The sequence below is a fragment of the Pleurodeles waltl genome, chromosome 6 (genome assembly GCF_031143425.1).
Source record: "Pleurodeles waltl isolate 20211129_DDA chromosome 6, aPleWal1.hap1.20221129, whole genome shotgun sequence".
NCBI lineage: Eukaryota > Metazoa > Chordata > Amphibia > Caudata > Salamandridae > Pleurodeles > Pleurodeles waltl.
The window spans coordinates 781712661-782289376 of NC_090445.1; the positions used below are offsets into that span (position 1 = coordinate 781712661).

At 46.0% G+C, this 576716-nt stretch overlaps 1 protein-coding gene across 1 annotated transcript; it reads right to left on the minus strand.

The window, feature by feature from the left end:
* Positions 1-136719: 136719 nt before the first annotated feature.
* Positions 136720-378283, minus strand: PDCD4 (programmed cell death 4). Its single transcript, XM_069239401.1, has 12 exons — positions 378035-378283; positions 357739-357824; positions 349329-349625; positions 336000-336094; positions 318388-318501; positions 287357-287578; positions 286871-286968; positions 277610-277727; positions 266643-266750; positions 216769-216879; positions 174102-174241; positions 136720-137384 (listed from the first exon to the last, which is right to left on the minus strand). Exons 2-12 carry the CDS (start codon positions 357773-357775, stop codon positions 137324-137326), a joined length of 1401 nt encoding a protein of 466 aa, XP_069095502.1. The 5' UTR covers positions 357776-357824; positions 378035-378283; the 3' UTR covers positions 136720-137323.
* Between the last annotated feature and the right edge of the window lie 198433 nt (positions 378284-576716).

A 576716-nucleotide genomic window follows, 5' to 3' on the forward strand; every position in this document is an offset into this window, starting at 1 on the left:
ACATGTGGATGGTCCCACCCTGTCACTAAAGACGTGTAATGAGACAGTCAACAGGGCAACCTTGCTGTGCTGAGTGAGATAATGTCTCAGGTGTCATGTTCCGGCAGGTGTCATTACAACATTTGTACACAGGTTGGCCTCTGCACTTCCCACTGCATCTGGGAACATCATAGCCTCTGTGCTGATTATTCTCGCAGCTATTCACCACACACGGCCCATCACTATGTTGTGCGCACTGTGATGCTGTGTGTGAACTGTTATGGTCCTGACATTTGTGTATTATTCAAGGACATTATCAGAGGTTGCTGGTTGTGCGGAAAGCCCTGTACCCAATCCCTGCCTACGGCCCTGGGACACTGTCACACTTTGTCATTCATGCATAAATGCAACCCAGACAAGGGATGGGCCATGAATTTTGCTTTTCCAAGAGGATGTAACTCAAAAGGTACAGTTAAAAGGCAGATGATTCTATACAAGGTATTTGGGTATGCATGGAAGAAGCCCATGCCCAATGTCCCCTGATGAATGGCAGGTTTTCTAACGCAAGTGTGGTACATATGTAGACACAGGGATACTTTAGTGTGACGCACAGACAGTTGCCAGTCAGGCTGACAGAATGCAAGGTGATTCAGGATCCAGTTACTTGACAAGTTACGTAATCAGTGGTCTGACTGAGACTGTTTTGAGGACAAAGTAGACAGTTGACATGTCAAACTGTGTACGTCCTGTGTTTTTGAAGGTGACAAATGAACCCAGTGGCTGTGTTACACGGCTTAATTAGTATCAATGGTTGACGGTGTATTTGACATAATGGCAACTCCTATGCTGTTCCAGGCATCATCAGGGGCAGTGCTTTTTTAAATGTGTGGTGTGCATGGAGGTGATCACAGGTGTGGGCTGCATCTGGTTCTCACCAGTCCTGTAGGTGACACTTGCATTCTAAGGGCCAACAGACATTTTCACAAGGGGAAGCAATCTACATGTGCAGACAGGGCTTTGAAACTAGAAGACAGTGTATAAATTGACCTGACGTCCTTGCAGTCAGATGTTCTATGACAATGGCATACCATAGGAAAGGGTGTAGCACACTGGTTTGCTAATGTTGGTCTGTGTGTGTAGAGGAGGTATTATCAGGGTACACATCTTAGTATTCCAGGGACCTCTTCCGACAGGTGGGTTGTGACCAGGTGCATGGGTGTGTAATGAGTTAGGAAATGGGCTGACATGTACATGGAATGTCATGTGCGCAATGCATGTCATATGTGTGGTACTTGTGCTGTCTATGTTCTGCTTCTATGGAACTCTAGTCACAGATAGTCCTTGCAAATATTGGATGCAGTTGGACTAACGGCTGTCAAGGGTCTGGTCAGGCATTCCTGTTACTGATGCCAAAGCACATTGACAGCCTCATGTATGAGGCTTGTTTTCCCCTTATTGAGTGATGGTGTCATAGTTGTGTGCCATATGCTGCGTTGGACCTTGCTTTCAACATGTATGTGTGAAATAGTTGTGGTCCTCTGCTATTGGCCTTCAAAGGAGATATGTACATGATATATGTCATTAAGAGTTTGTGTGTATGTGACCATTGTATGTTAGGCATCACATTAGTTCTGGGATGTTCCGTGTCCTACTCAGTATCTCAGCAATGCTCCATGAGGCAACACTCTTATTTTGATAAGTAGAGATGAAGGTGTGCAAAAAGGAATAGCCAGACCATGATATGGTGATTAGAATAGGTGTTTATTTAAATTAGTTAACTAAAGTGGTGAAGGTGATCATATTCAGAAGAAATTATTCACAATCTGTTGCCGCCTGCGTATACCAGCGGCCGTGTTCTGTAGTTCCCCCTCCTGTTGCAGGCCAGCATCCTCCTCTTCCTCCTCTTCAGGCATGTGTGGCTCTGGTTCCAGGAGGGGAATGTTTCTTTTGATACAAATGTTGTGCAATATTGCACATGTGAGGATGATCCTACAGACCATCTCGGGGGAATATAGGAGGCTACCACCAGTGATGTCGAGGCAGCGGAACCTTGACTTAAGGATGCCGAAGGTCCGCTCGACAATGCTGCGTGTCCTCCTATGGGCGTCGTTGTATGCACGCTCTGCAGCAGTACTTGGGTTGCCAAAAGGTGTCATAATCCATGGCTGGATGCCATACCCCTGATCATCTGCAAGAGAAAATGAATGGGATCATGTTGATGTAGTTGGCACTATTGAAAAGACCTTTCATGGCAGTAGTTGTCTTGTGTTGTCTGTGACTCTTTTGTGTACTAATGTGGCATCCTATGCTTGTATGGCTGTACCATCTGCATTGTGTTGTTTGCCTGCTGACCGTTTGTCAGCAGTATGTTTTGGGATTTACAGTACAGTGTGCCCTCCCTAGCATTGTGACTTGTGATACAGGTGTCCGTGTGTCTTCACTGGGGGTGAGATGATAGTTCCATGCACAGTTTAAATTGAAAGTGTTGTTAACACGTTCATATCAAAGTACCCTGGACATCCCATACCTTGAAACTTATGCAATGTATTAATGTAAAGGTCATTGGGACACTTACAATTTGCAAGGTGACATTTAGGCAACCACACTGATTAATGTCTTAACATTAGGCTGTAGAGTAATTTCCGATGTGTGACAGGTTTAATGGTGACTTCAGAAACATGGCTAGCGATGTCACGACCTCAGTATGTTCCTGTTGACATGTTGCTGTTGTGGTGTATGTGTTGTGTGTCCTAGAGGGTTGCTGTGCAGTGTGTATATAAGTAGGTTTTTATACTTACCAACACGTAGTCCATTGCCATACCGTCCATCCTGGAAGTGTTCATTGATGGTGCAGTGACGGAAGATGTATGAGTCATGTATGAGTCATGTACAGTCCCAGGATATTTAGCCACGATGTTGGTGATCAATCCCTGGTGATCGACTATGGCCTACACGTTGATGGAATGTGTGTGCTTCCTGTTGCGCTAGAGGTGTTCAGTTGCAGCAGGTGGCACAAGGCGTACATGTGTGCAGTCGATTGCACCAAGGACGTGTGGGAAGCCACTGATGAGGTAGAACCCCTGTTTTGTTTCCTGCTGCTTCTGCAGTGTGTTAGGGAAGCAGATGTGGCGGGGTGTCAGTCGAATGATGGCATCCAGTACTTTGGGCAAAAAGGCGGAGAATGATGGTTGTGATATTCCGCCAACAGGGGCACCAGTTGTTTAGAAAGAGCCGCTTGCCAGCATATGAAGTACAGCAAGCAGCTTTGTTTCTGTTAGGATGGTGCGGGTATCACCAAAGTGGGGGCCAACTGCTGTTCAATGTTGCACAGCAGCTGCTGAATGGCCTGCCAGTTCAACCGGTACCTCTGTATGATGTCGTGTTCCCTGAGGCCCTGCAGGGTGGTTCTTGGGCGGAATATCCTCTCCTGCCTTATGCGCTGCCTTTGGGGTCACTGCTGATGTTGTTGTAGCTGCTGTTGTTGCTGCTGGGCTCTGCGTCTGCGTGCACGCTGGATTAGAATCACCTCCATGTCTCCCTGTTGCTGCTCTGCTGCTCTGCTGTATCTTCTGTGTGTTCTGATTAAATACAGGTGTGTTTGCCCCATTTTAATGCCTGCCGTGACCCAGGCGTTAATTTTCAATGCAAATCGGGCTGTGCGTCATTTTCTGGCTCCGCCTCCCGGCCGTGCGTCATTTTTGCCCGAAAGCATAAATACGACGCCCTTTAATCAATTTTTTGGACGGGAATGGCTACCTTGCATATAATTAACGCAAGGCGGGTTGCCGCATCCAAATAATTACGCACGCGGCGGAATTTTGCCGTCCGCGGGCTCGGGCGTCAAAGTTTAAATATGGGGCAACGTTTGCACTGATTGTGCGTCAAAATTTTTGACGCACAATCAGCGCAGACGGAGTATAAATATGCACCCTTGCAGTGCCAACTGCTGTTCAATGTTGCACAGCAGCTGCTGAATGGCCTGCCAGTTCAACCGGTACCTCTGTATGATGTTGTGTTCCCTGAGGCCTTGCAGGGTGGTTCTTGGGCGGAATATCCTCTCCTGCCTTATGCGCTGCCTTTGGGGTCACTGCTGATGTTGTTGTAGCTGCTGTTGTTGCTGCTGGGCTCTGCGTCTGCGTGCACGCTGGATTAGAATCACCTCCATGTCTCCCTGTTGCTGCTCTGCTGCTCTGCTGTATGTTCTGTGTGTTCTGATTAAATACAGGTGTGTTTGCCCCATTTTAATGCCTGCCGTGACCCATGCGTTAATTTTCAATGCAAATCGGGCTGTGCGTCATTTACTGGCTCCGCCTCCCGGCCGTGCGTAATTTTTGCCCGAAAGCATAAATACGACGCCCTTTAATCCATTTTTTGGACGGGAATGCCTACCTTGCATATAATTAACGCAAGGCGGGTTGCCGCATCCAAATAATTACGCACACGGCGGAATTTTGCCGTCCGCGGGCTCGGGCGTCAAAGTTTAAATATGGGGCAACGTTTGCACTGATTGTGCGTCAAAAATTTTGACGCACAATCAGCGCAGACGGAGTATAAATATGCACCCTTGCAGTGGAAACATATCAAACTTAATGGGTTTTACAAAATACATTGTGAGATTGCAAAAACCTAGCAAGTTTGATTTATTTGCACTGTGATTCATTCTCTTTCATACTACCGAACGGCTCCATTCTAAAGGCAAGTTACGTTTAGAACGGAACCATACAGTAGTATGAAAAAGGAAGAATCACAGTGAAAATAAACAAACTTGTTAGGGTTTTGCAATGGTATGCCCCTCAAGTTGGATTTGTTTCCACTGCAAGTCTTTCTTTCATACTACAATACAGCTAACAAAGCTGCATGGTAGTATGAAAGAAAAAGACTGATTTTTTTGACTTGTTTCCACTCACTGCTTAATTTGTAAATAAAAACGTACCAGTGCTGAAAGCTCTCCTCTGAAACACGCGGCTGCTGCAATTAAATATGTATTCACAGAACATTGAGGCAGCAGTAATCATAAAGCCATCTTGGGCCTCTTCTATCCATTTACAACCTCTCCCTGCACCTTCAGTAGTTCACCCTTGCAGCTTTCTGCTTTCTCCCAATGTGGAGCTTTCCTGTCCTTCTCTTCCTTCGTCTTTCCCATGAGTGTCTTTTGCTCACGTTAAATACCTGATGCAGAAAACTAATTACCAGTCCTTAAAAATAAGTGGCAGCGCCCCCCACCGGAAACCTGGTGCTTAATTTGTAAATAAAAATGTGCAGGTGCTAAAATCTCGCTTTTCCTGAAATAACTCTACTAGACGAGCTGCTCAAAAAAATTCCAATAGGTGAGACAATTATGATAGGGGGTGACCTTAATTGTAACTATGAACCTATAATTGGATTCGAACATTTAGCAGAAGAGGAAGACCGAATGAGAACAATTCCTTACCTAACAATAGAAAAAACTGTCCCAGGCACAGTGGCCGCACTGCAAATCATGAGCCTTACATTAAACCATGGACTGAGGGCATGCAATGGCAGAGTGGGTGAAGTCGGCCTTAATCTGGTTACTTTCCAGAGAGGCAACTCAACTTCAAAAATAGATTACATTCTGCATAGTATAAGCACATGGGAAAGACTAGCGACCTTTAAAATTGATAAAAGAAGGGATAGCGATCACTTCCCGCTAATAATTGAATTCAAGGCACACTTCTTAGATTTGGACTCGCAATATATAGAACATGATAAAGTGAAGTTACAACCCACCCTCAGTAACAACAGAAGGGTTGTAAAATGGCCAGTAATACTTGGCAATCAGGTCACTTTGATAAACATTTACAACATATTTTCTGATCTCTTGGAGCCTTATGCAGAAAATAAACCTAGTGACATTCCTATTACGGCCATCCACCAGTCATTGAGCACTATGTTAAGACCTGTCCTGACTAAACAGTTACAGAATAAGCACATAAAGGAGAAGGCCCAAACCACCCCTAACAGTCCATGGTATACTATCAAATGTAGAGAGAGGAAAAGAGTACTGGTAGAGGCACTAAAGCAAAAAAATCAATTAGCCATACAGCAGGCAAGGGCCAGTTATAAGAAAACGCTGGCTATTGCCCAACGCAACTGGGAGGACCAAAAATGGCAAGACCTGCTGGTAGCAGCGAAAAGCAATGATGCAAGAACCTTTTGGAAAATAGTTACCCATGGTAGCAAAGAGGGGATATTTACTACAGACCATCACATAGACCCCGAAACATGGGTTAACTATTTTACATATATTTACTCTGACCCTCCCACCTTCGATCTCTATCCCTCAAGACACAAAACCCCAGTGGCTTGGGGTATTTTACCCGAGTTACAGTTTAGTCTGGAGGAGACGGTGATTGCCATTGAAGCAATCAAGCCAGGAAAAGCCCCCGGTTTGGATAAGATCCCGGGGGATCTATTCAAACATAGCATAGAAATCTGGGCACCTTATCTAAACCTTTTAAGTAATGCTATAGCAAGGGGAGGCCCAATGCCCGAGACATGGACAGGGGCAGAAATAATCCCAATCCACAAAAAAGGATCCAGGGAAGACCCAGGGAACTATAGACCAACTATAGACCAATTAGCCTCATAGACGTCACACAAAATTTTTATGCTAGACAGATCCTGAATAGAATCAATATCTGGATAGAAGAGAACAGCATAATGTCTATATACCAAGCAGGCTTTAGACAACGGACCAGTACAGTTGACCAGGCCTTTAGGCTATTGACAATAATGTGGAAATACACTAGACTAAAGAAAGGCCACCTGTATATCGCGCTTGTGGACCTGCACGCAGCCTTTGATCTGGTGCCGAGAGACTCCTTATGGGCAGCATTAGGAAAACAGGGCATGCCTGGGAACCTCCTGGGCCAGCTGGAGAGGCTACATGAAAATACATTTGCAAAGGTCCGGTGGGGGCCAAAAGGAGAGTTGACAGACCCAATACCTATCAAGAGGGGGGTGAGACAGGGCTGTGTGCTCGCCCCAACTCTTTTCTCTTTATACATCAATGATCTGGTTCATCATCTGAAACATAGTAACCACGACTCACCAAGATTGAATGATGATCCAGTCCCCGCCCTCCTTTTTGCAGATGACACCATCCTATTGTCTGAAACTCCAATGGGCCTTCAAACTCTACTAGATAAATTCAGTGAGTATTGCAGCTTGAAGGGGTTAGAAATAAATGCAAACAAGACTAAATACTTAACTGTTAACCCTCACAAAGCACTCAAGAGAAACATTTGTATTAGAGGGCAGGCACTGGAACGAGTTAAAAATTTCAACTACCTAGGGATACTGCTTGATGCCAAATTGTCATGGGCGCCGCACATCAACAAAGCTGCTATCTCCTTAACTCATAGCTCTATGGCAATCAGTAAAAATTACAAATGTTCAAGGTCGAGTACTGTGTCACCAGTATTCGAGATCTACAGGTGCAAAGCACAGGCCGCTGCTCTGTATGGCGCAGAACTCTGGGGATTCACAAAACTAACTCCATTGGCCACTCAGGAAAATAATTTCATGAGGGGGATATTGGACCTCCCTCCATCGACTCCGCTGATTCCCTTAGCCCATGACACTAATATGAAACAAATAGGCAAATTGGCAGCCCTGAGGCCCCTGCTCTACTGGTGTAGACTTTGGACAACCCCTGAACTGATCCAATACAGGCAAGCCTTAATTGAGATCATGGGCTTGGACAAGACTATTTCCCTCCCGTGGCTTTATTATATCAGGCAAAGCTTTTACAATTTAGGGCTGAAAATCTACTGGGATGAACCGCATATACTCACAACCCAATCAAAGATCCGACTAAAGCAAGTATTTTGGGACTTCATCTTTAATAGCCCTCTTCATAGCAAGGATTCAGGTAGACTAACCTTAAGTTTTCTGGATTTTAAACCACTACCGAGCGCTGAGGAATGGATTGATACCATTCAACCTAGACGAGCAAAAGCTTTATTTATGAAGTATCGATATGGGATTCTCCAGGTCAAGGCTTTTACCTTCAAATGGGGTCTCCTGAATGGGAGTAATCATGAGGCGACCTGCGAGCTATGTAATATGGAGACTCCAGAAACGACGGATCATGTCCTTTTAAATTGCATTGCCTACGATAAACTAAGGAAGAAATGGATCCGACCCATCTGCAGTAACGTTGGAATCAGGAACTACAATGAAGCTGCCAGATTTTTGAGATCCAGCTCGATACCATATGTTGTTTTTGGTCTAAGCCGGTTCTTAATAGCAATTTCATTCATCAGAGACAAGGCGGGCCTGAGGTTGTAGGCGCTCTAATTCAGGCAAAACTCCCAAAGTCAACCTATGGGTCCTGAAATCGATAACTGGGAGTCACCCTCTGCAATTCAATGGCCTTGGGACCTATAATCGGCCAAGGATATATCTAGCTCAGGGGACACTGTCTATGCCCGGGAGGACCGTAGCTACTGGGAGGTTGATTAAGTTACCTAGAATGGTCATTGTCACCTATGAAACTTGTTCCTGGATTCTGATATTTATTTATTTTTTATCCCAAAAAATCTCCTCCTAGTTAGGCAAACAAGTGCCTGATGGCACGGGAGGTAAATTTTATGGGTTTTACAAATGAAATACTGTAATCGATTTTTACCTACTGTTTTTAAGATCAATATCAGATAACTTGTTTCTAGTAGATAAGTGAATATTTGCTGCTGCTAGAACAATGTGCCTTTTTGCATCACTCGATCGTATATGACCTCTAAGCAATATAGGCACGTAAGAAAGAAAGGAATCGTTGGGCCCTAGGGATTGTTAATCACTTTCTAAAAATTAGTCAAATAACACCTCACGTGATGATGGTATCTATATTGCTAAGATTGTAGAGGCAACTTGAACCTATTGGAGGCAAATAGTCATTCAAAAGCATATATCCTACTTTCATAATGGTTACTTTTTGAGCTAGTCTATAGTTAATGATACTACTAGCAAGATAGCAATTTTAACTGTTTTTGTATTAAGGCTTATACTTTAGGGGTATTTTATAATATTTATATGGCGATCTGCATGATGATGTGTACTGTATATTTTATAGTGTTTTAGTGATTAATTGTTGATTTTTTAATAACATTTATACCCATAACTCGCCTATTTGTATTGTATGGCCCTGAGGGAGCTTTGGTCTCGATCAGTTTTTAGTGTTTCTTTATCTTTTTTCTTTTAAAAAAGTGTCTTTGTTTCTTCTAGAAATGTAAGAATTTTGTCAGTATGCTTTTATGGTATTGTTTTACCGAAATAAAGCTTTATACCCATAACTCGCCTATTTGTATTGTATGGCCCTGAGGGAGCTTTGGTCTCGATCAGTTTTTAGTGTTTCTTTATCTTTTTTCTTTTAAAAAAGTGTCTTTGTTTCTTCTAGAAATGTAAGAATTTTGTCAGTATGCTTTTATGGTATTGTTTTACCGAAATAAAGCTGTAAAGTAAAAAAAAAAAAAAAAAAAAAAAAAATCTCGCTTTTGAAACAAGCGGATGCTGCATTTAAATGTGTGAGCAATCTCAGACCTCTTTAAACCATTTACAGCCACTCCCTACTCATTCAGCTCACTCATGCAGCTTTTTACTTTTTCACTTTGTGACTCTTCAGTTTTTCTCTTACTCCACGTTTCCCATATGTGTCTTTTGCTCATACTAAATGTCTGATGCATAAAACTAAATGCTGGCCCCCCAAAATAAGTGCCAGTGCCCCACACTGGAAACTACCGGCTCAAATTAAGCACTGCGGAAACCAGTGGCTCAAATTAAGCACTGTTTGCACTGCAATGCTTTCTCTTTCACACTACTATAAGGCTCCATTGTAAAGACGTTACGTTTAGAATGGAGCAGTACAGTAGTATTAAAAAGGAAGAATCACAGTGCAAATACATCAAACGTGTTAGGCTTTTGTAATGTGCATTTGTGGCCCTGAGTAACCCATGTGGGAATGCCATGTGGGGAGTTATGGAAGCCACAGCTGTCAGCATCTGGAATGTTTGGACCAGATATTCTATTGACATGTGTGGGACTTCCAAGTGGGGTGCTGCAGGATCCAATTTCAAAAATGTTAATGTGTTTTTTTTTGTTAACCTTCCAGGAGAAAGCGCTATATATATAAACAAATGGTCTAATAGTAGGAAAGAATCTCTAAACTTGATTTACATACAATGAGACTATTAGTCAATCATCAGCAATGAAAATTTATTTCAGTATTTATTAATTCAGTTGTTTGCAAAAAAGGACAAAAATCATTGATAAAAAATCATCATGAATACATATAAACAAAACTATTCAAACACATGCTATTAAAACCTATATATCAAGTAGTTCCTCATTGCTCTCCTGATTTGAAGACGATGTGGTTATATACATAAATTATACAATAATCCACATTTGAAGACGATGTGGTTATATACATAAATTATACAATAATCCACATTTATGCGATGGTTGTACTCCATAACACATCTCAATTCTATAAACTTTCCATCCTTATTCCTGGAGAGCTGTGTTCCACAATCCTTAAAGGTAAAATAAATCTTTCTTACAACCTTTCAATATATCACAAAAGTCGACACGTTTCAGCCAGATCACATTTGGGCCTCATCAGGACTATTGGAGAGAACAATGTATTTTATTCCCAGCTCAACAAACTTCCGCAATCTGTACTTTTAAATTTTACTAGCCACTGGTTCTTGTTCTGCAAACGATTATGGGAGCTTTATTTAACTAACGTTTGCTGATGCCGAACTCGGACATATTCGTTCCGAGTCGACACAGCTGGCTTACTTGTTAGCCATTGTTTCTTGTTCCACACACTGTTACGGGAGCTTTTTTTTGCGGCCATTCACAGATGTTGCTATGGCACGCAGAAAGAGCGTGACAAAAATGTGGTGCACTAGCCTGCAGATTACTGGCAGTGAGTATTCCCACTATTTTCAGGAAGAAAAATGGAAGTGCTCCTGTGGCCTGCTTACATCCCCTTATCCGCCAACAAAAAGTGACATAACAGGGAGCCGCAGCCAATGGTCAATAGATCAAGGGTCACAGGTCGAAAAAGTTTGAGAACCACTGATGTAAACCTGCATAATCATTTACATTACTGCCCTGTACCCATCCATTCAGTGCCTTACTAGAAGAATCCTAAAAGTCTACCCAAGTTTGGTTTGAGAGTTTGGTACTGTCCCTGAATTTCTGGCAATACTTTTCAGGGGTCAGTCCATACTTGGCAGTTAAAATGGCTTTCATGAGCGTGTACGTGCTCTGGTCCTTAACTTCTAATGTGAGAAGGGTGTCCCTCCCAAGTACTGGCACGTGCTTCCACAAGCCCATCCCCCATTGCTCTTCAGGAACCCCATGAGCGCTTAGTATAACTTCATAAGCAGCAAACCACTTGTCAATGTGATTCTCCCACCACAAAACGTGGTATCACATCTTTGGGTCTATGCACCTTTTTGTCTCCAGCAGGTCCTGTATCTATGCTGCCACCATCACTGCTGGACTCAGGCTGCCTAGACTTGAGCTCCAGCTCTTTCAGACTCAGTTCATGAGCCAAGGCCCTTTTGGCCTCAACTTGTATGGCTTCTCTCTCAGCTTTCCTCTCCTCTGCCTCCATGTTTAATCTGGTCAACTGCGGTTGAAACTTTCTCTCCTCCCTCCGTTCCTCTGCGGTCAGGCCGTGACTTGAGACACTGCTGTCTGGTTTAGTAGGGGGCACAGATCCAGGAGTGTCATCCCCCACTGCTGTTGGCAAATTCCCTCGAGAGCCATCCTCTTGCTCTCCCAACTCAACATGCTCTTGTGAACGGGCTTCTGCCCAGGCCCTCAGTGCCTTTTGGCACTCCTCTGTCTTGGAGGCTCCCCGGGTAGATACTCCCATCCCCTTGCAGAACCCTTTCAGCTACCTGACAGTGTAAGCTTCCAGCTTGGCTAGGTCAAACTCTCCAGCTCCTCCTTGAGACCCAGCCAGAGATATGTTGTATAGGACTAAATTAAAATGTCAGGCAGGAAAATTGCAGCAAAAAGAGAAAAAAAACAAATTGACCTTTAACTGTAGGTAGGGAGTGTACACATAGCTATTGTATGTCACTGCACAAACACAAGTCATTTCCCACCACTGCCACCAATGTTAGAAATGGGGCCTCTAGTTGGCAGAGGTATACACTCTTGTCCAAGTAGGGACCACCATCCTAGTCAGGGGAAGTCACACTCAATCCAAATTATCCTGTGCCCACCCTCTGGTAGCTTGGCACTGAGCAGTCAGGCTTAACTTAGAAGGCAATATGTAAAGTATTTGTGCAATAAATCATACAGTAACACAGTGAAAACAAAAATACACCTCACAGGATTAGAAAAATAATTGATACTTATCTGAATAAAATAAGGTAAAAATGAGAAAGATTCAATAAGCACAAGTTGAAATATCACTTTTGCAAATTTAAAAAGAGTCTTAAATCTTAAAAATCAACAGTTGTTTCTTGATTATACAAAGTACCTGGTTTGAGTAAAAATAACACATACGCAGACCGCAGAGGAGGAGATGCGTGGAAAAATATGGTGTGCAGTGGATTTTCCAACACGGCACAGATGATGCGTTGTTTCTTTTCATGCTGCAAGGGGTTTGCATCATTTTTCAGCATGCAGGTTTGGGTCCTCACTGTGATGCGGGAACCTTTTTGATGCCCAGGTACGATGCGGGGAAATTCTGGGTGCGCTGGAAGAAGTCGATCCGGTAGGGCGATGCGTCGAATTTTCTGACGCACAGCAGTCGTTGCATCGATTTTCCACTTGGGAAATCGGCTGCATCATTCCGGTTCGTCAATCTGGTAGTGCAGTTCGTTGAATTTTCTGTCACAAGGCAGGCGATGCGTCTAATTTCCAATCGAGTAGTTGGGCTGTATCATTCCGGTTTGTCTGTGGGGCAATTTCTTGGTCACAAGGCAGGCTGTGCATCACTTCCGGCAGTCTGTGCATCAATTTTCGGTGCACATGGAGCTTCCTGAAGAGATGAAGTCTTTTTGGCCCTGAGACTTCAGAAAACAGGAGGCAAGCTCAATCCAAGCCCTTGGAGAGCACTTCTCAGCAAAGTCAGAGGTCACCAGGGCAGCTGGGCAGCAGTGCAACAGAAGGGCAGCAGTCCAGATTAGTTATTTGGGCATCCAGGCAGTTCCTCTTCACAGGTTGCAGGTTCAGGTCCAGAAGTGTCTGAGTTGGTGGTGACTCACCCATTGTTCAGTCTAGATATGAGTCTACTCAGACAAACAAAATGAAATGCAGCCTGATTTGTTGCCCAGAAGACTGGAATTTTGACCCAGGTTGGATAGCTGAGCTACATACATGTGGCCTATCACCCTCTATTTCCAAGGAAGAGTGAGAAAGGGGCTCTTTTGATATGGCAGCCTCCAACATTTTGCATGGGAAATTATGTGGTTTCAAACTATACGTGCCCTGGACCCCTTCTAAAAAGTATGTGACATGTACCATAGCAAAACACCCTGGTGAAAGAGATCTCAGAGAACATGTTTTGCATTTCCAAACACATTGAAGTGGGAAGTAAAAGGAAATGTTTACACAAGGTGTAGAGTTGGATTTTCAAGACCTGTCATTTGAAAGGGAAGGGTAAAAACTTCTTGTCTTCAGTCAGACATACGCTGAAATGGAAATCACCAAAGAACACATATAACCAAAAAAGAACAGAGGCTTCCAAATAGATTAATTACTATAATACAGTGATTTGGAAAGTGTGGAATACTACCATAGACATACAATTTGTTGCGGACAACTCAATTGCTGTGGCTTGATATGTCACATCATACATTACAAAATATGAAAAGACATAGCTGAAGGAGATTTTTCACCTGTAGCAAACAGGGAGTCCCTCCTTGAACCAGTTGAAGCCAGGCAAAGTCCTTCTTGTGGTGAAGCCCAAGTGTGCAGCTGGTGCAGTCCTTCTGAGTGCAGGGTCCAGGTGCAGGCCAGGGGTCCAGCAGGGCAGTCCTTCTTCTTCTTTAGTTCCTTTCTTGTTGATTTCTGGAGGGGATCTGAGGTGTGGGTGCAGGTCTGCCAGTTTTATCCTTGCTCCTGGGTGAAAAGCAGGGGGGCCCTGGTTCTCCAATCAGGGACAGGGTCGTCCCCCTGTGATGACCACTTCCTGGGAAGTGTGGCAAAAATCCATCCCAGAAGGCAACAGTCTCTAAAAATCCAACATGGATGAATCTGATTTTTGGAGGTTACATCTGGCTGAGCCCACCCACTGGTGTGGCTAAAAATCATAAACACACCCCTCTCCTGCCCTCTCCTAATCTAATCAAGGGGGCACCTAATTGTCTGGGGTTGCAGGATGTGGGGGTGTTGCTGGGTGCTGCAAATGTCCTACTCTGCCTTTGAAGACCAGTTTGGCAGCCCTCCCCCTTCCTGCCTCACCATCTGCTGAGGGGAGATTCTCTCCCCCAAGCACATTCCTTTGTGTGAAGCCAGGCCACTTCACACCTCATCAAGGCAGCCTCGCAGAAGCTTCTGCAGGCTGGCTAATCAGAGCACAGCAGCAAAAACAATGCAGAGCTGAAATTGGCAACTTTTTAGGTAAAGTCTAAACTTTTTACCTGAACAAGTTATATTAAATCCAACAACTGGAAGTTGTGGGATTTATTACAACAATTAATTTGATACCAAATTCTTGGTATGTAACATTTAAGGAGACTTTAAAATTTAAAATAAAGTCTGCCCATTCTAGCCTATGAAGGCCATTTACTTCAATGAGGGAAAAACGAATTTGGCTGTTTTTACCTCACCAGGGCTTATAAATCTATTTTTATAAAGTCCCTGCTTATAGTTACATGGCACCCAGCCCTAGGGGCACATAGGGCACACCTTAGGGGTGACTTATATGTACAAATAAGGTAGTTTAAGACTTTGGAAGTACCTTTAATTACAAAGTCGAATTTGCATATAACTTTAATTTAAAAGCAGCCAGCAAGGCAGGCTTGCTTTTAAAATGACACTGGGCACCTCAGCAGTGCACCTAGGTATGCACCACCTATGCTGTGGTCCCTAAACCTACATGCCCTACCATATACTAGGGACTTATAGGTAGGTTAACTTAGCCAATTATAATTAGCCTAATTTGCATATCCATTTTACACAGAGCACAGGCCCTGGGACTGGTTAGCAGTACCCAGGGCACCATCAAAGTCAGGAAAACACCAGCAAAAAGAGGAAAATGGGGGCAAAAAGTTATGGGGCCTCTGCAATCAGCCCTGTTTTCTCACAATAACAATATGGACATACACACACTAAAAGAGCAGTTTTGGCAGATTAAAAGGCAGATATCGGACTTCTATGATGAATATGTTGTAACATACACAAAAAATCGTGCACGTGGGCTCTTTTCATCAATGCAAATTTCACTGTTGCCAGAACCAGACATTCTGTTTATCTGTAAGGTAGAAGAAGTAACAGAGCAGCTGATGGAAACTACTGCAAGGCAATTTGAAAACCTGAAAAAAGAAAATGATCACCAGCTTTGGCTTAAAGAACAGTATGCTACTTTGTGTGCCTCTCCAAAGACTTCTATGGAGCAGATTGTCCCTTCTATTTATGACAGTCAAAAGACAGCTCCAGTTATATATAGATCAGCCTCTTCTTCAGACTCTCTCTCAGCCTGTAGTTCTCCAGTGAAAATTCCTGTACAGTTGACTGAATCTCTGACATCTCTGAGAGATTTGACACCTCTTGATTCAAAGGATGGATCAGAGTCTTCAGAAGGAAGTGTCTCAGCCCCTCTATCAGAACAAATAAAGCCAAAGGAAGAAGAGAGTTCTGATGCAGACTCCAATAGCTGCACCTTAAGAAACCAAGATATGACTTTACTGGAGATTAATGGCAAGTTGTGCACCAGTGTTGAAGAATCTGAATCTAGTGATGACAGTGGTTCCTGCCTTGCCGTGAACAAACCTGCAGATAGTGCTGTTCAAATGGCGCACACACCAGAATTTTCAGATTGTGGGGATACTCCTGCCCTTTCAAACAATATCATAGAATTTTCAGATAATGAAGAGAGAGTTCCTGTTTCAAGTGAACTAATGGATTTTTCTAACCGTGAAGAAATACCCGCAATTACTAAGAATGTAATGGACTTCTCAGAAAGTTTAAAAATCTCTTCTGTGTCAAAGCAAACCGTGGAGAATTCAGACAAGGAAGAAAGCCAGCAATCTGAAACTAAACAGCCTGTCATAAGAAATGAGAGCCTTCTCCTAGAACAGGACACAGTTGCAGCCTCAACCACTGATTCTGACTTGCTGTTCCCTGCCACTGCGTTTCCTGTTTCCAGCTCAACGGTTACTGAAGAACAGATCTCTGATCTACCGGTATCTGATTTTGATGTAAAACCAGCCACACCAATGCCACCTGCTGTGTCTCTGAAATTAAAGACTCCTGAAAACCAGCAATCTGAAACCGAAGCTCAAGTACTGAAAGATATCATATGTCCCACTAAAACTAAAGACTTGAATTTGAATCTTGTATTCGAAGATCTGATGATAAGTACTGCTCTTAGTGTTTTATTGCAAGAAACCATCATCAATTCAAAGGCTAGAGCTGAAAATGTAAGTAACAGTGTAAAGGTGATTTCTGAAGAGACTCCAGTTCTATTTCAATTCAAAGAACAACCTTTCAGTGTTAACAGAGCTGAAGATCAACTACCTGTAGTAGAAACGCCTTGCAAAGAAACCATTTCTGATACCACGAATACACCACAGAGCCCTTGCAATGAAGAAATCTCAGTCTTGTCAGAAGATCACCCTAAAGAATTAGTTTGTGGAACTTCTACATTTTCATATGTTAATCCAGTCTCTAAAGACATGAAAACTCCTGTTGCTCCTGAATTTGATACTTCAATGTCGTCCAAGATGAAAGACAATTCTGACTTTTTCATGTTTACCTTGAGAACACCAGTTACCCATGTCTCCCAAGTCTCTATGCTTTGCAAGCCTCAGACCACAATCAATGCAAATACTGCTGCAGAAACAGACATATCCTGCTTGTCGGAAGGAGTTACAGACCTTACAGTTACTAACACGCCAATTATGTCCTCCAAAGAAGACAGTACTGAACAGGAAATGAAAGTCCTAAAGAATACCGCCCATGATGCAATTCCAGATCTCCTTGCTCCTGAATCCACTTCACCAGAAACCAACTCTATGCACTACTCCCGTATCACTCGAACAATAAAGAGGAAAGACATCGGAGCCCATATGGGTATTAATACATGCTTTGCTCATTGGAAGTTTCACCTTTGGCAGGACTGTAAACTTATCAACCAAGGTTGGTGTTGGATTTTCTTGTTGTGGCTTTTCCTCTTCAACTTTTTTCAGCCAGAGGATCGCCTTCTCTTCTTGAGCAGACTGGTGGGAGGGGGTATACTGTTACGACTCGGTCGTCCCATTTCCAGGGGGCGCTGTAAGGGGACTGTCAGAAGCCTGGGAATCACCTTGAACACCTATCTAGAGTCCCTTGCTGACTCCTGTTTGTTTCTCCTTTCTCCATGGTACACTTGTGTAGGACTACATTTGCTTCTTGGGACTGCAAATCCCATAATGCACAGTTTGGTAGTCAGGAAAACCCGGATTCTGTTTCCCATTGTTTTCAATGGGAGAAATCCAGTTGCTCCTTTTCACTGGATCCTCTCCTCCAGGACTTGCAAGTGTCCGAAACCACACACACCTGAAACCTCTCCTGTGCAGCCCAGCTTGGAACTGCTTATAAGCAGCCATTTCCTCAAGCTCCCCGTCGTGCATCGGACTTCGATTCCTTTGTGTTACAGACCCTTTGTCGGATGGTGTTCCAGTTTTGTTCCTGTTCCTGTTCTGTTCCAGCCTGGTCCTGTTTCCTGTTTCTCTGCCCTGCTCCTGATTGTTCCAGCCAGAGTCTGCTCCCTACTTCTTAGCCTTGTACCTGTTTGTTTCTTCCAAAGCCTGCTCCTTGTTTCTCTGCCCTGCTCCTGCCTTGTTTCAGCCTGAACCTTCTCTCTGTTTCCCAGTCCTGTTTACTGCTCATTTCCTACTCCCTGTATTCCAGTCCTGTCCTTGCCTGTTCTAGCCAGAGCCTGTTCTCAGTTTCCCAGTCCTGTCTCTGTCTGTCCCAGCCAGAAGTTTGCGCCCTGTTTTCAAGTCCTAGACCCGCCTTTGCTTCAACCTGAGCCTGTTCCTAGTTCTTGCCTCTGCCTCTTTGTTTGTTCCCTTCTGTTTCTTCTTGGTTCTTTGTGTCTGGTAAGTGTTCTATCAGTCTTCACCAGTGTATACGTGTCCTCCTGTGTACTGGGGTTGGCTCCTGGTTTCCAGGAGGCAATTCCAGTCCCCATCCTTGTCCAGTGTTATACGTTGTATTTCGTGCCTAACAGTGACAGTGTGCTATTGCTGTTTTCTCAGGAATCGCCACTGTGTTTCCAGCTGGACCCACAAGAGCGTGTCCTGTGTATGTAAGTACTATCCTTGTTTGTGCTCTAGGGTCCAGAGACAGAATCACTTCTGCTGCCTCCTTTCTATGGGGCTGGCAGGGTGACTATCTGTAAGAGCAAACTGCACAGAGGCATTGAGATTCCCTGTCACTGTGGGAGGTTCTGCGCCTTACTCTGTGTACAACTCCAGCGTGTTTGTCCACTGATAATCTGTTTCCTGTTTGTTCACACAAGGGTTGCTCTGCTTTTACTTTCCTGTTTCCTGTGCCTGTCCATAGCTGTCCTTTCCGTGTATGCCTTTAGCTGCTCTTCTGCCCCAGTACACTATCTCTCTAGGATATTCGGTGACCTCAAGGGGTGTCCCAGCCAGAGTCCTGATCAGACCCGCCCGAAACCGTGACAGAACGTCTATGTTGTGTGTTGTGAATGCGTGTGTGTTACTAAGTATGTTGATGTGTGTTGCGGTGTGTGGGTATGTGTGTGTGCATGTGTGGGTGGATGTGGTTATGCGTGTGTGTATAATTGTGTATGTGTGCGCATGTGGGTGTGTAAATGTGTGGGGCAGGAGAGGGAAGGGGAGGGTGGGGAAGGAATTCCCTTGCACTGATAGTGCCTACCGCCATGATTTTTGTGGCGGTACGCTTGCCACGAAAACCATGGTGTGAGGCATGGTCATAATCCCGAGGGTGGGACTGTGACGGTCGCCTGGCTGAAGACCAAAGTCTCAAGCCCAGCGGCTGTTACCACCCTGGCGGTCGGAGTGGTACATTGGCGGTTTGGCTCGAGCCAAACCGCCAATGTCATAATTTGGGAAAAGGTACCGCCAGCCTGTTGGTGGTACCTTTCCCCAAATTACCACCGACCACCAGGGTCATAATGAGGGCCATAGTCTTTTGGTTACTGTGGTAAGTGTGGCTTAATTAAATTATTTACAAATTGTAGTGAGTGCAATTGACAGTATCACTTATTTGTAGGGACATACTGTGGAGTTATGTTTTTTTCTACAATCTATAAGATTATTTTTCTCCACTGTTCAATGATGATTATACAGTATTCTATTGGTATGTACTAGTGTAAAAGCTGAGAACAGGAAAGAGGGAAAATAAAATGTTTTACAAAATCTCATAAACTGCTACAGCATAAGTAATGTATACTGTTTTGTTTCAGAACACTTCTAAGCATAATACTTATATTTTTGTTTTTTTGTTTGGAGACATATGCCATCAAATCTGTGAAGATAGTAGTAGTGGCAGAGAAATATTTCTTTGGAGACAGTTTTTATCCGTAGGTAGTATTTCATATGTGTTGCCACCGGTTTGTTTTCTTGTCCCTGACCTATACAGTACCTGACAAACACACTCAGTCACCCTACCATGTAAGCACTCACACAACTGTACAGACACCACTTATACATTCACTCACACACTCAGTCAATCATTCATGCAGATATGCTCTCACTAACTGACATATATGGCACTCATACAGTCATTGTCATTCATACATCACTGGTACACTCACTTATCCATACACCACTCATGCACTCACTCACTCACTCACAGATAGACCCATTCATGCACTCTCTCTCTTACCTATACAAAAACTCATACAACCTCTCACTCACTCATACACCCACTCACTCACACATACAGCCACTTATACACCCTAAAATTCACCCCTGTAGCCACTCATGCATCCAGTCAGTCACCCACACAGCCACTCATGTACTCAGTTACCCATACACCCAACTATCCACCCATCGAACCACTCATGCACCTTCTCACTCACCCATCAACCCACTCATGCACTCACTCAATGATGCATGCAACAACTTATGCCACCTCTTACTCACACATACATCCACTCATGCACACACTTACTCACACAACCATTCATGCATCCTGTCACTTAACCATAGTCACTCATGCACCCTCTCATTTACCTATACAGCCACTGATGTACCCACTCACTCATATACTCAGTTATATTCTCACTCACTAATACAGCCACTCATGCGCCCACTTATTCACCCATATACCCCCTCATGCACTCATTCAGCCTTACAGCCATTCATGCAACCTATCACTCACCCATACAGCCACTTGTGCACTCACTCACCCATACAACCATTCATTTACCACCTTACTCATCCATACTAGCACTCACACATCCTCTCACTTACTGATACACCCACTGATCCATCCACTTACTCTCTCATTCAACCATTAATGCACCTTCTTTCTTACCCATACAGCTACTCACATCCATTCACTCATCTATACAGCTACTCCTGCACACTATCACTCACCCATAAAGCCAATGATGTATGCAGTCAGTCACCCATACAGCTGCTTATGCACTTACTTAATCATACATCCAGTCAGCTGCTTATGCACTTACTTAATCATACATCCAGTCGTCCACCGACTCACTCACCTATGCAACCACTCACACATTGTTTCACTCACCTAAACACCCACTCATCCACCCACTGTCTCATACAACCGCTCATGCACCCTCTCACTCACCCGTACACCACTCATGCACCTACTTACTGATCCATGCATACAACCACTTATGCACCCTCTCACTCACACATACACCCACTCATGCACCCACTTGCTCACACATACAACCGCTCATGCATCCTGTCACTCACTCATACAGTCATTGATACACCCACTCACTCACACAGAAAGCCACCTATGCATCCTCTCACTCACTAATACAGCTACTCATGCATCCAGTCACTTCCGCATACATCCACTCATGCACCCTCATAATCAGCCATACACCTACTCATGCACCCATTTACCCATACCTACAACCACTCATGCACCCTCTCACTCACCCATACAGCCACTCACACACCTAGTCACTCATCCATGCAAACACTCATACACCCTGTCACTTGCCCATACTTAAGCACTTAGTCATTCACCCATAAAAGCACTCATGCACCCAGCTACTCATCGATACAGCCTCCCATGCACCCTGTCACTCACCTATACATCTACTTATGCACCCTGCCACTTACTATGCAGCCACTCATGCACTCACTCACTCACCCATACAGTCTCTCATGTACTCACTCACCCATATAGGCACTCATGCTCCCAGTCACTCACCCCTACAGCCACTCATGCACCCTATCACTCACCCATACAGCCACTCATGCACCCAGTCACTTACCCATACAGCAACTCATGCACCCATTCACTCATGTATACAACCACTCAGGCACCCAGTTACCCATACAATCCCTCACACACCGTGTCACTCGCCCATATACTGGCTAATGCACCCATACAGTCACTCAGGCAACCATACACTCACCAGTACAGTCACTCATGCACCCACTTACACACCCATGCAATCACTTACCCTCTCACTCACCCATATACCCACTCATGCACCAACTCACTCACCCATACAACCACTCGAGTACCTTATCACTCACCCATACAATCACTCATGCACCTACCAACTCACTGATACAATCCCTATCACTTACCCATACAATCACTCATGCTCCCAAACAGTTACTCATGCACCTATTCACTCACTTATGGTACTACACACAGCCTATGACTCACCCATACAACCAGTCATGCCCCGCCATTTGCCTATACACCACTCATACACTCAATCATCCATATACCCACACATGAAACTACTCACTCATCCAAACAAGCATTCATACTCCCTCTCACTCACCCATACAGCACTGTTGCACTCACTCACTTATAGACCCACCCATGTATACAGCGACACGCCCACGCAAGCACTCATGCATTGCTTTTTTTAAAGTGAAAGATGTGGTTCTAAGAAGAACTATCATTTTTGGGGAGTTTTGTGTTTTTTTTTAACAATTGTGACTTTTGGTACATTCTTTGTTTGTTTTTTAAAGAAAAGAGCATCACTTGCAACAGCAAGTACAAAATATCGCAAAGTGTGCAGCAGGTCAAAAAGAAAAAGAAAAAATAAATAACATTTGTGTGCATTAATAGTCTGCACTGTGCTAGGCACAGCTTGTTCACCTACACTAAGAACCTTTTCACATTTTAAGCAAAGAATTCCAATTTTTTCAAATTCGGAATTGTGGTAGGAACTCCTGAAACCTGCCCTCCAGCAGATGATTTTCCTGGATGGCCTTTGCTTCCACTAGCAGTACTTTCCTCAGTTTGCAGCCTCTGCATCTCTGCTCTGGCAAGACAAATAGAGTGGACGTAACTCAAATGTATACTTGATGTATCACATGAATATTGTTTTTCACTCCCTCGCGATAAAACCTTCTTACAGGGTGTGCAGATAACTTTGCGTACGTTGACCTTTTTTTCACCCTAAGGAATTGAAAAAAACTTCCACACAATGTTCTTTCTTTTTTTTTAGGGGCTGGTTCTTCTGCCATAAGATTTTGTTCTTCCTGAAGTTCTCTTGAAGATGTCATATTCACAAAAAAGAAAAATCAAAGGAAACACCAAGCAAACATTTAAATGATGGGTTGGGAGAGAGAAGTGTGAAAAGTCACAGTCACTCCCAAAGTAAAGAAGAATGGGTGGGACCTTTCTGTATGTATGATAGAAAGGTGATTAACCAATTAAATCTTTTTTCTCTAGGTCACATGGGATGCACTCCACCGCCGCGGCTCTGTCACAACGGAAACGCGACGGAAATGTGACTCTGCAAAAACTATTGAAATGATAATTAAAACGTATTTCTTCTCTACATAAATTATTTTTCTTCTTGTGGTAGCAAACCTCTTTATTCAATATAAACATTGAAGGTGTGTATATATGTTTATAACTGTTTTTGATTATGGAAATATGCGCCAGCATGATGCGCGATGACGTTGCGACTCCCAAAAAACTAGTAAAAAGACAATTATAATATTTTTTGACTATTACTGTGGCAGTTAATGAACAATATCACTGACCCCTTTATCTTAAACTCAATTTTGTTCGCGAGGGTTCACATATGGTGGTTGACTCCTAAACTTCTAATAATAAAAAAATACACCATTACATTATTATAGATAGTTGAGAAACAAGTGTAATTTGTGCAAAGGTGGGTAGTTATAGGGGCAAGGCCCTACTGCCATCCGTTGCCACGCATGGCCGATTAACGTATACTAATAATAATTATTTACATTAAAAAAAACTTTCACTGGAATAAAACAAAGATTACACAGACATTATAGCTAGGAAATAGAATGAAAAAAACCTTAGGAATTCACTGAAAAAACAAAGGTTACAGGGATGTTATAGTTAAGCTCTCATTTCACACATACAAACACATGGAAATCCAGCAGTTATTGTTACCTCAGCTAACTATAACTTGCCCCCCCTAATGCACTGCTTATGACCTCACATATTACATCACTCATGACATGGTCAGTGACATCACTGATGACATCTCAAATGGCATCACTGATGACATCATCCAGTGAGTGTAAGTGGTTGTATTAATGTGTGAGTGGCTGTGTCAGTGAGTCTATGGGTGAGTGGGTGGTTGTCGGTCCCCGGGAAAATGTGGGGAGGATGACACCAATACACCAATAATTAATATTGCCCTGGGGAGGTGATGGTCCCCAGGGTGCGGGGGGGGGGGGGCAGGCAGCCCCCTACACTCCTATAAAGAATGCCCCCAGGACTTGGTCCACATGGGGGCTTCAAAAAAACTAAGGCCCATATTTATATGTTTTTGCACCGCATTTGCGTAGTTTTTGTATGCAAAAACAGAGCAAACTTACAAAATATAATAGTATTTTGTTAGTTTGCGACGTTTTTACATCAAGATTTGATGCAAGTGTTGCTAAAAAAAAAGGATAAATATAGGCCTAAGTGCGGAAGCCTTTATTTAAAAAAAAAATTTTTTGCCGGATCTGCCTCAAATCCAGCAAGAATAAAAAAAAAAAATGCTTTTTAGCCCTTGGGGTTCCGTTCCCGATGGGACCTCACCACCAGAGCTAAGGGGTCAGGGTATCTTTTTCTTCATAAACCTTACCCCTCCTTCCCCCTGATCTCCCTGTAGGCCCTCCCCAACACCTCATCACCATCCCCCACCTCCGTTTAGGCCCTCCCAACCCCCCAAATACACATGCACGCATATGTAGATATACATGCATGCATTCATACACACAGACACACATCCCCTCTTCACAAACGCACACACACACCCCCATGCACGCACTCACTCACTCAAAACACACACACCCTTCCCTCTTGGGCAGCACTTATATGATCCATGGCGCTGCTCTGGGAGGGAACGGGCTCCTAGGATGCTGCTCCGCCGGCATCGCTGAGTCTCCATACACCGCCACGCCTATGACTGCATCATTATAGGCGTGGCAGTGTCTGGCTGACGTGGCGGCGAGGGTGAAGCAGCATCCACCCCGCCACCGTCCGCCAGCCTGGCGGCCCTCCCCGCCATCAATGGCGGTGAGGCTTCAGGCGTCATTACATGGTGGGGTGCCTGGCACCGCCACTGGCGGTCTTCCGTCGACCATCAGCACGGTTGTCGGCGGTGCATCCTGCCATGTTCATAATGACCACCAAAGTCTCTAAGATACTGGAGTTAGGGGTGATTGAGCACTCCAACAGTCCTTGCCCAGTGGTTGTGGTCCCCAAGGCTGCTCGATCTGGTGTCATGTCTGAACTGAGGTTCTGTGTTGACTGCCGTGGGCTCAATGCCGTCAAAAGCCTGACGTGCACCCCATCCCCTGAGCTGATGAGCTCATTGACCAGTTGGGAGCTGTCAAGTTCCTCATCATGTTTGATCTAACATCTGTGTACCGGCAGATTGCCTTGACCAAGTGGGCAAAAGAGAGGTCTGCATTCCCAACGCCAGAGGGGCATTATCAGTTCCAATGTTATGCCCTTTAGGTTGAAGAGTGCCCCTGCCACCATTTAGAGGCTGGTCAACCAGGTCCCGCCTGGGTTGGAGAACTTCAGATCCGCCTACCTAGACGATATTGCTGTTTTCACCTCTAGCTGGGAGGACCACTTACACCACCTTACACTACCTCCAGGAAGTGTTGAGGGTCCTGCAGAATGTAGGCCTCACAATCAAGGCCAGTAAGTGACACATAGGGCAGGGGGTCTGTGGGGTACTTGGGACACCAGGTAGAAACCATCCAGGTGGCAGGGGCACCCCCAAGACCCAGACAGAGGTGATGTGTATTTTTAGTACACCCGACAACCTTGCCACCCTCAAGGAAGCCAACCGCAGACACCACCAACTGATCCGACTCGCCAAGCGCTCCCACTTCACAGAACGCCTCAATAACAATGCTCACGACTGCAAAGAACTCTTCTGCATCGTGAAGGAACTTTCCAACCCCAACGCCAACGTCAACGACGTCCCTCCTTCCCAGGAACTCTGCGACGAGCTCTCCACCTTCTTCTACCAGAAAATCGCAACCATCCACGGCAGCTTCAACACCTCACCTCCGCCGGACCCCACCCCCAGCAACTCCTCCCACGCCTCCCGCATCACCACCTGGACTCAAGTAGATGACGCCGAAACACGAAAAACCATGAACTCCGTTCACTCAGGATCCCCCGCTGACCCCTGCCCACATCATGTGTTCAACAAAGCCGACGCCACCATCTCCCCCAAACTCCGCAAGATCATCAACCTCTCCTTCGACATCGCTACTTTCCCGGACAGCTGGAAGCAAGCCGAAATCCAACCCCTCCTCAAGAAACCCAAGGCGGACCTCAACGATCTCAAAAACTTCCGTCCGATCTCCCTCCTCCCTTTCCCAGCGAAAGTCATCGAGAAGATCGTCAACGCACAACTCGACCACTTCCTAGAAGACAACGCCATCCTAGACCCCTCTCAATCAGGTTTCAGACGAAACCACAGCACTGAGACCGCACTCCTCGCCGCCACAGATGACATCAGACAACAAATGGACAACGGCGAAACCTCAGCCCTGATCCTCTTAGACCTATCAGCCGCTTTCGATACAGTCTGCCACCGCACCCTACTAAACCGTCTCCACCAGGCCGGCATCCAAGACAAAGCCCTCAACTGGATCTCATCCTTTCTCTCCGACAGAACTCAGAGAGTCCGACTCTAACCCTTCCGCTCCAAAGCCACCAACCTCATCTGCGGCGTCCCCCAAGGCTCCTCACTCAGCCCAACGTTGTTCAACGTCTACATGGCCCCCCTCGCACAACTGGCCCGCCAACACAACCTCAGCATCATCTCCTACGCCAACGACACCCAACTCGTCCTCTCCCTGACCAAAGATCCTCTCACCGCCAAAACCAACCTCCATGAGGGACTGAAATCCATCGCCGAGTGGATGAGCAACAGCCGCCTGAAACTCAACTCCGACAAGACGGAAGTCCTCATCCTCGGACGCACCCCCTCGGCCTGGAACGACTCTTGGTGGCCCACCGCCCTCAGCCCGCCACCCACCCCTGCCAGCCACGCACGAAACCTGGGCTTCATCCTCGACTCCGCTCTCACCATGTCCAAACAGGTCAACGCTGTCTCCTCTTCCTGTTTCAACACCCTCAGCATGCTCCGCAGGATTTTCAAGTGGATTCCAACAGGAACCAGAAAGACAGTGACCCAAGCCCTCGTCAGTAGCAGACTCGACTACGGCAACGCACTCTACACAGGCATCCCAACGAAAGACATCCAACGCATCCAGAACGCAGCCACCCGCCTGATCCTCGACGTGCCCCGCCGGTGCCACATCTCCCCCCACCTGAAGAACCTCCACTGGCTCCCTGTGGAAAAGAGGATCACCTTTAAACTCCTCACCCACACACACAAGGCACTCCACAACACTGGACCCACCTACCTGAACTCCAGACTCAACTTCTACGTTCCCTCACGTCAACTACGGTCTGCCAACCTCGCCCTCGCCATCGTCCCCCGAATCCAGCGCAAGACCTCTGGCGGCAGATCCTTCTCCTACCTCGCCGCCAAGACCTGGAACTCTCTCCCCACCTCTCTTTGCCAGACCCAGGACCTCCTCACCTTCAGGAGACTCCTCAAGACATGGCTCTTCGAACGTTAGCATCCCCCCCCCCTCAGCGCCTCGAAACCCTAACGGGTACATAGCGCGCTTTATAAATCTTTTGATTGATTGATTGATTAGTTCTCACCCATTACTACAGGAGATTCATCAAGGGGTATGGCACCATTGTTGCTGCCTTGACAATGCTAACTTCCAGGAAGCAGCCACGTCAGGTGATCTGGACAGATCTGTGCCAGACTGCTTCTGACGCCCTGAAGGAGGCCATACTCACCAGACCCGTGCTCAAGGCTCCTGACTTTTCCAAGGAATTAATGGTGCAGACAGATGCCTCAGAGGATGGTGTGGGAGCCGAGCTTTCACAGCTAAACGAAGAGGACCTAAATCAACCTGTAGCCTTTATTAGTAGGAGGTTACTTACCAGGGAACAGAGGTGGAGCGCAATAGAAAGGAAAGTGTTTGCTGTGGTCTGGGTGCTGAAGAAGCTAAGACCGTATTTGTTTGGGACTCAATTTCAGGTTCAGACAGACCACAGGACCCTCAGATCGTTAATGCAGAAGAGGGGTGAGCATTCTAAACTGTTGAAGTGGCCCATCTCCCTACAGAGAATGGAGTTTATGGTTGAACACCACCCTGGAACAGAATACGCCATTGCCGATGGTCTTTCCAGGTTCTTCCGCCTTAGTGATGAGAACCCCTAAGAGGTTGGGTAGTTCTTCCCAATTTCAGCTGGGGGGACATGTGTTAGACCTGTCAGCTTTTGCCGTGGTTTCCCCTATCTTTTTGCTTCTGACCTCCGTTTTTGATCCTGTGTTGAATTTCGTTTTTGCTGGCTTTAGGACTCTGGGCACTTTACCACTACTGACCAGTGCTAAAGTACAAGTGCTCCCTTTCTAAATTGGTGTATCCATGATTGGCATATTTGATTTACTAGTAAGTCCCTTGTAAAGTGGACTATGTGTGCCCAGGGCCTGTAAATCAAATGCTACTAGTGGAACCTGCAGCATTGATTGTGCCACCCACATGAGTAGCCCTCTAAACAGGTATCTGACCTGCCACTGCAGTGTCTGTGTGTGCAGTTTCAAACTGCCATTTCAACCTGGCAAGTGCACTCACTTGGCAGGCCTAAACCTACCCTTTTACTACACGTAAGTCACCCCTAAAGTAGACCTAAGGCAAACCCATGGGGAATGTATTTAAAATAAAAAGAAGGACATGTGCTGGTGTGTTTTACATGTCATAATAGTGAAATACTGCTAAATTTGTTTTTCAGTATTGCGAGGACTATGGTGGTCATTTTGAACATGGCGGTGTGGCCCTCCATGCCTGCGGTGGCGGGTAAAACCCTCCATGCCTGGCGGTGGTCAGAATCATTATCCAACAGGGCAGCGGTGCTGCCCCTCGGATAATGATCCCTAATTCTCCACCCTTTCTCTGGTGGGAAAACCCACCAGAGAAAGGCTGGCGGAGGGGGTGCCACTGCACTGCCCATGCACTTGGCATGGGCAGTGCAGGGGCCCCTGTGCAGTGCCCCATCACGCAGATCTGCACGACGGGTGCAGCAGCACCCGCTGCACAGAGGCATTGGTGGCGGCTCCATGTGCTCCATGTCCCGGCCAGGCATTCCTCTGGGCCGGAGGATGTTTCCGCCCGCCGGCTCAGAGTAATGTTCCTAATACGGCCGGCGGGGATCCGGGGACGCTGGCGGTCAGTGTTTTGACCGTCAGCATGAACATGGCGGTTTCGACCGCCGTGTTCATTATGAGGGCCTATGTCTCCCATGGGATAACATGGGAATTACCTTGAAAAATCTTTTAAGTGCAGTTTCCCATTGGTAGCAGATGGAGATATGGAGTTTGGGGGTCTCTGAACTCACAATTAATTTAACAAAACATTTTTTGGTAAGTTTGTTTTTAAAATGTGTGTTTGAAAATGCCACTTTTCAAAAGTGAACATTTCCTTGCTTAACCAATCTATGCCTCTTTCTGTCTGCTTAATACACATTTGGGTCAGGATGACTTTTTGTGCACTCACTCTAGAAAGTAACACAAAGGGAGCTGAGATGTGCCCTGCATATCGCAATGGCCCATCACTAGGTTGATTTGTCTTCCTGATCTACAGTGGTGGAAGGAGTTGACACTTGCACCTGAATAGCGCTGTGCCTGTCCTCACACAAAGCAGTTTCCAACCCCCTGGAGTGTGTTTGGGGTAAGGGAAGGGCAGGGTCTTATGCTCTACAAAGACTACTGTTTGAAGTTTGCCTACTTCAAAGACAGAAGTGGGTATAAGTACGGATCCTCTGACACCACATGGTTAGAATCATTCTGCAATGAGGAACTTCTTTCATGAAGAAGAGCTCGATGCTGTAGGAGGGACTGCCACTCTCCCTGTTGCTTTGTTGTGCTGGCCTGCTGCTTCTGTCCTGGGAGTGAAAGGACTGGACTTGGCTTTCTACACCCTGCTTCCAAAGGTTCTCCAAGGGCTTGAAAGGAGCTTGCCTCCTTTTAAGAAGTCTCAGGGACATCAAAGACTTCACCTGCCAGGGCCTGGGCTCACTTGCTGAGAGGCCTGACATACCAAGTGGTGCCAAATCAAGTTCCTGGGCTCTTGGTAGTGAGTTCCAGTGCAACAAGGAAGAAACTAGTGCATCGACTTCCAGAACGACTTCGGAACCAGTGCCGTTCTCTGACCCCGTTTGCTGCTTGCACCGGAGTTGTGGTCACCACTGAGTGCAATAACAGAGACCTGCCACAGTGTGAGTCCAGAGGGCTCTGTCACCAATGTCCATAGCACCCGACTCATTACCTGTGGCCCTGTGGTCTGACTGCAACATCGTGAAGTCGACACCTCGTGTTTTAGCATATTGGATTCATCTACCCCTCCTTGTCATAAGAAACCGACACCTCGCCGCCAACACCGCATCACCTCCTGTGCAACCGGAAGGAACCAATGCCTCACCTCCCCTGCCTAGCAATAAGGAACCAACGCTTCACCTCCCCGGTGGCAGTAAGGAACCAAAGCAGCACCTGCTCCAGCAACACCTCACCTTCTCGACTCTGTGCAACATATTTGTTTCCTCATTGTTTTCTAAGGTACTGTAACCGGGGTCTATATGACTCAGTGGTCGACTGTGCTCCCTTGTGGGTGGTGCTGGACTGTTGGAAGCAACTCCGTCAAGACGAGGATAGCCCCAGTTTGAGATATTGTGTTTCTAAGCGCTATACTACATTTAGGGGTTCATTCCGACCCCGGTGGGTGGCGGGCGCCGCCCGCAGGGCGGAAACCTCCAAAAGACCGCACCGCGGTCAAATGACCGCGGGGGTCATAACAACTTTACCGCTGGGCCAGCAGGCGATCTTCAAAAGATCGCCCGCCGGCCCAGCGGGAAAGCCCCTGCAAAGAGGAAGCCGGCTCCGAATGGAGCCGGCGGATTTGCAGGGGTGCGACGGGTGCAGTGGCACCGTCGCGATTTTCAGTGTCTGCAAAGCAGACACTGAAAATCTTTGTGGGGCCCTGTTACGGGGCCCCTGCACTGCCCATGCCAGTGGCATGGGCAGTGCAGGGGCCACCAGGGGCCCCACAACACCCGTTCCTGCCAGCCTGGTTCTGGCGGTGAAAACCGCCAGAAACAGGCTGGCGGGAAGGGGGTCGGAATCCCCATGGCACAGCCATGGAGGATTCCCTGGGCCAGGGGTAAACCGGCGGGAAACCGCGGTCAGAATTGCCCATGAAGCACTGCCAGCCTGTTGGCGGTGCTTCCGCGGCCCTCTGCCCTGGCGGTTTCAAACCGCCAGGGTCAGAATGAGGGCCTTAATCTTTAAAAATGTGTGTCTCTACTTGAGTTTGTTGGATTTTTCTTGTTTTGGTCTTGTTTTACTCAGATAAATATTGGCTATTTTTCTAAACTGTTGTGGAGTACTTATGTGGTGTTTTCACTGTTTCACTGTGTGTGTGTGTGTGTGTACACATACTTTACACATTGTCTCTGAGATAAGCCTAACTGCTTGAGCCAAGCTACCAAGGGAGTGAGCAGGGATTATCTTAGGTGTGTAACTCCCTTACCCAATCTAGAGTGTGGGTTCCTACTTGGACAGGGTGCAAACCACCTCCAGCTGGAGACCCCATTTCTAACATACCTCCTATCCCTAAGAGGTAAAAAAAATATTGAAATAACCAAACTCTTAAAAATGACACATAATGAGAAACCTTTTCTGTTATATGACAACCTAAACAATGATAGACGAATCCTAATATTTTTTACTGCAGATAACTTACTAAAACTAAGCCACTGTCAAATCTAGATGATGGATAAGACCTTCGAAATGTGCCCTCAACCATTCCCTCAGCTTTACAATGTACATGGTGAATATCACAACTCAAAAATCCCTTTTAAATATGCATTGATACTAAATAAACAAAGTAGCACTTACTATAAGCTCCTTAATTACATTAAACATAAAACAAATAACTACTACCCACAAAAAACTTAGACTTTGAACAAGCCATGATTCAAACCATTTTAACAGTTTACCCACATACAGTCATAGAAGGCTGTTACTACCATTTCAATCAAAGCATAGGGAGTCTAAAGCAGTCAATTTACCTTTGAAATAAAAATAAATGATATCACTAGCCTATGTGCCCATCACAGAGGTAGCTAACAATACAACTTGCTAACAGAAAGCCCTTTCCAATAACAAAACAAATGCAAACTAAGCCTCCAAATGTATGCCAACCCCAATTCCAAATACCATGGTTTAATGTCTACGACAGCACTTGGCACAGGAAGCCAAAAGAAACAACTCAGTGGAACAATGGCAAAGTGCCTTCCAATCCACACTAGGCAGAACCCAGCCTACACACTATAAATGCACAGAAGCCCTATAAAAAAGAGCATAGCTACCACCAACTACAAATTTAGCAATCCATATCCTAGACTGCACCTAAAATTAGTAAACAAACCATAAGAATGCACAACATGCTACAATTTAAAGTAAATCTCTTCATAAACAACAAAGGAGTTGATTACCTAGAAATAAATAGCCAAAACATATCATAAAATAAATACTAACCCACAAAACTCTCAAAAAAGTATGGCATAATCTTAACCCAAATTAAAGTTCATTTTTTATATACATAAAAAGCATAATATTTTAAATAAAAATCAATTTAAAAAAAGACTGATACAATAAAATAAAATATTATGTATATTATTTATATAAAGACATAAACCTCACTAATCAAAAACCTCAAACAGCAAACTCTCTCTAAATACTCTAAATAATTACACATCAGACATACAATACCATATAACATTTACTATTCCCACTCCAATCTAAAGCATTTTGGGGAAGGTACCTCTACCTTGACCTCTTCTGTAACTTTTTATCTTTATTTTCCCCGCTGGAAACTGAATTATGCTGAACAAAATGGCGGCGCAAATTTCCTCTCAGGTTGCGGGCAGCCAATCATGACATTGCTGTTGGCGCGTGAATTTGTGAATCTGAGGAGGATCCGCTGAGGATCTGCATCCCTAGATATACAAATTTGAATTTTCTTTAATATCTAAAAATCTACTGAATGGATTTACACTAAATAACAAAAATGTTTTTTTCTGGACCAAGAGCTACTTCTCTGCCAAATTTGGTGTAATTCCATCCAGCGGGTCACTCTCTATTCCTGTTCAAAAACCCCAATGCAAATTAACATGGAGAAAACACATTTTGGGACCCCTCCTATTCCTTGGCCCCTGCTTGACAGATCGCCTCAAAACGTTACCGACAGCAGCTGAGGTGAGCGTCAAATTTGTTTGGAAAATTTTATGAAGATTGGTCAACCGGCGCCAAAGATATAGGCAAGTAAAAAAACGCCTTTTCTAATAAAACTAGGTCCTAACTATAACTACATAGTGGCGACCGCCACTAGGTTATATATATATATATATATATATATATATATATATATATATATATATATAGTATGGTTACAAATATTACCTAGTTTCTATAGAAAAAAGTGCTGCTCAGGTGCACGTCCCTCCTTCTTCATGCCACTTCATGTCAGCTTGTAGACAAGGTAGTGCTTGGATGGCAAAAGTTAGTGTTACATTTTCCAGGTTGTTACCAGGGATAAATGTACAACAAGATGCGCCAATATTGACACACACCATCCATTGTGGTCATCAAGTCCAACACATAACAGTGTTGCATCACCATGAGGCAGATGGCTCATCCCTGATAGCATTTAGGCCTAGCTCAGTATCATTGATCATTTTCAGCATCTGCCACCTTGGTATTTGCAACCAGCAGGCTTTTGCTTTTGTCTTTAGGGTAAAGAAGAGTATGGACCCTCCCACATGTTCTTGATCATCAGTGAATAGTCTGAATTATTCTGGAATGTCCTTGTACTGAGCCCAGCCAAAGTAATCGCCAATTCTTTTTCCTCAAGCCTGATGCAACAGAGTTGTTTTCTTCTGTAGTGGATGTTGGAACAACTCGGACAGGTCTTCTCTCGGGATGACCAGGGTGAGGGTGTGTAGGGTCACAAGGGAGCAGAGGTCCCACCAGCCGTGGACAAGCTGAGCATAGGCGAATTCTCCACACTGCCAGTAGAAGTCCATCAGTGCGAATGTGCCCCACTGCATGTCTGGTATGTGCAGTATTACTTCACAATTCTCATTTGTGCTGAGCGGGATTGTCTCTTTGCCTCTGAAACACAAGGAATACAATTTAAGTTTCTGTACAATTAGGCATTGCCCCTTACCTTCCGACCATGTTTATCTATCTCAGAACCCCAAATTTCCTGACAGGGGGTATATACGCTGGTATTCAATCCCCCTTATGAGACTAATTTCCCCTGGAATCATTGAGTTGGATGACCCTTCACAGGAACTTCATGTCTGGGGTCCATTTATTATTAAAGGATACGGCGCCCGACACACTAATGGCCACCCTAGGATCACAGACAGAGGCAGGAGCAGATGTGTTTGTGCACTGATGTGGTGGTTTTGCTACCTCCAAGAACCTCTTTTCTGGAAAGTCTCGGGCCAAACATGTCCTCCCCTACGGTGCCTTGCCTGCACATCCTGCAAACTCGGTTTGAATGTCGTTAGCCTCAGTGTAAAGGGTGGTGGATTTAGTCTCATATCGAGTGGCATTTCATACCACCCTATGGTGTTCCACTTTACTAGATTGTAACTTAGCCCTAATCCAACATAGGTACAGATGGTTGATATATTTTGATTTCTCAGGGGCTATCTCCTGGATAAAATAAAGCGTATCTGTGTCTACTGAGTGTAGTATCAGTGAACGGACATAGCATGGTCTGGCTAATGTTTGGGTGTCCACGACAGTCATGTGCTGATACCATGTGTTGTGTAAGAGTGCGCTGTGTAGTGGGTGTGGAATACTAACATTAGGGTCAGTTTAATTGTAAGTGATGTGGAAAAGGCTCCGATGCAAGCGCTATAGAAATGTTGAGGTTGCCTCCACATGACTAGGCAGATTTCTGGCTAGGGATGGATGCGGCAATACCCACACCAAACTGAGGGTAAACAATGGTACAAAAATACATAACTTTTGGAATTTTGTAGGCTTCTGGATGGCTTCCTGTGTAAACATCTGCGATCTTCTGGCGAACGGGTGTGACTCTGTTCTGGCAAAAGTGGTCTGGTACCGGGAGTGTCTGTTGCTCATAGAAAAAGAGTTCTTAGAAGAATGTCTGTAGAAAAAAATCCAAAGCAGTCTGTGATCTTTGTCTTGCTCGGGTTCTGGAAGTTGCTGCTGAAGAGGTTACGAGTCGCTGTAAAGGTGGTTCGCTCGTGGTTCGGTCGCAGAACTGTCAGATAAGAGCTGTGGGTTGTAGCTTAGCTTTAGAGAACATTCATCATTATTTACCCTCAGAAGATTCCTGTGTCTTTCATTTTACGTATATTCTGTACACCTCTTTTGAAGGCGGTTGCACTTGGGGCAACTACTTTTAGGGAGCGGTGGGTGATTAAGTTATGGATTGCCTGAGTTTTATTTTGCAGGCCATTTGGTCCTTTCCTCCTGTCTTGACAAAGGAGAGTGTTTCTATGGGGTGATCTTTGTGGGATTCCTTTTTTCTAACTATTTTCCCTAACTTGAGTGTGTGTGTGTGTGTGTGTTTGTGTGTGTGTGCGCTTTACTGATGCGGATGGAACCTTTTGACCGACACGTGCCCAGAGCGATGTGAAGGAAGAGGGCGTGTCACCATTTGGGGGTTGCTGGTGATTGCAACTGAGGACACATGTATGCCCCTCTAGTCCCTGCATGTGGCGTAAAATGAGGTTCTCCTTACTGGAGTCAGCTGCCTGGGCTATGCCCTTTATCTGGAAACTTCGAAGGTGGCTACTTTTGCTGGTCGTTGGGCGCCACCCTAGTTCTTTGTGTAATGCTGTTTGGGGAGGCGCTCTGCAGCCCCGTGTGATTGTGATGTGACAATGACTGGTATCGGGCCTATTGCCTCCTCAGACGGTGTATGAGAGACATGTGATCTGATCGACAGGCTTGACGTGGCGGTGAGGGTGTCCGTGCACCTTGCATGGGGCTGCGATGGCTGTTTACAGAATCCCTTTTCCTCCTGGCACCCCCCTCTCCCTTGAGTACAGGATGTTTTGGGTTTGCTGCCCCGGACCAGGGACTTCTACCCCGCGACATGCTGCTCTCGCTATTTTGGAGGGACAGGATCCGATGAGCAGTCTTTGGACATTTGGAAGCCTTTTTGGGCAGAGGAGGAGGCAGAACATTTGCTTACAATGAGAGTCAGGTACGAGGCTGAACTCGTTAAGATTTGCCCAATACTGGTAATAAACTGGGATGGCTGATTGTTCTGTTGGATTTCCCTACTGACTTGGTGCCATGTTGTTGCCTCATAGTCTGTCGGATTTGTGTGTGGAATTTTGAATTTTTGGGGGACATAATTATCCCAAGTGCCTGGGAAACCTGGCTCCTGACACCAAATTATTGCCTCGTTTTGAAAGCAAAAGGGCATCACTATTAGCTGGGGGCGTGTTGTTAATGAATGGGGTCCTTTCAATATGGAGCCTGTTCTAGTGACTTGGGTGAGGGGGCCTGGGTGCCTGTTTTTATGTGCTGGTTGGGGACTGCCCAGCTGCCTCGTCAGACTACTTTCACCCTGGTTTGTGGCCAGCCAAGCCCGCTTTGGGGGCCAGCAGCGGAGTGGGGCCCAGGCCCCTGCAGGCACCCAAATGGTGGACTCTATCGTGGATCAACATAACGTACAGTAGCCCAGACTTTTTCCTGAACACAAGTAAAGGCATGGGTTTCCTCCTAATGTTGTCAGTAGTATTTATTTTTTAAATGAGTTTTGAAGTGGGTATGATGTGAATGTAAACTTATTGGGGGTTTCGGGCCAACTTCGTATTTGGATTTTGAGACTGTACAAAGGCATTGTCCTCCCAGACAGTCACCCCCCCTCTGTGGTTCCCTTTCTGTGGTTGCTGTTGCCATGTGTTTGGCCAGTCACCTGGTCCCTGCTGTAGTGGAGTGGTGGCTGCCTGATTTCCCTGCGGCTGAATGTAGGATACATTTCGGTTGACCGAGGCTTGGTTATGTGGATGGCAATTTTGCGGGGGTAGCCTGCGATTATCGCTCTTTGTCAGCTATGTGGCCCATTTTGTGGCAATAGAAGCACTCTGAGGAGTGGTTGCTGCCAGAGTCCCTGACCTCTGCTGTTAGGACTGGGTGGAAACCCTCTGGGGTTCTAAGGCGGAGCTCGCTTCAAGGCTGGTGCCATTTGCATGCTTGTGGCCAATGTGTCTCCGTCGGGCGGCCTTTTTAAATTTTATCTTGGACCAGCTTAGCAGTATCTCTTTGCGCTTGCTCCTGATTCTCCCTGTCCTTTTCCTGCTTCTTCCTGTAGTAGTGTAATATGTGGGCCTATATATCCCACCAAGTTTTGTTGTCTAATCCTACTACGTAATCCAGTCTATTCTGTATTTCGGTGGACAGCTTCTTTTTGAGGATTTTGTAAAAGAATGCAACCTGGGAGCCTGTGTCAGTCCATGGCTGTCCTGTTTCTTGTCCCCGTTGTTCCCTCATTCCCTCATTCTTTCTAGAGAGTCAGTCATGGTTTCCCCAGGCTTCATGCTCTCTGCTATCAATCCTCCTATGTCCGGGCAGTAAGGGAACATTTCCCTCAGGGCGTCACTTTTTTGGTGTCTGAATGAATTGAATGTGGCCTCTCATGCTTGTGTTAGTCAGCACTACTGCTGGGATGTGGGCTTGGGAAAATGCAGTATTAGTCTGCTCTCCAATGAGGCTGTTGAGCAGACTCTTGACAGCCTATTGCTAGTTTTATTCCTGCAGTGTTTTTCTCAAAACATGAAAATCCATTTACCTGTCCCATCAATCAATGGGGCCACTTTGGTCCTGAGCCCTTCTTTTTCCATCTGCACCCATGGCAACTAGATGGTCCCTGATGTGTCCTTCTGTAGCCACAGGCATATTTTGACCTGGAGCAGCTTTGCTGTTTTTTCCTCAATGTAGCACTCTCATATTCTCAGACATTCCTGCATGTAGGGTAAGTTCCATTTGGAATCTCCCCATCTGTGCCAGTTATAGTCTTCTGCGATGGCCATAAACTGGTTCTAAAGAGCCCTCCTCCGGCAGGGCATACTGACCCTCACTTTAATTCCAGTGAGCCAGCAGTTGGCAAAATGGTAACACAAAGGCCTTGCCTACTTTTCTAGACACTATCTCCCTAGGGGTCACTTTGTCCGACCAGCGCGTTCGGTGGGGAGAGCAGCGGACGTCTTCGTCAGTGCTCTCCTCGTGCATGAGTCAAGGTGCCATTCTGCTTCTCCTATGCCCTAATTGGGTTTGGACTAGGCTACTCTGACCTCGTATTTCTCGGTCAGCCCCTCTCCTATGCTAACAATCTGATGGGGTTCAGAGCCTCCCTTCTGGTTCCATTTCGGACTCCTCTTTGCATGGAGTCAAGACCTATCTCCATTCTCCTCTGGGGAAGGACGCACTGTTCTGTTTGTCCTTTGCTCTTCCTAGGCAAAAGCTTGCTCTCTTTCTCTCCTTAACCCATTCCTTTCTTCTAACTCCTACCTGGGCTGCCTCCTTCGCTCAGTGCTGTACGCGGTTCTCCTTGGTGGGAATGTGCCCTCAAGCTCACTTTCTGTCACCTCTTACATTGCCTCGTCATACCTTGGGGGAGTGTACCCTATGGCTCTCCCCCCTCAACGTCGGGCCCTGGAAGGTTGGGAACTTCCCTTCCCCCTCCCCTCCCCATTGGCAGTGTCACTGTCCAGGACCGCTATAAACCTCCCAGACACCTGAGAGCGATCTACTGGACGGGTTGGAGCATATGCTTGCTGCACTGTTGGGGTTTGAGAGTCTGAATGCGACCGATGGGGAGTCGAACTTGGGGGAACCCTAGCGCCAACCTGGGATGGGGTTGGAATCATTTGTGCCTGCCAGTCTGGTGACCCACCTAGCCCTGGATCTAGCGTCTCAGTGCCTGGGGGGGGGGGGGGTCTCTGGGCCCCATAACGCACAGATTGGTGTAACCTAGTGCAAGAACAGCTGGGATGACAGGCATCAGAGAGAGCACCTCCTTACCTACGTGTGGTGGGGGATGTGTAGAAACCTTGCTTGTGGGTTCTGGGTGGTTGCAGGCCGGGCCACCTTAAAGATAGCCCATAGTTCTAACAGTGCTTCTCTTTTAGCCTTCTTGTGCCCTACAAATTTGGTCTGAATGTGTGTCCTCGTGTGTTCCATTATGTTGGTGTCAAAGGTTCCCCCCTCTGGCAAGGGGGACTCATGTTCCTTAGTTTGTGTGTGCCATTCACTGCAGAATTTATCTAGCTTTTTAGCCTGCGTGGGGAATCTAATTTGCATGTGGCTTAACGGCAACTCCATGATACGCTGGTATAGTCCTAACTTCCTTGAGTTTTAAGTAATCCCGAATTCAACTCTGATTGCGGGGAAATACGTACACAGGATCATGCTGGCAATAACTATTTGCTAAGAGCTCAACATTAGACAGAGATGCACCCAACAAACTTTTCATAATACATAAAACAACACATATGAAGATTCACAACCTGAAAGTAAGTGCAGTGGTTAATTCAGAACATTATGAACCATATTTTAGCAGCGGAAAGCAGATAGTGAATAACGATTTGTGAGAGAAGGATATCAACTTCACATTAAACCACTTAATGAGACATAACATTTCATTATGAAATATAGTTGCAATAGTTTATAAGCACTACAACATCAACAGTGCATCAATTCAAACCCACAATGTAAACAGAGAAGAGAGAAAAAGTAACAGGAAAAAAGTTATGACTGGCCAAAAATGAAAACCTTATCCTGCTCCTAGCACATGCTGCCAGATGTCAAGGGGAGGCTCTGCGAGTTACACAGGACCCACTGAGCCAATATAGTCTGTCAATATTGGTTCAGGGACAAAGATAGCAACAATTGACGCAGAGAAGAAGGAACAACTCAACAACTACAGGCCCTTCTCTGTCAAATACAAGCTACACCTAATCTCCAAAGTCCAAATCTTTCCTTAACAACCTTATATCACACCCAGGGGTCATGCGTAGCAGCTGTGTCACGCACAGTGGTCCAAGCAAATAACACCTCTCACTTCTTTCAGTTTCCACTTGTGTTAAGAAACCAATGGCATTGAGAAAACTTTTTTAGACTTAAATATAAGATGAAGGTGTTGGTCCTATATCACAGTGACTATGCATACCGTCTGTGTCATGCCCAGTGGTCGAAACGGTGAGGCCCTGGCCCTATATAACACATGCGGGTCGAGCGTACCATCTGTGTCACGCCCAGCGGTCCAAGCAACTAAGCAACACATTCACCTTTCTTAGCGGTGTGCAGACTTTTGAAAAAAAGTTACGTCTGCGGGATCGCCTCCAAGATTACATAGTTTGGACACATGTAATGTGCAGTATTTCAGATTTCTGTCAGTGGCAGGGCACTCAGGCTAAATTTTTATGCCTCTTTCTAGCTTGCCATACCCCAAATGCTGATACTAAGGATCAGATGTAGGCCCAGATGTATAGTCTGTTTGTGCTGAATTAGCGTCATTTTATTTACACTAATTCAGCTCAAACTTAACTCCATATTTATATGTTGGCACTAGATAAGTCTAGCGCCAAAATATTGGAGTTAAAGTCATTTTTGGGATGCATGAACCTACCTTGCGTCAGTGTGATGCAAGGTAGGCATTCCCATCCAAAAAATGACTCTAAGGCCTTAGCGCCTTATTTATCCTTTCTTGCAAAAATTGTCCACGGGAGGGAGGTGGGCCTAAATAATAGTGCTAAGCCTGCTTAGAGCCATTATTTAACACCTGGGTCTGGCCAGGCGTTAGGGAACCTGTGGACCCATTTCCATGGTACCCTCCCCAAGCCCCAGGAACACCCCCACCCACACCAGAGGGACACCACTGGATGGAGGACCCCATCCCAGGTAAGTATAGGTAAGTGTTTTACTTTTTCTTTTAAGTTCCATTAGGGGCACTGAAATGGGCCCCCATACATGGCACTGGGTACAATGGCCATGTCCAGGGGACCCTTGTTACCTGTGCTGGCCATTTGGGTGGTGGGCATGACTCCTGTCTTTTATGAGACAAGAGTCATGTGCTATGGATGGTTTTGTGTCAAGAAATGACGCTAGGCTGGTTAGAGTCATCTTATTTTACTCTAACCAGCCTAACGTAATTTTTTGGTGCAAAACACACTTCTCCCATACCGCCACCCCCACCGGCAAATGTTATTTTCCATGATGTTAGCTCACCCTTTGGGCCGGATTGCACCATTCCATTATTTGCTGCCCAGCTGGCATCCTGGAATGGCACAAGCCAGCACTATACTTGTTTACACAAAACTGTGTTTGCTCAGTTTTGCGTCAAAAACTATAAATCTGGGCCATAGTTTCTTAACCCACTGACAGCGACTTCACGATGGATTTCTGCCCCACGGATTCAGCAGAACTTTCAATAACTTCTGGTGTCTGCTCACTTCTTTTGTTGCACAGATGTGAATTCATACGGTAGGGGTCCTCTTCCCTCTGCTGCAGTAGGGTTTGAATAAAAAAATCTCTCCTGGCTGGCATGCTGAAATGTTGCTCAAATGTGGATTTAACTTAAAGAAATGAAAGACAGGAGGCGTTCGGCAAAACAGGAACAGTTGTTTAATTAAACGCAGCTGCAAGGACAGCAGTACAGAGCTGGGGTCTGTTGACTGTCTCAAAGTCCATGGGTTCTGAGCACCATTATATACACTTCTTGAAGCGTCATAGAACAATTCTATGCATTCCTAAGTGAAAGGAATCCGGGCCTAGTCACAGAGCCATAAATCTGACTATCTGATAAAGTGTGCAGGTGGATTTCGACCATTTCTGCCTCTGCCCCAATTGGCCTGCGAAAAACCAGCAACAAGATCAGATATTATACTGATCAGCGCCTGCTGTCCCTTATTCTGTTTGAGCGAGGATAGCACAAGACTCCAACCTTACATTCTGATAATAAATTCATAATGACTTCCGACAGCATTACATGTATATATTGTGTGTGTGTCTGTGTGTGTGTGTGTATATATACACACATATAAATGTGTATATTATTCTATGCTTAACATGTTCATAGGTCATTGCATAGTTCCTAGCTAAGCTGTTATATTTAGATACTTATGAATATCTGTTTTTATTTTATCTATCACAATGAGCAAATTGTATCTCAATTATTTATCTTTAAGCATTTCACTATTTAAATATTGAGGAAAGATACAATAATGTTAGAAAAGTACACAATTAAATTAACTTCAAATATTGCAAATCTTGAAAGTCTGTGCTTATACAATACAACTTTAAATCATCTCAAAATATTATATCCATTATTTTATTCCTTACACATATAGGGCCCGATGTAGCAAAGTGTTTGCGCCTCGCAAACAGCGAAAAACGCCATTTGCGAGGTGCAAAAGCCTCTTTGCTATGCAGAAGTGCATTTTGCGAGTCGGATCCGACTTGCAAAATGCATTTCCGACTCGCAAATAGGAAGTGGTGTTCCCTTCCTATTTGCGACTCGCAATGCTGTTCAATTTCATTTGCGACCGCAAAAGCGGTCGCAAATGAAATCACAGTTACCATCTACTTCAAGTGGATGGTAACCCAGTCGCAAACGGGAAGGGGTCCCCATGGGACCCCTTCCCGTTTGTGAATGGAAACAAAAATAATTTTTCAGAGCAGGTAGTGGTCCTATGGATGACTGCCTGCTCTGAAAAATACCGAAACAAAAGGTTTTGGTTTTGTTCCTAAGTGCAGCTCGTTTTCCTTTAAGGAAAACGGGCTGCGGATAGAAAAAAAAAACTGCTTTATTAAAAAGCAGTCACGGACATGGTGGTCTGCTGACTCCAGCAGGCCACCATCCCCGTGAGTGCCCATACTCGCAATGGGGTCACAAAATGCGACCCACCTCGTTAGTATTATTGAGGTGGGTCTTTGCGACCCCATTGCGAGTTGCAGAAGGTGTCTGAGACACCTTTCTGCATACCAAATTGTGAGTTGCAATTTGCGAGTCGCACGGACTCGCAAATTGCAAGTCGCAATTTGTTTTTTTCCTACATCTGGCCTATATTCCCTTACCATGTATTTAAGTATCTATTTAATACTTTAGTCCTAGTGTACAAGAGAAAAAAAAATGTACACTCTCGTCAGCTTTACTTTATCCCCGATCACCCTATACCTCTGTCAATCTATTCTCCATCCTCACTCTCTGACTCATCCCTAACCCATTCTACTACTATAATCTTCAAAATAACCCTAACTAAGCTCTTCCCTCCTCTACCGTTCCTGGCACACTCCAAATCTCAATTTACTACTATGATCTCCCAAACAACCCAGCTAAATGCTCCCTCATTTATCTCACCTTTGACTCATCCAAAACCCTGTCTACTACTATGAACTCCCTAACCCTTTTATACAGACTCTTCCCTTCTCCATCTCTCCTTTACTAATCCCAAGCCTCATCCTACTACTATAAACTCACAAATAACACTTTGGGATTTTTCCCTCCTCTATCCCTCGATTACGCTATTCAATCTAACTAACAAACTCACATATCCTCTGCTCAAATTAACTCATACTAATACTGCACTCATATTTCCCTATACTAATCCACCACTAATCCGTTTGGTTTCCGGAATAGCGTGCTACTTACCAAAAATCACTTTGATGCCTTGTCAGTGGTATTAAGCACTATATAAATACAATTACAATACAATGTGGGCCGGTAGGTAACATGTCCAGATATCCGGCATGGGGAGTGCGTGATCACTGCTTGCTGTGTGTGTTGTGTTCTGATTGGCTGAATGTTCCTAACTTAATGTGGCATCTAACTTTAATAGTGTTTTGGGAACATGCACCCTCTGGCCAAATGTGTTTTATTGGGGGCCAATCTCCTAAGACCATTGTGGTGTCACTGACTATCTGAGGGATCGATCAGATTTTTTCCTGTGCACGTGTTTGTCTACGGGCTACGTGTCACCCCACCTGTGATCTGTCAATCAGTTGCTTCAGGTCTAGGTTTTTTGACACAGGGTTGATGAGGAGGTCACATCAGGTGGATTCGACAACCGGGATGCAAGTTTGTTGTTATGCGTACACATAACATGGAGTACCTTGACATCATTTTTATCAATATTAATGAACTAATGTGTGAAAAACATATATTATGATGGTGGCATGGAAAGTAAACAACTTACACAGTCCTCTTTTGTTTTCCAGGATTCATCATCCAATCAGATGGTTTCAAGTCTTACTTAAAGATTTGTTAATGGATATCATTTATGTAACCACCATTAAAAAAGGCACTCTTGCCGAAACGCGTCTGTTGGTCTACAATAAATTGGTTATTTTAAACCCGCTGAGTGCTTCAGTCCTTGTGATGTTTGCTTTGAAATTCAATATGTGTAGCCACTTACACGATGGAGGCACCTGTTCGAAGAAGAGTTCGACAGAAGCTTAGTGGCAATTGTGGTGAATGTTTTACAGGACTGCCAGAACCACGGCGATCATATCACGCCTGCCAAAAGTTGGGACATAACCAAATGGATGAGCGCTGGTCACCAGACCAGTGCTCGCAGGTATGTGGTAATACTGCTGAACGAGGGACTAAATTGTTGAATATTGTGAGTGATATCACTTCCCTGGAGTAATAGTAGGAGAACTGGAAAACACATGGCCAGGATTTAAACTAAGTGAATGGTGCATTGTTGGATGTGTACCCATTGCTTTGAAAAACATCTACCTAAGGCAAATAGAACCCACTAGCACAAACATTGGGATCAACTAATGTGTGAAAAACATATACCATGATGGTGGCATGGAGAGTAAACAACTTACACAGTCCTCTTTTGTTTTCCAGTATTCATCATCTAATCAGAGGGTTTCAAGTCTTACTTATTGTTTGTGTTAGAAATGGGGTCTCTAGCTAGCAGTGGTTTGCACCCTGTTTAAGTAGGGACCCTCACTCTAGTCAGGGTAAGGGAATCACACAGCTAAGATAACACCTGCTTACCCCCTGGGTAGCTTGGCTTAAGCAGTCAGGCTTATCTCAGAGGCAATGTGTAAAGTATTTGTACACACACACACACACACACACACCACACACACACACAGTAACACAGTGAAAAAAACACAAAAGTACTTCACACCAGCCTTGCACAATAGTAAATATTTAACTGAGTAAAACAAGACCAAAACTACAAAAATCCAACATACAGAAGCAAAGATACACATTTTCAAAGATTAAATATTATTACAGCATTTAGAAATGCAATATCTCCAATTGGGGCTATCACAACGTCTTGATGGAGTCATCCTTAGCAGCCTGACACTACTTGCGAGGGAGTGCGGGCCGGTCATGGATTCGCATGGACCCCAGGTACAGTACCTTGGAAAATGAGGAAACAGACATTGCACGGAGTCTGGGAGGTGAGGTATCACTGGAGCCATTGCGGCGTCAGTTTCTTACTGCTACCGGGGAGGTTAGGCATTGGTTCCTTGCTGCTAGACAGGGGAGGTCAGGCGTCAGTTCCTTAGGGTACAGCCCTATTCAGGTGCAAGTGTCGGCTCCTCCCACCAGTCTAGCTCAGGAAGACCCATCAGCCTGGTGATGGGCCATCCGGAAATGCAGGGCACACCTCAGCTCCCTCTGTGTGACTGTCTAGAGTGAATATACAAACAGCCCAACTGTCATCCTGATCCAGACGTGTATTCAGCACACAGGCAGAGGCACAGAAGGCTAAGCAAGAAAATACCTACATTCTAAAAGTGGCATTTTCAAACTTACAATTCAAAAACCAACTTCACCAAGATGTATTTTTAAATTGTGAGTTCAGAGACCTCAAACTCCACATCTTGATCTGCTCCCAATGGGAAATTACACTTAAAATATATTTCAGGGCAATCCTCATGTTAACCTTTGGTAGGGGTAGGCCTTGCAATAGTGAAAATCTAAATCAGCGATATTTCACTATTGGGACATGCAAAACACACCATTATGTGTCCTACCTTTTAAATAACCAGTACCCTGGCCAGGGGGCTACCTTGGGCCTATCCTAGAGATAATTTATAGGTAATAAAAGGGAAGGTTTGGGCCTGGCACGTGGGTGCACTTACCATGTCGACATAGCAACATCAAACTGCGCACACAGGCACGGCAATGGCAGGCCTGAGACATGCTTGCAGGGCTACTTATGTGGGTGGCACAGTGCTGCAGGCACATAGCATTTGATTTACAGGCACTGGGCACACCTGGTGCACTATTCTAGGGACTTACTAGTAAATCAAATATACCAATCATGGATAAACCAATCACCAATACGGTTTAGACAGAGAGCATATGTACTTCGCCACTGGTTAGCACTGGTAAAATGCCCAGAGTACTACAGCCAACCAAAAAGTCTGAAAAATATAGGAGGAAGAAGACAAAAGGTTTGGGGGTAACCCTGTAAGAAGAGAAAGGTTCAACAGTTCGTGTAACCGACATTGCCAAAACGCATCTGTTGGTCTCCAGTAAGTTGGCTATTTTAAACCTGCTGAGTGCGGTCCTTGTGATGTTTGTTTTGAATGTTAATATTTGTTGCCACTTACACAACAGAGGTACCCATTCCAAGAAGATTTTGGCAGCAGCTTAGTGTGTGTGTGTGTAAACAACCCTTTTCTGAAAAGCTATTCAGCATTTATTCCATAAAGTGCTGGTTCTCCTCTGACGCGTTTCGGCTATTACGTGGCCTTGTTCACAGTGAACGATGAGTATGAAAGCAAGGATTATGCAGGAAACGCCGAATACACGTAAACAACGCGCCTTGCGGTCAGCGGAAGAGGATATATTTATATACACATATATACATATATATAGGCCCGTATTTATACTTTTTGACGCTAAACTGCGCTAACGCAGTTTAGCGTCAAAAATTTTTGCGCCGGCTAACGCCATTCTGAAGCACCATGCGGGCGCCGTATTTATTGAATGGCGTTAGCCGGCGCAAGCAGACCGGCGCTGCCTGGTGTGCGTGGAAAAAAAACACGTACACCAGGCAGCGCCGGCGTTGGGAAAAATGGCGTTAGGGCGTCTTAAAATGGCGCAAGTCAGGTTGACGCTAAAAAATCGCCTCCACCCGATTTGCGCCATTTTTAACGACGCCCAGACGCCATTTACATGACTCCTGTCTTAGTAAAGACAGGAGTCATGCCCCCTTGCCCAATGGCCATGCCCAGGGGACTTATGTCCCCTGGGCATGGTCATTGGGCAAAGTGGCATGTAGGGGGGCACAAATAAGGCCCCCCTATGCCACCCAAAAACAAAAAACAAAAAATGTTATACTTACCTGAACTTACCTGAATGTCCCTGGGATGGGTCCCTCCATCCTTGGGTGTCCTCCTGGGGTGGGCAAGGGTGGCAGGGGGGGTCCCTGGGGGCAGGGGAGGGCACCTGTGGGCTCATTTTGAGCCCACAGGCCCCTTAACGCCTACCCTGACCCAGGCGTTAAAAAGTGGCGCAAATGCGGGGTTTTTTGACCCGACCACTCCCGGGCGTGATTTTTGCCCGGGAGTATAAATACCACGCATTTGCATCGCCGTCATTTTTTTAGACGGGAACGCCTTCCTTGCATCTCATTAACGCAAGGAAGGCGTTCACGCAAAAAAATGACGCTATTTGCCCATACTTTGGCGCTAGACGCGTCTAACGCCAAAGTATAAATATGGCGTTAGTTTTGCGCCGAATTTGCGTCGAAAAAAACGACGCACATTCGGCGCAAACGGAGTATAAATATGCCCCATAGTGTGTAAACGGAGTCAGCGTCAGTACAAATACTGATTACCACATGAAATTTGAACACCTACGATACGCAAGGCCTAAGCAGATGCTACAAACTATTTCACCACCGTGAGATAAACAGCACAATGCATTATATTGGAGACCATGTTACCGACATTGAGTAATCTAATTTCTATACAAGGTATGTAAATATCGAATCACCCAATCACATCCAAGTAGGCGGAGCGTACCAGCGAACAGACAGCTGGTACGACTCATGAATGCCCGTATAAAAGTGGACAGCTGTAAGGAAACAAGTCCAGTGCAGATGCAGAAATAAAAATAAACAGCACACTATACATCCTCTGTAAAGCGTAACTCTTACTGCACATTCTGGTATCCACATCGTGAAATCTCATGTCATTACTAAAAACGTAGAAATCAATATTTCCCAATCTCGCCCAACTGGTCAGAATGTATCAACGCAGTCACCAATGAATAACCATGGTGCATACATAACACTGTGTTTACAAAACAAAAATGCACACATACAAATCTTATTTGTCGGTAAAAATATCACAGTGCACCATATCAGTCTGCAGCAAAATAAACTGAGTAATCAAATGCCCCAAATTTCCAGCCCCTCAATAAATTAAGCACAAGAAGTTAACAAACTGGCCCAAGTGGGCGTAGATGGACTGTGCATAGCCAACTGTTAAGTGCAATACGACTTGTTCCCCAAAAATTTAGGGTCATTGTTCAACCAATCTAGCCCAGGTGGGCATAGGGGGCAAATACTGCAAAAATTAGAAAGTCCCATCAGTCCAGTCGCACAGCATGATTACATCTACCCCATGTCCTGCCATTCCCGTATCAAAATAGCATTTATGTATGGCATCCATGAATCACAAAACAAAAAAACTCAATCTTATTTGTATAGTGCCGAGACACCCCAACTGTGCAGATGAAGAAAAGGGAAGGGGATCCCGTCAAGCTACCTCCTGAACTTACGCTTGAGATGCCCTTCCTTTCATCCTGTATTAAAACACATAAGATAACATAGTTAAAAAACAATATCAAGTCGATGATCAAAATTCCGAGAAAAGAAAGAAAAACATACATGACACCATTGGTCCTCACAGAGCTGCATATCCAACTCATCATCAAGGTTCACACTGCCTGGATTCTTGAAATATAGTTCTAATATGTATTTAGATTCCCTTTTCCTGAGTTTAAGCGTCCAGTTGCCTACTCAAGTTTCATAGATGGCCTGCACCTGCAGACCTTTTTCTCACCACAGAAACAGTCTTCCATAAGGAGACCCCTGTAGTTCTTGTCTCTGTCCTTAAGAAATGTGATTATCCTTGAGCAAGCAGATAAGCCTTTCAGAGAACTTGAAGTGTGTTTTCGGGCAGCCTCATCAGGGAGAGTTCTGTACAGCTACTGTGTGACCCTCAGCCTGGATGGCAGTTCCTATGTCTTCCTGATAGTGCTTTGTTCCACTTCATATATTCTATCAGATCATTGTTCAATATCTTTAAATAAAACACCCATGTCTTTCACCTACTAATGTTCTGTGAAACATTATTTACTGTTTTAAAACAATAACTGTAAAATCAATATATCAAATATTGTAAAAACATTGTTGATTGATTAGACATAATAACTAGAAAGCCTTGCCAAAAAAAACAATATCTTTGAGCAAGCTAAATTGTTACATTGCAGTGAATCAAATAGCTCAACAACATTGCAGAATGGGCACTTGCCTTATAAAACATACTCTTGAATAAATTCACACGTACAATTTAAAAGGGGGACAACGAAAATCAAAAATCTCTGATGACTATATAAGTGCCAACGTCTGTTGCCTGCCACCCACCCCCTTGACCTTCAGTCCCAACGCACAGCAACTCTAAGGGCCATAACCTTAGCCACCCGCTCAGCTGGGACATGCACAGAAACAGCCTGAGAGACTCTTCACTCCTCGGCTGCTTGAGACAAGCGCAGGTGATCTTGACCCTATGGGCTCAGCAGAGTGGGGACTGTCATCTGGTTCTCACCCAGGCAGAGCAACACTTGCCTCGTTATCCATGGATTCGTCACCCATTTCGAGTGATGGGTGAACCATTGATTGCATGCATTCATCCCATTTCAAGTGCACTCAAAACAGTCCTTCAGTGCTCGGAAGCCATAACCGGCCCTGCTGATTAAATCTCCTCTACCCTTCGGTCTATACTTGCCATGGCCCACCTGAGCAATTCCTGTTGAATGAGATCCCTGCACCCCTGAAACCCAGTGAGTGACATGAATGGGGAAGTGCACCATGGTGATTGAAATTTGGGGGTTCAAGGCCTTTAGGGTGGTATATGAATAAAGGTGAAAGAGAAAAGGATGAGGGAGCAGCGAAAGGGTGGCAGCCCGTGGAGTGTAATCACCCCATTAATGCCAGGGACCTCAGGCAGGTTAGAACAGTGTAAAAAGTGGTTGGTAAAGGAATTGAAATGGTAAAATTGTAAAAGATTTGTTGAATGATTTACGGAAAGTAGAGATTAGGTGGATTAGGCAGGATGACGATATTGACGGGGTTTCTTACTTGGGAGCCATCGTGTTTATCTGTAGTAATGGTCATTTGGGATTTGATCTGGAAAGGCCGTGCCCTTTGTCAATTGCTGTGTGTTCACTGAAAAAACACAGTTAAATAACATTGTGTCTTTAATGAAAAGCCTTAAAATCCCTGAAATAGGCACATTTATAAGCCATAACTTACATACCCACCATGCTCTGCTCATAGCCTTAGTCATCTTCAATTATATCAACCTTGACATAACTAATAACATGACTGATGTGCACAATTTTTGTCTTTTACAATAGTGTTCTTGTGTATACCATAACTGAATCCAAGCCATAGCCTTGTGATATTCTTCCTTGATAAGGTAACTAACTGAGGCTTCATTTTTAATCGCTCTTTATGTCGCTGTTGTACTGTTTGCCTCTGAAAGAGCGTAGCTTATATATTCTATATTAACAAGAAATGCTTATGGACTAATGTGTAATAATGCTGCATAGAAAATGTATTAAAGTATTTTGCTAAAACGTGTGCTTGAAATGTGCCCACGGGGAGTGGCCGCCAATATATACGGGGACTAATGAAACTGACTAATAATGTTGAAATGTTATATTATGATATGATTTTGCACTAATAATAATAGGTTATATGTAAAAGTTTTGCTAATAAATCATTAGGCCTTAGTTAGCATAAGTCGAGGCCTAGCTGCCTGGCTTTCATATTAAATGTGTTTTTGTAACGTGCAATGTGCTGACTTGCTGAAGGACATGAACTCTTGTTTTTCCAAACTAGAAGATGAATGTAACTGTAGTAGATCCGTTCTCATGAAATTCGACTTGCTTGTAGAAACATTTTAGCGGAATGCAACAGTGTAGATTAACACCAGGTACAAGGTCGCCTGAACCAGTACAGACAATGGAGCCACTGACTGAAGATGCTCAAAGGAACACGAGAGTATGAAATCATACCGGACATTCCACCCGCTAAAGACGTCAATCATAAGGACCAATAAACTACGTGAGAACTGGTATGGGGTGACAAATTTGATGAGAGAATTGAAACTCTATTGGAGGGAGTTAGTGGGGTGCAACCCCTCATCCAGCCAAATTTTAGGGGATTGTACAACAGAAAACGGATAAAAACCCTTGTCACAAGGAAGTAAAGGAGAACAAGAGAGAAGAGGAGACTAGGAGAGAGTTAGGGAGATACTGATGCGATTTGCTATGACCCTGACACTTTGTCACTCTGCATAGAGATTTTGCTGTTTGGTTCTTAAAACCATTCTTGTCTTATTTTGCCCGTTTACACTTTACCTCCTTATGAGGGAAGTGTCCCCTTTTACCCGATTGCTGAATTCCTGATGGCGAATCAACTGATGTCCTGAGGACGAAGACCGAACCTGAGTGCTGACCCAATATGGAGGGTAACTGTATGACAATGAATTTCCTTTCTAGGTACCAACTGCTTCTTTTGACAGAGACCACAGCTAGATGTTCTCTAAATTGGTGTTACTAAATTGTTTTGCATGAAGCCCAACATGCCAATGCTGATTCGAGGTTAGATGAGGGGTTCACTAAACTGACGCAAATAGACAAATGACTGAATCTATGCTTTGTTGAATAACGTGATAATGATTCTTTGATAACCTATGTTGACGTTGTGTTATATTCTAATGTTTGTGATTCTTGCTTTGATGAAATCTTATCAGAGTTGCCATATTGTGACTATGCTAATGTGTTTCTTGGTTTTGAGACTAATAAACTTGCTAGTAGAATTGTAATCAATAGGGAATAAACTTCATATAATAGTACTAAACTGGTGTGGTTATTTATGACTGCAAGGTCATGGTGGTTTCTGAGTTTTATTAATGTCTTTGACTAATTTGGATTGTCTTATTACTGTAAACCTTGATGACGTTATTGACATATTGATTTACATGCTGATTAGTTGTCTCGTCCTAAGGTGTCTTCAATCAGGGTCAAAAGATTCGTTGGCCTAAAACGAGTCCCAAAGTGAGTAAATTAGTCATAAAGGGACAAGTTAGCAGTTCTGGTAGCAGAGCAATGGTTTAGGCCCTTTATGCATATTGCAGGTGATTTATGAAGTTTGTGTGGATTTAGCTCAGGTAATGTTGTTTTAGTAGGAGTGGGCGTACTTCACATTATGGAAGTAGGGAAGTTGGCGAACTTCATGTGAGTGTGGCGCTTTGTGCTAAAAAATTATCCACATGGTTTTTGGTGATGTACGGACCCGTCGTGGTCTAAGACTCCGGAGTATATTGACAAGTGTAGGAGACACTTGGGTTTATGTTGTAATTTGTGCAGTTTAATAGGTTAATCAGGCGTGGTTGACAAGTTGAGTTTGAGTCAAATTGTGTAAATGAAACCTTCAATGGAGATTTGGCAAGTTCTAAAGTGCACTAGAACAAACCATTGACAAGTCGAGAGTAGGATTTGCGGGTCGAATTCTGCTTGCGAGTGCGGGAGCTGAGAAGGAGAGAGTAGCGGCCGAGGCTTCAAGTGAAATCTCTGTAAAGTTCTGAAGCGATTGTGTTACCCTTCCCGTAGTAAACCGGCAAATTTGAGTTTTTGTTGTTAAAGGTGCTCGCAATATATCGCATTCGTTTTGTGTGAGGAGGACAAGCCGCAAGACTCTGTCAGCTGCAGTGTGTGTGAGTGTGACGTCAGTGGTGCCACGCTGGGATAGGTCAGTTGCTGAGAGGGGTCGCGCACGGATTGGCAGTCGTCCGTGAGAGGCAATTGGTTGAGAAAGGTGGGTGAAGAGTGGTCTGGGAATTAAAGTCACTTCCTGATCAGATTCTAAACAAAATAAAAGACACAAAAATGAAGTTTTTCAAGGCTCTAAAGAGTGCTTTGAAGAGAGACGTATATATTAGGGCGAGTGAGGGGGAGCCTACACCGCCTGAGGGTACCCCAGCTTATATCATAATGGAGGAAAAGGGAGTCGCGTCATGTCTTTGGATGAAACAGTGGCGCAAATTAACAGAGGAGAGATGTTTAGCGTTCCCGGAATATGTATCGTTTAATACAAGAATTTTAGAGAACTTGCGAATGATGTTAAGTGTACAAAAACCACCTCGAGACCAGCTCAGTATGAGGCATTAGCTATCTGAGATTTGATGGCCACACGACAGAGACAGCAGAAATTTGAAAGGAGAATGAAAAGAGGAGAAAAGACTTTAGCTGAGGCTAGATGGGATAATGAGACCAAGATGTGGAGACGGGGAATAGTTGACGGACTTAAATTGTTCCAGGCAATAACACAAGAAGATGAGACACAGGGAAAGAAAGCCACCTGTAAGACAGACAAAGGCTCTAATAAGTCAAAAGAGACTCAGAGGTCTTGGATAGATGAAGATGATTCAGACAAAGAAGAGTTTCTTAACCAGTTGTTACATGATCGCCCGCCACCATATGCTATAAATTATGACGCGCAGAGTACTAGTGTAAGTTCTGAAGAGCCAGCACAGAGTAAGGGTGTCTCAAGTACAATGCAGACAAGCGATACAGTTCTGATACAGAATGGTGTCAGTGTACCCACTGCGCCAGAGACACAGATACAGTTGCAGCCACCGCAGATTCAAAGGATTTATCCAGACGTCCCAGTACTAGAGACAAATACGAGTCTGATGGTGCCGCCTGATCCGATATATACGAGATCAAAGTTAGTGCAGATTGAGCCAACTACGCAATTGCTGCCCCAGCCGCAGCATCAGCTGGTTCCGAGTTACAATGCAGTCGCAGGACAGCAGTCAGTAGCTACAGCACCAATGATGAATCAAGCTATGGGAGTTAATGCTCCACAGGGTTCAGGACTTGGACAGTCACCAGCTGCTATTTCATTGCCAATTACGGTTGGTCCACCAGTACCGCTGTATGCGCAGGTTAAGCCTGGCGTATGTGATCAGGGAGTAATGACCCAAGAGGCAATAAGAGGAGGGTCCATAGGACACCTGCAGGGAGAACATAGAGTCGAAAGGACGAGATCCTTGTTAGACTTTATTCCAATTGGGGTTCCTTTGGAGACAATGAGGCAAGCAGGGTTGGGAACACTAACCCCACACCCATGGTGCAATCTGGAAACATTTTGTTGCAGGGCTTAACGAGTGGTTAGACAAGCTCAACACTCCGCAGACTACTGCAGTAACAGCAGAAAGGTCAGAGAGGGATGAATACCTTAAGTTTGTAAGACTGGGTGTGGAAGCCATGGAACTAGTGGAAGGGACAATGGGGGTGAACAGATTAGAGTCGTACACAGAAGCAGAATTGAGGTATCTGTGCCCCAAAATCACTAAAGAAGTGGGCAAGGTGCATCAGAGGTTGGCAAGCCTGGCAGATAAATATGGCATAGACATTGAAAATACTAAACATTTGAAAAGAAGCTACAGATTAGATTTTGAGTCTAAAGACTTCGAGCACATGAGATCTACCGGGATGAAAGTGCATCTTAAAGAAATACTGCGGAGTGCTCAAATTTGGGGAGCCTTAGAGAAATGGGAAGGCAGATGGGCGAAGAAGAGAGATAAAGAGAAAGGCGAAAGTCCAGAACCAAAACAGGCTAAAGCCGCACCGGACATGGGGACAATAAAAATGTTACCAATGAGAGAAACAGCCGGAGGGGTGCTAGTCCATGTACCGTGGTCTAGGGGTGACATCCTGTCATTCACAAATGACTATCCCAGGTTGAGGGAGAAGCCGATAGAATGGTACCAGCAGACGGACAGGTTTCTGAAGCTTGCGAAATGTCTCTGAGAGGACCTGAATACCCTGTTTGAAATTATAGTTCCACCTGACTTATGGCTTGAGTGCAAGAGGGGCGTAGATTGGCCGACAGAGGAGCCGGCAAGGGATAAGGTTACTGGAGCACCATCCGCAGAAGTGATGAGGTATTATCACAAAGTGATTGAGTTTTTGAAGCAAAAAGTGTCGCCGAAAGTGAGAGATTGGCAGAAAATCGATCGAACATCACAGGAAGCCAAAGAGCCAATTCATGCTTACTATGAGAGATTGTTGGACGCGTTCAAACATTACAGTGGCACTGAGGTCTTTGAGCCGAAAGACATGAATCATCTTGTGTTCAGGTTTGTTGAAGTTCTGAGACCAGAGATTAGCCAGATGATTAAGAATCATTTGGTCTGTTGGCAAGCAAAGCCGATTGATGAGGTGTTGCAGTATGCGAAATACTGTAGTGACGAGATTGAGTTGAAACAGAGAAAGTTGAAAGAGAAAGTGAGGGTGATGCAGATTCAGGCAGCACAAGCAGGAATGCAGGGGAATGGAATACAACAGGTGGTACAACAGCAACCGCAAGGGAATGGCATGTTTCAGGCACAACCGAGAGGTCGAGGATGAGGAGGTTTTGTGAACCGTGGTCCAGACTTGAATACTGTTGTGGTTCAAAATGATGTGCAGGGGATGAAAAAGATGTCACCATGTCACGCGTGCGGGGGCGTGGGGCATTGGAAGCGGGAATGCCCAGTGGTGTTGCAGGATGGTGTTGTTCAACAAAGCAATGATGTCGGTACATTCCAAAATGTGAGGGGTCCAAAAAGTAGAGGCCAAAATCAGAACTTCCAGAATAACATGGTTCAGATGCAGGGGTTACAGCCCGTGCAGCAAATGCAAATGCAGCGTGCTCAACCAGCTCAAATGCAGCACATACAACAGCAGGTTCCCATGGTACCTAGACAGCAAATGCAAATACCATTGGCTCCAATGGGACAGCAACAGGTGATGCTTCCTCAACAGGTCACAGGCCAAACGATGAATCAAAATAACACAGTACAACAGTTCCCATTGCGTGGTGAAGATGAAATAAACAATGAATGTTCGGTTGATTGTTCAGACAGTGAGGAGTGCAGGCTTGCAGCGTCCCTAGAAGTAGATCAGTAGATCAGAGGGGTCCCTATGTAGAGGCAAAGGTGATGGGTCATAAGGTTTAGTTCCTAGTCGATACAGGAGCTACACGCTCTACAGTCAGAAGTGCAGAGGTTCCGAAATTGCCACTTTCGGGGCGTACCATAAGAGTGGTAGGAGTAGCAAATCAGTTCCTGACAAATCCGATTACAGACCCGGTCCAAGTTGAAATTGGCAACTTCCAGGGATTACATAAATCTGTAGTCTGTGATTCGAGCCCTGTATCCCTACTGGGAAGAGACTTACTGTGTAAAACGAGGTGTTCGATTACCTGTTCCAATGAAGGGATTGAGGTGCAGACAGTGATGATGAAGGGGATAATGGTCAGTTTCCAGAGTTAGAGATGGATACCACAAATGAGGAATACCCTTTGATAACCTTATTCCCAATGCTTACAGTAACAGACTTACCACCCGAGTTGCAGGGAACAGTGACAGAGAAAGTGTGGGACTTGACAGGAAAAGAAGTGGGATTGATAAAGGGAGTAGAACCGGTTAAGGTACAGGTAAAGCCGAATGCAGTGTTTCCTCAGGTACCGTAGTACCACATGGCACAAGATGTCCTCATTCAGGTAGCACAGATAATTGCGGACTTTGTGAAGCAAGGGATTCTGAAGGAAGTGCTGAGTAGCCCGTGTAATTCACCAATAATGGGTTTGAAAAAGCCTTATGGGAAAGTTCGAATTGTGCAAGACTTGAGGAAAATAAACAAGATTGTGGTAAAATGCTTCCCCATAGTGCCAAATCCAGCAGTGATTATGTTTCAGATTCCATGTGATGCAGAGTGGTTCACAGTTGTGGACCTGTCTCAAACATTCTTTTCGGTGCCTCTTCATGAGGACAGCCAATTTCTCTTCAGTTTCAAATTCTTGGATAAGGTGTACAGTTGGTGCAGAATTCCTCACGGGTTTTCTGAGTCACCTTCCATCTTCAATCAGATATTGAAGAAGAATTTGGAGTCGTTAGAACTGCCTTTCAGTTCGACTCTAGTACAGTACATTGATGATTTGTTGATTGCGTCCAGAACAAAAGATGACTGCAGGTATGACACAATTGCCTTACTGAACCATTTGGGGAAGAATGGACATAAATGGGGTCATTTTGACCCCGGCGGGCGGCGGTCGCCGCCCGCCTGGAGGGAACCGCCATATGGCCGCTCCGCGGTCGAAAGACCGCGGAGGCCATTCTGGCTTTCCAGCTGGGCTGGCGGGCGACCGCCAGAAGGCCGCCCGCCAGCCCAGCGGGAAACCCCTCCCCACGAGGAAGCCTGCTCCGAATGGAGCCGGCGGAGTGGGCATGTGCGACGGGTGAAGTTTGCACCCGTCGCGTATTTCAGTGTCTGCTAGGCAGACACTGAAATACACAGTGGGGCCCTCTTACGGGGGCCCCTGCCGTGCCCATGCCATTGGCATGGGCACGGCAGGGGCCCCCAGGGGCCCCGCGGCACCCCCTACCGCCATCCTGTTCCTGGCGGGCGAACCGCCAGGAACAGGATGGCGGTAGGGGGTGTCAGAATCCCCCATGGCGGCGCAGCAAGCTGCGCCGCCATGGGGGTTTCCAAGGGCAGCGGTAAACCGGCGGGAGACCGCCGGTTTACCCTTTCTGGCCGCGGCAGAACCGCCGCGGTCAGAATGCCCTTTGGAGCACTGCCGGTCTGTCGGCGGTGCTCCCGTGGCCGGTGACCCTGGCGGTCACCGGCCGCCAGGGTCTGAATCAGGCCCAAAGTGTCCCCAAAGAAGCTGCAATACTGTCAGAGAGAGGTGAAGTACTTAGGTCACCTAATTGAAAAGGGATCGAGAAAAATATCTAAAGAAAGAGTGACAGCCATACTGCAGATGAATCCCCCGACAACCAAGAGAGATGTCAAAATGTTTTTGGGAATGGTGGGCTACTGTTGTCAGTGGATTCCCAACTTCTCGATTATCTCTAAACCATTGGTGAAACTGACAGTTAAGGAAGTCCAGGATGACCCGGGTACCATAACCATGTCCGAGAAAGAGATGGAGGCATTCATGGAATTGAGGGAAAGCATATGCAGGGCACCAGCTTTAGGTATGCCTGATTACACGAAGCCTTTCTACTGTTTTGTCATGAACGTGATGCTTGTTCTTTATCTGTTTCAATACAGGTCCATGGAGGTGCAAACCGCCCAGTAGCATATTTTTCAGCTACGTTGGACCCAGTCGCAGCAGCATTACCGGGTTGTTTGCGTGCAGTTGCAGCAGTTGGTCAAAGCCTTACCCAATGTGAGGGCATAGTGATGGGACATCCTTTAAAAGTAATGGTCCCCCATTCAGTTGAAATTCTGTTAACCCGAACCAAGACGCAGCACATGACAAATGCACGCCTTACAAATTATGAGACCATTATACTGGGGTATCCTAATGTTTCCCTTAAGAGATGTACTATATTGAACACTGCAACTTTACTTCCTACTGATAATGCAGACATTGACAATGCTGAGGAAGTAGAACATGATTGTCTTGAGGTAACAGAACTATGCACCAAACCGAGACCTGACATTAAAGATACCCAATTGGAAGAAGATGATTACATTATGTTTGTTGATGGTTCATGCTTGAGAGACTCAGTAGGAGTACTGAGAGCTGGATTTGCAGTGTGTACAATCACCGGTATTTTAGAAGCTTCCTGGCTCGAAAGAGTGTACTCTGCTCAAGTGGCTGAATTAATTGCCCTTACCAAGACATGCCCCACAGCTGAAAACCTGAAAGTCACTATCTATACTGACAGCAGATACGGATTTGGAATTGTACATCATTTTGGCCAATTATGGTCACAAAGGAGTTTCGTGACCTCTTCTGGTTCTCCAGTGAAAAATGGCGAAAAGATTAAGGACGCGATTCAGTTACCTCTTCAAATTGCCGTGGTGAAATGCAATGCTCATGTTAAGTCACAAGACTTTGTATCAATGGGAAATGGATATGCAGATCAAGTCGCAAGGTTTTGCAATTGAACTGTATATCGTTTTGAGATCAGTGGGAATTGTTACCTGAAACTGAAAATAAAACATGCTTAAACTTTGCATTAAGAGTGGTTGACACATTAGATGAGTTAAGATCACTGCAGGAACGTGCCAGCAAAGAGGAGAAACACTCCTGGCAGAGAATGCAATGTGTACAGAGATCTGATGACTTGTGGGTCTCAGTAGAAGGGAAAATGGTTTTGCCAAACAGTCTTCTGTCACAGTTTGCGAGGTTTTACCATGGGCAGGCACATGTTGGGAGAGATGCAATGATCAGGTTGTTTAAAATCGATTGGTTCTTTCCAAAATTCAGACAAGCTGCAGAGGTTATCTGTCACAGGTGCATTATCTGTCAGCAGATGAATGCAGGAAAAGGGACTGTGGTGAATATGAGCCATGTTGGGAGAGCTGGTGGTCCATTTAGCAGAATGCAGATGGATTTCATTGAAATGCCTGTGTGTGGAGGCTTGAAGTACGTGTTGGTGATTGTGTGCATTTTCAGTCATTGTATTGAACCTTACCCTACACGTAGGAATGACAGTTTCACAGTAGCAAAGCTCCTGCTTAGGAAGTTAATACCACGTTTCGGATTCCCGATCTCTTTAGAATCAGATAGGGGCATACACTTCGACAATGAGGTGATTAAGCTCTTGTGTGCTGCATTGAACATTGAGCAGAAGCTGCATTGTAGCTATCGCCCTGAAGCATCAGGACTAGTGGAACAGATGAATGGTACCTTGAAGTCGAGAATGGCAAAAATGTGCGCAGCTACCAATTTGAAGTGGCAAGATGCATTGCCCTTAGTACTGATGTCAATGAGAAACACACCTGACAAGAAAACCGGACTATCTCCACACGAAATTCTAATGGGTCAAGCTATGCGATTGCCCGCAGTGCCTGCAAATGCTCTTGTGAATATCACGGATGATATGGTTGTCGCGTGGGCTCTCATTATTCTAAATGAGACTACTGGATTTCTAGGCAGCAGGATCGATAACGGTGTGGGGGACTGAGTCTGACCCACGTGTAAAGAACTGTGTCACCCTAAATCCGGTTTTTGCTCCGGCTAACTAGCAGTGCCTCATTTCTCCCATGAGGAAGGAATGATTTGGGAGCCGAGCGCATGACATCTTTGGAACTTCTCAGGGAAGTCGTGGTCACTCAGATCCAAACCAACTCTCTTATTTCCAATATGATCTCATATACAAATGACAAAGACAGTATAAGTTTTATATAATATTTTAATAAAATGACTGTATTTTAGATATTAAGGCGTGAGCCGCAATAACCAGAACGATACAACACAGTAGGATTGAAATAGTCACCAGGAGAGTAAAACATAAGAACAAAGCTATCAGATTGTCTAACAGTTTCTACTCTCCCTCTGCTTGTTCTATTTAGAGCACAGCATGTTAAGCTTCTAGCTTGCCTGTCAGAATCACTGTGGAGACATCAGCCCTCATACCTGAGCAAAGACCTGTGATCTTGGTTCAGCATCTGCAACGAGGCAGTCAGCGTCTAGTTGTGGTTCCCTGGTCGGAATCTCCCTCTTGCGTGTATTGGGACAAGGAAGTGATTTTATAACTAACATGTCATCGTGATCACAAAATGTCCCTACGCAGGAATGTCAAGTCTAAACTCCTACCACGTCTATCGGCAATGTACCAGACTGTATCCTTGACTGAAGCACAGTAAATATGTTATGGAGAACTCCAGTGCTGAAGTAGGCAAAACAGTGTGATATGAATAAAAAAACAACACCGTAGAACTGGCTATTTGAAAAATAACAGTACGAAGCCTAATAAAAAGCATGTAGAGCAAAGTGCACAGAGGCTCTAAGCTGTCAGCAAATGAATAAAATATATTCAGGGCAAAGTGCACAAAGGCCTAAAGCCTGAAGCTAAAGCGCAATGAATACGTAAAAACTGGCCACACTACACCCTCCCCTTGTCGGTAGCAAGTAGTTCCAATAATATAAAAGGATGCCCCAAATATAAACAATATATAAAATCAATTATTTCGACAAGGTGAGAAGACAACAATGTCATAAATTTAGGAAACGTGATCATAAAACCAAATTCAATATTGTGTCAATTTCGTAAAAGAGAAAAAAAATCCAATCGTCAGACAGAAGCAACAGAACGCAGGAGTTCCTCCACTTCGATATATGTCAATATCGGAAGATCCACGCCACAAAGTACCACGGAGCAGGTGTGATCCAAAGCCCCAAAACCATTCAGGGCGGCACCCCGTGCAGGGCCTATGAAAGAGACAACCATCTTCCTCCAGGAAGGGAATCTCATAAACCGCCTCACGAAGCAAGCGCATCCGTAGTGCACAAGTCTGGGAATGAGCCCTAATCGGGAACATCAACAGATCAGTATCGACCATTGGAGGGCGCTGCAGTGAGAGACAGAGAGCCAGTGCATGTTCAAACGAGCACCAAAGGCATCGAAACATGGGTTGCACACAATCCAAAACCGGTCTGAATGACAGAGACCAGTCACACTCCAAATGTCCCAGGAGTGTTGCTCCAAAATGCTGCATCATGCGTTCACGACACAGCTGCGCTGACGGGAGCAGCAATACAGGATCTCGTCGTGACGGGACAGCCATTGCGAAAAAATAGCAACAACAGCAAGACTCCAGCCAATAAAGCCAAAGTAATCGGGAAACCCCCAAAAATGCTTCCGAAAATAGAATGTATAGCCGAAGGTATCAAACCGAATATGGAAGAGAAGGTGTGAGTAAAACCAACACCAACGGCTTTGAAAAAATGTACAATACCAGCAGTGCTGGATGCATTAAATATACGTCCCACAAGTTCACCGAAGTGACTTGGAAAGTTAGTATTCAAAAGGGACTGTATCTCCGCCGATGACCTTGCCACCTGAAGTGCGTAGGTCTCGCTAGCAGATGTAAGGGCCACATGCTTTTGAAACAATAAAGCTTTTAGCCGACTCAACTTGTCGAAATCAACCTTGGAAGTAGCAATATGAGGCCAGATGTCCGCTACCTCCCTAATTTGAGTGGGGGGAAACAACACATTCCCGCAGCACGTAAAGGCCTTGTTGACAACGACAATGTAAACTATTCCGGCACGCATGCCACAGCAGCGTTCGCTGTTAAGAACAATGTAACTGCCGTTAGAAAGCACCTGGAAAGTGTTTTTAATAACCGGGACTGGAACTCCCTTCAGATAACAAGCTAAGTTAGCAATCGAAGCGTTACACGCCCCGTGCAAGGACAGCTGTTTACAAACCATTGAATGGCTCACAGAAGCTTCGCATTTGCTTCCGCTAAGAAAAACCTCCCTCAAACCATTAACACATCTGTACTGAAAGGGAAGCTCCCACACCTCGTGTATGTAACTGTCTCCCAATAGTTCATATCTACCCACCGGAATGTGCTTCAAACAAGAAGTAAATTGCAGAGTGGAGATAGGCAAATTAATAACCCCATGAATCAACCACTCAGCTGACGGAATCTCAGCCACTGTGAAAGGCAGTTTCTCCAATTTCTCAATATTCAACATAACATATGTCGCTTCCTTTTTAGCCATCAGTTGTTGCTGACGAGTCAAATTAAAAGAGATAAAGATCTCTCTGGCACGAACGTGCTGCCATGGAACGCGACCCGCCTTCAAGGTCTGAAGAGTCCAACCCAGCTGCATGATGGACCGCGTCTGACTCTGCCCATGATATAAAGAAGACATGTCCGATTTAATAATGTCAATGGCAGAGGAAACAATGCTGTCAATCGTGTAAACACGGTCAGAAAGGGTATGCATGCCATTTTCAACAACAGACAAAGGGGGTTATTCCAACTTTGGAGGAGGTGGTAATCCGTCCCAAATGTGACGGATTTACCACCAGCCGTATTACGAGTTCCATAGGATATAATGGACTCGTAATACGGCTGGTGGTATATCCGTCACTTTACCGTCACTTTTGGGACGGATTACCACTTCCTCCAAAGTTGGAATAATCCCCAAAGTCTGCATCAGGTTTTCCTGATCAATCTGCCTCAACCGGGCTGCAGCCTCTTGTTGTGAAAGCTTCCAAATCTCATTATAAACTTCGTATAAGAACCTTTTCTTCCGTGGTACTTTGGGACCCGACAAAAAATCTTGTTAATCAGTATCATTAGACAGTAACGTGAGATGTGACTTAACTGCATCCAGCATGGATGACTTCAACCATTGCTGACAAAGCTTCCCCACACTGTATGTAGTTATAATATCAGCATGTTCTGGTGAAATGTAACGAGGGTCTGCCCTACTAGTCCTGAACCCCCCTGAAGAGGTAACAAAACGTTGATGACACACATTAGTGTCTACAGGCCATAATAACCACCCGCCTGGATGTAACGATGAAATGTTAAGCGTACCACTCTGGACCCAATGTGTAAATTCACTAAAAGTAGCATTCACATAGTGCTGCCAATTTTTTAATTTAGAAGGGACAGGTATACTAGGAAAATTCAACTCCCTAATTGTCGCTAAGCCCAAACAGCTAGTCTGTTGTACTGTGTCATTGAGGAAAATCATCTGCACAGGGATAATACATGCTCTAAATAATGTGTCCCTGCCTTGCATCTGCCAATTTTTCGAACCCCAAACACTTTTCAAGTCAACAGTTTTAAACCAGTATTCATACCCCTCGACCGAAAGTTTAGATACAAAAAAATTTGAATACAGTAATTTAGTATCGGTCAACAACATTTGCCTATTAGAATACGGGGCAACTTTAAAATAGTAAGACTTAGCATTTCGTTGATCATGCCCAGAAAAATATGCAAATTTATCATAATACGTTTTCGAACTCCCTTGTGGAGGAGTCGAGCAATGTTCCCATTGCACATAATTAAACATGGACTTAGGGCTACTAGCTTTATGAATAAAGTGGTGTCCATAATAGTTGTAGCAAAACATGTCACCATGATTATCTTTAAATTGGTAAGCATCTTCATCGTCATAGACAGTATAATATTGCAAATCTGTTAGCATAGAATCTACTTTCTTCACATCCCAATCATCAGAAACAATGCCAGGTATAACAATATCATTCATTGATAACTTGAGGACATACGGTATTTGAATCAATTCAGTGGGACCATATATATCAAACATTACTTTATCCCACACAATCCCATCCGGAATTGGTATTGCAGAAATGTTTACAGTGGACAAGTCTCTTCGAACCATATGAGACGAAAAATGTGGTTTTAACACAGTCTCCACGTGCTCAATGTCAGATCGATCAGGAAGAAAATGACCATGTATTATCAGAAAAAAAGTAACCACAAATCCCAACCATAATAAAAGAGTCATCACGGCCAAAAACAGCCACAAATAGTTCCAAGGAAAAACAAAATATGTGCGTTTAAGCCAACCCAGCATCCGTCGTGGACCGTGGACAGAAGACATCGAGGACGAGGAGCCGGACACATCATTATCAGCGTCGTTGAAGCAGCCAGAGGCAGTTCTAGCAAAAGGTGCAACTGTGAACAAAGAAGCAGATGGAGGCTCTCGCCTTGGCACGCTATAAACCACATGTTCAGAAAAATCAGTAGAACGTACAGCAAGTTGATCAAAAGATTCCATATTAATCGTCGTCGGTGGAACAATCGCAAGATCATAATCCACCCTCCCCAAGCTCGGAGAGGAAACAGTGTCGGTGAAAATCACCTGCAGCGGGACTTCTTCCCCAGTAGTGAGAGGGATTCCGGAACTACTGGGTGTCCCTCTTGGTCTGCTGTGCAGAATCGGCCACATGTTGTAACTTGACATTATCAATGGAAACAAAGCGATTTCCTTTGGCCCCTCGCAGCGGCGGTAAAATCACAGTTCTCGTGCCGCTTACCCCCAACACAGGGACAGGTGCTCGATAAGAAGGACCAAATTCTTTTTTAACTGTGACCTTTTCACGCACTAGATCCCCAATCCTGGGTATCCAACCAGTAGGTGTTACTGGCTCATCCTTAATTCCTGAGGAGGCAGCACTGGCAGAAGAGTTATCTTCACGGAATTGTTGTAAATCCTGCAAAACAGTGACACGATCATTTATGTCAAAGGGCGTATCTGCCGCCTCCACACCAGGACCATCTAGATCAGGAACATACATTCGTGTTCCAAACAGGCACTCATATGAAGTACGACCCCCCAGTGACCTTCTAGGCAAGTTATTAAGTGCTCTCTGTACTCCATATAGGTGGGCTAACCAACCACGACCCGTACCTATAACCCTGGCCGTTAAGGACTGCTTTAAATCACGATTTAAACGCTCCACGACAGAATTTCCCTCGGGATGAAATGGAGACGAGAATTGGAGTTGGACCCCCAATGAAGCCATGGTGTTCCTGAATGCCTTAGAGGCAAAAGCAGGGCCCTGGTCCGAATGAAAAGCCGCAACTGCAAAGGTATCGACAAAGATGCACAAATCTTTAATAACAGTTCGAGCGTCAGCCGAGCGTTGTGGCCATACCCACACAAATCTGGAGCACGAATCTACAGCAACCAATATATATTTGTATGCACTATCTGGTGTCAGCGGACCACAATGATCCAAGTACACACACTGTAATGGTTTATTTGAAATCAGAAGGGGCATCTGCTGCGGGCGTCTAGCCGACGACGTTTTAATTTGTTGACAAACGTCACAACAAAGGACATATTGCTTCGTCTCTTTATAGAGACCAGGCCACCAGTAACGAGCCTGTAAAAGTGAAATCGTGGCAGCCACCCCAGCATGTGCAGAAGCCACCCCCTCATGTGCTGCAGAAATGAATCGAGGTCTCTCAATTTTATTGGGAATTTCACGTACACCAATGCCTGGAATTGTAACAGTAGCATTCAGCGCACCATTCAAGCAGTAACTATATTTAGAAGGAAATCCTTTACGAAAGGGCGAGCCATCAGCCGTAGCCTTTATGGCAGCCGAAATTTCTGTGTCTGGTTTGGAACTCGAACGAGTCACTGCGGCCACAGTGGCGACAGCCACTGCCGATTTCGCGGCTTCATCAGCCAAAGTATTCCCAGCAACGTGTATTCCAACGCGCTGGTGTCCAAGTGTATGCACAACATGGACGTTAGGAAGCGTTTCCTTCAGATCCGCAACCTTACCCCACAACATTTTATGTTTAATGGTGTTGCCTTTAGAATCCCTGAACCCATTCATCTTCCAATAGTGTAGATATTCATTGAAAGACTGTACACAGTAGTAGGAGTCACAGACCAGCAAGGTCAAAATCGCCGGATCCGCGTGCTCCAACGCTAACAATAGAGCTTTGAGCTCAGCCAGCTGTGCCATGCAATCTCCCAAGGTTTTAGTATAAGTATGTCGGGGGCAGAACACTTCCCCCTCCATAGTGCCGCTCACCACCGCACATGCAGCAGAATACTGTTGTTTAGTCCCAACCGCTGGTTGCGCAGAGCCATCGGTATACATGACCACTTGATATTGGTCAATAGGCAACGTACCAGCAGGAACAGGGTATTCCATCTCATATTGAAGAAATTCTTGAGTCTGCAGTTTAGGGACAAATATGTAATCTACATCAGTGACCGTCAAAGACATAGCCCATTGTATCCATCGCGGGTGTAAAGCTTTCGAATTTGGAACACTCGCTTTTGTAACTGCCTCTAAGGCCGGAATCGGGGAAACAACAATGATGCGTTGACCCTGGGCAAGCGGTCTTTCTTTAATAACAGCCATCTGTACTGCAGTGAGTATTTTCTCAGTCTGTGCAAATCGTTGTTCTGCAGCAGAATACAAGTGAGACTTGTATGCAATAGGGACTGTCTCCCCCTCATTAAAGGTGACATACGTAAACCCAACAGCCCCAGGTATCACCCTGATGACTAAATGTGTCTTATTGTCCTGTGTTTGTAAGTGTTTAACTGCTAAGAGATCAGTCTGTAACTCTCGTAGTATGTGTGTATGCTCAATCGTCCAAAATCTACTCGAAAAATTCGGGCGAATCAACTTGTATAAGGGTTTTATACGCGTTGCATAATCAGGAATGTAAGTTCTGCCAAAATTCAGAAACCCCAACAATGACTGGAGCTTCCGAACCGTATTAGGAGGCTGCAATAAAGCACATTTCTCCCAAAAATGTGGCGCTAAGCTCTTGCCCTCACTCGACAACTCATATCCCAGGAAAATGACGCTGAGGAAGGCAATCTTTGATTTCTTAAAATTAAACTTATAGCCAATATCAGCAAACCCCACAACAATGCGCGATACACGCCTTAGATGTTGCAGAATCTCATCGTCTGTCAGATATATGTCATCAACATATGATAACGCTTCAGGGTCGAACTCATGCAGCATTTCAGTTACACGAGCCGAAAACAGTCCTGGGCTATTCTTATACCCCTGAGGCAAACGACAAAAAAAATTCTGAGAGCCAAACGCACTGAAACTGGTATAGTCCCGACTTTCGGGCGCTATATTCTGGCAGAAAAATCCATTTGAGATATCTAATGTTGTCTTGTACTTCTTACGTACAATATTATTCATAAGCGCTGCGCTACATGAATTCTGTATTGCATATGTGCGTGTATGACTATTCAAATGTCTGTAATCCACCACTATCCTATATGAATGGTCCGGTTTAGCAACCGGAAATAAGGGATTATTCATCGGCGAGACACAGGGCTCAATTACACCCTGGTACTCCAATTGTGTAAGAATTTTCCTACCTAATGCCCTTGCTTCAAATTTGATAGGATACTGCGGTTGTGGCTGAGGTTCGCCCTTTATCGGAATTACATGATAAGGTGATTGTCTATCCCACCCCACGTTATTTCTAAACAGGGCGGGAGCCTGTGCTAGAGCCCATGATTTACTATAGGACTCCGCTAGTTCTCTCGGAACAAGTGGTGAGAAGGAAGGTGTAATAACCTCCTCCCCAACCGGACAGTCGCGAACAAAGTCAGGTGGCCAATCCTGTTCGGCCAGCAGAACATCATATGATTTTACCACATGGTCCCAAAAAATGGCGTTTATAATACGGTCAATGTCCCCTTCCAATCGCAGAGTCACTTCATATACTCTATCAGGATCAGAGACTCGCATATCCGCCGTCTCGACTTGTATGAAGTCATCAGTTGCTTTCACCTCCAGATGCTCTAGAAGACTCCGGCGAACTATTGTGACCTCTTCCGCGCTGTCTAACAGTGCTAACGCCCATGTCTTGTTCGTCAAGAGAACTCTCTTCTTGAGCGGCATGTCTAACTGAGACTGCTGCCACTTTCTTCTTTTTAAATTGCTGTTTTTGTTGCAGCGGTTTCTCTTCTTGTTTAATAGAAACCTCCGCCGAGCGTTGTGAATCCTGTCTCGGTTTCAAGTACTCCGTCCTCCGCTCTGACCGCCCACCTCTCTCACTTCTCTTTTCCGAGGAGTCCTGAAAGGAACGAGATTGGCGTGTATCAGTATATTGATATCTATCAGGCGTCTTCAAAGTATCCCTATTCCTGAGATTATACTTATTCTGTGGGGTCTCCGGTTGCGGAGACTGCCCACCATCTGTTTTAGGTGTTTGCTGTTTCTTTTCCCAGCGCTTTTTCGAACCCTCCGGTTGTTGCTGTTTAGCATTATCTTTATTATTCTTACCCTGTAACTGGGGTTTCTGTGGTCTAGCACCTAGGCTACCTCGACCAATACTAGAATATGTTTCCGCTATTATCCTCGGAAGTTCCCGCTCCTGATTAAGCAGCGGAACATCCCGAAGACGCATTCGCACTGCTAGTGCTACTGCCTCTCCCTTGAGATTACTCAAAATAATAGAAGAAACTGTGGCAAAATTGCCCAGCAACTGCATGCCCAAATCTAAGGCAGGGGCAGCCCCATATTCATCTTGAATTTGTTTAAGCACGTCCGGTAAATTAGCTAATGTCGGTGTACCGTGTGCCGTAGTGTAGAGCGCGGCAAACACCGTGCCCCAGGTATTACAAAGGTCCACCGGAGGAACCATCCCATAGGGCAAACACATCGTCAAAATTCTATGTTTATCCTGAGGTCCCGTATGGGGAAATACTGCTTCCAGCGTATTAATTTTTCACGCCAGCCAAAATGGAGTCTCCTCTCGTTTAGCCGGTACTTTACCCATAACTGAGTGTACAGTGGCCGGATTAATACCCGGAACCACTGCCTGTGGGTGCGCTGGAGCAGCACGCGCTGCATTCGTATTTAGTGTCTGCATGACAAACTGAACTAATCGTCTATATGTAGCCGTTAAGTCTGTATATAAACGACAAACTTCAACCACTGCCAATTGAGCAACCGCAGGATGAGGTGTGTATGTAGCCAATAAAGGCCAGGTAGGACCATCATTACTCAGCAGACCTAACCTAACTTGTGCTACTGTGTGTGGGAGGGCGCCATCAAGCCAATTATGGTGTTCTTGATAAGATAGAGGTATTTCTAAATAAGCGTAAGCCCTGTATTGTCCAGGGACATTCGCAACAGTGTATTCGTGAAAAGTATTTGTACCCCCATCCACTGCCGGAAATCCGACCCAAGAATAAAAAAGTTCCGTTCTATAGGCTGCATGGGCGTCAACCACAAAAGTGACTGGACCCCCCTGGACCGTCAGTCCATGTGCCAACAGATGTCCTGTGAGCGGGTGACGCATATTGATTGCTATATTCACTACATTAGGATTCGCCATTTATAAAAAATAGCTTCAGGTCAGAGAAGGCACACCAATATTGGGGTTTTCCTTTCAAAGTTCAAGCTTGAACAACCAACCACTAAGCAATAGGAAGCACCTATCCCGTGGCGGCGGAAACCCTCAGCCCCACGGACGTCTCCGTATACGGAACCGAGGAGTCAAAATATATATGAGACCAAGAGAGTCAGTCGGACCTAAACATTAGAGCCAGACCAAATGTTGGCGGCGCCATGTCGCGTGGGCTCTCATTATTCTAAATGAGACTACTGGATTTCTAGGCAGCAGGATCGATAACGGTGTGGGGGACTGAGTCTGACCCACGTGTAAAGAACTCTGTCACCCTAAATCCGGTTTTTGCTCCGACTAACTAGCAGTGCCTCATTTCTCCCATGAGGAAGAATGATTTGGCAGCCGAGCGCATGACATCTTTGGAACTTCTCAGGGAAGTCGTGGTCACTCAGATCCAAACCAAATCTCTTATTTCCAATATTATCTCATATACAAATGACAAAGACAGTATAAGTTTTATATAATATTTTAATAAAACAACTGTATTTTAGATATTAAGGCGTGAGCCGCAATAACCAGAACGATACAACACAGTAGGATTGAAATAGTCACCAGAAGAGTAAAACATAAGAACAAAGCTATCATATTGTCTAACAGTTTCTACTCTCCCTCTGCTTGTTCTATTTAGAGCACAGCATGTTAAGCTTCTAGCTTGCCTGTCAGAATCACTGTGGAGACATCAGCCCTCATACCTGAGCAAAGACCTGTGATCTTGGTTCAGCATCTGCAACGAGGCAGTCAGCGTCTAGTTGTGGTTCCCTGGTCGGAATCTCCCTCTTGCGTGTATTGGGACAAGGAAGTGATTTTATAACTAACATGTCATCGTGATCACAAAATGTCCCTACGCAGGAATGCCAAGTCTAAACTCCTACCACGTCTATCGGCAATGTACCAGACTGTATCCTTGACTGAAGCACAGAGTAAATATGTTATGGAGAACTCCAGTGCTAAAGTAGGCAAAACAGTGTGATATGAATAAAAAAACAACACCGTAGAACTGGCTATTTGAAAAATAACAGTACAAAGCCTAATAAAAAGCATGTAGAGCAAAGTGCACAGAGGCTCTAAGCTGTCAGCAAATGAATAAAATATATTCAGGGTAAAGTGCACAAAGGCCTAAAGCCTGAAGCTAAAGCGCAATGAATACGTAAAAACTGACCACACTACATGGTGTTGGACTACTGCAAGGGTCTGGCTGATGTGGTCCGCTCTTTTTCTCACCAGGTGGAGGCTACCACATTGCCACCAATAAGTGATCCAGGTCACACCCTGAAAGCCGGTGACTGGGTGGTTGTCAAGAAACATGTGAGGAAATCGTGTTTGGAGCCGCGTTGGAAGGGGCCATATCAAGTAATACTGACAACAACTACTGCTGTGAAATGTGCAGGCCTTCCGAATTGGATGCATGCCAGTCACACAAAGAAGGTGACGTGTCCAACTGATGAGGAACTTGAAGTGTTCAAAACAACAGCTGCAGAGAGGAAAGTCTCAGGGCCGGAGAGTATTCAAAGGGGAACTGAGACTGAAGGAGAGCCCGCTGAGGACGGCTTAGTCACTCAAAGCGAGTTCCAGAGGAGTGACAGTGAGCCTATCTCAGCTGAGGTAACAGGGGAATCGACGCAAAGAGAGGTTCTCCCAGACGCAGACGGATACGGGTTTGAAGTTGAGCCCATAACAGACCCTGAAGGCGAGGGGGAAGAGGCAGAGGAAGGTCAAGGTGTTCTGACTCCTCCTGAGCCGCTTGTAGAGCCATCAAGAGAAAACACCGTAGCACAAGAGGAGGGCGCTGTTCAACGTTCTGAAAGGCCAAGCAGGAAGAAAACACATAAAGGAGATAACTGGCCGAAGCCACAAGCTGCAGGAGAGAAAGTGGTCCCTAGTGAAACAATAGAAGAAGAAGTTGACACAACCACAAAAGAGGATCTCAGTGAAGGAGAGTTGCAAAGGGAACATAAACTGAAAAGAAAGAGAGTTGCAAACAGAAGGTACGCCGGTCCGGAATGGGCATATGCAACATCAGCTGAATGGCAACAAGAATTCTTGGCGTTCTGTTTTGATCGAGAGGTACCAGGCCAATACTATGGCACCTGAATTCAACTCTAGAAAGAGACTGTGTTAAGTTGAAATTAAAATTGAAAGCTGAGAAGCTGAGAAAAGAGACTGATAAATTACCGGATGTGACACTGATAACCTGAATTGACACTGAAAAATCAATTATGACAAGCTGTTAACCTGATTTGACAAAGGGGTCCTGGAGTGAGTGAAACGCTGTAAATACTCGCAGAGAGAGAGAGACTTTGCACAAGAAAGAAAAAAAAAAAAAAAGAGCTTTTATATCGTCCTCAAGTTGATTGTTTGCTTTGTATTGTTCTGCTATCTGATTCTTTACAGATCATGAGTTGCACTAGAGGTAATAGTAATAAGGGTAGGATGTGTGGTTGGTTGAGTGCTATTCTGGCTGTTGTGTGTGCAATAATAATTATAGGTGTGATTGTGGGAATGCCATTGGTGGATAAGAAAGTGACTAACAATGCTTCAAATCCTGAAACTGCTACACTAACACCATGGGAGAAATTTGAGCAGGTTGCAAAATACTTGCATGAGGGAACTAATTCAAAGGGGGAACTATCTACTAATGTCTTCTATTGCTTGCTGAATGAGTATGTTGACACAATGGATGCGAAAAATTGCTATGTGTGCACGAAGATTCCTTCATCAGTACAAGAAGGGGTTATTTTCCATAGTCTGCCATTAATGTACAGGATAAGTTGTAGTTTGCTGTTAACTAGATTCTCTGATCAAGAACATGTTCAATACTTCTACTCTAACTTAGATGTAGTATTTTCTTTTGTGCCTGTGATTGAGTTTCTAAACAAATTAGCTAAAGAACATAGCATAAAATTAGTTAGGGGTTTCTTTGAGCCGACACTGACATTTGGGACAGCTTATGCGCACCGCAATAATCTAACCTGCTTACTAACACCTGTAGAAAAGAGCTTATTAGACCACACTGATGATAGACGAAAAGCATTAAAAGAAAGACTAGAAAAGGGATTAGAAAAACGCACGCTTGCAAATGATTATGCTTACACTGCAATAAAGACACAGGGCAAATTAGCTATAGATGCATTACACGTTAGAAGGCTTTGTATATATAGGCCGAAATCTGAGCATGATACCTTATTTGGGGGAACGAGTGAATGCAGGCATGTGTTTTTGTTTCAGAGTAAATGGACATTTATGTTAAATGGACAGGATCCAGCGATCCCTGGGATCTATTACATATGTGGGCTTAATGCTTATTACCGTCTTCCTAAAGGATGGTATGGGACATGTTATTTGGGAATAGCTTTCCCAAAGATTTATCAAATTGATGACCTAAAGCAAATTCCTAAATGTCTAAATTACAACATACTAGACAAAAGCGAGAGACAGTGGCTGCTGTCATTGGTGACATATTTGGAGGCATAATTCCTTCAGGGGGGGTTATCTTAAACTCCATACAAATTTGAAAGTTGTCTACTATTGTGGATAACATGCTGACAAACTTCACAGGGGTTATACTCCTGATGGATACTGAACTTGCTGCGGAAAGAGCTATGACTCTTCAAAACCGGCTTGCTTTAGACATTCTTTTAGCAAAGAGTGGCAGAGTCTGTAAAATGCTTAATGAGCGCCATTGCTGTTCGTTCATTCCTGACAATAGTAAAAAGATTAGAGGTATGCTTACTAACCTAACAAGAGATAGTGCAGATTTGAAAGAGCTAAAGGAACCAGGAGTTTGGGAAAGAGTTGGGAAAGGGATTACAAAAGTAGGGAACTGGTTTGGTAGTATTTGGAATGGAGTTCTTGCAAAAATATTAGGGGGTCTATTGATTGTCCTGATATGTTTATTGGGATTATGGTTATCATGCAAAGTTAATGAAAGAATTAAAATTAATTTGGCAAAATGAAACAAAAGAAATGAAGAAAAAGAAAAGGAGAAAATGTTCAAAGAAATTTGGGAAAAATCACACAGGGGATGATGTTGAAATGCGTATATTGAGAAAAATGAAAGGTTGAGAAGGGAAAGGTTTTGTGTGATGACAAGTGTCATCAGAGGAGGGCCTGAGAGAGCGTAGCATATATACTCTATATTAACATGAAATGCTTATGAACTAATGTGTAATAATGCCGCATAGAAAATGTATTAATGTATTTTGCTAAAACGTGCGCTTGAAATGTGCCCACGGGGAGTGGCCGCCAATATATACGGGGACTAATGAAACTGACTAATAATGTTGAAATGTTATATTATGATATGATTTTGCACTAATAATAATAGGTTATATGTAAAAGTTTTGCTAATAAATCATTAGGCCTTAGTTAGCATAAGTCGAGGCCTAGCTGCCTGGCTTTCATATTATATGTGTTTTTCTAACGTGCAGTGTGCTGACTTGCTGAAGGACATGAACTCTTGTTTTTCCAAACTAGAAGATGAATGTAACTGTAGTAGATCCGTTCTCATGAAATTCGACTTGCTTGTAGAAACGTTTTAGCTGAATGCAACAGTGTAGATTAATACCAGGTAAAAGGTCGCCTGAACCGGTACGGACAATGGAGCTACTGACTGAAGATGCGCAAAGGACCACGAGAGTATGAAATCATACTGGACATTCCACCCGCTAAAGACGTCAATCATAAGGACCAATAAACTACATGAGAACTGTTATGGGGTGACAAATTTGATGAGATAATTGAAACTCTATTGGAGGGAGATAGTGGGGTGCAATCCCTCATCCAACCAAATTTTAGGGGATTTTACAACAGAAAAGGGATAAAAACCCTTGTCACAAGGAAGTAAAGGAGAACAAGAGAGAATAGGAGACTAGGAGAGAGTTAGGGAGATACTGATGCGATTTGCTATGACCCAGACACTTTGTCACTCTGCATAGAGATTTTGCTGTTTGGTTCTTAAAACCATTCTTGTCTTATTATGCCCGTTTACACTTTACCTCCTTATGAGGGAAGTGCCCCCTTTTACCCGATTGCTGAATTCCTGATGGCAAATCAAATGATGTCCTGAGGACGAAGACCGAACCTGAGTGCTGACCCAATATGGAGGGTAACTGTATGACAATGAAATTGTAATTGTCTGTTTGCTTTTCCTTTCTAGGTACCAACTGCTTCTTTTGACAGAGACCATAGCTAGATGTTCTCTAAATTGGTGTTACTAAATTGTTTTGCATGAAGCCCAACATGCCAATGCTGATTCGAGGTTAGATGAGGGGTTCACTAAACTGATGCAAATAGACAAATGACTGAATCTATGCTTTGTTGAATAACGTGATAATGATTCTTTGATAACCTATGTTGACGTTGTGTTATATTCTAATGTTCGCGATTCTTGCTTTGATGAAATCTTATCAGAGTTGCCATATTGTGACTATGCTAATGTGTTTCTTGGTTTTGAGACTAATAAACTTGCTGGTAGAATTGTAATCAATAGGGAATAAACTTCATATAATAGTACTAAACTGGTGTGGTTATTTATGACTGCAAGGTCATGGTGGTTTCTGAGTTTTATTAATGTCTTTGACTAATTTGGATTGTCTTATTACTGTAAACCTTGATGACGTTATTGACATATTGATTGACATGCTGATTAGTTGTCTCGTCCTAAGGTGTCTTCAATCAGGGTCAAAAGATTCATTGGCCTAAAACGAGTCCCAAAGTGAGTAAATTAGTCATAAAGGGACGCGTTAGCACCTCCATCTCCCATGTCTGATTGTGATAAGATTTTGTCCGCTTTCTTTGAACACTGACCTCCACAAGACTCCACTGGACTCTGTGTTAGGATGCATTAACCTTGAAATCCAGTTTATGCAGGAACGTATGATTTCACTCTTTACCGAACCCACTGTCAATCATACATTGCCAACATGTAGGCTAGAAGTAGAAATGGTGAAAGACGAATGAGACAAAAGAGGGAAGTGGGAACACTGCACATCTTCACACTGCCTGTTTGCACAGCTGGGCTTGATTTGCCTGCAGGGGCGTTAATATCTAAAGATGGGAAGACTTTTAGTATTACTAATCTACAGACTATTGTCTTCAATCCCTGAACAATTTTGGCAATCTCTGTATTTCCAATTCTCTACAGTTAAATTAAACTATGTGTTTACCACAAGCTGAAGCGCTACTATGCAAACAGTACTTTGGGCTATTATGCGTGGTTTGCTAAAAAAAAACTATTTTCAGAGTTATGTGACCACTTTCAGTAGTTTGGATTACTTCTACCATAACTGGTTGTGTTATGCTCTTCATATATTTTCTATTTTAGATTTCCCCTTTTTGGATTATACATGTTCATCTACGTAGGTGCGTGCTTCAAATATAAATACAAATATTAATGTTGTGAATGTGTCTGATTATTTACAACATGATAATTCACCTTGCTTGAATATATTCATGTTTAATTTTGCCTGTTTTGAAATGCTTTTCTAGCTATTGTTTTTAAATAATGAACCAGGTTTCATTGAAATTGATATCTTAGTTTCTTTACTTCTAGGTGATTGATTTTAAACAGAAAGCAAACTTTCACAGCACAGGGTAGTTGAAAGGTTAGGAAGGTTTCATTATTGAGTGCTTATTTTGCAAATATTCAACAAAATTCAGACATAAATTGAAACAAAGCTTTATCAGAGAGAGAGGAACTTTGATCCTGGGATTTCTGACTGAGGCTATGACAAAGACACATTGGGGGTCATTCTGACCCTGGCGGTCGGTGACCGCCAGGGTCACCGACCACGGGAGCACCGCCAACAGGCTGGCGGTGCTCCGTCGAGCATTCTGACCGTAGCGGTTCAGCCGCGGTCAGAAACGGAAAGTCGGCGGTCTCCCGCCGACTTTCCGCTGCTCGGGAGAATCCTCCATGGCGGCGGAGCGCGCTCCGCCGCCATGGGGATTCTGACACCCCCTACCGCCATCCTGTTCCTGGCGGGTCTCCCGCCAGGAACAGGATGGCGGTAGGGGGTGCCGCGGGGCCCCTGGGGGCCCCACAAAGTATTTCAGTGTCTGCAAAGCAGACACTGAAATACCCGACGGGTGCAACTGCACCCGTCGCGCCTTCCCACTACGCCGGCTCCATTCGGAGCCGGCGTCCTCGTGGGAAGGTAGATTTGCCCTGTTCTGGCGGGCGGCCTTTTGGCGGCCGCCCGCCAGCCCAGGGCAAATCTCAAAATACCCTCAGCAGTCTTGCGACCGCGGAGCAGTATTTTGTCGGGGGAAGACTGGCGGCCGGCCTCCGCCGCCCGCCAGTCTCAGAATCACCCCCATAGAGTCCTACAACAAGCTTATCTGCCTGTTTGGGGTCTCCATAGGTCTGAGGCATAAAGAGAAGAACAGTAGCGGTTGTCTCTTTATTGAACTCTGCTTCTATTGTCCAGAAAGGTATGCTAGTGCTGACCATATTTGAGAATCAACTATGGCACTTTTGGTGCTAAGAATAGTTTAGTTAGACAAGGGAAAGGGAAGGGGGTTAGGGCTATTAATGTAGTAAAACCCTAAAATACTATCATATTGTTACCTTATTTTCTGTTGTTCTTTCTTTTGATGAACATCGTTGCCACTGTCTTGTTTTTATCATAATAGTTGTTACTTATATTGTGTGTACTAGGAGAGTGTAAGTAAATGCCTCTTTTTGTATTGTCACCCCAAAGCTTTTAGACTGATGCTGCTGGTTTTTTGATTCTGAGAGTACACTGAGGCCTGCTAATCAGACCTCAATGCCAATGCCCTGAACCTAGAAGTATAAGCCGAATGGGCTTTACCTAATTGGAAATGCCTAACTTACGTGTGAGTCCTGAGTAAATGGTACCCTTGTACCCAGGGCATGTAAGTTAGAGAGGTACCCCAGGGCTTGAAGCACCGATTGTGCCACCCTGGAGGTCCCTTAAGTAAAACGATGTCACCGAGTCCACCTCTGCATACTGGTAGAGCAATCCTGCATTGCTAGCCCGACTTTAAAACCAATGACAAAGCCTCTGCTTCCCCTGTACATGTGTGTAAGGCACCCCTCTGGCAGGGCTACCAAGCCCTAAAGGTGGGCTGCAACACATGGAAGAGACAGGACATGTAGTTTACATGGCCTGACAGTATAACATGAGAGATTCCTGTTTTTACTGTGAAAGGACTTGGTTGCCCAATTGGCGAGTACAGGATTACACGCTGATCCCCTCAGCTGTGCTAACTCCTGAATAGTGTGACCAAAGTGGGCACACCAAGGTATCAAACAAGGTGTTACATTAAGGCCTACTTGTATCTCAAGTCGAAATTAATGTGACTTGTAGCTTTAGCCAAGCTGCCGCTTTGTTGCCCTTAAGACTCTTGTGTCTTCCCTGGGATACATGGAGCCTGCTCCACGAGACAGCTTTCTGCCCTCCAGGAGAGACGTACATATGAATCTCAGGAAAGAGAACAATGAGAGATTTCAGGGCAGGGAGGTGGCCCCTTCCTCCTGCAGGAAGCCACTTAGGTGTTAGCTTCAAAAAGCAGGCTTTAAAGGTGAAGCCACCCTTGAGAAGCAGATGTGGGCCACCAGGGGGGAAGGCTGCCCCCATTGTTGAGGTAGATAGGCTGGCACTGAGAGAACAGAGGAGGAACCCAGTTGCCAAACTGTTTTCCCCAGGGGCGTGTAGCCCTTAGGTTGCCACACCCAGGGGGTGGGATAGGGAAGTCTAGACATTGAGAGAAGGGTCTCGCTATATTGAAAGTTAGCAGAATGGTGCATCTTGGGATAGCCAAGTGCCACAATCCACAGGAAGTGGTCGCTGGAGGGGACGAAACCTGATAGCCCATTGGCTACCAACCGCATCCTGCCCGAGTGCATTTTCCGAGCATGAGAGGGGCATCCTTGCACTGGTGGCAGGTGACATTTGAAAGTGGTGGGGCGTAAAAGTTGGGTATGACTTTTATGTAGCGAGTGAAGCGAGCAAGCCTAATGGACAAACATGGGATCCAGGGTTGGCCCTCCTCCCAAGAAAAATTTGGAAAAAGATGGACGAACGTACATTTGAAAGCATATTCATTTAGTGAGAAAGCAAGGTTTATAAAGCAGAGCGAACGTAAAGCCTTGAAATATTAAACACATTAAAAACTGCCCCATATCGTACTGAAATAATAAGTTCAACAGTTATTTTAATGTGCAAATTATACAGCGCAACAACTTCAGGCCCTTTAAAGTGTGTGCTCGCCCAATGTCTTGCACTGCATGCAGCATTAACTATGAAAGATGTTCTAACCAGGGATCGGGAAGCACCCACAGTTGCTGGCTGCAGTCAGTCATACAGAAATATGTGCAGACAGGTCTTTAAGTGGGATGAAAAAGTGGGGCATGTCTCTAAAAGGGACATGTAAAATAAATGTCTGTGATTCCCTCAGTGTGCCATGTGACCTGTGTTTTGGTTCCTGTCTGAGATGTTATTGCATCCAGAAACACAACAACTGACATACACCTAAAACGTGTCAGTCCTATTGGCTTTGTCAATGGTTATCTGTTTAAGTTAAATAAGTAACAACAATGATTTGTTATAAATGATTAACAATGGAAATGTTTCGATTCTGAAATTATATGACTATAAATTAAATATTATTGAGGCCTGTGGAAGGAGAATGGCCTTCAGTTATGTGTACCTTATGTTAGATATGTAAGCCCTTTTTCTCTGCACATCTCATCCATCTGCACATTTTCAACCTCCCCTCTTTCCTCTTCAGCACCCTCTTTTCACTCTCGCCTGAATGCACTTCCTCCCATCTCCCTAATTTTACCATCTCAAACATACACTGCACTCATACACATTTAAGCACTTTATTTCCTTTTGCTTTCACCTTCTAAATATTTTGTCCTCTTTGCACAACCTTCGAACACATTTACACTGAATTTCAATTGTAACTGGAATACATGACCATTGTTCTGTGTGCTCTGCAGAGGCAACAACCCATTGACAGGCACTGTGCTTTGCCGCTTCGGCCTCAGCACCAGCATGCTCAATCAAAGCCCTTCATAAACACCTGGCACAAGTCAAAGTATGCACTATTAAAGCGTAATATGATGCACGAAAAAAAAATACAGAAACACAGCAAGATAAAACAGCTAACTCTCTTGGGGAATGCAACATTAAGTAAACCTTGAAAAAAGAGAGGGACAAAATCACTGACACACATTACCTTAACGTTTTTAACATTCATTGTTCGCAAATCAGTCCATGTTTTTGGCACAAATGTTAATGGAATGCAGATTGGGCCAGTTTAACGCCATATCGCAGATAACTGCCTTTCCTGTAAGCACATATTTCTTGCTTTGAGCTTGACTCGAATTGGGATAATCTTCGCAAGGGAAATCAGTACCTTGCCGCCTTCACTCAGGGATGAGGACGCCAACGCTCGAAACCATGATGCTAAAAGCGTCACTGGCCTATAGTGGATACTACCATAGACCACAATGGAAATGAAGGGCTTTAGAAAGCTAAGCCCTGCGCCGTGAGCCACAGTGCAGAACAGTTAATTTACTGCCTGGCTTCCGTCTCTTATTTCAAAGCGAGGCAGGAAGCCTAGGAATGACAGTAAAGAGTTAAATACATCGATTTGTTTGGAGATATAACTGTATCTCCAAACAAAACGACCCATTTAATATTTTTTAATGTAGATGTGCAGGAATTTCAGAGGGGTGCAGCCCCTTAGCCCTAAAGGAGAAACTGCCCACTGTACCCCTGGCATCCAGACCTGAGATTTCGACCGACTTGGAGGAAGCACCGAAGGAGGATTGCTCTGCTGCATCTGGTGGCTAGGGAAGAGAGGGAGTGTGCTGTTGTATCCTTCTTAAGGAGGAATAATCTCCTGAGCCCAATCAAGACACTGGGGCCAGCTTACTGTCCTCCTGCTTGCAACACACGACACAACAACTGAAGAAGCCTGCTGGGGCAAGCTGATAGCCCAAAATATCACTGCTGTAGTTCAGCACAGAGGACCAATACTCGACACACAGAGTTGCACTTGAGTTCGCTGAATCCAGGAGTATAGTCAGAGAGTTGCTGGAACCCTCAGAAGGTGAGTTCTTGACTCAGGAAGGATTGACTGTGCCTGTGACAATGGGTGACTGGTAGTTCAGTGGCAACAGGACTTCAGCCAGACCAGAGAGGACTTTGTGGGATATCGACTCTGCAACCAGGACCCCCTCACCATCTTTATGGACCTAGGAATCCCTGCAGGAAGACACCAGTCGACTGCATCACATCCACAATATCCTTAGAGAATCCTCAGCATCCTTCATCCCTTGCATCAGGACTACTCTATAGGAATCCATTCCAACGTGGACAAAGTGCCTGGAACTGTTGAAGGGCTGCCTCATCCTTAAAGATAACTGTTCTGTAGGACCTTGCTGGTCCTCCTGACTATTTCTGTTGGAGTTGGTCACCCCAAGTACCTCTAATCGACTGCCTTGACATAACTACATTTTCCTTGAAAAAGTTTCTAAGTGTCCAGTTTGTTGACTTTACCAGGGCTTGTTCATAGTTGAGTGAAACTGCACTGATTTATTGTTTCTTGTAAAATCTATATCTCGGGAACCCTCAGGTGGGTCTTTTTTATTTTGGTGTCTAAAATGTCATAAATATAGAACCTATTTTTATAAATTTGTGTCTGATTTTTTGAGTGTTGTGTCAGTTTCTCCTGCAATTGTTTTGTTGCTGCTTAAAGCTTACCACTTGTTCCTCTGTGTAAGCCTTGCTGCTCAGTGTCACAGCTACCTAGGATTGAGTTGAAGGTTTGGATGATGGAAACAAAATGTCCTAAAGGGGTTGGTCAGTGTGAGATTGCACAACCACACCATATAATATACCACATTTCCTCACAAATAGGATATTATTAAATCTTGAAAATATATTCCTAGTTTGCTAGTGTTCATGAGTGTATCTATTCATGATATAAGGGTTTTTTTGTCCCACTGGCTGTTCCTGTAAGTCTCACAAGACTGATTACCTAAAACACACAAGAGGTTGCAGTCTATCAGGTTCTCTCTCTCATGTTGGTACACTGGCTTAGCCTTTAGTGACAAATGGTCTAGAAAACCCCTTCCTTGACTGTGTTCTGGAGAAGAATTGCAGAAAACATATCAGTTCTTAAATTACAACATGAGAAATGTTCATGATTATCATGTAGTTCACTTAAACAACCAGCAATTATTTAAGAACTGCCTTAATCCCTTATGCCTTCTAGAAAGAAATACATCTGTGCAAGATGAGGTTACTATCTCTCCTCTTATAGAACCAAATAAATACAATATTGAGTTCACAATCCTAAAGGGGATGACTCCTTGTGAATGTAAAGAAATGCAAATAGGAGTTTGCAATCCTAATTGGCAACTCCTTGAGAATACAACCAAGTGCAAACTAAGAGTTTATAATCCTTAATGAACGACCCCTTAAATAACGCTCAAGGGCAAGGTCTACATCCTTAAAGTGTATTGTGCTAGAATACTTATCTAACCCTCGATAAGTCTTTGCTTGGCTTCCTAAAATAACAGAGTAAGATGTTTCCAAACTTCTAATTGGAAACTCCAGGATGCAGCAACTATGTGTCAGGATTGCCTATGGACCACAAGAAATGTATACTCTGAGCATTCAAGATGACCACTACCATGTGCAAGTCTCGTGAGGGTCCTGTTGCTCCATGGAATGTGTAGACCTTTTTGTCTTCACTCATTCATTTAACATAGCATATGAGATGCAGAACCTTTTTCCAAGTGGTAGCTATACTTGGTTAATACCATCATCCTCTTCTGTGGGAATGGGTGTAAAATATCCAACAAGGTCAGAATAATGGATCTCCATGTGGAACAGGTACACAAATGTAAGTGCATCCAATGCATCATGACTCTCGGCCATTGAGGAACTAACCTCATCCTGACACTTCCCTTCCTCAGACATGCCTCCTTTTTACCTTAAATCACCCAGGTGCAAAAACACTTACAAGAGCCTTTCCCCAGGGTTTATGGGGCACCAGCCTCTGATAAAGTTATACGAAGAGGCCTAGCAAGGCTTCATAATGCTTGGCAGGGGCCTTTCCCCTCGAGCCAATATCATGAAGATGTCGTTTTTTTCCCCAGACACTTTTGACATGCAATTTCCTTCTAAATTTCTGTCTTCTGCTTGATACTCTTCCTAAAGCTGAAATCTCCAAGGTAAAACGATGCTAAGACATAGCATCAATGCCAGTGTTCCTTCCACTCAAATCACAGTCCATGCTACGCTTCACTTGGAATATCCTTACTTTTCCCTTTCTCTGGCCAGACCTGTTTTCTTTGCAGGCTCTAGATTTTGTGAGAATCTCTAATGCTTGCTCCATCATGCTTTGCCTTTTCCAGCTTTATTTTTAGGGTCTCTTCCATCTAACTACTTCTGATTTTTTTATACTCAGAGGAAAACCTGTGCAAATCTTTTCTGGATTAGCTTTCTCCCTCCATCTGAGTTCAGGAGTGTACAAAAGTAGTGTCCAGGAGCGGCTCCTCCATTAGGGTGGAGGAGCTTCACTCCCTCCCCCTCCCCCCCCCCCCCCCCAGCCAGCAGCAAAGATGTGACTGGTAGCATATTTATGACATAGTTACCCCCATGTTTTGCCTGGTATCAGTATGTTTTGACTGTAGTACACTGGCATCCTGCTAACCAGGACCCCACTGTCTGTGCTGTCTAATCTAAATTTGGTTGCTGGTAGACTTTTACACCCACAACTGGCATACTGGTGCACACATATAAGTCCCTAGTATATGGTACTTTGGTACCCAGGGCATTGGTGTACCAGGCGACTCCCATGGACTGCAGCATGTATTATGCCACCCATTGGAGCCCATGCAAACTGTGTCTGCAGGCCTGCCATTGCAGTCTGCATGAAATGCATACACCTTTCACTTTAGATATAAGGCATGCCTTATATTGTGGTCACTGCACATGGAATCTGTAAGTCACCCCGCTCTGGTAGGTCCTTCAGCCTAAAGGCAGGTTGCATATCCCTAAGTGTGAGGGTACCCCTGCACGAGCAGGGTACACCTACAAACCCTAGACTCCATTCCCTGGGCTTTGTAAGTGTGGGGAATCCATCTTAAGGTATGTAGTGGACACTGGTCAACTCGAGTGGTCTAACTATATAATGGCTTCCCCAAACCTAGGCATGTTTGGTATCAATCATGTTGGAATCATGCAACTACACCGATTCCAGTGCTAGTTGCATGATTCCCATGTACTCTGGCGGTTTCTAAGAGGATTCCCCAGTTCTGCCTGTGCAGCCTTACGGGGCCTGGCTGCCAGCCGATGCTGCTGCCGACCCCAGACACTGTTCTGCCCTCCTGCTGGTGAGCCTAACACAAGCTGGCGAAGGCATAACAAAGGTTTTCCTGCAAGGGAGAGGTGTGACCACCTCTCTCTTTGAGATATGTGTTAATGGGCTAGGGTGCGGTGGCCTCTGAGCTCCACCAGACTGTTTTGAAAGGGACATTTGGTGCTCTCCTTGCATAATCCAGTTTGCATCAGTTCAGGAACCCCCGGTTCCCGCTATGGTGCGAAATCACACAACAGACAAGGCAGTGACCACCCCCTGTCCAGCTCCTCACATAGGGAGGTGCCCAGAGCTCTGCCAGGTGGCCGGTTGGTTCTGCCATCTTGGAAACAAGGTAGGCAGAGGCCCCTGTGAACATCTAACTGGTTAGCCCAAGTAGATGATGTCCCTGACCCCCCCTGATAAGTGGGTTTCCGCAGAGAGTGACCATACCCCTTTTAGGGTTACTTAAGGGCTCCCCCAAGGGTGGGTCCTTAGATTCGTCAAGCAAGACTCTTCACCAGGAACTCTCTGCAAGACTCTTCTGCTCCTGGCCTCTGGAACAGCTTCTGGTCTGCTTTGGAGCTGAAACAAGACTGTATGAAGTTGGGAGGACTCCTACTGCAACATTGTTTCTCCAACTCCTGCAAGATTTGTGCAGCATCCGTGGCTGTGCATCCTCCAGGGTCACAAGGACTCTCTTTGCATCCAAGAAGCAGGAAGGAATCTCCCTTTGAGTGAAGGTGCCACTCTCCTGCGTCTGCAGGCAATTCAAGATGATGACCGACTGGAGGATCCTGCTGTCACACAGACATTGAAAGGCTCTATAACACAGGTGGTGGTTCTGTGGTCCTGTTCAGGTCCCCCTTGTCTCCTGATTTACTTGGGAGACAGTGGGCCCCTGCTGCGGCCACTGGAACGGAACCCCTGTACACCATGACTTGCCAAGGCGTGTTTGCTGTTCCTCCAAGGAAATCTTCAGGCTCCAAGAAGTCCCAGCCTCCAACACACTGCGTCTCCAAGATCAGCTTCCACTCTGCAGTTGTGGGACTCCTGTTCTGTTGTGCAGTTGAGGCCTCCTTTCAACTCCCTGTGCCTGCTGCCAGTGAGGCACTCATGGGGGCTCCATCAACTTTGGCTGGCTTTCCTTCCTGCAGAAGGCCTGCCCTGACTGTCTTCCAAGGGTCGAGTCACTAGGACCTTGCTGGCCCTCAAAAACCTACAACTTACCTTACAATTACTATTTGCATTTGCCAAGGCTTGTTGGTGGCCCTGCTGGTTACTGACCCTCCTGCACTCCTGCAACGGACGTGGGACAGCTCATAGGTGACTCCAGGGGTATCCTGCATCCCCCCTGGAGTCCGCAGCTGGACTGCTCCTTCACCATCCTGCAGGAACTTCACCTCCAAGAGGGTGGGCATTGCCTACTTGCACTACCTGGACATCTCTGTGTGGGCTGGACATTGTCCCCTTCTTTTTCAGGTTCCTTTCATCGGGAATCCACCTTCTGGTTCCACCGACCTGGTCCACAGGTCACAACAGCAGCTGGACAATTGAGGCTTCCATTGACTCCAACAAGGGTTTCCAACAAAGCTTCACCTCTAAACATCTTGGCTCCCTGGTGTAGGTACTCCGGTCTTCTGGGTATCCACGTGTGGGTGCACTCTCCAACCTTCTTTGTGCCAACTAATTTCCTTGGGGTCCACTGGGAAGGGTCCTGAATTCATAAAAATCCAACCCTGACGGTCTTGTGTTAACCTATGGGACACCCAGCTCAATAACAACTCTGCACTGTGGAGTTACGGTTACTTACCTCTGGTATTTTCTTACTCCCTCAGCCCCCGGGATCCTAACACACTTTCGTTGGTTGGGTACCTCCATTCTTATACCACTTTCTTAGTAATTAGTTTGGACCCCCCAAATAGGGCCCCATGTATTCTCATGCTATTTCTGATCTTTTCTAAGTGTATATTTTGTGTGTAGATATCTCCAAGAGAAGATATACCAATGTTAGTATAGTCTTTAGTGTTGTAGTAAAGAAGCCTTTATTTTTGCAACACCTGGTGTGGTTCTTTCTTGTGTACAGTTACTGACTGACTATTGTGGTATTGCAAGTGCTTTACACTCCTCCTAGGTAAGCTTCAGCTGCTCACCACAGCTACCCCTAGAGAGTGAGCTCTTGCTATCTGGATATCTAAACGCTATCACTAAGGGTTGTCTGGACTCAGTATAGGGTATCACACCATAGGTGTACACCATCAACTGAGCCAGCCTCCTACAAGGACCCTTCACTGAGCTGAGTATATCCAAGTTCATACCAGGTTTGGACACCTTCTCCATCTTTTCTTTCCTTGTAAGTGGCACCTTTCCCTATCCAGTGCTAACAGAAGGTGTTGGTGGACACTTGGCAGCATTACTTTGCTATCCTGTTCCAAGCTCATAAATCATGGGTCTAAGGTTTCCTTTGTGCTTCGAACCTTTCAATTTTCTCCCAAATGTCCTCTCCTCTTTCAGATTGCATCTTTTCATTTCTCAATATATATTTCTCTCTGCAGGATGTTCCATTCTAATTCCATGCCTGGTTAAATAAAGTGCTCCGATGCCCCTTTGCCATCAGCAGAGAAGTTTTAAGGCATGGGCAAAGTGGGCTCTAGCGCATGCCCCAGCTTTTCAGGGCCCCCCCGAAAGAACCAGCTCTATTCTTCAGAGAGTCTTACTGTGATTACTTTGAATCATTCTTAAGCAGATTGTTTTATATACCGTTTCCTTTAATGTATGTTTAATTTGGTTGCTGTGCAAGTGCACTACAAACATTTTGAAGGGAAATGATGTGTTTACGTTTCATACAACAGCCATAAAATAAGTTTCTTTTAGATCAAAAGAGAACCTTGTATATGAGAAAGGGGAGAGTGCAACAGAGATAATTTGCAGTAATATAAGTGATCTGCTGCTCTTTTAAAATATTGGAAACGCATGTCACTATCCCCGAACATCAGATGTAAAAACATGTAGAATTTGGACGTGTGTGCCTGTGTACTGGAAGTGCCCTGTCCAAAGAGGACATGTCCATGAAAGAGCTGATACTGAATAATAAATTCAAAGCTGTTCCCCACAAGGGCCCCAAAATATGTTTGACCCAGGGCCCCCAAAATCCCTAAGATGTCCTGGTCATCATATCCAACATCAGTTGTGGAGGCTCGCAGCCCACAGAAGCTCTTCCACTTATTGCTGGTGCTCTTTGCTCTCCATTTGTTTTAAAGGGCCTAGCAAAACGTAGACCCCCGGTATACGTGAAAGGAGTCGGATGGTTCGGATGCATCTGAACACTTTTGCCATTCCCTCAGGGGCCTCTGATTATGAGAAAATAACCTAGTAATTCGTCCAAAGTCTTGTCCTGACCATTACAAATTGGCCCATCAATGTGCCCCAACTGCAATTTCTTGGAGGTCTTTCCTTTTCACCCTGGTCCAAAATTGACCCTTTTCCTGAGTTTGCAGAGCCACGTGGTTGAATGAGCTCTTGATGGGCTTTAAACTGCTGCCTCTTCGTCTAGCATTAAAAGAGGGATTTTCATTGCTCTAGGGCAGCCAAATTCTAAGATTTTATTGAAGCAAAAAGGAAAATACAATATCCCTCTTACCCTCTCAGTGGGTTCTCGAGATACTCTTTCTTGAAGGTTTCCTTTCACTTGGTCACTAGCTATCTTTCTCTGGTCATCTGCACTTTCCTTTCTCCTCACGCTTGTCCATTCTTGCAGTTCTCAAACTTGACAGCTTCTGTTCTCTTTGCCCTTACTACAGCACTGCAGTACGTCAGCCTGTTTTCTATTGTGCGGCCTTGACTGCCAAGTGACTGGTCATACTGCTCTACAGTGACTGGCTCTAAAATGCTTACATTTTCTGTTTCACTCTATTTCACATAGCTATGCTTCGAGTTGTATGTATCTGGTCAACCTGCACATGTATTTACATCCAATGCCTACCGATGTTTCTTCACAAAAGCTGGTCTTCTCCTAGTATCCTGCTATCCTCTCTAAAATCATTGCCATTTGCCTCGCCATAGGTTTTGCCAATAAGAATGTATAGCTACCCAAATGGACCCTTTTAACAACATTAGGAATAGGTAATGAAAGACAGAGGGGGAAAAACACATAAGTCCTAACCTGTTTTATGCAGTTTACACGCAGCTCTCTGATGACCGTTGGGAGCAGTCATTGTTCTATATCAGGGTTGTGTGGTACGGGCTTCTGTAAAAAAAGATCTTTCACAAAGGCAGCACTCAGTTATCCACATAAAATACAGATCTGTGATCTGCACATAAACATCCTTTGCATAAGGCATATTAATCCTCTGCACTTCTTTTTTGCAAGTCAAAACTGCCACTAGACAAAACTCTGATCTCTCTCCCCCTAGCAGGAATATTAATGACAAGAGTTATCTTGACTTTTCTATGACTTCATGAAAGATGGGCAGGGAACTCTGCAGCAGGTGTTTTTAAATCGGAAGTTATTGTTAAACACAGAGCCCCCATCAGATCAGTGCCCCCTTCCCCAGGTCAGCGCCTGGATGATGGGCCCTTGAATCTCCCATATCTCACAGATATCCATTGACCTTGGGCTCAATGGGGCCCCCCTGAAGGTTTGGGGGCCTGCTGGAGGCTTGGGGCATCCTTGCAATGCAGTGTTGTAGGGGCCTCCGTTAAGACCCTGCCTCGAAGGCAGACAGAGAGCAAGAGTGACTGAGGACACGAAGGCACTCCATCACAGGAAAAGGTGGTCAAGCTAATACCAAATGTCCCGTTTTGCTTTAATTTCATTTTTAGATAGTTCCCCAACACCTCCCCTATTGTTCTGCGCATGCGCCCACATTTCAAAAAGCCCACAGAAGCTGCAAAGTTGGTAATATTTTCAAAATATTTTGATTTTTAAAAACATTTTGCTCCTTCATGGGCCTTTCTAAATTTAAGGCAACTCTGTTTACTATTCTTATTTCCTTTTTTTCTTAACACGTTTGTAGTTTTCATTAGTTTAACAAAACCTCACGTCTTAATGTAGCCTTTGAGCCCTCTGTTTTATTTTCGTTTGATACACCATCTACTAACCAAAGTTGGTCGGGAATATTTACTGATTTTCCAACTGATTTGCTATTTTTCTGATCTTTGTTGATGAAAAGAGCGTACTTGCTTTCGGAATAAATCTGCTCCTACTCAGTCAGATAATATAACCCTGCTGAACAGCAAAGCTAAAGTTTTTTGTCAAAAAAGGAAATGTTAGTTGTAATTCCAGTTCCACATGGTAGGAATCCTCACTGAAGTCCTAAACAGAGAATATTCCCACCAACATGCAAAGCCGCCCAAACACTTCTATAGTGTAGCAGAAATATATTCATTGGACGTAGATATTTCAATGTAAGTCATTTATATTCCAGTTCCATAAGGTTACGTACCAAGGCTCTTGCTAAGTTTTTCTCACAGGAATAGCAAATTTAGGTAACAGCAAAACAGTTGCATTGCAGCACCTAGCTGAACAATATTCATCTTCCTGGTTAGAAACGTATGCACCCCTGTATTTCCGTAGGGACAAGGAAGAAAAAGAATGCTGCTAAGCTGCGGTACACTACGTTAAAAGGAGGACACTGCTCCTCTAGGGGCTCCTCAGCTCCCTCTGCCGCTATGTACTGTATTGGCAGCTTGCTCCCAGCGTCAGTTCTATTTGAATGTATAAGTATAAGCTCAAAGTTATTAAAGGAACAACACTGGTATTCAAGGAGGCAGGCGTGTTGTTTGTGACTCCATTGAGGATTCCTATTATACAGAACTGGAATTACAAGTAAATAACATTCCCTTCCGCATGGTAGGATCTTCATTAATGGTCATAAATGTGCAATAGAGTAACAAGCATGTCCCTCATAGCGAATTCCATTACTTTTCCATAACTTGTCAAGATAAAATACAGACTGAACTATCTGAAACCTTAACCAGAGATTCTGCAAAGCTGGTGGAACCAACTATTGAACCGGATTTAGACCCCTTATCCAAACAATGTAGCTGCCTTAGAGATAACAGAATGAGGAATGCTCCTCAACCAAACAGCTGTACATGCTTTCTGTCATGGAATGTGCTTTTGATCTATTAGGCAAAGACATATTAGCCTGTTGGTAACAACATACTATGCAGGACACTATCCATCTTGCAGTGGTTTACTTAGTGGGCACCAATCTGATTCAAAGGGGACCATAATTTACAAAAAACGGGTAGATTTGCATATATTACCAAAGAAAATTGACAATGCGCAGGAGACGGAGGGAGGATCTGTGGCAATTTTCTTCTTCCCACATGAAGGGCAGTTTAGAAAAAGTGAAGGCATTGTGAGAAACTAGATCACCTTATAACTGTGGGAAACAGTTGGCTTTGTTGAAAGGACTTTAAAGATTGGTGAAATCCAACATAAGCAGTTTTGAGATAAAAAGTGGTTTCAAGAAAGTGGGGGAAAATGTTCCTGAAACGTTCTAGTATCCAGTTAGCACAAATTGGAAACAACGGAGGCATAGTTTGGTAAAGTTGTGACTGAAACCATAATATCTGGTTCAGAACCACTCAACTAGTTTTGTCCTGGGCCCAATAAAAGCTTTTGACTTGCCTTCCTCAGCATGTTATGCAAGATAATTCAGATTATCCTTTGCTTCTCATAAGATACGGAAACAACTACGCCTTTGGCAGAAACAGTGCAAATATCCCTCTTTCAGAGGACAGCTTGTGCTAAGGTAGCATCAGTACAAGCGGGTACAAGTTGAACAACAGCAGTACAAGCTTTAGTTCCTCATAGAATAGATATAGCCTGGCAATAGCAAAGCAAGCTTCCCTCTCTCAAAGAAGACAATAAGTGCATAGTTTTACACTCTCATCCCCCACAGAACATGAATAGTAAAGATATAAGTGACATGTAGGTTACAAGCAGTTCTCTGGAACAGGTGCTTAACTCACTGAGAGGATTGTATAAGTGGATGAGTGAGTGAGTGTGCGTGTTCTGACACCCTTCTCACGTAGGTGATATTCCACGTCAGTAGCCTGAAAAACCTGCTGCTGTCACTTTAAGGCCAGTTTTTATTGATTCCTTGTTTTTCCACGTATTGAAAAAAATGCAGTAATCTATTAGGTCATTGTTATTTGGAATAACCGTGCCACGGCCTAAGCAACTATGCTTCTGACCAGAACACAGGGGTCAAACACTTTGAAAAGGTTTTGACTGAGTGTGCATCAGGCTGTGTGCAATCCCAGCTATGGTGCTGCACCTGCCTCAAGATGTTGCCAGTACAGTAAATGCTGGGAGAGGGAAGCTGCTGAGCACTTAAATGAGAAGTGCCCTCTTTTTTTACTTAGTGCACTTTATCATAGCATGCATTTTTCTCTTTTGAAATATCTTGTTGCTTAAGTTTCTAACCTGGGAATCTAATTGTTTTCCAAACAATTTTTATTGAGAAGAAACTAGGCAACAGTTTATGGTATTAGACCCGAAATCATTCTCACATTTATTCTATAAACCAAAACACACCCAAGTGCTCTCCCAAGTCCCCACCACAGGTACAAGGCTGTGCCATGTCCAGGTAAGAGGCCTCTCAACCTCCCTATGCCATTAAATTAACTCTGTCTTAATTGCTTCTGCACAGATCATAGTTCAAATCTAAAACCCTTGGTCTTTGTGGCCTAGATGAGCATACCTCAGATCCTAATAAAAGTTTAATTAGAGACTGACAAATCTTTTTAAATTGTTTGCTGATAAAGTAGACGGGAGCTATCATTTTTCAGCTAAGTGCTGCGTTGTAACCGTTTTACTGTTACCTAAATTAGCTATTCTAGCGAGAGAAACTTAGCAAAAGCCTTCCTGCTTAACCTTATGAAGGGAATTTTAAGAGACTTATTTTGAAATGTCTACCTCAAATAAATATTTTTCTACTATACTATGGAACTAATTGTCCCGGCGTACCCGCACACTGTCGAGAATATTGTACTTGTTTGACTATAAGTGAGAAACATATGATGCAGAATGTTAGGTTTTATTTCTTTTGCTCCTTGTTTTCCACCCCATGCATAGTACTTTAATTTGCTTTGGATGTTGTGTGTTTTTTTTTTTTTTGGAGGAGGTGGGGTAGTGTTTCAGTTTTCAGCAGGCTCATATCTACTGTAACGTTTGTGTTGTCTTCCTGTGTTAATTATTGTATCTGATAGAGGCTTCTATTTGCAGATTCCTTACCTTAGAATTTTCCCCCAGGCGTCAGACTGGATCCGGAGATTTTTCTTCGAGCAATACCCTTGCACGTCAGTAGGTGGCGTTGGTCGACTCCGCAGGCGTCGCAAGCGTTGTGGTCACCGTGATATCATCAGGAGTAGTACATAAACGCCGCCCTTGCGCAGTGACATCAGTTCTTTTCTTTCTGTGCCACGCGCTGATCCGGAGAGAGCTACCCTAGGCAATTTTTTGGCCGAATTCGACTGTTTTGTCGAGCTTTTTTGGTACGATTTTGGTGCGTCGAGAATGTCCCCGAAGACAGGGTTCAAGCCTTGTGATGACTGCCATCGGAAGATGTCGGTGACGGATCCTCATTACGTTTGTCTGTGGTGCCTCGAGTACCACCACGACCCGAAGTCGTGCTCCAAGTGTCGGCCATGCACCCGAAAGCTTTGAGGGAGCGGTCCCTAAAGCTAATGGCTGCCCGGCACTCAACTCCGAGTAGGTCCCGGTCTTGCTCGAGAGGAAGGTCTCGAGATCAGTCGCGGAGTAATCACCACTCGTCTTCTTCGAAGTCCATGGGTCAAGGTAAGAAGAAGAAGAAGTCAAAGTCCCATCGCTCTCTGACTTCACCCCGTCGCTTGTCCTGACCTGACTCCCTCTCAGACACTTCCTTTCATCTGAGCTGTTCTGGACACAGTGCAGTTTCAGGCTTATCCTCCTGAAAAGCGAGTTCAAGACATTCAGGCTATGATTCCGATCTATCAGCCTTGGTCTTGGGTTTCGGTGAGACTGACTCTGAGGCTGCTGGGCCTCATGGCCTCCTGCATCCTGCTAGTAACTCATGCTAGGTGGCATATGCGGGCTCTGCAGTGAGACCTGAAGTTCCAGTGGGGCCCAGCATCACAGAAATCTCTCCGACATAGTCCAAATCTCAGAGGGGACTGCGAATACCTGCAGTGGTGGCTTTCGAATCCCGATTGGGTCAATGGTAGATCCCTCTCCCTTCCCCAACCAGATCTCTCTATAGTGACAGATGCGTCACTTCTGGGGTGGGGCGGCCACATGGGAGAGGTGGAGATCATAGGCCTCTGGTGGAGATCAGAGGCCTCTGGTCTCCGGCAGAGTCGGGACTCCACATAAAATGCTGGAGCTCCAGGCGATCAGGCTTGCGTTGAAAGCATTCCTTCCCTCTCTCAAAGGGGTGCAGGTGTTCATGGACAACACTACCGCCATGTGGTTCTCCAACAAACAAGGCGGGGTAGGGTCCTGGACCCTTTGTCAGGTTGGCACTACGTCTCTGGACATGGCTGGAACATCAGGGCATTACCCTGATGGTTTAGCATCTGGCGGGCTCTCTCAACGCCAGAGCAGACGAACTCAGCCACCGATCGATCAAGAATGGCGTCTCCATCCGGAGGTGGTTCAAGGTCTCTTTCTCAAGTGGGGAGAGCCTTGGTTAAATCTGTTCGCCTCCGCAGAGAACGCACAATGTCAGCTATTTTGCGCATTGGAGTTTCCAAGGCGGCACTCGCTCGGAGACGCTTTTCGTCTCGAGTGGAGCTCCGGCCTCCTTTACCCCTTCCCGCCTATCCTTCTTCTTCCCAGACTTCTCAAGAAAATCAAGTATGACCGGTCCCAAGTTATCTTGGTGGCTCTGGACTGGGCTCGAAGAGTGTGGTATCCAGAGCTATTGAGCATGTCCATCGATCCTCCACTCAGAGTGCCTCTTTGGGCGGATCTTCTGTCGCAGCAGCAGGGGAAAGTTCTCCACCCGAACCTGTCCAACCTCCGCCTTCATGCGTGGAGATTGAGCGGCAACAGTTGACGGCATTTGCCCTTCCACCCAAAGTCTGTAATGTTATCTTGGCAGCCAGGCGTCCATCGTCTAAAACTGTATACGCCTGTCGTTGGAATTAATTTGTGGCATGGTGTACCAACAAATCTGTTGTCCCCCTTTCTGTCCCTCTTTCAGAGGTTCTTTTGTTCATCCTTTCTTTAGCCCAGCAGGGCTCTGCATTGGGCACCCTTAAAGGGTATTTGTCTGCCATTTCCGCCTTTCTTAGGCTTCCTGATCAGCCCGCACTCTTTAAATCTCCTATTGTGAGTAGGTTCTTTAAAGGGCTCACCCACTTATTTCCTCCCACTTCCTTCATCATGCCTCAGCGGGATCTTAATCATGTACTTAATTAATGGATGTGTACCCCCTTTGAGCCAAAGCATAATTGTCCCTTGCGGCTCCTCACATTCAAAACTGTCCTTCTCATCGCTATCACCTCTGCTCGCAGGGTGAGTGAGCTTCAGGCCCTTTCTTCAAAGCCTCCATACTTGTCTGTACACCCTGACAAAGTGGTGTTACGCACTAGAGCTTCCTTCCTTAGGTGGTTACACCATTTCATGTAGGCCAGTCCATCACTTTGCCTACCTTCTACGCACCCCCACATCCTTCCCATGATGATGAGAGACTCCACCGTCTGGACCCTAAAAGAGCATTGGCATCCTACCTCAATTGTACTAAAGATTTCCGGGTGGACGATCAACTCTTTGTTGGCTATGTGGGTGCGAAGAAAGGGAAGGAGGTGCAAAAGTGTACCATCTCTCGAAGGGTGCTTCTTTGCATCAAAATGTGCTACGCTTTGGCTAAAAAGCAACCTCCTGAAGGCTTGCGGGCTCATTCTACCAGAGCAACTGCTGCATCCACTACGTTAGCACACGGAGTTCCTGTCCTGGATATCTGTCAGGCAGCTACGTGGGCATCCCTGCACACGTTTGCTAAGCATTACTGCCTGGATAGTCAGGTCCGTCGAGACGGCTACTTTGGTCTTTCGGTCCTGCAGGACTTTCTAATATGATCTTGGTTCGCAGTCCACCACGAGGATGGCATGGCTTGGGTATCTATTCTAAGGTAAGGAATCTGCAACTAGAAGTCTCTATCAGATGTACAAGTTACTTACCTTCGGGACGAAATATCTGGTAGAGACATATTCTAGTTGCAGTTTCCTTACCGCCCACCCATCCTCCCCGCTTGCGAACTGATGTCTAGGGACAGGGATTCCCTTTTTCAGGTCCTTAGCTCTGGCGCACCAATCTCAGTGTTCTTAGCGGCTCTGCGCTCTGGCGTGGAAAGTCGTTAAAAGAAACTGATGTCACTGCACGAGGGCGGCGTCTATGTACTACTCCCGACGTCATCACTGCGACCACAACACCTGCGATGCCTGCGGAGTCGACCGACGCCACCTTCCGAAGCGAAAGGGTATTGCTTGAAGTAAAATCTCCAGGTCCAGTCTGACGCCTGGGGGAAAATTCTAAGGTAAGGAATCTGCAACTAGAATATGTCTCTACCAGATATTTCGGCCCGTATTTATACTTTTTTTAGCACCACATTTGCGCCGCTTTTTGGCGCAAAACGGCGCAAACCTACAAAATACAATGGTATTTTCCAAGTTTGCGCAGTTTTTGCGTCTAAAAACGACGCAAATGCGGCGCAAAAAAAGTATAAATACGGGCCTTCGTCACCAAAGGTAAATAACTTGTACATTAATTGCACCACATTGTAAACCCAAATTCACATGAATGCACATATATCTACCTTCTTTAAGCTTGTCTGCAAAATTGTAGCAAGTGCTTCATTTTATTTGTCTACTGTTTTTCGCAATGCACCCAGTATTTCCGTTGCTTGTTTTATTTGTAATTTCTGATTTTTTCCTAATGCTCTTCTTTTAGTTTTAAGATATAACACATTTCTATGAAGGCGTAATTTTGTTTAATTCACCTTTACTTAGCCTTATCCTTACTGTACTGCCAATGTTGGTAGCACACACATTTATTCATGCGACAGTTTGCTGTGCAAAACGTGTGCATTAATATTCGCCATTTCCCAAACCCTTTTTTTTTGTTTTCATTATATAGCAATCCTTGTGCTGTGGTCGGCAATGAAGTTCTTGCTTCCATTTCACCTACACTACTAGTCTAGTGAGCCACCAGTTTTCCTTCTAGCTTTTCCTCGGTCTACACCCTTCCTCGCCCCCCAACACTTCTTTTCAGAATAATCATTCAAGATATTTCAATGCAGGTTTTCTTTTACAGGCACCCGGTCCCATTAGGAACTTTTCTTAAAATAAACGAGATCTCATCCTGCTTTCCTCTATCTTACCTATTATGTTTATGTTAGATAACTACATGCAGGCAGACAGGGTGTCTAGTCCCTACTGCACATGGCCCTTAGCTGCTCACTGACGAGACTTACAGGATAGACATTAGGGCTGGCCAACTGCTTACACGTGCATCTCCTGCTATGGTGGGGGAGGGTGGCGCTGGATGCCGGGTGTGGTCAAGGACCATCCCAGGCACCGTAGTAGTTGATGCAGGATCTACCTAGTCTGTGGTCAGTACACACAACTAATTACACAGTGCGTTCAACCCTCCTCCCACAGCGCCGGTGCAATGGACACTGCACCCAAAAGCCTGTGTGTCCAGCCTATGTGTCCAGTCCCCTCTTGATACACCATTTGCATATGCGCAGCAGGGGTTGGATTATGGATTGGACTACTCCCAATTCCTGTAGCTAACCTTCCATGTTTCTTACCAGTGGGATGCCACAGACCTACAGCCAGGCCTTGTGCCCAACCTTTTCTGTGCATAACCTGCATGTGCAGTGGGAGATGGACACAGGGTCTAGCCTTTAGGCAGGTCCTGCGCTCATGCCTCCTACCAGCTGAAGGGCCAGTTGCAGTGCCAGAATCTAACTGGCTGTGCAACCTTCATTGACCCATATTACCTGTTGGTAGCTCTCTTGTTTTTTTTCTTCCTGTAAGAAAATATGATCCCAACCTTAAGTGTTTTGAACTCATAAGTATGTTGCTATGAGCTTACCGTTTTCTGAAGTTTTTTTTCATAACACTGTCCTGTTCCTCTCACCATTGACCCTCACTCTGTCATCAAAAGTGTTTTTCAGATGTGGCATATATAGTTATTCGCTTTTTGGTCCGGATAGTCAAACTCACCAGTTTCATAAAACTCCTGAGCTGAAGAGGACGGCACCCATTTCAGAACACAAACTAGCAGCAGGGAGCTCGCAAGCTTTTAATGAGTTACAATTTACCTTTGTTAATTTCCTTTTTCATTAATATTTAAGGGCTTTTTCAATGACTCAGACAATTACTCTAACCCCTCAGTAGCACAAATATGGTAATCAAACCTATAATTTTCTCTCTTCTCCCTGCAACCCCAAGGTAGCATGTCAGAAAAAAACTCATTAATTGAAGTGAGAAATTCAATACAATTGAAAAGTGATTAACATAACTCGTGAATTTCAGTGTCGCAAAATCAATAAATAAACTGTACTAAAGTATTGCCCCTTCAAAGTTAGCCCAACACTTTTTTGTACTTGTAGTCAAACTACTGAACAGCCTTACAATAAACCCTATACAGTGTGTCTTTTGGTTAAAGATCCACTTTCATTTTAAATTCTGTTGATCAATATTTACAGTAGTAGAGAACAATATTTTCTATTTTGTAATCTGCATTCTTAATCCACTTTTAAATCCACCAACCCCTCATTCTGGGGATAGAATTAAACAAGAACACAACATTTCATTTGTCAAATCTTTCCTGCATGAACCGAGAGAAAAATATTTCGTGTAGATTCTTCAAACAGCACCAATCAAACAAATGTCCTTCCTTTGGAAAGTGCATAAGAGCCATAACTACAGAGTTGCTATTGCCAACTGGGAGGAGTTACATCTGGGATTCTCCCATCATCGGTGCATTTCCTCCTTCATCCCGACTTGTTTCAGCAAATTGTGTTTTGGTAGGTTTTTCAGTGGTGAACCTTGTTGTCAGTGAGGATTGCTTGCTCTCAAGGTTCTGTTCACTCTCTACATCCAGCAGGGCTTTCAGGAAAAACACATGGCCTTAGCACCTAATAAACTCTCTGCTCTGCTTCCATGGATTATCTTGAAGATACAGGGTGATGGGGTTACTCTTCTTCCAATTATTTCTTGACAACCATGACACTCATGGTTTCCACCAGTGCATCATTAGTCAGCAGGTCTGCCCTGGGTTCTCACAGTTCGCCCACCTCCCCTCCTTCTTTTGACTGTACTAGAGACTACCGTGACCCCAACCAATGACTTTGAGCATCTTTGTGCAACACTAGCCTAATTTCGTCAAGTGATATGTGTTGCATAGGCTTCACCCACAGGCTTGAATCTTTTTTTATCCTGAAGTACTTTTAAGATGGCTGCGTTTTGGGATTACCTCCTCTAAAGCGAGGTCTGTGAGCAGTCACCCATGCACACAGAGAAAGGTAGACATGTTTCCAAGTTAGAGATGTGCGCTTGTCGCCTCCTGAAGAGTTCAACATCATAGACTCATAAGCATCTCTGTGATCCCATCATGGATCTGCCTCAAGTGCTCTTCAGCAGGCTCTATTTGAATCTTTGACAACAGTAGCTATTGCCTTTCTTACATATAAATTTCCATTCTAGGTGGCCATTGCATCTTCCTGCCAGGTTACTACAGGGTATGTTTGTGAAAAATTATGCACAACTGGGCTAGCGCAGTTGTGCATCAAACATTTTAACGCCGCATAATGTCTTTTCTTAGCTCCATGTGTGTGCCATATTTATGGAACAGCGCACAACGGCATAAAGAAAAGGCTAGCGTAAAAAAAAAATGAGGCTAACCTTTGCGACAAATTGTTAAACAAAAATGACACTAATGCTGCACAAAATAGTGCTAGAATGATCTGCGGCCCGGTTTTTGATGCTAGTCGTGCTAGCACAATTTTTGCGTCAAAAAAAGCCAGCTAAAATGCCAAACACATACCACAAGGACACAAGATGGAGAATATGAGGAGGGGAGACCCCAGAGAGACCCCAATCAGCCCAGTACAAGTCTGGATGGACAGACAGACTCACAAGAGAAGGGGAAAAGGAAGAGGAAGTGTCACTTCAGTCAGGAGGAGAATACCATCTTGGTTAGAGAGGTGACAGAGCACCAACACCAGCTCTTTCTTACCTCTAAATTGCCAATAGGTAGGAAGGAGGGCATATGGCAGTCAATAGTCAATCAAGTCAACAGTATGGCAGAGGTGAAGAGGACTGTGACCAGTTGTAAGAAGCGCAGGCATGACTACAAGAGCAGAACTAAGTAGAAACTGGCCATCAACAGAAAGGCAGCATTGCAGTACGGAGGTGGGAATACGGCACCCCAGGAGCAGCTGGAGGAGATGGTGGCAGCGGTCATTCTGAAGGAGTTGATCATTGGAGTCCCAGGAAAAGACAGTGCAGTGTTTCAAGAACTAGTACAAATGCAAGGTAAGTGCAATAGGGGGCAATCTGGTGACTAACAAATGGTAGAAGGGGAAGGCACATAGGTCCCACTGTATGCATGCAAAAGGGTTGCATGCGGGCACAGTAATGGCTAAACACTTGTAATGGGCACACACCTCACACCCATATGCACAGACCATTTTTCAAACCCTCACACCACTCATCTCACTGTAACTGTACCCTCTGCCCATGTGTAATCCTCATGGGCCAACATGTAAAAGGCCTGTTGCGTTGGGTGGGCCAGCAAGAACTGGGAATGGCCACAAATGTGAGAATACACCTCATATGGGGCATGTCCGTGATTATCATCTCTGCAGCTGTACAAGTAGCTGCCATATCACCATGCTTCAAGGGTGCCTGTGTACTGGGGATAGTTGGTTTTCGGCACTAAGAGACACCTTCCTGCAGAATATCAGCTACAAGTGGTCATACCAACTCACTAGGGGCCGTATTTACAAGGCATTAGAGCAACACTATCATCATTGTGAATGATGCTATTGTGGGCTTAAGGTGCCTATTTCCCTTTTACAATATAAACAAAGTTGTGCCATGCATGTATACCTTCACTTTGTAAATCCTTGACCCACAGTTTGCCTGTGCCACATATGATGTATGCAAGGGGAAAGTACCTAGGAAGGGAGTGCAGAAAAATGGTGCAGTTAAATCAGAAATATTTCACTGTGCGATCTTTTCAAGTCATATGTAATGCCTGCCAAATGCAGATGTTCAAGTGAAGTACCCATTGTAATCAATGGTTCACCCTGTGCTTTGCAGCACTAGTGCCATAATGTATGGTGCTAATGCAGTAAGGCAACACAATTGTGCCATAACACATGTGGCTACAGTGGAAATGTGTGCCATAGTGCACCGTATTGGAAATATGGTGCTACCATGGTGTCATTAGTTGGGGTAAGGGCTGTGCAAGAAAAGTGTTGCATTGGAAGCAATCCACTACTGTTGTGTAAATTGTACCCTATGCATGATGCACATTGCAACACACATTGAACAACAAAATTTGCGGGAACTGCAAAGATCTCTGACACCCCTGGTCACTCCTACACCACCCCTGAGTTGTTGGACAAAACTGAAGCAAACACAGATGTGACAAATCTGGAAGCCTCCAGAAGCTGGGGGGGGGTTACACATGTGTTGCATGAGAATACCCCCAGCAATAAACATGGAATGGCAACTACATGTATTGTCAGGTGTGCGAGGGGCACATAATTACCAGGCCTTGATAAGGAATGCAAGGCACCTTTCCTTGGCATGGTAAACATGAGCTACTACATTGCACCGCTGAAGTGGGAGGAAACAAGGTGCAGCACTATGATGCCAGTGTCAGGAAAATGTTGCACATATGCACCCATGTATGATCAAATGACGCAGTGCAGTGAAACAGCCCAGCTGCATAATTTCAAATGTGTAGGGATGTGTAGCAGTCACTGACATGCAATGCAGTCCTGAACTACCTTTGGTGATGGCCCAGAAATATCACAGCCAACACCAACACTGTCAGGAATCCCTAAGGTGCCGCCTGCATTATCTGTCAGCATCCCCAGGGATTAGGGTTAAATCATATTGCTGTTCTTGGTTAAACCTTCATGTTTTTAAGTAAACATAATGTGCTGTGTTACACTATTGGTTTTATCAATGCTTGTTTTACCAATGCTTGTTTGCTAATGTGAGCAGGTGTAGACATATGCTTCTAATTGGGTGTGGTGTAGACGTGCTTCTAATTGGATGTGGTGACTCATCCACATGTGGAAACTCAACTGCTTTCCTGATTGGCTATAAATAGCAGAGTGAAGCATGCCTCCCTGCATGGCTTTATTTTGCTTCCTGATCTCAGCATCTGATTTGGCAATCCAGCCCCTGCTGCCATCCTCATATTCAGGACTTTTCAGGTAATTCTTTTCTTCGTTCCTGTACCAGCTTACATCAAACATTACTCCAGCACTCCGGAAAAGACTGCAGCTAAGTGACTAGTATTCTCCAGGGAGTTTGTTCTTTGAGCGCTGCGCTTTCCTAGAACAGCTGATGTGTTTCAGACCTTGCATTTTGGCAGAGTGCTTATCTTGAAGAGACAAATGCATTTCTGAACATTCTACACTATTATTATTGTAGTTACTTGCCTAAATGTGCTTCAGGAAATCTGTTTGAGCTCAAGTACTACAAAAAGTGACAGTGCAATTTTAAAAGAGCATTTAAGTGACTTTTCTTTCTCTAATAGTATAACTCTTGGATTTAATTTGTGTCATTCATGTCTGTGTTTCAGGATGGAGGGTTTTTCACACAGAGAGTGAAACCAAACCAAACTGTGCCACCCTAATTGTTTGAACCCAGAGCGGACATTTGTATTTCTTGGATTGTTTTTATTCCTTTTAGTTTAACCCTATGCATGCAGGAAAGTTATATGTGGTATAATTAATGCTCTTGTTTGTCTTTCTTGTGCATGATAAGTGCAACCACAGTTCTAATTATAGTGTGCAACAGTGAATCTCTGTGAAGCTAGCCCTAGTGTCGCAGTATGTATTGTTATGGTACTCAGTTTGGGTTTTTGGTAATGCGATGTTAGCAATTGTGCCAACGGTTATTATTATCCAAGAAAAGTGCTGGAGCATCCCGGTGTTCTTTTACCGTTCCTGTGCCCATATCAGAAAGAGAGATTCAGTTTAAAGGAAGTTGAGTGCACTAACTCTACTATCACTCTGTCAAAAATGACCCGCCCCTGCCCGAAGATACAGGGTGCCTGGATGGACCAGCAAGACGTGGCAGTGTTTTGTCTCTTTCTCTTTCACTCCCCCTTTCCGTTTGGGACACCTGCTGGGGTTTCTGTGTCCACCAGGAAGTGCCGAGAGTTGTTCCAGGAGGCTGAGGGGCATACCATCACCCCTGCGGACATCCTGCTTCTCAGGTGAGTGGCCCCGTCTCGACTAACACCAACAGAGCCGAACAATCAGCATGGTGTAGGGGTGTCCCTGTTCCAGGTCCAAATGCACACGTGCAGGAAGGGACACAACCTGCAACATCAACTGACAGGAATGCTGCCTGCCACTTACAATGTCTGTTCATGATTGTAACACATTGGAAGAAGCAAAAACTAGGCCAACAACAATGTCAGTCCTTTGTAGCACAACTACAATGTCACCCCAGAGGTGATTTCGCAAGCTGATCCATCCGTAAATGAACAAGTCTGAAAATGTATTAGGTCCCTATGTGACCACCATGTGTGTTGTAAGAGTGACAGAAAGGGGTCCACATGTATCATCATTCGCACCTTGAGTCATGTGTTCTTCATCCTGCACTAACCATTGTAAGGAACAACCACCTCTTGTGTATGTGTTCAAACAGGAAGTTCTCCCATCCTGCACAATAATAATCAGCCCTGAAATGCAAGCATCTTTGCACCCATGCTGCAAGGAGACCTATGTTGCAAGGATGAATGTTGGTGTGCAGGAAGGGACACCTTCCTGTTTGAACACATACACAAGAGGTGGTAGATCCTTACAATGGGTGGTGTAGGATGCACAACACATGACTCAAGGTGAGAAGGATGACGCATGTTGACAGCTCACCCCCTTACATCACTCCAAAAATACACATGGGGTTGCAGAGGAATGAGATACTTACGAAGATGCAATGCAACAGATTCTGTTTGCCTCCATTGGTGTTCCATTTAAAAATCCCAAACAATGCCTGTTTCATGCAAATGTCACACAGTCAACGTAATGAAGGGGGTAGATATGCAGAAGCCCATTATAATTTATGAAAGGAGGGTGTAACAGACTGGGAAATGGGGATTTGCAGGTTGTGCCAATGGAGCTCAACTAAAAATTACACTGAAGTGGCACAGTGTGCCACTAGGGGCACATAAATGAGGGTCTTGATATGTGGCTATGCACCATGTCACTAAGGTACCAGGATCTAGAAATTCATGACTTATGTCAACGTACAAGTTACTTACCTTCGGTAATTATATATCTGGTAGAGGCATATTGTAGTTGCAGATTCCTTACCTTTGAATTTCCCCAGGCGTCAGACTGGATCCAGAGATTTTTCTTCGAGCTGTACTCCTGCACGCCATTAAGTGGCGTCGGTCAACTCTGCAGACGTTGTGGTCGCCATGATGATGTCACGGTCATATGTAGGCGCCACCCTGGCATGCTGACGTACGTTTCTTTTCACGACTTTCCACGCCAGTAGCGCAGAGCAATGCACAACACCGAGAATGGTGCGCCAAAACTAGGGCCCTTGAAGGAAAGTACCTGTCCGTAGAAATCAGTTTGCAGTGAGGGGAGGATGGGCGGGTTGGTAAGGAAACTGCAACTAGAATATGTCTCTACCAGATATATTGTTACCAAAGGTAAGTAACTTGTACATCTGATAGAGACTTCTAGTTGCAGATTCCTTAGCTTTGAATAGATACCCAAGCAATACCATCCCCGGTGGTGGGCTGCGACCTAAGATCACACCAAAAAGTCCTGCAGGACCGAACGGCCAAAATATTGAACCCTGCGGACCTGAATGTCCAGGCAGTAGTGCTCGGTGAACGTATGTAAGGACGCCCACGTTGTGGCCTGGCAGATATCCAGGACTGGAAGTATGTGTGCTAATGGTGTGGTAGCAGCAGTTGCTTTGGTTAAACGAGCACGCAAACCCTCAGGGGGTTGTTTTTTCGCCAAAGCGTAGCACATCTTGATGCATAAGACTACCCATCGTGAGATGGTCCTTTTCTGCACCACCTTCCCTTTCTTCGCACCCACATATCCCACAAAGAGTTGATCGTCCACCCGGAAATCTTTGGTACGATCTAGATAGAACGCCAAGGCTCTTTTAGGATACAGATGGTGAAGTCTCTCCTCCTCATGAGAGGGAAGTGGGGGTGCAAGGTAGGCAAGGTGATAGATTGGCCTACGTGAAAAGGTGTTACCACTTTGGGAAGCGAGGAAGCCCTGGTACGAAGCACAAGTTTGTTAGGATGCACTGCTAGGAATGGTGGCTTCGAAGAAAGAGCTTGAAGCTAACTTACTCTCTGAGCAGAGGTGATGGCAATCAAGAAAGCTGTTTAAAGGGTTAAGTGCCGTAGAGGATAGTTCTGGAGCATCTCGAAAGGGGTGCACATGTGGCATGTGAGGACCAAGTTCAAGGGGCAGTCTGATCGGAGGATTGATGCCATGCTCAAGAGCTTGGGATACCAGACCCTTCATGCCCAGTCCAGAGCCACCAAGATTACTTGGGCCTGGTTTTGCCTGATCTTCTTCAGAACTCGGGGCAGAAGTGGTATTGGCGGGAAGGCGTACAGGAGGCCTGAGTTCCACTTGTGACGAAAAGAGTGGCCGAGCGAGTGCCACCTTAGAAACTCCAACGCGCAAAACAACTGACATTGCGCATTCTCTGTGGAGATGAACAGATCTAACCAAAGCTCTGCCCACTGCTGAAAGAGACCTTGTGCCACCTCCAAATGAAGACACCATTCGTGATCAACTACGCATCGATGGCTGAGTTCGTCTGCTCTGGCGTTCAGAGAGCCTGCCAGATGTTGAACCACCAGGGAAATGCCATGGCGTTCCAGCCATGTCCAGAAGCAAAGTGCCACTTGACAAAGGGTCCACGAACCCACTCCATCCTGAATGTTGCAATACCACATGCCGGTGGTGTTGTCGGTGAACACCTGCACTACTTACGCTTCGAAAGAGGGAAGAAAAGCTTTCAATGCAAGTCAGATCACCCGGAGCTCCAAAAGGTTGATGTGGAGCCCGGACTCTGGCCACCCCATCCCAGGAGTGATGCATCTGTCACTACTGTGAGATGTAGTTGGGGAAAGGAGAGGGATCTGCCATGACCCAATCTGGATTCGACAACCACCACTGCAGGTCCTTTGCAGTTCCCTCCGAGATCTGAACCATGTCGGAGAAATTCCCTGATGCTGCGCCCACTGGAACTTCAGGTCCCACTGCAGAGCCCGCATATGCCATTTGGCATGTTGGACCAGCAGGATGCAGGAGGCCATGAGGCCCAGCAGCCTCAGAGTCATTCTTACCAAAATCTAGGATAGAGGCTGAAACATCTGTATCATAGCCTGAATATCCTGGACTCGCTTTTCGGGAGGATAAGCCCAAAACTGCACTGTGTCCAGAACATCGCTGCTGAAAGGGAGCATCTGAGAGGGAGTCAGGTGTGACTTTAGCACGTTGATAGTGAACCCCAGCGAATGCAGGAGGTTCGCCGTAGTCTGGAGGTAGGAGACAACGTTCTGCGGCATGTTCACCTTCAACAGCCAGTCGAGGAAGGGGAAGACTGGGAACCCTAACGTGCGCAGATGAGCTGCAACACCCGAGGGACAGTAAGGCCAAAGGGGAGCACAGTGAACTGAAAGTGCTCGTGACCTACCACGAATCATAGGTAACGTTTGTGGGCCGGCAGGACGGGAATATAGAAATAGGCTTCCTTCAAGTTTAACGCAGCCAACCAGTCTCCAGGGTTCAGGGCAGAAAGGACCTGAGCCAGGGTTAACATCTTGAACTTCTCCTTCTTGAGGAAGAGATTGAGGGACCGGAGGTCTAAGATAGGACAAAGGCCTGTGTCCTTTTTGGGCACCAGAATGTAGCGGGAATAGCAACCACGACCTACTTCTGGTGCATGGACCCTCTCTATGGCTCCCTTGGCCAAGAGAGCATTGACTTCCTCGCAGGGAAGTGCCAAATGATCCTCTAACAGGTGATCGAATGATGGTGGCATGGCTGGAGGAGATGTCTCGAAGGGGAGGGAGTAGCCCCTTCAGAGGATCTGTAAAACCCACCTGTAAGTGGTAATGGATTCCCAGTGGGGCAGATGATGGCGAATTCTGCTGCCAACTGGTCCCTGATGTCCCAAAGGACTAGGAATGTTTTGAGGCAGAGGATGAGGTGGGGGGGGGAACTGGGCGGACCGCTGACCCCCTGATCCACGAGCTTGGTGTATCCCGCGTCCACGCAGGGGCTGTACAGCATGCAGGGGTTGGCGGAAATGGACGTGGTTGGGTGACCATTCCTTAGCCACGAAAGGAGCATGAGGGGGACTGAGGGGGACGAGAAGCAGTTGTGAAGCCAAGGGACCGTGCAGTAGCCCTGGAATCCTTAAATCGCTTGAAAGCGGAGTCCGCCTTGTCTCCGAAAAGTGCCATCAGAGGGCATGTCCATCAAAGACTGCTGGACATCCCCAGAAAAGCCAGACGTCCTCAATCAGGCGTGGCATTTCAGTGCCACCGTCGATGCAACCGATCTGCCCAGAGAGTCGGTCGTATCCAGTCCACAACGGATCATGAACTTGGCTGTGTCACTCCCATCTGTCATGGCTAGAGAATGTTCCGGGCCTCTTCCAGAACTTGGAGTATCACTTGCGCGACTGTATCCTAGAGAGTATGGGAATAGCGGCCCAAAAGGTATGCGGTGTTCAAGGACCGCAGCACCAGACTGGCAGAAGAAAACATATTTTTCCCTAAATTGTCCAGTCTTTTTGGTTCCCTGTCTGGGGAATTGGTAGGGAATGCACCAGAAGATAAGGATGCCTGGATGACAAGGCTCTCAGGTGTAGGGTGTTGGGTAAGGAAATTTGGGTCATTCGGCGCGGGCTGATGGTGGCGGGCAATCGTCCTATTCACAGGAGCCAGTAGGACTTCCGTAAGTGCTTCACTGAAGGGAAGAAGGGGTTCCGAGTTGGAGGCCCTAGGCTGAAGCACTTCGGTCAGGTTAGGCTTGACCTCCACAGAAGGAAGCCGCCCTTCTCACCAGCAAAGAATAAGACGCTCCTTCCTCCGTAGCCACAGTACGGGGCAAGAACATGCCAGTGTCAGGGAAGGTTTCCAACCCACTGGCATCACCCAAATCCTGTACTGAGTCCAGTTCGGGCTCAAGTTGGTCTTCTAAAGGGCCCAGCAACCTCTCTATACTATCCCTGTATCCGTACCCATTGTAATCGGGAAGGTCGCATTGGCATGACCGGCGTCAGGACGGATCTGGGAGCGGATCCTGAGGTGCATTCCAGAGTCAGGACCTAAGTCGCCGACTTTGATACCGAGGAGGCCCTCACCAATTCCCCTGGGCCCGAAGGCGCTGAGGGTCGGCCGGGCTGCCCAAATATGAGGCGCATGGCCTCATAGAACTCCCTAAATTGGGCAGGGGTAGCCCCGTCTCCCGGAAATTCAGGGAGGCGCAGAGCGGACCCAGACTGAGGCTCTGAAGACAGAGGCCTAGAGCGTTGACGCTCTTCCCACGTTGCATTATGCGAGCGACTGGGCGAAGTTGAAGAACGTTTCACCTTCTTCGACTTCTTCTTCTTACTGAATGCCCAGATGACTTGGACGAAGAAGAATAGTGGTGACTCTGCGACCGGTTTCCTGACCTTCCTCTCGAACGGGACCGGGAATGACACAGAGTCGAGTGTCGGGCCACCATGAGCTTCAGGGACCGCTCCCTCAAAGGTTTTGGGTTCATGGCCAGACACTCGGAGCACGACTTTGGGTCATGGTTGCGCTCCATACCAGAGGCACACGAGGTGCAGATCCGTCACCGACATCATGTGGTGACAGGAGTCACAAGGCTTAAATCCGGTCTTACTGGACATCCCTCGATGCATCAAAACTCATCAAAAACTAATTCAACAAAATGTAGCAGTTAGTCAAACAATAACTGGGGTAGCTCTTCTCCGGATCTGTGCATAGGCTGGCATGGAAAGAAAAGAACTGATGCCAGCATGCCGGGGTGGCACCTATCTATGACTGCGACATCATCACATCAACCACCACACCAACGACGCCCGTGGAGTTGACCACGCCACCTAACGGCATGCAGGGGTACTGCTCGAAGAAAAAATCTCTGGATCCAGACTGACGCCTGGGGAATTTCAAAGGTAAGGAATCTGCAACTAGAAGTCTCTATCAGATACATACTACAGTCCAAGTTTCATATTGCACTATCCCATTGCAGATGATGATGACTTACTTCCTGCTGAGCTGCCTGTCCTGGAATTCTCTGATGATTTGGATGACCAGATGACAACCATCAATGAGGACACTCCCAGGATGTCCTGTATGCCATCTGAAGTCCATCTCCAGTCTCAGGGAAGGCACACAGCATTGAGGGGTCTCTACATGACCCACCCAACACACACCACTGGCCATCTCACCAACAGCCAAGGGCTCCCAGGACTCCGATATTATCTTAAAAAAAACAGTGGTAGGAGTCCAGCAGGAGCTGGCACAGCAGATGTGGGTGGGGATGGAGACCATGGAGTCAGCCTAGAGGGAGTCCTGAGGTGCCTCAGTCCCAATATGGACAACTCCGCTGCCATCAGAGGCACCCACTCTCCGCTACGTGGATCAAGCAGTCCCTGGCTGACATAGCTAGTGTCCTGAGGCAGAGGGTTGAACAAATTCCCTCCCAAAGTAGCACCAGGATAATTGACAACAGGCTGGGGGCTATCCAAACTGTCCTGGAGTCCATGCAGCTGATCTTGGGCTCCCTCACTTAGAACCTTACTGCCTACCACTGTGATGTAGCTGCTGTGCTGCAAAACCAGCAGTTACTGCTTGCTGCAGTGATGCCTTACATCTTTCCACAGAAGACAGCTGCCAGGACCATGGAAACAACATCTCTATCCCCTGATGTGTGTGTGCCCCCCTCAACTTCAACACTACCACCACCCATAGCACAGGAGGCACCACACACATCAGAGGATGAAGATGTGGAAGGAACATCATTCACCTGAAAAACCACCCAGTAGCTAGTCTGTGGACATATCTCCATTAGTTAAGTGCTGAAGATCGTGCCAGTTTTGTAACAACTGGCAACATCCCTTCTTCACTCTCCCACTGTTGACATATCACACATGGACTGTCATTGTCGCCAATCTGGCCTATTGCCAATTTGGACACCTCCTCACTGATGCACTTATCTCCTACACATGTTTCATGACATGCCCTCCCTCCCAACTCTGACTGGACATCCAATGGTTCACCATCTATCATGGGGTTAATCTCCTGTACAATGTACATCATCAGAAACAAAACTTGCACATGTAAATACATTTACTAAAGTAACATTTGTGTTGATATTGTGTCTGATGCAGTAAGTGTTTTACCTGTATGCATTGTGTGAAGCCAATACACTGAGTACAAAAGGAAATGGCCTGCTTTATGTCACACACCAAGCTACACACAATGACAAAAACATGATCAAGCAGACTGATAGTAATGTGGACTGGCAAGTAAAATTGGAGGCTCCCAAGCATGTTGTGCAACATGTGGCATGCCAGTTGTGCTATGGCTTGCATGATGTACTTCATAAGTGTCTGGGAAAAGCTATGATGGTAGCACCAGTAGAACACTGATATGAAACGCAAATTAGATGTATAGAACTGTGAGGGGCAGCCATGTGTATCCCAGTAACGATTTCCAAATTTAGGGGGAGTGCAATGACAACACCCGCTAAACAATGAAAGTCTCAATACTCACCGACACAAAGGAATGATGTAAGAGAACCTGTTTTGGGAAGTGTATCCATGCACAACCAGAGTGTCACGTACAGTGGTAAAGAATGTCTTTAGTAGCTGGTACCATACCATAGCCAACCTGACAGGTACTTGGACATAGGGGATCCACATAGTCACACATGTAAAGTGCCACTGGATGCTGACCCAAAAGCGTTTGTCTCACCTGACCTGTGCAGACCTGATCCCACCCAGATATTAAAGCATGATGGAGACCATAGTGTGCTAAATAACAAGATCTAATAATATCAAAATGTTCCTACCTAAAAATTCCTAAACTACAGATTAATCTACACTAACCTGACCTATACTATCTCAACATAACTTATCCTTACATCTAACTTATCATATCTAAACATTCTAAACACGTAACGTCACACGATAAACATTAACCCCCTAGCCCCTTAAGAGACATCAGTAAACAAGGACAACAGTGACAAGAGTTAAACATTTTTTTTGTTTTGTTTTTATTAAAAACACATACCCAAAATGACCCACCAACCCTAAAAACGCCCTAGAACATTAAAAAGCCAAAAACCAACCTCTCTAAGATTTGAAACTATGTCCTAAAACTAACCTAACCTGCGCTAGCTAAACTAAGCCTAACAATCTAAACCCTCCAATATACAAAAACCTTTGAAACATGGTGAAGGGAAGGTGAGGACAGCAGGAGGGGTAAAACATGAGTGCCTTGAAAGTTTACTTTTGATGTAACAAAGTATGCAGTACATCTTCTGCCTTTCCTCCAACTTGTTGAGCCTCAGCTTGACACCTGCAATATCCTAGCGCATTTCCTGTTCAAAGGTCTTTGCCATTATTGGTGTAGTTAGGCATTTAGAGGTCAAGGGTGCGGAACTTGCTGAGCCAGCCCTGTCCTTTTTCTTTGAGCTTCCTGCTGTGTGGCTGCTGGTCTCAGGTTCTTTTGGTGTCCCTCTATGTGGAAATGTCTGCCAAGACCCCAATGCTTTCTCCCAGCATGGATGTGCCTGTAGGTTTCTTTTAATTTTTCAAAGGTTCGCTTCTGTGCTGCATTCATGAAGGCTGATGAAACATGAAGGGAGCATGTTACTGAAATGTGCATTAGGCAGAGGAAGAGCAAGCATGCAAAAGGTACACCATCTTCAGATGACACCATCTTCAGATGACACACGGCAAAGACAACTCACAATACCATCCTGAAGGCCAAGGTCATTACACATCTGCATCACAACCATCTTCTACACATTCTTTGTGTCCAAGATGTCAAAGCTAAGCTATGTTGCACACAACCAGTGCACAAGCTTGTAACATCTTCTAAGTACTAGGTAAACATTCACCATGTTCATCTGAGACACCACTTTTTTCACCATGGTCGGATACACTCATCATGTCCCTCTGCACATATCAGTTACGTACGATCCACATAAATTTACCACACTTATCAGAACAGGGCCTGCAACTTATATGTGGACTCAAAAACTATGATGCTTCTCCACAAGGCTCTTGCGCCACTGGTGCGTCACTGTTTACCATAATAAAAGTGATGCACGGACAGCGCAATTGTCCAGTGAGGAATCCCCTATGTGCGTGATCAGGCGAGGACAGATGTCTGGACAACAGCTACATTGAATCTACATGTGACGTGTTGTATGTGAGAATGTGGGGTTGATTACTCACTCATGTGATACAGAGGTAAATGGATCCAATCCAATATCCACTCAGCTCACTACATGATGGGCTGTCCCATGACATCAGGCATAGTCCTAATGCAACTTGATGTGTCACACTATGCTGCGCTGTGTCTGTATATGTGTTAATAAGTTCAGGTAAGCGTGCTGCACAACACAATTCAGCAACATCATCTCATGTGTGGGTGTATGCCTGCTCATTGTGTGGAGCTGTTTGCATTACATCATTGGACATTCTCAGGACCTTAACGTTTAGAAAATGTACTGAGTTAATGCGTGCCTTATAAAAATGTTGTATGCAGATCCCTCGTGTCATACACACATGGCAAGATCTATTAGGATAACATGGCGGGTCTATGTTGCCACAGCAAACATAGTGTATGAGTTATAAACAATATGTGTGTGCAAGTCAAATTCAGTGTTCACATGTGGTATGATGATCTTTGTCCAGGCTATCAGAAGGGAAGTGCTTACTTAGCAGCCACTTGCACTGCTGGTTTGTCCCTTTTCATAGGGGGAAAACAGTGAAGCACTGGTGGTGCAATGGGCGCAATGATGAGCCCCTTAGTGACCTATTCACATGGTCCCTATTTATTACTTGCCCTGAGTTACTGTGTGCTATGTGTGACACACAGAGCTGGCTAATGCACAACATACTGACACCCTACATACATGTTGTTAAACCAGCACTTCAGGCACATGTCTTGACTGTCAGCACTGTGTTTGTCCACATATCTACCTATTCCAATGATCACAAGGCCCTTGCACCACACAATACCACCCATACATTACTTTGCTAAACTCCACATCCTGTACATGACATCTGACATAATGTCAATAGCCAAGAGTGGATAATAGTGTCTAAATTGTCACACATGCAAATTTGACGTCATTGAACACATCATAGAACATCACACACAACACTTGCACTACACATTAAACATACAGGATGACTCTTACTGGTAGTATCAGGTTCGGCAAAGCTTTCTACCTTACTGATGGTGTATGTGGCGGGTCCACCTGCAAAACATGACATGAGAAGACATAGCACTGTTAAGGTTGAGCTTTGGACGCCATGGACAAAAATTATACATCACACGTTTTTCGGATGGACTTATGAGAGTCAGTTTAGGGAATAATCAAGTGAGCCCTACAACATGTCTATTTGACAGCCAGTGGTATACCAGGCAAACATGTACAGGTATGTACTTGAATCATACGTACCTTTCTCAGTTACAATGGTAAGGTTTTCTAGAGGACAGTTGTTAGACCTGACAATCTCAGGGTGGTCATCCCCCAACTTTTTGCCTGCCTCCTTCCACTTTTCTGACACTGTTTTTGCTGGTTTTACGACCATGCCTACTTTACCACTGCTAACCAGTGCTAAAGTGCATTCACGCTGGTTGACAGCTCCCTTGTGCATTTCTACCAGACAGCCACAAACACAGGACACTCAGTCACACCTGCATTCATCTGCATATTGAATGGGTCTTCCTGAGCTGGAAGGGAGGAGGGCCTGACACATTATAAAGGTCAGTGGCCTGTCCTCACACAATGGACTGCCAAACTGGGACCCTGGCAGACAGGATTGCACTGAAAGGGGAACTTTTGCACTTCAAAACCACTCTTTGAAGTCTCCCCCACTTCAAAAGCATTTTTGGGTATATAAACTGGGTCTCTGACCCCCACCGACTCAGACACCTGCATTCCGTCAAGAGGAACTGCCTGGCTGCCTAAAGGACTCATCTGGACTGCTTTGCTGTGAAGGACTGCTGCCCTCCTGTTGCCCTGCTGCCCTCTGACTTTGCTGAGAAGGAATCTGCCTTCCTAAAAGTGCTCTCCAAGGGCTTGGATTGAGCTTGCCTCCTGTTTTCTGAAGTCTCAGGGCCAAAAAGACTTAGGTGGTCATTACAACCCTGGCGGACGGTGTTAAAGCGGCGGTAAGACCGCCAACAGGCTGGCGGTAAAAAAATGGGAATCATGACCGTGGCGGAAACCGCCAACAAAGACAGCCACTTTAACACTCCGACCGCCACGGCGGTACAGACAAACAGCTTGGCGGTCACCGCCAACAGACAGACGGGAGACAATGTACTGCCCACAGTATCACAACCTACCAATCCGCCACCTTTTCCGGGGCGTAATTACCGCAGATAAAACAACGGCGGAAACAGCCATTTCAAAGGGAAAACGCTCACCTCTATAACCTCCACGAGGAGGGAGGGCACCATGGAGCCGGAACTCCATATTCTTCCTGCATTAGTCATCCTGCTCCTATACAACGATCATCAACGCCGGCGGCGAAGACAACGGTGAGTACTGCACCTACGACATAGGGGAGGGGGGAGGCAAAAGACAGGGACACACACATGCAACACTCCCACCCCCACCCCGACCCTCACCCACTACAACACACACACCAATGCATATCCAAACATTACAGTAACAACCCCCAACCTCCCCAGAAGAATGCAAAGACAAAAGGAAATGAGTGGAACCATTGTAATATATCAAAATACAGCAACCAAATATATACAGATATATATATACACATTCAACAAAATATACATCACGATTAGTAGTGCAGGTAATGCACCATTCATTGTCCGTGGACCACTGGGCCCAAAATGCATGGGCGAGGCCCACACCAGATACCTGATCAAAACGGAGAGAACACTGCCGGGGCATCAGATAGAAATACAACAGGCACCTCAGGGGGAAGGGAAGGGGGGCACCTCAGCCGGATGAGTGCACCACGCCAGATCCACGAGGGGGCTCCATGCCCATTGATGTATCCTGGGGAGTGCAAAGCCACAGTCTCTCAAGTCTCCACAGTTGGTGGTTTGCCCACTGTACCATCCTGGGGAGTGCAAAGCCACAGTCTCTCAAGTCTCTACTGTGGGTGGTTTGCCCACTGTACCATCCTGGGGAGTGCAAAGCCACAGTCTCTCAAGTCTCTACAGTGGGTGGGTTGCCCACTGTACCATCCTGGGGAGTGCAAAGCCACAGTCTCTCAAGTGGATAACAGTCTCCACAGATTCTGGAGGGGGGCTGGTGCCCAGAGTGCTTCATCCTGTGAAGGACAGATGGAGTGGATGCATGTCTCCACTGGTTCTGGAGGGGGACTGGTGCCCAGTGTGCTTCATCCTATGAAGGACAGATGGAGTGGATGCATGTCTCCACTGGTTCCGGAGGGGGACTGGTGCCCAGAGTGCATCACTCACCCCGTGACGGTCCCAGTTGCGTCATTGCCCCTGCCGCCAATGGGCTAGCGGTGCTTGCGTTGGCGGTCTTTGCCCTGTTCAGCGGTGCTTGCTCTGTTCAGCGGTGCTTGCCATGGCGGTCTTTGCCCTGTTCAGCAGTGCTTGAGTTTGCAGTTTCTGACCTGTTCAGCGGTGCTTGCCCTGTTCAGCGGTGCTTGCCATGGCAGTCTTTGCCCTGTTCAGCGGTGCTTGAGTTTGCAGTTTCTGACCTGTTCAGCGGTGCTTGCCATGGTGGTCTTTGCCCTGTTCAGCAGTGCTTGAGTTGGCAGTTTCTGACCTGTTCTGCGGTGCTTGCCCTGTTGAGCGGTGCTTTACCATGGCGGTCTTTGCCCTGTTGAGCGGTGCTTGAATTTGCAGTTTCAGACCTGTTCAGCGGTGCTTGCCCTGTTCAGCGGTGCTTGCCATGGTGGTCTTTGCCCTGTTCAGCGGTGCTCGAGTTTGCAGTTTCTGACCTGTTCAGCGGTGCTTGCCCTGTTCAGCGGAGCTTGCCATGGCGGTCCTTCATTGCCCAGCTGGGCTGGCGGTCCTTCATTGTGCAGCTGGGCTGTGGCTGCCGGTGGCCTCCTGGGCACAGACTCTGGCGGTGGCCTCCTGGGCTGGGACGATCGGGCTGCCCTCCTGGGCACAGACTCTGGCGGTGGCCTCCTGGCCTGGCCAGTGATGATCGGGCTGCCCTCCTGGGTACTGACTCTGGCGGTGGCCTCCTGGCCAGTGACGATCGGGCTGCCCTCCTGGGCACTGACTCTGGCGGTGGCCTCCTGGCCAGTGACGATTGGGCTGGTGGTGGCCTCCTGGGCAGCGGGGATGAATGCGGTCTTCTCCGCCGTGCTGCTCCTCCCAGACTTTGGAGATTTCTTCTGCCCCTTCCCCACCTTGGGAGGAGTCACAGCTGAGTCACACTCCCCCCGGGACCCTTGTGAGCGTCTTTGCTGGCTGGAGTTTTCACCCTCTCCCGCCGGGCACTGTCCAACTTCTGGTGCTTCTCGGGGGGGGGGGACTGCCTGTGCTGTGGCTCCTTGTCACACTGCCTGTCCTGGTGGCCGGTGCACTCCACATACCTGTAACAACAGGCACCACTGGTCCCGGAGATTTTTTGGCTGAGGTGCTAGTACGGGACCTATGATTTGGAGGGGGAGTGGGAAACAGGTCAAGCTTGGTCAGAAAAAGTTTCTTAGGAACACTGGGACGGGTAGCTGGAGGGGGTTTGGGAGTGGAGGAAGAGATAGTGGTTGTAGGAGGTGTACGTTTGGTGACTTTGGATGAAGGTGCATGCGCTGGAGGCTGTTGTGAGGTGGATGGCTGTTGGGTGGGTGTGTGTCTGCGTTTGTGTATCTTGGGAGGAGGCGTCACAGACACACTGGGAGAGGACACAGGGGACGTGTAAATGGTAGTGGGGGTGCTGAGTGCACGTGAGCGTGGTGTGGTGGTGGGTGTGTTGGTGAGGGATGTAGTGGCTGTAGTGGAAGTGCATGCAGGTGAGAGTGTAGATGACAATGGGAGGGAGGAGGGAGACGACGAGGAGGGGGACACAGTGGAGGCAGTGGATGTTGCTGTGTCTGTATGTGTGTGATGCTTGTGTGAGTGCCTGTGGGATGTGTGGTGCTTATGTTTGCCTGAGCTTCCCTTGTGTGTTGACGTGTGTGCATGCTGGTCTGATGGTGTGCTTGGGATAGGCTGGTGTACAGGGGATTGGGTCTGGGTGGAAGAAGTTGGAGGGGGAGGCTAGACACAGGGACAATGGCTGCCATCAGTGCTGAGGCCAGAGTTTGAGGGTTCGATGAAGGGCAGCCTGACCAGAATGAATGCCCTCCAGGAATGCAATTGTGTGTTGCAATTCCCTTTCTACACCCTGGATGGCATTCAAAATGGTAGACTGCCCAACAGTGAGTGACCTGAGGAGGTCAATGGCCTCCTCACTGAGGGCAGCAGAGGTGACAGGGGCAGGGGCTGAGGTGCCTGGGGCGAAGGTGATGCCCACCCTCCTGGGTCAGCTGGCACGGGACGAAAGGCTGAGGGGCTGCAGGGAGGGCGGTGCTGTTAGGGGGGGTGGCGGCTGTACCTGTAGAAGTGGGGGGCACAGATTTTGCCGCCACCACAAGGGAGCTCCCATCGGAGGACGAGTCTGTGTCGCTGGTTGCTGATCCTGTGACTGCCATGAAGCTCCCCTCGCCCTCCGTCCCACTGGTGTATTCCGAGTCCGTGGTGTGGCCCTCCATGGCCATGTGGGATGCAGCTCCCTCGTGCTCCGGTGCCACTGTACCTCCGCCTGATGATGCTGATGCACACAAGAACAGGGAGACCACAAAAAGGGGGGGATGACAGAAGAAAGACAGGTTGAATGCATGGCTTACCGCTACCGTTGGCGGACAATACAGACACAGAAGCCCCCTGCACTACGCCGCGCTGTTGGGCTCTACAGATGCCATTCCTGGGATATATCCTACATGGCTATAGTCGACATCTGCACACATAGATGACACAGGGGCATGTATACCTGCACTTGGCACTCTACAGAGGTGGGGTGCCACATGGCCTGCATTACGGAGGGGCCTAGCCTACGGAACTCACCCTGGCCTAGGGAAACCCACAGCCCTCCTCCCCCACCCAGACACCTTCAATGCGTGCAAAGTCCGCTGAGTGTTGTGTCTGCTGTGATGCCCTCAAGCACCCATCCAACTCAGGGCAGGCCACTGCCAGGATCCGGAACATCATGGGGGTCATGGTTCGACGGGCACCCCTCCCACGTTGGGAGGCCATCCCCAGCTGAGCCTCCGCCGTCTTCTTGCTCCAGCGGCGAATGTCCTCACATCTTTTCCGGCAGTGGGTGCTCCGTCTGTGGTGGACGCCCAGGGTCCGGACGTCCTTGGCGATGGCATGCCAAATATCCTTCTTCTGGTGGGCGCTGACCTACATGAAATGTACAGGGGAAGAAGAGAAGTCATTACCAACTGCACCGTCGAAGTGAGTGACCAACATCCCTTGCCTTGCCATGTGGCACATGCATTCACAGTCCTTCATGCAAGCAGAACTGTGCCCCCTTCCTTCTTACAACCAGCCCTCTCCACACAGGCATAGCCCATACAACGTGCTCCCTGTGTACTTACCTGTTGGTCTGGAAGACCGTAGAGTAGCGTGTACTGGGGGAGGACCCCGTCCACGAGTTTCTCCAACTCCTCTGCAGTGAAGGCAGGGGCCCTTTCCCCAGATGCACGAGCCATTGTCTCTTCCAGACCGAGGTCACAGCAGCACTTGCAGTGTAGGTCCTCTCCTGTTGAAGATCAGGTATCGAGTGATTCAACAGCTAGAAAATGGCGGTCACGTCCGCGGCGGTGCGTACCATCACCGCCGGCGTACATCGTCATTGGCTCCTGGGACCCGTAGGGTCCAATGTTAACCAATGCAGCATTACGCCGCGGTCTCCGACGGCCTACCGCGACGCGTACGGCGCCAGCGCAGTTACCTCACATCCAATTGTCCCACTTTAGAGGTCAGGCAGCCGCCATTTCAGGGGCCCACATGGCCTGATTCACAACTGTGTCACACAGACCTAGGCCTTTTCGCACAACACAAATACAGGCCAGATTCTGTGTATGAATGGTTTTCTATGTAGACTGTGGGTACATACCTCTGAGTTGTTTGACTCTGTGGTCGCTGTTGTCCTTCCTAGGCACCGTCCGCTGGGACTTGTGAGGAGATGGCGGAATCCTCCGGTGTACCGACCGCTGGTGGACCTGTTGACAATGGAGGAGCAACATTTGATCATCAACTACAGGTTTGACCGTGCCACAATCCAGGAACTGTGTACCCAGTTGGAGCCAGACCTGATGTCAGCAATCCGCCATCCCACAGGGATCCCCCCTCAAGTGCAGGTGCTATCAGTGCTCCATTTCCTTGCAAGTGGGTCATTTCAAACAACAGTGGCCATGGCATCAGGGATGTCCCAGCCTATGTTTTCCAACGTGTTGTCCAGAGTGTTGTCTGCCCTTCTGAAACACATGCGGAGCTACATAGTTTTCCCTCAGGTGGAGGATTTGGCTACAGTTAAAGATGACTTCTATGCCCTTGGACATATCCCCAGCATCGTAGGTGCCATTGATGGGACCCATGTAGCTCTGGTTCCCCCCTCCCCCCCACAGGAGTGAACAGGTGTACAGGAACCGGAAGAGTTATCATTCATGAATGTACAGATGGTATGTTTGGCAGACCAGTACATCTCCCGGGTAAATGCTATGTTCCCTGGCTCTGTGAATGACGCCTACATCCTGCGGAATAGCAGCATCCCTTATGTGATTGGTCAACTCCAGAGGCACCGTGTGTGGCTATTAGGGTACTCTGGTTACTCCAACCTGTCATAGCTACTGACCCCAATGAGGAATCCCAGGTCCAGGGCAGAGGAACGCTACAATGAGGCCCATGGGCGGACTAGGAGGGTGATCGAACGCACTTTCGGCCTCCTGAAGGCCAGGTTCAGGTGCCTCCATATGACAGGTGGTTCCCTATTCTACTCACCAAAGAAGGTGTGCCAGATCATCGTGGCCTGCTGTATGCTTCACAATCTGGCTTTGCGACAACAGGTGCCTTTTCTGCAGGAGGATGGTCCAGATGACGGTGTTGTGGCAGCTGTGGAGCCTGTGGACAGTGATGAGGAGGAAGCAGAGGAAGAAGACATTGACAACAGGGACTCAGTTATCCAGCAATATTTCCAGTGACACACAGGTGAGAACACATTCCTGCCTACTACAAGTACTTTCACACTTCTACCTCTATCCTGTCTGTCGATTTCAACCAGTATTTGGTAACTGAGTTGTACATTTCCATTACGGTTTCACAGGTGTGGTTACCAACTTGTGTCATCTGCTTACATTCCTCCTGGACTTGAGATGTGTGACATAGGTATGTTGACATTACATTTGAGAACGGATTTTGTCACTGTCATTGCTAATACACATTTTCAAAATCACAGACTGACTCCAGATTGTTTTGTGCTTCAAGGGTGTTTACTGAAGTGCTAAATATTGGAGGGGGGTGGTAAAATGGTGAGGGGTGATGGTGGAGGAATGTCCATGGCAGAGTCCAGTATATTAGTCTCACAGGTGCACTGCCCATATGGGCATAGGAAGTGGAGCTGGGTCAGTTCCAATATGGACAGGGTTACAAAGTGGGGCAGTGGGATGACAATCAGGGTGGTCTCATTTCTTGGCGGGGGTCTTGGCATCGTGCTCTGTCCTGTTCCTGGATCTCAGGGACCGCTTGCGGGGTGGTTCTCCGTCTGCAAGGGGTGGGGTGCTGGTGTGGTGGTCCTGTGGCGGTGCCTCCTGTACACTAGCGCCGGCAGAGGTGGTGGGCAGTTCTTCGTCCATGCTAGTGTCAGGGGCCCCTTGGAGTGCCACAGTGTCCCTCCTGGTGTTAAGTATCTCCTTCAGCACCCCTACGATGGTGCCCAGGGCGGTGCTGATGGTTCTGAGTTCCTCCCTGAACCCCAAATACTGTTCCTCCTGCAGGCGCTGGGTCTCCTGAAACTTGGCCAGAACCGTTGCCATTGTCTCCTGGGAGTGGTGGTATGCTCCCATGATGGAGGAGAGGGCCTCGTGGAGAGTGGGTTCCCTAGGCCTGTCCGCCCCCTGTCGCACAGCAGCCCTCCCAGTTCCCCTGTGTTCCTGGGCCTCCGTCCCCTGGACCGTGTGCCCACTGCCACTGCCCCCAGGTCCCTGTTGTTGTTGGGGTGGTGGGTTATCCTGGGTTCCCTGTAGTGGTGGACACACAGCTGATTGATTTGTCCTGGGTACGGGGGTATGGGCCCGCTGGGTGGGTGCTGTGCTGGTGTTACCAGAGGGTGGAAGGTCTGTGGTGGCCTGTGACTGGATGTGGGGAACCGACTGTCCCGAGGCCCACGATGGTCCGGGTTGGTCATCTGGATCCAGTTGGACAGAGCTGCTGTCATCACTGTGGGCCTCTTCTGTGGGTGGGGTAGAGATGTCTGGACCCTCCTGTCTGGTGACGATGGGTAGTGGTCCTGCAGGGGTGGAAAAGCATGATTATTGCATCTGTGTGTGTCATGGTGTGCAATGGGTGGGTGACCGTGTACCCCAGTGCTAGCATTCCTGGACATAGACAATTGTGCCTGGTAACCATGTACCCTTGCACCATGACACGTGTTGACTTTGTGGCACTTCAAAATCTTCTGGCTAAACACAGGAAACAAATACAGAAATATGCCATATTTTCTGACTGACAATGCATTGCTGCCCTTCTCATAGATGCTGGTTGGCCCAGTCTCATTACTCGTAATCCTGGCCTTTGTCATGACATGGTGAAGTAACTCCTGTTGCCTACATTCATGCAAATGCAAAATTTCACTATGCAACATATGAGCTGTACTTACTAACAGTTCCGCCGACCTCTATTCTCAGGTGATCCAGGAGGTCATGTTCATGGGAAATCAGGTCTGCCCACCGGTGCTTGAGCTGGTGGTCTGTCCGCTCAACATCAAAGATTCTGGTCAACGTGGTCAACACCTTGCCCCACCGCAGCTTTTCTGACTCCGTCCTCTACCCCTGTATCACACGCTCACCCATGGAAACCATGTACCCTGCCAACTTCCTTGATATTTTGCACCCAAATTCCAGTGCAAAACAAAACCCCCAAAAAACTATAACCCCTACTAAACCCAACTACCACGACAAACTTAAATACCCCAAAAACAAACACCTGACAATACACTGCAAATCACAGGACAAACTGACAATAAACACTGCAAAAAACTCTTTAGGGACACAACACAGACAGCACTAGAGACTCAAGAACCACTACTCCTCGCACCGGCACAACACAACCTCTTGCAAGCACAGACAAAAAGACTGTAAAGGGAAAGTGAAAGTAACTTCACTTTTCCAAGTGTTCAGCAAGGAAGTTCAATTGCATCCCTTCCTGGGCATATGCATCATTTTTTGATGTAATGTGGTGTTTTTTTATGCATGAAAGCCCTGCGTGGTTTTTGGAGGATGGCTGACAGGGCATAACATATGAAATTTTGACGCACAGGTGCAAAGTGTCATTTTTTTTAATACGCTTTTGCTGAAAATTACTGCATGTGTTCTATTTTTTTACACAGATGGTGAAATTGGTTTTTTTATGTATTTTGGTCTGTGGGATGCATGGGAGGAATGATATTGAGGGCAAGTGCACGTGTCTGATACAATTTTCCACATGCATGTATCCACATGTACACAATGTGTGTACTGTGAGTGTACATATGTGAGGAAACTTGCATTGTTGGTCTTACACAACACAGTTTGTACATTTCCACTGTTTATTTCACCACACAGCTTCTGATAGCTGGCCCATGTGTGCAAAATGTTCATGCACGTTACCCTTGACAACAGTATACCTGGGGATGCCGGTGACGTAGACAGGTATATGATCTGCTGACACAGACCTATGTAGGTGCATGTGTGTGACAATGTATGGTGTGTACTAAGGGCCTGACACCATGATGTAATGCAACATGTGTAAAATCCAGTTCCCCAGGCATGCAAATTTCTGGATATTTTGGAGTGACCTGTCATGCTTGGTATTCATGTCAAATATTACTGAGTGGAATGTGTTATTCATGTGTGATCAGTAATGCACTTTACTCATAACAATGTTTAACATATTTCCTCATGTAGATACAGGTGAACTGTATCTAAACGTTAAGAGTTGTTTATTCTGAAACAGCATGCCCTATATTGCCTATTTTCATCTTTCCATGTGCTAAGTTACAGGTCACACCAAGCCTGGTCCAACTAGGTGGGACCTGTGGGCAATACTGTAGTGTAAATTTTGTTAACACATACACTTTGAAAGCACAATTACTCACCATGTAGTTTTGCAAGGACTTCCCTTTTATAACACAAGCTGCATGGCAGGGCAGCTGTAATACAAGGATGGCAGACGACTCATCATTGCACTAGTGGCATTTTCAACGCCCGACAACCCCCTTGGCACAGTTCACTGTGCATAGATGGCAGGCCCGACCATATACAGAGTGGATGGAGCCCTCTCTGAGGTTTTTGTGTGATTGGGTCTCTCATCCTCAAGTGACATATTGGCACTGCCGTGCACATTCAAGTCAAGCAATCCAACAACACACCTGAAGTCCCCTGCCCCATTATGTACAGGGGACTTACAGGTTGTTGCTGTCAGCCCTGCCCTATTATGTACTAGGGACCTACAGGTTGTTGCTAAAAGCCTTGCCCTATTATGTACTAGGGACTTACAGGTTGTTGCTGTCAGCCTTCCCCTACCTTTACTAGGGACTTACAGGTTGGTTGTGTCAGACTTGTGTTATAATTTACTCAGAACTAGCATGGCTATGTTTTTATTGTGATATTTGATCCTCTTATTCATTGCTAGATCATTGGTAGGTAGTGGAACAGGGTCATGTCTGCAGACCCAGGATACAGATGATGTCATTTGCCACTTGGATGAGTCACACTTGTTTGTGCTGGCCAAGCCACAGGTGTAGTTGAGGGGAAACGTGACTGGGATATTTACTGTCCAACACAATGTGTGTGAGCATGTCTGGACTTACATGTCTCCAATGTGTATTTGGTACACCGAGTATTTGACAATGTGTGATCATTCACACACATTGAAGCCAGACTGTGTTAGGTAGACTTCTAGGTGTATGTTGCTGGCACATTTTTGCAGATTTTCCTTGTTACTCATCGGTCCTTATCCTCACTATCCCATCCTTCATGCAGGTCATGGTAGTTTATACTTGAGAACTTTACAAAAGGATATTGCTTCTTCTACAGGCTAAGCAATATGTGTCATACCATTTGCATTGTTTGCAATATGAGATGACAGACCCCCACACATCTCTCTACAACAGCCTCAGCACTTGTGTAATGTTTAAGTCACATCCACATATTGGCTGGCGGAGTGTTTCAGCTGTCCTTCTACATTTGTTTGTTTGACATGAGCACTCACACACAGCTTCATTCACCATTCATTGTTGCAAGCACTATAAGTGTGTTTGGATTGTGTTAATACTCCTGACAGCTATGAGTAGAACATACATGTCTCAACATGTATGTCTCCTTACTCACGTGCGGTTTGTCAAGCCTTTGTGGACTGATTTGACATTGCTTGACATGAATGCAAGATGGCAACTGTATAGAGTCAGACAGATGAAGACATTCAAGTATTTCTCTCTCTGTTAGTCATACATGTGAGTGCCATTGAGGGGGTATGTTGTAGGTTGCCAACCGTGATTGTGACATTCAGACATTGATTTGTTACATAGCAGGCACGGACATAATGTTGTTGTTAATGACTACTCTTTTCCTACTAAGGTCAAACATCTGAACAGCATATTTCTTTTGTGTGTGGCTGCAGTCAAATGTCAACCAGACACACTTGTGTGATATGTGTATTGCAATGAAAAATATTTCTACTACAGGCTATGCATTCATTTCAAAAACACATTCATTTATTTGTGCAACGTGTGTAGTTGTTTGTTGTTTCGGAGTGTATTCCTACTTGAGTTCTAACTGTTGTGGCCTAGTAGTGCTTTCCGAGATGTTGGTGAGTTGATAAGGTAGGTGAAAAGAAGTACTCCAAGACAAATCTGTGTTTAAGTGATTTATTAACAATTTTGGGCTCAATGACGATTAAAGTACAGTCTCTAAGTTAAGAAGTTGTGTACAATATTGTACCTTCTTTGTGCTCCAGCAGCAGTATTGTGTGCTTCCTCATCAACCACTCGTGCATCATTGTCCTCATCCTCCTCCCTGGGGACCTCGACCTTTTCCAAATGTGCAAAATTGCACGTACTAGTAGGATTTTGCACAAAAGGGGTGGGACATACCGCAGTCTTCCACGAGATAGATCTAGGCACCTGAACCTCGATTTCAGGATGCCAAATGCCCTCTCCACCACATTTCTGGTCCTTTTGTGGGCATCATTGTACACCTTCCCGGCATCCAGGTGAGGGTGACCATAGGGGGTCATGACCCATGGCTGGATACTGTAACCTTGGTCCACTGCATTGGAAAGGGAGAAAAAGAGTCATACCTTCATTTATGTATGTTTTCAAACTGACCTGGCAATGTATTTGTCAGTGGAGTGGAGGATCATGCTTGCATATCTGGCATTGAGTGTGTTGCTGTTTGCATGCATGTTTCTATTGGTGTGTGGTGATGCACTTTCCAGTCACAGGTGAGCCTTAGGAGCATGATGTTTGTGGGATTTGTCTGACTTGACAGTTCACCTATGCAAGATATGTGATGTTTAAAGTCATTGTTTCTTAGTCCCATGAATTTTGACCTACAAAAAAGCCATGTTGTGTACGTTTATACCTATTTTGTGTGTTGTGTACCATGAGATATGTGTTGTGCACTGTGTGTTGCATGTGCCCCCACTCCCTTGGTCATGGTACACCTCCCTTGCACACAGAGCTATTGTAGCAATTTCCTGGCTAGCATGCATGTCTGTGTGTATGTGGAAACCATGCAAAGTTTGGCAGAGTAGCTGGAGATGTATTGCCATGCATGTGTCAAGTTTACATGCCTATGGCACAGGACAGGGTACGAGCAGTTTTTCTGCACTGCAGCGCCGTTAAAGGCCAACAACGTGCCATGTCTCAATGATATGTTTGATTTCTGACCTCAACCAGTGCGCTGGCAGTAGTTCAGCTGCCAAAGTCCACTGAAGGCACCCTAGTAACATGGGATGAAGATGGCTGCTTTGCATATTAGATTGTTTCAGTGCAGTTTTCCTTTCTACACCTGATCAATCAATGATGGCAAGTTCCAGTTTCCATGTGTGCTGCAATATGTACCACACATGGAAAAATGAATACAGAATGGGGGTTTCAGGTATTTGACTTGATGGGACAATGGTGTGCATCTGTCTCTGTGCCATTTTAACACCTTGTCTGACCAGTCGTTAAAAAGTTTGACGCACCAGAGATAGTGTCATTTTTTGTATGCGATCCTAGGCATGCGTCATTTTTCAATGGCACATAAATATAGCCAAGAAATTACAGAACATGACGAAAGACCCATTTAACTGCGACTTCTGCTGTTTTAGAACTGCCCTGTTCATAAAAGTATCCAGAGGTGCCTTATCTTTTAGTATGTGTCTTGCTAACTAAAAGAACAAGGTACTTACCTTCGGTAATGCTTTTTCTGGTGGATACAGTATCTACCTGTGGATTACCCATCTTTTGAATTCCTCCAATGCAAAAGCATTTGATGGACATCTTTTCTTTCTAGCTCTTCACGTCGATAAAGACATCACAATGAGACAGCTCTGCACATGTGCAAACGCAACACAAGAAAAAATATATATATATATATATATATATATATACACATATTTTCAATCAAAGACTCTTGGGTCCTCTCCACGTAGCAGCTCAACGCTCTCTTTGGATCCAGATGGTGGAGCCTTTCCTTCCTCCTACTTAGAGAGATAGGGAGAAGGGTAAAAGGACCGAAGGGTGATGGACTGCCCTAAATGAAAAGGCATCATCACCTTCGGCAGGAAAGCTGCCCTGGTTCTCAAAACCACCTTGTTAGCATGGAAAGTGGTAAACAGGGGTTTTACACTCAGAGCTTGTAGCTTACTAACACGCCAAGCCAACGTGATCACTATGAGAAAAACAGTTTTAAACATTAAGAGCCTCAACGGGCAAATGTGCAATGGTTTAAACGGTGTATCCATCAAGTATGTTAAAAGTAAATTTAAATCCCCCTGACGCATTATAAACGGAGTGGGAGGAAACCTATTAGTCAAACCCTTAAGAAACCTTTGAACTATAAGAGACTTAAACAAAGAGGGTTGGTCAGGTGAGCAAATAAATGCAGACGGTGCATACAGATAGCCCTTCACTGTCGCAACTGTACAACCCTGTTGTGTCAAGGAGAGAGCAAATTCTAAAACATTGGACATCCTTCAAAGATCAACATGCCTCTCCTCACACCATTTAACAACCGGCCCATCTACCAGCATAGACAGTTTTGGTGGAGTGTTGTCTGGCCAATAATATAACATCCACCAGTTCAGGGGGAAGAGAAAAGGAATTCAGATTGCACCGTTCAATCTCCAGGCATGTAAGTGCAGGCTCAGGAGGTAGGGGTGTACAACATGCCCCTGCGACTGCAAGAGATCTGCTCTGTGAGGGAGATGGCCAATCTGGGGCTATTAATTATGACTTGGGCGTGGTCTTGGTGAATCTTTCTCAAAACCAGTGGAATTAAAAGTATGGGAGGAAACACGTAATGTAACCGATTGCCCCAGCTCAAATGAAACATGTCCCCCAATGCTCTTTGCATCAGATACTGGAGGCTGCACAACGACAGGCAGTACACGTTCTCGTGAGTGGCAAACAGGTCTATCTGAGAAGTCCCCCACAACTGAAGGACGTGAAGAACCACCTCCTGATGGAGATGCCACTCGTGATCAGCTGAAAAGTGCTGGCTGAGATTGTCCACACGTACGTTGGAACTGCCTGAGCCCAGGACCAGAGTCGTAGCGCCCCTCTGCAGAGAAGATACGACCCTACCCCTCCCTCATTGTTAATGTACCACATTGCGATAGTGTTGTCTGTCAAGACTTGAACCAACTGACTGCAAATGGAAGGGAGGAAGGCCTTGAGAGCCAGACGTATCGTCCGTAACTCCAACAGATTGGTCTTCAGTGGGACAGATGTTTTACATCAAATACTTTGATCTCCAGATACCCCAGATGCGCTACCGACCCTAGAGTGGAAGCATCTGCTATGACTGTGGTCACCAGAGGTGGAAGACAAGACGGCCTCCCCTGTGATTGGTTGCCGTCTACACTCTACCATTGAAGATCCACTGCATTGTGTCTGGAGACTGTTGTTGACTCCTTGAAAACTCCTTTGTGCTGAAACCACTGCTTGCGGATGCACCACTGGAGAGCCATCATGTGCCAACGTGCATGAGTGACCAACAGAATACAGGAAGTAAACAGACAGCAGGCGTAGGACCTTTAGGACCAGAACAACAGCTCCATTCTGAAACACTGGAATCATAGCCTGAATATCCTGAATCCTCTGAGGAAGGGTGGGTAGGCATGATTCAATGCTGTGTCCAGTTCTGCCCCTATGAACAGGAGGTGCTGAGAGGGCTCCGGGTGAGATTTGGGCACGTTCAACGAAAAGCCCAGGTTGAACAACAGCTGGGTTGTCCCCTGCAAGTGATGCAGTTCCAACTCTGGCGTCTTGGCTTTGAGAAGCCAATTGTCCAAGTAAGGGAATACCGATAATCCATGATGTTATTGACTCCCACTCTTGGAGAAAATTAATTTACCTTCCCCCTACAGGCAACATATGCTGATGAAAGGAGAGAGAACTATGGCTGCTTTCCTGGCAGGTTCCCAGCGTAGGATGAAGTGAAGGAGGAGAAAGGCTGCTGGATGGCACCACGTTGCCTAAGTCTCTCCCGACCCCTGTAGAACCTGTAGAGGGGGTTGGCAGATTGTTGACCCTGGAACTGCTGTCTCCCACAAAAGGAGGAGCTGCAGCAAAACCCCTCAACCTTTGGAAAGGTCTATAGGCCGAGGAGAGAGACTGGAGACCCAGAGACTTAGCCATGGCCTTGCTCTCCTTGAACCTCTCTAGTGCCGAGTCAGCCTTCTCTCCAAATTGTCTTGACAGATCAAAAGGGAGATCCATTAAGGCAGACTGAACATCAGAGGGAGAACTCCAATCCCCTTACCCATGCATGTCTTCTTTTAGCCACCGATGTACCCATGGCCCTGCCAACCGAGTCCGCAGTGTCCAGGCCCGATTGTATGACCGGCTTAGCCGCTGCCTGACTGTCTTGCAGCAACTTTTTAAAATGCTCTTGCACATCTTGTGGTAGTTTAGGAACCAACTCCTTAGCAGAGTCCATCTGCACATGCTACAAGTATTTGCCAAAGACACATGTAGCATTTAGCGATTTCAATGGCATGCCACATGATGAAAATACCTTTTTAGCAGACCGTTCCATGCACTTCGATTCCCTATCTGCAGTTGTAGGGAAGGAGCCAGGAGCCATTTTAGCAGAACAAGAAGCCCAGATCACCAAACTTACAGGTGTCTGATTTTGGCTGAGGAATTGCAGGTCACCTGGTGCAGCCCTATACCTCCTATCGATGACCTTCGATACAGCAGGAGTAGACACAGGGTTCAGCCACAAATCCAGAAGCGGCTCTGACAAGGTCTCATTAAAGAGTACCTAAGGTTCTGATGTAGCAGAGGAGGAGTGGAGAACCTCAGTCAGTATGTTGGATTTTTAGCTAAGATGTTGGCAATGGCAACTCTAAAAGGTCAGCAGCTTTCCTGATCACACTGTGATGTGAAGTAACCTCTGGAGGTGGATTACCTCTAGAAGATAGCAATTCCCCTTCAGCAGGAGGGTCTAGACCGCTTGCCACTTCAATCCCTTCAAACCATGAGCATGTAAAGGGATTTCTTCTTCCTCCAAATATTGCTGCTCCTTTAAGAGTCTCAATGCCTCACTTCTTAATCTAGACTTCAATCTTGGCGTCAATAAAGAATGAGCCAACTCCGAGGATGTATGTTGCGGCATCGGTTAAGCCGGAGTATGCGCAGGGACCTTTCCTCAGGTAGGTGCTGAATGACTCAATGCCAAACGAGTATTACCCGGCATCGGTATCGGCGTCACCGCCATCCCCGAAAATGATAGATCTGTAGGCAAAAAGGGCATAAAAGGAGCCTGTTTATATGGTGGCAGATGCCTAGTTTGAAGACTAACGGACCCGTGGGGCCCGCATGCGCACTAGCAGGGATCATGGCCCTGTTGAAAATGCTGAACATAGCATTAAAAAATGCAGAAGGATCTGCACCAGAAGCCGGAAAGGCCAGATATTCTGTTTGAGGCTGGACCCCACTTGACTCCCGCTCCTCAATCTCCTGTTCTGGTGGAGTAACAGGAGACAACTTTACCGTAGGATTTGCAGGTGGCGCAGCGATCTCGACCAAAGACGGTGCCGGTAACATCTCTGTCCACTTCGATTGCATAGATGAAAGGGAAGGGCTCACTTCCCAGGTCGAACGACATTGTGACTTGGATGTGGGTGACAAAGACCTCAGGCTGACATCTCAAGACGAGCGACACAGAGAACTGTGGCAACACCGCTTCTTATAGGATGAAGACTCCTCCTGAGACCTAGATCTTCAACAGCTTGCTTTACCTTTTTGGCCTTCGCCAGGACCAGCTTCGCTTCTCTTTCTTTAAGTGCCTTCAGGTTCATCCTCTAGCATGAAGAGCATCCACCGACGCTGTGGTCAGAATTCACGCAACAAAGACAGCTCTTGTGCAGGTCAGTCACAGACATATGACCTCCACATTCCCTACAAGGCTTAGAGATCAACTTCTTCAGCGAAGACATAGTCGCACGAAGAATATTTGCATGTAGAATCTCCCTCAACACAGTGTAACACCTGGAGAGGTAGAAAACTCATTAGCGTCAAAGGTGTGGAGAAAAGGGAACTGATGTCAGCACGCCGGTGAGAACTTCTTATGGCTCCGATGACATGAGACAGAGTCGCTTGTGGAGCCATTCCATTGTGACATCCTCGTCCACATCGAGAGCTAGAAAGAAAAGATTTTCGTTGAATGCTGGTGCATTGGGAGAATTCAAAAGGTGAGGAATCCACAGGTAGATGTATCCATCAGAAATGTTTTTCAGGGAGCCCCAAATATCCTTTGGTCCATGAAGCTATGGGTAATAGTTCATTATACGTGTCTGCATGAGTATGACGTGACCAGATTCGTCATCCATTCTGCCATCGTATGGGCCTTACCTACCCCCCAAAGCATGCCTACTCTGCGTTTCCACAACAATAATGCGAGAACCACAAATTTCTGTTCACTCTTTGGGACCTTTTCACCTTTCTCAACAGGGCCATCAACAAGTCTGCTACCAGTGTTAACCCTGTAAAGTCATTTAGAGCTTGAAAAAGCATCCCCACAGTATTCCCGTATCGGTGGGCAGCCCACGCTAGATCAAACAAGTCTGCCCTAGAAGCATGGCACATTTAACCTTTTGCATTTCATGCCCAATTTTGCCAGTGAGAACAGTGCATAGTCCATTCTGTTTAAGAATTTATAGTAAGCTAAATCTGTTCCTACTATTCTCAGGTACATCCTTAGTGTGTTCACAGCAGTAAGCCCACTGTTCGTCTGATAAATATGTTCCTGTGTCACACGACCATGGAGTCCTTGTCTAGCTAGCATGCCCCCCCCAACACTGCACTCTACTATGATAAACTTCCAAGACACTAAGCATCCCCTTTGATGGTGAGCACAATCCTATATGTCAAAGGCATCTGTCAGGCTCCAAAGGATCTCTCATAGGCGGTTTGTTGACCACTTGCCTCTCAGAATGTCAAAAGCACAACTCACCATTGAAGATCATACAATGGCAGGAAGATTCTTTGGAACCTCTTGAAGTTTCAAGAGAAGGAGGGATCAGCAAAACATAACGCTGGGACTACAATCCCTTCACAGCCATGGCACTGACTCCCCTCCCCCGTCAAACTAATACAGAGACCAGTCACACTAAGAGTGACTATCCTCAGGCTAGCAAAGGCTGAAACATTGTTCTCTCGGGTGCTCATCAGAAAAGAGGAACAAATGAAAAACTTTACTTATCTTGTAAGCCTCTGATTGTAGCATGTAATGCTGTATATTCACATGCTCCGCATACTCCTGCCATCTCGTGGGGTGACAATTCTAGCCTTATTGGGATTTTGACAGGTCTCTGCTGCGTTTACCATTCCTTTCAACACAGGAAGAACTGGACTGTGTGGTGTGTTTTAGATAGTTTCCACAAGGATATCATCTTCCTCAAGAACATCCATGCTCACTTTAAGATAGGTGGCCACCCATTGGATGACCTTGTATTAGGAGGTTGAGTCATCTGGAGGGGATGGCTTCACTGGATACACGTTGTGGCCTGACAGTTTAATCTTAGCAAGGAACTTCTGTTAAGCGAGGCTCATATTGTGCATCATGCATATAAGGGGGTGATGGAGGAGGTTGAGGTGTAGTTGATGGTGGATAAGGTGGAGGTGCATGAGGAGGAAGGGTATGAGGATGGGCTGGGGACCAGTATCCCTCTCTCCTTGCATTTTCTCTGCTTTGAGGGTGGTAGAACATCCAAAGCAATCTACTCTTCAAATTTTAGTTTTTTTCGAGGCAGAGTATATGTCGAATTTGTTGGAGCCTTGATTTCCCTTTTCTGTGTTTGGGGATGAATAAACAAGCATTTCTGCCAGGTACCAAGTTCATCTTGCAAACGCTGAAGAATAGGTTGGTCAGAATTGTGGTAAATGAGGCTCTTTTTGGTGGTAACTGGGCTCTCCGAGTTGAAAGTTATTTTGCGTTGGATGTTGACTGGGCTCCCGGAGTCAAGACTTGTTTTTATGTAGAACTTGGTATTGAAGATGGTTTTGGTGCTGGGACTGAATTCAGCGCCGTTAGTCTTTAGTGTCGGAGTGGACACTGAAATGTCATTTGGCCTCGAAGGCTTGTGATGGAGTTTCGGACTGGAAGGCCAGAGCTGTTCCATGCCTGAAGGTGGGTCACTCTCAGCTCAGAAGATTTTGGCTCAGTGCCGACCGTGGCTCAAGGCAGTACTGGTCCAGCTGAGTGTCTCTGAGGCTCCGGGCTAGCGGCCTGGCCTTTACAATGGGAGTGGGCGCCCTTCGCTTGAGGTCACTGAGCTGGTTCGAGGTGACCCTTGGATGACACAGTACTTGCAATCAATGGCTTCAATGTTGTGTTGATGACTCTGAGCTCTTCCTGCTGTTCTTCCTCAGACTCCGAGGAGAACTCAGTCTTCACATTAGTAGACAACAAAGTCATTTCTGGTTTCGATGGCACAGTTTAGTCCTCCTGCTGTGCCTCGATGTCCTGCTCCTCAAAAATATCAGGGGGCTCTGGTTCCCAGGGCTGCATCCGATGGGCCTCCTGTGCTCTCGTTGGTGCTGAAGGGTCTTTTTGGGCCGAAAAGTAAGGCAGGTCGAACACACCATTGTGTCGTTCCTGGAGAAACAGAGGTTGCAGACTTGATGGTGATCAGTCTGAAGGTATTTAGAGTGGCACCAAGACAATATTGAAAAGGCGTCCTATCCATCTCTTCAGGCACATTTTCCTCAAGAAAAATTGAGAGAAGGGGCCAAAAGCCCCAAAGAGGGCTCAAGGCTCTAATTGTCAGGTACCAAGTGTTTTAGACGTCTGGTACCGTGATTTGCATGGAAACTGGATCAATTGTAGTCAAAGTGTTTTCCTATTTCACCTGGGTCAAAACAGTTAATGTCCATTCTGAGACAAGACAGGAGTCATCATACATCATGACTAACAAGACTTCTTTGAAGAAAAACAAGTTGCAAACATCGAAGCTCAACACTAGGCGGCAAGAGTACCCAGAGCATATGTATCTACAGCAATACATGCTACAAACGCGTTTCTGCTTAGAATAAATGAGCATGAGGATAAACAAAAACTAATCTGTTGGCTACCCTAAATTGAACCTCCTGCTGTCCTCCCTCCTGCATGATTTCTGCCTGAATCCATATGTAAATAAAACTAAAAGAAAAAGCTGTGAAAATAAACCCTATTTGACAAGAGGGTTGTTAAAGATGTAAAAAAATAAAGGCAAAACTATTGTGGAAACAAGGGTTTAATTAGATTTCCTTAAAATAAGAATGTAAAAGAACACCAAACTGCGATAGTTTGTACCTAGCAAAGAAAGAGGGACTTTCATTATGGTGCATGTTGGGACTGATGACAATGGGTTACATTGTAGTGATGAAACTGAAGAACTCTATGCTAGGTAGCATTTTGAACATTTCCTAAGGCTGCTGTGTGCTTTTCAGTCCAGTGCTTGATTTGTGCTTGTTGTTTCCAGTGCTGAGCACTGGTACTTATTTTTGAGGGCCGGAGTGAGCTGAAGGGGAAGGGAGTGGCTTTAAATGGATTGAAGAGGCCTGAGATGGCTTCAGGATTATGCTGCCTTAGTATTCTGTGTTCCCATATTTTATTGCAGCAGCCGCGTGTTTAAGAGGAGGGCTTTGGGCACCAGCATATTTTTATTTACAAAATAAGCACTGTTTCAGTCCCTTCTTAGTGCTGCAGATTTTAATACTTTTTCTGTATTTCTACACATTTTCTAAAAGAAATTGCCTTTTGATGGACATGTATTGTTTGCCTTATTTGGAGATTTTTATTCTCTTTGTTTAAATGTTCCAGGATCCCACTTGTGGGCAGAAAGATTTCACATTCATTACCATTAATAAAAATCTCTTCATAAACAGAAAAAAATAGTAACTTGAGATGGGGTGACCCTACCAACAGCCCATTGACAAAACTCTGTTAAACCCATGCTGACTTTGGGGCTCGTAGGAGGCCCTTACCCAGATGTGTTATTGGTTCAAGCAGTACATGAAAACATTAAAGTTAAGAATACAGCAATAACATTCCTAATTTGCAACTGGAAGAATTTTAAAAGGAAACTAAACGTTTAAGGCAAAAGGTAACTGGGATCCTAGTTGAGATTTCATGGGTCAAAGGTTTTACCTTTGGACATATTGGTTTTGTGAAAACCAAACCCTGGGGGGTGGCAGGATGTTAAAATTTGTGATGGTTCCTTGAAGTATGGAATGCTATTTTTGAACTCCCTCTTAAGGGTTCAGTTTTGGCACCCAAAAGCTTTAAGCAAGATGAAGCTGTATTCCATAGCCACTGAAGTTGCTTTGACACGAGATGAATTTGACAACTCAGGTCTTAGCCTCTTCGGTTCTCACATTTCTCCAACAGGACAAAGCAGGAGGTTGTAGTGGATGATGGTTCCACAGAGTCCAAAAATGTTTTTCCAGTCGCCTGTAGTACTCTCTAACTTCACTGAAAACACGTCACAGCAGAGTAAACTGGCCATATATTAGATGGTGAGGAAGTACGTTTCAAGGGAGAGATTGTGTCTCTTGTCCCCGTCACTCAGAGGCCAAAAACATAAAGTACTACTTTTGAAAAAAATCCTGATCTATCTTAGAGTTCCGAGGTCACCAGTGAACATTGTTAGGCTCCAGGTCTCACCAGACGAGGCTACTACAGGATCCATGACAGTCCACTCCCAACAGGGCAACTGGTTCTCCCACACAAGGGAGCTTTTCTTCAGCCTTTTGGGTCTCTGAGGCAGTACAAGAAAACTCAGCCAACAGTCCCTGAGAGAGCGATCTCCTCCCTTGGGTTTAGTGAATAGCAGGTGACCTCAAACTTCATCACAAGTAAGTTTAGTACAATTCTTCCTTTTCTTTCAGGTCCAGAAATGTTCTGAGAAGCAGGTGGGGTGCATTTTAACCTAGTGCACTAACCTATGATTGTCAACATTCTCTGGGCTAATCTTTGTTGAATTTCCATCAGTCTTGCCCAAATTTTTCAGCACTTCCTGTCTTATCTGCATAGCTTCCCAGAAGTCTTTATTCAAAATACTAATCTTCAGAAAGTCAGGATCCTCTTTCAGGAGCTCAAAGTTCTTTCCTAGATCTAGCCCAATGGAAATGAGGAAACACCCCCTCTTGCTGATTTGACTTTTTTCCCTTCTGCTGAAACAAACAAGGCTTTCGCTCTGGTCCTCTATAATACAATCTGTTATTACGGTCATCTATATCAGGAGTTGTGCTCACTCTTCATATGATTGACTCCCAAAGTAATAATTATTTTAAACAAGGGGCTGATTTACAGTTTGACATGTGGGAGACGTGATGCCCGACCGAAGACTGCTTTCAAGATCTGATCCCCAGAGGAAGAATTACACCAGTTGTTAGTGTGAAACGTAAGGAGTAAAACAGATAAAGGACATTTTCTGGATGTATTTTGTGGTTCAGTGTTTCTTTACAACTCAGTATATTACTTTAGTTACAGGGAAACTGTATTGGTCACAACCGTTATCACGGTTTTCTATAATACTCAACAGGTCTTTCTACACCAGTTTTCACAACACTTTGTTATACATAAGTACGTCTGAATCTTGATGATTATAGCTACGAGAAGAAAATGCTGATTGGACACATGGTGTCCTTTGAGGGAAGAGTAGGCTCCTTTAGACAAATCAAACGTGGATTGTAGAACAAAGGGGTTATTGAAGATATCACAGAGTAGAAGAGGGATGACGACAGGACATGCAAAGCTTTGAACTCCGTTGTATTTAGATTCTTTATTCTTTGTGTATACATTATCACTTACATTTGGCTTGACCATACTAAACTCATTTATTAATCCGCTCGTGCCGAAAACCACAAACAACTTTTTGCAAGTAAAGATTTTATTTTTTTGTACGCATTCTACCAGAACTTATTTAATTTTCCAGTTATTTTGTAGAAAAATAGATGTTCCAGCCACCATACACTGAACAATCTGATATCTAAGATAAATCGATATGTTCTCTGGAAAGATCAATATATTTGATAAAGTAATCTTGCATTTAAAACAAATAAATGTAGTTACTCCCTAAGCACAGTATTGCAACAGCAGCAGTCAAAATAGGGTTACAGCAACTCAACTTCACCCCCTTGGTAAAGCTTTTTTAATAACCAGTGATTTTACCACAAAAGCACTGTCCTTGAAAGGTAGACGAGCATTCAGGCTTCAGTAACGAACATGGACTTAATAGGTCAAAACATATGGCACTCAGAGGGGCAGCTTATTTAAATACACCACCGACACGTGGTTACTCTTTCCCTATTCACACACCAAATACTAATACATTTCCTTGTTAATTGTGAATTTATAAAACTCTTTCGGAAATTCTTTGTACCCAAAACCAAGTGTCTTCATAAACATGAACAGTGCCAAGTGACTCTTACAATTTTGATATATAACATCGAAAGATTAAAGAGTATTTCTCATTTTCAATAGCTCTCTGGTTTAAGGCGGCCTCCATCTCCTTCGCTTACGAAGCGCTTGCGCCCTCTGTAATTAAAATAAAAAAATATGAGAATATTGTACAACATTCCTCCAATCCGAAGTACAGAATACTAGAATTATATGATGGTGTCTTTTTACAGCACTTTAACCACATAAATGCGCCTCCGTGTTTTAAACCCTATATGTTTAAACAGTGGTTAAGACAACGGAAATGTCATTAGTTAAGTAATGGAATATGGCTTCACAAATTATAACACCTCCATGTTTGTTGTGGTGCACAGGTCAAACACCAGCCCAAAAAGATAACCAAAAGGCCTCGTACAGACATTTTCCTATAAATAGTGAGAGTTTACACATTTAGAAAAATGAGCCTATAATTAATCAGTCGTCAACTGAACAAAATATATACAACATTTTCTGAAAGTACCAGTCTCTGAATAACAAACAGTGATTTAAAGTTTGGTCCAGTGGCCAGCCAGGGAAATTTTGACTAGAGCTCAATCAATTGACATGTCTGTATGCCACACATAAAAATAAGCATACACAATAGTGCCCACTTCCCAGAGATGCACCCGGATGAACCACAAAGATATGTCTTATAATTACAAGTCATAGCGCACACAGTATTAACATAACGTAGATAACAGCCAGGAGAACACATTGGATTAAGAAAAGTTACTTACCTGTAACTGTAGTTCTCCAGTATTTGAATCATTCATAGTTTCACAAGCTTGAATCATTCCCCATTGTCGAGATGGGAGTCCGACTGTACCATTAGAAAGCAGTGCATGATAAATATAGACTGGGGCGGCTTAGGCCCTTCAGTTGAGTAACATATCCTAGACTTAAAAAAACAAAAACAAGACTAAAGTTAAACTACAACCAATCCTGTTTGGGACTGGTGCTTCTGCAGGTGCGCCTGGAGTCCTGGATTGCGGGAGAGAACCAGCTAGCCTTCTTGAGGTGGTGTTTGGCTGAGGTCTTATGGAGCGGTACTAGGGCGTTGACGCATTCGGAGATCCACTGGTGAAAGTTCTGTGCCGAGATGTTAGCATCTGCGGTGAGGGGCGTGGAGACTTGCTGAGAGTGTTGAAGAGCTGTTTCTCGGTGATCCGGTTCCATTTTCTGCTTCGGGCTCGGAGTGTGTGGAGGTGGATGGTCAGTGAGGCGATGGTGAAATGGATACTGTGGTGGCCGGTCCAGTGGAGTAGGGAGGTGCTGTTAACGGTGATGTTGTTGCTGGTGGAAAAGATGGCGTTGAGCGTGTGTCCTGAGAGCGTCTGTTGGCAAGGTGACCAGTTGCTTTAGTCCTTTTGTGGAGAGGTTGTGGAACAGGGAAGCGGTGTTGGTGTCGTCACTGCTGTAAATGTGGTAGTGGGGGTCGCCAAGGGGGAAGTAGATCAAGGAGGCAAGAGCGTGAGGAGAAATGATGTCTGCAATGGAGCAGCAGAAGGCTGGACAGGGTGACGGTGGCCTGTAGATGAGGGTGCCATGGAAAGTTGACTTGGGTGAGGCCTGTATCTCGGAGTGGAGGTGCTCCATGAGGAGGGAGTGTTCTTCTGCGTTGGTTGTCAAGTGGAGGGAGGATTTGTGTACGTACGATGGCGAGACTGCCGTCTGGGCGAGAAGGCTGTTTTTTTGCAGAACAGTTTGTACTTGCTGGGGATGGCGATGTCTGGTGCAGATGCTGGGTTTGTCCAAGTTTCAGTGAGGAAGGCGATGTCTGGGCAGGTGGAGTCCAGTAGGTCCCAGGGTTCTACAGCATGTTTGAGGAGGAAGTGAATGTTGAGGGGGATGCAGCTGAGACCCTCCGGGTTGGTGTTTTATTTTTCCATGGGAGAGGGTCTTGTGTTCAGTGTAAGGTGAGGGTGCGGTGGCAGTGGAGGAATGCGCCTGTGGGTGTCTCTGGGTGATGTGAGACGGCAGGCGATGGATTGTCCTGTTTTCAGCGTGTCGAGGGTCTTTGCATTGTAGAGATCGAAGGTCGGAGGGCCAGGGATCGTGGCACGGTGCACGGTCCAGGCGTGGACAGGTGCAGACGGGCTTGCCTTTGGCACACCTTCAGCATAGCCACCATCAAGAAGGGGAGGGAGGCGGGGGAACGGTCAGCTGCGAGGCAGGAGGGCAGGAAAGCGCTTCGAAAGGGGGAGGGGGTGGTGGCAGCAAGAAAAGAAAAGAAAAGAAAAGAAAGCAGTGGCACAGGAAAATGTGGGGAAAGTGAAAGGAGAGAGAAAAGAGACAAGAAGGCAAGAAAAGCAAAATGAAATAAAAATGACAGAAAAATACGCGGAAGTAAAAAGCAGGAGTAAAAAGCAGAAGTAAAGAGAGACAGCAAGATACTTACATAGAGGTGGCCACTAGGCCACCAGAGGTGAGCCCCAAACTGAAAATCAGGCAGGCTCTCAGTTCATTCGCAGCAGAGGCAACAGCAAACAGGTGGCGCTGCACAGAGGTGGGCAAACAGACACTGACCAGGAGGCCAGAGGAGTCACCCTCTCAGTGAGCATGGGACGCCATAAAGAAGGGGAGGGAGGCAGGGGGTCCTGTCAGCTGTGAGGCGGGAGGGTGGGAAAGCGCTTCACAGGAAGGGAAGGGGCAGGGCTGCAGCGGTGCGGGAAAACACGGGGCGAGTGAAACAAGCGAAAAAGACAAGAAAGAAAGAAAAACAAAATGATGTGAAAATGACAGAAACATAAGCAGAAGTAAAAAGAGACAGCAAGATACTTACAAGAAGATGGCCACTAGGCCACCAGGGATGGGCCTTGAACTGAGAGTCAACTGGGGGAACTGCCTACAAGTAATCTAGTTCAGTGTTACTACAATAAAGAACCTTTATTTTTGGAAAACGGTGTCGTACCTTTCAGGTGTAGTAAGCTACTGTGCGACTGCTGTGGTATTGCAAGTGCATTCCGCTCCTCCTAGATAAGTCTTGGCTGCTCATCCACAGCTACCTCTAGAGAGCCCTAGCTTCCTAGACACCGTCTTCATTCACTAATAGGCGTTATCTGGACCTGCAATAAGGTGCCAACATCATAGGTGTCCACCACACACCAGGCCAGCTTCCTACAATAGTCTCCGTGATTTAGAAGTTACAGGATATCCTGCAGGGTCACCATGAGGAATGTTTGCTTTCTGAGGTAGGTGTTCAGGTTCTTCAAATTCAAGATTTGTCGCCACTCCTCTGACTTCTTCCAGACCAAGAAGTAACAAGAAGATTCCAAACTTTTCCCTTCCTGGCCTCTAGGAAACCATTCTATGGCTGCTTTCCTGAGCACGGTCGACTTCCAACTTGAGGAGTTGCAGATGCTTTTGTGTGCATTTTTGGGGCAGTGTTGGTGGCGGTTTCTGAATAAATTCCAATGTGTGGCCAATTTGAATAAGATCTAATATCCAATGATCCATTGTTCTGTTCTTCCACTGTTGGAGATGTTTGGATATCTTCGCTCCGAGATATGTTTTAGGAAACAAGGGTGTAGCCGGTGCCTATAATTTGTCATTGATGGTGGCCTGTGTCTTTTCCTTGCCGGTTCATATTTCCCTTTTGGAGTGGTATAGGCTGCCTATGAGGAGGTTGCCTCAGTTGGTATTGTGGTTGAAATTGTTGGGATGCCACTGGGTAACAGTATTTTTGATAACCATCTCTACAGTAGGGCTGGCCTCTTCCACGTGCACTTCCAAAATGTATTTTCTGATACTGCAATGTTTCCAATAATTTAGCTGCATCAGTGTCTGCTTTGATTACCTGGAGAGCATCATGAATATGTTTCCCAAAGCGCGCTTTGCCGTTGTATGGGAGGTCCAGGATTTTACTTTAAACTTCCAGCATAAAGAAGGTGGCCTTGAACCAGGCCTGTCTCCTTAGAACTGCTGCTCCACCAATTGATGAAAACCAGTGTTGGCAATGTCCATGAGGCAATCAATCTCAGACGAGTTACGCTCTCCTTCCTGTGTAATCTTTTTGCTTCAGCCCTCACTTTGTAGGTAAGTTTGTTGATGAATGGAGCAATATCTGACCACATGTGATGGTCATATCTCCCAAGGACAGCCAAAGATGTTTGCTGCCCAGACTTTGAGCACTGACATTGAACAAAAATGATTTCCAATGCTATCAAGGTGCCTCCCTTCTTTGTCAGGTGGCACTGATAAAGGTGCAGGTGGGTTTTTTGAGCAACGCTAGGCAGCCTGGGTGATCAGGGAGTCGGTTTTCGGATGACCAGTGAGGCATGCAGGAGAGTCTTTTGGGCCTTTATATTTCTTATCCAGACATGGTAACACAGCAGCTACTGTGGCTGGACTTTTCATGGTTTTAAGTCCCTCATCCCAGACGATCAACAATGGGTATAGCGCTGATGCTCTTACGGAAGGGCTGCTTGAAATCATATATAAAACAGTGTCTGTTTTGTTGTCATGGGAAGTTCGAGCCTCCTTGCTGCTCTTCAAAGCAGATTATGAAAACCCCCTCCATTCTCAAATGGTGAATCTGTGGGAGGCGGCTTAGGAGACAACGGTGTTTGTATAAGGTAGTCATCCTACTCAGCTCACCCTCTTCTCTTTCATTACTTGAAGATGAGGTATCCTGGATGGGAACTGTCTGTGGACTATGCCTCGTAGATGTAGGCAACGTTCGCAGTGTTTGAGGGGCGGACAGTTGCAAAGAAGGGGTCTTTGAAGGCTGAGCAGTCTGCCTAGGCAAAGATGACATAGGTGGAAGACACTTCATATAGTCTGCCATCATAATCAGCAGAAAAAATAAAATAAAATGAGGCAAACTCAGTAACCCCAGGACCCGGGTATGTAAATATGATAATGAGTATTGGCCCTAAGGGGGAAGAGTAGCCTTTAATTCCACAGCAAATAATTTCTTTAATTCCTTGTACCCTTGCAAAGTTGAAAGAACTTTATTTCCATCGCCTGTAAATAAATTACCAACATGAATCAATATACTTGAATAAAACTATTTAAATTAGGTGCTCCCAAGCTAACGGCGAAGTGAAAAGTGAGGAGTGCAAAAATGGTGTGCCAAGTGTTATCTACAATATTTATACAAAATGTGGTTAAAAAATGTATGGCAAGTGAACTTCAAAAAGATCCCTTCAATTCAGGTGTCCGGAAGTCATTTATTTCAATCAAGAATAATCCACAAGAATTATTGTTAACGTTTCGACCCCATACAGAGAACCAATCATAATGGGGCCTTCATCAGGACAGAAGTCATATCTCTCTTAGGTAGCACCCTCACAGCATTAATTAAATTAAACTTTTTGCTTCTCATTCCAATTTGTTAAATCCACAATCAAGGATTCCCCCTTCATCCCCAAATTCAATAGTGCTTTAGTATGATGATTACTATCTTATCTGTCAATAAGCAAAAGCGTTGGCAGGTCCATAGGAATTGCAGGGGTATAAGGAATTAAAGAAATTACTTGCTGTGGAAGTTAAAGGCCACTATCCTCCCTTAGGGCTATTACTCATTATCACATTATCATATACTGCAAATCAGATATGAGCAATCTTGGGAGACATACCATTTCCTCCTGATTGAGTTGTTGAAATTGTTCTTGATGAGAGGGTAATAACCTTGCTCAAAATAGCCTTCTTCCCTGTCGTCATCGTCCGGTTGATATTTCACATGCAGTTCTGAAGGACTGTATGCGACACCAAAAGAGCCATCATCATCTGAACCATCCTCATCCAAGAGGTGGCTAGGCAATAAAGGAGATATCTTACTGGGTTTTCACAGGTTTTTTGAATTTCTCCTGTGATCTCTCTCTTGTTGATGAGGTTATTAACAGTGGTTCCACTGATAATGCTGGAACTGACTTCGCTGTTGATGGTGTTGTCGCCGTCAATGAGACAGGAATTATCTTCAGTGTCGATGGTATTGGACACAGAGTCCACGACGACGTGGTCATCGTCGAGGATGTGACTATCGTTACTGTGGTCACCGATATCGCTGTAGTAGTTCTCAACGTCGGTGACTATCTTGTCACCGACAGTGGAGAACTTGTCGACGATCTCGCCATTTAAGGTGCGGACGACAACTTTGTATACTTCTGGAGGATTTGAGGTGGAGAAGGTTCAGACCTGGATTATTTAGGACTTTTTGAAGAGAAAGTTTGCTCTTTATGCTCCTTGAGTTGCTTAAAAGAAGCATGCTCCCCTGCATGGGGATAGATGAATTGTGCTCCTTGTGAGACCCATGGTGGGTCTTTGTTGAAGATTTTTTAGGAGGCTCTTGAGGAGAATGAGATTCTGAACGGTTTCTCTGTTTAAGTTTCCTTGAGGAAGATGAAGAATATTCACTATCGTAATTCGAAACAGGATCCTTCTTAGTTTTTTAAGTTTCTGGAGCCATAAGAGCAAACTCACCTCTCTGTCTTTTGAAGTTTTCGATTTAAAGGTATACAACATACCTTACTGTCCTTGCCTTTGTGGGATGGGTACAGGCAATAAATGCAATAGTGGTGTGGACCATCTTTTAGAGTCTTTTCTTGCCACAAATCCGATCGTAGTTGGACTCTTGCACTAGGCAAGACTGCTTGTTAAGGGATGACAGCAATTTTGTTTGTAGGCGACTACGCCAGTCCCACAACAAGTCGCAACTGTCGGCCCAACCCTCCCGGCTCACAAGCAGTACCTCACCAAAAACCCAAACAGTAAAAGGTGATTTGTGGCAGTCTTAATGCATGGACTCAAGAGTGGGACATCTCAGGGAGGCCGTGGTTAAACGGAGATTACCCCTTTCTCACATGAGCAACATGCCTCAGTCAAACACAGGCAATGAAAGAAATGCAGTGAAGTTTTCAATAGGTTTTGTTAACAAGACTGCAATCTACAATAAATTGAATGGGCTGCAGTGATTAGGATAACGAACAATGCAAGAAACAGAATTGTAAAAACGAGAGTCATTAATACAAAGACCCCCACACCATCTAGTAATACACGAGATGTAAAGCACGTGTGAAGTAAACCCTAATACCCTAGTATGATGAGCCTAATCTCTAACCTAAAGAGAAATAGGTGTGTTAAACCTATTCTGCCAGGACCATGTCCATGAGAAGAGCCCCCCCCCCCCAACCCTCATTACCTTGGAATATAAAAAAAAAAAAATATATATATATATATATATATATATATATATATATGGAAAATGTCACTTACCCAGTGTACATCTGTTTGTGGCATTAGTCGCTGCAGATTCACATGCTGTGCACAGTCCGCCATCTGGTGTTGGGCTCGGAGTGTTACAAGTTGTTTTTCTTCGAAGAAGTCTTTTCGAGTCACGAGACCGAGGGACTCCTCCCATTTCGACTCCATTGCGCAGGGGCGTCGACTCCATCTTAGATTGTTTTCCCCGCAGAGGGTGAGGTAGGAGTTGTGAATGCTAGTAATAGTGCCCATGCAATGGAGTGAATACGTATGTACATAATGAAGCTTAAAGTAATATATTTACAAATGTACAAATGTTCAAGATCTACTTCTAAACGGCTACAGGCTGCCGGGGAGGCGGGTGGGCGCATGTGAATCTGCAGCGACTAATGCCACGAACAGATGTACACTGGGTAGGTGACATTTTCCGTTCGATGGCATGTGTAGCTGCAGATACACATGCTGTGCATAGACTAGTAAGCAGTTATCTCCCCAAAAGCGGTGGTTCAGCCTGTAGGAGTTGAAGTTGTTTGAAATAAGGTTCTTAGTACAGCTTGACCTACTGTGGCCTGTTGTGCAGTTAACACATCCACACAGTAGTGCTTGGTAAATGTATGAGGCGTAGACCATGTTGCTGCCTTACATATTTCGTTCATTGGAATATTTCCTAGAAAGGCCATGGTAGCACCTTTCTTTCTGGTTGAGTGTGCCTTTGGTGTAATAGGCAGCTCTCTCTTTGCTTTAATATAGCAGGTTTGAATGCATTTAACTATCCATCTAGCAATGCCTTGTTTTGAAATTGGATTTCCTGTTTGAGGTTTTTGAAAAGCAATAAATAGTTGTTTTGTTTTTCGAATTAGTTTTGTTCTGTCAATGTAATACATTAGCGCTCTTTTGATGTCTAATGTATGTAGTGCTCTTTCAGCTATATAATCTGGCTGTGGGAAGAACACTGGTAATTCTACTGTTTGATTCAAGTGGAACAGTGAGATTACCTTTGGTAAAAATTTGGGATTTGTTCGTAGGACTATTTTATTTTTGTGTATTTTAATAAATGGTTCTTGCATGGTAAAAGCTTGAATTTCACTCACTCTTCTTAGAGATGTGATGGCAATTAAAAACGCAACTTTCCACGTTAAGTATTGCATTTCACAAGAATGCATGGGTTCAAATGGTGGACCCATGAGTCGTGTTAAGACAATGTTGAGGTTCCATGAAGGAACAGGTGGCGTTCTTGGTGGTATAATTCTCTTTAGGCCTTCCATAAACGCTTTTATGACTGGTATTCTAAATAATGAAGTTGAATGAGTAATTTGCAGGTAAGCTGATATTGCGGTAAGATGTATCTTTATGGAAGAGAAAGCTAGATTTGATTTTTGTAAATGTAGTAAATATCCTACTATATCTTTTGGAGATGCGTGTAATGGCTGGATTTGATTATTTTGGCAGTAATAAACAAATCTTTTCCACTTATTTGCATAGCAGTGTCTAGTGGTAGGTTTCCTAGTTTGTCTTATGATCTCCATACATTCTTGTGTGAGGTCTAAGTGTCCGAATTCTAGGATTTCAGGAGCCAAATTGCTAGATTCAGAGATGCTGGATTTGGATGTCTGATCTGTTGTTTGTGTTGTGTTAACAGATCTGGTCTGTTGGGTAGTTTGACATAAGGTACTACTGAAAGGTCTAGTAGTGTTGTGTACCAAGGTTGCCTCGCCCATGTTGGTGCTATTAGTATGAGTTTGAGTTTGTTTTGACTCAACCTGTTTACTAGATATGGAAGGAGCGGGAGAGGGGGAAAAGCGTACGCAAATATCCCTGACCAGTTCATCCATAGAGCATTGCCTTGGGATTGGTCCTGTGGGTACCTGGATGCGAAGTTTTGGCATTTTGAGTTTTCCTTTGTTGCAAATAGATCTATTTGAGGTGTTCCCCAAATTTGTAAGTAAGTTTTTATTATTTGGGGGTGAATCTCCCATTCGTGGATTTGTTGGTGATCCCGAGAGAGATTGTCCGCTAACTGGTTCTGAATTCCTGGAATAAATTGTGCTATTAGGCGAATGTGGTTGTGAATCGCCCAATGCCATATTTTTTGTGTAAGGAGACACAACTGTGTCGAGTGCGTCCCTCCATGTTTGTTTAAGTAATACATTGTTGTCATGTTGTCTGTTTTGACTAGAATGTATTTTTGGGATATTATGGGCTGAAATGCTTTCAGCGCTAGAAATACCGCTAACAGTTCTAAGTGATTTATGTGAAACTGTCTTTGATGTATGTCCCATTGTCTTGGATGCTGTGTTGATTGAGGTGTGCTCCCCACCCTGTCATGGAAGCATCTGTTGTTATGACGTATTGTGGCACTGGGTCTTGGAAAGGCCGCCCTTGGTTTAAATTTATACTGTTCCACCATAGAAGCGAGATGTATGTTTGGCGGTCTATCAACACCAGATCTAGAAGCTGACCCTGTGCTTGTGACCATTGTGATGCTAGGCACTGTTGTAAGGGCCGCATGTGCAACCTTGCGTTTGGGACAATGGCTATGCATGAAGACATCATGCCTAGCAGTTTCATTACCATTTTGACTTGTATCCTTTGTTTTGGGTACATGGCCTGTATTACATTGTGAAATGTTTGAACCCTTTGTGGACTTGTAGTGGCAATCCCTTTTGCTGTGTTGATTGTCGCTCCTAAGTATTGCTGTGTTTGACACGGCATAAGGTGTGACTTTGTGTAGTTGATCGAGAAACCTAGTTTGTAGAGGATTTGTATGACATATTTTGTGTGCCGTGAACACGGTCTTAGCGTGTTGGTTTTGATTAACCAGTCGTCTAAGTACGGGAACACATGTATTTGCTGCCTTCTGATATGTGCAGCTACTACCGCCAGGCATTTTGTAAAAACTCTTGGCGCAGTTATTCCGAATGGCAACACTTTGAATTGGTAATGTATTCCTTGGAATACGAACCTTAGGTATTTTCTGTGTGAAGGATGTATTGGTATATGGAAATACGCATCCTTTAGGTCTAGTGTTGTCATGTAGTCTTGTTGTTTGAGCAGTGGGATTACGTCTTGTAATGTAACCATGTGAAAGTGGTCTGATTTGATGTAGGTATTTAGTGTTCTGAGATCTAGTATTGGTCTCAGACTGCCGTCCTTTTTGGGTATTAGAAAGTACAGTGAGTAAACTCCTGTGTTTATTTGTAGATTTGGTACTAATTCTATTGCTTCTTTTTGTAGCAATGCTTGAACTTCTAGTCCTAGAAGGTCTATATGTTGTTTTGACATACTGTGTGTTTTCGGTGGGATGTTTGGAGGGAATTTGAGAAATTCTATGCAATAACCATGCTGGATAATTGCTAAGACCCAAGTGTCTGTTGTTATTTCCTCCCAATGTTTGTAAAATTGGCTTAGTCTCCCCCCCACAGGTGTTATGTGATGGGATTGTGTGACTTGTAAGTCACTGTTTATTTTGAGGAGTTTTGGGGCTTTGGAACTTTCCCCTATTCTTCTGGAATTGGCCTCCTCTGTATTGCCCCCGAAAACCTCCCCACTGATATTGGCTCTGGTAAGTGGGCCTTGCTTGTGATGTTGTGGTTTCTGTTGGTTGACCTCGAAACCCCCCCTAAAAGGTGTTTTGCGAAAAGTGCCTCTGCTCTGCGGGGAGTAGAGTGCGTCCATGGCTTTGGCTGTATCAGTGTCTTTCTTGAGTTTTTCAATAGCAGTGTCGACTTCCGGCCCAAACAACTGCTGTTCATTAAAGGGCATATTTAGCACGGCTTGTTGAATTTCCGGCTTGAAACCTGACGTGCGCAGCCATGCGTGCCTTCTTATTGTTATTGCAGTGTTTATTGTCCTTGCAGCCGTATCTGCTGCATCCATTGAAGACCGTATCTGATTATTTGAGATACTTTGTCCTTCTTCCACCACCTGTTGCGCCCTTTTCTGGAACTCTTTGGGTAAGTGTTCTATGAAATGCTGCATCTCATCCCAATGAGCTCTATCATATCTTGCCAAAAGTGCTTGTGAATTGGCAATGCGCCATTGGTTTGCTGTTTGTGCTGCCACCCTTTTGCCCGCTGCATCAAATTTGCGACTCTCCTTGTCTGGAGGTGGTGCGTCCCGAGGTATGAGAGTTCGCTCTCTTACGAGATGCCCCGACAACTACTGAGTCTGGTGTCAATTGCGTTGTAATATAAACGGGATCTGTTGGCGGTGGCTTGTATTTTTTCTCCACCCTTGGAGTTATGGCTCTGCCTTTAAGAGGATCTTGAAAGATTTGTTTTGAATGTTTTAGCATTCCTGGGAGCATAGGTAGGCTTTGGTACTGGCTATGGGTGGATGATAGGGTGTTAAACAAAAAATCATCCTCAATTGGTTCGGAATGCAAGTTGACGTTGTGAAAAGCAGCTGCTCTTGCGACCACCTGTGTGTAAGATGTACTGTCCTCAGGTGGCGACGGTCTTGCAGGGTACGAGTCTGGGCTGTTGTCTGATACTGGGGCGTCGTAAAGGTCCCATGCATCGGGATCATCCTGACTCATTGTAGTATGAGCTGGGGAGTGCATCAGTGGTGGAGTTGTTACTGGTGATGCGTGTATTGATGGTGGTGGAGACAGTGGTGGAGTTGTTTTCCTTGCCACTTTTGCCTGTGGCTGCTTGTCCTTTTGTTGAAAGGCAAGTTTTCTTTTTATTTTAATTGGGGGAAGAGTGGTTATCTTCCCTGTGTCCTCATGAATGTGGAGCCTTCTTTGTGTATAGTCTGGCTCTACAGCTTCAAGTTCCTCTCCGAATCTATGCTTTTGCATTTGGGAGGTTAATCCTTGTTCCTCTGTGTAGGAACCTGTTTTCGGCTCCGAGGCTGGATGTTTCGGAACCCAAAAACTTTTTCGGATGTCTTTTTAGGCTCCGAAGAAACCTTTTTTATTTTCGGCGTGGTGTCTCGGTGCCGAACTTCTTCGGTGCCGCTGTCTCGGTGCCAAATTTTTTCGGAGCCGCTGTCTCGGGTCCGAGGTTGCTGTGTGGCGGTATCTCGACCCGAGTCGGATGACTTCGCCACAAGCGTGCCCTTTTTCGGTGCCGATGATCGGTCACCTATTTTTCAGGTTAAGCCATGGCCTGTTGGCGGTGGCGTCCCCTGGGCTTTTGTTGACTTCTCGTGAGTCTTATGTTTCGACGTCTTACTCACGGTTTTTGGCGTTTCTTCGGCCTCGAGCTCTTCCGAGTCCGACTCGTGGATGGAGAAAGCTTCTTCTTCCTCCTCGAAACGCTCTTGTCCTGTCGGCGTAGAAGCCATTTGCAGTCTTCTGGCTCTTCGGTCTCTTAATGTCTTTCTCGACCGAAACGCTCAACAGGCTTCACAAGTATCTTCCTTGTGCTCGGGAGACAAGCACAAGTTACAGACCAGATGCTGATCCGTATACGGATACTTGTTATGGCATTTTGGGCAGAAGCGGAATGGGGTCCGTTCCATCAGCCTTGAAGTCACGTGTGGCCGGGCCGACCAGGCCCCGACGGGGGATCGAAAAAACCCCGAAGGGCCACCGGAGCTCTTCAGAATTCGGTGTCGATTTGTTCTAACTAACCCTATACCGAACGCAAACAATACCGATGTTTTTTTCCGAGATTCTAACTAACTTTCCGACCCGAAACACGGAGCGAAAAGGATCACGTCCGAACCCGATGGCGGAAAAAAAACAATCTAAGATGGAGTCGATGCCCATGCGCAATGGAGTCGAAATGGGAGGAGTCCCTCGGTCTCGTGACTCGAAAAGACTTCTTCGAAGAAAAACAACTTGTAACACTCCGAGCCCAACACCAGATGGCGGACTGTGCACAGCATGTGTATCTGCAGCTACACATGCCATCGAACATATATATATATATATATATATATATATATATATATATATATATATATATGGAAAATGTCACTTACCCAGTGTACATCTGTTTGTGGCATGAGATGCTGCAGATTCACATGCTGTGCATATCCCACCATCTAGTGTTGGGCTCGGAGTGTTACAAGTTGTTTTTCTTCGAAGAAGTCTTTTTGAGTCACGCGATCGAGGGACTCCTCCCATTTCGGCTCCATTGCGCATGGGCGTTGACTCCATCTTAGATGGTTTTCCCCGCAGAGGGTGAGGTAGGAGTTGTGTATATAGTAATAGTGCCCATGCAATGGAGTAAGTATGTATGTACATAAAGTGACTAAAAGTGTTATATTTACAAATGTACAAGTTTAATTTTAATCAACTTATAACGGCTACAGGCTCCCAGGGAGGTGGGAGGGCGCATGTGAATCTTCAGCGTCTCATGCCACGAACAGATGTACACTGGGTAAGTGACATTTTCAGTTCAATGGCATGTGTAGCTGCAGATACACATGCTGTGCATAGACTAGTAAGCAGTTATCTCCCCAAAAGCGGTGGTTTAGCCTGTAGGAGTTGAAGTTGTTTGAAATAATGTTCTTAGTACTGCTTGTCCTACTGAGGCTTGTTGTGTTGTTAACACATCCACGCAGTAATGTTTAGTGAATGTATGAGGCGTAGACCATGTGGCTGCCTTACAGATTTCTGTCATTGGTATATTTCCTAGAAAGGCCATTGTGGCGCCTTTCTTTCTAGTGGAGTGTGCCGTTGGTGTAATAGGCAGTTCTCTTTTAGCTTTAACATAACAGGTTTGAATACATTTACCTATCCATCTGGCAATGCCTTGTTTGGATATTGGATTTCCTGCATGAGGTTTTTGGAAAGCTACAAACAATTGTTTTGTTTTGCAAAACTGTTTGGTTCTATCAATGTAGTACATCAGAGCTCTTTTTATGTCTAATGTATGTAATGCTCTTTCAGCTACAGAGTCTGGTTGTGGAAAAAACACTGGGAGTTCCACAGTTTGGTTTAAGTGGAACGGTGATATAACTTATGGCAAAAATTTGGGATTTGTGCGTAGAACCACTTTATGTTTGTGTATTTGTATAAAGGGTTCCTGTATGGTAAAGGCTTGTATTTCACTTACTCTTCTGAGAGATGTGATAGCTATTAGGAAGGCTACTTTCCAAGTTAAGTATTGCATTTCACAAGAGTGCATGGGTTCAAATGGTGGACCCATGAGTCGCGTTAATACAATATTGAGGTTCCACGAAGGAACTGGTGGTGTTCTTGGCGGAATGATCATTTTTAGACCCTCTATAAATGCTTTTATGACTGGGATTCTAAATAGTGAAGTTGAATGTGTAATTTGCAGATAGGCAGAAATTGCTGTGAGATGTATTTTAATGGATGAAAAAGCTAACTTAGATTTTTTAAAGTGTAGTAAGTAGCTTACAATGTCTTTAGCGGACGCGTGTAATGGTTGAATTTGATTATTATGACAGTAATAAACAAATCGTTTCCATTTATTTGCGTAGCAATGTCTTGTAGTAGGTTTTCTAGCCTGTTTGATGACCTCCATACATTCTTGTGTAAGGTCTAGATGTCCGAATTCTAAGACTTCAGGAGCCAGATTGCTAGATTGAGCGATGCTGGATTCGGGTGTCTGATCTGCTGTTTGTGTTGAGTTAACAGATCTGGTCTGTTTGGTAGTTTGATATGAGGCACTACTGACAGGTCTAATAGTGTTGTGTACCAAGGTTGTCTTGCCCAAGTTGGTGCTATTAGTATTAGTTTGAGTTTGTTTTGACTCAGTTTGTTTACCAGGTAAGGAAGGAGTGGGAGAGGGGGAAAAGCATAGGCAAATATCCCTGACCAACTCATCCATAACGCATTGCCTTTGGACTGAGGGTGTGGATACCTGGACACAAAGTTTTGGCATTTTGCGTTTTCTTTTGTTGCAAATAGGTCTATTTCTGGTGTTCCCCAGCGTAGAAAGTAAGTTTGTAGTATCTGGGGCCGAATTTCCCATTTGTGGGTCTGTTGGTGAGCTCGACTGAGATTGTCGGGCAACTGGTTTTGAATCACTGGGATGTATTGTGCTATTAGGTGAATGTGATTGTGAATCGCCCAATGCCAAATCTTTGGTGCTAAGAGACACAGTTGTGATGAGTGCGTCGCTCCTTGTTTGTTTAAGTAATACATTGTTGTCATGTTGTCTGTTTTGACAAGAATGTGTTTGTGGACTATTAGCGGTTGAAATGCTTTCAATGCCAGAAACACTGCTAACAGCTCTAAATGATTTATATGCAGTTGTCGTTGTTGAACGTCCCATTGTCCCTGTATACTGTGCTTGTTGAGGTGTGCACCCCACCCCATCATGGAAGCATCTGTTGTGATCACGTATTGAGGCACTGGGTCTTGGAATGGCCGCCCTTGGTTTAAATTTATAGGATTCCACCATTGAAGCGAGAAGTGTGTTTGGCGGTCTATCAATACTAGATCTTGAAGTTGACCCTGTGCTTGTGTCCATTGTGTTGCTAGGCACTGTTGTAAGGGCTGCATGTGTAATCTTGCGTTTGGGACAATGGCTATGCATGAGGACATCATGCCTAGTAGTTTCATCACTAATTTTACCTGATACTTTTGGTTTGGGTGCATGTTTTGTATTACGTTCTGGAATGCTTGTACCCTTTGTGGACTTGGAGTGCCAATCCCTTTTTTTGTGTTGATTGTTGCTCCTAAGTATTGTTGTATTTGACACGGCTGTAAGTGTGATTTTTGGTAGTTTAGTGAGAAACTCAGTTTGTGAAGAGTTTCTATGATGTATTTTGTGTGTTGAATACACTGTTCTTGAGTGTTGGTTTTGATTAACCAATCGTCTAGATATGGGAATACGTGTATGTGCTGTCTTCTGATATGTGCAGCTACTACTGCAAGGCATTTTGTAAATACCCTTGGTGCTGTTGTTATCCTGAATGGTAACACTTTGAACTGGTAATGTACTCCTTGGATTACAAACCTTAAGTATTTTCTGTGTGAAGGATGTATGGGTATATGGAAGTACGCATCCTTGAGATCTAAAGTTGACATGTAGTCTTGTTGTTTGAGCAAGGGGATTATGTCTTGAAGTGTCACCATGTGAAAGTGATCTGATTCGATGTAAAGATTTAGTGTTCTGAGATCTAAGATGGGTCTTAGAGTTTTGTCCTTTTTGGGTATTAGAAAATACAGGGAATAAACACCTGTTCCTTTCTGATGGTTGGGTACTAGTTCTATTGCGTCTTTTTGTAACAACGCTTGGACTTCTAGTTGTAATAGATCCAAGTGCTGTTTGTACATGTTGTGTGTTCTTGGAGGCACATTTGGTGGTAATTGTAGGAATTCTATGCAATAACCATGTTGGATAATGGCTAGGACCCACAAGTCTGTTGTTATTTCCTCCCAATTTTGGTAATAATCTGTGAGTCTCCCCCCCACTGGTGTTATGTGTTGGGGATTTGTGACACTGAAGTCACTGTTTAGTTTGAGGGGTCTTTGGAACTTTCCCCTAGTTTTAGGGAACTGTCCACCTCTGTATTGTCCCCGAAAGCCTCCTCTTTGATACTGGCCCTGGTATGTGGGTCTGGTTTGTGAGGTTGAGGGTTCTGTGCTTTGAGCCCGAAACCCCCCTCTAAATTGTGTCTTCCTAAATGTGCCTCTGCTCTGTGGGGAATAGAGGGCGCCCATGGCCCTGGCCATATCAGTGTCCTTCTTCAGCTTCTCTATAGCTGTGTCCGCCTCCGGCCCAAACAACTGCTGTCCATTAAAAGGCATATTAAGCACAGCCTGTTGGATCTCTGGCTTAAACCCGGAGGTGCGTAGCCATGCGTGTCTCCGAATAGTGACCGCTGTATTCACAGTTCTTGCAGCTGTTTCCGCTGCATCCATTGCCGATCGTATCTGGTTGTTCGAGATACTTTGGCCCTCTTCCACCACCTGTTGTGCACGCTTTTGGAACTCCTTGGGCAGATGTTCTATAAAGTGCTGCATTTCATCCCAATGAGCTCTGTCATATCTTAACAATAAAGCTTGGGAATTGGCAATGCGCCAATGATTGGCCGCTTGTGCTGCAACTTTTTTTCCCGCTGCATCAAACTTTCGACTTTCCTTGTCGGGTGGTGGTGCATCTCCAGAGGTGTGTGAATTAGCCCTTTTACGTGCTGCGCCCACTACTACTGACTCAGGTGTCAGTTGTTGTGTGATGTACACGGGGTCTGTAGGGGGAGGCTTGTACTTTTTCTCCACCCTAGGTGTGATGGCTCTTCCTTTGACAGGTTCTTGAAATACTTGTTTCGCGTGTTTCAACATCCCTGGTAACATTGGGAGACTTTGGTACTGACTGTGTGTCGACGACAAAGTATTAAATAAAAAGTCATCCTCAATGGGTTCAGCGTGCAGTGCCACATTGTGAAAAGCCGCCACTCTGGACACCACCTGCGTGTAGGCAGTACTGTCTTCAGGTGGTGATGGTCTTGCTGGGTAGCAGTCTGGACTATTGTCTGATACAGGCGCATCATAGAGATCCCATGCATCTGGGTCATCCTGGCTCATCCCTGTGTGCGTTGGAGATTGCATCATAGGGGGTGTTGCAATTGGTGACAGTTGCGATGAGTGGTGTGGTGACGGTTGTGGCGAAGAGTGAGGTGGAGTTACTGCTTTTGCCACTTTTGCTTGTGGTTGTTTTTCTTTGTCTTGGAAAGCAAGTTTCCTTTTCATCCTTATAGGAGGGAGAGTTCTTATTTTCCCTGTATCCTTTTGCATATGGAGCCTTCTTTGTGTATAATCTGGCTCCCCTGCTTCTAGCTCTTGTCCAAATTTATGACCTTGTAGTTGTGCTGAAAAGCCTTGTTCTACGGAGTAGGAGCTTGTTTTCGGCTCCGAACCTGGATGTTTCGGTACCAAAACTTTTTCTACAGTCTTTTTCGGCTCCGAAGCCACTTTTTTCGGTTTCGGTGTGCCGATCTCTCGGTGCCGACTTATCTCGGTGCCGGTATCTCGATGTCGAGTTTGGTCGGAACCAGGGTCTCGGTGTCAAGTATGTTATGTGCCGGGATCTCGACCGGAGTCGGATGACTTCGACACGTGTGTGCCCTTTTTCGGTGCCGATGGACGGTCACCGATTTTACGGGTTAAGCCATGCCATGCCCTGCCGGCGGTGGTGTCCCCTGGGCCTTCATGATTTTGGCGTGAGTTTTGGCCGGGGCTGTTTTACTCACGGTTTTCGGCGTCTACTCTGTCTCGGGCTCATCCGAGTCAGCAATGGAGCAAGTCTCTTGTTCATCGACACTGTGGTGTCCTGACGGCGCCGACCCCATTTGAAGCCTTTGTGCTCTCCGGACCCGTAGCGTTTTCTTCGACCGAAATGCCCGACAGGCCTCGCATGTATCCTCTTTGTGTTCGGGGGACAAACACAAATCACAGACCAGATGTTGATCTGTGTATGAATACTTGTTATGGCATTCGGGGCAGAAGCAGAATGGGGTCCGTTCCATGAGCCTTGAAGACGCACGCGGTCGGGCCGACCAGGCCCCGCCGGGGGATAGAAGCCCCAAAGGGCTACCGGAGCTCTTCTTTAATTCGGTGTTGATATGCGTTAACTAACCCGATACCGAACGCACACAATACCGTCGAATTTTCAGAGATTTACCTAACTTTCCGAACCGAAACACGGAGCGAAGAGGAACACGTCCGAACCCGATGGCGGAAAGAAAACAATCTAAGATGGAGTCGACGCCCATGCGCAATGGAGCCAAAATGGGAGGAGTCCCTCGATCTCGTGACTCAAAAAGACTTCTTCGAAGAAAAACAACTTGTAACAATCCGAGCCCAACACTAGATGGCGGGATATGCACAGCATGTGTATCTGCAGCTACACATGCCATCGAACATATATATATATAATGATAAGAAATATATCAGATAGCACTGTGAAGGTAGAACTGAGCAGAGCTCAGTGGAGACTCCCTCACACGATTTGTGGTAGAAAGTCTGAGGGACTGGAGCTTCTCAGAGGAGTGTTCAGAGGGTGTTGCAACCTGACTGGTTGAATTTTAATGTTTAGGCTTTTTTTTTTTAAACAAAAAACAACTAGGATATGTTACTAAACTGAAGGACCGAGGGCCTTCCTAGTTTATACTAACCATTGCACTGCTTTCTAATGGTACCGCGGGACTCCCATCTAGACGATGGGGAAGATTCAACCATGTGAATCTATGAAAGATCCAATACTGGAGTAAAAACACTGCTCACACATACAACACAGATCAGATATTTCCTGTAGTTGGTTATCATCAACCACACATCAGCACCAACTATATCAGCAATCAAAACCATTGTTAGTTTCCTTTTACATGTATTTGGAGCCTGGAAATGCTTTTATCGATCCTCTAGGTGGCATGCATCCAAATTAGTATAGACCTCCAGCATCCCAAACCAAACCACATTAGGCCAAACACCATCTGAATACTACCTGTACTTGCGCTGCTGACAAAACGAATAAAACAGAAAGCAGATTCAGGTCTGCGACAAAATCCTTGGAACTTGGGTGTTAAGTTATCCAAACCCAACAACATGAGAGACCATACTAATGGTCAATGCAGAGCTATAAACATTTCTGCTAACATAACAGTCAATGTTTCAATACGACATCATCATGAGGGAATTGGCCAAGGCTGGTAGCTTGAACTTGATTAGCATATCACACATGCAAACAGATAATTTGCTAAGGAGCTTAGCCATTGGCAGAAGTGCAGACTTCATTACTGCAGCTTGTACACATTTAATATCCTTTACGAAGAGGACTGAAGTCAATTGTAAACACACGACTAACTCGATTCCTCATCAAGAAACGGTGTGCTGTTTGCACCCCAGCCTATTTAAAATGTTTCAGAGAAGTTTACTTATATCCGAAATTGCTTTAGTTAGTCTGGTGAAAAGTTAATTCTAGACTCCAGGCAAGTCATGGGTTGGAAAAAGCTTTACAACGATGAGATTCCACAGCACAAATTATAATAGACTTCTGCCATGCAAGACCATTTTAAGTTTTACTCTTTTACATAAAACCTGGACCTCCATGTCAACACTTTACATCACGTCCAGTAAATCAAAAGGGGCTTTTAAATCAAAGAACATTTCTGGGCAAGTCTGTATCTGAGATATTTCTTACAACACAATCATGTTTCTTTCGTTTCATTTAAAGACAATCTTCGCCAAAGCACTTGTCAGTTACGACAAAACTGTATAACAGAAGCATAAACCAAATAATCCAACAGCCTGATTCATGGGAAAAAATGGAAAAAAACAGCAGTTCATCATATAGATAGTGAACAGTAATTAAACAAAACTTTCAATAATTATAAAATAAATGTGAGCTTGGACACAAAAGGGGGGCAGGAAGCTACCAGTCTGAAGGTAGATGTGGATCAGCATTGTATTATAATATTCATATTCTGAAAACACAAGAACCGAGTTATGCAAGATGACAATCCCACAGCTACTTGTCAGTTAAAATTTTATGTAACGCAGTTCTCCAGTTTTTTTTTCCTAACTCCCATTGCTTGGATTAGAAATTGCCCTACTGTGCATCTTAACAAAGGGTAGGAAGAAGTAGTTATGTTTAAATACTTTAGCCTCCACAATCCACCAAAGTTGCTAAAACAAAATAGCTAGCTAATAACAAAGTCAGCCATCTGAATGAATGTGTTCTAGTGGTAACCTTAAGGTGAGCGGGTCTGGGGAATCCTCCCAGTAGATGGGCCATTGGTAAACCTCATTGATACAGTCCACAATTTCTCTCCAATAGTCAACCAACAGGGGACAGGATCAGACTATATGTAGTAGTTCGGCACCCCAATCACCACACCTAGGGCATGCTGCATCAGCCACCTGGAAGAGTTGAATAACCCTACCGGGTGTGAGGTATGCCATATGTAGGAAATAAAAGATAACTTATTTCAATCTGGCATTCCTAAAAACTGTGTAGGTGTGCATATGTGTCTTAGCCCAGTCAAGGTCAGTGAGTGGGTGCACAACATCTACTTCTGATTTGTCTCGCAGTTCCCCTAAGGGAGTAGTGCTATCAATGCGCAGAGCCTGATATATTACAATCACTGCCCTGAACCGTCCCACTGAGATGAACAGGAACTGCCAGCATTGGCAATGAAGGGCTTCAGTCGTGCCACAGTTCCAGATGTCACGCAAGGTCACAACCTCCACCCGATGTAGTAAGAGCTGCCCTCTCGGAGTTCAAATGTAGTGGAGAGGTCAAAGGTTAGGAGTTCCTTATACAGGTCACCAACTCAGGTCACTCTAAATCCAGTCCATTCTGAAAGGCCTCTGAATGCTTCCCCCAGGGTCATCTGCCCCAGGACCCTCAGTAAGAGGTCCGGTGAGTATTGCCTATTAGTACAAGTGCATGGGGGAAAGCACCGCCAGCAATGTCAGACAACCCGCTAATCCGTGGCACCCTCCCATAGCCGGCGTCTGATGGTTAAAAGCGCCTGGTATAAGGTATAATATATGGAGGCCCGGCATTGTTTCACTGCTGCCCTCCTCAGGCCCAATCCGCGAGTGAATCCACTGAGTAAAGCACTGAAGCTGTTCTGCAAGATTGAAGGTCTCAAAGTTCCGTGCTACAAGACCTCCTTCCGCTGTTGAGAGCAGCAATTTGGTCAGCGTTACCCTGCTCCCCACAGCAATTAGGTCAGTAATAAGTCCAGGAAAACTTGCTGGGAAATAATAATAATGGGCAATGTGGAAAACAATGACAGCAGCTGAGGAAGAGTCACCATCTTTGCCACCGCAATACTCATCACAGACTGTGGCAAGGATTTCCAGAAATCTAAGCCGGTGCGAAGCCCTCTGATGGCTACGCCAATGTTGTCTTCCAAGAGATCATAAGAGTAGTGATAAACCCTAACCCCCCAGTACTACATAGCAGGAATAGTTGGGATTTTTGCCAGTTGATACACAGGTCTGAGGTTCTGCCAAAGCAGTCCAGAACTATTGTGCCGGGCGGTCCTCTACCACATCCAGTAGGAAGAAGAGCATGTCATCTGCATACAGGGTGGTGTAGTGAGTTGCACCCAATATGTCCAAGCCCCGGTAGGAGGTTCCAGAGCGTGCCCCACTAGCCAACAGTTTGACTGCAAAGGCAAATAGTAATGGAGAGAGTGAGAAGCATTGTATAGTCCCTCAGCCTACGGTACAGGATTCAGAAATGCATTATCCATGCAAACTCTGGCAGTAGACGCAGAGTATAGGAGTGCAGTCCACTAGACGAATCCAGATCCCAGACCCATTTTCGTCAGTACCTGATAGACAAAATTCCAGCAAAGACAATCAAAGGCTTTTGCCAATTGCCACAATCCCTGCTTTATGTTTAGCTGGTATATCCGCTTCTATACTCTAGTATCAAGAGGAGTCTATGGATAGTATGGGCAGTGTTGCGCCCCAGGATGAACCCAGCTTGATCGGTATGGATCAGTTTGGGCATCAGAGGCGGGTGGCCAAAAGCCTGCTCCGACCTTCTGCGTGGGGCGGCCAGGTTTCAGCAAAGGAATTACCAGTGCTTCCCTCGTGGAGGTAGGCAAATGTCCCATCTCCCTGGTTGCGGCAAACAGATCAACTAACTTAGATGCTAGGCCCTGGCAGGCATCTGATCAGTCAAGCAGAGGCATTCCAACTTACAAACCCCATGAACCACAACTCAATAGCCCAACTCCACATCCCCAAGACATCCATTTACATGTGGAGGTTACTTCACGGGCAATGTTGTCTAGGGAACGTTCAGTAGTGGTAACCCTCTCTGCCACTCTACAGTGGTCATCTTGCAGTAGCTCTATTCTGCAGCTACCACGTCGATCTTGAGTTCCAGCGCTTCTCAGGAGGTGGCACCCCTTGCAAGAGGGGATGGGGAGAATTTGTGGTGTCCATCTCCCGAGACCACCTCGACAATAGCCGCGCACAGCGTGTTTCTTCAGAGGGAGAGGGGTCGGTCATTTCCCTCTGCCTGGGGTATTCGCCCATCGTCGTAGGGCCAAGATAGCCCTGGGTGTGTGGATGGGGGGTTTGGCAAAAATAATAGCACAATTAGGTCCTACGAATGCAGAGGAGGTAATGCCGGGGGGTCAGGCTGTTTGCAGTTGTGAGGGACCACGGTCTGAACTGAATGAGAAGCAACAGGCAGTACAGGCACAAGCCTCACCATCAGTTCACTGTGGCAGGTCCATCTGCTCATTATGGGTTGGTGGGCCAATGATAGTTCTCCATGACTGCCCCAGTGCAGCAAGGCAGAAAAGGTATTTTCAGTTTCTCTGTGTTTATTTCCCTGTTCTTGCCTTGCCTCAGAGGGTGGAAGGGCAACAGCCCTTTTGCCCATGAACACTAGTTGCCCCTGTAAACGACCCAGTGTGAAATGGTTTGTTTCTGTACTGCACTACCTTTTTTTTTTTTTTTTTTTACATCCGACAGCCCCCGAAGAGTTGGTCGTTCACCCAGAACTCGTGTGGTCAAGGTAGAACAACGACGCTCTTTTTTGGGTCCAGACGGTGGAGTCACTTCTCTCTTTAGATGGATGTGGAGGAGTTTAGAAGGTGGGCAGGGTGACAGACTGTGCCAAATGAAATGTCGGTCACCACTTTCAGCAGGAAAGAGGCCCTAGTGCAAAGCACCTTTTTGTCTGGGAACACAGACCGACAAGGAGGCTTGGATGATAACGTCTGCAGCTCACTCACCCTCCGGGTAGATGTTATTGCCACTAGGAGGACTGTCTTGATAGCAAGCAGCCAGAGGGGACAATTGTGCAGCGGCTCAAAAGGAGCACACATGAGGTATATGACAACCAAACAGAAGTCCTACTGAGGCATAATAAACAGTGAAGGGGGAAACATATGTACAAGCCCTATGAGAAACCTACTTACACTAAGGGACTTAAATAAAGGGGGTTGGTCAGGAAGCCGCAGGAAGGCAGACAGAGCAGAGAGTTAACCCTTAAGAGTGCCCAGAGGAGAATCCTGCTGGGCAAGAGTAAGAATGAAGAGAAGAATATCAGAAAGAGAGGCAGAAAGAGGGTTGATAGACTTTTGTACAATATTTTACACATTTTTGCCACTGGCAGGCATATTGCGTTTTGGTGGAGGGACGACAAGCTGCCAAACGAATATGTAACTTACCCAGTAGACATATGTTTGTGGCCTATAGATTCACATGTTCTGCATACTCCTGGCATCTAGTTTTTGGTTCGGAGTGTTGCAAGTTGTTTTTCTTCAAAGAAGCATTTTCGAGTCACAGGATGAAAATTAGTTACTTACCTATAACTGTAGTTCTCCAGTATTGGAATCTTTCATAGATTCACATGCTTTAATCATTCCCCGTCATTGAGATGGGAGCCCCCAGTACAATTTACACAAGTAGTGTTGAAATATATTAACAAAAGGGCCCTGGGCCTCTTCAATTTAACAGTCTATCAAAGTCATTTTAGGAAAAGGACCAAACTTGAGCATCCACCAATCAGACGACACCACCCTCTAGAATCCTCTTGAGAGAAGCTCCAGCACCTCAGATTTTCCAAGCACAAGTGTGTTAAAGATAGGAAAAGAGAGAGAAAAAGGTGAAAGTGAGCTTCTCCGGGGAGGTGGGAGTGTTGCATGTGAATCTATGAAAGATTCCAATACTGGAGAACTACAGTTACAGGTAAGTAACTAATTTTCTTACTCCAGTATTGCAAGTTTCATAGATTCACATGCTTGAATCAGAGTAGCGAGCAGTACTTATGCACATTGTAACATTGTAGCCATGTATGTCACAAAACACCTGCATATATAATACATATGTATATATAAATATATAAAGGAATACTTCAAACAAAATACCGTCTGTCAACCCCATCTTTACTTCTCTCGCTTTTCTCCGTTTCTTTCTTTCTTTCTTTTTTTTTTTTTTAAACATGAAATGCATTGGATCTGTAGTCGAAAATAACAGACATAAACAATGTGCTGTCGTAGTTTGGACTCTTGCTCTAGGCAAGACTGCTGGTTAAAGGATGACAGTACTTTTGTTTGTAGTCGACTACGTCTTTTCTACAACAAGTTGCAACTGTTGTTCCAATCTTACCGGCTCACTAGCAGCACCTCACCAGAAACAAAATAGTAAAAGGTGATTTGTGGCAGCCTTTATGCATGGACTCGAGAGTAAGACATCTCAGGGAGTGACGTGGTTAAACAGAGATTATCCCTTTCTCACAGATATATCATGTCTCATACAAACCCAGGCAATGAAAGATGCAGTAAAGTTTCAATAGTTTTTATTCCACATAACTGCAATTTGCTATAAGTCGCATGGGCTGCAATGATTCGGATAATGAATAATGCAAGAAACAGAAATGTGAAGACGAGAGTCATTATTACAAAGATCCCCACCATCTTGCAATGCATAGAAGAGACATACGAGATGTAATATGCCCTAATACCCTAATGTGAAAGGCCTAACCTCCTACCTAAAGGAGAGCTGGGTTTGTTAAACCTAATCTGCCAATGCCATGTCCATGAGAGGAGCCCCCAACCCTCGTTACCTTGGAATGAGGTCTCTACCTTAGACTCCGCAGGGACACGAAGACTGGGTCAGCGTCACAATGACTGCAGCATCGATATCAGCGATGGTGGCGATGCCCTCTGGTCGGAATCCCTCTGATTATCTGTCTAAAGTGCGATATATTTATACAGATCTTCAAGGACCCTAGACGCAGGTGTGTTCCCAAACAATAGATAGATAACAGACACGCTTGGGACGGCAATTAATATAAACAATCCCTCGAAAGTATAGAAAGGGAAAATTCCTAAGTGTGAACACCTACTGTTTGTTTGTCTTTGGTGCCTGATCTTGACGCCTTAGCACAGTGACACTGATAATGTAACTCATAACAAGTGGCCTAACTCTAAAAAAGGCAGCCATTTTAGAAGAAATAAATAATTAAATGTGCTAAGACAGAGCAAGCTAAGTAGGTTAAAAGTCACTAGGTGACGGGGGCACGAGTCTGCAAGTCAAAGGCTAAGCTAACTCCTGTTGTCCCATGGAAACGAAGTAGGATTCACTACAGTGCATACCTGATCTAGGATGGAGGGATGATAGAGATGGCTCACCTTCACCTGAAGAGGTTCCTGAAGACTGCTTGACCCACTGCTACCTCTCCCTGAGATAGTGCTTCCAAGCAGTAATGTCTTGTAAACGTATGGCAGTTCTTCCATGTTGTTGCTCTGCAAATGTCTTGCAAGGAAACCCCCGCAAACAGCGCTGCTGAGGAAGAGACTGCCCACGTAGAATGAGCAAGGACCGATGAATGCAGTGGTTTGCCCGCTGCTTGATGGCAGAATCGAATGGCTGAGGCAATCCATCTGGATATACTCTGCTTCGAGAGCGGTTGGCCTCGTCTGGGTGCACTGTAAGCTACGAACACTTGATTAGAACGGCGAAAGGACTTAGGGCCACATGTACGAAAGCTTTTTCCCCATAGACACAGAATGGGTAAAATCCTTTGATACATCTGGCCCTTAGTTCTGTCCAAGTAGAATTGAACACATCTCTTAACGTCTAAGGAGTGTAATGCTCTTTCCGCAGGAGTAGATGGATGTGGAAAAATGGCTTAAAAAACGAAGGGCTCGTTCATGTGGAAGTCCGAAGGGACTTTCGGAATTAAATGTGGATTTGTGCGCAGCAGTAGTTTGTCTTGTTTAATCTGAAAGAACGGCTCTTGTATGGAGAGGGCCTGTATCTCACTGACCCGTCTGGATGATGTGAGAGCCACCAGTAAAGCAACCTTCCAAGAAAGGAATTTCAGAGAGGTTCGATGAATCGGTTCAAACGGGTGCTTCATTAACTGTGCTAAAACAATATTCAGGTTCCACGAGGGAGGAGGAGGTCTGAATGGAGGAAAGACCCTGAAAAGCCCTTTAAAAAACCGTTTGATTAAACGAGAGGAGTACATCGAAGGTGAAGTCCGAACGCCTGTATGATGTTATTGCTGCCAGATGCACCTTTATGGAGGAATGCGCAAGGCCTGATTGCGCTGAATGCAATAAATAAGGCAATATTTGTTCGGACGGTGGGACAGCGGATCAATTTGCCGCTGGTGACACCAGAAACAAAATCTTTTCCATTTGCAAGAGTAAGCCTTATTAGTGCTATCTGCTCTAGCTCTGGACAAAATGTCCCTACATTCCTGTGGGATATTCAGATGTGTAAACTCCTTTTGCCCAGGAGTAATGCTGACAATCGCATCGACTGAGGAGCCGTGTGCGATATTTGCACTTTGTTCATCGTTAGTAACTGCGGAAGCGGTTTCAGTAGAATGTGAGGCTTCATTGATAGAAGAAGCTCTGCAAACCAGTGTTGGCGAGGCCAGTACGGAGCTATCAATATCAGGATGCACGGCTCTACCTTCATCTTCGTGAGGACTCTTGGGATCAATGGGATTGGAGGAAAGGCGTAAGCAACGATGTCTGACCAAACTATGGAAAACGCATTCCCCCAAGATCCCTTTTGGTGATGCCAGCTTGCGAAGCACTGGCATTTGGCATTCCACTTGCTGGCGAACAGGTCTATTATTGGCGTTCCCCACTGGGAAAAGATGTAGTCCACTGTGGACTGGTCCAGCTTCCACTCGTGGCAGCTCGATTTTTGCCTGCTGAGCAAGTCCGCTATCTTGTTCTCTATCCCCGGCAAATGCACTGCTGTGAGTCTGATGCCTTCCTGTGAGGCCCAATTCCAAATTACTTGGCCTTCCCTGGAGAGAGTGAGAGATCTCGTGCCTCCTTGTTTGTTGAGGTAATGCATTGTAGTGGTGTTGTCTGTTCTTATTACTAAGTCTGATCCTGTTTTTTGTTTTAAGAAAAGCCTGCAAAGCGAGAAACTGCTCTGAGCTCTAGCAAACAGATGTGCATCACTCTCAACTCTAGTGGCCACTTGCCACTTGAAGATCTTGCAACACGGCTCCCCAGCCCTCCAGAGATGCGTCCGTAGTGATGGTCCACGGAGCTGGATGATGTAGAAAGGAAAGGCCGATGGACAAATAATGCTTTTGAGACCACCATGTCAGAGCTTTGGCTATTGCTGGGGTTATGTTTATCCGATCTTCGAAGCTTCCTGAAATCTGGAGCCACTGAAGGTTGAGTTGCTCCTGTAGCGGTCCCATTTTTAGCCTGCAGAGAGGAACCAGAGGTATGCATGATAACATCATGCCCAACAAGGATTTCAACAGGCGAACAGAAACGCAGTTTCTTCCCTGTACTGACTTTATAGAGTCAGTAACTTCTGTTGTCTTTCTACTGTGGGACACGCCATGGTGGATTGTGTGTCCAGGTTTGCCCCTAAAAAGGTGATACTGCATGCTGGTAGAGGTTTGGACTTCTCCCAGTTGATGGTGAGGCCTAAACTGCTTAGCAAGGAAACGCACCTTCTTGATCTGCGCACTCCTGCGTAGGTGTTTGCTTTTATCAGCCAATCGTTGAGATTGGAAATATCTGGTGTTGTCTCCTCCTGAGGAAAGCTGCGATTGGCGCTAGGCATCCGGTGAATATCCTGGGAGCTGACTTTAGGCCAAAAGGGAGGACACAAAATTGAAAATGTCTTCCGGCTACCATGAGTCTCAGGTACTATCTGTGGGTAGGGTGGATGGGAATGTGGAAATGTGTCTTTTAGGTCTAGTGTAGACATGAAACTCCCTGGTTCACACGCAGGAGGACATCCTGCAGGCTTATCAAGCAGAACGACTGCTTTTTTAAGTAGATGTTTAGTTCTCTTAGGTCGAGGATCGGTCTCCAATCTTTCCACTTCTTGCGAATGAGAAAGAACTTGGAATAAAACCCTCTTCCACGCTGTGACAGAGGTACCTTCTCTATAGCTCCTTTGAGGAGCATCTTGCTGATCTCCCTCTTGAGTTGTTCTGGATACCTTGAAGGAGTCCTGCGAGGAGGATTGGAGGGAGGTAGTTGGATAAACTCCAGAGTGTGCCCTGTTTCACTAATTGGAGGACCCACTTGTCTGATGTGATGACTTGCCATTGCTTGAGGAACAGGGATATCCTTCCGCCTAGAACCAGAGGAGGAGAGGTGGGTGTAGCTGGCGCCTCTGATGTATCAGGCTCTACGAGCCGAGTCCTTAGCAGGGCGAGTTGAGCGTCCTCTAGTGCCAAATCTACCATAAGCTGCTTGTGGTGGTTGTCTTTGTGGGTAGTATTGACTGAACTGCTGAGAGGAGGAAGGATAGGTTGAATATCTATATTGCTGATAGCCTCCTCTATATGAAGGCAGTCCATGTCCTCTAGCTCGAAAGGAAGGCTTTCGAAACTGGAGAGTCCCTAATGATCTTGCTGTATCTGTGTCGGATTTGATAGATTGTAAAGCCTCGTCAATATGTTTACCAAATAATGCCTGACCATCGAAAGGTAGGTCTAAAATCTTATTCTGTACCTCAGGCCGGAATGATGTAGCTTTTAGCCAACCTTGTCTCCTAAGTACACTCGCACCTGCGAGCTGTCGAAATGCAGTCGTGGCTATGTCCATTGCACAGTCTATGAGTTCCGCTGACGTGCGCTGACCTTCCTGCAACGTCTTCCTCGCCTCTGATCTTCGGCCCTCCGGCAACTGGTCAATATGTAGAGCGATGTCGACCCATAGCTGTCTGTCAAACCTGGCTAACACCGCTAGTGAGTTAGCAGCTCTTATCACTAGACTAGCCAACGACGAGAACCTCTTCCCAATATTGTCTAGCCGTCTACCTTCTTTGTCTGGAGGTGCAGAAATCGGAGCAGACGGATTCTTGGACTTCCTCTGTGCCGCCTGAGCCACCACTGAGTCCGGATGAGGATGACCAATTAGACATGCTGGGCCATCGTCTGGTGCCTTGTATTTTTTGCCCAATCGAGGCAGCACTGCTGTGACAGTAGAAGGATTGTGCATCACTTTTAGTCCTTCTTCCCATAAATAGCTGACTATCGGAATAGAGCGCACAGATTTCTGGAACAGCTCTTTAAAATCATAAAGAAAGCAATCTATCTATTTTGACGACATTGGCAAAGCAAAACGCTTAGCTGCTCTCTCCAGAAGACTATGAAATCCTCCGATGTCGTCTGGAGGGGACTCCACCTTTGACTGAGGAGGAGGAGGAGCAGGAATAATGTATTCATCCCACTCCGAATGAGTGTCAAGGAGCTCCCCTTCTTCGTGATCATCTTCCGACATGTCAGTGTCCTGAGGTAAAGTCATATCCGGCATGGCCACATTTGTTAGAGGTACAGTAGCCGGTCTCTGACGTGGAGTGGTAACCCCGGAGATGGGCGATGGAGGAGGTTGCTCCCCTTCAGGAGGGAAACACCTACTGTAATCAGCCAGCATTGCTCTGAGGACAGATAGCAAAGAGGTTGGAATGTATACCCCTTCCTGATATTGCTGGTCTCCTCCATAGAACTGAGGGTCATAGGTTTCATCAAATTAGTCTTCGTCCTGATATTTGACGTTCAATTGAGATGGGCTATGGGCTGTTCCAAATGGACCCTTGTCGTCTGAGTCGTCATCCCCCTCTAACAAGTGAACTGGTATGAGAGGGGTCACCTTACTAGGTGAGGTGTGCTTTGGAGTAAGTCTTTCTTGTGTTTTATGCTGTTTTTCCCTTGTCGACGATGTCGGCGACGGCGCAGATACAGTCTTCATTGACGGTAGAGTCGTCGATGCCGAACACATGGAGATCTTGATCGTCGACAGCCTTACTGAAGAGTCTACCGTTGACGATGGTAAAGCAGATACTGTTGTCACCGCCGTCGACGATGATGAGGTGTAGATCTTCGTTGACGTCGTCGATGCCGCTCTCGTCGATGGTGGGGCACTCGTCGTCGACGATGTCGTTGTTACAACTGTCGTTGACGGTGAAAAAGCACTCACCGGCGGTCTCGACGACAATGAGTTAGTCGTTGACGGTACCTTTTTTGCTGTAGAAGTAGATGAAGGCCTTTTGAAAGGCACAGATGGAGGTACAGAGGATGACTTCTTATGCCTCTCAGAACTGCTGGCATGACCTCTCTCCCCTTTCCTGGAAGATATTTGAGGTGAAGTAGAGGGGCTGCGGCCCTTGTAAGACCCTGAGGCAGTCGTTTTGTGGGCTTTTCTCAATTGTTGGGAAGGAGATCTTGTGTCTGATCTCGCCCTTTTTGATGACTTTTTGGATATTGAAGAGTCATCACTATCAGAGTCAGAGACTGGATTATTGCTGTACTTAAGTTTTTGCAGCCAAATCAATAATCTGATAGAGGCAGTATATACAATCCTGATGAGGGTCTTCAGAATGTAGTCTTTTCTTACCATAAGTTTTGCAATTTCTGAATAAACCCTTCTTTGTCAGACATGTTGTAAGTGTTAACCCCAATCAGTCCAAAGATGTTTTTAGCAGAGAAAATCTGAGGTGCTGGAGCTTCTCTCAGGAGGATTCTAGAGGGTTTTGTCTGATTGGTGGATGCTCAAGTTTGGTCCTTTTCCTAAAATGACTCTGATAGACTGTTAAATTGAAGAGGCCTAGGGCCCTTTTGTTAATATATTTTCAACACTACTTGTGTAAATTGTACCGGGGGATCCCATCTTGACGACGGGGAATGATTCAAGTATGTGAATCTATGAAAGTTCCAATACTGGAGTAACGAGTGGTGACTCCTTCTCTGTGATACTGCGCATGGGCATCCAGTCCTTTGTGAGGCTGTTTTCCCGCCGGTGGATGAGCGAGAGAGAGTATAGAGGAAGTATAGAGAAAGAGATTCCCATGCAAGTGTTGCTACATATGTACAAGTATATACAAATATATGATAGCTGTAATAGCTACAGCCATCTGGGGAGGAGGAAGGGCGCATTTGAATCTACAGCACTGCATGCCACAAACAGATGTCTACTGTGCAAGTAACATTTTCAGTTCGATGGCATGTGTGGCTGTACATACACATGCACTGCATAGACTGTAAAGCTGTCCCTCCATGAAAGCGGGGAATAGCCTGTGGGAGTTGTAGTTGTTTAAAAAAAGGGCTCTTAGGACAGCCTGTCCTACATTGGCTTGCTGACGTGCTAGTAAGTCGACACAATAATGCTTTGTGAATGTATGCGGTGTAGACCAAGTAGCTGCTTTGCAAATGTCAGCTAAAGGTAGGTTTCCTCAGAAGGTCATGATGGCCCATAGTGGAATGTGCTCTAGGAGCCACAGGTAACTGTCTATTTACGTTTGCATAACATGTTTGTGTGCATTTAACCATCCATCTAGCTATGTTTTTTTATATTGGGTTACCCTTATGAGGTACAGAAAAAGCTACAAAGAGCTGTTTAGTTTTCCTACAATTTTTAGTCCTTTAGTCCTTTTCGTGTAGTATATTGGTGCTCGTTTGACATTTGGAGTGTGGAAGGCTCTTTCTGCAACAGATTCAGGTTGAGAGAAAAAAAATGATAACTCAATGGATTGATTGCTATGAAACTGGGAAACCACTTTGAGTAGGGACTTTGGATTTGTATGAAGGACCACTTTGTCTCTGTGTATTTGGAAAAAAGGCTTTTCCAACATTGGGGCCTGGAGCTCACTAACACGTCTGAGTGATGTGATAGCGACTAAGAACGCCACTTTCCAAAAAAGATACTGAAGAGGACATGAATGAAGTGGCTCAAAAGGAGGCCCCATGAGCCTAGTAAGTACAATATTAAGATTCCAGGATGGTGCTGCAGGCACCCTGGGTATAATGACTCTTATAAGGCCTTCCATAAAGGCTTTGATAACTGGGATTCTGAACAAAGAAGTAGGTTGTCTATTCTGTAAATATGCAGCTATTGCTGCAAGTTGAAGACGAATCGATGCATAAGCCAAATTTGCTTTCTGTATATGAAGCAAATAAACAATGTTTTGTACAGTAGCCTTCATGGGGTTGATTTGTTTGGATTGGATTGGATTGGATTGACAGTAGGAAGCAAAACGTTTCCATTTTGCTGCATACCATGCTCTAGTTATAGGTCTACGAGCTTCCCTGAGAATGTCCATACATTCCGAAGGCAATCCTAAATACCCAAACTCTATGACTTCAGGAGCCATAGCCCAAGGTTGAGTGACCTGGGGTCTGGATGTCTGATCTGTCAGTGATCCTGTGTGAGAAGATACAGGCCCTTATTCTGACCTTGGCGGGCGGCGGAGGCCGCCCGCCAAAGTCCCGCCGTCAGATTACCGTTCCGCGGTCGAAAGACCGCGGCGGTAATTCTGACTTTCCCGCTGGGCTGGTGGGCGGTCGCCTTCAGACCGCCCGCCAGCCCAGCGGGAAAGAGGCTTCCACGATGAAGCCGGCTCGGAATCGAGCCGGCGGAGTGGAAGCTGTGCGACGGGTGCAGTTGCACCCGTCGAGTATTTCACTGTCTGCGCAGCAGACAGTGAAATACATGTAGGGGCCCTCTTACGGGGGCCCCTGCAATGCCCATGCCAGTGGCATGGGCACTGCAGGGGCCCCCAGGGGCCCCGCGACCCCCCCTACCGCCATCCGGATCCCGGCGGTCGGACCGCCGGGATCTGGATGGCGGTAGGGGGGGGTCGGAATCCCCGCGGCGGCGCCGCCGTGGAGGATTCTATGGGGCGGCGGTACACTGGCGGGAGCCCGCCAGTGGTGCCGGTCCGACCGCGGCTTTACCGCCGCGGTCGGAATCCCGATTGGAGCACCGCCGGCCTGTCGGCGGTGCTCCCGCGGTCCTCCGCCCTGGCGGTCAAAGACCGCCAGGGTCAGAATGACCGCCACAGTCTGTTAGGGAGCTTCTCGTGAGAAACTAGTGAAAAGTCCATAAGTGTAGTAAACCATCACTGGCGTGCCCAAGTGGGTGCTACAAGGATAATGGTGAGGGATGTCTGCCTGATTTTCTGAACCAGGAATGGAATGAGAGGGAGAGGTGGAAAAGCGTAAGCAAATATCCCTGACCAGTTCATCCATACAGCATTGCCCTTGGATAGAGGATGTGGGTGCCTGGATCCAAAGCTTGGGCATTTTGTGTTTTCTGTTGCACAAAAAGGTCTATTTGATCAGTTCCCCACTTTTTGTAAATATCTTTGAAGGACTTGTGGTTGGACTTCCCATTTGTGGACTTGTTGAACAAGTTACTTACCTTCTGTAATGATTTATCTGGTAGAGACATTCTCTAGCTGCAGATTCCTTACCTCAGGATTTCCAACAGACGTCAGACTGGATCTGGAGATTTTTCTTCAGTACCTTTGGGCCGTCAGGTGGCTTCGGTCGACTCCACGTGCATCTTTGTCACCGTGATGACATCGCAGTTGTATGTAGGTGCCACCCGGCGCGCTGACCACATTTTCTTTACATTAGTTTCCATGCCAATAGCGCAGAGCTATGAAGGTAAGGAATTTTCAGCTAGAATACGTCTCTACCAGATAAATCGTTACCGAAGGTAAGTAACTTGTTCATCTGAAAGAGACTTCTAGTTGCAGATTCCTTACCTTAGAATAGATACCCAAGCAATACCATCCTCGGGGTGGGCTGCGAACCACGATCATACTAGAAAAGACCTGCAGGACAGAACAACCATAGTAGCCATCTCTGCACACTCCAGCGCACAGAGGTGGTGTCTATATCACTTCGGGGAAAGGAAGTATGTCTGGCGCTAGTTTGGACAGCACATAGGAACTTGTCCCTCCCATTACTTTTTTGTTCAGGTAGAGCAGAGATGTTGTCTTGTCTATTTGAATCTGTATAATCATTCCCCTGACATTCATGTGGAATGCTTTCAATCCTAGGAATATTGTTTTGAGTTCCGTCACATTTATGGGCTGGACTGTTTCCTGAGGACTCCATTGGCCTTTGATACGTGCCCAATATGTGTGCCTCAATCTGTGTGGGATGCATATGTTGTGATGGTAACGGAAGGGGATGGTTATTTGAATAACGCCTATTGAGACATTCTGAATGTTCCACTATTGCATTTCCTTTTGCATTTTCTCTGTAACAACAAGTAGATCCTACCAGTTTCCCTTTGCCTGCGATCACTGATTCTGAAATCATTCTTGCACTGGTCTCATATGTGACCTAGAGAATGGCATTATCGGTACAACATATTTAATCATTCACAGTAGCTTCATCAATGTTCTCCCTGTTAAGGTGTCCCTTCTGGAAGTGAAGAGCATGCTCCATCAATGCAAGGATTCTTTCCAGCACTGGGAAAGCCCTCCTCTTGCTGTAGTTCAGGATCGCACCCCTAGGAATACCTACTATCTCGCGGGTGTTGGGGAGGATTTCTCAATATTTATGGATAAACCTCAGTTTCCATAGGTTTTACTTTTTCTATACTGTCCTTTCATTTCTACATAAAACGTGCATTCACCCGCCAGTCGTGTAACCACGTAGTCACTTTCCTTCAAAACGAGTATGACTTCCTGCAGCGTGGTCATTTTGAATGTTTGTGCCATTATAAATCTGTTGAGAAATCAGAGGTCTATGAGATAGACCTCTGAGTCTAAAATAGTTTTGAGTCTAAAAAGTACAAGGAGTACAGCTCCTTGCTGCACTTTTCCGACGGGACCACTTTCAAGGCTTGTATTTGTAACTGTTCTTTTTTTCCAGGTGTAAGAGTCTGGTCTATTTCACTGTAAAGTATTTTCTTTGGTTTAATGTTTGTTTTTTGTTTTTTGTTTTGTAACTTCTTTGCAGTAACTGTGCTGGCTTATGGTTAACACTATCTTGTCTGGGGTGATCTTCCTTCACTCGTGGAGAAACCCTGTAATATGCCCCTGACTGGTGTTAGATATCCAAGATCTTTCTTTGAACAGTCAACTGCCGACCCTCAGTTCTGGTCTTTACCTCTTGCCCTTCCTTGAAAGGACTATCTTTGCTACTGCCAAAAAACCATGTAAAAGGATGTGTTGTGCAGTCTGTCTACAGCGGGTAGAGTGGAAAGATCCTTTGTCTGTAGGTTTCCTTGTGGGAGCTATTCCTCTTGAAGCCTTCCCTGAATTGGAAGGATCACATGGCCCTGCTGCGTTGTTGTCTTTTTTCATTTGTTGCAGAGACTCATCCACAGATGACCTGTTCTACTCACATGAAGGGTATGTCCATTATGGAGGCTTGGACTTCTCGCTTGAAGCCGGGGACGCCAAGCCAAGTGTGTGCACATGTGGTATATGTACAAATTTGCATGCTTTCAGTATTAGCTGCGTCCGGGCTGACTTCAGTCATATGCCCTATCTTCTTGCCCTCCTGGATTATCCCTTTTGCTCTTACATTTGTGTGGGAAGTGTGAAATCAACTCCTCTATTTCCACTTGCTCTCTGTGACCATACTTATTCAAGAGAGCAATGGAGCTAAAAGCCTCCTACAGGAGAGACCTAAAAAAAGGCTATATCAACCCATTTAAAGTTAGCTGGTGGTCTGTGTCCATGCTAAAAAAGGGATATTGTCTTGTCACACAAATATTAGCAGATTAGAGACTAAAGGATCCATCAGTGCAATGTTAACCAAACAGCTTCAAAAGTAAGGAGCCTGAACAGCCTTGCATAAGACAAAATTCATAGCCTGACCAGTAATGGGGCTGACGGCAGCTTAAATCCACTGCATTTAACTTCAAAAACACAATTTTCTTCAGTGAAGCAACACAAACTTTGTAGCATACTTATTCGGTTATACAACATATAAAGATATCATTTAAAAGAAAACATACCTGGAAGGACAGAAGTCTCTAATTTGTTTGTTAACAATCCCAGCCTGGAAACAGTCATCAACAAATCGTTCAAGGACAGAATAGGCATGGGGCACATCCAGATTAATGTCTGGAATTTCACGGTAAACTCGGTCATAACCCTGGGAATTACAAACAAAGTGTTAACGATTGGGACTTTTTTCCTGCAGACTCAACAATTGTAAGGGACTGCTTTAATTAAAAGGGCTAACTATGTTGCAACTTACTGGAGGTCAGAAAAAGTGATAGATTACTAAAAAAGAAAAAAAAAAAAAAAAAAAAAAACACACTAAGGCTGAGGCCCTCATTACTCATTGTATTGCACATACTGACTGCACATTGGCAAGAATTTCGCTACGTGCAGAAGCATAAAAATTAACATTGTGAAAAAGGATAAGTTACTTACCTGTAAATCCTAGTTCTCTTCCAGGGGTATCCTCATCAAAGTCATAAACATTGAATATTCCCGCCCTTGTGCGGGGACCCCGGAGCATATATAAAATATATACACATTATACATGTGTAACAAACAGTCATGCAGGCTATCATGTTAAAAACAGGCTAAAATGCTTTATTTCTATGAAGGTTTTTTTATTTTATTTATTTTTTATTAAATACTACAATAGAGCCTAAATAAGTACCCAAGCTCCTAAAACTAGACTTGGGGAAGTAAGCAGTAGCAAACTCTAGTGAAAAAATAGAGAAAACTGCATTGAAAAACAATGAAGCATTCTTAGCCAATAGGCTGCATGTAGGTTAACACAGGAGAACCATAAAAACTTTGGCACTGTGCCTTTAAGACCCTGAGCACCTCCAGTATCCCACCATGCCTCAGGGGTGAAGGAAAGGTGACAGTTGGTTCACAGTTAGGTCAGTTCTTTTTACGGTGACAATTTGTATAATTGAATCAAAATACTGTCTGTCCTGCACTTCCAGTAGACGTGCGTCCGGGGAGGAGGGTGGGTTGTTTATGACTTTGATGAAGATACCCCTGGAAGAGAACTAGGATTTACAGGTAAGTAACTTATCCTTCTCTTCCAGGGGATCCTCATCAATAGTCATAAACATTGAATAGATTAGCAAGCCCATCCCTAAACCCAGCGGACTGTCCGATAGAAGTGCAGGAATAGACATGTCTTACGCAAATAAATTCCTTAGAGAGGCCTGCCCCACTTGGGCATCCGCTCTTGCATCTGAGTCTAAACAATAATGTCTTGTAAAAGTATGGACAGACTTCCATGTAGCAGCCTTACAAATCTCAGATATAGGAACATTGTTAAGGAGAGCAGCAGTAGCCGCTTTTCCCCTTGTGGAATGCGCTCTAGGCCGCGCTAGCAATTGTCTATTAGCTAGCTGGTAAGTATTAACAATACAAGAAACTATCCATCTTGATATTGTTCGCTTAGATGCTGCTTCTCCTGTCCTTAAATGACCATAGTTCACAAACAAGCGGTTAGAGTGTCTAATCGATTTTGTCTTGTCCAGATAAAATTTCAGCACTCTTTTCAAGTCTAATGAGTGCAATGCTTTCTCAGCCGGAGTTTCCGGATTGGGAAAGAACGTCGGTAAAGTTATGGTCTGATTAATATGGAATTCTGACACCACCTTCGGAAGGAAAGATGGGTGAGTTCGTAGAACTACTCTATTGTCATGAAAAACAGTGTACGGTTCTTTTGCAGACAAGGCCTGGATCTCACTGACCCTCCTCGCTGAAGTAATGGCCACCAGAAAAGCCGTTTTCCACGTAAGGTGTTGTAAGGAGGCCTTATGGATAGGCTCGAAAGGAGGGCCCATAAGTTTTGCTAGGACTATGTTCAGTTCCCACGGAGGAGAAGGCCTCCGAATTGGCGGAAAAACTTTCTTCAAACCTTCTAAGAAATCCTTGACTACAGGTTTCGTAAAGAAGGATTCCTGAGAAGGTGACTTGCGATAGGCAGTAATAGCAGACAAATGTACCTTAATAGATGATACCTGCAGACCAGATTTCGCTAGGTGAAGCAAATAGGACAGTATGACGTCCTCCTGCGCCCGTATGGGATTATGGCCTTGCTGACAGCACCATATGTAGAATCTCTTCCACTTAAAAGCGTAGGAACGCCGCGTGGAAGGCCGTTTGGACTCTTTCAAGATGTTCATGCACTCCTGCGAGAGTCCTAGGTGCCCATACTGCAGGAATTCAGGAGCCATGCTGTTAAGCTCAGAGAGGGTAGGTTGGGATGCAGAATCCTGCCCTCCATTCTGCTCAGAAGATCCGGTCTGCACGGCAGCCTCCTGTGAGGTTTTTCCGACAGGTTGAGGAGATCCGTGTACCAGAATTGTCGGGGCCATTGTGGCGCTATAAGAATCATTCTGGTCCTGGATCTGTAAAGTTTGCTGATTACTGCCGGAATGAGGGGAATCGGCGGAAAAGCGTAAAGAAATGTCCCCGACCAGTCGATCAACAGGGCATTCCCTCGAGATCCCGGACGGTAGAACCTGGATGCGAAGTCTGGGCATTTCCTGTTTACATCGTCTGCGAAGAGGTCCAGTTGAGGCCGACCCCATTGCGCGAAGATGTATTCTGCGACTTCGTCGTGCAGGACCCAATCGTGAACGTCCTCCAGGTGTCTGCTTAGAAAGTCTGCTTCTACGTTCTGCTGACCTGGCAGGTGAACTGCTGTGATTGACATTCCTCTGGCCAGGAGCCAATGCCATATCGCTTGGGACTCTCGTGAAAGGGGTAGGGATCTCGTTCCCCCTTGTTTGTTCAAGTAATACATCGTGGTTGTATTGTCCGTCTGTATCAATAGAGTTTTCCCCTGAATTAGCGGTGTGAAAGACTTGAGAGCCAGATGGACCGCTCTGAGTTCTAGCAGATTGATGTGGTACTGCTTCTCCTTGTCTGACCACAGACCCTGCGCTTGAAAAGGACCCAGATGAGCCCCCCATCCCTGAAGAGACGCATCCGTTACCAGAGTGTCGGATGGAAGTACCTGGTGAAACGGAGCGCCCACTGACAGGTGAGGTCTGTGCATCCACCATCTCAATGACTGAAGTGCTACCTCCGGTAGCCGCATTGTGTCTTCCCAGCGACCTGTTCTTTGGCTCCAATTGGCCTCCAATGCCTCTTGGAGGGGTCTCATGTGGAGTCTGGCATTTGGGACAATAAAGATGCACGATGCCATGGAGCCCAGTAGTGATGTCACCTGACGTGCCGTAGGTGCGCTGGCTCTCAACAGGTCCTGGCACTTCTTGTTTATTGAGGACAGTCGTTCCTCCGAAGGATACACTTTTTGTAGTTCTGTGTTTATGATAGCTCCTAGGTAGTGAAGACTCTGCGTTGGAGTCAAGGTTGACTTCTGGTAATTGACCTGAAGACCTAGAGCTTCGCAAACTCCTAGTACAATGTCCCGATGGCTTCTCGCCTGCTCCGGAGAAGAAGCCTTTAGTAGCCAGTCGTCTAGGTATGGATATATGTATATCCTTTGTCTTCGTAGATGCGCCGCCACCACTGCCATACATTTCGAGAAAACTCTTGGAGCAGATTTCAGGCCAAAGGGTAGAACCCTGAACTGGTAATGCTGTAACGCTACTCGAAAGCGCAGGAATTTTCGATGCTTTGGAGCTATTGGGATGTGGAAATACGCATCCTGCAGGTCGATGGAGCACATCCAGTCTCCCTGATGCAGTTGAGGGAAAATTTGGTGAAGCGCTAGCATTCTGAACTTCTGCTTTCTTATGTATTTGTTCAGCAGTCTTAGATCCAGGATTGGCCTGAAAACGCCCTGTTGACCCTTCTTTGCTACTAGAAAGTAACGGGAGTAGACCCCCTTTCCTCTGTGGGCAGGTGGAACCCTTTCTATGGCATTCTTTCTTAGGAGGGCGAGAGCCTCCTTGCGTAGCAAGGTGAGATGAGCCGGATTGTGTTTGGTTGGTGGCAAGTGTGGTGGAGGCTGCTTGAAAAGGAGAGAATAGCCATGTTCGACAATATTGAGCACCCATTTGTCTCTTGTGATAGAGTGCCACTCGTGAAGATGAGCAATAATACTTCCCCCCACCGGAGTGGTGTACAGTGTCGAGGGAAGCGAGACTTCATTGCTTAGTGGGTGCTTTTGGAGAGGACTGTTGAGGTCTGCTTGACCCTCGCTCCCTTGTGTTTCTTCGCTGAAACAGAGGGCGTCCCTGTCGTTGCTGAGACCTTTGCGACCAATGAGGGGTTTGAACCCTCTGTTGGAAAGGGCGTCTATCGTACGGTCTGTACCTCCGCCTGAAATCTTTCCTTCTTTCGTGGCCTACCGCCTTCATGGTATCCACCTCGGTCTTCATGCGGGCCATCTCTTCGTCTGCATGGGCACCAAATAGAGAATTCCCGGCAAATGGGAGATTCAGGATACGTTGTTGTGCCTCCTGTTTCAAGCCAGTGAGCCTCAGCCAGGAAGATCTCCTCGCACAGATACCATGTGCGTACCCATGAGCCGCCAAATCCGCCCCATCCGCTGCCGCGCTGATAACTTGGTTAGATATCAGGCATCCTTCCTGTAGAATCTCTTGGAAATCTTGCCTGTCTTCTCTGGGCAGTTTTTCTGTAAATCTACTGAGGGAATCCCACAGAGAACGATCGTACCTGCCCAGGAGCGCAGACGCACTAGAGACCCTCATTGCTGAAGCCGCTGTCCCGCACATCTTTCTTCCCAGAGAGTCTAAATGCCTGCTCTCTTTATCCGGGGGTACCGTGGATGAAGATGCCACCGAGTGGGTCTTTCGGGCGGCAGCTATGATCACTGAGTCTGGTGGCGGATCCTTCCTAAGGAATAAAGGGTCTTGCTCTGGAGCCTTGTACTTTTTAAGAATCCGAGCCGGGGCAGACTTAAGCGAGGCTGGGGCCAGAAAAGTGTCCATGGTTGGCTGCAACAAACCAGGCACTAGAGGCAGCAACTTTTTCGACGCTGATCTCTGTTGTAGCGTCTCAAAGATGATTGATGAGGAGGTAGACGGTTCTGGAACCTCTATATTGAGTTTCTGCGCTCCTCTTAGCAACACCTCGTTGAAAGTGGTTATGTCATCCACTGGTGAGACTCTAGCAGGTGGTGAATCTGTAAGAGTAGGTGAGTAACGCCCGACAGAAGAACCTGATGAAGACCAAGAGGGTGATCTTCTTGAGCGCGACCTGGATCTCCGTTGAGAGCGAGATCTGCTGCGGGACGCTGTAGCCGAGCGCCTAGGCCTCGCGGTCGGCTGTCGAGGAGCTGAACGAGCCCGTTCTGCCCCGGCTGTCGGCGATGGCGTTCTTGGCGGGGAGGCAGTGGGTGAATACATTCGCGAATATTGCGAATCTGGGGAGGCCGCTGGTCTGTTGAGGCTCTCCAGCCATCTCGGAGATAGGTTGATGGGCGAGACATGCCCAGGAGATGCTCTTGACCGAGAAGAGTCGCTCGGTATGGAGACCACTGGAGACGGAGCCTTGTCTGGCGAGGGGCGATGTTCTGCTCCCTGTTGGACAGGTAAAACCTGCTTCGACGTCGATGGCTGTTTCGACGTCGAAGGACGCCCAGTCGGTCGGTCCTGCCTCGACGTTGATTGCCTCGACATTGAGTGCCTTGACGTCGAACGGCGTTCCTTGGACCTCGACCTGCTCGCCGTCGTGTGCCTCGACGTGGAGCGATGGGAGGTTGACGGCGGATGTTTCTCGTGCCGTCGTGGAGATCTCGACGTCGTGTGTCCTGACGTCGGGGGGCGCACAGCCTTTGGCGGCGACGGCTCGACGTCGATCGGCGGGCTGCCGTCGACGGAGACCTGCCCCTGCTCTGATGTTCCCTCGACGCCGTTCCCTTCGACGGCGATTTATGCCGGTGGGACGGTGGTAGCGACGACGTCGACGGTGAACAAACAGGTATTTTCCTACCTGTCGACGTCGACCGGGCCATTCTCTCCTGAGAATGGCCTTCTGGGTGCCTGGGGAGTGAGGAGGACGATGTTCTTTTCCTCTCCTGAAGCCCATGAAGTCGGATCTTCTCTCTGTCTTTCAGAGTCCTCCTAGACATGTTCTTACAGTACTTACAAGTGTCAGGGCAGTGACTCTGAGGCAGGCACACTATGCACAGAGAGTGGGGATCTGACTGGGCCTTCTTCTTCCCACAAGCAGGGCATTTGACAAAAAGAGAAGGCATTTTTCTTCTCAGAAGAAGCCGGAAAAAAGAACTGACCTAACTGTGAACCAACTGTCACCTTTCCTTCACCCCTGAGGCATGGTGGGATACTGGAGGTGCTCAGGGTCTTAAAGGCACAGTGCCAAAGTTTTTATGGTTCTCCTGTGTTAACCTACATGCAGCCTATTGGCTAAGAATGCTTCATTGTTTTTCAATGCAGTTTTCTCTATTTTTTCACTAGAGTTTGCTACTGCTTACTTCCCCAAGTCTAGTTTTAGGAGCTTGGGTACTTATTTAGGCTCTATTGTAGTATTTAATAAAAAATAAATAAAAAAAAAAAACCTTCGTAGAAATAAAGCATTTTAGCCTGTTTTTAACATGATAGCCTGCATGACTGTTTGTTACACATGTATAATGTGTATATATTTTATATATGCTCCGGGGTCCCCGCACAAGGGCGGGAATATTCAATGTTTATGACTTTGATGAGGATCCCCTGGAAGAGAAAATCTTGAACTGAAGGTTATATAACGGACGGTGTGCAGCGACTACACAATCACATAAGCAAAGGAGCAAAAACCAACAACTTCCACCTCTGTAGGCAGCACAATTACTGCTGCCTCCCCAGCCTTTCGTGGGGAATGAGGACAGTAGGTATTAATGCTTAAAATTGGTTAGCTAAGTACTCTCCTTGAAGAATTGATGCTGCAATAGTAGCTGTGTTGTGCAGTCAACAATTACCAGCTATAGTGGGACAGAGTTAAGGAGAATACATTTGTCATTTCTTCGACATGGAACTGCGCTTTAAACTTTAAAGGAAGCGAAACAGCTAAAAAAAAACAAAAAAAAAACAACAGCTAAAAAAAAAATATGACCGAAAAACAGAAATCCACAATGTTTACAAGAGCAGATGTATAATCCCAGAAATGCTATTAGCAATAAACCCAAACAAAAGAACAAGTTCATCACTTTCAGTATGCTTTTTCTGGTGACTCTCCTATTAACAAAAGATTCCTCACTGTTAGAATGTTCTCCTAGTGCCAGAATAGTTAGGGAAGGTTTTCCAGCAGTGCTGATGTACAGCTCTGAGCCAACCTCCTTCTGCCATGGAAGCAATTTAGCAGAGCAACATATAGGTACCACCCCTGTGTCTTGATGTCAGTTTCTTGACTAACTTTCCACGCCCTCAGACACAGTACAAACTATTTTCAGCACCAGTGTGCAGCCTCTAATTTGGAACATTTCTAGGTGGGAAAAAGAGGCCACTCTGCAAAAAGGGGAGGTGGGACTGCAGTGAGAAATATGCTATTAAAATACAGTAGGGGGGGGGGCGTGTCGAAGATAGCGGAGCGCTAGGACGTGTCCGCTAGCGCTCCGCTGCCCCGAGCCCCGTTGGGGGGGGGGGGTGAGGGGAGGGAGCCTGGAGGCTCCCCCCGTACTGTGAGGTGCCCCCGGGTGTTTGCTCCGCTCGGCGGCGGCCGGGACCAGGTTGTGCCGCTCCCGCGAGGGGAGCTGACCTCGGCCCCGTAGTTGGGGCGGAGCGGCGCGGCGCGGGAGGCGGCTTGGGCCGCAGGACGAGCCTCTACCCGGCGGCTCCTCCAAGCCTGGCGCCGAGGGTCTGAGGGTTTACCCTGGGCCCCACAACAGTTGGATTGGTCTGCGTGGACCCGGCAATCTAAGCGCCTGGAGGAGAAGGTGCTCCCTCGTGTTCGGCCCACCGGGGGGGGGACAAGCAAGACCTCCTCACCTTGGTGCCTTGTAGTCAGCTGTTTGAAGTGCGGGCCCCCAGCAGAAGGTAGGGGCCCAGGGGACTGGCCTCACCCCATTATTTGATCTCTTGATGACCGTGGCCCCGCGACTCTGTGGAAGGGGCGCCAAGAGCGGACTGTCGCGGAGAGTGGCCGCTGGGGGTTGGACCTGGGCGCGGTCCCGCCCGGGGAGGCCAATGCTGACCGGCCCCGGACAGAAACCCTGGATTCCCTGAGGCAGTGAACCGGCGTGGAGTGACCAGGCCGGCGTACCATGGCGGAATCAAAGTCTAAGCGTGAGCGCTTTGTGAGAGACATGCTGGCAGGGACGCGCCTGACATCTGGCACGGCGGCGGAGGATCCACCTGAAACGAGGGCCCTGGAGAGTCGCGGGGAGCCAGAGCCAGAGGAGACCTCTCCCATTACGAAGGGCTTCCTGACCTCCTTGTTTGAGTCGCTTCGGGAAGACATCCAAGAGCTGCGTAGGGACATCTCACAGGAGGTGAAGGAGTTGCGAGGAGAGGTTTCCTCCCTGGGGGAACGTGTATCGCAGCTAGAGGATAATGAGATCCTGGCGGCGAAGAGGTTGCGGGCCTGCAGCAGGAGGTGGTCTGTCTCCGAGAGCAGCAGGACCTCCTCCAGATGGCGGTTGAAGACTTGAAAAACTGCTCAAGGCAGCAAAATATTCGCATTAGAGGGGCTCCAGTCGGTGTTGAAAAAGAGGACATCGGGGGCTACGTGGTGGACCTGTTTTGCTCTTTGCTTGGCCCAGACGAGACACGGAGGTAGTCCTGGACCGGGTACATAGAGTTGGGCGCGCTGGAGACCCTGGAGACCGCCCCCCTGACATTTTAGCCTGTCTCCACAATTTTGTCCTTAAAGAAAAGATTCTACAGCGGGCCCGCAGCCTCCAAAGTGTACACTTTCGAGGGCATGAACTCCAGCTATTTCATGATCTGTCGGTGCGGACCTTACAGAGGCAGAGAGTTCAGACCGATCAAGAATCATTTGAGAGCGCACAATGTGTCATATTCCTGGGGCCATCCGTTCCGACTGGTTTTCCGCTGGGAGGAGCAGATCCGGCAGGTGAAAACCGTCTTGGAGGCTAGCCGCGTCTGGGGTCTGGAGGACATTGGCCTTGAATCGAGTGAGGGAGCGGCTCCGCCGGCGCGGGGCTCTCCTCGTTGGCGGAGAAAAGAGAAGAAAAGGAAGCTGCAGCGCCCGACGGCCTCGGAGTTGAGGTCGGAGAGAGAGGCCGCTTTGAACAACGTGGCCGAGGAAACCTCAACCTAGTTTGGACTCCCGGGGGCAACCGGGATTGCTACTAGCCGCATTGCTAACAATGAAGAGGGTCGGGCGGCGGGGGCTGTGGACCTGATCACTCGATCTGGTTGGATATACTGCCCCCTGGAAACTGCACCTCGCGATTGCCGACAATCGAGGACTTCTGTGTTCTATGCACCTGTTGTGCTTATTATTTGTTTGTTGTTGGGCTTCCCTGCAATGCTGGCTTTTTGCGGATATACTCTTAGGCCTGATTGCTCTAGGTGGTCTAGATGTTAATGTAGGGGGTAGTCCTCTGCTGCGCCTCTGCCTTCTCTGCTGGCTCCCCTCAGTATAGGCAATGATCATTAAATGTTTAAGTTTAAATGTGAGGGGGCTCAATAACCCTATTAAGAGGCTGGCCATCTTGTCGGCTCTAGAGAGATCGGGGAGTCATATGTCTCTTGCAGAAACGGACCTTGTCTTTGAAGATACCTACCGTATGCGCTCTAAGTGGTTCCCCAGGCAGTTCTGGTCCTCGTTACCATCAAAGCATGCAGGGGTGGCGATACTTTTATCACGTACATTTCCGGGGGAAGTGTTATCAAAATTGCATGAGATCCCATGGAGGCTTTTGTCTATGAGACTTAGACTGGGTTTTTTTTCCTTCACAATCGCTTCCCTTATGCACCTAATTCCCAACAAGAACTCTTCCTGAGACAGTCTTTGACTCCGCTGCTTCAATCTCCTGATGGTGCTGTTTTGCTGGGGGGCGATTTTAATTTGGTGATGGACGGGGTCTTGGATCGCTCAGGTCAGCGGTACGGGCAGACAGGGTCTCTGTCGGATGCAGGGCGGCAATGGCTGAGCGAGTGTGGTCTAGAGGACGTCTGGAGGAGTGTGCACCCCTCGTTCAGGGACTACTCCTTTTACTCATCAGCAACCAAAACATACGCTAGGTTGGACCTCTTTCTAGCATCCCAGGAGCTTCTCTCTAGGGTTAGAGACGCAGTGATTGAGCCGCGGGCCCCAATTACAGTTGAGATCCACATGGAGAGGGTTGGTACATCGGGATGGCGATTTAGGGATTCGATGCTTCAGAACGCTGCGACGGTAGAGGCGTTTTGAGGGGCAATAACAGACTACCTTAGTTTTAATGACGATGGGACAGTAAGCGTTGCAACACTGTGGGAGGCACTGAAGGCTGTGGCGAGGGGTGAAGTGATGTCTCTTTCTTCTAGAGATAATAAGGCAAGGAGTAGACTTAGGGGGGACCTAGAACAGCGAGTAAGGGTGTTAGAGCGCTCACATAAACACACCGGTGCTCCTAGAATTTGGCGACAGCTCGAGTAGGTGCGAAAGCAGCTGAGTAGATTGGATCGGAACAGGGCAGAGTACGCGGTGGCCCGCCTCAAACATAAGTACTATGTAAGAAGCAATAAGTGCTGGAAGTTGCTGGCACATAGGTTGAGAGCGCAGCGAGCAGCATCAATGATAAAAATGGTGCACTCCCCTTCTGGAACAGAAGCACACACGAGTGACCAAATAGCGCAGACTTTCGCGGAATTCTATCGAAATCTATACAGGGCTGAAGAGCCCGGTACCTTAATTCCAGAATCCTTCTTAGAGGACATAGCAATCACTCCCTTGTCTTTGAGAGAGGCAACCGCATTAGACTTACCTATAAGGGCTGAAGAGGTTATTTCAGCGATCGCTCGGCTGCAGACCGGGAAGTCACCTGGTCCTGATGGATTCTCAGCGCTTTTTTATAAATCCTTCGGTGTGGAACTTGTTCCCGTTTTGGTGCGACTTTTTAACTCTTTTCGTCAAACGGGTGCTCTTACGCCTAGTATGTTAGACGGGACCATCGTGGTTATCCCGAAGCTGGGGAAAGATCCAGAGGAATATGCCTCGTATAGGCCGATCTCCCTTCTGAATATGGACGCTAAATTATTCACTGGCATATTGCCACATCGTCTCAACTACTATATGCCGGGGCATGTGGATCCTGACCAGGCAGGATTTATACCGCATAGGCAGTGTAGCGATAATACTAAGCGATTGCTTCACCTCGTGGATAAAACCGAACGCTCTCGTAGGGCGGCGTTCTTTCTATCTATCGACGCTGAAAAGGTGTTCGACAGGGTTTACTGGCCATACCTGTTCAAGGTGCTTGAGCGCTTCGGACTGGGATCGGGCTTTATGGCATGGATTCGCTGCATTTATAAAGTGCCTCTGGCGGCGATTCGGGTTAATGGGACACTTTCCTTGCCGTTTGCCGTCCAAAGAGGCACCAGACAAGGGTGTCCGCTTTCGACCCTCCTTTTTGCGCTCTACATGGAGCCTTTGGCGCAGAAGCTCCGGGATAACCCTCAGATTAGGGTTGTGAAGTTTGGGGGAGATTAACATCTCATATAACTTTACGAGGACGATGTCATCCTTACTCTGGCGGAGCCTATGACTTCACTACCGGCGCTAATGGGTGTCCTAGAGGAATTTGGGCGGGTGTCGGGGTTTCGAATGAATAGGCTTAAATCACAGGCCATGGGCAAGTTTATTAGTGCGGAACAGGAACGGGACCTGAAGGCTTGATTCTGCTTCACATGGTCCTCCACGGGGCTATCATATTTGGGGATCGAGCTGGGATTCACAGTCGCCCGCACAGTGACGGTGAACTATGCGAAACTGACTCGGGAGGTGCATCAAGACTTAGAGGTGAGGGGGAAACTTAAATTGTCTTGGTTGGGTAGGGTTGCGGCAGTGAAGATGACCATTTTACCACGTATACTATATCTGTTTCAGGCGCTCCCGTTGGAGCCTCCACCACGGACGATTGCGACCCTCCAAACAGCAGTTCTAAGATTTATATGGGAAGGGAAGACGGCGCGGTTATCGCGGCAGATCCTGTATTGCCCCAAGAGAGAGGGGGGACTGGCGGTCCCTTGTCTCCTTCAATACTTCCAAGCAGCTCAGCTTTGTTTCCTTTTGGAATGGAGCCGACCGTCTTCCGAGAAGCATTGGTGTTTTATGGACCAAGCAGTGGCGGGCTCTCACATATGGAAGGAACCCTGGTTTAAGCGTCGTCACAGGGCACAGGGATTGTATATATCTCCGGTCACGGGGGTTTTGATGAGTGTGGGATTGGGTGGCCAACGGGGTGGGTTTGATGACCTTCCCTCTCCAATGACTCCTCTGGGCGCGAACCCCGATTTTGGCCCAGCCCTACAGTATGAAGCATTGCGTCGGTGGTATGAGGGGGGCTGCAAGAGGGTGGGATATTTATTCGATGAGCAGAGGGTCATCCCTTTTGACCGGATGAGGGAGCTATATGGCCTAACTGAAGCTGACAGGATGATGTACTATCAAATAAGACACTGGGCCCTGCTTCCAGCCAACAGGTTATTAATAGATAGACCGTTAACACGGTTTGAAAAATGGATTCTAACGAAAAAGGATGATAAGCGCGCAGTTTACGAGCTTTATGTCCTTCTACGGGGGGAGGTCCGCCCGACCAAGACTAAGGGGCAACTGAGATGGGAGAAGGAACTTGAGAGAGAATCGGAAGACGAGTGGGAGAGTGTCTTTTATAGGGCGCACCACACAGCTTACCACTCAGCAGGTACAGAGACAGCCTATAAAGTAGCCTCCTCCTGGTATTACACCCCAAGTAGGATTCACGCCTGGGATCATAATAAATCTAGTCTCTGCTGGAGGGGTCGTGGGGGTGGAGGTTCACTTGTGCATTTGCTATGGCATTGTCCCAAACTACACAGGTATTGGAAGGACATATTGGATACGGTGGACAGGGCTTTTGACACTCAGATCCCTAGATTTCCTGCCTACGTCTTGCTGGGCCTTCCCAATTCTCTCACCTTTCCCCCGAGATCATTGAAGGGTCGACAGATGGCTTTAGCCTTGAATGCAGCAGTACAGTTGTTGCTATCTCACTGGGGGATAGAGCGGATCCCGACAACAGTCTCGTGGCTGCATAAACTCTGGTTTATCCTCGCCATAGAAAAGCTCAGCCTGACCTCTCGGCAGCGAAGTGGGGACTTTAAGGATCTTTGGCAACCATTTTTGTGTATTCTGTCCAAGTAGTTCTCAGAGCTGACATGCCCAGTTTATTTGAGGGTTCTGAACTTTAATTGTTTGTAAGGGACTGTACCTGTAAGGAGATATGTTTATAGAATTAGATCCATATGGTATTAGAGCTTGGGAGGGTCTGCTCATTGAATAGCTAGCCAGAAGTGGGGAAACGTAGTTGCATTAAATTACTAACCTTATTTTTCTATTGTTTTGCATTAAATAAGCTATTAATGAGCCTTTTGGCAATATTGTGTTGTATTGCATATGCTATGTTTGAAATTGAAATTTTAAAACTAATAAACAGATTTGATCCATAAAATACAGTAGGCACCAGAATGACAAACACAGAAGTAAGTAACTAAGGCTACTTCCAAACTCCGATTCCTCACCTTCAGAACAGATACTAAAAGAGTACCTCCCAATGTGGAGGGTATATGGAGTGGGCTCAGATCAAGAAGTCCTGCAGGACTGAACAGGCAAAGTGCCCTTCCCACTGGACCTGAATGCCAAGTAAAGTGCCATAAATGTGTGCACAGATGGCCAGGCAGATGCCAAGTACAAGCAATTTGTGTGCAAATGCAGTGTAAGCAGCCACGGCGCTGATGGAATAAACTATCAGGCCCTCAGGAGCTGCTACTTGGCCAACGTGTAGCAGATCTTAGTGCAGAGGACTATCCATTTTGACAGACTTTTTAAGCATAGTCTTACATTTCTTTGCTCCTGAGAATCCCACAGCCAACTGATCAGCCACCCAATGGTCTTTGTTGTGATCAATGTAAAAACTTAGGGATCTTTTAGGAGCCACCCTATGGAGTCTTCCCTCCTCCACTTTCAAGCGGTGAGGAGGGGCAAAGAACATTGAGAGGGTAATGGATTGCACAACATGAAAAGGCATCACAGCTTTAGGCATAAAAGCTGCCCTGGTCCTCAACACCAGTTTGTGTGGCAAAAGGTGGCATAGGGTGGCTGGAGCTTACCCACACAACGAGCAAAGTGACTGCAATACGGAAGATGTTTTTGAGAGTCAAAAGGCGCAACAATCAGATATGCATTGGCAGAAAGAAAGCACATGAAGAATGTCATGACTAAATTTAGTGTGTCAACCTTTAATGTGCCACATCACAACAGGGTGAAAACAAAGAGCTGCACTGCCACTTCCATGGTGGAACAAGGTTGACGTGGAGACATATGATGCCATCTGGCGGCATGCAGGAGAAGTGCTGTAAAAACTTTCAGATTCAGTCAAGAGCCTGGGAAATATTCTAAAGGTGAGGAATCTGTGGTTACAATTCTACTTCAGAAAAAAAGTTACTTGCTTTCTGATACTATTTTTCTGGAGGATACCTAGACTGTTCACCTCTTAAATGTCTGAGGCACAAGGCTGGATCTGGAAACTTCTGGCACCGCTTTCCTGCCCAGTAAGGGTTGCTGGCTGAATTTCAAAACCGAAAGTAGAGACCCAGTGACGATACTGGAGCCATATAGCACCGACCTTGGCACCTTGATGTCACTTCCCTGTACATTTTTTTTCCAAATTATTAAAGAAGGGAAAAGATGCCAAGAAATGATGTGGTGTAGTACAGCAATTTATTATGAAACCTTACTTGAACAGGCTTATGACTATCCTTCAGAATGTGGAGGTGGACAGGACTGGTGAAGTATTTCAAGGTAGATGAAATATCCACCAAAAGGAAAATGTTGCTTATTCTGTTAGCTGCTGTTGTGGCATGTGGTGCTGTAGATTCACACGCTGTGCATACTCCTACTATCTAGTATTGGGTCTGGATGTGTGAAAGTTGTTTTTCTTCAAAAGTCTTCCAGAATAACGAGGCAATGTTACACCATCTCGTTGGTAATGCGTATTGTCAGCGGCTCCATTTTTGAATTGGTATCCACAGAGCAGGCGACGATGGAGCTGGAGCAAAGAAATACAGGAGAGAGAAGAAGTAAGAAGGGATGATAACTGCAATAGCCAGAGGCTTCCGGAGAGGAGGGTGGTCGCATGTGAATTTACAGCACCACATGCCATAAACAGATGCTTACAATGTACGAAACAGTTTCCGTTCAAAGCATGCACAGCTGTAGACACACATGCTGTGCACAGACTCTAAAGCAATTCCTCCCAGAAGTGGTGGTGGCTAGCCTGAGGGTGTTGCAGAAACTTGGAAAACATGCGAAGGACAGCATGACCATCATTGGCTTATTGAGGTGCTAAAACACCCACACAGTAATATTTTGTAAATGTGTGTTGGGGGGGGGGGGGGGGGGGGGGAATAGACCAGGTAGCTGCTTTGCAAATGTCTAGTATATGAATATTGTCCAAAAAGGCCATAAAGGCTTCTGTTTTGCAGGTTGAGTGGAGTCTGGGAGGGACCGGTAAAAAGGTGTTTGGCTTCAGCATAACAGGTCTGTATGCATCTAACTAGCCAGCATGCTATGCCTGCTTTGAAGAGAGAACACCCTTTGTGCAGCCTGGAGAATTAGACCAAAAAGGTGCTGTTTCTTATGAAACGGCAATGCTCTGTTAATGTAATACAACAGTGCTCTCTTAACATCTAGTGCGGTAAGAGCTCATTCCAATACCGATTCTATACATGGAAAGAGCGCTGGGAGTTCTATGGCTTAATTGAGGTGGAAACTAGAGACTACCTTAGGTAGAAATTTGACCATTGTCCTGAGGCCCACTCTATTAAAATGTACTCGGAAGAAAGGTTCTTCCAAGCTAACAGTCTTGTAGGAAGCTGGCTCTGTATATGTCTTAAGAGAGACATTTCCAATTGGCTGCATAGCATGTTCTGGTTGTGAACCTGCAGGCATCTTTAGGAATGGTCATGCATTCTGACGGAAAATTAAGGTACCCAAATTCTAGGATTTAAATTGCAAAACGGAACTGTATCGGGTTAATGTCAGCGTGCCTTGATTTTTAGAGAGAAGACGTGCTGGTTGGGAAGCTTTTGAGGTCTAGAAATGTGGTGAACCCGGGCTGTATGGCCCAAGTAGGGGCTTCTAAGATGAGGGTGAGAGATTGTTGCGTTGGCTCTCATTATCCTAAATGAGACTACTGGATTTTTTGGTATCAGGGTCGTTCTTGGTGTGGGGGACTAAGTCTGACCCACGAAGAAGGATCCCTGTCACCCTCAATCCGGTTTTGCTCCGGCTAACTAGCAGTGCCTCATCTCTCCCAAGAGGAAGGGATAACTGGGCAGCCGAGTACATGACATCTTAGAACTTCTCAGGGAAGTTGTGGTCACTCAGATCCCAACCAGCTCTCTCATACACGGTGTGGTCTCATATACAAATGACAAAGGCAGTTTAAGTTTTATAGATTGATTTAATAAAACAACTGCATTTTAGATAATAAGGCGTGAGCCGCAATAACCAGAATCATACAACACAGTAGGATTGAAATAGTAACGATAAGAGTGAAACATAAGAATAACGCTATCATAGTGTTAACAGATTACGTTCTCTCTTATTAAATTCTATTTTGAGCACAGCATGTTAAGCTCTAAGCTTGCCTTTCAGATTCCCCGGGAGGACATCAACCCTCATACCTGAGCAAAGGCCTGTGATCTGGATCAGCATCTGCAACAGGGCAGTCAGCGTCTAGTTGTGGTTCCCTGGTCGGAATCTCCCTCTTACGTGTATTAGGACTAGGAAGTGTTTTTATAACTAACATGTCGATGTGCTAACAAACGTCCCTATGTAAGAATGTGTATCGTCTACAAACCCAAAGACTAAACTCCTACCACGTATATCGGCAATGTACCAGACTGTATCCTTGAATGAAGCACAGAGTGAGCAAGAATGTATTATTTGAAAACTCCTGTGCTGAAGTAGGCTAAACAGTGTGATATAAGAAAATAAAACAAGACTGTGAAACTGGCTATTGAAAAATAACAGTACGAGGCTGAATAAAATGCATCTAGAGCAAAGTGTACAGAGGCCAAATGCTTGAAGCAACCAAATAAAATGTATCTAGAACAAAGTGCACAAAGGCCTAATGTGTTAAGCAAACGCGCAAAAGCTACATAAAAATGGCTACACTACAAGATGTTTGCCGGAGCCTCCAAAAGAAGTGGTAGAGGCGGAAAAGCATAGGCAAATATTCAAAACCAGTTCATCCATAGTGCATTGCCCATCAACTGTGGGTGTGAGAGCCTGGAGGCGAAGTCTGGGCTATTTGTGTTTTTGGTGTTGGCGAAAAGGTCTTTGTGAGGGAACCCCCAATGGCAGAATTACAGGAGTAGGACCGGAGGGTGGAGTTCCTTCTAATGGACTTGCTGATGCATCCAGTTGAGCAGGTATGTCCACCTTGGGAATGTATTTTTTTTCAGTAATCTTTACTGACTTGTCAGCACATATATGACAGGAGTATGAAATATTTTCAAATGTCATTCATCCATCGATCAATAAATAAATAAATCACAAAATATACAAGCATTTTTGTTGCGTTTTTCAATCAGTATGCAAAACTAACCCTTGCACAATTGTCCTCCCCTTTCCCTCCTCCGCTTTGTTTCTGCATAGTTTGACCCTGTCAAAATTTGGGGAAATGGCATTGGCAGTATGTTTACGTATGCTACAGTGGGTGCAGGACATTGTCCATACCAAGAAGTGGGCCGCCACTGTCAACATTCTCAGTAGGAGAGTTCATAAGATCTCCCAACACAGCTGCCTAGGCTTGCAGGTAATCTGTCAGTCTGTCCTCTGACTGCACAAGCTTCATGCGATCCTCTTCGGCTATGGCCCATTCCCTAACATCCCATAGCCATGTATGAGGGGTGGGGTACGGGCTTAACCAGTGTATGGCTATCTGTCGTTTCACTAAGGTAAGGCCCCAAGAGGAACAATTTTCTGCTCAACTTTTTTGTGTATGTGTGTGGAGGGGGGTGGGAGAAGGAGAAGACCTACTATATTCAGTCGTAAATCTAACTGCAGTCTCCAGCTGGAAGCTCTATTAATGGTCTCTAGGATTGAGGTCCAGTAGGTCGATAAGGATGGGCACTCCCATATCATATGAACAAAATCCGCGCTTGACTGACTGCAATGAGGACATGCGTTAGACCACGTTGGGTACAGCCTATGTAATACAGTAGAAGGGAGAACAAGCAAAGTGTTTCCCTTCATGAATACGGCACCACTCAAGTTCAGTGGTATGTATTGTATGAGGGTATGGACACCCACCAATAAATGCCCTTGGCTAGTGCAGACAACTGAAGGGAGTGTATACCACCCTGTTTCTATAGGTAGGACATGGCAGTTGTGTTGTCTGTGCGGACAAAAACTACCTTGTTTCGAATTAGGGGGTGGAAGGCACTGAGGGCTAACTGGACTGCTAACAACTGCAGATGATTGATTTGGAGATGTCGTTTTTATTGGGTGTCCCGCCAACGAGGAGTCTGTGGTGATGGTCACTTTTGGAATTGGGTCCTGGAAGGGCTGTCCCTTTAACAGATTGCCGGCATTCCACCACTGCAGAGAGCAATGAGTATGACCTCAAATGAACACTAGATCTGCCCACTGACTCTCCGCTTGTGCCCACTGTGCTGCTAGGCACTTCTGCAACAGTTGCATGTGTAATCTGGTCTTTGGCAATACAAGACGCCATCATGCCTAGGAGGCCCATGACCTTTCTGACTCACCTGGTGATCTGACTGAAAAAGAGGCAGCATTGTTAGAATGCTTGCACCCTTGCTGGGAAAACTTTTTCTATTTGGAAATAGAGGTATGGCTTCTGAGAAAAGGCTGCACCTGTAGATTTTGTGCAACTGATGGCGATGCCAAGGCTTTGCAACGGCTGTATGGTGGCTTGGATTTGAGCTAGGCACTGCTGCTGCATGCCGCTTTTGATCAGTCAGTCATCCAGATAAGGGAAAACGCTGACACCACCCCATCGGAGATGAGCAGCTGCAAATCATTTTGGAGTAACCACAGCACCCAAGGTGTTTACAAAGGGCAGCAATTTCAATTGATAATATTGACCAGTTACCACAAATCAGAGGACGCTTCAATGGAAAGGGTGCATAGTTATGCCGAAGTAGGCACCCCTCAGGTCAAGGGCAATCATGAAATCGCCTTGCTGTAGCAGTGGAATGACATCTGGTGGAAGTGTTTGTTGAGGGGCCTGAGGTTGAGGATGGGCCTTAGGGATCCATCCTTCTTGGGGATCGGGAAGGATAATGAGTAAATCCTTTTGCTGCGGTGTTGAGGTGTCACAGGTTCTATATAGCCCCTTTGCTAAGTAGTGGTCCGAGATGATTGCTGCCTATCATGGCAGAAATCCCTGGAATCTTCTCCCAAGAGGTGCAGGATGGTTAGGGAGAAGGGCAAGCTTAGCAGGTGCAGCCCCTTTGGGGGCTGCGTCTTTTCCCCCGACACTGTCATTGTTGCCACTTTAGTAACCCCATGTGGGTGGCTGTTGTTGCTGCTGTCTGGGGACGGATGGTGGTAGTTTTAACCTCCCTCACAATATGATGTGTGGTATAAGGAGCCGTGTGCAGCTGGTGTTTGCCGGACACCCAAGGCTTTAGCGGTCTTAATGTCCTCCTTAATTTTCTCCAACATCTCATCAACTTGCGCAACAAAGAGGTGTTCACCATCAAAAGACAAATTAAGAAGCTGCAGCTGGACCTCTGGTTTGAAGCCAGATACGTGCAGCCACACATGCCTCCAGAGGAGGACAACGGTATTAACACTTTGTTCAGCGGTGTCTGCAGCATTCTAAGCACACCTGATGTTTGTGTTCGAAATGCTTTTCCCTTCCACCATCAAATCCTGATTGCATTTCTTATATTAATCCAGAAGGTGTTAGATCTGTTCTTTCATTTCATTCTAGCAGGTGTGGTCGTACAGATTGAACTAGCCTACAGAATAGGCAATGCACCAATGCGAGGCAGACTGGGTGACAAAACATTTGCCCGCAATGTCAATATTTGTTCTCTCGGCTAGGAGGGGGCACATCACCTATGTCTTGAGAATTAGCACATTTGCATGCGGGTTATACCACCAGTGAGTAGGCTGGAAGCCACCCCGTCAAGAAAGAAGACCGGTTGTTCATGGCAAGGCGGCACCCTCCGCCTGAACAAACCAGCACTGGCCTGACTTGGAAACTTTTGTTCCGAAAGCTTCACACCTGCCCAACTGTAAGGCCTGTACTCATTTCAGTTCCTTTATTGAGAAGCAAGAAGCAACCATAAAACTACATACAACAAAATAAAACAAATAAAAAAAACAAAAGTACCATACAAGGTAAACTTCATACACACTAAATTTACAAACAAACGTCAAAATGTATAAAAAAGAAATAGTCAAAGAATGCACAACAGAAAGAACACAGCTGGCTATAAAAACTCACTCAAAGTGCATCATACTACATGGACAACTAATATTAGAAATGAGACCACATAAATTCAAAATCTGCCAATTGTTGTAGGGATAGTGCAAAGCTAGTATGCACGTTCGCAAACTGCACATTTTAAAACAGAGAATAAGAATTGCTCAGTATATTTTAAATCAAATTTGCCCAAAAATAAGAAATGTAACACATTTTGAGCAGATATACTGTTACACGGGCAGGGTGCAATGCAATTCTATTTTTCTGAAAACGCAGGGGAAAACAAAGTAGAAAACTAACTGCGCCAGCCCTAAAATTTAACAATTGGGATCTTTCCCATCGGTGCGTAAGCTAAACAAGGAATGTCCCAGGGCGAATGTAGGATTCAGTTAAGCTGCTATTGAAGTCTTTTACGTCCCTCTGCAGCCCCTTGCGTACAATTGTAATTTAATAGCATCAATTTCGCAATCTTTTTATCAGTCTTCCACTGGAACAAGGGTCATTGAAGAGATTAACAGTCCAATCTCTTGAAGATTTTTTTTTTTAAAACATATGCTAGCCGAGGACTACTAAAGGCCCTTGTCACATGCTAAACAATCTTTAATAATGGCTTGATTCAGAGCTGCTTCCTTAGTCTGCCAAATAGATACCCACTAGAGTAACAAACTAAATGATAGAAGATAACTATGAGAGCGAGACATATGGAAAATGTCAGTTACCCAGTGGACATCTGTTCGTGGCATGTAGTGCTGCGGATTCACATGCATTGCATAAGTCTGCCATCTAGTGTTGGGCTCACAGTGTTACAATTTGTTTTTATTCTAAGAAACTTTTTCAAGTCACAAGATCGAGTGACTCCTCCTCCCGGTGATCATGTGCATGGGCATCGAGTCCTTTGTTAGATTGTTTTCCCGCAGGAGGGTGAAGTAAGGAGTGTAGAAACGTATATATACATATATGTAGAGTAAGAAAAGATGTACATGCAATGTATATACATATTTACATAAACTACACCGGCTATAAGGCTTCCGGGGAGGAGGGAGGGCGGATGTGAATCTGCAGCACTACATACGACAAACAAATGTCCACGGGGTAAGTGACATTTTTCGTTCAATGGCATGTGTAGCTGGAGATACACATGCTATGCACAAACTGAAAAGCAGTCCCTCTCCTCTTAGTAAGCGACGGCTAGCCTGTAGGAGTTGGAGTAGCTTGAAATATTGCTTTACTTGACCAACTTTGTAGCACATCCACACAGTAGTGCTTAGTAAATGTGTGCGGTGTGGACCATGTGGCTGCTTTGAATATGTCTGCCATTGGTATATTTCCTAACAATGCCATGGAAGCTCCTTTCTTTCTAGTAGAATGTGCTTTAGGAGTTACTAATCGCTATCTTTTAGCTTTAAGACAGCAAGTTTGGATACACTTTACTATCCATCTAGCTAACCCTTGTTTTGAAACAGGATTACCCTTATGAGGTTGCTGAAAAGCCACAAAAAGTTATTTAGATTTTCCAAAATCTTTTGTTCTATCTATGTAATACAGGAGACCCCTTTTGACATCAAGATTGCGAAGAGCTCTTTCAGCAACTGAATCTGGCTGTGGAAAGAAGACTGGCAATTCTACTGACTGATTAATGAGAAATGGTGAAACCACTTGGGTAGGAATTTTGGGTTTGTCCTAAATACTACTTTATGTTTGTGAAGTTGAAAAAAAGGTTCTTCTAAAGTGAATGTTTAAATTTCACTAACTCTTCTTAAGGAAGTAACTGCTACTAGGGAAGCAACTTTCCATGAGAGAAACTGATGAGCGAAAAAATGCATGGGTTCAAATGCTGGACCCATAAGCCTTGTGAGCACGATGTTAAGATTCCAGGTAGGAGCTGGTGGTACTCTAGTTGGAATAACTCTTTTAAGGCCTTCCATAAAAGCATTTATTACAGGAATTCTGAACAGAGAAGTATGCTGTCTGTTTTGGAGGTAAGCTGATATTACTGTTAAATGAAATTTAATAGATGAGTATGCAAGATTTGCTTTTTGTAAGTGAAGCAAATAACAGACAATATCCTGTACTGATGCTTTAAGTGGATCAATGTTTTGGGGTTGACAGTAATACACAAAACCTTTCCATTTAGCTGCATAGCACTGTCTGGTTGTGGGTTTATGTGCTTCCTTTAGCATGTCCACACACTGTGATGGAAGCTGTAGATATCCAAACTCTATGACCTCAGGAGCCAAATCGCCAGGTTGAGCATACTGGGATTGGGATGCCTGATTTGACCTTTGTTTTGAGTCAATAGGTCTGGTCTGTTTGGGAGCTTGTGATGTGGCACTACAAACAGATCCAATAGTGTTGTGTACCAGTTTTGACATGCTCAAGTGGGAGCTGTGAGTATCATGGTGAGGGAGGTGTGACGGCTCTTGTTGACCGGAAATTGAATTAGTCGGGGAGAGGAAAAAGCATAAGCAAATATCTGTAAACAATTAATCCATAGAGCATTGCCCTTGGATTGAGGGTGTGGGTACCTGGATGCGAAGTTTGGGCAGTTTGTGTTTTCGTTTGTTGCAAAAAGGTCTATGTCTGGTGTTCCCCATATGTGAAAGTAGTGTTGAATTACTTGTGGGTGAATCTCCTATTTGTGTATTTGTTGCTGCGTCCTGCTAAGAGGTCAACTAGTTGGTTGTGTATCCGTGGGATATACTCTGCTAGTATTTGAATGCAATTGTGAGTTGCCCATTTCCGAATTGTGTGTGCTAGAAGGGACAATTGGGATGAGTGTTCTCCCCCCTTCCCCCCACTATTTTTGCAGACAATACATTGTTGTCATGTCGTTGGTCCTTATTAATACTTTTTTTGTGTGTGATCTGTGGCTGGAATGCTTTGAGTGCTAAGAACAATGCTAGCAACTCCAAGTGTTTTATGTGGTAAGTCTGCTGGACTGAGTCCCACTCTCCCTGTATAGTAAGATTGTTGAGATTGGCTCCCCAACCTGTCATTGGTGCATCTGTGATAATTATGGTCTGTGGCACAGGGCCCTGAAATGGCCGCCCTTTTGATAAGTTGGTGTGATTCCAACATTGCAGAGAGTTGGAAGTCTGGCGGTCCAACAACACTAGATTGTGAAGTTGACCCTGTGCCTGAGACCATTGCTGCAAAAGACACTGTTGTAGGGGTCTTATGCTTAGACGTGCATAGGGTACTATTGCTATGCACAATGCCATCATTCCCAAAAGTTTCATAATAAACCTTACTGTGTAAGTTTGATTGTATTGTAGCTGAGAAATGAGATAGTGAAACACTTGAATTCTCTGTGGGTTTGGGTAAGCTAATGCCGAGTGTTCAGAAATGCTCCCAGATATGGTTGTATTTGTGCTGGTTGAAGGTGAGATTTCTGGTAATTGTGAACCCTAGACTGTGTAGGGTATTGTTTGTGTATTGTGTGTTGTTGTTAGGTTTGAATAGTGCTGGCTTTTAGGAGCCAGTCGTCCAGATAGGGAAAGACGTGTAGATGTTGTCTTCTGAGGTATGTTGCAATCACTGCTAAGCATTTGGTAAATACCCTTGGTGCTGTTGTCACGCCAAAGGGTAGCACTTTGAATTGGTAGTGCTTGCCTGCTATCACAAACCTTAAGTACTTGCGAAGTGCTGAGTGTATGGGAATATGGAAGTAAGCGTTGTTTTAGATCTAATGTTGTCATGTAGTCCTGTTTTTGTAGTAAGGGAATGACATCCTGGAGAGTGACCACGTGGAAATGTTCTTAGAGAATGTATTGATAGAGGGGTCCGAGATCGAGGATTGGTCTGAGAGTTTAATCGTTTTTCGGTATGAGGAAGTAGAAAGAATATGCTCCTGCCCTTTTTTGAGTTATAGGTACTATCTCTATTGCACCTTTGAGTAGAAGTGATTGTACCTCTTGTTTCAGCAAAACCAGGTGTTCTGGAGAAAGCCTGTGTGTGTGAGGGAGAATATTTGTTGGACTGGAGAGGAGTTCTAGGCAATAACAATTGTGGATAAATGACAGTACCCATTGATATGATGTAATATTGTGCCACTGATGATGGAAATGTTGCAGTCTTCCTCCCACAGGAGATGTATACTGTGTGGAGATGGTGGGAAAGTCACTGTTCTGACGGAGTAGAGGCACCTCTTGTGGCAGTGGATTTCCTCCTATCTCTAAAGTGGTTTCCTCTATATGAACCTTTCAAAGACCCTCTAGACTAACATTGTTGTCCCTGCTTTTGTTGTTGGAACGTAGAGGGCTCGGATGTTGAGGGTTTAAAACCACCTCTGAAATGGGGACTGCTAAAACTACACTGAACAGGTGTTGCGTAATTTTTCTATAGTGGTATCCACCTCTGGTCCAAATAACTACTGTTTGATAAAAGGCATATTAAGGACTGCTTGCTGTATTTCAGGTTTGAACCCTGAAGTGCGCAACCAAGCATGCCTCCTGATTATTATGCTAGTGTTTATACTCCTAGCTGCGGTGTCTGCTGCATCTAGGGCGGATCTAATCTGGTTGTTGGAGATAGCTTCTACTGCAACTACCTGCTGTGCTCTTTTTTGGTTTTCCAGTGGGAGATATTCCAGGAATTCCTGCACCTCGTCCAAATTGGCCCTCTTATTCCTGGATAAAAGAGCTTGGGAGTTAGCAAATCTCCAATAATTTGATGCTGGAGTTGCCACTCTTGCCTGCTGCACCAAATTTCCGTCTTTCCTTATCCTGGGGAGGAGCAACCCCTGTGGACTGACAATTTGCCCGTTTTTTGGCTGCACTGACTACAATGGAAGCTGGCGGTAACTGCTGTGAAATAAAGACTGAATCAGTTGGTGCCGCTTTATATTTTTTATCTATTCTAGGTGTTAATACACTGGCCTTCGCTGGTTCTTTGAAAATGTTAGCGCCATGTTTTAAAATACTCAATAACATTGGCAAACATTGATATTATTTGTGAGTTGAGGAAAGAGTGTTAAACAGAAAATCCTCTTGTATTGGCTCACAGTGGATCTGTACACTGTAATAGGGGGCTGCTCTGGAATTTACCGTAATATAGGCTGTGGTATCCTCAGGCGGAGATGGTCTTGTGGGATACAAATCAGGATCTCTGGTTGGGATTGGGTCAGTATCATACATATCCCATGGATCCATGTTATAAATACTATCACCCATATAGTCCCCGTATGAAGAAGCATGAGATTGTGTAAGTGAAGTTGGTGGAGAAGAGGGAAGATAAGGCGAATGTGGTGGAGAAAGCTGTACAGTCTTTGGCTTCTCTTTATGTTTAAAGATTTTCACCGGTGAAGGGCCAGGATCCAAACTCTTGGAATGCTAGTTTCCTCTTCGTAATTGGAGGATGAGAGACAATAATCTTTCCAGTCTCTTTCTGGATTTGAATCCTCCTTTATTTTTGGTCCATAACCTCAAGAATGGGTCTAATGTCAGGTTTCATCTTCAGAACAGGAGGCAGATGAAACAATTTTCTGCCCCCTAATGAATGCTCCTAAGGTTTGGTGGCAGCATGCTTACGGGCCGAGAAAGTGGTCTGATCGGTAGGGGAAAGTGTTTTTGACTACGAAGAGGGACTTTGATGTTTCGACTCCGAAGAGAGTTTGTTCGGTAGACTTCAACGCCATCTCTAACCGCCTTGCTCTTCGCTCTCGTAAGGACTTCTTTGATTGAAAGGACAGACACACCTCGCAGGTCTCTTTGTGGTTGGGAGAAACGCAGAGGTTGCACATCAAATGCTGGTCAGTGTAGGGGAACTTGGCGCGGCACCGAGGACAGAATCAAAATGGAGTCCAATCTATCAGCCTATGAAGCAGTAGGCCTGAATAATCGATCCTGATGCTACAATCGGATCGAGTGTAGTCAGAAGGGAGTTTGATAACAATACCAACATTAAGGAAAATGAAAGAGAAGTTCAGATAGTACCGAACCCTTAAGTACCGGAGTGAGAGAGAACACGTTTGGACCTTACGGCGGAAAGAGAACAATCCAACAAAGGAGTCGATGCCCATGCACAATATCACCGGGAGGAGGAGTCACTTGATCTTGCGACTCGAAAAAAAACTTCTTTGAAGAAAAACAACTTGTAATACTCCAAGCCCAACACCAGATGGTGATGTATGCACACCATGTGTATCTGCAGCTACACATGCCATCGAATATGAATATATATATATATATATATATATATATATATATATATATATATATATATATAGACACACACACACAAGTTATTGCAATACATGATTTCTCACACACACACAGAAAAAAATTGCTCACTTTTGCTGCAACCTTGTAGCCAAAATTAACCTCTTCGCAGCCAAGGAATAATGGTTAAGTCCTTGGCTGAGGCACCAAGGACAGAACCATCACATCCTTGGACTGGCTCATGGGGGTGGGGGGTGGGGAGGAAAGGGGGTTGGGGAGAGTACTAGCGCTCTCCCCATGAGCCTCGCCTCGGCATCCCCAGTGCAGGGATGGAAGGTGAATTGCTTCCACCCCGCTCCCTCCCTAAACTTCATGTGGCGTCTGATGACATCAGAGCGCGACTGGGTGCTGACCTCATCAGAGGCCTGTCCCGCCGGACTGGAAGCTCAGCTTTCAGCGCTAATCAGAGGAGAAATGGTTTTGCACTTCTCCGACGATCACGTGGAGGGGCCTAGAGAGGCATCAAAGGAAAGGAAAGGCCTTTCCTTTCCTTTGATGTCTTTCTCAGCATTTCTGCAATCGGGCAGCAGAAATGCTCACTAGACACCAGGGAGTTTTTTTTAAATGTTATTGTCATGAGGGGAGCGGCCCTTTGGGTAAGAGCCGCTCCCTAAGGGGGCAAATTATTTTAGGCCATTTCTGCCTTCCCTTATTGTAATTAGGCTGATCTGCCCCCGGGGAAAGGAGGGGGGGGGGGGGGGGTAGAAATGTTTTTTTTAATTATATGTGGGAGCGAAACCTTAGGCAAGGGTCGCTCCCCGGGGGCAAAATTACTTTTAGGCCCTTTCTGCCCCCCCCTTGAGGGCAGATCGGCTTATTTTAATCAGGCCAATCTGCCCCCAAGGGAGCAGAAACCACTAGTCACCAGGGAGTTTTTTTTTTTTGTACCAATTTCACACAAGGGGATCAACCCCTTAGGCAAGGCGGGCTAGGGGGCAAATTCATTTTAGGCCATTTCTGCTCCCCCACAGGGCAGATCGACCTATTTCTATTAGGCCGACCTGGAGGAGGGGCAGAAACCACTTAGGCACCAGGGATTGGTGTGTGTGTGTATGTGTGTCTTTTGTTTGGGGGGGGGCAGCCCCTTGGGCAAGGGTCACATTACTTTTGGCCATATCTGCCCCCCTTGGCGGCAGATCAGCCTATTTTTGGAAGGCCCATCTGCCCCCAGGGGGGGCAGAAAGCCCACCAGAGATCAGGGAAGATCGTTCTTTTCAAAATAAGAGGGTGGGGGTACGGCCAGAAAGTCTACTAGATGCCAGGGAATTAAAAAAACATAAATAAATAAATAAAAAGTGGGGTGGTGGCTACCAACCAGTATGGGCCTGGTTATGCCCCCACCCCAACTGGAGGGAGTAACACTCTTTCAGCCCTCCCCCCGCACACTAAAACATCTTATCACACGCCAAGCAAGAGGAAATTTGATTATTTTGGGTTTTGGTTTTACATTTGGGCCATTAGAGCTTGGCTAACTCTCAAAATCGTCTCACTTGGAATGGTGAGGGTTGCACTTTTTGGACATTGCCATGTATTAAAATCCACAATACCTAGGCAAATCTGAAAACTAAACATCTGGGTAAGTCCAGGGTGGTGTGCTTCACATGCACCCCGCACCATTTTCTTGCCCACAATGCCTTGCAAACCTCCAACTTTGCTGGAAATCACACATTTTTTCCCCATTTTTGTGATGGAACCTTCCAGAATCTGCAGGAATCCACAAAATTCCTACCACCCAGCATTGTCTCATCTATACCGATAAAAATTCTGCCCCACTTGTCAGCCTAAAAATGTTTTATTTCCAACTGCCTTTTGGACCCTCTTTGGTTCCCCCTCAGTTTCGACATGTTTTTGGCTCTTTCCTGTCACAGGCACTTGGCCCACCTACAAAAGTGAGGTATCATTTTTACCGGGAGAACGTTGTGTGGTAGGAAATTTGTCCCTGTGCGGTGACCCAACACAGAAATGTGGGAAAAATGTGATTTTTTTTTTTTAGCTAAATTTGAGCTTTGCTGAGGATACTGGGTAAGAAAACACGGGGGATCCACACAAGTCACACCTCCCTGGACTCCCTCCGGCGTCTAGTTTTCAGAAATGTCTTGGTTTAGTAGGTTACCCAGTATGGCTGCTGAGCCCAGTACCAAAAAACGCAGATGTTCCCCCCTCCACATCCCCCCACAAAAACAGGTAGTTCTTTATTTGATAATTTTGATGTGTCCAGATAGTGTTTTGGGGCATTTCCTTTCGCAGGCACTAGACCTACCCACACAAGTGAAGTACCATTTTTATCGGGAGACTTGGGGGAATGCTGAGTGGAAGGAAATTTGTGGCTCCTCTCTCATTCCAGAACTTTCCATCACTGAAATGTGAGGAAAACGTGTTTTTTTTGGCCACATTTTCAGTTTTGCAAAGGATTCTGGGTAACAGAACATGTTGAGAGCCCCACGAGTCACCCCATCTTGGATTCCCCTAGGCGTCTAGTTTTTTAAAAAAATTCACAGGTTTGGTAGATTTCCTTAGGTGCCGGCTGAGATAGAGGCCAAAATCCACAGCTAGGTACTTTCCAAAAAACAGCTCTGTTTTCTTTGGGAAAATGTGATGTGTCCACGTTGTGTTTTGGGGCATTTCCTGTCGCAGGCACTAGCGCTGCCCCCACAAGTCACCCCCCATCCCAGATTTTCCTAGGTGTCTAGTTTTAAAAAATGCACAGGTTTAGTAGGTTTCCCTAGGTGCCGGCTGAGATAGAGGGCAAAATCTACAGCTAGGGATTTTGCAAACAACACATCAGATTTCAATGTAAAAATGTGATGTGTCCATGTTGCGTTTCCTGTCGCGAGCATTAGGCCTACCCACGCAAGAAAGGTTCATTTTTATTGGTAGACTTGGGGGAACACTGTAGGAAGTTGGCTCTGTATGTACTATTTCAAAGTAAGAAATAGCATGCACAGAGTCCAAGGGTTCCCCTTAGAGGTAAGATAGTGGCAAAAAGAGATAATTCTAATGCTCTATTTTGTGGTAGTGTGGTCAAGCAGTAGGCTTATCAGAGGGTAGTGTTAAGCATTTGTTGTACACCCACAGGCAATAAATGAGGAACACACACTCAAGACAATTCCAGGCCAATAGGTTTTTATATAGAAAAATATATTTTCTTTTATTTTAAGAACCACAGGTTCAAGATTTACAAGTAATACTTCAAATGAAAGGTATTTCACTCAGGTATCTTAGGAACTTTGAATCAACACAATATCATGTACCATTCTAGCAAAAAATGGCAATAAGCTATTTTAAAACTAGGCACACTGCAATTTTCAACAGTTCCTGGGTGAGGTAAGTTTTGGTTAGTTTTGCAGGTAAGTAGAACACCTACAGGGTTCAAAGCTGGGCCAAAGTAGCCCACCGTTGGGGGTTCAGGTCAACCCCAAAGTTATCACACCAGCAGCTCAGGGCCGGTCAGGTGCAGAGGTCAAAGTGGTGCCCAAAACGCATAGACTCCAATGGAGAAGGGGGTGCCCCGGTTCCAGTCTGCCAGCAGGTAAGTACCTGTGACTTCGGAGGGCAGACCAGGGGGGTTTTGTAGGGCACTGGAGGGGGGAGGAGGAGGGGGGGGGAGAGGGTGTGACACAAGTCAGCACAGAAAGTACACCCTCAGCGGCACGGGGACGGCCGGGTGCAGTGTGCAAACAGGCGTCGGGTTCGCAATACGTTTCAAAGAGAGACCCAGTGGTCTCTTCAGCGGTGCAGGGAGGCAAGGGGGGGGGGTGGGGAGGCTCCTCGGGGTAGCCACCACCTGGGCAAGGGAGAAGGCCATCTGGGGGTCGCTTCTGCACTGGAGGTCGGATCCTTCAGGTCCTGGGGGCTGCGGGTGCAGTGTCTTTACCAGGCGTCGGGTTCCTTGAAGCAGGCAGTCGCGGTCAGGGGGAGCCTCTGGATTCCCTCTGCAGGCGTCGCTGGGAGGGGTCAACTCTGGCTACTCACAGGGTCGCAGTCGCCGGGGAGTCCTCCCTGTAGTGTTGGTTCCCCGAAGGTCAAGCCGGGGGCGTCGGGTGCAGAGTGGAAAGTCTCACACTTCCAACGGGAAACGTGTGGTCTTTAAAAGTTGCTTCTTTGTTGCAAAGTTGCTGTTGCAGTTTTTCTTGAAGTGGGGAGACAGGCCGGTAGGGCTGGGGCCAAAGCAGTTGGTGTCTCTGTCTTCTCTGCAGGGCTTTCAGGTCAGCAGTCCTTCTTCGTCTTCAGGTTGCAGGAATCTATCTTCCTCGGTTCTGGGAGCCCCTAAATACGCAACTTAGGGGTGTGTTTAGGTCTGGGGGGTTAGTAGCCAATGGCTACTAGCCCCGAGGGTGGCTACACCCTCTTTGTGCCTCCTCCCTGAGGGAAGGGGGGCACATCCCTAATCCTATTGGGGGAATCCTCCATCTGCAAGATGGAGGATTTCTAAAAGTCAGAGTCACCTCAGCTCAGGACACCTTAGGGGTTGTCCTGACAGGCCAATGACTCCTCCTTGTTTTTCTCATTATCTCCTCCGGCCTTGCCGCCAAAAGTGGGGCTGTGGCCGGAGGGGGCAGGCTTCTCCCCTAGCTAGAATGCCCTGTGGCGCTGTAACAAAGGGGGTGAGCCTTTGAGGCTCACCGCCAGGTGTTACAGCTCCTGCAGGGGGAGGTGAGAAGCACCTCCACCCAGTACAGCCTTTGTTACTAGCCACAGACTGACAAAGGCACTCTCCCCATGTGGCCAGCAACTTGTCTAGTGTGTGGCAGGCTGGCAAAACTAGTCAGCCCACACTGGAAGTCGGGTATGTTTTCAGGGGGCATCTCTAAGATGCCCTCTAGGGTGTATTTCACAATAAAATGTACACTGGCATCAGTGTGCATTTATTGTGCTGACAGGCTTGATACCAAACTTCCCAGTTTTCAGTGTAGCCATTATGGTGCTGTGGAGTTATTGTATGACAGACTCCCAGACCATATACTCCTATGGCTACCCTGCACTTACAATGTCTAAGGTTTTGCTTAGACACTGTAGGGGCATAGTGCTCATGGTATAGTGCACCCTGCCATAGGGCTGTAAGGCCTGCTAGAGAGGTGACTTATCTATGCCATGGGCAGTGTGAGGTTGGCATGGCACCCTGAGGGGAGTGCCATGTCAAATTAGTCATTTTCTCCCCACCAGCACACACAAGATGGCAAGCAGTGTGTCTGTGCTGAGTGAGGGGTGTTTCATAAAGTGTTCACAGACAGCCGAGTTGCAGCCTAGCAGATGTCAAAAACACTACCCTAGCACCAAAGCTGTCATAGTGGCCTTGGCTCTAGTGGAATGAGCCCAAAGGCCATCTTCTGGGTGTTGCTTCTTAGTCATGGTATAGCAGGTTTTGATACAGAGGACTTTCAATCGTAACAGGGTCCTCTTCTGCATGGCCTTTCCTTTGTTCGCTCCTGAAAGCGCTGCAAAGAATTGGTCGGCCACACAATGGTCTTGTGTGGTCAATACAGAAGCTCAGTGCCTTTACAGGGTTGAGCCAATGACGAGTAGTGGACTACCCATTGTGAAAAGGACCCACGTTTGGGTAAGAAGGCTGCCCAGGCTGTCAGTAGCAATTTATCTGGGGAAAAAAGTGATGTAGGGCATTTACACCGAAAGCACCAGCAGTGCACTCACATGCTTAAGTTATACCAACGAGGAAGCATCAGTCACCTTGAACACCAGTCGCATTCATCAGCTTAAAGTGAGTATCCATGAGAAATGGTATGGCTAGATTTAAATGCCATTATGATATGATGAAAGGCTTTTCGGAGAAACATGCAAGTCAATCCTTCTATAAAAAAGCATTACAACCAGCAATTTCAAAAGAGACGTTTGGTCAGGTAAATGCAAAAAGGGGAGGTAAAATCACCTTTTGGAAGTATTCTAACCATGGCCCCCGGGGGGGAAAAAAACCAAAATAAAACAGAAAAAGTACCAGGTCTCCTGACTTGATTAATCAACTCGACCTATCTATAATGCTCTTGACTCAAACTGGCCTCAAATTGCGTGGTTCTAGGCGAATGGGTTATTTCACTCACACTCTTTTGTCTTCATCACCACATATGGGTGCACCTTCAAATATGGGAGGTCGGCACATGTGCTCTACAAAAACCCAAAACTCCGGACCCAACGGCTAGATGGTGGAATTCTTGAAGCTGCTAAACTACTCTTCAAGGTAAGAAACCATTTTGTTTTGATGTATGAATCTTTTCTGTATTCACATGCTGTACATTGATTTTGCAGCTGTGTTTTTTTTATTTTGTGATGGTTAAGACGAAGATGAGCTTAAAATGGTAAACAGATATTTTAATAGTCTGTGTCCGGCTTGATCTTCCTCGTTCATTTAAATATCTATTCGACAATGTTTTGAAAACGTGTGCACTGATGACTAAGTAGCTGCCATGCAAATGTCCTGCAAAGGTATATTTTCTACAAAGGCTATTGTTGCTCCTTTTGTGCATGAGGAGTGCGCTTTTGGTTTAGATTATAATTGTATTTCTGCACCTGGGTAACATAATTGGATTGTATGGAAGATCCATTTTCTGAGGACCTTTTGTCACTGTTTACCCCTGTTGTTGTCCGTAAATGACAAATATTTGCTTTGTCTTCCTGCTTGTCTTTGCTATATAGTACATGATCACTCTTATCTAGTGCGTGTAATGCTCTTTTCACTTGATTTTTTTGGTTCCTGGAAAAAAACGTAGTATTTGAATTGACTTATTTATGAGGAAGTTTGAAATAACTTTGAGAAAGAAGTGTGGATCTGTCCTCATGAATATTCTGCCCTTATGGATTTGTAGCGATGGCTCTTGAAATGTGAGTACCTGCAGTTCATTCACCCTGTGAAGCGAAGTCATTGCCCCCAGGAATGCTGTTTTGAGCATAAGTATCTAGAATGATGGCTTGTATAGAGGTTGAAAGGGTTCCCTCGATAGCTGTGTTAGTACCAGGATTAGGTTCCATGTAGGGGCCAGCACCCGTTTGGGTGGAGTTATCCTTTTAGCTCCCTCAAGGAATCTTTTTATTACAGGTGTTCTGAAGAAAGCTCTTCTTACATGGCCTCTTGTGTAGGCCACAATTGCACCTAGATGCACTTTTAAGGAAGCATCAGTTAATTTTTAAGTCTTCAGGAGCCACTCTGCCAAACTGTCACTCTCTGGTTTTGGATAGAGAACTTTCTTCCCTTTCATTGACAGCAGATCTGCAGATTGCACCTTTTCTGTTAGTTCAGAATACCATTTCTATTAGTTCCAATTAGTTTCCTTGCCCAGTGAGTGGCAATAGGTATTAGTGTCATCTTGGCATGTTTCAATTTGTTGATAACCCTGTGTAACAGTGGTATCGGGAGAATAGCGTAACCAAATATCCCTGACCAGCTTTTCAACAGAACATTCCTCAGAGATTGATGGTCTGGATGTCTGGATGCACAGTAGTCACATTTTGTGTTTGTCTGCATTGCAAATAGATGTATTTCTGATGGTCCCCAATGTTTGAATATTGCCTACTTGCATTCTCATTTGTGGGAGGATGATGCTTATCTAATTATATTGTCCGCTTCAACACGGTCTTTCTGTGGGAGATGAATTGCTGTTAAATAAATTTGTCTCCGATTGGCCCACTTCCAGATTTCCTGCACTAGTCTTAAATGAACAAAGGACTGAGTTCCTCCCTACTTGCTGATGTAAAATATCATTGTAGTATTGTCTGTTTGGCTTAACAGAGACTTTCCCCCACAGCTCTTTCTGAAAGGCTTTTAAGGCTAGGAACACAGTTTTGGGTTCCATGACACCGATATGCTGAACTGCTTATTGTTGCCTCCATACACCCGACCTTAAGTGAGCCCATATGTGCTCCCTAACCCATATTTTAGGCATCTTTAGTAATGGCTACTGTCGGAGTTGGTTGGGTACATAGTCTATCCGCTGGTGAATGTAATCTGTTCCACCACGCCATCTTCTCCTGTATTTTCTGCGCGACAACCACTAGATCCTTCCAACTTCCCATAACTTGTAACCATTGGTTTTGTAGCCATTCCTGAATTGGTCTCCTATGTAGCCTTGCAAATGGAATGAGAGGGATGCATGAGGCCATCTTCCCCAAAATGTTCCCCTCAGCCCTCTCTGTTAGAGACCTCCACTTCTGATATTGATGCTATCCTCTTTTCGCAGGGGTACACCTTTATCTATATTGAGCGGATTCTTGCTTCTAGAAAGATTTTTTCCTGTTCTGGTTTTGTTCATTTTTTCGGTGTTTATTGAAAATCCTAGGTTTGAAAAATGCGATCACTTTTTATATGGCTGTTTTGCATTTGGTTTACAAGTTTGATCTTACTAGCAAGTCGTCTTAAGTAAGGATACACATGTATCCCTTGTCTTCTTAAAATGTGCTGCCAAAGGTTTTAGGCATTTTGAAAATAGCCTTGGTGCAGACTTTATATCGAAGGCCAGCACTCTGAATTAGTAGTGTTTTCTTCACTACAACTCGCAAGTATCTCTTATGTTTGTGATTTCTTGGCATGTACAAGTAAGCATCTTTTAAGTTTATGGTTGCCACGTAATCCTGATTTTATAACTGCGGTATGACTGCCTGCAGTGCTGTCATCTTGAATGTTTGCATTTTTACAAACTTGTTTATAAACTGTAGGTCCAGTATCGGACGTAGAGTTCGGTCTTGTTTTGGGATTAGGAAATATGTTGAATAATTTTTCTAATAAATCTCTTTTCCAATCACCTTTTCAGTTGCTCTCTTTCCCACCAACTCCTCTACTTCTTTGAGTAGACAGAATCTTTCTTCCTTCGAGTTGACCGTTTTCCTTGGTCCCTTTGCTACAGGTATTTTGATCAGATCTATGCAATATCCACATTTTATTATTATTTTAAATCCAATTGTCGGACATTACCTTCCTCCACTCCTGAACGAAGCCCTTTATTCTGCCTCCCACTGGTGTGTGTGAGAGGTCTTGATGAGATGCACAGTCACTTACTGTCAGTGGCTGTTATTCCCCTGTGAGGCTGTGGTTTTCGCCGTGCGCGTCCATAAAATGACTGGCGTCCTTGCCTCTGAAACTGCCACTGGCGAGGTGTTGTCTGTGTTTGGCTTGTGCCTTGAAACCTTTGATGTGAGAAGGTACTAGACACACTTCCTCTTCCTGCCGGCCACCGGATTGGTGACTCTCCTTTAATTGTTTCATAGCTTTTTTTTTTCAGCTGCTGTTGGCTTTCATCTGTGCTTTCCAACAAACTGTTCTCCATTTAAAGGCGTTATTGATGCTCACCTGAACTTCTAGTTAAAACTGGATCCTTCACCCATGACTGGTATCTAAGTGTTGTTCCCACCATCATCTACCGACTTGCAGTGTCTTGCAGTGTATTGGCGATGTTTATCCATCTTGAGAAGGATAACTGCTCATTTTCGGTACTGTTCGGGCAGGTGCTTCATTAGCTCTGTCATCTCCTCCCATTGCCGGTATGCATGCCTATTTAGCAGAACACTGGATTTAACAATTCACAATTGAGTTGCTGTCCCTCTCTCAAATGTTCTGCCCACCATATATCCATTGTCTTACTCTCTTTGCATGGAGGTGGTCCAAAACGTAGTTGGGATGTTTGTTATAGCAGCTACAAACAGTAAAAGTGCAAAGTCGGCTGAAACTTTCTCTTATGTGAAGCAGATCTTTGGATGAATTTTTATTTTTTTGCCTCTGCCCTCGGTGTCAGCTCTGCAAGTTACAGGCTCCTCAAAAGCCTCTCTCCCCTGATCCAAGATGTTGGGAAGCACTGGCAGGAACTGGTTCTTGGTCTGAGAGAGCAACAGTGTCTCAAGGAGAAAGAAGGATTGGGTTTTTTCCACCTCTTATTGCACTCCATACTTTTCAGCTGCTTTTTTTAATAAGCTGTCCATGCATAGCAATGTCATTCGGAGGCAATTTCCTCTTCATGGGAATCAATGTCTGTCGTGCCACTTCTTCCTCCTCCTGTGGCTTCAGGTGTCATGGGGAGGGGAGGTGGAACTAGGATGAGGTTTTCTTGGACGCTGAGTTTTTCATGGTCTTTTTCTGCATTTCCCCCCTTCTTTCCTCGACGTCTAACCTTGTCGAGTTTGATTGTCTTTTGACATTGTCTTTTCGGGTGTTCAATTGCCTGCTGTGTCGCTGTTATGGGACCAGAGGGGTTCTTTTGGTCTAACCTTGCCTTTGGTCATTTTTTTTTTTTCCCCAGAGTTACCTTAGGTTTGTGTTGTTCCCTCTCGATGATTCTCAACTTTAAGTTCGAGCCTTCTTCTCCCTCTTTGGCAGTTATCCTCATTGTCACTCGACAACCCCAGGTCCTTAAATGATGAAGTCTGCTTCTAGCCCTGCATGGTGCAGTGTGCCTGCCTCTGATTCTCCCTTGCTTTCAGTATCTTCAGTTTAAAATCTACACAGGCCTTGTAGTCTTTGCTGTTGTGGTTGAGCGGAAGGCACAGGTTACAGCGATTGATGTTTGTCTTTCTGGGGGAATTTATGGTGGGACTTTGGGCAGAACTGGAACAGTGTCTTCTCTGTGTCACATGGAACAGGGAGCCCCTTGTACAGGCATTAACCGACATTAGCTTGATGTATCCAATCAACACTCCTTCTCTGGTACTTCTCTTTAAGTGGTCTTCTTAGATTTTTGTTAGATGAAAACTCCCTCAAAACGTTTTTGTTCACAGATTGGAGAGCTTTCAGCAATGCTTCCAGACCCAATGGCAGAAAACCAAAAATCTGAAGATTGCGACCACTACTGAGAGCTTCATGAGAGGGCATGTGACGTCAGAGAAGGCTGGATAGGTCACCAAATGATGAGATTGCAGACGCCAAAAAAAAAAAAAATACGAAGGACTACTGGTATATTGGAGAATTTCAGACCTAACCACGAGATGGGGGAATAACGTACAGCATGTGAATCGATGCAAAACCTTTGTCTGATCTATCAGACTAACATTTTGCTCCATATAGAAATATAGACCACATATATGTAACACATGACCCCTGACTTGCCTTTAGTTCACTAATGGTGCCATCATCAGGGCGAGGGAAGGAGTGTGTCTCAGTTCATGTTTAAAAGCTCTTGTTTTGAAGGATAGGAGTCTATGCTTTCTTCTGACAAGTCTATTGAGATCCTGCCAGACCTCTTCGGTTGACTCTGAAGCTTGAAACATAACCTGCTTGTACTGTTATTCATGAAAGAATTTCCGCTCTTCCTCCCGAGGTTCATGAATGCGTGCTCCTCTAGTAGGCTTCTAGTGTCCTCTGTTCTTGAGGTAATCCTAAAGCCATTGAGAGCATCGTCAAATTTCTTTTTGTTTCACCTAATGGCTGACATTTCAGCTTAAACACGGTTTTCTCAACTTTGAGTGTCTGTTGTTCGTGTCGGATGTCTTCCTCTTTAGGTGTCAACATCTCCTCCTACTTTGAGTCATTTTCCTTCTCAGAACCTCTTTAGGAGTCGAGTCAGAGTCTGAATGGTTGTCCCCAGAACTGCCTTTGGGGCTAATTTTAATCTTGGATGACAGATCGAACTCTATTAGGGTCGACAGAGTAAATGCTCTATAGGAGTTCTGGAAAGAAACTCCTCACACAGCGTACATGCTTAAGACTTGTGGTCCTTGGGTAGGCAAAGGTTACAACTTTGCCCTTTTGGGGAAAGTTTGTGGTGGTACTAAGTGAGAGATGGAAAATAACTCCAATTCACCAGCTGTATTTTGACCCACACAGTCGATAGCCAAATTAAAAACCTGATATTCCACTCTTTCTCTGCATTTTTCCTCAACATCCGCTGTTGCTCTTGATGACTTTCTGTCTTTTGTTGTTTTCATCTATGCTCTTTGGTGCCATCCCAATTTCCTCAGTGATCTGCAACAACCTGGAGCTATGGCTCATCCTTCTGCACAGTTGATCTGTGAATCACAGAAAGATAAACCATGGTGTTGTCTAGGGGTTGTAGTCTTCCTGTAGGAAGCTGACCCTTATTGTGGTATGTAAATACTGTGTAAAGGGTCCAGAAGTTCCCCAATGGGTGGACAGGGGCATGCTATGCAATCCCAAAGTGCTCTAAATGAGGTAGTGTGGTCGAGCAGCCTTAGGCTCATCTAAGAGGAGTGCAAGACATCCACAAATACACATGATAGTTAATTAATGAGACACACAAGTCAAAAAGGAGATCACACCAATTTATAAAAATAGCAAGTATCTTTATATAGGTTTATGCATCCGAGAAAAATCGTTCATGTAAGCATGTTTTTAAACAGGAATTCTTTTAACAGTGAAATTTCTGAGGTCTGCAATGTTATCCTAAAGGAGAAAAAACAAGTTCTGCAAACATGTAGAATACAGGTACTTACAAATCCAATCTGCTGAGCTAAGGTGAGTAGTTGGCAAAATCCAAGGAAGCACTACCAGTACTTCAGCAGTGGCACGGGGAGGCCTTGTGCAGGGTGCAAAACAGTTGGATGCTCAATGTGTTTCAACAAAGATCGGTCACTGCGAAAAGAGGCTGCAGGCTCTGGCCAGGATGCCAGTAGGGCTGAACCAACAGTGGGGCTCAGGCCTCACGATGCTCAGGCACAGGTAGGCATTATTGGTCCTCTTCTCCACGGCTCAGTGGGTGACGGGTGCAGGGATGTCTTTAGGTGTTGTGTTTAATTACCGGAGCAGTCGCTGTAGAGGGGGGCTGCTTGCAGAGGCTGCAGGTATTGTTGGGAAGTCCAGGAGGGTTAAAACCATGATAGAATCGGACTCTGGAGGGCTAGGGAACCTGTTTGCCACAGATAGTCTACTTCAACTCAGGTTGGAGACGGCAGGTGCAGTGGTGACTTCAGGTGTCGAGTTTTGGAGGTTCCGGAGACTTCAGAGTCCCTTCTTTGGAGTTTGTTGTATAACAGGTACGCTGTTTACAGGCGGCCTTGATTCTTTTTTGAAGGCAGGCAGTCCTCCCATGTTTCTGCAGACACAGCTGCAGGACGAGTGGACTTTGATGCAGATTTTCGACAAGGGATGCAAACAGGCCAGGAGGGTTGGTACCAGGTCAGCCGCTTCTTTTCTCCTCTTCTGCAGCTCTTCGTGGGTCCTTGGTCTTCGTAGATCATCAGGATCTGATTCTCTGGTGTAAATTCTGAAATTAGTGTGTGTGTGTAGGGTAGTAGTCAATGGGATACTGACCCTTGGGGTCACTATGCCCCCTATATGACAACTTCCTGTGGGAAGTGAGCATAACCCTTTCCCATAATTCCTAGTTATGTCATCTCAAAGATGGATACCTCTGAAAAATCCTATTCATCTCGCCTTAGCACACCTTAGGGATAGTACTAGTCTAAGGGGAGCATGCCTAGCTGGCTGGTTAATTTTCCCACCTGTCCAGGTGCCAAGGGGTTCTTGATAAGGAGGTCGGCTTTCTCTCCTGTGAGGGGGAGCCTAGATTTGCTTTTCAAACGTGACAGCCCTTTGAGGCTTGCCGTCTTAGAAAGGCTGATCAGCAGGTAATCCTGTGGAAGGGGATGCTACACCCTCTTCCCGCACAGGCTTTTGCTCTGGGCCTCCAGAGAGCAGAAGGCTCTCACCCTGGGGGGCCAGAACTGTTTCTCGGGTGGGAGGTTTTCAGGGGAAACCGCCAAGGTGCCCTCTGGGTGCATGTAATGATAAATCTATCACTGGAATCAGTGTGGGCTTTTTAATACGAGATGTTTGATACCAAACATTCATTTCTTCAGTGAAGCCATCATGTAGCTGGGGAACTTGTATTGACCAGTGTCCAGCACATGCATTTAAAATGGCTTCCCCGGCCACTTACTATGTCTAAGAACTAACAAAGACATAGCAGGGGCATATCTGCTATTGCAGACATGCCCCCCCCCCCCATGTATTATAATGCACGCAGCCTTAGGGTGGTCAGGCTTGCAGTAGGGGTGACTTACATATATTGCACGCAGTGTTAGGGGACATGGCACACAGGGATGTGTGACATGTCGTGTTTTCTTTAGCACCTCAGGCTCTAAGTACAAGGGGTATCATTTACTAGGGACTTACAGAGGGTGCTAAAGGATTTAAGGATTTGTCCATGTGGGAAACAACTGTACAGTTTAGGATAGAGATCCATATACCAGGCAAAAAGTGTGTCTGGTGGGAGTTGGGGAGGGGGCAGAGGGGCTAACCATGTCAAAAAGATTTACTTTCCTACACTTCCTGAGGGTACCAGGTATAATTTAACTAACAATCCTTTTCACAATCTAAAGGTAATTTGGCATTGATGAATCAGAGCTCCTCCACTACAAGAGATTTGTCATTGTGTGATGCACCAGGCTTTGAGTGAAGCAGCTATAGGAGGCAGCATTTGAGAAAGACAAATGAGGACGGTCATATTAAAATTATAAATCCTTTTAGAAACAAACTTTATTTGCTGTGGCACATACACAAATAGCTGGAGGAAAGTCTGAATGGAGTAATTAATGCTAAGAAGTGTGAAACACTATGGGAACATACCCATAAAAGCACGATGTGTGTGTACCGAACAGAAGCCCGATATAAAATAATGTACAACTGGCATTACACGACAGATAGGCTCCATTGTATGTTGTCTGGGGCTAGCCATAACTGTTGGAGAAGACGTGGGCGGAGAGATGACACTCTATACAAATGATGGCTGTGTGTCTGGTGATTGTGCCCTTCTGGAAAGATATGCGAGAACAAATTAGAAAGGTGGCTTGCTGTGCAGTGGAGGACCTGGAGTAATGTTGTTGGGTTGAGGTCACAAGGGCTCTGCTGCGAATCTGGCAGCATCTTAGTGTGACAGAGCTTTCCACTGGAACATGGTAGAAATAGAAATAAGTATTGCCTCTATCAGTGTGGCATGCAAGTATCTATTTTAGCTATAGAAAGACTTTTTGTCAAAATATGGAGAGACCAGCTGATATTTAATAATATATGGAAATTACTTCGGACCGTTGGCTATCGAGCACTAACTTCAACTCCACACCTGAAATTTTTTGACCTATTTACATAAATAGATCTGCGCCCTTTTGCCCTCTGCACATAGTGTAGTGTATGTAATCAAAGGGTGATCCTGACAATACTCACGGCACGGGCTGGATGACGGATAGTTACATGAACTTAGTCTGACACTGATCAGGTGTGTTAAGTGGGATAAACAGAATCCGTCCCTGTGTATTTCTTATTCTTTAAAAGGCAGGCTGAGTGGGATACTGTCATTGTTTTAAGCAACCAGTTTCGAAGATTAACCCTACTCACTTTTACCTCAAGAAATATAAAAACTGTGCTTGCCAAGTTCCAATACTGTGTTCATACAGATTGTGTGTAATTAACAAGCATTTGCTCGCGTTAGAGCCATTAGCATTGCAAACTCTGAACCGAACTTTTCTTGCAACATCAATTGAAAATTACAAGTAAAACATTTTCACATAAGCAAGCGGATTCACAGCTCCACGGCCGCCATGAGCATCAGCTTGAAGAGCCACACAAAAGGAAAAAGAAGTTTGCTTGCAGTCAAACTCATAGGCAAAAGTGCAATTAGCCGTGAAACAGGGGCGATGGCCAAGGCGGTAACAAACCCGCCCAAGGAGGAACAAACGTAAGCCATTTACCAATGTCATCAAAGGAGTTTTGAAGGGTAAACCCACCAACGAGTGGTAGTGATGGGCGTGATGTGGGCATTATTAAAAGCCCAGATACATACCAACACGTCGAAAAAGTAGCACTTGGGTGCTGCTATGCTCGACCTAAAAGCAAGCGCATTTCATTGAAATATTTACTCTTTTAAAAATGGTTTAGTACAAACTACTTTCAGATCAGCATATTACTTTTATACCAGAAGATGGCAGACGTACTCTTTTCATTTGGTCCAGAGTGATGACAGCCGATTTCCAAAGGGATTCCAATAATTTGAGCATCATTTTATATGTAGTATCTCCACTTGCTTCTAAAACCATGACAACTGCCTAAAAGAGAGGATTCACGTTATACTAAAATGCATCAAGAATATACAACAAGCATGGCAAAACTAGTAAGTTTGTCTATAATGTACTAACACATATATGGCATGCACTTTTGTATGTGCTTGTGTGCAATAGGATATAAAAGCAGATCTACGGGCCTTGCACATACTAGCTTCAAAATGATGCCACATTTATATAAACTTTATGCAGTGTACACGTTTTTCATTATTTGAACAAATGCACAGTACCTACATGCAATGGTTACTTACACTAATTTACCCCACAATGCACTTAAGCAATACATATTCCACATGAACAAGTGTATGTCTTTTAACCTAGAGAATGATTCAGTCTGTGCTTGCACATGTTGTACCTTTGTTTAGTTGTGTTTTGCAAATGGAAACTAATCTTAACGAAGAAAGCTCTGAGCTTTCTGCCCACCACTATATGTTCACAGCTCAGTTGTCGCAGGAAAACTGATGCACAAGCAAGGTTATTAATCTTGTAAAATAACGATTGTGCATCTGTATTGCAGCACCCACAATGTGCAGTCTGTTTCTAGGGAATTCAGTCAAGGGCAAATAAATGTAGAGGAAAAGTAATTTACCCAGGATGACACTATGTTGGTATATGTAATGAAGCCAGAAAGTGAACTTCAATGGTCAGCGCTCCTTGAATATAAATAGCAATTTGCAGGTCCTGATGACTGCTACCTGCCTCCAGATGTGCAGCAGGAATTCTTTATGAAGCGGTAAAAGGTAGTCCAAGTGAATTAATTATTTCAAAAGCTTGTAAGTACCACAATTTAACCAAAGGAGGGCGCTTATCTAACCTAGAATACGTATCAGTGAGGGTTCAGTGGAAGCAGAGCGGTTTGTCATTAAGGCAATCTGAGCCCCTCTATTTTAGCCATGTGCTGGACCGCTAAAAAGTCCCATGCTGAGTTTCTAAGCTTCCTGTGTTGTATGTTTATGCCCCCATACCCCCTTTTATATGTGATCACTTTATCTTTGAGGCATGGCTTTACATGGGAAACTCATAGTTTCACCCCTTGGCCCCATGATCACAGTCATGAATGGATAATCTATGGGGGAACATGGCAGTAAAAAGATAAATCTCTCTACTGGGTGTAGTCTATGTCCCGTATCCTCTAATCTGAGTTTTATTCCTTTAGACATTGCTTTGATAGCCTTTTTTCCAACATCCTCCCACTGCAGGCCCCCTACCTTGTTTATGTTCACCCCCTTTTCAATAAATCACCTCCCCAGTGACTGTATCGGCCACATCATCCAAGACGGTTCCAAAGAAATGGTCTTACCTTGTATTAGAACATTGGAATGTTGGCATGTCCATTGAAGACAATGGACTGCTGCGGGCTTTTACAGGCCGGTAAAAGCCCGCAGCGCCAACATTCCAATGTTCGCTTTGTTCACAGCAACAGCTGTGAACAAAGCCTCACGGAGCCCGAGGGGATTTAAATCCCCTCGGGCTCCGTGAACATTTTTTTTTTTTTTAATAGAACATTCTGCCCTGTGTGGCAGAATGTTCTAATAGCCTTAGAACCCGCCGTAGCGGGCTCTACCGGCTATTAAAGTCCCTCTCCCTTGTTAAATGCCCTCGCCTTCGGCTCGGGCATTTAACGCGGGGAGCGGGCCTTTAATAGCCGGTAGAGCCCGCTACGGCGGGTTCTAAGGCTATATTAGAACACTGGAATGTTAAGAGGTCCATTGAAGACAATAGAGCAGCTCCAGGCTTATAGTGGCTGGAATATGCTTTCTGCTCCAACATTCCAATGCTTGTCTCCATATGTCACATCTCTTTAACAACCGGTATTGCCCTTGGCAACGGCCTATATTAGGGGTGCATCCTTGATCAGTATGTATTTTGGCCTCCACACTTTATTTCAACTTATATATACCTGCATTCTGGGTTGCTCTATACCATAGGTTTGCCTTCGTGAACCCCATATTATGTGAGAGGACCAGCCCGCCATTTTCAGGAAGTCCCTTGCCCAGAACTGTACTTTATTTTTTTATTTTTTCATTTTATGCAGTGTTGGTCTTCCCTTAACTAGTGTGTTTTTTGCACTAAGAGTTGTCTGGATCTTGACTCATTATATACTTCCATATTATCTTCCATTTTTTGATAGTTGAGCCCCTTTACATTATGTGTGAATGTGCATCAGACACTGAACTCTGGCTCAGCCCTCCTCATTATGCTATCATCATTCCCTCACCAACCCCAAATCACCTCTGTACCGCTGACTGAAACCAGGACAACTAGGCCCCAACCAATCCTTCAATAAAAGGCATTTCTATGCCAACAAAGGTGCAAGGGTGTAGTACTAACCTCCTGCTGCGTTATACTGGAAGCTGGATTTCCTGAGACGTCCCTTTTCGGGTGGTTATGTTCTATCCCCTCAAACCTGCCCTTTCGCAATCCCAAAATACTGTCTTTTCCAGATTTCCTTGTGGTGAAATCGAACTCTGTCCCATAACAATAATCATTAGGAAGCTGCCTTGTACAGCCTTCTCTTATATGGATTTTGCAGTAACTGTCCATTAGGTTCTTGTACAGTTGATATGACGTTTTTATGTTGTTTCCTCTCTTCAATGATGAATTACTGTTACGTCAGTCTTTAGCTTCTATCATGTGTTTTCCTTCCATCTCACTTGCCTTTGAGCTTCAAACATGTGGTAGAGTCACCTCAATGCCTTGCTTCACCCTCTGTGTGGAGCTGTGTTCTCCCCTTTTTTCCCCCAAAGGCGATTGCATTGTTTCCCCATGTTGTTAGAACTGCAGCCCAAACAGGTGTAGCCCGGGTCAGTTCCTTGGTCATGGTCACATCTCACATCTGCATTGGCGTATTGTTGCTGACAGGCTATGGAAGAGGGATATTTGGCTGTCCCCAAAGTTGATTATCAGCCGTCGACACACATCTGTCCTCACAGCATATTTGAGATTTCTTAAAGTGACAACATTCATTATTGTATCTATTCTCAAAGTCTTCTTCTTTGTCTTGCAGCAACTTAGTTTGGTTCTCCAAGTGAAACACCACCATGTGTAGTCCCTGGCCGTGTCTGCCTCTAGGTGACTTTCTGCTCATTCTACGCACTGACTGAATGTCTGTGTTTAGGTCACTAATGTCTCCTTTCTCCAGAGCCAGCATGCTTAAATTGACTGTGAATGATTTCTCTGGCTCTGGCTCTTGCTTTAACACGGAGAGAGAGTTGCTTTTAGGACACCTTTTGTCACGGTTTAGTATGCTTGAGCTACCATCCGAAGTTGTTTGAGACTCAACAGGAATTGGTCAAATTCTCCAGTCTTTTGTTTCATCTGCAGCTTTACCCTTTATTACCTCTGAATCAACTGGGATCTTTTTATCCCTCTGGCAACCCACAGGATAAAGTTCACTTTCTCACATCTCCGCAGGAGCTCCTCCTAGCGAATCACAGCACAATGCGCACTGTCTTCCCAGTATGCACCCATTTTTCACTTTAGTGTTTTGCCAGCTGGAATCCCCCCCCCCCCCCCCTACCCCCCCAACCCATGTCTTGTTATTGCGGCCTGAAAAAGAAATTCTGAGGCTTGACTTTCTATTACCCCTCAAATGTTCTTTACGTTTGCAGTCGTACCAAGCAAGCACTATTTGTCACATGCTCGGGTGATTTGTTTTCTGTAACCTATCAGGCCTCTGATCCTGCACTGGGGATCCCTCCACTTCGCACAGGAGATGCTTACTTCTGACTACTTTTTCTCATAAACCGCCTTCTGGGGCCCAGTGTATTCTGAATGCGGTGCACAGGAGGTTTCCCATTGCCCCCACCATGTTTATCACCTTACTCCTCATATTATTTTCCTTGCCTTTCTGGTCCCACTCTCTGCTGATGTGAAGCTTGGTGATCACCATTAAGCTTCTCGAACTACCAGGACAAATACCGACAAATCTCTTTTTGCTTGTGATGGCTGGGTCCTCTGGGGCTCAAAATCCACCTTCTTTAGTCTTCATACACCTCTGTACCGATTCCGGAGCAGGCACACTCTGCAAGACAAAGCTATCGTGGGCTAACATCTTGCCTACCATTGGCTGCCTTAGGTACAAGCAGGTTGCCAGTGCACCAGAGGCTCCACAGCCACTTCCTGGGTCACACCTGTGGTGGTCATGCATTGATCAATATATAATAATTGCTTTTGGAGAAGTCATGCAGGATACTCTGTTGTGCTCTGGCACAAACATAAAAACAGGTAAGGGAAAACAATTTGACTGTAGAGCCAATGAAGGATCAGTCAAAGATAATAAAGCTAGTAATCAAATACAGGATCAGCAATAGCCATTTTCCATCCTGCATACCCATCTAAATGACAAATTATATTTTACAAAGCAATGGATGAATGGGGCTGCCTCGAAGTTTTCCTCTAACTGATGCATTAACAAGGCCAATCGGTGTGGCTTCTTACTGAAAGTGTCTCAACAGTCACTGTTGAGTTGTAAGTCTAAACGAGGCAGCCATTTTGAACCTGTAGAAAAAAGAAACACTGGACAATACCAATGTCCACACTGTGTAGACGCACAGGCTGCATGTTATGTTCACCGACAATTAAATGATCCATAAGTGAGCAGCCCTACTAACATGCTTGGGTGGGAAATTGCCAAAAAAAAGCTAGAGGAGAAGAGATGGAAACACATGAAATGGGAGCTATAAATTGACAGCTTACCAGCCCTTCAGTGTGCACAATTACAAACGCGTGCGATCTGGCAAAAATACCCTAATACAACAGAGCAATGGCTGGAGAGGGCAAACCACTGCTGCATGCCATCATAGGCCGGAATGAAAAATGACATTCAAATAGACCAGTGGTTGACCCAAAGCCCATATGAAAAACCACTCACTGAAAGAAAAAAAAAAAAACGTTACAGGAACGTTATAGTTAGGAACTAGATTTTTTTTGTTTTTTAAAAGTAGAAATTCATAAATATAAAATAAAGGTTACAGGGACGTTATAGTTTTTACACACACAAAAAAAACTGAAATTCAGCAGTTATAGTTATCTCAAGTAATTATAACTCGTGCCTTAAGGTAACTAACTCCCATTCTCGCCATGCACAGTTTTCTCATCAATATTTTCACAGAAAATGATGCTGTGATATTATCATTGAAGTCATAAAAAATGCCATAATTGATGTTATATGTAGGGTAATTAGCAGTGCATGGTGAGGGCATGACTTAATAGTTAATTACCTTAAGGCAAGAGTTATGATTATTTGACATAACTGTAACTGCTGAATTTCTATGGTTCTGTGTGTGTTAAATCTGAACATAACTAACATCCGGGCAACCTTTGTTTTTTTTTCCAGTGAATATATGTGTGTGTGTGTGTGTGTGTGTGTGTGTGTGTGTGTGTGTGTGTGTGTGTGTGTGTGTGTGTGTGTGTGTGTGTGTGTGTGTGTGTGTGTGTGTGTGTGTGTGTGTGTGTGTGTGTGTGTGTGTGTGTGTGTGTGTGTGTGTGTGTGTGTGTGTGTGTGTGTGTGTGTGTGTGTGTGTGTGTGTGTGTGTGTGTGTGTGTGTGTGTGGAAAATGTCACTTACCCAGTGTACATCTGTTCAGAGCAGGTAGTGATGCAGATTCACATGCTGTGCATATAGCGTCATCTAGTGTTGGGCTTGGGAGTATTTTTTCTTCAAAGAAGCTTTTTTCGAGTCACAAGATCGTGACTCTCCTCTCGGTGATAGTGTGTATGGGCATCAACTCCTTTGTTAGATTGTTTTCTCACATAAGGGTGAAGTAAGGAGTGAAACATTGTATAGGTACGAACATATATAGTAAGTAAAGAAGATGTCCATGCAATGTATATACGTATCTACATAATAAAGTACTACAACGGCTACAGGCTTCAAGGGAGGAGGGTGCGTGCATGTGAATCTGAATTGAAATAATGTTCTTAAGACAGCTTGGCCAACATTGGCCTGTTGCTTTCAAAATACATTTACACAATGTTTCGTAAATGTTTGAGGAGTAGACCATGTGTCAGCTTTACATATGTCGGCCATTGGTATGTTTCATAAGAATGCCTTAGACGCACCTTTCTTTCTAGTGGAATGTGCTCTAGGTGTGATCAAAAGTTGTCTTTTTTTGCCTTAATGTAACATGTTTGTACGCACTTAACAATCCATCTAGCTAATCCTTGTTAAGAGGTAGGATTGCCTTTATGTGTTTAGGAAAACAAAACAACTTTTTGTTGCTTTTCAACAAATTCTTTAGTTCTATCTACATAGTACATGAGAGCTCAAGAGTATGAAGGGCTCTTCCTTCAACTGAGACTGGCTGTGGAAAGAAGACTGGCAATTCCACTGTTTGGTTTATGTGAAAAGGTGATACCACTTTTGGCAGAAATTTGGGATTTGTATTAAGTACAACTTTATGTTTGTGTACTTGGAAAAAAGGTTCCTCAAGAGTAAATGCTTGTATTTCACTAACTCTTCACAATGAAGTAACTGCTACTAGGAAGAAGACCTTCCATGTCAAAAACTGAATCTCACAAGAATGCATGGGTTCAAAAGGTGGGCCCATAAGTCTGGTGAGTACAATATTTAGATTTCAAGTAGGAACAGATGGCATTCTGGGTGGAATAATACATTTTAATCCTTCCATGAAGGCCTTTATAACTGGAACTCTGAATAGAGAGGGGTGTTGAATAGTCTGCAAGTATGCTGATATAGCAGTAAGATGGATTTTAATGGATGAGAAAGCTAGATTTGATTTCTGAAAATGAAGCAGATAGCATACAATACCTTGTATTGATGCTGAAAGTGGATCAGTATTTTTAGGTTGACCGCAGTAAACTAATGTTTTCCATTTGTTAGCGTAACATTGTCTAGTGGTAGGTTTACATGCCTGCTTGAGCACTTCCATGCTTTCTAATGGAAGTTTTAGGTAAACAAACTCTGACTTCAGGAGCCAAATCGCTAAGTTGAGAGCACTGGGGTTTGGATGCCTGATTTGATCTTTGTTTTGTGTTAACAAATCCGTTCTGTTTGGAAGTTTGGAGTGAGGTACTACTGGCAGGTCTAGGAGTGTGGTGTACCAATATTGTCGTACCCAAGTTGGGGCTATGAGTATCATGGTGAGAGATGTCTGACGTAGTTTGTTGATCAGAAAGGGAAGCAGTGGGAGAGGGGGAAAAGCGTAAGCAAAAATCCCTGACCAACTGATCCATAGAGCATTGCCCTTGGATAGAAGATGTGGGTGTCTGGATGCAAAGTTTTGGAATTTTGCGTTGTTGCTTGTTGCAAATAAGTCTATTTCTGGTGTTCCCCACTTTTGAAAGTACTTTTGAAGTACTTGAAAGTGAATCTCCCATTCGTGTGTCTGTTGGTGGGTCCTGCTTAGGAGATCCGCTAGGTGATTGTGTATTCCTGGAATGTATTCTGCTAATAGATGAATGTGATTGTGAATTTCCAGTTTCCATTTTGTCTAAGCTAAAAGGGACAGTTGAGATGAATGTGTTCCGCCTTGTTTCTTCAGGCCATACATGTTCGTCATATTGTCTGTTTTTATCAGAACATTCTTGTGTTTGAGAAGGGGTTGAAATGCTTTTAGGGCAAGGAACACAGCAAATAATTCTAAATGGTTTATGTGAAAATTTCTCTGTTTGGAATCCCATTCCCCTTCAATGGTAAGGTTGTTGAGATGAGCTCCCCAACCTATCACTGATGCATCTGTTATTGTGGTCTGAGGCACAGGGTCTTGAAATGACCGCCCCTTCATTAAATTGCTGAGATTCCACCATTGAAGGGACGTATGTGTTTGGCGGTCCACCAACACTAGATCTTGCAATTGACCCTGTGCCTGAGACCATTGTTGTGAGAGGCATTGTTGTAAAGGCCTCATATAGAGTCTTGCATGAGGTACTATTGCTATGCAAGATGCCATCATTCCTAGAATTCTCATGATAAGTTTTACAGTGTATTGTTGATTTGGCTGTATTTCCGGTATGAGATTTTGGAAAGCCTGTGACCTTTGTGTATGTGGATATGCTAGTGCTTTTTGCGTATTTAAAATAGCACCTAGGTAAGGTTGTACTTGTGCTGGATGAAGGTGAGATTTCTGGTAATTGAGCGTTAACCCTAGTGTATGTAGGGTCTCTATTATGTACTGAGTGTGTATAAAATTGCTTGATTTTATAAGCCAATCATCTAGATATGGAAAGACATGAATGTGTTGCCTTCTTAGGTAGGCTGCCACTACTGCTAGGCATTTTGTGAACACTCTTGGAGCTATTGTTATGCCGAATGGCAGAACTTTGAACTAATTATGTTTCCCTGCAATGACAAACCTGAGGTATTTTCTGTGAGCTGGATGGATGGGTATATGGAAATACACATCTTTGAGGTCTAAAGAAGTCATGTAATCTTGTTTTTGTAGTAGTGGAATGCCGTCCCGCAGAGTTACCATATGAAAGTGTTCTGACAGGATGTATAGATTCAGAGAACTGAGATCTAGGATGGGTCTGAGAGTTCCATCCTTTTTGGGGATAAGGAAGTATAGTGAGTATACTCCTGTTCCTTGTTGAAAATGTGGGACCAATTCTACCAATTCCCACCTCCCCGGGTAACAATCACATGCTGTGCATTATCCTGCCATCTAGTGTTGGGCTCGGAGTGTTACAAGTTGTTTTTCTTCGAAGAAGTCTTTTCGAGTCACAGGACCGAGTGACTCCTCCCTTTCAGCTCCATTGCGCATGGGCGTTGACTCCATCTTAGATTGTTTTCCCCGCAATGAGTGAGGTAGGAGTTGTGACTATACTAAAAGTGCCCATGCAATGGAGTAAGTATGTATGTACATAATGTGTATTAAAATAGTATTTATTTACAAATTTACATTCAACTTATAACGTCTACAGGCTCCCGGGGAGGTGGGAGGGCACATATGAATCTGCAGCGTCTCATGCCACGAACAGATGTACACTGGGTAAGTGACATTTTCCGTTCGATGGCATGTGAAGCTGCAGATACACATGCTGTGCATAGACTAATAAGCAGTAATCTCCCCAAAAAACGGTGGTTTAGCCTGTAGGAATTGAAGTTGTCTGAAATAATGTTCTTAATACAGCCTGTCGTACTGTCGCTTGTTGTGTTGCTAACACATCTACACAGTAATGCTTAGTAAATGTATGGGGCGTAGACCAGGTGGCTGCCTTACACATTTCTGTCATTGGTATATTCCCAAGAAAAGCCACTGTGGCGCCTTTCTTTCTAGTGGAATGTGCTCTTGGTGTAATAGGTAATTCTCTTTTTGCTTTAACGTAGCAAGTTTGAATACATTTAACTATCCATCTGGCAATGCCTTGTTTGGATATAGGGTTACCTGCATGAGGTTTTTGGAAAGCTACAAACAATGGTTTTGTTTTGCGAAATTGTTTAGTTCTGTCAATGTAATACATTAGTGCTCTTTTGATGTCTAATGTATGTAAAGCTCTTTCAGCTACTGTGTCTGGTTGTGGTAAGAAGACTGGGAGTTCCACAGTTTGGATTAGATGGAATGGTGATATGACCTTTGGTAAGAATTTTTAATTTCTACGGAGAACCACTTTATGTTTATGTATTTGTATAAAGGATTCTTGAATAGTAAATGCTTGTATTTAACTCACTCTTCTAAGTGATGTGATGGCTATTAGAAAGACTACTTTCCAAGTCAGATTTTGGATTTGACGAGAATGCCTGGGTTCGAATGGTGGGCCCATGAGTCGTGTTAATGCAATATTAAGGTTCCACGAATGTACTGGCGGTGTCCTTGGGGGTATGATTCATTTTAGTCCCTCCATAAATGCTTTAATGACTGGGATTCTAAAAAGTGATGTTATATGTGTATTCTGCAGATAGGCAGATATTGCAGTGAGATGGATTTTAATGGAAAAGAATGCTAGATTAGACTTTTGTAAGTGTAATAGATAGTTAACAATGTCTTTTGTGGAGGCATGTAGTGGTTGAATTTGATTAGTGTGGCAGTAGCAAACAAATCTTTTCCATTTGTTTGCGTAACAATGTCTTGTTGTAGGTTTTCTCGCTTGTTTTATGACCTCCATACACTCTTATGTAAGATTTAAATGTCCGAACTCTAAGACTTCAGGAGCCAGATTGCTAGATTGAGCGATGCTGGATTTGGGTGTCTGATCTGTTGTTTGTGTTGTGTTAACAGATCTGGCCTGTTTGGTAGTTTGATGTGAGGTACTACTGATAAGTCCAACAGTGTTGTGTACCACGGTTGGCGAGACTAGGTTGGTGCTATGAGTATTAGTTTGAGTTTGTTTTGACTTAGTTTGTTGACCGGATAAGGAATGAGTGGGAGAGGGGGAAAAGCGTAAGCAAATATCCCTGACCAATTGATCCATAGAGCATTGCCCTTGGACTGAGGGTGTGGGTACCTGGACGCGAAGTTTTGGCATTTTGCGTTTTCTTTTGTTGCAAATAGGTCTATGTTTGGTGTTCCCCAGCTGTGGAAGTGATTCTGTAGGATCTGGGGATGTATTTCCCATTCGTGTGTTTGCTGGTGATCTCAACTGAGATGGTCGGCTAACTGATTTTGAATGCCAGGTATGTATTGTGCTATTAGGCGAATGTGGTTGTGAATTTCCCAATGCCAAATCTTTTGTGCTAAAGACACAGTTGTGATGAGTGTGTGTCCCCCCCCCCCCTTGTTTGTTGAGATAGTACATTGTTATCATGTTGTCTGTCTTGACAAGAATGTGTTTGTGGGCTACTAGTGGCTGAAACGCTTTTAGTGATAGAAAAACCGCTAGCAGTTCCAAGTGATTTATGTGAAGTTGTTTTTGTTGATTGTCCCATTGACCCTGTATGCTGTGATTGTTGAGGTGTGCTCCCCACCCAACCATGGAAGTATCTGTCGTGATAATATTTTGAGGCACTGGGTCTTGGAATGGCTGCCCTTTGTTTAAATTTATAGTGTTCCACCATTGAAGCGAGGAGTGTGTTTGGCGGTCTATCAACACTAGATCTTGAAGTTGACCCTGTGCTTGGGTCCATTGTTTTGCTAGGCACTGTTGTAAGGGTGATGTGTAATCTTGCATTTGGGACAATGGTTATGCATGAGGACATCATGCCTAGTAGTTTCATTACAAACTTTACAGTGTAATGTTGGGTTGGTTGTATGCTTGTTCTTACATTTTGGAACGATTGGACTCTTTGTGGACTTGGAGTGGCAATTGCCCTTTGTGTGTTGAGTGTTGCTCCCAAGTATTGTTGTATTTGGGATGGTTGCAGATGTGACTTTTTGTAATTTATAGAGAACCTCAGTTTGTGTAGAGTTTCTATGACGTATTGCATGTGGAGAAGACACTGTTGTTGAGTGTTGGGTTTTATCAGCCAGTCATCTAAATATGGAAATACGTGCATGTGCTGTCTCCGTATGTGAGCGGCTACTACTGCTAGGCATTTTGTGAATACCCTGGGGGCTGTTATTCAGAATGGTAGCTGTAAGGAAATGCCTCCTTGGCATGGTTACCCCCTGACTTTTTGCTTTTGCTGATGCCAAGTTATGATTTGAAAGTGTGCTGAGGCCTGCTAACCAGGCCCCAGCACCAGTGTTCTTTCCCTAACCTGTACTTTTGTTTCCACAACTGGCACACCCTGGCATCCAGGTAAGTCCCTTGTAACTGGTACCCCTGGTACCAAGGGCCCTGATGCCAGGGAGGGCTGCAGCATGTCTTATGCCACCCTGGGGACCCCTCACTCAGCACAGACACACTGCTTGCCAGCTTGTGTGTGCTGGTGGGGATAAAATGACTAAGTCGACATGGCACTCCCCTCAGGGTGCCATGCCAACCTCACACTGCCTATAGGTATAGATAAATCACCCCTCTAGCAGGCCTTACAGCCCTAAGGCAGGGTGCACTATACCATAGGTGAGGGCATAAGTGCATAAGCACTATGCCCCTACAGTGTCTAAGCAAAACCTTAGACATTGTAAGTGCAGGGTAGCCATAAGAGTATATGGTCTGGGAGTCTGTCATGCACGAACTCCACAGCACCATAATGGCTACACTGAAACTGTGAAGTTTGGTATCAAACTTCTCAGCACAATAAATGCACACTGATGCCAGTGTACATTTTATTGTAACATACACCCCAGAGGGCATCTTAGAGATGCCCCCTGAAACCTTAACCGACTACCAGTGTGGGCTGACTAGTTTTAGCAGCCTGCCACACACCAGACATGTTGCTGGCCACACGAGGAGAGTGCCTTTGTCACTCTGTGGCTAGTAACAAAGCCTGTACTGGGTGGAGGTGCTTCTCACCTCCCCCTGCGGGCACTGTAACACCTGGTGGTGAGCCTCAAAGGCTTGCCCCCTTTGTTACAGCACCCCAGGGCACTCCAGCTAGTGGAGTTGTCCGCCCCCTCCGGCCACGGCCCCACGTTTGGCGGCAAGGCCGGAGGAGATAATGAGAAAAACAAGGAGGAGTCACTGGCCAGTCAGGACAGCCCCTAAGGTGTCCTGAGCTGAGGTGACTCTGACTTTTAGAAATCCTATGTCTTGCAGATGGAGGATTCCCTCAATAGGGATAGCAATGTGCCCTCCTCCCCTCAGGGAGGAGGCACAAAGAGGGTGTAGCCACCCTCAGGGCTAGTAGCCATTGGCTACTAAACCCCCAGACCTAAACACACCCCTATATTGAGTATTTAGGGGCTCCCAGAACACAGCAAGATAGATTCCTGCAACCTAAGACAAAGAAGGACTGCTGAGCTGAAAAACCTGCAGAGAAGACGGAGACACCAACTGCTTTGGCCTAAGCTCTACCAGCCTGTCTCCCCACTTCTAAAGAACTGCTCCAGCGACGCGTTCCACAGGGTCCAGCGACCTCTGAAGCCTCAGAGGACTACCCTGCATCTAGAAGGACCAAGAACTCCAGAGGACAGCGGCTCTGCTCCACAAAGACTGCAACTTTGCAACAAAGAAGCAACTTTGAAACAACGCACGTTTCCCGCCGGAAGCGTGAGACTTTGCACTCTGCACCCGACGCCCCCGGCTCGACTTGTGGAGAACAAACACCACAGGGAGGACCTCCCCGGCGACTGCGAGCCCGTGAGTAGCCAGAGTTGACCCCCCCCGATCCCCCACAGCGACGCCTGCAGAGGGAATCCAGAGGCTCCCCCTGACCGCGACTGCCTGCTTCAAAGACCTGACGCCTGGTAAGGACACTGCACCCACAGCCCCCAGGACCTGAAGGATCCGACCTCCAGTGCAGGAGCGACCCCCAGGTGGTCTTCTCCCTTGCCCAGGTGGTGGCTACCCCGAGGAGCCCCCCCCTTGCCTGCCTGCATCACTGAAGAGACCCCTTGGTCTCCAATTGGATTACATTGCGAACCCGACGCCTGTTTGCACACTGCACCCGGCCGCCCCCGTGCCGCTGAGGGTGTACTTTTTGTGCTGACTTGTGTCCCCCCCCCCCCCCCACCCGGTGCCCTACAAAAAACCCCTGGTCTGCCCTCCGAAGACGCAGGTACTTACCTGCTGGCAGACTGGAACCCGGGCACCCCCTTCTCCATTGAAGCCTATGCGTTTTGGGCACCACTTTAACCTCTGCACCTGACCGGCCCTGAGCTGCTGGTGTGGTAACTTTTGGGTTGCTCTGAACCCCCAACGGTGGGCTACCTTGGACCCAACTTTGAACCCTGTAGGTGGTTTACTTACTTGCAAAACTAACAAACACTTACCTCCCCCACGAACTGTTGAAAATTGCACTGTCTAGTTTTAAAATAGCTATTTGCCATTTGTGTGAAAACGGTATATGCTATTTTGCTAATTCAAAGTTCCTAAAGTTCCTAAGTGAAATACTTTCATTTAAAGTATTACTTGTAAATCTTGAACCTGTGGTTCTTAAAATAGACTAAGAAAATATATTTGGCCTGGAATTGTCATTGAGTGTGTGTTCCTCATTTATTGCCTATGTGTGTACAACAAATGCTTAACACTACCCTCTGATAAGCCTACTGCTCGACCACACTACCACAAAATAAAGCATTAGAATTATCTCTTTTTGCCACTATCTTACCTCTAAGGGGAACCCTTGGACTCTGTGCATGCTATTTCTTACTTTGAAATAATACATACAGAGCCAACTTCCTACAGTAGCACTTTGAATTGATAGTGTATGCCGTGCATTACAAACCTTAAGTATTTTCTGTGAGAAGGATGGATGGGTATATGGAAATACGCATCCTTGAGATCCAATGTTGTCATGTATTCCTCTTTTTTTAATAAGGGAACTACGTCTTGAAGTGTTACCATGTGGAAATGGTCTGATTTGATGAAGAGATTCAGTGTTCTAAGATAGGTCTTAACGTTTTGTCCTTTTTTGGAATCAGGAAATATAGTGAGTAGTACGCCTGTTCCTTTTTGATGATTGGGTACAAGCTCTATTGCTTGTTTTTGTAGCAGTGCTTGGACCTCTATTTGTAATAGGTCTAAGTGTTGTTGAGATAGTCTGTGTGTTTTGGGTGGCACATCTGGAGGGAATGTTGTGAATTCTATGCAATAACCATGTTGGATAATTGATAGGACCCATGCGTCTGTGGTAATATGTGTCCAGTTTTGGTAGTATGTGGTTAGCCTCCCCCTACTGGTGACAAGTGTTGGGGTGTTGTGACATTGAAGTCACTGCTTGGTTTGGTTGGTTGGAATTTTCCCCTTCCTTTTGGGAATTGTCCTCTATAGGAACCACAAAACCCTCCCCTTTGGTATTGTGATTGATAGGTGGGTCTGGTTTTAGAGGTGGAAGGCTCAGATGTTTGTTGCCGAAACCCTCCTCTGAATTGTGGATTTCTAAAGGTGCCTCTGACTTGTGGGGAATAGAGAGCGCCCATGGCTTTGGCCGTGTCCGTGTCTTTTTTCATTTTTTCAATGGCTGTATCGACTTCCGGCCCAAACAACGGTTGTTGATTAAACAGCATATTTCACACTCTTGCTGATTCTCCGGCTTGAATCCAGAACTTCTCAGCCATGCATGTCTGCGAATGGTTACAGCCATGTTGACAGTCCATGCTGCCGTGTCGGCAGAGTCTAGTGCGGACCTTATCTGGTTGTTAGATATGGCCTGTCCTTCCTCCACTACTTGCTGGTCACATTTTTGATGTTCCTTGGGCAAGTGCTGTATGATGTCTTGCATCTCGTCCCAGTGTGCCCTGTCGTAGCATGCAAGTAGGGCTTGTGAATTCGCAATTCTCCATTGATTGGCTGCCTGTGATGCTATTCGCTTGCCTGCAGCGTCAAATTTTCTACTTTCTTTGTCAGATGGTGGAGCATCTCCTGACGATTGAGAGTTTGCTCTTTTCCTTGACGCCCCTACAACCATTGAGTCCGGTGTGAGCTGCTGTGTCATGAACACAGGATCTGTTTGGGGGTGGGGCGGGGGGGAGGGGGGGGGGGGGGGGTTAGTACTTTTTTTTTCAACTCTAGGCGTGATAGCTCTTCCTTTTACAGGCTCCTGGAAGACCTGTTGCGCGTGCTTGAGCATGCCCGGGAGCATTGGCAGACTCGGATAGGAAGCGTGGGTGGATGCCAGAGTGTTAAAAAGGAAGTCATCCTCCACTGGCTCTGTGTGCATTGCTACGTTGTGGAATGTAGCTGCCCTGGATAGTACCTGCATATATGCAGTACTGTCTTCTGGTGGTGACGGCTTTGCTGGATAACAATCTGGACTGTTCTGTATAAGGATACTTTGGTTGGCACTTAGGACAAAAGCGGAAGGGGGTCCGGTCCATTAGTCTGGGACGACGGGTGTGGTCAGGCCGACCAGGCCTCGTTGAAGAGTGGAAGCCCCGAAAGGGCCGCCGAAGCGGTCTTGATGTCGGTGTCGATACACTAACACTAACCCGGTACTGAGCGATAACAATACCGTGGAATTTTCGAAACTTTAGCTAACTTTCCCAATTCGAAATACGGAGCGAAGAGGAACACGTCCGAACCCTATGGCGAAAAGAAAACAATCTAAGATGGGGTCGATGCCCATGCGCAATGGAGCCGAAAGGGAGGAGTCACTCGGTCCTGTGACTCAAAAAGACTTCTTCGAAGAAAGACAACTTGTTAAACTCCGAGCCCAACACTAGATGGCAGGATAATGCACAGCATGTGTATCTGCAGCTACACATGCCACCGAACATATATAGATGTACATATACACACACACACTATAGGTAACATTACAAATATGTACAGTTGGAAATACAATATACACTCCCTCCAAAGATAGTTTAGCAAGGATTATCACAGTGAAAATATTTTAGACCCAGAGTTTGTCCTACTATTGTCATTTGATAGATTCCATGTCAAAAAATAAATAAATAAATAAAACTGGCTACAGGCTTTAACATTTTGCCTTTAAAAACCAGCTCTCATGCCTCTATCATGACTTTTCAGAATAAACAGATCAGACCAACGGCATAGACTAAAACTTTTCCCACTGAACCAATCAACCTTACATCCTGTATGATGGGACTGATTCATAGTCAACGTAAGGCCTACCATAAGGAACATAAGCTTTCCAAAAAGGCAACTATCAGGAATACAACTAAGTCACAATTACTGTCCGCAAAAAAACATGTAACCACTTCTAAAAGGCCCAAACAAGTATTATTGCAGTGCTAATCTTCTACCTTCGGGATTAGATTGAGGGGGTAAATTATCCCAAAAACCCATGCATAACAGTAATTTCTGAGACTTCACAAAATGAAATAACTGTATACAGGCTTTCACACAGTCTAATAATAACCCTTAAAGGTGGGTTGGCTTTACCATATTGCTTTTACCAATACATAAGCAAGACCTACTGCCTTTGTCTTACATTTTCATAATAAAGAAATCAGATCTGACACTCAACATAACTTTTCCTAATAAACCAAACAGGTTATAGCCTTTATCATGACATGCCATCATAACCATCATAGGTCTGCGCTAGTCAGCATAAACATTTCCACAAGGCAATCATCAAGCATACCTTCATGGATGCACAGAATTACAGTTGACAAACATTGTACAGCCATTCTTAAAGGGGCCTAAAAAGGACCAGAGCAGATCAAACCTATCATGGATACTTTGTACTGGCAGTTGCAATATAGTACTAGTTCTTTCTAAAGAGAATAGTGGAGACTAGGATTCTATGTCAGGACCAGAGGCGAGGATTGCACTTTCAACGCTTGATTCAACAGCAGCCAAGCTCAATCAACAAACTTCATTTCCCAGGAGCCCATGGGAAAAATATAAAATGTTCAGAACTATAAGCAACCAACTGTCAGTCCATAATAATAACAAAGTCCTTCGTCGCTGTTGTCTCTTCCTTCGCTGCTCCTGCACCCGAGCTAAGTGCTTGGGCCTTCTCACCCATTTTCTTTTCATATTGTGATGCCTTTTGTGATGTTGAACAATATTTGCGGTTGTTGTCTTTTTTCCTTTACAGGTCTCTGTTCGTGGGAATGCTAGCTGCTCCTTCGCAACATTTATGTTTCTCACAGGCTCTTCTAGGGGGTTATGGTGAGGTCCTCTGGCCTCCAGAGGGCACCGCTGTAAGGCACGAGGTGCTCTCTCTTGAAAATGAGGCCCTGGTTGGCACACACTGTTTGGAACCTTCAGGGAATGTATCTACAAAAGCGTGATGGACCGAGCGCCCGTCCTCAGCTTGAAGCGGCATCCAGCCCGACCTATCTGGAGCGTGATGCCCGAGTTGGGGTCGGTATCAGTGCTCCTCTGTCAACTGTGACGCACTCCGGGTGAGCTTAGCACCGTCCCTGGTGGGTGTTGGCCCGAATACATAACAGGCGTGCCAGGTGCATAAGGGGCCTGACCCTTCTCATTAACTGCCCTGTGAGGCAGCATAAAGTGTGTGGCACCCCACCACCCCTGAATACCCTCTGCAGAAGGCCCAAGGGCCCAGGTTAAAGACAAACAAACAAGCAGCCTATCACATCTGGCCAAGCACCATCACCATGAGTGACGGCCAAGGCACATATATGGAGAAAGAGCAAGTCACTTACCTCCCTATAGGTGGGGACTTCTATAAAATTAAGGACGACTCCATTTAGGCGGTAGTAAAGCAAGCGGTGGCTGCTCTGGAGCAGCCAATTTTGCAGTTTATAGAAAACTGCGCCAGACACTCCCCTCCCCCCCTTTGGGTGGGAAGACACCTCGGGGCTCACCTCCAGGGAACCCCGCCCCAGCCCCAAACACAAACTGGTCCCTGACTCAGGTATCGATTTGCACACTTTCGACATGCTCAAAAAGGCCTTCATGGCACATTCCCTCCTGAAGGGACCGGACGACCCTAATCCACATCATCAGGGACGCAGACTCCTCCCATTCCAGTTCCAGACTCTCAATTCCCTCCCCCTAACCCCAAGGGTCATCAGATATGCTAGACCCAGCTCTCCTTCACCCCCGCTTAGCTGAGTGGTCACTGGCACATAAGGTAGTGACTTAAGTCGCTGGACGACTGTGCAAACCATTGGACAAAGAGGTTTGCATCCCCTTACAGGCGGAGTGCTCCTACCAGACAAAGTGGCCTTGACACCTGACATCAATGAACGCATGGCCATCTTCTAGGGGCAAGTTTATGCGTGACCCAAAGAAAGGGATTGACAGATAGATCGATCGATCCTGGCGGGCCTTTCTGGATAAACTCCTCGATGTCTCAGGCCCTTTGACCCATATCTTAGACATGACGGAGGACACAAAAGTCTTCGGCTTTATCATTTCCCTGGAAGTCCTGTCGGGATGTGCACAGAGAGCCCTGATCTTCCTAGACAATGCCAACTGCGCCATCTCGACTGAGAGGTGTAGATCACTGCTTATAAAGATGGACCCGAAGTTGGGAGACCTTGCAGTGTCTGAAGCCGGACCCCTTGCCCAGGAAGGCCTCTTTGGTGAACCCTTCGTTCACGAAATGGGGAAATTCGTATAAATGTTTACATCACTGTACAAGGCCCAAACCTCGGTCAAGCTAATTTTCTACCCCCGGTTTTTCACTGGGGCTGGCTGAGGTAGGGGGCACTTAGTCAGCCTCTCGCAATCACAAGTCTCTGGAAGGGGCACTACATCGAGAAGGGGACAATATCAAGATGCCTCCAGATTTGGGAACTTCTACCTGACCAGACCCAATCCCAGGCACAGAGGAACCCGGAACAGCTAGAGAGGCGCCTTCAACTCCCAAGGTGAGTTTTCCATTGATTTCCCATAAATTATTGGCTGGGTAGGTCTCGCTCAAACTGACAAACTCTCACTTCCGATGCTTGGGTGCTCCAAACAATCCAAGGGTTCCATATTGAATTTTCCAGCTCACCCACACAATGCAGGTACCCTCCTCCTTTAATATTTTTGGACGAGAATATGGCCATGGTGGTCGCGGAGATGGCAGATCTAGCGCACAAAAGGTGCAATATTGCAGACAAATCCACACCCACAGGGTTTTATCAGCAACATTTTCCTAGTGCAGAAACGTCCGGTAATCAATTTGAAGGAGTTCAACGAGTGGCTGGCAGAAATCCATCTCCTCAGAGATATCCTTTAACACAACGATTGGATGGTACGTTTGGATTTGAAAAATGTTTACCTGACAATCCCGATTTTCCTACCACATCAATGCTACCTTCAACTTCGGTGGCAAGATCAAACCTTAGAATTTACTTCTCTCCCGTTCTGCCTATCGTCTGCACCCTGGTATTTCACCAAGAGGATGAGACCGGTAGTGGAATTCCTTAGAGCCCGACTAATTAGTGTGCTTGGACGACCTCCTTTTGATGGTACAATGCTCACAACTTTTAGATTCCCACCTATGTTTGGCGATTTCCCTTCTGGAGTCTCTCAGCTTCATCATTAACAGACCGAAGCCCGTTCTTACGCCAACTCAATCTTTGGTGTTTCTCACATTTGTGGTGGACTCCAGTCGAGCCACCCTCAGCCTCCTCTCAAGGAAGATGAACAAGATCAGACACAAGCTGCGCAGGTTGGCAGCCAAACCTACTGCCTCCCTCCAGAAAAATTCCCTGGACTGTAGGCTTGCTGTTTTCTTCCATTCAGGCCATCTTTCCCTGTCCTCTACATTACTGGGCTCTGCAGTGCCTCAAGGTAATTCACCTCAGAAGATGGTTCTCCTACTCTGAGTCCCCCTCCACAGGAAACACTAGAAAAAAAAGAGAGAAGGCAATGCACGTCAATTGTCTCGAAGTCCTAGCGGCTTCGTTCGGGGTCAGATGGTGGACTGCTCGATAAATACCTTTAAGTTGGCCATTTCAGCTGGTAATGCTTTAACTGGAGTCCATCCAGTGGGAGAACACCCTTTGGTGCGGAAGCTAATGAGTGGTATTCGCTTATCTCTCCCACCTGAGCCTAGATACTCAACCTTGTGGGATGTCCACAAGGTTCTAAACTTGTTTCGGTCTTGGCAGCTAATAAGTATCTGTCTAGAAAGGAGTTGTCAGCTAAATTAGCTACACTACTATGTTTATTGTCCTGCAGGAGAGTTTCGGATGTACGGCTCTGGATATTACAGGTAAAGTATTTACTCCTGAAGGAGTAACATTTCACATTCATAGAAGAACAAAGTGTAATTCTATAGTAGTGTTTTACCATTCCTTCCCAGAAAGTCAGAAGTTATGTGTGATACATTACATTAAGGCTTATGAAGGTATGACAGATGAATTCCATCCACATGGGAAGGTTCAACTACTGATCTCAGGAAACCCTTTAGTCCTCCCCTACCATTGCCAGGTGGGTCCGTTAGGCGATGCAAAAAGCTGACATAGATACCAAACTTTTTGGTGCTCACTTGGTCAGAGGAGTGATTGCCTCTAAAGCATTTTGCCTTGGAACTCGTCTTAATATCCTTAATGGTGCAGATTGGTCCTTGGACTCCACATTCAAGAGATTCTATTTTAAACCAATTACCAATATGGCATGAATAGTTATGGGAAAGCTTTAAAACAAGCCTAATCCTCGCATCCGGTCCTGACAGAATGAAATGTTTCCTAGCGATCGTAACAGAAAGTTTCAATTCTATTACGGACATGGAGACGAGGATTAACCCATCTATGACATTTATATTCCCTCGCATGGACACTCCGTGATAAAGGTGGGCATTTCTCTGTATTTGATGTCTATAGATTGTTTAATGGCGTGTGACACTGCCTTGCTAAGACAGTTGTTTTGATTGGTTTTCTCTTGTATTGGAATGATGTTAGGGGATAGAGTCATTGGTTCTGTTGTATATTGTAGGATATGATGGTTCTGAGCAAAACTGAAGAGGGATGATGGTTGAACTCGGTCGTAGAAAGAAAGAGGAAGAGACAACAGCAACCGACTGGTTGCTTATAGTTCTGAAAATGTTGTATTATTCCCATGGGCTCATGAAAAATTAAGTTTATGTTGATTGTGCTTGGCTGCTGTTGAATAAAGCGCTGATGAGACAGCGTAATCCTCACCTCGGTGTCCTTAATAAAAATTGAAACTTTCGATTATGATAGCAAGGAACGTTTTTCATTAAATTGCAGAAATGTTTATTCCGGGTGCCCAAGAAAAACATCACAGAGGATTCTTGAGGACTTAAATGAAGATTCCCATGATGCAGAACCAGGGCTACAGGTTACCATTTCGTCTGCATCACAGAATTTTCACTGATAGTGATGAACATTAGAGTAGCCATCTAAAAAAATTCTTAAGTCTTACGACTTTAGGGCGTAATGAATAAATAATCACAACTGACAATCACTGGAGGAACTCTGAATAAACAGTTAACTAAAAAGGTTCCTAAGGCTTTGTATCACAATCAAGACAAGTGTAAAATTGTGTACCTTTTCCAAGTGGCTATCTTGCATAAGTCTGAAAGAGGAAGTTTTTCTTCATTTTTTCTAGTGGAAGGACTCGAGGTTTCCTTGGAAAGGGTTCATTGGCCAAGTGATAACAGTGGTATGCACGGCACAGTTCATGGAGAGGTGGATTATTTGAAGTGGCTAAAGTCTGGCAATATGGCCTTCGTTAATATGAACGAGTTATGATTTGTGTAAGATAGTAACAGAACTAAATAACTCTTGATGGCCAGAGAATACACTAAGCACTCCGTTGTTAAAAGATGGCTTGCACAGGAAAACTGTGAGAGTAATGGACTGGTTATTATGGAATTCTGAAACCACTGTAGGGAGTGAAAAAACTTTGGATCTGAATGCAACACTGCATAGTTTCCTACTGCCCGAAGGGCTTGAATCTTACTAACCCTACATTTTTTACTTAGTAGTTAAAAGACCTGCCAAGACAGATGTTACAATGCAGACATATAGGCAGGTTCAAGAGGTGAACCTATTATTGTTTAAAACACCAAATTAATCTCCCATGGAGATATCTCTACTGGAAGAAAGCCTTTCTTCAAACATTCTAAAAAACATCAGAACACAAACCAGGTTTGATTTTGGCCCTTTCTGTTAGCTGTTACAGCTGCACGGTGAGGTTTGATGGATGAGAACTGTATGTTTGATGGAGCAAAATTAACAGATACAACAGAATCACAGAGTGGCATACTGTTTCGCAACACTATAGGCAAAATCCCCTCCACTTGAAAGAATAGCAAGTTATAGCTGAATGTAATTTATCGTCTCACAATGTCTATCCATAATTAGGACAGATTCAGGTGCCTGTACTGTGTGATCTCAGGAGCTGTCAAATTCAAAGGTGTCAGTTTGGGGGGAATATCTGATTCCATGGCAAACTTGTGTAGTTTCAATGACATTTGCAGTAGTTTGGTGTACCATCACTGCCTGGGCCACTCTGGTGTGCTGAGGATTATTGTTGCCTGTTTCAGAGTTTCAAGATGGTATTAATGGGATTGGAGCAAAAGCAGTGACTGATTCATCTAAATTGCACTGCCCAGCAGTCCTGACAGTCTAGATGTGAAGTCTTATTTTTTGTTTCTGAGAAATGGCGAAGAGATGCATTTTTGGATAGTCCCCATTCTGTGGGGACTTCTTGAATTGCTCCATTGTCTACAACATACACATTATCTTTTTGGTAAAATCTGCTTAGGAATTCTACATGCTGATGTAGGATTCCTGGTAGGTGAACCACCTCTAATGAGACCTCTAGGCAAGGCCTACATACAGATTTTGTCGGTCTTAAATAATGTAACTCGATCGGTCCACCGTATGTAGTGCAATGCTATTTTGTTGTCCGATTGAATCAGAATCTTTTTAAGTCAGAAAACAGTAGTGAGGCCGTGAGACCAGAATAGACAGCTCAAAGTATCAGGAAATTGATGGCACAACAGCACTCCATTGACCAAAGGCCTTGTACAGAGAGCTGCCAGTGACCCCATCATCCCATTCGCCTCGTGAGTGAGGCATCTGTCCCACTGTCAAAACAAGTTTGTCTTTCCAGTTCTCAATCTGAGACCACTGATCTTCCAGACACTGCTTGAGAGGTCTCATCTGCAGTCTTGCATTCAGACAATATGTTCACACAACGTGAAGTGCAGTCATCTTCTGGTCTCTCCTCAAGGGCTTGTGAGTTCTGATGTCGGTAGCGGCCAGAGAACACCAGAACATGGCAGGAAAAGACAAAATTATGAGACAGGTTTGACCAATTTATGTGGCAAGAAAAGTCCAGTTCTGAATTTACAATGCCAATAGCTCTAACTCAAGAAAATGCGAGACCTATTGCAATACAAATGCTTGTTTACTGCTGCAACTATTTCAGAGAGTGGTTTAGGGTCTGTTTTTAAGAGATGGCACCTTAAGAAGTGGTCTGGGTTGCTTGAGCATAAAAAGAGTAGTAGCTTTTGCTGTGGCCTGAATGACGAATGTCTACCACCAACTCTAGTAGACCTGGAACAAAAAGCAATAGAGGTCATGGTAATAAGGGTCTGTAGAGTTTCCAGAATGACTAATAACGTCTGGTGTTTCCATGGGTATATTCTACAGCAAGGAGCATTCAAGTTGAACATCATGGGATGTGTTAATATTCTCCACCCAAAAAACTCTTGAAAGAAAACTTACAGATGTTATAGGGATGTAGGAAGATCACATCATCAGAATGCGTATGAGATGTTGACAGAGAAGGAGAATTTACTCATCTACATCTTTTTGTGTACGAGGAGAACCTGAACGCCTTTCCTTGAATTACCCTCCATGAGAGCCTTTGTGGGTAAGGGCCACCACAGTGGAAAATTAAAGTTCCTCTGATGGCTTTTCAACTTTTCTATTTTTCCATAAAGTATGATGCCCTCTTGTCTTTGAGGATCCTTTAAGATATTTTCTTACAAAGCTCTGGTGCAGGTTTAAAACAGCCTTTTTCCTGCCTGAGAATAGGCACCTCGCAGATAAGAAAGACATCCGGATAGGGAAAATACTGTGAAAAAGGTTGAAAATGCTATACTCAGCTTACTAGGTGTTAAAGATGTTGAGCACAAGCAAATACCGCTAAGAAACAGGTGTGATAAACAGTTTGTTTTCCAGGGCTGCACTTGCACAAGCCTGAGAAAGAACAGACTCTCTGAAGAAAATAACAGTACAAGGAATTGAAGGTCATGGAAGCTCCTTGACAGGGACTTTAACCTTAAACTTAAAATAACAAACATAAGGTTGCAGTTTTCTTTATTACTTAGATATACATCACTGAAAAATCCACAGATTAAAATTATAAGATATATATTAGCTGAGGGAAAACCTAGCATTTTAAACTTTAAAAAAAAAAAAAAGAAAAGAAAAAAAACACACACTGAAATTTACCTGTTATAGTTTACTGAGCTAACTAGATCTTGGGGTCCCACCACAATCAGTATTGTCATCATTGATGTCATTTGAGATGTTGTCAGTAATGTCATTGAACACGTCATGAGTGATGCAATCTGTGAGGTCAAAGGCAAAGCATGGTAGAGGCACACGTTTTAGTTAGGTCAGTAAGCTGCAACCAGTGAACTTCGGTGTTTTTTAAAAATTTAAAATGTTACGTTTTAACTGATGTTTTTGCCTAACTGTACACAGATAGTTACAGGATCTGGAAAGGTAATTGACGGGCCTGTTGGCAGAGCCCTAGTCGATGACGAGACGGCCACCGACTGTGTGGTCATCGAAGGAAGCTTACATGACGAGGTCTTCTTCGTCGACGTTGCCCTGGTCAACGAGCTGTTAGTCGTTGACGGGGTTAAAGCATATTGTTCTTTTGCCATCGACGATGTGGGTGCCGACAAGGAACTGTAGTAGGTGGTCATCGATGGGACATCGGACAAATGACGTTTGATCGCCTTCACTGTTACGATCGTCGTCGAGGACAGTGGAGACGATGCCATAATCATAGGAGAACTAGGCGAAGTAAAGGTGGGAGTTACCGTCATCGTTGCCACCGTCGAGTGCGTCAGCGGTGGTTTATTCATTGCCGTTTTCATCTACGCTGAATCCAATATTTTTATTCTCAACGTCGATGGAGCAGATTGTGAGGCATCTTTAAGGACGGTTTCTTTCAGTGAAGGAGTAGTGGCAGAGACTTAGGTAAAAGTTGTTTGGAGGTTGAAGGCTGACCTGTGTACCTCCTCTCCTGGCCACTGTCAGTATGTTTGGATTTTTTTTTTTACTGACTTTTGCCTTTGGATCTGAAGAATGTTTTTCTTCAATTCTCGGCCTCTTACTTGAAGTTGTGGCCTGTGAGGAATTATCGCTGTCCTCCTTCCCCTTATCTTCACTAATGGAAGAAGGAAGTCCAGTTGATGTTTCTCAAGGGAGCAATAGAAGAAGTTCCTGTAGCTCAGAGAGGCAGAGGATTTTATTCCCGTTTTTTCCTTGTGTGAAAGAAATCAGGGGAATGGAGACCTATTCTGGACCCTCGGCACCTCAACAAGTACCTTCACAAACAAACTTTCAGAATGATCACTCTTTCAGAAATTTTGAACCTCCTGAACAGTGGAAACAATGTGACATCTCTGGACCTGGAGGTAGCTTATTTGCATATCCCCATCCACTCACTATCAGTTCCGAGTTCTACCCTTCGGACTCAGATCAGCTCCGCACATATTTACCAAGTGTCTGGCACCAGTAGCAGCTGCTCTCAGCCAGCAGGGTCACCAGGTATTCCCATATCTGATTGACTGGTTCCTCAAGGCACCCATCAAAAAACAAACTGTAGCAGCAACAAAAGCTTGTATTGCACTTTAAAAAAAACTGGGTCCACACTCAATGTCAAGAAATCTGCCCACTGAGAGGATTATATTTTTCGGAGCAATTCTGGACACGCAGATGAACAAAGCTTTACTTACGCAGGAACGTCAGCATTGTCTAACATCCCTGGCACAAACAATATAAAAAAGAAGGTCAGTTTCAGTGAGGTCGTACAAGTCGCTCCTGGGTATGATATCTTCTACCATCAATCTGGTGCCACATGCACATTTCAAAAAGAGACCGTTTCAAGAAGAATTGCAGGCTCACTGGAACCAACCCCAAGGTGCATTCTAAGATAGCATTCTGGTAACACCAAAAATGGTAAGGGCGTTGGGTCGGTGGACTTACCAGTCTCATCTTTTTCAAGGTCTCACATTCATTCCGTTAGTCCCACAATGCTGGTATAGACAGACAACACAACCAGCATGTATTATATAAACAACAGGGAGGCACGAAGTCTTCAACACTTTCACAGGAAGCCCAAAAACTATGGGACTGGCTTACAAGAACCAACATTTCTCTGACAGCCAAGCATGTTCCAGGGGTGTGCAAAACGCTAGCGGATGCGCTCAGCAGAACCCACAATGATTGTCACGAATGGGAGCTGAAGCAAGTTCAACTAGACAACATTTTTGCAGCATGGGGGAAGCCAGCCCTAGACCTATTCGCAGCGAACAACAATGCAAAATGCCAATTTTATGCAAGTCGGTATCCCCTACCAAGGTCTTGGGGGGGAATGCCCTTTTGATGCGATGGCCCGGCATCTTTGCATACGCTTCCCCTCCTCCTCCCCCATCCCATTGATCCTCAGGGTTATAGCCAAGATGAAGAGGGAACCCTGTGGCCTAATACTAATCGCTCCCAAATGGCACTGGCAATGCTGGTACATGGAGCTTCTTCTGATATCGGAAACTGCACCAATATGCCTTCCTCCAATCCCAGCGCTACTTTCAATGCGTCAGGGGCAGATTCTACATCCGGATCTGATGTCACTACACTTGCACGCATGGCTCTTGAATTCCACGAGTTTTAGTATCTCAAAATAGACCCAGAATGCAGAGATATACTGTCTAACATTAGAGCAATCAGCACAAACAAAACGTAATGACTCAAATGGAAGAGGTTCTGTTGTTGGTGTCAGTGGCACAACCTACACCCTTTTGAGGCTTCTCCAGGGCAGATTCTACCATACCTGCTGCTATTTGCAAAATCTGGGCTGATGCACTCTTCAGTTAAGGTGCATCTGGCAGCAATTTCGACATAGTCGTTCTTTGGATATGGTCTCTTTGATCGTCACATCTGATTAAGCAGTTCATGAAGGGTCTATTCAGAGTTTTTCCTCCACTAACGTTACCTCCACCCGAATGGCACCTTAATGTGGTGCTGTCTCAACTAATGAAGCCTCCGTTCGAACCCATACATAAACTGGATCTTCAATTCCTCACTTGGAAGGTAGCTTTCCTTCTAGCGATCACGTCCACCAGAAGGGTCAGTAAACTTCAAGCCTTCAGAGTACAGCAACCTTTTCTGCATTTCACGAATGATTTCGTCATTCTCAAAACAAATCCGAAGTTCATTCCTAAAGTTCCTTCTCAATTTCACCTGAATCAGCCAGTGATTCTCCAACCATATTTTCCCAATCCGACATCTCCGTCGGAAAAGTCCCTCCACACACTGGATGGGAAGAGATGTCTTAAGTTTTATCTCCAGCGAACTAAGACGTTTTGCAAATATGATCAATTATTGCTTTCCTATGGACCTGGGCATCTGGGTTCCTCAGTGACAAAGGCAAGGATAGCTAGATGGATATCGGCAACTATTCAATTCTGCCACTCTGCAGCAGGGAAACCCCTGAAAAGGTGACCTACGGTGCATTCAACGAGAGCAGTTTCAACCTGTGCGTCTCTGTTTACTGGGGTGTCGCTGGATCAAATATGGTGTGCTACTTGAAAGAGTACCCACTCCTTTGCGAAGCACTATTGCCTTCAGGCTACTCAGAAGACAGATGCGGCCGTGGCCAAGCAGTTCTCTGTCACCTGTTTCAATATAGATGAGCCTCTTGGTAATGTAGAATTGTATTTTCTATTGTTATTATTATCATTAATAATGTTGTTCTATATCTCTTGTTCTTGTATTAATCTGACTTTTCTATTCAAGTTCGAAGTCTATGCTTTCGCCATAGTCTTGATATCATTTGTATGCTTGCTTACCTCTTTTTTTTTTTTTTTTTATAAATAGAGAGAAGGTAGTTCATATGTATAAGTGTGTCAGAAGTAAGAGAGAAAGGGAAAACGCAATGTTTTTGTATTCCCTCCACCCATGTTAATGTTATGATACTGCTTGTTACTCTGATTCAAGCACGGGAATCTATGAAAGATCCAATACTGGATAAGAAGGATTAGTTACTTACCTGTAAATCCTAGTTCTCTTCCAGGGGTATCCTCATCAAAGTCATAAACATTGAATATTCCCGCCCTTGTGCGGGGACCCCGGAGCATATATATATAAAATACATACATATTATCATGTGTAAAACAGCAATGCAGGCTATAATCATAAATAGGCTAAAATGCTTTATTTCTATGCAAGTTTTTTTTTTTTTTTTTTTTTTTTTTTTATATTATAAAATCACAAATAGATCATAAATATCTACCTAAGCCCCAAAAACTGGACTTAGGGAAGTAAACAGCAGTAAATATCAGAGAAAAATAGAAAAAACCACATTGAAAAACAATGAAGCATTCTTAGCCAATAGGCTGCATGCAGGTTAACACAGGAGAACCATAAAAACTTTGGCACCGTGCCTTTAAGACCCTGAGCACCTCCAGTATCCCACCATGCCTCAGGGGTGAAGGGAAGGTGACAGTTGGTTCACAGTTAGGTCAGTACTTTTTTACGGTGACAATCTGTGTAACTGATCAGAAAGATAATCTGTCCTGCACTTCTAGGAGACTTAAGTCCGGGGAGGAGGGTGGGTTGTTTATGACTTTGATGAGGATACCCCTGGAAGAGAACTAGGATTTACAGGTAAGTAACTAATCCTTCTCTTCCAGGGGATCCTCATCAATAGTCATAAACATTGAATAGATTAGCAAGCCCATCCCTAAACTCTGCGGACTGTCCGAAAGAAGTGCAGGAAAGAATACATATTCATGCAAATAGATTTCTAAGAGAGGCCTGCCCCACCTGGGCATCAGCTCTTGCATCCGAGTCTAAACAGTAATGCTTAGTAAAGGTATGCACAGACTTCCATGTAGCAGCCTTACAAATCTCGGAAATTGGTACATTGTTAAGGAGGGCAGCAGTAGCCGCTTTTCCCCTTGTGGAATGCGCTTTTGGCCTAGCCAGTAATTGCTTATTAGCCAGTTGGTAAGTGTTAACAATACAAGACACAATCCATCTTGATATAGTTCGTTTAGACGCTGCCTCTCCTGTTCTTAAATGACCATAATTCACAAACAAATGGTTAGAATGTCTAATCGGTTTTGTTTTGTCCAAATAGAATTTCAGCACTCGTTTTAAGTCTAAAGAATGCAATGCTTTCTCAGCCGGAGTCTCCGGATTGGGAAAGAAAGTCGGTAAAGATATAGTCTGATTGATATGGAATTCTGACACCACCTTCGGAAGGAAAGATGGGTGAGTTCGCAGAACCACTCTATTATCGTGAAAAACCGTGTACGGTTCTCTGCAAGACAGAGCCTGAATTTCGCTGACCCTCCTCGCTGAAGTAATGGCCACCAAAAAAGCCGTCTTCCACGTAAGGTGCTGTAAAGAGGCCTTGTGGATAGGTTCAAAGGGAGGGCCCATAAGTTTTGACAGGACTACATTCAGTTCCCATGGAGGAGAAGGTCTCCGAATGGGAGGAAAAACCTTTTTCAAGCCTTCTAAAAAATCCTTGACTACAGGTATCGTAAAGAAGGATTCCTGAGAAGGCGACTTACGATACGCTGTAATTGCAGACAAATGAACCTTAATAGAAGATACCTGCAGACCAGACTTCGCCAGATGAAGTAAATAGGATAGTATGACGTCCTCCTGAGCTCGTATGGGATTTATACCTTGTTGAGAGCACCAGATGTAAAATCTCTTCCACTTAAAAGCGTAAGAACGCCGCGTGGAAGGTCGTTTTGACTCTTTCAAGATGCTCATGCACTCCTGTGAGAGCCCTAGGTGCCCATACTGTAGGAATTCAGGAGCCATGCTGTCAAGCTCAGAGAGGGAAGGTTGGGATGTAGGATTCTGCCTTCCATTCTGCTCAGGAGATCCGGTCTGCACGGCAACCTCCTGTGAGGTCTTTCCGATAAGTTGAGTAGGTCCGTGTACCAGAATTGGCGGGGCCATTGTGGCGCTATCAGAATCATTCTGGTTCTGGAGTTGTAAAATTTGTTGATTACTGCCGGTATGAGGGGAATCGGTGGAAAGGCGTAGAGAAATGTCCCTGACCAGTTGATCAACAGGGCATTCCCTTGAGATCCCGGACGGCAGAACCTGGACGCGAAGTCTGGGCATTTCTTGTTTGTTTCGTCTGCAAAGAGATCCAACTGAGGTCGACCCCATTGACCGAAGATGTCCTCGACGACTTCGTCGTGTAGCACCCAGTCGTGCGCGTCTTCCAGATGTCTGCTCAGGAAATCTGCCTCTACGTTTTGCTGACCTGGCAGGTGTACCGCTGTGATAGACATTCCCCTGGCCAGGAGCCAATGCCATATCGTTTGGGATTCTCGAGACAGAGGTAGTGATCTTGTTCCCCCCTGTTTGTTCAGGTAATACATTGTGGTTGTATTGTCTGTCTGAATTAGGATAGATTTCCCCTGAACCAATGGAGAGAAAGATTTGAGAGCCAGATGGACTGCTCGGAGTTCCAGTAGATTTATGTGATAGTTCTTTTCCTTGTCGGACCACAGACCCTGAGCTTGGAAGGAACCCAGATGAGCACCCCAACCCTGAAGAGACGCATCCGTTACCAGAGTGTCGACTGGAATTGTCTGGTGAAACGGAGAACCTATCGACAGGTGAGGTCTGTGCATCCACCATTGTAGTGATTGAAAAGCCACTGCTGGTAGTCGAACTCTGTCCTCCCAGTGACCAGTCTTTTGGCTCCAATTGCTCTCTAATGCCTCCTGAAGGGGCCTCATGCGTAGCCTGGCATTCGGGACAATGAAGATGCATGAAGCCATGGAGCCCAGAAGCGATGTCACCTGACGAGCTGTAGGTGCATCGGCTGTTAATAGATGTTGACACTTCCTGTGGATTGATAAAAGTCGTTCCTCCGAAGGATACACTCTTTGGAGCTCTGTGTTTAGTATCGCTCCCAGGTAGTGGAGGTTTTGTGTTGGAATCAAGGTTGACTTGTCGTGGTTGATTTGAAGACCTAGAGACTCGAAAGTTCTTAGAACGATATCTCGATGTTTTCTCGCCTGATCCGGAGATGAGGCCTTCACTAGCCAGTCGTCCAGGTAGGGGTAGACGAATATTTTTTGTCTTCGAAGGTGTGCCGCTACCACTGCTACACATTTTGAAAAGACTCGGGGTGCAGACTTCAGGCCGAATGGAAGGACTCTGAATTGGTAGTGCTGTGACGCTATCTGGAAACGTAAAAATTTCCGATGTTTGGTTGCTATTGGGATGTGAAAATATGCATCCTGTAGGTCGATGGAGCACATCCAGTCTCCCTGATGCAGTTGCGGGACAATCTGGTGAAGGGCTAGCATCCTGAACTTTTGTTTTCTTATGTACTTGTTCAGGAGCCGTAAGTCCAGAATTGGTCTGAAGAGGCCCTGTTGACCTTTTTTCGCCACCAGAAAGTAACGGGAGTACACCCCTTTTCCTTTTTGTGCCGGAGGAACCTTTTCTACAGCTTTCTTTTGTAGGAGTGCGAGAACTTCCTTGCGTAGCAGGCTGAGATGAGAAGGAAAACACCTTGCTGGCGGCAAGTGTGGAGGAGGTTTTTTGAAAAGGAGAGAATAGCCATGTTCGACAATATTGAGCACCCATTTGTCTTTTGTGATTGAGTGCCACTCGCGAAGATGATGCGTAACACTTCCCCCCACCGGAGTGGTGCACAGTGCTGATGGAAGCAATGCCTCATTGCTTTGATGGTGTCTTTGCTGTAGACTGTTGAGGTCTACTTGACCCTCTGTCTCTTGTGGGTCTACGTGCCTGAAACAGGGGACGTCCCTGTCGTTGTTGTGGCCTTTGAGACCAGTGAGGGGTTTGAACCCTCTGCTGGAATGGTCGTCTGTCATACGGCCTGTACCTCCGCCTGAAGTCTTTTTTACGTTCCAGGCCCACTGCCCTCATCGTGTCGACTTCCGTTTTCATTCGGGCCATCTCTTCATCCGCGTGGGTACCGAACAACGAACTCCCGCTGAATGGGAGGTTCAAAATGCGCTGCTGTGCTTCCTGTTTCAGACCCGTGAGCCGTAGCCAGGAAGACCTCCTAGCGCAGATTCCGTGCGCATACCCATGCGCAGCCAAATCCGCCCCGTCCGCCGCCGCGCTGATGACCTGGTTAGATACTAGGCCCCCTTCCTGCAAGATTTCCTGGAAGTCCTGTCTATCTTCCCTGGGCAACTTTTCTGTAAATCTGTGGAGTGAGTCCCACAGAGAGCGGTCATATCTGCCCAGAAGTGCTGAGGCGCTGGAGACCTTCATAGCAGATGCCGCCGTACCGCACATCTTTCTCCCCAGAGAGTCTAGGTGTCTGCTCTCCTTATCCGGGGGGACTGTGGAAGATGATGCCACAGAGTGTGTTTTTCTGGCTGCGGCTAAGATCACAGAGTCCGGTGGGGGATCCTTCCGCAGGAATAAAGGATCTTGTTCCGGAGCTTTGTATTTCTTTTGAATCCTAGCCGGGGCAGACTTGAGAGTGGCTGGAGACAGAAAAGTGTCCATAGTCGGTTGCAGCAAACCCGGTACTAGTGGCAGCAGTTTTCTCGAGACTGATCTGTGTTGTAGGGTCTCAAAGATAACTGAGGATGAGGTGGCCGGCTCCGGTACCTCAATATTTAGCTTCTGCGCTCCCCTTAGAAGAACCTCATTAAAAGTGGTGATATCATCCACCGGGGAAATCCTAGCAGGTGGAGAATCTGAGAGTGTGGGGGAGTAGCGCCCCACAGACGATCCTGAAGAAGACCAAGAAGGTGATCTTCTGCGTGGTGTTCGTGACCTGGTTCTCCTTCGGGAACGGGACCTGCTCCGAGAGGCTGTAGCAGAGTGTGCAGGTCTTGTGGTCGGCTGACGAGAAGCAGAACGAGCCCGTCCTGCTCTAGCTGTAGGCGATGGCGTTCTCGGTAATGAGGCAGTAGGAGAATACATCCTCGAGTATTGTGAATCCGGGGATGCTGTGATGGGAGAAACATGCCCCGATGCTCTGGAATGGGATGATGCACTCCTTATAGAGACCACCGGTGAGGGAGCTTTGTCCGCTGGCTCTACTGCCTGTGACACAGCTGAAGGTTGTGCCGACGTCGATTGCATCCTCGACGTCGAAGGTTGCGATGGCTGGTCTGCTCTCGACGTCGAAGGTCTTGACGTCGGAGGTCTTGCCGTCGAGTGTCTTGACGCCGATCGCCTATCGCGGGACCTGGACCTACTCGCCGTCGTGTGTCTCGACGTTGAGTGGCGAGTGGTCGACGGCGGATGTTCATGCCGTCGAGGTGTTTTTGGTGTCGTGTCCTTCGACGCCAAGGGGTGAGACGTTCTCAACGGCGAACGGGAGCGCCGGAGATGACTCGACGCCGAACGGCGGCCTGCCGTCGACGGAGATGTACCCCTGTGTCCATGCTTCGACGTTTTGTCCCTCGACGTCGGTCTGGTCGCCGTCGACGGCGATGTATGCCGGTGAGACGGTGGTGCCGATGACGTCGATGGAGAACAAACAGGTACAATCCTACCTGTCGACGTCGATCGGGCCATTCCTTCTGCTGTAGGTCTGGGAAGTGAAGAGGATGTTGACTTTTTCCTCTCCTGAAGCCCATGTAGCCTGATCTTCTCTCTGTCTTTGAGAGTCCTCCTTGACATGTTCTTACAATACTTGCAGGTGTCAGGACAGTGACTCTGTGGCAGGCAGACAATACACAGAGAGTGTGGGTCTGACTGGGCTTTCTTCTTCCCACAAGAGGGACATTTTACAAAAAGAGATGGCATTTTTCTGTCAGAAAAAACCTTCCTAGCTCAGACAAAGATGTTACTTGTCGAGTGAAAAGTGAAAAAACGCTTTTTTAAAGAATTTTTCTGAGGAAAACTCAGAAAAACTGAGAGCTCAATGCTCCAGGATCCTCTCAGAAGAAGCCGGAAAAAAGAACTGACCTAACTGTGAACCAACTGTCACCTTCCCTTCACCCCTGAGGCATGGTGGGATACTGGAGGTGCTCAGGGTCTTAAAGGCACGGTGCCAAAGTTTTTATGGTTCTCCTGTGTTAACCTGCATGCAGCCTATTGGCTAAGAATGCTTCATTGTTTTTCAATGTGGTTTTTTCTATTTTTCTCTGATATTTACTGCTGTTTACTTCCCTAAGTCCAGTTTTTGGGGCTTAGGTAGATATTTATGATCTATTTGTGATTTTATAATATAAAAAAAAACAACAAAAAAAAAAAACTTGCATAGAAATAAAGCATTTTAGCCTATTTATGATTATAGCCTGCATTGCTGTTTTACACATGATAATATGTATGTATTTTATATATATATGCTCCGGGGTCCCCGCACAAGGGCGGGAATATTCAATGTTTATGACTATTGATGAGGATCCCCTGGAAGAGAAATTAGTTACTTACCTGTAACTGCAGTTATCCAGTATCTTTCATAGATTCACATTCAAACCACCCTCCTCCCCTTAGAGGCTCTCTTTTAGTTACTAAGGTTATATTATTCACTCTCATGCTGAAAATCTGAGGAAGGGAGCTTCTCTTGGGAGTGTTCTAGATGGTGCTGTGGTCTTATTAGCTGTGCTTCAAGTTTGGTCCATCTTATATAATGACAATCTGTCAAATTTGGACCTGTTTTGCATTACAAACTCTATGGCCAGTTTGGTTTCTGCCATATACTGCTTTTTAGGATACTGTGAGACTCCCATGTCGCCAACGGGAGAGACTCAAGCATGTGACTCTATGAAAGATCCAGTACTGGATAAAAACAATGATTTGAAAATGTTGGCCACTAGCCACTAAATTTAGGAACTGTTGATGTGGAGGATGCTTTCTGGAGACTGAGCATGGCTGTAAAGTCTTCCCTTAAATGGAGCATCCAAACATCTGTTGAGTGTCCTGAGTTGTGACCTAAGACTAGTCCCCTCATATTTTCAATGAGGAAGCAGATTAGCATACACCTTTACCTCGGAGGTCATTCAAGTCCATTTCTTCCAAAAGGTTTGGATTTGTTTTTAAAAAAGTGTTTGTCGTTGATATGAAAGAGCAGTTGCTCGAACTCAAAAAAACAGCTGCCTTAAAGACTGGCAGACACACACTTAGAAAGAATTTATTCCATTTGTGAGGGAAAAAAACATGCTTAGACAGGTGACTTGCAATCCAAAAGGAATGGCAGCAGAAAATAGTTGGTGACAGATAGAATTTAATGCAATAAACAGACAAGGTCTCTCAAAGCCCATTCTGAAAACACTTATAACTGCATCTTTAGTGTTTTCTGGTCTTGACTGAGCTGCAAGTATACCCCATCCCGTTAGAAAGAAGGGAGCAAAATGACAAAGAAATTAATGTTGATCGGGAAAGAGAGGAATCAAGATTAAAGGACACCTCTAAAACGAATGATAACAGAAAAAGCATTTTTGGAGTTTTACTTCTTAATAGAGACTAGCATTTCAGCAGCATAATGAAATGGGCTAAATGAGAGGAGGTCAATGAACATGATAAAAGTGAGACTAGGCTGCATAACTGTAAAGGACTTAACAATACCTACAAAGTCAGGGCATCCTTCACTTCTTAGATAAGTCAAAGTCTCGCCTGCCTTCATTTTACCTGCAATCACAATGGAAGGGCCATGAGTGGCCCAGCTTAAACAGCCTTACTTCAGATTTGTGGACTCACATTGCCTGCACTCATCTACTTTGTGGAAACCTATACTCAGCATATGAAACACCCACTATCTGTATTATTTTAATACCAGTTTGCAAGCCATAAATGGGGGAGTCATTAAGAAAAGTAAATCATCACAAAAAAAACTGTTTCAAAACTATAATAGACGTGAGATGGGAAACAGCTCATTAAAACAAGGGACGTGACACACTCATGTCTAGGCAGTGGGCCATTTCACCATGCTGTGCACAGAGAAATACATTTTTAAGAAGAAAAAAAGATAAAAGACAAATTAGGGTGAAAAAAATGCAGCAGAGCTGCTTCAAATACTTAAGACTCTGAACTAGAGCCAAAAAATAAATCATACCAATGAAACCTACAGAAGGCAGCCATCATTTCTAAAGCGGAGCGTAGTTAATGCTGCAAAAAGGAACATTAAGCCTAACATAGTAAAATGTTATTCAAATACATACAGAAAAAAAAACTTAAGAATGTGCAGAAACACTCACAACACCTACATGCCGACCATAAACTTGCATGAGCATTATAAAAGCCCAAGATGCTAAGCAGACTGCTGTCAACAACATCACGCACGGAAGAGAAACACATTCTTGAATTTCCTAAACTCTTGAGGTCTTTTAAGATGGGTATCCTTATCTCCAAGATAAAAGGAGAATGTTAATTACCCAGTAGAAATCTGTTCGTGGCATGTAGTGCTTTGCATAAGTCCGCCATCTAACTCAGTGTTTGAAATGGAAAAATTTAAGTGCAGGTACTCTATGCCAAAGTACCTGCTTGTTTCCGAAAAGTACTTGTACTCTCCAATTAAAAGTATTACGTTTTTCTTGAAATGTGCCAGTACTCTCCCTTTCAAAATAGAAAAGTGCTGGTACTCAGTACCGGCCCATTTAAAGCACTGGTTGTACTACAATGACTACAAGCTTCCTGGAAGGAGGGAGGGTGCATGTGTATCTACGGCACTACATGCCACGAACAAATGTCTACTGGGTAAGTAACATTTTTTCCGTTCAATGGCTTGTGTAGCTGTGGATCCACATGCTTTGCATAGACTGTAAATCAGCCCCACTAAATAAGCAGTGGCTAGCCTGTAGGAGTAGCTTGAAAAGGTGTTGTAAGGACTGCTTGGCCAACATCTGCCTGATGAAGAGCTAGAACATATACAGAGTGTTTAGTAAATGTATGTGGTGGAGACCAAGTAGCAGCTTTACAAATATCTACTACTGGAATGTTTCCTAAAAAGACCATAGAAGCACCTTTTTCCTGGTAGAGTGTGCTTAGGAGTCATTGGTAGTTGTCTTTTAGCTTTAAAATAACAAGTTTGAATACACTTGACTATCCATCTAGCTAATCCACTGTTTTAAATTGGATTACCTTTGTGAAGCATTGAAAAAGTTACAAAAAGTTGTTTTGATTTTCTAAAACCTTTTGTCCCGTCAATGTATTACATAAGAGCTCTTAACATCCGGTGAATGGAGAGCTCTTTCAGCAACTGAGTCTGGCTGTAGGAAAAAGACAGGCAACTCCATGGATTGATTAATGTGAAATGGTGAAACTACGTTAGGTAGGAATTTAGGGTTTGTCTTGAGAACTATTTTATCTTTATGTACTTGGAAAAATGGCTCCTCTAAAGTGAAAGCTTGTAATTCACTTACTCTTCTTAGTGAAGTTAAAGGTACCAAAAAAGCAGCAACTTTCTGTGAAAGAAATTGCAAAGAGCAGGAATGCATGGGTTCAAATGGTGGACCCATAAGTCTAGTAAGTACAATTTTAGGGTTCCATACCTGGGCTGCAGGAACTCTAGGTGGAATAACTTATGTAAGCCCTTCCATAAATGCCTTAATAACAGGCGTTCTAAATAAAGAAATATGGTAGTAATTTCGACATTAAAGGTAAAAACCGCTTACCACCACGCTGACGGCCGCCAACATACCGCCGCGGTAGCGAATATTTGTTCAGCATATTATGACACCTCCCCCCCCAACCTGATATCCATTCCAGGCTCACCATAGCCATGGGATGGAGTTTGGTTCTGCTATCTGCATAAGTCACTTGGTGGAAGACACAAGGTAAGACCTGTGCTGGAGAAACCAGCTTCTCTGTGACCATTGCAACACTGGCACTGTATCTCTCAGAGCTTCCACCTCAGTCCCATTGACTTTTAGGCCTCTGCCTATACCTCTCCATGCTGGGAGGTAAGGTGGCCATAGTTGCAATGTCTACCCCTCTGTCAAAGCCCAGCTCACCTGAGTTCTTGTTCAGTTCTGATGGAGGTTGAAGACAATCCGACCCCACCCTGAAACTGCTTGTTCCAGCACACTAGTTTTTAAAACAGTGCACTAAGAACAGAAGCTCAAGGGAAGGGAGGAAGTGGTTAAAATAAAAAAGAGAGACAACACCGTTCTTACGTTTCCACTGTTGAAGTGCTGCACAAATCTGCGGCCCTTTCTGACTTCTGTAGAAACTGGTGCCTAATGAAACATAAACAAAGAACAGATAAGTGCAACCTATTCCTAAATGGGTTCCTGACTATCCCTTTATTTATTAGAAATTCTCTTCTAAAAGTACCTCTTGGATCCTGGTCTCTAGTTTCCAGGTTTGGAATGTGTTACTGCTCTGGGATGTGTTTTCTATTACTGTAAAGCTTCTAAAACATTAAACAAATGCAGTTATCAGAATTACCAATATCAAACATTCATCATAATATAACTAAAGCCTAAATTCCCAATAGCAGACTCACTTTTCCCATATTTCCAGAATCTTTTATAAAACAAATACTGTACTTTTACATCAAAATACAGCATGTAATTTGTGCAAGTCCTTGATTTACTGTTTGCCTTGCTGTTAATGGTTTCCACTGTTCGATTCTTAAAAGTTCCATGAGAAAAAACAATGTTTGCTTCACAAAGTTCTGCAAAATATTCTTGTAACAAAGAGTTTGAATCACAATGTTAGTGGAAGGTATTTCGTTTCAAATTGTCTATACACGAATCCAGAAATTGTTGTCAAAGTTCTTTCAGGTAATAAAAGGTTTTGCACTTACTTGTTGCTGGCAAGAGATACTGATCAGTCTAACCTTGTCTTCTTTCTCTTTTGCAGGTTACTCATAGGAGAGAGGCTGAAGCAAGGAGGAACCGGAAACCGGAAGAAGGAAGAGCCAGAAGCTGCGCCCATTGAAGTCAATGAAAGTCTGTAAAGAGCAGGAGTGCCAGCGCCGAGGGATCTGTTCTCAGGTAAGCGGGAGGTAGACGAGCACAAGCACTGGGTGAGGCTCGGGGGATGCCTTTTATAGACAGGGCTGGGTGTGGTTTGAATGGCTGGGTGTGGTCCTCACATGCTGCACATGTTCTTGGAAGGTGTGCAGAGCTGGGTGTGGTTTGAAGAGCTGGGTGTGGTCCTCACATGCTGCACATGTTCTTGAAAGGTGTGCAGAGTTTCAGTTATTATACAAATGAGTTGGATTAACACATGGCCTAGGGAGGAGTATTTTAAAGAAGCCTTGGTAAAAGCAAGGCCCAATGTGTAAACAAAACAGCACATTAAACAACATACACAGAAGCCTGGGGGGGGGGGGGGAAGGTGAGATAACAAGAAAGGCTTTCAATAGTAAGTTTAAAAGGGAGCTATTACAGAACCCACTAGTGCAGTGAGAGGGGACATGCTCTTTGCTGTGTACAAACCCTAACACCCACCCACGGATACTAAGGTGACCTCTGTGTACCCCGATCCCAGCCCTGGGCCAACTTCCACCCCCATCCCTACACTAGCAATCCCCTGGGATTTCCCACCAGTGGGGGGGCTTCTTGGAGCAGATAGCATCTCCTCTTTTGTGTCCAGGTTGATGACACTCACAAGCACTTGCCGGCCTTAGCAAGCTCTTGAAACTTTCCTGCCTTAACAGGATCATAAAGCTTCCCCTGATACCCTTTCTCCTTAGAAGTAGAATGGCTCGCCCACCCCCCCCCCCCCACCCCACCCTGAGAAGTTTTTGGGGACTCTTGTGAGGACTCCTTGGGCTTTTTATCATCTTTCCCTTGGTTCTTCCCCTGAGAAGAACCATGTCTTCCTTTTTTCTGATCACCCCCTAGGGGTTTCTGGTTAACCCTAGTTCTTAACCAGTCATCTTCTGCCTCCCCCAGCTCTCAGGGGTTGGTCTACTTAGCCACATATACAAATCTGTCAACCCAAAGGTCAGTGGTAAACTGTTGGTACCAACACCCATACCGTTACGCCAACGGAACAACGCCCACCACATCATGACCCACGAATCACCATGGCGGACCTTCAATGGCGGTAAACCATTGGCGGTACACACCACCGTGCTCAGAATGTATATCCAAATACTAAACTGCACAACATTGTCAAATTCCAAAAACACAAACCTGACACCCATACACACACACACCACACCCACTCACTCACACCACTATAAAACACACACATTACCCACAACCCTTTACGAATACAAATCATTGCCAGACAGACATCAAGACCACTGTGACAACTACACACACACAAACACACACACCCATACATCACTCACGCACTACACTAGGCACACCCAATCACGCTACCCAACACCCACAGATTTACATGCACCAAAAAAACACCCATGGCCCCACAAAGGCACCCCAGTTTCACAGATGAGGAGTTGTGGGCCATGGTGGAGGAAATAGTGTTGAGACACAGCAAGGAAGATGGAGCTAAAGCAGAGAATTGTGGACAGGGTGAACGCTGTGGGACAGCATCAAAGAACAAGGGACGACAACAGGAAGAAGTGGAACGACCTACAGGGGAAGGTATGTTTGTGGCAACAATGCACCAGCTCGCCATACAGAGGACTAGCAGTGGACCCCCACCTCCTCCCCCACAGCTCACAGCATGGTAGGAGCAAGTATTGGCATTACTGCATCCAGAGGGACTCACTGGAGTAGCCAGAGGACTGGACACTGGTAAGTCAACATTTACCACTTATCACCCCCCCAAACCTGCATGCCATCTCACACCCTCACTCCCATCACACCACTCCACCCCACCCCACCCCACCCCACGCACTGCACACCTACACATATGACTAACCCCAATGCCAAGCCCTGCATGCCATACTAATGCATGGACAGCCCTCCCAGCCCTGCATAGAGGCCCATCACCAAAACATGCACAGCATGGAGAACTAACAAGCACACAAAACACCACCATACACAAACAAAGGTGGCAGGGCAACAGCAACGATAGAGGGGAAGATAGGGATGTACAATATGTCACAGGCATGAAGCAGAATACATCACTTACATCCCTACAGGTGCCTGAGCCAATCTCAGTGGAGAGGAGGTGTCACGACTATCCAGTCCCCAACAGAAGATGCCCCCATTGATGACAGTAACTCTGGACTTCAGGATCTGGATCAACAACCTGGCCAATCAGGGACCACCTGTCAGTCGGTCACCCCAGCTCACACACAGTCCACCACACAGCCTCCCCCATCAGTTACCAACACCACAGCACCTACACAGCATTCCCACACCTCTGTCCCCAGGACACGCCAACCCGCAGTGTGCCCACCTGTACAGGGACCCCACTCCACACCCCAAGGCAATCAAGGACCTGGGGTCAGTGGCAGTAGGCACACCGTTCAAGGGAAAGGGGAAAAGGGCAACAGGGGGAGGACAGGCCCAAGGAACCGACTCTCCAGGAGGCACTCACTAATGTCCTGGGTGCCTACCAACAATCCCAGGACACGATGGGCCAGATCCTGAACAACATGCAGGAGAACAAGCGGATGCAGGAAGAACACCATCAGGAGATCTGGGAGGACTTGCAAGCCCGCAACACCACCATGATCTCCATAGTAGGGGTGCTGAGAGACATGGCCAACATCATGAGGGAATGGAATGCACACCAGCGGGCCCCTACCACTAGCCAGTCTATTGACCAGCCCACAACATCTGCTGCAGCTAGTGGGCAGGAGATCCCACCACAGGACCCACAGGCCACCAGCATCCCTCCCCCTGCAGAAGGTGAACCACCCTGTAAACGTTCCCTGCGAACCAGACAGAAGCCTGAGACACTTGCCAAGACCAAGACCACCGCCAGAAAATGAGACTCTCCTGATTGTCTCCCTTGTGTCCCAACCTGTCACCTTGTTGTCCACTTTGAGCTGCCTTTGCTCCCCTTCCTATTGCCCCTTGGACAGTGGACCTGTGCTACAAGCTGAACTGGAACAGTACCCTGGACTTTCCTCCACCATCACCCCATTCCATTGCACTTTACCCTCAATTTTATAGCACTACAATAAACACCCTTGAACACATTTTGATTAACACTGTTTTATGTTTTTTAAATGTGCATTTGTGGGAACATTCACATCGAGTGCAAATGGTCTGAACACTGTGATCGCATACAAATATTGACCTGTAACTGTCTGTAGTGATCACATCAGGACACTGTTGTCATATCACCAACATCTGTAAAATGAGAAGCCATAGGTGACAGTAAGTTGAGATGCAAAGGGAGTGAATGCCAACATGCTACAGCCACGCAGATAAATCAATAGTCAGAGTAATGGTCAGTTCCACTGTCCCACCTACGTGTCATTGGAAGTATTGTCGTATAACTGATGTTCTGTTGTCCTCTGCCACAGGGTCATCTCCAGTCCCCTCCTTCTTCATAAAAGGCACATGTTGTCTGAGGGCCAGGTTGTGCCACATGCAGCATGCCACTACTATCTGGCAGACCTTTCTGGGAAACAGAGGGATCCACCTATCAGATGGAGGCACCTGAACCTGGCCTTCAGGAGGCCGAAAGTCAGCTCGATTATTCGTCTGAATCGCCCATGTGCCTCATTAGAACGGTCCTCAGCCCCTGTCCTGGCATTCCTCACAGGGGTCAGCGGCCACAATAGGTTTGGGCAGCCACATTCACCTGCAAGTATTGAGGGGCAACATTTATCCTTACACAATCCTATGGGGAGAACACCTGAAGGTATACACTGACATACAGTGGGTTGGGGCTCTGGCTCACCTATTAGCCACACCCTGTGCCTCTTTAGTTGGGCCATCACATTTGGGATGCTGCTATTACTCAGGACGAAGGCGTCATGCACTGGCCCAGGATACTTTGCAGCGACGTGAGGGAGGTACTGGTCCTCCAGGCACACCATTTGCACATTCAGTGATTAGCAACCCTTACAATTCATGAACAGCTGTTCATTTTGGCAGCGGCGGGGGGTGAGCGGGATTGGGGGGGGGGGGGGGGGGGGGGGGGACTATCGCAATATGTGTACCGTCAATCACCCCAATAATATTGGGGATATAGCCCATTGCATAGAATCCTGCCTTCACAGTTGCCAAATCCTCCACCTGGGGGAAAGCAATGTAGCTGCACATGTATTTCACCGGGGCAGACAATATCCTTGCTAGCAAGGTAGAAAACATTGGCTGTGACATTCCAGCTTCCAAGCCTACTGCCACTTGGACAGAACCAGTTGCCAGGAAATGGAGCACTGATAGCACTTGTAAAATGGAGGGGGGATCCAAGTGGGATGACAGATAGCTGATATCAGGTCGGCTCCAATTGGGCACACAGCTCTGTGATTGTGGCCCTGTCCAGTCTGTAAATCAGTATAATGTGCCTGTCCTCCAGTGTAGCCAAGTCCACAAGCGGTCTGTTCACAGGGGTTCGTCTTCTGGCCAATGGAGATCTGCGCCAGAGGTGACTGTACACCACCGCTGACGTGACCGCTATTTTCTATCTGATTCCTCACTTGTTTCCTGACCTTCAACAGGAGAACACCTACACTGCGTGTGCTGCTGTGACCTGTGTCTGGAACCTACCATGGCCCGTGTGTCACTTTGGAGGAGTTGGAGCAATTGGCGGATGGGGTCCTGCCCCAGTACGGACTGCTGTTTGGACCTCCAGACCAACAGGTGAGTACACGTTGGGCACGATGCATGTGGGAAGGCTGCATGGAGATGTGTGAAGCATCGTGTCATCAAGGTGTAGGGGGGACATGTCATGTGGTGGTGTACATGGTGTGCGCTGCCAATGGTGAAGGAAACGGGATTGGTGGGCCATATGTGTGACAGGCTGGATTGTATGTGTAATGGTGTCCTCCAGTCTGTATCGCCTCTGCAGGTCAGTGCCCTTCAAAAGAAGGGATTATGGTGTGCCATCACCAAGGACTTGCAGACCCTGGAGGTCTATGGCAGGCGGAGCACCCACTGTCGGAAACGGTGGGAGGACCTGAGACTCTGGGCACAGAAGACCGCGGAGGCCCAGCTGGGGATGGCATCCCAACAAGGAAGGGGTGCCCGTCGGAACCTGACCCCGCTGATGGCCCACATACTGGCGGTGGCCTACCCAGAGCTGGATGGGTGCTTGAGGGCATCACAGCAGTCATAAGGGGGTGAGTACAGAGGCCGTTAAAACAATTCGTAGGTGGCATGGGATCCAGGTGGTGGGTGTCAGTTGGAGCCCCTTAATGCCATGCCAGACACTGCAGCGTAATCCAGCTCAAGGGTAATAGTTGAAAGGGAAAACGAGGTAACCTAGCTAGATTGCATTCCATGTCAAACAGGGTTTAGTGGGTCCCAGGAGGTGTGCAGTTGGGAGTGTTTGGCCCTCATCTTGCTGTGGCATCAATGGCAGTGCAATGCACAGTGCTCCATCCTGATCCCTATGTGTGACGGTGCTGTGTATGCCAACTGTGGAGTTGGTGCAGTAATTGACCCAGTGTTCCCTTTCGCTCTCTCCCCCCGTTTTATCTTCTGTCATCCTGTCCATGTGTGCATTAGCATCATCTGGCGGAGGTGCAGGGGCACCAGCGACAGAGGGAGCTGCATCCCACAGGACCCAGGACGCAGAGTTCACCGATGCCGAGGGAATCAGTGGGAAGGAGAGCGAGGGGAGCACCACGGCAGAGACAGGAGGTGACAACACTGACTCCGATACCTCCTCCGATGAAAGCCCCCTGGTGGTGGCGGACACCTCTGGGACCACCCTAGCTGCAGGTACAGCCTACACCCCCCTACCAGCACCGCTCTCCCAGTAGCCCCTCAGCGAGTTGCCCGTGTCCGCTCACCCAGGAGCGTCAGCATCTCCTTCGCCCCAGGCACCAAAGGCCCTGCTCCAGTGAGCCCTGCTGCCCTGAGTGAGGAGGCTATTGACCTCCTGAGATCCATCTCTGTAGGGCAGTCAACCATGGTGAATGCCATTCAGGGGCTGCCATCCCAGATGCAGCAATGCATTGCATTGCTGTAGGGCAACCACAGTGGACTGGCGGCCCAACAGAGATCGATTCAGGCTCTGGCCTCCTCTCTGATGGCAGCCATTGTCCCTGTCCCTACCGTTTCCCCCTCCAACTACCACTTCCCAGTCCCAGTCTCCTCAACCCCAACCCCCCCCATGCACACATACAGACGAGCATGCACAAGAAAACACACAAAAGTGTCACAGTCAAACACAGGCACCACACTTCAGCAAACAAGCACTCACGCAAACATCATAGAGTTGCAGACACAACCATATCTACTGCCTCTACTGTCTCCCCCTCATCCGCCACCTCCCTCAGTCGCATCCACACTCACACCTTCATGCACTGCTTCAATATCCACCACGAGCATCACCACACCAAGCAGCACACACACCTCATTAGCAGAAACCTCCACAACATCCATGCATGCGTCCCCTATGTCCTCTACAACCGTGTCTGCGCCCCCCCTATCCCTTAAAGGTCACAAATGCAAGCACTCAGATACCAAACATCATCCACCTCACATCAGCACAATCCCCATGCACCTGCACCCAAGGCCAGCAGACGTAGTCCTCCAACAACCACTCCCTCAACAACCACTCCCTCAACCTCCACTCCCATCCCTCCTCCATCTTCCCTCCCCACCATCCCTAAAAAGCTTTTCCTTGCCCAACCTAACCTCTTCCCTCCAACAAACCCCCCATCCTGACCGTAAGAGCAGGGTCTCAACGACCAAGCCCAGCACCTCTGCCAAACAGTCCACTGGGGCAGTGGAGGTATCTCCTAGTTGTGGAGGCAAGGCAGTGATGGATCCCACTCCAGCCAGGAAGGGTAAGGATCCCACAGCTACTGCCATGAAGGAGTAAGAAGCCCTCGACTCCTGCCACGTAGGGGGAAGGAGGCCGCACCTCCTGCTACGAAGGGGAAGGAGGCCGCACCTCCTGCCACTTTATCACTTACCGCCAATGTCATGATGAGGGCCTATGTTGTCGGTTTTGGAGATAAGCAGCTATCACTGCTAAGTGAAGTCCAATTGAAGAGGATGCTAAGTTTGCTTCTTGTAAATGTAGCAAGTAACACACAGAGGGTTATTCTAACTTTGGAGGAGTGTTAATCCGTCCCAAAAGTGACGATAAAGTGACGGATATACCACCAGCCGTATTACGAGTTCCATAGGATATAATGGACTCGTAATACGGCTGGTGGTAAATCCGTCACTTTTCCGTCACTTTTGGGACGGATTAACACCTCCTCCAAAGTTAGAATAACCCCCACAATGTCTTGTACTGAGGCTTTAAGTGGATCAACATTTTAAGGTTGACAGTAATATGCTGCTAACGGGAAACGTTTTGTTTAACACTGTCTAACTGTAGGGTCTGCGTGCTTCTTTACGAATGCCCATACATTCAAAAGGAAGCGGTACATACCCAAACTCTATGACTTCAGAAGCCATGTAGTAAGCAAGATGGAGTGTTTTGTGGTTTGGATGCATCAGGCAGACATTGCTTCTTCTGTTACAAAACTGCCATAAAATGGAAAATGCAGCCTCCATTTATCCAAAAGTTCAGTGCAGCACAAGGATGGAATTACTTTAAGCCAAACATGCATTTGGAGTCCAGCACAGATAAGAATGGGTCCCAGCTGAAGATATTCTAAAGCATGTGTAGGAAAGTGCCTCTTTTTGGCATGGGTGTCACCCATCCCCCTTGTCCCCCACCCCCCACACTCACCACACACACATTTTTCCTGGTATTTTGGAATGACAGTGCACTGGGCTTGCCTGCCAGATCCCCAGTGCCAGATCTCTTTTCCTGAACTGCACAGTTGTTTCCCAATTGGCAAAACCTTTATCACTTCATGTAAGTCCCTTGTAAATGGTACCCAAGGTACCTAGGGCCTGAGGTACTAAAATGGGTCCCTAAAGACCGCAGCATGAATTGTGCAACCTTAAGGGACCCCCCGCCAAGCACATGACAGGCTGCGTGTCTAGGTGCAGACAGAAGTGAAAACATGAAATGGCACACAGTGTCCCCTAACACTGCATGCAATATATGTAAGTCACCCCTTAGGCAGGCCTTACAGCCCTAAGGACAGCACGAGCAGATATAACCCTGCAATATATTTTTTGATTCTCAGACATTGTAAGTGACTAGGGAAGCCATTTTAAAAAAATGTGCTGGACACTGGTCAGTACGACTTTCCCAGTTACATGAGGGCTTCACTGAAGATAGGGATGTTTGGTATCAAACATCACGTATTGGTGAACCTACACTGAAGCCAGTGTTGGATTTACTAATACATGCACCCAGATGGCACCTTAGAGGTGTCCCCTGAAACCCCACAAGCCTCTGGTGTGCTAGCTGACCAGTTTCTACCAGCCTGCCACCCAAGACACCATTCTGGATCCCTAGGGTCCGAACCCTCTGCTCTCAGGAGGTCCAGCACAAAGGCCTGCCCGGGAAGAGGGTTTAACACCCCTTCCCAAAGGATGACCTGCTGATTAGCCTTTCTGAGGCAGCATTTGAAATGCAAATCTGGCTCCCCTCACAGGAAAGGAAGCCATTCCCCCCGTGTTTCCAGAGTTCATTTGGCACCTGGACAGGCTGGAAAATGAGCTAGTCAGGTAGGCATGCCACCCCCAGGCTAGTACCACTCCAAGGTGGACACAATTTTTCAGAAGTAGCCATTTTGGTAGCTGGCATACTTAGGAATTCTGGGACAGGGTTATGCCCCCTCCCCACAGGAAAAGGTAATATATTTAGGCGTAGTGACCCCAAGGGTCAGGAGCCCATTGGTTACTACCCTACACACCCCTAAATTCAGTATTTAGGGGAGCTTCTGGCACCACAGAAGCAGATCCCGACGGCCTAAGAAGAGAGAGGACACCGAAGAGCCGAAAAAGCAGAAGAGGAGAGAAGAAACAACTTCACCTTGTACCAGCCCCGCCAGCTGGTCTGCATTCCTCGTCAAAAACTGCGCCAAAGTCGACTTGCCTGCAGCTGTTGATTCCAGAAACCTGGGAGGACTGCCTGCCTTCGAAAAAGACTCAAGACCTACTGTGAACAGCAGACCTGTTCTAAAGAATCTCCAAAAGAGACAACCCTGACGCCTCTGGAACCGCCAAAACCCAACACCCGAAGCCACCACTGCACCCGTTGCCTCTGGCCCAAGTTGAAGTGTGCCACCGGTGCCAACAAGATTTCCCAGCACTCAAATCCACAGCCTCTGCACGCAGGCCCCTCAACTGAGGCTGCTCGGGAAGGAAAAACCTGACACCTAGGGACACTCCTGCATCAGTCGCCCATGGGCCTCGAAGAAGGGGACCAAAGGTGTCCCCCCTCTGTCCCAGAGCATTGCAAGGCCTGAGCCCACTTGCTGGTTCAGCCCAACTGGCTTCCTAGCCAGAGCCTGCAGCCTCTTTTTGTGCTGATCACTCTCCATTGAAACGTATTGGGCACTCAATGCTGAAAAGCACCTCTGCACTCAGACACCCCAGTGCCTTCTGAAGTGACCTGTTGGTGCTGCCCTGGACCTTGAACCATACTTTACCTAAACTTCAGACGACTGGTCCCGTAAGTCGCTGTGAAATTCCTGAATGCAGTACATGTTTTTCCCCATAGGATAACATTGAGCACCCAACAATGAAAAGCACCTCTGCATCCAGACACCCCAGTGCCTCTCGAAGTGACCTGTTGGTGCTGCCTTGGACCTTGTCCCCTAGTTACCTTAACTCCAGAAGACTGTCCCTGTAAGTAGCTGCTAAGTACCAGTTTACAGAACTTGTTTTTCTTCCTATAGGAAGTCCTAGAAGATCAAAAAGTTCACTGTGTCCACTTTTTAAGTTGAAGCGAAAATAATTTCCATTTAAAAACGTACTTACCTGAACAATTTATTTTTCTCTAACGCCTAAACATATATAAAGCTATTTTTATAAAATGGTGTGAATCTCCTTTTTAAATCGTGTCTCATTTACTGACTATTGTGGTATTTGTAAATGTCTTGCACTCCTCTGTCTTCAGCCTAATGCTGGCTCAATCACACTACCCCTAAATAGAGCACTTTGGGATTGCATAGCAAGCCCTGTCCACTCACTGTGGAACCCCTGGACCCTTTACACAGTATTTACATATTACTTAAAGGGGCAGCTCCTCCAAAATGATATGCAATCCATATTTAATTGTGAAGGTATTATTTGGACTTCTAACTTGAGTACTCCCTTAGTGGCAGGCATTATAGGAGAAGCACCAGACAACATAATATATGCATGATCTTACTTCATATACGAGTTCATGGTGAAAATGAGGCACTTCCAACTCCTGCAGGCACCTTTCGGCTTCAGTCACATCTCCAGAGAGCAGGTACTCTTTCAATAGCATGTCAATCTGTTAAGGGGATAGGACAAAAGGTCACTTTAGTAGAAGTATAAAGAAGGCAACTTAGCCAGGATCCCCGCTTACAGACATTGTGGCTTCGCCTCTGGCATGTCATATTTGGTTATAGCAAATGGTCTGCATCACTTAAGACAGAAAATGTGTAGGCAGTCGGCTCAAAACTGAAGATTAGAACCAAGTGCCACAGCCAGAGTCACACTGTTAAAAACCTGTTACTTGTAGGCCGGGCTCTGCTTTGTAGGAATCCTCACTGAAGTCAAAAACGTTAGAAACATTCCTTGCTGTGTGTGCTGGTGATCCTAGAACATTTCTCAAATTGATATATATATTGATGTGCATGAAGAGTCTAACTTGTCAAAATGTTACTGCACACTCCATAGACAATGAAAGATTATCAGTCTTAGATTGTTTGTAATACCAAAAGAAAAATCCATCTCAAAACTACATTGCAGCACCTACAATGTAATCTGCTCTAGAACAGTTCTAAGTAATAAGGAAAAGTGGAGCCTAATAGGCTCAGATTAGAAACGTGCCCTGTTCCTTTAAGGCTCCGAGTGCTTCTGCTACCCTTAATGCCTTGTATTAGCAGTTGCCTCGGGCCTCTTTCAAAATTCTGAATAGAGGGTGAGAAGAATATTATGATATTTGTTTATACCGTAGGACCAGGACAGAAAGTCAGGGTAGGAGGAAGACTTCAATGCAGAGTCCAATGATGCAGAACCAGGACTACAGGTAAGTAACTATAACGCCTGCATCATGGGATCTTCACACCATAAACGTTAGATTAGGCTGTCAAGTATTAAAAATAAAAAAAATAAAAAAAGGCATACAGAATAAAACTCAATTTCACCAGACAGACTAGAGTTACTCTGTGCTGGATGAAGAATGTCCCTTGTATGGTAAAATGGTTAATACATCTGCCCTGCGTGATCAGAAAGCCTGTGAAACTGGTATCCTGATTTTTTTTTTGTATTGGTCCAGTAGACATGTTAGTTGTCGGACCCTATTCAGGAGGCCACAGGGATGACGAGAACTTCTAGGTCACAACAGTGTGGGCTGAGGCCTTTTGACATTTTCTCTTGAAGTCTGTCTTACTATGGCTCTACAAACTGCACCAAGTACAACCGTTTCGGTACTTGACTCCTAAGTGGTAGGGAGGGATAGCAGCCTCACGCTTCTCAGGGAGGCTAGTGTGGGGTATTCAGGCTCAGGAATCAGTACCTACACCCATCCCTTAAAAAGTAGAACAGTAAAATCAATATATAGCCAAGGGATTTTCTTTGTACAAAAGATAAGCACTATAGAAAACAAAATTTCACTACACATTCAAATATGCTTGAATACCCAAAAAAGGGTATGAGTCTTGTGGCCAGATGTACATAGCTATTTTTGTGTCACAAACTGGCCGATTAGCAGAATTGGGCCATTTGCGACACGAAAATAGCATTTTGGCATGTATCAATGCTATTTCGTGATTCGGTAATCTATTTCTGAATCGCAAAATAGTTTTGCGTGGCACTATGTGGAAGGGGCGTGCCAAGGGCGTCCCTTCCAAATAAGAGTCTCAGTGGTACGTACGATTGATTTGCAGTCACAAAGCAATCACAGTTAGTTGGTGGTAACCCATTCGCAAACAGGAAGAGGCTCCACCTTTGTCAATGGAAGTGAAAATATTTTTTCATAGCAGGTGGTGGTCTCACGGACCACTGCTTACTCTGAAAAAATTAAAAGAAAACTTTTTATTTTTTTGTTGGAAATGCATCTCAACTTGCATGTTCTGGCACTCAGAGATCCTGCTAGATGGTTGGCTACCTTTAGGGCATTTAAAAATAACTAATCCGAAAAAAACTGTTTTATTTAAAAAGCAGTCACAGACATGATGGTTTGCTGTTCCCAGCAAGCCACCATCCCTGTGAGTGCTGGCAATTCCCAATGGGGTCACAAATTGCGACCTACTTCATGAATATTGATGAGGTAGGTAATTTGCGACACCATTGGGAATTGTTAAATGTGTCTAAGACACACTAGTCCATTTCATATTGCGAGTCTCTAATTGAGAGTCGCAAACTCGCAAAAAATAAATAAATAAAATCACGATTAAAGGCGCGCAAAATGAAATGGTTGTACTTCTAGCCCTCAGTGCTTTCCAGGACATCTGCCAACCGCTCCAATTACCCCTTGACCCCTAAGTAGGTCATCCCACCAACACTCTTTGATTTTAGCACTGCACTCAGTCTCATGGTCGAAGGCGCTGCTCACGCTCTCGCCCTGTTTATAGGAGTAGCGCTGGGCCACGTCAGGCCCTCCCACAGAACAGAGTTCTCACCAGTAGCTGGAAGCTTCCAGGTGGTACACAGCAGTCTTCCAGGGTGCACTATGGCATGAGCGAAGGCTTCTATCAGTGGCCCTCTTCTGAGTGGCTGGTTATAGTCCATGGCTCACTCCGACACTCCGGTGAGTACGTGGTGCTGGCTCTTGAGCAGGAAGGCCACATGCTCGCAGGTGAGGGTTCTTTGGCGAGGCATTCGCCAGGCACTATCTAAAGCACAGTGTGTCTTGAGGAGACAACCTAGATTAATCACAAGAACCTCTCTATTAAATTGGTGTTCCGTACTGGCCCAACTACACACTTGGACACTGCTGCAGTCACAAAGTCCACTTGTGGAGTAGAACCACCAGCATTCAATCTTCAGTATGGTCTACCACTTGGGCCAACAGCTACAAGTGTCTTGGTAGATACACAGGGTGAGAATCAGTAATGAAGGTTGCACTATTCAGTCAGGCAGTACCACGATTCCTTCAGTGCCCTTGCTGAGCAAGTCTGTCGGCTGGACCATAACCCAGGGTCAATTACAGCAGTTTCTTCAAAGGTCAACTCCTGCAGGTTTCACATTTCCTTTCCCTGCTCACTAGGCAGGTGGTCTTGGTACTCAAGACAGTCCAATAATTCCACATTCAAATCAGACTCCATGCGATGTTGCCTTGCCTCTAGGGAGGTGGCTGTCAGTGAAACATCAACCCTTGGCCACTCCATAATCTGCGGAATACCCCTCCTCAGAAGAAGAGACAACTGAAAAGAACAATCATGCTTGGGTTTCCATCTTTATACAGATTTCATAGAAGGACGTGTGATCCAGGTCTGCTTCTGTTGAACTGGTTTGGGTCGGTCCCCTTTCAAGTGTATCACGCAGGCCACATTGCAGATCTGGCCATAGTCTGTAATGCTGCTCTGCCCAGCAGGAAAGCCTCTAGGTGGAGTGCCCATCATTGAAGAGAGTCAAGAATTTGTACCCCTTCAAAAGGTCTCCCTTCCCTAACGACAGATACTGCAGGCTTCTCCCTGCATACGCTGCCATGTATCTAACAGCAACTACACTCAGCTTTTAAAGATGGTTTTTCTTTTCCTCATTAGAACATTTTGTCTCCCCTCCATCCTGCCGTGTGGGAGAAGAAAGAGAGGTTGCCTACCCCAAACAGCATATAAATATTTCAACTATTTTTTGCTCTGCAGATTCAGATGCCTAGGACTATACAACTCAACAGGGTCCTTTTCTGCACTAGTGTGCTTCTCTCTGCTCCAGTTAATCTTTCAAAGAGCTGTTCATCCCCACAATGGTCTTTTGTTTGGTCAGTGTAGGATTGAGTCCTTAGGCCCTCGTTTGATGGGTGAACTGCACTAGTAAACGATGGCAGAGTGAACAGACTGGCAGACCTGAAAAGGTGCCTCAACTTTGGTTAACAAGTCTGCCCGACTGCAGACTAGTCCAGGAAAAGGTGGTGTACGGGGTTGAACTAAATGCACCGGCAGTTAACTCACGTAGCATGCAGAGATGATGGTAACCAGGAAAACTGTTTTGTCCATCTTTAATCAAAGAGACATCAGCTCAAAAGTATGCACATAAGAAATGTCAACACTTAGTTCAAGCTTTCCCAAAAGAATGGTTCTGGAGGAAATATGCGAGTCACGCCTTTGATAAAATACATCACAACAGGTGTCTTAAATAGAGCGGACTAAAGGGATTATGGGGAACTCTCAACTACTGGGCCAATGATAAAAACAATAAGACAACCAAACATTTGACCTTCAGAAGGTCAGTTTGATGAGTGCCACACCAGGCAAAACATTTCTCTAAGTGCCCGGTATAAATTGTCTTTGTTGAAAGGTATCAGGCTGCAAGGATGACATCAACTCAGACTCTGGCGCAGGACCATCCATTGCAGAAACGCATCAGGAGCTCTAGATACCATTCTCTTCTGCCCCTGACGGTTAAAACAACGTGAGCCAGGGCAGTCTTAATTTTACTACAAAAATAAGGCAGAAGAGGTGGCGGTAGGAATACATACAATAGACCAGAGTCCCATCACAATAGGTGACCCAGTAACTTTCCAGCAGAAACTCCAGAGTGCAGTAGGTTTAGCACTGTGTTCAATGGTGGTTAACAAGTCTAAGCAGGGCATGTCGCAGTGATCAAAGATGTCCCTTGCTACCTCTAGATGGAGATGTCACTCATAAGCCACAAGCAGACATTCTCTCAACTTGCCTGTTCTGGCATTCAGAGATCCTCCTAGAGGGTTGGCTACCAGAAAGATGTTCTGCTTGTCCATCCCCCTCAAGAGATGTAGAGCCTCCCGGCACATTGTGCAGGATGCCACTGTGCCCTCATTTTTGCAGTACTGCATGGAAATTATGTTGTCCGTTAGGACCTTTACCAGCCTCCCTTGATGGACCAGTGCAAGACTGAACACCTGAATCTTTAAAAGACTGATGTTGAGCTGGCTCGCCACGTGGAAGGAAAAAAAAAAAAAAAAAAGAGCCCTTTGATCTCCACCTCCTTCGTGTTGCCCCAATCCACAACCCAGCCACAATGCATCAGTCACAACTGTTAAGTCTGGTTGGGAAAGGGAGAGGGGTCTTCTGCATGTCAGGCTGGCGCTTGTTAGCCTCTGCAGAAAACCTTGACCCCTTGCCTGCGAGGTCTAGATGGAGTAAGAGATGCAGCCCTGATGCTGGGCTTACTGAAATCGGAGGTTCCGTTGCAGGACCCACATATGCTATCTGGTGTTCAGGAGTAGGAATATGCACAAGGCTAGGAGACCAGAACTATCCTCACAAACCCACGACTGAGCCTGAAACGTCGGAATCATTTGTTTAATGCTCCATACTCACTGAGGTAAAAGTAAAGCCCATCATGTCTCAGACTGGCCCCATTAAGGGAATCCTCTGTGCTGTGAGGATCTTTTAGGTATACCACAAACTGCATCAGAGTTGTATCTGAATAAGGTCACAAGCCTTTGATAGTCCTAACGCCTAAGGAGAGTCCGTGGTCTGGATGCAAAACATCTGGTTGCTCTTTTGTAATCTTCTAGCATGACACATTCCTGATGTGGGCTAACAGCAGTTTGGGTTCAGAAACCAGCGCCTGTGCTGAATCTAGGGCTGGCACGGATATCAGTGCTAATACGGAAGAGACTGGACAAAGAAGCCAGGGTCCACATCTAAACCGGTGCTGGCCTGAAAACAGTTTGCAAGGAATCCGATGGATTGGAAGGGCACGTCAGCTGAAGAATAACTGAGGACCCCTGAAATTCCGGGGAATCCGACAGCACACCAGAAGGAACCAGAAGCATGTGAAAAAGTTGCAGCATGGCCTCCTTAAAGTCCTCTATTTTCTGTGTGGTCGAAGACAACTCAGGAATACTCAGGAGCAGTACAATCTTTCAACTGAGACCCTTGCACTATCTTGTTAAATTTCGATTGGTGCGATGGGGTGACGTTCCCTCTTAGCTCTCTTGTGCTTATAGAGTGTTTTCGACTTACCAGAAGACAGAGGACGAACAACTTGGTGTGGGGTTTGTATTTCATTTGTGACTTCTTATGTTCGGGGATGCAGTTTCAAGTTTTGATCTCCTTCGAGTGCATCAGGGTATATTAAACACACTAATTAAGCCGTGACTGGAGTCCAAGCAGCAGAGACGCAATGTGGGGATCATGACAGACATCGGTTTTCAGCAATCTTGGCAAGGTTGAATCCTGTCATCTTTGGGGGAGATATCTTTCCTAGCTGTAGAAGGAACTGTAGAAGAAATTTGGAAATTGTCAGAAGACCAACAAAATTGGAAGCAGAGTTCTGGATTTCTGCTGCATGGTACAGAAAGGAAGGAACCGACATTATCACATAGGGGTCGTGCTTATATGAGGCGCCACTCCATAACTTATGGGGCAATATGGAGTCACTGCAGAGCAGTTCTGTGCTCCCCATCTGACCCTTGTATTCAGTTGAGAAGGTCCAGTTTGCATTACAACCTCTTGTATTGCTTCAATGACAAGAGCAGCAGGTCGGGGTGTTGGCCAATCTGAAGCAAAGACGATAATTGTTGATTGACAATTTCATTGTTTCAAGAGGACTGTGGATATGAAAGAAATCGGAGGATAAAGGTATAGTAATGGTTTTAACCAATTCATCAAAACAGCGTTGTCTACAGAACCTGGATCTTGTAGCCTGAATGCAAAGTCTTGGAATTTTTGTGTCTGAGATGATGGATGCAAATAGATCTATTGCCTATTTCCCCATTGTATGAAGATTTGTTTAAGAATTCCGTCATCTAGAACCCATTTGTGGTTTTCTCTGAAAAACCTGCACAGGGAACTTGCCTGGGATAACAGTCTTGATCACCTCCACCCTTGATTAAGTAGCACATGACTGTTATGTTGTCTGTCTAATTAAGTATCTTGTTCATCAGAAATTTTAGAGAGGCTTTGAGACCCAGGAGGACTGAGCTCCAAGAAATTGTTTTGATGAACTTATATTATCAGTATTCACCTACCTTGAACAATAATCTTCCACAGAAATGGCCTCCAGATGAGCTCCCTAACTTGGGAATGAGCTGTCACAGTTGTTTGGTTTGATGTTTGTGCACCACAAGGTAAGAGCTTGCTTCATGATTAGCAAGATGCAGTCTGTTGTCCCAATTCTACTTTTGAGACCACTGATGTTCCAGACCTTGCTGAGAGGCCTCCTGTTTCCTTGCCGTCCGGACAACAGAACTGCAGGAAGCTATTGAACTCAGTAAGGCGTAGGTGATTTGGCAGGCTGTAGGGCTGGGAGTCTTTAAAGAAGCTGACATTTTGCCTGGCTTGATGACACAGTCTACTCGGGGGAAACCTTCTTTGTACTGTGTGTAAGGTTGCTCCTAGATAAAACCGAAACTCAACAGGGGATCAGATTTATAGAGTTTTATGAGTCCCTAGTCTAAGTTATTGAGACTTTGTCTTTTTAAAGTCCTCCTGTACATTTCAGTTCTCCACATAAGGGTTGATGAATATTCCTCAAATCAAAAGTAGGCTGCTAATGCCATGCATTTGAAATAAGGCCAGATTTCAGACTAAATGTAAGCACTGCATACAGGCAGTTTGCTGTTCCTACTAAATATCTCCAGGTACTTGCAGTGCCTTTTGCTATCAGAATGTGAACGTCTTATACATCTACAGTGCACATCCAGTTCCTTTGTATGATACAGAGGGACATTTGATGGAAAGTGAGTGTATGTAATTTCCCCTTTTGATCCACTTATTGGCGATTTGTGGATCCAGGATAGTTTAAATTCCCTCTTTGGAAATACTGAGTGAGGCAGCACTTCAACAAATGTTGTATGTTCTATCACAGAACAAGTAAGACATAACAATAGTGTTGATTTGAGGATATCTATTTATATATTTGGAACATAAACCATAATAAAATACTACGTCCAGCGTCTGCTTACTGTACAAACTGATATTTATAAAACATAGTAAATGATAAATGTTCTACAAATTAGGATCAATGGGACAAGATCCAACTGGTGTTGCTGTAAGTTAAATCAAACATCCATGATTCAGGATTATGAGTCCTAATTATACATCATTGACCTGGGTGACGTCAGGCAGTCCTATGATGACAGTAGAACAATTGATGAATGTTGTGGCGGCATCGAGTGATTTGAACGGACTGATAGCAAAGGGGAGTTGTGGTGTATTTGGAGTGCTTTGGTGTTGATCGTGGCGATAGTAGTGTTTTTCACATTAAGCCCGTTCTCAAAGGAGAACCTGTTACAGACGAGGTATAGATGTCATCAAAGTCTTTGACCAGGAACAACTCCGATAGGAATTACAGTACAGTGTCTTCTTTCACCTCTCTTATCTTTTGCTCCTGGATCTCTCCCTGTGGAAGTAGTCTGGGGTTCTAGCCATCATCACAGTGGAAGCAAAGGGTTCCCTGGAGTGCTTGCCGGCCTTTTTTCGCCTCCTTTGCCTTTAAATATTCTAATTTACCAAGAAGTGTTATTCCCTCCCTATCCCTCAGGGTCCGTTTAGACTTTTTTTTTCCTTTTTGAAAAAAATCATACTTCTTTATAGGATGGGAAGATGGTAAGTGTTCCATGCATACTTTGTGCTGGTGTGTTGTAGCCTTCTTCTTGCACAGCACTTCACAAACAAGGAAGGCATTTGGTCAAGAAAAAAAAAAGTACTTGTGAATGGTAAAACCACTGAAATCATAGCGAAATTCATGAGGAAAATACAGGTGTGAAAACAGTGTCCAGAATTCCACTCACATGATCAAAGAAAAAAGACTGAGGCAACTGCTAATTCCAGGCATCAATGATAGTAGAATACTGTGGAGTCTTAAAGAAACAGGACACTTTAACTGTCAGAATGTTAAGCCTATCATGCTGCACCTTTCCTCACTACTTAAAAATGGGACATTTTACACAGCAATCTGAGATGTAGGTACCACAACATAGTTTTCAGAGGGATTTTTCTTGTGGCATTACATACTAGTCAAAGACTAAAAAAATTCTTACTTTTGATTGTAAAAGCTGCTCTGCAACATTTGGCCATTAGACTCTTCATCCTCCTTAGTGATATATAAACATAAATTTGATGAGAAATGTTCAGAGGTTCCTCACATGCAGTGAGGACATACTCTAATATTTAAAACGGTCTATGTAGATACTATGTTTAAGAACATTATCATTTAACACGTGGTTCCAAGGCAGGCTCCTTTCCAACCCAACACAGAAGATATACAAGTTCATTACCCCTCTTGATGTAAATGAAATTTGGCATGCCATAATATGAATATTAAAGGAAGAATCAAATGATATTTATTAAATATCCCATTGTTAACATTTAAAAGCATTAAAGGAAAGTATGTTCTTGTTAAATTCTATTGGTTTCAAACCGATCAGTGGCTGCCCCAAATACCTATCTAGCTGATATTCACAAATCCCACACTACCTTTGTGGGAGGCACATTTAAAACTGAACTAATTGGTAGTAATGCAGAAATATTGGTAGCAGATGGCAGATTATGTTTAATGGGTGAGAGTAGTAATGACACCAAAAAGGACTGTTGTGGTTGACACAAAGGAGAGAAAGACCAATGCAGGTTAGCAACGCATTTGTATTTTGCTGTAACAAAATACATAAACAATTGTGTTTAAGGTAGATGTGGCTGGAAGAAATAAATGGTAATTCTAAATTACAAATACCATGATTTAAGGGTAAAAAAACAACACGAATAAGGAATGTCAGCCTGCACACATATGAACTAATGTAATTTGGCTAACAAATGTTGCCATTACACGCCACTACACGCGAGCTCTCCTCGACACCGCCAACTGGATGACAACTAACCACCTCAAGCTTAACTCCAACAAAACCGAGATCATCATCTTCGGCCCCAACAAAACCGTATGTGATGACTCCTGGTGGCCCACTGCCCTAGGAACCTCACCCACCCCCGCAAACCACGCACGCAAAATTGGCATCATCCTGGACCCCTCCCTCACCATGACACAGCAAATCAAAGCTCTTAACTCCTCCTGCTTCCTCACACTCCGCACTCTAAAAAAAAAAGCCTTCAAATGGATTCCCCCAGAGACCAGGAAAACAGTCACCCATGCACTCATCAGCAGCAGACTAGACTACGGTAACGCCCTCTACGTCGGCACCACACTCAAACTCACACGCAAACTCCAGAGAATCCAGAACACAGCCGCGCGCCTCGTCCTTGGCCTCCCCCGCCACTAACAAATCTCGCCACACCTCAAAACCATCCACTGGCTCCCCATAAACAAGAGAACCACATTCAAGATCCTCATCCACGCACACAAATCCCTCCACAACACCGGCCCGACATACCTCAACGAAAGAGTGAACTTTCACACTCCCACCCGCAACCTCCGATCAGCCAACTTCACCCTAGCCACAGTCCCCCGCATCCAACGCACCACCACAGGAGGCAGGTCCTTCTCCTACCTCGCCCCCAAAACCTGGAACTCCCTCCCCACCAACCGCTGCAAAACCAAAGACCTCCTGCTCTTCAGAAAGTACTTCAAAACATGGTTGTTCGAACAGTGACCCTCCAATCCCCCACCCAAGCGCCTTGAGACCCTCACGGGTGAATAGCGTGCTTTATACATTTTTTTGACTGATTGATTACAGAATAGCATTCATCTAAATATTTGCCTGTAAAGAAAAACAACACCTGCAAGTGTCTGTAATAAAACACTAACTTAAGAACTAAATTCCAGAGAAAAAAAAATTACATTTTGAAATTTGATGTCAATACATGGATGAAGCTGAAAGGTGATTCTTAAGGGAATCAAATACAAAGTAGTTCAGATTTATGGGATTTGTCCAATCTGGTACCGCATTAGGACAACTGCATAGCATCACAACTCTAAGAATCAACTGCATCTTAGCAAAGTATATTAAGCAAAAGCATGTTAACTCTTCCTGAGCTAATAAATATCATGGTACTATCAGTCTAAACATACATTTGAGCAGGTGTGTTCTCCTAAAAAATTTACCTCTTTTACAAGATTTTTGACTGGTTGTTGGCCGCCTCCTGATCCCCATACATGGTCTATGCGTTTCTTTCCGCCAATGGTCAAGCTCAGCAACACTGTTGCCCGGTCCAAAGCAGCTCTAGTGAGAAACGTTAAAAAAAAAAAAGGAGTTATAGAAATGTCCATACCCCATTGTAAGCACATTCTACTTTGCAAGAGACTGATGATAAAAGGGTGATATAATGAAGTATACATTCCTTAGCACACGTTCCGGTGTTCTCTGTACAGCAACATAAAACTAAAGTACAGCAGCATAAAACTAAAGCCCATTTAGATCAACAGAAAAGAAATCTAGCAATTGTTGGCAAAACAAACAAGTCTCACCTTTGGAATTACTGGCTTTGTCAATTGGTCTAGCCATAATGTACAGCATCCCCAATGCTGTGCAGCATGGCTTTAAAGAAACAAAAGTCTGAGGTGGTCAGCTGCGTCAATTTGTAGGCATACATTCCAAGCCTGTATGAGCCTACGAAACAATGTAACCATTTTTTTCTTCTTGTTTGTCGACCCGAGTTGGATCCGTAAATAATAAGGAAAAAAGTAGCACAGGGGGCGAGAGCACAAGGAGGGCGGGTAGGAAGATTCACAGAGGACTGGGCAAGCAAAAGGAGGGTGGGGCTAAGTAACATTGAGGGAGCAGGTGGCTGGTAGCAAAGTGAAAGGCAGGCCGTTGGGGTAGCAAATGAAGGAGCACAACATGGAGCTGGGGGCAGTAGAACTGGGTAAAAAATGTAAATTGTAAATTAGCACTTGTATAGCGCACTACTCACCCGTTAGGGTCTCAAGGCGCTGTACTCATACCGCTATGGAACCCCTCCTGGCTTTTCCCTGTGAGGCGCCCACTCCTGAGCACCCCCAGGGTGAAGCCAGGCATCCAAGCGCTGTTGGGGCCGTTGTGGAGATTAAGCAAGCTATTGCCCAGAGTTGCAGAGAGGGACCCATGAATTAGATTAGGCACCGAGGCGAGAATTATCTGGTCAAGGGGAATTGAGCCCAAGACCTGCCGAAGCGGGACTTGAACCCTGGTCTTGAGCCAGATCTCTGCTTCAGGGTCTGCCACTCTAACCATTGAGCCACACTTCTCCACTAAAATTGAGATTGAGGATAAAAAGGTAAAAAAGCAAAACGGGATAAGCACACAAGGGAGGGTGGGAGACAAGCACAAGTGCAGAAAAAGCTAAATAAAAGAGCACAGCCGGTAGGAAGAAGCACATGAGGAAGACAATTAGAAAACACATGCATTCTTGTAAGACTAGGGGACTTCAAAGTAAGGATAACATGATTAGTTTGCACAAGGCTAAAGCAAAGTCTGGCTTTTTTGTTCTGAAAGCTTTCCAATTCTCCATTTTCTATTCTTGGCGGTCCCAAAAGGGTATTATTACACAAAACAAAAGGCCCAGTGCTCTAACGACATTTACCAAGAGGCTGCTTTGAGAAAGAGGAAACTTTGTCCGCGATGAAGACATTTATCCATGACCGGAAGGAGAGATTGCTCTCGGGCAGGTCCCTAGTATTCTTCTTTGCCAATGGCAGAGCCTCTCCAAGGCATTGAGATAATTTGACAGCATTGGGTTCCCAGCCAAGCCAACATTTTGCACACCATCCTAATTAATTTATCAATGAGACAAACTACTTGTGCTCACATTCAGAGCTCCTCTTACTGACTTCTTTATACAATCAGTCACCCAAACTCAACATGTATACGTTTCAAATCAACAAAGGTTCTGTCTTTTAAAATGAAAAAATATATATTAATATGGATTTGTCTTTTCTCGTCCAAATGTTGCTCAGTATCTGAACTCCCCTTTTTCTCCAAAATATTAAAATAAGCCTTCACATATCACATACTCTCTCAATCCTCAAGCAAGCTAATTATCCCCCTCCAGTTAGGTCTCTGTACACCTCACTCAGCAGCAACCTCTTTTACAGGTACTGAGCTCTATCACTACTGCTCATTACAACTGCCTTTCTTCTATCTTCATACGTCTACATCTTTCTGATACATTTAAAACTGCAGACCATCTTTTTCTACCTTCCACCCCCAATTCACTTGGAATCACATGCCTACAACACAAATGGGCCCCTTCATACCCTTCTGGGCACTCCATCTAAGCTGTGTGTGACTCCAAGACATTAATATAGGAAGCAGATCTATGTAGTGTTTCAAATGTAGGGGTACACTATGAAGATAGTACAGGCGGCCTTTATGGGTTGTTAGAGGTTAAATCAATAACCTTAAATGCTCTCTTTTGTGGTAGTGTGGATGAGCAGGTTAGGCTTATCAGAGGGTAGTGCTAAGCATTTGTTGCACACACACAGTCAATAAATGAGACACGCTCAATGCAAAACTCGAGACCAATTTAGAAAAATGCTATACTTTTATACAATGTTTTTATAGGAAAGTGTCCCTTTTGGACATGGTCACCCTCACCTTTTGCTCAATGGTACGGAGGTTTTTCAATTGAGGTGCAATGGTTCCCCGCCAAACAGGCTCCCACTGCCAGTGCCCTTTCCCTAAAACAAGGAAAACAAGTGTACAAATGGCACACACTCCTGAACCTTTGTAAGTCCCTAGTAAATGGTACCCCTGGTAACTAGGGCCTGGGTATTGAAGAGGGTCCCTGAGGGCTGCAGCATGTATTGTGCCACCATCAGGGACCCCACTAAAAAGTTGCAAACAGCTGCCATTGCAGACTGCGTGTCATGGTGCAAGCCAGGCGAAAACACAATATGGCCCACAAATTGTGTGACATGCCCCACTCACTGCATTTAAATATCTGTAAGTCACCCCTACAGCAGGCCTTTGAGCCCTAAGGCAGGATGCAATATATCTGATGAGAGAATGTATCTGTATGAGCAGATATGCACCTGTGCTGTTTAGTTCAATTACCAGATATTGCAAGTGATCAGGTAAGCCATCTTACGGTATGTACTGGACACATGTCATTACAAATTTCCCAGCTACACAATGGCTTCACTGAAACCTATGGTGTTTGGTAACAAACACCTAATTGTAATAAACCCAGGCTGATACCAACCTTGGATTTATTGTGACATTCACCCAGAGGACATCTTAGAGGTGCCCTCTGAAGACATAAAACTGCTGCACCCGAGCTTCATGGCACAGGTCCACAACCAACAACGGTATTCTCTTGCTCCCAGGACCCCCACCGACCAAGTCCACCACTGGGAGCTCCCGAGACTTGTACCCAAGTCCCTCTTTGCAGTTCCTTTCAACGTGCCCCTTTCCCCCCACCATGCAGTGTGGAAGGCACCCGACTCAACCAGTGCCACTACACACTGCACGTCCCAGGGCCTCTGTGTACTGACCGAAGAGTGAGGATCTAGAGAACACCAAGTTGGCAATTTTTAATCGCGCATCAGGTTTCAAGGATGATTCTTAACCAAGACGTGTGAAGTGAAATTCCATGAGAGCACGCCGTGGCTGATCGCACTACCGGGTTCACTACATCGCTGATGGATTGATTAGATGTAAGAAAGCCCTCCTTAACCATCCCTAGATAATCCTGCTGATGATGGGTGAGTAGATTGTCCATGAATGATTTGATACCCTCCTAAATTTACCGATGGTGTCTACCTAATAAGGCTGCAAAATTTGCAATGTGTAGGTGAGTGGCAGAGGTGCCACACATTTTCTTCCCAATGGCATCCATCCTCTTGCTCTCTCGGTCAAGTGGGGCTGTTTCCAGAGCAGATGCATGCCTCCTTCATTCCGGTTTCAGATTGGATTTAAAGAGCTCCGGATCCTGTTGAGGACGTCTATATATTTTTTAAGTAGTCTCAGAGTTGCCACTTTACCTGCGGCTGGAGTCAATAATTCTTCTTGGGATATTTCCATCAGATCTTCCAGCATTGGACGAAGAGGTCTAGTAGACGTTCTATGTTGTAGAGTCTCCAATAATACCAACACTGATGGGGTGTACATCTGTATGTTTAATTTAGAGTCTCCTCTTACTAGAGCATCTTAGAATGTTAAGATGTCATCCACCGGTGAGACCCTAGATGGAGACTGCACTGGAGAAGAGTATAACAGGTGGTTGTACAATCTGGTGATCTTTCCTTGAGGATAGAGGCATTGTTTTAGGTGAAACAGATCTTGGAGGTGGAGTTTTCACTAGTGATGGTGCCTTCCTTTCTCGAATTGGGGAATAGAGACCGCTCTGGTGCACTGTCTTACCAGAGTCAGATTTAGTGGCTGTAAATGAACATGTAGAGGGTCATCAGGCGGTATTACAGGACATATAGGTGGTAGGCTTAATTCTTGTTCAGGTGATGGAGGGTCTGAACATTGCAAAGAGCCGGACTAGTGAGATAAGGACAATGAAATCTATTTATGAAAATCTCAACGTCGCCAGAGGTGTCATCGACGTCATATGTGGTCTTTTTGGTGTAGATGTTGGCAATGGCGGTGATGTATGTCTCTTCAACGTGGAGTAGGTCTCTGGCATAAAAAGAGTGTCAAGACTTTGATGACAAATGGAAGTATTTCAACTACAAATGGTAGGATTTCAATGTCAACTGTATTGTCCTCAAGGGCAAACTTTGGGATCTCGATGTTGATCCATACTGTGCCGGTGGAGACGTGGAGGTCTTCGGCATTGAGGAGGGCCCCTTCACCAACCTTGACGTCGAACAATGACAGTGTCAAGTCCCGTCGACGTTGAGCCTTGTCTGAAGGCGAGCAGGATGGTGCCAAACCTTGCGACAACGATGACTGACGCTGAAGCATGATGTTGATGGGAAAGGCAGTAGTGACGGTGTCGAGAGTGAGGCCTCATGGAATCAGATCTTGGCTAGTGGGGAAATATAGATTAAATAAAGTTGGGCTTGGGGAAGATCACGAGAGACCCCACATAGCAGGGTGAAAGAATCCACCTTCAATTGGTTTACGATCAATGTCAGATCTTTCTATAAGGAATGGATTTAGCAATTTTAATGCTGGGCCTTCTATACCTAATTCATGGAATCGTCCTGTCAGAAGGGTCGGGAGATGGTATCAAAACCTGCAGACAGATCCAATTGGATCAGTACTGCAGCCTGCCCTGCATCGACCAATGATCTGATACTGTCCACCACTGAGGCCAATGCAGTTTTAATACCACAGCAGCCCCTAAATCCAAATTGCATGACATCCAGCAGTCCCTGTTCCTAAATATGGGACAAGAGCTGTGCATTTTATTTTTTTCCCACAATTTTAGCAGGTACAAGGAGCAAGAAGATGGGACAATAGTTTTTTTATTTTTTAAGATCATAGGGATCTAAATTGTGCTTTTTCCAATAATGGCCTCAAAGGTTTGATTTCTCCTATCCAATTGCTAACTTGTAATCCCGAATAAGGACTTTATATACAGCTTTTTACTGGCACTCAGTTTTTCTGCCCGGCTCATTCTTGTTGCCGGCATGACTATCTAAGCTGTTTGAGCCACACGGTGAACCAGGGAGCTGTTGGCAGCTTCCTGTGCTTCTTGGTTTCCTTAAGAGGGGCAACCATACCAATAGCAGAACTGAGCCAAGATGAGAACTCTACTACAGCTACCTCCACATCTTCATTGTCAGTCCTGTTACTGGTCCCAAGCACAGTAGAGGAGGTTTCTCCTGATAATCCCTTTCAGTTCCTTTTACACAGCCTAACTTTGTCGCTATTTGGGACCTCCTGTTTGGTCATCCAGGATAGTGAAAAGCATACTACATAGTTATCTGTTTAGCTAAGTGGCAATATCTCATTCAGCTATATGAAGACTTCATTTCCAATAGAGATTTGAATAGTTGAACTCAAAGGGACATTTTTCTTTCTAATGTACTTGCCAGGTATATTAATTTGGCTAGTCTTCTGTTGTTGGGTATGCCATGTCTACTACTGTATCCAGGGGAACACCCAAGAACGTTATTTTCGTGGCAGGCCAAAGGACTGATTTTTGTGGGGTCTGCGTAGGACCTAATTTGTTAAGAAGACATAGGTATGCCTTGGTTGATTTCTTTGCAGCCTGGTGAACAGGTGCTTCTGCTAACCCAGTGGTTCCCAACCTGTGGGCCGGGGACCCCTGGGGGTCCGCGAAGCCTCCTCATGGGGTCCGCGACTGCTTAGAAACTTTTATATGATTAGGTTCCTCCTATCAGTAATGACTCAGTGGGGGTCCCCGGAGTCCAATAATGATTCAGTGGGGGTCCCCGGGCTCCAGTATTGATAAAATGGGGGTCCACAGAAGCCAAAAGGTTGGGAACCACTGTGCTAACCAATCGTCTAGGTATAGAAGGGCTTGGTGTTTCTTCTGTCTCAGGAATTAAGCTACAGAAGCTAGGCATTTTGTGAAAATATGGGGAGATGATTTTAGACAAAGAGGAAGAACAGTCGAATGATAATGGCTGACGGCTACTAGAAACCTTATGAATTTGTGATGGTTTGGATTAATTGGAATATGGAAATAGGCATCTTGGCGATCTAATGTTGTTATATAGTTTCCATGGTATAGAAATTGAAGGATGTACTGACTAAATACCTTGCAAAATGCCTGTTTTCTTAGATATTTGTTTAAGTTTTGCAAATCTGGAATGGGTCTCCATTCCCTGACTTTTTCCTGATCGAGAAGAAACAGGAGTAGAACCCCTTTCCTTTCTGGTTGCAAGGGACTCACTCTGAAGCTCCTTTGTTGAGCATGATTAGGATTTCCAATTTAAAAAAATGTAGATGCTTTTGAGATGACTTTTGGTGTGGAGTCGGAAGCAATTTTTGAGTGAATTCCAGTGTAGGACCATAGGTAATTAGGTCTAAAACCTACCAATCTGTTATTGCTCTCCATTCGGACAGAGGATTGGAAATTCGACCGTCGAGAAATAAAACAGAAGATGGAACTGTAGCCCGTGCCGGTGTTTCATCACTGTCGCCTTCCTGAGTCTTTACCCTGTGGGACTTTTTTTCTTCTCCGAGTTTGCCTTGCTTAAGCTGCTGGTTGAAGTGATCTCTGCAGACATTGGGTCTGAAACTACAGTAAAGTAGTTTGTATGTTTGATACCTTTATGGCTTATAACCTCCCCTGTGAGAGAACTGTCTGCTCCCTCTTGCGCCACAAAAAGGTAATTGTCTGTATTGTAGAGTACCCAAGGATTTTGCTTTTATCGGTATCAGATTTTGAATGCAAAATCTCATCAACATGCTTCCCAAAAAAAAAACTTCACTGTTGCCTGGAAGATCTAAAAATCATACTTTGAAGGGCACTTCTTTCATGCCTGAAGTGCAAACACCCTTGCCTTCGGAGAAATGGCATTCCTGCTAGCTGTCTGAAACCAGTGGATGCAAGTTCCATAGCTCAACTGATTATTTCCAATGAAGCTTCTTCTTCTTGAAGGATTTTCTTTGCTTCTGATCAAATGTTGTCAGACAATGTATGGTCCTATATATGACCACATCTGTCAGTCATAACGACCAGGTACCTCTAAGGACTTAGCAGCTCTCACTGCGATTGCTGACAGTGCAGAAAACCATTTTCAATATTATCTAAGCACCTGCCTTCTCTATCAAGTGGTGCAGATATTGGTGCTGATGGCCACTGAGCTGCCTGTGTCACCAGCTAATCAGGCTTCAGGTGTCTGAGGTTGATAATATCAAGATGTTTAGAGCACCCAAAGCCGCCATCCATATTAAGGTAAGCCATATTATCTCATTATAGATAGCGGCTTTGGGTGTTCTAAACATCTTCGAATTTGAGAGAAAAAGAATATAATCTCTCACTTGGAAATATACCAGTTCTGTATAACTGGTGATATTATCAACTTCTGAGTTTTTTGACAGATATTTATTATTATTGTGACTTTGGATTTGGTCTTATAGTCTTTAAAAAAAATTCTCTTACAGTAAACCTATTTAGTATACCCTAAGCCCTGAAGAAGTCTAGTGAGATGAAACAAGTTGGCTGTGCTGAACAATCGGATGGTTTATGCAGGGATACAGTTTTCCATGTACACTCTGTCTTTCTATACTTGTGAACTTCATTTTCAATTTTTTTTTAGGACCAACAAAACAGCTTATAGTGTATGATGATATTATTTTTGTAGAACTTTATATTTTTGGATATGTGCGTATGTCAATGCTTTTCTTTGAAATAAACAAGAAACTAAAAACTTTCTTGCATATTGATGCAGTCCGTACATTTTTGAGTGCTCCGGACCATTTTGAAAACGTTAGCTTGGGCAGGGTATCAACTCCCATTTATACACTTTGTTGCAGGAGATGTGTTGTCTCATTTTAATTGATCACACTTGGTGGGGGGGTTTGTGCAAGTTGTATATTCCACTACAGTAGATTTTAATAGTAATTTGTTAGATGGACTTCGCTGTTTTGAAGACCCATGGTGGGTCTTTTTCAAAGCTTTTTGTGAGCGTTTCTTGAGGCAGTTGACGTTCTGACTTTGCTCTCTTATGAACTCTTTGCAAATGGAGACGAATCCTCTTTTTACTATCTTCCTCAGAAACTGGAGTGTACTTGGCTTTTAACATTTGAAGCCATAATCACAATCTCCCTTCTCCGTCGTTTAAGGTTTTGGAGGAAAACTGTACAGCATATTTTGCAATCCTTTACCTTGTGAAATGGGTAAAGACAGTATATGCAGTCCTTGTGCTGGTCTTTCAAGTGAAGTCTCTTTGTCCCACAGGTTCCACATGGCCTGAAATGTCCTTTTTTTAGTCAGGTGTGACATTCTAGAAAGTCATATTTCTCCAGCAGGTCGTAGGCAGCTGACAATACAAACTGCACTAATGGTAATTATTCTGTATTTGTAAAAAACTTCAACTGAGCTGAGCTCAGGGGAGAGAGACTCCCTTCGTACAATGTGCAGTAGAAAATCTGAGGGAAGGAGGCATCTGATGGGAGTGTGCAAGGGTACTGCAACCTGATTGGCTGGAGTTTGGTTCTTTTAAAAGATAGGGATATGTTACTAAAGTGAAGGTTCTATAGCCTTTCCAGGTCATGTTTAACTTTGTCCTGCTTTTCTAGTTTTACAGTCGGACTCACAATTTGACGACAAGGCATGTGAATTTATGAAAGATCCAAACTGGAGAAGTGCCATAACATTAGTATTAGGACTGGAAAGCAACGTACTAATCTCATTGGCCCTACCCACCTTCCTCTAGTTCCCATCCTCCAACCCTCTTCTAGCAGAGCACTGCTGGAGGAGCCATTGTTAATCCCTACTGACAATTACAACTTACCGTGCATGTACACAATCCACAGTTCCTTTGTAACTGTCAATATAATCTCTGCTCAAAATACCGTCTCCAACAGCCCTAGCAATGAACTGGCCCACAAACTGTTGAGAAACAAAGACAAAAACAAAAAATCAATACTTCAATATAGTTTAGAGATGCAGTGGATGAAACCAAATGGTGAGTATAAAATTTAACACTTCAAACAAATGTTTCCATTAGCCTTTGTAACCTCTAAAAATTTTTTTAAAATACGTCAATAAGCAGACCTTCCAAATAGAAAATAATCTCTCTCTCTCTCTCTTGGTATTTGACAAGAAACGTTTAGTGACATATATAGCCTCTAACCATCACGTACAGCTACTGATGCTCCATTAGGTTTTTTCGATTGTGCCTTCAAACAAGACTTGCAAATTTCACATTGACCATGAAATCTTACCTAGCTTTCTGCTTTATTTGTTAATACATCATATACTGGCCAAAATAACAAACCTTGGGTGCTGTGGGTGTATCCAACACCAACTCTGGGAGCTCCTGAAGTAGCTTGTCGAAAGAGGTTTCTACATCCTGTGGGCTCAGTACTGTCCCACAAAGGTCTGAGAGAAGCTTAGAGGTCATCTCCCTATGGCTCGCCTTCCCTTCCAGTGCCAAAGAAACTGCCAGCATTGGTAAGCCACACTTTATTTCGCCAATATTTAAATCTTTCAGCATCTCCTTTAACAGACAAAACAAACGATAGTCACAACGTGGAATGAAAAAAATATGCATAATTTTTGTATTAATTTGCAAAATGGAAAGGATACTTCTTGGTTGTCCTTGTTCTCCATTACACTCATTTTATCTTTGCAATTGTACAACTAACAATTCCTATCTCTTGGTTTTTAATATGTCCGAAACACCTCTATATTCACTTCTTTTAAAGAAGGAGAAATAAAAGGGAAACTGTTAAAGGCTGCAAAGTGAAAACGGACACTAACTATTATGTTTAAGAACTGCAGAAGTTGCTTGCGTCATTACACCCAGCAGGGTCTTACAGTCTTTGCTGCTGTGGGCACTGAGGAGGATCCCCAAACACAGAAGCCTTCAAAAGATAGGACTACAAACACTTGAGTTTGTTTTTTTCTTTTCATCCAATGTCCCTTGACGTTTGCTTGGTTAAGACACCTTTTTTCTTGTGAAACACAATGGCATTTCTCCCCCACTTCATCACTACTCCCCATTATGGTCAAGGTATCTGCTCTTAGAGCCTGCTTCTGACAACATTCAGATTCTCTCCATCAGATGTCTTACTTCTGGGTAAAACTCTTTTACGTGAGGATGAGTATGATGTTTATGGCACGAGTGTGGTGGGCATATGGCACAAAATATAAAAGCTCTTGGTAGATGTCATGGAAAGAGTCTCCCTGAAGGGGACACAGATATACTGTCTAGGTGCCTTCTGGGTACCCATGTTTGATCCAGGTAAAATAGCAAGACTCTTACTCCATAGTTTGTAACATCTTACTCTGCGTCCCAAAAAGAGGGCTCCAGCTTGCCTCATATCATTCTTTCTAAATGCAGAGCTAGCCAGGTGACACCAAAACACATACCCAGGTACTCCATGTACTGCAAGTGTTTGCTGTTGAGACTACAATTCGAGGGTTCATACTCTGGCATCAAGTACTATACCATAGACAAGGTTCAGGCCTCATTAGTCCTCCTGAAAATGCAGTGCACTCAGGTGAAGTGATTTTATCCATTCTGGTTTGGCAATAGGACATGGATCCTCCCCAGCAAACTGAAATGAATATCATTTAAATAAGCAATGCAACCATTAGATGCACCTGTAATTTAACCTTCTTCATTCACTACCATGAGAAATGAACCTCACCACACACCGGTGAAGAAAGGAGAAACAAAACCCACCAAAGAAATTCCAAGGAAACAGAAGTCAAACACTGTCGACCTATAGATCTCTCACCATCTCACCTGTAGGAGATGCCAGTCATTTTTCAAACATTGCCAGCAACACTTCAGGTCAGAAACGTTGTTTTTGTAAATGCAGGCCTATCGGATTCCACTATTCACAACTTTTTAACCAATGCCTGCACCCTAAGTCCAGTGGAAAGGAAGGTATAACAGCAGTACAGGCTACTGGAATCTGATCTCTTCTTTATGTTTTTTTTTTTTTTTTTTTTTGAGAGAGACTTTACCCAACTAGGGATTTCTGCAACTCAAAAAGCTACGCGTGCCACATCTTTATCTCCGCCAGAAAAATAGTAGGAAGATTGATTTTCTTTTTCGGGGAGTGGTGGGGTGTTTCAAATAAGAAGGATAAAATCCTCCATCATCATCATCATCACCGAGCTTGACCACTTAACTAGAGTAATGCACAATGAATCTACTATTTACGTGAGATGTAGCTGTTTCCAGACAGAAGCATGAATATTCAAAAACAGCTAAGACGTCCTTTCATAGGACTGCAATAGGTCTTTGAGTTTGATGGCAGTAAATCAAGCTGTCAATGTTAGGTAAAGTGTAGTGCAAGGTTGCTGTAAACATATTTGTGTTGTGCTTCAGTTGTAGGGGTTGTGGCACCCACAGGTTGCCTTTCAGCTTTTAGATTTTGGTTTAATTGCCTGCCAGTGCATAAACACCCTAGTTATTTTTGAAGGCTGACATGAGGAATAAAAACTTGACCAGATGCTCATAGTTTGTTGCAACAGTTACAATGATTTTTCCTTTGTACTAATCCCATTTTAGGAGTCAGAAATGTTTTACTGACTACTATAATCGGATTCTGAATAGGCACAGGTCCAAGGGCGTGTTGTAAACATCCCTTCTAAACACCAAATCGGTATCGTATACATCAAGGTTTTACGACAAATTTCTGATTGCACAACACTGAAAATTTACTGACACCTCAAAGGAGTCAAAACCATTTGCATAAGGTTTTTTTCTGGTTTGTTTTTTAGATAGAAGAGCCCATACCACAAATAGCACATGCCACAGACAGCCCATACCACAGATCAGAGAGGTGGGACAGTGGTAAGGAATCTGCAGTTAAGAGTATGCGCCAGAAAGAGTGTTACTGAAGTTAAGTAACTTGTTCTGATGGATACTTCTAACCAACGATTCCTCAACTTATGACTAAATACCAAAGCAGATTCAAAGCGGGGAGTCTGTGATATGGTTTAAAAAGTTCTACAAGACCAATCAGTCAAAATGTCCATCACAATGGACTGGACTGTTGAGGCAGCAGTGCTGTGAGATTGTGTAAACGGATGCCCACAGTTTCCTGACAAATATCCAGGAAAGGCAATCTGCATGCCCAAGCAGTGGTAGCAGCTTGAGCTCTGGTTGAATAAGCCTGTAGGCCTTCTGGTGGCTGCCTCTTAGGCAATGTGTAGCAGATCCAAATGCGGAGGACTATCCATCGAAGCAAGGCCGGTTTCTGCACCTACTTGGCATTCTTTTCAACAGAGAAACCGACAAATAGACGATTGTCCACCCGATTTTCCTTGATACAATCAATGCAAACATTGAGCACTCTTAGAATCCAGACAAAGGAGTCTTTCTTTCTCTTTAGAGAGATATGGCAGATGTAGGAAGTTGGCTCTGTGTACTATCTCAAAGTAAGAGATAGTGTGCAAAGAGTCCAAGGATTCCCCTTAGAGGTAAGATAGTGGCAAAATTAGATAATGCTAATGCTCAATTTTGTGGTTGTGTGGTTAAGCAGTGGGCTTATCAGAGGGTAGTGTTAAGCATTTGTTGCACACAGACAGGCAATAAATGAGGAACACACACTCAAAGACTTAACTCAAGACCAATAGGTTTTATATAGAAAAATATATTTTCTAACCACAAGCGTCAGGATTTGAAGTAAATACATAAAATGCAAGGTACTCCACACAGGTAAGTAAGGAACTTTGAAATAGAGCAGTAACATACACAGTTTTAGTTAAAATGGCAAGAAGCTATTTTAAAAGTGGACACTGTGCAAAAATCAACAGTTTGTGGGGGAGGTAAGTATTGGTTAGTTTTTTAGATAAGTAAGGCACTTACAAGTTCAAATTCCTGGGCATAGGCAGCCCACCATTGGGGGTTCAAGGCAATCCCAAAGTCACCGCACCAGCAACACAGGTCCCATCAGGTGCAGAGGTCAAAGGAGGGCCCAAAACACATAGGCGCCTATGAAGAACAGGGGTGCTCCGGTTCCAGTCTGCCAACAGGTAACTACCTACATCTTCGGAGGGCAGACCAGGGGGGTTTTGTAGAGCACAGGGGGGGAGGGGGGAGCACAAGTAGGCACACAAAACACACCCTCAGTGGCACAGGGGCGGCCGAGTGCAGTGTGCTTAGCAGGAGTCGGGTTTTCAATAGGAATCAATAGAGGGACCCAGGGGTAACTCTAGCAGTGCAGGCAGGGCACAGGGGGGCTTCTCGGGCCAGCCACCACGGGCTAGGCAGAGGATTGCCTGATGGTCACTCCTGCACTGGAGTTTGGTTCCTTCTGGTCCTGGGGGCTGCGGGTGCAGTGCTTGGTCCAGGCGTCGGGTTCTTTGTTCCAGCATTCAAGGTCAGGGGGAGCCTCTGGATCCTTTCTGCATGCATCGCTGTGGGGGTTCGGGGGGGGTCATCTCGGGTTACTCACAGGGTGGCAGTCGCCTGTAAGTCCTCCCTGTAGTGTTGGTTCTCTGGAGCTCGAGCCGGGGGCGTCGGGTGCAGAATGTGAAGTCTCACGCTTCGGGAGGGAAGAGTGAGTTCTTTAAAAGTTGCAAGAAAGTTGTAAAGTTGTTGCTGTTTGTGAACAGTGCGCTGTTTTCTGGAGTTTCTTGGTCCTTCGGGTTCAGGGCAGTCCTCTGAGGCTTCAGAGGTCGCTGGTCCCTGTCGGATGCGTTGCTGTGCAGGTTCTTTGAGTCTGGGGACAGGACGGTAAGGCTGGGGCCGAGTCAGTTGTCGTCTCCGTCGTCTCTGCAGGGCTTTAAGGTCAGCAGTCCTTCTTGTAGGTTGCAGGAATCTGATTTCCTGGGTTCTGGGGCACCCCTAAATACTAAATTTAGGGGTGTGTTTAGGTCTGGGGGGCAGTAGCCAATGGCTACTGTCCTGGAGGGTGGATACACCCTCTTTGTGCCTCCTCCGTGAGGGGGGCACATCCCTAATCCTATTGAGGAATCCTCCAAAACCAAGATGGAGGATTTCTAAAGGCAGGGGTCACCTCAGCTCAGGGCACCTTAGGGGCTGTCCTGACTGGTGGGTGATTCCTCCTCGTTTTTCTCATTATCTCCTCCAGCCTTGCCGCCTAAAGTGGGGGCAGTGGCTGGAGGGGCAGGCATCTCCACTAGCTGGGATGCCCTGGGGTGCTGTAACAAAAGGCATGAGTCTTTGACGCTCAACACCAGGTGTTACAGTTCCTACAGGGGGAGGAGTAATTTCCTTACAGCAGAGCAAAGAAGATCAGAAGGGTGACTGCTTTCTGGCATGAAAAGGCATTACCACCTTCGGTTGGGACGCCATTCGAGTCTTTAATAGCAGTCTGTCAGGAAAAAAGGTGGTATAAGGAGGCTGGACCGAAAGGATCTGACGTTTACTCAGCAGATGTGTGGATATTGTCGCCACCATTTTTAGGGTAAGCAGGTGCAATGCACCGGTACGAAAGGGGTACATACCAGTTGGTGAGGAGTAAATTCGAGTCCCCACTGTGGCATCACAAAGGGCGTTGGTAAAAGCATAAGCTGTATACATTTTATAAAATGCATCGCAGCTAGTGATTGTAACAAAGATGGTTGGTCCAGCAAATGTAAAAGGGCTGAAAGCGCGGACATGTCAACTTTAACTGTTGACAAAACAAAGGCCTTGCTGGGCCAAAAACAAAGCAAAATAACAACACATCTGACAGTTTAGCCTGAAACGGGTCCAACGGTGGGTACCACACCACAACGTTGTCCCAGTGCCCTACATGTACAGAATTTGTGGAAGGCTGCCTTGCTGCCAGGACGACATTAACAAACTCAGAGGGAGATTAAAAGAAATCAACTGCCACCGCTCAATCTCCACACAAGAAGGTGCAGATTTCACAGGCTGTGGCATTATATTCTGCCCTGCTGCTGCAAAAGGAGACCCTCCTGCAGTGGAAGACATATCAGAGGGAAGATGCTCTGGCCCCAATGATCCAGTTGCCACACACTACTGGCTCAATCTGATGCCACTAGAAAGACTTGGGCCCAGTCATCCCTAATCTTCAGAGTGGGAGTGGCCAAGATGGCGGCAGCAACGGATGCCCGATATGTAGGCTCTGTCTCGGGCCCACCAAAAATACTGGTCGACGCCTCCGGAGACACTGCTGGAGGTCGGGCGCTGTCTCCCGGAGCTCCAGTGAGCTGGCGGCATCCCACAGAAGGCTCGGCGAGAGGCTCTTAGTGGTTTGCGGGACGCGCGCGGCCTCTGCAACGAAGGATCCCCGGCTCTCGTGTAGCAAGAAGAAGCGGCGGGTGGGGCTATCTGCCCGGCGGCGTCTGGGCCGGTCGGCCCCAACGAGATACTGCGGACTGCGGTGAGTGGGAGGAGGGGGTTGCGGGGGGCCGACACTGCTTTGCCGGCCCCCACCTGGTCTCTTGCTTCCTCCTCTTTCCCTCCCCCTCCCTGCTGTGCAGATGCTGCGTGACGCTCCTGAAGGAGCCGTGCTGCACCAATAAAGACCCGGCCCCAGGATAACGGGCCCCGGAGGCCCTATTGCGGACACCTGCAGCGCTGGGGACGGCTGAGGGCAGCAGGAAGGCCCCCCACGCAAGTAAATCTTAGCAACCTGCTGCGGAGAGGTGCCGCCCCTTGCCTGAATTGAAGGGCCACCTACACAAGATGGTTTTTTGGGCCTAGGACAACCACAGTGGGCCCACACTGTGATTACACAGAAGTCCCCCTCCTTCTTGGAGTGCGAAGGGGTGAAGAAGAACAGCAGAGAGTCAATGGGGATGGGGTCCCTTATTCAACACACCCCTTAAGAAATAAGTACTGACCCGGGGGCACGGGATCAAAGGTGGAGTGTTGAGCTGCAGGAGACGGTCGGTTGGGTCTTGGCAAGTGCTGAATTAACCACACAAGCGAGCAGCCTGTCGGGGTTGTTGGCTTCTGCTCTGCTGGCCGTTGCTGCTTAGGGCGAACAAAGGGAGGGCAGCCAAGCTCAGCAGGAGTATTGTTGCAGCAGGAACTTCCCAAAATCGCAGCAACTTTTCTTATTGGGCAACCGGAAGACCCGCACAGGGAGTGTCCCTAAGTTGACCCGAAGGAACAGATACCCTTTGGAAATCAAGGTGCATCATTCACAGTAATACACTCAATTAAATACAGCGGAGTATCGCAAAACAGCGATCATGGCAGGGAAATCTAAAGCAGCCAAAGCCCGGGAGCGGTCCACGCTCGGGATAACATCAGGTGAACAGCAAACAACGCCCAGCCTGTCGTCCCTGGAGTCCACGCTGCAGGCCACTCAACTCAATTTGAGAAAATCCTGCAGGCGATAATGGAAACCAACTCCTCACTAGAGAACAGAATTGACACAGTGTCCCAGGATCTTAATCTGTTAAGAGTGGATCATCGTAACTTGGCGGATAGAGTTGGTACAGTGGAAGGTACACTGAGCGGATTCAACCCACTAGCACTAGAAAATCGAAAAACAGATTTGACGCTTTGAATCCGAGGTGAAGGTCCTGTGGCGCAGGACAGAAGAGGCGGAGGGCAGATCCCGATGCAATAATGTCTGCTTTTTGGGGTTTCCCGACAGATCAGAAGGCCAAAACTCAGAACTATTTTTGGAACAATGGTTAATCAATGAAGTAATGCTGGGTAACCCGTCAAAGTTATTCTCAGTGGAAAGAGCATACAGAGTACCGGGGAGACAGCCGGCACCGGGGATACAGTCTAGGCCACTAATAGCCAGATTTCTGAATTACAGGGACAGAGACGCAATACTGCAACACTTTCGTAATAAAGGCCCCATCCAGTATGAGGGCTCATCTATCACTGCTTACCCGGACTTCACTCAAGAAGTACAGAGACAACGTAACTCCTTTCTGAAAATTAAACGACTTCGGGAACACAACATCAAGTATGCCCTAATGTTCCATGTTAAATTACGAGTGATATTAGAGGATAAAACGCATATTTTTCCCACTCCGGAAGACACGTGGACATGGCTGCATGCCAAGGGACTGGCACAGCCCTGGCAGGGCACGGGAGATGGCGAGGAATGGATCACACCACCAGATCGAAGGAAAACCAGGAAACGCTCTAAATCACAACCCTCCGTAAAGCTGGCGGTGGCCGAGAGAGCAAAGGTACTGCAGGAGACGTCCTTGCACACACAAAACTCCACACAGACCCGGATTCAGTGAGTTCCGACTCAGCGATACTAGAGGCGCTAAGAGGTCCGAAGGTAACACTCAGATCAGTGGATGCACTGTGATCGCAGTAAAGGGTTGGGTTAAAGAGATCTTATCCCTCATCGGTCACAGCGGGGCTGTCACTGAACACTGGTACGGAAGGTCAGGACAGCACAAGTGGGACACGACCTTTGCATATCAGAAACGGCGGGCTGTCTCGTTCAGGGGACAGCTGAGGAAGATATATCACTGCATATGAGGTGCTGTTGAGGCCGGCGTGTACTGGAGGCACTGGCATCTGTAATCTTTTTTTTTTTTTTTTAATTACTTGGCCCATAATAAGGGTCACCTCCAATTGCTGTAATGCCTCTCCAGCAGGTATCCGTATGGATACAGCTTTTTTCTATTAGAAGTGCGATGAGCATTTTGTTTATTCAAGTTCAGCATTGCTGTGGGGGATTAGTTGGGTGGGGGGAGGGGGGAAGTGGATTGTAGATATTTATGTTTTTTAGGTCTTTTCAAACAACTAAACAGATTGGTACAGCTGGCAGTTAATGTTACAAGTATGTAACGGGGGAAAATAATGGAGGGTGTGTTGGCGTGTCAGGCCGGTGTACATGTGCAAAGATGGTACAAAAGCACATGGGGCAGATTTCAAACCACGTCATGCACGAATACAACATAATTACATGGAATGTGCGGGGAATGGCGACAAAGAGTAAAAGATATTGTGCGCACGCCCATCTTAAGCGCCAGGGGATACACATTGCCATCCTGCAAGAGACACACTTACTAGAGGCCGATCTGAAAGTATTAAGGGGGCGTTGGAGAGGACAGATTATAGGCGCATCATACTCTGCATATGCCAGGGGGGTACTTGTGTGGCTAGCCCAGTGGGTATTGTATGTTCAACACACACACACAATAGATCAAGGGGGCAGATATGTGGTATTGGAGGGGCAGTTGGATGGCAGACAACTCACGTTAATAGGGATCTACGCCCCTAATAGTGCATTGCCTGAATTCTTGCATACCCTGTCACCAGCCTTGCTAGTCAACACGGAGGCACCAGCGGTGTGGGGAGGGGATTTCAATAGCACACCGGACAAGACACTTGATCGTTCCACCCAGTCCCCAAGAGGACTACCACACAAGAACGCTGCCGGTCCACTGCTGACATGGGCAGGGGACTTGAGACTACACGATCTCTGGTACACGAGCCACTCAGCACAAGGAGAATATTTGTTTTATTCTATACCCCAAAAAGTGCACACTAGGATAGACATTATGTGGGGCACCCACAAAATATGCTCACTAGTCAAAGATGTGGAATACCTAGCTAAAATGCTATCTGCTCACTCCCCGCTTCGGTTAACGCTGCAGTGGGGAAGGAGAAGATCTGCGATCCCTACTTGGCGCCTGCAGGGGGAGGCTCTCCTAGACCAGGCTTTCAGGGAGGAATTAAACACAACAATAAGAAATTACTGGGAAATTAACAAGGGCTCCACAGATACAAGAGCGACTGAGTGGGATGCACACAAAGTCATTGTTCGGGGGCATTGTCTGTCTGCCAGCTGGGGGGGGGGGGAGGGGTCAGGCGCTCACTACATGTTGAAGTCACCACAATGGAAAAGGAGTTGAGAAAGCTGGAAATTGCAGTGGCAAAAAATGGGGCATTGCAGGCAGAACTAGGGAACATACGCTTAAAATATAAGGAGGCGGATTTAAGACTCCGCCGCCACGACTACAATTATTATTTGATGCGATTACAGACAGAAGGAGATAGATCTGGGAGACTGCTGGCATGGCTACTCCAAGAGGATCGCCAGCAAGCTCCTATAGGGGCTATACGACAGGGAGATGGAACAATGGCCACTAGCCAGGAAGCAATCAACAAAGCGTTTGAGAAGTATTATACAGGTTTATATAAGGGACGGGCACCATGCACTGTCCAGCAACTTGGGACCTTTTTAAGGGGAGAGAACTTAATACAATCGTCACAAGCAGATCAAGTGACATTAGAGGCTCCCCTGACAATGGCAGAGCTAGAAGTGGCCATGGCACAGATGTCTAGAAATAAAGCACCCGGAATAGAAGGCTTGCCAATAGAATATTATACTATTTATTCCAAATATTTGAAATCACATTTGCTGGAGGTGTTTGAAGAGGCATGGTCTCATAAATTACTCCTGTGCTCGCAGCGAGAAGCATTAATAGTGGTCCTGCCTAAACAGGGCTGCGAGCCCACATATGTTAAGTCATACAGACCGCTCTAGTTACTAAACCTAGACTGCAAAATACTGGGCAAAATCCTGGCAAACAGATTAGCTCCCATTAATACACACCTTAGTACATGAAGACCAGAACGGTTTTATTCCAAAACGCAACACATTCTTGAATATTCGCAGACTGCTGAGTATAATAGGGGATACTCCACCAGAGGCACATGATAATGTGGCAATGTCATTGGACATTGAGAAAGCATTCGATACACTGGGGTGGGACTACCTATTCGCAACTATGCAAAATATGGGGTTCGGGCCTAGCTATATAGGCTGGGTGCAGACATTATACGCAGAACCCAGGGCCAGAGTGAAGACAAGAGGCATCATATCAGACAGCTTCCCTATTAAAAGGGGCACCAGGCAGGGTTGCCCACTATCTCCTTTATTGTTTGCCATTGCGATGGAACCACTGGCAACCAGGTTGCGCGCGGAGGGGGAGCGATGGGGAGTGCTCAGTGCAGGAACTCGCCATATAGTTTCGCTATATGCGGGTGATGCCCTGATAAATGTGAGAAGGGGAAATGAAACCATACTGTTGGTGATATCCCTATTAGAGGAATTTGGAAGGATATCGGGACTGAAGGTGAACTGGGATAAGTCGTGTGTGTTCCCACTGACCGAATGGCCTACTGAGAACAGGGAGTCAGCACAAGAAGGGTGCTTGAAATGGTGCTTTGACACCTTCAAGTACCTGGGAGTTCATATATACCACAAGCCTGATGACTTGAGGGATGGCAACTTGGGGCACGCACTGAACTCTATAAAGGGGTCTCTACGTTTCTGGTGTGCGGTGCCACTATCGCCACAAGGCAGAGTGGCAATAGCGAATATGTTACTACTCCCCCGACTTCTATACTTCTTTGCGAAATTGCCGGTCACAGTGCCTAAAAGTTTCTTTTGAGAATTAAAACGCAGCCCTACAGAGACTTATATGGAGGGGTGGGGGGGGGGGGGGGGGGGGGGGGGGGGAGGGTAAGACTTGAGTGGATCTTGCCACACTACAGCACCCACTAAGGGAGGGCGGACTGGGAGCCCCAAACTTTGAATTGTACTTTGCCTCTGCACAGCTGCATGGATCCTAAACTGGATACACAGACCTGAATCAGCTAAAACTACATGGATCATGAAGCAGCTACATGGCAAACCACTGCTCACATGGCTGTTAAATACCTTGGCAAAAGGGACAGCCGGTAATCTATTAATGATAGACGCACATGAATGCTGGACAAGGTACGTCGAAAAGGGATTCCATACTCTTCTCCCCCCCCCCCCCCCCCCCCCATCCCACTGGGACAAATCCATAGCTGGCATATATTCCGCTGCAACTTGGGCAGAGGCGGGCATACTAACGGTGGGAGACTGCTTCGAGGAAGGAAAGCTAATGTCGTTTGAATCTATGAGACCTCACCTCAGTGGGAACGGGGCAATTTATAGCATATTATTCTATTTGCCATTTAGTTAAGAAGGCGTGGACATTGGGGGACCAGGAACCTATTACTTCCCCAGCGTTGCACCACATGCTGTCATACAACAACCAAAACAAAGTTCTAACAAACACGTACAAAGTCTTAAACACATTCCCCGTAAATGGATTAGAAAACATTAGAACACGATGGAACACTGTGTTACCGAACCAATTGACAGCTGAAGAATGGTCCCAGGCTTTAAATCATACCTGTAGTGTGTCAAGAAACCCCAGGTTTAGATACACTCAATTTAACTACACGCATCAAACATACCTCGCACCTGCGTGGCTGAAGCGCATGTTTCCTGGGGCAGACTTCCAATGCCCTCAATGTAGTTCCCCATCAGTCAACTTTTACCATATTGTCTGGGAGTGCGGACACCTGGAATTGGAATGGCGGGGTAGTGGCTGATATTTCAGATATCACAGACCTTTTATTTATACTGGATCCCGGCTCCTGTTCACTGGGAGTCAGGAAAAGGGATAAAAAGCATAAATACATACACAGGTTTGCAGACCTAGGTTTCATAATGTATAAAAGGTTGATTGCTATGAATTGGAAAGCCCCTAAAGCACCGGATCTGAAAGTGTGGCGTGTCTTAACACTGCGCTGGGCACGCACAGAATATTAGGTACTACGTAACCTATTAGATGAAGGTCAGAAGCACACTGGGTGTGATGCTTGGGAAACATTTGTCGCCAAATTGGAGATTAAAAATAATGAGTGCCCACCATGAAACCTGGTAGTAACTCGGAAAGGTAGAAAGTGAACAGACCACATATAACCGCGCACGGAACAAGGATGCCCTACATGGAAGTAACATATATAATTTGGTGCATACATACACAAACAGTCGGCCCTCCGGTCTGGGCCCCGACTCACCTGCAAATAGGATGTAAAATACAGGATGGTTTACGCCAACTGCTAAGTATGAAACTAGATATAACGTGATTTAGCTGCGAGATGCAAAACATGAACACTGGAATGAGATTAGACCTGTTTTGTTGTTATTTACGTTTTATGTTACATTAGATCAACTAAATTCTACTATGACAAACTGTAATTGCTGTCATTTGATGTGCAGAAAACAATAAAAAGATGTTTAAAAAAAAATCCCTAATCTTCAGAACTCAGGACAGGCGAGATAGTGGCCAGAAAGCATAAAGGAGTCCCAAACTGCACTCTTTGCCAAATGCATCTCAGAAATAGAGCTTTTTGAAGAACTCCCGGGCGCAAAACTGACAATGCACATTCTCAGTGGTATTGAGCAGATCTAGCTATGGTACTCACCAGTGTTGGAAGATACCTCATGCCATCTACAGATGCAAGTGCTATTTATGATCCGCTAGGCGTTGCTGACTAAGCATTTAAAGATCCTGCCAGGTAGTGCACAACAAAAGAAATCCCATGATACATCAGATAGCTCCAGAGGCATTAAGCCTTTTGGCACAAGACTCAGGACACCGCCCCGGCCTGCTTATTGAATTATCACATTGTGGTAGTATTGTTAATGAAAACCCTCACCAGCCTACCCTTGATGATTGGCCTGAGGACCTTTAATGACAACCAACTCACCCGCAACACCAGCAAGTTGATGTGGAGGTGGGTCTCCGCTGGAGACCAGAGTCTTCTGAGCCCCACCTCATCTTAGTGACCTTCCCAGACTGGAAGGTATGCATCAGTCACCACTGTCAACTCTGGAAGGGACAGGAAGAGGTCTGCCAGTGGTCAAGATGTGATCAGGCAGCCACCACTGCAGATCTTAAGCCGTCTCCTCTGAAACCTGAATAATGTCTGACAAGTTTACTTGTTGCTAGACTCACTAAGACTTCAGATCCTACTGCAGAGTCTGCTATACCACCTGGCAAAGGAGACATACAGGATATAGGAGACTAGCAAGCCAAACAGCCCCAGAGCTGCTCTCACCAAGATCCAGGACAGAGGTTGAAACACTGGGATCATAGCCCGAACATCCTGGACTCTCTGTGAGGGAGGAAAGGTCCAAAACTGCACCGTGCCCAGAGCAGCTCTATAAAAGGACTCACCGCCACAGCCAAGATGTCAAAAGGTTTGCTGTCATATGGAGATGGTCTGCAGCTGACTGCAACAAGCCACCCAATAAAAGACAGTCACTGAATTAGAGAAAAACTGGTATCCCCAATTTCCAAAGGTATGTGGAGACAACGCCATCAGTTCCACTATCACCTGAGAAGCTCTGGTAAGGCAAAGGGGAGCAGAGGAAACTGAAAATGCACCTGGTCTAACTTGAACTGAAGGTAATGTGGGACTGCAGGGCGGGCACATGAAAGTACTCATCCTGCAGGTCCAGGACAACCATCAAGATGCTGGATCTAGAGCAGACAGAATTTGGGCCAGCGTGAGCATTTTTTCAATTTGTCTGAACACCGGAAGTCATTCAGAGAGCAAAGTTTTAAAGTAAGATGAAGAATTCCACTGTTCTTTGGCACAAGGTAATAACAGGAGTAACAACCTGGCATCCTCTCGATGCCCCCTTTGGCCAGTAGGGAGTGTTAGAACCCCTTTCAGAGGGCCATGGGACAAGCTGGGATTACAGGACCCAACTAACAATGGGGGTTGAGGTCTTTTACTCAGGAGGTCCTTCGGCCTAACCTACTATAGATTCTAAGAAACCGGGGGCAAGTACCCCTTTAAGATTCGACTATCAGGGATACCGCGGTCCAAACAGTTCAGAATTCTTTTTTTTGCATTTAGTAACAAAAAAAAGTTTATTAAAAAAAAAAAAGGAAAGAAAGAAAACAAGGGGCGTGTCAAGTCTGTGTTCATCTACGTTGACTAACAAAAGCAACCACAGGAGAATACTCATGCAGCAAAAACACAATAGTTACCAGCAAAACTGCTTTTGGTACAGGCAGGCTAAACAAGCACAAGCAGAATCAGTTACCATGCAGCTGTTATATTCAAACACTTCCCCTCTTTAAAGTTCAGGGGTGGATGGTTTGTAAGTTTGGGAGGAAAACTGACTCCTCTGCCACTTTGCTTTCAGGCCCCCCACATGTCTGGTTCTTACTTTGCTCAAGTGTTTATTAAGTTCAGACTGGATAATCCCAATGCATTTCAATTTCCAAGGGCACTGCCGGACCCCAATCAAAGATTAAAGAGGGTGACAGATCTCTCTCTACCTATACTTTCATAGGGACAAATTCCACTTCTCCTGAGCAAGCGGTGTCTGTCTTCCATGGGTATCCAATATGGTCCTTCATGTCCCTGGGACCACAGTAGGCCATCTCTTCTGAACCTCAGTAGTCATTAGGATACTCTACTTCTGATCTGCACCAAGTCGAGATGTAACATGATCAGCTATAAACCTGTGACTGGTTGTACATCTTAACCTTCTATGAGTTCCCATAGTCAAACCAGCTTTCTTTTAGAACACCATCTCAAATCGATGTACAACAATCACAAAAAAATATGCTGTGTGGCATCTTTACAGGGGCCATGCTTCTCTTTCCATTCCAACTACAGACTCACTCAAACTGGTTCTTGGCCCATAACGCTCCCTTTAGGGACAAAAAACAACTTGCCTGGGCGCAGACCAGTATCAAAGGCAGTACTCACATCACAGACCGGGAGTATATAAACACGTACTTCTGATTGTTGTCCCTGATAATCCTTAACGGTGCCCATATGTGACCCAAGGTCACTTGTCTCGCAATCCAAAACAACCACCCAGTAGGGAGGCTCCACCACCTTTGCTGTAAGCAATCTACATGGCACTGAAAGTGAGTGTGCGTCCAGTGTAAGTGGTTCAACAAATATCAATCCTTCTAGAAGAAATGAGAAACTTTATGAAAAGTCATCTGAGGAGCATAGTTACCAAAATCTATATTCAATGTTGAATTTATTTCATAAATGTGCCAAAAGTGCACAGAAGATCTCTGTACCTGCCCCATAAGCCATCCTACGACTAAAAGGAAAATTGGGCATTTACAAATAGGGAAGAGCTATCCAATGCAGTGAAATAGCACCTTTAATCATGTGACTCCAGGAACAGGTCAATGTCTATATTTGACAGGGTCCACTTACACAGATTAAGAACCCAGACCTTGTGGGCTTCAAGGCACTTCTTAGTTAATGTTGAAAGAAGCCATTTTTATATGTCAAACTGTTGACTTTGACATGTGTTGACTTTTTACAGTTAGGTCAGTACTTTTTTTTTTTTTCCCCGTGATGAGAAGAGTAAATTGCTGAACCTCCAGAATGACATCTAGGGAGGTGGGTGGGTTGCTTATAACTTTGATGAGGATTCCCTTGGAAGAGAACTAGGATTTACAGGTAAGTAAGTCAGTCTCTTCCAGGGGATCCTCCTCAATAGTCATAAGCACTGAATAGATTAAAAGCCCATCCCACACCCCAGCGGACGACGAGGTGGAAGCAGAAGCAGCTTACTTGTTCTAATTAAATACATTTCTTAAAGAAGCCTGACTCACTTGAGTGGGTGTCTTAGTGTCTGAATCTAGACAGTGATGCCTTGTAAAAGTATGCACCAGTCTTCATGTTGCCGCTTTGCATACCTTGGTAACGGGAACATTCTTCAGAAGGACTGTTATTGCCGCCTTGCCCTTTGTCTAATAGGCTTTGGGTCTTTCAGTCAATTGTCTGTTAGCCAATTGGTAAGTAAATACAATACAATACAATACAGGACACTATCCACCCGGAAATAGTTTGTTTTGAGGCGGCTAAGCCCGTTCTCATGGGACCATAGTTTACAAACAATTGATCACACTGTCATATATCTTTAGTCTTATGCAGATAAATTGTTAGCACTCTTTTTAAATCTAAAGAATGTAAGCTGTCTCTGTGGTGTAGCTATTTTGGGGCAGAATGTCGGAAGAGAGACACCACTTTAGGTAAGAAGCCCAGATGGGTCCTCATTACTACTCTATTATCGTGAAAAACTGCGTAGGGTTCTTTGGAACAGAGAGCCAGAATTTTGCGTACTCTTCAGGCTGACATAATGGCAACAAGAAACGCTGTCTTCCATGTAAGATCTTGCAAAGACGCTTTGTGTGTGGGCTCAAAAGGGGGACCATAAGCACAAACAAGACCAAATTCAATTCCCACAGTGGGGAAGGTGTTCGAAATGGTGGGAAAACTTTCCTTAAGCCTTCCAGAAAATCTTTGTAGGGAGTTGGCTCTGTATATACTATTTCAAAGTAAGAAATAGTGGGCACAGAGTCCAAGGGTTCCCCTTAGAGGTAAGATAGTGGCAAAATTAGATAATTCTAATGCTCTATTTTGTGGTAGTGTGGTCGAGCAGTAGGCTTATCAGAGTGTAGTGTTAAGCATTTGTTACACACACACACACACACACACACACACACACACACACACACAAAATAAATGAGGAACACACTCAAAGACTTACTTCAGGCCAATAGGTTTTTATAAAGAAAAATATATTTTCTTAGTTTATTTTAAGAAGCACAGGTTCAAGATATGAAGTAAACACATAAAATGCAAGGTACTTCACTTAGGTAACTTAGGAACTTTGAAAATAGCTTATTGCCATTTTTTACAAAGACTGTGTATGATATTGATTTTATTCAAAGTGGACAGTGCAAAAATCAACAGTTCCTGGGGAGGTAAGTAAAGGTTAGTTTGTTTGTGAGGTAAGTAAAACACTTACAAGTCTCAGTTCTGGGCCATAGGCAGCCCACCGTTGGGGGTTCAAGGCAACCCCAAAGTTACCACACCAGCAGCTCAGGGCCGGTCAGGTGCAGCCATCAAAGAGGTGCCCAAAACACATAGATGCCTATGGAGAACAGGGGTGCTCCAGGTTCCAGTCTGCCAGCAGGTAAGTACCTGCATCCTCGGGTGCAGACCAGGGGGGGGGTGGGGGGGGTGGGGGGGAGGAGGGGTGTTGGGGGGGGGGGGTTATAGAGCACTGGGGGGGGGGGGGGGTAGAAGTCAGAAGTAGGCACACCGTCAGCGGCACAGGGGCGGCCGGGTGCAGTGTGCAAAGCAGGCGTCGGGTTTCAGATAGTAATCAATGGAGGGACCCGGGGGTCACTCTAGCGTTGCAGACAAGCACGGGGGCTTCTCGGGTCAGCCTTCACCTAGGCTAAGCAGAGGGTCGCTTGGGGGGGGGGGGGGGGGGGGGGGGGGGAAATCACTCCTGCGCTGAGGTTCGGTTCCTTCAGGTCCTGGGGGCTGCGGTGCAGTGCTGGTTCCAGGCGTCAGGTCCCTTGTTACCGGCAGTCGCGGTCAGGGGGAGCCTCTGGATTCTCTCTGCAGGCGTCACTGTGGGGTTTCAGGGGGGTCATCTCTGGCTACTCACGGGCTCGCAGTCGGCGGGGAGTCCTCCCTGTGGTGTTTGTTCTCGTGGGCGTCGGGTGCAGAGTGTGAAGTCTCACGCTTCCAGCAGGAAATGTGAAGTTTTTGGAAGTTGCTTCTTTGTTGCAAAGAAGTTGCTGGTTTTGAGCAGAGCTGCTGATCACAGGAGTTTCTTGGTCCTTTTGTCCAGGGCAGTCCTCTGAAGCTTCAGAGATCGCTGGTCCCTGTCGGATGCGTCGCTGGTTGCAGGTTTTCGAAGTTGGAGACAGGCCGGTAAAGCTGGGGCCAAAGCAGTTGTCGTCTTCGTCTTCTCTGCAGGCCTGTAGGTCAGCAGTCCTTGTTCCTTCAGGTTGCAGGAATCTGATTTCCTGGGATCTGGGGTGCCCCTAAATACAAAATTTAGGGGTGTGTTTAGGTCTGGGAGGGCAGTAGCCAATGCCTACTGTCATGGAGGGTGGCTACACCATCTTTGTGCCTCCTCTCTGTGGAGAGGGGGGCACATCCCTAATCCTATTGGGGGAATCCTCCAAACTCAAGATGGAGGATTTCTAAAGGCAGGGGTCACCTCAGCTCAGGACACCTTAGGGGCTGGGTGATTCCTCCTTGTTTTTCTCATCATCTCCTCCAGCCTTGCCGCCAAAAGTGGGGGCAGAGGCCATTGGTTTTTGGCATCTCCACTAGCTGGGATGTCCTGGGGCGCTGTAACAAAAGGGGCGAGCCTTTGAGGCTCACCGCCAGGTGTTGCAGTTCCTGCAGTGGGAGGTGAGAAGCACCTCCACCCAGTACAGGCTTTGTTCCTGGCCACAGAGAGACAAAGGCACTCTCCCCATGTGGCCAGCAACATGTCTGGTGTGAGTCAGGCTGGCAGAACCTGGTCAGCCTACACTAGAAGTCGGATTGGTATTCAGGGGGCATATCTAAGATGCCCTCTGGGTGTATCTTACAATAAATTGCACACTGGCATCAGTGTGCATTTATTGTGCTGAGACATTTGATACCAAACTTCCCAGATTTCAGTGTAGCCATTATGGAACTGTGGAGTTTGTGTTTGACAAACTCCCAGACCATATACTCTCATGGCTACCCTGCACTTACAATGTCTAAGGTTTTGCATAGACACTGTAGGGGCATAGTGCTCATGCAAATATGCCCTCACCTGTGGTATAGTGCACCCTGGCTTAGGGCTGTAAGGCCTGCTAGAGGGGTGACTTACCTATGCCACAGGCAGTGTGGGGCTGGCATGGCACTCTGAGGGGAGTGCCATGTCGGCAGTCATTTTCTCCCCACCAGCACACACAAGCCGTGAGGCAGTGTGCATGTGCTGAGTGAGGGGTCCCCAGGGTTGCATAAGACATGCTGCAGCCTTAGAGACCTTCCCTGGCATCAGGGCCCTTGGTACCAGGGGTACCAGTTACAAGGGACTTATCTGAGTGCCAGGGCTGTGCCAATTGTGGAAGCAAAGTTACAGTTCAAGGAAGTAACACTGGTGCTGGGGCCTGGTTAGCAGGGTCCCAGCACACTTTCAATCACAACTTAGCATCAGCAAAGGCAAAATGTTAGGGGGTAACCATGCCAAGGGGGCATTTCCTTACAATCTTTAACTACAGGCATTGTAAAAAAATGATGCTTGAGAGGGTGATTTTCGATAAGCAGTAATGGCTGAAAGATGTACCCTAATCAATTAAAACTGCAAATCTTATTTTGCTAGGGTAAGGAGGTAGGGTACTATGACATCCTCCTGATTGGAGCCATTCTGGATACAGCACATGTAGAATCTTTTCCACTTGAATGAATAAAACCACCGTGTTGAAGGTCTTTTAGACTCCTTTAGGATGTTCATGCATTCCTGCGAGATACCTAGATGACCATATTGCAGGAATTCAGGAGCCATGCTGTCAAGCTGAGCAAGGGAAGGTTAGGATGAAAAACTTTCTCCTCTAGCTTGTGGAGAAGATTAGGTCTGCACGGAAGCCTCCTGTGAGGTTTTTCTGACGTGTAGAGGAGATCAGTGTATCACCACTGACACGGCCGTTCTGGGGCTATCAGTATCATTCGGGTATTGGCCCTGTAGAATTTGTTGATAACTATGGGAATCAGGGGAATGGGTGGAAAAGCAAAGAGAAATGTCTCTGACCAGTCTATCATCAGAGCATTCCCTTTTGTCCGTGGTGGGTAAAAGCAGGATGCGAAGCTTGGGCATTTTCTTTTGTTTTCGTCGGCAAACGGGTCGTCGTGAAGCTTCGGCTGAGAGAGTCCCTTTGTGTGTTCTGGATTCGTGGGTGGTGACTAGCTATAATCGACAACCTCCTTGCTATTAGTCAATGCCAGATGGAAAGCGCTTCTGGAGATGGGGGGTGAGATTGCGTGCCCCCCTGCTTGTTCAAATAATACATTGTAGTTGTGTTGTCTGTTTGGACTAGGGGAGAGCTGTTCTTGATGGATAGGTAGATAAAAGGACTTGAGGGCTAGATGAACTGCTCGGAACTCTAGGAAGTTGATGTGGTATTGCTACTCTTTGTCCGACCACCGGCTCTGAGCTTGGAGAGAGCTCACGTGAGCTCCCCTGAAGCGATGCATCTGTTACAAGAGTTTGAGTAGTAATGTTCTGATGGAAAGGAACTCCTATTAAAAAATGCTGTCTTAGGGTCCACCAGCGTAGTGAGTTCTTTGTCACTGATGAAAGAATCAATTTGTCGTCCTTAGGAAGCTGGCTCTGTATATACTATATCAAAATGAGATAGAGTGCACAGAGTCCATGAGTTCCCCAGAGGCTTAACAGAGGTTAAAGTAGATAATACTAATGCTCTCTTTTGTAGTAGTGTGGTTGAGCAGTTAGGCTTATCAGTGGGTAGAGCAAAGCATTTGTTGTACGCACTCACAGACAATAGAAGAAGCACACACTCAATGACCTAACTCCAGACCAATGTTTTTTATAAAGCAAAAATACCTTTTCTTAAGTTATTTTTAGAACCACAAGATTCAAGTTGCAGTTAAGTACTTCAATAGATTCGTATTTCACATATGTATCAACAGTACTTTGAAATCGAAAAGTTATACACAGTTTTTGAATTATTGGCAATAATCTATTTTAAAAATGGATACTGATTTTCAGAACAGTTCCTGGGGGGGGGGGGGGGGGGGGGGAAGAAATGTTAGTTCAATTTGCAGGTTAGTACAACACTTACAGTTTCAGTCTCCAGGTTTTAGGAAGTCCACTGGTTGGGGTACAAGTTAACCCCAAACACCCACCACCAGCTACTCAGGGCTGGCCGGGTGCAGAGGTCAAAGATGAGTAAATTTAATGCAGGCTCCTATGGAGACAGGGGGTACTCAGAATCAGGTCTGCATGCAGGCAAGCACCCGCGACTCAGAGGGCAGACCAGGTGGGATTAGAGGAGCACCGGAGGGGCCACAAGTAGTCACCAAACATACCCTGAGCAGCACAGGGGCAGCCGGGTGCAAACAGGATGTAGAGCTTCCAATGCTAGTCTATGGGGGGACACCGGGATCACTCTGAGGCTGCAGGCGAGGTCCAAGGGGGTGTCTCGGGCGCACCAATGGGTGGACAGGGAGGAGGGCCACCTGCTGATCATGGCTGCACCGGGTGTCTGTTTCTCCAAGGCCGCGGGTGCAGTGGGTCCTTTGGCATCAGATATCTTCATCCAGAGCTTTTGCAGTTAGGGGGGTCCTCGGGTTCCCTCTGCAGAAGTCGTCGTGGAGGGGTGGAGAGGTCAACCCAAGGTGGACACTACCTCAGAATCACCTGGGGATCGTCTCTAGCTGGTTGGGCCACCTAGACACGGGCCGTGGTTATCGGGTTTAGAGTGGTTAGGACTCAGACTTTCGGGGTGAGAGGGGAGTCCTTAGTTGTTGGTTTCTTCTTGGACAGGGCCTCTGTCTACAGGAGTTCTTGGTCCTTCAGGGGTGCAGGGCAATCCTCTGGAGCTTGGCAGAGGTCGCTGGTCCCGCTGGATGCGTTGCTGTTCTTTTGCAGGGTTCTTTGAAGCAGACGACAGGCCGGTAGGGCTGGGGCCAAATCAGTTGTAGTCTTCCTTCTTCTCTGCTGGGGGTTTCAGCTTAGAAGTCCTTCTTGTTAGGTCGCCAGGAATCGGATGAGCTGGGTTCAGGGAGGCCCTTAAATCCTAGATTTAGGGGCATTTTAGGGGTCAGAGGGCAGTAGCCAATGGCTACTTCCCCAGAGGGTGGCTACACCCTCTTTGCGCCCACTCCCTTTGGGGAGGAGGGGGCACAAACCTAATCCCATTAGTCCCTGTCCTCCAAACCAAGATGGAGGATTCTGCAGGGAGGGGGTCATCTCAGCTCTGGACACCTTAAGGGTGGCCCTGGCTGGTCACTCCTCCCTGTTTTCCCTAATTTTTCCACAAGACTTGTGGCCAAAAATGGGGCTTTGTCAGGGGGATGGGCAGCTCCACTAGCTGGAGTGCCCTGGGGCACTGTAATCCGAGGCCTGAGTTTTTGAGGCTCACCGCCAGGTGTTACAGTTCCTGTAGTGGGGAGGTATGAAGCAACTCCACCCAGGACAGGCTTGGTTTATGGGCACCAAGAGCAAAAAGGCTCTCATCCCATGAGGTCAGGAACGTGTCTGAAAATGGCCGGCTGGCACAGCTGGTTAGTCCTACACTAGCAGTCTGGCTAACATACAGGGGGCATCTCTAAGATGCCCTGTGTGTGCATGTTCAATAAATACCACACTGGCATCAGTGTAGGTTTATTGTGCTGAAAAGTTCGATACCAAACTTCCCAGTATTCAGTGAAGCCATTTTGGAACTGTGGGGTTCGTAATGACAAACTCCCAGACCATATACTCACTATGGCTACTGTTAAAAATGGGGTATCTAGTTGGCAGTCGGTTTGCCCCCTGTCCAAGTAGGGACCCTCACTCTAGTCAGGATAAGGGAGATGCCCGCTCAGATAACCCCTGCTCACCCCCTTGGTAGCATGAGCAATCAGGCTTATCTCGGAAGCAATGTGTAAAGCATTTGCACATAACACACAGTAATAAGTGAAAACACTACAAAAGAACACCACACCAGTTTTAGAAAAATAGGCAATATTTATCTATATAAAACATGACCAAATACTATAGAAATCTAACATACAGTAAGAAAAATATGACTTCTGCAAGATTTACTCAAAACTACAGTTCCTTGAAGTCGATAGCTCCACCTGGTGCGATCACGGCCTTGTGATCAACTAAACCAACAGTTCAGGCTGGCTGCGGCATTGCGGGCCAGCTACGGTGTCGGGAAGACCCGAAAACAGTACCTTGGATTTGCAGGGCGTTGTGATCCTCACGGTGAGCTCCGGAGAGCGGCGTCACTGACGTCGCGGTGTCGGTTCTGGAGTCGGTGCATGAGTCATCGAGTCCTTGAGGTCACACGCGTTGCAGATCGAACTCCAGGCTGATGAAGTCAGGTGCCGCGGCATGGATGGCGTCGGGGCTGCGGTGCAAAGTGGGACGATGTGACGTGCGGTGCCCACAGGTCACAGTGCAGGCAGCGGCTCGGTGACTGCGTCTAGCGGCGACGGTGAGACCAGGGCTGTGGTGTGAAGCAGTGCGGGACGGGACGGTGCTTCATGAACCTCAGGTCACGGTGCAGGCAGGATGCCTGGTGAAGACACAGAAGTCGATGGTGCTGGCATCAGTGGATGGACCGGGGCTGCGGTGCAGGATGGGATGGTGCTTCGTATACCTCACGAGCGGTGTCCACAGGCCACGGTGCAGCAGCGGCGCAGGTGTCAGCAGGAGCGGCGGCGTCGGGGATACCCAGGCTGAGGTGTGAGCAGGTGATGCCGGAGTGCGGGGTCCACTGGTCGCGGTGTGAGCAGCGGCTCGGGGAAGTCGTCGTATGATGGCGTCAGGGAGTCTGGGGTCACGGTGCGAAGCGGGGCAATGCGACTCCGTGTGGCGTCGGCAGTTCAGAGGCATTGCTAGTGGCGTAGCAGTGGTTTCTAATCTTGAAAAGCACAAAACACACAGTTCCCAGTGCTGCAAGTTGAGGAAACTGAAGTCTTTGGTGTCCCTGAAACGTCCAACAGGAGGCAAGCTCAACTCCAAGCCCTTGGAGAATTTTCTCAAGCAGGACACACAGCAAAGTTCACCCTTTGCACTCTTTTCAGGCAGAAGTAGCAACTGCAGGCCAGTCCAGCAAAGCAACACAGCAAAGGGACAGTACTCCTCCTTCAGCTCTTCTCCTGGGCAGAGGTTCCTCTTGATTCCAGAAAGATTCTATAATTCTGGGGTTTTGGGTCTTCTTATACCCAGTTCTGTTTTTTAAGTTGGCAAACTTCAAAGCAAAGTCAAAGTGTTTGCAAGATCCTTCCTTGTCCAGGCCAAGCCCCAGACACTCACCAGGGGGTCAGAGAAGGTATTGTGTGAGGGCAGGCACAGTCCTTTCAGCTGTGAGCGACCACTCCTCCTCTCCCCTCCAGCACAGATTGCTAATTAAGATATGCAGGCCACTACCCAGCCCCCTTTGTGTCACTGTCTAGAAGAGAGGTGTGAACAGCCCAACTGTCAAACTGACCCAGACAGACAATCCACGACCGGCAGAGTCACAGAATGGTATAAGCAAGAAAATGCCTACTTTCTAAAAGTGGCATTTTCAAACAGACAATTTAAAAACTAACTTCACTAAAAGATGTATTTTTAAATTGTGAGTTCTGAGACCCTAAACTACACAGTTTTATCTGCTCTCAAAGGGAATCTGCGCTTTAAGGATATTTAAAGGTAGCCCCCATGTTAACCTATGAGAGAGATAAGCATGCAGAGTGAAAACCGGATTTGGCAGTATTTCACTGTTAGGACATATAAACACACTAGTATATGTCCTACCTTAAACATGTACTGCACCCTGCCAACGGGGCTACTTAGGGCCTAACTTAGGGGTGCCTTACATGTAGTAAAAGGAAAGGTTTAGGCCTGGCAAGTGGGTACACTTGCCAAGTCGAATTGGCAGTTTAAAACTGCACACACAAACACTGCAGTGGCAGGTCTGAGCCATGTTTGCAGGGCTACTAATGTGGGTGGCATAACCAGTGCTGCAGGCCCACTAGTAGCATTTGATTTACAGGCCGTGGGCACCCCTAGTGCACTTTACTAGTAAATCAAATATGCCAATCATGGATAAACCAACAAACAGTACAATTTCTATAGGGAGCACTTGCACTTTAGCACTGATTAGGAGTGGCAAAGTGCGCAGAGACAATAAACCAGCAAAAATAGACCTAAAAAAATAGGAGGAAGAAGGCAAAATGTTTGGGAATAACCCTGCAAAAAGGGCCATTTCCAACAGCTACACTGCACTTACAATGTCTAAGAATGGACTTAGACACTGTAGGGGCATATTGCTCATGCAGCTATGTCCTCACCTGTGGTATAGTGCACCATGCCTTAGGGCTGTAAGGCCTGCAAGAGGGGTGACTTACCTATTCCACAGGCAGTGGTTTGTGGGCATGGCACTCTGAGAGGGTTGCCATGTTGACTTTGTCTTCTTCTCCCCACCAGAACACACAAGCTGCAAGGCAGTGTGCATGTGCTTGGTGATGCTACATCCCTTAGAGACCTTCCCTGGCCACAGGGTACTTGGTACCATGTGAACCATTTACAAGGGACTTAACTGTGTGCCAGGGTTGTGCCAATTGTGGAAACAAAAAGGTAAGGTTTTTGGGAAGGAACACTGGTGCTGGGACCTGGTTAGCAGGATCTTAGCACACTTTCAATCAAAGTTGGTATCAACACTAGGTAAAAAGTGTGTGGGTGTGTGTGGGTGTGTGTGTGTGTGAGTGTGGGGGGGGGGTGTCTCTGATGCAGACTGATTTTTTTCTATTTGTTCCTTGTTCCCTTGTTTATGTTCGGGACTGATAGAAGGGCCTTCCTTGCATGTGTTGCTGTCTTGGGGCCCAGTGAGGGGTTTGAACCCTCTGCTGGCATGGGCGCCTGTTGGAAGGCCTGTATCTTCTGCGGTATTCTTTGCGCTTTTCTAGACCTACGGCTTTGAGTATATCTAGTTCTGACTTCATCTTGGCCATCTCTTTGTCTGTGTGTGTCCCAAATAGAGAACGGATGGTAAATGGTAGATTCATAATGTGATGTTGTGCTTCCGGCTTGTCAGGCGGAGCCACGATGATCTTCTGGCACATAATACCATGAGCGTACCCACGTGCAGCTAGATCTGAGCCATCCACAGCCACTCTATTTACTTGATTGGCTACTAGGCCTCCTTCTTGATGGATTTCTTGTGAATCCTGTTTGTCCTCTTTGGGTAGTTTGTCGACTACTCTGGATAAGGAATCCCAGAGAAACCAGTTGTATCTCCTAGAAGCGCAGATGCACAAGACATTTTCCTAAACGAAGCAGAGGGGCCACACATTTTTCTTCCCAATAGATCTATATGTTTGCTTTTCAGATCTGGAGGTACTGTTGATGAGGATTAAACTGAATGGGTTTTTCTGGCTGCAGCAATAATGACCAAGTCTGGAGGATGATCAGATCTGAGAAATAAAGGGTCCTGTTCTCGGGTTTTATATTTCTTTAGGATTCTTGCCGGTGCTGCGCGTAAATTTGCTGGTGTGAGGAACGTATTCATTGCTGGTTGTAAAAGCCCTGAAACCAGAGGAAGGAGTTGCCTTGAATAAGAGCGACGGCGCAGTGTTTCGAATATTACTGAAGAAGACGCTGTGGGTTCAGTGATATCTATGTTAAGCATAGTGGCCCCTCTGACCACCACTTTATTGAAGATGGTAATGTCATCTACTGGGGAAACCCTCGCCAGAGGAGGATCCGTTAAAGTAGGTGAATAGTTTAATAGACGACAATGAAGCGGAAGACCAGGAAGGTGATCTATGTCTTTGGTGATGAGATCGAGAGGTTCGAGATCTCCTGGAAGCAGAAGGTGATCTTGCTCTGGATGTTTGAGGTTTTCTACTTCTTGTGCGTGAAGGAGTTGTATGTCTTTTTTGTGGCGCTGATTGACCTACTGGAGTCTGCTGCTGTCACCATATGGTTTGAGGAGTCGGTGATGGTGTCTTTGGAAAGGAGAGTACATCTGAGAGTATTGCGAGTCAGGAGACTGATAACCCGGGCCCTTGTTAAGACTCTCTAGCCATCTTGGAGACAGATTAATAGGTGAGACCGGACCTCTTGAATGGGAGGAGGCTCTTGAGGATGAAGCTCCAGTGAGATCGAAAACGCGTTGGAGGCGGATCTTTAGAAAGAATAAAAAATTTGTTTTTTAAAAAGAGAACTCCTATCCTTTACCTTAAAGTCTGAAGACCTTGTTTTAATCAACTCTACTGCTCATAGGAAATTGTGTGCGTCTTAAATTAGTGTCTCTCTAATTTAATAATTTTATATAAGTTGGGTTGTTGAACAGCCAATCTCTCTGGACAATTATTTGGACAACGTGGAAAAGATTGTTTCAGTAATGCAGTGCTCTGTGTCCCTAGTTGTTCAGCTTTTGTAAGTTGAGCATAAGCGTACTTTTAAGTGTACTTCTTTTGTGGGCTTAAAGCCATTTTATTTGCTAGTTTCAGTGTCATTTAAAAATCCTTGCTTGCCAGTGGTCAGTCATGCCTCTTAGTCCCTCCATTTTCTCTTTGATTGCAGGGACCAACTACTGTATAATTACGCTTTGTCATCTTTGTCTGTTCTTTGGGGGGCTTTTTTTTTTTTTTTTTTTTGCTTCCTGCTTGTGTTAGGTAAAGCTTCCCTTTTCATTTGAGGAGCATTCTTGCTCTCAGCTTAGCTTCATCACATTTGCTTGCCATCCGTTGCCTTCTCGCTCACACACCCTCCCTCCGGTCATTGCTGCCGTCCTTCCTACGCCGATGCCAGTTTCTTACAACTATTACCATTGCACTTCTGATAAACACTCCTCCGCCCAAAAGATTGGCAGACTCCTTACGAACTACATTGCCAATCACTGACATCATCAAATATGTGACTGTAGCCAGCTGAAACACAGCCTCTTCTATATCACGGCGTTCTTTGCGCTTGGGTTTCTCTTTCCGAGCTGATGTATACGGAATAGGAGCAGCCAGAGCTGAAGAGGAGAGGACCGATGTAAGCTCTTGTGTTGGCCATGACCTAGCCATGTTTAACCTTTGGGATTTGAGAATGTATGGGAGGATTAAGGGGATAAAACTGTTTTTTTTTTAAATCTGCTTTTAAGTTGGTGTATCTACATTTGGGGCCGTTCAGTTGTGGGATACTGTGTCAAAGAAACATTTGAGTACTAGTATGTTTTTATCTGGAGACAGTGTTCAAAAGATACCAGCTTTTATGCAAGCATTAATGAGGTGGTATACTAATGACTCTTGCTTTGGCAGAAATGCGTTGCGTGTCTGTGTTTTAGCAACATCAGGACTTGGTTTTAGTTGTACAGTTTTGTTGAGCTGCTAGGCACAGATAGACGGCAACTATTCTAAAACAACTTGTGAAGAACAGGTTTATGGCTAAGCTTTCATTGACAATGAGTTTGTTTAGTGTTAGACTTGGGAGTAATATTTTTGGGGATGAGACAGTCCTAAGGACAGATTTGTTTTGTGGGTTAGACTTTGGGGAGAAGATGGTCTTGTGACCAGTTTTAACTACTGGAATGGAGCGGTGTTCATACAAATCCGTTTGTACTGACTGTGTAGCTACTATTAGGAAATGTGATTACTTCACAATGGCAGGCAGTGCGCGTCGTGCTGGTGCTGCACAATGCGGTTATGTAAACTTGTTAGTCTTTTGTGGGACTAATGAGTAGCATTGCATTTAGTACCTACATGGAATGTACTTCGGTGACGGGATCGAATCATGGCACCGCGATACTGTTTCCAAAGGCTCTCTCTTTGGTTTTACAAATTTAAATGGGGGTTATATTGAGGGAATTAGTTAAGTTACGAGTCAAGCCCACAACCCTGATGCATTAACTTGGTAATTTCTACCCCACTATTAGAAACACGGAGTCGCAGCAACAACTGACCACCCCAGACTTGTCGTAATAGTAGCACGTTCCTACCTATGTTGTTTTTCCATAATAGAACCAAATTTATTTTTAAAGGCTTTTACTACTAAAGAACCCTTTCTGGTCTTTTCGGGTGCCTTTGTTCTGCCCAGGACCAACCCCAGGTACATTCCTAAAGTGCCATCATCATTTCATCTCAATGAGCCCGTGATACTACGATCTTTTTTTCCCAAATCCAACCACAATCGCAGAAAAAAACTCTACACTCTTTGGACATCAAGAGATGCCTCAAACTTTACCTCCAAAGTACCAAACAAATCAGGAAATCAGATCAGCTACTGGTATCTTATTCTCTTGGGACGACAAGGAACAGGGGTTACCAAGGCTACTATAGCCCGGTGGATTGCTTCTACAATTCAGTTTTGTGACACCAAAGCAGGAAAACCTTTGACTAGGCGCCCGAGAGCCCACCCCACGAGAGCAGTCTCCACATCGGCTGCTTTGTTTCAGGGTATTGCCCTGGATAAAATATGTCAAGCTGCAACATGGAAGACTACGCACTCCTTTACGCAGCACTATTGTTTGGAGTCCTTGCAGGGAAGTGACTCTCTAGTTGGACAAGCTGTTTTAAGTCATCTCTTTCATTAAGGTGAGACCTTTCCTTGATTGTGTGGAAACTATTTTATATGCAATAGTCTCTAATTGCTATACAATATAGTTTGACATGCTTTTATATATATATATATATATATATATATATATATATATATATATATATATATATATATATATATATATATATAGATATAGATATTTAAGGTATATGTGTGTAGATATATATGGTATATTTGTTTAAGTACATAATACAAGATTTATGAGCTAGCTATTTGATAATATGTTTTAGAGGATGTCTATGCTCGCACCGTCCATCCACTGCGAGTAGAACGTTTATCGACAGTACTGCTGGCTATTCCGAGTCAAGCATGTGAATTTATGAAAGATCCAATACTGGATAAGAAAACAAGTTACTTACCTGTAACTACAGTTATCCAGTATTGGTATCTTTCATTAATTCACATGCGACCCACCCTCCTCCCCGTAGACGCTTGCATTTCCTCTCAGGTCATAATCTTTTCACTCTCGTGCTAGAAGATCTGAGGGAAGGAGCTTCTCTGGAGAGTGTTCTAGAGGGTGCTGGTGCCTGATTGGCCAGGAGGCAGGTTTTGGTCCTTTTCACAAAAGGACTTGGATAGGCTATATGAGTGGCTGGTGTTTCCATTATAGCCTATAGAAAACAAATTGTTAATAATTGCTATTTTATATACCGTGGGACTCCCACTTCGACGACGGGGATGATTCAAGCATGTCAATTTATGAAAGATCCAATACTGGATAAAGTTCAGTTATCAATTTACAACGCCAACAGCTTTAACTCAAGCAAATGCAAGACCGATTGCATTGCAAATGCTTGTTGTACATTGTATTCAACAGGTTTAGCAGATGTTCCCTCACTGTCTGCTATACAAAAGGTACTGCGAGTAGACTGAATTGAAGGGAGATAATTGACTTCTTACATCTGTGTAGGCCACTCGTCTATATGGTCAATTTACAAGTGATCTCAGGGAATGAAAAAAAGCGTTCCTCTAACGCAATGAACAGTGTTAATCCGAGTGTTAATCCGAACTGCCAACAGACAGGAGGGCTTGGATACACAGAAGTAAACTGAAAAGAGTTTGTGGAAATGTTTCTAAATCACAACCTGAAGGAACATTCTGAGGCAAATAATGTGGTGCTTCTTCCAATTAGACCAGCCGCTGAAGTAAAAAGACTTTTTGTAAAATTGTAGCTTGACTTTAATTTACTTCTCCTTTTCAACGCTTGAGGATCTGTCTCAGCGTGCCATTGTTTAACACCCATAACACTATGTTTCTTGGTGTAATGTTTGAAGAAATTCAAAAGTCACAGAAAGGATTAATCTGTCATCTATTGAGAACCATCTATTACTAACAGTAAAATGGTTAGGTAGCACATTTTATATATAAAGCAACAAAATAATCATCTTAAAACTCTATGTTGGACATTGGCAAACACTAGGTTAATGCAATTTTAAAGTAATTTTACACGTACTGCCACTTCATTAGAGTCTCCATGCTCAAAGTATTCCTGCACAATGGGAGTTACGGTTTTTTCAAATGCTTTTTCATCCAAAGGCAAGACAGTAGTCTCATAGACACAGGTTTCCTGTAAAAGTTAAGACACAGTAAGCAGTAATGCAGAAATATCAGTTTACAAGTCTTACCAGATAGCTGAATTGCACGGTTTAACAGCCTGCAAAGAATCAACTCCACAGAATGTTGCAAACCACTTGTTTCTTGAAAGGAAGAGGTAAAAGGCCAGTCTAAACAATTGTGTTCTGAGCATACTGTGACCAAAACAAAAAGTAAGTCTCTACTAATGAACAATAGGCCAAGCATTATTTACACTTTTGCCAGGCAATAGTTAAACATTTCTGCAATTTCGGGAAGAAGAAAAACAAGCAAAAACAAAGCCAATCTGTCTAGCTGCTATATAGCACATGCACAAACATCCATTCATACACAAATATATATCACACATATGAAGAAAAGCAGAATATCTACAGACATCAATGAAAACACAGATGAACACTTGAATACACTTGTACACCAAGGCGTGCAACATACACACACAGCCTCTTTCTCCCACAGAACGAGAGAGGAAAGTGTTGGAGGGTCACACTCCCATACAGATGGGAGGATGGACAAAGGAAATGACAGGTGCATGTATCATATCAAGCCCCTGATTGGAACAATCTGCATATAGCTTCTAGGGAGAGGGAGAGAGGCAGAAAAAGAGAGAAGACAGAAAAACAGAGAGAAACAGAGAAGAAGAGAGAGACAGAAGGCATGTATGGAAAATGTCACTTACCCAGTGTACATCTGTTCGTGGCATTTTGCGCTGCAGATTCACATGCTGTGCATTATCCTGCCATCTAGTGTTGGGCTCGGAGTGTTACAAGTTGTTTTTCTTCGAAGAAGTCTTTTCAAGTAACGGGACCGAGTGACTCCTCCCTTGCGCATGGGCGTCGACTCCATCTTAGATTGTTTTACCCGCAGAGGGTGAGGTAGGAGTTGTTAAAGTAAGGATACTAGAGGTGCCCACGCAATGGAGTAAATGTGTATGTACATAGAGTATTAAATCAAAATTATTTACATATATACAATTTCAATTCAACTAAAACGGCTACAGGCTCCCGGGGAGGCGGGAGGGCGCATGTGAATCTGCAGCGTCTCATGCCACGAACAGATGTACACTGGGTAAGTGACATTTTCCGTTCAAAGGCATGTGTAGCTGCAGATACACATGTTGTGCACAGACTAGTAAGCAGTTATCTGCCCAAAAGCGGTGGCTTAGCCTGTAGGAGTTAAAGTTGTCTGAAATAATGTTCGTAATACACCCTGTCCTACTGTGGCTTGTTGTGTTGTTAACACATCTACACAGTAATGTTTTATGAATGTATGAGGCGTAGACCACGTGGCTGCCTTACAGATTTCTGTCATAGGTATATTTCCTAGAAAGGCCATTGTGGCGCCTTTCTTCCTAGTGGAGTGCGCCTTTGGCGTAATAGGCAGATCTCTTTTTGCTTTAATATAGCAGGTCTGAATGCATTTCACTATCCATCTGGCAATGTCTTGTTTGGATATTGGATTTCCTGCATGAGGTTTTTGGAAGGCTACAAACAATTGTTTTGTCTTGCGAAATTGTTTTGTTCTATCAATGTAATACATTTGTGCTCTTTTGATGTCTAACGTATGTAAGGCCCTTTCGGCTACTGAGTCTGGTTGTGGAAAAAAGACTGGGAGTTCCACTGTTTGGTTTAGGTGGAATGGTGATATAACTTTTAGTAAGAATTTTGGATTTGTACGGAGAACCACTTTATGTTTATGTATTTGTATAAAGGGTTCTCGTATAGTAAATGCTTGTATCTCACTTACGCTTCTAAAGGATGTGATAGCTATTAGGAAGGCTACTTTCCAGGTTAAGTATAGCATCTCGCAAGAGTGCATGGGTTCAAATGGTGGACCCATGAGTCGCGTTAATACAATATTGAGGTTCCACGAAGGAACTGGAGGTGTTCTCTGGGGTATGATTCTTTTTAAACCCTCCATAAATGCTTTGATGACTGGGATTCTAAAGAGTGATGTTGAATGTGTAATCTGCAAATAAGCAGATATTGCTGTGAGATGTATTTTGATAGAAGAAAATGCTAGTTTTGATTTTTGTAAGTGTAATAAATAGCTTACAATGTTTTTTGCAGAAGCATGTAGTGGTTGAATTTGATTATTATGGCAGTAAAACAAATCTTTTCCATTTGTTTGTGTAATAATGTCTTGTAGTAGGTTTCCTAGCTTGCTTAATGACCTCCATACATTCTTGTGTAAGGTCTAAATGTCCAAACTCTAAGACTTCAGGAGCCAGACTGCTAGATTGAGTGATGCTGGATTCAGGTGTCTGATCTGCTGTTTGTGTTGAGTTAACAGATCTGGTGTGTTTGGTAGTTTGATATGAGGTACTACTGACAGGTCCAGTAGTGTTGTACACCATGGTTGGCGAGCCCAAGTTGGTGCTATTAATATTAGTTTGAGTTTGTTTTGACTCAGTTTGTTTACCAGGTAAGGAAGGAGTGGGAGAGGGGGAAAAGCATAGGCAAATATCCCTGACCAACTCATCCATAACGCATTGCCTTTGGACTGAGGGTGTGGATACCTGGACACAAAGTTTTGGCATTTTGCGTTTTCTTTTGTTGCGAATAGGTCTATTTCTGGTGTTCCCCAGCGTAGAAAGTAAGTTTGTAGTATCTGGGGCCGAATTTCCCATTTGTGGGTCTGTTGGTGAGCTCGACTGAGATTGTCGGCCAACTGGTTTTGAATCACTGGGATGTATTGTGCTATTAGGTGAATGTGATTGTGAATCGCCCAATGCCAAATCTTTGGTGCTAAGAGACACAGTTGTGATGAGTGTGTCCCTCCTTGTTTGTTTAAGTAATACATTGTTGTCATGTCTGTTTTGACAAGAATGTGTTTGTGGACTATTAGCGGTTGAAATGCTTTCAATGCCAGAAACACTGCTAACAGCTCTAAATGATTTATATGCAGTTGTCGTTGTTGAACATCCCATTGTCCCTGTATACTGTGCTGGTTGAGGTGTGCACCCCACCCCATCATGGAAGCATCTGTTGTGATCACGTATTGAGGCACTGGGTCTTGGAATGGCCGCCCTTGGTTTAAATTTATAGGATTCCACCATAGAAGCGAGAAGTGTGTTTGGCGGTCTATCAACACTAGATCTTGAAGTTGACCCTGTGCTTGTGTCCATTGTGTTGCTAGGCACTGTTGTAAGGGCCGCATGTGTAGTCTTGCGTTTGGGACAATGGCTATGCATGAAGACATCATGCCTAGGAGTTTCATTACAAACCTCACTTGAGAGTGTTGGTTTGGGTACATGTTTAGTATTACATTTTGGAAGGCTTGTACCCGTTGTGGACTTGGAGTGGCAATCCCCTTTTGTGTGTTGATTGTTGCTTCCAAGTATTGTTGTATTTGACACGGTTGTAGATGTCATTTTTTGTAGTTTATAGAGAACCCTAGTATGTGAAGGGTTTCTATGACGTATTTTGTGTGTAGAAGACACTGTTGCTGAGTGCTGGTTTTCATTAACCAATCGTCTAAGTAAGGGAATACGTGCATGTGCTGTCTCCTGATGTGAGCGGCTACTACTGCAAGGCATTTTGTGAATACCCTTGGGGCTGTTGTTATGCCGAATGGTAAGACCTTGAATTGGTAATGCACGCCTTGGATTACAAACCTTAAGTATTTTCTGTGGGAAGGATGTATGGGTATGTGGAAATAAGCATCCTTGAGATCTAATGTTGAAGTGTAGTCCTGTTGTTTGAGCAAGGGAATCACGTCTTGAAGTGTCACCATTTGAAAGTGATCTGATTTGATGTAAGGTTTCAGTGTTCTGAGGTCTAATATGGGTCTCCGTGTTTTGTCCTTTTTTGGAATTAGGAAATACAGGGAGTAAACACCTCTTCCTTTTTGATGGTTGGGTACTAGTTCTATTGCTTCTTTTTGTAACAATACTTGGACTTCTAGTTGTAACAGGTCTAAGTGTTGTTTGGACATATTGTGTGCTCTTGGAGGCACATTTGGTGGCAAATGTAGGAATTCTATGCAATAACCATGTTGGATAATGGCTAGGACCCACGCGTCCATAGTTATGTGTTCCCAGTTGTGGTAATAATCTGTAAGTCTCCCCCCCACTGGTGTTGTGTGGTGGGGGTTTGTGACATTGAAGTCACTGTTTGGTTTGTGGGGTTTTTGGGCTTTGGAATTTCCCTCTTGTTTTAGGGAACTGTCCACCCCTATATTGTCCTCGAAAACCTCCTCTCTGATATTGGCCCTGATATGAGGGTCTGACTTGTGAGGTGGAGGGCTCTGTGGTTTGGGCCTGAAACCCCCCCTCTAAAGTGTGGCTTCCTAAAAGGGCCTCTGCTCTGTGGGGAGTAGAGCGCGCCCATGGCCTTGGCCGTGTCCGTCAGTTTTTCTATCGCTGTATCCACTCCCGGCCCAAACAATTGTTGTTCGTTAAAAGGCATATTCAGTACAGCCTGCTGGATTTCTGGCTTGAATCCGGAGGTCCGTAGCCATGCGTGTCTCCGAATGGTTACCGCTGTGTTTACTGTCCTGGCCGCCGTATCTGCTGAGTCCATAGCCGACCTTATTTGGTTGTTGGAGATAGTTTGGCCCTCCTCGACAACCTGTTGGGCACGTTTCTGGAACTCTTTGGGAAGGTGTTGAATGAGATGTTGCATTTCATCCCAATGTGCCCTGTCGTATCTTGCCAGTAGAGCTTGAGAATTGGCAATTCGCCATGGATTGGCTGCCTGTCCGGCCACCCTCTTGCCTGCTGCATTGAATTTCTGACTTTCTTTGTCAGGCGGTGGTGCGTCTCCAGAAGTTTGTGAGTTTGCCCTTTTCCGGGCTGCTCCTACTACCACCGAATCAGGAGTTAACTGCTGTGTGATGTACACAGGGTCCGTAGGGGGAGGTTTATATTTCTTCTTCACCCTAGGTGTGATGGCTTTGCTTTTGACTGGGTCCTGAAACACCTGTTTGGCGTGTTTTAACATGCCTGGTAACATTGTCAAACTTTGGTATTGGCTGTGCGTAGATGACAGGGTGTTGAACAAGAAGTCATCTTCTATGGGCTCTGCATGTAGTGCTACATTTTGAAAAGTAGCTGCCCTGGAAACCACCTGCATGTAACCAGTACTGTCCTCAGCTGGTGATGGCCCTGCCGGGTAGCAATCAGGACTATTATCTGAGACCGGTGCATCATACAAATCCCATGCATCCGGGTCATCTTGGCTCATCCCTGTGTGCGTTGGTGACTGCATCATTGGGGGTGTTGCTACTGGGGACAGATGTGGCAAGTGCGCTGGCGATTGCTGTGGTGAAAACTGTGGTGGTGTTTTTTCTTTAGCCACTTTTGCTTTGGGCTGCATTTCCGCCTCTTGGAATGCGAGCTTCCGCTTCATCTTTATTGGAGGAAGAGTTCTGATTTTCCCCGTGGCTTTTCGTATATGGAGCCTCCTCTGGGTATGGTCTGGCTCTCTCGTGCCCAGTTCTTGTTCAAATCTGTGGCCTTGTAATTGTGTGGAAAGGCCTTGTTCCTCTGTATTGGAGCTGTGTTTCGGCTCCGAGGCTGCATGTTTCGGCACCAAAATATTTTCGGCAGCCTTTTTCGGCTCCGAGGAAACCTTTTTGGCTTTCGGGGTGCCGAACTCTCGGTGCAGAGTCTGTTCGGAGCCGGTATCTCAGTGCCGAGTCTGTTCGGAGCTGGTATCTCGACCGGAGTCGGATGTCTTCGGCTGCTGGGAGGCCTTTTTCGGTGCTGATGTTTGGTCACTGTGTTTTCAGATTAAGCCATGGCCTGTTGGCGGCGGCGTCCCCTGGGCCTTCATTATTTGAGTGAGTTTTTTCCGGGGGTGGTTTACTCCCGGTTTGCTGCGTCTTCGGCTGCTCACTTTCGGACTCGTCCGAGTCAGAATCTCAAATGGAGAATCTCTCCTCTTTTTCGACGTTGGTGTGCCCGGCCGTGTCGACGCCATCTGAAGTCTTCGAGCTCTTCGATCCCGCACGGTTTTCTTGGATCAAAATGCCCGACAGGTCTCGAAAGTATCCTCTTTGTGTTCGGGGGACAAACACAGATTACAGACCAAGTGTTGGTCTGTATAAGGATACTTTGCGTGGCAGTTGGGGCAGAAGCGGAAGGGGGTCCGGTCCATGAGGTTTGAAGATGGACACGGTCGGGCTGACCAGGCCCCGCCTAGGAGTGGAAGCCCTGAAGGGCAGCCGGAGCTCTTCTTTCTTCGGTGTCGATGTGCTAGCACTAACCCGGTACCGAGCGCAAACAATATCGTTGAATTTTCTGATGGATAACTATCTTTTCCGAACTGAAATACGGAGCGAAGAGGAACACGTCCGAACCCGATGGCGGAAAGAAAACAATCTAAGATGGAGTCGACGCCCATGCGCAATGGAGCCGAAAGGGAGGAGTCCCTCGGTCTCGCGACTCGAAAAGACTTCTTTGAAGAAAAACAACTTTTAACACTCCGAGCCCAACACTAGAGGGCAGGATAATGCACAGCATGTCTATCTGCAGCTACACATGCCATCGAACATCATATATATATATATATATATATATATATATATATATATATATATATATATATATAAATAAATAACAGTGATAGGTTAGTCTATTGAGGCCGAGGCATGTATTGTATATGTACATTTTCAGGCCTGGATTGTATATTCCAACAGGGACTCCCATCTCGACGACGGGGAAAGTATTCAAGCATGTGAATATATATATTACACACACAAACATGTATATAGTATGACTGGCACATGTTCCAGTGAGATTTACATGCTGCTAGAACGGTTCATTTCAACAAGTCCCTGATCAGGAAAATGTGCATATAGCTTCTTGGCTGTCAGTAAAAAACAAAAAAAAAAAAAAAAAAAAAAAAGGGGGGGGGGGGGGTGGGGGAAGAGGGGCTGCTCAGCGTTTGGGAGGGATGGGTGAGGGAGAAACAAAGGAGACTGAGGGGCAGTAAAATGGCCATAGCGGGGAGAGGAACAGGAAATAAAGGTGTTTGGATGGGGGACAAAAAGCAAGGATGAGGACTGAGGAGGGCAGGTGGGTGGTGGCAGGGCAGAAAGATGCCTCGCAGGCAGGGGGATTAGGAGAGAAAAAGACAAGGAGAACCAATATGAGGACCAGGAGAAAGACTGCCAAAACGAGGCCAGGAAAACTCACATGCTTGCTGTGTCTCCAGCAGTCTTCCTCCTTTAAGTACAGTCCTGATGTGGCTTGTTTTCTTTTGAGATTCGTGGAGGCAGAAAGCTCATACTGGCATCGGTGGGCAGGAGAGAGAGATTGAAAACATCTCTCTCCTGCCCATCCTCCTTTCAGTCACCCAGTGCAGCAGCATAGGGTCAATAAAAAGAAGGTCAAATAGACTTCTAAGTTTTTTTTGTTTCATTTTAATATGTTGCAGGGGCTTTTGTAAAAATTGACGGGTTTTTACAAGAGTCACAACTTTGCTTATTTTTCTTTATGCAAATCATGAAATCACTAAATCCTGAAGGGTCTGCTAGAAAGAGCAAGGTCAGTTTTTCCCCAGGACATATAGGCTCTTGTCTCTATGGCTTTACCTCCTCCCCGGTCTCTCATTTTACTTTTAAAAAAGGGTTTGTGAAAAAGTTTGCATTGAACAAGAGATAATTTTAGTTTATAATTGGCATTTCACTTTTTTTTAAGCAAATTAACATACGGATATTACAGACTGCATTTAGCCCAACTAAATTATATATTTCCTTTTTTTTTTTAAACTTGATTTTCTTTAAAAAATATATATATATATATGAATATACATATAGTTATGTATTTTACAGAAAGTGCTCTGGGATCTGATACACGGGAAGGGGGTATTCAGTGCTTGTGATCATCAATTGTGATCTAAAGAAAATTGTTGCTTTTCTTCAGGAAGTCTTAAATTAAACAGTCTTTTCCTCTAAAGCAGGCTTGAAAGTGCCTCTGATCGCATAAGCCTTTGAGAAGGTAGCCAGTGCTGGCTACCATACAGACTTTTAGATCTGCTTCAAGACTCACTTCAGAACAGACTAAGCTTCAAGGGCATCAATCTTTGCTCTGTTCATGCCCTCTGACAGGGAGCCAAACAATCAGCAACACAAGTTTGCAAATTCCTAGAGTGGGATCTTTTTAGATATGAAAGCAGAACATTCCACAGAATGAAGAGGACAGGAAATAAGGAATCAGCAGTTGGATAGAGTATCCACCAAAAGAAAATGTTACCTACCCACTAAACATTTGTTATTAGCATGTAGTGCTGTAGGTTCACATTCTCAGCATACTTCTGCCATCTAGTGTAGGGTCCAAAAGACTGTAAGGTATAGTTACTCCTCCTCGTTTTCCTGCAGACGGTTATGAAGGGAGTGTAGTATAAGGCAGGGTTCTGCAAAGTCAGTCCTGGAGAGCAGGGTCCATGCCAGATTTTTTGCATATCCACATTTAGAAACAAGATGTTTCAGAAATCTACATTATTCTAAATGTGGATATGCAAAAAAAAAAAAAAAAACACAAAAAAACACGGGCATGGACCCGGCTCTTCAGGACAGACTTTGCAGAACCCTGGTATAAGGTAATGTAAATGAACTGTCCATGTGTGTGTGAATGTGTAAAAAAAGACTACTACAGCCACAGGTGTCCGGGGAGGCGGTGGGGCACGTGAATCTACAGCACTACATGCCACAAACAGATGCTTACTGGGTAAGTAACATTTTCCATTTTAGGTCATGAGTGGCTGTAGATACACATGCTCTGCATAGACTGTAAAGCAATGCCTCCCTCAATGTGGTGGCTAACCTTTGGGTGTTGTAGTTTGGAAAAGGGTACGTAACACTGCCTGACCTACATTAGCTTGCTGGCATGCTAAAACATCCACAAAGTAATGTTTAGTGAAAGTGCGTGGCGTAGCCCATGCAGCTGTTTTACATATGTCAACTATGGGAATGTTACCTAAAAAGGCCATAGATGCACCTTTTGTACGACTTGTGTGTTCTAGGGTATAGGTAATGGTCTTTTTGCTTTTGCATAGCAAGTCTGGATACATTTGACCATTCTTCTTGCTATAGTGGATTTAGTAATAGGGTTGCCTTTGTCTGGTGGAGAAAAGGCAATTTTGTTTTCCTGAAGGTTTTGGTCCCATTGATGTAAAACATAAGCACTCTTTTCACATCTAATGTGTGGCAGGCTCTTTCTGCAAGATAAACAGGTTGCTAAAAAAAAAAAAAACTGGCAATTCAATCATTTGATTGAGATGAAATTGAGATACCACTTTTGGTAAACATTTTGAACTGGTACAAAGAACCACTTTATCCTTGCATATCTGGAAAAAGGATTCCTTTAAGGTTAAAGCCTGGAGCTCACATACACGTCTCAGGGAACTTATTGCAACTAACAAAATCCAATTTCCACGACAGGAACTGTAAGGACATAAGTGTAGTGGTTCAAATGGTGGGCCCAGAAGTCTAATGAGTACCATATTAAGGTTCGAAGAAGACACAGGGGATAGTCTTGGCAGTATTACTCTTTTAAGCCCTCCACAAAAGCTTTAATAACAGGGATTTTGAAAAGCATAGAACGTTGTCTGTTCTGAAGGTAAGCAGCTACAGCTGTAACCTTATGAAAGAGTATGCTACGTTTGTTTTTTTGTAAATGAAGAAGATACAAGATGATATTTTGCCCTGACACTTGGAAGGGATCCCAATTTTGAGAAATGCAATAGTGTGCCATTTTGCTTCATAACATGCTCTAGTAGTTGGTCTACGTGCTTCCTTAAGAATATCCATACATTCTAGTCATACATCAAATTCTAGGACTTCAGGAGCCAAATTGCAAGATTCAACTCCTTGGGACTTGGGTGTCTGATCTGACCATGGTTCTGAGCAAAAAAGGTCTGGGTTGAGGGGAAGCTTCTCGTGTGGCACTACTGATAGGTCTAATAGAGTGGTGAACCATGGTTGTCTGGCCCATGTGCGTGCCACTAGAATTAGTGTCAGAGAGGTTTGCCTGAGTTTTCAATCCAGATATGGAAGGAGAGGAAGAGGTGGAAAGGCATAAGCAAATATCCCTGACCAGTTCATCCATAGAGCATTGCCTTTGACAGAGTGTGGGAGCCTGGAGGCGAAATCTGGGCATTCTGCATTTTCTTTTGTTGCAAATAGGTCTCTGTTTGGAAAACCTCACTTTTGGAAGTAGGGTAGAAGAACTCAGAGTGGAGTTCCCACTGAGGAGGCCGGCAAAATTGTTGCATGTGCCTGGGAGGTGTTCCGGCAACAGGCAGCTGTTGTGGCAAATGGCTCAATGCCAAATTGTATGTGCACAGGGAGAAAAACTGTAGTGAAAGTGTCCCCCACACACGTTTTTGTACATAATACATGGTTGTTATGGTGTATGTGCGTATGAGAACTACCTTGTTGGTGAGATGAAATTACAAACACTGAGTGTTAGGTGAACAGATAGCAGCTCTAGATAACTGATGTTTAGAATTCAGTATGTGTGATCCCAAAAACCCTGGACTATGAGGTCCTGGAGATGAGCACCCAACCCTGTCTGAGAGGTGTCTGTTGTGAGAATGATCTGTAGAACAGGGTGCAGGATTGGCAGCTCCTTTAAAAGGTTGGTTTTGTTCCACCACTGCAGAGTGCGAAAGGTGCAGCTGACTGCCACCACTAGATCCTCTAAGCGACCCTGTGCCTGAGACCATTGATGTGATAGACATTCCTGCAACAGACGCATGTAAAGACAGGAATGTGGCATGATTACAATGCAGGAAGCCATCATTCCTAGAAGTTTCATGACTTATTTGACTGTGACTGGATGATTGGGGCATAAGTGAGAGAGTTGTGTTTGAAAATTCTTGATCCTTGCTGCATTTTGGTAGATTATTCCCCACTGTGTGTTGAGAATGGCCCCTAGATAGGGTTGTATCTGAAGTGGATTTAGGTGTGACTTTTGAAAACTGATTGTGAAAACTAGTTGGTGAAGCAAGTCTATTGTGGTTTGAATATGGCATACACATTGTTTAAGATTGCTGGCTTTAATGAGCCAGTCTTTTAGGTATGGGGAGCATTAATTTTCTGCCTGCGCCAGTGAGCTGATACATCTGCCAGGCATTTTGTGAACACCCTTGGTGCTGTTGCGACCCCGAAGGGGAGCACTTTGAATGAGTAGTGGCATGCTTCTGTCAGGTCCTCAATCTAAACAAAAACATTGTCAAAAGGCAAAAAATGTTCTTATAGTTTTAAAAAAACAAAAGCCACACATTTTCCTAGTACTCCCTGGCACTGAAGAGAAAAACTGTGTGTTGGTGTCCTCCTGGTGAAAGGGCAACAAGCCATAACTCAAAGTGCAGCTCCTATGGCAGAAGTGGATTGACAAATTGCCACTTGATGCATGCTTGAGTGGCTGGAAGAAAAATGTGAATATCAGAAGCATAGACTCATGGACGAAGACTAGTCGAAACTCCCATATATGTAACTATGTTGTACACAGAAAGTTGCTAAAATCAAAAGGTCTTGGACTAAAACTAAATACAGTCATCCGGCATTGGCTGCCAGCCTCTTGCCTTAAAGAAAAATAGAAAGAAAAATGACAGACAGGGTTGCAAAGACAGAGCACGCGCACAAGCTTATATTCAGAATTCATGTAAGCTGCTGTTATGGTGTGAAAAAGCAGCAGTCAGATAAACAAAAGCTACTTCAAAAAGAATTTGCAACAGCTTTGGTAGGAGACAGGAACTAGAATGAGCCCTGTGCTCTTGTCTGGTAGAAAATGTCCTGCTGTCACATCCGGCTCTACAAATAAAGATAACACTGAAGTAATAAAGTGAAAATAAAACACCGGCTCCTTACGGAGGGGATAAATACAGCCACTCAAAATGAAGTTAGGCCGTGGCAAAAGTAGGCTGACCCACTGCCTCATGCTTTATGCTGCAGTGGGAGGAAAGAAAACATGAATGATACAACAACATACCAATGGATGAAGAGCATGGTTAAAAGCCCCTTTATGCAAGTATGTTGTATGTATACACAATTTTAGTGAAATAAAAAGGTTTTGACTAACACCAGACCTAAACAACCACTGGCAAAGCCAATAGGTTTAATCTCTGCAAAATGTATTGGTTTTGTGAATGTTGTTTATACAGGTTATACAACAGCGCAAACTGCTCTGCAGCATTTCTCTAAGTGCTACAACACAACCCGCACTGATTGCATCATAGCATTTTTATTAACCTTTAAGACGCTGCACGACAGGTAATGCTGTTGTGTAATATGTCTAAAATGTTGTATTTTTAGAACAACAACAAAAAAAAATCAATAGATTTCGCAGAAGCAAAACATACTGGCTTTGCCAATGTTTGCTTTTTTAATACATAAAATGTGTGGGTTTTGTCAAAGTTTAATTAGACATGTCACACAGCAGCATGAGCCTTTGTGCTGCACGCCTTAAATTTAAAAAAACAAAGAAAGAAAGTGGTATGACGCAATCAACACTGGGTGCGTCATAGCGCTTTTTTAACATTTTAAGACATGCTGCCGAGTAACGGGTTAAAAAGCATTAACAAAGCCAATAGAGTTTGCAGAGGTGAAACTGGTTGGCTTTGCCAATGCACGTTTGTGGAATTGGTCCTAGATTTTGTATGAGGTGAGCAGGGAGTTGTGCTTTCTTGTTAAGACAGCAATTACCAGGACGGTCTTTTGTGAAATGTTATTTGTAGTTGTGAAGCGCATGCAGTTGCATTAGGAATACAAACTCATGCGTAATTGTGGGCTTGGAGGTTGGGGAGGGTCTGGTAAATGGGATCATTTTCTCGTGATCCCGGCTCTCTTTAACATAGCCACAGCACCGGTTAATGAGATGTAACCTATTTGGAATATTTGAGACTCTGTCCAGTGTCTCGTGGTTAGAACGGGGAAGTGCACATTTTCGTCAGTTGCCCATGCTTATACAAATCAAAATGAATACTGACTGCACACGGCATTTTGCAGGAAATATATGTAAATGCGGAATTCGGCTATTTTATGTCTTTTTGTGCTCAGATGTTAATCAGCATGCTTCTGCAATTCCTTGGTCTGAAATCACAAAGGTTTTGAAAACAATATTATGGATAACAAATGTTTCCCTCCAGGAAAAGCTGAGGGCGGTGGGGCGGAATTCATGTTTTCAAAAGCAGGGGCAGCAGAGGAACTTCCTCTTGGGGGGAGGGGGGGGGGGCACCTACTTCCACACACAATGTAACAGAGCCTTTCCCATGCCTCCGGAGAAAGTCTCTCTCATGTGCTTTTAAAACCCCTCACCCTTCAGCTGAAGAAAAAACACCTCAGACACAACGGCAACAACAAAGCCCCCAGATCAAGAAGCACGCATGCTGAAGCCAATGGCCTAGTTAAAACTAAAGACAACGTGAGGAAAAAGAGGAAGGCGATTTCTGGGCTGCTCGAATAATTCATGTTAAGTGCAGCCATGGACCCAGAGCGCCAGGGAGAAAAAAAAGATTGCCTCCACACTTATTCGTATCAACTGCTAGGTATCTATTAACATGCACCTGCTGCAAGTGGAGGAGACGGGTACCGGAAGTAGTACTTGGGCCCATGATACGATGACTGAGGTAAGGAGAAGTTGACCAGCAAAAAGCCACTTGGGAGCAAGCCAATATTAAGTAGAGCGGTGTGGAGACCACGTGGGAGCCAGCCAATGGTAAGTAATGTGGAGTAGGAGCTAAGAGGGAGCCATCCAATTATTAGTCAAGGTAAATAATGGGTGGGCTCTAAGCCCCCTTAAAGATTTTGCTAGCTCAGCACACGCGCTGTGCAAGCCAAACCTAAAAAGCTGCCTTGGTTTGCAGTACCCAATTTGTCTGGGAAAATGGTGGTATAAGGAGGGTGCACAGAGAGAACATGAAGCTCACTCCTATGATGAGCCAGAAATGAAAAGAAACACAGTCTTCAGAGTTAGGAGGTGAAGCCCACAGCTGTGCATGGGTTCAAATGGTGTACAAATGAAGAAAGTAAGAACCAAATTAGTATCGTAATCTGGATACCAATGTAGCATCACTAAGGGTTTTGGAGGAAATAAAAGATTCAAACCTTTCAAAGATCTCATCACAATGAGTGATTTGAACAGAGACGGTTGGTCTCGTAAACCCTAAAAGGTTTAAAGGGCTGACATATAACATGTAACTCCTTGCTGGGGCAAAGATAAGACAAACAGTAGGACACCCTAAAGTTTAGCTTGCAATGTATCTGTATTCTGGGTGCCACACCAGGCTACAAAGTTGTGACCAGCATATACAGACATGGTAGGATGTCTAGCGGCCAGAATGACATACACAACTTCAGGAGAAACATGGAATGCAGTCAGCTGCTGCTCAATCTCAAAGTATGAAGGTGCAGATTTTGCAGGTTCAGGACACTGGAGATCATGTTCAGAGGACAGATGCTCAAGCCCAGATGTTGCATGAACCACACTCTTTTTGCGCAATCCGGAGCCATTAGGACTACTTGACCCAGGTCATTCCTGATGTTCTTTGGGACAAGAGAGGTAGTTGTGAAAAGGTGTACAGAAGTCTATTGGTCTACTCTATTTGGAATGAGCCTCTGACAACAGCCTTTTTGGAAACTCCACTGCACAGGATTTCGACAGTGCTTTTTCCCTTCTGTGGCAAAAAGATCTGGCCAGGGTATCCCACATTACTGGAAGATGCCCTGTGCCACCCCTGAGTGTGACTGCCTTTTGTGATACGCCTGGCACCACCGGTTGGCTCATCTGCCCTGGCATTCAAACCTCCAGCCAAGTGGTTCACGACCAGTGAAATGCCCCCTAGCTCCAGCCAGCTCAAGAGGAAAAGCATCTCCTGGCACAGGACCCAGGACTCCACCCTGCCCTCCTTGTTACAGTAACACATGATGGTGGAGTTGACCGTGGGAACCCAATCAAGCCTCCCTTTAATGGATGGTAGGAATACCCTCAGTGGCAAGGGGAGGGAGAAAAAAAAAAGGCCTGCAATGCCATCACACTGTTATGGAGAACAGTCTTCACTTGAAATTTTCTGATCTCCACCTATTCCAGATGGCCTTCCCATCACAGCAGTGACATCTGCCACCACCAATACCTCGCTGTAGGGCAGGGAGAGAGGCCTGCCTCTGGTCGAAATGCGGTTGAGCCAACACTGCATGTTTTTTGCAGGCTCTTCCTAAACCGGGATGGAATCAGATAGGTTGCCCTGGTGCTGGACCCACGGACACTTCAGGTTCCACTGCAGAGCCCCCATATGCCACCTCGCATGATCAACTAGCAGGATGGCAAGTAGTCCAGCAGCTTTGGAGTCACTCTCACTGAGACCCCGGACAGAGGCTGAAATATCTTGAATATCTGGATTACAGCCTGAATGTCCTGGACTCATTGTGTGGTGTAGGGAAGGCCCTTATTTGCACCCTATCCAGAATGGCATCAATGAAGGAGACCCTCTACAAAGGAGTCCGGGGACTATGGAATGACTATGGCACATTAATTGTGAATCCCAAAGATGTCAGGAGGTTTACCATCACCTGGAGATGGATCTATGACTGGTTTTTGAAGGTGGGCTTGTCACAGGCAATCAGCGAGGTAGGGGAATAATGGTTCCCTGACCACAGGAGTTGTGCTGACACCACAGTCATCACTACTGTGAACAGAAGAGTGGTGTGATGAAGCCAAATTGAGAACACTGTTCACCATGAAGCACAAGCCACGTCAGTGGCACTGTAGAAAGGTACATGAAGGCAAGTGTCCTGCAGGTCCTAAGCCAAGATCCAGGGCAGAAAGAACCTAGGCCAGCCTATTATCTTGAGTTTGCTCTTCCACAAGAAGGAATTCTAAGAGCAGAAATCTAAAGTGACACAATGGCCTCCATCCTTTTCCAGCAAGAGGAATTAACACCAGAAACAGCCAGTCCTAAATTCTTGGGTTGTGACCCTCTCTAAGGCCATAAGGGGCCTGCCCTTCTGGATGCACAGCATGGACGAAGGCATCCTTTGGCTGTAGGACAGCGGTGCAGTGGGCTGAAAAGGAATGGCAAGGATTAGCATCACTTGCTGTTCGAGAACACACCTTTTTAATGTTATATTTTTCTACCCTTGGAGGAACCTTTTGATCCTCACTCCCACAGGATGGTTGTGCGCCGCCAAGGGAAAACTTAGCTCTACCCATAATGGCCTGGGGATTGTCTACAGGATTCCCATTACCGAAAAACTGGCATGTCTGGTGCAGGAAACAGATCTCTGAAGTAGCCTTCAAAGGAGTGCAAATGAGGAGGCTACTGTTCTGCAGGAGTAGAAAGGCCATGGGAAAGTGCTGTGGCCTGGCTTTATTTAGATCGTTCCAATGTCGAATCAGCCTTCTCACCAAACAGGCGAAAACCATCAAATGGTATTCCCATTTAAGAGGCTTGCAAGTCTCCAGACAAGCCTGTGGATTGCAATGAAGCATGCTGCCAAAGCTTCACGACAGTGCCACATGCTTTGCCCAAGGAATAAGGGGTGTCCAGTCCAGAGAAGCTAATAGATTTAGCCACATCTTGACCACCGTGGATGGTTTGAGCCAAACTGTCTTACAATTTCAAGGACAGTAGGCAAGATCTCTCCAACCATGTCCGCAAAGGTACGGGTACACCTCCCCAGCAACCAGCTGCACTTGACCAAGAGTGTTAAGCTGGCTGAGGAAATCCTCAGCTTAAAAAAGGTCTCAAGTTGCTTTGGCTCAGTCAGAGGGAGTATTCGGGGAAAGAGTTTGGATCCAACCTACTGGTGGAAGCTTGAACCACTGAACTCTGGTGTAGTGGGATGGGTGAGAAAATCAGGGTCAGCTGGCACCAACCTGTGGTATCTGGAAACCAGCTTGTTCAGAGTATAGAGACAGGACTTAGTCTAGGTGCCTACGAGGGTGTCCGTCAGGACCTCCGAAAAGTGAAGTAAAGGCTCTGATGAGGTTTGACCAGGCTGTAAAACCTCTTGAAAACATTATATTAACCAATGTAATAGGCAACTGAATATTTACATCCTCCCGCATATGTCTCATCACCACAGCAAAGGCACATTTTCTAATGTTGGTGGTCTACTGGGAGAACTCAATTCAGTGTCCAGTTCACTGGCATCTTGTCCAGAAATGAAAAGTCATTGTCATAATCTTGGGGAAAAAACTCCCCTCATCACCTTTACTATCACGTACAAAAGCATAGAAAGAGAGGCACTGATTTGAGCGCACAGAGGTGGGTCCTATATGCTTCAAGGTTGTTTGTCATTTCAGGGGCACACAATCAGTGCAGAGCCACATGACACCACCTACAGGATACAGGTCCGCTGCTGTTAAATCTTCCAAATCAAGTCTGACACCTAGGGATATTTCAAAGATGGGAAATCTGCAGTTAGAAGTATCTATCAGACAGAAAAAAATACCACAGAAAATAATTTGACTAGTTGGCCTTTTATCCTAGCCAATGTGAACAGATGTTTATGTAGGGTTCTTACCTGGTCTTCATCATAATTAGGATCTTTGATATCAACTTCCTCCACATCATAAACTTGTCCAGGTGTACCCCACACACCTTTACCTCCAGCACCACCTGAGAAAAATGACATCAGTTTAGACAAACATTTAAACAATTCAACTTTGAAATCACCTACATCACTGCATTTATCTATGTTTTTTTCAGTCAAAACCTGCCAACCTCACTAAATATTTCTTATCGACAATGTTATACCCATTCCCCTCATAAGCCAAACAATATGAAAGAGCAACCTTTATTTTATTCACACTTATCTTTGCCAGGAAAAAATAATAAAAAAGTGAAACTACTTTAAATGAATGGTGGTTTTGATGCACATATTGTAGAGGCCAAAATGACACAATACTTATGCTAGACTGCGCAGCCAACAGCAACATTCAAATAAACCAAGATAGACAACACTGATGACATCAAACGAAGCCACAGAATACAAGGCAGTGCAGACAAGACTATGCCTTCTTTCTTGTGGCTCAATTAGTAGAAAAGTGCTTCTCTTGAAACCTGGCATTGTTTTGCCATAATGGGTTTAATTGTGGTTCACTTAACTTACCTAGATTTAAAATCCAAGGTTTACCATTCGGTAATTCCCAGCTGGTTCTCAATAAAGATGCATCTCACTTAAGGATATGAAACTCTTTTTTCTCCATATGCCCTCATTAGTGTTCCAATTAGGGCATGTGACTCTCGTGTTGACGACTACAGTGTCTACAGTTATTCAGAGAGGTCTGTGGCCGAATGAGCTTTGAATGTCCCAGCTCCAGCATACATGGTCCTCGGGTCTGGATCCCAAAACGTATACCTTTGTATGGAAGTCGGACCAGGCTATGAGCAAGGGTGTTAAGACCTGCCATTACAGGCAACCGTGCGTTGCCGGTCTCCTTGCTAAAGCCCTAGAATTAGTAGAATCATCTGCCCCCTACCACATTCCACTTGATGCTCTATCCTGGTTGGAACAGCATGCCATCTGCCTCCTAATCCTAGTACCACCATTTGTAGGGCAGAATTAGCATTATAAAAATGAATACAAAAGTGGAATTTGCCTCCACTGAGAAGGGCTCCGTACTGTAATACACACTTTTTTGGAGTCCTACTTCTAAAGTTGTTTTCTAAATGTCGTGGACCTATAGGTCTCTCTAGCAGGGATGATAGAGCCTTTAACAGCCAGTGGTTGAGGTAAAGAAAAACTTGAATGCCTTGTTGTCGCAGGTGGGCCCCCAGTGGGGCAAGAGATTTCATAAATACCCAGGAAACAGATCTGAGACCAAAGGGTAGGACTTTGAACTGGTAATGTGTATCTTGGGTACTTGTGATGATTAGGGGGCATGAGAATGTGAAAAGGCATCTTGGAAATAGAGGCTGGTAAGAAAATCTCCATGGTTGAGAAGTTGGAAAATTTCCTGGAGGGTTAGAGTTTGAGGTGGAATTTTAGTAAATGCCAAGGTGTGGCCATGTTCGATGAGATCTAGGACCCATTTGTCTGTAGTTATGTTGCCCCAGTGATGCAAGTACTGGGGAATTCTGGCACCAAGAGGCAATTGAGTAGGGTTGTAGCCGGTACTTTGATGTTGTCACTGTTTTCTAGTGGTGTCTCTGGTTGACGTAGGAGGTCTTCTCCTTGGTTGCTGTTTAGCATAGGCTGCTGACGGAGGTGCTCGGTAGGGTTGATGTTGTTGGTAAGGGGCCGTAAGGACTGCTGGTAGGATTGGGGTTGATTTCTCCGATATTCTCTGCGCTAAGAATAGAAGCCACGGCCATGCACTTCACAAAAAGGTGTTTTACGGTACTGGAGGGTCTCAAGAGAACTAAATGTCCGTGTCAGTCTTTATTGTTTGCAGAGCATCATCGACTTGCTACCTGAACAATGAATCGCCATCAAAAGGCATGTCTAGTATTTTTGTCTGCACTTCAGGGCAGAAAGATGTAGCCTTAAGCCAACCCTAGCGTCGAAGAACAGCAGATCCCGCCAACTGCTGGGGATGCTATATCCATAGCACAATTAATGATCCTAGAGGCCGCTTTTTCATCCTCCTGAAAAATCTGGATAGCCTCAGTTTTCTTTCCGTGTGGCAGAAAATTCAGGTCGCCAGCAATATCAGACAACATTTGGTGATCATATCAGCCTAGGATGGCCAGAGAATTTGCAGCTCGGACAGTTGTTTCTGCCAACACTTTGAATCTTTTGCCTGTTTTGTCCAACCACCTGCCCTCTATCATGCAGAGAAGTGTTAGGCACAGAAGGGTTTTTAAGGCCTGCATTGTGCAGCCTGAGTGATGACTGAATCAGGTCTAGGATGTCCTATTAAGCACGCTGTGGAATCATCTGGTGCTCTGCATTTCTTGGAAACTCTGGATAGAACGTCAGTGGCAGTCGCTGTTTTTTTCATGATTTTTATGCCTTCTCCCTATATGTGGTTTCTTATTTTTCTGCACTGATCCTTAAAGTCATATAAGAAGTAGTCAGTCTGTTTAACAGTAATGGGGAGTTGGAAACATTTGGCAGCACTCTACATCAACATATAAAAACTGCCAAGGTCTCCCGGTGGAGAATCTAATGGTTGTGGCACTGGAGAGGGAAGGTGGAAGAATAAGGTAATCATCACATTTGTTGGTAATTGTACGATTGTCAGTTATCGTAAGGATCGTCCCAAAGGGGCATGGCAATGCAAGATTGCGCAGCCATCTTAGGAGTACGAGGTGGAGGCAGATTCTGCTGATGATCATCATTGTCATCAGTAGGGGAAGGATCATCCCAAAGGGGCGTGGCAATGAAAGATTGCGCAGCCATTTTAGAAGTAGGAGGTGGAGGCAGATTCTCTGAGGACTTAGGTGCAGATGTGACTATCACTGTAGGTGACTGATGCCCCTCAACCCAGGGATGTGGAATTCCTATGACATCTTGTTTGGGGTCAAGGGCAACAAGTTTTTATGTTTACTTTGTCCTTGGGACAAGTAGGCCCAACCCTCTGCAGCACAAACCCTTTGGCTGCTTGTTTACAGAGAGTGGAACTCTCTACAGTTGAGGTAATGTATTTCCAAAAGATAATGCTGTTCGAACTTGTATTTATGGTTCATTATTTGAAAACCTTCATTATTAGGGTGAGTGCTGTAAATAAATGTTTTAAGGTCACACTTCACTACTGACGTTGGTTCCAGTACAAATAAAAAAAACGTGTATACACATGTTTGAAAAGTTTAGGCTATGAGGCTAAGTATAATGCTCCCAGAATGCTCTCTGATTAGATGCAAATGAGGTGTCATTTAGTAAAATGTTTTGATGCATGCTAGTATTTCCCAAAAATATTTCTAATGGAAAATCAGTGTAACCATTTTCAACACGATTATGGGAAGCATGAAAATAAAGAAACACTGACAAAGCCAACTGATCTGACATATTTTTATAAGTCTTTTAGTTTCATCAATGCGTGTCTTGTTTTGACATGGCTTTTGTAACACTTTATTGTTGTGGGAGCTACAAGGCCCTCAACATTGTAACAAACACTGGCAAAAAAAAAAAAAAACGTTTTTGAACTCTAAAAGCACACGTTGCCACCAGTGGCATAACAAAGGCCCAGCAGCCGCCCTCCAGGGGGCCCCTTCAGCACAGCACCTGCCCTGAGTGAGTCTGGAGAGGGGGCTCCTCCATGTTCTTTGCAAAGGGGCACCCTCCAGTTTCGTTACGTCACTGATTGCCACTGTAGTTCCTGACACTGAACAAAACTACTTTGTGGGCCAATATGCTCCTTGTGGAAGAGAAGAATGCGATCACTCACAGTAAAGCCAGCCGAAAGAGAGAGAAATAGAAGTTTAATAAAAACAAAATGTCTTTAACACCAGACCTAATTAGGGACCAAGACCCACATGTAGGTAGCTTTTTGCATGTCGCAAACAGCGACTTTCGCTGTTTGCGACGTGCAAAAAGCACATTGCAGTGCACAAACCCAGTTTTGCGATTCGGTAACCTGGTTACCGAATCGCAAAACGGGTTTGAGACTCGCAATTAGGAAGGGGTGTTCCCTTCCTAATTGCGACTCGCAGTGCAATGTAGGATTGTTTTGCGAACGCGGGCGCAAGCCAATCGCAGTTTGCACCCATTTCAAATGGGTGCTAACACTTTCACAAAAGGGAAGGGGTCCCCCTGGGACCCCTTCCCCATTGTGAATGTCACTGTAAACATTTTTTCAGAGCAGGCAGTGGTCCGCAGGACCACTGCCTGCTCTGAAAAAATGAAACGAAAACGTTTAATTTTTCGTTTTTGTAATGCATCTCGTTTTCCTTTAAGGAAAACGGGCTGCATTAAAAAAATAAAAAAAAAAAAAAAAAAAACACTGCTTTATTGAAAAGCAGTCACAGACATGGTGGTCTGCTGTCTCCAGCAGGCCACCATCCCTGTGAGGCCGCCATTCGCAAGGGGGTCGCAAATTGCGACCCACCTCATGATTATTCATGAGGTGTGCATTTGCGAAGCCCTTGCGAATCACGGATTGTGTCAGGGACACCATCCTACATTCGGATTTGCGACTCGCAATTTGCGGGTCGCAAATCTGAACCTACCTACATGTGGCCCCAAATTCTTAAAGAAAGTCACAAAAGTGCACCCATGGTATATGTCGTACCCCTATAAAATATTTGTGAACTGTATTTTAGCATGGGTAAATACGCATGTGTAGATTTGCTTATGTGAAAATCTATTGAGCATTTGCAAGTTCATTTCCCCTCCAGCCACTTTCTTCCCAACCCTGGAAGAAGTTCTAATTCTGCCATTGTCAGGAGTAAATGTCCAACCTTTCTTATTATGGGAAAATATTAGAGAGAAGCTGGTGAAGATCTTTAAAACATGCAGGTTAGTAGGTCTGCAGACTCAAAGGCATTCCAGCCCTGGAACTATTGCTTACTGCTTCCTCCAGCCCCAGTATGCAGATCTGCAGAAAGGTGGAAAAATAAGGAAATTGCTACAGTAGGGATTGAAACTGCAAGTATTCAAGCCCTACTATGGTAGTAGCCCTGGCATAATCAGAGAGGCTATTATCAGAGCTCTTACATAATGAGATTGCTGCCATAATTTGGCGCCACACTACATGGCACCAAAGGGACAAGTAGATCTTTTTACAGGACAAGTAGATTTGAGAAGCAACCTGTCCCGTGGACAAGTAGATATTTTAATAAATTCCACACCCCTGTCAACCGTTGTTGGAAAACGTAGAATAATCCTTAAGTTTGCTTTATACATCTTGCACAAGGGTAGCAGGGCCCTGAACCATGTCTGGAGGTGGTAGAGGCACACAAGGATGGCACTATGTAACATAGTATTGGGTTTGTTAAACAGGCTCCTAATATTCTTGTTCATCCTTGCCATCCTGATGCTTTACGTGCAATTCAGAGGGACTATGAGCTGCATCAAACATTCCTTGGTCTTCATCAGAGTCTTGGTTATTCAGTAAGTGACTGGGCATTAGTGGTGGTACATCGGGGGTGCTGTGAATAAAAGATACATGCTTTGAGGAGATGACAGAAGTGTCATAGATAGTGTAGGTAATACCAGTGTGGATGGCCTTTTACGTTTTGATTTTGTGGACAAGTTTTTTTTTTTTTTATTAAATTGCACCGTCAATGGTATAGTCATTGTTTAACTCTGGTCCTTTTTTTGTTTTTTTAAAGTACATAGATAGGCTGTAAAGAGAATGCAAGCCTATCATACGGATATATATTGCTTACTATGATACTGTGGGACTGTCACTGCAATGACGGGGAATGATTCAAGCACGTGAATCTATTAAAGATACCCCAAAACTGGAGAACCAGGAGTCAGCATTGCAGTTGGTATCTAATACCTTAATTATGACTCGCCTTATATTGAGTATGCCAGTAAATCAGACTGTCTAAGACTAGCAACAAGACACCTGCATCCACCAGTGGGATAATAACGTATTGTATGTCTACTCCCCGTTCAAAGTAAAGAGCATACCCAGACCTTGAGTTATTGTTACTGGGAGAGAAACTGGCTTCCCAGGTTAAACCTCAAGGATGCCTGCCTTACCCCTAAGCTCATTCCTTTATCAACCTCTAAAGCAGTTCCCCCTGAAGACTTTAGCACTTTATCTACATTCCATTTGGACTGTTCTCAGCCTCTTGGCTAGGTTTCATACTTGGAGTGCATCCCCTCATCTCTCAACAATGTTCTCAATGAGGGATTTCATTTAGGAAAATCTTCCCCATACCAACAATATCTCCTTCTTTCAATGGTTGTTAAGTTGACCACAAAACCCAAAGTCCGCCATTGCGCCTTTTCAGGAGTTACAGTTCTTGTGATTTTTTTTCAATGTTCCCTTGTGCCAGAGAAGCCTGCAGGTAACCACACTTGTCAAAAATCAAGAACACCCTTTTAGTAGCCCCGAGATCCTCCTCACTGTCTCAGGGAACTGCCTCATTATGAGGAATTGGGGTGTATTTAATTGTGTAGTGTGATGTGGTTGTTCAACCTCACTATGTAATACACTTACCAACCCCTTTAAGACCCTTACGTTTAATCTGTCAAACCTTCAGCGCATCCCTGCATAGCTGTTCACCGAGCAGCAAGGCTTACATAGAGGAACACGTGAAACGCATTTAAACAGCAACAAAACGATTAAAAAGAAAATTAACACAACACTCAAGATATCCAACAGCAATTTATAAAAAATATACTATTTTAGACGAATATAGACACTAGAATGAAAAAAGGTCCATCGGAGGATTCTGGAGATATGGATTTTTACAAGCAATGATGATTAAAAGCATCAACCACAAGCAAGCCTTGGCAAATTCAACAAATTGGGCACTTAGGTTTTCAAGGAAAACAAAGTTAAGTGTTAATGCGATCAGTTAAAAAATACTTGGGGCAAACAACTCTGACAGGGAGCTGATTACACAAACCAACTCCTTTTGGGACACGCACTTTGGGGACACAACCCGGTTTCGACAGATGGGATTTCATTGGCCTCTAAATGTGGGGGAGTGGGGAAGAGGGGGAACCTATGGACTCTATAGGGAGTGATTCAGGTTGGTGAACTTCAAAGTGAATATCATCTGGCACCAACTGAAACCTACTGCTAATTACAAATTAGACATGCACTACAGACAGCGTTGCTGAAGAGGTAAGAACTCCCAGAGTCATCACCACTGGAGGATACGCTGTTAACTGAGTAGATGCCATGCAATACCATCTCCTTCACCTACCGAAAGTTAATTAGTAACTCCTTTGATACACTGGTGTGCTTACATGACCGTTGGGAGGGAGATCTCTGAAGTTTAGAAATTGACGAATGGCCTGAAGCACTGGCGTCCCCCCGGAAGCTGGCCATTCGATCTTGGTTTCTCTTAGTGCAACTAAAGATTTTACACAGATCCTACTATGCACACACCGCTATGGTAAAGATGGGAAGAGCGACGTCTGCCCTATGTCATTGGCACTGTGGCCAAACAGGTATATTCCTTCACATTATCTGGGGCTGCCCGATTCTGCAGCAGTTGTTATTTGCCTGAACCATGTCTGGGGAGGGGCTGTAGAGGGGGAGAAACAAGAAGGTTTCTGCAAAATGGTGCTTGTTGAATATCTGGGATGCCACTCTCCTCATACGCAACAATCAAGTTTGGATGAAGCTGGGATTGATGGTAGCCAAGTGCAATATAGCGCGTCTACGGGGAGCAGATCAAGCACCACAACTAGGGGAGTGGGAGCGAGACATGGACTGGTGCATGCTGGTGGAGAGGGTGGGCTATGAAAGCAGAGGCTGGCCAAAGAAATGGACCAAGATATTGGGGCGGGTAGGGGCTGGGGAAATGGAATGATTATCAGGGTGGGCTAGATTTTGATGGGGCTGGAGGGGGTTGTCAGATCCTTAGGGTTAGGGGGAATTGGTCCAGTTTTGGCGATGTCCTTGTTCTACAATGTATTTTAAAATTGTGCAGTTCTATTCTTGTTTGCCTTAATTGAATAAAAAGATGTCCATAAAAAAGGTCCTTAGAAACAGTTACCTTCATAGACGAAGCATTCCTCCAGCAGTTCCAGGCACCTTATCTGCATTGTAATGGATTCCTATAGAGTGGTCCTGATGCAAGGGATGAAAGCGAAGGATGAAGGCTGCTGTGGATGCACACAGTCTATAGGGCTCTTCCTGTAGGGATTCCTCAGTGCATGAAGATGGTGATGGGGTCCTGGTTGTACGGTCGACCTCCCACAAAGCCCTCTCCGGTCTGGCCCAGTCACTTGTTGTCGTGGCCACAAGCCAAACCTCCCTGGGTTTATAGCTCGCCTTCTGAGGGTCCTAGCAACTCTCCAACAGCACCCCAAGGTTCAGCAAATTTGGATGCAACTCTTTACATCATCCTTGGTGCTGCATGCCATTAGTGGTAACAACTTGAAGATTCTGGGCTACCAACCCCGCAGGCTTCTTCAGGTGTTATGTCCCTGTGCTGCAAACAGGAGACCAGTAGGCTGTCCCTTGGAGTCTCTTAACTTGACTGGGCTCTGGAGATAGCTTCTGCTGGAGCAGGACATGGCAGGCACAGACCCTCTCTTCGCTAGCCAACAGACGCAGTCCTTGACAGTGCAGCTTCTCTTCGCTGGCCCTAGGTCCAGCAGGGCAGTCCTTTTTTGGTCCTTCTTCCAAGTCAGTGATATCTGAGGTCTGAGTGCCAGGTGCGCCCCTCCCTAGTGTGACACATATGCCCTTCAAATGCATCTTCTCCTTTGAAGCCTGACTTTAGGAGCTAGCACCAATGTGGCTTCCTGCAGGACGGAGGAAACACCTCCCTGGCCTGCCTGCAATCCATCATTGTTTTCCTTCCTGAGAGTTGTTGCCATGTCTCTCCAGGAGGGCAGAAGGTGTGGAACAGGCGCCATGTTTGCCCGGTATGGCACAGGAGTTTTAAAAGCAACAAAGTGGCAGCTTTGTAAAAGATGCATACTGCAGCAAGTTACATCAATTTTGACTTGAGATACAAGTTGGGCTTTATGTAACAAGTGGTTTGATACCTTGGAGTGGCCATTTTAGTCACAACCCACAGGAGTTAGCACAGGTGAGGTGTCTGCATGTAATCCTCTGTTTGTCAATTGAGCGACCAAGTCTTTCCACCATAAAAAAGGTGCTTTCGCATTTTTACAGCCGGGACATGTTAACTATATGTTCTGCCCATTTCATATGTTGTACCCTGGCTTAGGGCTCGAGAGGCCTGCCAGAGGGGTGATTTATACAGATGTGCAGAGAAGTAGTGGCTTTGCTATTGCCATAAAGGGAAAAGTCATGCTAGCAGTGCACGACTGCTCTGCCAGTCTGCAGCAACAGACTGGGGGACTCGTTTTACTGGAGGACCTATGAGGTTGCACAACCAGTGTTGCACGCCCTGGAGTAACCTTATAACTTACATGCCCTGGGAACAAGGGTACCATATACTAGGGACATACAGGTAAGTTAGCCATTTCCAACTGGGTACAGCAAATTTGACATACACTTTAGGGTCAGAGCAGTGTCGCGGAGGTCTAAATTGCAGGCCTCTATGAATTCATTCAAAAACAAATAATTCGAAAAACGTGTGGGGTGGGGAGCTATACAAAAAGAGGTATTTCCTTACACTAATATTCTTAAGCGTTTCAAAGCCCTATTACTTGATGCCAAAACAGCGTTTGCAAACATGGACTGGACATTTGGGCCCGGGTACTTTTCTCACCAGTGCTAGGAAAATACTTTCACAAGTGGGCCCTGGCAGGTTACTGCTTCCCAGAATCTTTCATTACAGTTAACAGTGCTACAGTCTCAACAGAAAGAGCAAGAGACAAGGCTGTCCACTCATTTCCACTTTTTCAACTGACCCTAGAACCACTGGATAATACCATTAGACAGAGAAAAAATAAAAAGAGGTTAGGTGGGACGAAGAAAAAGTTAAAAACTCACAAATATTGTATGCGCCATAATTGTCTCCATGATGGACTTGCTGATATCTCTGCCATCCTTACTGGAGAGGAAGAAAAGTACCAGGTTGTTGCTGGCTATAAGATCAATATTGCTAACTCTCATGAGACCCTTCTCCTTAATCCATTATCAGCAAACTGACCTCCTGAAGAGGGTGATTACCTTGGCAAGGGATCCTGGGGCTATAAGTTACTTAGCAATTCAGTTAAGCCACACTATATTACAGATTGTAACACTTAACTATCAGCTTCTGAATAAAATAAAACAAGATTTACAGAAATGGCAATATTTTCATTGATAGACAAGGTAACTATAATAAAAATGATCATCTTACCCAAACTTTTAGATGTATTTCAAACTATACCCTTAGCTGTTCCAGGAATATTACTGCAAACCCTTCAACCCTTAACATACAATTTCATAAGGCAGAAGAGGACTGAGATTAGCAAACATGATTTTATACCAACAGATAATACAGGACAGGTTTACAGTTTCACAGGCTTACAGTTTCACATATCCTGTGCTATTACAAGCTACCCATCTTTAATTTCTGTGGAGAAAGTAGAGACAACCAAACAATGGTGTTATATACATTACTTTATAGCATCTACTCTTCTGCGACAAGCCCCTTGGTTGAGTCTTAGTTGAGTCTTCCTTAAAAGGAGCTGGGGATTATATTCTTCTCTGGTGACCAGGATTACATTGTCAGTGTGGGAGAAGTTACGAAGAGCCTGAGCCTAACATCTTACCCATCTCAGTTTACTCCTATACTCTGGCTTCCCCCAAGTAAAAGGGATGCACAATTACCTACATTGGAGGGAGAAAAAGTGTGTTATGATGACCCTGGTTTCAAAATGCCCATATAAAATAATTTGAAGTTTGCAAGCATGTACGTAAAGCACTGCATTTACCTCCAAGGGTGTGGAATTTCTATAGGCCGACATCCAAGACGTATTGTTTGGGGTCAAGTACAACAAGTTTATGTTTATTTTGTCCTTGGGACAAGTAGGCCCAACCACCAGCAGCACAAACCCTTTGCCTGTCAGTTTACAGGAATCAGGGAAGAGCATTGTCTGAAGCAAGGTAATATTTGTGTCCATATATTAATGCTCCTCGAACTTGTATTCATGGTCAATTAATGCAAAGTCTTTATTATTATGATGACCGCTCTAAAGATATGTTGTAAGCTCGGATTACACTCCTGACAGTTCAAGTATAAAAATGTGTACACACCTTATCAAAGTTCACACAATACACTGCTACATATAATGCTCCCAGAATGCGGTCCGATTAGATGCAAATATACGCAAACATATGCAAAAGGTTGAAAGCAAGATTGATGATTCTTTGCTTTCAAAATAAAATGTTCCCATAAATGCAACAAGGAAAAAATATTTTGTTAAACTACAGTGAAAGTTTAGGTACCATTTCTTTGAAGCATCACTTAAAATGAGTTCATGCATGCCAGTATTTCCAAAATATATTCATAATGGAAAAATCAGTGTAACCAGTTTCAACAAGATTATGGGAAACATGAAAATAGACAGGCATTGGCAAAGCCAATAGGTCAAATATTTGTGGTCAGTTGTTTGATTTTGTCAATACGTGCCTTGTTCTGACACGGTTTTTGTAAATCGTTATTGTTTTGGGAGATGACTGGCCCTCACCATTATAACAAAACACCGGCAAAAAAGCAAAAATATTTTCTTTTACATTGTCAAAGACGTTCCTGGCAGTAAACAAAATATTTTCTGCGCTTATATTCTCCTTGTGACAGAGCAGAATGCGGTCATTCAGTGAAACCAGCCGACAGATAGATATATAAATAGATCTATAAAGAGGAGGATAGAATTTGAATAAAGAACAAAATGTTTTGGTTAATGCCAGACCTAATTAGAGGCCCAATTCCTAAAACAGGTCACAAAAGTACATTCATGGTATACGTGCAGACGTACAGCTTTCATGAACTCACAAGAATTTACAGAAGTAGGCCAGGAAATTGTATTCTTAGAAAATATTTTAGAACTAGCAAATATGCATGTGAAATTTGCTCATGCGAAAATCTGTTGAGCGTTTACAAGTTCACTTTCCCTCCAACCACTTTTTGCCGTTATCTAAAGTAAACTTCCAAATATTCTCAGTATGGGAAAGGATTAGAGAAGTGGTGGTGAAAACCCCCATACCATTAAAGTTAGTAGGTTTGCACAGATACAAAAGGGCATTCCAACCCTGGATCTATAGTTTAACACTACCTCCAGCCCCTGTATGTAGAACTGTGGAAAGATGGAAAAATAAGATCATTGCTAGTGTTGTTTTACAGAAGCTACTATTAGAGCTCTTACATGATGAGATTGCTGCCAGAATGCGTCGCCCCACTACATGTCACCAAAGGGACAAGTGGATTTTTTTACAGGACAAGTAGATTTATGAAGCAATCTGTCCCTTGGACCAGTAGGTATTTGATTAAATTCCACACCCCAGCCCACTCATCGATGAAAACTAGAGTTGCCTGCCCACTTACTTCTTTTGAATAAATGTTGAAGGACAGGGCTCATGAATGCAAAGTAATACCTGCCCTATTTAAACAACTAGACTCAGCCTCCATAACGAAAACACCGGGACAGAGAATGTGGTGGTGGGGAGAACAAAAAGAGAGAGAAGAACTTAGAGACACCCATAACATAATTCTCATGAATTGAAGGATAAATCAAAATCAGACACGTTGGAAGCGGTATGGAGCTGCTGGCATCCTAACACTCTTTGGAACAGTCCCAAGTTACATAGGTACTGGGAGGGTTTTCAGAAAGATAGATCTGCCCTTCTATGTACATATTCCAAAGGATCCTGGGGTAATTCTCATCGGCCTGCAATTTGCAGGTGGTAGATCCCACAGATCCAGGGAAACGGAGTGTCACGATCATAACCGCTTTATATGTAATTCTACTACACTGATGGAGGCATACAGGACACACGATTAGAGACTGCCTGCATAAACTGTGAGAAAATCTCACCATGGAGAAAACCACCGTGCATAAGGAATATAAGACAGATTACAAATGCAGCAGTTGAAACTGGTTCTTCTAATTGGCATGGAGAAATTATTATTTTCAAACGTAGTTAAATTTTTATACAGTAACCATGCATTAGCTGGTATAAGTGTTGTGACCTCCTGATCATGCGATTATTAGAATGAAAACCCCATCAAGAATTCAGTTAGGCTTCCAATAAGTAGTAAATATATATATTATGCAATAATATGAGCCAAGAGGGAAGAAAAAAGAATTTCCACAGTTAACATACACACAAAATAAAAAACAAATTTAGGACTGAGACATGGGACAGCTTACCCTTCTTTGGCAGTCCTCGTCCTTTTCCAGAGCGTGACTTTCTATCGAAAAGCTTCTGCTTTGGACTGGTAGGTGTTCCTGCTCCAAGTCGAACAACATCTCCATTGTCACTGACTGAGTCACCTCTCCCAGAATCCCGGGATGAATTCTTTCTTAAACGTCTCTTTGCTTTGGCATGAAGTTGAGCTTCTGTTAAAGAAGATACTGGCCAAGTGCCATTGATTTCATTCTTTAATTCCTCTACTCCAGCATGTTCGTCATCCCCAGAAAAAAGCGAGTCACTCAGATTATCTGCTTCTATATGAAGAAAAGTGAAAATAAAAAAGGAGTTACTTTCAGTTTAACGATTAGCATGAAAAAAAAAATGAAAAAAAAAATCTTTGACAAAGACTAAAGGTCTGAAAGTCGATAGCACTTGCAGAGGCAAGACCCACTGGCCTTGCCAATGCTTTATACTTTTTTTTTTTTTTTTTTTTTTTTTTTTTTTTTTTTTTTTTTTAAATCGGTGGTGGAAGGACAGAGCGGCAGGCAACAGAGGGCCAATGTGGGTGTGGGTGGGGTTGAAAAAGCACTATGACGGAGACAGGTCCTAGGGGCAATACGAATGGGTAGGGGCAAAGCATGACATATGGGAGAGGTACACCCCTGATCCGAGGCGTAAATGTTGTGGTTCACAACCATTTCAGCGAAACCTGATTACATGAAGCTTCGCTCCTGTGTATTGCTATGTTTAGGTGGGAAGCCAGTGCTCCCTTTGAAGCACAGGACCTGGTGACAGATGAGACCACTGTACTATTCTGTGACCCTTACTTAACACGAACAGGAACTAACTCCCAGCAAGTGCAAAAGCATTATGAAAAGAAACAGTTTCTGCATGTCTGAGGACTAAAAGCCACACATTTATAAATCATACGGTTGTGTGCACTACCCCCCACAAACGCAGCGGATTGTCAGGCCGCTGGGGCCTGGTTAGCAGGGTCCCAGCAAAATTCTCAGTCAAGTCAGCATCAGTAGAAGGCAAAAAGTGGGGGGTAACTGCAACAGGGAGCCATTTCCTTACACTGGTGATCCGAAGAGACTTAGTGACGTCTCCCAATGGCATGAGATAAGGAGCCTAAACCGCCTCGACAGGGCAAAATGGATAGATACACAAAAGTGGTGACTCCCCCCAGCGCCGGTCCCGGACAACAATGCGCTTCTCTCAGCGATACAAGCATCCAGGGGAGCTCTTGAGGAGCAGATGGATGAGGTGCACTCTGAGGTGTCCTGCTCAGACAGAATCTCCGTAAGGTGGCAGAGCGTGTCACATCGGTGGAGTCTCCCATATCTGAAATGGAGGACATAGTCAGGGACCTACGGAAAGAGGTGTCAGAGATTGAAGTCATCAATAAGGATGTAATGTGGCGGCTGGAAGATGCTGAAAACCGAGCGTGACGCAATAATCTCCGCTTTGCAGAGGAACTCGAGGGGACTGACATGAATTGTTTTTTGGAGCAGTGGCTCAGGAGAGTCCTCCCACCTGAAAAGTTCTCTGCCTGCTTTGTAATAGAACGTTCCCACAGAGCGCTATGGGAGGCTCCCTCCGCCTGGTGCACCCCCTGGGCCTGTGACAGCCCGTTTTCTCAAATACCAAGACCGAGATATGATCGTAATGGAAGTCTGCAAAATGGGAGAGGTCAGGTGTGAAAATTCCAAGATCCTCGTTTTTCCCGTACTACACTAGAGAAGTTCAGAGACAACGCCGCACCTTTGACTCGGTTAAGGCCAGGCTCTGTGGTCTCCAACTCCAGTATATGCTCCTCTTCCCCGCCAAGCTAAAGGTCCTGTTTCAAAGAAAGTCATTCTTTTTTAAGTCTCCGGAGGAGGCCTGGGGATGGATTGAGGAGCGGCCCGGCTCGCCAAAGGGGGGAGTGGAGAGTCTGAGAAGGCACCCAGAGAGAAGGAAGGTGCGAGACCTAAAGACTGGTCCCTCCAATACGCAGCGGCAGGCGGAGACAAAGAATTGGCAGGGACACGCCTTGGCAGCTCCACAGATGAGCAGAAAGAGGAGCGGGCACTACTGAGTCAGAGGGGAATTGCAGCGCAGGAGTTTGGACGTGTAGTGGAAATGAAGCTGTGGACTCGCTGACGCCTGGGGGTCGACTCGACTTAGAAGGGGGTAAGGGGGTCTCCCTACCTGCTTTTGGAGGCTATTGACAATATGGAGGCGGAGAGAGAGGTCCGAGAACTAGAAGTCCGGAGGGGTAGCCGCACAAATGGAGGCCAAGGAGAAGTGGAGGGATGGTTCTGCTTCGCCCCCACCCCGTAGAAGGTCTAGGTCCCCTTAAAATTAAGGGGGTGTGAATAAGCTTTACAAGTTTGTATTGTTGGGAGGATAGGGTGGGGAGCGCTACAGACCTCTCGACTCTTGTGGGGTAGGGATATGGAGAAGTACACTCACAGGGGCCAGAGGGGTGGGAGGGGTTTTGATTAAAAGAAGGTTCTGTTCATTGTTATTGGTAAGTTGCATGGCTGACCCACAGGCACAAATAATTGAGCACTATACGATGGGCGAGACTGTTACCCTATCCCCTCATTTCAGCTCCTGGAGGACCAAATGGTCAAGGAGCTTTGTCACTGAGATTAACTACTTGAGATGGCTCCCGTGAATGAAGCCAGGGTGATGTCCCCCGAGAAAGAACAGGGCTTTAATATCCTCTCCTGGAATGTTAATGGTCTGGGAGACAAGGTTAAGAGAGGACTAGTCTCCCAATATATCAAAAGACAGAAGCCAGACATAGTGCTCCTCCAGGAAACCAATCTCAGAGGTACAAAGGAAACTAGATTCCTGCAACCTAAGACGAAGAAGGACTGCTGACCTGAAAGCCCTGCAGAGAAGACGGAGACACCAACTGCTTTGGCCCCAGCTCTACCGGCCTGTCTCCCCACTTCAAGAAAAACTGCAACAAGAACTCCCGAGGACAGCAGCTCTGCTCCAAAGAAGGAACATCTTTGCAACAAAGAAGCAACTTTTAAAGAACACACCTTTCCCGCCGGAAGCGTGAGACTTTGCACTCTGCACCCGACGCCCCCGGCTCGACTTGTGGAGAAACAACACTACAGGGAGGACTCCCCGGTGACTGCTAACCCGTGAGTAGCCAGAGTTGACCCCCCTAAACCCCCACAGCGATGCCTGCAGAGGGAATCCAGAGGCTCCCCCTGACCGCGACTGCCTGCTTCTAAGAACCCGACGCCTGGTAAGGACACTGCACCCGCAGCCCCCAGGACCTGAAGGATCCGACCTCCAGTGCAGGAGCGACCCCCAGGTGGCCCTCTCCCTTGCCCAGGTGGTGGCTACCCAGAGGAGCCCCCCCTTGCCTGCCTGCTTCGCTGAAGAGACCCCTGGGTCTCCCATTGAACTCCATTGCAAACCCGATGCCTGTTTGCACTCTGCACCCGGCTGCCCCATGCTGCTGAGGGTGTACTTTTTGTGCTGATTTGTGTCCCCCCCGGTGCCCTACAAAACCCCTCTGGTCTGCCCTCCGAAGACGTGGGTACTTACCTGAAGGCAGACTGGAACCGGGGCACCCCCTTCTCCATTGAAGCCTATGTGTTTTGGGCACCACTTTGACCTCTGCACCTGACCGGCCCTGAGCTGCTGGTGTGGTAACTTTGGGGTGGCCCTGAACCCCCAACGGTGGGCTACCATGGACCCAACTTTGAACCCTGTAGGTGGTTTACTTACCTGCAAACTAACAAACACTTACCTCCCCCAGGAACTGTTGAAAATTGCAGTGTGTCCAGTTTTAAAATAGCTTATTGCCATTTGTGTGAAAACTGTATATGCTATTTTGCTAATTCAAAGTTCCTAAAGTTCCTAAGTGAAATACCTTTCAGTTAAAAGTATTGTTTGTAAATCTTGAACCTGTGGTTCTTAAAATGTACTAAGAACATATATTTTTCTATATAAAAACCTATTGGCCTGGAATTGTCTTTGAGTGTGTGTTCCTCATTTATTGCCTGTGTGTGTACAACAAATGCTTAACACTACCCTCTGATAGGCCTACTGCTCGACCACACTACCACAAAATAGAGCATTAGAATTATCTCTTTTTGCCACTATCTTACCTCCAAGGGGAACCCTTGGACTCTGTGCATGCTATTTCTTACTTTGAAATAGTACATACAGAGCCAACTTCCTACATATACGTTATCCAGCCACCAGCCTTGAGGCAGTGTGCGGTGGTGGTTGGCTTCAGGGCGGCCAACCCCTACAACAACCCAATCCCATGGCTAGGCCCCGCGGCCAACTCCCGATAACCACCCAAACCAGCGCCGGACATGGCAGAACAGTCGGTCTCTCTTCGTATGAGAACAGGTGTGAGAGGGTGTCTCTGGGTGTGAGAATGTCTGTCTTAGTGTGAAAGTGGTTGCGGGAGGGTCTGAGTGGGTCTGCGAGTGGGTGCATGAGCGTCCGAGTGGGGATTGCGAGTGGGTATGAGAGTGGATGCATGAGTCTCTTGAGTGCATGTATGAGTGAATAAAGTAGTGTATGAATGAGGATGAATTTTTGTTTTACTTTTTGTTTTGCTTATTCCTGATTAATCTTGATTAATTGCACATGGTGAAGAAAAATCATTTTAAACCTATAATTTGACCTTTAAACACCTCTATAAACACACTCCTGTGTGCCCCCCACTCTGCCCCCTTTTGCTACTTTGCCTTTTGTTTTTCAGCCCCAGGGACCCTCACATAAAACGGTGGACACAAATTTCTGTACAGGTTGTGGCCAATTACAGAGCTTCTATTCATGCGCATTTTTGCCAATTATTTGGGACCCCAGATATAAATATTTAGATTTTCCTTAATTTTTGTAAACTACTATACGGATTAGCACCAAATAACCAAAAGCACAATCTGCGTACTGAAACCTTAGCTTTCTGCCAAATTTGGTGCAATTCCGTCCAGTGGTTCAGGCTGTAGCCTAGATCAAAGATCCTATGGGAATTAACACAGGAAACAACACACCTTTTTAGCCCCATACCCCCCTTCCTTCTTTCTCTGCCCCACTTGACGGATCACCCTTAACCTTTCCATGCGTAACAAGGGTCACCGGGGCACATTAAAAAAAAAAATAATAAAATTGTGAAGCTTCATCAAACTGTGACAAAGATATAGGCAAGTCAAAAAACTGTTTTTCTATGGAAACATGGTTCTAACTATAACTGCCTAGTGGCAACCACCACTAGGTTAAAAAAAAGAAAAAAGAAAAAAAGAAGGTTACAGGGATGTTATAGTCAGGCTTAAATTTCAAATGTACAAAACCACACAAATTCAGTTGTTAGAGTTATTTCAAGTAACTATAACTTGAGCCCTAAAGTAACTATAACTTGTGCCCCTGCACAGTTTTCTCATCAATACTGTTATGGTCAATGTTACAGTGATAGTATCAAAGATGTTTTAAAAGATATCCTGAGTGCTGAAATATCTGGGGTAATTTGCAGTGCATGGCAAGGGTGGGAGTTATAATTACCTTAGAGTACAAGTTATAGTTACTTGAAATAACTCTATTACAGCCAGGCCCTGCGGCAAACCCCCTATAACCACCCAACCCAAGCCATGCACATACTTAGTTAATATCAGTAGGTGCTTCCCGTTGAGGTTTCATTTCTGCAAAGTGAGAATTGTACCAGAATTAATCATGCCCTGTGTATTTAAGTAACATAAATACGCAGGGTGGGAATCTTTTTCAACTAAATGTCAGGGACCCGGGGGGCAGAGAGGGGAGCCTCAAGCCCCCCCGCGGACCCAGCCGGCTCCCCCCCCTCCCCACTGCAGTAGCCAGCACTGCTCCTGCAGGAGCCAACACTGCTCCCGCATGCAGGGAGAAGCTTCTCCCTGCATGCAGGAGCAGTGCTGGCAATGCAGCTCCCTGCGTGCGGGAGCAATACTTTAATCTCTATGGCAGGGAAAGCGATAAAACTCTGCTTCCAGCAGGCAAGAGCATTTTGACAGCTCCCGCTTGCTGGAAGTGGAGTGTTTGCTTCTTCTTGGCAGAACATGTTACAGCTCCTGCCAAGCAAAAGCAAACAAATATTTCCCGAGGGTGGGTACCTGAGGAGACAGCAGGAGCCGGCCCTCTTGGGGGGGGGGCATTCTCAGCACAACAGCGGAGATCACTTGCCAGTTACTCTGAAAATAGACAGAATATTCTAGATGAGGCTTCTTGCCACACTCTCTCCTCTCTACCCCCAATCTAAACAAGTCTCAACACAGCTGCTTCTCATGCTTGCCCTCTTCTCCTAACCTTCCCATCTCCCTAGATATGCCTCTCAGGTCACTCTTCTCATCCTCTATGTCTCATTCTTACAGTTTTCCTAGAATGCATCCCATCTGCACATTCTGTTCACTCCTCTCTGCCCTCGGTCTTACCATCATCCCATTCCTCCCTTCCCCTCCAATCTACAACTTTCTTGCTATCTCTACAACATTGCATCCCATCTGCACATATCTACACACTACTCTTTATTCTTCTAGAAAACCAATTTCAGTATCTATGCAGTCTCTCACCCAACTCACACTGCCTTTCTTGCTCTGTTACCCCAATTTTAACATCTCTACAGACCGCACTGTGTATCAACGCATTCTCTCTCTTCTCCTTAACATTTATATTAGCTGCCTACTTTTCCTTCCACTTATTTTAACATCTCTGCTCACTACATACCAACTTCCGCTCTTTATCTGGCTATCTCCTGACTACCCGTCACTACACATTTCCTATTCTCGAACCCCATCTTATCTTCACAGGCTGCCTCTGAATTCCTCATCCTCCCTTTTTATGCTGGTCTCACTAACTAGCCCATATTACCTCCTGAACAGAAGTTTCTCTCCTCTCCTCCAGATAACCACAACCAACACTTGGCCCCTCTTCTTTTGGATACCTTGGGTAGTTGTTTCTTATGATGTTTCATGCCATCCACCTGCCAGCTCTTAGCCGCCTCCCATGCTTCACACAAAGTGTGAAAAAATCCCTACTTGGCGGCCTTCTTGAAGCATTACAAGAGAGAATTGCTATTAAATTGCTCATTAGTGCATCACAGTGTGCAGCCTTTCTAGGACAGAGACAGGGGTACCATTACAAAATGTAACAGGAACCCGTAAAGAGGGGTCATTGACCTGAGTTAATGTGATAATTAAGCTGGAATTCCAAGTATTGAATGGAACTCATGAAGGTGCCTGTTTCTGCTTGATGAGTACATAAATTCCTGATTTTAGCATTGCAGTTTGTAATGTTTCTTTCACAATTTTAATCTTAACTGTCAAGCACTTGCAAGGTCAAGGCTGAGGTGCACTGGCAAAGCAGAGAGTTGACCCCCCAAATACTGAATATCAAGGTATGCTGATGATTAGACTTTAAGATTAATGTGTAATTTTGTTTCTGGAATAAGTGAATGAATTGAAAGTAATTTGTGCAATACTATTTCCTTCTCAAGGCTGGATTAGCTAGGTTTGAGAATGCATTGCAGTGGAATTTTAAGAGTCAATTTCGTTGGTGGCACTAGATGACATCAACTTCCTTAAGCCTATTATAGAATTTAACTCTTTCCAAATTAAATATAGAAAATATGCTCCAAGGTCCCCAGTTTCGTAACAGAGCACTCCACCCCAGAGAGCTTGGTGGTCCAAGCCTCCCACTCCCAAATAAACCCGGGCACGTTTCCCCCCCCCCTTTCACTCCACCAGATAGGAAATCCAAAAGGCTGGAGACCTTTGGCAATACGATGTTCTCTTCTGCCACCCTAGGACTGCAGTCGGTGTACACTGCGTGCCTTTTGGGGCTGATACAGCTACACTGTGTGGGACTATTTTGAGCAGGTGCTGCTCATGGTCTTGGAGGAGACTTGAGCCACAATCTCCAAAGCTATTGGGAGAGATGCAGCAAAGTTCACCATTACACGAGGGCGAAAACAACGGACTTGCTACTCAAAGTGATTGCATCATCAGTAGCACTCAGATGCCACATCTGGTTGAGAACCATTGGCGTTTTAGGAAATATCCAATCTGCCCTCAAGGACATGTCCTTTTATGGTTCTTGCCTTTTTATTGAAAGGCAGGCTCGGCGCTGTAGCGCTTTAAATACATCAGGGATATGGGCAGATCTTTGGGCCTATCCATGGCTCCCAGGCAACCACGTCTGCCTTTCTCCCCTTCTGTGGCTACTGTAGGGGATACCTTCTGTATCCTTTACCCCACAGCCACCCAGCTTCCTAGCCTTTTTCTGCCAGAGGGCCCTGTTCCCACAAAGCACATAGGACAACCAACTAGAGGTTGACCCAGTCCACCACCTCCCTTGCAGCGATTTACAAAGCATTGGTACAACCTTGAGGAAGATCAATAAAGGTAATTTAAAAAGAGCTAAAAGTATACATACCTATGGAATTATTTGTAATCTGATTTTCTATTTCCATTGTTAGAGAAATAGAAGTATGCTCAGGATTTGGTCCACGCCTTTGAAGTCTGCAAAAAAGATAGAATTCAAATTAAATCTACAATTCACAAAGGCAGCACAATTATATACTACAAATGTATCATCGGAGTGGGGGCCTTAAGCAATAGTATATATGCACTATTACTAAAAAGTTCACCATTCAACTTACTACCTAAGCATTTTCAGGGATTTAATGGCAAAGTGGGACCCTAAAATGGTACACACAAAAAAAAAAAAAAAACTGGCCTTACACATGGAATGCCTGAACCTGTATAATCTGCTCTGTGGTAGGAGGTCTTTGCTTCACTTTGCCAAATGCCTACAAGGTGAAACTCCGGTTCCTACCGATGGATGGACCTTCATTCATTTGTAGCCTCACTTTAGGACACATTCAATCTTCTTATGTGTTAACTTTCTTGTGAAGGCAATCAAAGCAGAGCTAGTCATTTGCTCTTGACAGGAGGTTGCACTATATCCCTCAATAAATTACAGGGTGTCCAACACAAATAGTAGGCCCCCAAACATATAATAAAATACTTACCTGTAGCTACAGTTCTGAAACATTTGTCATCTTCTATAGAAGCAAACACTGCAATCATTCCCCATTGTCCAGTTAGCAGCCCCACAGTACTTAACAACATCAGTATTTAACATTAAAACTCTTGATAGTCTCAATCGAATTTGTTGTACCACTTTATTGCCACATAATGGCGGAGGGGGGAGGAGGGGGTGATCCCAAACACACACAACGTGAAAATGATGAATGTTCTTCAATCTCTATTCCCCTAGAGGCCACAATAGCTACGTTTTGAAGGCACAAGTTTGATTCGGGTGAAGAGAAAAAAACGAGGGATGGGGTAGGTCAGGATTGAATACCCAATGACCACTAGTGAAGAGAAGAAGACATCAAAAATATTCTAAGAGGGAGGGAGATGACTGGAATTTTGGGGGTGGGGGGGGGAGGGGTGGGGGGGGGGGGGGACAGTAGTCAGGCCATATATAATCGACTTCCATCCGAGTAGGCCTGATCCCTGTCATTGTGTGTTAAGTGAAGTATGATGGGTATGTCAATTCTCAGAATTCATCAGAGAGATAACGAATACAAAGCCCCCATGTCTTGTCAAATAGTGGCAGTGAGTGCGTCGCCACCACCATCAGCTTCTCGAACCCCAATAGGTCCCACAGTTTTTGGAGCCAGTCTGTAAAGGTTGGGATAGATTCCGAGCAGCCACCAGCATCAGCATGATGGTGCAGCCTTTAAAAGGAAATGGTACTGCGTTCGGGATTCTCAGGAAAACGTAACTTGGGAATCTGGGAATGTATGATATGCCATCTATCCAGGCTAGTACTGTCTGACCAACCCCCTTAAAAAGAAAAAGAAAAAAAAAACAAAAAAAAAAAAAACACGCACACACCTATTTTAGGACACTGCCACACAATAGGGGTAAGAATACTGGTCTGTCCGCCGTCAATATGCGCGGACTCCACCCAGTTTCCAGCGTGCAATCCTTGCTGGAGTGCAGTACCAGTAGTGGGCTATCCTGAGGAACATTTCCTTACAAGACGTGCTATGCACTAAGGTGGGCACAATGGAGTATGTCACGCCATTCTCTATCCGTAAAAGTGTGTTTGCGTTCCGTCTCCCACCTATATCATGCAGGTGTTTTGGGCAGCTTTGGTGGAGTGACAAAGAAGGCATATATGTCAGAAAGGAGACGTTTATTGGAGGTGCGATTGAGAAGCCACTTCTGAAACTGATAAAGGGGTCTACTGGTGTGGGGACTAATTGAGGGCAGGGACACCAGGTGTTGGACAGATATGCATTGCCAGAGGGCCGTTAGTGTTAGGCCATAGTCTGACTGAAGTTGGGAGAATTCCATAAGGCCATCAGCGTCAAAAAAGGTTGCCTACTCTCTTACAATTAGCCTCTTGCCATGTACTATAGGAGGGGCAAGTCAGTGCAGGCAGAAAGTCTGGGTTCCCTATTATTGGGGTCTGGGAAGGGATAGGAGTGGACAGACCTTTCTGTGTTTGTACCCTGTCCCACACCCCCACAGTGGCTCACAGTATGGGGGAGATGAACGGGTTACTTACCTTCGGTAACGCCTTTTCTGGTGGATACACTAGCTACCTGTGGATTCCTCACTCATTGAATATTCCCCCATGCGCCAGCATCCAACGGAAATTTTCTCCCAGCTTCTGCACGTCGACGAGGAGGTCATAATTGCCCGGCTCCCACACAGTGCCGTCTTACATCATACGGGCAATAAGAGGTCCTCGCCGGGGTGCTGACGTCAGTACCAACATTTTTTTACGTGCCTTTGAGGCGCACAGGCAAATACTAACAAAATATATACATTTGAAACGAACACATCAAATAAAATCTTATACCATAACATTTAATGAAATCAAATAGAAAAAACATTTGTATAAATATGCAAAAATATATACATATAAATTATATACAAATATACCATAACAAAAATATATACATATATAGAATATAGAATAGCACGTTCACCGAGAAGCCCAGATCGAACAACAACTGGGTTGTCGACTGCAGGTGACGCAGCACGAGCTCCGGAGACTTGGCTTTGATCAACCAATCGTCTAGGTAAGGAAATACCGCTATCCCCTTCCTTCTGAGCTCTGCTGCAACCACCGCCATCACCTTCGTGAAGACTCGAGGTGCTGAAGTAAGACCAAACGGAAGGACCGCAAACTGATAGTGTTGAGATCCCACCACAAACCGGAGATACTTCCTGTGCGACTTGACTATCGGGATATGAAAGTAAGCATCCTGCAAGTCGACAGACACCATCCAATCTCCTTCGTTCAACGCCAAAAGCACCTGAGCTAGGGTCAGCATCTTGAACTTTTCCTGTTTGAGGAACCAATTCAAAATCCTCAGGTCCAGGATTGGTCTCAACCGACCATCCTTTTTGGGGATCAGGAAATATCTTGAATAACAACCCTGACCCCTCTCCTGCTCTGGAACCAACTCCACTGCAACCTTTGAAAGGAGGACCAGAACCTCCTGTTCTAGTAACAGGAGATATTCTTCCTAACAGAAGGATGGACGGGGCGGGATGGGGGGGGGGGGGGGGGGGGAGAACTCCCGAAAGGGAAGGGCAAAGCCTTTCCCCACAATACTGGTGACCCAGGAGTCCAATGTTATTGCCTCCCACATGTGGAGAAAGTTCATTAACCTTCCCCCTACAGGAGTGGTATGCAAAGGAATTGGTGGATGACTAAGGCTGCTTCCCATTCTACACCCCTCCAGAGGAAAAGGAAGAGGCAGAGTGCTGCTGGGTGGCCCCTCTGGTTCGAACCCCACCCCTCCCCCTGTAAGATCTATAGGGGAGGGCAGTGGTGGCTTGTTGTTGAAACCTGCCCCGAAAGGAGGAGCCACGACCAAACCCCCTAAATCTTCTGAACAATCGTGAAGAAACAGAAGAGGAGGCCTGCAGCCTAAAGATTTTGCTGTGGCTCTACTTTCTTTAAATCTTTCAAGGGCAGAGTCCGCCTTGGACCCAAAAAGTTTATCCCCATCAAAGAGTAGATTCAGCAGGGCTGATTGAACATCTGATGAAAACCCTGAAGAACAAAGCCAGGCCTGTCTCCTCGTAGCGACAGTGGTGCCCATAGCCCTGGCCACAGAATCAGTTGTGTCCAGCCCTGACTGTATTACTTGGGTCGTCGCAGCCTGAGCATCGGACACAAGGCCCAACACCTCCTGAGGCAATTCAGAATGAGATTACTTGATCTCCTCCATAAGGGCGTAGATGTATCTGGCCAAGATACATGTGGAATTCGTGGAGTTAAGGGCCATACTACAAGAAGAAAATGTATTTTTGAAGACTAGTCTATCTTTTTAGAGTCTCTGTCCGAAGGCACACCCGGAAAAGAACATGGAGCAGTACGTGATGAACACGAAGAATGCACAACCAAGCTTTCTGGAGTCGGGTGCCTCAACAAAAAGCTTGGATCCGCAGGAGCCACACGGTATCTGCGCGCCACTGTCCTGTTAACAGCCGTAGATGTAACTGGCTTTTTCCAAATCTCCATAATTGGATCAAGAAGAACCTCATTAAAAGGCAAAAGTGGCTCTGCAACTGCCGAAGCCGGATGTAGTACTTCCGTCAGTATGTTGGGTTTTGCCTCAGCCACTGGGAGGGGAAGGTCCAAAAAGTCAGCTGCTTTCCTTAAAACAGAGTGGAAAGAAGCAGCTTCCTCTGTATATTCCCCAGGAGATGTCAAATCCCACTCTGGGGAAGTGTCCAAGCCACTTGCAGTGTCCAAACCGTGAAGATCTACAAGAGGCTCCTCAATCTCACCCTCCTCCAAGGCCTGCTTGTTATATTCCTGTTCCTCAAGGAGGCGAAGAGCTAGCCTCCTAGAATGAAGCCTGGCCTCGATTCTTGGCGTCGACAAGGCGTCTGCCGACGTCTGTGACCTCGCCTGACGCTGATCCTCTGATCCATCCGACGCCGGATCCATCGGCGCCGTGGGCTTTTTCAGCGCCGACCGAGGCAGAGGATGAGATGGCGAAGAGCTCTCCGGCGCCGGGACAGCAGTCCTCATCGGAGTCGCAGGTCACGTAGGCGACGCCAAAAGAACCAGCGCCGAGCCAGCACCTCCCATTGGAAGGAAGGGCATGAAAGGTGACGGTCGTAAAGGAGCCGGAGCACCAATATTAAAGGCCAATGGCTCCGAAGGACTAGCCGGACCACCACCTGGAGCCATCTGTTGAAAAATGGCAAACATTGCATTTAGAAATGCAGAACTATCAGCACCTGGCGCTGGGAATGATGGATACTGCGGAGCCTGTGCTTGAGGTGATAACGGCGCCAGCCCCGGCATCTCTGAAGCAGGTGAAAACTCTGGTTTCTGTTGAGGTACGACCTCGAAGACAGATGGAGGAGTCGTCGGGGAAGCGGGAGGCGACTGCGGCTGAGGAGTGATGGTGGGACTAACCTCCCATGTCTTAGGGCGCCGAACCGAAGGCGACCTCGAGCGTGAACGCTCTCTACTCAAACGGCATCGAGAATCAGGACGGCACCGGGAGTCACGGTGGCGCCGATGAGATTTGGGCAAGGACAATCAGCGCCAATGCCACTTCTCTTTCTTTTTGGACTTCGCCAAAAACAGCTTAGCCTCCCGTTCCTTCAACGCCTTAGGATTCATGTGTTGACAGGACTCACATTTCTCCACTTCATGGTCGGAGCTCAGACACCACACGCAATCCACATGTGGGTCTGTCACCGACATCTTGCCTCTGCACTCTTTACAAGGCTTAAAGCCCAACTTTCGCTGTGACATCTTGAAAGAAATAGTAACTGTAACTACGCAGTGCAGAAACAGTTGCTCTCTCGAAGAATAACCGTCGCTTGAAGGCACGGAAAAAAGGGAACTGACGTCAGCACGCCGGCGAGGACCTCTTATTGCCCGTATGACGTCAGACGGCGTCGCGTGGGAGCCAGGCAATTATGACGTCCTCGTCGACGTGCAGAAGCTAGGAGCACGGGGGAATATTCAATGAGTGAGGAATCCACAGGTAGTTGTATCCATCAGCAGTATACTCCAGATGGTCGATGTGCTTTTGGTAACCACTGCACCTTCCAAATGTGCACGCCTGACACTGCTTGGTCAATAGAGCACCAATGTTTCAGTGCTTGGGCAGGACCATTCCACAATGTAGCGCCATAGTACGGCAGAATAGCTAAATAGGTGTCCCCCCACTTCCCCAGCTCTCCATCCGCCTGAGGTGTATAAGCCTGTACATTTGGCATCCTTGCTTTATTTCCGTCCCGAAGGAACTACCATAGAAGACCCTGTAACTTATCTAGCATCTGTGGGGCAGGTTGGAGCAGCAATGTCTGCATGACATATAATACTTTTGGTAAAATCGTCACATTGACTGCTGCCAGATGGCCCAGCCAAGAGAGGCCATATCCCTTCTGCTTAGACAGGTCTGAACCTGCAATTGACATGAGCGCAGCATAATTGAGTGCTGCCACAGATGCAGGGGTGGAGTATATCTGCAGCCCAAGAGTCTCACCCCCTGCTTGAGTCGGATGAATGGGAAAACATCATCCAGTGAGGTTCTGTTAGCTCAGGTCCAAGATGGATGACTTTTAAAGATTAGTTTTAACTGCTACGGTGCGTTGGACGAGGTGATCTCGTCCAAGGCACCGGTTCCTAGGTGCGTTGGACGAGATCACCTCGTCCTGCACCCGGGACCATGGGCTCAACACCCACGGTTGTGGATGGAAGGGGAGGCCCTTCCCCTTCCACCCCCAACCCCCCGTGACATCATCGCGCGTTGACAATCACAGAGTGCCTCCTCCCAAAATGCAAAGCATTTCTCTTTCGATCACGTGGGGGAGGACCAGAGAGGCTTCAAAGGGAAGGAAAGGAATTTCCTTCCCTTTGAAGTCTCTCTGAGTATTTCAAAAGCTGGATTACAAAGCAATCCGGCTTTTGAAACCCCCACTAGACACCAGGGATTTTGTTTGTTTTTAGAAATTGGCATAAGGGAGCGACCCCTTGGGCAAGGGTCGCTCCCGGGGGAGAGGGCATTTTTTGGAAGGCCAAACCTCTAGGCACCAGGGATCTTTTTTTTTTTTTTTGGAGGTGGGGAGCGACCCCTTAGGCAAAGGCCGCTCCCCTAAGGAGCAAATTCTATTTAGGCCATTTCTGCCCCCCCCTTGGGAGCAGATTGGCCTATTTTTATGAGGCCAATCTGCCCCCAAGGGGGACAGAAACCACTAGACACCAGGGACTTTTTTTTTTTTTTTTTTTTAACAGGGATTTCACCCAAGGTGAGCGACCCCTTAGGCAAGGGTCGCTCCCCTGGGGGGCAGATCAGCCTATTTTAATTAGGCCGATCTGCCCCCAAGGAGGGCAGAAACCACTAGGAACAGGGTTTTTTTTTTTTTTTTTTTAAACAGATGGGGAGCAACCCCTTGTTATGTGTTATGTTATTGAGACTTCTATAGCGCCAGCTACCCGGAGGCCTCGTAGCGCTGATCAGCCCAGTTTTTTTAGCGATGGCGAGCGACCCATTAGGCAAGGGTCGCTCCCCTGGGAGGCAAATTTTATTTAGACCATTTCTGCCCCCCCTTGGGGGCAGATCGGCTGATTTTAGGTCAATCTGCCCCCAAGGGGGCAGAAACCACTAGGCACTGGGGATTTTTTTTTTCCCCTCAAATGTCACGCAGGGGGGGGCGACCCCGTAGGCATGCCATTTTCAGGGGAAAAAACCACAAGCCTTCTTCTGCAGCCCCTTTTTCCATTTACTTGAAAAAAAACGAATTTTCACTGTATTTTGGCTAATTTCTTGGCCTCCTTCAGGGGAACCCACGAAGTATGGGTACCTCTAGAATCCCTAGGATGTTGGAAAAAAAGGACGCAAATTTGGCTTGGCTAGCTTATGTGGAAAAAATGTTATGAGGGCCTAAGTGCGAACTGCCCCAAATAGCCAAAAAAAGGCCTGGCACAGGAGGGGGAAAAGGCCTGGCAGAGAAGGGGTTAAAGCATGAGACTTCCCCAAAGGTTACAAATTCCCTAATAACGCCGGCAGAGACGCCTGCGATGCCGATAAAGGAAGCAGGACATCAGCCGTGTAAAGTGCAAGTTTATGTGGCCTGCCCCCCATGGTAATGCCAGAAATTTGCAGATGACTATATATCTATTCAGCTAAAGGCTCCAGGTGCAAGGCAAACAACAAGGGTGCTGGGGCAGTCCTGTTGTGTGCCCCTAGCAATAGAAAATGGCTATAGCAGGAGTCTGTTAACTAGTACCATCTCCTTTGGTGATGCGTAGCCGCTTTGAAGCACCTGCAAAACCACTGGCCCAAACCATAACAGGCCAACACTGCACAAAGGTATGGCCAGTGGACTCTGTCAAATGCCTTCTCCGCGTCAATGGACAGAAGGAGGGTAGGTACGCGGGAGTGTTGCGTTTTGTTCAGAAGGTGTCAGAGGCGCTTGATGTTGCCGCTACTATTCCTTTCAGGGATAAACCCAGTCTGGTCATGGATCGACTAGCCCCTAGCAGGTAGGGAGCTAGCCTGGTGGCCAGTATACCCGTAAATATCTTTGCGTCCATATTTAATAGTGATGTGGGGTGGTATGAGGAGCAATACTTGGTGCCCTTCCCCAGTTTGGGAATAACTGCGATCATTGAAAGTTGCATCGTGGAAGGGAGCAGTTTGCACTAAAATCAATGTACAACATTGTCAATATGGGGGCTAGGAGTGCCCCAAAATCTTCATAAAACTCTACACTGTCCCAGCAAGGCCATGGGGGTTATATTGTTATCTAAACTGGCAACATTTGAAAGTGGGACACAAAGGAGGGAGACCAAGTCCAAAATTGCCTCAATACTGTTAGCACAGAGTTTTTTCCGTGGAATATAAGCTAGCATAAAAGGATTCGAACTCTTTAGTGATCTGTTCCTTTTGGTGGGTCAGTGAACTGTTGACCATCCTCAACCCTTTGCTTGTAAGCTAAGGCAGTGAGCCAAAAGGCATCCCACTCTGTTCCATTCCATGTAATATTTTTGCTTTACCGGCAACAGGACATACTCTGCCCTGTCCACATCTATGGCACTCAATTGCTTACACGCCATGTTGAGTTGCCGCTGAATTGCCAGTGAGCCAGTGTTATTATACATAAACTCCCTGACCGTGGTCTCTAGCTGTGCACATTTGTTAACACTGTCTGCATAAAGGTGCGCTGCGACAGCAATAAACTGATCCTTATCACTGCCTTCAGGGTATCCCACAGTAGTGTGGTAGATGCAGTTGGTGTGTCATTTGTGGCCAGAAAGGTCTCCATCGTAGTCTTCTGTGAGTGTACTGTGATAGATGATGAGCTTAGCGCTAAAGCGTCAAGATCTTGGGGACGAAGGTTGGTCTGAAAGGGAAGCTACCCTAACCTATGGTAGATGTTGCATCAGTGATAAGCAGGTAGGTGAGGAAAAAAAAAAAGTCTGTGGGTTTACGTTTGGTGTGCTGCAGAGAAAAAGGTGTAATATCTAGCTGTCGGAAGTGTCTGTCGCCAGATGTCCGTCAGCCTCACCTCTGCAGCCATCGTCAAAAGGATAGGGACAGTGCACCAGTTTGCCCAGGTCTCTGGAATTATCTGCCTAATTTAGGGTCCAGGACAATGTTAAAGTCTCCACTTAACATTAATATCCATATCTGGTGCAGTAAGAACTCGACCCAGGAGTTTCGGAGGAAGAATTTCTGGTGGTCATTAGGACCATAAAGATTGGCTAATGTAACCTATCTTCCCTTATGTTAATTTGTAGTGAGAGGAGTCTCTCAGGTATCTCAGTATGTGTTTGTATCACTCTCCCCAGCAAGTGCATTGCCAATAGTATTGTCACCACAGCCCTTTTCCTAGGTCCAGACGAGAGATATTGGCGGTCAAACCATCGGGATCGCAGGCACTTCCCTGAGCACATATGTTTCCTGTATGAGGCAAATGTCGCATTTGGCCTCTCTAATAAGAGAGAGGAGGGCCAACCTTTTCACGGGGGCGTTAAGACCTCTAACATTAATACTAATTATGTTAGCCAATAACTTTGTGTTAGGGAGGAACTAGTGCATGGCATCTCAACCTCTGCATAGACAAGGGGCCTAAGGTAAGATGCCAATGTCTGTTTGTGAAGAGTACAAGCACACTTAAGTCGTCACAGGGAGGGGGAGGGGGACAAAGAATAGAAAAACAAAGAGGCTCCCCGCCTGGGAACACACACAATCAAACTCGAGGGGTCCATGTCGCCGGGCCGAGTTCTCTCCATCACCAAATTTTGGGGGGGGAAACTCAGCTGGAAAAAGTGTAATTTACAGCAGAAGGGCTGCCCTCTAGAGCAGTGTTGCCCAACCCCCGGGCCGCGGACCGGTGCCGGTCAGTGGATCAATCGGCACCGGGCCGCCCGAGGAACTTCAACTTCATTTCACTGTGGCGGGCGGCCGAGGCGCAGAGCATTGCGCCCTCCCAAGCGGGCCACGGAAAAATTACCAAACATTTACCGGTCCGCGGAGATAAAAAGGTTGGACAACACTGCTCTAGAGCACAAGACCACCAGCAGGGGAGGGTAGCAAATCTCCACAGTAAGGTGCACTTGTTGCAGGTGAACTTTTGTAAAGTATTTCTGAAGTGCGAATACATCAGTGATCACTTTCTGCCTCTAAAGCACTGCCATGGCACTGCAGTCGGCAGATCAGTGCAGCCCTTTCTTTGTGACTCTCTGCATCCAATGGTTTGCGCAGTTTCCCTTTCTTTGGGCGAGCCAAGCAGTGTGCGCCAACAGCAAAGGAAGACACATTCCCCATTGGCAGCGGAGACAAGGGGTCCCCAGAGAAGGGCGGCAGATCTGTCATCAACGGGTCTCCTTCAGGGTGCAGACACTCTGTCTCATTATTCCATACAAATTGGAGGCGAAAGGGGTATCCCAGTCTATATCTGATCCCTTTCTTGCAGAGGAAGCCCATCAGAGGCGGAGGGACCGATGGCGCTGTATCATCTGATGAAAAGTCTTGATACAACCCTATTTTGAGACCTTCAAATTCCATAGTAGTTTTATCACGTACTGCACACAGTATGGTCTCTTCATGTCTATCATGGTGCAGACAATTAAGAATATCCTGTGCCTGGCCAGGGGAGCCAGCGGGACGGCCTTCCCTCTAAATCCTCTCGAGAACTATATTGTGATCCTTATGTTTTGGGGCCACATGGTGAAAGACGGACACCAAAGTCCTCCAAACTCCCCTGCAGACGGACCCATTTAATACAGATGTTTAAGCGTCAAGACCGGTTATCCAAATCCTCCCCGTGATAATGCAGTTTCAAATTCCCATCTCTCAATTCAAGTAGTTCGACAGTGATTATCTACTTCCTCTTTTCACAGGAGTCATGTGTTTGTTCAAGTGAGTCTACTGGCTGGCCTAAGTCACCAATTGTCTCTTTTGAGATCTTTTACTTCTGATGCTATTTCTTGTTTAAGGGTTGCAAGTTCCTCCCAGAGGACCCCAAAAAGTTGGTCCAGAAAAGATTGTGTTACTGGGACAGCATCCCCCACCGATGCAGCTGCTTCATCTGCGCTACCCAGGCCAATGGAATTGTCCGAGTTGGGCTTGAGGCAGCTCTCCTTTATCCAAGCAGCGATGGCTTCCATCCTGTTGTGGAAATTCTTCTTGGTAGGTGTCAGTTTTTCGGTCAGTGCGATGTTCAGTCCGTGGCTTCCGGCGATGGATGCGAGCAGGGCCATGTAGGTGTTGAAGAGTATAGGGCTCAGGATGAAGCCCTGGGATACTCTTTAGCTGATCTCCTTAGGTTCGGACAGGCATTGCGGGCGTCTGACTTTCTGTGTTCTGTTGGTCAGGAAGGAGCATATCCACAGTAGAGGCTTGTCATGAATGCGGATGCGTGGAGTCTGTAGCAGAGGGTGAAATGGGAGACCATGTTAAAGGCGGCCAACAGGTCCAGTAGGATGAGGGGGCTGCTGTTTGGCCACAGTTGAGGAGCAAGGGGATGTCATCTGCGGTGGCGAGGAGGGCAGTCTCCATGCTGTGGTTGCTCCTGAAAGCTGATTGGGAGATGTCCAGGATGTTGTTATCCTCAATGTGTTTGTGGAGCTGTGCACTGATGGCCTTTTCGATGACCTTGGCTGGGAAAGGCAGCCGAGAGATGAGGCAGTAGTTCTTGAGATCCAGGGGGTTGGCTGTGGGTTTCTTCAAGATCTCACTGTGCTTCCGGTCCTCAGGCAGGTAGCCATTTCTTTGGAACAGTTGAGTGTTGCAGAGCTCAGATGCGATGGAGGTGTTGGCTTTGTTAAAAATGTGGTGGGGACAGGATCAGTAGAGGCTCCGGAGTTGATGCTGCTCATGATGGAGCGGGGTCCATGGTGAAGTGGGGGGGGTCCAGCAGTGCATGATCTGTGAAGGTTCGGAGGATCCAGGCTGGAGGGTTGTTGGTGCATAGTTTGTTCTTGCATAGCTCAGAACTCAGTCCCAGCAGAATCTAAGTTGTATCCAGCAATTGAGAAAAACAGAAACCATTGGGTTGCTTTGCAATTGACTGTGTTAATACTTAGTCACATTCTACGGTCCCACACATACTGAACATCTCGGAATTATGTAACACCTAACCAACTAGGTATCCACTGACGCAGTGCTGCCAGATGGCACAGTTCAAAATCTAAGCACGTAGTCATCATCTACTGCGGGAATGTGAGTTTGCGTAGGATTACTTACGGGTATACTCTTAAAGAAAGGTTAGCAATTACATTATATCATCAAACAATATTGAGATTGACATGGATGTTAATGAAAACAGAATAAAATAATTTCAGAGATGCCGGTTGTTGAAAGGCATAAACACTTCAAAAATAATTTTTCCAGGGTTTAATTTAAAATGAGAAAAAAAATAAAAATAAGAGGATTTGAGCGCTTTTGTAACTTTTTCGTTCCACAAAAAGTACAAAGACAAATTTGTGTCAAATTTCAAAAGTTTTAAAAACGTATCCAATTTTTATGGATTTCCCTAGAGAGAACTGGGAAATTAAAGATACACAAAAAAGTGCTGAGCAAGAGTGCACATTTTTTTGCAACAAAAAAAAAATGCCATTAAGTTTGGTGTGCTAAGTAGCCCTGATATCAGCTTTCAGGAACAAGCATAGCTGAAGGGAAAAAACAAACAAACAATATTTAGCATTTTTCTTAATGTTCATCGATGTAGCCTATTTTTTGTGGTTTGTATCTACGTGCAGGTGAAACACGTGGGTATACCCAAACATTATACAATTTTGAAAAGTAAATGAAATTTCAAATACAGCAAAGGGTATTTCTGTAGATTGCTCATGGTTTTTCCTACAAAACTAACTGTTGGACTAAAAAAAAAAATATACAAATATAGAAATATGTGAAAAAGCTTGTATATATGTCTTTATCCCCTCAATGGCTGATTTACTAAAATGACATACTTTTACGTCTGTCAGACCCTTTTAGTCAAAGGGATCTATAGTATTTCAGGTTGTCCAAAACAAATGTGATAACCAGAGCCAAAAACAGAGCTTCAGCTTATAATGCTATTTAATTGTGTAATATTCATGTAGGAATTTAGAATTAAATTCCAATACGTATGTATTTCTAATATGTGGCAAAATGATTGACTCAGAGGGCATGTTACAAAATAATGTTTATTTACAGAAAGGCTTTAATTTACGAGCCAAAAAGGGGGACACATTCAATTGATAATAACATATTTTCTACTATTCTGTGCTAAAAAAACATTTGGCATTGCTTCTCGCACAGATCAAACACTTTGCTAAATATAAACAATGGACTAAACATATAATCTTGTGAACCAGTCTAGAGTAAATGCTTCTGGACTTAATACATCCATATCAATCCAGATCTTTGAATGACAGACATACACAACAATTAACCCCTTCGCTGCCAGGCATTTTCCCCTGCTGTGCCGAGCCTTTTTTGGGCTATTTGGGGCAGTTTGCGCTTAGGCCCTCATAACTTTTTATCCACATAAGCTATCCACTCCAAATTTGCGTCCTTTTTCCCCCCCAAACAATCTAGGGATTCTAGACATACCCAGAGTTTGTGGGTTTCCCTGGAGGAGACCAAGATATTAGCCAAAATACAGTGTCAATTTAGTTTAATAAAAAAAAAAAAGAAAAGAAAATGGGAAAAAAGGGCTGCAGAAGAAGGCTTGTGTTTTTTCCCCTGAAAGTTGCATCAAAAGGTTTGCGGTGCTAAAATCGCCATCTTCCCAGCTTTCAGGAACAGGCAGACTTTAATCAGAAAACCACATTTTCAACACAATTTTGGCATTTTACTGGAATACACCCCATTTAAATCATTTTTTGTGCTCTCAGCCTCCTTCCAGTTAGTGACAGAAATGGGTGTGAAATCAATGCTGGATCCCAGACAGCTAAACATTTCTGAAAAGTAGACACAATTCTGAATTCAGCAAGGGGTAATTTGTGTAGATCCTACAAGTGTTTCCTACAGAACATAACAGCTGAAATAAATAAAAAAATTGAAATTGAGGTAAAAAAAAACAGCAATTTTTCTCCACATTTGACTCTATAACTTTTTCCTGCGATGTAATATGTCCAAAAGCAATATAACATTACGTCTGCTAGACTCTTCTGGTTGCGGAGATATATAGGGCTTGTAGGTTCATCAAGAACTCTAGGTACCCAGAGCCAATAAAGGAGATGCACCTTGCAACGGGTTTTAATTGTATACTGGGCATAAAGCAATTAATTTGATGAAATATAAAAAGTGAGAAATAGGTATCAAGAAAACCTTTGTATTGCCAAAATGAGTACAAGAGAAGGTGTTGAGAAGCAGTGGTTTTTGCACATCTCTGAATTCCGGGGTGACCATACTAGCATGTGAATTACAGGGCATTTCTCAAATAGATGTCTTTTTTACACACTTACATTTGGAAGGAAAATATGTAGAGAAAGACAAGGGGCAATTACACTTGTTTTGCTATTCTGTGTTCCCCTAAGTCTCCTGATAAAAATGGTACCTCACTTGCCTGGGTAGGCCTAAGGCTCGCGACAGGAAACACAACATGGACACATCACATTTTTACAATGAAATCTGACATGTTTTTGGGAAAGTGTCTAGCTGTAGATTTTGGCCTCTAACTCAGCCAGCACCTAAGGAGACCTACCAAACCTGCCCATTTTTTTTTTTTTTAAAACAAGACACCCAGGGGAATCCTAGATGGGGTGACTTGTGGGGCTCTGACCAGGTTCTGTTACCCAGAATCCTTTGCATACCTCAAAATTTGGCCCAAAAAAGAAAACAAAGAAAATCATTTTGGTGACAGAAAGTTTTGGAATCTGAGGGGAGCCACAAATTTCCTTCCACCCGGCGTTCGCCCAAGTCTCCCGATAAAAATGGTACCTCACTTGTGTGGATAGTCCTAGCGCCCGCGACAAGAAACGCCCCAAAACACAATGTGGAAGCATTAAATTTTCGCAAAGAAAACAGACCTGTTTTTTTGCAAAGTGCCTAGCTGTGGATTTTGGCCTCTAGATCAGCTGGCACCTCGGGAAACCTACCAAACCTGCGCATTTTGGAAAAGTAGACGACTAGGGGAATCCAAGATGGGGTGACTTGTGGGACTCTCAACAGGTTCTGTTACCCAGAATCCTTTGCAAACCTCAAAATTTGGCTTAAAAAAAAAAAAAAAAAACTTTTTCCTCACATTTCGGTGACAGAAAGTTCCTGGAATCTGAGAGGAGCTACAAATGTCCCCCAAGTCCCCCGATAAAAATGGTACCTCACTTTTGTGGGTAGGCCTACTGCTCGTGAAAGGAAATGCCCCAAAACACTATCTGGACACATCAAAATGATCATATACAAAACGACCTGTTTTTGAGGTGGAGGGGGGGGGGGGAGGGGGGGGGAGGGGGGGGGGAGGGCATTTCTAAAAACTAGACACCCGGGGGAGTCCAGGGAGGTGTGACTTGCGTAGACCCCCTCCGTGTTTTCTTACCCAGAATCCTCATCAAACCTCAAATTTAGCACACACACACACAAAAAAAAACAAAAAACAAATCCCCACATTTCTGTGTGGGATCACCGCACCAGGACAAATTTCATACCACCCAACGTTTCCCTCAGTCTCCCAGTAAAAAGGATATCTCACTTGTGTAGGTGGGCCAAGTGCTTGTAACAGGGAAAAGCCAAAAACATGTTGAAATTGAGGGGGAACCAAAGCCGGTCCAAAAGGGCAGTTGGAAAAAAAAAAAATTTTTAGGCTGACAAGTGCTGCAGAATTTTAATCGGTATAGATGAGACAATGCGGGGTGGTATGAATTTTGTGGATTACTGCAGATTCCATCACAAAAAAGTGGGAAAAATGTGTGATTTCCAGCAAAGTTGGAGGTTTGCAAGGCATTGTGGGTAAGAAAATGGTGCGGGTGCATGTGAAACACACCACACTCGAATCACTGAGATGTTTAGTTTTCAGATGTGTATAGGTCTTGTGGATTTTTCTACATGGCAGCGTCCCAAAATCCATAAAGTACAGCCAAGCTCTCATGGCCCAAATGTAAAACCAAAACCCAAAATAATCAAATGTCCTCTTGCTTACCGTGGGATAAGATGTTTTAGTGTGCAGGGGAGAGTTGAAAGACTGTTGCCCCCTTCAGTTGGGGTGGGGGCATAACCAGGCCCATACTGGTTGGTAGCCACTACCCCACATTTTTTTTTTTTTTTTTTTTTTTTTTAATTCCCTGGCATCTAGTAGACTTTCTGCCCACCCCCTCCGTTCCCCCCACCCCAGCATGTGGATCAGGGGTAATCGCCCTATCTGCCCATCGGGGGCATAACAACCTTGGCCCCATTTATTTGGGGTGGGGGTATAGCCATACCCCCACCCTCTTATTTTGGAAACAAAATCTTCCCTGGTCTCTGTTGGGCTTTCTGCCCCCCCCCCCCCCCCCCTTTAGGGCAGATTGGCCTAACAAAAATAGGCCAAAGGGAGCGACCCTTGCCTAAGGGGTCGCTCCCCATATATAAAAAACAGAAGTAAACATTAACAAAAATATATGCCTAATTATAATAGGCTGATGGGCCTAAAAATATTTTGCCCCCCCCTGGCGAGCGGCCCTTGCCCAAGGGACCGCTCCCCTCATGCACAAGTATATATATAAAAAAAAAATCCCTGGTGTCTAGTGGTTTCTGCCCCTTTTGGGGGTAGACTGGCCTAATAAAAATAGACTGATCTGCCTCCAAGGGGGGCAGAAAAACCCTAAATACAATTTGCCCCCCAGGGGAGCGACCCTTGCCTAAGGGGTCACTCCCCACTTCTAAAAAAAACGAGGAAAAATAAATAAATAAATAAATAAATAAAAATGATCCCTGGCGCACAGAGGTTTCTGCCTCCTCTGGGGGCAGATCGGCCTAACAACAATAGGCCGATCTGCCCCCAGGGGGGCAGAAATGGCCCAAAATAAATCCCTCCTGGGGAGTGACCCTTGCCTAAGGGGTCGATCCCCTTGACTGAATTTGCCTTAAAATAAAACACTCCCTGGTGTCTAGTGGTTTCTGCCCCCCTTGGCAGAAATGGCCTAAATATAATTTTGCCCCTAGTGGAGCATCCCTTGCCAAAAGGGGTCGCTCCCAACCTCTAAAACAAAATAAAAAAAGGAAGAAGATCTCTGGCGCCTAGAGGTTTCTACTCCCCCTGGGGCAGATCAGCCTAACAATAGGCAGATCTGCCCCTGGGGGTGGCAGAAAAGGCCTAGAAATAAATTGCCCCCCGGGGAGCGACCCTTGCCCAAGGGGTCAATCCCCTTATGCCAATTTCCTTATTTCAAAAACTCCCTGGTGTCTAGTGGGCATTTCAGCAGCCTAAAATGCTCTGAGGGACTTCAAAGGGAAGGAAATTCCTTTCCTACCCTTTGAAGCCTCTCACGCTCCCATCACATGATCGGAAGAGAAATGCTTTGCATTTCTCTTCCGATCGCGCTGGAAGCTATGGGGAGGTGGCCTCTGATGAGGTTGCGTGTGCTGATATCATCAGACGTCACGAAGGGGGGTGGGGGGGGGGGTCGGAGGTGGAAGGGGAAGGTCTTCCCCTTCGATCCCTGTCTTGTGGGAGGTGGGGGGGGGTGGGGGGGGGGGGGGGAAGCCCTCATGTGCCAGGACGTAATGGTTACGTTCTCAGCACAGGAGCACTGTGCTGGTGGACCTAACCATTACTTCCCCGGCACAGAAGGGGTTAAGAAGGAGGATACATTCAGCTGAGAAGAATTTGTTTTTAAAGAAATTCTCCAAATTACACCACTGTTCCTCAATGCCGAAAGGGATTTTGATCAGGCAGGGTGAAGTTTCCTGGAGGTCTCAAGAGTAGAAGGTACTGGACCTAGGTTCCTTTAAAATGTTATGGCAAGTTACACTTCCCAACCAGTCTCTGCTTTACTGAATGGGGCATGTGAAAACACTTTCTACTGGAGACAGGAGCTAGGCAGCATTGTCGCTTCTTTCCACTGTTCTTTGCCCTGACTACTGAGACATTGTCTCATCAAGTTAATATGGTACTACAGGGGCATTACTTGAAAACCACAAATTAGCATACTTGCAAACAACATTCTCAAGTCAGCAAATAAATGTGACATTGAAGTCAATGAATGGTAAGCAGTGGGCTGGCTCCAAGACCTTTTTAGTTAACAAAATGTCCTGCAAGCAACAGTGCATGCCTCAGGAGAGGCTACAACTGAATGCACTGCTCTGTATACTGTGTTTCCAGGGCCTTCCATTTGAGTTTCTCACAGCTATATTAACTGTTGTCTGTAAAAACACTTCCAGTATAGTATTCTTGTTATTATTACAATAGTCAAAGGTGGCCAACCATTAGCCAGGTGCCTACCCTACTATTATGCTGCTAAGCTGCAAGTGATTGTTTATCAGTCTAAGATACAAACAAACAAGACACAGGTCCATGCCAAAAGTGCATTAACTAGGGAGGGGTGTGGCTCATGCTGGAATGACAACAAGTTTTGACTTAAAATTGTTGGTTTCAGAAGTTCTAAACATGCGGTGCTTACCAGGGATGGTACCAGGGCACTTATTTCAAAGATATACATAAACCTCTCAAAGGTAGGGTAGCTTTATAGCTGTTGAATATATGACAAAGTGGGAGAGGGTGAAGAAAATGGGAATCCAAGACTGAAAACAGGCATGAAGAGATGTGACAAAAAGAGAAAAGTGCATTCATAACAGAGAATTACACTATAAGATTATTTGGGACTCTGACTAAACTCAATCAAAATTACACCGAATTGAAGCGAGAGTATGGCCAATAGCGAGGGATGGGGCTATGATCCATGTCTGATGGAGATTTCCATGTCTGACTTTTTCTAAAAATAAACAAATAAAAAGAAGGTCTTCAACTCCATGAAAGAAGTTGTGGGTTACTCTATACTTAATTATCCTAAACTATCACTGCCACTTAATAAGAGAGAGTGTGGAACCTCTCTGTGGTAAATAGGTACTCACATATGCAGAGTACCTGCACTTTTCTGTTTTCATTTAAACCACTACGTTTGTATAGCACACGTTTACCCATTGGGGCAGTCTGGCAGTGAATAACAGAAAGTTCTTGCTACCCAACTCAAAAGTACTCCTTTTATTGATCTCGGAATGGCGAAAGGCTCTGTGATTCTGCAGGAATTTGAGTGTGTGACTACTTAGTTAAACAGCTTTTTGAGTAGATTCATGCACTGAGCTACTGGGGCCCAGAGGTCAAAGTGGGCGGTACCTGAGGGGCATGAGATGAACACACTTTTTTTTTTTAATTCGGCCCAAAGTTGCCCAACATTATGTTCAATGACAGTCATTCCGGGTCAGTTAATTTCAAAAGTTGAGATGTCTCAGTTGAAGTGGAAGGGAGGGAGTCTCTTGTACTATGAAGCAGAAGGAGAGACAGGCAGCAAAACAAGAAACACGCCTACTTACAGGGTGCCTACTGTCAGAAAGAAAAGTAAAGGTGCACAATTAGATATCTCAGGATTAAAGACCAACAAACCAGTTACAGATTATTTTCTTTTGTATAGTTGCGACTTCGATATGGTCCGACGCTCACTGACCCCAGCCTCCATTGCACTCAGAATTACAGTTCCCATACTTTTTAATGTATCTCCACCGCTGCCTGACCCGCCACACCAGACCACTTCCATCTAGATCTACCCTTACGTCGTGTCTACTTTCAGAGAAAATTGAAGACTGAGGGTCCTCTCAAGGCTCACTAAACCAAACTAAACTAAAGCTTTGAGAGAAATCACATATATCGGGACAAGGTCAGATCTTAAGAAACCACGGGCTTCACGAAGTTTAACACTTGGACACAGTTAATACCAAGATCTACTGCCCGCATACACCCGTTCAGAGATTCAAGTATCAAGGATTAGATGCAGTCAATCTTAAATGCCAAAGGGAAACGAGCTAGCAGATACAGTGACAGTTCCAATCCAGCTCAAGTTCCGCGTCGGCAGCCCAACACACTGCGCAAGGTGCACGCTCGCGACCAGGCTGAGGCGCTGCAGCCATTTACTGCGTGCGCAACTGCTGCTCCATCGCGACTCATTCCCCGTCCCTACACCAACCGCAGGATTCCAGAATGTTCTCTTAGAACCTGCCTCCGCCCCTTCTCTCACAGCACCCCCAACCCTCAGCACTTACCGCCCTCGCCCAGTCCCCGCTCTAGCCTGCGTCTCTTCTCCCTTCCGCTTGGTTTGTTTTTGTTTTGACGGCTTTATTTATTTTGTCCACCTTCCAGCAAGTAACACTGCCGAGCGGCCCGGGGATTGGGTGAGAGGCTGTGTGGGAGGGCGAGGGTAGTCCAATCGGGAGTGGGGCAGGAAGGGTGGCGAGGCGGGGCTTAGGGCCGGTGTGCGGCTTGACTGCGAGGGCCCTCCCTCTGTGACGTCTGCGTGAGCGCGGCCGCCGCTGCGACAGTGACGTGCGCGTGTATGTGTGACACGACGGTGGCGTTTCTTCAGTTTGTTTCAAGCATGCGCATAGCTCATTTTGTGCGCTTGCGCGCCTTTGCGTTTTGTTGACGTACCGCTTAACTTTGTTAATTTTATAGTTTGCATGTGTTTGACTGTTCGATATTTTCAGGGTGCTTATGTGTGAAATTGCAATGCCTTGTGAGTAGGGTGACCACCTGGCATGGAGGCAAATTCGGGACAGTGACTGTAAAAATTCAGGACAAAAGGTAAAATTTAGGGACACATCTAAGTGGGTCAAGCAATCATATAAATGTAGGTAAACAGGCAACTGACACAAATGGCAGACAAAGTTGGTTTACTGGCTTTGGTATGTATAATGAGAAATTTACTAGCTATAAAGAAAGTTAGTTTCAATTCTATTAAGGACAGGGAGCCAAGGATTATGCTCAGCTTTCTTCACTCTTTATTATTACAGCAAATTCAAAGTTCATAAAGAAAAAACAGCGAACTATAAAGCCCATGGGTCACGTTCCCATGGCAACCACAGTCCACTCAACGCCGGGACTGAGTCCGAGTATAAGAATCCCCTGTCGCCTCCTGACATCCTCAACTTCGCTGCGGAGGGAAACCAGCATTCTCAGGTAGCTGTCACCTTTGAACCTACAAGACAAGTATCATATATTCAACCGATGAAGAGTCGAATTCAAGAAACTGAACACAAGAAATAATCGACGTTTGATTGACAACTTTTCCAAGTCATGTAAATATACAAGGCATTAGCACATAATTCAACCAAATATTGAGAAATTCCCATAACACAATATATATACATGGCACCCCTAGTGGAGTGTGCCCCGAATACTCGTACATTGGTATGTGCCTCTGCCAAGATCCATCTGACCCATCTAGCTATGGAAGGGGAGGAGACTGCCTTAAATGGTTTCTTTATCGAAATCAACAATTGGCGTTCTCCGGGAGCCCGCAACTCGGCCGTCACCTCCTCATAAGTCTTAAGGCATCTTACTACACAAAGTTTTAGTGCATGAGGAAAGGCTGGATAGGTTACCGACCTGATATTACACTTAGTTCTTCTGGATACGGTGAAGGTGATCCCCTCCTGAGAAAATACCCTTGCTGAGACATCTAGTGCCCTAACATCCGACACCCTCTTGCAAGAAATGAGGCACAGAAGACTATCTAATTTAGCTGACAGCTCTTTCCTAAAGAGATACTGGTTAGGAAAGTAATAAGTGGAGGACCTGGTTGACATCCCATAACTCCGAGTACCTAGGTTTTGGAGGTCTGGAAATTCTTATGCCCTTAAGCACCTTGCACACCCAAGGATGTTCCCCCACTGGACGATTGTGGAGAGGGGGATGACCAGCCGAAATGGCTGATCTAAAGGAGTTTATGGAGCAATAAGACAAACCTGTTTCCGCTAACTCAGCGAGGAAATTTATGATATCAGTAATCTGGGCCCCATGGGATCAATTTGTTTTCCCAAACACCAACGAGCCCATCAATGCCAGGCGGACTTGTCTTGGTTGCAAGTTCCTGGAGCCCAGGCCTGTCTGATGAATCTTTCAGCCTCCTGTGAAAGTTGGCTGTCTTCCCAACGAGCCCGGAAATCTTCCAAGCTACCAATGCAAGTTGTCCCCGAAGGGCCAGTGTGTGAAACGGTCCCATAGGATCCCTGAGAATCGACGGATAAATCAGGAGGAGGATAGGGAAATCGCAAGAGAGCTCCAGCAGAGATGGTAACCACACCTATGACCTCCAAAGTGAGGTTATCAGAACCACTGTAGCTCCCTGATGACGTACCTGGGCTAAGACCCTCGGGATCAGAAGAAACGAGGGGAATGCATACCCCAAATAGGTCCCCCAGTCCTGCAGGAAAGCATCCACTGCTGTTGCACCCTTATCCGGGCGCCAACTGAAGTACATCGGTAACTGGGCATTCTACCTGGACGCAAAGAGATCCACTGAACAAGGACCCTAACGTTCCATCAGCGCCTGAAAAACGACTGTCCAGTTGCCAGTTTCTGGAATCCCCCAGAAATCTGGAATTCGAGTTTGCTAGAAAATTCTGAGAACCTGGAAGATACTCCACCATCACCGATATCTGGTGTTATAGGCAAAAATGCCAAAAATCTTTCGCCAGTTCCGCAACGGCCTTCGAACACGTGCCCCCTAGGTGATTTATGTACTGCACCACAGATACATTGTCCATCCTCAGAAGAACGACACAGGAAACCCTGTCCCGAGTCAAAGACCGAATCGCAAAAGAACCCGCCAGGAGCTCTAGGCAATTGATGTACAAGGTGAGTTCCTGCGGAGTCCACCATCCCCCGAAGGAGACATCTCTGCATCGTGCTCCCCAGCCTTGACGACTGGCGTCCGATTCTATGACTAGGTCCGGCGAGGCACCAAAGATGGCCCTGCCGTTCCACGCTTCCATGTGTTCCAACCACCAATGGAGTTCCGTTCTCGCCTCCTGAGTAAGTGAGATGAGTTCGGAGTAGGTGAGACTCCGATGGAGATGATGTGCCTTCAAACGTTGCAGCGCCCGGTAATGAAGAGGGCCTAGAAAAATGGCCTGGATCGAGGAGGAGAGAAGACCCACTACTCAGGCTAACTGCCTGAGAGAAATCTTGTGGCGTCTCAGTACCCTCGTCAGTTCCTTCTTGATCTTGGAGATCTTGGAGGATGGGAGGCTGAGGGAAGCTGACTGGGAATCTATGCGAAAACCCAGAAAGATCATTGCTTGTGCAGGGAGAAGTTCTGATTTCTGCTTGTTTTTCACAAACCCCAAAGCCTGCAGAAGCGCAATAGTCATGTTCGGATTGGATAAGAGTTGTGACTGAGATTGGTCCATAAGAAGGATGTCGTCCAGGTAAATTATTAGATGAATCCCCGTGACCGCAGGTATTCCACCACCGGTTTGAGTAGTTTGGTGAAACACCACAGTGCAGAAGAGAGACTGAAAGGGAGGGACGTAAACTCGAATACCTGACCCCTCCACAAGAATTGAAGGAATCTGCAGTGGGGGGAAAATATCAGGACCGTCAAGTAAGCGTCCTTGAGGTCCAGACGGATCATCTAATCCCCTTGAAGAAGAAGGTCTCTGAGCATATGAATACCTTCCATCTTGAAGTGCCTGTAAATCACCCACTCGTTGAATTCCCTGAGGTTGATAACGGGCAAAACCCTTTGTCCTTCTTCTGTACTAGAAAGAGATTGCTCAGGGAACCCCTGGGGGCAAGGACAGACCAACAGATGGCCCCCTTTCAGAGAAGGTCGTGCACTTCTGCATCGATGAGAGCGGACTCCAATGGCAAGAAAATCAGGGGTCTTGGTGGTCGTCCCTGGGTTGGTGTTCCCCAGAATTCTATGTGGAACCCTGATACGGTCTGTAACACCCAAGAGTCCGAAGTGATGCGCGCCCAATTGTGTCTGAAAAACCAAAGTCTCCCTCCTATACTCTGAGGGGAAGAAAGGGTAATCCTTACCCAAAGGGCCTCCTGGGGCGTTCACCCCTCAGCGGGCATTCCAGAGTTCCCTCTACCCCGATTGGGGTAGAAAGCGCCTTGGCGACCATCCCGCCAGCTATTGTTCCTGTATCCATAGTTTGAGATGGGGCCTTACTGGGAGAGGCAGCCGGAGGAGCGACCCCTACCTCTTCCGACCCTTGCAAAAACGTTGCCTGGGAAGATCTTGAGAGATGATTGGGCATTATCTAACGCTGAAAAAGTGGTGACAAATTTACCCAATTCTTTAACGAAAGCGTCACCAAATAAGTTGCTCTGGGCGATCAACCTTGCCTCTGAATTGGACAACTCCCCCAACTTGGGGTCGATTTTTATGAGTAAAGATCGGCGTCTCTCCCCTGAAATGGCACAATTGGCTTTGCCCAAAAGACAAACAGCCCTCTGGGCCCACCTGGCCACGATATCCGTGGGCAGAGGATTGTCCGTGCGCCTGGCGTGTTCAGCCAACTGGATAATTTGCGTTAGGGGTCCTAACACATCAAGAAGCTTGCCCTGGCAAGCTCTTCAGGACCGATAAAATGCCCTTCTTAGGGTCCTTAGTATATTTGGCGAAAAAAGTGCAGAGCTTCGTATCCAAGTCCCGAGTGGCTCCCACCTTATCCGGTAAGGTAGGGCACGGGCATTCCACATTAGGACAGGCTCTAACCCCCTTGTCTAGAGGCTGCCTAATCTTACTGGCTACATACTCAGCCACATTCTGCTCCGGTTGCCATTCGAAGGACCGAGGGTGGTAAATGCCCTTGGGTTCGAACATCTCAGAGCTGGAGTCTTCAGTCTCCAGCAGATCTGGTGCGGTGGCCCCTGGGCACCAGGGCCGACCGGAGTCTTTTTCCCTTCGCAGAGGAAGTGTCCCCTTCCGAGTCCTCCTCCACTTGCTTAGGTGACGCTCTCTCAGGGTCCAATAAGTGGGGCACCACGTCACCTGTCAGTCTGGGTAGCAGCGCCTGGGCAATCGCTTCGGAAAGCAAAATGTCTACCCCAGAGGTTTAGGTTGAGTTGGGAAGGGCCCTCCTGTGGGACATGGTGGAAAATAAGTCCTTATCAGGAGTGGATTGCATAGTCGGAAAAAATCAGAGGACTCAGTTGCAACAGACAAACACCCTGCAAATATAAGGGGCAGCCCCCCACATATCTGTTGCTAAATAGGGCCAAAAGAGACCAAACGGTCTTCTGATGCGCTCTCCTGGATCGCGCGTATATGTGAAATGGGCAAAGTAAACCTACCGCAGAGCGGTGTCTATCTTGCCACCAGGTGTATTGTGGGGGGTTGGAGGGGTTAAAATAATGCTAGGCTTACTAGAAAACCCCTACCGCGCACCTTTCTAACACTCACGTTTATTAGCGCTCGAAGCGTTGGAAAAGACGCACTGTCAAAACAGAGCGGCACGAAAGGGTGCCCTCTGGAGGAGCCGACGCGTCACCGTCAGGTGAATCTACACACGTTGAAAAAACAGACTGCTGCGCGTAGCGTGTCCCTGACAACGGCTCCAAGAAGGAATGCACACACCAGCGCGGAGTATAAGAAAACTCCAAACAACACAAAGCACAAGAGATGCAGCAATTCAAGAGGCAGAGAAGCGACTAAAGAGCGACTTATCTTAAACTCCGGAGCAGTGAAGAAAGAGGACGTCAGGAGGCGGCAGGGGATTCTTATACTCGGAGTCGGTGCCGGCATTGATTGGACTGTGGTTGCCATGGGAACGTGACCCATGGGCTTTGTAGTTCACTGTTTTTTCTTTATGAACTTTGAACTTGCTGTAATAATAAAGAGTGAAGAAAGTTGAGCATAATCCTCACCTCCGGTCCTGCCATAGAATTCAAAGCACTATTGAGCGAATATTGATGTGCAATTTGGCTTATTTAAGCACTAAAAAAATAGCAAATGTGTGTAGTAGCAAAATTTGATAGCCGCCACAATGGACAGCAATCACAAGTATCTGACCCCTTATCATGAACTATAGCATTAGAAGCAATGGTCTGTAAATGGACGCTGACTTCTAGCTGATAGGCAGTAGTACTCTTACTACTTGATACAACAAAGAGGGAGGGAAATGTAGAGGGACTGGTGGGAGTTTTTCTGTGATTGTTTCTGACAAAACTACTAGGTGTTCCAGCCAGCCTCCTCTCAGTGCTATTTATTGTACCCTTGCCTCCACCAGACTAGAAAGAACACAGTCTTGGGTGGTAGCTTCAAGGTCTTGTATTAAAAAAAAAAAGCCAATATGCAGCTTAATATAACATAAATAAGCACTGGCAAAGCCAATAGGTTTGACACCCACACTTGAATGCTGTTAATGTCTGTGGCAGTTTAAAACAAATAAATGAGGATTACCCTGCTACTGAGAGGATCACATGCTTGTCAGGTGCTCACCTGACATAAGAAGCCCAGGAAGCACAATGTGTGTCTGAAGGCCCCCAGTGCTTTGCAACTAACACTTGTATTTCTCACAGAACTTCCTTGTATCTATATGGGTCGCTGCTGCTTCAATATATCAGTGTGCAAACCAGAACGGTTCATCTCTGCCTAGTAAAACAATACAACTCATGACACATAGGCTCAGCAGAAAGGTTAACAATACATTGTTAAACAGTTGGACAGTATGCATCAAAAGTTTGTTCATACTGAGTTTCTAGGAGGTAACCAGGCTGCTCAAATGTCACCTCCTCTTCCAAATCCTAAAAGCACCACTCAACTTGCCAGGCAGACATTTGCCATCTTTAACATCCTATATGCAAACCAGTGACCTTTACTGAATATCAGCTATCCTGGAAAGACCATGGAATGTCATGGCCAAGCCCCCCAACGATGAGTTGGTTGTGGGTGGTGATTTCAATAGTGATAGAGGGCAGTAACTCGACAGGCCACAAACCCCTACTTGTCCCTCTCCTTTCACAAACTTTGCAAGATCCATGGGCCTCGGCGACCCTTGGTATATTTCACACCCTAATTAACAACAATTTGTTTTTCTCACACATCCTTTTTTGGATACAGTACTTTCTAATGCCACTCCCCATCCATGGACTCTTCATGACTACACATACTCTTGCCAGAGGCCTGTTGGATAATTCCTCAGTGGCACTCACACTTTACTTTGGTAGGCAAACGTAACAGACCTGGTGGAGACTTAGTGAATGGTGGCAGATTTAAAGTAAATATAAAACTGTGCTTGTAACAGACATTGACACTCAACCACAAAGCCTCTGGTGGAATGATTACACCTACTTGTCCAAATTTTGGGTTTGACTCTGTTAACGCAGAAGTTATAATGAAATTATTAATGACTATTCATCTATTCTCAGTGTTGCAATTGCATAGAAAATGTAATAACGTAGGGAAAAATAATGCACACATTTGAAGGGGTGCCCACCAGGGTGGTGGCCAATATTCACGAAGTGTACTTATTAATGATTTATTAATATGAAATGATGAACTTATGTTTAATAATGTGGTAATATGGCATATTGAGGGGTATCCATTAAGTATTAGCTTTATTAATTGTAAGGCCTTAACTTAGCAAGGTCTTAGCCTAGTTGCACGACCTCATGCCAAGCTGCATTGCTTAGGCGTTTAATAAATTGGATGCTTAGACAATTAAATTGTAATTTTCCACTGTGCTGACCAAATGCTTGTAGCTAAAAGTCTTTCTCATGAGAACTGCTTGTTAGGAAATGATGAATTTGTCAATGCAACAATGTTTAATGTAATACGTGTGAGACTGACTTTCTCAGGAGAAAGCAAAGAATTCACTGACTGGAGTAGAAGCTGCAAAAATATTGTTACATGATGAGCGCAATGATGAGAACGGAAGAGATGAGAGCCAATCATCGACATGTGAACCGTGTACTAGAAGAATTGTAGATTTGAGGGTTTAGTTTCATTGGACTGAATGCAACCATACAACTTTTGAACCAAGAGGGACTTGGGAAGTACTTTTAGGAAATCTAACTTAGCTGTATTGCAACAGGAGGAGAGCTACCATTCTCCCCATTCTTCTTGATAGTTTAGCCCAATTTGCCCTTTTGTCCGTCTTGAGAAGAGACATGCTTATCTTTATTGCTTAAAGAGACTTTGCTTTTTCAAAAATTTGATACTGAATCCTGATGTCTAGCTGACTGAACCGATGTCCTGAGGACAAAGACTGTCACAGCTTGCTGATCCAAACTGAGGATAGGTATACTGACTATGATATCATTTGCTATGTCTATTTGCTTTTGTTTCTAGGTACCAACCGCTATTTTGATAGAGTCATAGTTAGATGTTTTCCAAATTTGTGTTGACTAAGTTGTTTTGCATGAAGCCCAAACATGCTATTCTATTATGATGTTAGTTAGGGTCCTCACTAATGAAGTTCAATACAGATAATACCATTGATGTCTTTTCTTTGCTGAATCTAAATGTATGTAATATTGTTTGCACAGTTATTCTTACTATTAATTTGTACTGTAACCTTAGAATGTGTAGTAGCTCAAGCTTTCAATTGATTGCGATTCTTTCTCGGCTTTGGTCAGCCAGTGTTGTTCCTGTATGTTTATCATTTGATTTTGAGAATGAGTTACATGACATTAGCTTTGTTAATCTAGGGAAATAAACATTCTAACTTTCACATAAACATGTGATTATTCATGACTTGCAAGGTCATGAACAACCACAAGTGTGAGACCTGGTGTGTGACAATTAGTGACTCATGTTGATTACTAATGTTATTGATTGTTATTGGTTATTGGTTATTGATTTGTGCATGTACAGGATATGGTGGGAAAACCTCAAAGCGAGTCAAAAGGTTCATCGACCTATATGCGTCTCCTTGTAAGTTTACTTATTAAGGTCGACGCGCTATCAGAGATGGTGGCAGAGGATGGTTTTTCTCCTTAAGAGCCCATCATAGAGGACCGGTACATGGTTTGGCTTTCAAGAGCTCATCAATCATTGAGATTTGGATTTATTGTTTCAGTGATACAAATTGGAGAGAAAATGTGCCCCTGAGCACTTAAGATGACTTTCCCAGAATCCTGGAACTTGCCAATGATTGTTTGAGGATGTTCTCTGTGTTCTAGTGACTGTGTAAATGAAGTAGCTTTTGCATTTTCCCAGCTTATGCAAATCGCAGGTGAATTGTGATGTTTGTGAGGGTATAGGGAGTTAGCGTACTCTAAATGAAGTTGTAGAAGGAGTGTGTGTTCTCCGAAGTGTAAGAGTAGGGAAGTCGTCGAACTTCACATGTGTGTGGTGCTCTGTGCTAAAAAATTGTCCACGTGGTTGTTGGAATACGGACCCTGCGTGGTCTAAAACTCCGGAGTAAATTGAAAAGTGTATGAGACACTGAGTTTTTGTTTAATTTGTCTGGTTTAGTAGGTTGATTGGGCGCGGTTGACAAGTCAGAGTGTGAGTCAAAGCGACTGTGAGAATTTTTCGACTGAGATCTGGCCTGTCCTATGTGCACCAGGACAGACCCACTGATCAGTTGAGAGTGAAATTTGCAGGTCAAATTTTGCTTGCTAATCAGGAAAACTGAGAAAGAAGGAGTAGCTGCTAGAGTGAAAGCCATCAGTGAAATAATCATAAAGTCTCTGAAGCAATTGTGATACCTTAACTGTAGTAAACAGACAAATTTGGTTTTGATTTTGTTTAGTGCTCGCAGTATATTGCATGAGTTTTGTGTGAACTTGAGTTAGGAAGGACAAGCCGTAAGACTTTGTCAGCCACAGTACATGTGAGTGTGAAGTCATCGGAGCGGCGCTGGGATAGTTTGGTTTGAGAGAAGGGTCGCACACGAATTGGCAGCCGTCCGTGAAGCGCAATTAGTTGAGAAGGTGGGTGAACAGAATTCTGGGATTAAAAGTCACTTCCTGATTTGATTTAGAATAAAATTAAGGTAGCAGAAATTAAAGTTTTCAGGCTGGATGGGACAGTGATCAGAGATTTTGGAGAACTGAGACTTTACAGGGGATTACATTGTTTCCAGCAATAACACAGGACAGTGAAAGAGAAGGAAAGAAAGCTACTAGAAAAGCTAACAGAAGCACTTCCAAGAGTGGGGGGACTAGAAAATCTTTGACATTGGAGGCAGAGTCAGACGATGATGAGTTTATCTTGCAGTTATTGAGAAATCATCCTCCACCATATGCAGTCCAAGAGAGTAGTCTGAGCACTAGTGTAAAAGCTTCAGCTCCGACACAGGTTAATGTGACAACGAGTCTGACATGGAGCCCAATGCAGAGCAGTCTTAATGCACCTACTACTCCAGTAGACTAAAATGAGGTGCCGCAGTCCAATGTCCAGGGACATTACCCTCATGTGTACCTTGTGGAAACTGCCACAAACCTAATAGTGCCTACAGGACAGGTTTTCCAGAGACCGACGTTGGTTTAGACAGAACTGACTCCACTTTTACTGCCTCAAGCGCAGTCACAAACGATGCCGAAATACACTCCAATAACAGGAACACAGTCAGATATGTCTGTACTGATGAACCAGAATGCAGGAATTACACTCCCACAGAACTTAAATGTTAGACCAAGCCCAGATGCTGTATCTGTACCTGTCACCATTGGTCCGAATGTGCCTTTGTTTGCACTAGAAAAACCCAGTGTAGATGGATAGGGAGTCCTGAGTCAGAATGCAATGAGGGGGAGGACTTAATGAGAATATTCAAATAGTCTCTCCAGTGGGACAAACATTTGATGGATCAAGATCATTGCTAGATCTTAGCCCATTCGGAGTCCCTCCGGATACTGTCATAGGGTCGAATGCTAGTCAAAGCCTGAAATTATTGACACAGCAGACTCCAAATACAGTTGTGCAACAGGCACCACATGCCCAGGCCAGCAGCATTTAGTTGCAGGGTTTGACTGCCCAGCGATTGACTAAATGGTTAGACAAGCTGAATATCCCGCAGAGTGCTCCTAAAGGAGAGGAGTACTTGAACTATACAAGGCTAGGAATGGAAGCGGGTGAGCTCATTAAAGGAACTATGGGTGTAAACAGATTCGAGTCCTACACAGAAGCAGAGTTGAGATATCTGTGCCTGAAAATTAAGAGGGAAGTGAGCAATGTGCATCAAAAGCTAGCAGACCTGGCAGAGAAGTATGGCATAGAAATAGAGAAAACAAAGAATTTGAAAAGGAGTTACAGGTTATATGTTGAGACCAAAGATTTTGAACACATGCGACCTACCAGAATGAAGGCACACCTTAGGGAGTTACTTCAAAGGGCCGAGACCTGGGGAGCATTAGACAGATGGAAAGGCAGATGGGTAAAGAAAAGAGATAAGAGAAAAAGGAATTCTGCGGCACTGACTGCAATTGTGCAGCAGGGTAAGGATCTGGTGAAAATTCTACCAATGAGAGAGATTCCAGGTGGGAATTTTGTTCATATCCCTTGGAGCAGAGGTGACATTCTGTCCTTTACAAATGATTATCCTAGGATGCGAGAGAAGCCAGTAGAATGGTATCAGCAGACAGACCGGTTCGTGAAACATGCAAAATGCCTTTGGGAAGACGTAAACACTCTATTAGAGAAAGTAGTTCCAGCTGATTTGTGGATGGAGTGCAAGAGGAGCATTGATTGGCCAACAAAAGAACCAGAGAGAGATTCGGTTACAGGTGTGTCATCTCCTGAGGTAATGAAATATTATTACAAGATGATCTAGTTCCTGAAGATGAGAATTTTGCCCCAAAACATTGATTTCCAGAGACTAGATAGGACAGCTCAGGAAGCAAAGGAGTCAATACATGCGTATTACGAGAGATTGCTGCAGGCGTTCAAGCATTACAGGGGTACAGAGCCAATTGAGCCGAAAGACATGATTCATTTTGTGTTCAGATTTGTGGAAGGATTGAGACCTAAAATTAGCCAGATGATTAAGAGTCATTTGATTTTCTGGCAAGTACAGCCGATTGATGAGGCGGTGCAGTGTGCAAAGTACTGTAGTGACGAGATTGAGTTGAAGCAGAGAAAGGTGAAAGAAAAGGCAATGGTGATGCAGATTAAAGCTGCACAAACAGGCTTGCAGGGAAACTTTCCACAACAGCTACCGCAGCAACAGCAGGGAAATGTGGTATTTCAAAATCAGATGAGGGGTACAGGTTGTGGAAGTAATGTAAATCGTGGTCCAGACTTGGGTACTTTAGTGGTTCAGAATGATGTACAGGGAATTAAGAAATTTTTGCCCTGTCACGCCTGCGGTGCGGTCGGACATTGGAAGAGGCAGTGTCCGATGTTGGTGCAGGAAGGTGTCGTTCAGCAAACAGGTGACATAAACCTGTTCCAAAACATGAGAGGACCGAGAATGAGAGGTCATAATCCAAATCCTCAAAATAATATGATTCAAATGCAAGGTTTTCAGCCCATGCAGCAGGTATAAATGCCATGTGTGCTAATGTCACAGTTGCAGCCAATGCAACAGCAGGTTCCCATGGTAACTAGACAGCAAATTCATATACCTCAAGCCCCAATGAAACAGCAACAGGTGATGCTTCCTCAACAGGTCACAAGTCAGAGGACCAAATAAAGTAATAACACAGTACACTAATTCCCATTACACTGTGAGATTGGAATAAATGATGACTGGGTGGGCGAGAGTTCGGATGAAGAAGAATGTGTGCTTGCAGCTTCTTTGGAAGTAGATCAGAAAGGTCCCTATGTGAAGGGAAAAGTCATGGGTCACAGAGTTTCATCCTTGGTGGACACAGGAGCTACACCCGCTACAGTAAGAAGTGCAGAAATTTCAAATTTGCCCCTTTCAGGAAAGACAGTCCAGTTTCTTAGATTCCCAAATATCTAATGCCACAGGATATCCTTATAAAGGTTGCCCTTATAATTGCTGGATTTGTGAATCAAGGGGTCTTGAAAGACGTGTTGAGCAGCACATGTAATTCACCGATAATGGGATTAAAAAAGCCCTGTGGGAAAGTTTGAATTGTCCAGGATGTGAGGAAAATAAATGACATTGTGATCAAATGTTGTCCCGTGGTACCAAATCCAGCTGTGATAATGTTTCAGATTCCATGTGATGCTGAATGGTTCACAGTCATAGACTTGTCACAAGCCTTCTTTTATGTGCCTCTTCACGAGGATAGCCAATTTCTCTTTTGTTTAACATTTTTAGATAGAGTTTAGTGTTGGTGTAGAATTCCTCAAGCATTTTCGGAGTAATCTTCCATATTCAATCAGATTTTGCAAAAGAATCTGGAGTCGTTGGAATTGCCTTGCCATTCGACCCTGGTATGGTACATTGATGACTCGCATCTAGAACAATAGATGAGTGCAAGTATAACATGATTGCCTTACTGAACCATTTGGGAAAGAATGGCCATTAAGTGTCTCCACTTAAACTGCAATACTGTCAGAAAGAAGTGAAATATATGGGTCACCAGACTGAGAAGGGATCAAGGAAAATATCAAGAGAAAGGGTCACAACCCTATTGCAGATGAGTTCCCCAGCCACACAGAGAGATGTCCGGATGTTTTTAGGGATGACAGGCTACTGTCACCAATGGAGTCACAATTTTTCAGTAATTTCCAAGCCCTTACAAAAGCTGACTCATAAAGAAGTCACCGATCCCCTAGTGTTAGACCAGGCTTGTATGAAAGCGCTTTGTAAATTGAGAGCGAGTATGTGCAAAGCTCCTGCTTTGGGTATGCCTGACTACACAAAGGGGGTCATTTTGACCCTGGCGGTCCGAGACCGCCAGGGCTAAAATGACGGAAGCACCGCCAACAGGCTGGCGGTGCTTCCTGCCCTTCCGCTGCGGTCGCACCGCCACTTTAGCCCCGGCGGTGATAATCCACCTGGGCAGCGCTGCTTGCTTGCAGCGCTGCCCAGGGGATTACGAGTCCCCGACCGGCAGCCTTTTTCTGGCGGTATGAACCACCAGGAAAAGGCTGGCGGTACGTGGAGTCGTGGGCAGTGCAGGGGCCCCCTGACAGGGCCCCATGCGGCTTTTCACTATCTGCCATGCAGACAGTGAAATGCGCGACGGGTGCAACTGCACCCGTCACAAGGCCGCAACACCGCCGGCTCCATTTGGAGCCGGCTCCCATGTTGCACCCCCCATCCCCGCTGGGCCAGCGGGGATGTCCAAATGGGCACCGCAGGAGTGTGGCCGCATTGGCGGCCGCCCGGCGGTTACAGCTTGGCGGGCGGCAGTAGCCGCCCGCCAAAGTTGTAATGAGGCCCAAATTCTTTCATACTGTTTTGTCATGAGCGTGATGCATGTTCTTTGTCTGTCTTGGTGCAGATCCATGGAGGTGTAATCCGCCGAGTAGCATATTTTTCAGCTACTTTGGACCCAGTTGCATCAGCTTTACCAGGCTGTCTGCGTGCAGTTGCAGCGGTTGGACAGAGCCTCACACAGTATGAATGCATTATGATGGGACACCCCTTAACTATCAAGGTCCCTCATTCTATTGAAATCCTACTTACAGAGACGAAAACCCAGTATCTAACAGGTGCAAGATTGACCAGATATGAGACAAGTATTTTAGGGTCACCAAACGTGTAATTGAAAAGATGTACAGTGCTGAACCCGGCAACCGTACTTCCAAATGAAAATGTTGAAATTGAAAGGTTGGAAGACATTGAGCATGATTATCTTGAAGTAACTGATCTGTGCACAAAACCGAGCCCTGATATTAAGGACACCCGGTTGGAAGAAAATTACCAAATTATCTTTGTTGTTGGTTCCTGCCTAAGAGACAATACGGGAACACTGAGAGCAAGATATGCTATATGCACAATTTCTGGTATACTGGAAGCGTCTTAGCTTCGAGGAGTATACTCTGCACAAGTAGCGGAACTGGTAGCCCTTACTAGAGCATGCCATGTTTCTGCTCATCTTAAAGTTACCATGTATATGTATAGCCAGTATGGGTTTGGAAAAGTTCAGGATTTTGGCCAGTTGTGTTCACAGAGAGGTTTCATGACCTCTTCTGGTTCACCAGTGAAAAATGGTGAAAGAATTAAAGAACTGTTGCATGCTATACAAATGCCTGAAAAGATTGCCGTGGTGAAATGCAGTGCACATCTGAAATCGCAAGATTTTGTGTCAATGGTAAATGGATATGCGGTTCAAGTCGCAAGGTTTTGCGCTTTGAACTTATATCGTTCAAAGACAAGTGGGAACTGTTACCCGAAGAAGATGAAACATGTCCAAGTTTTGCATCGCATGTGATAGATACATTGGAAGAATTGAAAACACAGCAGAATAATGTTGACAGGGAGGAAAAACGTTCCGGAGCAAAATGAAATGTGTGCAGAGACAAGATGAATTGTGGGTTTCAGAAGAGGGTCAATTGGTTCTGCCAAATAGTCTGTTGTCTCAAATGGCTAGATTCCATCATGATCAAGCAATTGTTGGGAGGAATGTCATGATTCATTTATTCAAGCTTAATTGGTTCAACCAAGGTTTAGACAAGTTGCTGAAGCCGTTTGCCATTGTTGCATCATTTGCCAGCAGATAAACGTGGGAAAAGTGACAGTGGTTAATTTGAGCCACATTGGAAAAGCAGGAGGTCCATTCAGCAGAATGCAAATAGATTTTATTGAGATGCCTGTGTGTGGAGGGTTGAGATATGTGTTGGTGATTGTCTGCATCTTTAGTCACTGGATTGAAGCATATCCTACACAAAGAAATGACAGTCTCACAGTAGTGAAACTACTACCTAGGGAACTGATACCACGTTTCAGGTTTCCGATCTCTTTAGAATCAGATAGGGGAAGTCACTTCAACAATGAAGTAATTAAATTACTGTATGCAGCATTGAACATTGAACAGAAGTTGCATTGTAGTTACCGCCCTGAAGCATCAGGACTAGTGGAACAAATTAATGGTACCTTGAAATCAAGAGTGGAAAAGATGTGTGCGTCCATGAATCTGAAATGGCCTGACGCACTGCCTTTAGTTTTGATGACAATGAGAAACACACCTGACAGAAAGAAAGGATTGTCACCGTACAAAATCCTCATGGGCAGAGCAATGAGGTTGCCAGCGGTTCCTACAAATGCGCTTGGAAGCTTTACAAATGATATGGTGTTGGACTACTGCAAAGTCTGGCTGATGTGGTACGCTCTTTCTTCCAGCAGGTGGAAACCAACCCACTGCTCCCGATCCATGGCCCAGGGCACAACTTGAGAGCCGGTGACTGGGTTGTGGTCCAGAAACACTGCTGAAGATCTGTTTGGAGCCTTGCTGGAAAGGCCCATTCCAGGTAGTTCTGATTACTACCACAGCTGTGAAGTGCGCTGGAGTTCCAACTGGATCCATGCCAGCCAGACGAAAAAGGTGGCATGTCCTTTGGACGCTGAAGACGAGTTGTTGAGAGTACCAACAACTACAACAAGCCAAGCCTCAGAACTAGAAGGAGAACAAAGAGGAACTGAGGCCGGATCTGAGCCAGTTGAGGACGGTTCAGTCACTCCTGTGAGAGACGAAGGAGAAGACCTCCAGGAGGGTAACAGTGAGCCAATCTCAATTGAGGCAGCAGGAGAGTCTAGTCAGAAGGGGCTCGACCAGAAGTAGACGATTTTGAGAGACAATCAGAGCAATTGCCAGACACCGAGGAGGAAGGAGTTGAGGCGGATCAAAGCCAATGTGATCTAACTCCTCCTGAACCTGGTGCAGTTCTGTCAAGAGAAAATCCTGCAGAACAAGAAGAAGTTACAAGTTCCACACTGAAAACAGCATTGCCTAAGGGTCAACTGAAAGGAGATAAGTGGCTGGAGTCACAAGCAAAGATAAAGGAAGCAGTTGTTGTGACAACAATCGAGGAAGAAGTAGATACAACAAAGAGAGGAGATCTAAGTGAAGGAGAACTGAGTGGAGATTGAAAGTTGAAAAGAAAGAAAATAGCAAGTCGAAGGTACCCAGGTCCCGAGTGGGCGTATGCAACAACAAGTGAATAGCAGAAAGAGTTTTTGTCTTTTTGTTTTGATCGAGATCTTCCTGGACAATATTTTGGCACTTGAAGGAAATTGATGAACTGAACTGATGAAGACAAATTTGAGAAAGTGCAAAGAGAAAAAGAGACTGTTGAAAGTAACCTGAAAAGACTTTGATAACCTGATTTGACTTTTGAAAAACTTGATTATGACAAGCTGCTAAACCAATTTTAGACAAAGGATCCTGGAAGTGAGACTGAAGGCTGCAAATAACTGCTGAAAGGAAATTTTTGTGTTTGATTTTGCTGCATAGTTTCTAATTTTTTCTCTTCTGCTTTCTGATTCTTTACAGATCATGAGTAACATTAGCAGGGTAAGAAGAACAGGTGCTGTAAATACATGAGTATTGGTTTGGCAATTGTGTGTGTGATATTGTTTGTGATATTGATTCTGGGTATGACTGTTCTTGACAAGAGTAAAGCCAACCATACTTCAGCTTTAAAGACAACTACTGCATTAACAGCAATAGAGAACTTTAGGTTAGATGAGAAGTATCTGCACTTAGGTAATGCACAATGTCCTATTGAGTGAGTCTGTTGAGATAATGGATGTGAAGAATTGCTTTGGGTGTATGCAGATTCCTTCATCAGTCGAAGTAGGAGTTACTTATCATAGTTTGCCTCTCACTTATAGAATACGTTGTAGTCTTTTACTAACAAGATTCTATAACCAGGAGTACATTCAGTATTTTTACTCCAATCATGATGTTGTGTTCTCATTTGTCCCCATAATTAGATACCTGAGTAGAGTAGCTAAGGATAATGGCATAGTATTAGTGAGGGGTTTCTCTGAACCTACCTTAACTTTTGGCACAGCTTGTGCTCACAGAAATAACCTGACTTGCATGCTTACACCTTCAGAGAAGAGCTTTATAGATCACACAGATGACAGGAGAAAGGAATTGAAGGAGAAGTTATAAAAAGTTTTAGAGAAAAGGACTCACACGAATGATTATGCTTATAGTGCAATAAAAACTCAAGGGAAATTAGCTTTGGATGCGCAACAAGTAGGGAAGCTTTGTGTATATAGGCCTAAATCTTGCACTGACACTTTATTCGTGGGATTGAGTGAATGTAGACATGTGTTTTTGTTTCAGAGTAAATTGACATTTATGTTGAATGGACAGGATCCAGCGATTCCTTATATATATATTACATTTGTGGGCTTAATGCTTATTACCACCTTCCAGGAGGATGGTATGGGACATGTTATTTAGGGATAGTTTTCCCAAAGAGTTTCCAGCTTGATAACTTAAAGAAATTTCCAAAAGTGACAGAATTACATTGCATTAGAAAAATAAGAGAGTCTCCTTCTGGTATAGTGGGAGATATATTTGGAACAATGATCCCTTCAGTAGGAGTTGTTCTGAATTCAATAAAGATTCAAAAGTTTTCTACTATTTTGGATAACATGCTGACACATTTTTCAGGAGCCATACTCCTGATAGATACTGAATTAGTTGCTGAAACAGCTATTACTCTTCAGAACCACCTTGCGTTAGACATTCTTTTAGCAAAAGATGGCGGAGTTTGCAAAATGCTTAATTCAAGGCTCTGCTGCTCATTTATTCTTGATAATAGTAAAGAAATTAGGACCTTACTTACTAATCTGACTAATGATAATGCTGATTTGAAAGAATTGAAAGAACCAGGTATTTGGGAGAAAGTTGACAAAGGATTTGCTTCAGTGGGAAATTGGCTCAGCAACATTGGCAAAGGGGTAATATTGAAAATAATACAAGGGATAATAATTACTGTGATGTGCTTAATTGGAGCATGGAGCGTATGTAAATTGTGTAAAAAGATCAAATTGAAGAAGACAAAGAATAATCGGAGGAGGGAAGAAATTAAATGAGAACATTTGTTTAGGGAAAATTAAAACGGGACCGAAAATTTGAGGGGATTGAAATGACAGAATTTTAGCTGATGCAAAAATTTGTGTGGAAAGATTTTAGTGTGATGACACATTTAGTCATCAGAGGAGGGACTGTTAATGCAGAAGTTATAATGAAATTATTAATGACTACTCATGTATTCTGAATGTTGAAATTGCATAGAAAGTGTAATAATGTAGGGAAAAATAATGCACGCATTTGAAGTGGCGCCAACCAGTGTGGCTGCCAGTGTTCACGAAGTGTACTTATTATTGGCTTATTAATATGAAATGATGAACTTATGTTTAATAAATGTAGTAATATGTCATATTGAGGGTTATGCGTTATGCATTAGGTTTATTAATCGTAAGGCCTTAATTTAGCGAGGTCTTGGCTGAGTTGCACGACCTCATGTGAAGCTGCATAGCTTAGGCATTTAATAAAATGGATGCTTAGACAATTAAATTGTGATGTTCCACTGTGCTGTCCAAATGCTTGTAGCTAAAAGTCTTTCTCATGAGAACTGCTTGTTAGGAGATGATGTATTTGTCAATGCAACAACATTTAACGTAATGTGTGCGAGTCTGACTTTCTCAGGCGAAAACAAAGAATTCACTGACTGGAGTATAAGCTTCAACAATATTGCTACCTGATGAGCGCAATGACGAGACCAAAAGAGATGAGAGCAAATAATCGACAAGTATGCCATATATTAGAAGAATTGTAGATTTGAGGGTTTAGACTTGGGAAGTAGTTTTAGGAAATCTAACTTAGCCGGACTGCACCAGGAGGAGAGCTGCCATTCTCCCCATTCTTCTTGAGAGTTTTGCCCACTTTGCCCATTTTTTCCATCTTGAGAAGAGACATGCTTATCTTTATTGCTTAAAGAGAGTTTGCTTTTTCTGAACTTTGATACTGAATCCTGATGTCTAGCTGACCGAACCGATGTTCTGAGATCGAAGACTGCCCCAGCTTGCTGATCCAAACTGAGGATAGGTATACTGACAATGATATTGTTTGCTGTGTCTATTTGCTTTTGTTTCTAGGTACCAACCGCTATTTTAATAGAGCCATAGTTAGATGTTTTCCATATTTGGGTTGTCTAAATTGTTTTGCATGAAGCCCAAACATGCTATTCTAATATGATGTTAGTTAGGGTCCTCACTAATGAAGTTCAATACATATAATAACATTGATGTCTTTTCTTTGCTGAATCTAAATTATGTAATATCGTTTACGCAGTTATTCTTACTATTAATTTGTTCAGTAACCTTAGAATGTGTAGAAGCTCAAGCTTTCATTAGATTGTGATTTTTTTGCCGCTTTGGTCAGCCAGTGTTGTTCCTGTATGTTTATCATTTGATTTTGAGAATGAGTTACGTGACATTAGCTTTGCTAATCTAGGGAAATAAACATTCTAACTTTCACATTAAGGTGTGGTTATTCATGACTGCAAGGTCATGGCGTGTGACAATTACTGACTCTTATTGATTACTAATGTTATTGATTATTATTGGTTATTGATTTGTGCATGTACGGGATATATGGTGGGAAAACCTTGATGCGAATCAAAAGGTTAATCAACCTATTCGCGTCTCCTTGTAAGTTTACTTATTAAGGTCCAACGCGCTACCAACCGGACCAAAGATGAGGACAATAAGTCCTTTTTTTACCTCCAGTATCCTGCCTTGCGTTGTTCATGAGCCTTTCAAATGTTATATACATGTAGCAAATTTCCAGGCTTCATTGTTAATACGGCCCAATCAGTAGTCTACCCAATCAAGCGAGATACATCGGTGATGCACTGGACCTCTAGCTTTAAAGTTGCAACCAGTGGTTTAACATCCCTTGAGTATTGAGGACAAAGTGGCAGGGAAACTTGAGTCCACTGCTGGACAGTCTCCTGCAGGACATCTTATACTGGTCTGCTATCCTCAATGGGGCGATCCACCCTAACCAAAATTGTGTCGCTCCTTCAAATGCGGTACCAGCTACATAATTATCCCCAATGCTTCTCTGTAACTTCTTCACATGACTCAATGCCATGTTTAGACACATAATCCCAGTTTGTCCAGGGGTAAATGCAAGAAGTCCCCATATGATTTTAACTTGGATATGGGTGAGATGCTATCATACCACTCCTCCCAAATGGTGTTTATTAATGGCTGTATATGCAGCCCCCACTTCAGACCCCAGTGGTGGTCCATCAGCTATTCACACCAGTCTCTCACCACTGACTTCAAAGAAAATTTGCGTGTAGAATGATACACTGCTGGCCATTAAATGGAATAGATGTCTCACAGGTGAGTTGTAGATATACAGGCCCCTGATTGCCCTCAGAAATACCAGAAAATATGTGACTCCTGCCGATCCTACAAAGGCATTAAAAAATGACTGACGAAGAGGGCATGGATAAGGAGTAAGGACTAATTGGGAGGATAGCCAACGGAAATGTTGTGTGACCCATCTATTCTGAGGGTGCCAGTGCTGGTACTGATTTGTTTACATGAATACTCAGGTTGAGATGATATGCTGTGCTACTGTGCAAGGATTAGGGCTGTGTGAAACTAATGTATTTTCACATAATGCAAAATTTCTGAAAAATTACAATGAAATGCCAATTTATCATTTAGTGTTATATTGTAACATGAAATGTGCCCTTCCATGCATTTTGGGCACAAGGACACATTTCGTGCTAAATAGAAAATATCACCAAAAACATATGTACTGCAAATAACAGCTGTTTGTGTTCTGGTCATTTGCGCTGTTCTCATGCTATAATGGAGTGTAATTACTTGACCTGGTGTAATGGTGTAACTTCAGGAATTTCATATAATGAGTAACACGAAATTCCACAAACTTCACTGGTGTAATTTAAATTTTGCACAGGACTTGTAAGGTTGTGATTTGTCCTCTGTAGGTTCTATTAAGAAATGGCAATAGAGTGTATTGTAAAAAAGTGATTTTGTTCATATCTATCAACTCATCCATCTATATAGCCATCTATGCACCCACCCACATCATACAACCATCCATCAATCCAAGCACCATCCATCCTCCATCCATCCATCCATCCATCCATCTATCCATGTAGCCACTCATATAATACATCCTCCCAGATCCACACATCTATCCATCCATCATCCATCAATATTATGGGCAGGTGCAGCCATTTATTCATCCGTTTACCCATCTACACACAATCCATTCATTGTTCACAATCTACATCCATGCACCCATCCATCAGGTCACTCATCCACAAGTCCAACAATTTACCTCAAACATGAATAATAACAAAACTTCAAAATGAATTAACAACATGCTCAACATCAATGGAATCTTGGTATGTTCTTAAAAATCTTTGTGCAAATAATGTGTGAGGCAAAGGGCAAGGAATACAAATAAATTGGAAAACCTTTACAGTAAATTGTGTTATTTGTTCTATTGATAGTATAATTATGTTCCATTAAGTGCTCTTTAAACTATTAACCTTTGGTAGTGCACTGGACGCCACTTCAAATGTCAGTTCTGGCAAATTTAAAGAAGGTTAGAAAGATACCACAGCAGCTGTTAGCTGCTCAGTTTGAAGAATGAACCTGCAAAACCTAACTTGCTGAAATTATGGACAAATGCTGTCCGTTAAAGGCTTATTTATGGTCAAAGTACATTGGGCTAAATTTATGGATGGTCCATGAAATTAACGGACAGGTGGTCACCCTACTTGTGAGTGGCACTTAATCAGAAGTAGAACAAAACATTCCGAAATTACACCGTTCTGCAACATAATTGTCTAGCAATTGCCATTATCCCCTTTTGTGTAGGGATAGTTTACAAACTGCCTTTGTTTACAAACTTCAAAATGTGAAGTGTACAAGACTGAAAAGGCAAGGTGAGCCTCATAGGTGCAAAGTTTTCAGTCTGCTTAAGTTGTGACATTTCCATGTTTTCGTGTGTTTATGTGTGACATTTTAATGCTTTATGTGTGACACTTTGACACTATCGTGAGTGAAAAAAGCAGTTACATCCTTATAGTAAGATAAATATTATGACTTACACACTTTGCCCACAATTTATAGGGATCTCACCTAGGAAACATTCAGTGGTGTTGTAGCATTTTTCATCCTTCGCAGGAGTCAAATTTTCACTGAGATCGACAGACTTTTTGACTCTGTAAGTAGTGTGGTTGAACCATTAGCAAAAGTTCAACAATACCTCAAACAGTTTAGACACAATGACCAATGGGGCCAAGGAAAGAAAACTCCAGTCACAAATAAAGTTAAAAGATTTCCACAAACACAAGCTCAAAGTCATGAAACCAGTACGCATAACCAAGTTATAAAGGTACATAATCACCAAGGTTTGCCTAAGGCGTCGGAATAGAGTCAGGCGAACTAACATCAACAAAAATAAGCATTTAAGAAGAATAAGGCATAACTTCAATAAGTATATCTGAGACACTGGTATAACGCATTGGTCAATGTTAACAATCATTGGCCAATTCAAATTTAACAGAGTCAATCATTTTTGGCTGGGCACAGGTCAACCTACAACTAACCAAATTAGGGAAATAAATGTGTGGGGAGAAACACATGAGGTCCAAACGCAAAAATATAAAAAGGACAAAAATAATTTGGAAAAATATAATCTTGGTCTGTAGGTCACTAAGTAAGTTTGACAAAAGATAAGTAAAAAGGGAAAGCGTCAGCATACCAGACGCTCAGTCATGATTCCTCTGAAGGGGAAAATAAAATGAAGTCTAAGTCTAGATACCTTTCCAAGGGATACACTATTCAGGGAATATTCATCAGCAAAGCATGCAGATCAACCATCTGCAAGCCTGAGGATCTCTCTGCAAGCTGCTAGAAACTGCGGGAACTGCCCTAAATTCAAATGTCCAGCAATATTTTAGACTTCACAAAACATTCTGATTAGTCAAAGGTATCAGTTCACGTCACGTTGAATAGGCATCATCCAATGAGAAATGAGCGTATGACTCCAAATCGGAACAGTCCAATTTCTTCCCAGGTCTTTTATGGGAACATCTCCCAGGTCCCATGTTCCATACCAGTCTTTTGGCAGCTTGTAAAAAGCATTTTCCCCACATATGAAATAAACACCAGGTATGATGGGATCCACATATGAAATAAACACCAGGTATGATGGGATCCTGTCCATTTAACATAAAGGTGCATGTGCTTCTAAACACAAAAACATGTCTGCATTCACTAGTTTCTACAAAATGAGTGTCTATCTTTGCCTTTGGTCTATGTACACATAATTTCCATTTGCCAATCTAAGGCTAGGCACCCTTGGCTATTCTTCACTGTGGCATGCGCGGGGTCTCTCTCCCAGTCAAATACAACAACTCCCCTTTCCAGATTGGCTTTCATTGCCCTCCTTCTTTCCTCAACTTGCACAATGAACTCTTTTTCTACTGGGCTAAGTATCCAAGTCAAATTATTCTTGTGGGCATATACTGTTCCGAAGGTCAGGGTAGGTTCAAAGAATCCTCCCACAGTGTCAATGTTTTTCGCTTTAGCAATGCTATTCAGGTGCTTCATAATAGGCATGAAAGAAAATAGTAAGTCATAATCGGAAAATAAGTACTGAAAATACTCTTGCTCATACAATAGTGTTAGTAACAGACTACAAGAAATTCTATATGTTGTTGTCAAGCTGTGATAAATGATTCTTTCCTGCACTGATGAAGGGATTCATGTGCCTATTTAATAGTTACAAACTTTCACAGTTTTAATGTATTTGTATAACAATTTGTAACACATTTGATGTCAAATCTCCCTTAGAATTATCAATATGCAAAAGTCTCTCATCTTCATACAGGGTATCCTGATCTGAGGATAAATCTTGTAAATTCGGGCACTTGTGACTGAAGTTTTCTCAATCTCATTCTCAACAAACAATATGCCAAGGACATTACCCCAAGCACCATGTATCATTGCCTAACAAGGAAAGTGCCAGAAAACAGGCCAAGCATAAGTGAGGACTGGACTGAGACATGTCACCTTTTGAGTTATGACCTAACAGCAATGTATAATTTTTGATGGCCTGTCCCTTGTGAATGATTTATGACCTTGTTGGCAATGATTTATGACTTATGTGATTAATTTTGTTTGTTTTTAAGAACTCACTAATTTTGACAAGTAAAGTTTGTGGTGGTAATCATGCATGCTTAATAAAATTGTGGCCTTTGTACAGCCCAAATGTATCTGGGAAGGTTTTCTTATTAAGATAATACTAATGCAGCAAAATGAAATCCGCTCTCTCTTTTGTGCAGATGAGCCTGCGCTGAACGACAATTCCAGCAGCACTGTGTTTACGTCATTGGTAGTTTCTTTTTAGCAATACCAGATTGGGTTTTGAGGTTTAAGTGTCAATATTCAAAGACGTGGGAATATTGCCATCATTATTCGCATCAAGAGGCCAGTGGCCTCAGTTGTTACTTGCACAACTGTTGATAAGGCAGTGGTCCCATCCACAATCACTGAAATGCAGGTTAGGAGTGAAAGTTGTTTGCACAATGCCCAAAACTTTAAATGTTTTATTACATTACTCTAGGATGTTTTTCTCTAGTCTTTTTGGTGCCTGTTTCTGAGCCTTTTGAATTGCATGCATGCAAATTAGTCTTGGTACGAAATGGAGGCAAACAGTAGCGGCTTTAGGACTGCTGGCGCCCATTGTGCCGCCCCCCACCTCATGACCTCGACCTCGGTTTCACTCAATACCACCCAGCGAATGTGCCCCTCATATTTCTTCCGCTCCCCTTTCACATACATTCATGTGTTTTAAAGCACTTGTAAAGACTGGCTTTACTAATCCACTCCCCTAGCCACTTAAAATATAGGGGCATATTTAAGAGCCCCTAGTGCCATTCCAATGCCACATTAGCATCATTATTTTACGCTAATGTGGCAGTAGAAGGCCAAAGCGCTGTGCCATCTTTACAGAGTGGCCCAATGCATGCATTGCGTCACTTTGTACCCCTTTGCGCTACATTATGCCTGCGACAGTCATAATGTATGCAAAGGTGGAATTCCCCCATTGGGGGGGGGCAAAAAAATGGCGCAAAGAAATCTGACAGATTTCTTTGCATCATTTGTTTCTGGGTCAGAGAAGGCGTTAAAAGGAGGCTTCTGTTGGTTACAATGGGCCTCTGGGTGCTTTGCAGGATTAGCATCAACATTTTTCACGCTAATCTTGCAAAGTGCCGGACTAGCGTAAAAAATTCTGACACTAGTCCCCTTACTACCGCCATGTTGCGCTGTATTTTAAATACAGCGCACACATGGTGGTGTTAGGGGAGTGCTATGGGGCGTGAGAAAAGTGGTGCAGAACTGTGTGCAGTGCCACTTTTTTTAAATATGCCCAATAGTGGCATATATAGGAGCCCCTTGAGCCATTCTAACGCCACATTAGTGTAATTTATTTTAAGCTAATGTGGCGTTAGAAGGCCAAAAACGCTGCCCCATATTTACAAAGTGGCGCAATGCATGCATTGCGCCACTTTGTACCCTTTACACTACATTACGCCTGAGCCAGGCATAATGTATGCAAAGGGGCATCCCCCCATTAGGTGGGGCCATAAAAATGGCACAAAGAAATCTCACAGCAGGCATTAAAAGGAGGCTTCCATTGGTTACAATGGGCCTCTGGATGCTTTGCAGGATTAGCATCAACATTTTTTATGCTAATCCTGCAAAGCGCCGAACTAGCATAAAAAATTCTGACGCTAGTCCCCTAACTATCGCCATGGTGAGCTGTATTTTAAATATGACGCACACATGGTGGCGTTAGGTGGGTGCTAAGGGGCTCAAGAAAAGTGGCACAGCACCATGTGCTTAATTTGTGAATAAAAAGGTGCCGGTGCCCAAAGCCCTCCTCTTAAACACGCAGCTGCTGTAATTAAATGTGTGAACACAAAATACAGAGGCAGCGTAATCCTGAAACCATCTTGGGCCTCTTCGATCCATTTACAGGCACTCTCTGCCCCTTCAGCTCACTCTTGCGGATTTCTGTTTTTTCCCCATTGTGGGGCATTTTCGTTTTTCTCTTCCTCTGTCTTTCCCAGGCAGAAAAATAAGCGCCGGCCCTCAAAAATAAGTGCTGGTGCTCCTCACTGGAAACAACAAGCACAAATTAAGCACTGCCATAGGGGCATATCTATGAGCGCCTAGTGCCATTCTAATGCCACATTAGTGTAATTGTTTTACACTAATGTGGCGTAAGAAGGCCCAAAAACGCTGCACCATATTTACAAAGAGGCGCAATGCATGTATTTCACCACCTTGTAACCCTTTAGGCTACATTATGCCTGTGCCAGGCATCAGGTATGCAAAGGGGGCATCCCCCTGTTAGGGGGCCAAAAACATGACGCAAGGATATCTGGCACTTTTAACGTCTGCTCAGAGCAGGCATTAAAAGGAGGCTTCCATTGGTTACAATGGGCCTCTGGGTGCTTTGCAAGATTAGCGGCAACATGTTTGACGCTAACCCTGCAAAGCGCTGGACTAGCGTTAAAAATTCTGATGCTAGTCCCCTACTACCGCCATAGTGCACCGTATTTTAAATATGACGCACACATGGTGGCGCTAGGGGGGCGCTAAGGGATGCAAGAAAAGTGGCGCAGCACTGTGTGCAGCGCCATTTTTCTTAAATATGCCCCATAGTTCTGTTTTTTGCAGCAGGCATATTAACCCTCCATGCTACTTTATGTTGAGCCAAAGCTGCCACTAGGCAAAACTCTTATCTCTCTCTCTAGCAGGAACATTAATCACAAGAGGTATCTTAACATTTTAATTGTTTCTTGAAGGTTAAACTCACAAGGAACTTCTCAGCAGGTTCTTTTAAATCGCAAGTTTCAGAAGTTATTGCTAAACACAGCGCCCCCCTGAGGTCAGCCCCCAGTGCGGTCGCACCGCTCGCACCGCCCAAAAGCCGGCCCTGGAGGCAAAGGCTCACTGGATTTTCCTTAGTCTTTCAGGTGTGCAGAAAGTCTGGATGCTGGCATCATGCCAGGGATGATGCTAAAGTGCCAGTGATGAGCCTGGCTCCAAGTGAGATGGCAGGATGGTCTCTGAACTTCAATATTCATGCAAGTTATGGAGCGGTGAGACCACAGGACTACTCTGTCAAATATGTCAAACCAAGCAGAGAACAATCGCCTTGTGTGATATATATGCTATGACTTTAAAGCTGCATTTGATAACATCCCAAGGGGCTCACTGTGGTGCAAACTTCAGGACTGTGGCTTGCCACCAGACCTACTGAGGACAATCGTGCAGCTGTACTCTAACACATGGGTGCAGGTCAAATTGAGGGAATGGCACAAGCATCTGAAAAAATCCCCACAAATCTGGGTCTGAAACAAGGCTGTGTTCTTGCCCCTTTTTGCTTTTTAACCTGTATATTGCTGACATATCAGAGGCCCTACATGAAGTCAACTGTTACCCCCTTAGCTGGCAGGGTGCTGCATGTCACATCTCCTAGATGCGGAGGACCTTGTGCTGTTCAGACAAACAAAAATCAGCCTTCAGCACCAACTTTCCTGCCTGTATAATTACACGTCAGAAAAGGTCTGGAGATAAATCATAAGACAACAATGACGGTTACATTTATTAAGAAATCAAACAAGCTGCAGCAAGTGGCACCTCAATGGGGAATGGCTCCAGCACAGCAAGCAGCACACATACTTGGGCATTTTCCTGGACTGCCATGGGTCGTTCAAATCACATCTTCATCCCTTGCTGAAGACAGGTACCAGCCTTATGTTCTCACTAACAACACTTGCCCACAATATTAAGAGTCCGAGTCTGGATCCTCTACTCAGGGTGTAGAAAGCAAAGGCCATCCCGACCCTGTCATATAGAAGTGAAATCACCTTGGGCTTTGAGGTGCACCTGCTGGACAAGAATACTACTAAAATCTACAAAGCTGCATTGTCTGCCAAAGCGAGTATCACCTGCGCAAGTAAGGCTTGAGTTTAATTTAGTAGAGCAATCCTGGGCCCGAAGTAGTGCTCTTCTAATTTTCTGCCACAGGCTCAGACTCTTCCCGCCAGACTCCATGAATGGCCTCCTGCGGTAAGAACTAGACAGCACAAGCTCTTCCATTAAATGTCATCTTCAAGATAACTTGAACGACCTTGCTCTTATAGAAGCTTGGGAAAAACAGCTCCCACACTCTGCATTTAAAAAGCTTGCAGTGACCACAGTGAAAAGGCCATTCAGATTAGATGACTTGGCAACGCTGTGCGCGCGCGCATGCCTGGGCAGTGATTAATTCATATACTCCTTGGATCCAGCAGAATTACATCAGTTGAACCTATCTGTTGTTTCTCAAGGCCAGATTTGTTGCCCTTCGATTAGGGGACTGGATCATTGGGGGCCGACACCCGGTGTGGCAGACACCGCCAGCTCATTGTATTGTTCTACATGTCGCCTTGTGGCATGGGTGCGGAAACCTTTATTCACATTATCTGAATCTGCCTTACAGTGCTGCAGCTGAGGGAAAAACTCCTCTGAAAAGACTTCGGGGCATATTTATACTCTGCGCCGAATGTGCGTCAAAAATTTTGACGCACATTTGGCACAAACAGTGCACCATATTTCAACTTTGACAACCGAGACCGCGAACGCCAAAATCCCGCCGTGTGCGTCATTTTCAGGATGCAGGAAACAGCCTTGCGTTAATGAAATGCAAGGTAGGCGTTCCCGTCCAAAAAAATGACTTAAAAACCTGTCCGCCTTATTTATGCTACCGCGCAAAAATGATGCACGGCCGGGAGGCGGAGGCTGAAAATGACGCACAACCCGATTTGCGTAAAAAAATAACGCCTGGGTCAGGGCAGGCGTTAAAATGGGGCAAACACACCTGTATTTAATGAAACCACACAGAAGCAACAGCAGAGCTCCAAAAGGAAGACATAGAGGTGCTTTTCATCCAGCATGCACGCATACGCAGAGCACAGGAACAACAACAGCAGCTTCCACAACACCAGCAGGGACCCCAAAGGCAACGCAAAAGGCAGGAGAGGATATTCCGCACCAGGACTACCCTTATGGGACTCCGCCAACAAGACATCATTCAGAGGCACAGGCTTAACTGGCAAGCCATTCAGCAGCTGCTGCGCAACATTGAGCCACAGTTGGCACCCAGCTTTCAGACACCCCGCACCATTCCACCAGAAACCAAGCTGCTAGCTGTACTACACATGTTGGCAAGTGGCTCCTTTCAAACCACTGGTGCCCTGGTTGCTGGGATCTCACAGCCATCATTCTCTGCCTTCCTCCCCAAGGTACTGGATGCCATCATCTCACTCACACCCCGCCACATCTGCTTCCCCAACACACAGCAGAAGCAGCAGGAGACAAAACAGGGGTTTTACCTAATTAATGGCTTCCCACACGTCCTTGGTGCCATTGACTGCACACATGTACGCATTGTGCCACCTGCTGCAACCGAACATCTATACCGCAACAGGAAGCACACACACTCCATCAATGTGCAGGCCATTGTCGATCACCAGGGACTGATCACCAACATCGTGGCAAAGTATCCTGGGAGTGTACATGATTCATTCATCTTCCGTCACTGCACCATCAATCAACACTTCCAGGATGGACGATATGGAAATGGCCTACTTGTTGGTAAGTACAGAAACCTGCTTATACCCACTGCACAGCAACCCTCTAGGACACACAACACATACACCACGACATCGACATGTGGACAGGAACACACTGAGGTTATGACACATGTTTCATATCTTCACCCAATGGGAGACACACCTAGGGGCAAATGACCGTTCCAAATAACAACTGATGCCACTCCACAGACTCAAGGGAACAATTAAAAAACAACACAATGACAAACACATGGCCCCAACTGGCAGTACATCTGGGAAGAATAAACTTTCAATATCACATCAATAACACTCAATCCAACATCCTTCAAATCAATACGTACTGTGTAAGAGGTGTGTAATGTTTTTAGCTGCAGGTCAAACACCATGACACACATAGCAAGATGAGGAGTACAATGAAGGTCACGTGCAATCATTTAGGCCATTCCAATATCTCACATCACTCCTGCTCTCACATTGCCCACTACAAGAAGCAAGTGAACTGTGCGAAGAACACATCTTGATGGGACAATATTGAAAGTGCACCTTCCTACACATACGCATTGCTACAAATTAACACACACACAACAGATGTACTGCCATACGGACCTTCTGAAACTCTGAATGACAACCTCACAACCAAGTTAGCCATCGGAACCTGCACATGTTCAGTAGTATAGGAACACGTAACAACCTGAGTCGACTTGGCAAGGGCAGAGAAATAGGTCTGCATTGAACTTGTCACACATGTGAAACCAGTGTATAGTCAATTGTTAACACGTCAGTGCTCACAACATATGGAGATGTTTTGCACAATGTCACCATGCCAAATCAAAAGGTCTCACAGATACTTAAATTAATCTATTGTATATGTCAAATTGTATGGGATGTCCAGGGTACATAGATGCAACCGTGTTACCACCACTGTCGAATTAATTTTGTGTATGCAACTATCATCTCACCCCCAGTTAAGACACAGGGACACCTGTATCACAAGTCTCAATGCAAGGGAGTACACACTGTACTGCAACTCTCCCAAAATACTGCTGATATCCGGTCAACAGCCAAACACCCGTTCGGATAAGGAAACAACCCAATACTGATGGTACATCCTAGAAGCCTAGCAATCGACACAATAGCACAAACACCAATGAGTCACAGACAACACAAGAGACCTACTGCCATGCAAGGTGATATTTATGGGGCAAGCTACATCAACATGTTCTCACTCATTTTCTCTTTCAGCTGATCAGGTGTATGGGATCCAGCCATGGATTATGACACCATTTGTCAACCCAAGCACTGCATCAGAGCGTGCCTATAATGAGGCACATAGGAGGACACGCACCATAGTCGAGAGGACCTTTGGCATCCTGAAGTCAAGATTCAGGTGCCTCGACATCACCGGAGACAGCCTCCTATACTCACCAGAAATGGTGTGCAAAATAATTTTGACCTGTGCCATCCTGCACAACATATGTGTAAGAAGGAACATTCCCCTATATGAACCCGACCCACAAATGCCTGAAGAGGAGGAAGAGGAGGATGCTGGCCATCAACATGAGGGGGACCATCCAAACAGAGCAGCAGGATTGCGTCGGAGACAACAGATTGCACAAAATTTCTTTTGTCCCTTCTCACCCATCACCACTGTCTAACCATATGTAAATAAACACCTATACTAATCACCATATCGTGGTCTGGAAAATCATTTTTGCATAACATTATCTCGAACTATCAGCTTCAGAGTGTAGCCTCATGGATCATTGCTGAAATACCGATTAGGACACAGAACTTTGCTAAACTAGTTAGATGCTTATGAATGTACAGCCACATTCACTCACACTGTAAATTACATATATCCTGTACATGTCACATTTGAAGGGCGATAGCAGAGGACCACACCTATTTCACATATACATGTTGGCATCAAGGTTCATTTCAGCATATGTTACACAACTAAGACACCATCAGTCAATAATGGGAAAAAAATCATGATACATGAGACAGTGGATGTGCTATTGCATTAGTAACCGGAATGTATGACCAGACCCTTGACAACAGTAACTGTTACATCACCTATCTTTGCAAGGACAATGTGTGACTAGATTTCCATATAAGCAGCAAAGTCATAGCACAAGTGCCCCAGGTATGACAAGCATTGCTCACATGCCATCCCCTGAACATGTCAGCCCATGTCCTAAGTCCTGACACACCCATGTTCCCGGTTTCACCCCACTCGTCTTCAGAGGTCCCTGGAATGGTAATATGTGTACCCAGATAATACCTCCTCTACACACTCCCAGACTCACAATATAAATCCAGTGTGCTTCACCCTTTAGTATGGTATGCCATAGTCATTGTACTTTTGTCTGCATGGACGTCACGTTAAATAATGCACTGGGTTGTAGCTTCTAAGACCTGTTATCACTTGTACAGTGATTCCCATGTGAAAGGTACTGTCAGCCCTTTGAACTTGAATCTCACATACAGGACTTGTGAGAGACTGATGCTGCACACACCTGTGAACACATCCATAGAGACCAGCCATTTGAACATGCACTGTCCTTGCTGATGCTTGGAACAGCATAGAAGCTGCCATTTTATCTATAACACTGTTATGCCTTGCCGTATAAATCAACTGTGTAACAGAGCCGTTGGGTTAAGTCTTACCTACCAAAACACACAACAAACACAGTTTTCCATTTCAACTGTCTTGTTCCTCCTTTGACCAGTCTCAGTCTGACCACTGTGTATTTACCTTGTGAACTGTCTGGATCCTGATTGACCCTGCATCCTGTTAGCTCCTGACTGGCTCTGTTACTCTAAAGGTTCTTTGTGGCTACATTTGTATCATAGTTGCTTTCCCAAACCTCATATTCCTCCTGGGGTATTGTGTCAGGTGGGTCTACAATGCATACTCAAAAAAATGTATAGCATAATCAGTTTATTTATCGTACCATAGGTGGGAACTTGTCTCCAAATACCCGAATCATGGACTATCCCTTGTCTGGGTCTCACGTATGCATGAGTGATAAATTGTGACAGTCTATCATAGTTGTATGCAGGGATTGGGTATGGTGCCTCCAGTACAACAAACAACGTCAGATAATGTGCATGAAATGTCTACACATGTTAGGACCCTGACAGTCCACACGCTGATTCACATTGCTCCCAACATATTGATGGGGCGTGCATGGTGAATGGCTGCGAGATTAATCAGCACAGAGGCAATGATGTTCCCAGAGGCAGTGGGAATTTTAGAGACCAACCTGTGTACAAATGTTGTGATGACAGCTGCCGGTACAATAATCCTGCAATATTAACTGTATCAGCACACCAAGGTTGCCTGTTGACAGTCTCATAATATGTCTGCAGTGACAGGGTTGGACCATCCCCATGTGTGTTCTCAAATCCTCATTGGCTTTACTTCTATAGATCTGCGAAGGATACTTCGTAGATACAGGAAATGGCGCCACGGACTCATGACTAGACCCACACGAAACTGTGACAACATAGATCCCAATAATTATACAGGCGAAACTTTGGCCCACACACATGAATCAGAAACCTCTGTGCATTTGACCACTGGAAATATGTGAACACGTGCTGCTTGGTCTGCTGGTCCTCCACTGCCACAGGAGAGACATGGCTCAGTTATATGACCTCAACTGTGGTGTAACAATACAAATGTGGCTTATCTTTGAGTCTCCATGTCACAAACACGGTACCCACATAGTATGTACCCATGCCTGACTCATGGTGGCTCAACAAACAAGTGCCTAGGAAGTAGTATCCAACATTTCAGGACATGTGATGGCCAAGTTTTGGACCATTGACATGAACAACCATCTGCTATCTATCCAGTGCATGCTTTGTCATTTGTGGTGTTTATGTTACAAAAAAACTATAAAGTGCACACAGGAGTTGTTGCTACATGTATGACAAACACATGTCCTCTCTCATTTCCACACTGACTTGCATCTGAGGGTTGGACACAATGACTCCACATGCATACAAGCATATTTGCTACAATGCTTCTTGTGATGGTCACACAGTGGGTCAACAACAATAGTAGTAGTCAAATCACACACATTGACCCATAGGCATTGACTTATTGTACTTATGTGCATCGCCTTGCTATCCTCTCTTGACGCCAAACATGCCAAAATTGGGTAATACATATTTGTAGGCCACACGTTTGGCCATCTATTGCGTCAGTGAAGAGTGAAAATCCTGTACACCAAGTAGCGGATCATGGTCCGCAGTAGTATGATCTGTCATATGTGCCCATACACCGTAATGCCCAAAGTGGGTGCAATCAGCCTATCTCTGTATTGTCACCACTGTCATGTACCATTTAAATGGGAAAATGACCCAAACCCAGTTTATTTCTGAAATTTTGCCGCATAAGGTCAAAAGATGACGCTTATGCTTAGAAATATGACGCACAATGCCCTGAAACATCCATTGGCCCTGAGCGGTATTTCCCACACTCTACCCCCGGAAATTGGTTAAGTTGGAAACATTTTTTAACCATATGGATGCAGGGTTAAATCTACTCATGTGCGTAAAAACAAAAATTACGCGCAGACTGTAAGCGTCATAATATTTTGATGCATAACAATAAAAACGCACCGCATTTGAGGCAGGAAGTGATGTAATAGGATATCCTATTTACGGAATTGGTACAGTGGGTGTACTTTCACTTTCACTTTGAAGTCTGTGATATTTCCTGGCTGGTTGGCTGTGTCTAGAATTGTCTCTTTGTGCATTTTGTGATTTTGTCTCCAGTGTGGTCTTTAAATTGTCTTTTGGTTTTTCATAACTGTCTGTGGTATCCTGTCTGAGTTTTTTTGTGGTCATTTGTGTTGTCAACATTTGTCTTTGTTGTGTTGGGAGTCTGTTGTGGGTAGTGGTAGTTTGGGTATATTTGGGCTGTGTTTGTTGTTTTTTTGCATTTTTCCTGTCCTACTTTCCCTCTATTTTCCTTTTTCCCATTTATCCCCTCTTTATTTTTCTCACATAATGTTGGGTAGGCCTCGTCTGGGCAGGATGGGAGAGGAGGAGCTGGGTGGGTTTATTTGGCTGGTGTGCCATTTCCTATCCCTGATGATTGAGGCAGGTGGTCGTGTGATCCAAGGCTATCACACAGAGGCACGGAGGCTCCAGTGGGCAAAGGTGTTGCACCATCTGCAGAGGATATATAACACACCACAAAATGACCACCAGCTGAAGCACCACTGGGCTGACCTTGTATCCAGGGAGCAAGATCTGCTGGACCACCTGGGCATTGTGATTGGAGGCCCTGTTGGTGAGTACAAATCAGGGTTATGTGCACGTTTAAATGCTCTGTAGTGACAGTAGCTGATTTTTTCACAATCTGCCGGCAATGTTTTTGAACATGTGGAGTGCTAGTGAAACATACAGGGCCATATTTCTACTTTGTTAGCACCGCAATTGCAAGCTGTTTTGAAGCAAGAGCTGCGCAAACTTACAAAATACAATTGTATGTAGTACGTTTGCGCCACATTTGTGTCAAACAGCAACACAAATGTGGTGCAAAATTTGTTTAGATATGGGCCACAGTTGCCTGTGAGGTGTAGAAATTTCCGACACATTACCGTCATTTGTTGACGCAACAGCTACACTAACTTTATAAACACAACAGTAGCCAGACTATTAGTGCAGCCTTCACGTCAATTGATGATGGCAATGTGGCACAAACATATGTTTTATGTGTGGTCGGTGAGTGTGTCAGGAAATCCCCGAAAATTTTCATAAATATTGTGCCCCTCCATTTTGTCGGATACATGTCTGAACTGGATTTGGACATATACGTAACAAGTTATAGCTGCGCTCAGCTAACATCTTAGACTGATATTTGGAGTTTGTAGTGCCACATTTCAATTAGGGTGGCTAGCAAAAGGTATGCACATGGGTTCATATCTCTATGGTTGGTGCAACTCACCATAGCTGTGGCACATCAATTGAAGAAAATGATACAAATTGATGGGTAACAACTGTCCCTGTCCCTTTGTACATTGTACCTGTGTGTCTAAAATTGGTCTTAGTCACAATGTCTGGGTGACTGGTATTGCAGTCCTCACGGAAAGTGGCTTTGGATGTCTCTCATGTATACACATGATGAGAGGAATGCACTCCATGATTTTGTCTGCTCACTAATAAAGGAGCATATTTGCCACAACATGATAGTTAAGGCCACTGCATGTGTGCAGATATGTGTGTATCACTCACTGGAGTCCCCGGATCTTACATGTTTGCAGTGGTATGGGGGATGCAGTATCATCATGTCTGAGAGGCTTTACTTTCTGAGTTCACATTACACATAATATTTATTTTTTGAATTGTTGTACAGTGCACAGACATTGAGCACATTTCTCCCTTCCATGCCTTACAGGTGGACCGGCACCCTACACTATTGGAGAGGTGACTCGATTTGCAGACCTAGACATCTCCAGTAAGTGTTGATATTTATGTTCTATGTTGTGTTAGCTGATGATGTGTGATTGACTCCTCTGTGTTGGACCCATAGCAAGGTGTGATGCGCTGCTCAATCATTTATTTTGTTCCATGAGTGAAAGATCATTTTATCACCATGTTTGAGTTGGCCGATCCTTATCGTATTGTCATAATTTGGGATTCTAGATCAGTCCTGTAGGCACGGCAATGTGAATAGGGATGAGTCACGTGGATAAAACTTGAATCTGAAAAAGTGGCAGTGGACCATATTAGTGAATTAGTCAGCCAGTCAGACCCTGATTCTCCCAGAATAGGGATGCCAAAGTGGTAGCCACAGATTTCAGCTTCCCTATTCACTAACGGACATATTTGACTGTATGTTAAACTTCCTAGCTGCATGTAGCTCCACATGTAGTGCTACGAGTATGAGGCACTTGAGTACAATGGCCTAGGTGTGCATGCAGCTCATGGCCAGAGGTGTGCTTGCATCTATCTGTTTGTTGTAAGTCATTGCTTAATGGTAGTAACTGATGTGGACAAAGGTATGCATTTCCAAAGATAAGTGTTGATGGGATTGTCCAGGGTTTGGGTGTATCCCATTTGGAGCTCTTCCTTACCTGTGGTGTGCTGGCCAAACCCATGTACAGCTTTCCAAAGCTTCCTGGGTGTCCTTGTTGTTAGAAATTATTAGTTGATTGTCCACCCCCCCCCTCAGACACAGGCGTAGGATTGGGGATAAGGGAACCTAGGACTGATGATCCATGTTTGGTACACAGACATGTAAATCAGTAAATCACTTGTCCAAACGTAGGGTACCCACTCATGATTAGCACATGCTTTCTATACTGGAAAGTCCATTTACAACTCACAGATCTTGTGGCCCTAGATTGCCGTCCAGTAAATAGAAATGTGTTGGCCTGGCAGTGGTGGAGGATACGCAGCATGATTTTTACCTGACAACTGGCAGAACTATGATGCCAAATTCATTCCAGTTGTTACCCATCTTGTAGGGTTTGGATGTGCTATTTGATGATAGCACATTTGTAGACTGGCTTGCCTTGTACTTCCTCAGGGACTGTCAGTGATTTGTATGATGATATGGGCTGTTACAGATACATTAGATGTAATGTCTTATTTAGTTCTTGAGCCATTTCACACAATGCAGTACCTAATGTTTGGTTTTCTATTTGTCCTAACAGCTGCAAATATGACTCCCATCCAGATTCGGGAGTTTCAACGCCGGGCAATGCGATACCGCCACATTCTTGATGTTGAGTCTGGTCACATGGCAAGAAGATATCGCCATGAAAGAGCCTCCGGAGCGTGGAGGGCATTTGCACAACGGGGACCCTCCATGTCTAACACAGCCACCACCACCAGCACCACCACTACCAGCCAGGTGGCACCAACAGCAGCTGGGACCTTTGCGGGACCATCACTGCAGCAGCTCCAGGAGCAGTCACAGCACCACCTGCCCCGCAGCCTACAGACATTGCACCGACAAGGGCCCCTACTTCCTCAGCTGGCACCCAGACCACCCCTGCTGCATCCATAGACCCTACCGCTTTTGCAGAGATGCAAAGGAAATTGGACTGTGTCCTACGAAAGATGACCAGACTGCAGCAGGAGGTGGCACAGGTCAACCAGCGGGTGCGTGCCATTAAAAAGACCCTGAGGAGGGCCAACCTGTAGGCATGAACGCAGACATGATTCCCTCCCCTCCCTCCTCTTTCCTGGTTCCTAAACTTAGTGGATTTAGGGGGCTTAGTGTTAGGTTAGTATAGGCTGTTAGTTTAGTTAGTAGTAGTGGGTGGGGGGGTGGGAGTTTCTGAATATTTCTACAATTTTTTATTATGTTTGTGGGTGGGTGGGTGGTTGGGCAATGTTGGGGTTTTGGTGTTTAAAAAACAAAAAAAATAAGAAAAAAAAAATTACAAAACATTTTTACAAAAAAAAAATATTTGTTTAGTATAGGATAGTATGTGTTTAGGTTAGTATCTGTTGTCCTCCATGTGTCCCGTCTTATAAGGGGGGTGGGGTGTTGATGTTTAGATCATTTCGTTAAATGTGATAAGTAAGTTTAGCTTAGGTTAGTTAGGGACAGTTGTGGGTAATGTGTAGTTAGAGTAGATTAGGTTAGGTAAGGTGTGTCCCTAGTTTTAACTTCTGTTTTTACTCTTTAATACATATGTAGGTAACCCTTTACAGTATGTGTCAAATGCTTGTAGATCAGGGCCTTGCCATGAGTGAACAGTGTCTCTTTTGTATTAGCTTTTGTGTCCCATGCTGCAACCATATCCCAACTGAGCTGATACATTGGCAGCTACCCCAAAGCTACTTAGCTAAGATTTAGCCATTCATTGCACCCACCACTCACTGTTACTATGGATCCCAAAGTGTGGTTATTTTGTGATGTATGTTTTCAATGTCACATACTGTGCTACCAGAATTGGTATTGGGGACACTGTGTTAAGTCTGCCTGCAGCCTGAAGTCCAAGCAATTCCTTATAAGGTGAGTGGTGGTATGCTCTCTTGTAGTGTAGTGTACATAATTCACACATATCAATTGTTACAATGTGCAGCATGGTTACTTATTTGTAAGAAAACTCATACACATCCCTTCATGCAGTTTGGTGTGTGTTAGGTTTAAATTGGGGCAAATGTCAAATACGAATGTTTTCACTTTCAGCAACAATTGAAGACAGTATTTTCTGGCTTAGACATCCCTTTAGGAAGCGTTATTCTGTCCAACACAGCATTATACTGTATAGTTTCTATTTCCCTCAGAATTAACCCTCAGGAAGGGCAGATGATGGTACAATCCAGGCCACTGTGTATAGTTATCAGCCCACATTATTTAAGGGCAATTGTATTGACAATCTATAATCATTGACAGGAGGCACACATCACTGATCTACCGCAGGGTTGATGTGTCACATTACACAGAGACAAAGTGGTTGTGTAAGTGCTATTTATTTTAAAAGTGCTGTAATGCTATATGTACATTGTCCATAATTGTGAATCCATTATTGTGACATCTTTCATTGTGATCAGACACATGTGCAAAAGGACATGTCATTGGACATGCTGGGGTGAAGTGTCAGACAGTGCAGAGGGACAGGATTTGCCAATGAGTTAGTGAGAGACAATCACCGGACAGGGTGACAAGATAAACAGTGGGTTGCAGAACAGTGCTTGAGTACAGTTGTTGCAAGACTGGCATGTTACAAAGCACAGGACCTTGGTAATATGTGGCCATGTGGCAGGGACTAATGCTACTGGGTACTCTTATGTGTGAAGGTGATCTGTTCCACGTCTTCATCTTCTGATGTGTGTGTAGTCTCCTCTGCCCTTGGTGGTGGTGGTTGTGAAGGGGCAACACACACCTCAGTGTTTGAAGACGTGGAGTCAGACATCCCGGTAGCTGCTACCTGTGGGGGTCTTAAGGGCAGTACTGCAGCAAGGAGGATCTGCTGGTTCTTAAGAATAGCAGCTACATCACAGTGGTAGGCAGCCAGGTCGGCCCTGAGGGGTTCAATGTTGCATTCGTGCACGCGTTGACAGGATTTCTGTTGTAGGTGCTGGGTCAACTGTATTACGGCTGTGCAGATTTCCTTTAACCTTTTTTCTACTTCCTGCAAGATAGTTGTTTGCCCTTGCATAGCTGCTGCCTGTTCTTCAATTGACATCATGCACTAACGCATCCCCTCTAGGCTGGCTGCCATATTTTCATCCCCACCCGCACCTCCTTGGCCAGCTCCTGCTGTACTCCAACTACAGTTCTCTCAAAGCTGGTGCCAGTGTCGTCAGAGTCCTCAGCTGTGTTGGAGCTGGCAGGTCGTACAATTGGTGTTGTGGGTCGGTCCTCTGTGATGGCTGGTAGTTCTGTGCTTCTCCTTGTGACTGAAGGCGGGTTCTGGAGGGTTCCAAGGACCTCTTGGAGGGTCTGCTGGCTGATGTTTGTCAGCTCGTCATCCATGTCATCAGGGTAGGCTTGGACAGGCATATCCGCAGGAGATCCATCGTCCTCTGCAATAAGATATGGTACAATTAGTGTGTCAGTGTTGTGGGCTTTGTAATGTGACATGCCTGCTTTCTGATTATTTTCACATTGTGATCTTGGTTCCTGTTCATTGTTCCTGTCTTTCATATTAGCTTTCTCCCAGGCCTATGCCCCACCTGCATGTCACATGTGTTGTGGTCAGTTAGTGGACTTGTCAGCATCATATCCTCTAGGTGTTGGTTCTGGCCAAATAGTGAATTGCCACCTTCTTGTCCTACTCAATCCTCTGTCTACTTCCATTCTCATGGTGAGGCCTTTCCCTGGCTGTGGGTGCTCTGATGACACTAGCACCACATGTAACAATCTGGACCTGCCTCAGTCTCTGATCTTTCACATCCACCTATATGTAGTTGAGATGTAGCATATACTATGTATATTTGTTATGGCACGATATGGATGTCCGCATTGGTAATGTGTATTGCTGATGTTGGGGAATGTGTAGTACATTGGATTGCACTGATAGTCGTAGCAGTGTCCTATTTCCTCCTCTGACTGTGCTGGTGTATTTCGGTGAACAGTTACATGTGTCCTCCCCCTCAATGCTGTTGTCTGAGCAGTATGACATTTGGGATGTTGCATGATGTCATTGGAGATATAGTGACCCGGGCACAGGGTGGGCCCTGACATATGCAGCATGGGTATGACATTAGTGCTGTGTACCTCCTAATATTCATGACAATGGGTGAAGTTTGTGGCAACTTTTGGCAATCACATTTGACAGGATTGGAACATTTGTCTTGATTTCAGGGGATTGATAATGATGTCATCCTGAACCCTCTAATTTGGGTGTGTTTGATCCATGGGGACGTTAATGCCATTAGCTACTTGACCTGCACACACAGCAGAGGTGGTAGTTACATTCCACTTGCAGGTATGGCAAGAGGTTGTTAATTGGGCCCTAGTTAATGTAGGGAGTATACTGGCTGACGTGTGACGGGCTGCCAGTTTTATGTTGTACCCTGCCCTCCTGGCCTGGCTTAACCTTTGCAACATCCTTAGCATGGCAGCATACCCCCATGCAAAGATTGTTGGTGTTGTGTAGTATTGGGCCCCAGGTTTCCTCAGTACGGGCCATGCCCCCGTGCCGTGCCACTTTACCCATTCCACTTCCTGAATATCATGGCTGACATGCATTGTGTAGTAGGTATGTCCACCCCCCGGTTGAGGTTAACATTAGTGCATTTTAATTCCCTATGCAACTTACCCTGCATGTGCGTTGTCTCCTGGTAGTCTGCGCTGTCCTGCCCTTGAATCCCTATGACGATCTCCTCAGCGATGATGGCTGCGACCATCTCCTCCATGTGGTCCAGGGGCTCCTGTGGTGCTGGACTCCCACCTCCAGTCTGCTGTGCTGTCTTTCTGTTCCTGGCCATCTTTTCCTTGGTCCTGCACTTGCAGTCATGCCAGCATTTCTTGCACTCAATGACTGTTCTGCGTACTTCTGCCACACTGTTGATCTTGTCAACGATTTGTTGCCATATTGCCTCTCTCCTCCTGATTGGCAACTTTGAGGTGACAAACAGTTGGTGCTGGTGTTCCGTCACCTCTTTCACCAGAATTTCCTGTTCCTCTGCACTGAAGCAACACGTTCTTTTCTTCTTCTCCCTGTCCTGGGTCTTGCGTGGGTCCTCCTGGCTGGTTCCTGGTCTGTTGTCATCTTCCTGGGGTCTGTGCAAGCATATGGGATCCATTTTGGCTCTCCTCTGCACAAATTGCTGTGTTTGTGGAGAATTTTGACGCTATTGTGTCAAAAAACGCCACATATCCGGTTTGCGGTGTCGTAAACCGGCTCACCGTCATTTCTGCCGCATTAATGTAGTTTTCCTTTACGACGTGACGCAGCGGCTGAGTAAAAAAAAATGACGGCGGTTTCGCAGCCGTGCGTCAAAGTATAAATTTGACGCCCGCAAAGCGCTAAGAAATGGCGTTAGCCGGCAGTAATATTTTTGCCGCAAAACTGCGTTAGCGCAGGTTTGCGTCAAAAAGTATAAATATGGGCCTTCATCTTTCTTGGACTGCGCACCTGCTGCCAGGCTGTAATTGCCTGCCTTAATCCAATGAACATCACTTTGAAAGTTAAAACAATCAAATTCCTCAAACTGGGGCCTGCTTCCCCCACCACTGAACAAGAGCGAGGCCCTTAAACCTTGCTCATGTGTGACGGAGTGGTCGTCCAACATCTGACGGTGTCCATGGTCAGAAATCAGCTGCTGTCCACCATGTTCCTATAGCAATTACTAGTTCAAGCCTGCCCAGCCATTGTATAGCACAGCAGCTACTCTAACTATCTGATGCACCTTGGGGCACACCAAGTGTTCATACTCATGCTGTGCAAAGCACCTTGCACTTTTGATCCCCTGTTCAAAAAGGAACTTACTAATACTCCAAGCAACTGGGGTTGTTGGTTTTTTCCACATTTACCATGGGGGCAAACTATAAGAACACCCAGTGGATAGCGTTTAATATGCTCATTTGTGCATTTTGAGGCTAACGTGAAGTGAACAATCAGCAAGCCTAGTATGGTCCAGCCTCTGTATGCCCTGTCCTGGTGACCTCAATCTCTGCTACAGAGCCTAGAGGTTAATCTTAAGGTGCAATACACTGTTTTCCATGCTATCTTTCATTTATCTTGATCTACACTGAGGGTTTTAACTGTATTTTATCTTAATCTTAATTTACCCTTGTGGGTATACGGGTTATGTCCTGTTACTAATGAGTATTTTATTTTTTATCGTCTGTTCTCAGTGGCTCACTTTTATGACATCAAGTCACACTTCATGTTACATCAACTTCTTTTAAATAGAACTAATAATGCTGAAACAATTTCAATGAGAACTCCTTTGGAACGGTTTTAACTAACTGTACCTCCTGCAAGATATCCACCTAATAATTGGAGAGAGCTTTCGGGGAGAGGAGCATGAAAATAGTTTCTGTCTCAAGAAGGTCTGTGCAGGAATCTGGGAGCTGGGGTTAAAGGCAGAAGGCACACAGGAGTGGGAGTCAGAAGAAAGAGCGACACACGAGCCATGAGAGATGTTGTCCCTGGTTCTCCAGGAGCCCCAGTGCTCAGAGCGGAGCCATTGTGCAAAGCCTTTGTGGCTCCAATGGCCGGAGGTAGGTTGATGCTTCTGGGTACTCCTTGTGAGGAGGACTTAAATCTCTGCGGCCTTCATGCATTGCACACGGTACAGGCCATGCTACAAAGGGCCATTTCATTATTTGACTTGAAAGTAAATTTTAGTAGATATACCTGTCAGAATACATAACATCCAGCAGAACATAAAAAGCTGACACTGGATAAACAGTATTCCTTAAATTAACACCACCCCTTCAGAACTCACAAAAGCAAAAAGTAACCCCACCTGCATCCAAGTCTACCTTGTGATATGCCAATCGCAAAGTCATGAAAACTGCTATATCCTTGACGCCTTTACTGTCTTTCTGTTGTGAAGTGATAGAAGGCTATAATTTTGTTTTTAAATGTAATACCCTCAAATCTACCCACATTATTAAAACCATCTTCCAATCCAAAATGAAAGTAGAGAACCATTCAGCCTGTTGAACCTCGTCAATTCTTACTGACTGGAACAGTTTTTGAGGATAATCTTCAGGACTTCTTCCACCATGACCTGGATGGTTTGAGTTCTCCTATACAAAAAAAGAAATCCAACACACCAACCAGTTCACACAATTTAAGTTATTCTATTATATATTGCCACAATTCACAGAGACCTGAACAAATCAAGCAACGTTTTCTTCTTCTTCATAGATAGAGCTGAAGCGTCACCTTCACCAGGCTTTTTACCCACAACACACACACAAATCTCTCTCTCCTTCTCTTTTCCACATACTTTGGTTGCAGCTTTCACCAAGACCATAAACTGTTCTTTGGGTTACACAGTGATAATTTCTTGATCCAAGGACAATTCTCCATGACCTTCAACCTTAATCACGTTTATTGTTATTGATTATTAAGTAATCCATTAAGAATACATTTGAAACGTTTTCAAAATTCTAAGTTGCAAGCTCAAACTTGCAAGACTGCTGTATGCACATTAACAGCCATTATAACCCTGGAACGTAGCTGCCAACCTGCCACATGGGTGCTGCATTGAGTATTGTCTCCATCAAGCATGTAAATGTCCATTTAGCACACAAGGCCAGTGCTATCCTGGTATTCAGCACAGTGGTATGAGGCCTAATCTGCCAACTTTTACCCACCAGCACAGAAATAAAATGCCTTGTACAGTCTGGTATGGAAAATACAGAACACAGTGGGGAGTCATAGAGATACCGCATACACATTGTCCTCTCTATGGATGACATTCCTATACACGTCACTAGATCAAAGAATGTTTTTGCTGTCTCTATCACAACAATATCCAGAGTTGGTATGTAAGTGACTATTGAAGGTTTTGGACTAAATATTCACATTTGACAGGAACATTATGATACATTGATGTGAAATCTCATTAAAGTTTAAGAAGTTGTGACTGGCCAAGAGCATGATCGTTCCAAACACAGTTGACCAAGCCCTGCAGTTCTTTATGATTATTGGAAAGTAAACAAAGTGATGGCAAGGCAGGGTATATCTATTATATTATTGACCTATAGCTTGACTCTGACAAGGTAGTCAGAAACTACAATGAGCAACTTTAGTGGCACAAAGTATTGACCTAATTTGTTCCAAAGTTCGATATTGCTGCTCAAGGACACATATTGCCTGTGAAGTATGGAAGCAAAGGATAATGCAAAATCCCTTAGCTTTCAAGACTTAGGCCCTCATTACGAGTTTGATGGTTTGAGGACTGCCATGGTGGAGGTGGCGGGTGCACCTCCGCAGGCTCGGTGGAGAAGACCGCCATATAATGACCGTTGCAGTGTTCCCAACGGGACACAGCCAATAGACTGCCAGCACTGCCAGTGCAGACGGACCGCTGCGGCTGGCAGCAGGCATCTCCAGTCGGACGGGGACCATGTTACCGCCGAGCATTTTACGAGATTGCACACCGCCAGGATTCCGGCGCGGTCAGACCACCACCAAAACCCTGGTGTAAATGAACAGTATAAAAGGAGACACTAACCTTCTGCTCCTGATCGCCCTACAACTCCAGAACCAGCAACGGTAACGAAGACAACAACCGTAAGCACACCCCCCAGCACACACTGGAGGAAAAGGCATTAATACACACCCACACAACACACTCATCCGGGATGGCTAGCGACAGCCACTGGCACGCAAACAAACACCTGTACCAACACACATACACACCCCAACATACACACACGCACACAAACTACACACACCACAGTCAACATACACATGCCATTCACACACCACCCCGCACACACACACCACCGCCAATGTCTAAACCAAACATATACAACACCACAGACTCACAAAACATCACAACTGCAAACACACAAAGGCATTGGCAAGGAACAACACTACACCTCCACATGAAAACACTTACTGACACCAACACGTAACAACCACATACAACCAATTTATACCAAAACACTGCCACACAACATGTCAGATGTCACACCACGTACACACAACACACAACATACATGACAAATCCATCACCATACACATGCATGCACACACAACAACCACACAATGCCACACAACACCATCTCAACACATCACACCGAGTATGATGCACAAGGAAACCAAACAACATATGCTGCAACACAATCACATCACATACACAAAACTAACATAAACCAACTCGCACTAATACAACACATCCATCATGAAGGAAAGGCAGGACAAGTATGCCTCCATCGAGACCATAAGGCGGTTGGCCCATATATATTAGGCATGTTTCAAAATAAACATTCAATAAGTACAAAATGGGCCAACTGGCCAGTCCAAACAGTCCAAGTGGCACCAGGCACATATGGCACTTGTGGATGCCCCAATTTGACTCCTGACTGCAAAGTGGCCTCCACATGGTAGGAACATCAAGGGTGCAGGCAAGCACCTCAGGGGTGATGGGGTGGTGGTCGAGGGGACAGTTTGGGTTTGGGAGGGGGTTCCTTGGGTTTGGGGGGGGGGGGCTTGGGCTTGGCTTTTGCTTTAGTTGGTGGCTCTTTAGGTTTCTCCTTTGGGGGAGGAGCTTGGGTTGAGGGGTTGAGTTTTTGGCAGGGGGAGGGGCATGGACAACACCAGGGGGTGCAAGGGAGGACTGGGAGGTGAAAAGGCTGGTGTTGGGGAGGGACAAAGTGTGCTTTGGGGAATCATGGGGTGGAAAAGTGGTAAGGAATAGGGAAAACTCATATAGGAAAAGCGTTTGGGAGTGGAGGGAGAGGGAGTGGTTTTAAGGTGTGTCCGTGTAGGTGTCTTGGGTGAGGGTGCGTGGGTGGAAGGCATGTGTGTGCTAGGTGTCTGTTGGGTGTGTGAGTGTGGGTGTTTAGGTGTCTTAATGGGTGAGTGGGGAGGAGGTGCAGGGAGATGCTATGGTGGATGAGTGACTGTCTGGTGGGGTGCTGCCTGCAGGTAAGGTGGATGTGCTGCATGTGGGGGTGTTGGTAGTTGTGGTGAGTGCGCATGTGGTGAATGTGGTGGATGTATGCGGGTCACTGCGAACCGTGTCTGTTGAGGTGAATGAATTGCGGTCTGACTGTATGCTCTGGATGGGTGTGGAGAGAGGGGTATTGGATTAGGCAGAGGTAGCTGGAAGGGGGGGGTGGAAGTAAAAGGGACACTGGCTGCCGTCAGCGAGGAGACCCGAGCCTAAAAGGATCTCTGCAGGCCAGCCACACCACAGTGAATGCCTTCCAGGAATGCATTGCTCTGCTGTAGATGAGCTGCCAGTCCCTGGATGGCATTCACAATAGTTGAATGACCCACAGAGATGGACCTCCTCACTGAGGGCAGCAGGGCTGACTGGGGCAGGGCAGAGGTGCCTGCGGCAAAGGAGACGGCCACCCTCCTGGGTGAGTGGGCACGGGCAACCGGGGGGCGGAGCAACAGGAAGGGTGGTGCTAGAACGGTGGGGTGGCGGACAAGGATGGTGCTGAGCTGGTCCCAGATAGATCTGCCACCGACAGGGAGCTTCCATCAAAGGAGAAGTCCGTAGATGATGCAGATGATCCCGTCTCCCACATGGCACTCCCCTTGCCCTACGTCCCACTGGTCCCCTCGGCTCCGCTGTTGTCAGCCTTCTGGTTCCCGTGGGCTGCTGCTTCCCCACTCACCGGTGCCCCTTCTTCTTCATTTGATGATGTTGATGCACACAAAGACAGAGGAGGAGAGGGAGGGAGGGAGAGAAAGATAGGGTGGAAAAGGATCAATACCTACACAAATCAACATGTACATCCCTCCAATTACATTATGGCATTCCATGCCATTACAATGACACTGCATTTCTGAAAATATACATTGTTAATTGCAAGATGCAATGCTCATAAACCAGCTATTGTGGGAACATTTTGACATAGTGAATTGGTCAAGGCTGGAACACTGCATAGCAGCATTGTGATTGCCAGGGCGATGACATGTATGACATTTAAACAATAGGGTTAGACTCCAAGGACCTCCCAGGGGACTTACCACATCTACTATCGTGCCATAGTTGGAAAGGCTAGACCACAGAATGATCGCTGCTACAACTGATTTTGCTGTGTTATTTGCACACATAGAGTCACATGCAGCAGAATGCCATGGCTGTTTCTCTACACATATCCTACATTCTTAGGTGAAGATATGTCAGCATGGTAAGGAATCGTGTCCAAAATACTGTCCCATTGAGGCCATCTATGTTGAGGGCCCCTGATGCCATCCCACAATCAGTCCATGGCAGCTATTTTGCACAATAGAGATAGCTTCAGTCATAGTGGAAGACACATACTGATGTGATAGCACTTAACCTCAGGTACATTGATGCAGATGGAAGAAGTTGGTCTGACCCCATGCGTACGGCATCCACGATCACCCAACCATCTAAATTGTCCATTGGATATACACTGACAGCATTGTATTGCCACACATGACCGATTTAGAGCCTGGCAGGGTGACTGATACCCATAGTCGATGTGCATCTACCACTGATCACATGCGCATCTGCCCACAAGTAAGCCACCCTATCCCAAACAAGGCCTATCATGTGGGAGCCTGTACTTACCCCCTTGTGGCTGCCGTGCTGCCCTCAAGCGCCCATCTACCTCATAGTAGGCAACCACCAAAATGCTGGCCATTAGGGCCTTCAGGGTCTGACGGGCACCCCTCCCTCATAGGGAGGACATCCCCAGCTGGGCCTCAGCAGTTTTCAGGGGTCCAGCGTCTCAGGTCCTCCCACCGCTTTCTGCAGTGGGTTCTCTGCCGTCTATGGACCCCCAGGGTCCGCACTTGCTTGGTGATGGCACGCCATATCCCCTTCTTCTGATGGGCACTGACCTGCATGGGTGACACAGTCAGAAGGAAAAAGTCATGTAGAGGGGCAACACATCAGCAGCAGTGGACTACTCACATCATACACATCACATGCCCACACTAATGTGCCTTCATGGCACAAACGCATGTACTACATGGCCCCTGCATGCATCTACTCCCTGTGCAGTGTGGAAACGCCTTACAGCCTCACACACCCCTATCACACAGGCCAATGGAATTGGGCCTACCTGCTCTTCTGGCCCCCCATACAGCTGTCGATACAGGGTACAGGGGTAGGACACCATCCACAAGCTTCTCCAGCTCCTCCTGGGTGAAGGCTGGGGCCCTATCTTCTGCAGGACATGGCATGGTGGCTCCCAGAGACAGTACACATCAGCACACACAGTAGAGGTCTTGCTTGCACTAGTGTCAGGGGTGAAGTGAGCTAGGCGGCAGAAAATGGCAGTTACGGCCGCTGCATACATGGCCGTCAACGCCGATGGTGCTCATCATTGGCTCCAGTCCCCCATAGGCATCAATGTGATCCAATGAGGAGTTGCACGGTGGTTGAGACCACCTACCACCATGAAGACAAATGACGGCGGAATTAGGTCACTTCCATCTGTCCAGTGCACGCAGTACAGGTGGCTGCCATTTTAGGGATATATGATGGTGTGTAAATAATTAGTAAGTGTGTCATGCTAGACATATGTACCAAATGCAGTGTAGGCCTATGTTCAGCCATCATGGCTGGGTCCATGAATCTGAATATCATGCCACAGTGGTGTACGATGGGTGGGTCTCAAATCCAGGGAATGACCAGCAGCTCAGTACCTCATAGGCGGTGTAACCATATGAGGCAGTGGCATACATGGGACATGCTGTACAAATATGCAGCTTTTACATTGACCATTGGACATGTGATGGGTGTGACATGCTGTTCTCCAGGCCCTGTAACGGGCAGCTAGGTTGTTATACGTAGGCCCTCTACATGGGCATAATAGTATGTGGCGACTATTGGGGCCTGTCGCAAGTGTTTGTTGTGTGCAACAAGAATCTTGTTAGTTAGCATGTGTTGAGTGGTCATCAAGTTGTAAAATCTCTCCTCTCAATCCTAGATACCCGGTATTGGGGAGAATGAGACATGCACCACTGTACCGCCTCCTAGCGGACCTTACAAGCCTGGAGGAGCGACACATCATCCAGACCTATCATCTGAACCATAATGGAACTATGTACCCAGTTGGAGCCAGATCTATTGCCTGCTATACGTAATGCCTATGTCATCCCTCCCACAGTACAGGTCTTGTCTGTGCTACACTTCCTTGCCTCTGGCTCTTTCCAGATTACAATGGGTTTTGCAGCAGGGATGTCACAGCCCATGTTCAGTCTTGTGTTGACACATGTACTGTCTGCTTTCCTGAAACACCTGGACACCTACATCATGTCCCCCCAACGTGTAGATTTGCCTACGGTTAAGGCTGACTTCTATCATATTGGACGCATCCATCATGTGATTGGGGCCATAGATGACACCCACGTTGCTTTGGTCCCTCCCAGGTCCAAAAAACAAGTCTATAGGAACAGGAAAAACTACTACTCCATCAATGTACAGGTGGTGTGTCTCGCGGACCAGTACATCTCCAAAGTGACTGCCAAGTATTCAGGATCTGTGCATGACTCCTTCATTCTGAGGAACAGCAATGTCCCACACATGATGGCACAGTTACAGAGAGAAAGAGCATTGCTCATTGGTATATTTGCAATAGGATGTGTGCTGTCAACTGTCATCCCATTCAGCACTGTGCCTCTACCGGTATTGTGACAGGTCCTACCTTTGTACACACAGGTGACTTTGGCTATCCTAACCTTCCCTGGCTGCTGGCACCAGTGAGGTACCCTACAATGGATGGGGAACACCATTTAAATGAGGCCCATGGCATGACAAGGCGTGTTATAGAAAGAACATTTTAGCTCCTGTAGGCCAGATTCAGGTGCCTTCACGTCTCTGGAGGTGCCCTCCTCTACAGTCCCCTAAAGGTATGCCAGATCATAGTTGCCTGCTGCATGCTACCCAATATGGCCCTGAGATGTTAGATTCCATTACTGGCCAATGAGGAGGATGCAGCTGGACCAGTGGCTGATGATGAGGACATGGAAAGTGATGAAGAGGCTGATGAGGAAGGTGCAGCTGAATCTAGGACTGAGCTGATTACTCATGACTTCCAGTAACATACAGGTATGTTGTGTGTGTATTGCCAGGTGTATTATTTCCAAATTGCCTTATGACAGTGCTGCTCATGGTCAGGTACATCTTTGGAGATGTTGTTCAGTGTACCTATTCCTCTGTGTGATTTGTGGTGGGAGACAGATAGCCAATCAGGAGCTGTGTTACTGATGAAATCTCTCTGACATGTGTGGTGAATGTAGATAGGTAGGTTGACGATTCCTATGTACAGGCATGTTGTGTGTCATTTGTCCTGCAAGCTCCTGTGCATATGTTTTCCCAAATGAAGATTGTGTAGTGTGTCTCACTCCCTATCAAAACTGTTGGCTGTGGCATTAATGGACATTGTCCTTTCCTAACAGTAGTAAGTGTAGTTATTTACCCATTTCAGCTGTGATCTACTGCATAATCGTCATGTGATTCCTGATCTTGTGGGTGTGTCATTGTATTCTGTTGTCCCCTGTGGAGTTACAAATCCACACTGTGCACGGCAACAATGTACTGCATATGTGCTGTGGCTCCCACTATGCCTACTATCCTGATGTGAGTCCCTGTCTTTGTCTATTTGCAGGTTGGATTTGTGGATCTATTCCTGTGTGTGGTTGGGCTAGTGACTCCCTTGCAACTGGAATTTGGACCTTGTCTAGTGTAGGGTGTCACCTGCAGGGAAAGGCGCCCTCTGTTGTCCATGTGACATACTTTTGGTGAAGGGGAATTACCACACATTACATTTCACTAGAATTGACATTTGTACATGTGACAGTAAAGATGTGAAGACAATTCCTGTGTTCTATGGTGTTTATTGTGCACAAAGTGTGGAAGGGTGGATGAGTGGGGTCATGTTTAGAGTAACCGTCAGGGTAGGTGGCCTAGCTGTAGCCAGTACAGGTCCAGTATCCAAAGGCCATGTGAACATGGAGTAATGACATTGAAAACAGGGTATCTCAATGGCACACAAGGGAGAATTCTCAGAAGAGGGTCACTTCCAGGAAGTGGGTTTGGTCTTGGAATCTTCTCCTGCAGAATGTCTGGATGGACGACCACGTTTCGGGGGGGGGGGTTCCTCAGCTGCAGAGGGTGGGGTTCCAGTGGCCTGTAGTTGCTCTGGCAGGGCCTCCATTCCACTAGCTGAGGCTGATGCTGATATCTCAGTTGATATCTGGCTAGTGGAAGGGGCCTGCTGGTGGGCGGAGGTAGCACGCAAGATGGTTGTGAGCTCCTTCAGCACCCCTGCAATGGAGGCCATGGTGGCATTGTGTGCCTGCCACTGCTGCATGGCCTCCTGGTGGTACTGCCTCTGCAGCCTTTGGTTTTCCTCCAGAATGATGAGTATTTAGCCCATCTTGCCTTTGGATTGCTGGTATGCTCCTATGACTTGGGAGATGCTTTCCTGGCCAGGCGAGTCACTTGGGGGCCCCATCCCCTGGCCCACAAGTGCCTTCCCATGACCCCTTAAGCCCTGTGTCTGTGCCGCTGGCACGGTGTGCCCACTCCCAGTTACCCCAGGACCATCATCGTCTTGGGTGCGAGGGGTTGACTAAGGTCCCTGTACTGTGGGGCACACTGCTGATTGACCAGTCCTTGGGACACAGATTTGGGGAGCAGGGTTTGGCTGAGATGTAGATGCCAGAGGTTGGGGGGTGTTGGATATGGACAGGGTGAGGCTGGGAGTGGTGGACTGACCAGGTGACCCAGAAGGGCCAGGTAAGTCATCTATGTCCAGTCATCCTGTGGCGCTGTGGTCACTGGGCCCATCATCGTGCGGAGGGATGTCTGTCTCTGGCATCCTCTCCATGTTGGCAGTGGCAGGCGGACCTGTGAATTAAGTGGGAGAGTATCACGTGGTGGGGATGTGAATGTTGATCTCTGTGTCTGATGCTTACAGTGGCTTAACTTGTTTCCCAGTTATGGCAATGACAGATGCAGCACCACAGACATTGTTTGTGGGTAATGTACAGTGATATGGGTAGCATGTTCAATTGAGGGTTGCTGTATGAGGATTGCATTTCTGTCATTGCCATGTATAGGTCCTCAGTCATCTCATCCTGTTGGTGTTGCAGGTGCGATAGTTGTACATGCAGGTGTTGCACTGTGACATGAACAGATCAGCTTTTCATTTGGATGCGCAGGTGCATTGTGGGAGTCATAGTGATGGTGTTTGGCAGTGCTATCCATGCAGTGGCCAGGGACTGTCTGGCCATTGTGGCTGGGTGGTGGGGTGGCATGCAGGGGAGAGGCTTTAGGTGATGGTGTGGGAGGTGTAGTGGAAGATAGGGTCACTTGGGGAGTGATAGGGTGGTGGGGTAGCATGTTGGAGGTCCACATTAGTGCTAGGGGAGTGTGGGTACATTACCCGTGTCCAGTCCTCCAGGTATTCCAGTCAGAATCCTCAGGATGCAGGATGTCAAAGACCTTCTTCTCCCATGATGCAAACTATCGGGGAGGTGGTGGGGGCCCACCGCCAGTCTTCATCACGTCAATTTGGTGCCTGGACCCCATGGAACGCACCTTCCCCGTAGGTCATTCCACCTCTTCCGGATGTCCTCCCTTGTGTGTGGTTAGTTGCACACAGAGTTGACCATTTTGACCATTCTCTGCCATAACTCCATTGTCCTGGCTATGGATGTTTGCTGGAACTGTGTTCCGAGCAGTTGTGGCTCTACCCTGACAATTTCATCTACCATGACCCTCAACTCATTGTCTGTGAAGGGTGGGTGTTTCTGAATGGACATGGTGGTTGTGTTGTGAGTGAGGGTGTGTGTAGTGTGCAAGGGTGCAATGTAGGGTGCTTGGTAGGGTGGGGTGGGGCTTGGTTGTGTGTGCTGGTTCTTTGTGGTGTTTGATTGCTGTGATGATGTGTGTATTGTGTCAATGGTGCAGTTGTGTGGTGTGTGCGGAGTGTTGTGTGTGATAGTGCGTATGGTGCAGTGTCTTTTGGTTTGTGTGGTCCTCGCTGTCGGTGTATTTCGTTTTTGTTGCAAAGGGTTGTGGGTTGTGTGGAGGTGTGTTTTATAGTGGTGTGTGTTGGTGTGTCTAATGTGAGTATGTGTGTCAGGTGTGGGGTATTCGATTTGTCCAATGTTGTGCTGTGTTCTAGTAAAGGTGTGTTTTTGGCCGCGGCGGTTCACACCGTCAATGGTTTTCCGCCGTGCAATGACCACTGTGCTGATTTGTGGGTCATAATATGGAAGGTGGTATTTGTCCGACAGGGCTGGTGGTGGGACCGCCTCTATCCAGTCCTCGGTCATCCTGTTGGTGTCGCATTTGTGGCTGTTTTTGGGCGGAATACTTTGTGGACTCTTAATACAGCAGGCGGGATACCACCAACACAGGTGGTCTTTTGGCGCCCGCAACCATGGCGGTCTTGCTGAAAGACCCCAAACTCATAATGAGGGCCTGAATGTTTTCAGTTTTATTAAGTACTCAGAAGCAGAGATTGTGCTTAACTTTCTCTGTTTTTATTACCTCAGCAGGCACTGACCCGTAGGTCACAGGGTTTAAACTACAAAAATGACTAAAAAGAACTAATCACAAGTGGAACTGTCTCAATAATAACATTTTTGGTTCAAATGTTCTATGCACTACATTTATGAGAAGCAGCATTTTGGGGCAAGGAATGAAGCTAGTATTATGCATGTTCAAAGCCTTTCAGAGCATAGCTTGAAACATGTTCATATCCGTATTGGAGCAACCTGCAGCTTTCATAATTTCCTCCAATCTACCCCCTGTGGTAAAAGCTTTAGTCACCATAGCACCTCTCAGACAGTGCACTTTAAAGTGAGATAGATTCACTTCTGCTTCCTTTAGAACTGCTCTTACCAATCTAGCAATAGTAGCTGAAGAAACAGCTTCAAATGGTTTCACATAGGAAATCAGTAATTGAGCTACTCCTGCACTTCTTTTCTCTCGAACTCTTAACTCATGCTCTTTAATACTCCTTCCAACATAATACCTTTGGAAAATTATCGATCCTGGGCTAAAAAACGAACTCTGTCATAAGCCCTCATTACAATCCTGGCGGTCAAAGACCAGGCTGGCGGTGCTTTCCATGGGATTACGACCGCGGCGGACCAGCAGTTTACCGCCACGTTGGTCCTGGCGGTTGTAATCACCCAGGGCAGCGCTGCTTGCCATGAAAAGGCTGGCGGAAAGGGGAGTCGCGGGGCCCCCTGCCACAGCCCCATGGAGCTTTTCACTGTCTGCATAGTAGACAGTGAAAAGCGCGACGGGTGCAACTGCACCCGTCGCACTGCTGCAACACCGCCAGCTCTTGGAGCCGTCTCCCGTGTTGCAGCCGACATCCCAGCTGGGCCTGCGGGCGGAAACTAGGTTTCCGCCCGCCGGCCCAGCAGGGATGCCATTGTGGCTACCGCGGGAGTGCGGCTGCATTGGCGGCCGCACGGCGGTTGCAGCTTGGCGGCGGCGCTTGCTGCCCGCCAAAGTTGTAACGAGGGCCATAGTCTTCGTTTTCCTCCAAGTATCACTAAATACCCCATTTGTTTCCAATCAGGTCCTACAATTGAAGCAGATAAAAAGCATCAAATCGATGAACAATCTCCCAGTTCTAGTAGAAATTTAATTATTTGATAGTAAATCACATACACATATCATGTAAAGGGTAGAAAACATATCAATTTGACATTTTAATGCGGATACCTTGGATAATTCTGGGAGTGATTGCTCCTTTGTTATTGTGAACTAAAGGGGTAAGATAATCCTTGTCCCCTGTCCCTAATAGAATTGTAAACTTTCAGTTGCGAAAAGCTAAGAAAATGTGCATTCTATGTCAGGACGGGAGGCAAGGATTAAGCTTGTATGTAGTTTACTTAAAACCATTGACGTTTACCAATGGATTTTCAAATAAAGTCCATTCTACTGCCTTCATAATATCTTCTAAACTGGATCTGAACGTAAAAGCTTTAAAAGACATGGCACTTCCTGTTAAATGCCAATCAAACATGGAAACATCAATCCCTGCTTCACCATGATACATCTCACCCATCTTGGCAAAGCTGCAGAAGAGACCAGAGCAAAGGACTTCTTAAATGAGATCATAAATCGTATTGCTCCTTTCAGTCTAAACTCACTCGTCTCGTTTTTTTCACATTACGTACTACACACAGTTTGAGATGACTTGGAAATATTCAGGTATGATTTAGACCGCGCAGTAGTTTTGTTCCGTCTGGTCACCCTGCATGCGAATAACAAAATCTAATGTCTATGAATAGGAAGAATGTATTTGGTAAACTGATTATTTTGACTGCAGAGAAACAACGTGTCCATGATAGGTGAATGCCATGCCAGTGCTGGAGTTCTTTTCAGACTGATGCTAGAAGAGGCCCAAAACTTGCCTCATATAAACCCTGGAACCTAGAGGAAAGATGGATTAGCACATCTGGAGGGACATGAAAGCTCGTTTACTTCGTCTTAGATTTGTTGATTTCGTATCCAAAGACTTGTTTGACCTGCTATAGCTCTATTAGCAACACACTGAGTGAGATTAGGGCTGCTAAAATATCATCAGTCTGGTCCCAATCTAATCCTTTTTATTTCTGCAGTCCCTCATATCTTTTCTGTGAGTCCTTCCTGCTATCAGGCGAATAATAGGACAACTCTAATTAATTCCTCTTCCTATAGCCACCTTCTCTGAATCATCTATGTTGTTTATTGTGTACTTTGCCATTGGCTCTGCATATGCTGCTCCTACCCTGTTCATGAATTTACCTCCGAACCCTCTTGCTTCCATTAATCCTTTTAAGAAGTCCTAATCTACCCCAGCACAGGCCTTTTTGGTATTTAGGCAGAGGAGTTTCATCTTGTTGCTGACCCTCTGGGCTGCATAAATAAGATGTAAAACCTTTGTCATATTGTTCCTTACCCTGCAATTGCCCAAAAGTCAGAGTGATCTGGGTGTATTAGGAACGTAAGTATATTGTTCTTTCTCGTTTGCAGGACTTTCAAGTAGATATTAACATCCACATTTAATTAAAAAAATATTGGTCTATAGGACCCACACTCCTTTCTGACTTCACCAGGTCTGGTTAACACTGTTACCATTGCTTCTAGCATGGAAGTGGCAACCTATGCATTTGTGTTCAGGGAATTAAGCAACCTAGTATAGAGACTGAGCAGTTGGGACCATACATTCTTATGGAAGATTGGGCGGAAACTGTGGGGACCTGGTGCTTTAGACACTTTTAGACTTTTGATCACCCATATTCCCTGTTCCATAACTGTTGGCCAATCAATCATTTCTATCTGCTCAGAGGTGTGTTCTTCTAGCTAAGTTCCTGTGCTGTGTGCACTAATAGACTCTGGATGTGACAGCTCAGTAGTAAACAGCTCTTGGTGGAATTTCTGGAACCTCTCTACTTTTCCGTTTCGCCTTTTGGTGATTCCATTTTTAGCCTTGATCTTGCTAATAAATGCTTGTGCATTATTTGGCTTAGATCTGGAAGCTGGTAATCACCAGCTCAATTTTCCCCTTCAGAAAATGCCTTTGTTGTTTTTGTGATAGAGTAATCTTCTGTGCTGAGATCTAACATTCCGAGCCGTCCTCACATCACAGGCTCAGGACTTTGCATTATCTGTGCTGTGGTTGAGATTTTTTATGCTGTGCCTCTGTGATTCCAAACTCTTTCTAGGGTTCGTCCTGAATTCCTCGCTTATCTTTCTGAACTGTGCACCTTTGGCTATCAGGCGACCTCTAACCACCACTTTAAGCAACTCCCATGCAATTGCCAGCTAGCAATTTTTCGCAGTGTAAAGTTTAGAAATTATTTCATTTTTTCTACTTGTGTGTTTACTACCAGATTATGTAAAAACATGATAAGGATCTCTATTTTGATTCTTTTATCTCTAACAGGGCTCATCACCTAAAGTGGCATACCACCGGAGTGTGTTCCCAGAGAAACATAACCTCATGTTCTGCCCCTATCACTATTAATGTGTGGTCTACTAAAATAGTGTCCAGCCACATGTATAACTTGTCAGTAACTAAACAGTAGGTACAGTCAATTAATTGTCCTCTAGGTGTCTAGTAAGCTTACTTCTGATACGCAATGAGATATTTCTTTGTTAAGGCCCCAAACCACCAACTTATCTATTTCCACTTGCTACCAGGCTCCATTCCCTTTCTATCGCTAGTGCTCCTGTGGCTAATGAGATCAGGGTTCCTGATTAGAATTTGGTGCATATAACGAAGCTAACAACACTCCTATCCTTCCCCTTAAGCTGCCTTTGAGAATCCACCTGCCATCTCCATCTGCAAAAGAGATAGACAAAGAGAACCCTGCATACACCTTGCATGAGATGTGAAGAGTATACCTATTTCTGACGTTTCTGACTTGTCTTAGTCGAATACTTGCTTGGTAATGAGCACAGGCACGAGACAGGTGTCTTTCGTCAGCAATTGTGTCTCCTGTATTAAGCAAAAATCCCCTCCCATTTTTCTGAGGGCGTTGAGCATCTTTATTTTCCGCATACAGTTAGTGTAATTATACCTGATTTACCAAAGACCAAATGGCCGAAGTGTGTCTGGAACAAAACCTTGACCCTTGTTCTTCTTTTCTAAGTCCAGTTAAATCTCGATAATTTAAACCTGAACTCAACCCCTATTAGCTGTAGCACAGAGCAGACAAGCATAACTTAGGAGAAATGTATAAAGTGTTGCTCAGTACCAAAACAGTTAAAAAGTAGAAATTACAACAGAATAAAGACCCCACTCCAAGTTATAAAAATATGGAAAATTGTAATGAGCAAAAATACACGAACATAACAAAAATCTGATGTAGGGGAGTGGAAAGTCAAAAGTTAAGGCTGATGGCAAAGGAGTGCGGGTCGTATACAGAGACCAGGTTCATCTCAATAGAAAGTTTACCTTCTGACTTGGGGCCTGAATTAGATATTAATGGACGAGTTACTCCGTCACAATCGTGACGGATATCTCACCCACCACAATCTAAATCCCATAGGATATAATTGAATTTAGATTTCGTTGGACGGCATATCCGTCTCCGTTGTGATGGAGTAACTTGTCCGCCAATATCTAAATTGAGCCTTTAGTTGTTTTTCTGGAAAAATTCTCATTGATGAGGTCATCAGTGGGTCGGGTGCCAGCTGGATCTGAAGAAGGACTAGTTAACGACAGCCAGCTGAAGTGCAGGACCTCATTAGGAGCCTTCACTCCAGCAGGAAGTTCAAAGCTGTCGATGTTGACTGGCAGTTCGATTTTGGTGGCTGCAGCTCAGCGGCAATCCGGTGGTAACCTCTGGTTCTTTTGAAAAAAGTTTGGTAAAACATTTCCAAGTGTCCAGTATTGCAGTTTCTGATGTAGAAAGAGTACAATCTACCACCAGCCAAGGGTTCAGTACCTTTTGGACACTACTTGTGAGTTGGGACTCAGTCTTTCCAGCAAGGTGCAGGGCTAATCCAGTTGGAATTGGTCAAATGGGCTCAGCAGAGATTGAGGCTTCTTTCAGCTTTTGTGTACTGAGAGCTGAACAGGAGGCTAAGCAACGATCTCTTGTATTCCACTCTTCTGTAAAAGTGAGGAGCATATCCACCCCTTGGGATTTCTTTCCACACCTTCAACAGTATGTAGAGTGCTTCTTCTGTCTTCCACAAGTGAAGAGGTGTTCTAAGGAGGGTACTGGTGGTGCCAGTTTTATGCCCAGTACCAGCCTGTAACCAAGGGGGTAAAAGTGCCCAGGGGTGCCCTTACCCTCTTTTACAGCACTTTCTGTGTGTCATACTGGAAATTATCCCACAATGCCACTCTGTACATAAAACGAATATGGAAGAACCTTTTTTGAGGGGCTCTGGACACACTCCTGAGGCGTATCCAGGAAAATGAAAGAACTCTACCTGCAAATCAGTTCTGAAACACGTTTCTCACCACTGGGATTGGCCCCAGTCTGAATACTTGGCCAGCGGCAGGGACACACCTGGGTGTGAATTACATCTACCTGTGACAGGAGATACCCTTTTAAGCTTGTGCATTTGGTGGGCACATCCCCTGTGCCATCATTGTCTGAAGGAGGTCACACCTCCTCTCAGCCAAGGCCCTTGTGTTCCTTTTCCTGTGAACCATTCACACCTCCCAAAAGGCTGCTGGTGACAGTTGAGGATGAAATCTGAAAAAGCTACTAGAGGCGTTAGGTAGGAAAATGCCACCTGTCCAAAAGTGGCATTTTCAAAATAGTAATTTAAAATCTAATTGACCATTAGACTGGACTTTAAATTAATATTATTTGAGTCCCTTGAATCATAGTTCTAGCTTTTCCGAAAACTGGACCTATGCATTATACGGATTCTGTAATGTAACCAAGTGCATTTCTGTGGAAGAGATTTTTCACTCCCAGAACCTGTAAAGTACACATGTCCTACTTTTTAAATACCATTCACCCTGTCATATGGGTATTTCAGTACCTGCAGGAAGCTGACTCTCTATATGGAGTACTAAAAAGAAGTACACCATGCAGAGTCCAGTGGATCCCCAATTGGTTTGCAGAGGCAAAAGTATATAGTACTAATGCTCTATTTTGTAGTAGTGTGGGCAAGCAGCTTGGGTTATCATAGGGTACTGCTAAGCATTTGTTGTACTCATTGAGGCAATAAATGAGACACACACTCAAAGAATAAAATTGAGACAGATTTAGAAAAAAAACATTTATTTTTATATATGGTTTGAAACCAAGAACTTTGTTACAAGGTAAGCACATTTTTTAGCATGGGTACTTGTCACCTGCAAAAGAGGACACCCTGCAATTTTTGAGTTCTTCAATGTCAACCTATGGGAGGAAAACAAGTTCAGCAAACATGTACTTTACGATGACTTATGATACCAATCTCTGAGACTTTAAGAGAGTATTGTGCAAGGGTCAGGCCCACACCAAAAGGTCACTCCGTACAGCACTGGGACGCCTGGGTGCAGCGGTGTTGTACAGCGTTGGGTGTCCAATGTATTTCAATGGGAATTGGTCTCAGTGGAAATAGGCTGCAGGCTCTGGCTAGGAAGCTAGCCGGGGAAAACAAATATGGGATGTTTCGGGTCGTAGGTGTACCTTTGGTCCTTTTCTCCAAGGCCAGGGTTGAAGGATGCAGGGGTGTCCTTTGGCATAGGGAGCACTCACGGTTAAGGGGTCAGGTGGGCTGAGGCTGCAGGCAGCATCATGGAGTCCAGGAGGTTTGTAACCACAGTGAACTCGACCTCAGGAGAGCTGGGGACGTCGTTGACACCAGGGACCCACTTTCAGCTTGGGCCGTAGGTGACAGGTGCAGTGGTTGCTTCAGGTGTCAGCTTTCTCTCACCACAGAGGCTGCAGGAGGAGGGGCCTATGTGCAGAGAATGCAGGCAACTTTGGGGAGTCCAGGAGGGGTGAAAACACGATGGACTCTGACTCTGGAGAGCTAGGGGACCTAGTTGGCACCGGAGCTCCACTCCCACTCAGGTCGGTGACGGCCGGTGCATTGGTGACTTCAGGTGTAGGGACTCTGCAGTTCCATATGCTGCAGAGTCCTTTCTTAAGATTTGGTAGGGGAGCCTTACCACATACTCTGCTGCAGAAGGACCATTTCAAATTTGCCTAAATCACTGTTATCAACACCAAGGTTTTTCAGGAGTCTTGTGGTTTTAGTGAACAGATACCAGAGGCCAGCAGACCATTCTGAGAAGTTTACCAGCTTTAGTGCAAAATTTTAATCTGCTGCTTTCGTGAGCAGATCAATATCTTGGCCTCAGTTTGGTAAAGACTTATCAAAGGATGCGATCAAGGTGATGACATTTATTAACAATTGCTGTTGGAAAGAAATGCAAAAAAATTGTCAAGAGTAGTGCATGTGCGTAATTCACACCATTTTAAAAGCATGTTTCCTATTATACCCCAAAAATTGCCCCTGCTTTATATCCATTAAAGCTAGGTGGGCAGCAAAGTTTTGCCGTTCTCAAAATTCGGTCTTGGTTCTAAAACGCTGGTGAAGCACTGCACTAGGGACATATAGGTAGGTTAAATGTGCCAGTTAGAATTAGTAACTAATTCACCATGTTTTAGGGGTTATCAGGGCCTCAGTGTACAGAGTCCAAAAACAGCAATATTTAAAATAATGGGTGGGATTATGCAACAAATAGGCATTTTCTTAGAATTGCACCTTGCATTATCTCCTTTTAGATAAACTCTGCCTAAGTACACGCCACTTTTCATTTTTGCCACACAAGTACACCTCCTTATGCCTGGCAACCAAAGACTGATTTAGTACTTTCCAAGCCAAGCCACCAAAATGTGAATGGCTCCAGACTGGCCACTTAACAAGGAGACTGGGCCAAATACAAGCGTTTCAACCCAGAAAATCAGCAACCCATCACCTCGGCACTACATATACTCCACTGGTACCTCATCTGCCCTTCCTGATATTTGTGCATGACACAAAAAAACATCTGCCCAAAAACATCATAATGAATTCCAAACAACCAAACCACTCATTGTCTCACCCAGCAATAATTGCCCTTTCGTTACATCACAGCTATTATGCTGGCTGAACTGATTTAGAGGATGGCCATCCAGAATTCAAGCCATTCACCTTTGGAGAACATTGCCGACAAACATCAGAACCACAGCATTGGTCTGTGTTTTAAATGCTGACAATGAATCACGTCTAACTACTTCCATGTGCTCTCTACTTGCCAATCTCATTTCTGGACAAAGCTCGAGAAGACGCCCCTGAAGTTGCTCTACAGGAAATATTATTAAGGATCAAGAAAACATGGGAGCTATTACAGGCAATAAAATAATTTGATAGGAACAAGCTACACGGTTTTCAGGATACCATTGTACACCACCCTCAGCCAGTTCACATCAGACTTCAAAAAGTAAACTATCACCAGTGTTCTAACTATTTAAGTCTACCATTAATGCATGTCTCTTGTCAATGGATGAATGTAAACAAATAGGTGTGTAGCTGCATGGCGTAGGCAGACAGCATGAATGGCACACAAAAAAGGTCTAATCAGAGACACCACATGTGGCACAATCGCAGCCACACAGGCACCAATCATGAATGTTGTGAGTCAGCAATCGAGGCCCTCCGTTCAGGTGTTCGTGCAACACTGTAGGCCTCTCTCTCTCAGTTCTTTTGAAAGGGAGGTGGGGGGAGGAGTTTGATTACTATTGTAATGTGCTGTGGTGGATGACAAGATGACAAGATGTGTTTTTTTGCTGGATCCCCAGTTGCTTACCCCTGAATGCAGAACGACCTTCAATTAATCTTGAGAGCTTGGTTGGTGATAGTGGTTGGCCAATCGGACAAGTATGATGCAGATGATAAGAAGAGGCGCTCACTGTGATAGTAAGGGTGTTGTGGGCCCACTTGGCTGACACTGTGCAAGGGCTCAGCGATTGCTGAGTACTGTGTGGAAGCCAGAGGGGGATAGGACTTTGAGACTGAAACTATGGCACTCTTTCCCTGGTAAGTCTTGCAATTAAATCATTTGCCTGTTCTGTTTTTGCTAGTGTCATCACCAGAATCATTCTGTTGTCCTGCTGTCCACACCCAGCCTGATACGCCTTGAGCTAGCAGTCTTAACATGGGCGTAAGAGCCATGGTGGGCATGCAGTATTTATTCTCCCCAGATGTTGGAGTTTGGGGTCACAGGGGAAATATACCCCCATATTTTGAAGTAGCAACTGAAGAATAAACAGTTGAAGACAGAGCAAGTATTTCTGAAGCTATGCTGCACATCTCCTGTCTCCTTGACCTGCCGTAACCTGAGGAGCACACTCTGTGGGGGATGTTTGCCCTCTTTGATTGGTTAATTATTTATTTGCGGTCATTGAGATGTTGAATCGCTCCAAAAATCTTTCTTTTTTGCAAACCAGGACAACAAGCAAATTAAAGGAAGGCAGGAGATACTATTTTAATGTTAATGTTATTGCTAACTCACCAGCCTTGAAAAAAGAGAACGATTCTAGTAGAGGATCATCACTGCAATGAGTACAATTAAACAACTAGTAAAGCGAAGAGGTCTCACAGCCCCAAGGAGTTTGCTCTTTAGGTTACAGCTCTTCAGGAAGATACTTGTTGAAACACAGCATGTTTTCAGACACGCATGTTCTGTCACAATGTTTGAACTTCGGTTTCTGTGAAAACATTTAAAACAGAAAAGCACACCTTTAAATATTATACCAGGCACATCTATATATGTGTCTTTTTGACAGTTTGATTTAAAGTATGAGAAGTGTATTTATTGAACTACATATACTAGCATGAACTGAATACCAATAATAGAACACAAAGCACTGAACGTTTGTGTTAAACGGAAGGGAGAAGGTTGTTACTCTACAATCAATGCTATGAACAGCACAATATGCATTCCTGAATTTAAATCCCCCTTTCCCACCACTAAATGGTGTGATCTTATGGCCCTGGGCTTTACTTCACTATGTATCAATTTCCTAAACCATCTAGTGTGAAAGCACATTAAGGTAATTCAGTACAGAACTGTGCTCTATAATAATGGTTAATATAAACTAATCTTGCCTTACATTTGGAAAATGCATCATTTTCATGGTCATTTCCCACAAGATTTTGGACTGATGCTGCTGGTTTTTCAACACTGTAATGCACTTGGCCCTGCTGTTGTCTTTGTAACAAGGCTGGCGATCCCATCAACTAACATGGAGTTTCACTAACCACTGTGCTAACTTCCTTTGGGCCCACCAAATATATTTCTCCAAGGTATCAAATTAATTGTTACATTAACCATGACTCATTGCCGAGATCAGATTTAGGGTATGGTTCATAAGATGGCCAACTTTAGAAAGTGACCACTTTGCTGCCCAGTCTTTCAGTAGCTCTTCCTGATTAACTGCAGGACTTGCAACCGAAGACAACATGATGCCTCTGTTTTAGGAAGTGTGAAAAGCTCCCAGCAACAGAGAACAAAGAGAATTTCTGAAGGGAGGAGTTGCAACCTTCTCCAGCAGGATGACTACTGGGTGACAACTAGCTGGAGGCCACAGGTGGCCTAGCTTCAAAAACCCATCGCCTCAGCAAAGCAAATGACAATCACACCCTTGCCTGCCCGCTCCTTTGTGTAGGCAGACGAAACGCTGCACCAAAGACTGGACTGCACCTGCTGCATCCAAGGAACCCGCAAAGTTGACTGTACTTGCTGTGCCTAATTGTGGGAAATGGCTGAAGAAGGGACTTCAAGGGCTAGTAAGCTAGCCTCCTGTTAGGCCAAGGAAACCTGCACCTGCCGAAAGCCCAGCTGCTAGAAAAATATGCCTGCCTCTGGATAACCAAGTGCCTGCTGGGTGACAGAGCCTATATCTTCCTGAGGTGTCCCCAAGCCCATGCAAACCATAGCTGAAGTTGAAGTTGACTCTGGTTCCCCAAAGAAAAGGATTTGCTTACTGCTCGAACTGGGGGACCAGTTGACCAATGGAAACTGGACCTGCCCTGTACTTCCCTGCTGCCACATTAACACTGAGGCTGAGAACAACCCCTAAAGTCTGTGAACCCCAGTGTGGGCACAGGAGAATTCATTGTATCCCTTCAGCATCACAGCATCCTCAGGATCCTTCATCCCCAGCATCAGGACCCTTTCTTGGCTGGATCACTTTAAATGAGAAATGCACAGTGAGGACTCTAAGACTGCTGACTATGACAGGTAAACTCTTCCCCTGGACCTGAGTGGTCCTTCTGACTGGCCCCAGTCCGTGTTGCCAGTCCAAGAGGAGTCTAACATTTGTTTTAGCCCATTGGCTACTTACCACATGCAATGATTTATTGCATCCAATGGATTAAGTTAAAGTATTTTACTTACCTTTGAAAAATCATATTGGCGCTTCCTCTCATTTTTTTGTCATTTTGGTATCTAAATTAAGATTAAAAAACACTCTCCATTTTTATAAATTGCATTCAGAGTTTTATTTTGTTGTGTCTCTTACTTATTTACTGTTTTGGTACTACTAACTGCTTCACACTTCTTCCTTTGACTAAGCTTGGATGCTCTCTACCACAGCTACCAGGACTGAGCTAAGGTTTTTCGTTAAAACACCTACGTGGAGCTGATAGGGATTGTGACATTATTACATGGTGGAATCTCACAACCACACCACATAATAATCCACTTTCTTTCAACATTTAATAATACTGTAGGCTATATGAACAGAGAACATGACAAACTGAAACATGGGCAACTCCTAGCAAAGTTGTTAGGACATGAGATATTCTTGAATGTTTCATTAAAAAACTATATTACTTTCAATAAATGCCGCTCAATTCAGTGATGTAATCTTATGTTTTAAATACGTTAGGAAAATATTTTTAAAAAAATCATTTTGAAGTCTTTATCATTTTTTCATGATATTTTTAAATGTGCTTTACATCGTTTAGTGGCCCTGCTCGTGCTTTAGCCAAGTCAGACCCTTTCTGCTTTCCCAAAGGCCGCATGTGTCTACCACGTCCTTGGCTGTTTATTAGTCACCATTTCGCGAGGACAAGCCAAAGGTTGACCTTCAAGGCATGGGGACATTTTGCAGGTGTATTAGAAGGCACTAGCATAAATGTGACTGAAAGTTAAAAAAGGAAATTCGCTGGGTACAGCAGGAGAATGCAGCAGCTTCTGATAGTCATTACAACCATGAGTACCCAAGCTTCTAGACTAGAGGAAGTTGTTAAACCCGAACTGAATCCACTGAAGTCACACTATTTCTATGTTGTAGTGACTGAACTCCAAGAGCACAAGTACGGATAACACTATGAAAATAACTAAATTAGCTAGAGTAAAAATGAAATACGGCGCTAGCACAGATGTTTGCACGTATGAGGGGTAACCTCAAAACTTTAACCAAGGACCCAAATCATGGTGGCTTTTAAACAGTAGTTTTTATTTGTTTACTTCAGTCAGCTTTTTTTTTTAACATAACAAAGAGTTTTAGAAAATCGATGCACGGAACTGCAGTTATTTGGCAAGGTGAACGCAAACTGATTCTGCTTTATGTTTACTGTTTTTGAATAGCGTTTGCGTTGTTGTGAAGAGCCGTTGTTATGGACAATAATGAAAGCATTTGTACTGAAACTATATATTTACAGAAAGGCACGATCCTGCCAAATCTTGCCCAGATTCTTAGTGGGAGAGTTAAGTCTTCAAGCCTTCCTGGCCTTTTCTGAAGTTCGCCCATCAGAAAGGCAGGAGGGAGTTCAAAAGTGGCGAGACTTCTGAGCCCAGGGGTCGCTCCAACTTGCTTGTATATTCTCAGCTGAGCAGAGGTCTGTTGTGGGAGACTGATCGGAGATAACTGGTCGAGAGAGAAGTTTGTTTTTAGAAAATATTTTCCGCCATGAGGTAAAGTATATTTTGTTTCCTGGCACTAATATGACAATAACCCGAACTGTGGCTCCCCGTTACGTGCGCCCTGTTGTCCCTGTAGCGCGACGGCGGATGCTGTTATGATGTGACTTAAATACAGCGAGCCAGCGGTCGTGTGATCCTGTCTTCTGCATGAGTGGTTTCATTGTTGCAGAATCTGCTTGCGCTTGCAGTCCTCCGTGCAGATATTGATACTGCAACACACACGCTTCTTTTAATTTATTGTTTGAGTAGCTTCAGGCCTGTTGCTGGTTGCCTTATCAGTGGATGGTTTCCAAGATGAAGTTGGGCACCAGACTATGGTTTTCAACAGTATGCATCTTTTTCACCCAACATTAGCTGAACAAGCGAACGCCCAGCGAGATACTTCAAGGAAAACCTTTTCACAATGTTAAAGCTGTCACATGGTCCAAAGTAGGTCATGTGGAACTAAATGTACTTGTCATTTCAACATCCCAGTGGAATTAAAAGGCTTTTTGGCATTACAACATAATCCCCAGACAACAGTTCTCCTGCTGTTTCTCCTACTGGACACACCATGCTTCTAGAGAACATTTCAAGCACAGCGTATATAAACCTGAATGCATACATCAGTGTTTTTTTAAATCCAAAATGATGCAGTTGAACACTTAGTTGACATGAAGTGCATAACGTTATGAGGCACGATATATAGGCTCGATTTGACAGGATCGTGCAGTTTGATAAATACCAAGGACATTATTATTTGGAGGTTGTGTTTACTAATTTTAAATTTCTTTGACATCACTTGAGTCTTGACTATTTTGAACCTAAACACAGAGCACAGAAGAGCACCTGGTGCATGATAACATTGGCGTTTGTGTAGATTCAAAGAGATGGTGAAGCATGCGCAGTGACAAATGACTCAAAGCACATTATCTACACATGTACATATTTACATATTTACAGTGAGATGCTGGAAGGGGACAGGAGGTCAAGTGGAGAGACTGGGGTAGGGGTGCATGGAAGGATTGCCAACTGCACTTAGAATCTACTGGGTATAGGCAGACCTAGGTATGACAGATTGAGAGAGTGGGACACAATTCTCTAGGGAGGGTGTTGCAGTTTTGTTACCATGTCCAATGTTATTTTAGGTTCTGCAAGGTTTTACAGCATCATTTTAGGTGTATAGGACCATTAACAAAGAACGGTGTGCTCAGCTCACAAGACATTTCTTTTACACAGATCTAAACATACAACATAAGTCGATGTGCTCTGTTTTTCTGCATTTTATTGTACTATTTCATGATGAGAGCCTGATTGTAAACATCTCCCATCATTCTCCATTCTCCTCATCTCGACAAAGTTCCCACGGCCCTCCTATTGCTACCTAAAGCACTCTGTCTTCGTAATCAGGCAGAAACATTTGGAAATAGCAACGTATTATGTTTAATCCTGCCTGCTTCTTGATTGGTTTAAAACTGAGTTTCTTTTAGACTGTGATTGAAGATTACACCTACACCACAATGCACACACTTAATGCGATATTCCCACCTGAATGCAGCCCTTGATTGTCGACACTAACTCAAAGGGTGCATAGTTCATCACTGGTTAAACAAATTGAATTGGATTTCTTTCAGCTAAAATAATAAAATAGCCACACTTTAGCTGGGCTGGTCGTCACTTCCTCAATGCTTTTCAACTCTCTTAGAAATGATGTAGGGCTTGTTTAAGTATTTATGCCTTCCGAGCTCAGATTGCCTGTTCCCAGCAGTTTTCCACTAAATTAATTTTCAATCATTCTCTAAATCTCTGATTTTGCTAATTTGAACCCACATGCTTCTCTAGTTGTTTAGCAATGTTTTCAATAGTTTCTCTTACGAAGTACCCCTTTTACTGTTTTCAGTGATACCTCAGGCACTGTAACATGCTACTTACTTTGTGATTTTTGATTTGTTGAAACAGATCTCTAGTAAATCATTTTAAGATTACTCTGTGTTTTGCTAGAGTTCACATCTTTGAATAATGGTAAGGCCGAAACATCTGTTCACCTTAACAGGATTTATAAAAGAATTACTGTCGAGGTGGGTAACATTAATAGCTATTGTGTACTTAAAAACAGTTTCATTTGTGGTTTGAGCTACATGTATATTATGTGTATTGTAGGAAAGTGCCCCTTTTGACATGGTTACCCACCCCCACGTTTTGCCTTGGATTGATGCTATCTTGACTGAGTGTGCAATGGGAGCCTGCTAACCAAGCCCCAGCACTAGTGTTCTTTCCCTAAACTGTACCAATGTTTCCATAATTGCCACAACCCTGGCATACAACTAAGTCTCTTGTAAGAGGTACCAGTGGATCCAAGGGCTCTGTGACCAGGGAGGGTCCGTAAGGGCTGCAGCGTGTATTGTGCCACCCTAAGGGACCCCTCACCAAGCACATGCTTACTGCCATTGCAGATTGTGTGTGCTGGTGGGGAGAAAAAGGCAAAGTCGACATGGCACCCCTTCCATGGTGCCATGCCCACAAACCACTGCCTGTCACCTAGGTAAGTCACCCCTTTAGCAGGCCTTACAGCCCTAAGGCGGGTGCACAATATCACAGGTGTGGGAAGCTGACCAGGTGTGTGGTGGGTACCTATGGTACGTACACCTTATACCAGGTCCAGGGTTCCCCTATTAGTAGAGTGTAGTCCGTGTCTAGAAGCCAGGCTCTCTGGAGGTAGCTGTGGACCAGCAGGCAAGGCTTATCTAGGAGACACGCAAAGCTCATGCTATACCACTTTAGTCACACAGCACTTACACACATGAAAGAAATCACACAGTATTACAAAAATAAAGATACTTTATTTTAGTGACACAATACCAAAATTAATAAAAAAGGAAATACTCCCTTAGGAGGTAAGTACACACACTAAATATGTACACGAGTAATCAGAAATAGGCATAGAAAAGGTTAGAAAACAGTGCAAATGTAGATAACCAATAGTGACGCTGGGGGGAGCCCAAACCATATACTAGAAAAATGGAATGCGAACCCAGGACACCCACCAAGGTAAGTGGAATGTGTAGGGGGGATCTGGGGGTACTAGAAAACCACAGAGGTAAGTAACCAGGAAAGCAGAAGTAAATCACTGGAATTTCTCCATACCACCCAAAAAGAAGAAAAAGAAGAAAAGAAGTCACCCAGACAAGACTGCAAAAAAACAGCAGTGGATTCCTGGAGAAGAAGACCTGTGGAGAGAGGGGACTTTGAGGGTCATTCTGACCCTGGCGGCCGGTGGCCGCCAGGGCCACCGACCACGGGAGCACCGCCGACAGGCTGGCGGTGCTCCAATGAGCATTCTGACCGCGGCAGTTCAGCCGCGGTCAGAAGCGGAAAGTCAGCGGTCTCCCGCTGACTTTCCGCTGCTCATTGGAATCCTCCATGGCTGCGGAGCGCGCTCCGCAGCCATGAGGATTCTGACCCCCCCTACCGCCATCCAGTTCATGGCGGGAAAGCCGCCATGAACAGGATGGCGGTAGGGGGGGTCGCGGGGCCGCTGGGGGCCCCTGCCGTGCCCATGCCAATGGCATGGGCACGGCAGGGGCCCCCGTAAGAGGGCCCCAAAATGTATTTCACTGTCTGCCTTGCAGACAGTGAAATACGCGACGGGTGCAGTAGCACCCGTCGCACCTTCCCACTCCGCCGGCTCGATTACGAGCCGGCATCCTCGTGGGAAGGTCGTTTTCCCCTGGGCTGGCGGGCGGTTTAACTGGAATCGCCCGCCAGCCCAGGGGAAAACTCGTAATACCCGCCGCGGTCTTTTGACCGCGGCGCGGTAATTTGGAGGGCGGGATCCTGGCGGGCGGCCTCCGCCGCCCGCCAGGGTCATAATGAGGCCCCAAGTCTAAAAGTGTCAGTGGAGTCCAGGAAGAGTTCGAGCTACTACCCACCCAGCTGTACTTGCAGGAGTTGGTCGACGGTGAGGAAGAACAGGTCAGCACTGCAGCCGTGGTGCCAGAGAAGAGTTCCTGATGGATGCAGAAGATGTCCCACACCGGAGTGAAGATTGCAGATGGGTGTCAGTGCAGGAATTCCACCAACAAGCCTTGGCAGAGGCAAATTTGCGATTAGTGGAAAAGTGCTGCTGCCGGCGACCAGCAAGGCCAAGGAGGACTCACCTCAGGAGGGGGAGTCACAGGGGACCCTCAGAAATACAGAGGACCCACAGGAGCAGAGGCAGCACCCACAGGAGTCCCTCAAGACAGGGACACCGCGGAAGGAAGCCATGCAGCACTACAGAAAGGGATTCCACACCACAGGAGACCACGCAGAGGGCTGTGCTTTGCAGGAATGAGTGCTGGGGACTGGAGCTACACGTCGCCTGAAGATCCCTTGGAGGAGATGCAAACAAGCCTTGGTAGCTGCAAGAGACGCGGTGCACAGGGGTACTGCCCTGAATGGGAAAACAAAGGCTTATCTCCACCAAAGTTGGACAGCTGGCAAAGAGGTCCAAGGGGACTACTTTGGACTACCACCCGTGATGCAGGATCCACGCAGCTCAGGATGAGAAGAGATCCACGCAGCTGGTCGTCGTTGCAGCAGGTACCTGCGGATGCAGGGGAGTGACTTTTTCACTCCAAGAGAGATTCCTTCTTCTTCTTGTGCAGGCTGAAGAGTTGCTGTCTTCTGAAGATGCACAGCTGGGGAAATGTTGCAAAGCTGGCAAGAGCCATGGAAACAAAGTTGCAGAGGAGTCTTCTTTGTGGATTGCAGCGTTGTCGGTTCCTTAAGGGTCCAGTCGCAGTTCCAGTGGTCAGAAGTCAAAGTCAAGGTTGCAGAGGAATCCTGCTGGAGTCTTGGAAGCTGAATCTGAGGGCCCACCCTAGAGAGAGACCCTAAATAGCCCTCAAAGGGGAATTGGTCACATAGGCCCTCAACACGGAGAAAACACTGCAGGGGCATCAGGTCGAAAATACACAGACACCTCAGGGGGACGGGGAATTTGGGGGGGCACCTCAGCTGGAAGATGGTACAACGCCACTGATCCTGGATGGGGCTACATGCCTATTGCTTGATCCTGGGGAGTGCAAGGCCACAGTCTCTTAAGTGGGTGGTTTTCCCACATGCTGTGGATGGGGCAACATGCCCTGTGCTTGGTCCTGGGGAGTGCAAGGCCACAGTCTCTCAAGTGGATGGTTTGCCCACTGCTTGGTCCTGGGGAGTGCAAGGCCACAGTCTCTCAAGTGGGTGGTTTGTCCACTGCTTGTTCCTGGGGAGTGCAAGGCCACAGTCTCTCAAGTGGGTGGTTTGCCCAAATGCTCTGGAGGGGGAAACATGCCCTGTGCTTGTTCCTGGGGAGTGCAAGGCTACAGTCTCTCAAGTGGGTGGTTTGCCCACTGCTTGGTCCTGGGGAGTGCAAGGCTACAGTCTCCCAAGTGGGTGGTTTGCCCACTTCTTGTTCCTGGGGAGTGCAAGGCCACAGTCTCTCAAGTGGGTGGTTTGCCCAAATGCTCTGGAGGGGGCAACATGCCCTGTGCTTGTTCCTGGGGAGTGCAAGGCCGCAGTCTCTCAAGTGGGTGGTTTGCCCACTGCTTGGTCCTGGGGAGGGCAAGGCCACAGTCTCCCATGTGGGTGGTTTGCCCACTGCTTGTTCCTGGGGAGTGCAAGGCCACAGTCTCTCAAGTGGGTGGTTTGCCAAAATGCTCTGGAGGGGGCAACATGCCCTGTGCTTGTTCCTGGGGAGTGCAAGACCACAGTCTCTCAAGTGGGTGGTTTGCCCACTGCTTGGTCCTGGGGAGTGCAAGGCCACAGTCTCCCAAGTGGGTGGTTTGCCCACTGCTTGTTCCTGGGGAGTGCAAGGCCACAGTCTCTCAAGTGGGTGGTTTGCCCAAATGCTCTGGAGGGGGCAACATGCCCTGTGCTTGTTCCTGGGGAGTGCAATAGCCTCCTCACTCAGGGCAGCAGGGCTAACTGGGCTAGGGCCTAAGGTGCCTGAGGCAAAGGAGATGCCCACCCTCCTGGGTGAGTGGGCACGGGAAACACACTGAGGGGCTGCTGGGTGGGCGGTGCTGGTATGGGGGTGGCGGCTGTACCTGCAGTTGGGGTCCGACACCACCAGGGAGTTTCTATTGGAGGAGGTATTACTGTCCGAACTGTCCCCTCCAGTCTCCGCTGTGGTGGTCCCCTCGCCCTCCGTCCCACTGGTGCCCTCACCGTCGGTGGATTCAGCCTCTTGGGTCCTGTGGGATGCAGCTCTCCCCGTCGCCGGTGCCTCTGCTTCTTGCCAGATGATGCTAATGCACATAAGGACAGGGTGATAAAACGAAAAGTGGGGGAGAGACAATCGATACACTTGGTCAATGGCGACAACAACACCACCGTTGGCGTACACAGCACACTCACACAGGGAACAGCCCTACGCACTATGGACAGGGACACCTAGCACCAATTGCAGCATACCTGAGACCGACAGACCCCTGCTCAGTAGTGGATGCCTACTAGCTTGGTTGGAGGTATTTTACATCAGAACCCTGCCCAAATTGGGACCTACCCTGCAATGTCCAGCCTGGCCTAGGGGCACCCACAGGCCCACATCCCCCACCCGGATGTCACCCCACCATGCGCAAGTAGTAATTGGGGCACTGTACCCACCCTGTGGCTGCTGTGATGCCCCCAAGCACCCAACCAGCTCCGGATAGGCCACCGCCAGTATGCAGGCCATCAGGGGGGTCAGGGTTCGACAGGCACCTTTCCTCGTTGGGAGGCCATCCCCAGCTGGGCCTCCGTGGTCTTCCGTGCCCAGCATCTCAGGTCCTCCCACCGTTTCTGATAGTGGGTGCTCCGCCTGCCATAGACCCCCAGGGTCTGCACGTCCTTGGCGATGGCACGCCACATACCCTTTTTCTGATGGGCGCTGACCTGCAGAGAAATAAACATAGAAAAAGGTATCAGTCAGACCGTCCTGTCTGGTACACTCATGGCCCACCATAGCCCTCACATCCCCTTACGCACAGACATGGCCCATCATACATGCAGCACGCTGCCCAGTGCCCTTAAACCAAACCCTCCTACACGAGGCCTTCACACACACCACTCCATGCATTCATGCCCCATACATCGTGCTCACAGTGTACTCTCCTGTTGGTCTGGAGGCCCATACAGTATTCGGTACTGGGATAGGACCCCATCCACCAGTCGCTCCAACTCCGCCGCGGTGAAGGCAGGGACCCTTTCCCCAGTGACACGAGCCATGGTAGTTCCAGACACAGGTCACAGCAGCACATGCAGTGTAGGTCCTCTCCTGTTGAAGGTCAGGTAGGAAGTGAGTAAACAGATATAAACTCGCGGTCACGTCCGCGGCGGTGCATACCGTCACCGCCGGCATACATCACCATAGGCCACTGTAACCCATAGGGCCCAATGTTGACCAATGAGGAGTTGCACAGCGGTTTTCTACCGCCTCCTGCAACAGCGCACATTGTCTGTGGAATTACCTCATTTCCACATGTCCCTGCTAACAGGACAGGCAGATGCCATTTCAGGGGGGGGGGGGCAGGCCATGGCACCTAACTGCGTCACAGTACACATAAGCACCATTTGAGCCTATCCAACAATATACTGTTACAGTCACAACATGCAATGAATTGTAGTGTTTTGAAATATGGGATTCTGACCAGCTGCTCACCGTTTTGCCCCCTAGATTGCAACCGCTGCGGATGAATAGGAAATGGAGACATCCCCCGTGTACAGGACCCTGGTGGACTTGGCAACAATGGAGGACAGGCACATTATCATCACCTATAGACTGGACAGGGCCACAATCACAGAGCTGCGGGCCCAATTAGAGCCTGACTTGATATCTGCTATCCGTCACCCCACCAGGATGCCCCCTCTTGTGCAAGTGCTATCAGTGCTCCATTTCTTGGGAACTGGTTCTTTCCAAGTGACAGTGGACTTGGCAGCAGGAATGTCACAGCTAATGTTCTCAATAGTGCTGACCAGAGTGTTGCCTGCCCTGATTAAACACATGCGCAGCTACATCGTCTTCCCCCAGGTGGAGGATTTGGCCACAGTGAAAGCTGATTTCTATGCAATGGGACATATCCCCAACAATTGGGGCTATTGATGGGACACATATTGCATTTGTCCCCCCCACCCTCCCCTGGAGAAATGAACAGGTGTTCAGAAATCGAAAGAGCTTTCACTTTCTGAATGTGCAGATAGTGTGCCTGGCGGACCAGTACATCTCCCATGTCAATGCAAAGTATCCTGGGTCTGTGCATGATGCCATTATCCTGAGGAATAGCAGCAGACCATTTGTGATGGCTCAACTCCAGAGGCACAGGGTGTGGTTAATAGGTGAGCCCTAGTTCCCACCCAGTACATGTTGGTGTATGGGTATGGTGTGGACCCTCAAGGTGAGTGTGAGGCTAACAGTTGTCCCCCGATATCTGCAGGTGACTCTGGTTACCCCAACCTCTCATGGCTGCTGACCCCGTGAGGAATCCCAGGACAAGGGCAGAGGAACGTTACAATGAGGCACATGGGCGTACAAGAAGAATCATAGAGAGGACCTTCTGCCTCCTGAAGGCTAGGTTTTGTTGCCTCCATCTGACAGGTGGTTCCCTGTGCTACTCACCCAAGAAGGTCTGCTAGATCATCATGGCATGCTGTATGTTGCACAACCTTGCCTTACGTTGCCAGGTGCCTTTTCTGCAGGAGGATGAGGCGGCTATTGCCGTGTGGCAATAGTGGACCCTTATGGACAGTGAAGATGAGGAGGCAGAGGATGAGGACAACAGAAGTGCAATAATACGACAATACTTCCAATGACACACAGATAAGACAGTGTAACTTTACATTTAAATTACTGTTTTGTGTTTGACATTGTCACTGGCAGGCTGATTTTCCCACTTCTATGGCCACTCACTGTACCCTTTGGCATCTCTATTTGCAAATACTTGTGCGCCACTATCGCTCCTGGTGTGTTGACTGCAGCCAACTACAAGTCATTCCTATGTATACATTACTGTACAGTTGTATTGCAGTGTTTAAAGCTTGTTAAACAAATACATAGTTCAATCATTTGACAGACTCCATACTTGTATTTTCTTTCAAATGGAGTTTATTTAAGTGCTAATAAGTAGAGGGGGATGTGCAATGGGCTGGGGTGATGGTGGGTGGAGGAAAGTCCAGGGCAGAGTCCAGTCTATATGGATCACAGGTGGATTGTCCAAGGGGGCATTTAAAGTGGAGCAATGGCAGTTCAAAGTGGACAGGGTGACAGGGTGGGACACATGGGTGACAATCAGGAGAGTCTTATTTCCTGGCAGGGATCTTGGCAATAGTCTCTGGCTTCTGCCTGGATCGAAGGGACCGTTTGCAGGGTGGTTCTCCTTCTGCAGGGGAAGGAGTGCTGGTGGCCTATTGGTCCTGTGGCGGGGCCTCCTGTCCACTAGCGGCAGCAGAGGTGGAGGGCTGGTCATCGGTTTGGCTAGTGGTAGGGGCCCGATGGGGTGCCACTGCCTCCCTCAAAGTGTTAGCCATGTCTGCCAGCACCCCTGCAGTGGAGACCAGGGTGGTTTTAATAGACTTCAAGTTCTCCCTGATCCCCAGGTAGAGATGGTTCTCTTTCTGCAGGGGGAGGAGTGCTGGTGGCCTATTGGTCCTGTGGCGTGGCCTCCTGTCCACTAGCGGCAGCAGAGGTGGAGGGCTGGTCATCGGTTTGGCTAGTGGTAGGGGCCCGGTGGGGTGCCACTGCCTCCCTTAAAGTGTTGGCCATGTCTGCCAGCACCCCTGCAGTGGAGACCAGGGTGGTTTTAATGGACTTCAAGTCCTCCCTGATCCCCAGGTACTGTCCCTCCTGCAGCCGCTGGTTCTCCTGCAACTTGTCCAGTATATGGCCCATCGTCTCCTGGGAATGGTGGTATGCTCCCAGGATCTTGGTGAGTGCCTCCTGGAGAGTCGGTTCCCTGGGCCTGTCCTCCCCCTGTCACACAGCAGTCCCCCCAGCTTCCCTGTTGTCCTGTGCCTCTGTCCTCGGAACTGTGTGCCCACTGCCACTGACCCCAGGTCCCTGATCGTCCTGGGTTTGTGGGGTGGCCTGGGGTCCCTGTAGTGGTGAACACACTGCTGATTGGCCTGCCCTGGGGACAGAGGTATGGGCCTGCTGAGTGGGTACTGTGGTGGTGTTTCCTGAGGTGGGAGGCTCTGTGGTAGTATGGGACTGTGCCTAGGTAACCGACTGTCTGGAGATCCCTGATGGGCCAGGTTGGTCATCCAGATCCAGGCATCCAGAGCTGCTGACATCACTGTGGGCCTCTTCTGGGTGGGGACTGGATGTTGCTGGCACCTCCTCTCTGGTGACGTTGGCTGGGGGACCTGTGGGGATGTAAATGCAGTGTTATTGTTTCTGCGTGTGACATCTTGTGCATGGGTGTGTTGCCCTCTAAGGTTGTTATTGCCCTGGCAGCTTTGCCTTGTGTGAGTAGTTATTTGGTGGGCTTGCTGTTTCCCTCTAGTGTGCATGCTTTAGTGATAGGTGTCCATGCAGGTCTGTGATGGGGGTCCATGCATTAGTGTTGCATTCAGGGCTTGGTATTGGGAGGGGTGGATTGTGATGGTGGGGTGTGTTGGAGGTGGTGGAGTGATGGGAGTGTGGGTAAGGGTGGGGGTTTGTGATGGCATGCAGGTAGGGGGGTGATAGTAGGTAAGAGCTGACTTACCAGAGTCCAGTCCTCCTCCTACTCCTGCCAGGCCCTCAGGATGCATGATTGCCAAGACTTGCTCCTCCCATGTTGTTAGTTGCGGGGGAGGAGGTGGGGGTCCACTGCCAGTCCTCCCTGCAGCTAGTTGGTGTCTTGCTGCCGTGGAACGCACCTTCCCCCGTAGGTCATTCCACCTCTTCCTGATGTCATCCCTTGTTCTGGGGTGCTGTCCCACGGTGTTGACCCTGTCCACGATTCTCCGCCATAGCTGCACCTGTGATCGGAATAGCTGTGGCTCTACCCAGATGATTTCCTCCACCATGACCCTCAGCTTCTCCTCAGAGAATCTGGGGTGTCGTTGTGGTGCGATGGGTGTAGTGTGAGTGGTGTGGGTGAGGGTATGTGGGGTGATGTGTTGGGGTGTGTGATGTAAAGTGCGTGGGTGGTGTATAGGTCATGGTGGTGTGTGGCTGTGGTCTTGTCTGCGGTCTTGCTATCTCTCTTGTGGCACTTGTTTGCAATGGTAAAGGGTTGTGGGTAATGTGGGGGTGTGTTTTATAGTGGTGTGGGTGTGTGGGTGTGGTGTGCATATGGGTGTCAGGTGGGTGTAGTTTGAATTGTCCAATGTGGTGTTGTTTTGTATGTATGTGTGTATTTTGAGCGCGGTGGTATGTAGAGCCAATGGTTTGCCGCCATTGAATGTCCACCGTGGAGATTTGTGGGTCATAATGTTGTGGGCGTAGTTTTGTTGATGTAACTGTGTGGGTTTTGCTCCCACCAGTTTATCACTGACCTTTGGGCTGGCGGACTTGTGTGTGTAGCTGTATAGTGATGGACTGCTATGTGTGTGTCATAATATAGGTAGCAGTGATCTGCCGCAGCGGCGGTATGTTGGCAGCAGTCAGCATGGCGTAAGCGGGACTTACCGCCAATGTCATAATGAGGGCCATAGCCAGGTAAGCTCCTATCAGGACAGGGCTCTGACATCACCTGCCTGGCCTGTCCACTCAAGTGCTCCCAGAGTTCCCTGACAACCCTGGAAACAAGATGGCAGAACCCAGGGACCCTCTGGAGGATCTCTGAGCACCATCCATGGGTTGGTGATGGACAAGGGAGTGGTCACTCCCCTATCCATTATCCAATTTCGCGCCAGACCAGGGTCTGGGGGTCCCTGAACAGGTGTGGACTGGTTTATGTATGGAGGGCACCAAATGTGTCCTTGAAAGCATACCAGAGGCTTGGGGAGGTTACCCCTCCCAAGCCAGTCGCACCTATTTCCAAAGGGAGTGGGTGTTACCTCCCTCTCCAAAGGAAATCCTTTGTTCTGCCTTCCTGGGCTTGATCAGATCAAGCACCAGGAGGGCAGAAACCTGTTTGAGGGGTGGCAGCAGCCGGGGCTGCCCGGAAAACCTTATAACAGTGGTGGAAGCAATGCTGGGGGTCCTCTAAGGAGTGCAGAGAGTGCATGGAATCATACTTCCAATACTTGCAGCAGTATTGGGGTATGATTCGAACATGTTTTATACCAAACATGCCCAGGTTCGGAGTTACCATTATGTAGCTGGACATAGGTAGTGACCTATATCCAGTACACACGTAAAATGGCATCCCCGCACTCAGAAAGTCCAGGAAAATGGATCTGGAGTTTGTGGGGACACCTCTGCTGGTGCAGGGTTGCCCTCAAACACAGGTATCTGCACCCTGCACTCTGGGCTGAGAGGGCCTACCATAGGGGTGACTTACAGTGACCTGGTGTAGTGACCTGTAGTGAAAATGGGTGCATGCACATGCACCCGTTTCACGCAGACTGCAATGGCAGGCCTGCAGAACCCTTTGCCTGGGGTCCCTAGGGGTGGCAGAATAATAACTGCATAACTGCTGCAGCCCATAGGGATCCCCTGGTACCCCAATGCCCTGGGTACCTGGGTACCATATACTAGGGACTTGCATGGGATCAGTATGCCAATTGTGGGAAGAAAAAGGTACAGTTACCAACATTTACAGGAGAGAGCATAACCACTGCGGTCCTGGTTAGCAGGATCCCAAAGGCCACAGTCAAAAACACTGAGAACAGGCAGAAAATGGAGGTAACCATGCCAAGAAAGAGGCCACTTTCCTACACAACCCCCTCCCCCGCCCCCAAATGAATGACAGGAAGGCTAATCTTTCCCAGATGAGTCCTCATTGTCTAAGTGGAATATCTGGAGAGTCCATCTGCACTTGAGTGGTTACTCCCAGGTCTATGTCCCACTGTATAGTCCATTCCCTGTAGAGATATGGACCACCTCAACAACTTGGGCTTCTCTCCTTTCACCTGTTTGAGCCATAGAAGGGGCTTCTGGTCTGTTTGAACAATGAAGTGAGTGCCAAACATGTATGGCCAAGCTTCTTCGAGGCCCAGACCAGAGGGAAGGCCTCCTTTTCTATAGCTGACCAATGCCTCTCTCTGGAGGTCAACCTTCTGCTTATGAAAACAACTGGTTTGGTCTTGGTCCTCAGTGTTAAGTTGTGACAGAACTGCCCCAACCCCTACCTCTGAAGCAACAGTCTGAACTATGAACTTCTTGGAGTAGTCAGGGCTTTTTAACACAGGTGCAGAGCACATGGCCTGTTTGAGATCCTCAAAAGCTTTTTGACCTGTCCACAATACCTTTTAGGCATCATTTTAGAGGTGAAGTCATTAAGAGGTGCTACAATGGAGCCATAGTTCTTAATGAACCTCCTCTAGTACCCAGTGAGGCCTAAGAAGGCTCTCACCTGGGTTTGTGTAGTAGGGGGAGTCTATTCTAAAATAGTTGGGATCTTCCCCTATAGTGGTTGAATCTGGCCTCCACCTACTAGGTGGCCCAGATACACAACCTTCCCCTGCCCTATCTGGCACTTAGAGACCTTGATAGTGAGGCATGCTTTTTGCAGAGCCTCCAAAACATTCCAGAGGTAGACCAGGTGGTCATCCCAGGTGGAGTAAAAGACAGCTATGTGATCGAGATAGGCTGCACTATAGGCTTCCAAACCTTGGAGGACAGTATTCACTAGCCCCTGAAAAGTGGTAGGTGCATTTTTCAGAACACAGGGCATAACAGTGAATTGATAATGCACTCCAATGTTTCAAATGTGCTTAGATACTTAGCAGATACAAGTGTATCTATTAGCTCATCTGCCCTAGGGATAGGGTGAGCATCAGTTTTTGTGACAATGTTGAGCCCTCTGTAATCAACACAGAACCTCCTCTCCCTTTTTCCCATTTTGAGAGTGATGGTTGGAACAAGCACCACTGGGCTAGCCTAGGGGCTGTCCGAGTGCTATGTGACACCTAGGTCTAGCATCTTTTGCACCTCTGCCTTGATGCAGTCTCTAACATGGTCAGGTTGCCTGTAAATTTTACTTTTGATAGGCAACATGTCCCCTGTGTCAATGGTGTGTTCACACCATGTTGTCTGACCAGGTGTCAGAGAAAACAGTTCTAAGAACTGCCCCAGGAGGTTCCTGCAGTCTTCTTTCTGTGATTCAGAAAGGCAGTCTGCTAGGACAGCCCCATCCACTGAGCCATCAGGTGCAGTGGTGGAGAAGAGGTCAGGCAGAGGGTCATTCTCTTCTTCATGTCCCTCATCAGTGGCCATGAGCAGGGTCATATCAGCCTGACATAGTAGGGCTTAAGGTGGTCCACATGAAGTACCCAGAGGGGGCTTCTGGGAATACCTAGGTCAACCAAACAGGTGACCTCGCCCTTTTTCTCCACTATGGTGTGGGGGGCATTATATTTGCCTTGGAGTGCCCTGGGAGCCACAGGCCCCAGGACTCACACTTTCTGCCCTGGCTGTTAAACAGTTTGGGGGGCTTCCTTCTGGTCATGCCACTGCTTCTGCAGTACCTGGCTGGCCTCAAGGTTTTTTAGTGGCCTTTTTCATGTACTCAGACATTCTCGATCTGAGACAAAGTACATAATCCACAAGGTCTTGCTTAGTGGGCTTGAGAGGTTGCTCCCAGCTCTCTCTTACAAGAGTAAGTGGACCCCTAGCAAAGTGTCTAAACAGAAGCTCAAATGGCCTACTCTCTTCTGAGGAACCTCCCTGTAGGCAAAAAGGAGGCATGGCAGAAGGCTATCCCATCGCCTTCTGAGATTTTCGAGAGTCCCATGATCATGCCCTTAAAAGTTTTATTAAACCTCTCCACCAAACCCTTGGTTTGGGGATGGTAAGGGGTAGCGAACTTATAAGGTATACCACATTCCTTCCACATGGCCTTATAGTATGCAGACATAAAGTTTGTACCTCTGTCTGATACCTCCTCTTTTTTGAACCCCACTCTGGAGAAGATTCCCAGGAGGGCTTTTGCCACTGAAAGAGCTGTAGTGGTCCTTAGAGGTATAGCCTCTGGATACCTGGTTGCATGGTCCACCACCACCAGTTGAAATCTGTTTCCAGAGGCACTGGCGGGTCTAGGGGGCCAACAATATTCACCAAAACCCTCTCAAAGGGAACCCCAACCACTGGTAGTGGAATTAGGTAGGCCTTTAGGGTGCCATCTGATTGGCCACTGGCTTGACAGCTGACACAAGAGCGACACAACTCCTTTGTATTTCTAGACATATGGAGCCAGTGAAAGTGTGGGAGAAGTCTTGCTTTGCCCCAGGTGACCTGCCAGGGGTATGTCATGGGCAACGGTCAACAGAAATTCTCTATACTGCAGAGGTACTACCAATCAGGTTTGGGTTCCCTTGGTTCTGAGTTTAAGAGGTTGTCTTCCGAATACACCTTGTGGTTGCCAATGACATCCCCTGTTACCTGAAGGATAGCCTGATGTCTTAACCCTTCCAGTGTGGGACAGGTTTTCTGAGCCATACTGACCTCCTCCCTGGCCGCCCCCCGCACCTTAGAGTTCAGCTGTGTTAGCTTTCAACTCTTCAGGTATGGGTCCTGCCAGAGAAGTGGATTGCTCCTCCTCAAAGGGTGAATCCTCACTGGAGAGTGGGGTGGGGTAAACCTTTTGTCCTTTCTATCCTCGGCTTTAGGAGCTTCTTGGGCCACTATTTCAGGCTCCAAGTTTCCTTTTTCTCTTTTCTTTTTGACCTGTGACCTAGTTAAACCAAAAATATGCCCTAGGATGCCCAGCATTGCTGCATGGGCCTCCAACTCTTCTTCAACCCAAACTGAAGTCTCCAAATCGTTTCCTAACAGATATTCTACAGGTAGGTCTGTGGCTACTACAACTCTCTTGGGATCAGTAACCCCTCCCAACTGAGATCAACAACTGCCATGGGGTGGCATACTGTATTGTTGTGGGCATCAGTCACTTGGTACTGGTGACTAAGTAGGTGTTGCTCAGTGGATACCAGTTTTTCAGTCACCATAGTGACACTGGCACCTGTGTTCCTGTAGGCCTCTGGCTGAACACCATTTACTTTGGGTGGCTGCCTGTACTTCCGCATGTTAAGGGGACAGGCAGCAAGGGTGTCAAGGTCAATGCCCCCATCTGAGACTAAAACAGCCTCAGTAGTCTCCATAACTAATCCATCCCCCACCACACTAAAGTGAGACCTGCTACACCCTGGGAATGGCTATTGCTTCCTGATACACCACTACTGCTATTAGTAGGGACACTAGTGGTAGGGGTGGGGGTTGTAGTGGTGGGAGGTTTGGTGCCTTTCTTAGGGCAGATGCTGTCTCCAGGCCTACGGCCTTTGTTTTTACAAACATAGCACCAAGGCTTTTTGTTGTAGGAAGAAGAGGAAGAGGTTTTGGACCCACCCCAAAGGAATTTTGTGGGCTAGATGAAGACTCTTTAGGTTTTGTTTTTGTCCCCACCCTTGTCCTGAGACTTACCTGCTTCGTTTTCTTGTCTTTGTCACCCCGTGTAAGCTTTTCTGCTCATCCTTGTTCTGACCCATCTGTTTGCCTTCTTTCCAAATTCTTGGGGAGAGGTCAGATCTGAGTCTACCAAGTACTGGTGCAACAAATCAGACACACAATTGTTAAGTATATGCTCTCTCAGAATAAGATTGTATAAATCCTCATAATCTGTGACCTTTCTACCACGTAATCAGCCTTCCAAAGCCTTCACAGAACAATCCACAAAATCAACCCATTATTGGGAGGACTCTTTATCCCCTGAACTTTATCCTGTATTGTTCAGTGGTAAGACCAAACCCATCCAAAAGAGAAGACTACAACACAGTGTAATTGTCAGCACCTTCCTATCTGTTAGTAAGGAGTCCATCCGTTCCCTTGTCAGAGAAGGAGAGCCAAAGGATAGCAGCCCACTATCTCTGGGGGACCCTCTACACTTTACAGACCCTCTCCATAGCAGAGAACCGCCTATGGGTAAGAGTAAACAAGTTTACTGAGGTTTCTGGAGCCAACAGAGTCCTCCCTAGCCCTCGGCTCCCTGAAACAAAAGCTGCTGCCACCATGGGGGTATTAACCCCAAACTCTGCCTCTCTCTCTCTCCACTGCCAAGGTCTCCCTATCTAGAGCTAGCTGTTGCAGCCTCAGCTTGGCCTTCTCCCACCTCAGTTTCCTGAGTTCCCTGTCTACGGAATCTTCTTCTGGAGTTGAGCAGTGTGTCCCCTCAGATACTAGGGTGGCATGAGAGTGGGCAGAGGAGGACCTGTCCCTAGTTCTGCTAACCATCTGGACTAGCCCTCTGGGTACAAAGGGGGACCTAGTAACATGGCTTCCCCTCACACTACCTGTAGTGCTCCTAGCTCCACTAGGGGGCTTACTAGGGAGCCTGTGATCCTCTGAGGGACCCTCCTGCCCTCCATCAGTGTCCAGATCTTCTCTTTCTAATACTGGAGGGCTACAGTCTACATCCTCCTCTCTCTCTCCTCCTGGCCACCAGTATGGTGCTGGTCATACTGGAGGAGAAGGACTAGGAGCAGACTCTTGTTCCTCCCTGTCTTCAGGCTCCTTTCTTTGCACCTCTCCCTCAATTCTTGAAAAGTGAGGCTCTCATAAGCAGAGTCCATAGCCTGAGATGTGCCCTGTCCTGAAGACATGTTTGTGTTAGAGTGGTGTAGGGTATGCCACCCTCCCTAACTTCTAGTCACTCTTAGAGACATTTGGAGCAAGGGCCACGCCTACCCCCTAGCTTACCCAACCTTTAGAGGCTAGACCCTTACTCTATTGCCCTCATTACAACCCTGGCAGTAAATGCTGCCTACCGCCATGCTGTCAGCCGCCAACATATTGTGACCGCGTCGATATTCCGCTACGGGTATTATGACCCACACAGACAAATCCTCCACTATACAAACACCCACACAAGTCTGCCACACCAAAGGTCAGTGATAAACTGGCGGTACCAAAACCCACACCGTTACGCCAATAGGAATACACACACAGTATCACGACCCACGAATCACTGCGGCGGTCTTTCAACCGAGGTAAACCATTGGCGGTACACACTGCTGCACTCAAAATACACACACATTTACAAAACACCACCACATTAGGCAATTCAAACTACACACACCTGGCACACACCACACACTCACACCACTATAAAACACACACCCACATTACCCACAACCCCTTACAGTGAAAAAAAACGATAGCACACAGAGAGACACAAGCCAGGAGCACCCACTCAATCAGAGGCACAGAACACCATCACCCATACACCATCCACGCACATCACAGCATACACCACAACACATCACCCCACACATCCACACACATATCACTCGTACCACATCCATGGCACCCAAAAGACACCCCAGGTTTTCTGAGGAGGAGCTAAGGGTAATGGTGGAGGAAATCACCTGGGTAGAGCCACAGCTTTTCGGATCACAGGTACAGCAGACATCCATTGCTAGGAAGATGGAGCTATGGCGGAGAATAGTGGACAGGGTCAACGCCGTGGGACAGCACCCCAGAACAAGGGATAACATCAGGAAGAGGTGGAACGACCTATGGGGGAAGGTGCGTTCCGTGGTTGCAAGACACCAGGTAGCCGTACACAAAACTGGCGGTGGACCCCCACCTCCTTCCTCACAACTAACAACATGGGAGGAGAAAGTCTTGGCGATCATGCATCCTGAGGGCCTCGCAGGAGTAGCAGGAGGACTGGACACTGGTAAGTCATATCTTTACTAATATATCCCCCACCCTTCATGCATGCCATCACATGTCCCCACCCGTACCCTCACTCCCATCACTCCATCACCTCACATATACCCCACCATCACAACCCACCCATCCCAATACCAAGCCCTGCATACAACACCAATACATGGACCCCCATCACAGACCTGTATGGACACCCATCACCACAGCATACCCAGTAAATCACCACTCACACAATGCCAAGCTGACAGGGAAATCACAATCATAGAGGGAAACTCACCCATGCTCAATATGGCCCACGCAGATACAATAACACTGCATTTCCATCCCCACAGGACCATACTCAACGTCACCGGAGAAGAGGTGCCAGCTACATCTAGACCCCCCACAGAAGAGGCCCACAGTGATGACAGCAGCTCTGCACGCCTGGATCTCAATGACTAACCTGGCCCATCAGGGACCTCAAGACAATCGGGTACCCAGGCACAGTCCCAACCCACCACAGAGCCCCCCTCAGGAAACACCACCACAGCACCCACCCAGCAGGCCCATGCCACTGTCCCCAGGACACGTCAATCAGCAGTGTGTCCACTGCTACAGGGACCCCAGGCAACCCCACAAACCCAGGACGACCAGGGACTTGGGGTCAGTGGCAGTGGGCACACGGTTCAGGGGACAGAGGCACAGGACAACAGGGAAGCTGGGAGGACTGCTGTACGACAGGGGGAGGACAGGCCCAGGGAACCCACTCTCCACGAGGCACTCTCCAACATCCTGGGAGCATACCACCATTCCCAGGAGACGACGGGCCAGATATTGGCCAAGCTGCAGGAGAGACAGTACCTGGGGATCAGGGAGGACCTAACAAAAATATACACCATCCTGGTCACCATTGCAGGGGTGCTGGCAGACATGGGCAAGATCATGAGGGAGGCAGTGGCACAACAACGGGCGCCTGACACTAGCCAAACTGATGAACAGCCTTCCACCTCCGCCGGCGCTAGTGGACAGGAGGCACCGCCACAGGACCAACAGGCCACCAGCACCCCACCCCTTGCAGAAGGAGAACCACCCCGCAAACGGTCCCTGAGTTCCAGGCAGAAGCCAGAGACCATTGCCAAGACCCCTGCCAGGAAATAAGACTTTCCTGATTGTCACACTTCTGTCCCACTCTGTCACCCTGTCCACCTTGGCCTGCCATTACTCCCCTTCCTATGCCCCATTGGACAATGCACCTGTGATACCAAGAGACTGGTCTCTACCCTGAACTTCCTTCCACCATCAGCCCAGCCCCTTGCTCCACCCCCTCTACTTATGAGCACCTAAATAAACACCCTTGAAATATACTTTAGGATGACCTCTATTGGGCAGCAGTACACATAGCAGGAGCCAGAGTGGGGCACAGAGACCTGAAAATGGAGATGCCAAAGGGTACAGTCAATAGCCATAGACATAGGGAAGCAGGCTGCCTTGTACAATGTCCAACAGATAACTGAAATGTTAAGTGAAGTTACAGTGTCTTACCTGTGTGTCACTGGAAGTACTGCCGAATAATATTGGTTCTGTTGGCAACATCTTCTTCCTCTGCCTCCTCTCCCTCACTGTCCACAGGCTCCACCGCTGCCACAAGACCATCTCCAGGCACATCCTCCTTCAGAAAAGGCACCTGGCGTCTCAAGGCCAGGTTGTGCAACATGCAACATGCAACGATGATCTGGCACACCTTCTTGGGTGAGTAGTACAGGTATCCACCTGTCAGATGTAGGCTCCGGAACTTGGCCTTCAGGAAGCTGATGGTTCTTTCTATGATCCTCCTTGTACACCCATGTGCCTCATTGTAACGTTCCTCTGCCCTTGTCCTGACATTCCTCACTGGGATCAGTAGCCATGAGAGGTTGGGGTAGCCAGAGTCACCTGCAAATATCGAGGGACAACACACTAACCCTTAGGGACAACCCCATATCCAGACACCTTCTCATACTGTGTGGGGACCTTTGGCTCACCTATTAGCCACACCCGGTGCCTCTGGAGTTGGTCCATCACATATGGGGTGCTGCTATTCCTCAAGATATAGGTGTCATGCACAGAGCCAGGAAATTTGGCATTCACATGGGAGATGTACTGGTCCGCCAAACACACCATCCGGACATTCATTGAGTGATAGCTTTTCCCATTCCTGTAAACTTGTTCCTTTCTCCGGGGGGGTGGGGAGGACAAATGCCACATGTGTTCTATCAATGGCACCAATGATGTTGGGGATATGTCCCAGGGAATAAAAGTCAGCTTTCACTGTGGCCAAATCCTCCACCTGGGGGAATACGATGTAGCTGCGCATGTGTTTCAGCAGGGCAGACAATACTCTGGTCAACACGTTAGAGAACATTGTCTGAGACATCCCTGATGCCATGGTCACTGTTGTTTGGAAGGAACTACTTGCCAGGAAATGGAGCACTGACAGGACCTGCACTAGAGGGGGGATACCTGTGGGTTGGCGGATGGCAGACATCAGGTCTGGCTCCAAATGGGCACACAGTTCTTGGATTGTGTCACGATCAAGTCTGTAGGTAATGATAATGTGTCTGTCCTTCATTGTCGCTAGGTCCACTAGGGGTCTGTACACCGGAGGATACCGCCATCTCATATTCTGCCTCAGCGGTTGAAGCCTATGGAAGAGAACGGTGGGCAGAGGGTCATATTCACACTTATATTGCACTAATGATGAATTCTTCACTTCACAGAAACAGTATGTGAACTCGAGAGTCCATTGATGTGCCAATGTCTGCTGTGACGCAGTTAGGTGCCATGCCCTGTGCCCCCCTGAAATGGCGGCTGCCTGACCTGTGAGGAGGGACAAGTGGAAATTAGGTAATTGCGCTGGCGTTGTGCGGCGTCACGGTAGGCGGTCGATGATTGTATTGGTTATCATTGGGCCCTATGGGTTCCAGGAGCCAATGGCGATGTACGCCGCCGGTGACGGTACGCACCGCCGCGGACATCACCGCCATTTTCTATCTATTCACTCACTTGCTACCTGTCCTTCAACAGGAGAGGACCTACACTGCAAGTCCTGCTGTGACCTGTGTCTGGAAGCGACAATGGCTCACGTGTCTGGGGAAAGGGCCCCTGCCTTCACTGCAGAGGAGTTGGAGAAACTGTTGGATGGGGTCCTACCCCAGTACACATTACTTTACGGTCCTCCAGACAAGCAGGTGAGTACACTGTGAGCATGATGCGTGGGCCATGAATGTATGGACTGCTGTGTGTGTAAGCCACTTGTAGGGGGGGCAGAGGGGTCCTGGCCAGAGTGCAGCATGTAAGGTGGTCAATGTATGTGCATCAGGGGATGTGTGGGATCTGGTGGGCAATGAGTATGACAGTCCAGATGGGTGAATAATTCCCTTTTCTGCTGTCTTTTCCCTGCAGGTCAGCTCCCACCAGAAAAAGGGTATTTGGCGTGCCATCGCCAAGGAGGTGCGAACCCTGGGGGTCTTTGACAGGGGGAGCACCCACTGCCGCAAGAGGTGGGAGGACCTGTGCCGCTGGGCAAAGAAGACGACAGAGGCACAGCTGGGGATGGCCTCCCAACGAGGAAGGGGTGCCCGTTGCACCATGACCCCCCTGATGTTCTGCATCTTTGTGGTGGACTATCCGGAGTTGGATGGGTGCTTGAAGGCATCACAGCAGCCACGAGGGGGTGAGTACAGAATCTGAAACCTAACTTTGCGCGCGTTAGGAGGTACCTGGGTGGGGGATGTGGGCTGTGGGTGCCCCTAGGTCAGGGAAAACATGCCAGGGTAGGTCCCTTGTTGGGCAGGCTCAGACTCACTCCTACCCCAATAGTGTTGGCACCCATCTACTCCTGGGCAAGGTCCTGTGGGTTTCAGGTGCAGCTAATGGCGTTAGGCATTGAACCCCATGGGCTGGTGACTGTCTTAGTAAATGGTTGGGCATGGCCTAGTGCATAGGGCTGCTCCCTGTGTGCTGTGTACGCCAACAACAGACCCCTCACGAGCAGTCACCACCCTCACAACCATGCACACGTCCCCTGTGTCCTCTCCTAGTGTGTCTGTGACCCCTCCTCCCAAAGTACACAAACGCAAGCACCCACCCACCCAACAGCCATCCACCTCACAACAGCATCCAGCCCATGCACCTTCACCCAAACTCAGCAGAAAGACACCTCCTACAACCACTCCCTCTTCCTCCACTCCCAAACCCTCTCCATCTTCCCACTCCAGTGTGTCTAAAAAGCTTTTCCTTGCAAACATTGACCTGTTCCCTACCACCTCCCCCCCGTCCTCCCCTTGGGGCAACGGTATCCAGAACCCAGGCCAGCACCTCAGCCACCAAGTCGGTGTCCGCTGTGGTACCTGCAGCTCCCAGAGGCTTCAAGGGGGCACTCGTCAGGCCAGCCAGTGTGCCACTGACCCCCTGAAAAGGACCATACCATTCCGCCACCTGCCAAGGTGAAGAAGGGGACAGCATGCACCAAGGGCAAGGAGCACGACCCACCCAGCAAGGTCTCCTCCAAAACTGCAGCTGCCAGAGCCAAGGTACCAACAGCAGCTGCCAAGGTGAAGAAGGGGCAGAAAAGCCAAGGCAAGGCACGTCAGGCGTCAGAGCCTGGTGGCCACCATCAGAACCAACAGCCCCGCCACCTGCACCACGGGCAGCACCGCCAGCATCCCCGCCGCAAGCACCACCGCAAGCACCGCCGCCTGCACCGCCGCCTGCACCGCTGACAGTAGGACCACTAACAGCAGCAGCAGCCCAAGTGTGCGCCCGTCTGGGGATGTAGGAGATGGGCTGGAGCCTCCCACCACCACTGGCAGCACCCCCACCAGCCCCACAACAACCATTAGTTTGCAGCCTTAGTCGCCGCAGGATGGAGTCTGGCCCTGCCTCCATGGACTTTCCTGCTACCTGTCCCCTGCAAATCTCGTGCCTCAGACACCCAGGTGAAGGACTGTGACCTTGCACCCCCCAAGTGCTGCATCACTGGGCACAAAGCCCCCTCCAGAACCAGTGGAGAAAGGCATTGTGATAGGGCTGGGGGGGAGGGGTAGGGAAGAGGTCAGTGGTGGATGGCTGTTTGGTGGCTGAGTGCTTGCGTTTGTGTACTTCAGGAGGGGGGAGACAGACACAGTGGGAGAGGACACAGGGGACATGTGCATGGCTGTTGTGGAGGTGTCTGCCAGTGAGGTGTGTGTTCTGCTTGGTGTGGTGATGATGCTGGTAGTGAATGATGTAGTGCATGCAGGTGTGAGTTTAGACGTGGCTGGGAGGGAGGTGGTGAAGGGGGAGGAGGGGGAGGCGGGGGAGACAGTGGAAATAGTGGATGTTGTTGTGTCTGCAACTGGATGGTGTTTGTGTGAGTGCCTGTGGGATGAAGTGTGGGGCTTGCATTTGCCTGTGACAGTCTTGGGTGTTGTCTTGTGTGCATGCTCATCTGTATGTGTACTTGGGATAGGTTGGGGTTGAGGGGAATGGGACTGGGCAGTGGAAGTTGGAGGGGGACGGTAGAAACAAGGACAATGGCTGCCATCAGAGAGGAGGCCAGATCCTGAATCGATCTCTGTTGGGCTTCAATTCCAGTGTGAATGCCCTCCAGGAATGCATTAGATTGTTGCATCTAGGCTTCCAGCCCCTGGATGGCATTCATAATGGTTGACTGCCCTACAGAGATGGATCTCAGGAGGTCAATAGCCTCCTCACGCAGGGCAGCAGGGCTAACTGGGCATGGCCTGAGGTGCCTGGAGTGAAGGTGATGCCTACCATCCTGGGTGAGCAGGCACTGGCAACTCGATGAGGGGCTGCTGGGAGGGTGGTGTTGGTACGGGGTTGGCGGCTGTACCTGTAGCTAGGGTGGTCACAGAAGTGTCCGCCACCACCAGGGAGCTTCTATCGGAGGAAGTATCTGTGTCAGTACTGTCCCCTCCATTCTCCGCCGTGGTGCTTCCCTCGCTCTCCGTCCCACTGGTGCCCTCAGCGTCGGTGGACTCTGCCTCCTGGGTCCTGTGGGATGCAGCTCCCTCCGTCGCCGGTGCCTCTGCTCCTCCACCAGATGATGCCAATGCAGATAAAGATAGGATGACAAAACAAGAAAGGGGGGGAAGAGACAAAGGATACACTGGGTCAGTGGCTTCACCAACTCCACCGTTGGCGTACACAGCACACTCACACAGGGAACAGGCCTACGCAATATGCATTGCACTACCAGAGAAATAGTTAGCCACCAAGGCATGGGGAGGGGCACACACTGCCAAATGCAGCACACCTGGGACCCACGCAGCCCTAACCAGTAGTGGATGCCTACGAGCTAGGTAGCAACATTTTCCCTTCTGAACTGTAGCCACCATGGGACCTACGCTGCAATGTCAGGCCTGGTCTAGGGGCACCCACTGACACACATCCCCCACCCAGATACCACCCTACCATGCATGGGTTGTAATGATGGGCGCTGTGCACACCCCCTTGTGGCTGCAGTGATGCCCTCAAGTGCTCATCCAGCTCAGGATAGGCCTCAGCCAGTATGCGGGCTATCAGGGGGTGAGGGTTCGACAGGCATCCACAGCTGTGCCTCCGCCATCTTCTGTGCCCAGCTTCTCATGTCCTCCCAACGTTTGCGACAGTGGGTGCTCCGCCTGCCATAGACTCCCAGGGTCCAGACCTCCTTGGCAATGGTACGCCATATACCCTTCTTTTGATGGGCGCTGACCTGCAGAGGCAATACACACAGGAAAATAGAATTAGACAAATGTCTTGCCTGTTACACATATGGCCCACCATACCCCTTCACATCACCATTTACACACACATGGCCCAGCACACAACCTGTACGCCGCCAAGAGGACATCCACCCACTCCCCTTACACGAGGCCTTCACACACACAACTCCATACATTCATGTCACATTCATCGTGCTCACAGTGTACTCACCTGTTGGTCTGGAGGCCCATACAGCAGTCCGTAATGGGGTAGGACCCCATCCATCAGTATCTCCAACTCCTCCGAAGTGAAGGCTGGGGCCCTTTTCCCAGTCACACGGGCCATGGTAGGTTCGAGACACAGGTCACAGCAGCACATGCAGTGTAGGTCCTCTCCTGTGGAAGGTCAGGTAACAAGTGAGGAATCAGATAGAAAATGCCGGTCACGTCCGCGGCGGTGCATACCATCACCGCCAGCGTAGATCACCATTGGCCACTGTAACCCATAGGGCCCAATGTTAGCCAATGAGGAGTTGCACGGAAGTTCCCGACCTCCTCCAGCAATGGTGTACAACTTCAGTGGAATTACCTCACTTCCACCTGTCCCTCCAAACAGGACAGGCTGATGCCATTTCAGGGTGGGGGTGCAGGCCGTGGAATAATGCTGCATCACAGGAGATATTAGCACATACTAGACAAATCACAATGACCCATTTCATGTTTACAGAATGCAAAGTTATGTTCTAGTTCCACTGTTCAGTTTGTGACCGGCTCCTCACTCTTTTGTCCCTTAGATTCCTACCGCTGCGGATAAATAAGAAATGGAGACATACCCCCGTGTACAGAACCCGGTGGACTTGGCAACACTGGAGGGCAGGCACATTATCCTCACCTATTGACTTGACAGGGCCACAATCACAGAGCTGTGTGCCCAATTGGAGCCTGACCTGATATCTGCTATCCGTTACCCCACTGGGATCCCCCCTCTTGTGCAATTGCTATCTGTACTCCATTTCCTGGCAACTGGTTCTTTCCACGTGACAGTGGGCTTAGCAGCAGGAATGTCACAGCCAATGTTCTCAATAGTGCTGACAAGAGTGTTGTCTGCCCTGATAAAACACATGTGCAGCTACATTGTTTTCCCCCAGGTTGAGAATTTGGCCACAGTGAAGGCAGAGTTTTATACAATGGGACATATCCCCAACATAATTAGGGCGACTGATGGAACACATATTGCATTTGTCCCCTCCCCCACCAGAATGAACAGGTGTTCAGGAATTGTAAGAGTTTCCACTCTATGAATGTTCAGATGGTGTGCTTGGCGGATCAGTACATCTTCCACATCAATGATATGTATCCTGGGTCGGTGCATGATGCCTTTGTCCTGAGGAATAGCAGCATCCCAGATGTGATGGGCCAACTACAGAGGCACAGGTTGTGACTAGTAGGTGAGCCCTGGTTCCCACCCAGTATATGTTGGTGTATGGGTATAGTGTGGGCCATTTAGGATAGTGTGTTGCTAAATATTGTCCCTCAATATTTGCAGGTGACTCAGGTTACCCAAACTTATCATGGCTGCTGACCCCTGTGAGGAATGCCAGGACAAGGGCAGAAGAACGTTATAATGAGACACATGGGCGAACCAAAAGAATCAATGAAAGGACCTTTGGTCACCTGAAGGCCAGGTTCCGGTGCCTCCATCTAACAGGTGGATACCTGTGCTACTCACCAAAGAAGGTCTGCCAGATAGTGGTGGCATGCTGCATGTTGCATAACCTGGCCCTCAGATGCCATGTCCCATTCCGGCAGGAGGAGGAGGCTGGAGGTGCTTGTGTGGCAACAGTAGACCCTGTGGACAGTGAGGATGAGAAGACAGAGGATGAGGACAACAGAATAAATGTGATCCAACAATACTTCTAATGAAACACAGGTAGGACAGTGTTACTTCACATTTCAATGACATTTGTTTTAAATTGTGTGGTAATGGCATGCTGATATTTTAAACTTCTAGGCCCACTTACTGTTCCCTCTGGCAATTCATTTTGCAGATGTTGGTGACCTGACATATACTCCTGGTGTGATCACTACAGCCAGCTACAGGTCATTAATCTATGCTCATTCTCTGTACAGTTGATTTGCAATGTTTGTAGCTGTTACAATGAATACATATTTGATATACATGACATACTCCAAAATTGTTTTTTTTCAAAGGGTGTTTATTGTAGTGCTAATATATGGAGGGGCAAGTGCAATGGGATAGGGTGATGATGGAGGAATGTCCAGGGTATTGTTTCAGTCTGTTTGTAGCACAGGTGCATTGTCCATGGGGACATAGGAAGGGGAGCAATGGCAGTTCAAGGTTGACAGGGTGACAGTGTGGGACACAAGGGTGACAATCAGGAGAGTCTAATTTCCTGGCGGAAATCTTGGCAAGTGTCTCTGGCTTCTGTCTGGATCGCAGGGAACGTTTGCGGGGTGGTTCACCTTCTGCAGGGGGAGGGGTGCTGGTGGCCTGTGAGTCCTGTGGCGGGGCCTCCCGGCCACTAGCGGCAGCGGAAGTGGAAGGCTGTTCAGGTGTCTTGCTAGTGGCAGGGGCCAGCTGGTGTGAGACTGCCTCCCTCATAATGTTGGCCATGTCTTCCAGCACCCATGCAATGGAGATCAGGGTATTGTTAATGGCCTGCAAGTCCTCCCTGATCACCTGGTACTGTCCATCCTGCAGCCGCCTGTTCTCCTGCACATTGTCCAGAATCTGGCCCATCGTGTCCTGGGAATGTTAATAAGCTCCCAGGATCTCTGCGAGAGCCTCCTAGACAGTCGGTTCCCTGGGCCTGTCCTCCCCCTGGCGCACAGCAGTCCTCCCAGTGTCCCTGTTGGCCTGTGCATCTATCCCCTGAACCATGTGCCCACTGCCACTGACAGTGGGTGCTGCGGTGGTATTTCCTGATGGGGGAGACTCTGTGGTGGTGTTTGACTGGGCCTTTGTAACCTGTGGTCCCTGATGGGGTCATCCAGATCCTAAAGACCAGAGTTGCTGTCATCACTGTTGGCCTCTTCAGTTGGGGGACTGGATATTGCTGGCACCTCCTCTCCGCTGACATTGGCTGCGGTACCTGTGGGGATGTAAATGATGTGTTATGGTTTCTGTGTCAGACATATTGTACATCCGTGGCTTCCCTTCTCTTGTTGGATTTGCCCTGGTAGCTTTCATTTGTGTATGTTAGTGTATGGTGGGATTGTTAGTTCTCTACGGTGTGCATGCTTTAGTGATGAGTGTCCATGCAGGGCTATGAGGGGTGTCCATGCATTGTTACAGCATGCAGGGCTTGGCATTGGGTTGAGTAAGATGTGATGGTGGGGTGTGTGGGAAGTAGTGGAGTGATGGGAGTGAGGGTGAAGGTATGTGATGGCATGCAGGTAGGGGGGTGATAGTAGTAGAGAGTTGACTTACCAGAGTCCAGGCCTCCTCTTTGTGGATTGCAGCGTTGTCGGTTCCTGGAGGGTCCAGTCGCGGTTCCAGTGGCCAGATGTCAAAGTGGAGGTTGCAGAGGAATACTGCTGGAGTCTTGCAAGCCAAATCTAAGGACCAACCCAGGGAGGCACATTTCAGGAGGGGGCTCTGACATCACCTGCCTGGTCAGGCCACTCAGATGCTCCCAGAGTTCCCTGCCAACCTTGGAAACAATATGGCAGAACACAGGGACCCTCTGGAGGAGCTCTGAGCACCACCCCTTGGGTGGTGATGGACAGGGGAGTGGTCACTCCCCTTTCCATTGTCCAGTTTCGGGCCAGAGCAGGAAATGGGGGTCCCTGGACTGGTGTGGAATGGTTTATGTATGGAGGGCACCAAATGTGCCCTTCAAAGCATACCAGTGGCTTGGAGAGGCTACCCCTCCCAAGCCAGTCACACCTACTTCCAGAGTTACCACCCTCTTCCAAAGGAAATCCTTTGTTCTGCCTTCCTGGGCTTGATCAGATCAACCAGCAGGAGGGTGGAAACCTGTCTGAGGGGTGGCAGCAGCTTGGGCTACCTGGAAAACCCTTTAAGACTGGTGGTAGCAATGCTGGGGGTCCTCTAAGGAGCCCCCAAAGTGCATGGACTCATACTTCCAATACTTGCAACAGTATTGTGGTATGATTCTGGCATGTTTGATACCAAACATGCCCAGGTTCAGAGTTACCATTATGTAGCTGGACATAGGTAGTGACCTATGTCCAGTACACACATAAAATGCCATACCTGCACTCACAAGTCCAGGAACATGGATCTGGAGTGTGTGGGGGCACCTTTGCTAGTGCAGAGGTGCACTCACACTCAGGTACCTGCACCCTGCCCTCTGGGCTGAGAGGGCCTACCATAGAGGTGACTTACAGTGACCTGGTGCAGTGACATGTAGTGAAAACGGGTGCATGCACCCATTTCACACAGAGTGTAATGGCAGGCCTGCAGAACCCCTTGCATGGGCTCCCTATGGGTGGCATAATAACTGCTGCAGCCCATAGGGATCCCCTGGCACCCCAATGCCCTGGGTACCTGGGTACCATATACTAGGGACTTACATGGGGGGACCAGTATGCCAGTTGCGGGAAGAAAAAGGTACAGTTACCACAATTTACAGGAGAGAGTATAACCACCGGGGTCCTGGTTAGCAGGATCCCGGTGAACACAGTCAAACACACTAAGAGCAGGCAGAAAATTGGGGTAACCATGCCAAGAAAGAGGGCCCTTTCCTACAACAGGTGAGGATGTAGCTGCATGAACTATATGCCCATTCAGTGTCTAAGTCTATTCTTAGACATTGTAAGTGCAGTGTAGCCATATTGAGTAAATGGGTTCGGAATTTTTCACTACGAATTCCACAGCTCCTTGTAGGCTTCACTGAAGGCTGGGAAGTGTGGTATCAAGCTTCTCAGCACAATAAACCCACACAGATGCCAGTGTTGGATTTATTGTAAAACACACACACAGGGCATCTTAGAGATGCCCCTTGTATTTTACCCAACCTTTTAGTGTAAGACTAACCATTAGAGATGACCCCTGTATTTTACCCAACCCTTCAGTGTAAGGCTGACCATTCTGTGCCAGCCTGCCACTATCAGGCATGTTTGTGGCCCCATTGTGTGAGAGCCTTTGTGCTCTATGGGGTCAGGAACAAAGCCTGCCCTGGGTAGAGGTGCTTTACACCTTCCCTCTGCAGGAACTATAACACTTGGTGGTGAGCCTCAAAGGCTCAGGCCTCCTGTTACAGGGCACTCTAGCTAGTAGAGATGGCTGCCCCCCAGACCAAGGCCCACTTTTGGCGGCAAGCCCGGCAGGAAAATTAGGAAAAACAAGGAGGAGTGACCACTTCAGCTGGGACCACCCCTAAGGTGTCCAGAGCTGAAGTGACCCCATCCTTGCAGAATCCTCCATCTTGTTTTGGAGGATAGGGACCAATAGGGTTAGGAATGTGCCTCTCTCCTCAAAGGGAGGAGACACAAGAAGTTAGTGTAGCCCCCCTCAGGGACAGTAGCCATTGGCTACTGCCCTCTGACCCCTGTCACACCCCTAAATCTAGTATTTAGGGGCACCACTGAACCTTAATCACCAGATTCCTGGCTACCTCCGAAGAAAGAAGGAAGAAGGACTTCTAAGCCGACCCCAGCATTGAAGACTCCAGATGACAACTGACTTGGCCCCAGCCCTACAGACCTGTCTGCACCTTCAAAGACCCCTGCTCCAAGAACACGACCCATCCTGCAGGACCAGCGACCTCTACAAACCATCAGAGGACTGCCTGCTCAGCAGTGGACCAAGAACTCCAGAGGGCAACTCATCTGTTCAGAATAAGCCTCCAAAAGGACTCCAGAACTGCCCCGGATCCGTGATCCCTGTCCACTCTGCACCGACTCCCACAGCCAGAGTCCAGGTGGCCCACAGGTCCACAGAAGGTCCCTAGGTGATTCTGACCTCAAGTCCACCCTGGGTTGATCCCTCCTGGCCAACATAATGACACCTGCAGCCTGAATCCAGAGGACACCCCTGATCGCGACCGGTTCCAACGAAGATACCCGACGCCCAAGGAGACCCATGCACCTGCAGGCCCCTGGCCTTGGGGACTTTGACTGATCATCCAGCAACGTCCAGCGGGTTCCTCTCCTGCCTGTCCAGCCTTTGGTGTCCCAGAACCGACCCCCTGGACCCTGCCTGCAGCATCTTTTGTGACCCCTGGGGTCCCCCTATTGAAAAGCATTTGGCACCCAGATCTGTGTTTGTACCCTGCACCCGGCTGCCCCTGGGCTGCTGAGGGTGTGTGTTTGGTGTGATCCTGTGCCCCCCCCAGTGCTGATCTAAACCTCTCAGGCCTGTGTCCTGGAACCGTGGGCACTTACCTGCAATCTGTTTTCTACGGAGCCCTCCAGTCCTCATAGGATTCCATTACATACCCAATACCAACTTTGACCTATGCACGCAGCTGGCCCCGTGTTGCTGGTAGTGCACATTTAGGGACAGCCTAAAATATGACCTGTGAACATCCTGAATCCCAAAGACTGGAATCATAAGTTGTGTACTTACCTGTTTTCTGTGCTAACACTTTCCCCCTGTAGGACTCTGTGGACTCCTATGGAAAATTGCAGTGTGTCAACTTTTGAAACAGATAATTGCTACTTACTGTTTTATTTACAAAAACCAAACAAAGTACATTTGATACATATGCTTGATACCTACTTACACTGTACTTACCTGCAACAAAATTCTTCTGGTTCTAGCAATAAAGTAAAAAATATATTTTTGCTATTTAACCCCTTCCACCTACCATTCCCCCAAGTCTCCTGACACAAAATGGCACCTCACTTGTGTGGGTAGCCCTATTGCCCGCGACAGGAAATGCCACAAAACACAACATGGACACATCACATTTTCCCAAAGAAAACAGACCTGTTTTTTGCAACGTGCCTAGCTGTGGAGTTTGGCCTTAAGTTCAGCCGGCACCTAGGGAAACCTACCAAACCTGTGCATTTTTGAAAACTAGACACCTAGGGAAATCTAAGATGGGGTGCATGTGGGGCTCTAACCAGGTTCTGTTACCCAGAATCCTTTACAAACCTCAACATTTGGCAAAACAAAAATGTTTTCCTCAAAATTCGGTGACAGAAAGTTCTGTAATCTGGGAGGAACCACAAATTTCCTTCCACCCAGCGTTTTTCCCAAGTCTCCCAATAAAAATGGTACCTCACTTTTGTGGGTAGGCATAGTCCAAAGACACAACGTGGACACATCACATTTCCCAAAGAAAATTGACCTGGTTTTTGCAAAGTGCCTAGCTGTGGATTTTGGCCTCTAGCTCAGCCAGCACCTAGGAAAACCTAGCAAACCTGGACATTTCTGAAAACTACAGAGCTCCTGCAGACAGGAGTAGGGTTTTCCTCCTTTTAACATCTGTTTGGCAATCCTGTTAGGGAACCACTTGCACTTGTGAAGGATGGTTAGGAGAGACCTCTCCATGAGCCTAAGCAAGATGTAGTGGACTATGTGCTTGGCCTCCACTCAAAGATGGCAGAGTACATGGAAAAAGCATCCAAAAACCTTGAAGCGAGCCAACAGCTCCAGAAGCAGTAGTATGACCAAAAGGCTTCACTGGTGGAATTTACACAGGGCAGAAGGTATGGGTTCTGGAGCCTGTGGCTCCAAGGGCACTTCAGGACAAGTGGAGTGGCTCTTATCTTATCCTAGAAAAGAAAGGTGAGGTCACCTATTTGGTAGACCTGGGCACTAGCAGGACACCCAAAAGGGTGGTCCACGTGAACCGCCTCAAGCTTTTCTGTGACAGGGCTGATGTAACCATGCTGATGGTTACTGATGAGGATCAGGAAGCAGAACCTCTCCCTGACCTCCTCTCACACAACCCTAAAGATGGCTCAGTTGATGGAGATGTCTACTCAGATACCCTCTCTGCCCAACAGCAGGCTGACTGCAGGCAAGTCTTGCAGCAGTGTGCAGAGCTTTGCTCCTTAACCCCTGGACAGACACACCTGAGTACTCATGATGTGGACACAGGAGACAGCTTACCTGTTAGATCAAATATCTATCAGCAGTCTGATCACATTCAGAAAAGCATCAAAGTTGAAGTCAACAAGATGCTGGGTATAGGGGTTAATGAACCCTCTGACAGTCCCTGGGCTAGCCCAGCGGTCTTATTCCCCAAACCTCATCCCTAGGGTGTAAAGAAAGAGATGAGGTTCTGTGTGAACTACATGGGTCTCAACTCTGTCACCAAGAGAGATGCTAACCCTATTCCAAGGAATGATGAGCTGATAGATATATTAGGTGCAGCAAAGTCTCCCAGTACCTTTGACTTCAGTTCAGGGAACTGGCAAATTTGCATAGCACCAGGAGCAAAAGAAAAGACTGCATGCATTCTCTACACCTAATGGGCATTATCAGCTTACTGTTATGCCCTTTGGTTTAAAGAATGCCCCTGCCACCTTCCAAAGGTTGTTGAACCAAGTCCTTGCTGGCTTGAAGTCCTTCAGTGAAGCATATCTAGATTATATTACTGTCTTTAACTCTTCCTGGCAGGATCACATTGTTCACCTGGGGAATGTTTTGCAGGCTCTGCAATCTGCAGGCCTCACTATCAAGGCATCCAAATGCCAGATAGGGCAGGGAACTGTTGTATGCCTGGCCCACCTTGTAGGCAGAGGCCATGTACAACCCTTACAGCCCAAGATCCAGACAATTCTGGACTGGGAATCTCCAAAACCCAGACTCAAGTCAGGTCATTCCTTGGCTTGACTGGTTATTACAGAAGGTTTGTGAAGGGGTATGGATCCATTGTGACCCCCTCACAGAACTGACCTAAAAGAAAATGCCCAAGAAAGTAAACTGGACTGTAAGTTATCAAAAGGCCTTTGATGCCCTGGAAGAGGCAATGTGCTCATCACCACTTCTCAAATCTCAAGACTAAGCAGTTCATTATGTAGACAGATGCCTCCAAACAATGGATAGGAGCAGTCCTGTCTCAGACCAATAAAAATGTTGCTTTTATTAGCAGGAGGTTACTCTCCAGGGAACAGCGTTGGAGTGCCATTGAGAGGGAGGCCTTTGCTGTGGTTTCGTCACTGAAGAAGTACAGACCACACTTGTTTGGTACTCGCTTCATTGTTCAAACTGACCACAGACCTCTCAGATTGCTAATGGAAATGAATGGTGAAAACTCTAAACTTTTGAGTTGGTTTATCTCCCTACAGGGAATCCAGAGGATCCCCCGATTGCGCCCGGATTTGAAAAAGATAGCCGACACCCAAGGAGACCCATGCACCTGCAGCCCACTGGCCTTGGGGAATTCGACCGATGGTCCAGCAACATCCAGCGGATGCCTCTCCTGCCTATCCAACCTTCATTTTCCCGGAACCAAGCCCCTGGACCCTGCCAGCAGCATCTTTTTTGACCCCTGGGGTCCACCTATTGAAATGCATTGGCCCACCCAGCTCTGTGTTTGAATCCTACACCCGGCTACCCTTGGGCTGCTGAAGGTGTGTGTTTGGTGTGATCCTGTGCCCCCCACCTCCCCCCACAGATTGATCTAAAACCCCCAGACCTGTGTCCTGGAACCGCAGGTACTTACCTGCAATCTGCTTTCTACCGAGCATCCCCAGTCCTCAGGGTATTCCATTACAAACCCAATGCCAAATTTGACCTCTGCGCTCAGCCGGCCCCTTGTCACTGGTGGTGCACTTTAAGGGTCAGCCTAAACCTTTTCCTGTGGACATCCTAAGTCCCGAAGACTGGAATCGTAATGGTGTACTTACCTGTTTTCTGTGCTACTGTTGAAATAGAAAATTGCTACTTACTTGTAAACTGCTTGATTTACAAAAAACAAACAAAGTACATTTGATACAAATGCTTGATACCTATGTACAAATGTACTTACCTGAAACAAAGTTCTTCAAGGTTCTAGTAATAAAGCAGCAAAATATATTTTTGCTATATAAAAACAATTGGCCTGGAGTTAGTCATTGAGTGTGTGCCCTATTTCATGACTGTGTGTGTACAACAGATGCTTTGCACTACCCTCTGATAAGCCTAACTGCTCGACTACACTACCACAAAAGAGAGCATTAGTATTATCTACTTTAGCCGCTGTTAAGCCTCTGGGGAACCCCTGGACTCTGTGCACACTATACCTCATTTTGGTATAGTATATACAGAGCCAGTTTCCTACAAGTATTACAAGTGTTGTGGTTATTTTTATTAGAATTGTTATTACCATTTTCACTAATGTGGTACTGTTAGATATTCCCTTCCTAGTTTCAAAAATCTAACAACTTCTATTAGCAACTTATTCCTACATGTGCAACTGGAATTTATGTAATAATAATTAAAATCTGCTTTCTTATTATTAGGTTCCAATAATTTATCCTATTGTTTTACATAGTTTACTATTGCTTTTGCAGAGCGTATTCTGTTATAGGACATAAATGCTAGTGGTTACCAGCAAAAGGTCCTTCTCCAAGCAAGCATAAAACTAATACTCCCTTGCTAAGAAGACATCGCGCCCACTCCCCTTCTCTAAGGACGTACAGCTCTCATACTCTATGCAGAAGTAGGAGCCATTGTGAACGCTGAATTTATTACTAATCATTTTTATGTATTTTGGATTATGAATTTACATAGAATTGAACTAATATAGAAAATAATGTGAGACTTGGAAAATGTGTCCACTTGAGTGGCCGCCATTAAAGTGTCTTTATTATATGTTTATTAATATTAATTGAAATACCTGCATTAGAGAAAGAAATGTAGCAGTGTGTTATATTAATGATTGCATGTTATGTATTTGCTTATTATTTGTAGGCCTTAAGTTAGTGAGGTTTGGGCCTAGTTTCCACAGCCTCATTTATTAAGCTGCACTCTTTGATAGAATCGTGGGGATGTATGTCTAGAGAAATCAGTTCATGCATTGTGAACACTATGTTGACCAAACATTTAGCAGATTTCTTTAACTTTCTCATGAGAACTGCTTGATAGAGTGTTCTATATTAGTATTTGATACTTTGTTAATTTGAGGCGTTAGACAGCAATGTTACTATGAATCAACAATGAATGCACAGACAGGAGTACGGAGTGTTACAAAATTGTTACCTGACGAGTCGGACGATAGGAAGAGAAGAAGAGAAGCCAATCATTAACGTGTGAAAGACAATTTAGTTATATCTTTGTTTTGAGGTCTAATTATAATTGGGTTGACTGTTAACGTGCGATTTTCTGACCAAAAGTAATGTGGGAAGCTCTTTAGGTGATTCTAACTTAGCCCGACTGCACAGAGGAGAAGCAACCATTCTCGTTCGTATTTCTCATTCTCAATTTTCGTGCTCATTCTGTTCTGTTTTGGGAGCTGAGCAGATCTTGATGACTTTATTCTTATCTTTAATTTTGAAGCTTGATGGCTAAATGAATTTGATGTTGCCATCAGATATTGATTCTAAAATGGTTCAGATTGCATAGAGACCCCTGTGTCTGAACCATTCCCTTTCACTGTCCTTTTGCTGAAGAAGACCAGACTGATGTCCAGCTGACGAAGAGAATCACAACTTGCTGATCCATATTGAGGAGAGGTATAAGAAAATGCTATTGTCTTAATGATAGATTTGTTATTTGTTTCTATGTACCAGCTGCTGTTTTGTTAGAGCTATAGCTAGATACTTTCCAAATTAACTTCTAATTAAATTGTTTTTCATGAAGCCCAAACATGCTATGCTAATCTAAAGGTAGGGAGGGAAAAACCAAAGGAGTTGATGTTATTCATTTGCTGAACCTAAATGGATGCCATTTCAAATGTGCAGTTATTCTTGTTGTTAATTTGTACCATGATTTTATCATGTTTGATAGCCAATGCACTAGCTGAACTGAGTTTCTTTAGAAGAGTTTGTCAAAAGGTGTTGTTTGTGTATGTATACCATATGGTTTTAAGATTAATTTATGTGATATTAGCATTGTTAATCTAGGGAAATAAACACTCTGACTTTTACTGAATTGTGTGGTTATTCATGTCCAATTGGGTCATGGTACATGACAATTAATGAGTCTAAAGAGTTTTGTTTGATGTTTATTGATTATGCAGATGTATTTAAAGTGAGTTTAGAAACTTATGGTGGAATCACTCTAAGTTTAGTCAAACGGTTCATCGACCTATAACAAGTCCCCTTATCTAATAAGATATAAAGACCAAATAAGGACTGATGCACTAACAGAAATGGTAGCAGAGTAGGATGGTTACCTCTCCTTAAGGGGCCACCATAAAGTTCCCCTTACGAAATAGGTCAAACAGCAGCATGATTAGTCTCCTTAAGAGGACACTATAAAGTAGTTTTCTCAGAAATAGATAGAAGAGTAGCATGGTTTGTCTCCTTAGGAGGCCATCATAAGGTCCTTTTTGCTCTCTAGAAATGGTAAGAGGGTAGGACGGTTTGCCTCCTTAAAAAGCCCATCTTAAGGTCTGCCTTTCCCAGAAAGTGTAAAGGGATTAATGGTCTGTCTCCCTAAGAAGCTATCATAAGGTCTTTCCATAGAGAAGTGGTAGAATAATTGGATGGGTAGTTTCCTTAAGAGATCAAAATAAACTTGCAGAAATTGGTGAGAGAAAATTGGTAAAGTTTAAGATTTTCAGATTCGATGACACAAAGTAGAGAAATAATGTTTCCCTGAGAACCTACTATGACTTTCCCAGAACCTTGGAGCTTGCCAATGCTTGTTTGAGGATGTTATCGGCGATCTAGTGACAGTGTGAATGAAATAGGTTTTGCGCTTGCAAGCTTAAGCAGATTGCAGGTGAAAGGTGATGTTTGTAAGTGTCTAGGGAGTTTGCGTACTCCAAATGAAGTTGTTGAAGGAGTTTGCAAACTCTAAAGTGTGAGAGTAGCGAAGTCGTCGAACTTCACTTGTGTGTGGCGCTTTGTGCTAAAATATTGTCCACGTAGTTGTTGGTATACGGACCCTGCATGGTCTAGGACTCCAGAGTACTGAATAAGTGTATGAGACACTTGGTTTATGTTGTAACTTGTTTAAATAGGTCAATTAGGCATGATTGACAAACTCAAGAGTGCGTGTTGAAGTGAGTGATAGGTTTTCGACTGAGATTTGAGGAATCCTATGTGCTGCAGGAAGATCCAATGATCAGTTGAGAGTGAAATTTGCGGGTCGAATTTTGCTTGCGAGTCAGGAAAACTGAGATAGAAGGAGTATCGGTTAGAGCGAAATGCCACAGTGAAAAATCAGTAAGGTTTCTGAAGTGATTGTGTTACCCAGCTGTAGTAACCAGACAAATTTGTGTATTGGTTTTTACTAATTGCTTACAATATTTTACATTAATTTTGCACGGATCTGAGTTGAGGAGGGCAAGCCAATTCCTGCTACGCTGTGAGGATGAAACAAATTATGATTGTGTGAGTGAGAGTTCAGATGAAGAGGAATGTGTGTTGGCAGCTTCATTAGAAGTAGATCAAAAAGGTCTATATTTGAAGCGAAAAATGATGGGTAACAAAGTCTCATTATTAGTCGACACAGGAGCTGCACGCTCAACAGTGAGAACTGCAGATGTTCCTAACTTGCCCCTTTCTTGAAAGACAGTCCAGATTATTGGAGTTTCCAATCAGTATTTGACAAATTCAATCATGGAACCAGTCCAGGTTAAAATTGGCAATTTCTAGGGATTACCCAAACTTGTGGTTTGTGATTCAAGTTCAGTATCCCTATTAGGGAGGGATTTATAATGGAAGACGAGGTGTTCGATTACTTGCTCGAACGATGGGATTGCCATCCAGACAAACAGTGATGATGAAGATGACTTGCCTACAGACAAACATTCTGACACAGTGAGTGAGGAGTATCCTTTGATGAGTTTCTTTTCAGTTTTCACAATAGGAGATCTTCCTTCTGATTTACAAGAAACAGTTAAAATGAAAGTGTGGGATTGTACAGGAAAATACATTGGTCTAATCAAAGGAGTTGAGCCAGTTAAATTCCCAGTTGAGCCAAACGTGATTTTTCCCCAGATGCCCCAATACCACATGACAGAGGACACTATTGGGGGATTGCTCCCATAATTGCAGAATTTGTAAACCAAGGCGTTTTAAAAGAAGTGCTGAGCAGCCCATATAACTCACCAATAATAGGATTGCGAAAACCATGCGGGAAATTTAGAATTGTTCAGAATCTGAGGAAAGTAAATGACATTGTAAATAAATGTTGTCCAGCAGTGGCAAATTCAACTGTGATTTTGTTTCAGATACCATGTGACGCTGAATGATTCATCGTATTGGACCTGTCACAAGCATTCTTTTTTGTACCTCTTCATGAGAATAGTCAATTTCTTTTCTGTTTAAATTTTTTGGATTGAGTCTACTGTTGGTTTCAAAATCACCATCCATTTTCAACCAGTTCTTGAAAAAGAACTTGGAGTCATTGGGATTGCCTTTCCAATCGACATTGGTCTGGTACATTGACGATCTGTTAGTTGCAGCTAAAACAAAAGAGGCATGCAAGTACAATATTATTACCTTATTGAAAAACTTAGGGAAGAATGGACATAAAGGCCCTCATTACAACCCTGGCGGTGGGGGATAAAGTGGTGGTAGTACCTCCAACAGGCTGGCGGTAATTGCCACTAAATTATGACAATGACGGTGATATCTCCCATAGACAGCCAATGTACCACACCATCCGCCAGGGTGGAAACAACAGCCACTATAGCGGTAGCCACCAACAGCCAGGCGGAAGACAAAGTACCACTCACCATATTTTCACACAGGAAACCGCCACCTTTTCCTGGGCAGTACCAATGCCAACAAAACCCTGGCAGAAACAGAGCTCAGAAGTGAAAGGACTCATCATTGGAGACACAGGGAAGTACCACGCTGCCATGGAACCCGAACTTCAAGTTTTCCTGAAGATCTTCTACGTCATGCTCCACCTGGAACACCAACGGCAGCGAAAACGACAACGGTGAGTACAGCCGCCTAGCACACAAGGGAGGGAGAGAGGAAAAAAGAGTGACACACACACACTTGACACACACCCGACACACACACACCATGCACACAACCAGCTGCACCCAAAAATAAATTAGTCCCCAAAAATCAGCAGAATAATGCAAGGACAACAGGAGTTGACTAAAGTGATTGTAATCAGATGAACATCAAAATTAATAATTTGATTTGGCAATGAAACAAATATATACACATGTACAAAAAAGGGACACTGCCCAGTCCAAAGTTCAAAGGGCCCACATGGCCACAGGGCACAGTCTAAGGCCCAACTCAAATCCTGAGCACATCCGGATAGAACGCTGCAGGGTCATCAGTTTGGAAATAGGCAGGCACCTCAGGGGGAGAGGGGGCACCTCAGCTGGATGCAGGAACAAGCCCATTGGTTCTGGAGGGGGCAACCTGTCCATTGGTTTATCCTGGGGAGTGCAAGCCCACAGTCTCTCAAGTGGGTGACTTGCCTACTGCTTCTGGAGGGGCAACATGCCCATTGCTTTGTCCTGGGGAGTGCAAGGCCACAGTCTCTCAAGTGGGTGGGTGACTTACCCACTGCTTCCGGAGGGGGCAACATGCCCATTGCTTTGTCCTGGGAAGTGCAAGGCCACAGTCTCTCAAGTAGGTGACCTGCCCACTGCTTCTGGAGGGAGCAACATGCCCATTGCTTTGTCCTGGGGAGTGCAAGGCCACAGTCTCTCAAGTGGGTGACTTGCCCACTACTTCTGGAGGGGGCAGCCCGCACAGTAGCCTCTGGAGGGTGGACTACATGGCATCCACCGGCGGTGATGGCTGCATGGTGGTGGTAGTTGGGGGAGGCTTCTGGCAGCCCCTGCACTCAGTGATGGCTGCATGGTGGTGGTGGTTGGGGGAGGCTCCTGGGCAGGCCATGCACTCACTGATGGCTGCACATCCACACCTAGCAGTGGGGGCCCCCTGGCAGCTGGTGGTGGTAATGGTGTTAGCCTCACAGCTTCCGCTGGCGTAGAGTGCCTCTTCTCCTCCTGTTCATGGTTCGGGGATCCCTTACCCTTCCTGGCAGGGGTGGATGGGCTCTTCCCCGCTCTGCCTGGTGGTGCAGGCTCCTTCCCCTTCTTCACAGCTGGTGCAGACTCCTTCCCCTTCTTCACAGCTGGTGCAGGCTCCTTCCCCTTCCTCACAGCTGGTGCAGGCCCCTTCGCCTTCCTCACAGCTGGTGTTGGAGTCTTCCCTTTCATCCCTGGTGGTGCTGGCTCCTTCCCCTTCAGTGTTGTAGGTCTTGTATCCTTACCACCATGAGTAGGTAGAGTAGGTAGTGCTACCACTGTTCTCGTGGATTGTTTGGCCGAGGTGCTGGGCTGTTTCCTTGATAGCCTGCTGTAGGAAGTTGGTTCTGTATATACTATCTCAAAGAGAGAGATAGTGTGTTCAGAGTCCAAGGATTCCCCTTAGAGTTTGATAGTAGCAAAATTAGATAATACTAATGCTCTATTTTGTGGTAGTGTGGTAGAGCAGTAGGCTTATCAGAGGGGAGTGTTAAGCATTTGTTGTACACACACAGGCAATACATGAGTAACACACTCAAAGACTTAACTCCAGGCCAATAGTTTTGATATAGAAAAATATATTTTCTTAATTTATTTTAGAACCACAAGATTCAAGATTTGAGGTAAGTACATAAAATGCAAGGTACTTAACACAGGTAAGTATGGAACTTTGAATTAAAGCAGTAGTACACACATTATAGGTTAACATGGCAATAAGCTAATTTAAAACTGGACACAGAGCAAAATTCAACAGTTCCTGGGGAGGGAAGTTTTGTTAAGTTTCTTAGGTAAGCAAAGCACTTACACAGTCAGTCTCCTGGGCACAGGCAGCCCACCGTTGGGGGTTCAGGGCAACCCCAAAGTCACCACACCAGCAACACAGGGCCGGCCAGGTGCAGAGGTCAAAGGAGGGCCCAAAACACATAGGCGCCTATGGAGAACACGGGTGCTCCGGTTCCCGTCTGCTGGCAAGTAAGTACCTGCGTCCTCGGGGAGCAGACCAGGAGGTTTATGTAGAGCACTGGGGGGAGACAAACAGGCACACAAAACCCAACCTCAGCGGCATAGGGGCGACCAGGTGCAGTGTGCTAAGTAGGCGTCAGGTTTGCTATAGGAAGCAATGGAGGGACCTGGGGGTCACTTAGGCAATGCATGCCGGGCACAGGGTGGCTTCTCGGGCCAGCCACCGACTGGGCTAGGAAGAGGGCCGTCTGCTGGTCACTCCTGCACTGGAGGTTGGGTCATCTCGGTCCTGAGGGCTGCGGGTGCAGTGCTTGGTCCAGGCGTCGGTTTCCTTGTTACCAGGCAGTCGCGGTCAGGGGGAGCCTCTGGATCCTCTTTGCAGGCGTCACTCTGGGGGTGCAGGGGGGTTGACTCAGGTTACTCACATTGTTGCAGTCGCCTGAGAGTCCTCTCTGCGGTGTTTGTTCTCTGGAGCTCGAGCAGGGGGTGCCGGGTGCAGAGTGAGAAGGCTCACGCTTCCGGTGGGAAGGGAGAGTTCTTTCAAAGTTGTTTCAAAGTTGCAAAAATGTTGCAGTTGGTGAACAGTGCCACTGTTCTCGGGAGTTTCTTGGTCCTTCGGGTTCAGGGCAGTCCTCTGAGTCCTCAGAGGTCGCTGTTCCCTGTCGGATGTGTCGCTGTGCCGGTTCTTTGAGTCTGGAGACAGGCCGGTAGGGCTGGGGCCAAGTCAGTTGTCATCTCCGTCATCTCTGCGGGGCTTTCAGGTCAGCAGTCCTTCTTCTTTGTGGAGGTCGCAGGAATCTGATTTCCTGGGTTCAGGGTCATCCCTAAATACTAATTTTAGGGGGGTGTTTAGGTCAGGGGGTCAGTCCTGACTGTTGGGTGACTCCTCCTTGTTTTTCTCATTATCCTCTCCTGCCTTGTCGCCAAAAGTGGGGGCAGTGGCCGGAGGGGTGGACATCTCCACTAGCTGGGATGCCCTGGGGTGCTGTAACAAAAGGCATAGGGCCAGATGTAGCAAAGGGTTTTTCCCATTCTGTGTAAATGGGAAAATGTGTTCGTACATATGGCCCATAATCCTTTGAGGCTCACCGCCAGGTGTTACAGTTCCTGTGGGGAGAGTTGAGAAGCACCTCCACCCATTACAGGCTTTGTTCCTGGCCACAGAGTGACAAAGGAACTCACCCCATGTGGCCAGAAACTCGTCTGGTTGTAGCAGGCTGTCAGAAACTGGTCAGCCTAGCACTAGGAGTCGGACTGGTATTCAGGGGGCGTCTCTAAGATGCCCTCTGGGTGTACTTTGCTATAAATCCCACACTGGCATCAGTGTGCATTTATTGTGCTGATAAGTTTGATACCAAACTTCCCAGATTTCAGTGTAACCATTATGGAACTGTGGAGTTCATTTGTGACAAACTCCCAGACCATATACTCTTTATGGCTACTCTGCGCTTACAATGTCTAAGGTTTTGCTTAGACACTGTAGAGGCATAGTGGTCATGCACATACACCCTCACCTGTGGTATAGTGCACCCTGCCTTAGGGCTGTAAGGCCTGCTAGAGAGGTGACTTACCTATGCCACAGGCAGTGAGAGGTGGGCATTGCACTCTGAGGGGAGTGCCATGTTGACTTAGTCATTTTCTCCCCACCAGTACACACAAGCTGTGAGGCAGTGTGCATGTGCCGAGTGAGGGGTCCACAGGGTGGCATAAGACATGCTGCATCCCTTAGAGACCTTCCCTGGCAACAGGGCCCTTGGTACCAGGGGTACCATTTACAAGGGACTTGTCTGTGTGCCAGGGCTGTGCCAATTGTGGGAACAAAGTTACAGTTTAGGGAAAGAACACTGGTGCTGGGGCCTGGTTAGCAGGGTCCCAGCACACTTTCAATCATAACAGGCATCAACAAAAGGCAAAACGTCAAGGGGTAACCATGCCAAGGAAGGCATTTCCTTACACCTGGCATGCATGCAGGATCGGGGGTAGGGGTAGGGAAGAGGTCAAGTTGGGCAAGGAAAAGCCTTTTATAGATGTTGGGGTGGGAGGAGGGAGGAGTAATGGGAGTGGAGGATGAGGGAGTGGTTGTCGGAGGTGTATGTATGCTGGATTTGGGTGCAGGTGCATGGGCTGTATGCTGATGTGAGGTGGATAGCTGTTGGGTGTCTGAGTGCTTGCGTTTGTGTCCTTTAGGAAGGGGGGACAGACGCAGTGGGAGAGGACAGAGGGGACGTGTGCATGGCTGTTGTGGAGGTGTCTGCCAGTGAGGTGTGTGTTCTGCTTGGTGTGGTGGTGCTGCTGGTAGTGGATGTTGATTTAGTGCATGCAGTTGTGAGTGTGGACGTAACTGAGAGGGAGGTAGAGGAGGAGGAGGGGGAGACAGTGGAGGCTGTGGATGTTGTCATGTCTGCAATGGTATGGTGTTTGTGTGAGTGCCTGTGGGATTAAGTGTGGTGCTTGTGTTTGCCTGTGCCACTCTTGGGTGTTGTCTTGTGTTCATGCTCGTCTGTTTGTGTGCTTGGGATGGGTTGGGGTTGAGGAGAATGGGACTGGGAAGTGGGAGTTGGAGGAGGGGACAGTAGAAACAGGGACAATGGCTGCCATCAGAGAGGTGGGCAGAGCCTGAATCGATCTCCGTTGGGCCGCCAAACCAGCATGAATGCCCTCTAGGAATGCATTGCATTGCTACATCTGGGATGCCAGCCCCTGGATGGCATTCACAGTGGTTGACTGCCCCACAAAGATGGATCTCAGGAGGTCAGAAAACCTCCTCACTCAGGGCAGCAGGGCTCACTGGGGCAGGGCCCGAGGTGTCTGGGGTGAAGGAGATGCCCTCCCTCCTGGGTGAGCGGGCACATGAAACTCGCTGAGGGGTTACTGGGAGGGCGGTGCTGGTACGGGGGTGGAAGCTGTACCTGCAGCTGGGGTGGTCACAGAGGTGTCCCCACCACCAGGGAGCTCCCATCGGAGGAGGTATCAGAGTCTGTGTTGTCCCCTCCAGTCTCCACCATGGAGCTCCCCTCGTCCTCCATCCCACTGGTTTGCTCGGCGTCGGTGGACTCTGCCTCCAGGGCCCTGTGGGATGCAGTTCCCTCTGTCACCCGTACCTCTGCTCCTCCACCAGATGATGCTAATGCACATAAGGACAGGATGACAAAACAAGAAAGGGGGGGAGAGACAAAGGACACACTGGGTCATTGACTGCAACAACACCACCGTTGGCGTACACAGCACCCTTACACACAGGGAACAGGCCTACTCACTATGCATTGCACTACCAGTGATATGGCTAGTCACCAAGGCATGAGGAGAAGCACACACCGCCAACTGCAGCACACCTGGGACCCACGCAGCCCTGTCTAGAAGTAAACATTAACAAGCTAGGTTACCTGTATTTGCCATGCAACCTTTACCCTTCAGAGGACCTACGCTGCTATGTTTGGCCTGGCCTTAGGGCCCCCCACTAACACACAACCACCACCCGGATACCACCCCACCTGCCATAAGTTGTAACTATACCCACTGTGCTCACCCCCTTGTGGCTGCTGTGATGCCCTCAAGCGCCCATCCAGCTCTGGGTAGGCCACCGCCAGTATGCTGGCAATCAGGGAGGTCAGGGTCCGACGGGTACCCCTTCCTCGTTGGGAGGCCATCCCCAGCTGGGCTACTGCGGTCTTCTGTGCCCAGCCTCTCAGGTCCTCCCACCATTTCCAACAGTGGGTGCTCTGCCTGCCATAGACCCTCAGGGTCCGCACCTCCTTGGCGATGGCACGCCATAATCCCTTCTTTTGATGGGCGCTGACCTGCAGATGTAATACATACAGGAGAACTCCATTAAACGAACAGTCCAGCCTGTCACACACAAAGCCCAGCTTCCAACATGTACACAGCCAAGAGAAAATCACCCCACCCCCAACCCACCCTTACACAATGCCTTCACACACATCTCCATGCATTCATGCCACATGCATCGTGCCCACATTGTACTCACCTGTTGGTCTGGAGGCCCATACAGCAGTCCGTACTGGGGTAGGACCCAATCCACCAGCCGTACCAACTCCTCAGAAGTGAAGGCTGGGGTCCTTTCCCCGGTTACACGGGCCATGGTAGGTTCCAGACACAGGTCCCAGCAGCACATGCAGTGTAGGTCTTCTCCTGTGGAAGATCAGGAAACAAGTAATGACGGTCACATCTGCGGCGGTGTATACCTTCACCGTTGGCATACATCCCCATTGGCCAATGTACCCCATAGGGCCCAATATTATCCAATGAAGAATTGCACTGTGGTTCACTACCGCCTAAGCGCACAATGTCGGTGGAATTACCTCACTTCCACCTGTCCCTCCAACAGGACAGGCGGTCGCCATTTCAGGGGGGGAAACAGGCCTATCGCTAATTGCTGCATCACAGGATAAAAGGCACATAATTTTAAATTCCACTGTCCCAAAACATGATTGCACGATGTGGACTACTGTTGTGGTATAGTTGTTCAAATGTGACAGCCTACTCACTCTTGTGTCCCTTAGATAACTACCCCTACGGATGAATAGGAGATGAGACATACCCCAGTATACAGACCCTGGTGGACTTACCTACACTGGAGGACAGGCACATAATACTTACCTATAGACTGGACAGGGCCACAGTCACAGAGCTGTGTGCCCAGTTGGAGCCTGACCTGATATCAGCCATCCGTCATCCCACTTGGATCCCCCCTCTTGTGCAAGTTCTATCAGTGCTCCATTTCCTGGTAACTGGTTCTTTCCAAGTGGCAGTGGGCTTGGCAGCAGGAATGTCTCTGCCAATGTTCTTAATAGTGCTGGCAAGAGTCTTGTCCGCCCTGATAAAACACATGTGCAGCTACATTGCTTTCCCCCAGGTGGAAGATTTGGACACTGTGAAAGCAGGGTTTTATGCAATGGGACATATCCCCAATATAAATGGGGTGATTGACGGTACACATATAGTGTTTGCCCCCCGGCAAAATGAACAGTTGTACAGGAATCGCAGGAGTTTCCACTCCATGAATGTGCAGATGGTGTGCCTGGCGGACCAGTACATCTCCCATGTCAATGCTAAGTATCTTGGGTCGGTGCATGATGCCTTTGTCCTGAGGAATAGCAGCATCCCATATGTGATGGCTCAACTACAGAGGCACAGGGTGTGACTTATAGGTGAGCCTTGGTCCCCACCCAGTGTATGTTGGTGTATGCTATGCTGTTGGCCAAATAGGATAGGGTGTGGCTAAATGTTGTCCCTCGATATTTGCAGGTGACTTTGGTTACCCAAACCTATCGTGGCTGCTGACCCCTGTGAGGAATGCCAGGACAAGGGCAGAAGAACGTTATTATGAGGCGCATGGGCGAACCAGAAGGATAATTGAGAGAACTTTCGGCCTCCTGAAGGCCAGGTTCAGGTGCCTCCATCTGCCAGGTGCATCCTTGTGCTACTCACCCGAGAAGGTCTGCCTGATAGCAGTGGCATGCTGCATGTTGCACAACCTGGCCCTCAGACGCCATGTACCCTTTCTGTAGGAGGAAGAGACTGGAGATGCCCCTGTGGCAGAGGTGGACCCTGAGGACAGTGAGGATGAGGAGGCAGAGGATGAGGATGTGGACAACAGAAAATTAGTCATTCATCAGTACTTCCAATGACACACAGGTGAGACAGTGAAACTTCACATTTCTATGACTATTGTTGTATTCTGTGTGGCATTGGCATGCTGACATTACTCACTTGTGTTCCTCTACTTACTGTTACCTATGGATTGCCATTTTACAGATATGACAACAATATCCTGATGTGATCACAACAGCTAGCAACAGGTCATTCATTCTATGCTTTCACTATGTACAGTTCATTTGCAATGGATGTAGCTGTTTCAATTAATACAAATTTGCAATACATGAAATACTAGTAGTCGAAGTTTGTCCAAGGGTGTTTATTGTAGTACCAAGATTTTGAGGGGAAAGTGAAATGGAATTGAGTGAAGATAGAGGAAAGTCCAGGGTATTGGTCCAGTCTGTTTGTAGACCAGGTGCAGTGTCCAAGGGCGACATAGGAAGGGGAGCTATGGCAGTTCAAGGTGGACAAGGTGACAGAGTGGGACACAAGGGGGACAATCAGGAGAGTCTCATTTCTTGGCGGTGGTCTTGGCAAGTGTCTCTGGCTTCTGTCTGGGTCGCAGGGAATGCTTGCGGGGTGGTTCACCTTCTGCAGGGGGAGGGGTGCTGGTGGCCTGTGGGTCCTGTGGCGGGGCCTCCTGCCCACTAGCTGCAGCGAAAGTGGAGGGCTGATTGATGGACTGGCTAGTGGTAGGGGCCCGTTGGTGTGCTGTTGCCTCCCTCAGCCTTCCCCCTACGGTGGGAATGTCTCTTTAAAGACCTGGTCTTCCAAGAGTGTAGGCTGCAGGCGCCACCTAGGTATCAGGGGTGGGTATCCTTCCCCAGGTTAATTGAATCTATAGCGCATTGTGGTCAGACAGTGTCTTGCCTGGTCTGAGACCGCCGGGGCCAGGGTCGGCGGGAGCACCGCCGACAGACCGGCGGTGCCCCGCAGGGCATTCTGACCGCGGCGGTTCGGCCGCGGTCAGATGCGGGAAACCGGCGGTCTCCCGCCGGTTTCCCGCCGCCCTGCAGAATCCCCCATGGATTCTGACACCCCCTACCGCCATCCTGTTCCTGGCGGCGCTCAAAATGAACACCCACAAACAAAACAACACTACATTGGCCAATACGAAAAAAACACACCTGACACTCATACACACACCACACCCACACACTCACAGCACTATAAAACACACACACATTACCCACAAGCCTTTACAAACCATTTACTGGCAGGAGACTGAGAAGAAGAGCACAGAGACAATTAGACACATACTTGAGGGTAGGATCATGGTACAGCAGTTATACCTCTTACATCCAGTGCAATGCCCTCGGTTGTTAAATCATACAGTATAATCACTTGGAATATCAGAGGCCTGGGGACGTGTCATAAACGTCACAGGGTGTTAGCACAATTGCATAGACGTCACGCTCATCTTGCCTTCCTCCAGGAAACCCATCTCACCACGCCAGAGGCCCTAAAATTACAGTGCAGATGGCAGGGTCAATTGTTCCATGCTTTCTTCTCAGCTTATGCTAGAGGTGTTGCCATTTGGATAAGGTCGGAATTCGGTTTCCTGCCCAAGATACTAAAGTTGACTCCCAAGGTAGATATGTCCTAGTCAAGGGACTCCTGGATGGGGAACAGATAGTACTGGGCTGTTTTTATGCCCCACACCAGGAACAGGACGTGTTTTATACACGCTTGTCTAACATGCTAGCAGAATGGGCCCATCACCCCTGAGTGTTAAGGGGCGACTCTAATGCTTTACTAGATGTTCACATCGACCTCTCGCACCCACCCCTCCCTAGTGCCAATCCGGTCTGACAGGCCAGAATACTGCGACAATGGGTTGAGGGGTGGGACTTAGTAGATGTCTGGCGGCACCGTGATGCAAATGCGAGGGAATACTCCTTTTACTCTTACCCTCATGTACTCCATTCCCGTTTAGACTGATTTTTATGCTCTTCCAGCTTGCAGCCCCACATAACTCATGCTACATACTTAGGCAAGACACTGTCTGACCACAATGCGCTATAGATTCAATTAACCTGGGGAAGGATACCCACCCCTGATACCTAGGTGGCGCCTGCAGCCTACACTCTTGGAAGACCAGGTCTTTAAAGAGACATTGGGGCCGCCCCCCCCGCGGGAACCGCCAAATGCCCGCTCCGCGGTCGAAAGACCGCGGAGGCCATTCAGGCTTTCCCGCTGGACTGGCGGGCGACCGCCAGGAGGCCGCCCGCCAGCCCAGCGGGAAACCCCTCCCCACGAGGAAGCTGGCTCCGAATAGAGCCGGCGGAGTGGGTATGTGTGACGGGTGCAGTTTGCACCCGTCGCGTATTTCAGTGTCTGCATGGCAGACACTGAAATACTTTGTGGGGCCCTCTTACGGGGGCCCCTGCGGCACCCCCTACCGCCATCCTGTTCCTGGCGGGAGACCCGCCAGGAACAGGATGGCGGTAGGGGGTGTCAGAATCCCCATGGCGGCGGAGCGCGCTCCGCCGCCATGGGGGATTCTGCAGGGCGGCGGGAAACCGGCGGGAGACCGCCGGTTTCCCGCATCTGACCACGGCCGAACCGCCGCGGTCAGAATGCCCTGCGGGGCACCGCCGGTCTGTCGGCGGTGCTCCCGCCGACCCTGGCCGCCGGGGTCAGAATGACCCCCATTATCTACTAACATAGACACATATTTTACAGAGAATATTGGCACAACAACATCCCCACTGATTGAATGGGAGACCTTCAAAGTATTTATCCGTGGGACATCCATATCTATGAGGGTGGGAGCCCGGACTGAAATTGTCTCCGAGCTTGCACTTTTAGAAGACAAGTTGGGATCGCTAGAACAAGAGATGATATTGGACAATAGCAAAACTGTGAGATTACAAGAGGTGTGCATTCAGCATGCAGAGCTTCTAGAGTGTTTGCGAGTAGTAGATTATAGATCATACATTCAGAAGATGCATGCGGAAGCAGACAAACCGGGTGCCCTGCTTGCTGAACTTATCAGACCAGAAGAGTCTCCCACACCTATTTTAAGGATACAATCCCCTCAGAGGAGTTTCTTAACTTGCCAAACTGACATTAATGAGTCTTTTCGTTCATACTATGGGGATTTGTACGCAGAGCAGCCACCAACAGACCAACACTTGCTTGGAACTTCAGTGGAAAGGCCCCTATCAAGTAGAACTGGTCACTACTACAGCTGTGATGTGCGCTGGAGTTCCAAATTGGATTCACGCAAGCCATACTCGGAAAGTGCCATGTCCTTTGGACAATGAAGAAGGGTTTTTGAGAGTATCAACAACTTCCAGACCAACTCTAGAATTGGAGAGGGGAGAAGGAGAAACAGAGACTGAGGCGGTCATTCCTAGATTGGCGGGCGGCGGTCGCCGCCCGGAGAGCGGGAACCGCCAGAAGACCGTACCGCGGTCAAAAGACCGCGGCGGTCATTCTGAGTTTCCCGCTGGGCTGGCGGGCGACCGCCAGAAGGCCGCCAGCCCGCCCAGCGGGAAACCCCCTTCCACGAGGATGCCGGCTCCGAATGGAGCCGGCGGAGTCGAAGGGGTGCGACTGGTGCAGTTGCACCCGTTGCGATTTTCAGTGTCTGCCACGCAGACACTGAAAATCTATGTGGGGCCCTGTTAGGGGGCCCCTGCAGTGCCCATGCCAGTTTCCCTTTTCTGACCGCGGCTTTACCGCCGCGGTCAGAATGCCACCGGAAGCACCGCCAGCCTGTTGGCGGTGCTTCCTCCGTCACCTACCCTGGCGGTCATAGACCGCCAGGGTAGGAATGACCCCCTGAATCTGAGCAAACTGAAAGTGGTTCAAATACTCATGTGAGAGATGAAGGGGAAGAAATACAGGAGAGTGAAAGTTAACCAACCTCAACTGAGGCAACAGGAGAGTCTGTTCAGAGGAGGGCTCTCTCAGAAGCAGACGGTCTTGAAAGACAGACAGAGCAAATGGCAGACCCCCAGGGGGAGGGAGTTGAGGCAGATCAAAGCCAAAATCATCTGGCTTCTCCACAACCTGTAGCAGGCACGTCAAGAGAAAATCCTGCAGAACCGAAGTTACAAGTTCGAAATTGAAAAGAGCATTGGCACGAGGTCCACTGAAAGGTGATATGTGCCCAACATCACAAACCAACAGGAAAGAAGCAATTACAGTGACAACAATCGAAGAAGATGTAGACACAACAAGAAAAGAAGATTTGAGTGATGCAGAGTTAAATGGAGGTCAAAGATTGAAAAGAAAGAGAATTGCAAATTGAAGATGTGCAGGTCCTGAATGGGTGTATGCAATGACACGTGAATGGCAGAGTGAATTTTTGCCTTTTTGTTTTGATCGAGAAATCCCCAGGTCAATATTTTGGCACGTGAAGAAGATCAATTAACTGAACTGTTGAAAACTGTAAACTAAGAAAAAGAAAAGAGACAATTGAGAGTAAACGGAAAATACTTTTTGAAATAACCTGATTTGGCAAACTGCCGAACCGATTTTGACAAACTACCTATTTTTGACAAAAGGGCCCTGGAAGAAAGACTGGAAGCTGTAAATAACTGCTAAAAGAATAAAAAAGACCGAAAGCTGTAAATAACCGCTAAAAAGAAGATTGGACGTTTTTGTTTTGTTTTATTTTTGCTGCATAGCTATATTTTCTCTTCTGCTTTCTGATTCTTTACAGATCATGAGTAACTAAAATCAGCAGGTTAGACACAATAGGTGCCGTAGATACATAGGTATTGGTTTGGCGACTGTGTGCATGATAGGGTGCTTGGTACTGATTGTGAGCATGACTCTTCTTGAAAAAAGTGGGGCCAATGATACCTCTGCTTCAAAGACAACTACTGTATTCACAGAAGTAGAGAAGTTTAGGTTAGATGAGAAAAAATAATACGGAGACAACAACCAAGTAGATCTTTCTTCTAATGTTTTTTATCACTTATTGCGTGAGTATGTTGAGAAAATGATTGCGAGAGAATGTTATGTGTGTACGCAGATTCCTTCATCAGTTGAGGAAGGAGTTACCTATCATAGTTTACTTATGGAATAAGCTGTATTCTTTTAGTAACAAGATTCTATAACCAAGAGTACATTAAAAATTTATTTTGCAATTAGGACGTTGTGTTTTCATTTGTACCTATCATTAAGTACCGGAGTAGAGTAGCAAAGGAAAATAATATAGAATTAGTGAGAGGATTCTTTGAACCTACATGAACATTTGGCACAGCTTTACGACGCACAGGAAAATCCTGACATGCTTATTGACACCTATAGAAAAGAGCTTCTTAGATCAAACAGATGGCAGGAGGAAAGCATTAAAGGAAAAGATAGAGAAAGGCTTAGAGAAAAGGACACCTAGTAATGATCATGCATTTAGTGTCATAAATACACAAGGGAAATTAGCTTTAGATGTGCAACACGTAGGGAAACTTTGTGTATATAGGCCAAAATCTAGAACTGATACACGTTTCTGGGAACGAGTGAATGTAAGCATGTTTTTGTTTCAGAGTAAGTGGACATTTATGTTGAAATGACAAGACCTAGCGATTCCAGGAGTTTATTACATTTGTGATACAAATGCGTATTACCGTCCTCCGAGAGGATGGTATGGCACATGTTACTTGGGGATAGTTTTCAGTTAGATGAGAAATACTTGCACGGAGACAACAACCAAGTAGATCTTTCTTCTAATGTTTTCTATTGTTTATTGCGTGAGTATGTTGAGAAAATGATTGCGAGAGAATGATATGTGTGTATGCAGATTCCTTCATCTGTTGAGGAAGGAGTTACCTATCACAGTTTAAGTATGGAATAAGCTGTAGTCTTTTACTAACAAGATTCTATAGAGAGCACAGACTTAAATGAGCTGAAAGAACCTGGAGTTTGGGAAAAGATTGGCAAAGGTTTTGCTTCTGTGATAAGTTGGTTTGACAACATTGGGAAAGGGATACTTTTGAAAATAATACAAGCAATATTGATTATTGGGGAATATATAAACTATATCATGTGATTAAAATTAGATAATTGAAAAATGATCAGAGGTGGAAAGAAATTAAAATGGAAAAGCTATCTAGGGAAAATTCAAAAAGGGATAGAAGAAATAAAATGTATAAGGAGAACCAATTTTATATGAACAAAAATTTGGGGAATGATTTAAAGTATGATGAAATATTTAGTCATCAGAGGACGGATTGTGAACGCTGAATTTATTACCAGTAATTTTTATGTATTTTGGATTATGAATTTGAAAAGAATGTAACTAATATAGAAAATAATGTGCGACTTGGAAAATGTGCCCACTTGCGTGGCCGCCATTAAAGTACAAAGTGTCTTCATTATATGCTTATTCATAATAATTGAAATACCTGCATTTGAGAAAGAAATGTAGCAATGTGTTATAATAATGACTGCATGTTATGTCTTTGTTTATTAACTGTAGGCCTTAGGTTAGCGAGGTTTGGGCCTCGTTTGCACAGCCTCATATATTAAGCTGCAATGTTTGATAAAATCGAGGGAATGTTTGTATAGAGAAATCAGTTCATGCAATGTGCACACTGTGTTGACGTTTAGCTCATTTTTTTAACTTTCTTATGAAAACTGCTTGCTAGAATGTTATGTGTTGGTATTTGATACTTTGTTAATTTGAGGCGTGAGACAGCGATGTTCCCAGGAATCAACAAAGGATGCACAGACCGGAGTACAGAGTGTTACAAAATTGTTACCTGACGAGTCGGATGATGGGAACAGGAGAAGAGCCAATCATCAACGTGTGAAAGACAGTTTAGTTATATCTTTGATTTGAGATCTAACTCTAAGTGGATTGACTGTAAAGGTTTGTAGTAATGTGGGAAGTTCTTTAGGTGATTGTAACTTAGGCCGACTGCTCAGAGAAGTAACCATTCTTGTTAGCATTTCTCATTCTTACTTTTTGTGCTCATTCTGCTCTGTTTTGGGAGCTGAGCAGTTCCTGATGACTATATTCTTAACTTTAATTTTGAATCTTGATGGCTAAATGAATTTGATGTTGCCCTTAGATATTGATTCTTAAATGGTTCAGATTGTGTAGAGATCCCTGTGTCTGAACCATTCCCTTTCACTGTCCTTTTGCTGAAGAAGACCAGACTGATGTCCAACTGATGAAGAGAATCACAACTTGCTGATCCATATTGAGGAGAGGTATAAGAAAATGCTATTGTCTTAATGATAGATTTGTTATTTGTTTCTATATACCAGCCGCTGTTTTGTTAGAGCCATAGCTAGATGTTTTCCAAATTAACTTCTGACTAAATTGTTTTGCAGGAAGCTCAAACATGCTATTCTAATTTAAAGGTAGGGAGGGAAGCATTTAAAATGCTAACAGATCAATTACCAAAGGAGTTGATGCTATTTATTTGCTGAACCTAAATGTATGTCATTTCAAATGTGCAGTTATCCTTGTTGATTTGTACCGTGATTTTAGAATGTTTGATAGCCAAAGCACTAGCTAATTTGAGATTCTTTAGAAGATTTGGTATACCATATAGTTTTGAGATTAATTTACATGATATTAGCATTGTTAATCTAGGGAAATTAGCACTCTAACTTTTATTAAATTGTGTGGTTATTCATGTCCAATGGGGTCATGGTGCATAACAATTAATGAGTCTAAAGAGTTTTGTTTGATGTTTATTGATTATTCAGATGTATTTAAAGTGGGTTTAGAGACTTATGGTGGAATCACTCTAAGCGTAGTAAAAAGGTTCATCGACCTATAACGCATCCCCTTACCTAATAACATATAAAGACCAAATAAGGACTGATGCGCTAACACCATATATTTAGAATTTGAGGAAGCTCTAATTTTGCTTTGGTTTGATAGTGACTCATCTTCACATTCAAATAGGTATTACAATCCATCTTCTCTCTGCTCTCCAAAGAGCCTCTCCAGTGGAGGATGTTCCATGAGGTTTTGGCACAGTACCCTGTCAAAGCTCTGCAAATTAGCTCCTCAGTGATTTTCAAAACTGAGAATTTGGTTAAGCTTCTAATGACTTCAGTGTCATGGCCTTTTGAATCGGTCACAGAAAAGTTTTGGAACACATCAACATCAAAATCCTCTATCCAAATCCTCTTTCTGCCTGTGCTCCCTCATTCTAACTCTGGCCAGGACTGGAAAGCAGCCAAGGATCAGCTGGTCTAAGTTACAGAAGCACAGAGATAAAGACAGGCACCGAATTTTGAGCTTTACTATTTAGTGGCCCAGGTTCAGTTTGTTCATCATTGGATTAATAACGTATGATGGGCACCGCACGTGGATTCAGAATGGGCTTGATTGAGCTGGCCCCATCCACGTTAGACTCTACTACAGATCATCTTGAACAGGTAAGGAGATACAAACGGTGGAGTGCTCAGGCTGGACACACTAACTTGGCTGGTGGAGCTCAGTGGAGACCACCTCCGGTGTGAGGCCCGGGCTGAGATTGCACATTACCAATACACCCATATTGAATGCAATTCCGTGCTTCTACCAGTACTGCGGTGCAAACAGCTCCGATACATGGGGCACTTGTTTCCCAATCGCAAATTCATCCCATTGGAGGATTTTACAGATGCGGTATCTTCCCCTGTGCCGGATATTCTAAGCTGCCATAGCCTTACACACATTCTGAAGCGGCTGATCCTGACATTTCTAGATGCTCCTGCTGACTGGGAATTATTATCCTTCCTGCTGGTACACCCCTCTGTTAAGTATTGTGTCACCCACATGTACAGCATGGTATTCCGCGCTACCTCAGAGAAAGAATGGTATGCAAGCACACAGTTGTCTGTGGACCTAGGCATTGACATTACTTGTAAACAATGGTCCTTTTGCTGTGCAGGAACCAAAGAAATCTCCCTGAACAGAAAATATTGACGAATTCTTTACAAATACTTGCATAGGTCGTATTATACCCCTATTTTGTGATGAAGCACGGCATGTGCCACACATGCGCTGCCCTGATGCAGATGTTTTCCATCTTGTGTGGTTATGCCAAGCAGTTGAGACATTCTGGTCCCCGCTGACACTTCAATTGACAAAATGTTATACTGCACAGCCCCCATGGTGCTATTACTAATAAATATGATGGATGTCTCGAAATTCTGTAGGAAACTGTTGGAAATGGCATCCCTCTTGGGCTGTAGGAAGGTGACTAAGGCATGGGAATAAAGATCTATGGGATGTCAGCTATTTAATGCAGCAAGTTTGTCAGCATTTCTTCTGTGTAGATATTATCATTCATTGTGGGTGTGAGGATTTCAGTCTAAAAGTGAAATAAATCACCGGCATATGTTCAATTTGGGACCAGTCCAAATAGCTCATCAACATTTACATCATAACTGTGGTCATTCCCGCATCAATCTTAGAATTGCCTGGTTCAGACAGGGAAAGAAGGGGATAGAAATTCTGGAAGACTGTGCAACAGCAAGTGAGAAAGCCTAAACAGCTAACTACTGCATCTGTGGGAGCGCCCTAGATTAGAAACACTCTTCTGAGTCATTAGTGGTCCAGCATATTTAAAACCACTACACACTGGTCTCCCTGTCAGGCAACGATTCTTAGATGTATTGCCTCTCTGTCGGTGGATAGTTCGTGTACTAGCTTTTCCCCTTCCTGGTACCCTTCGGATTAGTTCATGCCTAGCCCACCTCTGGCTTGTCTTAGTTCTCTGTTGCCATATGTTGCCTGCTGTCCCTGGGCCTCTTGCTTCTGGGTGTTCTGGGAAACAGCACTGGCATCCTTCTTGACCTCTGATCTCTGTATTGTATCTGTGTAAGTCTTTTGAACCCGTAGTGGTCCACGCCTAACTTCAGCTGGTATTTTTTGGTGTTATCTATCTACTGACCTGTCTCTCATACTTTCATTCCACACTCCACCACAGAACTCATGTACCAGACAACAAGCAGGCGCCAGTCCTTCCTGGGTTTACCCAATGTCCCCTTATGGGAATCACTCCTTTGTCCTCCCTTCCATGCTTCCCACTCCTTTCTCTTGTGAGGTATTTCAGTCATCTAATACTCCTAGGGAAAGTCAGAGACAGCTGAGATTCCCAGTGGGTCTGTGCCTGCAGCCGAAGCCTGACAGTGGGATACAGTGAACAGGTGGCCTTCCGATGAAAGACAGACGAGTTCCTGTAAGTAGTGAATGAAGGAGAACTGCTGGTAAGCCAAGTTATCAGTGCTACAGTGGATGTGGCTGATCGCACGGTTTATTGGATACTGCCATGGCCTGTGTATAAAGCATGCCTCTTGCACTGAGCTATCTGATCTGAAACCCGATGCTCACAAGAAAATAATTTATCTTCCTTTGTCTGGTCCATCTCTCTTTGGACCTCACATCGACAACAATACAATTAGAGAAAAACGGGGATATTTGAGGTTCCTGCTACAGTTATGCAAATAACAGGTACCAGCTAGTTCAACACTTCCATACCCAGCTGCACTGTCACATTAGCTTCTGTGCTCTGAGGTCACACAATGCTGTATGGAGTCTCTCTACAGGCACCACTGACACTTACCTTTTACAAAACAGTTTGGATCCAGCTAGAAACAAGCATTTGCAATACAACAGGTCTCGCATTTCTCCGAGTAAGAGCTATTAGCAGTTATAAACTCCCAACCGGACTTTTCTTGCCTCATTAAATGGAAAAAAACACGAGTGTGATCGCGCTGCTAAAAAATGGAAATGGAAATAGAAACGGTCTCACGGTCGATGTCATGCAAAGCGCTCGACTTCTGCCAAGCGAGATCGCACTGCGAAAAGAAATAAAAAGTAGTCCACAAACCGGACGGAAAACAGCGAGCCTCGTATGTTTTTAGTACTTGGTCCCTGCGCTCGTGGAGGGCTAACCACCGGAAAAGGCATGATGTAGGCATTCCCTCCACTAATGAAAGCAAGCAGATTTTAAAAGGCAAGCCCACGAACCAATGAAAGACACTGACTTGACATGGGCAAAGCTCCGAGCCCTTTTCTAACTACTACAGCGTCTCGCAAGCAATACGCATTCGCAAGCGCATGCTATCCAGACTTGACCCTAAAAAGGAAACGATTTTTGGGAAAGGAACGGCAGGGAACGAGATCTGAAAAACAAGAGCACAGAACGTTTGAGTGATTACTAACTGGTATCTTGTAATTCTTTATTCCATAAACTATTTAGCAATTAACTTATAGATGTATCTTCCTAGCTTTCTGTCACTGGTGGATGAAAACAGCACACAAGAGCAAGATAGGTTTTGGTCTGGCTCTTATCAGTACCTAGCCGGAAGAAAACACAAGTGTCACAAGTGTACCTTAGTGCTACTTTAAAGTACGTGTCTGTATCATCTACTTACATTCTCAACAGGCTCACTCTCATTCGCTTAGCCCCATCTATTCCGCTGCTTGCCGTTTTCTAAATATAGTTTTCTTCTGCTGCAATAATTTTTGTCACCGTGCATTTATAGCCCTGGAGTGTAGTGTTCTTTCCTTGCAATTATGAAGATTTTTCTTTTGGTCACAATGTTGTTTTTCCTCCAATATGTACTTGAGGACTCGGCCATGTTAATAACAGAGCAAAAGAAATTTCAGACATAACAGTCGCTCTTTTCATAAAGAGTGTAAGGGGCAGATTTAAGAAAAGTAGTGCTGCATCCAATTGAGCAGCACTTTTCATTATGCCCCTTAGCTTCCCCCTAACGCCACTATGTGTGTGTTGTATTAAGATATGGCGCACCATGGTGGTAGTTAGGGACTAGCATCAACAATTTTTATGCTAGTTTGACACTTTGCAGGATTAGTGTGAAAAATGTTGCGACTAATCCTGCAAAGCACATTGAGACACATTATAAATAAAAGTGTGCATCCTTTTAATGCCTGCTCTGTGCAGGCGTTAAAAATGCTGCAAAAAATGGCGCAAAGAAATCTTTTAGATTTCTTTGCGCCATTTCTTTGGCCCCCACTTAAAGGTGAAACGCCCCCCCTTGCATACACTATGCCTGGAGCAGGCATAATGTAGCACATGGGGTTGCAAAGTGGTGCAATGCATGCATTGTGGCGCTTTGTAAATATAGCACAGCTTTTTTGCCATAATGTCACCACATTAGCGTAAAAAGAATTACGCTAATGTGGCGATATATGGCGCAAGGGGCTCTTAAATCTCCCCCTTAGTTTCTTTGCATTCAGAGAAGTTCCAAAATGACCTTGTCCAAAAAGATTATTTTCTTTATATATATGCCCTTCAACATAGACCGCGCTTTTCTAAATTTAGTAAAGGAATCAAGTTCTATTCTCTAAACATTTTTTTCTTAAGAGAATCTGGAGAGATAACTAAATGCGCAGTCAGCACTTCTTCTGTGTGTGATCTGGGGGGAAATCGAGACCGGCCATCTTTCTTGTGTGCTAAGCCGACGCTAACCTCCTCAGGGAAAACTGCAGACTCTGATCTGCTAGTAGGACTCACTCGATTAATCAGAGCGACTGCAAAGCACAGGTCTGCTCCACTGAACTGTTCTGAAAACAGCCAGGCATGGCATCTATTTAAATACGGTACCACCCAAGATGGATGTTGCACTAGAAATTCTGGAAATTTAAGTTTTTAGCATAGTTGCAGACATCGAGCACATTGCACTTGTCACAGTACCAGCTTTAGTGCTGGTGGTGCCCGGTGTAGCAATCGTTTTGGTGCCCCCCCCACCCCATCACCACCTCCTCGGATTCCCTCAATACCACCCGTCAAAAGTGCCCCTCATCTCTCCATGCCCCTCTCACATGCATTTCATTTGTTTTAAAGCTCTTATAAAGGCTGGCTTTACTAATCCACTCAGCTATCCACATAAAACATGCCTGGCATTTTAACCCTCTGCGCTACTTTATATAGAGTCAAAACTGCCACTGGACAAAACCCCTATCTTTCTCCATAGCAAGAACAGTAATCACAAGCATTACCTTGACATTTTAATTGCTTCCTGAAGACTAGACGCACAAGAAACGTTTCATCAGACGCTTTTAAATCGTAAGTTTTGTAAGTTATTGCTAGACACAGTGCCCCACCGAGGTCAGCACCCTCCCCATTCAGGTCAGCACCTGGTGCAGCCTCACTGGTCGCATCACCCTAAAGCCAGCCCTACTGATCCATACTGCCACCAAAACTTATAACCATGATTCTTTAGGTAGTAGGCTCAACCACAGATACAACAGTTTCCGCTCACTTTGAGTTTTGGGTGTTTGGAGTTAAGGGCCTAATTTAGAGTTTGTTGGATGGGTTTCTCTGTCACAAATGTAACGGATTTCCCGTTCACCGTATTACGATCTCCATAGGCTATTATGGGATAGTAATACGGTGGACAGGAAATCCCTCACGTTTGGGACTGAGGAATCTCCCGTCCTCCAAAGCCAAACTCTAAATCGGGCCCTTAGTTTTCTTCTCAATGTCAAGCATGTCACATTCAGATGAACACTTGGCTGTGTGACAAAAATCACTAGAGGTGTTATGGCCTGTGGAAGTGACTTCACGAAATGGATACAACCAGCAATTTTATCAGCACCACTAAAGGAGATAGAAGGCATTATTTAGACAGAGGAAGCAACAGCCTTCAGCAGGTGCTAGTAGATCTATTTCAAATGCAAGACAATGACTTCCATGCTCCACCTTCACTGTTACTCAAATTTAATAGAGGGAGAATATCTTAATTCTCTTTTGAATAATGACTATGCTCTGAGGCCCAAACCTTTTCCTTCTGTCATAAAACCAATGCAGCTCATGCATCAGCATCTGCAACTCCTCAGAATGGCAGTAAGATTTATTCAAGTAATAAGAAAGAGTGCCAAAGACTGTAAGGAACTGAGGGAGGTACTGAAAGTATTTCCTGCTAATAAAAAGTGGTGTAAAATTACAGTTCGGGCCCGTTCTTGACAAAGAACTACAAGCAAAATAATAAAGGAAGAAGTGTTCAGCATGCTATCCTGCATCATATGTATCCCTATATCAGTTAAGGGAATTGGATGCATTTCATAGATCTCCAAGTGGCTACCTTCATATCCCAATAGCTCAAAAGAACAGGATATAGCCGTTGTTTTTAGTGGTCAATGAATATTTCTAGTTCAAAGTGTTACTACATGTCTTGAAATCATCCCCAAGTATGGTTTCAAAATATACGGCAGTGGTAGTGGCTCATCTACCAAAGAATTGAATCAGTTTCTACCCATTCCTGGATGGCTGGTTCTTCAGAGTAATTTCACAACAGATAGTTCTTTAGGATTACAAAACGACAATCGAACTATTACTTACCATCAATTTAAAGAAGTGCAAATCAGTCCCAATGCAAATAATTCAATATGTGGAGCAACAATAGACCTAAATGTTGCAAGAGTGTCTCCTTCTCATGAGAGGTGATTAGCCATACAGATGAAATGCAAAAAGTTCCATTCTATTAAAAGGCCTTCGATGAGTAAGCCATTGTCCCTTCTCAGATGTTTTTCTGCATCCCAGTAGTTCTGTTGTGAAGCTCCAGATGAGGCACCTACAAGAATGTCTGGAGGACTAATGGAATCAGCACCAAGGGAACTGGGAAGACAAGTTGATGCTGCAGGTGGAAGCTTTTCAATTCTTCTAATGGTGGACCAATTGGATCACTTTCATTAAAGGTAATTCCCTGCAGCTGTGTCTTTCTAAACAAACTACTGTCACAGACGCATCTCTCCCTGAATGGGGTGCATTTTTTTCAGACTTTCTGGTTCATGGTCTTGAAAGGACAAGGCCTTTCATATAAACATGCTAGAGGTCAAAGCAGTGCATTCAGTTTAATGGCTTTCATTTCCGCTCTGAGTTTTGAAATTCTCACCCAAATGGATAATTCCACAACAATGTAATAACTCAACAACCTGTGGCTGTGGTAATCCAGATCAAGGACTCTGTCCACAGATACCAATAAGATATGGCATTAGTTCACTGACAAGAACCTCAGCAATAGAGTGGTACACTTACCAGGTTTTCAAAATCGAAAGGTGACTGCACTAGGCAGGTAAATGCCCAAAGATCACAAAAGAGTTCTCAGTGATGATATACTTGTATGCATATTCAGATCTTGGGGTTGGCCAGCATACACCTCTTTGCCACAGCAAACACCTTATGTTTTTTCTCTGATACCCCTGATTGAATTGAGGGAAAAGACGCTAGTATGATTCTAATAGCCCCTTTGTGGCAAAGGCAGAGAAAGTTCATAAATCTTCATAATTTAACAGAGGATTCATACTTGAAGCGGCAGTGCTGACAGGATCTGCTGACCCGGACTAAAGGCATGGTCTTGTTTTATCACCTGACACCACCAACTTTAACCTGAATGCTTCCAATACGGCCATCTAAATTTTTCTCCTGACTGCCTGATGAATGTGAAAGAAGTCAAATGAATCTGTACGAGGTATTCCTAGGCCTTTAAGAGGAGTCTATTTTGCCTATGCAGCAGTATGGAAAGTGCTGGACTTTGTAGTGGGCATATTTACTACTGCCATTTCAATCTAAGCAGCAATCGTCAAAGTGCTGGCCTTTGGAGGGGTCAGATTTACTATTTCCATTCCTACCTTAGCAAGTATGGGGAAAGTATTGGATGTTGGAGTGGGAATAGTATATCTGACCCCCCCCAATATAAGCAACAGTAGGGAAAGTGCTCAGCATTGGAGGAGTCAGATTTATGATTTCTCACCCAACATAAGCAACAATGGAGGATTTTTAAGAGGTCAGATTTACGAGACCAACTCTAACCTCAGTAGCAGTACGGGAAGTGTTTGACTTTGGGTGGTTCATATTTACTTTTCCCACTAAAATCAGTGCACCAGTAGGGAAAACATTCCACTTTGAGTGTTCAAGTTTGCTATTGCTAATCCTAAAAAACACAGTTGGCTAAAGATAATGAATTAAATAAATACAAAAATGTTTTTCAATGAACATATTTAAAATACATATTTTTCATATGATATAACAATTAGTATTAACAACTGGCTAGTTTACATAATTAATAATCTAATTACCCAACGGTAATATATCAAATTAACTTTTTATTAAGAATTATAAAATATATAATACAAGATTTCCATCCCTACTCCCCTACAAACCCAACAAATGCACAAAAAATAAATAAATAATACTAGAAAACAATAAATATTACAGAATAAAAACATAAATGAAAATCAAATTTTAGAAAAAAGCTAAATCATAATACATTTCAAATAATTACAACAATCGCAATTTACAAGTAAACCTTTTAAACAATAAAAAATAAATGCACTATTTATGTAGAATTATAAAGTATATATACAAAAACTCCTCACCTTAACCCCCTACAAATAACCTGCCAATAAAGCGAAAATTAAAAATAAAATTTAAAAAATGTTGAAATATTTTACCCCAAAAAAAATAAGATCAAATGTACTGAAATAATAACATTGAAATAATAACCCATGCCAGAAAACAGTAATAAAATATAACAAAACAATTAAAAACTTTTTTATATATGTATTAAATAAACCTTTACTGAACACATAAAGTTATTTTCTTACCTGCAATACTCGGTCCCATGATATTCTTGATATCACAATTTTTGTATACAATATCTGTGTGCAACAATATTTTTGCAACTATATCAAGGTATTGCATTCTTATGTTCTTCATTGACTGATCTTTTCCAGTAAGCTTACAGTTTATTGTTTTACATAATTTGAGAACTTTTTTGTGCACATTTTCCTAAATCTTTATTTTATACTTGTTCAGGATGTGGCAACCTTGTGCTCCGAATCCATCACAAGCCGCTTCTGTATAACAAGACACTCTTATGCCTCAAACCAATTCCAATAATGACTACATACACAGGAAAATGAGGGTCAGTGGTAGAAATGGTAAAAAGTGTTTGGGATAGCTGAGAACCAGAGGAGGCGCTAGGGGCTCTTAAAAATGCTTTTTGGTCTTTAGCAATGGAATAGTAGATCTGCCTGCAGCAGCATTGTATCACGATTGCCTCACAAAGGCACTGTGGGCCTGAAGGGAAGTCATATCTATATTTCCAAGACAGATGCTGCATCTGTAGTTCATTGTGGGGGCCTTATGAAGCAGTGTGTTCTTATTGCATGCAAAGCATTAGTCCAGACTAGAAAGACACTCTGCAGGGACCACTACTCTTTCCTTCCCTAAGACAGACTCAGCATGAGCAAATTTGGAGCATAATCCACCTATAATTGCCAGAACTATACCTACAGCCAGGCTTCCTGACATTTGGTTAGCATTTGTAGTATTGTTTTTGTTGTCATCTGGCTATTGTTATTCAAAGTCAGAGAACAAAGAAACTATTTCACTAGTTACATTTTGTTTTTTCTTCTTCCTCTATCCACTTGCTAAGTTCATATCCTTTGCTTCCACTACTCTTGGTAAAAATACCCATTTCGTTTTTCTGCTGCCTAAACCGATCCTGCTTAAGTAACCATTGCTAAATCTGAATTGCTCAGTTTTCTTTTATTTTACATAGCTTGTTCCACAGCCTTTTCAATCTGCTTTTTTCATTGGCACCATTAATTACTTCTCAATTTATGGACATAGTTACATTTCTAATGTGGCAATAATGTATATAGACTACTTTTTCCATAACACCTAATATCCCTTTCAATTTTTACTGCTTTTCAAATGAAATTGTGATGATAATAGCACATAGATAAAACACGGTGGCTAAAAATGTATTGTAGTATTTGTCTGATACCATAATCTCAAACTGACTGATTATGACATCATGAAAAGACTGATCTCAGATTTGTCCAAAAAGGACCTGAAATATGTTGGACCCTAAACATCAAAGCACAAAAATACACCTCAAGCCTTAGCATTAATTATTATAGTTTATATAGTGTAGATAAAATATTTTCAGGCGATTTGGCAAACCTAATGTGATAACATAAGTTATATGTTATTTGAAACTGTGTATTTACTAATACCTTTAAAAATTCAAAAGCAGGCTTAGACTGATACAATTCTATTGTAAAATATTAATTGTTTTAACCTCAATTAAATATATATATATATATATATATATATATATATATATCTATATATATATATATAGATATATATATATATAGATATATATATATAGATATATCTATATATATATATATATATATATATATAATTTTGCAGGGTTCATTCCTTTCAATGAAATATTGAACAAGACCCAACTGCCCCTTGCAAACGTATCTATCTGTAAGAGAAAAAAACAAAACAATTGAAAAACAATTCTTCTCATCTAGGGTATATTGACATCTTTCTTAAACACACTGTATCATATCAATTTGATTCACAATAACACCAGTATTTTTCAGTTATAGATAAGTGGGACCAATTTCCGTGCTTGTTCTATAGTCTTTAATGTAATTTTAAAAGAGTAGAGTATTGTTCACATAGGACCAAGGCTTGTTTTTGTATTAATGTTGTTTGCACTTAATGGCAGTCCATATAGCCAGGGCATTGGTGTGATCTTTTTCTCCCATGTGGCGAAAAGTCATTTATAATGCTCTTGGGGCTGAAATAATTTATCGTAAACAATTATACTTGGTTGTTTGTGAACAACTGAGTGTGTACATCTTAATGAACGGTGCTGCATACTGTGTTTTCAGTAGTGGTCTCTACTGGGCCGTTTTTTGCTGAGGGGCCAAAGACAATAGATAATCATTTCCAGTGCTTTTAGTGACTGATTTGACAAAACAAGTAGAATTGCAATCTTCCATAACCTTTAGTGATTATCCTCGGGATACATATCTCCTCCAGAAATGTGTATGCTTTTGCTCTGTTATGGTACCAAAGAATGATAGAGGAGAGAACTGGGATCCACCCAAAGCGTGTGGCTCTATAAAATTTCATGAGAGCTCACCTTTATAAATGTGAAAAGGTAAGAGTGATCCTTAGTGCAGCGATCAGTCTCCAAAAAATGCAGCAGCCTCTTGTCAGAGAATACATGTCGTATCAGTGACAAGGTAGCGAGCCAGCACCCATTATTTGTTTTTTTGGCCACATGGAAGTTACAGCATAGTTACCGTATCCAGTTGTGTAACACAAAATGATACCCCCCCCACTTATTGAATGTTGGTAACACAGACAGAAAACAATTGGCCAAAATGAAGGCCATGTATGACTTTTGTCAGCAAAATTTGTGTATCTGCTGGTTTGGTTGATATGTGTTGTGTAAAGCAATTTGAGCCAGCTAGGGTGATTATTCACAGGCTTATGGTTAATTTTTCAAGTGAAATACCAGATGCTGTGCCATGTTGAAAAGTGCATTGGGACCCTAAAGGAATATAAACTCCTTATGGAAATTAGCAACTAAGTATTGTTAGCAGCATGTTAGAAGTTTTATGCCATTGTGCTAGAGGTTCTAGGGGACTGATAATAGCTATAAATGTTTTCTTTAAGTTCTTGCACATGTTGATTTAACAGAACTACATGTGAATGTATCAAAACCAAAGAAAACCAACATTTCCGGATTACTTGTTAAAAGATCTCTAGTGTTGCATGAAAAATATAATTCCTTATGTGGGATGTCCTCAGTTTAAACTATATTGTATAGTTCATAGGGTTTGTTCAGTCCAAAAGCCATAGTTCTAAGCATGAGAATCAGGATTGTTTCTCTTTTTGACACAGTTGTTTCCATACTACAAGAGGCTGAAACTCTAAAGAAGCAAATCATGCACACATCTGGTGCACAGACTCTAACAGTGCAGTCCATGGCCTTAATTGTGTTGCAAAAATAGTGTTGAACACAGATACTGTGTCAAACTTATTGTGATATCAAAAATATCATGGGACAGAATATCACTGGTAATAATATTGTGTTTAAAGTGTTTTAATCTAGTTGTATATTGTTGGACCTGGCCCTTTCTACAGGGTCATTCCGCAAACTTTCTGCCTTCTCTGACGTTATGACTGGGCACTTCACCACTGCTAATCAGTGCTAAAGTGCAGGTACTCTCCTTTGTAATCTTGGTATGATTGGCTTATACCTAATTGGCATATTTAATTTACCTGTACGTCCCTTGTACAGTGGTATCTCTATACCCAGGGCCTGTAAATTAAATGCTACTAGTGGGCCTACAGCTCTACTTGCGCCACCCACTGAAGTAGACTTTAAAACCTGTCTGCGCCACAGGGACCTGGCATCTAAATCTACTTGCCAGGCCCAGAACTCTGCTTTTACTGCATTTAAGTCATCCCTAAGGTAGGCCCTAGCTAGCTCTATGGGCAGGGTGCTTTGTATGTAGAAGGCAGGACACGTGCCTAGTAAGGTGGCCTGTCCTGGTAGTGACAAACAGCCTTTTTGGTTTCTCACTGCTGTGAGTGCTGCCTTCACATAGGATTGCATTGGAAATGCTCTGCCTTAGGTCTAAGGGGTATTATCTGTTTTATGAGGGATAGTATAGGCATGTGTGGTATGGTTGTAATGGTAGTGAGAAATGCTGCTTACTGGTGTAGGTGGATTTTTTATTATCATTACAGAAATTTCACTTCTAGAAAGTGAGCATTTCTCTCGCTTATAACTCTGGTGTTTTGCAGCTTGACTCTAATCCACGTCTGGGCAGAGTGACAGTTGGGCCTTGTGCATACTTCTCAGGTGGCCTGTAGGGAGGATGGAGGTGTCACAGAGGTGCATCTACATTTTGAATGGTCTTCCTGGGCTGAGAGAAGGGGGAGGCAGGGTACACATGCATCTGTAAAGGCTGTGCCTTGGCCTCACACAAAAGTTTTTTTTACCCCCAACTGATGTTTGGAGACTGATCTGGAGAAGAGAGGGGACACTTCCAGAACCAGTTGTAGCTGGTTGCCACCCCCTATCCTCCTCATTGGAAATGCTTTGCAAAACTGAGTACAAGTATAGGGGATTTTTCCCCACAATTTGAACAAGAAACCTACTTTTAACTGGACACAGAATGCTGCTGGAATGACTCACCAGGGACCACCATTGACTGCTTCTGTAGTGCTGACCTGTGACCCATGGGAGGAACTGCAACTTGACTGCTACAACCTTGTGCTGACCTGCTGCTGGGCCCTATCGCCCTGTTCTCCATTTTTCTCGGTTCCAAGAGGCTGGGTGCTGTGGCCCCTGACCTCTGCAACCTTTTTTTTTAGTGCATGAAGAGCGCTTTTTGTTTTGACGCCTGTCGCTTTGTAATGCACATGTTTTGCTGCCAGGAGGACTCACTGCCACAACTCGGGCGTGGTGCAGTTGATATTGCTTTGCCGATTCCCCAGAATCACCGCCGCAGCCCGGGCGGGCTGTTTTCGCCTTGCGCGAGGGATCCACGCTGCCATGCGCATGAAAAGATTGGGATTGGAGCGAGCGCACTCCTATTGGTGCCCCCGGGGCGAGGTTTGTTCCTAACTAGGGCCCAATCACCACCACGACCCGGAGAGAGAGGAGTGGCCCACGGGAGGTTTCCCCTGCCATCTCCAGGAGGAGCGCGGCTGGCAGGGAGAAGTGTTGGCCTCTCCCCCGTCTATGCAGCAGCCGCCTCGAGGACACAGGCGGCTGCCTGCAGGACTGCAAGGCTCAGGACGGTGAGGGAGTTCCTTTCCCCCCATCCACTGCCCTAGGGGCCCGGATGCCTCAGCATCATTAGCCTCACTTTGGCCGCCCCGCAGGAGGGTCAGTCCCGACCCAGGGGAGGGGCCCCGAGAATTCTTGGTGCCCGTTTAAGCGTGGGTCCCAGGAGGGGCCCAACATCCCCAGAGATCATATGTCCCCGGGAGAGGCCCCGACATAACAACCGGAGGGGGTGCGTGTCACCCCCCTCGCTCCTAACATCAGTGCAAGGCCCCCGTCGATCGCAAGGAGTGTCGGGCCCCCCATTCTTACCCTGTGGCTATAAGTTCCTATACCTCACAAGCAAAGGTACTTTTTTTCCTAATGTTCCTAATGTGGGCTTGAGGCGACTGTTATGCTAACCTGTTTTTGGATATAATGGGACCTATACATGCTGATGTTCCTTTTTATGGGCATTGTAAGCTATGCTGGTATGTTTTATTACTTGCCATATGTTTTATAATGTTCATGGTATGGACATTTATGATATTTCTATGACAAGTGCAATTCCTTAGTAATGTGATTCCTGACTACTGCTTATGTTGCAGAATAATAAGTGACCTCTATTTTGTATGTGACTACTGCTGGTTCTACAGAGTAACTATTGCATAATGTTCTGACAACTGCTAAGGTAGCAGGGTATTACTGACATGTTATGTTTATTCTAATTATATTTTGTGCAATACAGTTTATTTTTACACAGCTTTGTGTTGTGTTCCTTTGTGGTGTATTTGTTGCGTCTCGTGTGTTGTGTGTGCTGTGCAAACGCTTTACACAGTGACTCCGGGTTTGGCCAGACTGTTCATGCCAAGCTACCAAGGGGGTGAGTAGGGGTTATCTTGGATGCGTAACTCCCTTGCCCTGACTAGAGTGGGTGGGTTCTGTCTGGCTTAGGTGCATACCCTAGTCAATCAGAAACCTGATTTCTAACATATATAATACCCATTTTTATTATTTTTAATTAATTTGTTATATTTCATTACTTTTTTCCTTATAAATTATTATTTTAATGTTACTTATGTGTAATTATTTTTAGTATACTTTACATCATTTTCATTTGGTAATATACTTTAAGAATTTTTCTTGTTGTATTTGAATTTGTTACTTATTGGTTGGTTGTTCAGTTTTTGTATTTATTTTATACATTTTAGTTTATTAATCTGAGTATTGATTATGTAACTTATTTAACTTATATGTTATTTCTGAAGTAAATTTAAAAAGGTTTAATTGATTCGACCATTATTCAGCTAATTGGCAAATTAAATTATTGATTATATACCTTATTTAAATGTTTTTAGCCTTTTTGAATATTCATAATTTTCCTTAAATATATTATGTTCTAGTACTTTGAAATAATAATTATATATTGCATAATTTACTTTAATATGTAATATTATTTTTTTCTAATATTTTTTTCATCAATTTTTTGGGTGTTGGGTTTTTAGAGTAGTACAGTGTGAAGGTGTCTTAAATGGATGTATTTTAATGCTTACTTGGTCAGTACATCTTTAATATTATTTTGTTTATCATATTCATTTTTACTGTTGTAACCTAACTAAGGCCTGCTGCTCTACGCTACGAATCTCTAACACACAACTTAACACTAAACTACAGAACCACTACAAATGAATACACTGCTGTACTATAAGAAAAATTAGTTTGGTGAAGATATTGGACATTATGGTGGACATTTGCACTATTCCTAGTTGAATGGAACCCATATTCAGGACAGTATTAGTCAGTGAAGGTCTCAAATATTTAGAAGAATATTTTTAAATAAATATTTATAAATGTAATACATATATAACTTTAATACTTAAATGTACTTAATATGTATATATTCAATGGATACATATAATTATAAAAACTTCAAAACAAATTTTGTTTTCTAAAAACATGTAAAATTATTCACATCATGTATCCTATTTTCTAAAATGGCTAAACATAGCTATAATACAATTTCAAATATAAATTGCATTTTTTAAATCTGTAAAATGTAACACTACATAAATTAAATTTAACTTTATATATTTTAAATGTAAAACTACTTTCAGTTTTCATACCATACACTTTATAAAATCTTGCAACCCTTCCCCCTAAAAACCCAACATCCCACCACTAAAAACAAATAAATACATTTTAAATTACATACAATTTTATTTTTCACAAATCCAATTTAAAAAATCTAAAAACAATAAGCTCATACAAATAAAAACATTACTATAAAACTAATAAGTATTATGAAATATTAAACATAAAAACATTAAACAATGAATAATACCTATTATAACATGATACGAATATATATATTTTTTTAAATGATATGACCTAAAACAATATTTTTTACAATGATGTATTTAACAGTGATATTAACACCAACCTTGAAAAATTATATTCTTGTGAATGATATTCTATACATCACGATATTTTTGGAACTATATTCTGGTCTCATGATAGTTTAAGCTCTACATTTAGTCCAAATGTTGAATGGGCATTCAATCTCTTTATGCAAGATTATGCAAGATTCTAATCCACTCAACTGCCCTTCTTCATCATCATCATACTTTCTCCATCACCATGGTCAAGCTGGTCATGATTAAGAAGGGGCAAAAACTTTCTTAACTATCTACATACCTTCCCCACAACTCTAAATAATAACTTAAAAAGAGCTGAACAATGGTGTAAAAAAAGTAAAAAAGAGTCAATTATGTAACTAAAAAGTAAAAAATACAGTTAGTGATAGAAATAAATAGCTGCTAAATGAAAATGAAAAAATTACACTATTGGGCTGATTACGAGTTTGGTCGACGGAAACATCCATGATTACAACCAGCACCGCTGTCAGCCTGTTGGGATCTAGATCCTGGCGGGGATGGAGGTAGATTGGCAGGTCTGCCCGCTAACCTCGTAATGTGGTGGTTAGACCGCCACAGCCGCGGCGGTCCGACCGCCACCATGAGTCTGGCTGTCCTAGGACCAACAGACTCGTAATTGGGGCCTATATACCCGTCTAAATCAGTAAATATGTAGAACTAATTATACAAATTATAAAATGTATATTTTAAAATATCTACAAAAATTATGAAATTGCTGAAAACTGTTTTATAAAATATATATTACAATATACTTCAAAATTAATTATTTAAAATTAACATTACAAATTAATATGTATTAAACTACGTAAATTGAGTGGAAAATGTTTGCGTTCTACTTATGTTCACATTTAAATGTATATGTGACAAAAATACATATGTAAAAAGAATATAGTTATATAAAGAACTAATATATAGATGCATAGCAACACACAATTATGCAAATCAATGTATTATTTGTTCTCTAAATATAAGCATGTATGCTAAATAAACAACTTGAATCTATGTTTTGAAATTATAAATAAAATGCATTAATAAAATATATGTTAAATTGTTAAAGTGTATTTTATATTTGTAAAAACATACAATTGCTACAAACAATTCAGAACTGCAAAACACACAATATAATACTTTATCTTTACAATTCCTGCCCCTCCTTTGAACCAAATCAGCACTAAGGGCCTCATTAGGAGTTTGGTGGACGGGAAGAACCCTCTGACGAACTCCCGACGGGGAGGCTGCCGGCTCACTGGCTGCCTCCCTGCCAGACCCATTAAGACTTTCCCACTAGGCTAATGGGTGGAAACTGAGGTTTCAGCCTAGCGGGTAAGTGGTGGCAGCATTGTCTCCGGCTCGTAATTCATGTGAACATTGCGAGAGTGCTGGGCAGGGGGTCCTCTGCACTGCCCATGCCAAGTGCAGTGCCCTCCCTATGACCCCCTGCACCTGTTCTGCACCATCTTTTATATGTTGGTCAGATCGCCATGAAAAGGCTGGCGGAGAATCAAGTGCATGCAGCTCTGCCCTGGCTGATTCTGACCTGCACCTGCCGTCAATTCGTCGGAGATGGCAGAACCCTGCCAATCTGACCGCCAGGGTCTTCACGTGGTGGTTGGACACCGCCAGCCTCGTAATGAGGCCCTACCATTTAAATTTTAGTAATAATATAGACTATAAGAAAAATTTGTTTGGTGAAGATATTGGACATTATGGTGGACATTTGCACTATTCCTAGTTGAATGGAACCCATATTCAGGACAGTATTAGTCAGTGAAGGTCTCAAATATTTAGAAGAATATTTTTAAATAAATATTTATAAATGTAATACATATATAACTTTAATACTTAAATGTACTTAATATGTATATATTCAATGGATACATATAATTATAAAAACTTCAAAACAAATTTTGTTTTCTAAAAACATGTAAAATTATTCACATCATGTATCCTATTTTCTAAAATGGCTAAACATAGCTATAATACAATTTCAAATATAAATTGCATTTTTTAAATCTGTAAAATGTAACACTACATAAATTAAATTTAACTTTATATATTTTAAATGTAAAACTACTTTCAGTTTTCATACCATACACTTTATAAAATCTTGCAACCCTTCCCCCTAAAAACCCAACATCCCACCACTAAAAACAAATAAATACATTTTAAATTACATACAATTTTATTTTTCACAAATCCAATTTAAAAAATCTAAAAACAATAAGCTCATACAAATAAAAACATTACTATAAAACTCATAAGTATTATGAAATATTAAACATAAAAACATTAAACAATGAATAATACCTATTATAACATGATACGAATATATATATTTTTTTAAATGATATGACCTAAAACAATATTTTTTACAATGATGTATTTAACAGTGATATTAACACCAACCTTGAAAAATGATATTCTTGTGAATGATATTCTATACATCACGATATTTTTGGAACTATATTCTGGTCTCATGATAGTTTAAGCTCTACATTTAGTCCAAATGTTGAATGGGCATTCAATCTCTTTATGCAAGATTATGCAAGATTCTAATCCACTCAACTGCCCTTCTTCATCATCATCATACTTTCCCCATCACCATGGTCAAGCTGGTCATGATTAAGAAGGGGCAAAAACTTTCCTAACTGAAATGTTGAAGTTAGACCAAACATTAAAGAGACACATTGGGGGTCATTCTGACCCTGGCGGCCGGTGGCCGCCAGAGCCACCGACCACGGGAGCACCGCCAACAGGCTGGCGGTGCTCCCACGAGCATTCTGACCGCGGCGGTTCAGCCGCGGTCAGAAGCGGAAAGTCGGCGGTCTCCCGCCGACTTCCCGCTGCTCGGGGGAATCCGCTCCGCCGCCATGGGGATTCTGACACCCCCTACCGCCATCCTGTTCCTGGCAGGTCTCCCGCCAGGAACAGGATGGCGGTAGGGGGTGCCACGGGGCCCCTGGGGGCCCCTGCAGTGCCCATGCCAATGGCATGGGCACTGCAGGGGCCCCCGTAAGAGGGCCCCACTGTGTATTTCAGTGTCTGCAAGGCAGACACTGAAATACGCGACGGGTGCAAACTGCACCCGTCGCACCCCTGCAACTACGCCGGCTCAATTCTGAGCCGCCGTCCTCGTTGCAGGGGCATTTCCTCTGGGCCGGCGGGTGCTCTTTTGGAGAGCGCCCGCCGGCCCAGAGGAAATGTCTGAATGGCCGCCGCGGTCTTTTGACCGCGGTGCGGTCATTTGGCGGCGGTACCTTGGCGGACGGCCTCTGCCATCCGCCAAGGTCATAATCACCCCCATTGTGTTATTATCATGTTCCATTCTTCCTCTTTATAGTAGGCTCTGCGTTCCAGGGTAGGTGAAAAATGTGTTGAAGGATGAACAAGTCACATACTGTAATTTAAAATAAAGGTACCGAAAGACCAGTAATGCTTGGAACTATTGTTCATCAATGTTCCTGTAAGAATGCTGCTCATTTCACTTCCTTCAACAAAAGGATGTAGCAGATGCTGCTGAAAATATTGAAAGAATCTCATCGAAAGTTCTCTGGCACGCTGATTTAGATACTTCAAAAATTGAATCTCATAGCCAAGGGACCAAACAAAGAAAACAAAACCAATTTGAGAAACCATCATTGAACAAAAACACCCTGATACCCAGGGACATAACAAATTTCGTGTAGCCCTGTTCCAATATTCAACTTAAATAACAAACACTGATTACATAGATTACACAGATTGTCGGTAAATTATTGAATTCAGTGTAGAGGTGACATTGATTGTGGAGACCAAGGGCCTCATTACAAGTTTGGTGGTGGGATCGCCAGACCACCATGTTGGCGGTCCTGAAAAGGCCACCATGTTAGCGGTCTTGTAGACTGCCCTATTACGAGTTAAACAGGCAAGACCACCAACCGGCAACCAAAAATGGCAGACCAGTAATGGTGTGGAGGCCCGGAAATAGGCAGTCTGACCTCCAGTGCCGACAGCACAGCGACCAACCGCTGACTGTATTACAAGCTCAAAGTCGCAGTGGCAGGCACCCATGGCGGACAGCCAATGGTGGTCCGAACCACGGCCATCTGCAGTCACCAAAGTAAGTCACATTGGATGATTTTGATAACAACACAGCTGACACACATTGCCACACTAGACACACCTGCAAGGGACACTATAAAAACTACATAATAAAATCCTTTGCATTCACACAGCAAGACACTGAAGCAAGAGTGACACATATTAGGCACCACTTTTTTTCTCACCATCTCTTTTTCACACACACTTTTGTCCAGTAACACCCTTTGGCACTCCCCCCCTTTAGTAAGTCACTGTCACTCTTCTAAATTTTAATTAATTAATTTTTCCACCATGTCACATTCCAAAAATCCCTGTTTCGCAGATGAAGAGTTAAGGGTCATGGTGGATGAAATCATAGGAGTAGAGCCACAATTGTATGGCGCACAAGTCCAGCACACTCCTCTCAGTAGGAAAATGGAAATGGGGGGCAGGATAGCCAACGGAATGAATGCTGTAGGCATCACCCTGTGCACAAATGTGGATATTAGGAAAAAGTGGAATGACCTCAGGGGAAAGGTTCATTCGCTGGTCTCCAGGCCTCAGCTGAAGGCCACAAAGACTGGTGGTGGCCCTCCCTCTCCCCCTTGCAACTTTATGCAAGGGAGGAGAAGGTCTTGGCCACCCTGCATCCTGAGGGCTTGACATTAATACCTGTGGGAGTGGAGTCTGGTAAGATGCAACACTAAAATATGTCACCAAAATGCAATGTCATGCATGCTCACTGCTCACCTTTGCCACCTTCACTGTCACTCCACTCACCAGCCCAGTGTCCACATGTCCAAAGACCCCTGTCTGACATCTCACAATTGAAGTAGACTCACCTGGGGAATAACATCTGTGTATAGTGTGTGTATATTACATAACTACAACTCCCAGCAGGCACTGTTCTACAACTCCAAATACCAGTACAGTGTCACCTTCTCCAAATCCCCTTGTTTGTTAACTCCCAATTGTAGTGTACTCACCCGGGAGTGTGTGTAGTACAGGGACTGACAACACTGCCAAGGCCAGGAGGCACTGTGACTATCACTGCACTCAGCCAATCCTGTGTCCCCTTCACCAAATACCCTTGTTTGTTAACTCCCAATTATAGTGTACTCACCTGGGAGGATAACATTTGTATAGTGTGTGTACTTGAGAGAGTGACATGACTGCAAACCCCAGCAGGCCCAGTTTCTGTAACTCCGACCAGCAGCACAGTGTTCTTTTCTCCAAAGACCCCTGTGCCTTAACTCTATATTGATGTGTAGTCACCTGGGAGCAAACTATTTGCATAGTGTCTGTAGTACGGGGAGTTACATGACTTCAACTCACAGGATGCTCTCTTACTGTCACTCCAACCACAAGACCAGGGTTCTCTTCGACAAAAAACATGTTTTGGAACTCTCACATGAAGTGTAGTCACCTTGGGGGATAACATTTCTGAGGTGCATGAAGTAGAGTGAGTGACATGACTGCCAAGGCCAGGAGGCTCTGTGTTTCCTACTCCAATCACAAGCCCAGTGTTTACTTGTTCAAATACCCTTGTTTGTTAACTCGCAATGGAAGTCTACTCACCTGGGAGGATAACATTTGTATATTGTGTGTAGTACAGGCAGTAACATGACTGCAACTCCCAGGAGAGTCTGTGCCTGTAACTCCAATCAGCATCCCAGTGTGCACTTCCCCCAATGCATTTGTTAGTGAGCTCACAAATGAAGTTTACTCACCTGGGAGGTTACCAATTGTCAAGTGTTGGGAGTAAGAGGTAGTGACATGACTGCAAAACCCAATGGGCCCTATTTTGCTAACTCTAATCACCAGCCCAGTGTCCACTTGTCACAGTGCATCTGTTAGTGAACTCTCAAATGAGGTTTATTCACCTGGTAGGTTACCAATTGTCAAGTTTTGGGAAGTAGAGGGAGTGACATGACTTCAAAGCCCAATGGGCCCTGTTTTGGTAACTCAAACCACCAGCCCAGTGTCCACTTGTCACCATGCATGTTAGTGAACTCTAAAATTAAGTTTATTCACCTGTGAGGTTACCAATTGTCAAGTGTTGGGGAAGTAGAGGGAGTGTCATGACTGCAAAACCCAGTGACCCCTGATTTACTGACTTCAATCACCAGCCCACTTTCCACTCGTCACAATGCATTTGTTGATGAACTCTCACATGAAGTTTACCCACCTGGGAGGATACCTATTGTCAAGTTTTGTGAAGTAGTGAGAGTGACCTGACTGCAACTCCCAGAATCAACTGTTCAAGTGACTCCAAACAGCAGAACAGTTGTCACTTGTCCAAATACCCTTTCCTGCTAACTCCCAATTGAAGTTTACTCAGCCTACTTACCTGGGAGGGACCAAGATACAGATCATACTCAACTCAGAGATGTGTCTGGTCACCCAGCTCCATCTTTAACTGCTAAGCCAAGATTAAACTATAGAGGACAGGAAGGACAGCTTACCCACTGTGCAAAACAAATGATCCCAAAGGCCTCATGATCAATCAACAGAATGGTATGGGCAGCAGACACATTCACACTGCACTGACCACATAATGACTCTAATCACATATACAACAAACTCCTATGTCTGCCTGCATAACAATCGACTAGGCTTCAAAATGGTGAAAGCCACATCCTGCCCAGCCACTGTTTTGTCTGCACTGGTGGCAAAATGTAATTTGCAGCCCATCCTCCCAAGTGCTTATGACCATCACAATTCAGCAGCTGCTTGCCTTGACTTTAATGGCACTGGCATGCTTCACAAATGTCAGGTCAATACAACCAATAGCCTGGATGCCTATTACCGAAGGATAACCTGCAAATCAACTATGTACAAGGGCTTTGCAAAATACCACTGTAAACGTTTGGAGGTAGATGTCACAATGCAACCAGTAACATTGTATCTTTCACATCAACAGTTCGAGCTGTCACTGGCTACACAAAAGGCCACAGAAGAGACTGCCACTACCCCTATGGATGAAGCCCTTAGTGAAGAAGTCACTCCTGAACGTCTAGGCGTGGAGGGTTGTTTAGGGCAATTTGGACAACCTGGTCAGACCCCCAACTGTGAGTCTCACTGTGGCCACTTTAACACCTCCCAGCCCAGTTGCCTCAACATCACAGGCAGCCATTCGCCTCCTAACCTGTGTCCCTAGGACAGTGTCTTCCATCATGTGCCCCTAGTCCAGGATCCTGAGTCGCAGCACTACACCTTGGACAATGATGGTCCTGGAACCAGTGGTAGGGGGCACCCAGTGGCAAGGACACAGGCCCGTGGGGATAGTGGGCATGGGAGCAATGCTGTGTGCCAGTGGGCTGAGGCCACTGGGGCCGCTCCTGGTCAGGACCCATCAGCCACATCTTGGGGATCTCTCTGGAGTCACAAGGCGTGATGGGCCTTATACTTGCAGAACTCCGGGGGATCAAGCAGCTGCAGAGGGACATCTATAGGGATATGCATAAACAGTGAGAGGCTCACAATACCATCATGGCCTTCCTAACAGTAGTGTTGATCGACATTAACACCATCCTGATTAGGGATCGTCAACAACAAACTATCCCTTCGATTGGCGCAGCAACACCAGGCCCTTCTTCAATGACAAGCCACTGTATGGGAGGCACTGTCAGGGAAAGTACCTGCCCCAGACACCCCTCCCTCTGTAGCAGCGGATTACACCCCCCCCCCCATACACACACAAGCAGAGACGTCTGTCAAAGACTCCAGGAGGTACGAATGGCAAGACACCCACCACTGCCAGCAAGTGACCTTTTCCTAAAGAACCTTCTTTGTGTGACACATTCACTCTGTTGACTGTTCTTCAATCTCCTTCCATTCCCTATGGTAAGAGTACACTGGACTTTGGACTTACAATTGTGTGGCATCTACTCAAATGATTTCATCTACCATGACTGAACCCTACTTTATTTTTTTCAACCATGCCCCAATTCAATTTTCAGCACAATTTTGCAAAAAATACACCTATCACAAAGTCTTTGTCTGCTTTCTTTTGTTCCATATTTTGCTATGTATAGATGTAAGACCATGTGAAGCAAATGAGGGAGGCACAAGATACTAATGCAAAGAGGGATATGTAACAGGTACAGTGTCAAGGTAAGGATTACTAACAACACACACAAACACATTGCTACAAGAGTCTGGTCACACCAAAGATTTTATTTTACCATACAGCACATAGGATGTCCATATGTCTGGACTGTCAGAGCAAAGAATGGCTGACTCATATTGTGTCAGGGTACATATACCAAGGTACAGCCCCCAGACCACAGAAGGAAGGGCCTTTTCAGACATTGTCCTGTAGAACAGGCTAACAGAAAAGTGAATAGTGTCACCAGCTTGAGCCTTATCACGTACCAAAGTAATCCACCATCACATAAACTAAGGTACAGAGAGAGGGCAGTAAAACATACCCTAATCACAGGTCCATCATATCCAATGACCTTGCAACTGGTGGTATGACACAAACATATGTCAATGTTGTGGCACAGGCACTGTGGTCCGCATTGATGAAAAACATCTACAGCTACATATAGCTCATGCAAGAAGAGTGTTTAGCCTACGTGAACGTTGAATGCTATGCTTGCACTTGATGACAACATATTCCATGCCCAAATGATCACACATGATGCAATCAGCCCAACACAGCAGAACAAACAAGTACAATGTGCATTTCTGAACTTCCATCCTAACACTTTTCAAGCTGCCTTGGCACAGGTCTCATACACCCCAAATCTGTGACCTACATTACCTGGAACAATCCATGTCCACTGCCTATGCCGGAACAGCATCAGATACCTGCCAAAGTCACAACTCTGAAATGCCCACATGAGGATGTCAAAGTGAAGATACCTGTACAAAGACAAATCAAGGAGTACAGGCTTGAAAAGATTCCTATTACACAATTCATATGGTAAGCATCTTGAAAGGAAATGACATTGCAATGAGACAGACACAAACAATGTAGCTGCATCAAGGTGGGGATATGTCAATGGCTAACCCTTCAAGTGCCCTTTGGCTGAATATTGCAGAGCATTAGCTCCCCAGTTTTTGCCAAGAAACTCTACTCCACACATTCTGACAACTACAGTTTATTGTAAAGTCACAGTCATTACATCACATGACATACTTACACTCAAGAAAAGTGGCTATTGATGAGATCTTCCCGCAAGTCAGCTCCTTCCTCTTCACCACTGTCATCTTCACTTGGCATTTCAGGAGGCTCTCCCGGTGGCACTCAGGCTGCCCCTCCTCTGGGATGTACGGAATATTCCTCCTCAGGCCAATGTTGTGATGCTTGCAGCAAGCCACAGTGATCTGACACACTTTTCCAGGTGAGTAGAGGAGGGCTCCACAAGTCCAGTCAAGACCCCTAAATCTGGCCTTCAGGAGCCCAAAAGCCTGCTCCACTATCCACCTTGTTCTTCCATGGGCAGCATTGAAGCGGATTTCCCCTGGCGTAGTTGGATTCCTTATTGGTGTCAACAACCAAGGACAGTTTGGATAGGCAAAGTTTCCTGTGAAGGAATGGAACATATGTGCAACAACGAGTCCCTCGAATTAGAATTGTGGCCTTAGACATTGCACACACACAAACTGGACAGATGTGTCTTACCAACCAGCCAGGCTCTCTCTGGATACAGTTGTGACATCAGCTGGGGAGAGTGCTGTTCTGCATAAGGAATGAAACATGGACTCAACCCAGTTAATGGGCACAGACCTGTGAAACGTATAGATTAGCCAAACATACAACTTGCACATTGATGGAATGGAAGTTCTTTCTGTTGTGGTATAGTTGTTCAGTGGCATGCAGTGAGACGAAGCCAACAAGTGTGCCATCAATAGCCCCCACCTCATTTGAGAGGTGTGCAAAACCATAAAAGTCAGCCTTCAGATAGGCTAAATCCTCACATCGGGAAAACTGGATGTAGCTGTCCAGGTGTTTCAAAATTGCTGAGAGGGCATCCTTCAAAACCAGGCTGAATATAGGTTGGGCCATGCCAGCTAGGAGGGCCACTGTATGTTGGAAGGACCCCGTGGCTATGAAGTGCAATACTGACATGACTTGTACAATGAGTATTATCCTGGTTAGATTACTAATAACTGGCATCAGATCTGGCTTCAACTGACGACATAAGTCCTCTATTGTTTGCCAATTAAGATGACATAGGAGTATGATGTGTTGTTCTTCTATGGTCTGAAGGCCTGGCAGTGGATGGTAGACAGGTGGTTGATGCATCCCCCCTCTCCCTACTTATATATGACAAGAAATGAGCTCTAACATTAGTCATTGTGTCCCCACCTACATACATGATGCATTGCAAGTCAATGATAACATGTGACAAGCCACTTAAGAAGGGATAGACATGGCACCCAGTACATATCACAGCTGCTAATAACACAAGAGTCACATGTGACCCCCATGGTTTGTCACACCTGTCCACAACATGTTTCTGGACCAAAGTCAAATATACGCATCACAAATGCCGCTCAATATGTGACTGGATATCGTGACTGCAGAAATGACCTTTGATGGGGGTGGACTGTACCCCACTGTAGAATCCCATCTGTGCCCTGCAAAATACTACAATGTTGTTTGAGAAGTAGGACCTACATGATAAGACAGGATAACCATGTTTGTGAGCTCAAAAATACATTTCTGGAGGTGTGACACAATTTTTGAAGCCCAATACCTCATTTCATGCCTCTAAAATGGCAGCTGCCTGGCCTACTCCACTGGATATTAGGAAATGCCTGTGACTGCCAGTGGAGGTTGTAATGGCAGTTACAACCGCGGCAGACACAGCAATAGGCTAACATTGTTGCCAGTGGTAGTCGCGGGCCAACGGCTGTGTCCACCAGTAGTGACGACTGTGTACGTGGCAGACGTGGCTGCCATGTTCTGCAGAATATTTCACTTTACTCCTGACACTGCTTCAATCAAGACCTCCACTACCGAGATGCTGTGTATCGCCTCTGGGAGCAACCACGCCACATCCAGCAGGTGATATGGCCATGCCTTGTCTTCAGAGGAGCTGGAGAGGCTAGTGGATGAGATCCTACTCCTACATAGACAGCTCTATGGTGCACTAGAGGAGCAGATATGTACCTCATGTGCACAGAACAGTACTCTCTGTACTTCACCATAATTTCCGTCCTTACAGGCTAGAATGTGGCCTTGTGTGTCAGGCTGACTACTCATGTGCCTGTGGTTGCAGTCTATGTGGAATCAATGGGAGGGTCAATGTGCAGGCATTGGTGGCCAGTGTCATATGTTTAGTTCATTCACATTGTGTTGTGTGTGTTTTGGGGTTCCTAGATACTCCTTGTGTTGGATGCACATAACTAGGTGAGGTGACATAACTGCCATCCACTGACATCTCTTTTCTAATGATTGTTGCATATGTCTGACAACATGTATGTGCATGACAGCATGAGCTGAATATGCATGTTGTATGTGTCGGATGTGAGTAATGTGAGCGGTGTGTATGTTGCCACTGGGATTTCTTCACAATTCTGCCCTTGCTATACTGCTGTTTGGAAGGTGTATCATTACTCTCTCTGCCCTTCAGGTTGCCACACACACACCACATGCCAATTAACTATTGGCTACATGATGTACTGACATGCATGGAAGTGATGGGAATGTTGTGTTATCTAGGTTCTGTCTGCTCAGCCTGCAGAGACCAGGGCCTGTTTCATGTTTCTCCCAGTATGGGTCCTAGTCTAGGCTGGGGTGGAGTCACTGTGGCTATACAACTGTGGCACTGTTCCACTTCCTGTACACCAGGAGATCCTGTCATGTGGGCAATATAAGGCTCTGGTGTAATATCCTGCCCAGAATGCCTCATTTCTTTGATTAGATTAGGAATGGGTAAAGAGGTGAGTTACTGACCAATTACACATGTGCACTTAGCATCGTTGTCAAAGTGTGTCTCTGACTCATGACAGGTCCCTGAATCCCACAGCCCTTTTGTCACCTTCGCACAGGTCATATTTGTCCTGTGCAGGTGTATCGCACAACTAACAGTGCAGACAATGTGTTGATTCCTGGGAGACCATATGTGAGTTGGCAGCTTGGTCACATAGCAGAAACTGGACAATGCCTGCCTTTGTTTGTTGGATGTCATCTATGTAGGATGGACACATATGTCCAAAAGTCAATTCTGTGGTACAGGTACATAACACAGACCCCCACACCCTGAAGTGGCATGAGTCTGCATTTGTCAGGCCACATGTCCACATGTGACTTGGGTTAGGGTAGGCACTTTCTGTACCCACCATGCCAGTCCCTTCATTCTTACCAATGTGGATGTTTGAGTTTGGACTGTGGCAGTAGCCTGCAGGGGCTGTATGCAAAGAGTCATTCTCACAGACTATGAATGTGTTGGTCAATTCATGCGTAAGGAGTTTACACTTTAGAAGCCACAGATGTGATGTGTCTCATAGTGGCTCACATCTCAGGCAGGTTGCTAGAGCATGCCCCACATGATGTCAGTAAGCTTGCTTAGTCATTGTAGGACCTGTGCAGAGTGATGGATTTGTCTGCAGATTGGGAAATATACAGTATGTCTGTAATAATGTCCATGTACTTATTGGATTGTATGTGTAAGCACACTTGGGGAGTATTGACAAATAGGAAAGTTCTAGCTTGATGTTACTGACATGTATGTGACTCAACCATTTATGATGAAACTTGTGAACATGATCTCTTGATGTGTCTTTTGCATCCATGCAGGTCAATCCCCATCAAAAGACAGAAATATGGAGAGCCATTGCCAAGAAGGTATGGACCCTGGGGCTCCACAGACAGGGGTGTGCCCACCTCAGAAAAATGTAGGAGGATCTGAGACACTGGGACTGGAAGATTGTAGCAGCCCAGCTGGGGTTGTCCCACCAACGTGGGCGGGATGCCCATCGGACCATGACCTCCCTTAATGGCCTGCATTCTGGTGGTGACCTATCCGGAGCTTGATGGGAGTTTGAGGGCAGCACAGCACCTACAATGGGCTGAGTACTGGGCATATTCCTGCCTGTCCAATTGCCAAGTGATTGAGTGAGGTTCTGACAACTCCCACTGAGAGTATGATGGGTGCTGGTACCTCATTGCAGTATGTAATGTGAAGATGTTCATATACATGTGACAGGGATTACATTGTCTTTGGATGCACCTATGGATCACTACTTTCCCTTGGTAAGTGGGGAATGTCCATGTGTCCCTTTATTTATAAAACATTTTTGAGCTGCAGTTTCAAACATGGTCTACTTATTTTGATGGGATGATGTCTGTATTCTCTCACATATATGTGCATGCCAACCTGTATGTTGAATAGGACAATTACAATGGGGCTACATTTCATGTTGTGCCACATACAGGAGTGTGTCACCATTGTTGATTGGCTGACATATATCCTCACCCGTCATAGCATGTAATTTGGCATGTATAACTGAAGTAGCAATGAGGGACATGACAGGTAGGCCTAGAGTTTAGAGCCACAATGTGAATATCTATGCCCTTGATGTGGCATCAGGTGGACAAGGGCACTGCACATCTGTAATGAGTAAGGTATGTGCCCTGACTATTGGCATGCATCATGGAGTGACTTGCAGTTATGTAGAAATCACATGTATTTGGGTACAGGCATTCATCCACAGACAGCGATCTGGGTTTGCATGACCAAAATGTGGAGAGTGATGTAGCTTCCAATAGGGCAACATGTTGAAAGCCTTCAACAAATACTTGCATATCTCAGGGCCTCTCCAACATTCAAGGGACTAATGGCTTCTGCTGATGCACTCAGAGTATGTCATAGTAAGGGGTGCCAGACATAAGTGGTGATTACCATGGGGCTTGCTGATTCATGGTGTTGTGAATTTCGGGGACATCTCTCTCTGACATATTGCACATGATGTCTACAGTGTCCATTTCCATTCCAAATGTGTGGCCTAGTTCAGCAACATTATACTACCTCTATGACTCTATTCAGACAGATTTCACTTGGTGAAGTGTACATTGTTGATATGTTTCCATAGTGACATGGGTATTTCCATGTCCCCTTCTCCAGGATATTGTACTATTGTCTTTAACATGGCATGACTTTGTATCATCAGTTCTCATTGTTGGGTCATTATGAAATGTGGCAAAGTGATGTGTGCATGACCTTGTGTGGGATCTGTAAAAATGCATTTTGCATTGACCTACTACTGTATGCCAACAGGTGACTGTGGTCTATTCATTTGGGAAAAGCTTTGAGGGTGATGGTGTCTCCTAATGGTCGAATGGTTATTGTGATTGCACAGCTTCAGCCATGCAATTGTAGCTGTGTGAAATCCTGATTTTCCTGTGAGCAACTGTTGACAGTTCAGTTGGCATGCATGCATATGGTATGGCATAAGTATGGGCCACTTAAGTGGAGTTTGTTGTTTAGGCCTACTTGATATCATGGTAAAGCATGCTAATCAGATCTGTTGTTCAAGTGTGATCATGGACATGTGATGACCCTATTTCTCTTTGTATTTGCAGCACCAGCGAAGGAGACGGGGCATAGCTGAATGGGGAAGACCTCAGGTCAAGACACCACTGACACAGAGGGACCAAGTGGCCAGCAGGGCGAGGGGAGTGCCACGGGAGAGACTACACCATCATCATCATCAGATTCTTCCTCCAGTGGACACTCCCTGGTGGTGGTGGACTCATCGGGGTATCCCCCTCTACAATCCTTGTCCACCACCCCCGTTCTATCACCAGCCTCCCTGTTCTCCCCACCAAGTTGGCCGTGCTTGCTCACCTAAGAGGGTGGACATCTCCTTTGCCGCAGGACCCTCTGCCCCAGCTGCTGTTACCCATGCTGCCCTCAGTGAGGAGGCTATTGACCTTCTCAGAAGTATCTCTGTGGGTCAGACAGTCATTGTGAATGTCATCCAGGCATTGGCAAGTCAGCTACAAAAGACCAATGCATTCCTGAAAGGCATTTATGGTGCAATGTCTGGCCTACAGAGATCTTTTCAGGCTCTGGCCTCCAGACTAACGGCAGCCAGTCACCCCCTCCCCCACTTCGGTCCCCACTCAACCTCCCTCTTCCCACTCTAAATCCCCCCTTCCCCTACCTAGCCAAAGCAGACAGACAGATCTGCATGCATCCACAGCAACACACAAGAGGAGCACACACAAACACAAGCACCACAAAACACACCGGCATGGAGGCAAACAACAGTCACCTACTGACACAACAACAGTCACAACTTCCCTACACAACCCCACCACCTCCAGCATCACACACACAACATCCAGCATTTCCTCAGACACCACACCAACAGTCAGTGACACACCCATCATACCTGCAGACCCCATCCCAGCAGATCCCCAGACAACCACCACAAGCACTAAACCCGCAGACACCATAAATAAAGACACACTGACATCCACCACATCCAGCATACCAGCAGTCACCACCCCAACAGTCACACACCCATCCACTTCTCCATCCCCCAGTACCTCCACCTCCAGTCTTCTAAGACACACAAAGCACTCACTCACCCACCAAACAGACACACACCAAACACAAGCATACCTCCCAGAAACACGCACCCACAACATCGACACCAACACATTAGACAACCACTCCCTTGACCTCCAAATCCCGACCCCCTTCTGCTGACCGTCCCCGTATCCCTAAAAAAGTATTTTTGTTTGATCTGGACCTTTCCCCTGCTCCCCCCACCCCTGTCCCAAACCCAAGAGATCCCCAAACACCCCCCAGCCCCTCCCTTCCACCTCCAAGGCCTCCCCTCCAAGCACCGAAACCTCTCCCCCCAAGAAGAAGCCTACCCCTCACAAAAAGAAGTCCACCCCTTCCAAATCCGACCACCCCTCCAGGTGGTCCCTGAGATGCCTGCCTGCCCCCTTGATACTCCTTACTGTGGAGGTTCCATGGCAGTTGGGAGTCATGTTTTGGCACAATACTGTGCTATTGTTGAACTTTACATGGACTGGCCAATGGCTTTGGAATCTTCAGGTCCACCATTTCATAAGCACACAGAGTTGTTTTGTTTTGGGTACACATTTGTCCTGCTATTTTTCTACCTTAATGTTTTTCCTGAGTGGCTTCTGTTGTCTGCCTACAGTTGTGTGTGTTTCAGCCTGCTTGCTGATCCATTTGCTGTTGTTTGCAGTATCTGACTTTGTGGACAGTGCTGGTGTCCCCCAAGACAAAGGTATAGGTTGAGTGTACGGCTATGTGGGTGTAAATGCAATGGTGGTGTCATAACATTGTGTACTCTTTGTTGTGGTAAGTATTTCATCTTGTGCTGTCCAATGTGAGCATGTATGGTGTTATACTTGTCCCCCTGATAAGGATTATGTATTCATCTGAAGGGTGACAGCTTCAGTTTTGTTTGTGCAGACATGGAGTGTGTTCAATTGTGCTACCGTTGTTTGCATTTGACTGTTCATGTGTCCATTTAGCTGTGTGTACCTTGCAGCGACTTCATGTTGTAGATGTATGTCCCATGCAGTTGGAGTTGTATGTGCTTTGTTGACTTGCACCTGCACATTGTGCAGATGCACATGCCATTTGGGTCTAGTACTGTTTGTCCCTGTGACACATGTAGGGCCGTTTCCTGTGCACACGTTGTTTGAGGGGCGTGTGCAAAGTAATATATGTCCCAGTTCAGCCTCCATCCCTGAGTGCTCCTGATGCCTCATTCCTATTGTGCAGATATTGTTAGCATAGTGCTCTTTGTCTAATTGTCTCTCTGTCTATTGTGCATGCCATAGTCTTCCCATTGTGTTGTGATGTGGGTGATGTGTGTGTCCCTGGCAGGGCTGTTTACTGGGAATGGTGTTTGTGTTCAATGTCACATCAATACATATGGAAGGTCTGAACACCATGCTGTCATGGTAGTCGACAGACCGCCAAACTCGTAATGAGGCCCCAAATGTGGTTTTTCAGATCAATGGATGTTTTTCAACAGCAACTTTTACTGATCTCTAGGTAAATCCTAGTTACATGCTAAATCAATCTAAAATGGCTGTGGCATAATGTGTAATGCACAGTAAGGCCTCCAAAAATGTAAATGAAAGTTGACAAAATAGCACATATTTTAGCATACACATATACAACCTGCATAAGCAGGATAGTAATGCAGAGACACTCTCTTTGTTACGTCAAGGTGCCACATGCCATTTTTGAATAGAGGGACGCACTGACATATAAAAGTAAGTAAAGGCACCTTGGCCATAAAGGCTCAGTGGCGAGGCACCACAAGAGGCTAACAGGACAGCACACATCGACAGCCCAGTTTGGTTACTCTGTTGACACAATGAATAGCAAAGGACACACTAAAGGAAATGGTGCGCATCGAAGGCAAAATGAGGTTCACATTATATGATTAAGCAAGAGGTATCCCCAGAGAAGATACAATCCCACCACTGAATACCAAACTAAAGCAGGTAATGTAGCTATTGATCCAGTTGTGAAAAACATAGCACAAATGTGAACCCACATTTGCGGCTGGCGACAGTGGAACGTTATTTCCTGTATCCTCGTCGCATGTGAAGAAGACATTGATACCACACAAGTAAAATATGACCATAGTTTCATTTGCGCTCTATTTTACTACAAAATAACTATCACAATCACACTTCCAACATACTTGTGATCCACGTACAGGTATCGAGCTATCACTAACCCATGTGGTAACTGTTAACCAAATCATCACACATGAACCTGCTGCTGACTGGACCTCATTAACACATGAATGCACTTACACAACTTGATTATCACACTCCAAACACTACAATACCAGAATAAATATGTATATAGCTTCTTTCATTGGGGAGCCATGAAAGCCCTCTGATGTTGGGTTCTTAAACCAAGAATGCAAGCATAGGTCATTAGCTCTATGTTGTGACAGCACAGATGTCCAACCAACCTATTTGTAACAATATATATATAAAGTGAACTCTGGATCCACCCCTTTCAGCTATACGATTTAAACTATGTCAATCATTTCTTGGGCCAGCCCAATGGGCTATTCATCTCTTACCTTAGGCTATTGGATTTCTGGGTGCATCCTTTCGCTGCTTGTATTGAACTGCTTGAGGGAATACTTTACATCTATAACCATTCTGTTCACTCCTGCCGACTCCCTCCTATGTGTTTCAATCTCATGTGCTAATGCTTCAGCACAGTAAATCCAGACCGTTTGGCTTTGCCAGTGCTTGTTTTCCACTGCCTGAAGAAATCGCCTCTGGGTTCAAGGAATTCCTAGTTGTGGTGTAAACAAGGAGAGATCAGTGTGCAGAGTACAGCACATATCTAACCAGTAGGGTGTTTATTTACAAAAGCATTTGTGAGTACAGGGAATAGTACCTTAGTGAATCATCCCTGAAACATCCAATTTCCTATTGCTAAAAGAGTTAAGAAGGCACTGATCTTTATAGTTGTATTATTTGTGCGCTAATACTGCAAGAATATTCTAATTTTTGGTTCAGTTTTAAATATTTTGTGGCCAATTCGTTAAAGGAATGTCAGTGCTGAGGTACATAAATGGTTTAAGTATTTTATTCAACCATAACAATTTTACTTGTGTTTTTTTCTCTGGAGATGTATCCAAAACTACTGGTAATATTGTGGTCTAATGTGCCATGAATGAGGCTATCCTTTCTTTAAATGATGACATGTATTTATTGGGAGTTTTGTTTATTGAGTTGAGTAACAAAAAACATTTACGTTTCAATGATTTATTGTCATTCCATCACATTCTTTTGTTATGCTACAGTTCAATATTATATGTCGATGTTGACAATGTTCACATTTGAATGCATGCTCATTTCATTTCGAGCTGCCTAGCTCGTCATCAGGAGAGCTCGCTTTAGTGCATCGTGGGGTCTGTGGTCACACATCACCTCTGCTCTTCTCTCATCATGAGACATCTCAGATTCCAATGTAAAGTATTGCTTTGAATCTGCGTTACTGTAGATTTTCCTAGTAATTTATGAAGGAAATTCTTAATTTTATTAAAGACACTGAGGCGAGTATTATGCTTTCTCTTTTCATTTATTTTCAACAGCAGCGTGGTCAAAACTACAAGACCCAAAAGGCTAGGAACAGTAGCCAATGGGGAACTAAACGTAGTCCTTTATAACAAACCAATGAACAGTCAGAGTGCCCTCCTAGTAGTTATCTTGACCGTGAACAGCCCTCTTTTCTCGTGCAAGGGATCAAAGAGTAAAAAACACAGGAACAATAGACAATATGATGCAGACAGCCATTAAGACTGAAAAAAGTCCTTGTAAAAAGTTCACTATTTGATGCAGGCCTTGCAAGAAATCCACGGATTCTGGAACAGACGTGAAGAGATTGTTCAAGGAGAATGAAACACTGATTCAGGAGATGAAGAGTAGGATCCTCCTTGAGACAAAGGTTGTGTCGTGGAAGATGATGCTGTTGGGGGGGGGGGAGAAAAACAGAAATTAATACAATGTGGTGGGATAATACTCGCCTCCGTGTCTTTAATAAAATTAAGAATTTCCTTCATAAATTACTAGGAAAATCTACATTTTATGTCAAGAACAGAGGCTTATATTATGCTTGTTTAAAGCGAATTAATCACCAAACCATCCAGTCTCCGTGTAAGAGAGAGTCTCGGAGGTGCAAAATAGTCTCCACCTTGAAGAGTCTGTAGACCACAAAGTGGTTGAATTGTTTTAAGCTGATGACTGGATGCATCTTTTTGTTTTTCTTCTGAATGAGGAATACGGAACTGAAAAAACCGAAGGGGTCTAGAGAACAAGGAACAATAGCCTGTTTTTGAAGAAGAGCTTGAACTTCCAACGAAATCAAATTTGTCATTTTTGTGGAAAAGCATGGAGGACGAGGGAGAATCAACTGAACAGGTTCTGAGTAGAGTTCTCTAACATAGCCCTGAACCCAGGGATCCGTGGTTATAGTCTGCCATCTTGGAAGAAAGTATTTTAGGCAACCTCCTACAGTAGGAAGGGCAGAAGGGTGACTCACCTGCTTGAGAATTGTATTTGGATCCTCTGTTGCCTCTGCCACGATATCCTCAGCTTCTCTGAGGGTAGAACTGTGGTCTTTATTCAGGATTGGAAGGAGGCACAGGAACCTTGGGAATTGAATGAACGGCCAGGAAAGCGGTTCCTTCCTCTGCCAGCCCTGGCAAAAATTCGACCGGAAAACATCTTTCGCAAGGACTGTTGGGCCTTGTCTAAGGACGCAAAAGTGGCCACGTATTAACTAAGCTCCTTAATAAAGGAGTCTCCAAACAGCAGACCTTCCTCTTTAATGCCTGGGTCAGACACCGCTAAGTTTACCAGTTTGGGGTCGAGCTTTAGAAGGAGTCCCTTCCTACGCTCGTGCGTTATGGCTGCATTAGCATTGCCTAGTAAGCAGACAGCACGTTGGACCCATAAAGAGAGTTCCTTCGGATTAACTGAAGCATGTTCTATTCTGGCTGATTCCGCCAAGTCAAAAATGCATGTCAACGGGCCAATCACATCTAGGAGCTTGTCTTGGCAAGTAGACCAGCCCTTGTCCACTCCCTTCCGCGGATCCTTGCCAAATGTAGTGAAAAAGGTAAGAAGGGAAGGGTCAATAGCTGGAGTTGAGGCCATTTTTGAGTGGAGAGATGGCCGGGGGCATTCCAAGCGTAACTTCGCTCTAGTCTGTTTGTCCAAAGGAGTGTGCAAACGTGAGGCAACATATTCTCCCAAATGTTAAGCGTGAAACCATTCGGTTGAATGAGGGTGATGTATTTCGCAAGGGTTAAACATAGGGACCCCTTGAGAGTCCGAAATTAAGGCAGGCTTGGAAGGAACTGAAATGGAAGGTTTGGACTTTTTTGGAGGAGAAGCACCAAAAGGATCCTCTATGTCCTCATGAGATTTGTCAGCCTCCGAGGCTGCATCACCCAGCTCGTCATCTGTGTCCATAATCTTGGAAATTATTATGGGAGAGGAGATATGTTTGGTCTTTTTGGGACATTTACTAGACGATTTTATATTAGAATTCCCCTCCCTCAAGGGAGGCCTGTAGGGAACCACGTCCTCTGCCTTTTGTGAGAAAGACTCACCAACCAACAGCGCCATATTTGTGGAATCTTGGGGTAATGGGCGCTTTCTGCTATCCCCCGCAGAATAATATAATGTGCTAAAATCATCTTGGACACAAGATTGAAAACAGACTTTTCAAAATTCTTAGATAATTTATCCATGAAGGAGGAAACTGCCTGTTCCACTGAGACTTGAATAAAGTAATTTAAATTGTCTTTGATGAAATCCTCGTCCTCATTTTGGTTGTCAGCCAAAGGTGAACTGTCTAATTCCATAGTGTAAACAGACAGGGGCTCAAAAACAATAAGGAAAGGGTTAAAAAAAATCTATTGGCAAGCAGAGGGAGTGAAACCCTGTCTATGGGCGGAGAAAGAGGGGAAACTTCAACCCAGGAAGGAAAAAAGGCTTTGTGCGAAGACGAGCGTCAGAAAGGAAAGGCAGCCGGGGGCTGAAAACGTGGAATAAACGCTTCGTTTCAAGTGAGGAGAGGAGCATGAGATAAATAGTGTTCTCCTCAAGTGTCACCGGTTGAAAATAGCGACGCGTGAGGGAAAAAGCTTACAATGGAATGCAGCACGCGAGCAAAGCGCAGAGGACAATAATTGGGGAATGCAGCTACAAGCCGCCTGGGAGGAGCGCGTGAATGCACAGCACAATATAAGTATACAGTTAAACAATAAAACTGAGAATAAACGGTAAAGGAATGTTTTGGCAAAATACATGTAGAGTACTTATCTTGACCGCGAGCAGCAAGAAAAGAGGGCTGTTCGCGGACAAGATAACTACTAGGGGGGCACTTTGACTGTTCATTGGTTCATTATAAAGGACTAAGGGGGTCATTCCGACCCTGGCGGTCGGTGTTAAAGCGGCGGCCAACCCGCCAACAGGCTGGCGGTCCAAAAAATGGAATTCTGACCCTGGCGGGAACCGCCAACACAGCCCGCCAACTTAACAGTCCGACCGCCACGGCGGGACAGACAAACAGCGCGGCGGTCACCGCCAACAGGCAGGCGGCAGACAATGTACCGCCCACCCTATCACAACTCACCAATCCGCCACCTTTTCCGGGGCGGGAGCCCCGCCGATAAAAACACGGCGGAAACAGACTACGAACGGGAAAACGCTCACCTCTATGCACTCCACGAGGACAGAGAACAGCATGGAACCCGAATTAAACATCCTGCCAGCTATTGTCTACCTGCTCATCTACCACGAGTACGAACTCCGGCGCAGAAGACAACGGTGAGTACTGCACCTACGACACAGGGGAGGGGGGAGGAGGAAAGGTTACGGGCACACACATATGCGCCCCCCCCCCAAACTATCTACACACCAATGCAGAGCACCAAGTCACAGTGACACCACCCAAACCCACCGGAATAATGCAAAGACATAATTAAAGTGAGAAACAAAATTTATCTATAAAATAGGTTCTTTGAAGTCATGGTAAAATAGCAAAAAGAAATGTAAAAAAATCAAGTAAGAACATTGCGAAACCGATAAATATAGGCAATAAGTCCTGCACAGTCACGTAAATTTCCACTGTCCGTGGGCCAAAGTGTATCAACACACGGGCAAAGCCCACACAGGAGACCTGAGTCCGTTGGAGAGAACACTGCTGGGGCATCAGATGACAAAACTACAGGCACCTCAGGGGGAAGGGAAAGGGGGTCACCTCAGCCACATGAGTCCACGACGCCAGATCCACGAAGGGTCCACCATGCCCATTGTTCCATCCTGGGGAGTGCAAAGCCACAGTCTCACAAGTCTCTACAGTGGGTGGGCTGCCCACTGTGCCATCCTGGGGAGTACAAAGCCACAGTCTCTCAAGTCTCTACAGTCGGTGGGCTGCCCACTGTGCCATCCTGGGGAGTGCAGACACATAGGCCATCAGGTGGATTACAGACTCCACAGGTATTGGAGGAGGCATCGTGCCCAGAGTGCAGCGTGAACACTAGCTCGACACCGAACCGGCACTGTCAATGGGCCAGCGGTGCTTGACAGGAAGGGCCCAGCGGAGCGGTGCTTGACAGGAAGGGCCCAGCGGAGCGGTGCTTGAGACGGCAGGGCCCAGCGGAGCGGTGCTTGAGATGGCAGGGCCCAGCGGAGCGGTGCTTGAGACGGCAGGGCCCAGTGGAGCGGTGCTTGACAGGAAGGGCCCAGCGGAGCGGTGCTTGACAGGAAGGGCCCAGCGGAGCGGTGCTTGAAAGGAAGGGCCCAGCGGAGCGGTGCTTGACAGGAAGGGCCCAGCGGAGCGGTGCTTGAGACGGCAGGGCCCAGCGGAGCGGTGCTTGAGACGTCAGGGCCCAGCGGAGCGGTGCTTGACAGGAAGGGCCCAGCGGAGCGGTGCTTGAGACGGCAGGGCCCAGCGGAGCGGTGCTTGAGACGGCAGGGCCCAGCGGAGCGGTGCTTGACAGGAAGGGCCCAGCGGAGTGGTGCTTGAAAGGAAGGGCCCAGCGGAGCGGTGCTTGAGACGGCAGGGCCCAGTGGAGCGGTGCTTGACAGGAAGGGCCCAGCGGAGCGGTGCTTGACAGGAAGGGCCCAGCGGAGCGGTGCTTGAAAGGAAGGGCCCAGCGGAGCGGTGCTTGACAGGAAGGGCCCAGCGGAGCGGTGCTTGAGACGGCAGGGCCCAGCGGAGCGGTGCTTGAGACGTCAGGGCCCAGCGGAGCGGTGCTTGACAGGAAGGGCCCAGCGGAGCGGTGCTTGAGACGGCAGGGCCCAGCGGAGCGGTGCTTGAGACGGCAGGGCCCAGCGGAGCGGTGCTTGACAGGAAGGGCCCAGCGGAGTGGTGCTTGAAAGGAAGGGCCCAGCGGAGCGGTGCTTGAGACGGCAGGGCCCAGCGGAGCGGTGCTTGAGACGGCAGGGCCCAGCGGAGCGGTGCTTGACAGGAAGGGCCCAGCGGAGCGGTGCTTGACAGGAAGGGCCCAGCGGAGCGGTGCTTGACAGGAAGGGCCCAGCGGAGTGGTGCTTGACAGGAAGGGCCCAGCGGAGCGGTGCTTGAGACGGCAGGGCCCAGCGGAGCGGTGCTTGAGACGGCAGGGCCCAGCGGAGCGGTGCTTGACAGAAAGGGCCCAGCGGAGCGGTGTTTGACAGGAAGGGCCCAGCGGAGCGGTGCTTGAGACGGCAGGGCCCAGCGGAGCGGTGCTTGAGACGGCGGGGCCCAGCGGAGCGGTGCTTGAGACAGCAGGGCCCAGCGGAGCGGTGCTTGAGACGGCGGGGCCCAGCGGAGCGGTGCTTGACAGGAAGGGCCCAGCGGAGCAGTGCTTGAGACGGCAGGGCCCAGCGGAGCGGTGCTTGAGACGGCGGGGCCCTCTTCAGCGGTGCCTATCTTCACGGTGGGGCCCTCTTCAGCGGTGCCTATCTTCACGGCGGGGCCCTGTTCAGCGGTGCCTATCTTCACGGCGGGGCCCTCTTCAGCGATGCCTATCTTCACGGCGGGGCCCTGTTCAGCGGTGCCTATCTTCACGGCGGGGCCCTGTTCAGCGGTGCCTATCTTCACGGCGGGGCCCTCTTCAGCGGTGCCTATCTTCACGACGGGGCCCTGTTCAGCGGTGCCTATCTTCACGGCGGGGCCCTCTTCAGCGGTGCCTATCTTCACGGCGGGGCCCTCTTCAGCGGTGCCTATCTTCACGGCGGGCCCTCTTCAGCAGTGCCTATCTTCACGGTGGGGCCCTCTTCAGCGGTGCCTATCTTCACGGCGGGGCCCTGTTCAGCGGTGCTTGTCGTGTCTTTCAAGGGAGCCAGACCTGGCCAGGACTCCCTGCTTAGTCGCCCTCCAACCGTGCAGTTGCTGGACCCTTCTGTGACGGAGTCCTGGGCCCGTGGGTGTCCTCCGTCACACCCGGGAGGGAGCTTGTGGGGCCCTCCTGGTCCGCGCCCCTCCTGGCTGACTTCTCCGCCCTGCTGCCCTTGCCCTCCTTAGATGAGGCTCTCTGGCCCTTGCCTCCCCTGGATGTTGTGGCAGGTGACGGCCCAGGACTTTGCTCCTTGGGGGCAGCCGTGTCAGCCTTCTTGCGGCGGCCCTTGACTTTACGGGTCCTCTTACCAGGGGGGGGCTGGCTGTCCCCTTGCTGCTGGCCGATGTGTCAGTGCTGGGAAAGGGTGGACTCCAAAACCCATGCACAATGTTGAGACTTGAAGCAGGGCTGGTGGTGGCTGAGGTGCTCTTGGGACTCTTCCCAGATGGAGGGGGTGGGTCAGGTGGGGCAAAGAGGTTAACTGTGGAGAGGTAAAGTTTTTTAGGACCAAGGTAAAGAGTAGGTTTAGTGGTTATGGGAGTGGAGGAAGAGGATGTGGTTGTAGGAGAGTCAGGTGTGCTGTCTGTGGGTGCAGGTGCTTGTGACGTAGGCTGTGGTGAGGTGGTTGGCTGTTGGGTGGGTGGCTGCCTGCGTTTGTGTGTCTTGGAAGAGGGGGTGACAGACACAGTGGGAGAGGACACAGGGGACGTGTAAATGGCAGTGGGGGTGGTGACTGCACGTGTGCGGACTGTACTGGAGGGTGTGCTGGTGGTGGAAGTACTGGCTGATGGTGGTGTGCATGCAGGTGTGAGTGGAGACGTCACAGGGAGGGAGGAGGGAGACGAGGAGGAGGGGGACACAGAGGTGGTAGTGACTGTTGCCATGTCTGCATCTGGGTGTTGCTTGGGTGAATGCTTGTGGGATCTGAGGTGCTTATGTCTGGATGAGCTGCCCTTGGGTGTTGAGGTGTGTGCAGGCTGGTCAGATGGTGTGGATGGGATAGGCTGAGGAACAGGAGACAGAGGCAGGGTGGAGGCAGTTAGTAGAGGGAGGCTGGAAACGGGGACAATGGCTGCCGTCAGTGCTGAGGCCAGAGCATTGAACGATCGTTGATGGGCAGCCTGACCCGAATGAATGCTCTCCAGGTATGCATTGCTCCGATGCACCTCCCTCTCTACCCCCTGGATGGCATTCAAAAGGGTAGACTGCCCAACAATGATGGTCTGTAGGAGGTCAATGACCTCCTCACTGAGGGCAGCAGGGGTAACAGGAGCAAGGCCTGAGGTGCCTGGGGCGAAGGAGATGCCCGCCTTCTTGGGCGAGCGGGCACAGAGCGAAGGCTGAGGGGCTGCTGGGAGGGCGGAGCTGGTGCGCTGGGTGGCGGCTGTACCTGTTGAGGCGGGGGGCCCAGATTTTGCCGCCACTGCTAGGTAGCTCCCATCCGAGGACGTGTCGGTGTCGCTGGTGTCACCACGGGTCCCCGTTGTGAAGCTCCCCTCGCCCTCCGTATCACTGGTGACCTCGGTGTCTGTACCATGGCCCACCGGGGCCTTGTGAGTTGCAGCTCCCTCGTGCTCCGATGCCAATTCTCCTCCGCCTGATGATGCTAATGCACACATGCACAAGAAGATAAAGAAAAAGGGTGGGGGGAGACATAAAGACAGGTTGAGTGCATGCATAGTCAACACCGTTGGCGGAGAAGACAGATACAGTAGCCTCATGCACTACGCCGCGCAATCGGGGTACACTACTCAGTACTTGTGACTAGGCCAACAGGTCAATGGACAACAAATGCGCACATGGGTAATGCTGGACCATCGATTGCTGTACTTGGCACCCTACAGAGGTTGGGGGCGGGGGCACAGGGCCATGCCTAAAGGAGGGGACTACACTACAGAAAGCGCCCTGGCCTAATGTCACCCACAGCCCTCCTCCCCCACCCAGACGCCTCCACTGCGTGTAAAGATAGCTGAATGTACTGGTACTCACCCCCTTGTGTCTGCTGTGATGTCCTCACGCGCCCATCCAAATCGGGGTAGGCCACCGCCAGGATCCGGGACATCAAGGGGGTCAATTGTCTGCTGGCACCCCTCCTACGTTGGGAGGCCATCCCCAGCAGAGACTCGGCGGTCTTCCTGGTCCCGCGGCGGATGTCCTCCCACCTCTTTCGGCAGTGGGTGCCCCGTCTGTTGTGGACCCCCTGGGCCCGGACGTCCTTGGCGATGGCACGCCAAATGTCGACTTTCTGATGGGCGCTGACCTATTTGACATGTACAGGGTGGAAAAGTAAATATCATTAATTCTCTGCATGTTAGATGTGATTGCCCCCCCCCCAACCTTGCCATGTGGCACATGCTCTCATCTGTCGTGCCTTGCACTCCTCATTCTCTCCCCACCCCACCATCTTACATCCACCATACAAAACCCAGGCATAGCCCATTCAACGTGCACACAGTGTACTTACCTGTTGGTCTGGAGGACCGTAGAGTAGCGCATACTGGGGCAGGACCCCATCCACAAGTTTCTCCAACTCTTCTGAAGTGAAGGCAGGGGCCCTTTCCCCAGTCGCAGCAGCCATTGTCTCTTCCAGACCGAGTTCACAGCAGCACTTGCAGTATAGGTCCTCTCCTGTGGATGATCAGGTCTCGAGTGATTAATCAGATAGAAAATGGCGGTCACGCCCGCAGCAGTGCGTACCGGCGCGGTTCGTACCGCGACCGCCGGCGCACCTCGTCATTGGCTCCTGAAACCCATAGGGTTCAATGTTAACCAATGCGGCTTTGCGCCGCGGTCTTCGACCGCCTACCGCCACGGTGTGCCACGCCAGCGCATTGACCTCACATCCCACTGTCACACTTCTCAGGTCAGGCAGCCGCCATTTCAAGGGCCCACATGGCTTAATTTCTACTGCGTCACACAGGCCTAGGCCTTGCATTACAAGCCATTCAATGCATAGCGATTCGTGTACTGTGCAAGCTGTGGTTACGTACCTGTGGGTTGCTTGACTCTGTACTCCATGTTGTCCTTCCTAGGCACCGTCCGCTGGGACTTGCGAGGAGAAGGAGGAATCCTCCCGTGTACCGACCGCTGGTGGACCTGTCGACAATGGAGGAACGTCATATAATACTGCGATACCGACTTGACAGAGCCACTATACATGAACTGTGTGCTCAGCTGGAGCCAGCCCTGATGTCCCCCATCCGCCAACCCACAGGAATTCCCCCTCTGGTGCAGGTTCTGTCAGTCCTCCATTTTTTGGCAAGTGGGTCTTTTCAGACAACAGTGGCCATGTCATCAGGGATGTCTCAGCCTATGTTTTCAAAGATTTTGTCCAGAGTGTTGTCTGCCCTGACGAAATACATGCGGAGCTACATTGTTTTCCCTTAGGAGGGTGATTTGGCCACTGTGAAGGGTGATTTCTATGCCCTTGGACATATCCCCAACATCATTGGTGCCATTGATGGGACCCATGTGGCCTTAGTACCCCCAAAAGACGATGGGCAGGTGTACAGAAACAGAAAAAATTACCATTCTATGAATGTGCAGGTGGTCTGTTTGGCTGACCAGTACATCTCCCATGTAAATGCCAAGTTCCCTGGGTCAGTGCATGACGCGTATGTTATGCGAAATAGCAGCATCCCCTATGTGATGGAACAGCTACAGAGACAACGTGTGTGGCTAATAGGTGACCCCAACCTGCCTTGGCTATTGACCCCAGTGAGAAATCCCCGGACCAGGGCAGAGGAACGGTACAATGAGGCCCATGGGCGATCTAGGAGGATCATAGAAAGGACCTTCGGCCTCCTGAAGGCCAGGTTTAGGTGCCTGCATATGACAGGTGGATCCCTAATGTACTCACCAAAGAAGGTGTGCCAGATCATCGTGGCCTGCTGTATGCTTCACAATCTTGCGTTGCGACGCCAGGTGCCTTTCCTGCAGGAAGATGGTCCAGATGGTGGTGTTGTAGCAGCTGTGGAGCCTGTGGAGAGTGAAGAGGAGGAAGACGACAGGGACGACACGGACAACAGGGACACAGTTATACAACAGTATTTTCAGTAGCACACAGGTAAGAATCCCCCACGCCATTTTACATTTACTTCAGGCCTCCTGCATCTCTACTTTCTGTGTTTCCCCCCAGTTCCTTTAAACTGAATTGTGACTTTCCCTTCCCTTTTCAGAGCTGTATGACCCACTGCGTGACTTCTGCTTTGTATGCCCATGGAGTAAAGCACATTGACATTGGTATGTTGTCATCACAATGTAACTGAACATTTTTGAACCGTTATGTGTAATACATTTGTTAAGAATACAAGCAGACTCCTGAGTTTTTTAAGTGCAATTAGTGATTTATTTTAAGTGCTACATATAGGTCCATGATAGTTACACGGTGAGGGGTGGGGGTGGAGTAATGTCCATGGCAGAGTCCAGTTCTCAGTCGCACAGGTGCATTGTCCATATGCCTGTGGAAGGATGGAGCAGGGGCAGTTCAAGGTTGGACAGGGTGACAATGTGGGACAGTGGAATGACATCAGGGGGGATCTTATGCTGGCGGGGGTCTTGGCATCCTACTCTGTCTTCCTTTGTGATCTCAGGTTCCTCTTGTGGGGTGGTTGATCTTCAGCAGGAGGTGGGGTTCTGGTGGCCTGTCGTTGTGTGGGGGCCTCCTGTCCACTAGCGCCGGCGGAGGTGGTAGGCTGTTCCTGGTCCAGGCTGGTGACAGGGGCCCTTTGGGGTGCCACATGGTCCCGCAATGTGGTGACTATTTGGTTGAGGGCCAGGACGATGTTCCTGAGTTCGTCTCTGAACCCCATGTACCGTTCCTCCTGCTGTGCCTGGATCTCCTGGAACCTGGCCAGTACTGTCGCCATCGTCTCCTGGGAGTGGTGATATGCTCCCATGATGGTGGTGAGGGCCTCTTGGAGAGTGGGTTCCCTGGGCCTGTCCTCCCCCCCCCTTGTCGCACTGCAGCCCTCCCAGTTGCCCTGTTTCCCCGGGCCTCTGTCCCCTGGACGGTGTGCCCACTACCACTGCCCCCAGGTCCCTGTTGTTGTTGGGGTGTTGGGTCAGCCTGGGTGCCCTGTAGTGGCGGACACACCGCTGATTGATGCGTCCTGGAGACAGAGGCTTGGGCCCGCTGGGTGGGAGCTGTGCTGATATTCCCAGAGGGGGTTAGGTCTGCTGTGGCCTGTGTCTGTGTGTGGGGAACCGACTGTCCAGAGGTCCCCGATGGTCCGGGCTGGTCATCAGGTTCTAGGTCGACAGAGCTGCTGTCCTCACTGGGGGCCTGTTCGGGGGGTGGGATGGACAAATCTGGACCCTCCTGGCCGGTGTGTTGGCGTTCGGGCCCTGCAGGGGTAAAAGAGTATGGTTATTGCTTCTGTGTGTTCCATGGCGTGCGATTTGTGGGTGCCCTTGTCCCCCAGTGCTGGCATTCCCTTGTGGGAGGAGTTGTGAGGGTGGTTTGTGGGGGGGGGATGGGTATGTGCAGTGGTCATGCATAGGTGATGGGTGTCCATGGTTTGTGTTGGCATTCAGGGTTTGGTTTTGGGTTGGGTGGGTTGTGCTGGTGAGACATTGGCAGGGAGGATGTGTGCTGGGGGGTTGGGGGTGAGGGTGGGGGTGTGGGTTGGCATGCTGGTGGTTGGGGGGGGGGGGAAGTAGTTGAGATTAGACTTACCAGAGTCCATTCTTCCGCCTACTCCAGCGAGGCCCGCAGGATGCAGGATGTTCAAGACCTCTTGCTCCCATGCTGTGAATTCGGGTGGAGTGGGTGGGGGTCCGCCGCCAGTCTTCTGCACAGCGATGTTGTGTCTTGAGACCATCGACCGTACCTTCCCCCGTAGGTCGTTCCAGCACTTTCGGATGTCTTCCCGGTTTCTTGGATGCTGTCCCACAGCGTTGACCCTGTCGACGATCCTTTGTCATAGCTCCGCCTTCCTGGCTATTGTGGTGTGCTGCACCTGTGTGCCGAAGAGCTGGGGCTCTACCCTTATTATTTCCTCCACCATGACTCTGAGTTCTTGGTCCGAAAACCTGGGGTGTCTTTGGGGTGCCATGGGGTGGTGTGGATGAGGTGTGGGGTGGTGTTTGTGGTGATGTGAGTGGTGGTGTGTGGTGATGTGTGCGTAGATATGGTGTGGTTGATGATGTTGGGTTCCTGTGTGTGTTGTGGTTTGCGTTCCCTGTGCTCTCTATCTGTGTATTGCGCCTTCTCTCAGAATTACGATTTGTGGGGGTTTGTGGGTGATGTGGGTGTGTGTTTTATATTGTCTTGGGTGTATGGGAGTGTTGTTTGTATGTGTATCAGGTGTGTGTATTTTGAATTGTCCAATGTGGCTGTGTTTTGTAAAGGTGTGTGTATTTTGAGCGCGGCGGTGTGTACCGCCAATGGAATACCGCGGTTGAAAGACCGCTGCGTGGATTCGTGGGTCGTAATGGCATGGGCGTGTTTGTGTTGGCGTGGCAGTGGAGGTTTGGTCATCTCCAGTTTTTCGCTGCCCGCTGATGAGGCGGCCTTCCGTGGATGTCGGGTTTTTGGCGGTTTGGCAGTTGGAGGTCAGAATGACCGTGGTGGTTTACCGCGGCCGCGGCGGTATGATGGCGGTCTTCTGACCGGCGGTAAAGGCCTTTTACCGCCGAGGTCAGAATGACCCCCTAAGTTTCGTTCCCTATTAGCTACTTAGCCTTTTGGGTCTTGTAGTTTTGATTGCGCTGCTGTTGAAAATAAATTAAAAGAGAAAGCATAATATGAGCCTCAGTTCTTCCCATAAAATCACAGTTGCTGTAAAGCTCACCCAGAGGGTGTCGTTCCCTATACCTTTCTCAACACTTGAATCTCCTCTCTTAAGTGGCTTGCAAGAATGACTTCTGTTCTTACAGACTAACGCTGTCCCTGCATAGCACAAGTGCCAAGAGGAGGTATATGAACGGTCTGGGCCGCTACCATGCACACATTTGGTCCTGTTCACAATTAGTACATCGCCTGTTCAGTGATTTCCTTTCCAGGCACAGCCAGCGCATACTGGTTCTTGTTCAGAGAGCTTTAGACCCGAATGTGCCTTCTGTGATGCGTTTGTTTGTACTTCCCTCCTGGCTGTCATGTTTTATCACGTTGCTTCTTGTGCAACATTAAACAATCATTGTCAAAGCCAATAGGTCACACCTATTCAAGAGCCATTGGCTTTGCCAATATGTTTTAATTAGAGGGGCTGCTGATCAACATGGCTTAAAGTTAGTAGGGTAAAGGAGAGTGAAGTGTTGTAAAGTGGAGTGAAGTGGAGTGGCATAGAGTGGTCATAGAGTGGAAGGGCATAGAGTGGAGTAGAGTTCATTGGCGTAGAATGAAGTAGGGTGTCAGAGTGGAGTAGAGTGTTGTAGAGTGAAATGGCATAGTGTGTTGCCGAGAGGTGTACAGCACAGTGTAGAGGAGCAGAGAGTGGAGTTGAGTGTTGTACAGTAGAGCGATGTAGAGCATTGAAGATTGTTGTAGAGTGAAGTGGCATAGAATGGAGTAGTGTAGGAGAGTGAAATGCCATAAAGTGGAGCAGAGTGTTGTGGAGTCTAGTGGCATAGAATAGAGAGGAGTGCCATAGTGTCAGAGTGGAGTGGCATAGAGTGGAGTGGAGCAGTGTGTTGTAGAATAGAGTAGAATATAGTGGCATGGAGTGGCGTAGAGGGCGTTGCTCAGAGCACCATAGAGTGGCGGAGTGTTGTAGCATGGCATAGAGTGGAGTAGAGTGCTGTAGAGTGGAGTGGCATAGAGAACAGTAGAGTATCAGGGAATGGAATATACTTTAATGGATCACAGCATGATAGCTTGGTGTATCATGGAGTGTAGTGTTCTAGAGTGGAGTGTTGTAGAGTGGACTATAGTAAAGTGGCATAAAGTACAGCAGTGCAAAGTATATTGGCGTAAAGTGCATTGGCTTTGAGTAAAGTGGTGTAGAGTCCATTGGTGTTGGGTGCAGTGACATAGAGTTGAGTGGTGCAGAGTAGAGTGTGGTGACGTAGAGTGGAGTGGTGCAGAGTGGAGTAGAGTGGTGTAGAGTGCAATGACGTAGACAACAGTGGGGTAGAGTACGGTGGCATAGAGTAATTTGTTTCAGAATAGGGTGAAGTGGCACAGGGTGGAGTAGTGCATGGTAAAGCGGAGTGATGCAGGATAGAATGCACACCCTGACGTAGAGTGGAGTGGCATGGATTGCAGTGGTGCTGAATAGATTAGAGTGGCATAGAGTGTAGTGATGCAGAGTAGAGTGCAGTGGTATACAGTAGAGTGACTTTGAGTTCAGTAGCAGAGTGTAGTCTTGCAGAATAGAGTGTCATAAAGTGCAGTGACATAGAGTGCGGTGGCATAGTGTGCATTGTGTGTAGGGTGTTTTGGAGTAGAGTGTTGGTGAAGAGTACATTGGCGCAGAGTAGAGTAATGGAGGGTACAGTTATGCAGTGGCAAAGAGTGCAGTAGTGCATAGTAGAGTGGGGTAGAGTGCACTGGTGTAGAGTTGAGTGGTACAGAGTAGAGTGGCGTAGAGTGAAGTGGCATAGTGTGCAGTGTCATGGAGTGCTGTGGTGCATAGTAAATTAGAGTGGCATAGAATGTATTGGCATAGAGTGTAGTGGCATAGAGTGCAGTGGTGTGGACTGCATTGGCAAAGAGTGCAGTAGGATGGCGTAGAGTAGAATGTTGCAGAGTTGAGTACAGTGGCACAGAGTAGAGTGGTCCAGAGTTCAGTGCCAGAGAGTGCAGTGTTGCATAAACATGTGTGGTAGAATGCAATGTTGTAGAGTAGAGTGATTTAGAGTGCATTGGTGTAGAGTGCAGTGTCATAGAGTAGTGCAGAGTAAAGTGAGGTAGAGTGCAATGGTGTAGAGTAGAGTGGCATAGAGTGTAGTGGTGTAGAGTAGTGAGTTGGAAAGTAGAATATAGTGGCGTACAGTGGACTGATGCCAAGTATATTGTCAAAGAGTGCAATGGCATAGGGTGAATTGTTTTTGAGTTGAGTGGTGCAGAGTGCTTTGGCATAGAGTACAGTGGTGTAGAGTGCAGCAGCATAGAGGAGAATGGCTTTGAGGGCAGGGGGTTAGAGTGGAGTGGTGCAGGGTAGATTGCAGTGGCAAAGACTGGAATGCCAAAGAGTGAATAGAGTGGTGTAGAGTAGATTGTTTCAGAGTAGAGTGAAGTGGCATAGAGCTCAATGGCATAGAGTAGAGTGTCATAGAGTGCAATGGTGTAGAGTAGATTAGAGTGGCTTAGAGTGGATTGGCATAGAGTGGAGGGGTGAAGAGTAGAGTGCAGTGCAGTGACACAGCGTGGAGTGGGGGGGAGTGGCCTAGTGTACAGTAATGTAGAGTACAGTACAGTGATGAACTGTGGAGTGGAAGGTGTAGTGTGGAGTGGTGCAGAGTGGAGTGCAGTGTTGTGGAGTGGTGCAGAGTAGAGTGGAATGTGGTAAAGTGGAGAATGCATGATGTGGTATTGCACTGCCATTACAGATAACACACCTTCAAATAAAATGACCATTACATTTGCACATACATACAGTTTTACTGATAAAAGTATACATGTCAAAAACAATAATGTGTGTAAATGTGATCACCAAGTGTATTGATTTGTTTTGATTGTATTAAAATATTTGCTTCCACTGTTCTTCAGAATTAGCAAACAATGTGCTTCATTTGAGCTTTCCATGTTTTGAAATATCTCCACCGCTTATCTACTGACTTTTACATTTTGTTTCGTGGTTTAAAAATATGACATTGTACAGCACAATTAAGTAGCCAGCTAAAAGGAATAACATTATACAGCCTTTCTCCCTCACATTGGTACCCAGCAGGATTGTCACAGAAATCCTATCACTTTGAAGTCACAGAAATAAAAGTAAACACCACACTCCCTGGAATACGGCGCCTGACAGTTGACCTCTGTCGTCTTTGAATGCACAGCAAATGTGATAAAATAACAACAATATTTAAAGGCCTGTTTACAGAACTTTGGTACTGGTGGAAGAATACAGAAAATAGGACTGGCAAGAAAAGGGGAGAACTCAAGCTGGACAGCCTAAAACAAATAAAGACAGCAAATACAAAGCAAACAAATGTTCTGATTGTGTACTGTCTTCTAGGCTGTGATGGTGTGGGCCTGATTCAATAAGGTAATTTACACTTTTTAATAATTTACACTTTTGAGTACCTTTATTACATTTGGCTAGTCACAATACACTTTTGGGGTAAATGTTAGCTCTAATTCTGCCCTTCAGGTTCCCATGGGAAGACATCATCCCTCATACCTGAGCAAGAGGCCTGTAGTCTACATAAGCAGCTACAGCGAATCACTCAGCAATCATCATACAGTCGTGGTCATCTGGCTGAAATCTCCCTGTAATGTACACGGGTCAAAGTAGTGTTCCTATAATAAAACAGCTGATGTTCCAAGAAAGGATCCCCACGTAAGAGTGTGTATGTTTTTGTGAACATTAGAGACAAAGGCCCTCATTCTGACCCTGGCGGTCTTTGACCGCCAGGGCGGAGGACCGCGGGAGCACCGCCGACAAGCCGGCGGTGCTTCAATGGGGATTCCGACCGCGGCGGTAAAGCCGCGGTCGGACCGGCACCACTGGCGGGGTCCCGCCAGTGTACCGCGGCCCCATTGAATCCTCCGCGGCGGCGCAGCTTGCTGCACCGCCGCGGGGATTCTGACCCCCCCTACCGCCATCCAGATCCCGGCGGTCGGACCGCCGAGATCCGGATGGCGGTAGGGGGGGTCGCGGGGCCCCTGGGGGCCCCTGCAGTGCCCATGCCACTGGCATGGGCATTGCAGGGGCCCCCGTAAGAGGGCCCCTACATGTATTTCACTGTCTGCTGTGCAGACAGTGAAATACGCGACGGGTGCAACTGCACCCGTCGCACAGCTTCCACTCCGCCGGCTCGATTCCGAGCCGGCTTCATCGTGGAAGCCTCTTTCCCGCTGGGCTGGCTGGCGGTCTGAAGGAGACCGCCCGCCAGCCCAGCGGGAAAGTCAGAATTACCGCCGCGGTCTTTCGACCGCGGAACGGTAACCTGACGGCGGGACTTTGGCGGGCGGCCTCCGCCGCCCGCCAAGGTCAGAATGAGGGCCAAAGTGTACCACCTTTGCCAGCAACCTATCTTACTGCAGCCTTGAGAAAATGTCTTGTTTAAGAACGCAGTATTGGCCTAGACAAAGAACAGCTAGATAGAGAAAATTAAACAAGAACACAAATGTGGCTATTGTTAAAATAATAAAAACAAAGCTGAATAAAATATGTCTAGGTCAAAGTGCACAGCGGCAGGCCTAATTTGATAAAATAATGTGTGTAAAACTATAGCTAAAATGGCTAAACAACAGGCTCACCATACAGGAGATCATTTTCCCAATAGATCAGGTTATCACCAGAGGTGTCACCAGCTGCCTGGGCCTTAGCCTGCTGCTGAGGGCCCTCAACAGTAGGGCTCTCTCTCTGTGCTTTGCAGAACTCTGCCCTGGATGGCCCCTTTTCAGTTTGCCAACAGGCCAACTGGGGTGGCAATGTCCTCCTCTGTTGGTTCTGGGGCATTACCCACAGGCTCAGCCTTCTCCCAGCTCATGAGAATCTCAAGGGCAGGTTTCTGATGGCTCCTGCCCTTCTCTTTTCGGCAGGTACCTGGCCCAATAGTCTATGCTCTAAGTCCTTTTGGCTTCCTCTTTGGCTGCCATGGACCTTGTGGTCAGACACATCTACTCAGGCATAGCAACACAACAAGATGATGGGTTGAGTGCTGAGACTTTCAAACACTCACCCTTAGTCACAGATCTGGGTTAAATCCATCTTTATTTTGCTCACCATGCCACCCCAGTTTGGACCCAGCCATATGCAAGTCAGTCTTGACCCTGCTCCCCATGGGAACAATCCAGCCCAAACTGCCAGGCCAGACCCTCCCTGGATCAGAAACAATCATCCAGGGACCGGTTTTGGGGTATCACCCTTCATCAGCCAGGCTAGCTTGAATCCAGTGGCACAGTGAGCAAGGGACCCACATCTGCGCATATCCTGGCGACTTAGGGTGAACATAGCAACACAACAAGATGATGGACATAGTGCTGAAACTTTTCAAACACTCACCCTCAGTCACAGAACTGGTTTAAATTTATCATTTGTTTGCTCACCATGCCACCCCAGTTTAAACCCAGCCATATGCAAATCAGTCTTGACCTTGTTTCCCATCAGAACAGTCCAGCCCGAACTACCAGGCCTGAAACAAGCAACCACCTACTCAGGCAACTTCTCCAAGTGGGACCGGAGCTCTACCTCTTTCAAGATGGCGTGCTCCATGTCATTTGCAAACAGACAATCCAAGGGCATGGTTGGACTCACAGCTACTCTTTAGGAACCTGAGACCTCCCCATTCAAAGGGAACCAGAGTAACAGGGTAGTGACTGTTGTGGTTGTCAATTGTCACAATCTATCAGAGCTCCCACGGACCCCTGCACTCACCACATCTTCAATCTCGGAAATCAAAGAATTGGCCAGGTACTTACCACTCTACTCAACACCGCCATCACCACCACAGCCTTCCCTGACACTTGGAAAGATGCTGAAGTCAAACCACTACTCAAAAAACCCACCTCCACTCCCAAATGGGGCAGTAAAACTGATGCTCCTTTTAAATGAGGTGGGGGCATGTCCATGCCCATGGTGGGCAGCCCCCCCATATTTAAAAAAATGCTTTCCCTGGCGTCTAGTGGGCTTTCTGCCCCCCAGGGGAGCAGATCTGGAGAAATTCCCCCATCCGCCCCAGGGTGGGCAGAAAGACTGATCAATCAATCAATCAGTTTTTATAAAGCGCAACTACTCACCCGTGAGGGTTTCAAGGCACTGATGCCCCATTTAAGTGGGGTAGCGGCTTGAAAAAAGCGACACCCAGTATTAATACTAAAATCCTCACACATTTGTTTCAGAATTATTGACCCAAAAACTTTACAAAGTCATGTATATTGTATTTTGTTCGATTTCTGTTACCCCATGCAACATTGCTTGAGCATTTTAGTGGATACCACATATATGATTGTTTGTTGCCCTAAATTGAAGGAATTGTGAATGTCAATATCAACCAGAATTGAATTTATACAGCTAACTTTAGCCGATTTGACACCAAGCACTACCCTATTTGGGGAGTAAGGCAGAAGATTGTGTATTTGATATAGTAACATAAGCTAGGCTGGTGGTTGCTAAAAAATGGAAAACTGCTAATGCCTACTCATGATGAATGATGGAGGGATGTAATGACTTCATATGAATTGGAATATCAGATAGCAAAAGTAAAAGGATCCACTATTAAGTTCCGATGGATATGGGGAAAAATACGTGATTACTTTGTAAAATGGATACTTCCTTTGCAAAATTTTGATATTTGTAGGGTTGGGTCTCTAAATGCTTGCCTTACCCTCCTTTTTCCCTGTGGCTGTTCAATTCAGTAGTTATGATGGAATGTATAAATTGTTAAAAAAAGCAGCCCTACAATATTTTTTTACAAACCAAATATTATTCTTTAAATTGAAAAGACAAGGAGATCTCTTGCAGCATTCATGGTTAAGTACAGTATACAGGCAACATATGTCAATCCAACTCGTGAAAGCCCTACCACTTGATTCAGATTTTCTTATACTTGAGTGGACACCCCCTAACCACATAAACCGACTTTTCCGGTTTGGCGAGCCAGTCTATCACCTTGCTCCAGTCCATTAGCAGATATAGGTTTGCTGGGTTCCAAGCCCGTGGAATGTCTCTCTTTGTGATCAATGTTCCTAGTCCAACCATTGTGCTCTCCCTCCCCAGTACCCTCCTAGGTCCTCCAGAAAACCAAAGAGAGCAACCTGCTGTGAATAATCTATGGGTCATTACAGCACCTGTGCGAGAGTATGGATAATGGCCACCCAAACATTTTTGCTCACTGGACAGGACCCAACCACATGGAAGAAGTCTGAGCCCTCGGCTCTGCACCAACAACAGGCAAAGGTGGGGCAACATCACGCCCTCCACAAGCACATTGGAGTCAGGAACCAAACAAATCCTGGAGGAGGTCACCAACTCACTTGGTGCCATCATGGCCTCCTTCCATTTGCTGTCCTCCAGGAGGCCCACCCACGCTTCCCATTTTGCCCTCATGTGGGCAAACAGGTCCGGCACGTTGATCACTAAGGATTTATAAAAGTGAGATAACCCCATCCCAGCTGACACATCATCAACCTGGTTTCTAGAGGGCTGAATTTGGGGCCCACTCCAATAGAGTCCCTATCAAGTGTCAAAGAGTGGCAGATTTACAAAAATATGTAAAATTGGGATTGCTGAAGTTTGAAGTCTGCTTAAAGTTCCTGGAAGGACCGCATGTGGGAACACTGCCATAACTCCCCCAACTGTGAGATGCCAATGCGATCCCATCGACTGAACCCCTCAAGTTACACTGTCTGTCCCAGTCAACTCCCTTTCCATGGCTGGAGGTCTGCAATGTGATTCTCATGTCCCACCCAGGTCAGCACTGTGCTGACCTCCACCTGGAATACCACCTTGTAAAGCTCTGCCAAGGAGTATGGGATTGGCGCAAACAGGTCCGGGTAGTTGGTGACCAAGGATTTATAAAAGTGAAATATCCCAGTCCCAGCATCCATCATCAATTGTGCTTTCAGATGGTTGAATTCAGAGGCAACTCCAATAGAGTCCCTGTGCGTATCAAAGCATGGCAGAGTTGCACAAATGTGTAAAATTGGGATTGGTGGAGGCTGAAGTGCGCTTGAAGTTCTTGGAACCCTGCCTTACATCCCCCAACTTAGTGATGTAATGAGATCCCACTTTTTGAAATCCTCAAGTGACACCATCTGTCCCAACCAACTACTCTTTCAAGGGGGGGTCTGTAATGTGATTCTCATGTCCCACCCAGTCCAGTACTGCACTGACCTCCACACCTGGAATAACACCTTGGAAAGCTCTGACAGGGAGCATGGGAATGGTGCACCGTAAAACATGTTTGTGATATAATCGCATCCTAAAAGAGCCACTTCAGTACTCAGGGCTGGATGTGCCCAGCCTCCCTGAAGCCAGTTCATTCAGAACCACCAGTTGAGAGGCCCAGTAGTAGAACTGTATGTCTAGGGCTGCCATACCCCTGTTGAATGTACACTTGCTGAATGCAATACTTGGGACCTGATGGGCCTAAAGAAAGAACTGCAACCTGACCTGAACCTCTGCAAACCACCTTTGGGGGAATGCATGAGGAAAGTTTTGAAGTGCTACTCTGCTCAACATGTTGAGTGGGAGCCATGTCCCTCGCATCCTGGAGACTAGCGGTGCCAGATTAAGGGTCCACGTGGGGAGTGGCAGCAGAGACATGTGAATGGCTAGACATTGGTAGCTCAGCTTGTGGACCAGGATCTGGGTGTGCCAGTGTTGCTCCTGCCTCCCAGACAAGGTCACCAGGAGGGACCTGGACCAGTTAATTCACAGACCAGATGCCCGCCTATACAACTCCAATATCTGGAGAAGCCGTGGCCCTGTGGTTTTCAGATGGGCCAGAAACAGCAACTGATCAACTGCACCTGTGCATCACATCTTACCCACGTTGCCTGTGACTCTATTTTCAGGGCAAAATATGGGGGGGGCAATAGGCATCACTGTCTGGTGCACCATTGAATTGGAAAGGCCTGCAATAGGACTCTGTTGACTCACACCCGTTCTCTCGGGTTAGCATACAGTACCGGCATGTATGGGATTAACCTAGGCCCAAAACCCATAGTAATACGCTGAGGCATAAATCTGTACTGGTTGGGGTGTACTAGCACCAGCCACCAGCATGTCCCTGAGGAACCTGTTCTCCAGCATTTTGTCATATAAATTAATCTCTCTATTAATGAGGGTAACCGGGTGGTATGAGGTGCACAGTTCAGGGGCTGTTCTGCTTTCTGTAGGACCCCTATCAGTGTCAAATCTAGTCCTTCCCAGACGTGGCCTTTCACCATGGCCTTAGTATACACGGCCAGCAAGGACGGCCATAGGGCCTTACGGAACTACTGGAGAATTCAGTGAGGAACCCATCCAGTCCATGTGTCTTGCCTGAATTCATATTGGTAAGAGTGTCATCATAAAGGGCTGTTCGAGGTATTTTTCTCTCTGACGCCACCAGCGCCTGCAGGGGGAAATCTTCAATCAGGGGTATGGAGAACTCCCTCAGTGGTCTCTCTCACCTCATGTAGTGATCCTGGTAGAAGACTATGAAGTTGTTTGCAATTTCTTGATCCTCAGTGATATCTTTGTCAGGGTGGGACCACTATACTCAGGACAACTCTGTCACGCCATAGGAGCCAGCCAGTATAGGAGTTTGCTGGTTGAAACCCCCGAGGTGTACACCCAACCACATGAAGCGATCCAGCATTGGGACGATTCACTGAGGCAGATCTGCCTCAGGGGTGCCCTGTCAATTGCCAGTTAGCAGCTCTCAATTTCGTCCTGACTCGCCTCTCGTTCCAAGCGTACTATATTTGCTTCCAACTCAGTTATCAGAAATAAAGAATATCCGCCGTTAGCACGATATGGCATCATGCCACCCCTCGCATTTTGGCCTTCCCGGCTTCTCAGAGGGTTTCCTGAATTTGACAGTCTCTGTGTTTACCTCTAAAAATTATTCCTGTCTCTGCAAGAGGTATTGTGCAACCTCCCTGTATACTAGATGCCACTCACTGAGCCACCAGATCATCCGATGTTTGGCGAGAAGGATCACCATCCAGGCCACTAGAGGTGAGTGGTTTAAAATGCCCTTAGGCAGGAATTGTGCTCCTATTGTGTGGAGAAGGTTTATGGCTACGAGTAGAAGCATATCAATCGGGGACCTTGTTTTATAGGCTGTAGACATATGCATATATTCTGTCACAGTGGGGTTCCAGGTGCACCAAGTATCGCAATGCGCGAGGGTTGATGTGCGACTCTGCCCTATGCGTGACTCTGTCATACAAATCGTTCCCCGCTTCCGCTGAGCAGTTCCTATGTGGAGAAGGGCATGTATCAGTATACAGATACTTGTCAGGCTGTTTCAAATTATCACGGTTATGCAGATTATAGCATTTTTCAGAGTTCTCCCGCTGTGGAGATTTTCCTCGTGATTTTATTTTAACTTTATCCAATTTTTGTTTGTCACAGTCCTTTTTAGAAGACTCCTGCACTTGCTTGGTATTATCCTTTTCATGATTACCTTTAAGCTGCCACTTATTTGATCTGGCCTCCAAATTATTGCAAACCTATACATATATATGTCTCTGCAATTATTTTTGGTAACTCTTGCTCCTGATCTATTAAAGGAACTTGCACAGTTCGTTGGCAAACCACAAATGCTTCTGCTTCCCCTTTTGTATTTCCTAAAACAATTGAGGATACTGTGGCAAATTTGCCAATGAATTTCACCTCCAGGGCAGGGGCAGCCCCTTATTGGTTTTGTATTTGCTTTAACACTTCTGGTAAAACCGCAAGTGATTGTGTACCACAAGGGTAGGTCGCTCCCCCTGCCGCTGCAGCTCCACCAGCCCAGGCTCCTGAGACCTCCTAGCAAGCCCAGCGAATTCACAGTAAGTACATATCCCCCACCGCCCAGCCCCTCGCCCTGCCCCGCGCTACTCACCTCCTCTCCTGCTTGTTTTCTTCATCTCTGTTCTTCCTCTGTGCTCTTCTTCTGTATTCTTCGTCTGTACTCTTCTTGCTTTCCTGCTCCCCGTCTTCTGTCTTCATCTGTATTCTTCTTCTGTGTGCTTCTTTCTCTCTCCTTTGCACCGCGACCTGCGTGTGCTTTCTTCTTCTGTGTCCCTCTTCTTGGCTCTTCCCTCTGCTGCTTGTCGCTCCTCTTCTTCTTTACCTTCTTCTGTGTTCTTCTCTCTTCTGCTCTTCCGCTCCTCTTCTTCTTTACCTTCTTCTGTGTTCTTCTCTCTTCTGCTCTTCCGCTATTCTTCTTCTTTACCTTCTTCTGTGTTCTTCTGTCTTCTGATCTTCGGCTCCTCTTCTTCTTTACCTTCCTCTGTGTTCTTCTGTCTTCTGATCTTCCGCTCCTCTTCTTCTTTACCTTCTTCTGGGATCTTCTGTCTTCTGCTCTTCCCTCTTCTGCTCCTCTTCTTCTTTTACCTTCTGCTTGGTTCTTCCCGCGTCTGCCCTACTGCTCCTGTCTCGTCTCCCTGACCTCCCTCACTCGCCACCCCCTCTGTAACGCCCCCATCTACCTATCGCTCTATCTACCTATTTCTCTATCTTTCCCCCTCACTTGGCACCTCCTCTGTAACCCCCCTATCTTCCTATCCTTTCACTCTATCTCTCACCCTCACCCTAATCTATCTTCTACCTCTCACCCTCACCCACCTCCACCTCCACCTCTATAACCACCCCTCCCCTATCTTCCTAACTTTCCTCCTAACTTTCCTCCTAACTTTCCTCCTAACTTTTTCCTAAACTCCCCGCCACCCTTAACCCCCCCTCCCCCATCTTTTCTCCCTTCTACCTGTCCCCCCTCCCTCCGCTTTCCCGCCGCCACCTCCTGCACGCCCCGCCCCCCCAGCTCCCATTCGTCGCCCCACTCCCGTCCCCCGCCCCCAGCTGAACCCTCCCCCCCCTCCTCCCTCTTATGGCACCCGCTGCACGACAGAGATAGCGACCCTTGACCCAAGGGTAGGTCGCTCCCCCTGCCGCTGCAGCTCCACCAGCCCAGGCTCCTGAGACCTCCTAGCAAGCCCAGCGAATTCACAGTAAGTACCCCCCCCCCACCGCCCAGCCCCTCGCCCTGCCCCGCGCTACTCACCTCCTCTCCTGCTTCTTTTCTTCATCTCTGTTCTTCCTCTGTGCTCTTCTTCTGTATTCTTCATCTGTACTCTTCTTACTTTCCTGCTCCCCTTCTTCTGTCTTCATCTGTGTTCTTCTTCTGTGTGCTTCTTTCTCTCTCCTTTGCATCGCGACCTGCGTGTGCTTTCTTCTTCTGTGTCCCTCTTCTTGGCTCTTCCCTCTGCTGCTCGTCGCTCCTCTTCTTCTTTACCTTCTTCTGTGTTCTTCTCTCTTCTGCTCTTCCGCTCCTCTTCTTCTTTACCTTCTTCTGTGTTCTTCTCTCTTCTGCTCTTCCGCTCCTCTTCTTCTTTACCTTCTTCTGTGTTCTTCTGTCTTCTGATCTTCCGCTCCTCTTCTTCTTTACCTTCTTCTGTGTTCTTCTGTCTTCTGCTCTTCCCTCTTCTGCTCCTCTTCTTCTTTTACCTACTGCTTGGTTCTTCCCGCGTCTGCCCTCCTGCTCCTGTCTCGTCTCCCTGACCTCCCTCACTCGCCACCCCCTCTGTAACGCCCCCATCTACCTATCGCTCTATCTACCTATCTCTCTATCTTTCCCCCTCACTCACCACCTCCTCTGTAACCCCCCCATCTTCTTATCCTTTCACTCTATCTCTCACCCTCACCCTAATCTATCTTCTACCTCTCACCCTCACCCACCTCCACCTCTATAACCCCCCCTCCCCTATCTTCCTAACTTTCCTCCTAACTTTCCTCCTAACTTTCCTCCTAACTTTCTTCCTAAACTCCCCGCCACCCTTAACCCCCCTTCCCCATCTTTTCTCCCCTCTACCTGTCCCCCCTCCCTCCGCTTTCCTGCCGCCACCTCCTGCACGCCCCCGCCCCCCCAGCTCCCATTCGTCGCCCCACTCCCGTCCCCCGCCCCCAGCTGACCCCTACCCCCCCTCCCTCTTATGGTGGCCGCTGCGCGACAGAGATAGCGACCCTTGACCCAAGGGTAGGTTGCTCCCCCTGCCGCTGCAGCTCCACCAGCCCAGGCTCCTGAGACCTCCTAGCAAGCCCAGCGAATTCACAGTAAGTACCCCCCCCCACCGCCCAGCCCCTCGCCCTGCCCCGCGCTACTCACCTCCTCTCCTGCTTCTTTTCTTCATCTCTGTTCTTCCTCTGTGCTCTTCTTCTGTATTCTTCATCTGTACTCTTCTTGCTTTCCTGCTCCACGTCTTCTGTCTTCATCTGTGTTCTTCTTCTGTGTGCTTCTTTCTCTCTCCTTTGCACCACGACCTGCGTGTGCTTTCTTCTTCTGTGTCCCTCTTCTTGGCTCTTCCCTCTGCTGCTCGTCGCTCCTCTTCTTCTTTACCTTCTTCTGTGTTATTCTCTCTTCTGCTCTTCCGCTCCTCTTCTTCTTTACCTTCTTCTGTGTTCTTCTCTCTTCTGCTCTTCCGCTCCTCTTCTTCTTTACCTTCTTCTGTGTTCTTCTGTCTTCTGATCTTCGGCTCCTCTTCTTCTTTACCTTCTTCTGTGTTCTTCTGTCTTCTGATCTTCCGCTCCTCTTCTTCTTTACCTTCTTCTGTGATCTTCTGTCTTCTGCTCTTCCCTCTTCTGCTCCTCTTCTTCTTTTACCTTCTGCTTGGTTCTTCCTGCGTCTGCCCTCCTGCTCCTGTCTCGTCTCCCTGACCTCCCTCACTCGCCACCCCCTCTGTAACGCCCCCATCTACCTATCGCTCTATCTACCTATCTCTCTATCTTTCCCCCTCACTCGCCACCTCCTCTGTAACCCCCCTATCTTCCTATCCTTTCACTCTATCTCTCACCCTCACCCTAATCTATCTTCTACCTCTCACCCTCACCCACCTCTATAACCCCCCCTCCCCTATCTTCCTAACTTTCCTCCTAACTTTCCTCCTAACTTTCTTCCTAAACTCCCTGCCACCCTTAACCCACCCTCCCCCATCTTTTCTCCCCTCTACCTGTCCCCCCTCCCTCCGCTTTCCCGCCGCCACCTCCTGCACGCCCTCGCCCCCCCAGCTCCCATTCGTCGCCCCACTCCCGTCCCCCGCCCCCAGCTGAACCCTCCTCCCTCTTATGGCAGCCGCTGCACGACAGAGATAGCGACCCTTGACCCAAGGGTAGGTCGCTCCCCCTGCCGCTGCAGCTCCACCAGCCCAGGATCCTGAGACCTCCTAGCAATCCCAGCGAATTCACAGTAAGTACCCCCCGACCCCCCAGCCCCTCGCCCTGCCCCGCGCGTCACCTCCTCTCCTGCATCTTTTCTTCATCTCTGTTCTTCCTCTGTGCTCTTCTTCTGTATTCTTCATCTGTACTCTTCTTGCTTTCCTGCTCCCCGTCTTCTGTCTTCATCTGTGTTCTTCTTCTGTGTGCTTCTTTTTCTCTCCTTTCCACCGCGACCTGCGTGTGCTTTCTTCTTCTGTGTCCCTCTTCTTGGCTCTTCCCTCTGCTGCTCGTCGCTCCTCTTCTTCTTTACCTTCTTCTGTGTTCTTCTGTCTTCTGATCTTCCGCTCCTCTTCTTCTTTACCTCCTTCTGTGTTCTTCTCTCTTCTGCTCTTCCGCTCCTCTTCTTCTTCTGTGTTCTTCTGTCTTCTGATCTTCCGCTCCTCTTCTTCTTTACCTTCTTCTGTGATCTTCTGTCTTCTGCTCTTCCCTCTTCTGCTCCTCTTCTTCTTTTACCTTCTGCTTGGTTCTTCCCGCGTCTGCCCTCCTGCTCCTGTCTCGTCTCCCTGACCTCCCTCACTCGCCACCCCCTCTGTAACGCCCCATCTACCTATCGCTCTATCTACCTATCTCTCTATCTTTCCCCCTCACTTGCCACCTCCTCTGTAACCCCCCTATCTTCCTATCCTTTCACTCTATCTCTCACCCTCACCCTAATCTATCTTCTACCTCTCACCCTCACCCACCTCCACCTCTATAACCCCCCTCCCCTATCTTCCTAACTTTCCTCCTAACTTATCTCCTAACTTTCTTCCTAAACTCCCCGCCACCCTTAACCCCCCACCCCCCATCTTTTCTCCCCTCTACCTGTCCCCCTCCCTCCGCTTTCCCGCCGCCACCTCCTGCACGCCCCCGCCCCCCTCAGCTCCCATTCGTCGCCCCACTCCCGTCCCCCGCCACCAGCTGACCCCTCCCCCCCCTCCTCCCTCTTATGGCGGCCGCTGCGCGACAGAGATAGCGACCCTTGACCCAAGGGTAGGTCGCTCCCCCTGCCGCTGCAGCTCCACCAGCCCAGGCTCCTGAGACCTCCTAGCAAGCCCAGCGAATTCACAGTAAGTACCCCCCCCACCGCCCAGCCCCTCGCCCTGCCCCGCGCAATTCACCTCCTCTCCTGCTTCTTTTCTTCATCTCTGTTCTTCCTCTGTGCTCTTCTTCTGTATTCTTCATCTGTACTCTTCTTGCTTTCCTGCTCCCCGTCTTCTGTCTTCATCTGTGTTCTTCTTCTCTGTGCTTCTTTCTCTCTCCTTTGCACCGCTACCTGCGTGTGCTTTCTTCTTCTGTGTCCCTCTTCTTGGCTCTTCCCTCTGCTGCTCGTCGCTCCTCTTCTTCTTTACCTTCTTCTGTGTTCTTCTCTCTTCTGCTCTTGCGCTCCTCCTCTTCTTTACCTTCTTCTGTGTTCTTCTCTCTTCTGCTCTTCCACTCCTCTTCTTCTTTACCTTCTTCTGTGTTCTTCTGTCTTCTGATCTTCGGCTCCTCTTCTTCTTTACCTTCTTCTGTGTTCTTCTGTCTTCTGATCTTCGGCTCCTCTTCTTCTTTACCTTCTTCTGTGTTCTTCTGTCTTCTGATCTTCCGCTCCTATTCTTCTTTACCTTCTTCTGTGATCTTCTGTCTTCTGCTCTTCCCTCTTCTGCTCCTCTTCTTCTTTTACCTTCTGCTTGGTTCTTCCCGCGTCTGCCCTCCTGCTCCTGTCTTGTCTCCCTGACCTCCCTCACTCGCCACCCCCTCTGTAACGCCCCCATCTACCTATCGCTCTATCTACCTATCTCGCTATCTTTCCCCCTCTCTCGCCACCTCCTCTGTAACCCCCCCTATCTTCCTATCCTTTCTCTCTATCTCTCACCCTCACCCTAATCTATCTTCTACCTCTCAGCCTCACCCACCTCCACCTCTATAACCCCCCTCCCCTATCTTCCTAACTTTCCTCCTAACTTTCCTCCTAACTTTCCTCCTAACTTTCTTCCTAAACTCCCCGCCACCCTTAACTCCCCCTCCCCCATCTTTTCTCCCCTCTACCTGTCCCCCCTCACTCCGCTTTCCCGCCGCCACCTCCTGCACGCCCCCGCCCCCCCAGCTCCCATTCGTCGCCCCACTCCCGTCCCCCGCCCCACTCCCGTCCCCCGCCCCCAGCTGAACCCTCCCCCCCCTCCCTCTTATGGCGGCCGCTGCGCGACAGAGATAGCGACCCTTGACCCTCAGCACTCCCAAACCCCGCTGCACCGCTACGACCCCATCACCATCCACGCCCTCAACCCAGGGCGCTCCAGTACCTGCTTCCAAGCTAACCCGAAACGTACCCACAGACCCTTCGCATGTCACACCTGCAAACTTACCTTCCACCACGAAACAACCACGACCACCTGCCCACGCGCCATCAACCACCTCAAATGCATCCTGATCAACGCTCGATCCGTCCACAAGCACGCCGTTGAACTCTGGGACCTCCTGGACTCCACCGCACCAGACGTCGCCTTCATCACTGAGACCTGGATGAACGCCTTTTCGGCCCCCGACATCGCCATTGCCATCCCCGAAGATTTCCAGGAAAGACCGCACCAACCAAGTAGGAGGAGGAATCGCCATCGTCTTCAAAGACTCCATCAGCGTCACCACCTCCACCGAAGACACCCCCCCTCGCCGCCGAACACCTGCACTTCCAGATCCGCACAGACCCCAGGACCACCCACAGAGGATCCCTCATCTACCGTCCCCCCGGACCGCGCGCCCTCTTCAGCGACTCCATCACCGACTTCATCTCCCCGCACGCCCTCGCCTCACCAGACTACATCCTCCTCGGCGACCTCAACTTCCATCTAAAACAGAACTACGACCCCAACACCACCACCCTGCTCGACAACCTCGCCAACCTCGGCCTCAAGCAACTGGTGAACACCCACATCGCCGGACACACGCTCGACCCCATCTTCTCCGCCAGCAAACACGTTTCCTTCAGCCACGCCTCCGCTCTACACTGGACCGACCACAGTTGTGTCCACTTCACCTTCCGACTCGAGACTCGCCACCTCCGCACTCAACCCATCCCTCGTCGACAGTGGAACAAAATCCCCGAAGAACAGCTTTTCTCCACGCTCATCGACAACTAACCCACCTTCTCCGCCGACCCCAACGACGCTGCCCTCAGCCTCACGAACTGGATCACCAACTGCGCAGACAACCTCGCTCCCCTCAGACGCCTTCCAAGACAGTCCAACACCAAAAAACCTCTCTGGTTCTCTGACACCCTTAAGGAATCAAAGAAAACTTGTCGTACCCTCGAGAAAGCCTGGCGTAAGGACCACACCGCAGACAACATGAGTGCCCTCAAGAACGCTACCCGCGAACACCACCACCTGATCCACACAGCCAAAAGGAATTTCTTCACAGACAGACTGGACAAAAACAGCCACAACAGCAGAGAACTCTTCAACATCGTAAAAGAGCTCTCCAACCCCAACGCCAACGTCATCACGCCCTCACAAGACCTGTGCAACTCCCTCGCCACCTTCTTCCATCGTAAGATCACCGACCTACATGACAGCTTCGGACACCAGACCCAGCCGACCACCACTGAACCCACACCCCCAGCCATCACCCTCAATGCCTGGACCCACATCAACACAGAAGAGACCAAAACCACCATAAACTCAATCCACTCCGGTGCCCCCTCGGACCCCTGCCCACATTTCATCTTCAATAAAGCCGACGACATCATCGCCCCGCACCTCCAGACCATCATCAACTCCTCGTTTTCTTCTGCCTCCTTCCCCGAGAGCTGGAAACACGCTGAAGTCAACGCCCTACTGAAGAAACCTACGGCTGACCCAAGCGACCTGAAGAACTTCCTCCCCATCTCGCTCCTCCCCTTCCCTGCCAAAGTCATAGAGAAGACTGTCAACAAGCAGCTTACCAACTTCCTTGAAGACAACAACCTTCTCGACCCCTCTCAATCCGGATTCCGAGCCAACCACAGCACTGAAACCGCCCTCATCTCAGTCACAGATGACATCAGAACCCTGATGGACAACGGTGAAACAGTCGCCCTCATACTCCTCGACCTCTTGGCCGCCTTCGACACTGTCTGTCACCGCACCCTAATAACCCGCCTCCGGTCCACCGGGATCCAAGGCCAGGCCCTGGACTGGATCACCTCCTTCCTCTCCAACCGCTCTCAAAGAGTCTACCTCCCTCCTTTTCGCTCAGACCCCACCGAGATCATTTGCGGCGTCCCACAAGGCTCCTCGCTCAGCCCGACACTCTTCTACATGAGCCCCCTCGCCGACATCGTACGCAAACACAGCATCATCATCACCTCCTAGGCCGACGACACTCAACTGATACTCTCCCTCACCAAGGACCCCACCAGTGCAAAGACCAACCTGCAAGATGGAATGAAGGACGTCGCAGATTGGATGAAACTCAGCCGTCTGAAACTGAACTCAGACAAAACGGAAGTCCTCATCCTCGGTAACACCCCGACCGCCTGGGATAACTCCTGGTGGCCCATGGCCCTTGGCACCACACCGACCCCCTCAGACCACGCACGCAACCTCAGCTTCATCTTGGACCCACTTCTCACCATGACCAAACAAGTCAACGCCGTATCCTCCTCCTGCTTCCTCACCCTCCGCATGCTCCGGAAGATCTTCCGCTGGATCCCCGCCAACACCAGAAAGACCGGGACCCACACCCTCGTCACGAGCCGCCTGGACTACGGCAACACCCGGGACCACCGCAAAACTCCAGAAACGTCTGCAACAAATTCAAAACGCCTCCGCCCGCCTCATCCTCGACATACCCCGCAACAGCCACTTCTCTGCCCACCTGAGGCACCAGCACTGGCTTCCCGTCAGCAAAAGGATCACCTTCCGTCTCCTCACCCACGCACACAAAGCCCTCCACAACAAGGGACCAGAATACCTCAATCGTCACCTCAGCTTCTACGCTCCCACCCGTCTTCTCCGCTCCACCAGCCTCGCTCTCGCCGCCGTCCCTCGCATCCGCCGCTCCACGGCGGGTGGGATGTCCTTCTCCTACCTGGCGGCCAAGACACGGAACACCCTCCCCACCATCCTCAGGACCACTCCGCATTCCAGAGACTCCTCAAGACCTGGCTCTTCGAGCAGCAGTAACCCCTTCCCCCTAGCGCCTTGAGACCCGCACGGGTGAGTAGCGCGCTCTATAAATGTTAATGATTTGATTTGATTTGATTATATCTAACAGCAAAAACGGTGACCAAGTGGCACAATTATCAATAGAGGGTACAATCCCAAGTGGCAAGCACATTTTGAAAATTCTATGTTTATCTTGAGGTCTCGTATGGAAAAACACTGCTTCTAGCTGATTTGTTTTTTTGAGCAATCCAAAACAGAATTTCCTCATGTTTGGTGGGTACCTTACCCATGGACGTCATTGAGGGGTCACCAAGGGTTGGAGCTGCTATCCCTGGCTTGCAGCTTGTGACCCCTAACACTGCTTTTGTGACCCCTGGCCTTACACGGGGCAAAAGTAGTGCCAAGCACAGAAGGTAAACAGTGTTCTGATTAACAATGTTTGCCTTCTGCAGATTCCACTGGGAGATTATAAATTCAAAAGTGAAATGCACACTATTGATGATACAAATAAAATTGAACTCTAAAAATACATTTTAAAAAAACTACTCCCTAAGTCCACTTCCTGCGATGTAATAAGCTGTGAGGTCACTTCCTCTACCCCTGGTGTTTTAGTGAATTGACGTTCATGACCTTACTTGTGATAGCATTAATAGTCACTGGGTTAATCCACAGTATACCCAATTGTTGTTGGACAGTGGGAGCAGCCTTTGCTGGGGCAGTATTCAATGTTTGCATTACAAATTGTGTAAAGCGTCGAAGTAGTCAAACTAAATTATTATATACTGGGCGCAGATCTGCTGATACTAAATTTTGTATATTTGGAAATGGGTGTTAGTAACTAGAACTGGCCATGTGGCCCTATCATTAATGAGGGGACCCAATCTAATGTTTTCAAAAATGTGTGGTAGGGCGCTTTGGAACCAATTTTCTTTTCTTTTAAACAAACTTTATGGGTTTTACAACATTTTCGTCTCAAACACTGCTTGTCTAGATGAAACAGAGACACTTATGTGATACCTTAGCCAACTATCCAGAAATGACAGAGATAAACCCTTAGAAATAACAACAAAAAGAACCACCCCATCCCCTTTCCCCATGAATTGTGAGTCGTTGTATCCCTAGTGTCATATCAGTAAATATCCATGAGGTATCAGGAATAGAGAAGCATCCTTAGGGGGTCAGTTACCTCCAGCAGAGTTGGGGAGTGATGGGGGGAGCTGGAAGCATCCCACAACAGTCAGGCTTCAGGGTCTCTAGAGTAGCCTGGTCAGAAGTCCCCCCTAGGGATTCCACAGGCGAATTGGATTCCAAGTCCTTGAGGCCATCCACCAGTGCGTCCCAGGCCGGGGCCACGGCCAGGTAGCCAATCCCTCATTTGCCCTCTCTCACCAGCACTGTACCGTCACAGCCCACCCACTTTTCAAACTCCCTGCACCATGCAGTGAATCGGGCCCCCTGGGGTGGACTAATTTTTATGTTCCTGATATGTCAAAATTATTTCTAAATAGTTGTGTGCTCTATATCAGTGGTTCCCAACCTGTGGTCCGCGGACCCCCAGGGGTCAGTGACACATTCCCAGGGGGTCCGCAGGCCTGGGCTGCAGGATGGCACTTCTGCTGGGGCCTCTGACAAACATGTGCGTGTGTGTTTTATATTTATAACTTCCTTTGTTGGCAGTTTTAAAAGCACTGCAACATTCCTTGTACATCCAGCAGCTTTACAACAAAAATAAAAGCGTGAAGATAACTTAGTGATTAATGTACCTGCTGGAGAGAGATGGGAGTTTTGTGCCCTGGCAGTTTTGACTCAAAGGTAGCACAGATGGTTAAAATGCCTGCTGCAAAGAATGTGTATTATGCATAGAACAGCATTTTATATGCATAGCACAGTGGGTTTTTGTTTTTGTCACAGATTCTTTTGTTACAGTGCAATGCATAAGGTACAATTGTAATCTAGCACAGTGAGCTATGAACTGCCATTAAAAAGCTCCAGGCAAACTGCATGGCACAAATTAGAAAGTAGTTTTTTCCCCAGTCTTTCGTTTTCTTTATGCTACTAAAAAAGGTTTCCTTGCATAGAAATACTTTCCTATTATTAAAGTCAATGCTAACCACTGCGTTGTGTTATGATTCCTGAGTTTGTGCTTCTCCAGACCAAGTACTCAAAGAAAACACCTACCAGTGTGGATGACATGTGAATCCCACACCTTGTAGTACCCTGCAAAGTGCTCAGACACCCTACACTGGTATGAGAGGTGCTATACAACAAATGAATTATATGCGACAGAGAGGCTAGGGAGAGATGAGAGGTCCTCATGGTTTTACTTCCTTTCTCCACCACATATTTGTCAAAAAGCTTTCTCAGATCTTAGGTACCTAAAAAATAAAACCAGAAATTGCTTTGAAAATATAGAATCTGACCTGAGGATTCAACTTTCTTAAATAAAACCGAACATTGAAAAGTTAGTCGCCGAGATGCAGCGCCAACCTTCCCATTAATTTTTTTTTTTAATTGCATATGTTTTCAATATATAAAGATTATGGCCCTCATTATGACCACGCGGGGCTGGTGGTCTAAACACTGACTGCTAGCCCGTCAAGGACCTCGCCGGCCCAATAAAGAACATTCCGCTGGGCCAGCAGGTGGAAACAGTGTTTCCGCCAGCCGGCCCAGCGGAATGCTGGGCCTGGACATTGGCGACGGGTCCACATGGAGCCGGCGGCAATGTAGCAGTGTGGCGGGTGCAGCAGCACCCGTTACGCATGTCACTGCCTGTAAATCGGGTAGTGACATGCGCGAAGGGGGTGTGCACGGGGGCCCCTGCACTGCCCATGCCAAGTGCATGGGCAGTGCAGTGGCCCTCAGGGGGGCCCGAGGCACCCTTCCGCCAGCCTTTCCCTGGCGGGGTAAACCGCCAGGGAAAAGCTGGTGGAAGTTGCCTCATTATCTGGCGGACAGCGCTGCCCTGTCGGATATGTAACTCCACCATCGCCAGGCTGCCTGGCGGTGGAAACCTGGCAGTGGTGGAGTTACGCCAGTGGCGGTTTTGCCACGAATATTATATGGCGGTCCAGACCGCCATGTTCATAATGACCGTGTATATCTTTACTAATTTGAGTATTTGTTTAGTGTGTACTTGTTTGTGTATTTTTTGTGAATTACTGTTTTAATGTTTGAAATTCAAATTGTACAAATTGCTTGGGGGTCCCCAGCTTCCAATAAGGATTCAGTAGGGGTCCTCAGGAGTCAAAAGGTTGGGAACCACTGCTCTATATGGTTGTGAAATTCTGGATGCTGTGTATGTATGAAATGTACGTGTGTTGGCATCGACTGCAGGAAAATTGGCTTTTGTATGCATGGTGTGCCTCAACCACGAATGTAACATCACCACCCCCATTAGGTAGCCCATTTAGATGTAAATGTTGTCTAACAACATGTCTACAATTTACTGGAAGAGCTACTGGGTTCACCATTGTAAATACCTGTATTCAGATAAGGGAACTCTAAGTGGGGTATCCTTTTAGACGTTCAGGTTTGAACAACCTACAGACAAATATAGGTACTACCTATATTGCTGAGAAGGGTAGTTCCCTAACATCACAAACATCTCAGTGTAAAGCTGATTAGGGCACCTTAGGCTGCCATGTTATGCAGTTCCTACTAGAGTAGCAGAAGTGGTTGCTTAGGATGGCAGAATGGCAGAGTGTGGGAGACTGAGACCATCCAGACCATTAATACCTGCCAGCCTAACTCCTGGCTAGCTCACAGTGCCGTACCTGGACCCCCAAACTTACCAGGGTGGAAGGTGATTATGGAAACCTATTACTCATGTGTGCCAAGGTGAGACACAAAAATATGTGCAATAGGTTTTCAAAACATTTATTAAAGAAATTGCAATCTGTCATATAGAGAGTGAGCTACGATAATCAGGCAGATGAAACAAAGCAATGTAATCAGCATTATGAACATGCTAAAAAGCCATGATGTAAGTGGTTCTAAATGGTCTAGATGTTCCCTTAATAACTCGATGTCTATGCTGAGCGCATAGTGGGTGTACCTTTTGACCTGGCCAGATCGAAGGGATTTGCCCCAACCCCATAGCTTGAACAAAGTGTCAGGAGTTAGTCTGTGATGTAGATGGCAATCCTCTCAGGAGGCTGGTAGTTCAGTACCAGCCAAGCTGCATGACGCACAGCATGCGTCCCAGGATAGTACTAGTCGGAATGCCCTCTGCTGTCTCTGGGTCAGTGCACTGTTTATATAAAAAAACATACCCTGTTGGAAGTACAGCTCCAATGCAATGCTGTGTTCAGGTGTTAGAAGCTGTCTCCTGAGCAGGCAACACAAACTAGCATATTGTGTACCATGTTCTTTAGCCTTGGACAGAAAGTACTGATTATATGACATGCAAAGGCTAACTAAACTAGCAGCTTGTTAATCATTTTCCTAGAATAAAAGCAAGCTGATAAAAATATGTAAGAATTGTTGCTGAAAAGCAGCCTCACTAAAATGAATAAAGTATGAACTATGTCACCAAGCTTAAACAGAGGTAACCAACTTGGATTCTAGCAGTTCTCATAACAACCTCACCATGTTAAAATCCTCTCCAAAGATTGTGCACCCATGGAGTAGCCTCGGCATCATGGATTGCAGCATATTATGTGTTTCACCTTTCAGCTGTGGTGGTATGTGTACACTTATCAGTGTATAGGCCTGCCCCACATTCATCCCCTCTACTATCACATATCAACGCTGAGTGTAGAATTCTAAATAGGATACCAAAATGGACAGGCAATTGTGTATGAGGATGATCACCAGACTGGCCTCCCTGGAGTGATTGGCATAAAATACTTTGTTGTACCCATATCTGCAGAGTAACAGGCACCGGGTGTCCATGAAATGAGTTTCCTGCAAAAACAGAACATCTCCGCTGTGCTGCCTTGCAAACCCAAGGACTGCCCCCTGTTTAATGTGATTGATCAGCCCATTAAACACCCCTGTGTTTAATGTGATTGATCAGCCCATTGACGTTCCATGTAATGATCCTAAGGCCAGTCATAGTAGGCTTGTAGGTGGAGGTCCAGGTGGCAGGTTATCAGATTGGGGTAAATGTGTATCATGACTGTTAGACCTGACATCTTTGGTGTGGTTTCCCCTAATGTTTTTCCTTCAGGCCTCCTGTTTTTGGTGACTTTGTTTTTGCTGGCCTTAGGATTCTGTGCACTTTACCATGCTAGCCAATGCTACAGTGCTTGTGCTTTTTCCCCAAAAACATGGTAAAACTGGCATCTACACAATTGGAGTATTTAATTTACTTATAAATCCTGAGTAAAATGCACTGCCTGTGCCCAGGGCCTGTAAATTAAATTATACCAGTGGGCATGCAGCATTGATTGTGCCACCCACTTAAATAGCCCTTCAAACATGTCTCAGGCCTTCGACTGCAGAGCCTGTGTGTGCAGTTTTAAACTGTCAACCTGGCAAATTAAACCTTTTTCCTTTTGCCAGGCCCAAACTTTCCTTTTTACTACATATATGTCACCCCTGAGGTAGGCCCTACACAGCCCCCAGGACAAAGTGATTTGTGAAGAGATAGATTTTCCAATTTCGGTGTCTCCACAATTACAAATTAAAATCACAACTATTGGTAAAGTAAGATTTTAAATTGGAATTCTGAAAATGCCAATTGGCATTTTCTTACGTTTGCCATTTGGTGCCTGTCTCTGCTTATATGTCTGGGATAGGGTGACAGCTGGACTTTATGTATTCCTCCTAGACAGACAAACACAGTGAGAGTTTAGGTGTGACCTGATGGGCCTTGATTGGCCATCCTGGGCAGGATGCGAGAGAGGAACTTGGTATAGCCTCACTTACTCCTGAATAGGCTATGTCCTGTCTACACTCAAAGGGCTGCATAACTCCCTGTAGTTGGTCTGAAGCCTGGGCAGGAAAGGCAGGGACTCTGTGCACTTCACAGGCATGTTTTTGAAGTCTTGCCCACTTCAAAGGATCAACTGGGTATAACACCACTACTTTAGTACACTTATGGATCTGTAGATACTCTGCCAGGAAGAAGGACTGCTGTGCTGCTGAAGGCATGCCACTCTGCTGGACTTCTACTCTGCTGGACTTCTGCTTTGCTGTGCTGACCTGCTGCCTGCTGCTCTCTTGCCTGGGAGAGAGAAGGATTGGACCTACATCTCTGCAACCCAGGACCCAGACTGAAAACAAGGGCTGGTTGGCTAGTCTCCTGTCTGAAGTCTCAGGCACATAAAAGACTTCCAATCACCCTGCTCCTGGACTCTGCCATCTGTGACTCTGCCCTGCCAAGTAGTGCCACTCTAGTCCTTGAACCTTTCAAGCAGGCCTAAGTTGTTTGCTCCAGTGGAACCGATGAATCCTCTGCGGTAGGAGCAGAACCGACACATCATCGCTTCTGGGTAGAGCAGAACCGACGAATCATCGCTACTGCCTGGATCAGAACCGACGCAATAGACTCGCATCACTGCTGCACCAAGCATCTTGGGACCGATGCATCTCATTGAGAACCGTCACTGTGCAATGCTTTCTCCAGCACAAGCGCCTCGCATCGCTCGTAGTTGGCAGCCTCAACAACAAAACTATAGTTCCACATCACAGCCTCAAAGCTCCCCAGATCTGATGTATCACCTCAGCTGCGCAGTGCATCTTTGACACCAGCTTTCGCATTACAAGCCCCTTCGATGGGACCCTTGATAACGATGCAACAGGACTTCGCACCGTAGCCTCACCACATCTTGGAATCAATGAATCACCTCGCCTGTGCAACGCATCTTCGTTTCAGATCTGCAACCAGAATTTGAGGTATGTTGGTTCAGCTGGCCTAACTGGGTCCTTGTAGTTAGCCCATGCTCCATTTTGGTTAGCCTCAACTTTTGACTTTGCCCCAGTCCGGTGCAACCAAGTATCCCCAGGTGGAGCATCTTGCTTCCAAGTGCATTATTCAGTTTACTTGTTAAAAATTCATAACTCAAGTTCTACTTCCTGGATTTTTGTTGTTTTGGTTGTGTTGTACTAAATCAAGTTCTGTTTATCTAACCTGGAATGGGATCCTTTTTGTGTGGTGTTTTCACTGTTTTACTGTTTGAAGTGTTGCACAAATACTTTGCACATTGCCTTCAAGTTAAGCAAACTGTGCTGTGCCAAGCTACCGGAGTTTGAGCACAGGTTAATTTGGGGTTTGCTTGTGCCTTATCCTGACAAAAATTGTTGTTGCTGCTTGAGCAGGGCTCACACCCCTAGGAAACCAATAACCCAATTTCTCACAGTGACCCATATGTATGCCATAATACAATTTGTGTTCAACAGGGCCAAACCCTCCCCAATAGAACCCCCCCAAACCTCACTTCCCACACTTCCACTCCAGAAGCATCTGTCACCCTAACCATATTCAACATTGAACAAACTGTTACAACTGATGTTGTTATATGCATGGAAAGCCCCCAATCCAAGATTGTGAAGGCAAGATACGATGTTGCTGGCAAACCAGTAATACAGTTTGCGGCTGTTAGAAAGAAGGTAATTGCATGGATCCTTTATGGAATGCTATGGATGTCTCTGTCATCCTGGGCTGGTTGTTGGAAGCACTGCTGAAGTGTTGGTCCACAATATTATACAGCGCCATCCTGTTCGGAAGTCACAGGACAATCAGGCCTGAGCCTGGCGCCCACAAGCCCTATGTCCGAACTTGACATTTACGAGGAGCGTCTTGGGCATTCCCACTTTTTCCAGGAGCCCCTATGACTGTTCCAGCTGCAAGGGTGAGCTCTCCCACTCCCAGTGTCAATCTTTCCCACCCAGAAGGGGAGTGACAGCACATA

What these genes read in the sequence shown, in the direction of transcription:
- PDCD4 (XM_069239401.1), bottom strand. Translation starts at nt 357,775, where the DNA reads ATGGAAATAGAAAATCAGATTACAAATAATTCCATAG. An exon ending in GTGGATTGTGTACATGCACG is followed by an intron (nt 277,728 to 286,870) that starts GTAAGTTGTAAT and finishes GTTTCTCACTAG; the next exon opens with AGCTGCTTTGGACCGGGCAA. An exon ending in ACCATGAACTCGTATATGAA is followed by an intron (nt 216,880 to 266,642) that starts GTAAGATCATGC and finishes CCTCTCTTTTAG; the next exon opens with GCAGTTGTCATGGTTTTAGA.